The sequence below is a fragment of the Eumetopias jubatus genome, unplaced genomic scaffold (genome assembly GCF_037043125.1).
Source record: "Eumetopias jubatus isolate StellerSeaLion01/CBP00866 unplaced genomic scaffold, mEumJub1_p1.0 scaffold_9, whole genome shotgun sequence".
In the NCBI taxonomy this organism is placed as follows: domain Eukaryota; kingdom Metazoa; phylum Chordata; class Mammalia; order Carnivora; family Otariidae; genus Eumetopias; species Eumetopias jubatus.
Genome location: NW_028274815.1, coordinates 80082622 through 80628449, shown reverse-complemented (window position 1 = coordinate 80628449; position 545828 = coordinate 80082622). Strand labels below are relative to the sequence as shown.

Here is a 545828-nt window from a genome sequence, read left to right as displayed (position 1 = left end):
CTTTTCATGGTCTGTTAGCCATCTGGATGTCTTTTTTTTTTTTTTTAAAGATTTTATGACAGAGAGAGACACAGCGAGAGAGGGAACACAAGCAGGGGGAGTGGGAAAGGGAGAGGCAGGCTTCCCGCCAAGCAGGGAGCCCGATGCGGGGCTCGATCCGAGGATCCTAGGATCATGACCTGAGCCGAAGGCAGACGCTTAACGACTGAGCCACCTAGGCGCCCCTATCTGGATGTCTTCTTTGGAAAAATATCAATTCAAATTCTCTGCCCATTTTATAATTGGATAACTTGGGGTTTTGGGTGGTGCGTTGTAAAAATTCTTGATATATTTTGGATATTAACCTCTTATTGGTTGCTTCATTTACAGATATTTTGTCCCATTCAGTGGGTTGTCTTTTTGTTTTGTCAATAGTTTCCTTTGCTGTGCAAAAACTTTTTATTTTGATGTAGTCCCAGAGTTTATTCTTGCTTTTGTTACCATTGCCTGAAGAAACCTATCCATAAATATGTTGCTATGGTTGATGTCCAAGAGATTACTGCCTATGTTTTGTTTTAGGAGCTTTATGGTTTCAGTCTCATATTTCGGTCTCTCCTTTATTTTCTTATTTAATTTTTATGATCTGGTTCATTTTTTTAATCAGTATCCTTTAAAGCCCACCTATTGTCTACAATAACTAATACGCTTGTTCTACTTTCTACTTTCTTGCTCCCTTCTCCTATATTTTAGTTTCTGTATTTCAATTTTGTCATAATATATAACATCTGTACATTGGTCTTCTACATTTGTCCCCATTTTTGTTTTAATCTTAGAGGTACGTCTGTATACTTCAAAATACTCACCATCGTGTTTTCTGAAGTTTTCCCAGTCGCCATTTGGTTAAATAATACTCATCCTGTAGTAAATCCTCAAGGAGGATTGATGGGTGCAGATTTCCCTATGTTATTATGTCTAAAACTATTTTTCTTTAGCCTTGATATTTGAAGGACAACTTGGTTGGGTATAAAACCCTCGGGTTTTCCTGTTTTGTTTTGTTTTTTGTTTTGTGTTGTTTTGTTTTGTTTAAATGGTGTCCATTGTTGCTTTCTTGGTATATAGACCAAAAAGTTTAATGTCAGACTAATTCTTTTGCTGCCAAACTAATTCTTCTTTCTTTTGTAACTTACTTGATATTTTTCCCTGCAGGCCTTAAAGATTTTATCTTTTTCTTTGAAATCTAATAGTTTTATTAGGCAGTGTCTCAGAATTGATATCTCTGGGGTAATTTCCCCAGTACCAAGTGAGCCCATCCAGTGGATAGGTCTTTTCTCATTTCTTCCTGCCATTCTGGTCAGTCATGAAATCAATACTCAAATCCTACAACTAACTAACTAGTCATGTGCTTGAATCAGAAAAGATCAACACTTTGAATTGAAATATCAATTTGAATGCTAAATGCTAAAACTTATAAGTTCTAAGTAGCAACCTAAATATTGTATGGAGAAGCAGACTGTATAACAAATGTCATAAAAGTGAAAAAAAATTTTATTCACTTTCCAGTATGCTTTGTAAAAGTTATGGAAGACTGGTTTCTTTATGACAACAATCACATTGGAGTTAGTTCAGGTTATCCAGCACTGAGATGTTACTGGATACTATCTTAATGTTTTTTAGTTATCAATTATGAAGTAATACAACACAACACATAAGAGAATATAACAGACATCCATTTATGTAACAGCCACCTAGATTTGCAAGATGTTAACATTTTGCTTCAGATTTCTTAAAGAAATAAAGTGATACCCTTGATCCTTTCCTCTCTCTTTTTTCTTCCTTTCCCCAGGGTCACTGCTATCCAGCAGATGGCAAGTATATCATTTACACAAATCATGTGTTCCCCCTACACAGTATATGGTATTGTTTGATGTGCTTTAAAAAATAATATAATTGGAATCTTGTTGTCAGCATCCTTCTGTAACATTATGTTTTTATGCTTTATTTTATGGCACCTGTGGTAGGCAGACTAATGGCCTGCCATTGGTTTCCACATCTTAATCCCCAGAATCTGTGACTGGGTTGGCAAAAGGGACTTTGTCTTTGTGATTAAGTTAAAGATCTTGAGATGAGGAGATTATTCTGGAATATCTGGATGGGGCTAATGTAATCACAACTCTTTCTTTTTTTCTTTTTTTTTTTTAAGATTTTATTTATTTATTTGACAGAGAGAGACACAGTGGGAGAGGGAACACAAGCAGGGGGAGTGGGCAGGCTTTCCGCAGAGCAGGGAGCCCGATGCGGGGCTTGATCCCAGGACCCTGGGATCATGACCCGAGCCGAAGGCAGACATTTTACAACAGAGCCACCCAGGCACCCCATCACAAGTCTTTCTAAGTGAAAGAGGGAGGCAAGAGAGTCTGAGTCTGAGTGATGTAATGTGAGAAAGACTCAGTCAGCTACTGCTGGCTTTTGAGACTGAAGGGGCTATGAGCCAAGGAATGCAGGCAGCTTCTAGAAGCTGGAAAAGGCAAGGAAAATGGATTCTCCCCTAGAGCCTCCTCAAAGGGATGTAGCCGTGCTGACACCTTGATTTAAGTTCATTGAGAACCATTTTAGACTTCTGACCCCCAAAACTGTAGGACAATAAATTTGTGTTGTTTTAAGCCACTAAGTTTGTGATAATTTGTTACAGCAGCCAGAGGAAACTAATGTAGTACATATTTGTGACAAATTAGCTCCCATGAAAAAGGAGTAAAATGTGAAGGATAAGACCCAGTTAAAAACAAAACTCAAGGGGCGCCTGGGTGGCTCAGTCATTAAGTGTCTGCCTTCAGCTCAGGTCATGATCCCAGGGTCCTGGGATCGAGCCCCACATCGGGCTCCCTGCTCAATGGGAAGCCTGCTTCTCCCTCTCCCACTCCCCCTGCTTGTGTTCCCTCTCTTGCTGTGTCTCTCTCTGTCAAATAAATAAATAAAATCTTTGAAAGAAAAACCAAAACTCAGTTCACATGAATGAATCAGATCTTGCTCTGTTCTGTTAAATTAGGTTAAATTAGTTTTTTCTTTTTAAAAAAAGAATAATGCTAATTGGTTCTCATTCATTATGCCAGAGACTTAAGTCATATAAAAATGGGGAGAAATGAGAAAGTCTGATGTAGCCCCTACATACATACAATAAAAGGTTTTCTTAATATAAATTGGTATAACTATTAAGGAAATATGATTTTTGTAAAAAATGTTAAGTCTGGTAGATTTTGAAATCTGGAATCTGGAATAAAGATAAAATATAATAAACAAAGGATATATCTGCCCACACATGTAAGGTTAAAATTTCTAAACAAATTTTGAATGATGGTCCTCTTAATTTGATATTAGAAAAATCATCAGCATCATATAAAGCAGAGCAATGATAATTCCATTAGCCATGATTTTCCTGAAAAGCCTCTCTATGGCTTTATTTTGGAAAAAGAAACAATCTCCTATGTACAGAGACAGAAACTGTGAAAAATAAAATTAATAAATAGCAAGCTTCAGAACTATTTGCATTCGTGTCATAACATTTCATTATAACCCTCTTAAATTCCCACATTTTACTTTTTTTCCCCAAATTCCTTTTTAATGATTTCCTACAAATTCATACAAATTTAAAATTGGTGATTTTTCTGAGCATGCATAGGGAAGTATCCTGGGATTCCTGTGTATTTTTCACAATTGATTATTTTGAGCCTTTTGAAATAGTTGGGTTAAATAACCAGTGCAACAAGTCCTCCATATCTGTTCCACCTATTAAGTGATCGAAAATCACGAGTTTCACCGAAAACAAAAAGATCCAAGATCTGAGACCTATGAAATGGCTCTACAGCTTAAGGATAAGCTGAAATAGGCAATGAGAAACTTTTTTTTTTTTTTTGCAAAGAGAACCTTTTAAATGTCCTTGAATCTAGGTGAAATTATAGGCAAATAAGTTTTCAATGTGAAAAAGATATGTTAAGAAAAGTTTTTTATTTAAGCAAAATTCACATAACAGAATTAGCCATTTTATTATTTTTTTTAGGGGGTTGTGGCACAAGAGAGAGTGGGAGAGAAAATCTTAAGCAGGCTCCACACCCAGCCCAACATGGGGTGCAATCCCACGACCCTGAGATCATGAGCTGCGCTGAAATCAGGACGCTTAACTGACAGCCACCCAGGACGCTTAACTGCCCTAGAATTAGCCATTTTAAAATGTACAATTCGGTGACACTTAGTACATTCACAATATTGTGCAACCAAAAAATTATTTTTTTATGTATTTGCACAGACCTTTAAGACACAGAATTATTTACAAAGTGTTAATACATGATTTCTACAAAGACTCTAATCATTTCAGCTAAAAGAGGTCAAATATCAAATAGCTATCAAACAGTAACAACTCTGTCCTTTCTGAAGCCAACAAAGATGTCCAAATCCCTTCAGCTTAAAAGTCAACAGAGATCCAAGAGGCCCCTAATGTTACCGCTGAGAAAAAAAAAATGTATGCTGTCTTTACACATTTTAATAAGTCCGTAATGCCCAATGACCAACTGGGTGGATAATGTTTCACAGGCTTTTCAAGAGAGAACAGTCATAATTTCCGGGGTAAATTTGTTAGGTATTCATGACATTAGCGATAATGATTCCATGCTGATGTTTGTAATTTTTAGTGCAATGTAATTTGGTCTTGCACTTTTTCAGTCAATTAGCAATTTCAAATATAAGACCCAAATATTTGGAAAAGCTGACAAAATGGTTTCTTATTCTCCAGTTAATTTGAACATAGACACTCTTGAATACTCACAGGATTTCACCTACTGAAGGAGCAGTTTCTCCCCTTCTCCCACCTTTGGATCTGCCATTGGAGCCTCCTATTGGCAGAAGGTGATAGGAAGTCAGGGGGCAAGACAGCCTGGGACTCTAAGATCCCACACTCCAAGAGAGTTTTCAGACTCCCAGCTTTCACTTTACAGAACCAACTAGAAAAGAGACATGGCAGTTATAAGAGACAATTGGTCAATAGTTGGCACAGTCTACCCCTTTGATTATTGTTTAAATGTCCATTCACCACCACCAAGAAACCTCATGCTTCCACCTTACAAGATGCAAGGACACATTATACAAATAAAGATTATCTCTGTCTCTCCCTGAAAAGAAGAGATTTAAAGGCCCATCGGTCATTGTACCCCACCCTGGGTGATAGTAATTCCTGCCTGGATGTTCTATAATCCAAGAACCAAATTATAAAGTTAATCATCACCATCACCCCTCATATAAAATGATAGAGAAAAGGAGGAGGGAAATTTTTACAGATGAATATAAAAACAACAAATAAGGAAGAAAAGAGAACAACTGCTAAAGTCCTTGTTATATAACTGGTCACAATTCATGGTTGATAAGCCTAACCTCCTTCTTCCACTATCCGTTTCATGTTCCTTTTCATCTCTGGTAGCAGTTCAGGTGAGTTTCTTCACCCAGAGGAGTGACCCCAACTTTCTTTGTTGAAACGACTGGTTCTTTAGCAGTCTTATTTTTATCGGTTGCTGTAGCCTTCCTTTATGTTTTACTAGGAGGTTTTCCCTTTGTGTATCAGGAGCCCTTTCCCCTTGGTAATCAGGATCAGTCACCCAGACAACCTGCCTGTTGGTTCGAGGGCACGAAGAGCCCTCATGGTCAACGACAGTCCCCATAATGAGCCTTCCTGCCCGGTGGATGGCTGATCCCTTTGGGGTTGGTGCCATACTGGGAACCAAGCATCGATATCTGTTGGTGGCAGAACCAGCACGCAGTAGCCACAGTCGTGGGACCACTCTAGTGAAAAGAAGCATAGGCTGTTGAGGCCAAGCATTGCCCATGTCCCCTTTGCCTGCCCTGGGCAAGGGCAGGGGTGACAGGGAAAAGAGACTAAGTGACATCCGCAGAATAGGGCATGTTGTTCTTCTGATTGTTAGGGTCCTCCTCTGCTCTTTGATGCACATTCACAGGGGGTGTTAGATATTTTCCCAACTTTTGCCCATTCCAAGGTGTCGGTGCAAGTTCCCCCTTCTCAGACCTCCTTGTCCCCAGTCTTTTATTTTCCAGGTCCCTGGCTATCTAGCCAAATCATTAACAATACAGACCATCTCTTGGGCTGTCTCCCCATCCAGGCAGTCCTGTCCAGGATTAGTCTTCCGTGTTGTCTTTCAGATGCCCTCCTGGGTGAAGCCACAACATTGCAGCTGTCCACTTCTGGCTGACAGCCGCATATCATAAACTGAGCTTAAGGGGGTGTGGGTGGCTCAGTCACCTAAGCGTCTGACGCTTGATTTTGGCTCAGGTCATGATCTCAGGGTCGTGAATGTTGAGCCCCACATCCAGCTCAATCTGAGTAGGGAATCTGCTTAAGCTTCTCTCTCTCTATCCCTCTGTCCCTCCCCCCATGTCCCCCACCCTGCTCACGAGTGCACATGCTCTCTCTCTTAAAAACAAACAAACAAACAAACAACTAAGCTTAAGTTTTTTCTCAGTGATCTGGTCATAGAAAACTCCCCTTTGGAACTAGGTTATGTGGGCTGTCACTTGCCATCTCAGGAACTTATCTTATCTCTAGATAAGAAAGGCTTATCTAGATCCTGGTAAAATAAATGATACCCATTCTTCAGCTAAGTACTTGCACCATTGGGCTCAGTTATTGGTTCTACTTGAAAGAAGAAAAAGAGAAATGAAACAGATGCAGAAATCGTATCTTCACAGCAGCTAAAAAAAATAACTATTTCAGGAATTTCTCAAAACACCTCGAGCCTACTGGAGAAATAATGAGAACCCAAACTGAGCTTCAAGAAAGCCAAAAGACCACAGAACTAGATTTGGGGGGAAAAAACTGGTCTCTTTCCCCTTTCTCCTCATTCATCCATTGATTTTTTTCTTATTTTTCAACTTGTTTATTCATCTGCTGTAACATTTATTGATCATCTGTTTTATGCCAAGCACAGAGTGGCTACAACAGTGAACAAAACAAAGCCCATGCCCTCACGGAGCCTCTGTCACAGAGGCAGGCAATGTGACAATTAGGTGAGTTAATACATACAAAGTACATAGAATAGGGCCTGACATATGTTAAGCACAGAGGAAATGTTTTTTCTTACATTCCTTTTTCTACCCATAATGTCACATAGAAAGAGAGAAAATTTGAGAGCGGGGAAGGAGCCTTATGGGGCAGACAATCCAGTCTTCACATTAGAGACACAGAAATGGAGGCCCAGAAGAGGCCCCTCAGGGTAACAATGGTGGGGCCCACATCACAACCTGAGACCAAGGTGGGTACTCCAAAGAGTAGCATCCCAGCGTAGCATCATTGAGTCAGATAACTAAATATATGTGCCAACCCCAGCACTCCATAATTATAGAACTCTGGGCAGGCTCTATTTACCCATGAGGAAAAGGAGGAGGGTCTTGAGAGGTTCCACGGAGACACTGAACATGATGGTGCCTTTAAAGAGAAAGGTGATCCTACTTGTGAGGGGAGAAACTTCAGTGTTTCCTTGCTATTACTTTCTGGTTTTGTCTTGAAAGGACTTTCTTGAAAGATGGAAGACAGTACAACCAGTGAGAACCACCTCTGCCTAATTTAAGCAAAGGAAAGTCTTGGGATGCTTTGGGGATGGCCACAGACTTGAAAGAAAGCCAAAGTTCCTGGCTTCTAGAGGTCTGGTTTAGGAGCCCAGGGAAGGGTCTTCAGAGTCCTGGCCTCTGAAAGAATCTTCTCTACCATCTCCAGTTTTGTGCTGCTCTAATTCAGGTTCTGGGAGAGAGCCCCTCTTTGAGTTACTTGCCAATACTTGAGTGACGGAGGGAAAGCATCTTAAGTGACACTCCTATCAAGACTGTATCCAGTGTAGAAGCCTGTTTCCACAAAACAAAGCAGTGGTGCTCCTAGCAGAAGAACAGGAGACGGGCTCTGGGCAGGCATACCCAACAGATGTCCACTACACTTAGCTCAGTGATTTGGTCACAGAAATATGTTCGCCAATCAAATCTTAATTCACTGGCACTGTCTCTTTGTCTTCTTACCAGTTAAAAGGAGAAGAAGAAACCTGCATGTGATGGCTAATTTCATGTGTTGATTTGACTAGGTTAGGGGATGCCCAGATAGCTACTCACACATCATTTCTGAGTGTGTCCGTGAGAATATTTCCCAAGAGATTAACATTTGAATCACTAGACTGAGTACAGAAGATATTCCTTGCCAATGCGAGTGGGCATCACCACCTCCATTCAGGGTCTGAAAAGAACAAAAGAAGAGGAAGAGTGAATTGTCTCTTTTGCTTGATCTAGGACATCCACCTTCTCCTGTCCTTGAACATTGGTGCACCTGGTTCTCAGGCCTTTGGACTCAGACCAGGACTTAATACTGTCAGCCCCCTAATCCTCAGGCTTTTGAACTCAGATTGGGGCCATCAGTTTCCAAGGACAAAGACCAAAATCCATATTTCTTATAATACCATCAGCCCCTTCAGTGGTTAGAGCAATGCTATGGAAACTCTCACCTGCCATCAGTCCCTCTTGGCCTCTGGATCCTGATGCAAAGTTTCTGCATCAGTCCAGGTCCTCCAAGAAGCCAACCCTGAGATAAAGGGGAGGGAACTGGGAAAGTCTGGAAGGAACATTAATACCTATGCAAATTTGACCCTGAGTGAAGAAGACAGGGAAGAAAGACTGGCTGGAGGTATCCTAGACCTCTGTGTGATGTAAGGAAGGTTCTGCCAAAGGAGAGAGCCTTCCAACCAAAGTTGGCCATCAGAAGAGATCCATGTCTTCCAAGAATGTGGATGCCTCCACCTCCCTGGCTGAAGCACCCAGTCACTGGCCGGGAGCAGTACAGTAGCAGCGGTCAGTTACACCCCTGCCATTTGAGGTCAATGAGGTTCACTATAGGGCCACAGCAGGTTCACGGTCCTCTGTGCCTATGAAATTCTGAGAATCTAGGTCTGTTGAATATCTAGGTCTAAATGATTATTCATTTTTGTCTTATACCTTCCTCGTGAGGTCTCTGATTTTTTTTTTAAGAAAAGTCCGTGTCCTTGGCTAAAATATTAGATACGCCTAATTGAAGAGAGCACTAAATTCTATATTTCTTGACTTCAGTCGTAGAAAATGCAAAAGTATAATTACAGTAAAATTGCCTCTGATCCTGATGCTAATGCCCAGGTTTTGCAACTTTTGAACTTGTTCTATTAATTCACCCATGAATTAATATGCCTCTCATGAAGCAAATTCACACAAGACTGGTTTATAAGCCACCATGCTAATTTATTAATGTTAAAAGAAGATACAATCTTTGTAGTAAGCCACTATGTGGCTTTGATATTAGACCTCGTAGATCTGAGGCAGCAGAATTAGAGATCAAAGCTGCAAGGTAAGCATGGTGACCAAGGAAAGGAGCGGGTGGGGGAGACTTTATGGATCTCTTCTGCACCACTGGTAGGCGTGTTGAGCTTCTGCATGGAAGAGGGATCCAAAGTTCTGGCATCTTCTCTCTGGCATGTGGAGGTGGGCAGCTGCTGATGGGGCACTGACTCAGCCTCAGTAATAACACTGTTTATCACCTCCCATCCTCTCTTTCTGCTCTATGGTAGCCAGTTAATGAGAATTTTAATCTTGCTGCATAGTCGGTTTATGCATTCAGTAAACCCTTATATGAACATGAACAATAAACCCTTATAGTCAATAAACTCTTAAATATGAACATGGTAATGGTACTGGGTATTGGGACTACAGAGCCAAGTAAGGTATGAACCTGCTCTTCACTTGCAGTGATAATGTAAAATATATAGATAATTGACTAGAACATATATCTGGAAGACCCCACTGTTTTCTTCACTTTGCCCTCCATGGATCCCACATGGGTGATCATGCCACCTACTTCTGCTAATTCTTGGATTTAGACTCAGGCTCCCAGTGGTCTTCAGAAATCTAAACATTTATCTGCCACTTTCAGTGTCTCTTCTTCATTCTCTTGCCCTTGCCAACCACCATTCCTTCTTCCCCTAAGGTTCTTGCTTGGCTAAAGGTAGAGAACCTACCCCCAAAGTTTTCTACCTTCTCTCTGTAAGTAGTTTTCTTTGTGAGCATCTCAATCCTCATAGCTCCCTAATCATCTCAGTGCTGTTACCTCTCAAATTAGGATCGCTAGACCTCTCCTTTCTCTCCCCAGTTGCTGACCTACATTGTCCCTGCATATTTCTACCTGGATGGCTTGCCAGGAACCTCAAACTCAATCCAAGCCAATTCATTATCTTCCCACCAAACCAGTTCTACCTGCTGCCTCTCTACCTTGGTTTGGCACCATCATTCTTTCAAGCACCTTTTCTTTCCCATGTTGTTCATATTTGAGCAGTTTTAAGACCTTAAGAGTTTTAAGTAAATGCTGCCTCAATCATAGCCCTGGCACATCCCACTACCACCACCCTGCTTCAGTCCCTCATTATTGGTCTTTTATTATTTAAATAGCATCTTAATTAGTTTCCCTCACTCTAGTCTCACTCTTTAGATGCTTACTCCTCAAAGATATGAGTTTAGTCTTTTTTTTTAAGATTTTATTTATTTATTTGAGAGAGAGAATGAGATAGAGAGAGAGTATGAGAGGGGAGAGGGTCAGAGGGAGAAGCAGACTCCCTGCTGAGCAGGGAGCCCGAGGTGGGACTCGATCCCGGAACTCCAGGATCATGACCTGAGCCGAAGGCAGTCGCTTAACCAACTGAGCCACCCAGGCGCCCCATGAGTTTAGTCTTTTAAATCAAAGTGGAACCCTGTCATTTCCTGGTTCACAAAATGTCAGTGGGTCCCTATTGTCCACCAAGAGGACAAACCCCATGGTGTGGAATCCAAGTCCTTTCTAATGTGGCCTCAAATAATACTTTCTGACCTTACCTCACTCTAACTTCTATACCTTATTTTCCATTCAAAATTCACTACTTACTAGTCTCCAAACACAACCCTCATTTTTCGCATTTCCAAACTTTTACTGTGTCCTACCTCAAATGCCTTATCTTCTCACCCTACCCACCCCATTCATAACCATCATTCATAACCCAATAAAGCAATGGGCAGAGGACCTTGATAGACATTTTCTCAGGAAGACATATAAATGGCCAAAGGGCACTTGAAAAGATGCTCGGTATTGCTAATTATCAGGGAAACGCAAATCAAAACCACAATGAGATATCACCTCACACCTGTTAGAATAGCTAATACCCCAAAGACAAGAGATAACAAGTGTTGGTGGGGATGTGGAGAAAAGGGAACCCTGTTGGTGGGAGTATAAACTAGCCGCTATGGGAAATGGTGTGCAGGTTTCTCAAAAATTAAAACTAGAACTACCACATCACCCAGCAATCCCATTGCTAGTTATATATGGAAATATAGGATATGGAAACAACCTAAGTGTCAATGAATGAATGGATAAAGAAAATATTACACACATTATGTATAAATATCATATATCATACATATCAATCATATATGTGAATTATATATATGGAGAGAGAGAGAGATAAAATTCAGCCATTTAGAAAAAAGGAAAGCCTGCCATTTGTGACAACATGGCATTATGCTAAGTGAAATAAGCCAGACACCAAAAGATAAATACTGTAGGGCGCCTGGGTGGCTCAGTCGTTGAGCGTCTGCCTTCGGCTCGGGTCATGATCCCGGGGTCCTGGGATCGAGTCCCACATCGGGCTCGAAGCCTGCTTCTCCCTCTCCCACTCCCCCTGCTTGTGTTCCTGCTCTCGCTGTCTCTCTCTCTGTCAAATAAATAAATAAAATCTTTAAAAAAAAAAAAGGACTGTACAAAAGATAAATACTGTAGGGTATCACTTACATGTGAAATCTAAAACAGTTGAACTCATGCAAGCAGAGTGGAGTGATAGTTGCTAGGGGCTGGGGGGAATGAGGATATGTTAGTCAAAGAGCAAAAACTTTCAGTTATAAGAGGAACAAGTTCTGGGGAGCTAATGTACAGTGATACTGTATGGTATACTTGAAACTTGCTAAGAGCGTAAATCTTTTTATTTATTTATTTATTTTATTATTATGTTATGTTAATCACCATACATTACATCATTAGTTTTTGATGTAGTGTTCCATGATTCATTGTTTGCCTATAACACCCAGTGCTCCACGCAGAACGTGCCCTCCTTAATACCCATCACCAGGCTAACCCATCCCCCCACCCCCTCCCCTCTAGAACCCTCAGTTTGTTTCTCAGAGTCCATCGTCTCTCATGGTGCTAAGAGCGTAAATCTTAGAGGAATTCTCACTGCACACACACAAGATTACTTGAGGTGATTGGTGTGTTAACTTGATTGTGTAATCACTTCACAATCTATAAGTAAATCGAATTGTCACATCGTATACCTTAAACATATGCAATTTTTGTCAGTTATACCTCAATAAAACTGGAAAAAATTACTTTTATTCCTAAGAAAATCTTAACCATCATTTAAAGTTTAGTGCAAATTCCCTGCTTCAGTAAATCATTGCCAGATTTTTCTCCTTGGAAGCTCTCTCACTATTGATTGCTACGTCTTATGGCACCTACTACAATTTACCTAGTAACAACGCATAGAAATAGGAACATCTTATCTCCACTACTCAGTCATAAGGAAGCTTATCTTTCTTTTTGCATTGCCTCATCCAGTGCCCCACGGTGTCAAAGTATGGTCCACATCGTTAAGCATGTTGCCCGGTTCAGCTGAAATTTTTTCTTTTTGTATCAAGACTTTTACTATAAAGGAAACAGTACATTGATTTACATACACTCTGGTACAAGCTCTTTATCTCATGTTGGACCATTAACAAACAATTCACTGACCAGCACCAGACACAGTCCACACTTCGAGTAGTATGGCCCTAGGACACAGTATCTTCCAATACGTATTTTAAGTGAATAAGTTAAAAATATTGGCTGCTGGGCAGTCTTACCCTCCTCTATTAAAAGTCATTACCTTATTCAGAGCTTGTTCAGTGAGAACAGCCTTTTCCCAGGGCCTTTATTAAAAATTAGCAGCAATGTCCACAATAGGCAAACTGTGGAAAGAGCTGAGATGCCCTTCAACAGATGAATGGATAAAGAAGATGTGGTCCATATATACAATGGAATATTACTCAGCCATCAGAAAGGATGAATACCCAACTTTTACATCAACATGCATGGGACTGGAGGAGATTATGCTAAGTGAAAAAAGTAAAGCAGAGAAAGTCAATTATCATATGGTTTTACTTATTTGTGTAACATAAGGAATAGCATGGAGGACATTAGGAGAAGGAAGGGAAAAATGAGGGGGGAGGAAATCGGAGGGAGAGATGAACCATGAGAGACAATGGACTCCGAGAAACAAACTGAGGGTTCTAGAGGGGAGGGGGGCGGGGGGATGGGTTAGCCCGGTGATGGGTATTAAGGAGGGCACGTACTGCATGGAGCACTGGGTGTTATACAAAAACAATGAATCGTGGATCTCTACATCAAAAACTAACGATGTACTGTGTGGTGACTAACATAACATAGTAAAATAAAATTAAAAAAAAAAAGGTGGAAAAAATAATCAGCTATTTTTTTAACTTCTCAGTTACCTGAGATGGTATTAACAGTTGGGGCAAATGAGAAAACCCTTGAAAAGCTGGAGAATAAAATGTCCATAGGGACTCTGAAAACCTCCAGCATATTCTTGGGAATCTAAAAGGCCACATGCCTGTGCAGAATTGTGTGCATGCTCTGGAAAGACTGAGAAGGCCCTGGTCTCTCACTTCCAGATGACGTTGATGCTCTGCACAATCCAGAATTGTAAACTGCCTTCTAAAACACTGAAAACATGCCCCCACATAAACACAGAGCCCTTTAGCAAAAGCTCAGAGACTTGCTAGTTCAAGGCATTTAAGAAAATCTCAGACCAGTCATGAACAGACCATGAAGCTAACTGAACAGAGTATTCAGTGGCCACAGATGGCAAAGAATACACACTTTATAGAATCCGTTCAGGAAAGTCGCTAAACAAACAGAAATGACAAAAAATGCTGAGCAGGGGAGAATCTAATTTAAGTCCAGTTTCAACCAAAAATATATGAGATGCACTACTTGGTACTTATCCAAAGGATACAAACATAGTGATCTGAAAGGGCACATGCACCCCAATGTTTATAGCAGCAATGTCCACAATAACCAAACTGTGGAACGAGTCAAGATGTCCATCGACAGACGAATGGATAAAGAAGATGTGGTGTATGTACACACACACACACACACACACACACACACACACACACACACACCGGAATATTACTTGGCCATCAAAAAGAATGAAATCTTGGGGCACCTGGATGGCTCAGTCAGTTAAGCATCTGCTTTCAGCTCAGGTCATAGTCTCAGGGTCCTGGGATCAAACCCCATGTTGGGCTCCCTGCTCCCTCTTCCTCTCCTTCTGCCCCTCCCCACCGCTCATGCTCTCTCTCAAATACATAAATAAAATCTTTAAAAAAAAAAATGAAATCTTGCCATTTGCAATGGTGTGGATGGAACTAGAGGGTAGTATGCTAAATGAAATAAGTCAGTCAGAGAAAGACAAATACCATATGATTTCACTCATGTGGAATTTAAGAAACAAAACAAATGAACAGAGGGGAAGGGAAGGAAAAATAAAATAAGATGAAAATTGAGAAGGAGGCAAACCATAAGGCAGACTAAACTCTAGGAAACAAACCGACGGTTGCTGGAAGGGAGGTGGGTGGAGGATGGCATAACGGGGTGATGGGCATTAAGGAGGGCACTTGATGTAATGAACACTGGATGTTATATGCAACTGATGAATCCCTAAATTCTACCTTGGAAACTAATAAAAAACAAAAAAACAAAACAACTGCAACACCACCAGCATTCCAATGTACACATAATGGGAGTCCCAGAGAAGATGAGAAAGAAGAAAGAATACTTGAAAAAATTTTATTTTTTTAAAGATTTTATTTATTTATTTGACAAAGAGAGACACAGCGAGAGAGGGAACACAAGCAGGGGGAGTGGGAGAGGGAGAAGCAGGCTTCCTGCTGATCAGGGAGCCCGATGTAGGGCTCTATCCCAGGACCCTGGGATCATGACCTGAGCCTTAGGCAGACCCTTAATGAATGTGCCACTCAAGTGCCCCGCTTGAAAATATTTTAAAAAATAATAATGGCTGGGGGAGCCCGGATGCCTCAGTCGTTAATGCTTCTCCCTCTCCAGCTCCCCCTGCTTGTGTTCTCTCTCTCACTGTCTCTCTGTCAAACAAATAAATAAAATCTTAAAATAATAATAATAATAATGGCTGAAAACTACCCACATTTGGTGGAAAACATTTTTCTACATGTCCAAGAAGCTCAACAAATTCCAAGTAAGACTAACTCAAAGAGATTTACATTTAGACATTTCATAATCAAACTGTCAAAAGACAGAGTGAATCTTAAAAGCAGCAAGAGAGAAGTGACTCATTATATCAAAGGGATCCTCAAGAAGATTAACAGCTTATTTCTAATCAGAAACCATGAAGGCCTGAAGACAGTGTAATGACATATTTAAAATGCTGATATTAGGGGCACCTAGGTGGCTCAGTCGTAAAGCATCTGCCTTTGGCTCAGATCATGATCCCAGGGTCCTGGGATGGAGCCCTGCATCAGCCCCGCATCAGCCCCACATCGGACTCCCTGCTCTGCGGGAAGCCTGCTTCTTCCTCTCCCACTCCCCCAGCTTGTGTTCCTTCTCTCGCTCTGTCTCTCTCTGTCAGATAAATCAAATCTTAAAAAATAGAATAAAATAAAATGCTGAAATTAAAATATTGTCAATCATGGATTCTATGCCCACAAAAACTATACTTCCAAAAATGTAGAAGAAATCAAGACATTCCCAGATAAACAAACAAAAAATTATGGTAACACACTGCTAGCAAACCTGCCCTACAAGAAATATTAAAGGAGGTTCTTCAGATTGAAATGAAAGAGCACTAGACAGTAACTTGAATCTACACAGAGAAATAAAAAACCCTGGTAAAGGTAACTACAGAGATAAATATAAAAAGACAGTTTAATTGTGCTCTTTGTTTATAACTCTTTTCTTCTTCATGATTCAAAGCACAAGTGCATAAAGCAATAATTATAAAACTCCATTGATGGCTTATAATTATAAAGATATAATTTGTATGAGAATAACTGCAGAAAGGAGGGAAGAGAGAACAAAGCTATATTGGAGCAAAGTTTTTATATTCTTTTAAAATTTAGTTGGTATTAATCACAATTAGATTGTTATGTTAATTGTTATCCCTAGGGCAGCCAGTAAGAAAATAACTTGTAAAATGTTCTAAGATAAATGACAAGTGAATTAAAATGGTAATCTAGAAAAATGTCTATTTAACACAAAAGCTGGAAATGAAAAAGAGAAAAGACATAAGATATATAGAAAACAAATCGTAAATTAGCAGATGTAAATCCTACTTCATTACTTAAAGTAATGTTATTAGTTTATCAATAATTACATTAAATATAAATAACATTAGCACTCCATTAAGAAGGCAGAGAATGGCAGAAGGCATTTCTTAAACAAACAATCATGATCTAACTATGTACTACAAGAGACATACTTTTGAGCCAAAGACACAAATAACTTGGAATTAAAAGAATGGAAGAACATATGCCATGCAAACAGTAATCAAAGAAAGCTGGAGTGGCTATGGTATTATCAGACATAATAGACTTTAAGGCAAAAATTGTTACAAGAAACAAAGGACTTTTTTTTTAAGATTCCACCCATTTATTTGACAGAGAGAGACAGCGAGAGCAGGAACACAAGCAGGGGGAGTGGGAGAGGGAGAAGCAGGCTTCCCGCTGAGCAGGGAGCCCGACGCAGGACTTGGTCCCGGGACCCTGGGATCATGACCCGAACCGAAGGCAGACGCTTAATGACTGAGCCACCCAGGCGCCCAAAACAAAGGACATTTTATAATGACAAAAAGATCAATCCATCAAGAAGGCATAACAATTATAAACATACATGCACCTCACAATAGAGCCCTAAAATACACTTAGCAAAATCTGACAGAGCTAATGGGAGAAACAAACAGTTCAACCATAATAATTATAGGCTTCATTACTCTACTTCAAATAATGAATGGAAAAACTAGACAAAAGATTAACAAGGAAATGAAGATTTGAATAACACTGTAAGTCAACTAAGAGACATCTATAGAAGACTACACTCAACAACAGCAGAATATATATTCCTGTCAAGTGCACATGTAACATTCCCCAAAACAGACCATATCTTGGCCCACAAAACAATTCCCAGGAAATGTAAAATAATTAAAATAGTATAAAGTATGTTCTCCAGGCACAATGGAATTAAATTTAAAAATGCAACAGAAATGTGGGAAATACACAAATATGTAGAAATTAGACAACTCACTCATAAATAACCTCTGAGTCAAAGAATAAAAAACAGGGAAAAATTCAAAAATATTTTGAGATGAATGAAAATGAAAAACAAAATACCACAATTTATGGGATGGAGCTAAAGCAGTGCTTAAAGAGAAATGTATAGTATAAATGCTTTTAGTGAAGAAAGGTCTTAAATCAATAACCTAAACTTTCACCTTAAGAAACTAGAAAAAGACAAGCAAATGTCACCTATTTATTTTTTTAAAGATTTTATTTATTTATTTGACACACAGAGAGAGATAGCGAGAGAGAGAGAGAGAGAGAGAGAGCACAAGCAGGGGGAGCGGCAGGCAGAGGGGAGAAGCAGGCTTCCTGGTGAGCAGGGAGCCCGATGTGGGGCTCGATCCCAGGACTCTGGAATCATGACCTGAGCTGAAGGCAGCCGTTTAACCAACTGAGCCACCCAGGCACCCCAAGCAAATGTCACCTAAAGCAAGCAGAAGAAAAAATTTCATAAAGCTTATGGCAGAAATAAATAAAATAGAGAACACGAAAAGAAATAGAGAAAATCAATGCAACCAAAAGCTGGCTCCTTGAAAATACAAACAAAATATAAAATTGATAGACCTTTAGTTAGACTGACAAAGAAAAAACAGCTCAAATTACTAAGTCAGGAATGAAAGCTGGGATATTACTACTAACTTACAGCAATAAAAAGGACCTAGATGAAACAGAAAAATCCCCTAAAGAAATATATGTTATCTACAAAATGGAGTTCTATATATTTGCCTTACTATAAACAGATATTTCCAAAGACTAACCAAAAATTCAGGAAGGAGAGAGCACATTTTGCCTATTGGCAGATGAGAGTGTCACATGCCTTCTTTTATTTATTTTGTTGTTAGATTCCTCTCTGATTATCTAAATAGGATTAATGAAGAACCTTGCCTTTTCTCATAGATGTACTCAGAAGAGTAGTTCATTTTATGAGTATAAATGAATAAAGGTATCACTTGTTTCCAAAAGAACAGTGAAATCCACAAACGGGGAAATGGAAGACTTCCTTGCCATGGTGAACGATAGCGTTGTCTAACAGGCTCTGCTAACACAAACTATAATCACTGGGGTGACCCAGTCCCAGGGATGCACTTAAGAACTTACAAATCACAGCCAGCACCTTGCAGCTTTACCCACCCCTTGTTTACAGGCTTTTAGCAACCATTTACAAATCTATGTATTAATAGAGTTTGTAGGAAGTCATAGCCTGCTTATTTCACAAGGATAAAGAAAGGTTTTATTCAAGTGTTTTGGTAAATATCCAACCTCATAATTTTCATCATCTGGTGAATTAGTTATTTCATATACTGGAGTTAAATTTGCAAATGGCAGTAAGACAAAGTTTCCCTTGATCTATTTAGGAAAATTTGTTAGAGAATAATATTTTTGAAAACAGGAGATACTAGGCACATAAAAATCCTGGAAACTAAGATCTTTGGTACTTGAGAAAGAAGCTTGATTGAGTAAATTGTTTGAAAGATATTTTAAGACCCTGTATGTGACATCAAGACACAGTTGTATTTTGAGTCCATTAACAAGTAATCTGTTCTTGCTAGATACACAGCAATGTCTCAGGGAATCTACCTGTATTCACCTGGTCCTGCACTGTCCAATAAAATAGTGTTAGCCACATTTGGCTATTGAGCACTTGAAACGTGGCTAGTCCTAATTAAGATGTATTGGAAGTGTAAAACACACTGTATTCCAAAGACTTAGTACAAAAAAATAAACAATCTCAATTATTTTTTTAAAAGATTTATTTATTTGACAGAGAGAGAGACACAGCGAGAGAGGGAACACAAGCAGGGGGAGTGGGAGAGGGAGAAGTAGGCTTCCCGCTGAGCAGGGAGCCCAATGCGGGGCTCCCTCCCAGGACCCTGGGATCATGACCTGAGCCAAAGGCAGACGCTTAACGACTGAGCCACCCAGGCACCCCTAATCTCAATTATTTTTATACAGAGTATATATTGAAATATTTTGAGTATATTCAACTGAGTCAAACATTATTAAAATTAATTTCACCTGTTTCTTTTTACCTTTTTAATGTGGCTATAATTTAAGTTTACATATATGTAGCTCATATTGTACTTCTCTCAGATAGTGATGATCTGGTGAATTACAGATAACTTGACCTGTCCAGAGGGAGGATGCTGGAATTAGCATCACAAATAAGCAGGAACCCCGGGAAGGCCTGCAGAAATTTTCTTTCTGAAAACTCATTATAGAGAACTTTGGGAGAATGGAGTCGGGTTTTTCCATCATTTCTTAATGCTGGCAATGTTCAAAAGACCAAAGAGGGAGCTAATAGGTTAAAAAACAAAAACCAAACAAAGAAATAGGCTATTGTATAAAGGAGTGCCCAGGCCTGGGTCTAATTATAGTCTGATTCAACTCCTGGAAAGGAAGTTTGATAATGTTCCAGTTTACAGCCTAATGACCAACATTACTAAATTACCCCCTTCTGTGTTTTGGTGCTATATTTATGTGTTCTCTTAGTGACTGAAAAGTTAAGAGAGGCCTCTAGCACCCCTGACCCATATTAGACCCATATTCTGGAGCCACCATGGCCTAGATTTGGACTAAGATGAGCCTAGGGAGATTTCTTCTTAGTAGCTACCCTGGGTTTTCTGGTTTGAGTGGAGCGCAGTAGAAGTTCACCCTGGGGCAGGTACTTCCGGGGACTCTGTGATCCATCTGGGAGGTCAAATGAACAGTACCTGTGACACACTCACCAGGGAAACTAGCAAAGGTCTGTTCTTTGTACTTCCAGGTGCCCTCTGCCCTTTACTCATCCAACATGCACTTACACACCCCAAGCAGAATTAGGAAGATTGTGTAGACCTAGCAACCCTGATTTTATTTAAGCTTATAATATTAATTTTATTATAAATAAAATCATTAAAGTGCATTAAAGAAACTGTCTAAAATAGAGAAAAGAGGAGCACCTGGGTGGCTCAGTTGGTTAAGTGCCCAACTCTTGGTTTTGGCTCAGGTCATGATCTCAGGGTTGTGAGACTGAGCCCAAATCTGTGCTCTGTGCTGGGCGTGGAGCCTGCTTTCCCTCTCCCTCTGCCCCTCCCCCTACCTCTCACATGCACTCTCTCTCGCTCTCTAAAAAAAAAAAAACAAATAATAAAAAATAAAATAGAGAAAAGATTTCTTTTTAATCCAAAGAGAAATAAAACTAAATTCAGAACATACTTACTCACCCAGAGTAATACCAACACCAAAAACAACCCTATTAGCAATTACATGATATCCATTCTGGTCCTTCTTTAGATAAACTTGCGTTGCGTAAAGGTGAATATGTGTGTTATTTATTTTTACCAAGTTATAATTCTCTTTCTTTCTTTCTTTCTTTCTTTCTTTCTTTCTTTCTTTCTTTCTTTCATTCATTCATTCATCACTGTGCTTATCTGGATATACACAGCCACAGTCCCTGCCATCATCAAGGTCCTTTTTCTAGGAAAAAGGATTTTAAGCTTCTTTTGAAACTTTTTCTTTTCAGTCTCAACAGAATCTCAGTATGCATGTAGTCACATATAAATCAGAGAAGTGATGTTTTAGTAGCAGACCCTAATTTCATGATTTCTAGTTGGTAATATTTATTTTGAAATACTAATTCGTTTATTCTCCTCTCTATGCCCACATCACCCCCACACCCCTCCCCAATTCAAGCAGGTGCAGAGCTTGATGTTTCTTTGCCTCTGGAGGTTTTGCCTAGCGGACAAGAGAAGCTGTTCTCAGGTGCTTCCACCATTTGAAGGCATCCTAGCCAGTGTTACAGAAAGGGTAATCCTCTGAGGAGCCTGTGAGGTAGTTAGAAATAGTAATTCATGGGCCCCACCCCGTCTCTGGAATCAGAATCTCTGTGGGTAAGGCCCAGGACACTCTTTCAACAAGTTCTTTAGGCAATGAGTATACACATTAACTGAGAGGAGCTGGGTTAGGGATTAGGGGAAGGATTCCAGAGACAGAGGAGTGAGTCACACACCTTTGAGAGTAAGGAGGAAGACAGGGAGCCAGTCCCCGGGAACATGCAAGCCTCCAAGGCTGTACCAAGAAGGTGCTGAGCTCTCAGGTGAGGAGACACTGGGGGTCCCAGCCCTGCCAAACCTTCTCCTGCCCCCATAATAGGCAGGGAAAGAGTATGTAAACAGAATTCATGGCACCACCAAAGACCTTGACAGTGAGCGGTTCATGTGTCCACAATGGGTGGGACCCCATGGGAGCCTACTGCACTTTGAAGGGCCCTATGCTGACTGAGACAGTCATCATGGTACAGAGCTGAAGTCTCATTTTATTTATTTATTTAATTTTATTTTTATCTTTATTTTTTTAAGGTCAGGCCCTGCTATGACTCACTTTGGAAAACCGGACTTGGACTCCTGTAGCCATTACATCTGCCTAGAATCCAACACAGAGAAGCAGAATTGGAGTTTGGAGTGAGTGTGGCTACAATGAAGAGGAAGGAGGTAGGAGTCCACCTGTGGGATCTTGCTCAAAATTTCCCTCGCCCACATGCTCCTCCCACAGACCTGGCACAGGGCTTCCCATAAGCAAGGCAGAATGCCGAGAAAGGGGGCCACAGACCTAGATACTTTCAGTGTCAGCCAAGAAACAGATGTGGTAAGGTTGAAAGTGTTAAGTCGTATCATAACTTGGGGGGTGCAGAGAAAATGTATGCCTTAGGTTGCTTACCCGGAAGCAAACCTTGAGGTGTGTTTTTTGTTTCTAGGGGTTTGTTTTGTTTTGTTTTGTTTTTTTGCCACTTCACCCATATGGAAGTTTATCTGCAGGATAACTACCTAGAAGTAGAAATGCTGAGTAGGTAAATTTGTATATTTTCTTAATTTTTAAATTTTTTAGATCTTTTGATCCCCTTCACCCCTTTCTCCCACCACCTAACCCCCACATTTGGCAACCACCATCTGTGAGCTTGGTTGTGGGTTTTTTTATTTTTTAGATTCTGCATGTATGAGAGAGCATATAGTATGCCTTTCTCTGTCGAAGTTCACTGAGCGTAATGGCTTTGAGGTCCATCCACGTTGTCATGAATGACAAAATTTCATTTTTTATGGCTGAATAATATTCCTCTGTGTGTGTGTGTGTGTGTGTGTGTGTGTGTGTGTGTGTGTGTGTACACACCACAATTTCTTTATCCATTCATCCGTTGATGGACACTTAGGTTGTTTCCATATCCTGTCTATTGTAAATAATGCTACAATGAACATGGGGTTGCATGTATCTTTTCAAATTAGTGTTTTGTTTTCTTCACATAAGTACCCAGAAATGGAATTGCTGGATCACATGGTAGTTCTATTTTTAATTTTTTGAGGAACCTCCATACTGTTTTCCACAGTAGCTGCAACAGTTTGCATTCTCACCAACAGTGCATGGGGGCTCCCTTTTCTCTACATCCTCACCAATACTTGTTATTTCTTGCTTTTTTGATAATAGCCAATCTAACCGGGGTGAGCTGATATCTCACTGTGGCTTGATTAACATTTTCCTGATCACTAGTGAGGTTGAGCGTCTTTTTATGTACCTATTGGCCATCTATCTTCTTTTGAAAAATGACTATTCAGATCTGCCCATTTTTAAATCAGATTTTTTTTTTTTTTTGCTGTTGAGTTGTATAATTATATATTTTGGACATTAACCCTTTATCAGATACATGATTTGCAAATATTTTCTCCCATTCAGTAGGTTTCTTTTTTACTTTGTTGATGATTTCCCTTGCTGTGCAGGAGCTTTTTAGTTTGATGTAGTCTCACTTGTTTATTTTTGCTTATGTTGCTTTTACTTCTGATCTCAGATTAAAAAAATCATCACCAAGACCTATGTCAAGGAGCTTATAAGTTTTATGGTTTCAGGTCTTACACTCATGTTTTTAATACATTTTGAGTTAATTTTTGTGTATGGTATAAGATTGTGGTCTAGTTTCATTTTTTTGCCTGTGGCTGTCCAGTTTTACCAGCACCATTTACTGAAGAGACTACCCCTTTCCCATTGTATATTCTTGGCTTCTTTATCATAAATTAATTGGTCATACATGGATGGGTTTATTTCTAGACTATCTATTCCGATCATTGACCCCTGTGTCTGTTTTTATGCTGATACCATACTGTTTTAGTAAGCATAGTTTTGTAATACGGTTTGAAGTCAGGGAATGTGAGGCATCCAGCTTTTTTGTTCCTTCTCAAGATTGTTTCGGCTATTCAGGGTCTTCTGTGGCTCCACACAAACTTTAGGATTGTTTGTTCTATTTCTGTGAAAAATGTCATTAGAATTTTGATGGGGATGTCACCAAATCTGTAGATTGCTTTGGGTAGTAAATTCTTCCAATCCATGAGCCCGGAGTATCTTTCCATTAATTTTTTGTCATCTTCAGTTTCTTTCCTTAATGTCTTGTAGTTTTCAGTATGCGGGTTTTTTACTTCCCTGGTTATATTTATTCCTAGGTCTTTTATTCTTTTTTGTTGCAGTTGTAAATAGGGTTGTTTTCTTAACTTCTCTTTCTGATGGTTCACTATTAGTGCATAAAAATGCAACAGATTTTTGTGTATTGATTTTGTATCCTGCAACGTTACCAAATGTATTAGTTCAAACAGTTTTTTGATGGAGTCTTTAGGGTTTTCTATGAAAGAAGAGCTATTACAACTGATATCACAGAAATACAAAGGGTCATAAGCAATAACTGAACAATTACACTCCAACAATTGGACAACCTAGAAGAAATGGGTAAACGCCTAGAAACATAACAGCCTACCTAGACTGAATCATGAATAAATGGAAAATCTGAATACTAGTAAGGAAATTGAATCAGTAATCCAAAACCTCCCCCAAACAAAAGCCCCAGACCAGATGGCTCCATTGGTGAATTCTACCAAACATTCAAAGAAGAATGAATACCAATCCTTCTCAAACTCTTCCAAAAAATAGAACAGGAGGGAACTCTTCCAAACTCATTTTATGAAGTCTGCATTACCAAAACCAGACAAAGATGCCACAGGAAAAGAAAATTACAAGCCAATATCCCTGATGAACATAGATTTAAAAATCCTCAACAAAATATTAACAAACTGAATTCAGCAATACATTAAAAGGATCATACGCTGAGTGCCTCGGTTGAGCATCTGGCTCTTGGTTTTGGGTTAGGTTGTGATTTCACGGGTCATGGGATCAGCCCCGCATTGGGCTCTGCACTCAGCAGGAGTCTGAAGATTCTCTCCCTCTGCTCCTCCCTCCTCAAATAAATAAATAAATAAATAAATCTTTTAAAAAATCATACACCGTGATTGAGTGGGATGTATTCCAGGGATGTCAGGCTGGCTCCACATCTGCAAGTTAGTCAGTATGATACACCACATTAACAAAATGAGGTATTAAAAATCATATGATCCTCTTAATGGATATAGAAAAAGCATTTGATAAAATTCAACATCCATTTATGATAAAAACTCTCAACAAAGTGGGTATAGAGGGAACATTCTTCAACATATTAAAGTCATACATGACAACCCACAGCTAACATCATACTTGAAAAACTGAAAGCTTTTCCTCAAGACAAGATGCCCACTATTGCCACTTTTATTCAACATAGTATTGGAAGTCCCAGCCAGAGCAATTAGGTAAGAGAAGAAATAAAAGGCATCCAAATTGGAAAGGAAGAAATAAAACTGTCACCATTTGCAGATGACATGATTTATTTAAAAAAAAAAAAAAGCCACTATCCAAAAGAACAAAGAACTGGAGAATTCTCATATACCTAAGGTTGTAACGTTGTAAATGAGATTCTTTGCCAATGCATGTATTATAAAGTCTATAAGTGAGGCAAAGAACCACTCAAAATTCTTGCACTGGGGATTATGAATGACCCTGTCAGTCTTACATCAGCCTCACCCTCTAAGCTATTTCTTTATTAGGGATTCTTTTGCACACTGAAGATCTCCAGTCACACAAATAACAGTGTCATTTGAGTAGGCCTAGGTAGAATTACAACTTTCTTAATAAATAGCATTTTAGAAAAATATCTATAGAGGTGGAAAAAAACTTTATCCAGTCACAGGCAAAAGAGAAAGGAAGGAAGGAAGGGAGGGAGGGAGGGAGGAAAGAACAAAAGAAAAAAGTCTATCTTGGTAGCATAATTGATCTCTGGTGTGAATAAAATAAAATTTGATCTATTACACATTTAAATAACTTTTTAATTATTTAAAATTAATCTGAGAGTACTCTCAGATACTGCGGGTGGAATGAAATTTGGTAAAACCTGTGTGGGGGAGCATTATGGGAATATCTACCCAAATTACAAATGCACTCACCTTTGCACCCACCAATTCTACCTCTAGAAAAGTTTTTAATTACAACTTTGAACTCCATTAGAAATAATAATATATTACAGCTAATATGGGGGCTGTAATATGGGGGCTCTGGCAAAATAAGTCATCTATAAGCATAATGCTACAGTTTATCCTTTCTAAGCGGCAAGGCCCAAATCCAGGTACTCAAGGTCAAAATCCAGGTACCAGGAAGAGTAGTGGTTCTCAAATGTGGGTGTGCATCAAAATCACCCGGAGGGCTTGTCAAAACAGGAACAGCTGGGGGGCGCCTGGGTGACTCAGTCAGTTAAGCGTCTGCCCTCCGCTCAGTCATGATCCCAGGGTCCTGGGATCAAGCCCCGCATCCGGCTCCCTGCTCCGCGGGCAACCTGCTTCTCCCTCTCCCACTCCCCCTGCTTGTGTTCCCTCTCTTCGCCGTCTCTGTCAAATAAATAAATAAAATCTTTAAGAAAAAAAAAGAATTTGCATTTCTAACAAATTCCCAGGTAATACCAATAATGCTGGTTCAAGGACCACCCTTTGAGAACTACCAGAACCAGTTGTGGTTACCTTCCATTGCTTGCCTTGACCAGATGTATTTGCAAAGAGGAAATTCCTGGGTGCCTCGCGCAAAGGTCTTCTGGGTTCGGACCAGAGTTGAACTCATTATCCATCTGCTTTTAAACTAGGACTGGCTGTGCATTACAATCATCTAGGGAATTTTTTTTGTAAATTGAGGAGTCCCCAGTCCCACCTTCAGAAAATCTGAATTAATTGATCTGGGTGATTTAACTGGTCTGGGTAAAGCTTACTGGGGCTTCGGTTACCATTTAAGGTAGTGGCTCAACCATGGGTATACAGTTGCAACACCTAAAATCCTTTTAAAGAACATCTAAGCTTGGCTCCATTCCAAACCCATTACCAGAATCTCCAAGGGCAGTAGGCCTTGGGGTTGTTTTGTTGTTCTGTTTGTTTTTAATTAATAGACTTTATATTTTTTAGAGCAGTTTTGTGTTTACAGAAAAATTGAGCAGAAAGTACAAAGAGCTCCCATGTACTCCCTCCCCTGTCCCCATGGTTCCGATACCATTCATCTTGCATTGGTATGGTGTATCAATTACGATTGATGAACATTGATGAATTGATGAATATTGGGACGTTATTAGTAACTAAAGTCCACAGTTTACATCAGGGTTCACTCTTTATGTTGTACAGTTCTAGGGTTTTACCAAATGCATAATTGTCAGGTATCCACCACTGGGGTATCTCACACAAGAGTTTCAACCCTGGCATTTTTAAAAGATACCCCAGGAGATTCATCGGTACTGCCAAGCTGAGAACCACTGGTTTAACAATTATCAAGGACAAGGAACAAAATAACTGGGTACTTTCTTATGTTTATTTTTAAAAATTCCTCATTTGGTTCCAAGTAACGATCAATAGCAAAATAAGAAGGGACCAGGGGGTCAATTTGAAGTAAAAAGCAGCAAAAAGATACATCCCCAAATAAAACCATTCTCATATTATTTACCAGTCAGATTGGCAAAGGTCAACAAGTTTGACACACATTACTTTGGAGAGTACTCTCAGATACTGCGGGTGGAATGAAATTTGATAAAACCTCTGTGGGGGAGCATTATGGGAATATCTACCCAAATTACAAATGCACTCACCTTTGCACCCACCAATTCTACCTCTAGAAATCTATCCTATAGATAATGTGTAAAGGGACATATGCACAAGGTTCTTTTTTTTTTAATGTTTTATTTATTTATTCATGAGAGTCAGAGAAAGAGAGAGAGAGAGGCAGAGAGAGAAGCAGGTTCCCCGCCTAGCAGGGAGCCCGATGTGGGACTCGATCCAGGACCCTGGGATCATGACCTGAGCCGAAGGCAGACGCTTAACTATCTGAGCCACCCAGGCGCCCGCACAAGGTTCTTTATGACAAAATTATTTGTAATGGCATAAGATTGATAATAACCTGAACGTCTGTTAGTTAGGGGCTGGTTAAATAGATGATGGAAAAACTTGAACATACAATGAGATCCCATATAGCCTAAGAAAGGACAAAGATGCTCTTTTATGAATTATTATGCAAAGAGCTTCAACAACAAGTGAAAAATGCAACATGCAAAACAGTGTATAATATTTCACCATTTGTGGAAAAAAGGAGGGATAGAAGGTAAATATATAAATTAATTTGTTGTATAAGTATGGAATTATATTGGAACAATCTACAAGAAACTAGTAATACTAGTTGCCTTGGTTTGGGGTAGCTGGGTCAAGCGTTGCAATGAGCATATTCTTGTATGTTTTGAATTTTGGATCATGAGAATATATTACATTAAAAAAAATTTTTTTAACATACCTACCCCTAGGTCCAGCAATTTCACTTTTAGGAACTGATCCTATGGGGGAAAGCATTAAATGACGGGGTAAATTTTCATTGATAAATATTATATATTTTAAATATTGTAATATTATTTGTAACATCAATAAGGAAAAATTTGTAAGATTTTTTTTATATTATGTTTTCATTTATAATATGGAAAAATAGAAAAGAACTTATATGTTCCAAAACAGGATTGATTATAAAAACAGTGCTGCTTTCACAAAATAAGTCAATCAGAGAAGGACAATTATCATATGATCTCACTGATATGAGGAATTTGGGAAACAAGACAGAGGATCATAGGGGAAGGGAGGGAAAAATGAAACAAGACAAAACCAGAGAGGGAGACAAACCATAAGAGACTCTTAATCTTAGGAAACAAACTGAGGGTTGCTGGAGTTGAGGGGGGTGGGAGGGATGGGGTAGCTGGGTGATGGACATTGGGGAGGGTATGTGCTATGGGGTGAGCGCTGTGAATTGTGTAAGACTGATGAATCACAGGGTGCCTGGGCGGCTCAGTCATTAAGCGTCTGCCTTCGGCTCAGGTCATGATCCCAGGGTCCTGGCATCGAGCCCCACATCGGGCTTCCTGCTCTGCGGGAAGTCTGCTTCTCACTCTCCCACTCCCCCTGCTTGTGTTCCTGCTCTCGCTATGTCTTTCTCTGTCAAATAAATAAATAAAATCTTTAAAAAAAAAAAAAAACTGATGAATCACAGACCTGTACCCCTGAAACAAATAATACATTATATGTTCAAAACAAAACAAAACAAAACAGTGCTGCTTTCAAATGATGAAATACCATGTAGTCATTTAAATGATCTTGGAGAGAGGCGTCTGGGTGGCTCAGTGGGCTAAGCGTCTGCCTTTGGTTCAGGTCATGACCTGGGGGTCCTGGGATTGAGCCCTGCGATGAGCCCCGAGACAAACCCCGAGACAAACCCTGAGACAGGCTCCCTGCTCTGCAGGGAGTCTGCTCCTTCTTTTCCCTCTCCTTCTGCCTCTGCCTCTCCCCCTGCTCCTATGCTCTCTCTCCCTCTCTCTCTCTCTTTCTCTCAAATAAAAAAATAAAATCTTTAAAAAAAATGATCTTGGAGAAATGTATTCATGATGTAGCAAAATGTTCATGAGACTTTGCTGAGTTTTAAAAAGGCGAATAATAAGCACTGTATTTTGTCATTTTAAGAAAATTTATAGGAAAAAATTATAGGGACAAAGAAAAAAGTCTGGAATGTAACCACATTTGACAGTATTTCTCTGGTATCATTATGGTATTTCTAATCTCTTTCAATTTATCTGTATCTTCTGATTTTTTAAAACAATGAACATGTATTATTATGATTAATGAAAGAAAAAAAAAAAGCCGGGGCACAGATTGTGGTCTCTAAAGAGCACTTCCTACTAAAGGGAAACAAGTGTCCTTAGAGAAATGGCTGATGCTCTGCTGACTACGGAGAGCAGGATAGCTATCAAAGGAGTCAAATGGATTTAGGAGCCAATCTAAAGAGGTTCCCAAGGACTAGCGATGAGGGAATGAATATGGGCTTCAATAAGAATAATAACACCAAGGATTAAAACTCATCAAGTATGCATTAATGACAATTTAAAAAGAATTCTCTTGCCTGGATCTATAAAGCAATGGATAGCACATTGGACTTCTAAAAAGAATTCTCTTTGAGGGGGAGTTACGGATTCATTATTCTGAAAACCGATAAATAAAAGAAATATTTCATCTGGCTCTTCTATGTAAATTGTACCTCAGGATAACCCTTATTTGGTGAGGGGAGGTGTCTCTTTGTAGAAGTGTTCCAGTTAATAAAATGAAGCGGGAATGGGGCACCTTCGTGGCTCAGTCGGTTGAGTGACCGCCTCTTGGTTTTGGCTCAAGGTCATGATCTCAGGGTCCTGGCACCTGGAGCTCAGAGTCAGGCTTCGGGCTCAGCAGGTAGTTTGCTTCTCTCCTCCTCCTACCTGTCCCTCTCTCTGTGCCCCCCCTCGATCCCCCCCTTACCCCTCCGCCCCCGCTCCTGCCCACGCTCACTCATGCTCTCCCTCTCAAACAAATAAATAAAATCTTTTTTAAAAAGGATTTTATTTATTTATTTTATTTGAGTCAGAGAGAGACTAAGAGAGAGAGAGGTGGGGAGGGGCAGGGGGAGAAGCAGACTTCCCGCAGAGCAGGGAGCCCCATGCGGGGCTCGATCCCAGGACCCCCAGATCATGACCTGAGCCGAAGGCAGACGCTTAACCGCCTGAGCCACCCAGGCGCCCCCAAGTAAATAAATTATTTTTTAAAACTTATCAAATAAATGACAGAATATCACCATTTTGCAAACAATGAAACAGTAGATTTAGGTAATGATAGCATTAACGGCAACCAACATTGCAATAAAAGAAAAATCAAATCATCCAATTCTTTAAAAAGAAAAAAGGAAACAAGAGACATTTCCACCAAATGCAATGTGTGAACATGTGAACCTTGATCCAAACAAACTGAATGTAAGATACCATTCAGGAGATAATCAGGAAATTTATGCACTGACTGGATATTTGACGCTAAAAACCTAGATTACTGGGGCTCCTGGGTGGCTCAGTCGGTTAAGCATCTGCCTTCGGCTCAGGTCATGATCTGGGGGTCCTGGGATCGAGCCCCACATGGGGCTCCCTGCTCTGCGGGAAGCCTGCTTCTCCCTCTCCCACTCCCCCTGCTTGTGTTCCCTCTCTCGCTGTGTCTCTGTCAAATAAATAAATAAAATCTTTTAAAAAATTCTTAAAACAACAACAAAAAACTGTAGACTACTTAAATATCATAATAATACTGTGATTATGTTTTTACTTCTAAAGGTGCATATGACAATGTTTACAAATAAAATATGCCCAGGATTTCCTTTACAATAGTCCAATAGGGGCCATTGGAAGTGGCTTAAGGGTATACTTGAAATTAGCCATGACTTGATCATTGTTGAATTGAAGTTGTAAGTGCATAGAGCTTCATTATACTAGTCCCTCTACTTTTGGAAACATTTGAAATTTTCTGTAATAAAACAAAAGAAAAAATAATGAAAGCTGCACTTCCCTTCCCCGTAAAAAGTATGGTGGGGGTGAGGCTTGTCAGCTTTTCTTCTTGGGACAGTAGAAAAGGGGAATTGAAGACGCTGAGTAGCACTTGGCAGCTAGTGTAGGGGAAAAAGGCCCAAGGGTTTGAGCCAGTGGCTGCTGCCTCGGAACCAGCTGCAGCCTGAAGCCGGTGATGAAGAAAGGAAAACCAAGAAGCTGGGGTGAGCCTTAGGGCTTAAGAGCTGCAAGGTCTTAACCTGTTGAACTTTTTTGAGCAACAAGCCTGTAAACAATCTTGAGTCCTTAATTCTGAAACAGAAAAAAAAAAGCTATTTTGCTCATTTAATAAACATGGGTTACACACATGACGCTGTGCTCGCTGAGGTAGGTTCATAAAAACAGCAGACACAATCCTTGCCATCATGAAACTCCCAGTGTTGTAAGAAGGCTAAAACACCTCGATTTGGAAAGCAGTATTGCTGGTGTAACATTAATGTGTAAGCATAACATTCACAAGCAACAGGGAAAATAGGAGGAGCATCCAAGTCTTTCTTTAGGAACCAGAGGTTTCACAGAAGAAATAGCTTTTGAGATAAAATTTGAAGACTAAGTTGGTGTTTGCCAGGACCAACAGCCAGAAGCAAGAGGATTTCAGAAAGAAGGAAATGAATTTGCAAGACATAACACGAAACTACAAAGGCATATTCTGGGAACTACAAGTACTTGTTTTGCTAGAGCCTAATGTAGGGGTCTTAGGACCTATTCTCCAGCCTGCCATGAAGATAACTTATTTCCCTTATTCTAGACCTGGGACAAGGGGAAGGCCTTAAGCTTTCGTTTAAGTGTTTAAAACTGTTTTCCTGTTGGGAAAGGGGCTGGAGATCCCACTTCGAGGGGAGGTACGGATTGTGGGCCAGACTGCATTTTAGAACAATTTTAAGATGCAGTCCAAGAGAGGCTGATAACAAAAGGGAAAAGTGAGAAGTGTTTTGTTTTGTTTTTTTTAAGGATTTTATTTGAGAAAGAGAACAAACGGTGGGGAGGGGCAGAGGGAGAGGGAAAACCAGACTCCCCGTTGAGTGGGGAGCTCTATGCCCAGCTGGATCCCAGGACCCTGAGCCTGGACTCATGATCTGAGCCGAAGGCAGACCCTCAACTGACTGAGCCACCCAGGCGCCCGAAAATTGAGAAGGTTTAAGGCCCAACAGAAACCTTTGCTGAGTGGCAACATTCTACTTCCCTCCCAGAAGGAGGAAGATGAGTCAGTCAGAAATGAAAGGTCTAAACTTTTCCTGCAGCAGCAAGGTTTTGTATCCACGGCAGTTTTAAATGGACTACCTCCCAGCATTTATTTTCAAACAAATCCTTTTCTTTTTTATTTATTGTTGTACAATGTAAGCGCTCATCTAAAGAGGCAGTTTGATGCACTTATTTCAAAACTACTGATTATACCTAAAATACCGTAATAGAAAACGTTGCTGTGAGTGCAGTGCTGGAAAGAAGCGACAAGAAATCAGGTAGCATTACAAAATCGGTCCCAAAAAGTGGATGGAAAACACGAGTAGATTGGTTCTAGACAAGCAAGGCCTCTGCCAAGAGCCTTGCACTGCACTGTAAATTCTTCATAAACATCCGCTGGGCGACTTTACATAACAGCGCTCCCACGCCTCTCGACTCGCTCCCGACGGTCGTTTCCCCCGGCTTCGGGGTGCCCTCGAGGTCCGGTTACACAAGATCGGGCCCTGGCCACCGCACCGTGCGTGAAGCAAGACGTCGCGTGAGCTGCTCGTACCGGTCCCTGCATCCACGGGATCCTTGGGGTCGCGGACCTCCTGGCTGTGAGCGATCGGTCACGTTCAGGGACCAGGCGGAGGGGGCAGCCTCTAGCCCGCGCACGTAGCGCCGGGGTCCGGGCGGGTAAGGGCCAGGGAAGGCCCCGCCCCAGTCTCCGCCCCCTCCCCCACTCCTCCAGGTGCGCGTGCGCCGCGGCCCCGCCCGCCACCCGGCCTGGCTCTCCGCCCGCTGGGCGGCAAGCCCCAGCTTTTTTACGCTTTTCAGCGGCCTCCCACGCGCGCAGCTGCAGCCGCGGACTCCTCCTTGTCAGCCCGGCGGTGGGGTCATGGCGTGGCGGCGGCGGCCCGAGGCCGGCGTCGGGGCCCGCGGCGCGCTGGTGCTGCTGGCGCTGGCCCTGTACGCGCCCGGGGCCAGGGGCCGGGCGCTCGAGTGGTACTCGGCCGTGGTGAGCACCGAGTACGTGGACCCGCACACGAACCGCACCGTGTGGAGCGTCTCGGAGAGCGCCCGCTTCGGCGACAGTTCGCCCAAGGAGGGCGCGCAGGGCCTGGTGGGCGTCCCGCGCGCGGCGGACCGCGACCCCGAGGGCTGCGCGCCCGACACTCGCTTTCTCGTGCCAGCGCCCGGCGGCCGGGGGGACGCGCCCTGGGTCGCCCTGGTGGCGCGCGGGGGCTGCACCTTCAAGGACAAGGTGCTGGTGGCGGCGCGGAGGAACGCCTCGGCCGTGGTCCTCTACAACGAGGAGGGCCACGGGAACCTCACCACGCCCATGTCCCACGCGGGTGAGCCGAGGCTGGGGGCTGTGGGGAGGCGGCGGGAGGAACTCTGCAGCTTAGTCATGGCCGACGGCCCTCTCGTCCTCGGCCTTGATCCCCAGGGGCAAGCCGCGAAGGGGTTTGGGGGCGCGACTCTGATGGCTTCTGGCGGTCAGGAACTGGGAGGGAAGCTCTGGATGTGCGCGCCGTGACCCCCCGGGGCTCTGTGGGCAGGTAGGAAGGCCTCCAGACAAGATTAGATCTTCGCTTTGGGCCCTTCAGGTGTAGGGAGGCGCCCTCTGAAGGAGGGCAGTGGGGAGAACGAAAGAAATTAAAAGCCACCCAAAGAGGGTTGTGGTGGAAAGTCTCATGATTGCTAATCATGGGTCCCTTTCCATTCATCGTTTTTACAGTCAGGTGAGGTAGGAATCCAAGGTCTGGCAGTCCCTTCACCAGTGTCAAGTGGTGGCTTGGTCGAACTCTGGTTTCTCCACTTTCATAGAACGTGTCTGAGTATTCTGAACTTTTGAGTCAGAAAATCTGGACTTAACTGAGTCAGAAAACCTGGATTTAAGTGCGGATATGTTTTCTCACTTCCTACATGTAAGGCTATAATACTGGCTCTACTGCCAGTCAGCTTCCTGGAGTCTAGAGTTTAGATGAAATTTTTCAGGTTGTATTCATTCAGGAAAAGGTCTTGCTCTTTGCCAGGGGACACTTCCCATACCTATTCCCCAGGGCAACAGGTTGCATCTTCAAGCACTGATGACAGTTTGAGAGTCTTATTTTGCAAGACGTCCTCCTCAGAACTGAAATATGAATGTTATAGGACCTGTACCCAGCAGAGTGAACATATTTCTGTTATGATTTCTAAGAGCATGACTCATTCTGCATTTATTGTGATTAAAGTCTTTTTTTAAAGTTTCTGCTGCTGCAAGTCAGACATCCTTTTTCCTATACTTTTGTTTTTCATTCTGCTTTGATTTCTTAAAGGCAAGTTCAAACTTAACACAATGAGGACGGAAAGGGACTTTGGATTTGGCCTATTTTAGCTGTGATGGGAATAGAAATCAGTTGAGAGGTGAGAAAATGGAGACTGTTAGAACAACTCTTTTAAGAAGGTTGACTCTGGAGCGCCTGGGTGGCTCAGTTGGTTAAGCGATTGCCTTTGGCTCAGGTCATTATCCTGGAGTCCCGGGATCGAGTCCCACATCGGGCTCCCCGCTCAGTGGGGAGTCTGCCTCTCCATCTGACCCTCTTCCCTCTCGCACTATCTCTCATTTTCTCTCTCTCTCTCAAATAAATAAATAAAATCTTTAAAAAAAAAAAAGGGTTGACTCTGAGGGCTCAAGGTGTGCTGAGAAGTGTGCAGAAACTATAGGGCAAGGGAGGGTTAGGGTGGACGATGGTAGGGCATATTGAAATTGGTTGGGAGTGATGTGGTAGAGATCCAGGATAGAGAAGAGGTAACTGCAAGAGTCAGGTCTTGAAGAAGGCCATGTCTAGGATATTTTGGAGGGGTGACCTCAGACAGTAGAAGGGAAGTTCTCAGTTGCAACAGAGGGAAGTGGTTTTGGAAGAGGAAATGGTAGCAGATGCTTATGTGGTGGCATTGGGTGAGGCACCACCTGCGGTGCCGCTATTCCAGTGACTGTAAGTCTACCAAGTTGTCATTGTACCCAAGCCATGTTTCCATGAAACTACCATGAAAAGCCCTGTCAGATTTCAGAGACCATTCCTGATACATCCTATCAATGGTGTTTTCCCAATTTTAGTAGATCTGTCTAGGAAAAGAGGTTAATGTGTCAGGATTCTCTGATTCTGGGTCCTTGCAGTCTCTTCTGAGCGTATAACATCTTCATTTGGACCTTTTCTTTTCAATGGCTGGCGTGTCGGCTACAATTTTCTAAATCTGCTTACTGCATTTTTTGATAATGATGTTACATTTTTCCAGGCTAATAGCACTTGCTCTAACCATGGATCGGCCACCTTGCTTGCTTATATTATTTGACATAATTTAGCCAAGCCCCGAAAAACACCTCATTGATGTTTATTTTAAATCCTCATGAGTTTCTCTTCTATTATCAATGCCCATTCGAGTCTTTTTACTGTGAGAATCATTCTTTTTGAGAAAAAAGACAAAAGTAACAGCTTTAGCAATTTTTTTTTTTTAAATGTGTGAAAGTACCCAGTGTGTAGGCACTGTGCTCAGTGCTCTCCATACAGCGGTTTACTTAACCCTCCGGACAACCTTTTCATGTAGGTACTTTAACTCCATTTTATGGATGAGGAAACTGGTCCATGGTAACAGGAGGGTCTGTACGTAGCCAGATCATTCTTTGTTGTGGGAGGGGCTGTCCTGTGCATTATAGGATGTTTAGCATCCCTGGCCTCTACCTACCAGATTTCAACAGTACTCCTCCAGTTGTGACTACCAGAAATGTCACCAGGTAATACCAAATGTCTGGGGGGGGCGGGGGAGGGAAGTGATGACAGAATCATCCAATATTTTGAACCACTGACTTAAAGGGAGATTAATTTGGTAGCATTGTGACCAGTGGATTAAACAGAGGAAAGCCTACAGAGACTCTAGTCTGTTGGGCTGATCCAAATAGAAATAAAGTTGACCCTTGAACAGCACAAGGCTTAGAGGCACCAACCCCCCATGCAGTGGAAAATCTGTGTATAACTTTTGACTCCCCCAAAACTTAACCACTAATAGCCTCCTGTTGACTGGGCATTTTACCAATAACATAAACAGTCAATTAAACTCATGTTTTGTATGTTATTTGTCTTGCATACTGGATTCTTACAATAAGCTAGAGGGAAGAAAATGTTATATTAAAACCATAAGAGAAAATACATTGACTATACTATACTGGAAAAAAAAATTCTTGCATAAGTTAACCCAGACGTTTCAAACCCGTGTTGTTCAAGGGTCAACTGTATAAGGGCCAATACTGTAGTGGTGACTATAGGAATGGAAAGGAATGACCTTCACAGAACTTGGCCCAACTGGGAACAAGGGTACAAATGTATCATGACTTTTTGAGAATGGAATAGCATTAAGAATGGAATGAATGGAATTAAGTCAGAAGACAAACTGGCTTTGACATATTTGAATTTGAAATGTTATACAGAACCTTGAATGTAGCTCAAGTTAGGTTTCTTGGATTTTGTCAGAATGTGCTGGAGGCAGTAAAAACCGCAGATACCAGTGGTTTCAATGTTCCCGTGTAGCACTGGGGTTCTGCAAAATAGGTAGAGGTGGCTCCTTGTAAAACTGAATCGTGATAGTCTTTTCCCAAATCTCAGGGAGAATTTCTCCAGTTTTTCTTAAGCCTATTGCTTGACTCTCCTAAATCCAGTACAGGATACTTTGGGTATAAATCAGTGTTTTATCATGGTTCTAAAAATAAAATCATGACTTTAAGATAATCTATCAGAACAACTGTAAGGACTGTTAAGCTAATTAATTCCCTGTAAATTAATCTTAGTTAATTCTCTTTACTTTAGCAGACAGAATAATGAGTAGCCACTTTGGGCTAAGTATTGTGCTTGCTAAGGCATAGAAATGCCTAAGACACATGCCTGCCTTTGAGGAGTTTGTGACCTGATGGGAGCGATAAACAACTTTCCAGACAATATGGTTTGGACCTTGATGGAATTACATGCACGGATGCTTAGGAAGCATAAAGGAAGGACATCTAAAGCAGATACTGCAAGGGTGACTAGTAGTTAGTTTGACCAAGATGAGTAAAAATTGATACAAGTCAAATCATTAAAAGTTTTTATAGATTATTGACTTTAGTGTAATTATTGTTGGTTAATAAATAGGATGATCCTTTAGCTGAAATCTTGGCATGGCCTTTTAAGGATAGATTCATTCATTCACTCTATACAGTTAATTTTATTCATTCTGTTAACAGCTGTTTACTGAGTGCCAAGTACTGGCAAGGCTTAGAGCTATGTTTGAAGAAGGGGCCAGAGTTGGGGTGGAGGGAGATGACAAAAATGTAAAAGTCCCTAGTGTTATAGAAGATGTGCATTTTGCATTTGCAGAGCATGGTAAATAGTTTTTTATGAATAACAAATTTTTGATGATGTTTAATGCTGTACTCAAATGATCCAAAAATGTGGATTTGAATTAATGTATTGTGGTGCTGTAGGAAGTCAGAAATGGCACTCACAGGCACACTTAGAAGGTGGGATTAACTAAGATGGTTCCCAGAAAGATTGAGTTTTGAAAGACAGGTTGATGGAGAAGCTGTCTCTGTGTGTGTATGGTGTGTGCAAGGGGGGTTGGGCTATAGGACATTTCTTGGTGGTGGGAACAACATTGCAAAAGGCTGAATCCCTGAAATAAAGTAATGCCTTTAGGAACCCTGCAAAGAGCTGTATATGCAACAAATACAAAATATTTTTGAGCAAGTCAGATTATCCAAAACATAATTTAAATTTCCAAGAAAAGAATTACATTTGTTTTTGTGTCCTCCTGACACTCCGTAGCCAACCATAAAAACATTTCTGTTTTGCATAATAGCTTTAAATTTGGGGGACATTTGCATTCATATCGGGTGTACTATTTCTATTAATATTCTCCTTATTGGGGCATTTCAGCTATACTACTTGAAGATAAGCCCATTTTTTCAGATAGATTCATGCATACAGAAACTCTTCTATGGGTCACCACTGCATACTTGGCTACAAAAACTAATAAATAAGAACAGGTAGTACTCGTCTAGTGAGGGAGAGAGACCTATAAAGAAGTTCTAGTTGGTGTTTTATACACCTGCTAGAGCTGTATCTAAGAGGAACTGGTGCATTGCAGGCCTAAAGGGGTGGGTGGTGCCAAGAAGCCTTGAGTTGAGCTTGTGTTGAATTTTGAAGATTTGACCAAGAATTTTCCAGGTTAGGGGGCAGAAGGTGGAGAGGGTATGGAAGTGATGAGAAAGAAAGAAAACCTGAAATTTAATGGTACTCTTTTGCTGGGACTCTAAAATGTATTTCTTCCTGCCTGAATTAGTTTTCTAGAGCAGAAATCTAATCTTCCACTTTAAATTTAATTTCAGTAGTTCCCACCCCCTTCAAAAGAATGCTGAAATCTATATAATTTCCTTTGGGAGGAGAGAAATGGTACACTAGACTCACAGGTAACCTCAAGAATTTTGAACCTGTTGACCAAGACAGGATTTCTTAACTTTTTTGTGTTTGATCAAGTGGTAAGCGGAACACAGGCATTTGAACGGAAACAAATATATGCAATTTTATTTCTGGCACAGTAGAGTTTTATATTTATGGACAGTTTGGCTTGCTAAAGAGTACTATATTTGGTATTTATTATTTGAAAAGTAGGTTTATGATCGTGTACTCTGTACACAGACATTGTGCTAAGTAAGACAAAAATAAACTGCCTTCGAGTTTTCCTGTGTAATGGTGAGAGGTATAGATTCTTTGGGGGAGGGAGAGGGATTGCACAAGATGACTGTTTTTTACACAAGCATGACTGGTAGCAGTGTTAAAGGCCTGGGGAAGAAAAATCCTAAGAACTTTCTCTCCTCTCCCAAGTCTTTGCGTGTCATTGCATCCTATGAAGAGACTCAGCTGTTTAGTTGGGAAATAAGCTGTGATTTGCTCTCATGTGTCCCTAAGGCTCTCTAGTATTGTCCTGGAGAGGTGGCAGTGCATGAGGAGGGCAGGGCAGGGCCAAATGAGGTGCCTGTGCCTGGTATCCCTTCCGGTCACGCACGCAGTGACCCCAAGCTAGTGCCATTTTTACTCAGCCGCCCTACCTCCAGTTCATCCCAAAAAATGTTCCAGAAAAACAAATCATGGAATAGAATGAGTCTTCAATCTGAGTTTTATTAATTTAAAGTAGTTCCCAGAAGCAGTCTTGCTGCTATAATTAGTATAGCAAATGGTTTAGCTGTCATCCTAAACAAAGTATTTTTTTTTCATGATTTCTTTTAAATCAGTGAACTGTTCTAGTTTCCTAGGTGAAAAATTTCAAATTGATATTACAAGTGTTTTCAGTTCAGCGTGTCCCTTTGATAATCACTGTGTGTCAGTAGCCCCTTCCTTTGAAAATTTAGTGTTCAAGAACCAACCAGTTGAGATTAGAATCTCAATTCATCTTCCACCTCTCATTTATTCATTCATTTATTCAACAGATATTTATGAAACACTTTCTGTGTGCCAGGTTCTCTGTGAGGCACTGGGGATAAGGAGATAAACGAGATACCTTTACATATACAGTGGTCACCCCCCTTATCCATGGTTTCAGTTACCCATGGTCAACCTCGGTCTGGAAGTAGATGATCTTCCTTCCGACCTATGGTCAGAAGGTTTGTAGTAGCCTAACGTTAGGTCATAATGTCTACGTCATTCCCCTCACTTCATCTCCTCACGTGGGCATTTTATCATCTCACCATCATCACAAGAAGGGTAAATACAGTACAAAATATTTTAAGAAAGACCACATTCATATGACTTTTTTTTTGCGGTATGTTGTTATAATTGTCCTACTTCATTATTAATTGTTAATCTCTTACTGTGCCTAATTTATAAATTAAACGTTATCATAGGTATGTATAGGAAAAAAACTTAGTATATATAGCATTTGTTGCTCTCTGCAGTTTCAGGCATCCACTGGAGGTCTTGGGATGTATCCCTTGTGGTAAGGGGGACAACTGTATTTTATTCACTAATCATATTGGACCAGTCACCATCCCAAATATGTTTTTATGATGAGTTCACAGCCTAGAAAGCCTCCCTTTGTTTGCTTGATAAACTTTTCCTGTCCTTCAAGATGTAGCTCAAGTGTACTTCCAAGGGAAAGAGTTCTCTCCCCACCTCAGACAAAATTATCACTTCATTTCTGCAGCTCTTTGTATTCCACTTTCTTAGTAAATAAGCAGTCGTCCAAAATAGAAAAATTCTCATTCTCATTTTATAGCTGAAGAAATATTCTCAGAGAAGGTAGTTTCTCCAGACCCAGACAGTGGATAACAGATTTGAACCCAGTCTACGTGATTCTGAAGCCTAGGTCCCCCACGAGGAGGAGGCAGGGCAGAGATACTGTGTGGGACCTGGGTCTTCAGGCCCTAGAACTGGCTTTTCCAGGTGGTATATGACGTTCAGCAGCTCTTTTCAGATTTCTGAGCCCTCATCTGTAAAATGGTAATTTGGCTTCTCTGCTTCAAGGGAGACGTAAATGTGAAAGTGCTCCAAAGTTGGTTTTCCCCAATTAACACAAATTTCATTATGTCAGTACCGGAAGTTTTATGTAGCTGTGACCGTGGCATGGAAACAGATTTATTTTCTATATAAAACTTCTTAACTGAGACAGGCACATGGGGTTCTTTAAACTGTTCTTCCTACTTTAGTGTGTGCTTGAAGTTTTCCTTAAAAGGAGGTTTATGAGAAAAGGCTTTCAGCTTATAAAGTGCCATGTAATTATAAGTGGTATAACTATCATAATAATTGTTTCTGTGCTTGTGTTTCTCAGCTTCTAGATGTTTGTTTTCCTGAAGGCAGGAAATGCCTTCCTCCTTGTAGTGTCTCCCCAGCGATGACATGGCAGACCGTGTGAGTGGGGAGACACGTACATGTATGTTCGTACTAAGTGACACTTTTGGCCCGGGTCGAAGGATCGGCCTCCAGGCCGGAGCCACCTTAGAAGGGTGCCCTTCTGGTGTTTCAGTAACTAAATCCTGATGGCAGGGGGCCACAGTGGATTTGCTACAGATTAAGTTTCTCTCTGCAATAACATTGTTACAATGCACAGTTTCAAAGTAATGCCAGAGAACACTCTTTATGTGTATTTTTATGTCTATTTCTATTTTTTTTTTTTAAAGATTTTATTTATTTATTTGACAGAGACACAGTGAGAGAGGGAACACAAGCAGGGGGAGTGGGAGAGGGAGAAGCAGGCTTCCCACGGAGCAGGAAGCCCGATGCGGGGCCCGATCCCAGGACGCTGGGATCATGACCTGAGCCGAAGGCAGACGCCTAACGACTGAGCCACCCAGGCGCCTTTTTTTAAAGATGTTACTTATTTATTTGAGAGAGCACAGCATGGGGAGCAGCAGGCAGAGGGAGAGGGAGCCTGACCTGGGGCTCAATTCCAGGACCCTGGATCATGACCTGAGTGGAAGGCAGACGCTTAATCTTGACTGAGCCACCCAGGCATCCCTTTGTATGTATTTTTAAAATTAGTTTTCGGGCACCTGGGTGGCTCAGTTGGTTAAATGACTGCCTTCGGCTCAGGTCATGATCCCGGAGTCCTGGGATCGAATCCCACATCGGGCTCCCGGCTCAGCGGGGAGCCTGCTTCTCCCTCTGACCCTGTCCCTTCTCATGCTGTTTCTCTCTCTCTTTCTCTCAAATAAATAAATAAATAAAATCTTAAAAAATAAAATTAGTTTTCAAATAGGTAATATGTGCATGTTTTACAGAATTTTTATTGTGTCCAGCTCCTCTTCCCAGACACAGTCAGGGTCCCTACTCTCTGGGTCTCCTTCCAGAGGCAGTCCAAATTAATGTGACCTACAGATCTTGCATCCACATAGTTTGACATGTTGCTTTTTTCCCCTCCTGTCATCTTGAGTACTATTCATACAAATGGAGTCGCCACCTCATTCTGTGTACATGTACTGTAGTCCTATTGATGGACGTTTAGATCGTGATAGCAACAATTTAAAGATTTTATTTATTTGAGAGAGAGCATGAGAGGGGGGAGGGTCAGAGGGAGAAGCAGACTCCCCGCTGAGCAGGGAGCCCGATGTGGGACTCCATCCCAGGACTCCAGGGTCATGACCTGAGCGGAAGGCAGTCGCCCAACCAACCGAGCCACCCAGGCGCCCTGTGATAGCAACAATTTAGAGAAAATTTGACAAATATCTTTACAGATAGCTCCTTTATACGTATGCAAGTGTATCTGTAATTCTTGGACATGGAATTGCTGGATCAAAGAGCTGTGCATTAAAGTCTTGGGAAAATAAATAAATGAGATTTTTTTTGATAGCCATTGCCCTCCACACAAGATTGTAATAATAAACTCCCCCTGCAGATTTGTGCTGACTCTTGCCATTATGGAGGATCAAAACTATTTGATCTTTGCCAGTCATATAGGTATAGATGATCCCCAACTTACTCTGGTTTGACTTGCAATTTTTTGACTTTATGATGGCACAAAAGCAGTACGCATTCAGTGGAAGCCATACTTCAAATTTTGAATTTGGATCTTTTCCAGGGCTAGCGGTAATGCCCTACAATATTCTCTCATGATGCTGCAGCCCCAGCTCCCAATCCGCCACATGATCCTGAAGGTCAACAACCATTCTGTACCCAGACCACCATTTCATTTTTTACTTTCAGTACTGTGTTCAGCAAATTACATGAGATGGTCAGCACTTCCTATAGGCACAGTGTTAGAGGATTTTGCCCAACTGTAGGCTATTATAATTGTTCAGAGCACATTTAAGGTAGGCTAGGTTAAGCTGTGATGATGTTCAGTTTAAATGCATTTTCTACTCAGGATATTTTCAACCTAGGATAGGTTTTCAGGATGCAGTGCATCCTAGGTCGAAGATCTTTTTAATGTTTTCATTTGTACCGTGACTTTTCATATGTTTAAAATCTATTTGTTGGGGAGTGACCACAGAGGCATACAGGTTTTCTTTTTGGGGCGATGAAAATGTTAATTGAATTAGATTGTGATGATGGTCGCACAGCCTTTGTGAATATACTAAAAACCAGTGAATTCTATACTTTAAAAGGGTGAATTTTACGGCATGTGAATTCTTATCTCACTAAAACTTGATAGGTAAAAAAATTTTTTGTCTTTTCTGCAAACTGACTTCATTTCCTTTGTTTTTCTCTTGCTCTTTCTCTTACAGGAAATTGTTTTCTGTCTTTGTCATGTTACATGTATTTTCCCCCATTGCCTGTTTGCTCTTTTGATCTTGATTCCTTGATTTTGCTCTTTTTTAGCTCTCTGGAAAATTTTCATTTTTATATTTCCTCTCTTTTATATATTTAAATCTTTGATTTACTTGGAACTTATTTTTTTAATTTAATTTTATAATGTTATGTTAGTCATCATACATTACATCATTAGTTTTTGATGTGGTGATCCACGATCCATTGTTTGCGTATAACACCCAGTGCTCCACGCAGTACGTGCCCTCCTTAATACCCATCACCAGGCTAACCCATCCCCCCACCCCCTCCCCTCTAGAACCCTCAGTTTGTTTCTCAGAGTCCACAGTCTCTCATGGTTCATTTCCCCCTCCGATTCCCCCCCTTCATTTTTCCCTTCCTTCTCCTAATGTCCTCCATGCTGTTCCTTATGTTCCACAAATAAGTGAGACCATATGATAATTGACTTTCTCTACTTGACTTATTTCACTTAGCATCATCTCCTCCAGTCCCATCCATGTTGATGTAAAAGTTGGGTATTCATTACTTGGAACTTATTTTGCCATAAATTGTGAGAAAGGGATACAGCTTTTTTATTTTCCCTCAGGTAATACCCATTTATTCCCATACTATTTTTTAAAAATTATCTTACCCCAGTGATTTAAGATTACAGTTTTATCATATACTAAGTTCTGTTTTGTATTTGGGTCTAATTTCTGGCCTTTTGATTCTACCCCTTTATTCTGGTTGTCTTCATTTGCTACTACCACACTGTTGTAATGACTGTACTTATAAGGGTTCAGGTTTTACTTTTAAAAAGTTTTCCTGATCATTCGTGATTATTTTTCCCCTAATGAACTTCAGAAACAGCATTTTTAAGGTTTTAAGAATCCTATTGATATTTTATTGTTATTACATTAATTTATGGATAGATTTATATAAACTGATTATTTTACCCCTTCTCTTTTTTTTTTTTTTTTTGTATTATGTCTGTTCGTGCCTTTGGACCCATGTTAAATAATAGTGATCATAGTAGAAATTCTCAGATTGCCTCCCTATGATTAATAGGCATGCTTTAGGCATTATGTATTTTTTTTTAAGATTTTATTTATTTGAGAGAGAGAGAGCACGGGAGGGAGGAGGGCCAGAGGGAGAAGCAGGCTTCCCGCTGAGCAGGGAGCCCAATGCAGGGCTCGATCCGGGGACCCAAGGATCATGACCTGAGCTGAAGGCAGATGCTTAACCAACTGAGGCACCCAGGCGCCACTAGGCATTATGTATTAATATTCATAAGTGAAATTTGTCTGTATGGTTCTTTTGGTTTATTCCCATGTTTGGCTTTATTATCTAGAAATGATTTTTTAAACTTCTTTTTTAACTTTTTAAATCTGCTGTGGAACAATTTCAATACCATCAGTGTTATTTCAAGCTTTGGTGGTAGAATTCACCCGTGGAATTGAATGGGGCTCTAACCTTTGAGGGGGGTAGTTATTAGAGACTTGTTCTACTTCTGATATAGTCAGTCTTTTTTCTCTTTTGGGACTAATTTTGGTAACTTAAGTTTTCCTTGAAAATTAAACATTTTTTGGAAAGTTTTTGGATGTTACATATGGACAAGCTGTAGTACTCTTATATTTTTCTCTTATCTTTCTCTGTATCTCATTTTGTGTTCTTCATATTGACTTTTTTTGTTCTTCCCTACAGGAACAGGAAATATAGTGGTCATTATGGTTAGCTACCCAAAAGGAAGAGAAATTTTGGATCTGGTGCAGAAAGGCATTGCAGTCAAAATGACCATAGGGGTTGGCACCCGCCATGTACAGGAGTTTATCAGTGGTCAATCTGTGGTATTTGTGGCCATCGCCTTCATCACCATGATGATTATCTCATTAGCCTGGCTGATATTTTACTATATACAGCGTTTCCTATATACTGGCTCACAGTTTGGAAGTCAGGTAATTATGGGTAATTCTTTTTAACTTTGCTTTTTAAAAGGTAGTTCATAAATATTTCTCATATATATTCCCTGAAGTTGTATTAGAGTTTTGTGGGGGTTTTTTGGACCATATTCTTAATTTCATTTTCATTCATACTATTTAATTAATATAACTTTTTTTAAAATAATTTTTTAATTAGAATATATTAAATTTTCTGTTCTGTGGGAAATTAAATACCTTTAAATGATGTCACTTTTTGCATGTTTTGCTCCTGTGAATACCCTCTTTCCCTTTTTCAGACATAAAGGAATGATAAATAGGCCTGAGGTAGAGTGGACCTGGTTCTGTGTTTAAAACAAGGAGAAGAGAACCCTGGGCCTAAAGGCTAGGAGCAGAGTGGGAGGGGCTTCCTGGCTTCCCCTGTGGGGCAACTTTCAAAGCCATTTATCTGCAGAGAGGTAGTGTCTCTGTCACAGCAAAGAGGAGGGCACTCAGAGCCCCAGACTTCCACAGACAGGACTTTGAATTTCACTTACCTGTTGTCTTGAAAAGCCGCTCTTTCTGGCTTTGTAGGTGGTAGTCATTTCTGGTCATCCTGCACCTGCTGACTAGACGAAAACCTCTTTCATTTTAGAGACGGGCATTAGTACATGAATCAGTGGGACCCCCTCCTCCCCCATTCTCAGCTTCCTGCTCTCTTGCCAATATTTAAACATAAGAATTGGTTTCTTCTTCAGGCATGAAATTGAAAATATTCTTGATCAAACAGCTCTTAAGTTATATGTGGCTATTTTGTACATTAAGATGTAAATGGTAATTTTTGTTATTTTCATTGTAGTCATTGAACTTTGTTTTTTAAATGAAGTTTTTTTCTGTAAGCTTATGTGAATTTTTTAAAATAGTGACTTAAAATTTTTGGTGATAATATTTTTCCTACCTAAGAGCCATAGGAAAGAAGCTAAGAAAATCATTGGCCAGCTTCCACTTCATACTGTAAAGCATGGAGAAAAGGTAACATTTTCATGGGTTTTTGTTTCTTTTAGACTAAAGTACGTATCTGTTTATATGTCTAACTAAAACTTTCCGGTCTCTTAAACTCACATTGAACATGTGGAGTTTTGACTAGTTTGAGTCAGTACTAACTTGTATACGTGTGTTCATTTTAGAGAAGGGTTGGCAGAAATATTCAGTTGTACATGTGAAGAGCCTCTAAAATCTGTGCCACCAGACAAGGTAGCCATTGGTCGTGTATAGTTATTTTACTTTATTTTTTTTTAAGATTTTATTTATTTATTTGACAGAGAGAGATAGCGAGAGAAGGAACACAAGCAAGGGGAGAGGGAGAGGGAGAAGCAGGCTTCCTGCCAAGCAGGGAGCCCGATGCGGAGCTCGATCCCAGGACCCCAGGATCATGACCTGAGCTGAAGGCAGACGCTTAACAACTGAGCCACCCAGGCACCCCTAGTTATTTTACTTTAAATGGATGAAATTGAACTTAAAATTTCAGTTCCTGAGTCACACTAGCTACATTCCAAATACTCAAATGGCCTGGTTGCTACTATACTGGACGGGACTGACATGTCTATCACGTAAGAAAGTTCTACCTGTTGGTCAGACCCAGATGACTCTAAGGAAGGTAAAGAACTTCCAAGTTCCCTTAGACTATAGACCTTTGATACTTTAAACTCATTTCTGTTAAATCTGAGTCTATAGGCTATGTGTTCATTCACTCTGATTCCCTTAAATACAGGGAGGAAAAAACTGGGATTTGTGGAGAAAGGAAGAAAAGATGTACTTAAACTACTTTTTTAAAAAAAGAAACATTTTGAGATGGCCAACCTGGGACATAAAAGGTCAAAATCATACCAGAGTTTTAAAGCATTTTGGGAATGGGACAGATCCTAAATCCAGGACCTCATATTCTTGGAAGATCGATTCTTTAAGAGGAAAACAGTTGCCAATGCAGTAGTAGTACTTTTTTTTAATGGTCTTCTGTGTCTTTGGATGCTGATAAGTGTGTTGACTTGTAGGTATAGGTTGGTTCTGTTGTTTTGATTTTCATTTCATCTCACCAAATTGTTGAGACTTCATCTATTCTACCCTCCACTCCTCCTTTAAAAAAGAGAAAGAATAACTGCACTTATTTTATGTATCCCTTCTTTTGACCAACTTTAAAGCAGAAATAATACTCATTAAATTATAGACCTTTGAGTTTTTTTTAAACTTTGGATTCTGATATTAATGGTTTATTTTAGTATATTTAATATGAAGATACTCTTGGAATTATATTGCTGGCTTCCATTCTTTCCCTAATGCCTTATACAGAAGTAACAGCTGAATTTTAATAGTTTGTGCAGGGTACTGGTTTCTTTCCATGCAAATGTACTGAACAGAAAAAGTAAAAGAAAACAAGCAAACAAAAAAAAGTTTCTCATGTCCTGGCTTGAGATTAGCACTTGATGTACAGATCACGGAGGGTCCTTGGGGAAAGTCTCTAGTGAATGCCTGTGATAAACTCTACATGCATTGCTCATGGCCAGTCACTTGATAAGCATGTAGTTTTATGTTCCCCTTAGAATATGTCTTCTCCATAGCAGGAAATCTCGGTCTATAAATAGGAGCAGAGATTTATATGTATAATATACTGAATTGAGTCTTTGAGAACATAAGTAAATTGATAGTATCCTCTTCCTATACAGAGCATTTGGGTTTTTGGGATTTTTTAAAAATTTCTTCATTTGAGAGAGAGCAAGAGCATAAGCGGAGAGGGAGAGGGTTAGAGGGAGAGGGAGAAGCAGACTCCTCGCTGAGCAAGGAGCCTGACATGGGGCTTGATCCCAGGACCCAGGGCTCGAGCCCAGGACCCCAGGATCATGACCTGAGCTGAAAGCAGACGCTTAACCAACTGATCCACCCAGGTGCCTCCAGAGCATTTCTTTATACAGAATATTTTTGAAAATGTGATCCTACTGTTTTTGAAAGTTGTCAAAATAATTGTTTAAAAAAATCCCTAAATGGTCAGTGAGGTACATACATGGATTTTTCTTTTCTTTTTTTAATAAGTATCCTCTACACCCCATATGGGGCTTGAACTTATAACCCTGAGACCAAACGTCACATGCTCCTTTGACCAAACCAGCCAGGTGCCACACACATGGATTTTCTGATGATTTTGATTAAATTTGTACAGAAAAATTGTTGTGTTTTCTTAAATCTACATCTTGTCCAGTTCTAGAGACAGGTGTTTGGTTTCTAGTTTTTCTTTTCTTATGGACTCATTCACAGTAATGTATAAGCTTACAGACCATTAGAGACTTTAAAAATTGTTTCATCAGTTTTGTATGGCATACGATAGATAATATTTACTTTAGCAACATACAATTTTCAGTGTTATAGAATTTTAATAGTCTTTGATAATAATAATAATCAGTTTTTACTGCTTGCTTGCTAACAAGTGATATACATGGCTCAGTGTATTTTTAAAATAATTACATAAGGACAGGGTCGCTGTGTTCCTATAAAATACACTTGCTAATGTTGGAGCTGCATGCAGACACTGACTGGTAGTTCTTGAATCCATCCCAGAATCAAAGAGAGTCTCACTGACCTGTCTTGGGTCAGATGACCACTCTGGCTGTGCCTGCTTTGATGGGGTGAGGCCAGGTGATTTGATGGGGGTACCCAGGGGAATGGGGGAAAGGCTGACACCACCAAAAAGGTTGATGACCCATAGATTCTTAGCAGCCGTGGAAATTTTGTCACAAATTTTGCCAGGGACTGCTTCCTCCCTGGCAAGTTTTATTTCTTTTTACCTTTGTTAATTTGATAGATCAAAAATGGTAATTTATTTTAATCCGTAATTCTTTTATCACTAGTGAGGGGAATATTTTCAGATATTTAGCCATTTGTGTTTTCTCATTTGCAAGTTGTAACTATGTTCTTTATCAAATTCTAGTGAAAGTGCTCTTGTTTTTGTTTTTAATGATTCTAGAAACAAGTAGTTTATTGGATATTCTCTTTACAATTTTATATTTGAAAAATAATTTTTATTATAGTAAAATAGACCTTTGCATTTCTACAACCCTTAAAACATGAACACTACCTTAGTATCAAAACTGTTCGTGCCTGAATAGGTAACAATGACATTTTTTCCTTTTTGGCCAGATTCTTTAAATATAATCTCTGGACAGTGGTAAGAAGTAAATACTGGTAGAGATTGTGTTTAGCTTCTGGTTGTACCCTGGTAGTACAAAATTTGTCATTGTTTTACCCAGGACGTTGTGAGTTTTATCAAGATAGACCACGTAGCAAAGGATATAGTGAATTCTTTTCTTTCCTTTTTACAGGGAATTGATGTTGATGCTGAAAACTGTGCTGTGTGTATTGAAAATTTTAAAGTAAAGGACATTATCAGAATTCTGCCATGCAAGTATGTTTTTTTTCCTTCCTAAGATGCTACAAATTACTGGATAAGTTTCAGGTTTCTGACAAGAGTGTTAATGTGTCTTTTATGATGTGAGAATCTTGCTATCATGTGATGATGTTGTCATCATCTCATCCTTTAGGAAGGAAGCTTCAAGCCTTCTATGCTCCAGGATTATATTACTTTAAAATTGCTTAGGAGACTTCAGGCCCTAAGACAGACCCATTATAAATCTTTGCCATGGATTGGTGTTTAGTCTTAAGCAAGGCTTTATTAGAATCCTGAGAATTCCATCATACATTTAGCCATTCAAAACGTACATTGTGTGGGAGCAAGGAAACTGAAGCATGACCGGTGAAGGTCCCCAGGGGGAGGGCCAGAAATGGCTAGCAGAAAGTCAAGAAGGGTAGTGGTTTGCTATTATTTGTACCCTGGATTTTAGTTCTTTTGGGGGTTCTGAAAAAAAATATTTTTCCTTTAGGTACACTAGGGGCTTTGCTTTAGCAATGGGAAGTTGTGATTTCCTTTTTTTTTTTAATAATGGGATACTTTAATTAACTGATAACTGTTTAGAAGAATGGCTGTTATCAAAAGGGTGTAAAAAATTATACTGTGCTTTCAGTCTGATCAATTTTAATTATGCTTCCCACCTTTTAGAAGCAGGTCAGAAATTAATGTGTAATTACGGTTTGCTTTATGTTTACAAAGTAGTATATATATAAGTCCTCTATAGTAGGTTAAGTTCTCAGTAATTCTATAGAGAAAACAAATGAATGTCAGAATAACAAAAGTGTCCAGAGTAAAGATAGCTAACTTCGGTCTACAGGCTTTTATTTGAGGTTGGTGGGTGGGTACTTAATGAATTGGAGTCAGTATGTCCTGTGGAAAATTATTAAAATAGAAAAGAATTTTTATCTAGGATGGTTTAGGGCAAGTCTTTGTGAGTAAAAATGATGCTTGGGATGCAGCACAGATGAACGGCCTGAGGCTCACTTCCTTTGTAACACCAGATCTGTCCTGATGGCTGAGCTGGGTTTGGTGCCTGACCCTCACAAGCAGACATGTTGATTGTGCACATTTCCTGGTCTCCTGATCTGGGATTTTTACTTAATTTCCCCTCATTTTCTCCCATGCTTTATTTGACAGATTTCCCAATAAAGCCAACATGTTTCCTTTGTGTTTTTGTAAAAATTATTTCTTTGGGTCAGTCAGTTTCAGTTTCAGTTTGAGGATGGAAAGGTCAGAAGACTAACTAGGCTAGACTATGTTACGAAATTAAGTATGTTATTTTTAACTGCACTAGCAGACTTCAGTATGAAGAAGAGGCCTTCACACAACAGCATGAATAATGAACAGTTACTTGGTATTTACTGTGCCCAGCACTGCTGTGAGCACGTTACATATTTGCTGCTGAGAACAGCCTGCAATGGAGGTGCAGAGGTTAAGCAACTAGATCAGAGTCCCAGCATCGCATCACACAGCTGGTATGGGAGCCATGGGTCCTGTACCCCCTCTGCCTGACTCCTCATCTCTATCCTGTGTGGAAAACAGATTCACCACATAAGAGGCAAAGCTAGTCGACTAAGACAAGTCAGTAAAAAGAAAATACATAGGCAATTTTTATTTCTTCTTTCTTCGATTCTGAAAGTTATTATTATAGAAGAATGTAGAATATACAAAAATATGTTAAGACAGAAAATAAGTGTTTTTTTAAGCCTAAAACCCAGAGATGATCTGTTTATATTTTGTTGTATTCCCATTTGATTCGTTTCCTGAACTTATGTAAGATACTTTCAGCTTATTATTATTAGTTGACTGTTGATTTACTTATGCCATATTTATTCCCAAACGGCTTTAAAGTAAGTTACAAAGGCACAGAAAAATACAACCTAGCATGAAGCGAAAATAAACCATGCTATTTTTGTGGAGTGAAGGGAAAATTTCCCTGTAAGTTCCAGATTCTGTTTAATGTGGAAAGTAGAATAGATAATTACATAGAGTAAGTGAATAGACTAGAATGTTGAAGTTGTTCAACTTGTACTGAGGAGATGAGTTAGTAGAATGTGTTGTTTCCTTTATAAGATATAAACATTTATTTTAAAAAATTAACACATACTTAATTTTTTTAGGCATATTTTTCATAGAATATGCATTGACCCATGGCTTTTGGATCACCGCACGTGTCCAATGTGTAAACTTGATGTCATCAAAGCCCTGGGATATTGGGTTTGTTACATTTTTGTTTATATTCAATCTCTGCCCCAGTTCTTCCTGAGTGATTCAATTTCATTACTGACCAGAGCCAAGAGGAATGGACTAAGTGCTCCTTCTAACATCTTTGTGGTTCCCTGAAGAAACTTTCCTCTTGATTAAAAATGAATGTTTTAAGACATTCCATAAAGTTAACAAGCTACTGCCTTTGTGATTATATACTGATATGCTATATGTTTCCCCCAGAGAGTTTGTAATTGCTTAGAGCGATATATTGGTATGCTGCCCTGTAGAATGTATACATACTCGTCAGTTTCGTATGAACAAGAATTATCAAATCTTTGAAATGTAAGGAGCCTCATACATTTTCTGATTCAAGATGCATATTTTACATATGAGGAAACTGAAGCCAACCCTTCTTGACACCAGGTCTCAGATTTCTGGGTTTGGAAATCAAATCCTGCTAGGGAAATTGGTTCTGTGTGGTATTTGCTCCATCAGTTTGTGGTACTTAGGTGGTTGTAAGACCTTCCTCCAAAAACAAAGACATGAGGGCAGAGTGAAAGAGGGTGCTTCATAGTAGCCAGCCAGGTGCTGAGGGCCTTAAGTACATTATTACGTCATATCCTCATAGCCACTCTGGGAGGTAAGTACTGTTTCTCTCCCTATTTTACTAATGAGGAACTTGAACTTAGAAAAGCCGAGGAACTCACCAAAGATCACACAGCTAGTTATTTGGGAATCTGCTTTCAGATACAGGTTTGCTTAATTCCCGGATACAAGCTTTTAACCAGTAGTCCCACCCAAAAGGGGAAGACAGAAGAAAAAAACAGATTTTTCTAGATCATTATCTTTTTTATTGTTTTTAGAGTTTTCATATAATCTATTAATGTCTCAAAATATTCTTGATTAAATAGCAAATAGTTTTGAAATAATGATCTTATTACTTTAGAAGAAGTAATTTAAATATCACATACTTCTCTTATTGCTAAATGTAATTTTTTAGGGTTTTTTTTATAGTGTTTATGGTAGAGTTAGAAACTACGAGGAGTTTTTTCTGTGATAAGCATTTCATGCACCTTACAGCCCCAATAGCCCTCAAAGAGTCCTCTCATCTTCTAGCTTGGTGGGTCTTGGAAAGATAGTTGAGATTGCTGCCTTGATTACCATGGTAATTATCTATGAATTGGATTTTTCTATTTTTTTTAAGATTTATTTATTTATTTTAGAGAGTGTGCGCATGCATGCACGAGTTGGGGGTAGGGACAGAAGGAGAGAACCTTCAAGTAGACTCCCCACTGAGCACAGAGCCCGAGGCTCCATCTCACAACCCATGAGACATGACCTGAGCCGAAATCCAAGAGTCTAAAGGATGCTCAGCTGACTGAGCCACCCAGGCACGCCTAAGAATTATATTTTTCAAGTGTGAGTTTCAGAATGCCCCCATCACAGGTACAGGAAAGGAGAAAGGTCAGCATTCAAGATCTCTTTTTTATTTTAATTTTTTTATTGTTATGTTAATCACCATATATTACATAATTTGTTTTGGTGTACTGTTCCATGATTCATTGTTTGTTCATAACACCCAGTGCTCCATGCAGAATGTGCCCTCCTCAGTACCCATCACCAGGCTAACCCATCCCCCCACCCTCCTCCCCTCCAGAAACCTCAGTTTGTTTTTCAGAGTCCATCATCTCTCCTGGTTCGTCTCCCCCTCTGACTTACTCCCCTTCAGAATGTGCCCTCTTTAATACCCATCACCAGGCTAACCCATCCCCCTACCCTCCTCCCCTCTAGAAACCTCAGTTTGTTTTTCAGAGTCCATCATCTCTCCTGGTTCGTCTCCCCCTCTGACTTACGCCCCTTCATAGCATTCAAGACCTTTTACTGAAAGAAAACTTACCTGCTCTGATGTCTAGAAAATTTGTCTTTCCTCTACAATTTCTAACATTTATTTATAGTTTTTAATAATGATGGCTCTGTTTAGCAGGGCATAACAGTGAATTTGAGACTTAGTGAACTGAGCCTGTGTTGTAGACACCCTTCCTGGGATTTTAAGCATTTTAAACAGTACAATACAGGGAGCTCAACAGATGTTTTTCTTGGCAAAGTTTTCCTTTTTCCTCTTCTCCTTCCTCTTTTCCTTTATTAGGTGCACAATGAAGCTCATTTTAAGTAATTTTCTTCATAGTCAGTTTTAAACCTGCTTTTCATTTCTAGAAATTTTTGAAAGGGTATTTCACTAACATTAGCACTGAGATTAATCCTCATGAGTTTTGTTTTTGGAACTACATCTACATATATATATTTCATACATTAAAAATGAAGATTATTCTTTTTGCATCAGGTTGGATTACTTTGTTAGAATGTTAATTTCAGAAAGCTTGGCTATGACCCCAGGAAGTGTGGTTTCTTTTTTATTTATTTAGTTTTAAAGATTTTATTTATTTATTTGAGAGTGAGAATGAGAGAGAGAGAGCATGGGGGGGAGGGTCAGAGGGAGAGGCAGACCCCCCGCTGAGCAGGGAGCCCGATGCGGGACTCGATCCCGGGACTCCAGGATCATGACCTGAGCCGAACGCTGTCGCTTAACCAACTGAGCACCCAGGCGCCCCGTGATTTCTTTTTTGAAGAACAGAAACCTGTAGTAACTTTAAATCAAACTCTAAGAAATTAACTTGTCTTGCCCTTAGTTGTTTTACAATTTTTGACGAGTGTGCCATTTTCTTTAGTCCCTTTGTCCCTCCTGCATTGGGTTTTGTAGACAGTGATGATACACTGTCGTGTGGCAGCTAGTTCTCGCTCCCAAGGAAACAGCTGTGGTCAGAGGGCTGCCATCAGTCCTTCATGTGGACTTGAGAGGTGGTCCTTGCGTTGGCAGCTACAACCTTCTCGATGTGCCATTTGTCACTGTTGTTTTCATTCATTCAGCAAGCATGTATCAAAGGAGTGCTCTCTCAGGTGCTAGACTGGACCTTGACTTGGGGAGACAAAGATGAGTAAGATGCAGCCCTTCTGGTTGTGGACTTTAACTTTCTGGACTGTGGGGGCCAGGGCATACACCCACACACAACGCTGCAAAGGAGGTATGTTTGAAGTGCCGAGGAGCACAGAGAAAAGGAGGAATTTACTCCGCCAGGTGGAGTGGGAAGATAAGAGGGTGGTTTTTTAAGAGCGGAGTCTGAGCTGGGTGTTAAAGGATTTGCCTAACAGATCAGTATATTGCAGATGAGGGTGTGACCATGGGGGCTTTGAGACTGGCAGGTAGTTAAGTTTGGTGGGTATTTTGGTAACTATCTGGGAAAACAGATGAGGGTGGACTGGGTGGGAGTTTGGACAGTATGGCAACTCCATAGGATTTGTGGTTTGGTGTGTCCAGGGTCTGTTCTGAGGGTGTTCAGTTACTTAGCAGTGAGAAGGAAGCAGTGTAGCATGTGGTTCAGGAAGAGGGCGGTTCTAGAACTGGGTGGAGTGGCAGTGGGAGGAGCAGGCCCGCTGTGCCCTTGCCCCGAGAGCCCGGGGAGGGAGGTGGAGCCAGCACCGTGTTCTCGTGTGAAGCTCAGGCTCACTGTAAACCCACAACCCCCCTCCTTTACTAGGTGACCTCACCAGTGCTTTCCTCTCTCACAGCATGGCTCTGACTCTGGCATTAATCAGAAAGGTATCTGGATAAATCTCTGTTTGAGACTGGGCTGTCACTTTTCTTATCCTGTTTTTTTCTTTAATGCAGCAAATGGAGCTGGAGGTACACTGACAGCCGACAGACTGTCTTTAGGGAGCCACAACTGATTCTAAGTGAATCAAATGCAATCTGAAGCCCTCTGTTGTCACACACTGTGTTCTTCCAAAACCCTGGTACCCACAGTAAGACAGTAGGGCAGTTATAGGCATTAATTCAAGCTCATGGCCACAGCCAGGCTGATTCACACCCTCTGTCCAGGAAGCAAGGAAAGTGTGTCTCGGACAAAACTTCACTTACTGTCAGTAAGAACTTAAAAGGTGGCATTGCTTACATCAAGGGGAAAAGTGGTTTTTCAAATGCACAGTGTTTAGCTCTTGGAAAGCAGCTTACTGAGAAGTAATTCATTTTCTGATGTTGCTAAATAAAGACATTAGTGTTCTTGCCATATTCTGTGTATAAAAGTAAATACTTTGTAGGAATTGTGAGTAATGATCATGAAATGATAGATAAGCTTTGATTGTGTTACTCAGACAAGGTATTTTCTTTTATTCTCTCAAGGGAGAACTTGAGGATGTGCAGGAGATGCCTGCTCCAGAACCTCCCCTTGGGAGTGTTTTGGCTGCAAATTTGAGTATTACTTTACAAGATGACAGAAGTGAGGGGAGCAATTTGCCATCGGCTTCCACTGGTGATTCTGCACCACAGTGTGATGCCAGTTTCAAAGAAGATGCAGGTGAAAACACAGCCTTACTAGGTAAGTGCCTTGCAAGTCACAAAATGATGTTAGCAGTTGGGGAAAAAAATGCAGAAAAGCATAAAGAAAAATGAAAACCATAATCCCACACCTGCAAATACCATTTTCAACATTTTGATAAATCCCTTTTCAGGTGTTTTTCAGTGTTTAAGGATGGGGAGAATATCATTTATGTGCTGTTAGGTAACCTGTTTTTTCTCTTAATGTATGAAGCTCTCTCTGTGTGGTGTGTGATTCTGTGTGGTACGTAGTGTTACAACTCCAGTTTACTGGAATTTTTTTAAACTGCACCCTTTTGGTGGACTTTAACACTTTGAAATCATTATGTGTATACCTTCACCACTTGTCTGATTGCTTCTTGTCATTCGGAGGGATGAAATAGAGTGAATTGCATTTTTTTTTATTACCGATGAGATTACCTTTTCATATTTGTGGTCGTTTTTATTCTCTTACAAGTTGCCCGTTTCGTGCGTACCTTGTTTTGCTTCGGAGAAACTAATTTTTTCATGTTGCTTCTAAGAGCTCTTTGGTATTTGTATTTGTCATCTGTATTGTATACTTCTCCCCCAATTTCGGTATCATTTGGTTGATGTATTTTGTTTTTGTTTTTTAAATTTTTTTTGATGTAGTGTTCCATGGTTCATTGTTTGCGTATAACACCCAGTGCTCCATGCAGAACGTGCCCTCCTTAATACCCATCACCAGGCTAACCCATCCCCCCACCCCCTCCCCTCTAGAACCCCCAGTTTGTTTCTCAGAGTCCATAGTCTCTCATGGTTCATCTCCCCCTCAGATTTCCCCCCCTTCATTTTTCTCTTCCTACTATATTCTTTTCTTTTTTTTTTTAACATATAATGTATTATTTGTTTCAGAGGTACAGATCCGTGATTCATCAGTCCTACACAATTCACAGTGCTCACCACAGCACACACCCTCCCCAATGTCCATCACCTAGCCAACCCATCCCTCCCACCCCCCACCACTCCAGCAACCCTCAGCTTGTTTCCTGAGATTAAGAATTCCTCATATTGGGACGCCTGGGTGGCTGCCTTCGGCCTAGGTCATGATCCCGGGGTCCTGGGATCGAGTCCCGCATCGGGCTCCTTGCTCAGCAGGGAGCCTGCTTCTCCCTCTCTCTCCCTCTGCTTGTGCTCTCTCTGTCAAATAAATAAAATCTTTAAAAAAAAAAGAAAGAATTACTCGTATCAGTGATATCATATGATACATGTCTTTCTCTGATTGACTTATTTCGCTTAGCATAATACCCTCTAGTTCCATCCACATCATTGCAAATGGCAAGATTCCCTTTTTGGTGGCTGCATAATATTCCACTGTGTGTGTGTGTGTGTGTGTGTGTGTGTGTGTGTGTGTGTGTGTGTGTGTGTGTGTGTGTGTGTGTGTGTATACACACCACATCTTCTTTATCCATTCATCTGTTGATGGACATCTCGGCTCTTTCCAGTAGTGCAATTGCTGGGTCGTGCAGTAGCTCTATCTTTTTGAGGAACCTCCATACTGTTTTCCAGAGTGGCTGCACCGGCGTGCATTCCCACCAACAGTGTAGGAGGGTTCGCCTTTCTCCACATCCCCGCCATCATCTGTCATTTCCTGATTTGTTAATTTTAGCCATTCTGACTGGTGTGAGGTGGTATCTCATTGAGGTTTTGATTTGGATTTCCCTGATGCCGAGCGATGTTGAGCACTTTTTCATGTGTCTGTTGGCCATTTGGATGTCTTCTTTGGAAAAATGTCTGTTCATGTCTTCTGCCCATTTCTTGATTGGATCATTTGTTCTTTGGGTGTTGAGTTTGAGAAGTTCTTTATAGATTTTGGATACTAGCCCTTTATCTGATATGTCATTTGCAAATATCTTCTCCCATTCTGTTGGTTGTCTTTTGGTTTTGTTGACTGTTTCCTTTGCTTGCAAAAGCTTTTTATCTTGATGAAGTCCCAATAGTTCATTTTTGCCCTTGCTTCCCTTACCTTTGGCGATGTTTCTAAGAAGAAGTTGCTGCGGCTGAGGTCAAAGAGGTTGCTGCCTGTGTTCTCAGAATTTTGATGGACTTCTGTCTCACGTTTAGGTCTTTCATCCATTTTGAGTCTATTTTTGTGTGTGGTATAAGAAAATGGTCCAGATTCATTCTTCTGCATGTGGCTGTCCAATTTTCCCAACACCATTTGTTGAAGAGACTGTCTTTTTTCCATTGGACATTCATTCCTACTTTGTCGAAGATTAGTTGACGATAGAGTTGAGGGTCCATTTCTGGGCTCTCTCTTCTGTTCCATTGATCTGTGTGTCTGTTTTTGTGCCAGTACCATACTGTCTTGATGATGACAGCTTTGTAACAGAGCTTGAAGTCCGGAATTGTGATGCCACCAGCTTTGCTTTTCTTTTTCAACATTCCTCTAGCTATTCGGGGTCTTTTCTGGTTCCATACAAATTTTAGGATGATTTGTTCCATTTCTTTGAAAAAATTTGATGGTATTTTGATAGGGATTGCATTAAATGTGTAGATTGCTCTAGATAGCATTGACATCTTCACAATATTTGTTCTTCCAGTCCGTGAGCATGGAACGTTTTTCCATTTCTTTGTGTGTGTCTTCCTCCATTTCTTTCCTGAGTATTTTATAGTTTTCTGAGTGCAGATTCTTTGCCTCTTTGGTTAGATTTATTCCTAGGTACCTTATGGTTTGGGTGCAGTTGTAAATGGGATCGACTCCTTAATTTCTCTTTCTTCTGTCTTGTTGTTGGTGTATAGGAATGCCACTGATTTCTGTGCATTGATTTTATATCCTGCCACTTGACTGAATTCCTGTATGAGTTCTAGCAGTTTTGGGGTGGAGTCTTTTGGGTTTTCCACATACAGTATCATATCATCTGCAAAGAGTGAGAGTTTGACTTCCTCTTGGCCGATTTGGATGCCTTTGATTTCTTTTTGTTGTCTGATTGCTGTGGCTAGGACTTCTAATACTATGTTGAATAGCAGTGGTGATAGTGGACATCCCTGCCATGTTCCTGACCTTAGGGGGAAGCTCTCAGTTTTTCCCCATTGAGAATGATATTCACTGTGGGTTTTTCATAGATGGCTTTTATGATATTGAGGTATGTACACCCTATCCTTACACTCTGAAAAAAGTTAATCAAGAAAGGATGCTGTACTTTGTCAAATGCTTTTTCTGCATCTATTGAGAGGATCGTATGGTTCTTGTTCTTTCTTTTATTAATGTATTGTTTCCCATTGATTGATTTGTGGATGTTGAACCAGCCTTGCAGCCCAGGAATAAATCCTGCTTGGTCGTGGTGAATAATCCTTTTTATGTACTATTGTATCCTATTGGCTAGTATTTTGGTGAGAATTTTTGCATCCATGTTCATCAGGGATATTGGTCTGTAATTCTCCTTTTTGATGGGATCTTTGTCTGATTTTGGGATCAAGGTAATGCTGGCCTCATAAAATGAGTTCGGAAGTTTTCCTTCCATTTCTATTTTTTGGAACAGTTTCAGAAGAATAGGTATTAATTCTTCTTTAAATGTTTGATAGAATTCCCCTGGGAAGCCATCTGGCCCTGGGTTCTTGTTTGTTGGGAGATTTTTGATGACTGCTTCAATTTCCTTTGTAGTTACAGGTCTGTTCAGGTTTTCTATTTCTTCCTGGTTCAGTTTTGGTAGTTGATACATCTCTAGGAATGCATCCATTTCTTCCAGATTATCTAATTTGCTGGCATATAGTTGCTCATAATATGTTCTTATAATTGTTTGTATTTCTCTGGTGTTGGTTGTGATCTCTCCTCTTTCATTCATGGTTTTATTTATTTGGGTCCTTTCTCTCTTTTTTTTTTTTTTTTTTTGATAAGTCTGGCCAGGGGTTTATCAATCTTGTTAATTCTTTCAAAGAACCAGCTCCTAGTTTCGTTGATCTGTTCTACTGTTCTTTTGGTTTCTATTTCATTGATTTCTGCTCTGATCTTTATTATTTCTCTTCTCCTGCTGGGTTAGGCTTTGTTTGCTGTTATTTCTCCAGGTCCTTTAGGTGTAGGGTTAGGTTGTGTATTTGAGACCTTTCTTGTTTCTTGAGAAAGGCTTGTATTGCTATATACTTTCCTCTTAGGAGCACCTTTGCTGCATCCCAGAGATTTTGAACAGTTGTGTTTTCATTTTCATTTGTTTCCATGAATTTTTTTAATTCTTTAATTTCCTGGTTGACCCATTCATTCTTTACTAGGATGCTCTTTAGCCTCCATGTATTTGAGTTCTTTCCAACTTTCCTCTTGTGATTGAGTTCTAGTTTCAAAGCATTGTGGTCCGAAAATATGCAGGGAATGGTACCAGTTGAGACCTGATTTGTGACCTAGGATGTGATCTATTCTGGAGAATGTTCCATGGGCACTAGAGAAGAATGTGTATTCTGTTGCTTTGGGATGGAATGTTCTGAATATATCTGTGAAGTCCATTTGGTCTAGTGTGTCATTTAAAGTCTTTATTTCCTTGTTGATCTTTTGCTTAGACGATCTGTCCATTTCAGGTGTTAAAGTCCCCTACTATTATTATATTGTTGTCGATATGTTTCTTTGATTTTGTTATTAATTGGTTTATATAATTGGCTGCTCCCATGTTAGGGGCATAGATATTTACAATTGTTAGATCTTCTTATTGGATAGACCCTTTAAGTAGGATATAGTGTTCTTCCTCATCTCTTATTACAGTCTTTGGTTTAAAATCTAATTTGTCTGATACAAAGATTGCCACCCCAGCTTTCTTTTGATGTCCATTAGCATGGTAAATGGTTTTCCACCCCCTCACTTTCAATCTGGAGGTGTCTTTCGGTCTAAAATGAGTCTCTTGCAGACAGCATACCGATGTGTCTTGTTTTTTTATCCAATCTGATAGGCTGTGTCTTTGGATTGGGGCATTTAGCCTCTTTACATTCAGGGTAACTATTGCCATTGTATTGCCTGTAAGGTGACTGTTACTGTATATTGTCTGTGTTCCTTTCTGGTCTATGTTGCTTTTAGCCTCTCTCTTTGCTTAGAGGACCCCTTTCAGTATTTCTTGTAGGGCTGGTTTCGTGTTTGCAAATTCTTTTATTTTTTGTTTGTCCTGGAAGCTTTTTATCTCTCCTTCTGTTTTCAATGACAGCCTAGCTAGATATAATATTCTTGGCTACATGTTTTTCTCGTTTAGTGCTCGGAAGATACCATGCCAGTCCTTTCTGGCCTGCCAGGTCTCTGTGGATAGGTCTGTTGCCAATCTAATGTTTCTACCATTGTAGGTTACAGACCTCTTCTCCCAGGCTGCTTTCAGGATTTTCTCTTTGTCTCTGAGACTTGTAAGTTTTACTATTAGATGTCGGGGTGTTGACCTATTTTTATTGATTTTGAGAGGGGTTCTCTGTGCCTCCTGGATTTTGATGCCTGTTTCCTTCCCCAAATTAAGGATGTTCTCTGCTATAATTTGCTCCAGTATACCTTCTGCCCCTTTCTCTCTTTCTTCTTCTTCTGGGATCCCAATTATTCTAATATTGTTTCATCTTATCGTATCACTTATCTCTCAAATTCTGCCCTCGTGATCCAGTAGTTTATCTCTTTTTCTCAGCTTCTTTATTCTCCATCATTTGGTCTTCTATATCACTAATTCTCTCTTCTGCCTCATTTATCCTAGCAGTTAGAGCCTCCATTTTTTATTGCACCTCAATTAATAGCCTGTTTGATTTCGACTTGGTTAGATTTTAGTTCTTTTATTTCTCCAGAAGGGGTTTCTCTAGTATCTTCCATGCTTTTCTCAAGCCCAGCTAGTATCTTTAAAATCGTCAGTCTGAACTCTAGTTCCAACATCTTACTAATGTCCATATTGAGTAGGTCCCTGGCAGTCGGTACTGCCTCTTGTTCTTTGTTTTGAGGTGAGTTTTTCCATCTTGTCATTTTGTCCAGAGGAGAATAGATGAATGAAAGAACAGAATGCTAACAGGGTAACAACAATCCCAGAAAAATATACACCAAACAAATCAGAAGAGACCCAAAACCGGGGGAAAAGAAAGTGAAAAAAAAGAAAAAAAGGATATGATCAGATATGAGCAGGCTGGTGCATAGATCAGTGCCACACACTAGATTTTGGGTGTATTTTGGTCCATTAGAAGAAACTGCCTCCCAAAATTTTAAAGAAAGAAAACTTATATGTGTACAAAAATAAGGGTAAATACGATGAAGGGATGGAATATGACTGCAAAGATGAAAATTATAAAAGGTTTTATAAAAGGAATTGATAAGTTGGTTGAAAAAAGAAGAGAAATTTAAAAAAAGAGAATGTGATCAGGCAGGAGACTAGAACAAAGCCATACACTAGAGATTTAGGGTGTATTTTGGTCTGTTAGAAGAAACTGTATCCCAAAATTTTAAAGAGAGAACAACTTATATATATATATATATATATATATACCAAAAATAAGGTTAACTATGGGATAGAATATGACTCTAAAAATGAAAAATAAAGATTTTTAAAAAAGAGATTGATAAGATGTTGGTTGAAAAAGGGAAAAAGAAAAATGCAAAAAACAATAGAAAAAGAAAATTAAAAAGATTAACTTTGAAAGACTAAAGAATCATGGTAAAAAAAACATGGATTCTATGTGCAGTATTCCCCCAGCGCTGGAGTTCTGCTGTTCTCATTGATCAGTAAACTTGGTCTTGGCTGGCTGTTCGTGCTGATCTTCTGGGGGAGGGGCCTGTTGCCGTGGTTCCCAAATGTCTTTGCCAGAGGCAGAATTGCCCCGCCCTTGCCAGTCTGGGCTGAGTAATCTGCTCGGGTTTGTTCTCGGGAGCTTTTGTTCCCTGTAAGCTCTCAGTACAGTTTTGGAGGAGAAGAGTGAAAATGGCGGCCTCCCAATCTCCACCCAGAGGAGCGGAGAACTTGGGGCCCTGCTCCTCAGTGCGCCCCCAGAGAAAAGCAGTCAATCACTCCCATGTCCCCGGTCTCAGCCTGTGACCGAGTGTTTCTGTCTCTGGCACATGACCCCGTGGAGTCTCCAAACCCAGCACATCCCTGCAGTGTGCTCCTCCTGGAGGAGGAAGGGGAGTCTCTCCAGATCTGCTGCTTGTTGGGTCCCTGCTGGAGGAGCAGTGGCCCGACTGGGCCGGGGATCACGGTTTATGGCAACCCCGAGCTGAGAGCCTGCGCCTCATCTCCGTCTCTGCAGCCGGCTTCCCCGCTCTGATATCTGGGAGCTCTGCAGCACTCAGGCACCCCCGGTCTTTCTGTGACCCCGAGGGTTCCACCCCCTGCTTAGCCACTGGAGCAACGTCCCTCAGCGGAGACGACTTCTAAAAGTTCCGATTTTGTGCTCCGCAGCTCTATCACTTGCCAGTAGCGGCTGATGGAGGCCCCCTCCCCCGCCGTCTGTCCTCCCAAATATCGCCTCGGATCTGCACGTCCTACCTTCCAGAAAGTGGTCGCTTTTCTGTTCAGAGTTGCTGCTATTCTTTTCTTCGATCTCCTGTTGAGTTCGTAGATGTTCAGAATGGTTTGATCCCTATCCAGCTGAATTCCTGGGACCAGACGAAATTTAGGTCTCCTACTCCTCCGCCATCTTGCTTCTCTTGGTTGATGTATTTTGTAAGCAGAAATGTTTCATTTTTCTCTAGTCCAACATATTCTTTCATGATTCTGCCTTTGATAGCATGCTAACTTTGGAAGATCTTCCTTATCTCAGAATCCAAGTATATTAACCCAAATCTTGCTAATATTTGTGGTTTTGTATTTCATTACCTTTAAATCTTTAATCCACATGGTTTAAGAGAAGATTTAACCTATTTTCCCCCAAAGTTTAACCAGTTGTCCCAATATTCAGTGAATTATAATTATTTTAGTGACTAATAATTATTTAGTGAATAATAATTATGAATACGTTTTGATATTGGCAAGGCAAATCCCTTCATCTTGAATTTTAAAAAATCTGACTATTCTGCATTTTCTAAAAAAAATAACATTTGCCAAGTGAAAGAAAATCCCATTAGAATTTTTATTATAATCAAATAAGTTTACATATTATTTTAACTGGGAAGAATTGATGCTTCTAGGGTGCCTGGGTGGCTCAGTTGGTTGAGCGACTGCCTTCAGCTCAGGTCATGATCCTGGAGTCCTGGGATCGAGTCCCACATCAGGCTCCCTGCTCAGCAGGGAGTCTGCTTCTCCCTCTGACCCTCCCCCTCCTCACGTGCTCTCTCTCTCATTCTCTGTCTCTCAAATAAATAAATAAGATCTTTAAAAAAAAAGAATTGATGTCTCTAATTTTGAATTTTGCCATAAGGGAAGAGGACACATATTTTCCAAATTAGTGATATTCAAACTGAACTAGTTTTGTGTTTGACATGTTTAAGATCTGTGAGGCAAAGATAGCTAGAAGTATTAGAACTTAGGTTTTAAACTGGTATCAGAGGGAAAAGACCACATTGTGGAAGAGAAGGGGAACATCCATTTCAGAGCATTAGAAGGTGGAAAGGGCATTCTCCTAACTAGCTCCCTGGCCTCCTGCTGGGATTGAACCACCTCAGGGATTCCATCAAATTGAGCCCAAGTGCATGCCAGTGTAATTTTGCCATTGCCTTCAGTCTCCAGAAAAGAAACTAAATTTCCTTTCTGTAGTGCTTGACTACCCTTGAGATAATGAAAAACTGGTAAGGACTCTTATCCTGACTAAATGTCCTTCAAAAGCAGTCCCCCATGTTTTCCTGCATTCTTGTTACCTGTAGTGCATTAGTTGATCAGCAAGATCTCTCTCAGAACTAAGATGATATCATGTGAAATAGTGCATAGAAATAAAGGTGGAAAAAGAAGCTAGATTATAAAACAACAGAATGTTAGATGCCTTCTGAAGAAGTTGGGCCCTATCCCCATACCTCCGTGTGTGTGTGTGTGTGTGTGTGTGTGTGTGTGTGTGTGCGCGCGCGCACGTGTGCACACTTGGTTTCTATTTTCTTTTTTGTCTTTTTTTTTTTCCCCTTAAATTTCAAAGTATTTTTTCACCAGTAAGTTGACAGGTAATTTAAATGATAATGTTCTTTCTACTTTATCACTGTACCAATGTAATTTGAGAAACATTAAATTAGAGAAATCAGTTTTTTAAGCAGACATTAGTACTTCCAGAATAAAATGTGGCTTCACTTAAAGTTGAGATAACATTTACTGGGCTCTTAGGAGCAACTAGAAATAAAACTTGGAAATTATTAGTGGTAGACTACTCACCAGAGAGTGTTTCCCTGGTGAGTGCTCCTGCTCTTGTCCAGTTGACCTTGGCTCTGAGTGTAGGTGAGTTCAAATATTCAGTTCTGTATTTAAGGAGGTATTCAATTACTGTAAGAAACCTTTGTGCTGAAATTATTTTGTGCTACTCTTCCTAGTAATACCAGTGTGTCTGGAGTTGAATCCCTATTGCTCTTCCAAGGTAGTTTAACCTCTCTGTGCCTGTTCTTAATCATCTGTAAAATGAGCATAATAACATTGGGTCACATACATAATCCAGTAAATGTTCGCTGTTTTCATGGGCAGTGACACTGACCGCATCATCATGGTTGTTGTCACAGCTCTCTGGTTTACTTTTAAAAACATACACTAATACCACCAGCTAAGACTGCATTTTCTTTATAGTCCCATGTTAATCAGAGTAATGTTGGTTAGGCTAATACTAGAAAACCTCTCATACCGTATATGTGAGGAAGATGTTTGTATATTTTTCATGACTTAATGGAATGGGTTTCCATTTTTACATGTAAGTTTTATTTAAATTTTTCTGTTATTTGTTTCTTGAATTATAGCCTCTAAGTGGTCACAGTGTTTATGTAATTAAAGTTTAGAGTATGCTACGTGACTAACATTGGTTTTGTTACTTCGTCGTAGAAACGGGCAGGAGTGACCTTCAATGTGGAGGACCCATCTCCTAGCGCACATCCTGATGACCACATCATGGACAGAACTTTGGCTTGAATTAAAGGACTTTTTTTTTTTTTTAACTTCAGCACATAGTTTGTATATTTGAAAATAATGTACATTCTTTTACCTTTCAGGTTCTGATTTGATATACAAAGGGCTAAGATATTTTATTCTTAAAGAGACATTTTGAATTGTCTTAATATATTTATCTACTAAAATACATCATTTATGATAAACAGTATGTTGTTTTGGACTATTACAGAGACCACTAGGAAGGCACTCTAAAGGGGACAGGTGGGGGGTGTTTCTGAATAGTAGACTAGCTGCTACGGTACTGTGAAAACAGGATTAATTTTGTTTCTCAAGGATGATTTTAGACTGAGCAACTGAATTTAGACTAGTAGAAATGGAATTGTATAATTCAGTGATTGATCCCAAGTTTTCCCTGGAGGAAAGACTTTTCTAGAACATTAAACCTATGAATGAGATGAGAGAACTCTATAGCTTTCTTGAACCTCCATGTCATCATCTAGAGACTTTGAAACCTAAGAAGACTTTTTCATTGTTTTCTCTTTGGAATTATAGGAAAAGCACTAGATGACTTTAGGATTTGCGTTTTTCCTTTTTAATTCCTAATTACATATGACACCTTAAAGGAGAGGGAAATTTATCCATTTTTTTCTACAAATAAAAGAAGCTAAGATTCTGCATCACACATGAGGAATAAATTTTTCATTGCCTTAAGGAAATGGAGTAGGCAGACTTTTTTTTGGTAAATGATGAATGTGTTGGTTCCAACTACAATTTAGTCTTTACAATTAAAAAGATGATAGATGGAGAATTTTGATTGTCGTTGTTACAAAATAAGCAACCAGTTTTCTTGATTGATTTAAAGCAGATTTAATGATCATGACCTTGTGTCATCATCTATCCTTTTTAAAATCTTGGCTGTTCTTATAGGTGAAAGGATCAGGTTAATGTAAAGCTTTTGGAGACTGTGCTCTTAAGTTTTCTAAAGTGATTAAGCATCCACGTACTCTTCTCTCCCTTCTTGTAGGTGGAAGTTGAGGAGGGTGAGGGAAAGTTATTTCTTAACTTGAAACTGTTGTCCTTTGTTGCTTCTAAGCTAGTTGCTGTGTATATCTTTATTTTGTGAGTAAAAATAAATATCTATTGAGAAAAATAGAATTTTAAAGAATTTATTCTTACAGCTGTATCTAAGTTGTGTATAGCTTATTTTTTTCAAACTATTTATTGCACCTGGATTCTAGCCACTCGTAGTGAAACACTTGGTGAGTTTTACTTTACCTTTTTTTTTTTTTTCCACTTTACTGAAGTAAACTCTGGCCAGATTCAATATGAGGAGCTACTGAAACAGAAACTTTGTTTTACTTTGAGCTCTCATGTTAACAGCTTCAAAGTAGGTTTCCCTAATAGCCATTATCTTTGAAATCTGCCTTCTGTGGTTCTTTGAGAATAGGAAAGTATGTCCTTGATTCTGTACCAAGTAGATTTTTGTGCTCTTTGTATTTTAAGATACATACTTGGGAGAAATACTTTAATTAATAATTCTTTACAGTAGCCAATGAAGCAGACTTTTAAAAAGAATACTGTGACAGATCAAGGTAAATTGTTTTTGATAATTACAGAAGTGTGATTTCTTAATTAGCAGCTATCATATTAATTAAAAAGTTTGAACACTAAACTGTAAATAGAAGAGATTGGAAGAATTGTAGTGGTCTGGTCTCATCTCAAGAAACATGTCTTCCATAGCAGAGAAAGGCATTATCAAGAGAAAACAGAAAACTGCAACACTTCGAAAGTTTCCTTTGCCTTTTTTTTTTAGATAGAAATAAATATGATAGAGAAGGGTCAAATGTTAGCAGAATTTTTGCTGAGACATAAAATTGATGAAATGCTACTGAGAATAATGGGGAATGTAAGAAGGAAGAGTAAACCAGAGAGGTTTGGTTAAGGTTAATCATACTACTTATGGCAGTTGTCATTTTCCTTCTAACAATTGTCATAAGAGCCATTTGTTTACAAATAGTGTAGAAACAATATATTTTTAACTCTCAGAGTCACAGGTGGTGTGTGAAGGAAGCAATTTGGCCCTGAACTTCACTGAAGCACTGTCATCTGCTGCCTGCTGGCGCTGTTTCTGGGTCTCCCACCAGAAAACCACAAAGGCCAGGAGAGACGCAAAAACACAGCCCCTTCGGCAGGTAAACCCTGCTTGCTGACTTTTTGGGGATCTTCAGTATATAAAACCTTTCCTGAGAGATTGTTCCCTGCAGTCACTGAGGAGTGATGACAATAAAAGGCCGAATTGCAGTGTGCCCATCAGCAGTTTGCTCTCTGTGGGGTGCACAATGACAAAATCTCCGGAAGCGAACCACTGGTCTGACCTCAGTAACATCAGGATTGAAGCTTTGCACTTGGGCCGGCTTTCCAAGAGGGGTTTTCCCAAAAAGAGCTCAGATCTTTTTAAGAAAAAATACTCAGTGAATCTGAGACATCGGGCCTTAAATGAGTAGTAAATACGTTTCTAGATACTTTACAGTATACTTGCTGAATCAAGGACTGCTAGAACCATAAAACAATAACAGACTTTCAAGAACAGGTGTGTTCCCACTTGTTCACCAAATTCCCCAAGAGGATAGCTTAATTGGCAAGTCTCTCCTTTTGAGAACATTAAAGTTTATTTGCTCAGTGAAAGCTGAGATTAAGTCAGTATATGTATGTTACCAAGTAGAACTTGAGGTAATTACATGTTTGGTCAAAAGCAGTTGCTTTGAGCTCAGCGCAAACCCTGTTTTGTGATTTAGAAAGCACAGGGTGCCGGCCTGAACCAGAGTGAGTCTTGTGTATAACATACGCTGTGCTTCTGTGATGCAACAACCAATTAGAAAAGCCACCTACGCCTTTCCCAGTTAATTCTGGTTTTTGAAGTTTTAAAAAGACAAGCATTTCACTTTAAAAATGCTAACGTGTAATTCTAGTTATTAAAGTGAAATTTCTATAATGTCCTTATCAGCCATGCAGGTAGAGATTTGCCCTTATCCTAAGAGCAAAGTATAAAATAAGTTATAAATTGAAAAATGTATGTGCATCACATTAATTTAGGAATAAAAGTCAGTGCCTTCTTTTTGTTGAGGCATAAGCTTGTATATTATGGGCTAATGAGAAACCTGGGAATCCCAGTACTTTCTGTGGGCTTGAACTACATGGGTTTTGGATCCCAGGATTGTGCTTTTGGAAGCATCTTAGGGATTTCCTGATTAGAACAGTAGTGATTGCATAAAAAGAACAGATTAAAGTGAAACCAGCCAAATGTCTTAGTAGGTAGAGGGTGCAAGAATATTAAAGAATATATAAAAAGTTCTTCCCATGCATTAATTTTCCAGATATCCTTAAAATGTTCTCTTAAAGTGCTATTACTCAAAGTATTTAAAATAGGTACATGAGGAACGCCTGGGTGGCTCGGTTGGTTAAGCGTCCGATTCTTGATCTCAGCTCAGGTCTCAATCTCACAGTTTTAAGTTCAAGCCCTACGTTGGGCTCCACACCAGATGTGGAGCCTACTTTAAAAAAAAAAATTTTTTTTTAAATAGGTACGGGATCCATTGTTCTTCCTGGGAATGTGAATCATTACAGAATGTATTAAGTAGTGGTACGTGCTGCTTCAAAAGCTTGTGGAAATGGGGGTGCCTGTGTGGCTCAGTCGGTTGAGTGTCTCTTGATTTCAGCTCAGGTCATGATCTCAGGGTGTGAAATCTAGCCCCATGTTGGGCTCCCTGTTCAGCAGGGAGTGTGCGTAAGACTTTCTGTCCCTCCCCTGCTCTCTCTCTCAAAATCTTCAAAGAAAAAAAAAAGTTTGTGAAAATGGCGTACTCTGTAAGGTAAGTGATAACCATTTCTTTAAAGTTGTTTAAATGTGTAAACACTGTTAAAGAGAATTATTTGAAATAGTTATTGCTTAGGATCCCAATTATTTTTTTTGAAGTATCTTTTTTTCCTACTCTAAGATGTAACTTAGTGCTGTCTTCTTAACAGATGATTTGAAGATTTTACAGCTAGAAACTGGAACTAGAAAATCCAGAGAATTCAAGATGGGTCATGGCAGTATATTGAGCTACACTTAAAAGTTGATTAGCTACCGAATCCCAGGATTATAACTTATTTCAGGTAAACTTTCTTCTACTTTTAAACATGTTTAATGAAGAACCTTTTGCTGGTGTTGTAAATGTAAATTCTTTTTTATAAAATGTTCCCTAAATATTACTACTATTCTTTGTAAGTTACTCAGATTTAAAAATCTTCCCTCTTTCAAGTAAACACCAATAGTGTGATCATGAAATGATTAGCAGTAGTCAGTCTCTTTATTTGCAGAGTCTATGTTTGTAAATTTATCTGTAACATCCAAAATCAGGATGTGTGGTACTTTTGCAGTTGTGGTGGACACGTACCCATACAATGTGTTGAAAATTTTGAGGCACCAGACACACTTTTCCAGTTGAGGTTGAACAAGAGGACGCTTTGCCTTCTTATTTCAGCTCAAACTGTCAACACTGTGTTCTTTTCCACAGTCTATTTAGTACCATGTTTTCCAAAATTTTGTATCTTGGTGATATCACAGTTTAAAATGGCCCCCAGGCATAGTGTTGTCTACTGTTCTCAGCACATGAAGGCTGTGAAGGGCCTTATAGAGAAAATACATGTTAGATAAGCTTTGTTCAGGCATGAGTTACAGTGCTGTTGGCCATGCGTTCCATGTTATCAGAGAATCAGTAGGTTCTGGAGCCTGAGTATTTTCATAAAAATAGCTAAGATATAAAATTTCTTATAAATCTAGTGGGAGTATTGCTCTTTTGCCAATACTACATGGTTGGAACTTATTTGTACTCATTTTAAAGGACACCAAGCCTAGTGGTTTTAACTTTTGCTGAGGGTTAAACTGGAAGATAATTCTCGTTGAATAGATGATTTCCCTATAAAGAATATGCTTTGGAAGTACCTCAATAAATGAGGAATTTTTCATGGTTTCTTCGAGTAAAAAAACACATCAGATAATGCAGTTCGTAAAAAACTTTAATGTAAGGCACTGTTGTCCAAAGTTAAGTGAGGGGTAACAGCCCACATGATGCCACCTTGTTGTCCTATGTCGCAAACAGGCCATGTGCCCCACCACAGGCAGCAGGTACAGTTCCCACTCAGGAAGAGGTTTTACATGACAGTCCTCAGTGGTGATGTTATCTCCCAAAGCATGGACTAATACTTTTCCTTAAAACAAAAAAATATCTTAGACTAATAACTGAAGAACTAACAAACATCTCAAGAGGAAAAAAAACAAAACGATACCAGCTATTGTAGTCTCAAAAAAAGGTTCCTAAGAGTTCCCATGTTTATAAGAGGTCCAAGAAATGCATGTATTTTGTTGTCTAATACAAGTCCCCATGACAAGAAAGGATCAGGTTAGAAGCATGTCCTTGGTTCAGACTGTGCTTAATGTAGGGGCTACATGCACAAATGGGTTCAAGGACCAAACTTCTGTTTGCCACTTGATTCAAAAACATTCAGCGGATTTCATCTCAAGGGCAGTATGGCAAATTCTTAAGAATGTCTTCATATACTGTCATTAAATACTTTTAATATTAGAACCTTAAGAAAACTGGATTCTTGATTTATCAGTAGCCTGTAACTTGTGTTTTAAACAAAAACAGGCACTCTGCTCTACAGTGCTAAAGACCTCATCTACTTGTTTGCAATAACTTTTTGTGGATAACCGTTACTCCTAATCATCTGCAAGACACACATTTTTCCAAGTTCTTACCAAAAATCCATCTCAAGGAAAAAAATCCTCCAGGAAAGGAAAAATTTTGCTTTAAGTAGATAAAGTGGTGTTTATATGCATTAGGCCAAGCAATCCACTGAAGGTTCTAACAGTTTTAAAAATTAAGTCACAGTACAGCTGAACAATTAATGTGGTGGTTCTGACAAGGTGTATTATTTTGACATTTTGGTCTCAGAAGGTGTTTCTCCAGTATCCAATGTCTTCAACAACCGGAAAAGGCCAGCAGCTTCTCGTATCCTACTGAATTCAATACAGAATGCCTGCACTTCTATAAACAAGTCCTGCACATTAATAATTTTGTTACGGATCAAGGACTGGAGAAAGACACACACAAGACGCACCAAACGATTCTGGAAAAAAACAAAACAAAAAAAAACAAATTTATTGTACCCGTTTTCTTGGCAGGTATTTATAAAATTTACAAAACTTTCTGTTACTTACCTGCATATATTTATCCTTAATTTGTTCACAAGTAGAGATGCAATTTGATATATAAAGGTGAATAAATTCAGGAGGTAGATCAACAGCTGTAGTTAGTCTGTTTCATAAAGTTAAAATGTTAGGGCTGTTAAACACTGTTAACCAAAGAGAAATTTTATATTTTATGGTTATTTAGTAAAAGTTTCTGACTTATGATCAGTTACCTAGTTTTAAACATATTTATGCAAATAAGCCTGAGTCACCCTGCTTGTTAATAAAGGACACTTCCATTTAAATCCATACTTAGCATTACACATGGTAATTATTCTTTTTGAACACATTTCTGTGTGTTTTTGGTTGCATCAGAGTTTGTATAGTTAATGGTTTTCACGCTCTAATAAGTAACATTTACTAAACCCCAATTATACCTAAGTGCTATGGAAGGTGGTATATCCGAGAAGGTATAGTTTAGTAAGTAAATAGTATATACTGTATAACTAAATGCTAAAAAATGGGTTTGTGAGCAGCAGTGTAAATGGAAAGATGGGAAAGGCCTTGAAAGGTCAAATGGCTTACTGAAACCTAGAAGTGTTCCCAATAATGTAGTGAATGATCAGAGGAAAAGCTTGGAATCTGGGATTAATTAGGAACACGGTGATAGAGACCTGGATGGAATGTGAGAGAAGGCATGAAAAGGAAAGCTGGTATTTTCCAAAGGATTCTGTGGAATGTTTAAGGAAAACAAAAAGATGGGATAGGAATTCCATGTTCATATAAAGGGGTGCTATGCTAACTATACACTATGAATTTCCAAAAGAAATTCTAAACTTATTTGCCTGTAGAACCTTTTTCCATAAGGCACTGAGGAACTACTGCTCCGAGGAATAGTGCTATGGTCACTTGAGATAGGGACGGGTTGGGGTGGGGGGCACAAGGAACAGACCTTGCCCTTGAAATTATTCTCTAGAAAGAATAATACTGACAAAAAGATGTGGTTATTCTTGGACTAAATACCAAATATCTGGTGAAGACAGTGCTATAAGAATGTAGTGAAAGGGAAGCAGTAAGCCCTCAGAGGCAGGTCAATCCAAGGACTGGAGCAGAGGGAAGCCCCTGAAGGAAGTGTGAGTCTACAAAGGGGAAAGACTTGCGCAGGAGAATGCAGAAATGAAGTAGTGTATTTTCAACAAGCAGTTAACCAGTTCTGCCACTGACAGAAAATAAAGTTGAAAACCTCATGCTTCCTCCCTCCCCCACCCCAAAAAGAGCACTCTCCTATACACGTACTTGTGATCACCTGGCTTCCGGCCAGGCTTTTTCTGACCGGCTGATTAGCTTAAAAGGATATAGTCTTAAGTACAATTTCAAGAAGGTTAAAAAAAAAAAAAAATTTTTGTTGCAAGTTTTTAATCAGGATCTATAGTCTCCCGCGCCCTCCCTCCCATCTGATTGAGTATAAAAACTTACCGATTTACAACTTCCATTGAATGCAAAGACATGTCCATGTTGACCAGGACCGAAAAATACTCTGTGATCTGGCTGGACTGCATTAACTTCAGCAGCATTTCTATAGCAACTAGAGGGTTGTTTTCCACCAGGTCAGGAAGTTTGGCTGGAGTGAGGCCAATATGATAAACGAGTTTGGGGTCTTTTTCCAACTCACCCAAGAGCTAAATAGAACCAAATTTTTAAGAAGAGAGAGGTTCTTGAGTCAAATATTCTCTGTCCTGCCTGTAAAAACAAGCTATAACATCGTCTGCATTGAACCAACTTCATAAATTTCTTCCCTCAAACCATTAAAATCATGTCTTGATTTTTTAGTTTACAAATGAACTGTAAAGACGGCTTATAAACATGCTAGTGATCCCTCCTGGGCGTTAAACCAGACTCAGTACTGCCTGGTTGGATAGAATACTGTCTGGATTGTAACAATATCATCCTTAACTCCTTTGTAGACTTTTTCTGTCATCCGTTAGGACCTAAAATAATTTAGTTGCCAACCAGCTCCCCAGAAAAGAGCTGAGGAACACGCCAGGTGGAGGACAAATACTCGAGGAGAGCAGCAGGCCGGGCAGAGGGAGAGCTGCTCTCCGCACAGTTACAGCGCCTCATGTGACAGTTCAGGTCCGGCTCACACTGTGCAATTCAAATAGGTATCTGCAAAAACATTTCTGCCAAATAAGTCCTTTTTCTTAAAAATTATCTATGCTCTTTCCCCTACCTACCTGCCAGTACCACAGTGGACTATGTTTCAGGATGGCCTAGCAAACAAAGTAAACTATAAACACAGCTATTTGACTTTGAGAAATAACATTTTGGTGGTAGACTGGATTCGAAGTGTCAATATGTCCTCACAAGTTCTAATGTGAAAATATGCAAGCTGGATAAAATTCAAACAGAAAGAACCCACCAGGCGTCCTTGCCTTTCCCCCAGAGGAGTCTACGCTTGGGCAGCAGGGGCTACTGTCAATCTCAAATTGACCACTAACCAGCTGTGTGACAGAGGCTTGTTTACCTTCCCTGGGTCTCATTTTCCTCCTTTATAAGATGTCAGTAATCTCTCTTAGCCTCAGTAGAGTTACTGTCCGGCTTAAATGTAACAATGTATGCAATGTGCCAAAAATGTGAGATCTATCTTTCCCCACCACAGTAAAATGACCAAGGCCGGAGAAGCAGAACAAAGATCCAGAGATCCAAGACTCCTTGGATCCGAAACATTTCCTACTGCTGGCTCCTGCTGATAGGATCATTTATTGTTCATTTATCATGTGGAGGACTAAGGACAAAATGCTTACAATAAATATATACCTGTGTTTGTTGAGGAGAAGATAAGGGGCTTTTGAAGGCTTTGGCCATTATTCGCTTGATCTCCACACCAGTGCTGTTCTTGACACACATTGATTTGTCCCATTGAATCGCATGGTCAGGCTCTGTTGGATTCAGCCAAGCCAGCTCATCTTCACAAATATGGAGTGGAGGTGGTGGACGAATAAACTCTGGGCGGAAATGGCCTGTAAGGAGAACAGGAATGTTTGCTTCTATCAGTAAGCTAACATCTGTACACATCTACATAAAACTTTCAGACTTCAAAATCCAAAGCAGAGATGACATAAGAAAGTCAGGGTTTTATTCAGAATACCAACAAAATGAAACACTGATCTAATAACGTTAGTATTATGCTAGAGACCAAATCTATTCTTCAAGAGAGAAAGGCACTACACCACGATCTGACAATTTTTAATTCAAGCATGATCACCACTCAGAAGCAAAGGGTACGACTTCACATACTGGTAAAAGTTCTGATGGGAAAAATGAAACACTATTTGATCTCATCCTACTCTTAGTTACCACTGTTTTACTCAGAGACCACTATTATTTGCACTGGTTTTTTTCTTTGCATCTTATAACCGTGAGGTAGCAAACTGGAGATGCAATGGCAGGAAAACATAAAAGTATAGCTGCCTTTTAATGTTTTCAAGTGAATCCGGGGATCATAAATCCCTAAATCCACAAATCCCATATTCATTCTCATAAAACAGTAAAAGTACAATGGGGAATTGCAATGACTCAACTTTTGTGAAACAAGATTATCTCTAAGTTATAAACCCACTAAAATAAATGCTGGCTGGGATTTTTGCTGAACGAATTTCAGGCCTCACTCTGGTTTCCACACAGGGCCTAAGATAGCCTATCCCAATCATGGATCCTAGAGCCCCTGCCAAATTTGAGATTCGTTTATTGATAAGGTTTTCTGGCTAAGAATCATCAGTCTATCTTAAACTATACTCATTCCTCACTTACATCACCAGGACTAGTATCTCATCTTTTCAGACCATTTATAGGAAAAAACAAAATTTTTAACACTTCCTGAGAAGTGCTACTTATGTGATAAGTAAAATATTCCTGCAAGGTACAGATGCCTGATGTTTAGCTAGACTCAGTATCTAACTGATTTGCTTTTCACATACCTTTCTGGTGGCTCATGCAACACAAAGTTGTGCCTAAGCAAGTATTAAATAAAAATCAGTATGTGCCATGGACCTCAGGCACACTTGTGACTGGCTGAGACTTCAGATATTAAACCCATCTATGCTGAAGATGATAATGACATTAAAGTCATGTAAATTTTAAACTCGTTGTAACACTGTAATTTGGAGAACATTTTCTTATTCCTACGTATAAAGCATGCCTTCATCATTAAAACCACATAAAAGCCCGTGAAACCAAAAAATGCAGGTGTATTATTTCAAGTTCAGTAGGTATTTTCTTTGAATTAAAGTAAAACAAGAACTATAAGATCGGTAAAACTTTATAAGGGAGAAGGTAATGAGTGATAAGATTAATATAGCACTATAAAAGAAAAAATACATTACAAAAGACTCATTTTAGTAAAACAAATTTATATCTTCAGGAATGCTGATAATAAAAAACTTGGTATATACTTTTATTAAAGAAGAAACTAACTTAACTAACCATCTCTCCTATGTTCTACTAGACCCTAGATTTCTCACTGAATTCAAGTTTAAGGAGTAACAAAAGGGGCGCCTGGGTGGCTCAGTCATTAAGCATCTGCCTTCAGCTCAGGTCATAATCCAGGCCCTGGGATCGAGCCCCGCATCGGGCTCCCTGCTTGGGGGGAAGCCTGCTTCTCCCTCTCCCACTCCCCCTGCTTATGTTCCTTCTCTCGTGGTCTCTCTCAGAAAATAAACCTTTAAAAAAAGGGGGGAGCAACAAAAAATAACATGTTTTAAAAAACCAAAAGTCTCAGGATGCTGGTAAAATAAAACCCAAGTATATAAAATTATATATACCTACTTTCAATAGGTGGCTTTGGTCCACTGACTAAAGCTTCTGTGATTTGAGAGGCAACCGAGCTGTCAAATCCAGAATTAGAAGAGTCTGGGTCTGGGTCACTGAGAATACTAGGGAAGCTAGCCTTACTTTGGGTTGGCAATTCAGACTGGCGTTCTGAAAAAGGATAAAATAAGAGAGATTTTTAAATTGAGGGTATCACAAGGAGAAAGAAAAGACAAGCTGCTAATTGGGAAAAGCTGTCTGCAACACATATAAACAAAGGGCAAGATTCAATATAAATATATATATATATATTTTTTTTTTTTTTTTTCAAAAACTACAAATCCACCAAAAGCTAACAACACCCACCAACAAGTCAGCAGCAGCTACAGTCAGGCCTCTCAGCCAGTTGTGCTGGGGGTCAGTCCCACCCATCAGAGCACCCCTAGCTGTTGCAGACCAGTCACAACAGGAAGGTACATACAGCCCACACAGGGGATACCCCTACAGTGCCTGGTACTGGTGACCAGGGAGGATTGAGGTACCGGGGTCCTCAGGGCATTTTCTACATAAGGCAACTGCTTTCAAGTCCAGGAGATGTAAGTGACATACCTAATATATAGAAACAAACAGAGAGACAAAATGAGACAGGAATAAGTTCTGAAAAAAACAACACAAAACCTCAGAAAAAGAACTAAAGGGAAAAAAGAGGTAAGCAATCTACCCGATGAAGAGTTTGGGTAATGGTTATAAAAATCCTCACTAGTTTTGAGAGAAGTGAATGAACTCAGAACAAAGTTGAAGAATATAATAACTTAAAGGAAAACTACACTAGAGAATCAATAGCAGATTAGCAGATGAAGAAAGGATCATCTTCATCTGCTAGACAGGGTAATGGAAAGCACCCAAGCTGAACAGCAAAAAGGTTAAAAAAAATTTTTAATGGGGACAGGTTAAAGAATTTCTGTGACAACATCAAGCATAATGTTTGCATTATAGGGAGTCCCAAAAGAAGAAAGGGGCAGAAAACTTATTTGAAGAAATAATCACTAAAAACTTCCCTAACCAAGGGAAGGAAACAGCCAGGTCCAGGAAGCAGAGAGCCCTAAACAAGATGAACCCAAGAAGCTCCACACCAAGACACATAACTAAAATGTCAAAAATTAAAAAGAGAATCTTAAAAGCAGCAAGAGAAAAGCACATAATTACACGGGAAACCCCGTAAGGCTATCAGATGTTTTTTCAGCAGAAACTGCAGGCCAGAAGGGAGTGGCATGATATATTCAAAGTACTGGGAAAAAACACAACCAAGAGTACTTGCCCCAGCAAGGTTATCACTCAGAATTGAAGGACAGATAGAATTTACCAAACAAAAGTTAAAGGAGTTTGCCACCACTAAACTAGCTTTACAAGAAATGTTAAAGGGACTTCTTTCTGTAAGCAGAAAAGAAAAAGCCATAATTAGAAGAAAATTATGAAAAAAAAATTTCACCAGTAAAAGCAAACACATACTAAAGGTACTGGATCAATCACTTATAAAGCTAGTATAAAGGTTGGGGCACCTGGATGGCTCAGTCATTAAGCGTCTGCCTTCGGCTCAGGTCATGATCCCGGGGTCCTGGGATCGAGCCCCGCATCGGGCTCCCTGCTCGGCGGGGAGCCTGCTTCTCCCTCTCCCACTCCCCCTGCTTGTGTTCCCTCTCTCGCTGTGTCTCTGTCAAATAAATAAATAAAATCTTTTAAAAAAAAACTGCATCCTCCATAAATAACCTCTGGTCCATGGATCCTACTACAAGACATGAATTGCAGGCCTCTGCAAAGGTGATCTGTGGTAGCCAGCTCCAGAAAAGATAGGTGTATCACTTTTCTCCCCTGGTACTTATAAAAATGAATGGATTGGGACATCTTCAATCTGGGTAGGGGACAGCAAGCAGCAAGCTTAGCCACTATGCCAAGCTCTCTCAAGACTAACTCTAGCACATATTCTTTTCTGGGCTTGATATACTTTAAAACTTTCCAACAGACTAACTCAAGTCATTGTAAGGGAGGTCAGATCTGATTCTCACTTTATTGAATACAAAGAACCCTCAGAATATATATCCCCTCTGAAGATAAGGTGACTGAAACTGCTTGTCACCTCTGTACCCAGCTTTCATACAATCTTTAAAGAAATAATCATTATTTTGGGGCACCTGGGTGGCTGAGTCAGTTAAGTGTCTGCCTTCGGCTCAGGTCATGATCCCAGGGTCCTGGGATTGAGCCCCGCATTGGGCTCCCTGCTCAGCAGGAAGCCTGCTTCTCCCTCTCCCACTCCCCCTGCTTGTGCTCTCTCTGAAATAAAAATCTTAAAAAAAATAATCATTGTTTTATTTCTGTGAATAGATTGTATCTAACACTAGTGACTAATGAGTATTTCTGTGTACCTTCAATCTTAAAAGTGTTAAAAAGATTTCTCTTGGGACGCCTGAGTGGCTCAGTTGGTTAAGCGTCTGTGTTTGGCTCGGGTCATGATCCCAGGGTGCTGGGATCGAGGCCCACATCGGGCTCCCTGCTCAGCCGGGAGCTTGCTTCTCCCTCTGCCTGCTGCTCTCTCTCTTTCTTCCCGACAATTAATAAATAAAGTCTTTAAAATAAAAAAAAAGATTTCTCTTGGTTTCAGAAAATAATCATTGTTATACTGTTGATACCCAGGAGTTAAAAAGTGAGGTTCAGAGGTTCAGAATGCTCCAAGGAAAAAGAAGTTTATTGAACAGTGTCACCTTATATAAGAAACCAAATGTCACAGATGCATTAAGTCTAAGAAGGATGCGGAACTGTCGAAATTAATACTGCAGCTCGGGACGCCTGGGTGGCTCAGTCGGTTAAGCGGCTGCCTTCGGCCCAGGTCATGATCCCAGGGTCCTGGGATCGAGTCCCACATCAGGCTCCTTGCCCAGCAGGAAACCTGCTTCTCCCTCTTTCTCCCTCTGCTTAAATAAATCTTTATAAAAATAAATAAAATCTTTAAAAAAAAAAAAATACTGCAGCTCAATCACAAGGTCAAGGGTTCACAATTTTGCCTATATATTAGAATTTCCCTAATGAATCACTCTCAAGTGGTAAGACCCATTTCATCCATATTTTTGCTCAGAGCAGTCAAGTGAAAGGTGCCTCTTTACCTTTCCTTCTCAGAGAGGCTCTGTCTGACCATCCAGGTCAAGAAAGTTCCTCTATTTTCTATCACAACATGCTTTTGCTTCAAGAGAACCCACTCATTCATTTATACGTGTAACACAGAAGGTGCCAAAGCAATCTTGAAATGTAGGACACGGGAGGTTTAACACATCCTGACTTCAAAACTTACTACAAAGGTACTGTAATCAAACGTGAGGAAGTAGAATATAGACAAAGCAATGATCATAGAATAGAAAGCCCCAAAATAAACCTTTCCATTTAAGGTCAAATAATTTTCAACAAGGGTGCCAAGAGAAATCATTTTGACTATTCAGGGTTCCTTGAGATTCTGTATGAATTTTATGATGGGTTTTTCTGTGTCTGCAAAACACGTTGGGATTTTAACAGAAATGGCATTCAATCTGTAGAGCACTTTGACATCAGGAAAACTTTTAAACCTACTAAATTTTATCCAGCATTCTTCTTAAATTGGAAAGCAGTCAATTCAAGTGAAAACTCAGAATGAATTTATATGCCATATCAGCAAGGATCCAGTACTGAAGCTATGTTTTTCATGGAAGTTACTAAGCTTTTAGTAGCTTAGCTTAAAAAGCCCTTCATTTTAACTGGAGAACCTCAAAAAGAAAAAAAAAACAAAAACAAAAACTTAATGCTACCACACAAGAATACCCAAACCACCAATTCCTTACCAGCCAAGGCTAGCTGAAGCCCACTAATGTCCACAGATTGGCCCATGTTTCCAACGTCCATCAATGCAATCTGTCGGGGTGTCTTTTTGAAGAGTTCTCTTGGGGGTGCCAGCATCAGCTGGGAAAGAAAAAACTTTTCTGGTGGAGTTATAGGAGGCAAAAATCCTGTAAACAAAAACGTATAACAATTTCTCCAATGGTTATTTTTGAAAATTAACTCGACTCTCGTAAAACTGGCATTTGCGACTTGCCGTCTCCACTCACATAAAGACAAAATTATAATTTTCAGTTAACCAAATATATACATTTATGAAAATGTAATTAAATATACCATTTGAGGGCGCCTGGGTGGCTCAGTTGGTTAAGCGACTGCCTTCGGCTCAGGTCATGATCCTGGAGTCCCGGGATCAAGTCCCGCATCGGGCTCCCTGCTCGGCAGGGAGTCTGCTTCTCCCTCTGACCCTCCCCCCTCTCATGTGCTCTCTATCTCTCATTCTCTCTCTCAAATAAATATATAAAATCTTTAAAAAAAATATATATACCATTTGAAATTCTCGGATTTGTGGCAATATCAATGGAACTTAAGTTTTTTTTTTTTTAACTATTAAAAACTTCGTTTCCAACATGGAAAGGCTAAAGCTTGCACATGCAAGCAAAAACAAAAAAGCCAGTGCCCAGAAACGCTTCTCTTTCTCCTCTGCTGCTGTGAGCAACTATACCAGGTGAAGAGACGAGGAAGCATCTGCAGCGCAAACACATCTCATACCTGCTTCAGTACACAGTGCAGCCACAAAATTCCCACAGTGCTGAATGCTGTTCCCTTCCGTCCCACATTCAGTTGCTCACCAAGCCTCATCCGTCCCACAGCAGCATCGTGGCTGGGTTCTGTTCCCTCATCTCCATTCCCTCCCCGGCCCTCCCCTCTCGCCAGGACTCCAGGCCAGCCTTCCTCATTTCCCCAGCTCCCAGTTTTGACTCCTGCCCACCAACCCATCACCCACAGTCCACACTCGCACTTACCACTTAGTTATATTTCTAGGTACAAATCTGCACACCATACTTAACCTGTTTACACAGAATTAAACCCAAAATTCTGCACCATTATAAGACCCTTCATCATCTAGTCCTGACCCACTTTCCTAATCTCATCTCTTGAATTCCCCTCTAACCCACATAACCTACACTCCAGTTGCACAAAATCTCCCAGGTTCTCGAATTCCTGATTTCAAAACATCCAATATACCCAGTTCTTTAAGAATACCTGACAGGGCCACACACTTCCCTCACACACCCCCTACCCCATCTCTAATCAATAGCAAAAACATTACTCCCTCTGAGAATGTCTCCAGCCACCAAGCATTTCATATGTGACATCTAGTACAACACTTACTACATTGGCTTATGACTACATTTATGTCTCCCCAACCAGAATGCAAGCTTCTTGAGTGCCAGGAAGCCGTCTTATTTACAGAATCTAGATACATCCTCAATCCTAGCTCTGAATCAGAATCACCTGAAAAACTTTAAAAATGTATCCATTAGATGTTCACTCTAGACATACAATACAAGCCTTTGGTTTTGATAGTCTCTGTTTTCTATTTAATGAAAGTAAGGATAATTATGGTTAAGAATTATTATAAATACTTTTATTCCTCATAATAACCCTATCAGCTTGGAATTATTATTATCTGCATTTTATAAACAAAGAAACGGAGGCACAGAGAGGTAAAATAACTATCCATGGAGTCCTTCCTTGGCAAATTTGTGTTTACAATGCAGTCGATGGTCTGAATCTAGGTTTAGACTCCCGGCATTTAAGAATGACCATAAGTCATCCTCCTTTTGCTTAACCTGGCCTTCAGAATTCAAACAGTTCTCTGAGCAAATCCCACACTGTCCCCATTCTCTGCTAATGGCCCCCTAGGATGGTGGGTTTTGACCTCCCATGATATGTTCTATTACTTTCTGGGCATTCTCAAACTCCCTGAAAGCCTAGTTCAGTACTAGTACCATAAGCATCTTATCCAACACGAGGTGTGCCCCTCTTACATAAGAGCAGTGCAGGAAACCAACCAGAAGATGCTTTAGATCAAAGGGGGTGCCAAGCATGAATACCAACTAGCTTACAAGGTAGAAGTCCTCCTGTGCTATGAAAAACTTCTTGGTATTATCTCAAAATCCACTGCTTCCACCTTTTATCTCTCTGTATAGTGGCCCGTGTCTATACAGTGCTCTTTTCCCCACTGATTTAGTACTGTGAGATCAAACTGCTCCCCACTTCCACCTACTTCCCCCAGTACACTGGTCTTTGTCTTAGTTTTCCAGGTACCCCTATCACTAATCACCATCCCTCTGTGCCTTTCTCCTTTCCTGGCTCAGAGTCTTCTCCCAAAGTGAAGTCTCATGAAGAATCTGAGTTATTTAAAAAAAAAAAAAAAAAAAAAACCAGCCTCGAATGAAACCCACTGATCTGATCTCACCAATACTGCACAAATACACATTTTACATAACGTCCAGTAGTCATGCGTTTTCTAACTTAGGCCGTGAACTTGAGACTACCTTCTATCCTCTCCCCCATCACATCATCCAGGGACACGCATCAGACCAACGAAGGTGGCCGCAAAGTCCTTAAATACCGTTTCATATGTATTTCCGCCCAACAACTTCTTCGGGTTCTGAACAACTTCCAGTTACTCGACTGAGACTTAAAACCGGGAGCAGAGTGTCATTAGTTAAACCGTCACACACCTCAGACGTGCTCTACAGTAACGAAGTGTGAATGAGTTGCTGAAACTGTCAAGCACCACTCAGCTGCGTGATTTGACGGCCCATACAGTGGAGAGGAATAATTTGCGGTGCCCCGAATCTGTAATTAAGCTACCGCTTCTCCATACTTTGCGGGGGGAGGGGAATTAGATAATTTCAAAAGGAGACCATTTCACTTGCGGATGAACTCTCGCACAAGCGCAGGCGGAAAGTGCCCCATCTATCCACAGCGCACACCTGGCTTCGGGAGGGAGGGGCCGCCCGGGCGAGGGGCGGCACGCCTCGGGCGTACCTGAGAGCGGCGGCCTGTCGGGCTCCTGGCCGCCGCGGGCGGGCGGCGCGGGGTTGAGCAGGTGCGCGAAGCTGGCGGCAAAGGGGTTGGCGGCGAGCGGCTCCGTGCGGTACATCTCCCAGAGCAGGTAGAGCGCGGTGAGGCGTTGCGCCGCGCTGGGCAGCAGGTCCGGCTGCTGCAGCAGCATGACGAGCACCGAGCCCAGGCGGAAGTGGTCGGCCTTGCTGAAGTAGTGGTGGAAGGCGGTGGACAGGCCCTCGAAGGTGCTGCCGCCACCCGCCTCCTCCGAGATGATGCTCAGCAGGCTCGAGAGCTCCTTCGGGGTCAGGCTCATCCTGCCCGCGGGGCCCCCCGGGCCTCCACTGCCCGGCCCGGGGCCGCCTGCTCCGCCTCTGCCGCCGCCGCCGGGGCCGGAACCTCCCGGGCCGCTCCTGGACGCCGACCCCGCCGCTTCCCGGGCACCCCTTTGCTCCGCGGCGGTGAGTAGCCGGCCAGACGCCGCGCTCACCCCGCCACCGGGCATCAACCTCGTCCGCCTGCCCTGCTTCCCGGCCGGAGTGGCCCCGGCGCCGGCTCGTCCCGTCCCCACGGCCGTAAAGCGCGCTGCTACACGACAGCGTCGCAAACAAAACACGTCGGGGAAGCCAGACCGCCGCAGAGCAGAGGGGCAGCCGGGAGCGAACGCGAGGCAGGTGGAGCGAGGCCAGGGAGAGGATCCGGAGTCGCTGGGTGGGCGGGGTGAAGCGGCCGGAAGTGCGATGGGGGCCTGCGAGGTTCTGGCCTAGTGCTGCGGAGGTCCGGCGGCGAGACCGCCGGGCGCTGGGGGCGGGGTCTGCTCCTCGGCGACCGCAAGCGGACCTCCTAGGAGTCCCCGAGGCAGAGCCTGGCACCGGACGGTCCCGGTCAATGTGCGCCACGTTATCGTCTGGAAGAATGCCTCTTAGATTCTAAATAGTTTTCTCAATATACCATACGTGACTGTTCTTGAGTTTAAACTGTGTAAATGCGAGGCACCGAAAGAGGACATTTCTCATAACCGAAGTTAATTTCCAGTCTTACAGTCCTTTTTGCACTTGAGGTTTTGTACATGGTTATTTTAACAGGATTTTGAGAAAATGTTTCCAATAAATACTCATTTACAAAACTGTTGTGCAACTTTTTACTTTCTCTGCCCTAAGGCGCTGATTCTGGGCCTTGACTGTGGTTGGAAGCCCCGGGGAACCTTTAGGAATGGTAACCCCAGCCGCGAAAGACGATGGCTCGGATATTAAAAAAATAAAAACACCTCCCCAGGTGACTCTAATGTGAACTCTGGGCTGAGTCCTGAGTGGCGTTCCCCAGACCTGTCCAGTTCTTCCCTAGACCTAAAGGAACCTAGAGGATTTCCCCCGCGATTTCCACCAGACAGGTTTGGGAAATCCGGTCTGCGCTGAACAATGCTAGCGGCTCAAGAATCAGTTAAGCGCCACCTTCATCTAAAGTAAAACTGAAGGGAGAGAACTGGCTGGATCACCAGTATGCAAATTACGAAGTTTTCTTCAATTTCCTGCCAGATTACCCATTAGAAAGGTCTTGCCAAGACGGCATTTTTTTTTTAAGTGGAGCCCAACAGGAACTTAGGTTCCTGAGTTTTAAGACTTGAGCTGACATCAAGAGTTGGATGCCCAACTGACAGCCACTCACGCGGCCCCCAAACAGCCTTTCTAACAGCAGCAGATACAGTTTGCTTATGCCGGGACTGTTGGGAAACTAGTTCCAATTAGCTTGAAAATATTCTCATTTTATTTTTTTACTATGGTAAATAAACATTATTGTGTTTGAGCCATTTTACATTGTGGGGTCTATTTGTAATAGCAATTAGCATATATATATGATGTGTGTGTGTGTGTGTGTGTTACTGTTTTTTAAAGATGTTTCAAAACATTTGAACATAATTACCCGCCACCACCAAAAGAACTAAATACTTTTCTTTCTGTAGGACCATTTTCAAAATTGAGGTGATCTCCCTGAAAACAATTCTCATGTCCTGCATTTGTTTCCTGGTAACAACCACGAACTGGGTGGTTTAACACAACAAAAATTCGTTTTCTCACAGTCCTGGAGGCTAAAAGTCCAAAATGAAGGTGTTGGTGGGCAGGGCTGTGCTCCCTCTAAAGGCTCGAGGGAAGAATTCTCCCTTGTCCCTTAGGTTCTGGTGGTTGCCAACAGTCTCTGGCGTCCCCTGGCTTTCAACTGCACCATTTCCATCTCTGCCTCTGCAGTCACACGGCCTTCTCATGCGGACATCAGTACGAAAGGGACAGGCGGGGCTAGATAGGGAGGGAGAGGTAAGGGGGCTACTGGATCAGGCTCACAGAAATCCCAACAATGTGGAAGTGTAAGGAAATCAGAGATAAGGGAAAACTCCAGACCACCCTGCCCTAGGTGTCCAAGGTGGGGGGAGTCTTATTTATGACAATCTCCTGTGGTCAACAGAAAATAACCAGACCCTAAAAAGAAGTAAGCCATTAAAGACGTTATCACTAGTCCTTAGTCCATGGTGCTGCCAGTAGCGAAGTCAAAAAGATGTAAGTTCCCTGGTTAACCTTCAATAAAAGAACAACCCTAAAAGCCCTCAGTGGCACCCCCGTTGGGACCCCTCTCACTCCTGACAGCTTTTTTTTCTGTGCTCTTGCGTAATAAAAACTTACCACTTTACTCACTCTCCTTTGTCCTTGAGATTCATTCTTGGACTCGGGGAGACAAGAACCTAGCTCTCCCACCTCACCAGTCATTGGATTGAGGGTCCACCCTAATCCGGTATATGACCTCATCTTCACTGATTGTGTTGTCAAAAACCGACCTGTGTGCTTCGGGGCCAACATACACCTGGCAGGCAGAGTCTGGGCTAAAGAGGACCAATAGCTTTACTGCTTTTGCAGGGCAAGGAGGCTGCCTCAGGCTAGGGCCTTCTCAAAACTGTGAGCCCCTTCCCGCCAAGGAAGGGGCGGGGGAGGGGAGTTATTGGGAAATACAGGAACCAGAGAGTTTCAAATGGAATTGTGTCTGTGCCGCCCACCTCCTCAGTGTTGGTAGTTTTCAGGGTGCTACCAGGTTCCTGAAACAAAAGGCTAAGAAGGGAGGTTTGCGGAAGAGATGCAAAAGGTTACTTTAAATTGAGCTTCGCTGAAGAAACATTAGTGCAGCCATTTTTTTGGGGGCAACTTGATGCTTTTAAGTGGTTTCAGTGACACCTACAAAGACTCCATTTCCAAATAAGGTCACAATCTGAGGTTCCAGGTGGACATGAATTTTGGGGAGACACTGGTCAACCCAGTAGAGGCTGAGGGGAGGAAAACATTTTCCTCGGCGCAAGGTTCTTCCAAGTAGATTAATAATTAAATTTACATGAGACAGATTAGCAGGAGAAAAAAACCGAAATTTTTATTACGTGGGCACAGAGGTCCAATAATGAAATTGAAACCTCAAGAAATGACCAAGGCAGGCAGTTTTCATACTTTTTAGACAGAGACAATAAATCTGTGAGGAACTGACAGGACAAAGGAAACAACTTTGGTAGCCTCCAGGAGTAAGGAATTCTACGCAGAATTCGGCCTGGGGTAGTAAATTAGTAAGAAGGAACAAGAGGTGTTTGTACAGACTTCTCTGCTCTAAATTTCCCATCTCTCTTTACCTCCTAGTACAAGGAGGGTACTGCTCACAAGGAAGATTTCAGGGGGGCAGAAGAGGGTCTGAGTGTCCTTCTTATGCAGGCTGCCTCTTAAGTTTTATTTTATGGGGCACCTGGGTGGCTCAGTCGGTTAAGCATCTGCCTTCGGCTCAAGCATGATCTGAGTCCGGGGATCGAGTCCCACATTGGGCTCCCTGCTCAGCTGGGAGCCTGTTTCTCCCTCTGCCTGCCGCTCTCTCTCTCTCAAATAAATAAAATCTTAAAAAAAATTTTTCTTTTTTTTTAAGATTTTATTTATTTTTTGACCGAGAGAGACACAGCGAGAGAAGGAACACAAGCAGGGGGAGTGGGAGAGGGAGAAGCAGGCTTCCCGCTGAGCGGGGAGCCCGATGTGGGACTCGATCCCAGGACCCTGGGACCATGACCTGAGCCGAAGGCAGACGCTTAACGACTGAGCCACCCAGGCGCCCTTAAAAAAAGAAATTTTATTTTAAATAATCAATATGCCAAAGTGGCACATTTTGAGTGGCCTACCCTCGGCCTCCCAAAGGCCCTAAGCTCTCCTGAGCTTATGTCTTCGTACTTGTCCTTCACACCCACCTCATCTCAGTCCTGAGACTCGACACCGGCACTTGGGGATTTAACAAATACTGTTCCGAGCTCCCAATATGCGCCAGTGTTGTAGGCGCTGTTGAAAGGCAGTGAACAAGAGATCAAGCCCTGCTCTCATAATGCTCAGGGGAGCTTGGTGACCTCTTGGTCAGCCCCACAGTAACTATCTGTGCAGTCTAGAACCCCACCCCCCGCCCGGAGAATCACTTTATCCTTTACGATAACCGACTTTACCACAGAGTCAAAACATCCCACCGAAACGGATTTAAATTCTTTCTAGATCACGTTTCCCTCTCTTCTTTTCGGATGGAGCATACAGACAGTGTAACGCTGCTCTGATGATATTCTGAGACCAGTAATGACAAGGGCCGATTAGGCAAAAAGAACTATTTGTGCTATACAAAGTGTCCTGCAGTTGCTACACCTTTTTGAATTCTTGGGTCTGTCTTTTTAGTTTTTCTACTTCTTTCATCCCTGTTGGGTTGTTGTTACTCTCCCACACGAGTGAGCCCTGCAGCTGGGACTCCAACGAGTGGTGCACTGAGAGGGGGTGTGGCTGCTGGAAATTGGATTCTGTGATGCTGGTTTAGAAACTTCTCGGAACACTTGCTGCTTCCTTGCTGAGCTTCAGGTAGCTGAGGTCGAGGGACATTGGCTTTCTGAGCTAAACTCTTGCCGGATGTTTGCTTCTGTTTTCATCCTTTTGTAGAATTTCTCATGCTTTTGTGGTGCCTGAGTGGTTCAGTTGGTTAAGCATCTGCCTTTGGCTCAGGTCATGATCCCAGGGTCCTGGGATGGAGCCCCGCATCGGGCTCCCTGCTCCGCGGGGAGTCTGCTTCTCCCTCTCCCTCTGCCCCTGCCTCTGCTCTCTTTGTCTCTCTCTCTCTCTCAAATAAAATCTTTTAAAAAAAATTTTTTTAAGACATTCTCATGCTTTTTTCCCACTGTTCTCTTTTCTGGGCATTATAGCAAGGGATTTCCCTTTCAAAGGTAGCTGGAAATATATATGAGTTTGCTCAGGCTGCTGTTAACAAAGTACCACAGACAAGGCTTAAACAACAGAAATTTGAACAGAAATTTATTTCTCGCATTTCAGGCTAGAAGTCTGAGATCAAGGTAGTCAGTAGGGTCGATTTCTTCTCAGACCTCTCTCCTTGGCTTGTAGATGGTCATCTCTCTGTATCTTCCTATGCATTTCTGTCTATCTGTCCTAATTTCCTCTTCTTATAAGGACACAATTCATAGTGGATTAGTAGATCATTCATTTGAACTCAATTATTTCTTTAAAGACCCTCTACAAATACAGTCACATTCTAATTGGGGGTTAGAACTCGACGCATGAATTTAGGAGAGGTGGGCCCCAACTCAACCCATAACAGAGCGTGAACTTAACTTTGGTAGGAGGCAAGGAAATGTTTTCTTGTCTCTCAAGTGGCGGCAAGAATCCCAGGAGACTCAAAACAAAAGGGAGACAACCGAATAGCTCAGAGCACAGTTACACACCAGAAGACTATGCATTTGGAGTGTAGAAACTTTCAGTGAGTAGGTGAGTGAAGGAAGGAGTTTTCCCTCACATCAAACAATCAATGCCTCCGGGGCGCCTGGGTGGCTCAGTTGGTTAAGCGACTGCCTTTGGCTCAGGTCATGATCCTGGAGTCCCGGGATCGAGTCCCGCATTGGGCTCCCTGCTCAGCAGGGAGTCTGCTTCTCCCTCTGCCCCTCCCCCCTCTCATGCTCTCTCTCTCTCTCATTCTCTCTCTCAAATAAATAAATAAAATCTTAAAAAAAAACCCAACAATCAATGCCTCCTTGTCTCTTCTTAGCCATTCCACTGGGTGTCTAGTGGTATTGCATTGTGCTCTTAATTTTCACTTCCCTGATGGCCAAAGGAAGCTCAGTACTTTCTCATATGCTATTGGATATGTGGTATTCTCTTTTGCAGGGTTCCTATTGAGTCTTTTGCCCATTTTTGTATTCAGCTGTTTGATTTTTTTTCTTTTTTTAAAAAGATTTTATTTATTTATTTGAGAGAGAGAGAGAGAGAGAGAGCACGAACAGGGGGGAGGGGCAGAGGGAGAAGCAGACTCCCTACCAAGCAGGGAGCCCAACATGGGGCTCCAACGCAGGACCCCATGATCACGACCTGAGCCAAAGGCAGATGCTTAGCCGACTGAGCCACCCAGGCTTCCCTTGTTTGACTTTTTCATATTGATATGTAGGAGTTCTTTATGTATTCTGTATATGAGTACTCTGTCAGATGTATGTACTGTGTCTGTATTCTCCCACACTGTGATTACTTTATATTCTATTAATGTGACTGTGACTAAGTTCCTTATTTCTTGCTGTCACTTTTGTTGTACCAACACCTACAGGACTTTATAAGATGTTTGTAACAGGGTTAAAACCCAGCCACTTCAGAGGGACTGGGACCACCTAAGTCCTGAGTGTGGGTCCAAGCAATACTGATCGTGTATATAGTTGCTGCCTTCTGCAGCTACATACCTTAACATCAGGGGATATGAGGTCAAAGGGTCTGCATACGTTAGTGGACTCATCCTTCCTGGCTTGTAACCTTTGCTCACTGCATGGTGCAGTAGCCTCTGTGAGCTGGACCACAAACCCTAATTCCTCAGTTCCAATTTCCCCTTTCGAGATCCAACTGGATCTCTTAGGCTTCTAAGGAAGATGCCCAACTCTGGTGAGAACCGCTGCCTTCTTCAAGCAGAGATGATATGCTGGGTCCTGGTCCTGTCTACTTGCCCGCTGGGGACCAGCACTTGAGCTCGCCAGGCTCTCTCAGGTTTGGCTCTAGATTATAGTTGCCTGTAGAGTTGGTCACTTTCCCCCAGCTGGCTCCAGGTACTGGCGGGTGAGAGTCTATTGCATTTCCCTGGACTAGAGCCATCAATATGTCCTATGTTGAGGCTGGGACTGCTTGCGACACTGAACACATGATGGTAGGACAGTAGCATCTTTGGCCAAAATTTTTGAATTGTTAATCCTAGAAGGAACGTCAGTGTTTCAGAGATCTTTGCATGATGTGGATGAAGCACCTTTAGGATTTGATTCTTACTCATAGGTTAGCTGATTAATATCACTAATGATACAAGGGTCCCCAGTCAGTTGATTTCATTGAAGCTGCCGGTCAATTGTGAATTCAGAGCTCCCAGCTGGTCGCTGGCCATTGGTGGGCTCAACATGTCAGTGGAGTGCGCATCCCTGTCAGTCACCTGTCCTCTCAGATCTGAGCTTTTGTGATTTTTCTCACTCTTCCTTCTTTTCTTCCAGGGATCAGCCTATTTGAGGTATCCTGCTTAATCCAGAGAAGGCTCAGTTCAAAGCATGAACAGGCCTCCTAGCCACTGCCATACCAGTCATGTCGTCCGCAGTAGGCAGCAAGCACAGGGCCGAGATAACTCTAGATCATGGATGCCAAATCAAGTACATCTTGGACATAGCAGGCCGATTAGCTTCTCCTATGAATATGGAGTTGGCTTTTACAGAAAGCAAGTTACACCTTTATTATTCAGCTTGTAACTTGGGGAATCTCTCTCTCTCTCTCTCTCTTTTAAAGATTTTATTCATTTATTTGAGAGAGAGAAAGCACGAGAGGGGGGAGGGTCAGAAGGAGAAGCAGATTCCCCACTGAGTGGGGAGGCTGATGCGGGACTCGATCCCGGGACTCCGGGATCATGACCTGAGCTGAAGGCAGATGCCCAACTGACTGAGCCACCCAGGCGCCCTTGAGGAAACCCCTTATCTTTGTCTCTAAATGACCGGTGGGGTTATAAACCTAAGTGCACCTTTTGGAAAAGTGATTTGGTAATATGCAGTAAGAGTCTGAAAAACATTAATAGCCTATGTAAATAACTCCACCTCTGAAAGTCCATCTTAAAGAAATCAGAATCAGGAGACCCTTTTTGGACAAGATACCCAGTAGCATTTATTTTCATCACTAACCCCTAAATGTCTAACGATAAGGGAATAGCTAGGAAATCTAGAGCATCTCTACCAGCCGGAATCCTATGTGGTCGTTACAAATGTTGTTTATCAACCAGTTAAAATTGTATGGTAAATCTATACAGCAATTAAAAACGAATGCATCTATTGATATTGTGACAACTAGGATGGATCTCAGGGGAATCACACTAGGTGGGAAAAAACCAGACTCAAAAGGTCACATGCTTATGATTCCATTTATATAACTTTCTTAAAATAATAACATTCCAGAGCCAAAAGACAGATGAATGGTTTCCAGAGACTGGGGGTGGTGGTAGGGGCGGAGGGGCAGAGCTTTGGATGTGACTCTAACGGAACAGCTCTGTATGATTGTGAATTGTGAAGGTAGCTACACGGGTGTACATGTGTCGTAAAACTGCCTAGAACCATACACGTGTGTTGCAGCTGCTTGTTCCCTAACAGTGATTGTATTTTCTCATCATGCGAGATGTTACCGCTAAAGGAAACTGGGTGAAGAGTACATGGGAACTCTCCCTATGTGGGTTTTTTTTTTTCTATTTCCTGTGAATCAGCAATTATTTCCTTTTTTTTTTTAAAGGAGGCTCCACGCCCAATATGGGGCTTGAACTCATGACCCTGAGATCAAGAGTCACATGCTCTACCGCCTGAGCCAGCCGGGGGCCCCTTTTTTATTTTTCTTCTTTTTTTTAAGTAGGCTTGCAATGATTTCAAAATAAAGTTAAAAAATATATAGCAACATTCCTGTGGTGTAATGCTAAATGCCAAAAGCAAACAAAGGTGATATAAATGTACACACACACACACACACACACACGTACATACATACATATTTATGTATTTAAATATTTAAATATTTAAAGTTGTGAACAGTGGTTGTCTTTAGATGGATACCTGTTTTTTTTTTACATTCATTGACTTCCAAATCAACATGCATTATTTTTGATGGAAGAAATCTTACTGAAAGACAGAAAACATCACTTGTAAGTGTATGATTGGGATTTGTTCTTTTTCACTCAAACACCTGCCTATGTATTCTTCCTGGAGTCTCTCCCATTTCCCAAACTGAAAGGAATGCCAGATGTCCCCTCCTCCTTTGTTCAGCTTCCTGAGACCCCGGCAGCTCCATTCCAGGTGGTTGGCAGCAGCTTCAATCCACTTGCCATGTGGAACACCATGAAACACAAGGCAAAACAGTCTAAGTCTCCCCGTGGTGAGGTCTAATTGCTCTTGCAGTTAGTTTTTCTTATCCCTTCCCGGTGGTTCTTTCAGAAAAACGGAGAGAGGCAGAAAAGAAAGAGGCAGCGTCAGTGGGAACATTTGGTTTTCTGCCCATGGGCTGAATAATCACCTCCTGTGAATACATTAGCATCAGAAATCTCTTTCCATTTTTTTGATTCTCCCTCAAAGCCCTCCCATATTCTGCCGGTGGTCCTAAATCGTTTGGGGTTCCTTCTCAATTCAGGGCACTCAAACCACTTGACCAACAATGTCAGAATAGTAGGAAGCCAGGTAGGTAGCCTTGAGCTTGAGTCAAGTTCACAGGGCTTGCTGCTGGGGAGCAGCTCAGCAGACACCTGCCAAGCCCATTCGCCAGCCCCCTTGCCCTGGCTGGGGCTACAATGTGAGTGAGACCGGGTCCCTGCCGCTGAGAAGCCTTTAGGCTAGGTGAGGAGAAGCTTAGTCTTTCCTTTGCTTTGTATCTTTGGGCAGGTTGTTGACCCCTCTGAACAAAGAAAATCCACAGGGAAGGAAGCTGTTGTCTGGGGCTCCCCCTGGGTCCTCTTACCTATCTTGAGAAAGAAGGGGGGGAAATTCAATTTATTTATTTATTTATTTAAATATTTTATTTATTTATTTATTTATTTATTTATTTATTTATTTATTTATTTATTTAGAGAGCGCGAGCCCGCGCAAGCAGGAGGAGGGGCAGAGGGAGAGGGAGAGAGAGAATCTCAAGCAGACTCCACGCCGAGCACGGAGCTCAATGTGGGGCTCAGTCTCACCACCCTGAGACCCTCATGACCCCAGCCGAAATCAGGAGTCGGACACTTAACCGACTAAGCCACCCAGGCACCCCAAGTTGGGTTTTTTTTTTTTTAAGATTTTATTTATTTATTCATGAAAGACAGAGAAAGAGAGAGAGAGAGGCAGAGGGAGAAGCAGGCTCCCAAGGAGCAGGGAGCCCGATGCGGGACTCGATCCCAGGACTCTGGGATCATGACCTGAGCTGAAGGCAGATGCCCAATGACTGAGCCAACCAGGCGCCCTTCCTTCGTGGATTTTTAAGCATGAAACTGGCTTCACGGTTCACCTTCTCCAGTAAAACTTTCATTTTAGCCTTTCGATGACCTCAACACAACCCATCTGACATGAAATTGATTTCTAAAGCATTTCTAAATCCTTCCAGGGAAAAAGACCAAGCCTATGAACACCTCTTTTGTTTCTTCAGTAATAAATGATCCTGCTAAAGAGAATTGGCAGTGCCATTCATTCATGGCAATAACAGAATTGAAAACAGCTACACATTGTAAACTGTGAGTTAAGAACTCAGAAGGGGAAACGAATGAAAACTAAGTGGTTATTGCTCTCATTTCCCTGTTGCAGGCTTTGCCTTTGTTTGCATATAATTGTACAGGAGCTCATTATGCATGCCCCAAGGTAATTTAGTACGAGCTACAGGGCGGCTCCTTTGGCAATTGGAAGGTGATAGTGAGACAGAATTTTCATGAACTATCTCAGTCTATTGGGAAAGGATCATAAAGAAAACAGCCTTGTGTCCAGGGTAGCATGGAGTCACAGTTTCGAACACGGGACCTGGAGTCAGCTGGCTGGTCTTGAGTCCCTACCTGTCACCAGCCTCGTGAAGTGAGATCTGAGTCTCTTTCCTCATTTGTAAGTGACAGGTCTAATAGTACCAACTTTCAGAGGATTCTTGCAAATAAGATAATGATCATAGCGGCTTGGCACAGGCCTAACACACAAAAACCTGACTCCCTTGGTATTCAAAATCATGCCCATCCAGAGGCAAACCATAAAAGACTCAACTATAGGGAACAAACTGAGGGTTGCGGGAGGGGAGGTGGGGGGATGGGGTAATTGGGTGCCATTAAGGAGGACCCGTGATGGAATGAGCACTGGATGTTACATGCAACTGATGAATCACTAAATTCTACCCCCGAAATGAAAAACACACTGTATGTTAACTAAATTGAATTTATTTATTACTTAAAAAAAAATTTTTTTTTAAAGATTTTATTTACTTGACAGAGAGAGAGACAGTGAGAGCAGGAACACAAGCAGGGGGAGTGGGAGAGGGAGAAGCAGGCTCCCCGCAGAGCAGGGAGCCTGATGCGGGGCTCGATCCCAGGACCCTGGGATCATGACCTGAGCTGAAGGCAGATGCTTAACGACTGAGCCACCCAGGTGCCCCATTAAATTGAATTTATATAAAATTTTTTTAAAAAGTTATGCCCATACTTGGGGTCTTGGGGTTCATGGACTGCCCAGTGTCTCCATCTCCCGAATGCTCCCTCACTGTCCAAGGACGTCTAGATCTCCCTCTCACAGAGGAGCAGTTCTCAGATTTACCAGACTCAGAAATCCTTTATTCTCTTAAAAATGATCCAGTACCCCAAAAAGCTTTTGTTTAAATGGGTTATATCTCTCAAAAGTTACCATATTAAAAATTAAGACTGATAAAATGTTAAAGTATTTATTCACTTAAAAATAAGAATGAAAATAACAAAACACATGTCGTGAGAAGAGAGGATAGCATTATGTATCTTGAATGTCTAGCTCAACGAAAGGGAACTCAATTTTCATATCTACTTCTATATCAAATCTGTTGGGATATGTGTTGGTTGATGTATGTATATGAAGACAATCCAGCCTCAGATACTTAGTTGAAAATCCTTTTTACATAATTCTGGCTATTCTTCAATACAACACCCAAACTCAACAAGTTATAGTTTCTTAAAGGCTCTTTATAAAACAGATCAATATCTGAAACCATATCAGTGAATTTTCATCGTCATTTACATTAAAATCTATCAGTCCAGCTTGCACACTGTGGACACCTTTTACCGTGGATAATTTTTGGATGATTATACATTAGTCATTTGGAAAATACTGTTCACTGTGATATGCAGATCTTCCAAATGTTGAGACATTTCATTGCACAATATTAAAAAAAAAATCACATTAATACCGGCACTGATCTCATCAGAAAAGTATTTTAAGTACCGGGAAGCTATGAAGCTCACAGTGGCAGATACAAGTTTTCCAAAATTCTCATTTTCATACGAATGCTCAAATTTTACCATTGGCAACAACTACTACCAGTAGTTTTCCCTGATGTGACAGATTCGCTTCATTCATTTTCAGGAAAACATTTGCCAAGTGCCTGACTTGGAATAGCCATCCTTTGTCTGCTAATCATGCTTGCAGTAAAAATGGTGTTCCATGAAAAAAAAAATGGTTAATTCAGTTCATAATTCAAGCAAAGTGCCGAAGTGTTTTTCTTTGAAACGACTATGTATGTGGCAGGGTACCTTCTGTGTACCTCCTATTTTGTCAGAATATTAAAAAGGAATGTGCTTAAGGGATGAGATTTAATACAATTACTAATATTTACTGTCTCATCAAGGCCATTCTTTTTAATTCTTATTTATTTTTAAGATTTTACTTATTTATTTGAGAGAGAGAGAAAGAAACAGCATGAGAGGGGAGAGGGTCAGAGGGAGAAGCAGGCTCCCCGCTGAGCCGGGAGCCTGATGTGGGACTCGATCCCAGGAGTTCGGGATCATGACCCGAGCGGAAGGCAGTCGCTCAACCAACTGAGCCACCCAGGCGCCCCATTCTTTTTTTTTTTTAATTTATTTGTGAGAGAGAGCACAAGCACGGTGAGGGGCAGAGGGAGAAGCAGACTCCCCGCTGAGCGGGGAGCCTGATGCGGGGCTCGATTCCAGAACCCTGGGATCATGACCTGAGCCGAAGCCTGATGCTTAACGACTGAGCCACCCAGGCGCCCCATCAAGGCCATTCTTAAGTGAAACTGGCTTTTATTCATTCCTTTGTTCGCTGTGAGTACGGACTCCAGTTGCTAGAAAAACTTAGTGCCACAGACTTCATTGGTGGGAAAGGACCAGTGATTTTACCCAGTGTTGCTACTGCACTGACAGTGCAAATGTCAATGCGGTAAAAAAAGGCAAATAATGTCTTGCTTTCACTGTGAAAATAACTGTGACCTCCCTTACCTCCTGAAAAGCTCTCAGGTACTCCCCAAGCTTCCACGGACCACACTTGGGAAACTGCCTTAGACCAGGGATCAGCAACCTTCTGTAAAGAGCCAGATAGTAAATGTTTGGGGCTCTGTGAGTGGTATAATCCCTGTCACAACTACTCAACTCCACTGTTAAAGTGCAGAAGCAGCCATGGATAGTATGTAAATAAAGGACTGTGGCCGTGTCCCAATAAAACTTTATTTATAAAGACAGGCAGATTTGCCCCAGGTGGTAATTTACTGACCCCTGCTTTAGACAATCCAAACTGTTGATAGGTTGTTATTATTATTATTATTTAAAGATTTTATTTATTTAGTTTGACAGAGAGAGACACAGTGGAGAGAGGGAACACAAGCAGGGGGAGTGGGAGAGGGAGAAGCAGACTCCCCACAGAGCAGGGAGCCTGATGTGGGGCTCGACCCCAGGACCCTGGGACCATGACCTGAGCCGAAGGCAGACGCTTAACCAACTGAGCCATGCAGGCGCCCCTGTTGATGGGCTTTTGAACAACAAGATAACTGCCTATTAATGTCACATCAGCCAATCAAGTCAGAACCCAACAAAGTTGACCCCACCATTCCTGTCTCACACCTGCTCTTCCCCACACCCTCATAACAAGATATACTCTAGGCTCTGTGCCTGTCCTAACGTTGCGTTCGTCAGAGTTGCTTCGGTCAAAGTCCCAATAGGAAACAGGTGTCATGTTCAAATTACATAACTTTAGGGGAGTTTGGGTGGGGTGTGGGGGCTCACAAGCGATAGTGTAATCAGTCAGGGCTGCTGCCAGTGGGGTAGTTACCATCTCCAGGCCCAAAGAAACTAATGGAAGGAAGGACTGTCAGTAGCCAGAAGGAAAGAGTCATATAGGATTGTTGCCCTTCATATGGGCTAGGGAAAGAAATGCCCTCAATACCCTACTCTTCTGCCCACTCAGCTCTCCTGCTGGAGCAAACCCAACTGGCAGCTAGAGGCTTAGGGAAGCTGTTGATGTGGCCCACAGGATAGTGGGCCTCCTGCAGTAGAGGGCAGGGCATAGAAATGTGGACAGTGGCTGCAGGGGAGGCAGATGAGACAGGTGGTATAACCATGTCCTATAATTACCCTGTTGCATCACATCGCCTGCCCACTGTGAAGTCAGGTGCACGCCCTTCTTCACCGCTGGAAACACAGTTCTCAGCCGGTGCCTGGCCCCCTGTAGCGTTCAATAAGTTCAATAAAGGTTTGCTGACAAAGAATGGCTGAGAGTCCGGTGTTGTGACCAGGAGGCCCTATAGAGTCATAACCCCTCGCTCCCTCACTCACCTACAATTTGACCCTTTGAACCTGCCAACCCAGGAGACCACCAGCCCCCCAAACGTTCAACACCTGACCTGCTGCTGCTGCTGAGCTGGTGCTTAAGTGGCCCAGATCCCCATCCCCAAATCTAGCACAAGCTGTCCAGATAAAGAGCTCAGTGCCTAGACATGCGGTGATCTGAGCTATTTCTGAATGTAAGTACAGAATCCTTCCTCAAGCACAGGATCACGGCCGGACTAAAGACTCTGGCGGTGCTTTCAGATTTGTACCAGCAGAGGGCGCCCCTCCCACAAGAAATCCCATCGAGGACACCACTATGTAAATCAGACTAAAAGAGAGCCATGCCCATTGACGTGGGGGCTCCTAGAGCCCCACTCACTTTGCCTCCGCTGGACTAACCCTCTAGGTGGCCTGGACATGCCTCCGTCATCCCACAGGCTCTAGGAAAACAACTTGGAACCCACTGCCTTTTGCAAAAAACGAAGGGCCTGGGGCACCTGGGTGGCTCAGTCGTTAAGCATCTGCTTTCAGCTTGGGTTATGGTCCCAGGGTCCTGGAATCGAGACCCGCATCGGGCTCTCTGTTCTGCAGGAAGCCTGCTTCTCCCTCTCCCACTCCCCCTGCTTGTGTTCCCTCTCTCGCTGTGTCTCTCTCTGTCAAATAAAACAAACAAACAAACAAACAAACAAAAACCGAAGGGCCTGATGTTGCAAAGGAACCTAGGAAAGCCCTCACACATTTTTTCAAGTCCATAAACATAACATTTAAAAATAGCACTCAAAACGATGCCAGAACTTTTCTGTCACCTAGATACTACTTGTTTCCATTTGTCACTGTTTCCTTCCTAGAACATTTTCTGGATATCTTATATCTTCCAACATTCCTTACATTTTCTAAAACATTAAACATGGTTTATTTTTACCATCATTTTAGGGTTTTTAAAAGACATTACTGAGTTTTCACCACCTTTTTAACTTGTTAAAACATTAGTTAATTTTTATTTTACCAAATCAAGAGTTGCGAGATGGAATAGTTCTAGCAGGCTCATGGTGGAGAAACAGTGGTCTCCTGGCTTGCTCCTTCCCAGATGTTCTTCTTCAAGGAGACAACCACTTTTGACACTTTTCCCGGCTTCCTCTGGTCTTTAGTAACCGTGTGTCTTACTTAGATAACACATCAATACTGCCCTTTTTTCATTCATTACTTTTGGTAATAAGAGGCGCCTGGTTGGCAATACAGCGTGCCCCGTCACACGTTGTTCCTGGGAGGAGCAGGTGGTCCGCACACGTGTGATGGGAGAGAAACGCAGAACCTTGAACCTGCCGTCCTCTCATTCACTTTAGGATGGTGGTTCTCAATCCTAGTTTTGCATTTAGAATCACCCGAGTAGCTTTTTTAAAAAGGCTGCGCCCAAGACCAATTAAGTCAGAATCTCTGGGTGTTGGGGCCGAGGTATCATATCAGTATTTTCTTTTTAAAGCTCCTGAGTGTTTCCAAGACTGAGTCCGAAGGCTGGTTTCAAAGATTGTGTATGTCATTACCACTAGATGGCATTAGAAACTGGTCAGATGTCACCAACCAAAGCCTTCAAGCCCACGCCCTTAGCTAACCATGAAACCAATATTTCACTACCTTTTATTTTTTCCAGAGGCAATTCTTTTTTTTTAAATTTATTTATTTGAGAAAGTGAGAGCATGAGTGGAGGGGCAGAAGGAGAGGGAGAAGCAGACTCCCTGCTGAGCAGGGAGCCCGATGCCGGGCTGGATTCCAGTACCCGGGGATCATGATCTGAGCCAAAAGCAGCCACTTAACCAACTGAGCCATCCAAGCACCCCGCAATTCTTTCTTAAATTACCCCTTTTTTAGAGAGGGAGAAAGGAGGGAGGGGCAGAGGGAGAGGGAAAGAGGCTCTTTCTTTAAATTTAAAAATTTTTTTAAAGATTTTATTTATTTATTTGAGAGAGAATGAGATAGAGAGAGAGCATGAAAGGGGGGAGGTTCAGGGGGAGAAGCAGACCCCCCGCTGAGCGGGGATCCCGATGTGGGACTCCATCCCGGGACTCCAGGATCATGACCTGAGCCGAAGGCAGTCACTCAACCAACTGAGCCACCCAGGCGCCCTAAATTTAAATTTAATTAACATATAATGTATTATTAGTTTCAGAGGTAGAGGTCAGTGATTCTTCAGTCTTACATAACACCCAGTGCTCATTACACCACGTGCCCTCCTTAATGTCCATCACCCAGTTACCCCCCCTCCCTCCACCCCCTCCCCTCCAACAACCCTCAGTTTGTTTCCTATGATAGAGTCTCTTATGGTTTGTCTCCCTGATTTCATCTTGTTTTACTTTTTCCTTTCTTCCCCTATGATCCTGTTTTGTTTCTTAAATTCCATATATCATTGAGATTATATAATTGTCTTTCTCTGATTCACTTATTTCGCTTAGCATAACACCCTCTAGTTCTGCCCATATTGTTGCAAATGGCAAGGTTTCCTTTTTTGATGGCTGATTAGTATTCCATTGTGTGTGTGTGTGTGTGTGTGTGTGTGTATACACACACACACATATATATACACACATATATGTGTATGTTCTCTGACCCCCTCTTAACTGGTCATGTGTGAGGCTCCCACCTGCTTCTCTGGCTTTCCTTTGGAGCCCCCAGTCTCCTCTCTCATATACACATTTTCCCCATCCCCAGATGGGCAAAGAAAAAAGCCTCATAGGACACCCACCAGACTGAGGGGTGCTGGGGAGAACTTAGCAGGTGCATCGACGAGCTTCTGTATTGTTGGAAAGTTTCACAGGGGGCATGCCTTCTCCAGGCTGAGAACGTATGAGTGAGAAGTGGCCAGTAAATTACATTTCCCTAACCAGACAGGAGATTTTCATTTCTTGCTACTTTGCTACCAGAACGGAGAAAAATAAATCCTAGGAACTGTGCATAATATAAAAACTATAAAGATGAATTTATATTTTACCTTGTGACTAGGAAAATATTACCTCTTCATTAGTTCCTCCTTTTCTGACTTCCTAGAGGTGTAGCCTGAGGTGGAAGTTTTGTTTTTCAGAATGGGGCTGTGGATGGGGATGCAAAGGAGAAGTATAGAGAGGGGAGGTGGGGGTAGGGGGTGTATGTGCAAAGAGTATGCCAGAGGGGAGAGGGAGGCTGAAGAGAAGGGTGGGAGAGGAACCAGAGGCAGGGCTGGTCAAGAAGAGATATGTGAGCATCTTAGGAAGGCAGGCAAGAGAGGCTATGGCAGAATTTTAAGTATGTTTTCTGGTGTGAGGTTAGCGGAACCTTTCCTTCTCTCCACAGTCACCTTTTCAGGTGGGCCCTACGCTAGTTTTGGCAGTAGCTCAGGGCACCGGGCAGGCTGACCCACCTCGGACGGGGTGTGCCAGGCCTGCTCTCCAGCGGGGAGACCCTCCCAAGAACCTCACAACCCAGGCCCACACAGCACCTTTTCTAACCCTTCTTATTAATCTATTCTTTGCGGGAGCCTGGGTGGCTCAGTTGGTTAAGCGACTGCCTTCGGCTCAGGTCATGATCCTGGAGTCCCGGGATCGAGTCCCAGGTCGGGCTCCCCGCTCAGCGGGGAGTCTGCTTCTCCCTCTGACCCTCCCCCCTCTCATGTGCTCTCTCTCTCATTCTTGCTCTCTCAAATAAATAAATAAAAAATTTAAAAAAATGTATTCTTTGCTTTCTTTCTCACTGCCACATGCTCGGTAGCTCTTATTCTCTTCCGCAACACCACTTGATGTTGAGAAGGCTTTAAATACACTTTAATGAAGCATAATAACATCATATGCGCTCAGTGAGGAGTTATTGATTTTTGTGTGTAAAATATTAACGCGTCTTTCAGGCTATTTATGTCCTTAGATTACAGAGCTCACAATGTCTCCTGATGCACTGACCACGCTAAGACCTAGTTTTATTTCTGGGAAAACATCAAGTATTTACCACTAGCATTACGTTTTTTTTCCTCTCCTCTATTTTTGTTATATGACCAGACACTAAATAATAATGGCTATGGGTTGACCGTGTTAATGCATTGGCTGTTTTTTTTTTTTTTTTCCAGGATTCTGCCTGGTCTGTTCATATACAGAGCCATTTTCTCCCAGTAGTATCCCACTGACCTGACTTTCAGTTGAGCAATTTAAATTTATTGACTCAATTGTTTCTGTCAAATTTTGTCTCTGATGAAATAAAAATGTAAAAAGTTTTTGGCATGTGATCTTCCAAATGTTCCCCTGTTTTTGTTTTTTTGTTTTGTTTTGTTTTGTTTTGTTTTTGTAGAAATACACATGATTGACGGCGATATAAGTGCAGGGTCAGAATACCTGCTCTGGTTCCACACTGTGGGCTGGGTTCTGAAGCAAGATGGGGCCTCACCCTCGGGAGGTGGTCCAGGAGCAGGGACCACAGTACTTGCTCTCAGAGGTTTCTTCATATGCTGTCAATCAGTCAATCAACATGGATGCCTATTCTGAAGCCATATATGCTAGGTGAGCAGTGTTTCCCAAAGTGTGTGGTACATATAGTAGGTCATCAAACCTTTTCCTCCTAAGCATATAGAGAGATCACACTGTATCTTGAGAGCTGAGACTACCATGGCCAAGGCAGTGTGGGGAACATCTAGATCCAGCCCATAGAAAACTACCAACCAGGCTCCTCCATTCTCTCCCTTCCCTGGCTATTTTGGAGGCCATGTGTTCCAGATAGTGTGGCTATTGGAGGGAGGAGGGCCCTGGGGCTCACACTGCACCCTGACATGAATGTTAACACCTTTCATTGCATTAGGATCCTATTTCCCTGAGAAAGCCAATCCTTTCCTGACTGTCCAAATGTGTGTTAGTTCAAAAACTTATTAAGTTCCTTGTTTGTAATCATTTCTTGCTCAAATAATTTGAAAAACTTTGGTTTAGACTTGTTTATTGCAGAACTTCTCAGTGACTTTATTATTCTAACATGGCCTGCTGTTGTGACTCTTCTACAGAGCTTTGACACACCCTCATTTGACCATGGGGTCTTTTTTCTCCAGGTGTCTCATGGGAAGAACATTCTAAAATTTCCACTTGGGGGAGGGGCCTGTGGGTGGTGCAGTCAATCGAGTGTCTGGCTCTGGGTTTCAGCTCAGGTCATGATCTCAGGGTCTTAAGATGGAGCCCTGTGTCAGGCTCGGTGCTCAGTGCAGAGCCTGTTGAAGTTTCTCTCTCCCTCTCCCTTTTCCCCTTCTTGTACTCTCTCTTTCTCTCTCCCTCTCTCTCTGTAAAATAAGTAAATAAATCTTTTTTAAAAAATCCACTTGGGGGAAATACTGCATTACAGGATTGAAAATGGTAATAGTCTTCTCTTTTTTAAAACTTCAAACAGGAAGAAGTGGCACCACTTTGCCCCATGATGTCTCTTTGGAGGTTTCTGAGACAGTGCTCAGGGGTTTGGACACTGCCATTATTACCGTCTTTGAGGAGAAAGACAAAGACTGTAATTACAGCAATACACATTTCATAAAGTATTTTCCAAAGTTTTCAAGGCCCTAGCCTGGAGCAGATCAAGAGAATGCCAAGCAGCTGGTTGCCTGGGGTAGGAATGTCTATGTGGCACTAAATCATCATTAGAAACACAAACAATGAAAGAAAAAATAGACAAATGAACTTCATCAAAATTAAAAACTTTCATGCTTCAAAGAATACTATTAAGAAAGTGAAAAGAGATCGTATTTGCAAATTATATATGTTAAGGGACTAGTATCCAGTATACATAAAGAACAGTTACAGCTCTGCAATAAAAAGACAAATGACCTAATTAAGAAATGAGAACTGTCTTTCTACAAAGAAGATACACAAAGGTCAACAAGCACAGGAAAAGATGTTCCCATCTTTAGTCATTAGGGAGATTGAAACCAGAATGAGATTCCACTTCACACCCACTAGGATGGCTATACTAAAAAAGATGAACAATAAGAAGTGTCAGCAAGGATGTGGAGAAATTAGAGCCCTCCAACAGTACTACTGGGAATATAAAACAGTGGTGCAGCTCCTTTGGAAAACAGTTTGGCAGTTACTCAAAAAGCTAAACAGAATTACCATATGAGTCAGCAATTCTACTCCTAGGTACATACCCCAGAGAAATGAAAACATGTCTATGCAAAAACTTGTATGGAAATGTTCATAAGAGTATTATTCATAATATTTAAAAGTGGAAATAACCCAAATGTCCTTCAACTAATGAATGGATAAAGAAAATATGGTACATTCATACAATTCAACAATGGAATATTCTTTGGCAAGAAAAAAAAATGAAGTACTGATACATGTTACAACAGGGATGAAACTTGAAACATTATGCTAAGCAAAAGGAGCCAAATACACACAAAAAGAAGCCATATACTATATGATTCCATTTTAATGAAATGTCCAGAAAAGGCAAATCTATAGAGACAGAAAATAGGTTAATGCTAGGAGCCAGGGAGAGAGGGGAGTGGGGTGCTAAAAAGAAGTCCACAATTGAGTCATTTGCCCCCAATCACAGAACACCAAGATTTTTTAATTACAGTTTCAACCTACCCCATAAATGTAGTCTTAACCAGTCAGTCAGGCATTTTCTGGTCAGTACCAATGAGGTAATCTGTCACGTGGGCCCTCTCCATTCCCCCCACCAAGGAAGATGAGGTAATCTGCATGATAAGACCCCATGTTCTTCCCCCTAGGGAAAGTGACCTCACCTGAAATAATCTTTTTTTTTTTTTTTTGCTAATAACTTCTTGCCCCCACCCTCCTTCCTATAAAAACAGTCCATTTTGTGCCACTCCTCAGAGCTCCTTTCTATTTGCTAGATGGGATACCTCCCAATTCCTGAGTCATTTAATAAAGCCAATTGGATCCTCAGATTTACTCAGTCCAATATTTGTTCTTTAACAGGAGAATGGAGAATGGCTGCTAATGGGTGCAGGTGTCTTTTTAAAAGCGGTAAGAATTATGGAATTAGATGGTAGTGGTGGTGTATAACTTTGTGAATATACTAAAAACCACTGAATGATACACTTTAAAAGGGTGAATTTTATGGTTCATTAATTATAGCTCAATAATAATTTTTATTTTTTTTAATTTTTTTTAAAGATTTTATTTATTTATTTGAGAGAGAGAATGAGAGATAGAGAGCATGAGAGGGAAGAGGGTCAGAGGGAGAAGCAGACTCCCCGCTGAGCAGGGAGCCCGATGCGGGACTCGATCCCGGGACTCCGGGATCATGACCTGAGCCGAAGGCAGTTGCTTAACCAACTGAGCCACCCAGGCATCCCTCAATAATAATTTTTAAAATCATTAGAATAAGTGGGAAGTAGGGTGCCCATTAACTCCACCTGGGACTCTTCACATAACTAGCAAAATGTAAAATGCCCTGAAGAGGGGGGAAAAGAACCCAAAATCAATCAGCGCACTATTCCTCAGTAGTGCCAACATATCACTATGGAGCGCTTCTGCACTGTGCATCTGGATAACTGTCCTGTGCAGAGGAGACCCAGCCGTGAAATTGGGACTAACCATCTGACAAGATAATGCCAGACAAAATAATGCATGGATTAGTGCTGATAACTGGAGATGAGTGATTTATTTTATTATCTAAATTATAAACTCTTTAATATTTTTGCCATGAAGTTGCCAGATTCAGAAAATATAACAACAACAAAAACAACTGGAGAACAAGAACTATGGAAAAGTAGGGAAGTGTTTGCCACACACAAGCCAGAAGACAGAGCACGTAAACATAATCGGAGCAGAACTGTGTTGAGTGTGAATGATTTACACTCTGCTGTAATGAATAACAGAAAAATGGTGACATGAAAGACAATTCTTTAAAAATTCCAATGCTGCTGGTGCAGAACTTGACCTGACCCTCTCCTCCTGGAAAACAGCTCTGGCTAAGACAGTCCCCCACCCTTCTGTGTTCCGGGAAACAGCTAACCTTTGCTGGGGAACAAGAATTCCTGGCTCCTTCAAGGTCCTTTTAGCAGGACTAAGAATCAAATTGACATGAGACAGATAAACAGAAGATTTAATTCAATTTCGTGTGTACGGGAAATCCACACAGACATGGGAATTCCAAAGACAGTTAGGCAAAATGAGGTCTAGATGTCATCCTGAACTAAAAAGAAGGGGGTAGGGGTCTGGGACTTCAAAGGGAAGGAGTATAATTCACGGTAAGATGAAACAGTAAATGTTTGGTAAACACATGTCTGTTGGGCCACTCAGAAAAGATAGGATACAGAGGACTTTTTTTTTTTTAAGTAGCCTCTACACTCAGTGTGGAGCCCGGTGTGGAGCCCGGTGTGGAGCCCAGTGTGGGATTTGAACTCATGACCCTGAGATCAAGGGTCAGACACTTAACCAACCAAGCCACCCAGGCACCCCCAGAAGATTCTGATCAAAGTGGCCTTGCTAGGTTCCTCCTGAACCTCTCTGTCTACCACACCTAGTTCATAGTATGATGGGGTTATCTATGGTGATAGCGCCCTTCCTGGAGCAGATCCTCTATCTCAATTCTCTTTAGGCAATTAAGGGAGAGGTAAAGAACTTTTCCTGAATTTGCTGCCTTTAGATCATTTTTTAACTCAAAAGAGTTTTCATGCCAAAGTGGCCCATTTTGGGGGGCCTGCCCTTGGCTCCTACACCATTATCACAAAGAACTACCTTTCTATATTTGACTTAGATAAGACCTGCTGTCCACTCTCTCTCTTGATGCATAGGCCTGGTGGGTGATGACCTGGTCTCCCTGCCTCCATAAAACCAGGCCTCTTTCTTATACATGGAGGCATTCCTCACCAACAAGTGTTCTTCCTCTTGCTATAGCCTAAATAAAATCATCTCCTTAGTGTTCTGGTGCATTTTTGTCTTTTACAGGCACATAATAAATCCTTTATGATGAAGATAAAGAAAGAGGTATACAGTTTTTGTTAGTAGACAATCTGTTCTTTCTGCCCCCACGAAGAAAATGTTGAAAAAATATTTAAAGAATGTCAGTCTGAAGGGATGCCAAATTATTCACCAGCCAGGGGTACCCACAGCTAGAGTTTGTTTTGACCAGCCAGCTCAGATAACAAACACTGTGGAGCAGACTTCTTTGGGGGGGGAAAAGAAATTCACCCCATTGTGGTGACAAATCAAGGGAGTTTTTGTTTTTTTAAAGCCATTTTTACATTTCTAGAGTAACCATCTACATTCTAGGGCCTAGGGCTAGTTTTTCTCTAATCCCAGACCTCTCCAAATGCCAAGGATCTAGATTTTCCCAGTATTTATTTTTGGATAATAAGGGGAAAAGATGTATGTGTAGAATGAATTTTATGCCAGATTACCAGAGTTTTCATCTTACTGCTACATCTCATATCTAACTTCTTTCCATTCCTTGACCACCATAAGTATGTTACTCTTCTTAGAGCCATTCTAAATTATGGATGACAAATAGAACAGAAATACTCTGAGATAATCACAATTCAGCAGCACCTGGTACTTTCTCACAGGGGCGTTGGGGAATAGGTTCACTCTGGTCTGTTAGTGAGACACATCGCTAAATTGTCCCGACCATTTTCACCAAGCTCCTCCATTCCTGATTCCTCCCAAGGATCTGGGGGGCAGCCTCAGAGCTGGACACACACCACCAGCTTGTCCTGGATTTGTCTTGATTTTTCCCCATGCTAAACCACAGGGGTTTCAGGTAACAAAAATGCCGCACCATTGAATATACATGATAATTTCTTCTGTTACCTGTCAAAAGGGGATCCGATTTTGTCCAGTGCAAGATCTTGCTAACCCGGGGCAAAACATTTTTGGAGGTTGATTAATCAAAGAAGCTGTTCAATCCGGAAAATCAGGGCTCAGAAAAAAAGTGTGATGCATCTTGGAAACTGCCTGGGGTACCCCCTCTTCTTGAGTACAGGATACAACTTCAGGCTAGTTCAGTAACACCTGTTCTAATGACAGTGTGGAAAGAAAACTGATTGCCATGGTCCTCGGGTCTTTGGCTTCTGTGTTGCTGGTGCGTGGGGACAGGAAAGCCAAATCCCCTATCGTCTAGTTTCTGTGTGCCTGCTGTGGCGTGTTTATGCTGTCAGGCAGCATAGGGAAAAGCAGTCCTGGCCCAGTACCTCATCCACAGGTACTAAGAACAAGAGTTTGTGTGCCGTAGCAGAACGATACTGAGCTGGGAGGACCCAAGCTCTGGTCCTGCGCTGTCACTTTTGGGCCGTGAGACTTTGGGCAAGTCATTTCTGTTCTTTGGGCCTGTTTCCCTTCATCTCTAAAATTAAGGGACCCGATCCAAATGATCAAATGGTCCTCTTCTAAGTCTAGCTTTTGCTCATCAATTACTTTGGAAGTAATGTAAAAAGTTTGACTTGAGAGGGTTCTTTCTCTTTTTTAAGAATTTTTTTAAAAGTAATCTCTACATGCAACATGGAGGCTCAAACTCACCACCCCAAGATCAAGAGCCTCTGCTCCACCGACTGAGCCAGCTCGGCGCCCCAGTGGAGGTATTTCTAATAATAGGAGTACTATTAGGCCTGGGTATTTCTAGCAGGACTGTGCTTATCATTCTTCTTCTTTTTTTAAAAGATTTTATTGATTTATTTGACAGGGAGAGACACAGCAAGAGAGGGAACATAAGCAGGGGGAGTGGGAGAGGGAGAAGCAGGCTCCCCACTGAGCAGGGAGCCTGACGTGGGGCTCGATCCCTGGACCCTGGGATCATGACCTGAGCCGAAGGCAGACCCTTAATGACTAAGCCACCCAGGTGCCCTGCTTATCATTCTTCTAAGACATATTTATGGAGCACTCACTGGGTGCTTGATAAAACAATGATGAAAACAAAGATGCCCATCTCGCATGAAACTTACATCCTAGCAGAAAAAGACAGACCCTAAACAGCAAACATAATAAATACAATGTTATTATTGTACAACAACAAGAGATTACTTATGTGGATAATTCCAGCAAAAGCACTATTTAGCTAGATATCCCAAACCAGCCTGCTCTGGAGGCTGGTTTGAAAGCTTTAATATTTATTGCTTTCTTTAATCAACTAATTATAGATGGTCCTTAACTTATGATGGTTCAGTTTAGGATTATTTTTGCTTTATGATGGTATGAAAAAAGATAGGCATTCAGTAGAAACCTTCAAATTTGTAATTTTGATCTTTTCCAGACTAGCCTTGTGCAGGACGATATTCTGATGATGCTGGGCAGCGACAGCCAGTAACAGCTCTCAGGCGGCTGCACGATCACGATGGTGAACTGCCAATACCCTGTGATGTTCAGTAGGTCAGGAGCATTAAATACATTTTCTTTTTTTTTTTTTTAAGATTTTTATTTATTTATTTGAGAGAGAGAGAATGAGAGAGAGAGAGAGTACCTGAGAGGGGGGAGGGTCAGAGGGAGAAGCAGACGCCCTGCCGAGCAGGGACCCGATGCGGAACTCGATTCCGGGACTCCAGGATCATGACCTGAGCTGAAGGCAGTGGCTTAACCAACTGAGCCACCCAGGCGCCCTTAAATACATTTTCAACGTAGTATGTTTTCAACTTAGGATAGGCTTTTCTGGATGTAACCCCATTGCAAGTTGAGGAAGATCTGTAGATTGGCCTGTTGTAGAAAGGGGGAGGGGGTGGCCAAGGGGTCCCAGGTTCTTGCCCTAAGAGTTTTATTTACAAGTAAAAAGACCAATTCAAGCTAGATGAAGCAAAAAGGGAGAAATTATGCTAAGGATCCAGGGGTGTGTCATAGAACCCAAAGCTGGACCCAGGACAGAGACCAGGGGTGCCTGTGGTGCACGCTTGCAGGAGGGACTCAAGATTCGTGCAAGGGCAGGGTCACACCGCAGAGAAGGACCTCAGTCAAGTGTGTGCAACCTGGGTTCTTTGCCTGCAAGCAGCCCTGGTCACCTCCTGTGGCCTGGGTGTCCTACCACTGCCCAGGCCCGGGCTCCTCCGGCCACACCACATCAGACACATTCAGGGAGATTATATTCCATAATAAATGCACATTGTTATAAAAAATGTTAAAGATTTTACAATTCCATGTTAGAAATAAATATTAATTTGCTTGTGCTCTTTTCTCTTCGTATTTTGGAGCCCATAACATTTCTTTCCAGGACTGAAACATTTTGGAGGGGCCTTGAAACCAGCGCAGCCCCTGGGTCCAGCGCGGTTGCCCCTCTCAGCTCACCTTAAACCCTCAGCCAACCCGTTTTGATTGCTTCCCCCGCCTAAGGGCCCCAAGTGAAATCAATCTGATGGTATCTGATGGCCAGATTTGATAAAGGGGCCAGGTAAGAACCGGAGCCGCCCTGGGGATGGTCAGGAATCTCAAAGCAGACACACATTCTCCATTAGCTGCATCCGAGGAGACCAATTTCAGCAGAATCATTAAATGTTGATGATTCTGCAAATGTCTTTTTGTCTGTGTGTTGTGTGCGGTGGGGGAAATAGGAAAGGATAGTTTTCCTCCGAAACAGAATTAAGCACCAGCCAAAGGAAGGCAGGAAGATAATCCTGCATATAACCTTAGAATGACCATGAAACTCAACATTTAAGACTTTTAAGAGAGAGTCAGGAGGAAAGGAGAGCTCAGGAAACCACTGAAATACGTGAAGGTCAGGAGGCAGAGAAAGGAGGTCAAGGAATGCTTTCACAATAAATCAGAGAGAGTGCAAAGGCTAAGGCTTAGCATTATTCCCCCCCCCCCCGCCCAAAGACTTTTGTGGAATAGGTAGTCCCTCATCTCTTTGTGTGGGCTTTTCCAGTTACGTTAAGACATTGGACAATGTCACTGTCAGTCAGGTAGCATCTTGCTGTATGTAGTCCCCAACCAGACCGAGTCCTGCCTCTCTTTAAGGGTAGAACACAGCCTGAAGAACTCAGAGTCCTGGATAAACAGAGGAGCAAACGACCTGACAGAGAGGCTATAAACGAGTGGCAGAGCTGAGCTGAGCTGGAGCCCGTGTTTCCTGATTCCCATCCCTGAGCTTTGCCCTTACCACCCACTACGCACTCATAAGTTGGCTCATTTGGGGAAAGCTACAGGTGATTTCTACATCTTTTTTTTTTTAAGATTTTATTTATTTATTTGAGACAGAGATAGTGAGAGAGAGCACAAGCAGGTGGGAGGGGCAGAGGGAGAAGCAGACTCCCCGCTGAGCAGGGAGCCCTACGAGGGGCTCGATCCTGGGACCCTGGGATCATGACCCGAGCTGAAGGCAGACGAACAACCACTGAGCCACCCAGGTGCCCCTGATTTCTACATTCTGAATAATACTTGGAAATGATCTGCTAACACTAATGCTTTAGAAAGCGAGTACTTTCATTTTGTGGTATTTCTTTTCTATAAATGTAGAGCTTATGTTCAGTGAGTTTTGTTTGTTGAACTACTTCTTTCTGGTTATTTGTCACAGACCGCAAGTGATCGACATAACTCCGGATCCGGGGAAAATGAATTATGGGCAGTTTTGTATCATAACAACTTCTTGCTATTACTGAATAGAAAAAAAATGGCCATGAGCTCAAAGGAGGGGCCTCTTGATGAATCGGAGGGGGCGTGTTCTCAGGTGTAAGTCAGTCATAGGGAATGTTCGCTCTCTTGGTTCTCTTTATTGCTTTCCTGAGCAGTTCAGACCACAGGCACCTCTTCTTTCAGAAGAGGCATCGCTAATCATCCTTCCCTGAGAGGAGAGCCTCCAGGGGTCAGGAGTTTCCCAGCTCAACATGGCGGCCGGTATCAGAATAAGGTCGTTCCTGTCCTTCCTCAAGCCCAGAGTAGCCTGTCATCATGGCCTTCTCCCTCGCCGAGTGAAAGCACTGTGGTGCCATGGCGAGGACTCTGCAGGGGACAGGAGGCTCCAGTTCCACTGTGCCCCCCCGCAGACCTGCCCCTTAACTACTTTCTGAAGGAGCTGCAGGCAGAGATGAGGGACTACCTATTCCACAAGCCCCTGGCCCGCTGGCTGCTCAGCAGAGGGCTAGGGCGTGGGGAGGGAATCCGGAAGGTTGACAGCTTCCTGCAAGGGGAGAAACCACGCCTGACAGGAAACCATCCCTGATTGGAAAACCCCATGGTTCAGACCTTCCGTGAAGTCAGAGTGCCTTTTATTCCAATCCTATTTCTCTGAGTGAATTCGGAGCCAAGGAACTGGGACCGGAGTGGGGAGTGAGGATGACCCTGAATGGGGGAATGTCAACAGCTTAACAGCTGTGCACGGGAAGCTCTCCAAATCTGTTTATTGCTTGTGTCTTGAATGTTTGTACCACTTGAAGTGGCCGAAGAAACTTATGGCATTAGAGCAAAAGCCAGAACAGGGGCCAAAGCCCGAAGGACGGCCTTTGACGAGACTGCCCTGACTTTTCAGATGGTGGCATTAAATGGGGGAGAGAGGGATGCCAGGGTACCCTGGAACTGTCACTCACCCACTGATTCATTTATTAAACATCTGCAGTGGGTAGCCACCAGGCGAGGTGCTGGGGAGAGAAGTGACGAGAACCCAGACCTGCCTCTGGGAGCTGACAGAACAGCAACAGCCACATGACAGAGGCACAGGCTAACAGGGAAGCCATCCCGTGAAGCTGGGGGTGAGGACGAGTTTGCTAGATACAGAGGAGTGGAAGGGATGGGGAGAGGGTGGGCATTTCTGGTTGAAGGAACAGCAGTGTGAAGGTGATGAGCTGGGGGCGGGGGGCCTGTGTACAGGGCTCTGCATTCAGTGTGGCCTGCACATAGCGCTCGTCTTCCAGTTAGGGTCTGTTGCGATCGTCCAGATAAGAGGTAACAAGGGCCTCAAATCAGAGTGACAATGGAGGTAGAGAGGGGAGGAAGTTAAGAGATACTAAGGAGGGTAAGCAACAAAAATTAATCATGAGTAGGGATACCTGGGTGGCTCAGTCGGTTAAATGTCTGCCTTCGGCTCAGGTCATGATCTCAGGGTCCTGGGATGGAGTCCCGCACTGGGCTCCCTGCTCAGCGGGGAGCCTGCTTCTCCCTCTGCCTGCCGCTCCCCCTGCTTGTGCTCTCTCTCCTCTCTCTCTCTCTCAATCGCTCTCTGACAAATAAATAAATAAAATCTTAAAAAAAAAGTCATGTGTAGCATGTTGCTGACTTGATTAAAAGTCCAAACAGCTGTGACCAAGAGGCCCTAACTTGCAATGGCTCAAAGCAGAAACATCTTTCTTTCTCACTCAGGCCACACAGGGATCAGCAGGAGGTCTGCTCCACGCAGTCACTCAGGGCTGATGGTCACCTTGCCATTTCCCACACCCGGCTTCCCAAGAGGCCCTGGCCAGTACCATTTGGCTAGAAGGAAGGGGGCAAAGGGAATGGCTTTACAGACCAGTTCCGGAATTGGCCTCCATGACTTCTGCTTACTTCCCCAGGGGGCACTTGGTCTCATAGCCACTCCAGGCTGCAAGGGAGTCTGAGGAATGTGCTCAGCCTTGAGTCCAGGGAGAAGGGAGGACTGGGCTTTGGTGGACAGCCAGCAGTCTCTCCCCTGGTAGGTAATGATGGCTTTAATCAGAATGGGGACATCTCAAAAGAAAACTAGGTCATTGAAAGTTCAGCTCACCTCTTGCATGTCAGGACCCTTCGGAATTCCCCAAGCCTCCCTAGAGAGCAGGCTTTTCACTCTGCAGACTGCCTCCTCCTCATCTCCCAGGGATGAGAGAGCAGTGAATCAGAAGTCCTGGGGCCAAGTTTGAAGTTCCTTTCTTTGGATCAAGTGTGAACTTCTCGTGGCTCTGTTTTTAAAGTCACGCTCTTCTTCTGTGAGGGTATAGGGATCGATTGAGCTAGGTGTCCAGTTAAAGAAAGTATACTCAAGAAATACCTTGCCCATTGGCAATATGAAAATGTTATGTTTATGATTTTCAAAGAAGATAAAGCCTAGCCTTCCAGTAATAAAAACTACAAATATGCCTACTAAAAGAGAGTTCTCAGGAACATCCTGGACAGGACATTGCCTTAGGCAACCCTGGTGGACAAAACCCCACATATAGCTCCTCTGGCGTAACACCGGGGAAAAAAATCTTGACAATTTGAGCCTACAGGATTTTTTTAAAGGGGGGTTCTGTTTTTCCCTTACCTATAAGCTTGCCTGGCCTTTTCCTGAAGTTGTATTAGTGGTTAGAGATAAATTCTGAGTGTTGGAATTTTTGTGAACATAGAAGAATGACACCTTGGACTATTCATGGTTAGATACGTCCTGCCCTTTTCTCTTCAGATAATGCTCTAGAGACCTGATCTGAGAGGTAAATACACCCAGCCATAAAACACTTCTAAAGGTTTACTAAATAACCCAGCCCAGAGAGAACGGATTTTTAGCCTTAATGTCTCAAGCCAAAGGAATCAACCTCTAATTCCAGAAGTTGGGGTCTGTACATAGCAAGCTTTATCAGAGAAAGTGTATAAATTGCAGAACAGGGAGTTCCATACGTCCCTGAAAACGGGCTCCATGGACGGCAGCCACGTCTCCTATGCCTGAAGTTAGCCTCGGCCATAATTAATAGTCACCAGGACAATCCAGCATTAGGGCAAATCCCAGAGGATCCTTGGCTTCTGTAGGCATGTTTCTCCATGTAGGCAATTTTGTCCCACAATTTTTTTTTTCAAGGAAGAGCTTGGGATATAACGTCATAGATAGTGCAGTTTGTGTGCACAATGCTAGGGGGAAAAAAGCCTCGCTTGGCAGCTGTTGAGCAAACAGAAACAGTTGGTCTCCTTGCTTCTTTATTCCATTTCCCTTTTCTTTTGTTCACCGTAGGGAGGCTGGTTAGAGCTTGTTCACACATGTCTTAAGTGAGTGCATTCAGGCAAAGGAGTGGGCAGAAAGGAAAGGAAGATGAGAGCAAGGTGACGAAGAGCTAATGGGGAGACTTTGTAGGGATGTTTTAAAGATTTCTGCTTTAAGGAAACCATTTTTTCCCCATTCAACAGTCAGCAATATAACTCCATTTCAAAACAGTCATGCAAATTCCATTTAGAATGGCATCTAAAGCAATAAAATACTTAGGAATAAGTTTAACAAAAGCAGTGCGTGATTTGTTTAATGAAAACTACAAATATTGTTGAAAGAAATTAAAGAGGACTGAAGTAAGTGGAAAGACATCTCATGTTCATGCACTGGAAGATTTAATACTGTTAAGATGGCAATAGTACTCAAAGTGATCTATTGATTCAATGCAATTCCTATCAGAAGCCCAGATGGCTTTTTTGCAGAGATTGACAAGCTGATCTCAAATTCCTATGGAAATACAAGAGACTTAAAGTAGCAAAAACAATCTTGAAGAAGAGAAGAGCAAAATTGGAGAACTCACACTTTATGATTTCAAGACTTACTACAAAGCTACAAAAATCAGGACTGTGTAATGCTAGTATGGGCATAAACACATAAATCAGTGAAATAGAATTGAAAGTCCAGAAATAAACTCCGTACCCTTATGGTCAATTGATTTTCAACTAGTGTGCCAAGACAGATTAATGGGGAGAGAATAGTCCTATCAACCAATGGTTCCGGGACAACTGGATGCTTAACATGCGAAAAAATGAAGCTGGACCCTTACCTCACGCCAAAAATGAACTCAAGGGGCGCCTGCGTGGCTCAGTCATTGGCGTCTGTCTTCAGCTCTGGTCATGGTCCCAGGGTCCTGGGATCGAGCCCCGCATCGGGCTCCCTGCTCCGCGGGAAGCCTGCTTCTCCCTCTCCCACTCCCCCTGCTTGTGTTCCTTCTCTCGCTTTGTCTCTCTCTGTCAAATAAATAAATAAAATCTTAAAAAAAATGAACTCAAAATGGATCAAAAACATAAACTTAAAAGTTAAAACTATAAAGCTCTTAGAAGTGCAGATAGTTAAAATCTTTGTGACCTTCAATTAGGCAATGGTTTCTCATATATGACACCAACAGTATAAGCAACAAAAAAGAAAAAAATAGCAGATAAACTGGACATCACAAAAGTGAAAAACCTTTGTGTTTCAAAAGATATCATCAAAAAAGTGAAAAGACACTCACAATGGGAGACAACTTTTACAAATCATACATCAGAGAAAGGACTTTATTGTGGACTGAACTGTATTCTCTCCATATTCAAGTTTGAAGCCCTAACCCCCATGTGTCTGTAAGTGAAAAGGGGCCTTTAAAGAGGTCATTAAGGTTAAATGAGATCATAAGTGTGGACCCTAACCCAATATGATTGATGTCCTTATAAGAAGAGGAAGAGACACCAGGGATGTGGGCACACGGAGGAAAACGTCCACGTAAGGACACTGTCTGCAAGGCAAGGAGAAAGGTCCCACCAGAAACCAACCCCAATGGCACCTTGATCTTGGACTTCCAGCCTCCAGAACCATGAGAAAATACATTTCTATTGTTTAAGCCCCCCATTCTGTGGTATTTTCTTTTGACAGCCCAAGCAGACCATTACGGACTTTTAGCTTTAATATACAAGTCAAAAATATGAAGACAGCCCAATTTAAAAATGGGCAGTGGATCTGTCTAGTTTTCTAAAAAATTATATATATACAAATGACCAATAAGCACCTGAAAAAATGCTCAGCATCCTAAGCCATTAGGAAAATGTAAATCAAAACCGTAATGAGAGGCCACTTCACAATGACTATCCCACTGTGATATCACTACCACATCCACATCGGCTATAATCAGAAAGACAGAGACAAGGATTAGTAAGGTGTGGAGAAGTTGGAACCTCATGCATCGCTTGAAGAGCTATAAAGCAATGCAGCTGCTGTGGAGGACAGATTGGCAGTTCCTCAAAAAGGTCAACAGAGTTGCCATATGACGCAGCAATTGTACTCCTAGGTACGTATCCAAGAGGACTAAAAACCTGTACCCACGAGAAAACTTGTGTGTATGAATGTCCACAGCAGCATTATCTATAAGGGCTAAAAGATGAAAACAACCCAAATGTCCATCAACTGCTGAACAGATGAACAAACTGTGGTACGCACACATAATGGAATAACATTCATCATAAAAATGAAGCACTGAATGCTGTAATGTGGATGAGTCTTGAAAACACTATGCTAATTGAAAGAAGCCAGTCACAAAAGTCATCATATTGTTTCATTCCATGTATATAAAATACCCAGAATAGGCAACTCTATAGAAGATTGGTGTGGCGCACCTGGGTGGCTCAGTCGGTTAAGCATCCCACTCTTGAGTTCGGCTCAGGTCATGATCTCAGGGTCGTGAGATTGAGCCCCATGTTGGGCTCTGCACTGGGCATGGAACCTGCTTAAGATTCTTTCTCTCCCTCTCCCTCTGCCCCTCCCCGCACCCCCCAAACTGGTGTTTGCCAGGGGCTGGGAGAAGTGGGGAATGGGAATGACTCTAATGGGTACAGGGTTTCTTTTAGAATATTCGATGAAGGGGCGCCTGGGTGGCTCAGTCGTTAAGCGTCTGCCTTCGGCTCAGGTCATGATCCCAGGGTCCTGGGATCGAGCCCCGCATCGGGCTCCCTGCTCAGCGGGAAGACTGCTTCTCCCTCTCCCACTCCCCCTGCTTGTGTTCCCTTTCTCGCTGTCTCTCTCTCTGTCAAATAAATAAAAATTTAAAAAAAAAAAGAATATTCGATGAAAATGTTCTGCCATTAGATGGTAAGGGTGGTTGTACAACCTTGTGAATATACTCAAAACCATTGGATTTTCTCCTTTAAACAGGTAAATTTTATGATGTGTGAATTATATCTTATAAGGTTGTTATTTAAAAAAGTAAAAAAAGTGTATGCATCTATACAAATTAAAGGGATTTTCAAAATGTAAATATAGTAGCCATCATAGTATTTGGTCCACTATGTTAAAATACTTCGGGAAATCTCCAGGCCACAGAATTTAATTTTTCTTTGTCTTTTTGCTTCTCTGGCCTTTCTCTCCCTTCCCTGTAAGATAAACTCGATCTGATAATGGTTTTTTCCCATTTTACTTCTCTGTCTAGAGCCACACCCAGAAGGTGTGTTCTCAGCAAACAGCAGGTGCTCCTCTTTCCCGCCCCCATGCATTCTGAGGAGGGCAGAGGTCAGGGCTGTGCTGGCCTGTAAGGTCTGGTGCTCACCCCCCTCTGCAGGTCTGAGCAAGTGGCCCACCCCTCCTTTTTCTAAAGATTACACCACATGGTCTTGACATTCAAACAACTTGCATCAGAGCATATAAAATATGGATAACATGTGTTTGAGGACATGGGACTGAAGGCGGGTGGATGGGAGATGGTTTTCAATGTGTATCATTTTGCAGTGTTAGAGTTTTTACCATGTGTTAGGGATAGAATTGTATCCCCCACCCCAAATTCATATGTTGAAGTCGTAACTTCCAATACACCCCCAGAATGTGATTGTATTTGGAGACAGAACCTTTAAAGAGGGAATTAAGGATAAATGATGTCATATGGCGGGGCCCAAACCAAATATGATTGGCATCCTTATCAGTAGAGGAAGAGACACCAGGGATGTGGGTGCACAGAGGAAAGGCCATGTGAGGACACAGTGGGAAGTTGGCCATCTGCAAATCAAAGAGAGAAACCTTATCAGAAACCAACCCTTCCAGCACCTTGATCTTGGACTTCTAGCCTCCTGAATTGTGAGGGAAAAAAACGTTTGCTGTTTAAGCTCCTGGTCTGTGGTATCTTGTTTTGGCAGCCCTAGCAAAGTATCAACATTTTGGAATACGTTTTTTTGTTTTTGTTTTTCCCATAAGTATAATTATGGCAATACAAAAGACCTTATAATCTAATTTAAAAACACACTGGGGCGCCTGGGTGGCTCAGTCGGTTGAGCGTCTCCCTTCGGCTCAGGTCATGATCCCAACGGCCTGGGATCGAGCCCCGCATCGGGCTCCCTGCTCAGCAGAGAGCCTGCTTCTCCCTCTCCCTCTGCTGCTCCCTCTGCCTACTTGTCCTCTCTATCTCTCTGTCAAATAAATAAATAAAATCTTTAAAAAAAAATAAAAACACAATACTGTAGACTGAATGTTTTTTGTCTACCCTTCCCCCAAATTCATATGTTAAAACCAAATCCCCAGCGTGATGTATCAGGTGGTAGGTCCTTTGGGAGGTGATTAGGTCATGAGCTTCATGAATAGGATTAGTGCTGGTATAAATGAGACCCCAGAAGACTCCCTCGCCCCATCTGCCATGGGATGACCCAGTGAAAGATTGCTGTCTGTCCAGCACCTTAATCATGGACTTCCCAGCCTTCAGGACTATGGGAAAGAATTTCTGTTGTATAGAAGCCACCCGCCCTATGGTATTTTTGTGATAGCAGCCTGAATCGACTAAGATACATGAAGAGATAATGAATAAATGCAGTGAGGTAATACACTGTTAATTGTCAAATGAATGGGATGGAGAGAGAGTAGTCTCCTTATTCCTACTCTCAAGCTTTCCAGCTTTCCGCAGGCCTTCCCCCGGCAGGCCTCCTTGTCTGTGCTCACTGTGTGTCCTTTTTCCGTTGTCCTACCTCTGAAGTCCTGGCTCCAGCTGACACCTGCTTAGGAAGGAAGGCTTTCCCGTTAACCCAGAGCGTGATCTTGTCTTCCTCTAGACTCTAAGGGAAATCACTGCCTCTAAGGATTTGGGCTTATTCCCACTTATTTTGTAATGTCTGTGAAGACTGGGCCCATCCTATGAGACTGGAAATCTCTCCCTGAAAGCATTTTGCTTGGTTGACTGAGTCTAACAGGCACCTCCAACCAGAACAGGAAAGGATAAAACCCAATCAATTTCTTCTACTTGGTTGCTTTGGTTAAAAAGAGATGTCTTAATTTCTGTTAAGTATGTGTTTAAAAGGCTAGATCTAAGAATAGGAGTTTTTAAATGCTTATATAGAATTCTTCTTCGTCTTTGCTAAAATATAATGTTCCCAAAGGTAACATCATACTTTCATGCAAATATAAAATGAAAATGTCAAAGATTTATTCAACTCACTAATTAATGAGGGAACAATTAAGATGTTGTGGCTCATAAAATACTACAAGCATTTGCAAAACTTCATTATACATCAGCAATTTAAAACATTGCTGGTTTATATACAGAACTGGATAATGTCCAACATGGACATAAGCTGTAACCTTTGGGGTTATCTGTTCCATGGGACAGAAATTCATTTGCATTACATGAGACAAAAATCTACAAGTTAATCTTTGTCCCTCTGGACTTGTAAAGCAGCCCTGACAACAAAATGCCAAGCCTCATATGCTGAAGCAAAGGAACACCTGGTAATTTATTTTGCTCATTTCCAAGCATCTAAAACAATACCCAGTCTCTTAGGATGGGGGTTGGTGGAGGTACCAAACTGAGAAATGGGAGTTAGTGCTACCAGAGGCCCAAATCTTCCTTGTAGGTATTAGGTGATGGGGAAGAATCTGTGAATTTTGGTTACTTATCTTTCCACATCCCCAGCAACCAAAATAGATAATTTAAGGTTGCCTATTTGTTTTCTTATGGGTAAAGTGAGGAAACTACAGGCCTTAATCATTTCCATCTTTACATGTGATTTTTCTTTAAATTTTTTATTGTTATGTTAATCACCATACATTACATCATTAGTTTTTGATGTAGCATTCCATGATTCATTGTTTGCGTATAACACCCAGTGCTCCACGCAGAACGTGCCCTCTTTAATACCCATCACCAGGCTAACCCATCCCCTCACCCCCCTCCCCTCTAGAACCCTCAGTTTGTTTTTCAGAGTCCATCGTCTCCCATGGTTTGTCTCCCCCTCTGATTTACTCTCCTTCATTCTTCCCCTCCTGCTGTCTTCTTCTTCTTCCTTTTTTTTTTCTTAACATATATTGCATTATTTGTTCCAGAGGTACAGATCTGTGATTCAACAGTCTTGCACAATTCACAGCGCTCACCATAGCACATACCCTCCCCAATGTCTATCACCCAGCCACCCCATCCCTCCCACCCCCCACCACTCCAGCAACCCTCAGTTTGTTTCCTGAGATTAAGAATTCCTCATATCAGTGAGGTCATATGATACATGTCTTTCTCTGAGTGACTTTAAATGTGATTTTTCTTATATTTATTTATTTGTTTGTTTTATTTGAGAGAGAGAGAGAGAGAGAGAGCATGTAAGTATGGGGAGGGGCAGAGGGAGAGGGAGAGGAGAAAGTTTTAAGCAGACTGTGCTGAGCATGGAGCCCAATGCAGGGCTCAATCTCACAACCCTGAGATCATGATGTGAGCCGAAACCAAGAGTCAGATGCTTAACTGACTGCACCACCCAGGTATCCCTAAATGTGATCTTTCTAGGGGTGCCTGGGTGGCTTAGTTAGTTGAGCATCCAACTCTTGGTTTTGGCCCAGGTCATGATCTCAGGGTCCTGAGATGAAGCCCTGCATTGGGCTCTGTGCTTGATGTGGAGTCGCTTGGGATTCTCTCTCTCTCCCCCTCCTTTTGCCCCTTCCTTCTACTCATGCTCTCTCTCTAAAAGTAAATAAATAAATCTTTAAGAAAATAAGTGTGATTGTTCTAAACTCTTCTACTCACTTCTCTAATTCCTGCTCACTCTTTAAAATGAAAAACAAAAGTTTGCTTATCAGAGTACATACTTTTATAAGACATATCTTTCTTAGACCTAAATATGAGACCCAAAACCATAAAAATCCTAGAAGAGAGCACAAGCAGTTATTTCTCTGACATTGGCCCTAGCAACCTTTTTCTAGATCTGCCTCCTAGGGCAAAGGAAATAAAAGCAAAAATAAACTATGGGGACTACATCAAAACAAAAAGCTTCTGCACAATGAAGAAAATGATCAGCAGAACTAAAAGACAACCTACCGAATGGGAGAAGATATTTGCAAATGACATATCCAATAAAGGGTTAGTATCTAAAATATATAAAGAATTTATACAACTCAACACCCAAAACCACAAATAATCCGGTTAAAAAATGGGCAGAAGACATGAACAGACATTTCTCCAAAGAAGACATTCAGATGGCGAACAGACACATGAAAAGATGCTGAACATCACTCATCATCAGGGAAATGCAAATTAAAACTACAATGAAATGTCACTTCTTACCTGTCAGAATGGCTAAAATCAACAAGACAAGAAACAACAGGTGTTGGCCAGGATGTTGGAAAAAAAGGAACCCTCATGCACTGTTGGTGGGAATGCAAACTGTTGCAGCAGCTGTGGAAAAAGTATGGAGGTTCCACAAAAAATTAAAAATAGAACTACTGTATGATCCAGTAATCACATTACTAGGTATTTACCCAAAGAATACAAAAACACTAATTCAAAAGGATACATGCATCACTATGTTTATCACAGCATTATTTACAATATCAAAATTATGGAAAAAGCCCAAGTATCCATCGATAGATGAATGAATAAAGAAGATGGTGATACACACACACACACACACACTGAAATATTACTCAGCCATAAAAAAGAATGAGATCTTGCCATTTGCAACAACATGGATGGAGCTAGAGAGTATAATGCTAAAGGAAAATAAGTCAGTCAGAGAAAGACAAATACCATATGATTTTACTCATAATTGGAATTTAAGAAACAAAACAAATGAAGAAAGAAAAAAAGAAACAAACCAAGAAATGGACCCTTAACTACAGAGAACAAACTGATGGTTGCCAGAGAGGAGGTGGGTGGGGGGATGGGTGAAATAGGTGATGGGGATTAAAGAGTACACTTACTGGAGCATCTGGATGGCTCAGTCAGTTAAGCGTCTGCCTTTGGCACAGGTCATGATCCCAGGGTCCTGGGATCGAGCCCTCCATCGGGCTCCCTGCTCAGGGCGGAGACTGCTTCTCCTTCTGCCCCTCCCCCAACCTGTGCTCGTGCTCTCTCAAATAAATAAATAAATAAATAAAATCTTAAAGAAAAAGAGTACACTTATCACAATGAGCCCTGAGTAATGTGTAGAATAGTTGAATCACTATATTGTACACCTGAAACTAATATAACACTGTGTGTTAACTATACTGAATTAAGATAAAAAACTTAATAAAATTTTAAAAAGACATACCTTTCTTTTTTTTAATTTTTTTATAGTTATGTTAATCACCATACATTACATCATGAGTTCTTGATGTAGTGTTCCATGATTCATTGTTGGTGCATAACACCCAGTGCCCCATGCAGAACGTGCCCTCTTTAATACCCATCACCAGGCTAACCCATCCCCCCACCCCCCTCCCCTCTAGAACCCTCAGTTTGTTTTTCAGAGTCCATCGTCTCTCATGGTTCGTCTCCCCCTCCGACTTACTCCCCTTCATTCTTCCCCTCCTGCTGTCTTCTTCTTTTTCTTTTTTCTTAACATATGTTGCATTATTTGTTTCAGAGGTACAGATCTGTGATTCAACAGTCTTGCACAATTCACAGCACTCACCATAGCACATACCCTCCCCAATGTCTATCACCCAGCCACCCCATCCCTCCCACCCCCCACCACTCCAGCAACACTCAGTTTGTTTCCTGAGATTAAGAATTCCTCATATCAGTGAGGTCACATGATTCATGTCTTTCTCTGATTGACTTATTTCACTCAGCATAATACCCTCCAGTTCCATCCACGTCGTTGCAAATGGCAAGATCTCATTCCTTTTGATGGCTGCATAATATTCCATTGTGTATATATACCACATCTTCTTTATCCATTCATCTGTCGATGGACATCTTGGCTCTTTCCACAGTTTGGCTATTGTGGACATTGCTGCTGTAAACATTGGGGTGCACGTACCCCTTCGGATCCCTACATTTGTATCTTTGTGGTAAATACCCAGTAGTGCAATTGCTGGATCGGATGGTAGCTCTATTTTCAACTGTTTGAGGAACCTCCATACTGTTTTCCAGAGTGGTTGCACCAGCTTGCATTCCCACCATCAGTGTAGGAGGGTTCCCCTTTCTCCGCATCCCCGCCAACATCTGTCGTTTCCTGACTTGTTAATTTTAGCCATTCTGACTGGTGTGAGGTGGTATCTCATTGAGGTTTTGATTTGGATTTCCCTGATGCCGAGTGATGTTGAGCACTTTTTCATGTGTCTGTTGGCCATTTGGAAAAAAGACATACCTTTCTTTAAAATTATAATAACAGATTCCTGCTCATACCCCTCCTCACTTCTCATGCCCACTCCCTACAATGTCTTTCAACTCTTTTTGCTCTGTCTTCTGCTATTTGCTTTCCTATTCCTAAACCAGATGCTTATACTAATTCTTGATTTTCAACATAGGATGTTATCAGTGAACTTCCAATTATGAACGATGGGAGTTTAGTTTTCCTACCCTTCCCTTTCCCCCGGTACACTGCCCATTCTCCCACCATAATTAAAACCAACATTCACTGGCTATGTTATTTTTTTTTATTTTTTTATTTTTTAAAGATTTTATTTATTTATTTGACAGAGGCACAGCGAGAGAGGGAACACAAGCAGGGGGAGTGGGAGAGGGAGAAGCAGGCTCCCCGCTGAGCAGGGAGCCCGATGCCGGGCTCGATCCCAGGACCCTGGGATCATGACCTGAGCCGAAGGCAGACGCTTAACGACTGAGCCACCCAGGCGCCCCTGGCTATGTTATTTTTGATTAAATTGATATTGTTCACAGCCAAGTCCTCTTTATATATGATTACATTTCTCACCTGGTAAATCTTCATCTCCCTTGCATTAAACATTTCCTCATTTGAAAATTTTGCTTATTTTTCTGTGTATTCAACACAGATTCATTCTCAAACCCTCTGCCAGAGCTCTCAAACTCCTTGCAACCTAGCTGTTCTCAAGCAGATGATCCCTCAGGCACCGAACTCTCCTGCTGCCTGCACTATATAGGATTGTTGTGCTGGGACTCACCTTGACCCTTGTTTGGTGAGCTCCCTTTGACTCTCTTGTGCTGAGCCTTGTGCTTCCTGGTTCCCATTTCTTCCCCTGTTCCTTGATTTCCTCCCTCTTCTCACATTCTTCAGTATTTCCTGAGAAAGTATATTTGGCAAGTAAAGTTTTTGAAGTATCTGGAAATGTCTTCATTTGATGAACAAATTGTACTTGATTATGTTTGGCTGGGTATGGAATTCCTAGTTTAAAACCATTCCCCCTTAGATTTTTGAAGGTTTTATTCCACTGTCTTCTAATTTCCAGTGTTATTGTGGGTTAGTGTGAGATTGCTCTGATTCCAAATCTTTTGTTTGTGATCTGTTTCTTTTCTTCTCTTTGGAAGGTTTTAGGATCCTCTTTCCTGGGTGCTCTGAAATAGCATGATGTGCTTTGGTAGAGGCCCTTTTTTTGGGGGCTGTCTCCTTTGAACTGGGTCCTTAAATTTTATCTTTCATTGAAAGTGAGCCCTTGCTAACATCAATAGATGTGCAGAAGTGAAAAAGGGAGGTTTACAATATATTCTCCTGAGTGACCATCAGAAATCACTCTTATTGGTGGTGGCTGAATATGCCAACAATAACAACAACAACAAACCATTTTTAGGTTAGATCCTGGCTCTTCAGAAAGAATAGTGTAACTTCTACCTTGGGAATATTCTAATTTACAAAGATCCTTTTAATTTATCAAAATCTTCTTTCTACTTACAAAGCTTATTATTGAAATAGAATTCGCATTCTATATCAACTATAGATCAGCAATCTTTCAGTACTAGAGTGTTTTCAAAGTTTTGTCCTTTGATTTAATATTGTCATGATGTAAAATAAAGGACCATCTATTTTGTGGGTTATTAACATAGGTTCTCTATCTTATAAAGAAATTAAACAAACTGGTTGTAAAGTAGGGAAATAATTTGGAACAGGACATGGCTCATTTGTATATTTCCCAATTGTGTAATTTTCCTTGGGACATGTACAGACTCATAAGCATTGCTATTTGATATGATTTCTCAAATTATAACTTTTTTTGAAATGTTAAAAGAACTAAGATAAGAAAAGAAAACCATAAGATTTACTTTTCCTCCCCAGTTCTCCTGTCTCTTTTGGCCTCATTCTTTGCCATTGTTTCTCCAGGGAGAAGCGCCTGTTCTGTCTGAGCCTGCACAGTCCCTGGGAAGGGGATTTCTAAAGAGCTGAACACTAACTGTATTTTGTTGGACTCTTTCCAAACATGTTAATGTTCTTTATATAAGTACCGACATGGGAAAAAAATGCAAGCAGAGGTTAGATGAGCTGCCGTAGACTACAGAAGGATCTGTGTACCGTCCTTACAAAAGGGAAGACCACAGACCCTCCTGCTGTACAAATCCCTGAAGAGGGTGCTTATATTGACTATATTCTAACTCAGCCACAGAGCCGTAGATTCCCATGACTCCTGGCAGTTGTGGTACTGGCAGGAATCTAATTTAAGATACTTTAGCATGAGTTATAGAGTGACATATATGTGTGTACTAGTTGGTTTTAATCCACACTTTGGAGATAGCATAAGACACTCTAATTCTAAATGTGAATACATACTCTAGGGGTAGTTAGGGAGCATATAATCAAATGCCCACACTCCAGTTGTCTTTCTCTCCAATCAGCAAACAGAAAACTTGTTCATCAGCCCACTGGTTGTTATTGGTGAACTTTGTTTTGTTTGAGAAGATGAGTTGGCTAAAATGTAGTGACCCCTTCACCTCTCACCCCCTAGAATGGTATGTGAGGGTTGAATTAAACATTCCTATGTCCAATTTCTGACTCAGAGGATTCTGGTTGCCTGATATCAACCAGGAAGTTACTTCTGGGATATGACTGTGATTTTGTCTTGAGTTAACATTTAATGCTAGGTGTGGTTAGAGATCTGCGACTTTAGGAGCTTATAGAACAGGGTATAGGACTATATTGAGCTCTCTCTCTTTTATTTTTAGAGAGAGAGAGCACATGAGTGGGGTCTCAGAGGGAGAGGGAGAGAGAGAATCTGAAGCAGGTTCCACGCCCAGTGTGGAACCTGATGTGGGGCTCTATCTCACAACCCTGAGATCATGACCTGAGCTGAAATCAAGAGTTGGATGCTTAACTGATGGAACCAACTAGGAGCCATTGGGCTCTCTTTCTAATAAATGTTTATTTTTAAAAAGATTTTATTTATTTATTTGTCAGAGAGAGAGAGAGAGAGAGAGAGAGTGCACAAGCAGGGGAGGGGCAGGCAGAGGGAGAAGTGGACTCCCCGCTGAGCAGAGAGCCCAATGCAGGACTCAATCCTAGGACCCTGGGATCATGACCTGAGCCAAAGGCACTTACCCGACTGAGCCACCCAGGCGTCCTTAATAAATGTTTTTTTTCCCCTAATAAATGTTTAAAACATGTTTGAATGTGCCCCCAAATTTGGTGACTTGCTTCCATTTTAACAAATTACCTTTTTTAAGATGGGGGTGGGGGGAGACCTAACATTCTCCCTTATCTCAAACCAGTGACATTTACCAAAAAGAACCTAGGGGCGCCTGGGTGGCTAAGTCATTAAGTGTTGGCCTTCGGCTCAGGTCATGATCCCAGGGTCCTGGGATCGAGCCCCACGTCGGGCTCCCTGCTCAGCAGGAGCCTGCTTCTCCCTCTCCTCCCAGCTTGTGCTCTTTCTTGCTCTGTCACTATCTGTCTCTCTCAAATAAATAAAATCTTTAAAAAAAAACACAAAAAACAAAACAAAACAAGAAAACAAAAAGAACCTACTAGTTATGTATAACCACATTGACTAAGGTCTGTTTTCAGTAGTGGTTCAATATGGATAAGTCATCATTTGTGACTTACTATCCCCCTTTCCTGGGTTCAGAAGTGAATATTTGTTCAGTGGCCTCTGCTCTTATATGAACACCTGTGCTTAAGAGAATGTTGGGGCAGGTCCTTCAGTCTTCATGACCTGAAAGCAACTTTGGAACTGCAGGCAGAGAAAAGAGATATTACAGGTAGGCCCAGGGACAGGGTTGGGGGTGATATAACAGTTGCCATTTGGAAGACATATGTGGGGAAAATCCTGTACTAGGTGTGTGGCCTAGCCTACCTCATTCAAACCTTATAACATCTCAGTGAGATACACATATCCTGATGGAGAAACTGAAACTCTAAGAGGTTAGGACATGTGCCCGTGGCCGCATGATGGGAAGGAGGGAAAGCAGAATTTTAAATCCAGGTCTGCCTCCTTGAAGCCCATGTAATTTGGGTGATGGCTCTAATCTTCACTGAAAGTAATGTTAAGGAAAAAAGGTGATGTCACTCTGCTTCTGTGAACAACACTGATCAAATCAGGTGCGCATTAATGGAAAAAGTGTTGGTTTGGGATTCAGAAAAGCGTAGCAACAAATCCTCATTCTGCCACCTATCAGATATGTGGATATTGGCAAGTTACAAAACATTTTTTGTGGGCCTGAATTTTCTCATCTGTAAAATGGGACTAATTTTACTTTCCTTTTAAAGTTTATTGGGAGAAATAAGTGAGATATCTTTTGGAAATACAGCAAGCACACTGCTTAGAGCATAAGAATCCTTTTGCAGTGTTCCTCCTCCTTTGGGGGAATGTCCCCTTGGTAAGATCTGAAGTCAGATCCAGGATTTATTGCTCTTTGCATCCCAGGAATTTCACATAGCGCTAGCCAGTTGAACTGACTCCATGGATGTTTTTTGACTTAACAAATCTCTTACGACTTGTTCTTAGACTGGTTTTGAGCCAGCTTTTGAGCCCATTGGAATTAGGGCACTGTGAAAGGGATGTGTGAATATAAAGAGGAAACTTCCCTGCACATTACATTAAAATGGACTGTCATTAATAGACCAAGAATCTATGCCCTCGGTCACAGGTTTGCCCTCACAGTGGTCATGTTATTAAGGAAACACAAAGGCATGACTAGAAGTTACAAAGCTGGAAATGTGAGCAAAAAGTCAAGCCAACTAGCAGACCTTGTAAGTAGGGCTAAAAAGGAAATCAATAATTTCAAAAACACATATTGCTTCAGGATAAAAGAAATTAAGTCAATGCAAAATTGAAAATTATCACATTTAGAAACTAACTGGCACTAATGGACACTTACAGAAAAAACATGTGACAATTCTCTTAGGAATTAAAGAGCATTAATTGTGAACAGAAACCAAATGGGTTCTGTGGGGATTTCTTTCGGGTTTCAGATATAAGTCTGAGAATATTTAGTTTTTCTTTCCCATTTTCCTCTCCTTTTCATTATTCCTTCACTGTATGTGTGGAAAAAAAAGCTCAAGAGGCAAGATATAATGTCAGGAAGAGACTGATACAGACAAGCTGCGCTGGTGTGGAGAGACATAAAGACAGGCCTGCAGTACAGACCCAGGCATGGATCACTACCACTAAAAGGCGGAGCATTGCTGACAAGGACAGACTGAGACTGATATGATCAGTTTCCCACTTTTCCTAAAGAAAAGACTTTTAGTGTTTCTTTTTAAACCCATGACCACATTGGCCAATCACCTGAGAGCTAAGTCCCTAACCCTAACCATAAACCTAACCCACACCCTAACCTAACCCTAACCCACACCCTAACCTAACCCTAACCCTCACCCTAACCTAACCCTTACCTAACCATGACCCTAACCCTAACCTAACCTGAACTCTAACCCTAACCCTCATTTTAACCTAACCCCAACCCACAGGCAAATAGTGTCACTTAAGTTTTGAGTAGGTAAATGAAGGTGTACTTTCATCTCTGAATGGTTACCATCCCAAGGCAGGGCACGCATCTGTGCCTCTGTCTCTATGCTCTTTCTCAACTGCCCGTCAGAGTGAGGAGAAGGTGGCCACTGAGATTTGGGTGCTCTCAAAAGAGAGACATGTCCTGCAGACCAGGCCTATTTCTTCAGACATGTTTTGCCAAGGGTTTTGGACAAGTAGCATCTTTTATTGGGGGGGGTGGCAAGGGGTATATTTAGTGAGGGTATTTGTATTCTCTGTAGGGGAGCAAAAGTATCTTTGAAGGTTAACTTCTCTTTGCATTCCCCATCTTTCTACTACAACGAAGTAATTGCAGCATCCTGCCAGTCACATTTCCCTTCTCCTTACTGCTGAAGTATAATTTTCAAAACGCTAAAAGCATGACTCTCATTGTAGACATAAAATGAATATGGACTAACAATTTTATTCAACTCTGTAATTAATGAGGGAAATAGTTAAGATGTTAAGACTAGCTCAAAGGAGAATGTGAAGAACAAATAAGAACAGATATAGATACTAGTCAGGAATGTTGAAGTGAATTTGCTAATAGATACAAAATGGATTAATATCCGATGGGGGGCCATCACTATGGACCAAAGTTTACTTGCATTGCTTTGGACAAGAATCATTTCCATTACTATCCATTTTCTACAAGTTTCCTTTCAAAGGGTATAATTCTGTGGTTTTCAGTGTACTTTTCATGTTGTGCAAGCATCACTGTATTTTCCAAAACATTTTTAACACTCCAAAGGAAACCCCGTATCCATTAAGCAGTTACTCTTCATTTCTCCCACTCCCCCCAGCCCGTGACAACCACTAGCTTATTTTCCATCTCTGTGGATTTGCTTATTCTGGACATTTCATATTTAATGGAATCACAGAATATATGGCTCTTTGTGTCTAGCTTCTTTCATTTCAACCGTGCTGTACTGTAGCTTGCACCAGTACTTCATTCCTTTTTATGGCTGAGTTAATATTCCATTGTATGGTTATAACACATTTTGTTTACCCATTCATCAGATGATGGACATTTGGGTTGTTTCCATTTTTTAACTATTATGAATAATGCTGCTCTGAGCATTCATGTCAAGTTTTTTGTGTGAATGTGGGTTTTCAGTTCTCTTGGGTGCATACCTAGGAACAGAATTGCTGGGTCATATAGAAACTTTAACTCTTTGAGAACTGTTTTCCAAAGCAACTACACCATTTAAATTCTCACCAGCAATGTCTGACAGTTCTGATTTCACCAACACTTGTTATTGTCTGTTGTCTTTTAATTGCAGCCATTCTTGTGAGTGCAATGTGGTATCTCATTATAGTTTTTTTTTTAAAGATTTTATCTCTTTATCTTGAGAGAGAGAGAGAGTGAGAGCGAGCATGAGCGGGGGAGGGAGAGGGAGAAGCAGGCTTTCCAGGCAGGGAGCTCGATGGTGGGCTTGATCCCAGGACCCTGGGACCAAGACTTGAGTCGAAGGCAGACGCTCAACAGACTGAGCTACCTAGGTGCCCCTCATTATAGTTTTGATGTGCATTTCCCTGATGGCTAAGGAATGTTGAGTATTTTTTCATGTGCTTATTGGCCATTTGCATATCTTCTTGGGAGAAATATCTGGCTATTTTCTTTTGATTAATCCTCCAGCTCACTAATGTTCTAACTTTGTGTAGTCTAGTTTTATACCCATCTATGGAAGCCTTAATTTCAAGTATTGTGTTTTTTCAATTCTAAGATTTCCATTTGATCTTTTAAAAAATATATATTTTTTCTAGTTCTTTGCTGAAATTTTCTCTTTATCTCAATTCTTTTTTTTGAAAATTTTTTTAAAGATTTATTTATTTATTTGAAAAGAGAGAGAGAGAGAGAGTGTGTGCATAAGCAGGGGGAGTGGCAGGCAGAGGGAGAGGGAGAAGCAGGCTCCCTGCTGAGCAGAAAGCCTGATGTGGGGCTCAATCCCAGGACCCTGGGATCATGACCTGAGCCGAAGGCAGATGCTAACTGACTGAGCCACCCAGGTGGTTTATTTCAATTCTTTATTTTTTTAAATATATAATCCTACTCTGCATCTGGCAGCTCCAATATCTGGCTATTTTGTGAATTTGTTACTAATAGATTTTATTCTTTTTTCTCTTGATTTTTAGTCATTGTGGTCTTGTTTCCTATTATGCCTGGGAATGTATTGATGCTGAATATGGTGTACGAAAGATCATAGAAAAAAAATTGAGGCTCTGGATGGTGTTATCATCTACTGGGAGTATATACTTTGCTACTATTGGGAGTATATACTTTTGCTTACTTATACTTTATGGTTGGGGGAGATCTTATTTTAATTAGGCATTGAGAAGCTTGTGGACTGGGCAGGTCTAGTCTTTGTGAAGTTGTCTTCTCCTGGGTCTTCTCTACTCTGGGGATCTAACACTTTGGGGATCCTAATTCCAATTTTTGTCTCTTTGGGCCTGTAGACTTCCAGAAGATGTGCTTGGCTTCTTAGTCTCCTAGCTGCAACTTGGGAATCAGCATGTACTTTGAAGGGAAGAACCTGATTATATGTCAGTTTCACCTCCCCCAAATACATGTCTGTGCTCCCACAGTAGTTCTTTTATGACTTGAAACAGATTTGTTTTTATACTTTGTCCAGCTTCTGTGATTGTTTTCAGTAGAAGGGTGGTCTTTAACTGCCATTACTAGAAGAAGAAATTCCCTACATCTGTTAATGTCTTGATGAAGATGCATGGTGTGGTCGGGAGGTGGTGGCTGAGTAGGTTGCATATAATATACCCACTCAAACATTCCTATCTCCTGAATCTTCAGACTCTTTTCTTAGTCTATAATATACCAGGGAAATTTTGGCATCTCAACATCATTGACTATAGGCCATTGTTAAATCCAGGCTTTAATAAACGAAGGAATCAAACCTTAGAGCCACCCACAGGTGCTGAATATAACACATTACATCAGGGGTCCTGAGTGAGTGCATATTTATTCATAAATTTGGCTGAGTCCAACCTTATATTTCATCCTCCTTGGTTTAACACTTTAGATTCTGTGCCCATATATGACTGTCAGCTTTCTCTCAATACACATTGGTAGGATATTCTAACTCCCTTGCTGTATAAATCTATTTCCACCCCCGCCCCTGCAGACCCCAGATCATCTTTCTGGGCTATGCTGGGAGTTCACTCTTGTTATGGGCCTGGAGCCAGCGAGGTGTCATGTGGGCAGGTTTTGAGGAGAATAGGCATTTACATGGGAGGCAAACGCCTCAGGTAAAGTCTTGAAAGCTCTTCATGTTAGTGAATGCTAATTTTCTCATACAGGGAAATGCTGCTTCTGTTGGCAAGGGAGGTTTGGGATTTGGGAACTCAGCTTTTTAAATTATTATTAATAATATATTAGTATTGTTTGTTCAGTAACTCTAGAATCTGCAATGATGTCTATTTCTTTGCATTTATGAAGCTCTATTTTGAATCTTCCCTCTCTTTCTATTGATCAATTTTTGTAAAGACTATTAATTTTTCAATATCTTTTAGATACATCTGCTTTCTCTGTTACACATTTGTCTTAATAACGTTTGATAATTTGGGGGGATAATTTTATCAATTTCTATTCTAATTCTGTTATTCTCTGTCTATTTTTTTCAAGTTTCTGCATCCAACTTTCTTTTTTAAAAACTGAGATATAGTTGACATATACCATTGCGTAAATTGAAGGGTTAAAACATATGGTAGTCCCCCTTTATCTGCAGGGGCTACGTTCCAAGTCCCCCAGTGGGTGCCTGAAACCAGGGACAGTTCTGAATCCTACATACAGAATGGTTTTTCCTATACATGTAGGTACCTATTATAAAGTTTAATTTATAGATTAGGCACAGTAAGAGATTAACTACAATAATAATGAAATAGAACAATTACAACAATATACTGCAATGAAAGTTATGTAAATAATGCGGTCTCTCTCAAAATATCTTTTTGTACCATACTCACCCTTCTTCGTCTTGTGATGACGTGAAATGATAAAATGCCCATGTGATGAGGGGCACCTGGGGGGCTCAGTCAGTTAAGCAGCCGACTTCAGCTCGGGTCATGGTCTCAGGGTCCTGGGAACAAGCGTCGGGCTGCTTGCTTCTCCGTCTCCCTCTGCTCCTCCTCCCGCTCATGCTCTCTCTCACTCTCCCAAATAAATAAAATCTTTAAAAAAATGCTCATGTGATGAGACGAAGTGAAGTGAATGACACTGGCATTGTGTATAACGTCAGGTTACCGTTGACCTTCTGTCGATAGATCAGAGGAAGATCATCTGTTTCCAGACAGCGGTTGACAGCAGGTAACTGAAACCGAGGGTAAGGGAGGACTACTGTATTGATCTGATACATTTATATTGCAATATGATTGCCATTGTAGCATTAGCTAACACCTCCATTGCGCCACATAATTACCACTTGGTCTGCATCCACCCAAATATTCCCATCACAAGTCTAGGGTCCTACTTCCCTATCGGTGTCCTAATTGTAGCAAGAGAACTTGCTGAGGTGGAGCATTTATCCTTTCCAATAATTCTGTAACCTGAACTACAGTATTTGAGATCTGCAGATGACCCCTGTCTGTCCTACGGCTATACCGGATAAAGGATTCTTTTGCTTTCACCATATCTATACCTTGAGATGGGGATGTGATACTTCATGCTTATCTTTAAACAAATAAGCAAACAAATAAACTCTCTAGGGCATTTAGAAACAGCCACCTCACTCTCCAATCTTTGTAGTTATCACTGTTGCTATAGCCATCAAGTTCAACAGCAGCAAGAACCCCCAAAGCCTTGTCCCCCGTCTGTCCCTCATACTACCCGCAGTGCTGATTTGAGTACCTTGCTGCCTCTGCGTGTCACAGATCACTACATCCCTTTTGCTCCCTGTGCATGCACAAATAGGTGAGTAACCCAGCCAGAATTCCATATTGAGGAACTTTTCCTGGGGCTGCTCCAGGGTCAGGGTCTTGGCAGGAAACAGAATCCAACTCAGAATGGTTCGAGAGACTTGCTACTGAACAGGTGTAGACAGGCTTAGGGAGCCAGCTGTATTTGTTTGCTGGAATTGCCATAACAAAGGACCACAAACCATGTGGTTTCAAACAACAGAAATTGTCTCACAGTTCTAGAGGCTAGAAGCCTGAGATCCAGGTGTTGGTAGGGTTGGTTCCTTCTGAGGGCATTAGGGAAGGATCTGTTCCAGGCCTTTCTCCTAGCTTCTGGTAGTACTTTGGCTTGTGGCAGCAGAACTCCCAAATTCACAAGGTGTTCTGTGTGCATGTCTGTGTCCAGATTTCCCTTTTACAAGGACACTAGTCATATTGCATTGGGGCCCACCCTAATGACCTTACTGTAACTTAACAAATTACATCTGTGATGACTATTTCCAAATAAAGTCACATTCTGAGGTACTGGGAATTAGGACTTCAACCAAAGAATTTTGAGGGACACAATTCAAACCATAATACCCAAAAGAGGTGATGAACACCCAGAGATGAGCAAGAGTAGGGTGTTGTGACCGCCATGCAAGATATTCTCCACTGGCCCCTTTCCAGCCTTCTTCACCTTGCTCTGTGCCCAGGAGGCTGAATTCTGTAGGCTGCATTCCCTGTGCCCTAAACCACAATGTCATATATACTGATCCATTTACCAGACATGTCCTCTCTACTTGATCTGGTGGCAAGTGCTCGCTTCAGCAGCACATATACTAAAATTGGAACGATCTGGTGGCAAAAACATATTCATTTCCCAAGCCCCAGTCAGACAACGGCTGTTCTGGGGGGGGTTCTCAATCCCCTCACTGAAGAACTGACCCTTCATTCTCTGCATCCGTATTGTCCCCAGCATGACTCCCACTATACTTTGTGCCTATTTGCCTACCTGTGTGTCCATCAGGGCAGGGGCCATTTCCCCTTCTCTGCAATTCCAGGGCCTGGCAGTATGTCTGAGAGGGGAAGGTTCCAGTGAATGTTTCTGGAAGGAATATTTTCTTGCCATCCCTGGCGGCTCTGTATGCTCCAGGGTATCCAAATCCCCCTGATTAGAGCTGACTTCCTTCCTCAGTTTTGCTCAGGGGATATTTGTAAGTGGTCTTCCAGTGCTTGACCACAGATGCCCCTGCCCTCTGGGTGGGCATTTCTGTTCGCCCCTGGCACAGGGTTCTTCACGTGGCTTCTAGCCCACCTGGTCAGGTCCAGGCTCTGAGCTGACCCCTTCTGATCCTCTGCAAACGCATTCCCCGGCTTCCAGTGAGAAGCATCACTCAGTTACCACATGTTGGGTGGGGGATTTACTTCTACTTTTCAGTTCTGTCCTAATTAAGTCACATTTTGTTAGGGACCCCTTGTCAAAACCTAAGGGCCATTTTGATGGGAGTTTTTCTTTACTTCTCTTTTGCTAGGGGTGTTGGGATTAACTGCCTCTCCCAGGACACAGCTAGGAGGACCACCAGCTTGTTTGAGGTCAGCTACCATGTGTCTATTTCTACAACAGCTTTGAGGAAATACTCATTTTTAAAATCCTACCTCCACACTCCCTATAGCTTTTCTTTAGTATCACCAACTCCGTATTTCCCAGCCTTTCAATTCTCTTAGAACAAATGCGAACAAATTCATTGCGGTGTAGGGGACTCGCAGGGGAGCCCTAATACACCCACGAGGGCGTCCAGTTCGAGTTTGGTCTGATGCCTTGCTTCAGGGTCCTACAATATCGCTACCTCCAGCAGCGCTGTCGGATCCCCCGTGAGAGCATGGAAAGCGTGCGCCAAGCATTTTTAAAAAATTGGAAAATAACTGCTTTTAATTTTTAATGCTATTTTTTGGTTATCTGTAAAAATGTTCCTTGTTGTGTTAAATGCTACGTTATTCCAAACACACCTGGGTTTTCCGTCGTGCATTCTGTTGCCCCAAAAGACAAACAAATGCCCTCGGTTGGGCAACCTGCAGCTGTGAGAACAAGATGTCCTTTTCCCTCGCTCCTCCTCCTCTCAGAGTGAGGGGCGGGGAGACAAGTCCTGCGGTCTCGAGCTGCCTCCCAGGACCAGCGGAGGAAAGCGAAGAGTCGAGGCGCTCCCCGCAAGCGCAGCGGAGAGAGGAGGGGGGAACCTAGCAGCAGGGATGGGACTTCCTCCCTCCACTCCGGAACTGTGCGCTGGAGCAGCTGGGACTCGGAAACCCAGGCGGCGCCGCGGGAGCTGGAGGATTGGGGGTGGCCGGTGGGCGGAGCCGGGGCGGGCCGGTGGGCGGAGCCGGGGCGGGGGCGGGGCCTGCGCGGCTGCGCGGGCTGCGAGCGGCTTGCTGCGCCGGCCGCGCTCCCGGGACTCTCGGAGCGCAGGACGCCGGCCGGCTGCGGTCCCCGCCGCAGCCGCTTCCTCCCCAGCGGGCTCGGCCCGGCGCGGCAGGCGGCCGGGGCGATGTGAGCCGGGGCCCGCGGGCGCGGTCGGACCGCTGCAATGTGGCTCAAGCCCGAGGAGGTGCTGCTGAAGAACGCCCTGAAGCTCTGGGTGACTCAGAAGAGCAGCTGCTACTTCATCCTGCAGCGGCGCCGCGGGCACGGCGAGGGGGGCGGCCGCCTCACGGGTAAGGGGCGCGCCGGGGCGGGCGGGCGCAGCGGGCCGGGCCCCGGACCTCGCTCCCCGCCGGGCCCGCGGCCCCCAGCCCGGGGTGCATCGCAGGTGGCGATTTCGTGGGAGACGCCGGGCCGGGACGGCCCTGCCTCGGGCTTGTTTTCCTTTCTTCTGCATTTCTCTTGCAAGCCCCCGTCGAGGTTGTGGCAAAAGGGACTTGCAGGCTCGTGCGTTTTTGCGGGCGAGGCAGGTGCCTTCGCTGCCTGGCCCAGTGACCGCATGGAGGCCAGACTTGGCTCAGGAATCGAAGGAGAAACGCCGACTGGAGCGCGAGCCGAGGGGGCAAGGGCCGCCCCGGCAGGAGCGCAGGCCGCGGTGCGGGGCCAGGTGATAGTGGGGTGCGCCCCGGCCGGCCCTGACTCGGCCATTTGGAAGCGCCCGAGGCTCCAGGTGGTGTCTCGGCTGGGGACACACGGCCGGCCCACGGCCCGGCGCTGCTCGGGAGACCCTGGCAAGCCGGGACTGTCGGGTCTGTGGGCACGGCGGGCCGGGGACCATCTGCGCACCCGGAGGAGAAACTGAGGCAGTGCGAATCCCAAGCTTATGATCGTAGTAGCAAAACTGAGCAGGTCAGTTACCCCTTCCCCCACTTGTTTCTTCCAAGCAATGATAGGAGGAAAAAACTCAGGCTTGTAAAATTTGTGAAAAACAGCATTTTTTCTAAAAGTTATTCTCCAGAGCTCTGTGAACATCAAGCATTTGGAAAAATTGAGGCCAGCTGGCATAGCTGGGCCACCTGTTTAAGTGGGTCAATGGAAGAACAGTTTATTAGCCTTTTTCATTTGTGTCTAGGGAATCTATATGAAATTTCTAAATTTTGGAATCTGAAATAAAAGAGACCTTAGACCTTTTTCCCCAATTACATCCCTCCTTATGCTGGGAATGAGTATGAGACCACGGCTGGAGAGAGAGGTCAAGAGACTGAGCTTGGGTCCCTAGGCTTACTGTTGGTGACTCCACTGTTTGCTTATTCTGGGGGAAGGTCCTCCTGGAGTAAAGTCTAATGGGGAGATGTGATCAATAGACCCCGAAACAGCAGAACTAACTGCAAGGGGAATTACCTTCCTGTACTTGAGACTCTGAAGGTGAGAAAGCTGGCAGTTGGATGCCCTAAGAGGGTGGGCTTCGCTGCGTCTCAAGGAGTGGGTATGACTTGGTGGCATTCTGGGTGGAAGGGTGGTAGGGTGGTTGAGGAATCTGGATGAAAGGGGGGTAGTGGGGTGACTTATGATGGTGAGTAGTGGGAACAGCTTGGGCAGCAGGTGGGCCTGCTCTGGGAGAGCTGCTTTAAGCTCTGAGGGAGGAGGGAGTTAGTGTAGGAGGCAGGAGGCCATAGAGGCCTTGGTAGGTCCCTTCATGCCAGAGCTCTTGGGAAATCGAGGTTGGTGGTGCCCTGTGAGGCCCACCAAAGGCGAAGAGGCCGGAGGAGCGGTTTGTCCCCCCAGTCCTTTAAGGGCAGTGTATTTTAATTTTTGGTATGTTAAGCATAGTACCTGGCCTGTAAATGGTCTCCTTTAGTAGAGGGTGAGGACAGGGTCTGAACATATGGAACATCTGCCCCGCAAGTGTTTTTATCACTTAATTCACTGCTCGCTGACACTGTGGGGTGTTCTTGTGGCTGCCTTGGGAAAGACTTCAGGGTATTCGACTTCTAGCAAGGGAGACAGGTCCAGACAAGCCAGGCAAAGCCTCAGATAGGATGCCTGATAGAGAATGAGGTCAACCTCCCTTCCGGAGAGCCTGGCTTTACTGTCCAGAGTCTATCTGCGATAAACTCAAAACGATGCAGCCCCCCCTCCTTGTTGCATTCCAAAATCAAGGAGGTCACATGTCATCCCACCTGTGACATTGGCCTTTCTTGGTGTATACTTTGGTTTGGGCTTATAGTGAGTTTGCACAGTTTTCTTGTTAAAGGCAATATGATCGACCAAAAAAAAAATACCCCACAAAAAGATGACACTTTGCTTTATTTCTTGGGGACTCAGAACCTCCTGTTGATTGTGAAAGTGTGACATCTCCTTGGCTGCTGGATTCTTTACCTTCAGGTTTTTAGCTGGGAAGCAACTAACCAGAGCCATGCTGATTGAGCAATCCAGAGTTACCACATCCACCAATGGGCTGGTCTGAACCCAAACATGAATGTTGTAAAGTCGAGACTGTATGACACAGAGGGCAGCTTCATGTTGGTGGTGGTTTTCAGAATACATAGAATTCTAAGTTAGCAATTTATTTTAAAGGTTTAAAACTTAAGACTGAGTTTATGAAAATAATGAAGGCTAACATGCATATTCTGACTGGTTCTAGGCATTTCTTTGGAGAGAAGCAAGTAGAAATGGTTAAGAGGGGTTGGAAATAAAATGTAAGGGAGTGGTAATGAAGGGTCTTTTTATTGTGTTGCTGAATTTGTTATTTGTAGGAGCTTAAACATATGAGATCTCTATTGGCGTTTAATCTGACATGTTTAAAAATTGCCCACCTTCAGAAATAAAAGGTTTTCTTTTTTTTTTTTTAAAGACTTTTATTTATTTGACAGAGACACAGCGAGAGAGGGAACACAAGCAGGGGGAGTGGGAGAGGGAGAAGCAGGCTTCCCGCTGAGCAGGGAGCCCGATGTGGGGCTCAATCCCAGGACCCTGGGATCATGACCTGAGCCGAAGGCGGACACTTAATGACTGAGCCACCCAGGCGCCCCTAAAAGGATTTGTTTCTTTGAGGATTATAATTAATCTTCCTGTTAATACACACACCCCTATATACATTCCCTATATCCATCTCCAGTTTTATTTTCTCCATAGCTCTTTCTCACTTTTTTTTTTAAAGATTTTATTTATTTATTTGAGAGAGAGCGAATGAGAGAGAGCATGAGAGGGAAGAGGGTCAGAGGGAGAAGCAGGGAGAAGCTCCCTGCTGAGCAGGAAGCCCGATGCGGGACTCGATCCCGGGACTCCAGGATCATGACCTGAGCTGAAGGCAGTCGCTTAACCAACTGAGCCACCCAGGCGCCCTCTCACTTTCTAATATACAATATACTTACTCATTTTGTTGGTTGTTTCCCCATGCTAAATTGTCTGTTCTGAGGGTGGGCATTTTACCTATGATGGTGCCTAGCACAGAGTATATGCTCATTAAACGTTTGTAGGATGAATATGTGGATGAATATATGCATGAATGATGGATTCTACTTTTCACTTAAAAGCTGGGTGGGAGTGGAGGTCCAGCTTTTCTGACAGAGGCTGAGCTGATCACATGGGACAGGAACATCCCCTCTCTCTCCTGGGCTTCCTGTTTACCTGGCAGTCTGATCACTGTGGAAAGCTGGAGGGAGTGGGTGGGAAACAAAGCCCTCTTCTTTTTTTTGTAGCACCCTTCTTTCCCAGGGAAGGATCATGGCCTCAGCTTTTCATGTGGCCTGTTACCACCCCCTAGGACCTGTCTGGGGAAGGAAATCCTGGGCTTGGGGACGGTAGTAGGAGACAGAGACCTTTTCCTCCAGTTAGAACATGGTGTGGCTGAATGTAGCATCATAAAATGTTTCCAAAGCTCCTGGGACAGAAGTGATTTTGCTGCTCTGGAAGGGAGGAAGTCAAGGTATACAGGTATTCACTTGGATACAGTCTCCAGCCCTTGGGAGTATTTATTATTGTTGTTATTATTATTTTAAAGATTTTTATTTATTGAGAGAGAGAGAATGGTAGAGAGCATGAGAGGGAGGAAGGTCAGAGGGAGAAGCAGACTCCCCGCCGAGCAGGGAGCCCGATGTGGGACTCCATCCTGGGACTCCAGGATCATGATCCGAGCCGAAGGCAGTCGCCCAACCAACTGAGCCACCCAGGCACCCGATTTTTTATTATTATTAACTTTTTTATTTAAATGTAGTTGACACACAATGTTACATTAGTTTCAGTGTATAGGAATATTTCTTAAAAAGCAGGGAGTGTGCTTCTCCCTCTGACCCTTCCCCCTCTTATGCTCTCATTCTTTCTCTCAAATAAATAAATTCTTAAAAAAAAAAAGTTCATTGAGCTCTGGGAGAACTGAGTGGGAGAAGTTAGCATTTGGGAGGTGCAGACAGAACACACCATTGCTGTCCTCTCCCCCAGTGTTCCCTGAAGCACTTAAAATGAGCAGCACAAGTGTAACTTTAAAGACCGAATGTCACCACCCAGATGGCCCCTCTGAAGGATTTTCTTTTTCAGTGTTGTGTGTTCCTGTATAATCTTGAATTTCTTTTCCCAAAGAAGCTGGCAGTTAAAAAATTGTAATTTGAAGAAAATCTTGATGTTTTCTGCTTTTCAGAATGTTTACCTTCAGCCCCTGTTCCTGTCATTGCATTGTAATAGGGGCTAACAGTTTCCCCAATAGCTAGGGTCATGGGGAGGAAGCAGGGTGTATGGAAAATAGGGGCTTTGAGGCAAGATAAGTCTGTTGCTTACAAATCAGGGCAGAGAGACCTTGAGCTAGTTTATTTCGTTTCGTTGAACCTTAGTTGTAACAGCTTCAAGACAGGGACAATAATGAAGTTTACTTTAGAGGGTTACAAACTATTTTCCACTGTGGCTGTACCGTTTTACATTTCCACCAGCAATGCATGAGAGTTCCAATTCAAACAAGGCTTAAAGTTAAAACTATATGAGGGGCTTAGCTGCATTTGCCACCCCTGAGATTTGGGAAAAAAAAAGGGGGGGGAAGTAACACTTAAAGAATTGACTAACGAAAGGCTTCTTAGAATAAACGTGTTGTAAAGAAAGAGGTTTGCATTGTAGTGAAGGATATAGAAAATACTTATCTATTACCTCAGTATGTATGTATGTATTAAAGATTTTATTTGAGAGAGAGCATGCGAGAGCGAGTGAGTGGGAGGAGGCACAGAGGGAGAGGGAGAAGCAAACTCCCTGCAAAGCAGGGACTCAGTCCCAGGACCCTGGGATCGTGACTTAACTGACTGAGCCACTCAGGCACCCCTATTACTGCAGTATTTAATAAGTGTAATTGGAAAGTTAAATATTTAAATAGCAGTTTGTGCTAGCAGGATTTCCTTACAGAGCTTCTTTGAAACCCTTTGTTAAATCCTAGTAAATAAAGGGAACTTCACCTTGGTGTTCTAGGCATTGAGTGAGTGACCGTGCCCAGAGTGAATTGCCTGCTGTCTTTGGAACAGTGTTCTGAACAAAGTCTGGGGGATTTGAAACTAACACCAGGGATTCATGTGGGGTCACTAGCCTTGCTCAGAATGACTCTGTTGAAAGGTTGGAAACTGGTGAAACCCAGACGTTGCCTTTCTTGGCTAGACCATTCCTATTGGTTGTAGTCTTGCTCAGGTAGCTGAATTTGTTGGTGGTTTTTTTGCCTGCATGCATGCATTTATTTCTTTATTTATTTAAATTAGGCTCCACACCCAATGTGGGGCTTGAACTCACGACCCTGAGAGGAAGAGTCACATGTTCTACCAACTGAGACAGCCAGGTGCCCCTGAATTTGTTGGTGGATTTAATTTTCACCACCAACAAAACTCTTCGGTTTAACCAGGCAGTCTTTGCATTGTGTAGATCTCCCAGATATTGGCTAAAGAGTCTTACATGCCTTGGTCTTGTTTTCCAGAAGCGTAATAAGGAAGAAACACAAATAAAGGAAGTACTTTGATTTTTAGGAGCATAAATTGGAAGATATCTTCCAATACAGATATGCAGGTAAAATAACTGATAACGTTTTTAAGGGCTGATAAGCCATTAATAAAAGCTTTGGGGTTTCGAACAGTTGCATTTAATGAAAGCATAATAAGGGCACTGTAATTAGGTAATCAAACAAGGCAGGGACTGTGTCCCTCGGGGAATAAACTAAAAATTCAATAAACTAGCTCAAGGCCTCTCTGCCCTGAGGTACAAATGTGTGGGTGGTGCACTAGCAGGGGCCAGCCATTTCAGCCTAATTGGAACCCTTTAGGAAGAGCTGAAAATGATTGAGAGGCTTGTAGCTTTTAAAGAATTCATTTATTAGCTGTGAAGGGATAGAATTTTATGATCTTGACTCTGTATTCTGGCGGCACTGGTTAGAGGAGGAATTTATTTTAAATGAAAGTAGTAAATCTGATCATATTTTCAGGACAGATTTTCCCCCTAATTTTAAGAACTTTAATCATTTGTATTGAAATCAGCCCCGAGCAAATTTTAACAGCTGCTTGGGTGTATCATGAGCTATCCTGTACCACCTCTCAGGCTCTTTCTCCTTCGCTTTCTCCTTGTAAGCACAGACCCTCCAGCTTGTCAGGTACTTCCCAAGACCTCACCTTGCTGTCCCTTCGGCCTAGGGGTGCCCTCACCTCCCCCTCTGCCTGGCTAATTCTTTTCTCCCCCTCCCACCCTTCAGATCTCAGCCTGAGTCCACTGCCTGGGGATGGTGCCCTGGACCCCTCCCTCCTCTGATCCAATCTTCTACCCCCCTCTGCTTTTCCTTTATAGCACTCACACTGTGCCATGATGTGGCGCTTTGTGGCTTTATCACTTTCTAGGGAGCCAGACCATGAGCTTCAGGACGGAGTGGTGAGGTGGTCCCTCACCACTATGCCTCCAGCACTGGAACGGTTTCTGTTGCTAGAGCACTCAATAAAAACTTAGTGAATACATGGATGTCCAAGTAGAATTGATAGGTGTGAGCCTTTGAGGCTGAGAAATGTTTTGTGTCATCCTGGAAATGGGAATTATGCAAAAAAACTGGAATAAATAATATAGAGTGTTGTCATTGCTTTTTCTCACGCCTGCGCTGCGTGCCTGTAAGGACTAGCCGTAGTTTGTCAGCTGCACCAGCCCAGCTGTTAGAACTGCCCCTTGGTAACCTTTATGTAAATGATCCTATACGGACCCAGAATGATTTCCCTAGTACATCACCTGCCAACTGACACAGCTCTACGAAGTTGAGTCATTAATATTCTTGAACATTTGGTGGGTCTGTTGTTACCACCAGATTTTATTTTTCTGCTTCCTGCTTTTCACTTTTAAAAAAGGAAGGAAAAATCAACAGCCAAATCAACAGCCCCAAAGAAACTTTCCTTAGGAAAGGATACTGTATTCTGTGGTTGGTTTTATTCTGAACAAGTAGTTACTGATAGAGAAGGGAAATTAAAAAATAGTAAATAGGATTGCAGTTTGCCTGAAGCTTTAAAATAGGAAATCTTCTGGGTGGCTCAGTTGTTAAGTGTCTGCCTTCGGCTCAGGTCATGATCCCAGGGTCCTGGGATCGAGCCCCGCATCGGGCTCCCTGCTCGGCAGGAAGCCTGCTTCTCCCTCTCCCACTCGCCCTGCTTGTGTTCCCTCTCACTGTCAGATACATAAATAAAATCTTTTTTTTAATTTTTTTTTAAGATTTTGTTTATTTGTGTGAGAGAGAATGAGAGAGAGCATGAGAGGGAGGAGGGTCAGAGGGAGAAGCAGACTCCCTGCCGAGCAGGGAGCCCGATGCGGGACTCGATCCCGGGACTCCAGGATCATAACCTGAGCCGAAGGCAGTCATCCAACCAACTGAGCCACCCAGGCGCCCTAAATAAATAAAATCTTAAAAAAAAAATAAAATAAAAAATATAAAATAGGAAATCTATGTGCATAGGAGGATGTAATGTAAATATAAAGTATAAGTAATACAATACCTATCACCTGTTACTAAGAAATAGAATATTTACAGAGTTTAAGAGATCTCTTGTGTGTTTTTCTGATTACATTCCCCTCCCTAATCAATACATTGAGTTTTGTGTGCTTTTATAACTTTATACAAAAGGAATAATACCGTTTTTTGAAGCTTGTTTTTCCATATCCCAGTTATATTTATAGATTTACATATACATATATATTTATGTTTCTCTAACATTGAACCATGGTGATGTGTGTGGCCACGTTCATTCATTTTTTGCTCATGAGTAGTAATCCATTATTCATTCCCTTGTAAGTTGATATTTGGGTTTCTAGTTCTTTTTTTTTTAATTACAAATAATGCTGCTATGAACATTCTTGTATAATGTTCATATGTGTGAAAGTTTCTCCAGAGGATATACCTGTAAGTGAACTTGTTGGGTATGTCAGCCAAAATGGGCTAGGTTATGCTGTGGTAACAAACACCCCAAACATCTCTGTGGACCCACATTAGTTTATTTCTCCCCCATGGTATATATCCAGTGTGGGCCCCCAGGGTTCTCTTGTGTAGGCACTCAAATACGGGCTAATGGAGGCTCCATTCCTAATGTTTCCCTGGGTACGTGGTAGCGGGGGAAGCAGTTTGGTGAATCTCATGCTGGTTTTTAGAGCTTGCACCTGGAAGTGACACCTATCCCTTCTATTAACTTTATTTACTCACCACCCTGAGCTCAAGAGTCACATGCTCTACCGACTGAGCCAGCCAGGTGCCCCTATCACTCTGTATTGGCTGAAGCAAGTCACATGGCTCTGTACCCTCAGGCGTGGGGAAGTGTCTTTTTTTTTTTAATTTTCTTTATTCATAAGAGACAGAGAGGGAGAAGCAGGCTCCCCACGGAACAGGGAGCCTGATGCGGGGCTTGATCCCAGGACCCTGGGATCACGACCTGAGCCGAAGGCAGACGCTCAACTGATTGAGCCACCCATGCGCCCCGGCAAGTGTCTCTTTCTTAATTTAGGAGCTGTGTGTGTGTGTGTTTGTTTGTATACATGCACATGTGTCTATGTGTTCTGTATTTTCGAAGTATTAAAAAGTTTCTCTGTGACTGGACTTTTCATTTTCATTTTTATTATCTTCTTGAAGAACCAACATTCTTAATTTTCATGCAGTCAAGTGTACAATCTTTTCCCGCAAGAGTTTAGACTTTCTGTTGTTTAAAAAGAAGTCCTTAAAAGCGAAACTCTAGGGTGATGATGAAGGGGAATCCTGAGGTAACAGCTGAGAGACTTCTCGGTCCAGACTGGCGTGGGGCGGAAGGCTGCAGGAAGGCTCGGAGGAGAAGAGAAATGGGTAGAGCACCTAACTTTCTTGCACATGCTGAAGGGAGGTCTGCATACTAGAGAGGAATCGTGAGTAAGTTGTTACTTTTATTTATTTCTCTTAGTGTTTGCATGAGGTGGGGGGAGGGGCAGAGGGAGAGGTTAAGCAGGTTCCATGCTCAGTGTGGAGCGGGACTCCGGGCTCAGCTCAGTCTCACAGCTCTGAGACCATGACCTTAGCCGAAATCAAGAGTGGGATGCTTAACTGACTGAGCCACCAGGCATCCCTTGGGTAAATTATTGATATGTAAAAAGCTAAATCAGTCAAGAATTCTGGGGCAATTATGAACTCCAGGGAAAATCAAAAGTTGTACAGGTTAGGACAGGTTTCACAGTTTTACTGCAAAGCTCAGCTCTCAATAATGTTCACATAGTTATAATAATGTAAATATTGTCTAGTGATCCAACCAAGCCTAAGTGAGGTGTGAGTGCTAGGTGGTGGTGGTCAATGAAAAGGAACTAAACCCTCTACTTCTGAAAGCTGTCGGTGAGTGATTCAACTAAAAATTCAAGAGATAGTAATACAAACATATTCTTCAGAGATGCAAAGGTAAAGGCAAAAAGAATCAGTTAAGAATTGGAGGTGGTTGCTTGCGGGGAGGTGGGAAGTGAGAGTAGGGAGGGGTGGGGGGCTGTTGTGTTTCTCACCGAACCTTGTAGAATTATATGTTTCTTTACATGCACATGTAAATTGGATAAAATGTAAACTGAATCTAAAATTTGGGAGAGCTTGGCATTTTTTCTGGTTACCAGCTCTGTATGAGTAATGGGGATAAGGAGAGAGAGGCATTGAAGCATTGTTGCATTCTTACCTCATGGACCATGATTACTCTTGGATTGCCCATGCCTCAGATATCTGTCCTCTCAGTAAACTATATTTAGCTTTCAAAATGTCTAGCATGTGTGGGGTGTGTCAATTTCACAGAGACTTAGGAACTATTTTCAGAAATGCATCTAATCTAGTCAGGTACTTTCATTTGAAATTAAAAGATAGCTATTCTGGATTTTTTTTCCTCTAGAGAGGAAATCAGTTTTGAGTTATAAGTTTTTATCTCTGACCTAGCCTCAGAGATGTGGTTCTATGACTAACCCATTCCTTTCTGGGTCTCAGTTTCTTCACCTGCAAAACAATTACTAGTATCATTATGATTATTATAAGAGTTTTATAATAACAGTGGAAGATTTCATACTTCAAACTGTTGTATTTTCTAGATATGTTTGCAAAATCCATTTAATTATATGTATTTAGAGAAGAAGAAAAAACCGAAAGGACATTTCATTCAACAATGCCAGGCCCTGTATTCTCATGAAGCTTATCACCTAGAGAAATGGGGAAAGCTAGTGGTGGTGGTAGGGTGATAATTAAACCACGAAATACAGAATTATAAATGGTGGTAAGTGCAGGGGAGGTGGGGGCAATGAGAGGGAATAACAGGAGAGCTAGTTTAGGGTGGAGTGTCAGGATGCATTTCTCAGGACCTGTGATCTCAACTAAGACCCACAGGGTATGTAGGATGGTGTTAGGTGGGTAAAACATGGAGGAAAGAGCTGAGCAGAGGAAACAGCCTGTGTAAGAGCTCTGTGGCCTCTGAGAAGCTGTCTGGGCAAGTTCAGTTTGATGTGCTTATGAGCTGTCTAGAAAGGCTTGTAGGGGGAGGAAAACACAGGGGGGGCTGGGGAGTGGTCAGGAGAATGGGAGGAAATGAGCAGAGTGTATTTCCCAGAGGTCAAGAGAAAAGTGTATTCAAGAAGGAGGGAGGGAAGCAGGATGGACTCTGCAGTATGGTATGGAAAGGCTTGTGGGACCTTGACACCCTCAGTGGGAGCAGTTTGGGTGCAGGTAGGCGGGATGTAGGAGTGGAAGGCTGGGGAGGAAATAAGCATGCATGTGGAGGCAGCTTTATCAAGGTGGGATTTGGTGGGGTTTTGGTTGTTATTACAAACTTATTATTTGTCAGCAAATGGTAGAGGGTCTGTTGAAAGCTGCATCTGTAGGTGTGAACTTGGGGAGGGGCTGCTGGGCCTCGAAGTGGGCAATGGCTAGGATTCGAATAGATCAGCAAAGTAGATAAGGTAGCTAGGTGAGCAGGACCTCAAGAGACAATTCTCCAGGAAGTTTGGTTTGGAAATAAGGTTAAGTACTCAGTACTGCGGGGGAAAAAACTACCTCAAAGAATCTGTAACTGACTACCAAAAAGATGAACTAACTTAAATGGATCCCAGGCATGTTGGCTTAGCACTGGATAGTGGTTGTGTCACCAGCCGAAAGAAATTCTCTGAGGAAACCATGGCAACTTAAAACTTGATTGTTACTTGCTTGGCATTTGGTGCCATGTTGAGGTGCCTGTGTGTGGGATGTCCCTTGAACCATCGTGTTTGGGGTTTTCACTATGTAAATAGTCTTTTGTTTTCAATAATGATATCAGGATTCAAACAATAGAATTTATTTCTAGAAGGAAAATACAGATTAAATATTGTTTCAGTAAATTACAAAGATTGACCAGGAAGTTTGATATCCTGAATAATTGAGTCCATTCAACAGAGTTTTAAATAAGTTCGTGGCCCAATGTTTGGGATATAGGGATGTTTTAATAAGGAAATGTGTTAGCATTCTTAAAATAGGATTGTCCTAGGGGCACCTGGGTGGCTCAGTGGTTAAGCGTCTGCCTGTTAGCTCAGGTCATGGTCTCAGAGTCTTGTGATAGAGACCTGGGTCAGGCTCTGAGTCTGCTGCTTCCTCTCTGGGCCCTCAACACCCGCCCTGTGCTTGTGCTCTCTCTCAAATAAATAAATAAATAAAATCTTTAGAAAGTGGTACTGGCCTAGTGATGAAAGTTTGGAAGGAACCTCTGCATTTTTTCACTTGTGAAGCAGTATTTGCATGACAAACACAATTTTAAAAGGAAGAAACAGCATAGTTCAACCTCAGGTAGAGATTAGGATATTACACCTACCCTGGGCGCATAGTGAGCTAAAGTTGGATTTTGAGTTTCTGTTATATTGCTATTATAATGAAAAATAAATGTAAAATGTAAGCAAGGCATTAAGATTCCTTTAGGAATGTATAGCTCACAATGTTCCATCTATCAAGGATTCAGTCACAGCAAGGAGCCCAAATGTGTGTGTGTGTGTGTGTGTGTGTATACACGCATGCACATTCATGTGTGTTTTTGTTTTAACCTTTAGCTTCCTTACGTTTTTGAGATAAAGGAGAATTTGGACACTCATTCAGATTTCAAAGTGGACACTGTTTAATCTCAGTATAAAGGAGCTGTCTCATAATGTGGGTATTAGTTTCCAAAATCACATTGAAGAACAAAAATTGCTTGAAAAATAACCCTTAAAATCATCAGGGCCCCCTTCTTGGTAATCTGTGCATGTTACTAGAGTTCCTGGGAAGTGGGGGCCTCTGTGGAGCCTCCAGCCCCCTAGGGAGCTCACACCAGGGCCCATTCTTCTCGATTGAGGGGCGGTCTACATGAGTAGTTGTCTTGCTTCTGGCCAGTGCATATTGTTGACTTTGATGAGTTGAACATGAGATGTGTGTTTATTTGTACTGCCGCTTGCTGGTTTGAGGTAAAAGACCTGAGCCAGCTTTGCAGCCAGGTGAAGCTAAGAGTGATCACACTACCCTTGGGCATAGTAATTTGGGAATTGCTATTAGGTGAGGTGGATGGTAGCATTTACTGGAGCTACAGTTCTGACGTCTACTGTTAGATGCTTGCAGTGAAAAAAGGTCTGCACTAAGTGGATGTTGTTTTGTCTTGCAGTCTTTTGCTTGTCCTCATTTATCCAAATAAAACGTTCGGGTTTGAGGAAAAGGGGTTGGAGAGCCTCTTGAGGAATGGGAAAGTTCTCTTCACTAGGATGTGTATCCCACTGTAAAAGCTGCTTTTCTTGTGTGATTTTTAACTTCCTATATGACCTGGAAAGCCAGATTTGAGTATTCTCTATTTCATAGCCAAAAGTTAAGTTAGAACCATATGTTAGTACATTATTTACTTTCTTTGAATTAAAATTTGCAGACACCCTAACTGTAGGCAAAGCCAGAAATGTGTTGGTGGTGCCTGAAATCTTGGTAAGGTTCAAGACCAGAGTTTCCATAGGTGAGCATCCATTTATACCAGGTGTGTGTGTGGGAGGGAGGGAATGGGGGGGAAAGGAGGGAAGAAGAGAGAGGAGGGATAAGAGGGAGGGAGGGAGAATCTAAGAGAGAGATACAGCAAAAGAGATCATAATTGCAGCTTTGGAAACACAATCTCTAATATGCTGTGTGTATAGTATTGCCGTATACATTCCCGAAAAGTTGTATTTAGAATCAGAATAGTATAAATCAGATAATTTTCCCATCACATCTTCAGAAAGATGTACATTTTAAGTACAGAGCACATGATTAAAACATATGGACAAATCTATAAATTTAAAAATCTACAAATATAAATATTTCAGAGGTAAGCATGTTTTTTTATTACAAACTAAGAATAACTTGATTGATCAAAACTGTCAAAAGCCAAAAAAGGGGGATGGGGACCTTTGTCTTCACAATGTCTGTGGTAAAAGACAAAAGAGGCTGAGGATTAAAGGAAGCTAGAGACATGGCTGAGTGTAATGCCCAACCCTAGAATGGGTCCTGACCTGGAAGGGGAAACATGCTACCAACATGCTGTCGGGTCAGCGACGACACTGGGATACACATGGTGTGTGTTACACTTAGTGAAGTTGATAAGGACGCTATTGTTTTGTAACAGGATACCCCTCCCTATTCATGGGACTAGGTCTCCCTTCAAATGATTCAGAAAAAAAAGTGGGTGTGATTATATTGTATATTATATCCTATCATATCAAGAGAAAGAGAGCAAATAATACAGCAAATGGGGTACGCTGTTAACAGTAGGCAAATCTGTTTCAAAGCAAAAGGTATATGAGTGTTCTTTGTCCTGTTTTAATTCCTGAAGCTATTCTTTTTTTTTTTTAAGATTTTATTTATTTGAGAGAGAGAGAATGAGAGATAGAGAGCACAAGAGGGAAGAGGGTCAGAGGGAGAAGCAGACTCCCCGCTGAGGCAGGGAGCCCGACGTGGGACTCGATCCCGGGACTCCAGGACCATGACCCGAGCCGAAGGCAGTCACCCAACCGACTGAGCCACCCAGGTGCCCCTGAAGCTATTCTATGAGCTTGAAGTTATTTCCAAATAAAAAGATAAATAACTTTTTAAATGTGGAGCATTTGTCCACTTTGATAGAGATATTTTTAGACTATAATAACAAAATATAAAATATACCTATAACTTTAAAAAAAACCCTTTGGGAAATTTCTGCAGGAAAAAATAACTTTATTGTAAGTCTGAACTAAGCATCCTCTGCTTTTCTCATTGAAACAACCATTTTGTAACCTACTTTTTTTTAGAGAGAGCATGAGCCGGGGTGGGGAGGGATAGAAAGGAGGGAGAGAACCTCACGCAGGCCCCACGCTCAGTGCAGAGCCCGAGGTAGGGTTTGATCCCACGCACACGAGATCATGACCTGAGCCAAAATCAAGAGTCAAGACGCCTAACCGACTGGGAGCTACCCAGGTTCCCCATGTAACCTGCTTTTTAAAGAGTTGAGGTTTCTTGTGGTCCTAGGTGCCATGTGCAGCAGGGCAGGTGGTGTGTATAGATATTCCCCACCTGCCCCAAATCGTAAGTGACTTTGATATATCATATGTATATGTTGCAGTGTTAGGTTAGGCCTTCACTGTGGTCAATAAACAGTTGAATTTCAAAGAATGAAAAGCTAGGAAAACAGACTGATGCAGCAAGTATTTACTGTGTGCCTCCGTGTGCCTAGCTCTTTTCCAGGCAGTGAACAAAACAAAAGTCTGGCCCTCAGGGAACCTACTCTACTACAGTAATTAATCTAGAGTGACTCTATTCTAGTAATTGCTTCTCTAGTAGTTAACCTAGGACTAGAATTCTCAAGTGTGCACTGCAGGTCCCCTGAAAAATGTCAGCCTCATTTTAAACTTCCTTCATTAAAACATTTTGTGTTGTCTTTACCACACTATAAAAGGTTGGTTTTTGTAGTCCTTGCTCTTAAAAACTGAACTATTTAGTCAACTAAGTTAGGGCCCTTGAGCCCTAGATTTTCGGTTCTTGCCAGTCTTAGAGACACTGTCTATGAGCCCTGTGGCAGGACCAGAAGAACTGAAGTAGCTTCTGGCCCCTTGAAGTCTTTCTGACGCCTTTTCGTCCTCAGGGACGGAGGCAGCGCAGCTTGGCTCGGGGCCCTTCTGGGCTCTGCCTTGGGGTACGGACGCTGGCCACAGCCTCAGCCTTCCTGTGCTCTGGAAGTGTTGGCACGGTTGGCTTCTGAGGTGCTTCTGGGTGCCCCTGCTCCCTTTCCCTTTCTGTGAAGCCACTCAGCAGCCGTCTGTAGGTGACTGGAATGAAGTGGACTCATTTTCCTATTTAAAAATAACCTCAGCAGCTGTGGGTTCAAGTCTCCCAGTCACGAGGATGACCTCCACGCCACCGCTGGGACTCCCAGTTGTCATGCCTCTGAGGGTGACAGCAGGGTGAATGTTGGAGCTGGGGTTTTGGAGGCCACCAGCCATATTCCTTCTTTCACAGGTGGGGAGCCTGACTGATCAGAGGCAGTGATGCTCTTGCTCTGTTTTCACTTAAGATTGAGTTTAGCCCTTTTCAGAAAGGTGAAGGGACTCCTGAAACAGGAGTTCCCATGGCTTCATCCCCCAGCCCAGCTTAGCTCCTCCAGACCTGCTCCCCCTCATCTTGTGCTGGGCTGGTGTCTGTTGAGACCCTGTTTTATTTTGTTTTTAAAAGGCGTTAAGTAACAAATTTTTAAAAATATAGAACAGAAAACTTACTATCTTAACCATTCTTTTAAAAAGATTTACCTATTTATTTTTTAAGAGAGGGTGCATGCACGCACACGCACACATGTGGGGGGAGTGGGAGGGGGCAGAGGGAGAGGGAGAGAGTGAATCTCAAGTAGACTCCCTGCTGAGGGCAGAGGCTAACACTGGGTTTGATCTCACGACCCCAGCGAAATTAGGAGTTGGAAGCCCAACCAACTGAGTGACCCAGATGCACCCCATTTTAACCATTTTTAAAAAAAGATTTTATTCATTTATTTATTTGAGAGAGAGCATGCGAGCGTATGCATGTGAGTGCAGGGGGAGGGGCAGAGGAAGAGGGACAAGCAGACACTCTGCTGAGTGCGGGGTCCAATGCAGGGCTCCATCTTAGGACCCTGAAGTCATGGCCTGAGCTGAAGGAAATCAAGAGTTGGATGCTTAACTCTTGATGACTCAGCCACCCAGGTGCTCCCATTTTAACCATTTTAAGTGTATAGTTAAGTGGCTAAGTACATTCACATTATTATATAACCATCACCACCATCCATCTCCAGAACTTTTTCATCTTCCCACACTGGAACTCTGTCTCACAACCTCCCCATTCTCCCCTCCTCCCAGCCCCTGGCCACCCCCATTCTACTTTCTGTCTCTATGAGTTTGACTACTCTAGGTCCCTCATATAAGTGGAATCAAAAGACAGTATTTGTCTTTTTGTGACTGGCTTATCTCAGCAGAATGTCTTTGGGGTTCATCCATGTTGTAGCCTATGTCAGAACTTCCTTCTTTTTTAAGGCTGAATAAAATTCCATTGCATGTATATACCATATTTTGCTTGACCTGTCGTCTATTGATAGACATTGAATTGCTTCTACCTTTTGGCTATTGTGAATGATGCGGCTATGAACATAGGTGTGCAAGTATCCAAGTCTCTGCCTTCAGTTCTCTTGGATATTTACCTAGAAGTGGGATTGTGGGATTGTACAGGAATTCTATATTTAATTTTTGAGGAGACTCCTGATTTTTGCATTTGATTCTCAGGTTCTTCTGGCCTCTGTGGGCTTGACTGAATGGCTAGGACTGTCTTGCTGGGCCCGTGGCTCTGGTCCTAGGTCTCCAGCTTCTTGAATACTCTCAGCCTAGCTCTTGAGATGTTTTTCCTCTTCCTATTAGAGTTGAGTAGAGAATTGAAGAGAAGAACTGAAGCTTGTTTAGAGGTGCATTGCAATTCATTAAAAAAAAAACACAACACAAAACGAATTAGAATTTGAGTTGGGCATTTTCAGGTTTACTCTTGTTTGTTTTGGATTTCATATGTTTGTTTTTCAGAGTTAAGATACGGAGTGGAGTGCTTAAGGTGAATTTAGTTTTGGTGGATTTTTCTACCATGTTATCAATTACACCTTTATCTAGTTTTCTTTAAGTGTTGTTGGGGAAAAGGATAGGACTATCAGGAGTTAGAAAAGGAGGGAGATCTTGTTCTTCTGACTTGTATGACCTTGGGCCTTAGTTTCCTCTTCAGTAAAATGGAGCTAATACTACTAATACAGATTTTGTAATTATGATAGTAATTAGCAAAAAAAATGGATCTGAAGTACTGGGATGGTGCTTGATAGCTGCAGTGCTTAGTTAATATTAGTCTATCCTCCCCCTTGTTACCTGGAATAATTGGAAGTTGTAGGTGAGGGTATGTGGTGGTCTTCACTTTTGAAGGGTGAGACAGAATCAGTGGGAAGAGCCTGGGATAGGACTCAGGAGCTGGGCTTCAGTCTCACATATGCAGTAAATTCCTGGTGCTGTGTGATCCCTGAGACATCTGCCCAACCTTCTTGAGGCTCAGATTCCTCACCTGTCAAATAAGCAGGCTGGTCCCTCTCATCTCTGTAGTTCCCTGTGGCTCTAAAAGGTCAGCGATTTCAAAGCATTCTCTTTGTGTCTAGTTGTTGTCATCTTTTTTAAATTGAGATAGAATTGACATATAACATGATATTAGTTTTAGGTATACAGCCTAATGGCTTGATATATGTATATATCATGAAATGATCACCACAATAAGTCTAGTTAACATCCGTCACTGTACATAGTTACAAGTTTATTTTTCTTGTGACAGAACTTTTAAGATTTACTTTTTTCAACTTTCAAATATACAATACATTATTATTATTATTATTATTATTAGAGAGAGAGTATGAGCAGGGAAGGGCAGAGGGAGAGAGAGAATCTTAAGCAGGCTCCACCCTCAGTGCGGATCCTGACACAGGACTTGATCTCATGATCCTGAGATCATGACCTGAGCTGAAATCAAGAGTCGGATGCTTAACCGACTAAGCCACCCAGGTGCCCCTACGATATAGTCTTATTAACTATAAGCACCAGGCTGTGCATTATATCCCTAGGACTTATTTATTTTATAACTGGAAGTTTGTACACTTTGGCCCCCTTCACCCGTTTGCCATCCCCACTCCCGACCTCCTGCTGAGTCTTCTTCTGATTGCAGAGCTCGCTCTTTTCTACATAGTCAAGCCTACTGTCCATAGCTGGTGGACATATCCCTTCTGTGGTAGGTGAAGTGAGCTGAGTATTTCTAGCATTTCAAGATCTGTTTCTTTAGGGGCAGGTTGGGTCTAAGACTTACTATTCATAGCTTGGGTGTCAGGTCTCTGGCTCTTGCCCAGAATTCCAAATAACCTCTGAGGAATAAACCCTCCAGTTCCTGTGTCTCTGGGGCTAGTCACATCTAGCAAGTGACTAGGGAGAGTCCTTCTAATCTTAGAGAGGAGAGGAAGCAAAGGGAAGGAGGAGAAAGTAGAAGGGGCTGTGGATATAATTTTCACTTGCTCAGAAATAGTGAAGCTGTCTCCAGAGAATTAGATAAGAAAGCTCTCTTGCTCTGCCCACCTCAAGACTTGGTCACTGTCTAAAATTGACCTTGTCTGTCTTTATTACTTACAGTTGTCAGTCTTCGTTTTCTCCAAGAAAGAACAGCCAAGTTGTAATGCCTTTTTCTTCCAAACTTCCTATTTTTTTAAAAAAATTATTGCTTACTACTCTGCAATAATCAGCATTTTTGCATATTGTATTTTACTTTTCATAGTGTTTTCATCTATTTTATCTCATTTAATCTGTGCATGAAGACTTGTCTACGCCACTTGGTGTCCTCATTTTGCAAACTGAGACTGGTATAGCCATCTGAATTGTCAAACTATTGTTAGCAGAGCCCTGGCACTTTTTCTTGCTATAAAGCTGATCAGTCAGCAACCCTCAACAAGTATTTATGGAAAGTCCATATGTGCGCAGTAGAGATGCTTGTCGTAGACAGTTCTTACCTTCAAGACATTATAACCTAATAGAATCTAAAGGGGAAGAAGAGGGAGTTCAAATTTGTTACCTGTAATTAATTAACTACTGTAATTAATTAATGCCAGCAATTAAAATGTCGGATGGATGAAGAAAGAGTTGCAAACTCAAATGAAGTTTTGGGATATCTCTGAATTTAACCTATGCATTTTGGTTACTCTGCCTGACTTTGGTATTAGGGAAAGGTGACGGTTTTTTTTTTTTATTAAAAGAAAAATTTTTTTAAAGATTTTATGTATTTATTTGACAGAGAGAGAGAGAGAAACCAAGCAGGGGAGTGGCAGGGAGAGGGAGAAGCAGACTCCCTGCTGAGCAGGGAGCCTGATGTGGGGCTCCATCCCAGGACCCTGGGATCATGACCTGAGCCGAAGGCAGATGCTGGACCGACTGAGCCACCCAGGTGCCCCAAGAAAAAATTTTTTTAGGTGACAGTTTTTATACAATACCTTTAGATATCTGTAAACCTCTGGGCGCCATATCATGGTGCTACACCATAAAAGAGGCTCTACCTCATATCTGCAAGCTAGTTCACACTACTCTTAGGTGTAAAAAGACAGGAAACATTGCCTGACATGATTTATTTCTGATCTTGAGGGCTTGTGGTTTTGGTTGCTTTTTTCAGAGGATTACTGGAAGTAAAGGCAGGACTTTTTTGAAACAGAAATAAGGATTTTTAAAATAAATGAAATTCTTTTTTAAGATTTTATTTATTTATTTATTTGACAGAGCAAGCACAAGCAGGGGGAGCAGCAGAGGGAGGGAGAAGCAGGCTCCCCGCTGAGCAGAGAGCTCGACTTGGGGCTCAATACCAGGATCCTGGGATCATGACCTGAGGCAAAGGTGGACGCTTAACCGACTGAGCCACCCAGGTGCCCCAAAATAAATAAAATTCTAACAGATTAAATCTGCCTTGCTTTGTCAAAATACAACTTCTGCAAGGAAGCTTTTTTTTTTTAAATCTATTTTCTCAAGTTTCTGTCTTTGCAGGAGTTTCATAAATCTGTAAAAATACTGTTATTCTGGTCTGGGTACCTAAGACATGGAAAATGGGATATTTCCTACAATTTTTTTTAACTGCTCATTTTGTCTACTCTTGAGAGGGAGTGGCTGTGAATAGCAGGTTCAGGAATGTGGGAGTCTGTTTTCAGAATCTGAACCCTGGCCCCGGGCGCCCCGTGGGCTCCAGAGGTGCCGTGTTGCCGACTGTGCTTGTTGGCTGTTGGACAGAGGAGTGGCCGGAAGCCTGCTCGATTGTTTGGATGATGAATGCATCTGTCATGGGAGACCACTTGTTTTTTAAACAGGCATAAAAATATCAGTTGCTCAGAGGAAATTAATTCACACACAAATGTCATGAATGTATTCCTTGGTGATCTGTATTGTTTATCTGTGAGATAGTTTGTGTATTAAAGAGCTTGGCTCAGTTGACAAGGTGTGGGCTCTGAATCTCTGCTCACAAGCCCATTTAGGGGAGTACTTGTCCTGTCCTGCTGTGGGGGCTAAGTCCTGCCATGTCTCCAAATGCTTTGAAGAAGAATTTTGCCTGCTTGGCCTTTCGTGACTCTCTGATTGTAGGATTTTTTTTTTTTTCCAGCTTCCTAAGTAATAATCTGCAAGTACCACTGGCAGCCGGTAGACCTGGGCTGGGCACCAAAAAAAAAAGACCACATCCTCAAATTCAGTCTTGCTTTTAGTGAATTCTCTTGGGGAATAACCCTTGCTCACCTTCTGTCAGCTGAGAGTTTACTTAAAGCCCTTGCCAAATCTATTCTCTCCCCTTCAGCCAACTGAATATATATATTGAATTATCATGAAGTTTTCCTTAAATTTGAAGAGTTGTGTTTTAGTGTGAGTCTTCTGGATTTGGGGAATAGAAATCTGGTAGTTTTTAAATCTTGGTTAGCCTGCAAACAACCCTTTTGGGACTCTATAGCAATTATTTTTAGGGAATTTGAAAGCATTTCTCATAGAGCCTTGGAATATCAAATGAACTTTTCTTGGACCCAACAGCACTTTATATGCTGCATTTACGTAATGACGGAAGTACTTTCTTAAATGTATGTAAAGGAAAAAAGGTTTGAGTTATTCTTCTATTGCTGGAGATTACTTTATAGTGAATCCTCTGCCTCCTCTCTTGCTGTTTCTGGCAGCCTCTGACCATGTATTTGTAAGGTGCTGTGTGGAGATGTGGCCAGTGGCCGTGGGAGAAATGTATTCTCTGGCCTGTGGAGAATTCCATGAGCACTTCGCTGAATCTAAACAACTAGTTGTCTATTAAAGTAACGAATCCTCCTCTCATTTATAAGGTAGACTTGTAGCAATGACACTGTAACACCAGACAGGAAGGTTAAAATGGTCTCTCTTAGGAGAAGTGGTTAGAATGACAGCATGAAAAAAAAAAAAGCTCAAAAAACACAAAGCTTTCACAGCTTGGGAAGGGACAAGTTTGAGAATGAGGTGTATACCTTCCCCCCCGGCCTTGCGCATTGGTTTTGGAGCATGCTTGAGATGCTTCCTACGTCTAGAGCAGTGGATCCCAGTGTGGTTCAGAATCATGCCTACTTTGCATCCTGCCGGATTGTAGCTTAGCTCCTTAGCAACAGTTGCAGCCGATCAGGGCTATGGTGTCACACCATCTCTTGGCTCTCACACCTTTGGCTGGTGTGCCCTTTGCACTTCTGTCAATCTCTGACTTTCCTGCTCCGTTTCGTGTGTTTGCAAGGCCTTGACCTTCTGTGTACTGGTGAACATAGGTGCTGCTTGACATTTTGCTGTGCCTCGCACCTTTCATTTGCTACAGCTCACATACCCACATTATACTTCTGCTGGGTCTGATGTTTTGTCCGACACAAACCATGGTGCAAGTCTATATTCCCGGCTGTGGAAAAAAAAACCTCACATTTTACACTCCGACCAACACTTGGCAACACTGTGAAGGGCTTGCAGCATGCTGATGTGAGGTGTGCACTGGTGAGAACACCGGTGGACCGAGCTTCCAAATTTGGGGGTAATGTTTTAAAAAGTTATTTTAATTTAAATTTATTTTATTTTAAAGATTTATTTATTTATTAGAGAGCACACAGAGGGAGAGGGAGAAGCAGACTCCCTGCTGAGAGGGGAGCACTATGCGGGACTTGATCCCAGGACCTGGGATCATGACCTGAACTGAAGGCAGACGCTTGACTGACTGAGCCACCCAGGCACCCCTAAAAAAGTTACTTTAAAGCCTTTAAAGATTATTTCTGGTCATAATTTCATTCTTTAAATTAGAAAAGAAAACATTAAAAACATTTTGTAGTGATGCTTTCTCCCACTACCTTATAAATAAATCCTAATTGTAGAAAATTGGAAAAAAAATGGAAAAAAGAGAAAACCAAAAATTCCACAGTTAACTTTTTTGAATTGATTTTCTACCTTTATCCATGAATTTTGTTTATATAATTGCGCTCATAGGGATATGCAGTTTCGTATCTTGTTTTTTACTTCACAGAATAATAGCACTAGAAAATGTGTCACAACATATTTTGTGTGTTTGTGTGATTTACTCAGCCTCTCTCCAGACACCTACTTCCTGCCCCTGCCATGTCACCCCACTCCACCCAGGCTGCCTGAGGGATGTCAGCACAGTGGGCTCGCTCAGGCCCATCTGTGAACGGGACCCTTGTGTTTTGGATGAGGAACTTAAGACTGGAGAGGTGGCCTGTGTCACTCCCAGCATCTTAACTTTTGTTGACACTTACTACTACACTGTGCCAAGCTGTTAAAACAATGACTTGCTCACGGTCACCTGCTTAGTTCTTCCACATCATGGCCCTCTTGCAAGGGATGGTTCAGAGGCCTGTGTGCATTCTTCCCAAGGGCGAGTGCTTAAAAAATATGTAGGTATTGTTGAATTGGGCCCCTGTTCTAGTTGGATGGTCCTCAGCACACATACTACCTGTCGCTAGGATTGTTTTCCCCATCTTTTAGGATGTGGGTGATGATTGTAGCTCGTAATCATTCCCTCTAATCATCTCCTTGGTGGTGATGGTCCTGGATGCTGTCGAGAGCTCACATTGCTACCAGCGACTGGATTTCGTGAGTAGTCCTGCAGGAGACATTATGCCATGCCAGGACAGTAGTCATACTTACTTACCCCGTATTTTCTCCCTAGCTTTTCTTGTGGGATGTGGAATTCACACCTGAACAGACAGCCTGCATTTTGCTTGGTTGAATGAAAGAGTCAAGTAATTGCAGAAATTCAGCCTGGCTCCTGCTGGCCCAAGTGGTGTGGTGGACATGTTGGTGGTAGGTGCCAGGTATGGACTCCTTTCAGACCCTTTTCTTCCTAAGGACCTGGGAGTGTAGGTGTTGGCTCCCTAGGGGCTCTTGCTGGGTTCAGGAATCTCGGTGATGGCATGGGGTGTGTGTGTGTGTGGATGTTTCCTGAGGAAACCTTTCCCCTTCGGTGAACTGACTGCCCAGGGCTATGCCTGCCTGACTTTCAAGGATTCCTCATTTAGCAGGTAGCCTGCTAGTGCCAGGTGCCCATGTTGCCCTTCTGTTCTCCTTGCTGGGAACATGAGTTGGTCTGCTCAGAAGCACAGGCTGTTAAGGGCGCCTGGGTGGCTCAGTCGGTTAATCGTCTGACTTCGGCTCAGGTTGTAATCTTGGGGTCCTGGGATTGAGCCCTGCATTGGGCTCACCACTCAGCGGGGAGTCTGCTTCTTCTGCCCCTCCCCACACTCATACACATGCACGTTCTCTGTCTCTCAAATGGATAAATAAAATCTTAAAAAAAAGTGTAGGCTGTTAGTCTAAGCATAGGAGGTAAAAGATGCTAGTTTGGGGACATCGTCCCTGTATATGAATCCTGACTCCTCCCCCACTCATTTGCTGTGTGACCTTGTACCAGCTACATAATCTTTCTGAGCCTTAGGGGTAAAACCATGCTCACCTTTAGCATAAGGAGTCGTTTTTTCTTATTTAATGTTTTCTTAATATTTTTAGAGAGAGAGTGTGTATTGGTGGGGGGGGGGGCAGAGAGAGAGGGAGAACCTGAAGCTGGCTTCACGCTCAGTGTGGAGCCTGTTGCAGGGCTCCATGTGGGGCTTGATCTCATGACCCTGAGATCATGACCTGAGCCGAAATCAAGAGTCCATGCTTAACTGAGCCACCCAGGCGCCCTAGCATAGAGAGTCTTAAACAGAGGTAATGAGTGGGAAGAGCTTGTTGCAGCCCCTGGCACATGCTGTATGTGTGATAGGTGTCAGCTGATGACAGTAGTAATCATATCCACAGCGTGGGGGTGGGGCTGAGGGTCGGGGGACTGAAATGGCTTGTATTACATAGGCACAGCCGATAACAATGTTATAAAGGCTAGACTGTGGTATTTGTATTTTTTCAGTAACGCTCTTTGGAATTGTTTTTCTCTGACTTTATTTTTCTTTCCTCTCAAAAGAGCTCCTTGGGGATTTGAGATGCTTTACTGTATTCCGTCAGGGGAGATGGAGGTTTGCTCTGTCATAGACTCTCTTAGGTGAGGCTGGTCAGTATTGTCATTGACTTCTAAGTTCAATATTTCTGGGCTGCTGAATTTCAGAAAGGCTAAGAAGTTAAAACAAAATTAAAAACCCTTCAGTGGATTGCTAGCATTTCACCATAATAATAGGGATCAGTGGGGCGCTTGGGTGGCAAAGTCAGCTGAGCATCTGACTCATGATTTCAGCTCAGGTCATGAGCTCAGGGTCGTGAAGATTGAGCCCCATGTGGGGCTCCACATCCCTTGAAGAGTCTGCTTGAGATTCTCCCTCTCCCTCTGCCCCTCCCCCCTGCTCACGGACACACTCTCTTTCTCTCTAAAATAAATAAATAAAATCTTTAAAAAAATAATAGGTATCAGTTTCTGAGTTGTAAGGCATAGCTGCCTCACTCAGAAGTTCTTCCATGTATACAAGTGTGTGTGTGTGCACATGCCCTCTGAATGCCTTCTTTCCAAAGACCATATGCCCTTAGCCCATGTCCTGGTAGAGGGTCACACATGCATCAGCTGTCCACTGTGTCCCTGGGTCTGTCCAGGGGTTTCCTGGCACTTTGTTTCTTGTCCAGTGTTTCTGCTGAGGTTGGGATTTCTTGCATGGGCCTTCTGTGCTTTTGCATTTAGTTATTTTACTAAGGAGACTGACCGGTGGCTTTCCCCTACAAGTGGATTGGTTTTTTATTTTTTTTTAAATTGAGATATAATTGATATGTAACACCGTAGAAGGTGTACAGTGTGCTGATTTAATACGTTTGTAAATTGCAATATGATTACCATTGTAGTGTTAGCTAACTCTTCTATCCTGTCACATAATTATTATTTCTTTTTTGTGGTGGGAACTATTAGGATCTAGTCTCTTAGCAACTTTGAAGTTTATAATACAGTATTGTTGACTATAATCACTATGCTGTGCATTAGCTCTCCAGAAATTGTTAGTTGCACGTAAACAGCTCATTTCCCCACCCTCCAGCCTGTGGTAACCACCAATTTACTCTGTTTTTATGGGTTCAGCTTCTTTTAGATTCTATATGTAAGTGATATCATACAGTGTTTGTCTTTCTCTTCCTTCTCTCTGTTAGCATAATGCCCTCAAGGTCCATCCATTTGCAAATGGTAGGATTTCCTTCTTTCTCTTGGCTGAATAATATTCCATTGGGGGTGTGTGTGTGTGTGTGTGTGTGTGCGCGCGCGCGCGCGTGTGCGCGCGTGTGCATTATTCCGTGTTTTTTATCCATTCTGTTGATGGACACTTAGTTTTTTTCCATGTCTTGGCTATTGTAGATTGGTTTATTCTTACCTTCACTTTCTGTTCTCTTTAGCAGCTTCATCAGATAATGAAGGCCCCTGCTTATTGTGCAAATAATAGGCCTGAACCAGTGATTCAGGAACCTGGAGAGTTCTCAGTAGCCCCCACCCCAGGCCACACCACACACCTCTTGCATCCCTGGATTAGGATTTGAAATCTCTCCAGGTGATTCCAGTGCTCAGGCAGGGTTGAGAGCCCGTGGAGTCACCCACGGCTAATCCTGAGATGTACGGGACAGGTGGACAGATGCAGATCAGAGCCTAGGAAGGCCTGTCCCTGAGGGTGTGTGAGAGAGGATTTGCACTGGGAGCAATGGCTGAGAAGGGTCAGGGTGGCCCTCAGCATGTGTGGGTTTTCCTGTCAGCCCTGTTTGGTCTGAGGGGCTGTCTTTCCGATGATAGAGCGTCCCTGTTGCTGGTCTCTTGCCCCTCCCTCGCCTTGGTGCTGCCTATGGCAGAAGTCAGGAACCCTCCCTGAACCATGGGGACAAGCCCCTGAACAAAGGCACAAGGGAGGCCAGGAGCAGCCAGGAGGACAGGAGACCAGGATTCCACACCAGTCCTTTGCTTACTTGGGTTTTATGGAGAGAGACATCTTTGTATACATCATCTTGTTTTATCTGGTCCTTACCATGACCAGCGAGGGGGATTATTATCCTCATTTTACAATAAGAAAATTGAGGCTTGAATGGAATGAGTGGTGTGTCAAAACATGGTCGTTGTCCTTTCAGGGACCCCCGCAGAAGAATTGGATGGAGGCCAGATGGAATGGGTAAGGAAGAAAGGGGGTGGTAAATGTGTTTCACTTTTCTGCAACTTTCAAGGTGAAAGTAGCAAACGGAATCACCAGCTCAAGGGCAAAATAGCAGGGTCAAGAGCCTTAAGGAATCTGGAAAAAGATCCTGGTATCGTGGTTCTAAGTCAGCCTGTGCAGCTGAATCACAGGGGAGCCCAGGCAGCACCCCAGACCAATTACACCAGACTCGGGCCCGGCCCAGGCATGGGTATTTTGGAAGCTCCCTGGGCAACTCTGCATTGAAGCCAAAGATTGGAGGGAACCGGTAATTGATTGATTGATTGGTTGATTGACTGGAGAGAGCGAGTGGGGGGTGAGGGAGAGGGGGAGAGAGAGAATCTCAAGCCGACTCCACTCTGAGTGCGGAGCCTCACACAGGGCTTCATCTCACGACCCTGAGATCATGAACTGAGTCGAAACCGAGAGTCGGATGCTCAACTAACTGAGAACACCTGTTTTGGATTCAAAGGGGTCATTAATGCAACCGGGTCCAGGAGGGAAGGAGAGTCAGGAATATGAATGGAGGGGCTTGTGTCTCTTCTGAAGCCAGCTGGAAGGGAGCAACATGGCAGATGGAGACGGGACACGTGGGTGGAGGGGACATGTGGGCTCCTCAGTCTGCTGAGACGCAGGGACCAGGGACTGTTGTGAAGGAATCTGTGAGTAGAGTAGTTTGTACACACCTTCCATGCTTCCCCATCCCTTCAGGCCCATTGGCTGGAGGGGTCTTCATGTGAAGGGGGGTACTGCAGGTTTCTGTGAAGTAGAAAAGATTTGGACCGGGGGCTGGAAGATGCATGGCCAGCAGCCCTCCACCCCTCTGCACATGAGACCCCCGGAGGGCACTTAGAAATGGCAAGGCCCTAACCAGGTCCATAGGACTGGAGTCTCTGGGCGGGGCCTGGCCATGTGCCAGGAGCAGTGAGAGCCCCCTGCCCCCCACATTGAAGTGGGCCCAGTCCTCACCTAAGCATGACTCTGTGACCAATGGGAACCACAATAACTGATTTTCGCTATTTCAGGAACTTCTTCAAATAAGTATCGTGTTTATGTTGATCACGAGGAAGTTATCAGGAGCAGGCTCTCCAGCTTCCATGCAGGGAGCTCTCTCCCTCACCTCCCCATACAGGCAAATTCCAAGGTGTTCACTCTTCTAAAGGCTTAAAAAATGTTTTTCCCTCTAAGCAACTGCTGTAGACTTTGAATGAATGGGTGCCTCTTCCCTGAATTTGTCTTTTCCTGTGCTTAGATTATTGACAAGCCAGGGCAATAGAAAAAATAAATAACGTTAACAATTAGTAAATAGAACTTGGTTATGCAATCCACTTTGGGTCCAGAAAGATGGTCGTACATTGTACGTTGGAAGCTCTCTTCCTCTTTGCATGCGTGCACACGGGCCAGTAGGAAGTCTTCCTGAGTGGGGCAGTGCATTAGTTGCCTAGGGCTGTCGTAATAAAGAACCACAAACTGAGCTGTTTAAAACAACAGAACAATGGTTCTGGGGTCTAGAAGCTCCAAATCAGGAAGTTAGCGGGCCATGCTCCCTGATGCCCATAGGAGAATCCTTTCTTGTCTCTTCCTTGCTTCTGGGGATGGCTAAAAGTCTTTGAGATTCCTTGCAGTGGGACAGCTCTAATCTCTGCCTTCACTGTCACATGGAATTATCCCTGAGTGTCTGTCTTCTCATGTGGAGACTAGTCATATTAGATTAGCCCAGTATGACCTCATTTTAACTAATGACATCTGCAAAGACCCAATTTCCCTATGTCAGGTCACATCGTGAGGACCTGGGGGTGGTTAGGATTTCAGCATCTTTTGTTGGAGAACACAACTCAGTCTGTAACAGGTACTCTGCATGTGTTTCAAGAACCATGCACACCTCACTGGACATAGGAGGAAACAGAGTGACAGAGGTGAGGACGCTTATCTAAGCCACAGAGCTAATAAGGGACAGAGTCGGGATTTGAACCCAGGACTTTGTGACTCCTGAATATATGGCTTCTCTAGTTTAGATCAACTGAGGGTTCTTTGGGGCTTCCTGTGGAATGGAGTCCATGAGTCTTCTGGGTCTTCTCAGGACGTTGGGGATATTACTCAGCTCTCCGAGACCGGTTGAGTACTAACATATTACTTTGCGACCCACTTCACCTTTCTCAATGAAATAAATATCACCCATTTGCCAGGAGGAAGCACAGAAACATGAATGTTGTTTGATTTGTTGATCCGGTGTGATTGAATGGCAACTTTTCTTGTATTTATTTTTACGTCCACTCTTACTGCTCTAACACTTAAAATCCTCTTAAATGATATAAAGAGAAGCCTTTTAGGTCTTGGCTAACCAACACCCTGCTGAAAGTTGCTTGTCTCTTGGGATCCTCCTATGTCCTCAGCCTTATGCGATAAGGACTTAACCTGGTTTCTCCTGGTGGCCAGCTTCTCCAACACAAAAGTGCTCTGAATGAAAGAGCCAGGTCATGCGATGTCCCGGTTCCGTCATTACCACGGGTGGATGTCTGCAGAATAAATGTCAGAGCGTTTGGCCAACAAGCGCTCTGCACTGGCTTGTTGCAGGGATCCAGAGTCTGAAGGCTGCAGCAGCTCTTCCTAAGTGAGGAAGGCTTTTGAACAGTCAGATTTCAAGATCAGAATTCCCAGTAGAAAATTCCTATAATAAAGAGCCGTCCATGAGTCTGAGAAAGTAAATTACAGCTGCTAAGGTGTCTCCATTCGATCTGATTAAATTTTAATTTTATTTGATTTTTCCCCCCTAATTACTGGCTCCATGTTTGCTTTTCCCCACTGGCTCTCAGCCCATGGACATTGGTAGATGGGCATCTTGGGTTCAGAAAGAAACGTTTCTAAAGGGCTAGGTGACCACTGTTCCATGATGTGTGATGGCTGTATAGACAGGGGTAAGCTGTCATTTTTATCCTCTGTCCCTTTCTTCCCCAATTCTGCCTTGGACCCTGTCATGACCCGCACATGCCTAAGCCCTGTACCAAGGCTTTCTTAGGACCTGAAGATGGCAACAGGTTCTGTGACATGTACGGACTGGTGGCTTGTTACAGACCGCGTCTATAGGAGTGTCACCTGATGGGGAAGGCAGACCATGGGCCATAGGAGTAAATCTACTTCCTTATTTCCATGGGCTGGAATACCTGTTCTTGGGGAGATCGGATGTTCTCCTTTCTCTCTAGCTTGCCCTGTTGTCCTTTTTCTGCCTTTCCTGCATTAATGGTTAAATTACCATCTGTCTGATCTTCTAGAAGGGAGGGCTCAGCATTTCAGAGTATGTATTTTAGTACAGGCTGGGGCTTCCAGGCTGTGTGCTTTCTGCTAACAGCAAAACAAAACAAAAAATAAGAAAACCTACTTAATCCCTGAGATAAATTTAGTTACTGAAACCCTTACCTCCTGCCTGGTCTAAGATAAGATTAGTGGAGTTCTGCAAACAGAACCGTGCAATTGTTGGTCTATTGTAAGTCTCGGAAAGACTGACAGTTGGCAGACTCTGAGTAATCGGATTTCAAGCTCAGAATCCACAGTGAACAAAACTCCAGCTACATGTAGCGTATGAAAAAATAATTTCTTTCAGGTGAACTTAAAGACCTGTGTTCTTTGATTTTATTTTACTCAGAGGATTTATTAAGCAAATATTTATTAAAAGCACACCAGGAGCCAGGTATGCCAGGTGTTGGGAACTGATAAAGAGTCCCTTGCCTTTCCCCCGGTCCGTGCATTTAAAGTAAGAAACTTGTATAGGTTATAAACATCTAACATTTAGTAATAGCAAATTAGGGGTAATTTGATGTCTAAAAAGACTTGTTATCAGGGACAGAAATGTTGAAACCAAAGTCAGAAGTATGGGCTTTATTGCAGGGTAGTAAAGGGTATTGTAAATAATTGTGTCAAACAGTGGTGTGCTAAGCTTGACCTCTTTTGGTATACCTGCATACTCTCCAGATGAATGGAACCCACTGTGGCCTCACTGGCTGCAGTTTAGCAATGATGACAAGACTTTACTTCTGGGGAAAGGTTAATCAAACTACAGTGTGCCTGGCACATAGTAGGTGGTCACCAAACATGTCTTAAAAATTGCACAAGTTGCTGTATTGAAATGCATGTAGTTTGGTAAGCCTGATGAAACAGGCAGACTCATCCCTTTTAAGCCCTGTTTGCAGTTTTATAGCCTCCCAGGGGGCTCTTTCCAGGCGAGGAGTTGGAATCCAGCAAAGTGCTGTCTTTCATTTTGAACTTGAGTCTATGGAAATGTCTTGCTTCACTGACCCTTTTGACTCTCCTATTGATTTCTATTTTGCAAAGGAGGTACTATTGCCTTACCTTATTTATTTATTTTTCTGCAATCCTTGAATGCCTCTAAGCTCCATTTCCTGCCTTTAAGTATGTACAGGGCCATTAAACACCGGTGCGGTTGGCGAGTCGGAGGCAGAATTGTGACTCTAAGGGCGTACGGTGCTATCAGGCAGCAGGCTGCATTTAATGAAATTTGGCTGGTTAGCTTGTTTGTGCACCACATATGAGTCTTGTTGAACAAGTTTAGCAACCTTTCTGTAACTGTTTCTGAGCACGAAGGGACAATTCTTTGGACTTCATGCTCAGCCTTGTTTTTCACTTCCAATCTTCAATATCCTCGATGTAGGAACGGAGAAGTCTTTATCTCTGACTAGTTAGGAAGGAGGCCAAAAGGGCATATACCAAGGGTTATTGTCAGGTGGCAAGATGTGAGACAAATGTTCTTCTTTGTGGTTTTCTATAGTTTGAAACGTGTATTTATTTTGTAATCAAGAAAAAAAGATTGCTTTAGAAGGGCAAACTGAGACTAAACTTTATTATTTTAGGGAAGATTTTTGGAAAAGATATATTTTTTAAAGATTTTATTTATTTATTAGAGAGAGAGGGAGAGAGAGAATGAGCAGGGGGAGGGGCAGAGGGAGAGGGAGAAGCAGACTCCCCACTGAGCAGGGAGCCCCACAACGGGGCTTGATCCCAGGACTCTGGGATCATGACCTGAGCCAAAGGCAGAGACTTAACTGATTGAGCCACCTAGGCGCCCCTGGAAAAGATTCTTTTTATAACTGGTTCTCTTAAGGTGATTTTGGGAGTATAGGTAATAATGCCTGCTGGGCTTATTAAACACAGGATGTCAAAGGTGATAAATTATTACTTCTCAAACAGGAAGTCTACTGTGAAAGTCCACAGGTACCAGAGTACACCAGGCTGTTTTAAAGACTTGACCCAAGCAGATAGTTTCTTAACAAAATGGAGAGTTCAGAGATGTTTTGCAGAAGGATTTTGATTCTTTTGAAGCAGCAGAAACTGGCAAGGGAGTGTAGCTGATGCTGTTACATTTGATTGGACCAGGGTCAGTAGAACATGACTTTTTGACTTGTTTTTCTAGGCTTTGTGGATTAGGGGATAGTTCTAGTCTTCATTGGTTAGGGGTTACTGGAATCTAAGTGAGGAAGGTTTGGGATTAAAATGAGTGGCAGTACCTTAAAAGAGAAGGAAATCCTGCCATTTTCAACAATGTGCATAAACCTCAAGGACATTATGCTAAGCGAAATAAGCCAGTCACAGAAGGACAAATGCTACATAATACCACTTATATGACATGATGAATCTAAAATAGTGAGACCCATGGAAGCAGAGAATGGAATGGTGGTTGCCAGGGGCTAGGGGGAGCAGAGAATGGAGAGGAATTAGAGGGTACCAAGTTTCAGTTATACAAGATGAGCATGTCCTAGAGATCCACTGTACAGCATAATGCCTATGGTTAACAATCTTGTACACTTAAATGTTTGCTAAGAGGGTAGATCTTATGTTAGATGTTCTTATTACAATGTTACATATTAATAAGAGGGTGGGAGGAAACTTTTGGAGGTGATGGGCATGTTTATGGTGTAGATTGTGGTGATGGTTTCATGGGTATATACTCATCTTCAAACTCATATATTATGTATACCTTTTTGTATGTTAAAAAAAAAAGGTGAACAGATATCTGAAAAGAGCTGACAGAATGGGAAGAGCAGGTTAGCATGGGGCTAGAACCAACAGGATGATTCCATAGCCCCTGGGAGGGACCAAAAATGATATTTCAGTGTCCAGGGAAGAGCTTTGGGCAACCCTGGATTGTGGTGGGCTTGGGAATATAGAGGTGGAGCAGGTATCCATTCTTCACAGATGCCCCTGGCAGCCAGCATTTCATTTGGAGATGGTATCGGGTCTTAAAGTCAACTTCTTTGTTGATTCTTGGTTTTTTGCCCCTTACCTTTCGTTTTATAGCCTTGAATCATTCCTGCACTGTAAGAATTTAATCCTAATTGCCTTACATAACCCATCATGCCAGAAGACCAGATAAATGGCAGGTCAAGTGGATGGAAATGCTGGGGAATTTTCAAGATAGTGTTTTAAATCCATAGCAACATGTGTCTGTTAAGGCAGGGCAGTCACTGTGTTTGGAACTGGCTGTCATGATGGTGTTTTGTGCAGGATTCTTGTTGTCATGCACTTTGAACATTACGTCACCCCTCCTGGAGGTTCACTATGACAGGATCCTTATGTTCGGTCTGAGCCAAAGCAGGCGGCTTGGTCCCCATCCAAGGATTATTTATGGAGCCACTAGAAGAACGTGTCAGGGTTCAGCAGTGTGGACCCAGAGCACGTTTATGTTCACATGCATTAATGATTCATCACTTGGGGAATAGAGTTAGGAAAAGTTGTTTTTGTATTTACTTTAGGAGCCCAACTGTGGACATTTGACCATTAGAATTGTCATGCTTTTTTAAAGAATTGTGGTAAAATACACATAACATTAGCCATCTCAACTGTTTTTTTTTTTTTAAAGATTTTATTTATTTATTAGAGAGAGAAATAGAACAGGGGGAGGCGTAGAGGGAAAGAGAATCTTAAGCGGACTCGTGCAGAGCTCCATCTCACGACCCTGAGATCATGACCTGAGCTGAAATCAGGAGTCAGACACCTAACTGACTGAGCCTCCCAGGCGCCCCTCAACTGTTTTTAAGCATATAGTTCATATTGTTTTGCAGCCATGGCCACTGTCTGTCTCCGGAGCTCTTTTCATCTTGAAAAACTGAAACTCTGTTCCCAGTGAAGAAGTTTCACGGCCCTTGAGTGAAGGCAAAAAGAATTCTCTCTCTCTTGAGTCCAGTGTGAACAGGACAGTCTGCATTGTAACTCCTCCTGGCTGATTAGAGGTAGCCGCCGTACCGGCCATCCTGTCTTGGTTTCCTGAGAAGGTAAAGGGTCATTATGTGGCTGTCCTTGTTCCCGTGTATCTGGGATGCAACGTGTAGGTGGGGGCTTGGTGCCTGCCTGTCCTGTTCTCGAGAGCCAGGGCCAGAATCCCTCCCTTGTGGTGCCCTTGAAGCTGTCCTCTCCGGACCTTCACTTGCTCAGACTCATGTTGTAGATTTGGCAGGCTCATCCTGTCACTGTGATGGGCACATGGCTGCTGGGTTATCCACTTAGTTATAAAGCCGAGCTCCTCCGGGGTCCAGTGCTAGAGCTTCCTGCATGATCCAGTTACCTTGTGGCTTTGCCCACCAATCGACTGTACTCTGAAAATAGCGGGAATCATACGGAACACACACTAAGAGGTATATTGAATTATATAAAATGCTTTGTAAAAAAAAAAACCACTCGGAGTGTAGTAATTTGGATTATGAATTTTACTTAGAATAGGTAGAGCTCTCGTGTTGAGAATGTAAATATCCCCAACATTTATCTTATTTTTTCGAAGATAGTAGGGAGGACTTCGTGTGATCTTTTAGGTTATTTATTACTTTTCACAAATAAGTTTTTTCCCTTTATCCTGGTTCTTTATTTGCTTTTCCCCCTAAGTCTCCAGTACAGCGCTAGCAGCCAAACCAAACAGCCCTAACATGAAGCCAGAACTCTAGACCAACTTAACGTCCCACCTGGACTATGGTGCTGAACTACGGGGCTGTGGATGTACGTCACGTTGATGGCTTGTGGGTGATGATGAGAAGCTCTTTCTTGGAGTAAAAGAATTTTTTTTGTCCTGGGGCTGCTGAGGTCTATTCTAGCCCAACACCATTAGGAAGACCTCCTTTCTTCAGTGCAGGGGGATAAATAGGCTGCTCTCTGTTTTTTGACTTTCCTTAAAATGCTTTCCACGGGGGCTGGGTGTTGCTGTGTTTCAAATGAGTTTTACTACGCTAGGGTGCTCTTGCTGGTAAGAGCAGAGCACTTTGTCCCTGCTGCCTGTGGTTAAGGCCCAGGCCCAACACAGAGGTTATGCAAACCAGCAGGCAGTGGGCAGGCTTCTCCAAGTGTCCCTGTCTGTCCCATGTCAGTAGCGGCCCTTTCATCTTAAACTTGGTACCACCCATGTGCATGAAACGCAGCCAGAATGAAAGAACTGCAGCATTATCACTTAGAAGCAAATTATTCATAGGCCCCTTTTGGGCCCTAATTATAAAACTTGTCACTCGACATCTATCTCAGCCAGAGTTGTTATTCTAATAGCCTAAAAATAGGAGAGTTGCACTCCCTGAGCCGCCAAGAAGGTTTTCCTGTAGAGCCAGACAAGCCATATGGAGCTGCCGCAGAAGGCAGACCGGAATGCTCCATCGGGGCTGCCCTGCATCTGGGGGGATTCGATCGTGGAGACAGAGCAAAGACTTCGCCAGTCGGGGCTTGAGAGAGCCAAGTCAGTCTGAATGGAGTTAGAAGTGTGGGTTTGTGGGTGATGGAGCATTTCTGAAAATCACTGTTGCCCTGTCTTAGATAGCCCTAGAGCAGGGGGAAAGGAGGCCTGCTCTGGAGCTGGAACTGGCGAGGGCCAGTGGTCCCTACAGCTCAGAGCCTTAGCGGCTCCATCCCTCCCTCCAGAGGTGGCTAAAGGATTAATGAGAAAACGGACACCATATGTACAACTTCAGTATTTTTTCTTTTTGATGAGCCTGAGCCTGACAAATAAATATTGCCTCAAAGACATCCGTGTGAGTTATCTTCAGCTTCCTTATAAAAAGACAGTAAGTAGGGCTGTGTACCCTGTTGTTAGCAGCTATGTGTAAACATTTTGCCATATATTTGCTTTATTGATATGTATGTAAATATATTTTTCTCTTTGACCCATTTGAAATTTGTGGACATCATACCCTATTTTCTCATGACTTTGATTTCTTTGCCACACTAACCTTTTTCCTTCACTATTCAGCAGAAATTTAAGGTTATATTTTTCTTCCTGATGTTTCATTTCTCGTTTTGGTTTTCCTGCTGAGAACTCTTACTGACCTACCTCCCACTTGTGCATCTTCTCTGCCATCTTGGCCCCTTGTCTGCTGTTTCTCTTGTGTTTGTGCTCTGGTTTACCCCGGATTCAGAGCCTGTCTGTTCCTGGGGCTCCTGAAGGCACAGTCTGCATTTGCGCAGATGTGGGGGGCCCTTGTCTGCAGGTGGACGCTGACTGGCCTGACTCCCCTTGTCACTTTTTAAAAAACTAAATTGTATTTTTTTTTAAAGATTTAGTTATTAATTTGAGAGAGAGAGAGAGAGAGAGAGAAGCAGATTCCCTATTGAGCAGGGAGCCCATGTGGGACTTGATCCTAGGACCCTGGGATCGTGACCTGACCTGAAGGCAGACGCTTAACCGACTGAGCCACCCAGGCACCCCACTAAATTCTATTTTTAACAACAGTTTTAGATTGACAGAAACATTGTGAAGGTAGTATAGAGAGTTCTCTTATACCCCACACCCAGTGTCTCCTATTATTGACGTTTTAGTGTGGCGTATTTGTTACAGTGAACGAGCTGATATCGATGGATTATGGTGGTGGGCAGAACAGACTCAAGCCTGTGAATATGTTAGGTTCTGTGGCAAAGGGGAATGAAGGGTGCAGGTGGAGTTAGTTGGGTTGCTGATCAGCGGACCTTAATATAGGAAGATGAGCTTGAATTATCCAGCGGGGCTCAATGTGATCACAGGGGTCTTTAAAACTGGAAGAACAACTCATCATGGTAGTGTTGGCTTTGAAGATGGAGGAAGGGGCTGGGACCCACATAAAGGGAGCTGGGAGAGAGAAGCAAAGGGATGCTCACCCGGAGCCTCCAGAACGGGACGTACCTGTTGACACCATGATTTTAGCTCAGTGAGATCTGTATCAGGCCTCCAACCTACAGGACTGTGAGATAACAAATTTGTTTTGTTTCAGGCCCTTGTGTTGCTGGTTACTTGTCAGAGCAGCAGTAGAAAACGAGCGCGGTGGTGGTTCACCGAAGTCCGTGTTTTATTCAGATTTCGCCGGCCTTTTTCTGCTCCAGGGTCCCCCTCAGGTTACCACTTCACCTGCAGTTGTCATCTTGGCTGTGACCGTTTCTCAGACTTGTTTTTAATGACTTTGATGGTTCTGAGAGTACTGGCCAGGCATCTCGTCTGTCTCATGCATGAGGCTCGTTCGCTCATGTTTGCTTTCTCTTCAGACTGTGTTTTCTGGCCTTCCGGCATGCTTTGTAATTGTTTCTAAAAGCCAGGCAGGATGTGTGGAGTACTAAGAACTGAAGAAATAGTTCTTTAGTGTGAGTTTTATGGGCTTCTGACCAGGACTTGGGCTGTGTGTTGTAGTGACAGGTGCCTGAGGTTCTCAGATTCCTCAGGTGTCCTTGCTTTGGTCTCTGTCTTTGGGCTTCCTTAAGAATGAACTCCAGGGCGCCTGGCTAGCTCAATAGGTAGAGCATGTGACTTTTTTTTTTTTTTAAGATTTAATTTATTTGGTGGGGGGCAGGAGAGAGCACACGTGTGTGTGCCAGGTGGGAGGGGGAGAGGGAGAGAATCTTTAGCGGACTCCATGCCGACCATGGACCTTGAGGGGGCGCTCCATCTCATGACCCCGAGGTCATGACCTGAGCTGAAACTGGGAGTCTGCACTTCACTGACTGAGCCACCCAGGCGCCCCAGAGCGTAGGACTCTTGATCTCAGAGTCATGAGTTTAATCCCCACGTTGGGCATAGAGTTCACTTAAACCCAAAAAACCCGAACTCCTCACGTGGACTCTGAGTCTTTCAGCTCTTCCAGCTGTCATGCCAGAGTCTGTTGATATGGTGGTAAAGTATGGGGAGAAGAAGCTCCCTGTAAATCTTATCAGAGAGTCTCGGTCTTTCAGTGGGTCTCTGTCCCTGGAGCGTGTCCTTGACAATGTTTCTTGGACGCTTCTCTCCCCCGCCCCCCACTTAGGTGAGACTGGAAGACTGGAGCAGGTTGGAGTCAGAGAAGCGCCCTTCGCCCAGCTGGGGTAAGGTTCTGGAAAAGTCTTTCCCCCGGAGAGCAGGCCTGTGTTATGGAGAATGCTCTGAGGACACCACACTGTGAGGACTCTTCCCTTCTCCCTGGGCAAGCATGCGGGGGGGGGGGGGGGGGGAGGTGGGGGGCGTTTCCTGGCTCTTCATAATGAGAACCTGGTGGTAAAAACTGTACAGGTTTGGGGCCCCCTAAGACTGTGGCCATCAGGAGTTTCTGACTCTCTGGCTAGGCCACACTCAGCCCCCAGCAATTTGTCAAAACCACTGCTGAAGTATTCCTACCAGTTTATGGCCCCAGCAGCTTCTGCTTCAGGTGAGCAGATCTTGGCTGACTTTGGATTGTCCCTTCTCTCCAGATTTCTAGGTTATGATTTTGACCTGTGACCTTAGTTCTCTCTCTGATGGGTCCCAGAAAACTACTGATTGTGAGTTTGCTCAGCTTCTCGTTGTTAGGATGGACGTGAGGACTTCAAATTCTTTACAGGGTGGAGCTGAAGCTAGAAGTCCCTTTTTCGCTTCGCTGCTGCCCTCCCCACCTTCCCGCCCCTGAAGTTTGGTACCAGGTTGGTTGTGTTGATATAAAACATCTTGACCATTGCAAAAGCTCCTGGGTCTTGAAGAGAAAAAAGTCATTCTTTCTGATCAAAAAGACTGCTTCTGTGTTGTGTTGATGCTAAGTTATTTCCCACCCTTCTCACTGCCGCCTTTTGTTGCCCAGGTTTGTCTTATTAGCAAACTAGATGTGGATTCTACAACTGATCTCTAAAATTGGGAAGTGCTAAGTCTGCTTGTGGGATGGGTGGGGTTTTTAGCACCTTTCTGGTGCCCACCCTCTTCCCTGTCATTCACCCCCCCTCCAGGCTTTGACAGACAAACATGTTTTATCAATCTTTTACAAATGCATCTTTTAACTTTACCCTGCCCCCTCCTCCCCTGCCTGTGCTTTTAACCAGAGCCCCACTAAGCCCCTGTGCTTGTTCTGCGTTAAAGTAGCAGTCCCTTAATCCACCTGACAGCTTTCAGCCCTGCTCAATTATCTGTAAGTCGAGAGCAAGGCAGTAAGGGGGCAAAAATTCTGAGCAGCTTAAGGAACAATTGCTATAAAAACTCACGTACCCTTCTTTCTTCCCCTCAAGCCATTAAGTGGGACAGATCAAGGTGATTGTACGGGTGGGGTGGATGGGCATTTGGAGCCTGAAGAGGGTGAAGAGGGCATCTGTCAGAAAGGGGGACGTTGGTAGCAACAGGAGGATTGATCAGATAAGTAAATACATTAGGAATATGGAAGCTTAGGTTCCTTGGTGTTGGAGAAGAGAGTTGCAAATGTGGAAAGAAACTGGAATGAACAATATGGTATGGGATCGCCACTGGAGGTACTGGTGTGAACTCAGTTTTTATGTATAAAATCAGTGTAAAAATAAAAATGTTAATGTGTACTTGCGTATACATATGTAAACACATATCTACCCATGCATATGTGCATATACGTACATATCTGTCCACCGAAAGGCTCTGGGAGCAAGCACCCACCAGGGCAGTAAGTGTACCTGGCTCCCAGATCTTGGCTTTTAGATACCGTTCTTCGCTAAGTGAACCAGGGCTTCTTGGAGAAATGGCTGATTCCAGGGCTAGAGCAGGAAAAATGCAGGATGAACTGGGATTATTAGATCATGCCAGAAAGTAGAAGGAATAATGGGGACCTGTCCAAAGGACACAGAAGCCAGCTTGAAGGGGCTCCCACTGGCCAAGTCAGAGACCATGCGAACATCAAAATAATCGTAATACTAGATTGGATAAACGTGGGAAAACACGAAACCATACTGATAGCAGTAAAGGAGTTGGAGATTTAATGAGGAACGTAGTTTCAAAGTACTTCATGGAAAGCTTGTTAATTACAAAGGGAAAAAGGAGTAACTTGACAGTGCAGAAGCTTGGCACTCTTACCGGTAATGGGACAGTATGAAATCGTCTGCCACCTGGCGTGTGGGGTCGTGTGTTTCTGTGGATTCATGATGATATTCATTACAGCAGAATGATAAACCTTTACTTTGTATGCTTTATGGTCTGTGAAGGACTTCCGTTTATTATTTGCTTCTCAAAGTCCCCTTCTGGAGTAGGCAGGGATTATTCATCTACCTTTGAGATGATGATATTATAATAACAGTACTTCTTACACCCAGGCAATAAATAGTCTAAGACCTTTTGAATGTTGCGTGCGTTAATTCTCACAATTACCGTGTGAGGTAGGTATACTGTGATTATTGCATTTTACAAATGAGACCAAGGCACGGAGAGGTTAAGTAACTTGCCCATTGTTACACAGCTTGAAAACTGGGGAGCTGGGACTTGAGTCAGAATGACTACAGATCCCCAGCTCTTATGTATGGAGTCATGTTGCCTCTGTAATGGAGACACCGAGGAAAGCAAACAGGTTAGGTGACTTGTGTCCAGGGCCCCTCGTTCCCTCGGTCATTGGATTCTGCAAATCTGTACTTAAGTGCCTGTTAATGTGAGGCCCTGTTCCAGGTGTTGGGTGACTGGTACTAGGCAGCCAGAGCCCTGGGGCTCACGGAGCTCAGGCTCTTGAGAGGTGAGTTGAAGACCTGGACCCAAGCCTGCTGCCTTCTGGTGTCGAGTTTAGACACCAACTGAACTGTGTTCAGGGAGTGGGCAGCTGGTCAGTCCCCGTGCTCAGAGGTACGCTTTCTTTTTTCTTTTGAAGGTCGCCTGGTAGGTGCTCTGGATGCAGTGCTGGATTCCAATGCACGGGTCGCTCCATTTCGAATTCTGCTTCAAGTGCCTGGGTCCCAGGTTTATTCTCCCATAGCATGTGGTGAGTTACTGAGTGGATCAGACGTTTACTGGGCCATAGCCACTGGTGAGTTTTGTTCCGGTTGGAATATTCCAAACCTTAAGGTCTAAGCATGCTGAGTATCTGCATGTTGGTGAAGCTTGAAGGTAACTCCTTTTAGAAACTCATCTGCTTTTATGAGCTCTTTGTTTTGTTTTGTTTTGTTTTTTTTGTTTGTTTTTCAGCCATCAAAAGCACATAAAAGCTACAAGCTTGGGCACCTTAGCTTGGGCATGCCAGGCTTTCGTGTGGTGTGTTATTCAGGGTGCTCTATCTCATTGAGTATGAATGGAGCCCTTTTCTCCTTAATTTTGTTTCTGACCTAACAAATGTCTTCTGGGTTTGTGCCCCTATGGTAATGGTACAGGGGAAGCGTTTGAGGGTTCTGTGTGACTCAGGGCAGTCTTCAGCCCCCTGTCCCACATTTATGCTGCATCACTGGACTGCTGTGCCCCACGGGAATTTTGAAATCCCCTCATCCTCTTCATCTGGGGTTTCAGCCCTCCTACAGTGATGCTCTCCCTGCCCTGCCAGCATCGCGGGGGCTAGGGATCGTCACATCTGAGGAGCCCCTTCTATTCAAAAACAAGAGCAAGATGTGTCTTTTTAACTACACAAGTCAGAAATATTCACCTTCCAGAAGTTAGGTTGGTAAGTGAGAAGGACAAGGAGATCTTCCATAACCCCCTTCTCAGTGTTCATCACTCTTTTGTGTACATGTGCTAATACACGTAGAGGCTTCTAGCTTTGTTTTTTCTCTGAACACTTTACTCGCTACCATAAATCTCCAACATCACTGCACATTCTTTAATATTGGATTTTTTTTTTCCTGGAAAAATATAGAAAAGTACAGAGGAGAAAATTTTTACCACATCCACCATCCAATTCTAAGCATTGCTAACATCTTGATATGTTTTTGTTCCCCCAGTCTGTTGTGTTTTGTACTAGTTAAGACAAATCCTTCTGTATTTGTATAAAATCATAAAAACGATGCACATTTAATCTAATCCTTCAACGCTGGACAAGTACGAAGAAGAAAATGTCTCTCACCCCACATCCTAGCCACCCAAAGTAACGTCCGGTCACCCTGGCTTCACCTCATCAAGACCACTTTATACTGCACTTAGGGCAGGGACAATGTAGACAGACAAGAAGTACCTTTGTGAAAATGCAGCCCTGCTATTTTGTAATAAAACAGTTACAATGCTAATAGTGGACAATGCTATTTTGTAACAAAAGTGTTAAGTTTTACTTGATCTCAGTAAATGAGAAGCTGAAGTAAAACCAGAGTTCAAAAATAAATGTTTCCTTAACACGAGAGCTTATTTTCTAAAAGGTTCATCAAAGGTTAAGGGAAGAGATTTGTGAAAGCATCACAGGGTTAGGATTGCAGCTTTTTAAAGCAGTGTTGCAATTTTGACCCGTGTGTGTTCAATCCCCAGCCTAGAGGACAGGGATGCCGGCATTCTCATTCTTACCCCCTTCCTCTCCAGTTCCTCATTTAAAAATGTGTTGTTACTAACTTCGTGTTGTACTTTTCATTCTGTCCGTCACGATGCTGTCCGTCATTCTTTGGTTCTGTCCTCTATTTAAATTGACCTAATGCTTTTTCTCAGGTATGGCTTTCCTAATACAGAATCTTTAATTTTGGCTTCTCTCTCTCTCTCTCTCTCTCTCTCTCTTTTTTTTAAGTAGACTCCATGCCCAGCATGGAGCCCAACGTGGGGCTTGAACTCATGATCCTGAGATCAGAACCTGAGCTGAGATCAAGAGTCAGACACCCAACCGACTGAGCCACCCAGGCGCCCCAATTTTGGCTCATCTCTTAATTGCCTAGATTCCTGTTTTCTTCTCCCAGTAATGTCTCACATTCACAGGTGTCTGTCCCTTGCTTTTGGACTTGAGTGACATCTTGGCTGGGTATGATAGTCTCTGGAGCCATCCAGAGCATACTGGCCATTGCTCCAGGGTCTTCCTGTATTTAACGAGGCAGTGGGAGAAATCTCAGGGTGGCCTTTTTTTCCCCCCTCCCTTTTACCCCCTGGTGGGTGATGTGCTCTTTGTGCCCATAACTGTCTGTATCTTTGAGGTTAAGTAGTTTAGTAACTTGGTTGTGATCTGTTACTGCCTTGAGCACATTGTGTTAAATTTTTCTGGAATTCAATGTGTTCTTTCAGTATGCAGATTAATTCCTTTAACCACTTCAGGACATTTTCTTGTTCTGTGTGTGTATTTTTAAAAATGCGTCTGGTGTTCCATTTGTCAGAATCCCCGCCTCAGAGACTTTCTGTTGGATAACTGTTGTCTGCTTTTCATTCTTGATTTTACCCATCTCTTCAGCTAGCATCCTGTATGCTGTTCATAATCCTTTGAGTGAGTAATTCCGTTTTCAGCTGTGTATCCCACACTTTGTTGCTTTAACTTACTCATTTGACTGTGTTTTTATTTTATTTAATTAATTTAGAGAGGGAGAGACACATGAGCCGGGGTGGGGGCAGAAGGAGAGAGAGAATCTCAAGCAGACTCCATGCTGAGCATGGAGCCCGATGTGGGGCTTGATCCCACAACCCTGAAATCAAGAAATCGGAGGCTCAACCGACTGAGCCACCCAGGCGCCTCTCCTTTGGCTGTGTTTTGATCATTTTCTTGGGCGTCTCCTCTCCCTTACCTCTGTTGTTTCATCTTCTCATCTTTGCACTCTTGTTCCTGAGTTCATGTTCTTGCTGTCTTGGAGCATGAGGCGTTTGTGAGAATTTCCCTTTCCTCCTTGAGGCTTCCATTTTTCTTCTGGGACACAGTCCCTGTCTTTTGAACACCTTGGGCTCCTCTGTTCATCCTCTTTTGCTGCCAGGTGTTGGCTTGGTTGCTCTGCTGCTCCTCTGCACCCCACTCATGCTTGGACGTGGGCCTCTAAGACTGGCCCTATGGCATTTGCATAGGAGGACTTTCAGACTCGTATTTCAGGGTCAGAGTGGAGAGGACAGGTGTGCTGCTGGGTGGATGTGGGGGGTGTGAGGCAGCAAGACCCTGTTCCTTTCTCCGGTTTCTCTCTGGTTTCTCTCCTGTCACTCTGCCCCAGGCCAAACAGTGGGTCTTACTCTGGCTTTGGGGCTTTTGATGGGAACATCTGGAGTTTTGTCTCCTCACTAGATTAGTTTCTGGGGAGTCTGCAGAGCGGGGACCCTGCTCAGTTCCTGAATCTGTGTGGCTGGGGAGGTCTACAGTATCCGCTCGGGGCTCCTGGAGCACTTTCAGACCACAGCGAGTTTATGGCCGCACAGCACTCAACTTTATGGCCGTAGCCTAATTTACTCATCCAGTCCTTTATTAGATACTTAATTGGTTCTGACTTTTCAGTATTTTAAAAACCTAAATGAACATCCATACGCTTAAATATTTCAGGATTCTTCTCGACCCAAAGTCCATTCATGTGAAATGTTGGGTGCCTGCCATGTACCAGACACGTGCTTGGTGTTGAGGGTTCCTGGGTGAGTGTGTGAGGGGTAGTCTCCCTCCACCGGGCTTCACAGGGCCCCGGGGAATCCAGAGAGCAACCCAGAAGTAGCAGGTAGAGCTGGAACGACGATTAGGAAAGTAAAAGGTGGCAAGACCCTTGACCAGCACATAGTAAGGAAGTTCTGCATCAGGGGGATATACTTTCTAAGGCCATCTGTCCATATATTGCCAAACTGCATGCCATAAAGGTTGCAGCAGCTTACATTTGCTTCTCCCTGTCCCCGACACCCCCGCCCTGGCAGTGTAGTCCTGAGCAGGTTGAATTCCTAGAATATTCTCTCTCTTGAGCCAGGATCTGCTTCCTTAATTTCCACTTGGCTGAGTATTTGCCTTGGACCTGACCCATGGCAGGTTTACAGATGCTTCACGTTCTTCTGCTGTATTGCCCACAGAAGGTCCCCTGTGGAAGCAGTGGTTCTTTCCAGCGCTGCTTTTCTTGGGTTAGGGAAGAGAGAACAGGGAGGGTATTTGTGCCTTGGGCTTGTGGTATTGATTGAGATACTTAGGCCTCTCCTGGGAGTTACTTGGGCATCCTGCACTGTGATATTGACTCACCATATTTAATATTTTATTGTGCCTTGAGCATTGAGAAAGGATCCCTGCCCAGGGTTTTAAGTCTCAGATAAAGCACAAACAAGAACTGTAGGAAGGGCCTGGGCGGCACCAGGACGTGGGCAGGAACAGGAAGAGTGGCCCTGCAAGAACGATTTATATCTGCATTTGATTTTGGCTGTTTGCACGGCGGTGCAGGGAGACTGTAGGAGAGCTTTTGGGAAGAATTTTCTTTTTTTTTTTTTCCTGTTGGTTTTTAAGCAGAGGTGTAAGAGCTAGGTAGATAATCACCTGGGTGAACAATATTATTTGGCAGCGGATCTGTGGATGATTGCAGTTAGAAGGGGATAAGTGATAAGTTGCTATTATTTTTTGACGTACGTGGACCAGGGAATCTGAAAGCTTTATAAACCTCACTGGCCTCAGTGGTTAAAAGACGCACGGTGAGAAAGCGGTGAGGACTTGTGTAGGAGAGGGCTGTGGAGGACTGTGCCCTGCCTTTCAGCTTGGTGCTCAGATGCCCCCTCTGAGAGATCCCACCCCTGCCCACACCCCCCTCCGACTGCTTCCCCCACTCTGCTGGTGGAGTCCCTGCAGCACTTACCACTGCTGTCACTTTTTCTTTTTGTTTGTTTGCCCACCCTCTAATGAAGATAAAAATTTTCTCAGGGTCCTGCTCACCGCTAACCCTCCAGCATCCAGGACAGGGCCTGGTGTTTAGCAAATAGGAGGTGTGCAAATAAACCAAAGTGGTCAAGTATGGACTCTTGCTTTAGGTATGAGTAAGTAGTCTGTTGGTCAAAGAAGGTGATGGGCTCAGCACTTAAGTCTCCTGTCCGTAAGGAGTGGGAAGTGGGTCATGCAATCGCAAATAAGACCTCTTGGCCCTTTCTGAGAAGCCAGGGAAGGGATATTCCATGGCTGGGTGAGGCCCTGCATCAGGAGCTCTGTAAGGAGCGACCGGGACCATTGAGCAGTAGAAAAACTTGCAAAATGGGGATCTTGCTTTCTTTAACCACCCCCCAAACCATTTTTTATTGTGGTAAAATATATATAACATAAAATTCACCATCTTCACCAATTTTAAGTGTGTAGTTGAGTGGCATTAAGTACAGTCACTCTGCTGTGCAACCATCACCACATCCAGCTCCAGAGATTTTTCACTTGCACAAATTGGAAATCCTGTGCCCACTCTGCACTAAGTCCCTGTTCCTCCCTCCCCAGCCCCTGGCAGCCACCATTCTGCTTCCTGTCTCTATGGGTTTGACTTTAGGAATGTCACTGAAGTGGAATTGTACGGTATTTGTCCTTTTGTGGCCGGCGTACTGTCCTCAGGGTTTGTCTGTGTTGTAACAGGTGTCAGAATTCATTCTTTTTAAGGCTGAGTAACCTATTGCACATCTACTTTCCCTCTGAAACCAGTTATAATGATCAGCACATGAGGAGAAACCAAGGACATGGTATCACATGGAGAGTCACATCCCAGGAGCCAATCCTTGGTCTGGGCTGGGAAAGGAGGGAAGAGAGGAGTCGTCCAGGGCTCCAGCCCAGGGGCGGGGGGGGGGGGGGTCGTGCTTCTGACTGCACTGACACCTAACGTGAAGGGCTCTTGGGGGCCCTGGAGGGGCAAGGAGACTTTGTTGGGGTTTCTCTTCTGATGTCTCAGCCTGTGCTTTGTTCCACAGTTGAAAAGCCCAGCCTGTGAGTTATTGATCTGTCGTTTCAAGTTCCTGTTGGTAGGTGACTGTCTGTACAGTTGCTGTGTTATTGACACATACGTTATTCTTTACTGCGACGCTGAACACTGAGTTAGTTGTTGTCTCTGCCTTGTTTTTGTGAAGTAGAAGCCCAGGTGAGACTCTGGATCATCTGCGTCAGTCGTTCCAGGAGTTAAACTGATTATGTAAGAATTGGACTCCTTTTGACATTGATTAATTGAGCTATGGGGTGGATTGTCTTTTCTGGTTACTGAAAGACGACTTGATTGCCTTGCTTAGAGACAGCCGGGGTGGAACATGGCCAAGATAGCAGGAACTTTCCGAGGAACTTGTCAAACCTCTGTACAGACCATCTTTTAATAATGCTCATGTCTTCACAGGTCTGAATTTGGACTCCAAAGTGCCCAAGTACTTTTGTGACTGTGACAAGATAAGTGCAAAGTTTTAACCTTCTTAGCAAGGTCTCATCCCATGGTCTTGAGTGAAATGAGGGAGAGCAGAAAAATGGTGAGCATGATGATGCCATGATACCACTTTATACCCGTAGAGTGCAGAGAATTTCAAGCAGATCTGAGGGAGATACCCACCTGGATGGGCAGAGGCATACCTGTATCTCGGGAGGCGGTAAATGTGTAGTTTGAATAAAAAGCTTAGTTAATGTTTTCAATTTGGAAAATGAAAAAAATACACGGCTTTGAAATTTCCAAGGTCATTAAAGGAAGCTGTAGTAACGAAAATGTGTGGCATAGGTTTTTTAAAAAATTGAGAATCGTAGGAGTTAGGCTTTCCAGCTTAAAAAATACTTTTGCACAGACTTTCCTCATTTGTTCCCCTCAACAACATATAGGTAAGCACGATTACTGATTTTGGAGAGGGAGGAAGCAAGGCATAAGTTGCTTTGTAACTTGCCAGGGCCACATCTTGCGTCAGGAGTGCCTCACGGGTGGCTCAGGCACAGGTCCTTCTAGAACATTCTCAGTGTTCTTTCTGATTTCTTTCTTATCTCTGCCCTTGACCACGGCTGGCATTTTAGTTTCTCGTATTCTACACCACTGTTTGCTTTGTCTTTGGAGAGAGAATTTTATTATGGGAGGAAATGTTCCAGGGTGGATCAGATTAGTGTCTTGGTGAACTTTGTGCCAGGGCAGCAAAGGAAGTGCCAGCCAGATCTTTTTTCCAGAGCAGAACTCACTGTGCACTTCAAGGAAAATCTAGGAGGCAGCCCTGCAGGAGGAAAGTTAGAACTTGTTTCTGGGTGCACACTCTGAGGCCACTCAACGTGAGCTGGCACATTTGCCTTTGGTTGCTTGGGATTTCCTTGAACAACACTAGGTGGCATTTTCCATGTGGGATTTACACTTGGAAATGGCTGAGCCGTGCCATGGTTAATGCTTCTTTTCAGTTGGGGATTGTGTCACCAGGCTCCTACTGTTTTAAACAATTTTGCTTATGCTCAAGTAACTAAACTCCCCGAAGATGTTCGTCTATTAGGGATGTTGCTTATAATTATTTTAAAAAGCAGGCAACGCCTGAGTGTAACTTTTAGACATAGTAAATTTGAAGGTCAAAAGTGCTATTTAAAAAACGCTTTTTAGGGGCGCCTGGGTGGCTCGGTCGTTAAGTGTCTGCCTTCGGCTCAGGTCATGAACCCAGGTCCTGGGATCGAGCCCCACGCGGGCTCCCTGCTCAGCAGAGAACCTGCTTCCCCCTCTCCTTCCCTCTGCCATAGGGAAACCTCTCTTTTTCTAGCTTAGCTTTCTACTGTTTTGTTTTACAAATATACTCTACATTCTTGCACCCTCCTTTTACAAAGGTCACATTTATTCTGTTCTATGCCTTGCCTTTGTTCACTTAGGGACATATCCTGGAAATCATTCCATATCAGAGAGTTGATATTATCTTTGTTTTGTTTTGTCTTTCATTATGTAGAAGTACCATAGTTGATTCAGCCTGTTCTCTACTGATGGACATTTGGTTTTTGTTTTTGTTTTTTTTAAAGATTTTTTTTATTTATTTGGTAAGAGAGCACAGGTAGGCAGAGCGGCAGGCAGGGGGAGAGGGAGAAGCAGGCTCCCCGCTGAGCAGAGAGCCCGACGTGGGGCTCGATCCCAGGACCCTGGGATCAAGACCTGAGCCAAAGGCAGACGCTTAACCGACTGAGCCACCCAGGCGCCCCTACTGGTGGACTTTTGTGGTGTTTTCATCCCTGGCCATGCCTCAGTGAATAACCTGGTGAATAAATCATTTTGTGCCTATACTGCTGAATCATTGGGATAGATTATCCTTTCAATCCTGAAATCCCAACTCTAGTAAATGAATATGAAGCTTTGTTAGATATTACTAAATGTCCGTTCCTCCATTGGGTTTGTACCACTGGAAAAAATTGCCATCAGCAATGGATGAAAGTACCGGTTTTCCCAGATTCGTCATCATCGGATCTGTTGTCAAACTTGTGGATTTCTGCCAACCTTAGAGGTGTTTCTGTAATGGTTCTCGTTTGCGGGCCTTGTGTTATGAGGAAGTCGAGTGTCTTTCGTGTTTAAGGGCTGTTTTCAGAAACTCCTTGTTCTTAACCCTTTGCTTCGTTTTTTGTTGGGTGGTTCTTTTCTTCCCCTCAATTTTTAGACATTGTCTAAATACTAGGAATATTAGTCCTTTGAGCAATGAAATTAAAAAAATCTTTTTCCTGCTTGTCATGTCCTTTGGTGGCTTTGCTTTTGGTGTGTTTTACCTTACAAAGGCTTTTTAATGTAGTAGGATTTAGAATGTCTTTCTTTTATACTTTTATGATTTTGAGGCATGCTTAGGAAGGTTTTATTATTCCCAAGTTTTACAGGAATTTACTCCTTTTCTTCAACTACCTGTAGATTAGCTTTTTTCTTTTAATACCTTTAAAGCTGTTCTTCTGTGTCTTCTGGCTGGCATTGTTTCTGACAAATCTATCATTCTGTGTTGCTCTATAATTATTGTCTTTTTTCTTCATCACCGGCTTTCAACAGTTTGATTAGATGTGCATTTATGTGATTTTCTTGATGCTTTTTCTGCTTGGAGTTTGTTGAGATTCTTGGATCGGTGTGTTTATAGTGTTCATCAAACCTGAAAAAAATTAGCCATTTCTTCAAATATATACATATTTTTTCTGTTCTCTGTTTCTTGCCCCACCCCTCCCCTTTCCCCCCGGGACTCCACTTAGTAGGCTGCTTGCTGCTCTTCCATAGCTCACTGATGTTCTGTTATTTTTCTTGTTGTTAATGCTTTTTCTTCTTTTCTTTTTTTTTTTTTTTAAAGATTTTATTTATTTGAGAGAGAGAATGAAAGAGCACAAGAGGGGGGAGGGTCCGAGGGAGAAGCAGGCTCCCCGCTGAGCAGGGAGCCCGATGCGGGACTCGATCCCGGGACTCCTGGATCATGACCTGAGCCGAAGGCAGTCGCTTAACCAACTGAGCCACCCAGGCGCCCCTTTTCTGCTTTTCATTTTAGTTTTTAATCACTGTGTCCAAGTTCCCTACTTTTTTTTTTTCCTGCAATATGTAAATTACTTTTAATCCCATCCAGTGTATTTCTGAGTTCAGACACTGTTTCTCCATCGCTCAAAGTTTGGTTTGGATCTTTCTCTGTATCTTTAATTTGGTCTCTCACCATCCTCATGCTTTACTCTTTGAACTTGGAGTATATTTATAATACCTGTTTTATGTCCTTGTCTGCTGATTATTTTATCTGTCCTTTCTGGTTCTTTTTCTATCGATTTTTTTTTTTCCTTTTGGTTAACGGTCAGATTTTCCTACACCTTTGTTTCTAATTCTGAGCAGTGTTTCTAATGGCACTAATACAAGGACATTTTAATGACTTTTAAATATAAATTGAAAATCTATTTTACTTTCAGTGTCAGGAAGGTTGAATTTTTCATTTATTGCAAATACTTTTAGGGACTCAGTATTTTAATTTGAAGGCAGAAAAGGTCAAGGAAATTATGGGAAAATGTTTAAAACTTCATTTCTTAAACAATATAGTGAGAGGTCCATGGGTAAAAATATGGTCAGTCGTGCTGATGGGATACTGATATTGAGCTTTCACGGGTCCCCGTGGAGATACTGCTTTAGGCACGGATCAGATGTTAAGAGTGTCCACGGGAAGAGCATGTGGTTTCTGAAAACGAAAAGCTTTGGTTCAACCCTCTTCCCTGCTCATTTGTGATTTTTACTCTGATTCTTTGTTTCTGAGTTACTCTGTCTAGGATGAGTGTTGTGTGAAATTTAGAAATGACACTGCCTTGGCAGTGTTGCTTTTAATTAGCCCCTGTGTGGTCTGTATGGCTTTCAGTCCAGGCATTTGATGGTAGCTATGGAGTGTTTGCATGGAGGAGAAATGTACTGTTTCAAGGAAACAGATCCAAACTACACACACGGAATGTCCATTCACTGTAAATTAGGATTTAGGTAGCTGGGGAAGGCCCTTAATTCAGTTGGATAGTTATTAAGCAGAGAGAAACCGTTGCTTTTGAAAACTGAAGCTTGGATCAAGTTATTTATGGCTGTGTTCATGCAGAAGCTGTAGGTATAGACAATGAGATGCTTGTTCCATTTCCTGAAAATACCTCTGGGGGAAACCTTGGCGAATAAATACTGTGTGTGAGCTTGAAAGTGACTCAGCTCTTGGGAGCTGCCTGCCCAGCTCCCCAGGCTCCTATCTCCCCCATGTGTTAGGATAGAGCGAGGCCTGTAGTAGCCGGGAGATCGGCCCTTGAGCTTGGCTTTTCTCTGCCCTTTTTCTTACCCAGAAAATAATACCATCTACCTTGTGCTATTTTTATTAAGATAGACAATATCAAGTGTATGGCATATCTAACAAAATGCCAGGGAACATGCTAAGAATTCGGAAAACGGCCTGAAGCCACCTCTGCCTGTTCTGCCTTAGAGTTGGTAATTTAGAAATCATCACTCTTGGTGGTTCTGTGGTTAATTGGGGTTTCTAGGACTGTATTTTAGTTTTGCATAGGTATTTATAAATCTGATTTGACTTCTTGTGTGGGTAATGTTTAAGATCCTCTGAACTTTGATTTTCTTAGGAAATAGAAGTCTTATTCTGCAACAGTAGAAATCTTATTTTGCCTCAATAAAACAAGGTATAATTTTGCCAATTGGATTTCTGTTAAAATCCACAGTGTTCCTATAAATTTTGGTTTTAAACAGCTCTGTTGGCCTTCTAGAGCTGCCATAACAAAATACCACAGACTGGGTGGCTTAAACCAACATTTATTTGCTCCCTGTTCTGGAGGCTGGAAGTACACAGTCCAGGTGCTGCTGGCAAGGTTGGTTGCTCCTGAGGCCCTTCTCCTTGTCTTGCAGACGGCCTGCTTCTCCCTGTGTCCTCACATGGAGCATTCCTGGGGTCTCTTCCTCCTCCTCCTCTTCTTCTTCAGTTTATTTATTTTTTAGAGAGTGCGTCAGGGGTAGGGGCAGAGGGCGAGGGAGAGAGAAAATCTAAGCAGACTCCACGCTGAGCACAGACCCCAACTCGGGACTCTATCTCACCACCGGGAGACCATGACCTGAGCTGCAACCAAGGAAACCAAGAGTCAGACGCTAACCAACTGCGCCATCCAGGCGCCCATTTCCTCTTCTTAAAAGGGCACTAAGTCCTCTCAGATCCGGGCGCCACCTTATGACCTCATTTAACCTTAATTACTCCTTCAAGGCCCTGTCTCCAAATATGGTCATATTGGGGGTTAGAGCTTCAGCAGATGGGTTTTTGGGGAGGACACACTTCAGTCCATGACAGTAGCTCTCCTCTGTCTTGGTTTTGAAAGGCCCACAGCAGAAACAGTGAGAATAGTGCTATGCTGGGAATCTGTAGCCTTTTTATCATTCCATTCCACCCCTTCAATGGGCGACATGTTTTCCTGTTCTTATTTTCTCTTTATGTTTCTCACCACTTGTATGTCCGTAATATGGTGGCTTTCCAACGTTTTTTGAGCATGACCCACAAAAAATATTTGTGTGTGCTTACCTCTAACAAATATTGTACAAGTCAGTGGTTGGCCTTACAAAGTGCTATTTTTATTAAAAATAAATGTGTCTTCTCTTTTTCATTTTTTAAAAAGCTGTCTTCTGATGGGCTACTTCATGTAATTTGGGAAACCTGGTTACAGCTTAGGTGTGTGAGATCTGTTGAGTGACTCTCCTTTTTGTCCTTTGGGGCTGAGGACATGCAGTTGGTTTGCACGGATTTACGGTATTTTGGAAGCCTATCATAAGACTTCCCTGCAGAGGAAATTATAGTTTGGAAAATTTCCCTGCCATTTGGCAACTTTTGTAGGAAATGGAAGATGGTAGGGTGGAAAAGTTTCATCATATTGATTGTCTTGGCTGGGAGAGACGTAACAGCTATGTCTTATATTCAGGAATGGGGCAGATTGTAATGAAATCTAACTGTGGCTCAGTGACAGATTTTTATATGTGTGCCTATTTTCTCTCTCAAGGTGTAGGCTTGGTTTTGTTTTAGAATTACCTTTCCCTGACCTAAGGTCCTCCCCATAAGTAGAAGAATCTTTTAAAGAATAAAAGCCTTAATTTTTGATGGCTTTGTTTCAAGCCTTCATTCCATGTGATAGACTGTGTTGGGGCTTGTTTATAGTTTTATTCGTGGTATCTGTGGTTATCAGATGAAGATGACCTACATGTTTAGCTGTTAACAATGAACTGTGCTGGCCCTGTGAACTTTTAATAGGATAGATGAAAACCTGTTTCATGTCATCCAGAAAGATGCACTCAGGAAATTGGAATTGCTCTAAGTACAAACACAGAAGGACTTTTTTTTTTTAGCGTCAAGTCATAGAAAGTAACGGACCTAAGGATTATGTAAATGTTACTTTGAAACTGAAATGCAGCCTATTACGGGAGGACCCCAGGGTACTTCAAGGTTGTAGAGAATGAGTTCATACCCTGCTTTTGCCTTTCCTTCAATACATATGACCTTGGAGAAGTGTTTGAGCCTCCGTTTCCTCATTCAGAAGTCTTCATTACACAGCAGTGAGTTAGTCCCTGGAATAGAAAGTTTACAAAGGTGAGTCTTCTCCCTTCTCTTGTTCTTCCTCATTCGGCCAAGTTTTTTTCTTTTTTCTTTTTTTTTAAATAAATTAGGAAGTCATGAAAACCTACTCAAGGGGCGCTTGGGTGACTCAGTCAGTTGAACGTCCGACTCTTGATTTTGGCTCAGGTCATGGTCTCGGTCGTGGGGTTGTGGGATTGAGCCCTGTGGAGGCTCCACGCTCAGCGGGGAGTTTGCTTCAGGTTCTCCCTCTCCCCCCCCCCCCTGCTTTCTGTCTCTCAAATAAATAAATAAATCTTTAAAAAAAATACTCAAAAAGATGGATGACCAGTGAGGATAATTTTTCCCATTTATTCTTTGCCTTAAATAATCTGAGCAGTTGGTTTTATTGTGATAAACAATAAAATACAAAGATCTAGAAAGAGTAAACCTTAAAGAGAAGGGCAGAGGTCCAGGCATCCCTAAGGCTCCTGCACAAGTTTATTGGCTTTAGTGAAGACCCAAGGACTCTCTTGAGAGAGTGTGATGTGCTGTCCGCCCACTAGGAAGACCCTATTGCTGACCCCCTCAGGTATAGAAGGTGTTTTCGTGACTGACACCTACACGGTTGCCGCTGGAAGACACTGAACGGCAGAGATTTAGCCAGAGGCCGGGCAAACCTGACGTCTGCCTAAGGCTCCTCAGCACGGAGTGTGGGGAACCAAGCAGACGGTGAGTGCCCGGGGTTCAGGTAGATGACACTTAGAAGCTTCACGAGAGTCCTGCTGTGGAGCCTGGAATAACTTGGTTTGCTTTTGCTTTAAAAGGATCTTTCCCCCGTGTGAGAGGAATGGGGAGCCTTAAGGGCCAGGGGTTTCCTGTAACCACTCGGGCCTCCTGGGTGGGAGGGGGACGGACAGTGAGAGGATCCTGACCATGCCCCCCCCCCCCCCCCCCCCCGAGCGGGCTCTCCTAAACCGCGTGTGGCTGTATCTCCAGTCTGTTGATCCTTAAGGAGCAAGAGCGTGGGGAGGGGGCACTGCTGGACAGCTGGGCAGGTGGCGGATTGGTGTGGACTGAAGGGTGTCTTCCTCCCCCATATTCATATATCGAAGCCTTAACCCCCAATGTGGTCGTATTTAGAGGTGGGACCTGGGGAGGTAATTAGGTTTACAGAAAGTCATGAGGGTGGGGCCCCCATGACGGGATTCCTTATAAGAAGAGGAAGAGAGACCAGATCTCTCTCTCTCTCTCTCACTTTTCTTTATGAAGAATTCTCTTGGATTGCTCTGATGACTCCTTCCTCACCTGTCCATTCAGAATAGTCCTAACACAGATGTTCTTTATTCTCACTGACCCTGAATGTACGAGTCAAGGAGTGAGTTCTCTGGCATTTCATAAGATCCCTCCATGCATCTATACTCTGCAGGGAGGAAAGCTACAAATAGCATACAGAAAGTTTGGTGTTAACAAAATGCATATCTGGCTTTTGTGTATGTGGTTCTCTTGACCATTATTCCTCTCACAGTCGCGAGCTTACTCTGGACTGTTGTTCGGTAGCCCTTGACCTCTTGAGGTTAGAATATCTCCTTCCCATTTTGGAAATCTGGTTCTCCTAGCTGGGCATTTATCTGTTCCTGTACTACACACACCTGATGCACACATCCCTTTTCTTGTCCAGGACCCTGCTTGCTTCAAGGCAGGGGACTTTATTGAGCACCTGCTGTATGCTGGGTCCTTCGCTAGGATCTGGCACCGTCCTTGTGACAAGGTGCCCGTTGTCTAATGGAGCGTACTAGGAGACTCCTCGAGGGGAAATACTAAAATAACTAAGCTTTTTGGTAACAGTGTTGCTTAATGCTTCATTAATGGGGCGATTTCTTTATAATTGCGTTGGAAAGAAATTAACTTACTAGACGTGATTTAATGTACGTTTTTAACATTTAGTATACAGCCTCTTTTTATGTATGCTCTAAAGGGGTATTGTTGTAAATTATACGAAGTACAGCTTGGTAAACCTGAAAATTCCCTAGGTTGTTGCTGTTGTATTTAATGATGCTTGTTGTGATCGGCAACAGCCTTGGGCAATCAGCAGAGCTTTCTCAGGACGCTCTTTCCTCTGTGACCCTGGGCTGAGGTCCCTCTTGAGGGATCCCTGTTCTCACAGGGTAAACTATGTGAGACTGTTCAGAATTGGTCTGCTTTGGGGGGCTTGTTTCCCCTGGAATGGTTGCATAACTACAAATGTTCCCGTCACTTGAGTGGATGTGGTAGGAAGTCCAGGCATCAGCAAGACTGATCGGATGTCCACATGCAGTCCCGGGAGTAAACTGATGGGTCCCCTGGCCCATCCATGTGGCAGTGGACAGGTGTTTGCTGTGGTGAGGGACACCATGGCTTCAAAAGAGGGTGCCTTCATTGTCCGCCGTGGCCCAGGATGTGAGAGACCAGGATGTTTTAATCACAAACACGGGTTTCATAATAGCTGGAAAATGAGTTCATGTTCTAGGAGTTACTTTTAATTTCGGTATCTTTTTCTGTTCTAACCCAGGTGCGACATTAGAGGAAATAAACCAGCATTGGGACTGGCTGGAACAAAACCTCCTACATACTTTGTCCGTCTTTGATAATAAAGATGACATTGCCAGCTTTGTCAAAGGGAAGGTAAAGGTAGGTCCTTTGATTGAAATGCTTTTCCCCATTTCCCCATCTTTCTCATTACCTCCATGTGACATTTTGAGCACGGTAGCATTTTTGACCAGATTTGAACAATTTTCTCCACCATAACTGAACGACTTGGCTTAATACACAAAGGAGCTGGACTTGTCACTTGTCAAACTTCACAGTCAGTCTGGCAAAATATACCTGAAATTGGAAAATCCACATTCTCAGGCCTCAGTTTTTGTTCTCCTTTACAGAAGTGAAGGTCCTCTCTTGTCTCGGGGGGGAAAATGTTAACATTTATATTTTTGCAGAGCAGAAATGGTCTTTGACTCCTTAAACTCGTTATTCCCACCTTTTTGCAGTTGTGACATCTTGTCACTCTATTTTGTTGGGCCTGGCACTTTCCTCTTCCTAAAGAGGCTGTTTATTCTTCAAATATGTTAATTAAATGGAATTAAGACCATTTACGTTTTGAGAAGGCACGACAGGAATGTTTTGGAGGGTACCTGTTAATATCTCTGTGAGTTTCATCTTCTCTGTCATTGCAACAACATGATTGGTACCCAGTGCTTTCAAAGCCCCATCAGGCAGGGAGAGACTGTTTCTCATTCTGATTTTAACCCTTATTAAACACTTTAACGCATTAGCCTCTAATACCGTTTTCCTCCCTGCAGGTAAAATCCCCCAGACCATTGATTTTGTTTATTTTTTTCTTCAAAAGTTTGCCTCAAAAATGCTTCAGCTTTTAGTAAAGGGTGTCAAAGTGAATTCTCGGTTTTAAAGGGACAAAAGAGAAGTATTCTTTTTCTTCCTCTTATGTCACCAGGTAGGAACCAAAGGTCTCCTGAGTCAGGCAGTGTTGGCTGGTGGCCTCTTGGAGTCACCTCTGGGCTATGGGGCTGGCAGGTGGACCCAGGCTGTGGTGGGGACTCATCCAGCCTGTGGGTTACCATCTCTGCCTGATCTGACTGACTAGCTTGGTTCCCTGGGTCAGATCGCACTGGGGCTTAGCTACAGAAATGCCTATTTCGTGGTTATTTTTCACACTTACCTCCTTTCTCCTTATGTTATGGTGGTTTTTTTTTTTTTTTAAAGATTTATTTATTTATTTATTTGAGAGAGAGAATGAGAGCATGAGAGGGAAGAGGGTCAGAGGGAGAAGCAGACTCCCTGCCAAGCAGGGAGCCCGATGGTGGGACTTGATCCCGGGACTCCAGGATCATGACCTGAGCCGAAGGTGCTTAACCAACTGGGCCACCCAGGTGGTTCTTTGATTTAGGGTTTCTCCTTTTAATATGGAGGAAGGAAATTCATTTCTGCTGCAGTAGCTTTAGGAAAGCTTCTGCAGAGGAGGAAGCAGCTTTTCCTCTACCCTCCTAGGTTCTCCTCCTAGGCCTGGAGATTAAACTGACAAACGTTGAATTGATAAAAAAAAACAGTTGATCAGCGCATGCAGTGTGCATACACATGAGGGAAACGCAGTGATGAGTAACTCAGAGGGATGGTTAGAATGTGGGGCTTATACAGCATCTCAACAAAGAACAATACGTTTGTAGAGAAGGAACGAGACAAAGAGAAAACCGTTCAGGCTTTCAGGGGTGGCCAGCTGTGGGAAAGTAAATGTAGGGAGAAATGAAGGGAAGAGAAGAAGGGTTGTTTTTGTGAGGTTTGTTATGCGCATTCCTCTCGGTGCTGGTCAGAATCTTACCCTCTTCCTGGCACAGAGAAGGGAGGCACCTTCACAAAGGGGTGTTTGGTGTCCTTGTTTTAGGCAAGTAGTGGGGGAGGGCGGAGAGCTTTTTTGGTGTCTACTGTTTCTCAGTTGTCTTCAGCTCAGAATAATCCTTATGCCGAAGTGGCGTAGTTTGGAATGGCATATTCTGATCCCCTGCACATCAAAACTCAAATGACTTTAAAAAAAAACACACACAAAAAACAACAACAACAGCAGTTGCAGGGAGACTGCTGGCCTGGAGCAGGAGTGGGGATGGAGGGGTTCTTGTGGTCTGAGATGGGGTTATATCTTTGGGCCCACTATGTGGTGTAGGTTCTTCCTTTCCTCTGGGAAGATCCAAAGGAATTAGGAATTGGGGCTTTCCTAGTCATATCCTGAGCAGTTGGCCACTCTGTAAAGCTTTAAAGAAATCCCTGTACTTAGAGTTGTGCTCATCACCAGACCCTGCAGTCCACAGAAGTCAGGAGTCTGTGTGGCCACCATCATCGTGGGGCATCCGGAGCCAGTGCATGCTGTTCTGCTTCTGTGACTCTTTGCTATAGAGCCTTCCTAAAATCCCCTTCACGCCTCACGGTCCAGAGCTTTATATATTAGATAAGCTTTTAAAATTATTCGTCTTTCTTATAACTTTTCCATTTTATAATGTCTGGTTAAATAAAATTTGGAAAAGAAGAGAAACATAATGAAGTAAATGAAAAGCACTTGAAATTTTACCAGACTTCAGATTCATTTAATAATTCTTATTTTAATAGTAACTCCCAGGTAATTTTCTAAAAAAGTTTATACAGGTCAGGCTTTGGTAGTTGTGCCCCCAAAATGGCCTTGTCTTTTTTTTTTTTTTTTTGAAATATTTTATTTTTTAAGCAATCTCTACACCCAACTTGGGGCTCGAATTTACAACCCTGAGATCAAGTGTCACATGCTCTACTGACTGAGCCACCCAGGCATCCCCAAAATGGGCTCATCTTACATTTTTTGGGGAGATTTTATTTATTAGCAGGAGGGAGGGGCAGAGGGAGAGGGAGAAGCAGACTCCCTGCTGAGCAGGGAGCCCAGCATGGGACTCGATCCCAGGACCCTGAGATCATGACCTGAGCCGAAGGCAGATGCTTAACCGACTGAGCCACCCAGGTGCCCCAAAAGTGGCCTTGTCTTAAGGGACCTAGCCTTTCATGAAGCACAGGAATGTGGGGAATCAGAATTCTGACCTTGTCAATGAGTTGTCACCCCTTAGGAAGAAGCCACAGGCTTATGTTCTAGGCACTTTTACAGCCTTACCCTGGATTTAGAAAGGATCGTTACTGTTAACTTGTTGGCAAAGCCGTTGTACGTTGAGACGCTTTCTTTTCTGTCTTGTCTCCCTGTGCACCTGAGTGCTTTGGACGTATTTATGACCTCGGCCAACAAACTTCTTTTCTACCTTAGAAGACTGTAGAGTATTTAGTGGTAGTGAAAGATGTCAATTGTCAGGCACCTGTTGGCTTTGTATTAAAAGTTTTGAAGGAAATGAAGACATTCCTTAGCTTTTTAAAAAGGGGGGCACCTGGGTGGCCCAGTCAACTAAGCGTCTACTTTCAGCTTCGGTCATGATCTCGGGGTCCTGGGGTCAAGCCCTATGTCAGGCTCCCTGCTCAGTGGGGAGCCTACTTCTCCCTCTCCCTCTGCTGCTCCCTCTGCTTGTGCTCTCTCGTGCTTTCTCTCTCTCTCTCTCTCAAATAAATAAATAGGATCTTTAAAAAAAAAAATACACTAACTTGTAACTCAAACTTGGATAGTTCTTCAAGGTCGATACATCAGATTCACGCTTGAGGCGGTAACTTGATCATCTGTTCCTGTAGGGAGAGCTAGGAGGTATTGTACAATAGTAATTTGTTAGAAAACTCAGGCTTAGAAGTCAGTGATTTGCCCAAAGCCTCAAGGCTGGTTAGTGGCCAGGTGAGAGACTTGTTCTTCGGTTTTCCACCTTCCACCCCCCAGCTCATCTTTCCCCCGACCATGGCGGTGCTTCTGGGTGGTAGACAGATGGAGTAGCGAGCCACTCTCCTCCACTCCTGGTGTGTGTCGGTGGGCAGTGTAGACGCCTCAGGTGCCTGTGCTGGGCAGTCCCTTCCCACCTCTGCCTGCCCCTCCCCTAGTCCCTCTCACCGACAAGGGGACCCTTATCTTTTTGTGTCAGGCTCTGATTGCGGAGGAGACAAGCAGCAGGCTTGCCGAGCAGGAAGAAGAGCCTGAGAAGTTCCGAGAGGCCTTGGTGAAGTTCGAGGCCAGGTTCAACTTCCCGGAGGCAGAGAAGCTGGTCACCTATTACTCCTGCTGCTGCTGGAAGGGCAGGGTTCCCCGCCAAGGCTGGCTGTACCTCAGCATTAACCACCTCTGCTTCTACTCCTTCTTCCTGGGCAAAGAACGTAAGTGAGGCTCGGGCTGGCATTCGCAGATGAAGCTGACCCTCGGGATGCTCAGTGCTGTCCTGAGACACGAGGAAGAGCTAGAGAACAAAGGGTTTTTAAATGAGTGGTTGAGATGGTAATGAGTGATTCTTGATTAACTTCAAATGACATGTGCAGACAATTATATTTCTTTATGCTAGCACCACTAAGGGGCTTTGATTTGGTGAGAATTCATTTTTTCCATTGCCTTAAACATTTCTGTGTAACTCGCTTCATAGAGCTACGGGAGGTTTTTTACTTTATGTTGCTCTGAAAACACGTTGTCAAAACTGACGCTCCTTAAGATGGGTGGGGGGCCTTTGAAAAGTTGCCAGCCCTGAAGATCATGACTGCTCCTGGAAGAGGAGCAAGATGTACAGTTGTTCCTTGGTATGGGAGGGTCCACTTGAGATTCAGGCGGTGATTAACTTTGCACACATTTATCCACTGACCATCGCCATGCGAGGTGATGGAATTCCAGGATAAGAAAGAAAAGCCATAAGTGTTGGTTGTATATTGAATTTTGAAAAAATCATTCCCACTGAAACTTCTTTTGGAACCAAATATTGTTGCAAGCACCCATGCAGGATGGCAGCTGTGTGTGTGTATATAAAACAAGTAAATGCATATGTATGTGTTTATATACCTAATTTTTTTTTCCTTCCTGCATTTAAGTTTATGTTTCAAGTTGAACCAGTGGGAGGGGCTTCTCTGAAATTGTGCTGACACCGCTTCCTTCCAGGGCCACTGCTTCTCTTTCTCACGCTGCCAGCTTCAGGTCTGATGCTCCGGTACATACACCCTGTGTGCACAGCCTTTCCCCACCCCTGGACTGTGCCCTGACCTAATCTTGACTATCCTATCCTTATTCTTGGACTTTCTGTGGTGCTTCTCAAAATTCATGCAGGTCTTTCCTCCCCTTCCCCATTCTTGTGCCTCTTTGGAAACTCTGGTTCACCCTTCAAAATCAGTTCAGATTTTTATCACCTCCAGGGACTTTCCTTGGTTCCCTTAAAATTTGCACCATGTTTGTGTTTCTGTTTTAGATTTTGCCAAGTTAGTGGTTGCTTATTTTACATGTCTGTTTTCCCTATTTGAATGAGCTCCTTAAGTGCAGGGCTTTTCACAAAGTAGACGCTTGATGAAATGAAAGTTGATGTTATAGGTTGCATATGTGTTTGTATGAACAACTTACATGAAAGCAACTAGAAGTAGCTGAAGAAGCTTCTTCTCAAGCCTGATGTAGATGTGTGGTCTTTTAAGTTACTGAAGCCCTGAAAACATTATTACAACAAGTGGAAAGAAATGGTAGAAAAAGAAACACTTCAAGATCCTTTCCTTTATTTGAAAAAGAAAATGAGTTACTTTCTGACACCGTTCATTCATGGTGACGAAGCCAAATTTTGTTAGGATGCTGAGTTTTGAAAAGAAATGATTTCTAATATTTGATAACATTTATCACTTTAAGTTGTCATAGTGTCTCTTCCCCATTTGCATTAGCAAGCGCTAGCTAGCCTCACTACCACTGTATTGGAAACATTTCCCAGAATAGAACACTGGTTTATAAAATGTACTGTTTGTACTGTATTGCTTTAAAAAGAATTCCATAGAAATTGTACTGTGTCTTCTAAGACTGTCATTTGACACAGTCTAAATGTTAAGCCTGTTTCTCTAAACGAGATCATGAATAATCCTCTTTTGCACTTTTTTTTCATAGCTTACACCATGAATGCTGCTTTTGAAACCAGAAATTAGGTAGATTGAGGAAGTTTTGCATATTTTGCAAGTATTTAAGTTTAAATATTTTTGAAGAAGTTTTCCTGTTGTTAACTTGATATTTCAGAATGCTGTCCCCTGTACGTGTGCAGTGGCCAGCAAATTGGAAGATTTTATTTAAATCTTTTAAGAAAATCATGAAACATGAGTTGGGTTCTAACATGCAGCTGTCAGGCAGCTTTGTGCTTCCCCTTTCCTGCTCTGGTTTTGCATTTCAGCTTAAGGAAATCCTTGGACTCTTGTTTGCTGATACACTCAAGTTTGGCTCACATGTTAGGGTAACCTATGTATTTGCCTTTTTTTTTTTTTTTTCCTCTTCCAGTTAAACTTGTAGTCCCTTGGGTCGATATCCAGAAGTTGGAAAGAACGTCCAACGTCTTCCTGACGGATACCATCCGTATCACCACGCAGAATAAGGAGCGCGACTTCTCCATGTTCCTGAACCTCGATGAGGTGTTCAAGATCATGGAGCAGTTGGCAGACGTGACACTCCGGAGGCTCCTGGATAATGAGGTCTTTGACCTGGACCCAGACCTGCAGGAGCCGAGCCAGATCACCAAGCGGTAAGAGCTTCCGTTTTCAGTTCCTCACCCACGGGACTGATGTGCCACCACCTTCATTTACATGTGCTTTGTTAGTCTCAGTTGTACTAGGTTTAAATTTCCCTTGTGGCATGGTGCACATTTTCCTGTGGCGTTAATCATGATTGTGACAATAATTGGCAGCGACTTTTTTTTTTAATAGTGAAGATTTTTTTTTTTTTTTAAAGATTTCATCTATTTGTTTTAGAGCAAGTGAGCTGGGGGAGGGGTGGGGGAGGCGGAGAGGGAGAGAATCTCTAGCAGACTCTGCACTGAGTGTGGAGCCCAGCGCGGGGCTTGATCCCATGACCCTGACATGACCTGAGGCGAAACCAAGAGTCAGATGCTCAACCTAACTGAGCCATCCAGGTGCCCCGATTGTTGATTTTTTTTTAATGCAGTTGACTTTGATTTCTGGATTCAATTCTTTTTTTTCCAGATATTTGGAAACTGATTTTTATAAAAAATACTTCTAAGGAAGTGTAATATGGATAGCTTCATGATAGAATTCCATTCAGTACTGTGTTTTATCAGTGAACATTAAGAAATTTATATTTCCTTTTGAAAGTGCTTTGTAGAAAAAGTTTTCGGGACAGTGGATTTATTTTTGGTACCAGTTTGTCGTTAGAAATGTGCCTTAGTAATGCTCTAAGTTAACATTCTTTGTTATTGGTTTGCCCCCAGCTGGTGCTAGGTGTGGAGATGTCTGGGGCAATTGCTTGAATTATTAGTCACTTTAAAGAAGTTCAGCTTTATTATCTAAAATTTAAACGGTGGTGTTTGTCCGAGCTTGACTGTGATTCCTGACTTGGTGGTTTAGACCAGGTAACTGTAGAGTTGATACAAAGATATCCTTAGAGAAACAAGTCATCTGTCAAGTGCTGTCTGGCTGGTTAGATTTGATATCGTTACAGAATCACCGCTACTATTTAGTACAACTAAAAATTTTTTTATTCTGGTAAAATACACATAACATAAAATTTGCTGCCTTAATACCACTGAACCATACAGTTAAAAATGGATAAGTACATTCACATTGTTGTGCAACCATCCCCTCCATCCAGCCCTGGGACACTTCATCTTGCAAAACTGAAACTCTGTCCCCATTAAGCAAAAACTCCATTCCCTCCTCCCCCAGCCCCTGGCAACCGCCACCCTACTTTCTGTCTCTGAGTTTGACTACTCGAGGTCCCTCATGTAAGGGGACTCATACAGTATCTTTTTGTGACTCGCTTATTTCACTTAGTGTCATGTCCTTAAGGTTCATCCATGTTGTAGCAAGTGCCAGAATTTCCTTCCTCTTTAAGGCTAGGTAATAAAATAGTCCATTGCATGTATATACCACATTTTCTTTATCCGTTCATGCATCTATGGACACAAAGCTGTTTCTACCTTTTGGCATTTGTATCTGATGTTGCTATGAGCATGTGTGTGCAAATATCTTTTCGAGTCCCTGCTTTCACATCTTTTGGGCATATACCCAGAAGTGGAATTGCGAGATCGTGTGGTAGTTCTGTGTCGTTCTATGTCCAGTCATTAAAAACATTTTTTAAATCTATTCTAACATTCCTGTTACTCCTTACACACGTTCGCTATTTCTCGGAACATCTGGGAGAACATGTGTCTAATTAGTGGTCTCTAAATGGCAGCGTGTTTGTAGTTGGCATGTGTTCAGCAAGAATTTAGAGCCCCTGCTGTGTGCATGCGTTGGAAATTTGATCGTGTATCATCCCAAGTAAGGCAGGAATCAAAAAGTGAACTTCTTTGGTGAAACTCCAGTGAATTTCACTTGGTTTTGTGTCCTCATCATCGGACCGTCCCTTTGTGAGAGGGGATTGTGCTGCTTGTCACTCCCTTACGAAAGGCGAGCCTTGGGGGTGCTGCCCTTGGGTCTTCTCACTCCCCACCCTGAGCTCCTCCCTGTGCCTCCTGACTCCGGGTTTCCAGTTAGCATCTCTGGCGCTGTCGTAGGTCCAGAGAAGACAACCCAGCACAACGGCAGCCCCACTCTCCCATATATCTTCAGATAACTCTGTGGTGGTTCGGTGTCTGAGTCCCTTTAGTCCAGCTTACAAAGATTGGTTAAAAATGAAGGTACGAGTCTCGGTTGCAGGAGTTGTTCAAGGGCTCCTATAAATCACCCTCCCTCTCTTCTGCAGGTTTTGCATCGATGTGTGTGAATTGCAGCCAGGGTCTTAGAACTAGGAGGCCGGCTGGTAGCCTGCATGCTCCAGTCAGCTCCATGGGCATTGGGATTTCAGGTGATTTCTCATGGATCTCCTGATGTTCCTTCATGGCTCCATTTCTAGATGAAGCATTGTGGTTTGGGGTAGAAACTGGGAAAGAAGAGGCTGATGGCAGGTTTGTCGCACTTAAGACCCTTTGGTAAAATCATTCATTTTGGAAGAAAATTCATCAGCACAGGCAGTCTTCATGCACATTCCAGAATTCAGGTGAATTACACGAGGCTCCCCGTCTTCCCCTTTCTATCCTGGAAACCATTAGGAAGAAGGGAGAGAAAAGGACAAAACGGGGCCCCAGCGGTGGCCGGGGTGGCGCTGCTGGGACGCCACAGGTGCCTTGGGCTGGCCCTGAGATGGACGGCAGGATTCTGGTCCGTGGTGTGTTTTGCTGGTCTCTGCACTTCGAGTGACTTCTTCCAAAAGTGAAAGGCACGTCCTTGCCTACCAGGTCCTCGCTGGGTCTCCTGTGTAGCTTTCTGTCATGGGGACATAGGCCTGTGGACATAAACAGGTAATGACTCAGTCAACTTGACATCCTGCCAAGAGAGCCCAGGTTTTCAAGTTGAGGAAAACAGTCTCTTGATGCAAAGGGCACAATCAGAAGTGCTGGAATGCTCCTCAGGCTCCCTTTTGTTGGTGTATTTTCACTTCCCTTCCCAGATAACAGCTTTAGAAAGGTGCCCTTGGGGTCACTAGTGTGGTGAGCCATCTGATTATGAATTAGTCATGATTGCTGCTCACGCTCACTCCCATGGGACTTCGGGACAGGGCCCAGCGAGGCTGGGACTCCAGCGGGAGCCGGGAGGACCCAGTCAGACAAGGTAGAGCTGGCCGGCCCCGGGGAGTCCTCTGGCCCAGCCCTCACACTTCACAGGGCAGGGCCTGGACCAGGGATTCTGGGGTATGGTAACAGAATCCAGGAGGGTGGGCAAACGGAGACTGAGGAAGGGACTTCTGGGGGCTGGGGAGCCAATACATGGATTGGTCCTGAAACTTACAAACAAAATAACACTTGTAAAGTGAGTGGTAGGTTGAGAACTGTGTAGCCAGCTATTTGGCGAGGGGGCGGTGGGAGATTGGGGAGGTGATGGGTTTCACTAAATCAAAATTAATATCTTCATTAAAATCTGTATTGACTGATCGCAAAGTGCTGGAGGAAAACTCAGTTAATGCAGTATAGTGAATGGAGGCTCTTTCCCCTGGTGGGAGGTTTTCTGTGGTATCCAAAGGTAGGCAGTGGCTGCCAGGGTGGGGGTGGGGGGCTGATGTCTTCAGAATAAGCCCTCATCCCCTGTTGCCTGGCTGATTCTTAGCTCCCAGGTCTGACTTTTCAGACCTTCTTTGGCCTTTTCTGCCCGGATTCACTCCCTTTCCTGCTGTTCTCCTTGTGCCCCTACTAAGAATGCCCAGCCTAGCTCTGTAATTTATTCGACTTTCTGTCCTTGTGATTCTGGTTCAGAGTCACCATCTCTTAGGGGCTCCTCGTGCAGCCCCAGACAGTTCCTGCCTCACCTGGGAAGGCCTGCGGCTCCCCACCCTGCAGAGCCCTAGCTACTCTGTACTTCTCCAGGCTGTTCTGGAGCAGGATGGAGGGCAGAGGGTGAAGGCAGGAGCCTTGAGTGTGAAAAAGCCTTCTAGATGCCAGTGTTATTGAGGTCTTGGTCTGCTGGAGCTCCGAGGATGGATTTTCAAAGAAATGGGGCCACTGCGGGCCCCAGCTGAGTCCATCTGCAGCCTGTTGTCTGCTGTCTGAGGGCTGGGTTTCCCTCATGCCCCCATTGTGTGCAGGGGACCCAGGCTGCTGTGTGCTCTGTGTAAGATGCTTCATAACAAGGTTGTCCTTCTGTTTCCTTAGTGCTCTTGGGGGAAGGTAGAGGAAAGGTGTTTCTCGTAAACACACATTTGAGGGATGCCATGTTGTATGTGCACACTTTTGGGCTTTGAGGAAAAGTATGTGTATCTGGTCTTTCTGCCTTGTTTCTTTTTTTTTTTTTTTAAGATTTTATTTATTTGGCGAGAGAGGGAACACAGGCAGGGGGAGTAGGAGAGGGAGAAGCAGGCTTCCCACAGAGCAGGGAGCCCTATGTGGGACTCCATCCCAGGACCCTGGGATCATGACCTGAGCTGAAGGCAGACGCTTAACGACAGAGCCACTCAGGCGCCCCTTTCTGCCTAGTTTCTGCATTGCTGTTTCAAATGAGTTGGGCGTGGGTCTGTGGGTGGGTGTGTAACTAAGTCTTTAGAAATCTTTATACGTATCTTTATGGGGCAAACTGCCTGCAGAGGACCAAGTTATTCCAGAAGGGCAGGGATGGTACTTGAAGCCTCCTGTCTAGGGCACAGGGGTGACTTCCTCATACCCGGCGCTAATGCGGGAGCCCACCTGCCCCAGTCTGCCACATGGCCTGAGTTTAGGGAAATACTTGGCCTTGAGCAGCTTTGAGCTGCTGACACACAGGTTTGTGTATGTGGGATGAGTGACACGAAGGAGGGAGAGTTACCATGGCACGTAAGGCCTGACACGGGTCTTTTCAAAAGCATTCTAACGGGTTGATGGGGAAAAGAGAGAGGGAAACCTGTTCTTGATACGTTTGTACCAAAACTAGGAGGAGAAAATAGAATTCTAGGTTTGCAGAGAAACAAAAGAACAACTCACCCTTTCATTTCTTGGGTCTAAGGTCTAAGGAATGAAGTGTGGGATTTTAAATGTGGGCATGTAGTTTAGAATTTCCACATTGTTGTCATGCAGGATTGCATGTGTTAATTGCAGCTCTGCGAACAGACTTGGTGTTCTTGCTCCGTATTCTGATGAACCCATGTTTATATCCTATGTGGCTACAGGCTCATACAATGGCACATGTTAAGACAGGAGGGTTTGGGGCACCGTCCCTTCTATTCTCAGCTGTCGCTTTCTCTTGGAGCAATTGCTTTGGCCAGTGCATACCAGCAAGGTGGACAATGGGTGGTAAATATTGTGGGGGCTGCCGGGCTAGTTTTCATCTTTATAGGGGCGCTTCTGCCCTGGCTTACAGGCCTGTGCTCGGCTACTGCTTTCTGAATGGTCGGTTGTGGCTCATGTCTGTTGGGCATCTCTATGGAGGAAGAGGGGGAGCATTTAGTAAGTACTGGAAGGTTTGAAAGGCAAATTGTGACCAGTGGGCTTTGTTTCTTGTGCTCTTTGGAAAGAGGAGCTGGTATTTTTAGCATCAAAACTACCACCTGCTTCGAAACAGACCTAAAGGATGAAGTGGTCTTATTCTGAGCTTCATAAAGGGCTTGAGCTACTCCTCTCTCAAGCTACTACTGGATCTTCATCTCCATCTCTTAGGAGGTTAAATGCCACATATATAGGTATAATGCAGATTTAGAGGCAGAATTGGAAGAGGACTTTCTAAGGAAGGAAGATGATTTAGGAAAGTCTTTCCTGCTGCCTTTTTTTTTTTTTTTTTTAGATTTATTTATTTCAGAGAGAGTGTGTGCAAGCATGTGGGGGGAGGGGCAGAGGGAGGAGAGAATCCTGAAGCAGACTCCTTGCTGAGTGTGGAGCCTGACAAGGAGCTCGATCCCAGGACCTGAGCCGAAACCAAGAGTCAGCAGTTTAACCAACTGAGCCACCCAGGTGCCCCCCTCCTTTCTGTCTTTGTCTTATAACACGAGGTCACTGGTCTGTGACTATTGAATGTGTGAGAGGTACACCCCGACAGTGACAGAGAACAGCCCAGAAAGGAGAGTGGAGATGTTGTGCTCAGAAGCCATGGAGAATGGGGTTGAACTGAGTGGTTGGCTCGTATAGCAGGAGCACCGAACAGAAAAATCATATAACTGAGGGCCTTATTCTTAAATTGAAGAGCTGGCTGCAAAAATACCAAAAGTCCTTCCACCCCCCCTCCCCCCACCCCCGTGCTTCTAGGAAGGACCGGACAACAGTTGAATTCAGTGGCGGCTGGACCCACATCTGTGAGATATGTACTGGTAGGCTGTGTTGGCTTTCACCAAAGCCAGCATGGCCAGCCTACTTTCAGGACAAGGATATAAATCCTCCAACGTAAATAATGCTGAAAATAGGTCTGCTTTCAGGGAAGTGGGGTGATCTCGAGGGGCCTTGCCTTCCATCCTGTAGTACATGAATTTCTAGAGCATTCACGGTGCTTTCCCACGTTCTCCCAGCTCCTCTGGGGAGGAAGCGCAGGCTCCTTTGGAAATAGCCATCCATGGAATATCAGGTGCTGCAGCTTTGGCCTGCAGTAACCGGACCCATCTTGATCTATAGAATTTGTCTTATTTCTTGCTGTGCCCGGAGGACTTTCTGAACATGCATGTATCTATCTTTGTGAGGGTTTGATAGTAAATTCCAAGCACTCCCCCATCTCCGTGTGGGGTCTCCTGGGAAGACAGTTGTGTGATGGTGTGAAAACGAGGACTGGGTTGGAAACAAGAAGCAGGGCAGGAGGGGCCTCTATGTGCGAGCCTCCCCCTCGTGCGAGGGGAGGATGTGTCTGAAAGATCACTCAGACTGGGGCGTTTAAAATTGATGCAACATTTTAAAAGTTACTCTTTTCCTAAAAGAAAATAGCCTCATTTTTAAAAAAGCTAACAATACGTGGTTAGGCAGAAAATTTAAGCAGAATAAAAATGAAAAGTGGAAATCCTGCTACACAGAGTCAACTACTATTAACATTTTATGCAAAATCTTTTTACATATCATTTTCTGCAAATTTTATAAAATTTATATAAATGGGATCTTACTATACATGCTATTTCTAACCTGCTTTTTCAATATTGTGGACATCATATGTTTTCAGGGATCCCTTGAAGCAGAAAGGTTAGGTACTGTTTCCATTTTACAGATGTCAAGATGTGATATGGACAAGTGTTATCTAAGGTCCCCCAGCTAACAAGAAAGCTAAGAGTTCATATTCCTTACTTTGAGCTCAGTTCTAATTATCTCAGATAAATTTAAAGAGCTCTTATTTGGTGTGGCAAAGAAAAATTTTTATCTCTGTACGGTGGAATTTCCCCTCTACTAGAATTTTGGCATATGACATAAATTCATCAGTATTTGCAAACATTGTGATTTGGCTGCCTTCTTGCTTTACTGGATGTTAGAGCCAAGACCCAGGGTATGGGGGGGGGGTCCCCTAGGGTACGATTTCTCCCCCATTCTCCACTGTCCATGCTGATGTGACACTGATGGGCTTCTCTCCAGTGATACTTTTACTTGGATTTTTTTTTATTTTTTGAGAGAGCGAGCGAGCTGGGGGAGGGGCAGAGGGAGAAGGAGAGAAAGAATCTTAAGCAGGCTCCACGCCCAGGGCAGAGCCTGACGTGGGGCTTGCTCTCATGACCCTGAGATCGTGACCTGAGCTGAAATCAAGAGTCAGATGCTTAACCGACTGAGCCAGCCAGATCCCGCTTGGATTTGTTTTTTAAAGGTAATAATAGCTAATGTTTATTCAGCACTTAACTGTACGCCCAGCACAGATCTCACTTTAACTGCTTTTTTGAGCTGTCATTCATATACCATACAATTCACCCTGTTAAAGCATCCCAATCAGTGGTTTTTCAATCCAGAGAGTTGTGCAACCATCATCACACTCGGTTTAGAACATTTTCTTCACCCCAAGAAGGAACCCCAGACTCATGAGCAGTCACTCCCCACTTCTCCCTTATCCCCTGCTCTACGTAATCACTAAGCTATTTTGTCTTTATGAGTTTTGCCTAGTCTGGAAATTTCATATAAAGGGAATCAGGTGGTATGCAGTCTTATATCTGTAACGCTTTCGAGGTCCGCCCATGATGTAGCCTGTGTCAGTGTTTTGTGTGGCTGGGTGATCTTCTGTTGTGCGGCTCTGTCCCATTTTGTTGATCCGTTGATCAGCGGATGGACGTTTGGGTTGTTGCCAGCTCTACTGCTCTGAACAGGTGTGTCCAGGTTTTTGAGCAGATGTTCATTTTCGGTTCTCTGGGGTCTACGCCTAGGAAGGGAATTGCAGGGTCGTATGGTAAGTCCACGTTGAACCTTTTGAGAAACAGCCAGACTGTTTTCCAGACCGGCCGCACCATTTTACATTTCCACCCGCGGTGTATGAGGGTTTCCGTTTCTCCACGTCCTCGCCTGCACTTGGTGTTACGGACTTTTTGATCCTGGATCCTTAAACCATTGTTTGATGGTGATTCACAGTGTTGCTCAAACCAGGAAGGAGTATCTGTTTTGGTCTGTGAGTTTGTTGTGTTACTTTTGTGCAGAGGCGACCCCTTCTGCCTTGAGTACCCGTTCCCTCCAAGGTTGGCTGTGAAGTGGGCTGCGTGCTTGGGACCCACGGCCGGAGGGGCTCATCCATTTTCACATCCGGCTTCACAGGGTTTTCTTTGTATACCCCTGTGTTCGTTCACCGTTCCTGCCTCTTTGTCTTCTCTCGCCCCGCTCCGCCAGGGACCTGGAAGCCAGAGCACAGAACGAGTTCTTCCGGGCGTTCTTCAGGCTGCCGAGGCGCGAGAGGCTGCACGCCGTGGTGGGCTGCTCCCTGTGGACGCCGTTCAGCCGCTGTCACACCGTGGGGCGGATGTTCGCCTCCGACCGCTACGTCTGCTTCGCCAGCAAGGAGGACGGCTGCTGCAATGTCATCCTCCCACTCAGAGAGGTAGGCGTAGCCCCGAGCCCGCCTTTTGTCCTTGAGCCCGTGGTGGCCGGGTCACCGGCTGGGGCAGGGCTGCTCACCGAGCGGGGCTTTGCCGGCTGCGGATGGGTCTCTGGGGAGAAGCGCGGCCTGTGTTTGACCAGTCCCCATGTGCTTGTTGCTTTTTCTGTCGTTGCTCCAACAGCCTGAAATGTGCCTGGAAGTGATTGGTGAGAAGCAAGCACTCTCACCTCCCTGCCTAGCAGTTAAAGCTTTTCCAACAGCTCCTAGGAAGGATTCTACCCCTTGCACTCAAAAAGGGGAAAGAGAAAAGGCAACTGACAAAAAGCATCACCTTTGCCAATGTCAGATTGCTTGGCTTTTGTACCCTCCTGGGACTTGAGTGAAACATTTAAAAAATGTTTCCTTTAATATGGATCAGGTCCCTTCCCTTCCTGCTGTAAAATTCTGCAGTCTGTCCCTGGAAACGCAGGGCAACCTGAGGCTACTTCCAGATCTGCCATCCTCAGTCCTTTGCTTTCAGGGCATGTCCGTGGTGACCATACCCACCCCTCTGTTTCCCATCAGGACCTCCAAATTCTGAGCGCTGTTCTTTGGGAAAACTCAGAATTTTTCATCTATGTGATCTCCCTCCATGTCATTTTCTAGATGTTTTCATTTTGCAAATATTCTTACTTAGGAGTGGAGCAAGGAATCCAAGGAATCCACTTCTCTTATTGTTGTAACATATATGTAACATCACATTTCCCACTTCACCCACTTTTAAGTGTTACAGTTCAGTAGTGTTAAGTACATTCACAATATCATCCTACCATCACCAGAACTTCCTCATCTTCCCCGACTGAAACTCTGTTCCCATTAAGCACTCACTCCGCATCCTCCCTCTCCCTCTCCAGCCCCGGGCAACCACCACTCTACCTTCTGTCTCCGAATCGCACTACTTGAGGTCCCTCATCTAAGTGGGATCATAGAGTATTTGCCCATCTGTGGCTGGCTGGCTTCACCGAGCATGATGTCCTCCAGGTTCATCCATGTTGTAGCACGTGTCAGAATTTCTCTCCTTTTCAAGGCTGAGTCATGTTCGGTTGTGTGGATAGATCACATTTTGTCCCTCCACTCCCCTGTCGATGGGTACCAGAGTTACTTTCACCTTTCAGCTATCGTGAATAGGCTGCCTTAGGTAATTTTTAACTTCTGTATCCATTCCTTAGGGCAGTTGTTTGGTTTTGCCTTCTTTCTGGTGGTATTTTCCTAAATAGGTAATTGAAATGCCTGCCCTCTGTTGTCTGTTGCTGGATCTTTTGTGTGTAACTTTTTGCAATAGGTGGTGAGCATTGAGAAGATGGAGGACACAAGTCTGCTCCCTAATCCCATCATCATCAGCATCAGGAGCAAGATGGCCTTCCAGTTCATTGAGCTAAAGGACAGAGATAACTTGGTGGAGAGCCTGCTCATGAGGCTGAAGCAGGTGCACGCCAACCACCCCGTGCATTATGACACCTCACGAGATGAGGACATGGTATGATGCTTGGAAACAGCGGGATCCTATAAAGTGAAGATCTCTTTTCTCACCCCTTCTAGGGCGGTGGTCTCTAAAGGGAGTGCACATAACCACAGTCCACTTGGAAATGAGAGTACTGTGTTAGAGATGATGGGGCCTGTGTATGAGACAGTGTATCAGTTCTGATACTCGGGGGGTCCTGAGTGGGTGCTACACAGGTTAGAGGGTGGCCCACGCAGTGAGTGGTTTGAGGGGCTAACAGGGTACCCTGCTCACAGGTTAGAGGGGTTCCTGGGGCACCCCACACCAGAGGTTAGGGGAACTGATGGGCACCCTTCCATATGTTAGGTTGCTGGGGTACCCACACACATCAGAGGGATTGACAGGGCACCCCTCCCAGGCTGGAGGGCTTGATGGGTATCGACCTGCAGGTTAGCGGACACCTTCCTCATAGGTTGGAGGGGTCAGTGCCCCCCCTCAACCCCTGAGGTTGAGGGGATGTTATTTGGGGGCAGATGGAACTTGTTAAAAGAGAAGTTACATTGTCTTACATTGGACAGCTGGAAAACAGACCCGAATCCGCTGGGGCCTCCTCTCCTGCTGGTTTCACACCTGTCCCTCTCTTTCATCATCTCTCTTTTGTTTTTTTTTTTTTTAAAGACTTTATTTATTTATTTGACAGAGACGCAGCGAGAGAGGGAACACAAGCAGGGGGAGTGGGAGAGGGAGAAGCAGGCTCTTTGCTGAGCAGGGAACCCGATGCGGGGCTCGATCCCAGGACCCTGGGATCATGACCTGAGCCGAAGGCAGTCGCTTAACAACTGAGCCACCCAGGCACCCTTCTTCACCTCTTTTTACCAGTGCGGTGACAGGGAGGAAAGGACATAGTTTCTTAGTACCCGAGAACTGTTTTCTGAAGATGGTCATCTTCAGTTCTGGAAGCATACAAGAAATGGTTCTTGTCTGCCCCCGTCTTGGCCCCATACCCTGTATGCTGTGAGCAGCCTTTCCAGGAAAGCACAGTGTGGACCATATTCTTTCCTGAGGATCACATCTGTTGGGGCTAATGTTAGTCTGTTTCCCTTGAGTCCTACACAGGCATGTTTAAGTATGTTACCTTCGTGGCGCCTGGGTGGCTCAGTTGGTTAAGCACTGGACTCTTGATCTCAGCTCAGGTCACAATCTCAGGGTCCTGGAATTGAGCCCCTGGTCGGACTCCACGCTCACTGGGGAGTCTGCTTGAGGATTCTCTCTCTCCCTCTCCCCCTGCTCCCTCATGCTCACACACACTCTCAAATAAATCAATAAATTAAAAAAATACATTACCTTCATGCCTCCAAAGGCAAAACAAAGACTCTTCCATAAGTAATGACTTTCTTCTAGCTACCTCCTTTTTTTTTTTTTTTTTGTCTTTCCAGCAGACTTCACCTGTGTTTCATTCAACAAGCATGTGCAGTGACCACAAGTTTGGGGATCTTGAAATGGTGTCCTCTCAAAATAGTGAGGAAAGTGAAAAAGAGAAGAGCCCGCGGCTCCACCCTGAGGCCCTGATCTCTGTGTTCCAGCAGGCGGGCAGTCAGAGCCCCGACTCACGAATGGTGGGTGGCCTGGCTCTGCCTTTGCTGGACCCTGGCAGAGCCGGCACGGGTGGGGGTTCCCAGCTGTCGGGCCTGCTGCGGGTCGTGCACCTGCTGGCGCCGGCCTCACGGGCCTCAGGAGAGCAGGTGTGGTGCAGGTTGCTGGCCGCCCCGGCAGCTAGTGCCCCTCCCTCTCCCTCCTGGGCAGTAGTGGAAGGGCCCAGCCGATGCCAGCTGCCTGGGCACGTCCGGGTGCATGGAGGATGTGATTAGATGACCGAGGCCAACGGCTTTCCCTACCTGCCCCTTAAGTGGCTCTTGGACACAGCTCTTGGCCATGTGACCTGGAGAGCATCAGTGCTGTCCTTTGTGGGTTCTTGCAGGTGCAGAACAAGTGTTTCCCTTCTTACCCAGGGGTGTCTGTATGGGCTCCTTTTACAGTATTGCTTGGTTCTGTCCTGGAACAAAAGGTCTCCTGTGCTGTAGTTTTACTGGACAAAAGATATTTCTGTTACATCTACTTAGCCTTGTCCTCTTTATAGGGAGAATCCGAGGGAAATGTCATGCACAGTGGGGTAAAGAGGCTAGAAATTGTACTCTGGAAAGACACCGCGGCTGGAGGGAGGCTGTGTTGGGACCACGTGTGCCAGGGGTGGCTATGGACGTTACTACCCCAAGCTGTGCCTTGTCACCTAGTTGGCTACTGTATAATTGTTAGCTTTATTCATTCAAAACGGAACCTTCTGATAATGCTTTACACAGAGCAGCTCAGTGAACTCCTGACTAAACCTGTAAGAATATTGAGTATATATGGAAGTTTCTCCCCTTATTGGAGAATGCAGATAATGAAAAGCATATTAAACATGTTGCTTAATGGGGCGCCTGGGTGGCTCAGTCGGTTAAGCGTCTGCCTTCGGCTCAGGTCATGATCCCGGGGTCCTGGGATTAAGTCCTGTATCGGGCTCCCTGCTGAGAGGGGAGCCTTCTTCTCCCTCTGCCTGCCGTTCTCCCTGCTTGTGCATGCACTCTCTCTCTGATAAGTAAATAAAATCTTTAAAAAAACCCCAAAAAACATGTTGCTTAAAAGGTACTAACAACTATCATCTAGGGATAATTTTAAAGAATTTTTAGTTGCCTAGAGAAATGGTATCTATCTTGTGTCTGATAATGAGAACGGTGTGATTTTTTTCAGGCTCCAGTTTTTCCTCTGGCTGTCCTGGAGCTTAGGGCAAATTATGATCCCCCCCCCCGCCGCCTTTGCCCTTGTCCGCCCTCTGAGCTGACCCGTGTTTCAACAGCTGGCTTGGTGTCAACATCCTGAGCCGCTTCCCCACTCCCACCCCACCCTCCCAGCTCTTTGGACTTGAGTATTTGGACAAACCTACTTTTACTATCAACTTTGCCAAGGAAATGGCATTTTATTTGTGTAAACTCTCCTGGGCTCTGAACTCCAGAAGGGCTGGTACTTGGTGTTGTTACTCATCTTTACATCCTCTGTGCCTTGAGTGTTTCAAAAATATTTGCTGAACCAGTTGCCCCTCACTGTTGGTCCCTCTGTTAACAGAGGCAGCCTCCCTCTGCGGTGGGTCGCGGATGGGCTGTGGTGGAAGGCATGGAAGGGCTTCTTTGTACATTAACAGCATTTCCATCTCCAGTCCAGGGAACAGATAAAAATAAGCCTGTGGAATGACCACTTTGTGGAATATGGCAGAACCGTGTGTATGTTCCGCACAGAGAAGATCCGGAAGCTTGTAGCCATGGGGATCCCCGAATCTTTACGTGGCAGACTCTGGCTGCTTTTCTCAGGTAGGTGTTTCTGGTATTTTTAGGCCAACTGTTATTTCTGGAGCAGACACAGGAACAGAGGCCCAGATCTGAACAGCACGTATGTGCAGACAGGTCCTCTGTCTCTGGATTCTTCCTGCATCGTTGCCAGCCAAGAACTTCGGCACCCTTACTGTGTTAGCTGTGGGACCTTGGTCCAGTTGCCTGAGACCTCTGCGCTGCAGTGTCCTCCTTGGCCAGTGTGAGGCCTGGCTGAAGGCATCTCCTCTCCTTTAAAAATAACTTGGAGTGCGTATGTAGTCTTGAGAACTCTGTTGAAGAACGTCCTAGAAGTGAAGTGTCTTTCTAGGACATACATTTGAACTAGACTAAACAAACAAACCCTCTGTACGTTGTTCACTTGCAGTGGCGTTGAAATCAGTCCCCCAGCATACTTTCCGTTGGTCCCTCCTCTGTGGAAGACGCACTGCATCCCCGGGAGGCACCACTGCAGAGATTTCTGCCCCACTTCCTCCTCCTACACCACTTGAGCCAGCCAGCGATGACCTTGTCTGGCCTCAGGCCCTAGGACTCTCCCTCTGCTGCTGTTTGGTGATGTCTGGGAATCCCTCATCAGGATGCTCTCCAGTGGGTGGGCAGAGATGAGGACTGACTTCTCTAGAGACGTGTTGAGCAATGTCTCTGCATTGAGGGTGGCCGTTTTGTCTGGCTCAGTAGGAGAGGGGAAGCCTTGCGAGCAGGAAGGGAAGGCCCATGTCGTCCAGTGGGGTGGCTTTGCTACTCTGGTCAGGGTGCAGCTGGAGGGCCCGGGAGGGGGTCCACTCTTTCTTGGTGGCCCCGTGGGCTCAGGTCAGCACGAGCCTCCTGGAGGCCAGGCCTGGGTACCTGTCTTCTCCCTGCACCCTTTTTTTTTTTTTTTTTTTAAAGATTTTATTTATTTATTTGACACAGAGAGACAGCGGGCGAGAGAGAGCACAAGCAGGGGGGAGTGGGGGAGGGAGAAGCAGGCTTCCCGCCGAGCAGGGAGCCGGATGTGGGGCTCGATCCCAGGACCCTGGGATCATGACCTGAGCCAAAGGCAGACACTCAACTGACTGAGCCACCCAGGCGCCCCTCCCTGCACCCTTCTTATGTTCCTCCCTCATGTGGCTTCATGCCAGACCTTCACCCCAGTCATCCCTCTTCCCTCTTCTCAGTCCCTCCCCCGAATAGCCAAGCCCATCCCCTCTCTGGCCCAGGGTGCCCAGGTGCATGTTTCCTGCTTTCCGACATACGTGCTGGCCTCTGCTTAGTTGGGATTCATTGATGGGTTTATCACTGCTCACCTTGTTTCACATGCGGAGTCCCTTTTGGCTGGTTTCTTCAGCAAGACAGGCCTTTTTGAAATCAAAAATGTCTTCTGTATTTTTGTATTTAATGGAAACAATGTCTACTCAGAGTTGAAAGGAAAATAGGGAGGAACGAGCAAAGAAAGTCACATGAGTCACCTTAACCATCTAACAGGTGACACCTGTTAATGCCACTGGGTGTATAGTCTGCCTCTTTAATGAACATACACAGACATTGTATTAAAAAAAAAAAAAAAAGCTCCTAAAGGGCTGTCTTTCCTTTCAAGTGATAGTGCTGACAGAAAGGTTGCTGTGGGATTTAGGCTGTCGCGTGTTGAGGGGCAGCTGTTAGTATTAAAGCCTTGAGGACAAGGGAATGTCCTAGTGATTGTTTATGGGATAGGATGGGGAATCACAGCAGAAGACTGAGTTGAGGAGGGCAGTCTACTAAACCCAATCAGAATTTAAAGACCTAGGCTGGCGATTAAAGGTGGAACTGGGCCCTTTCTGCTTGCCCTGCTCTCCTGGGACCTCCGTACGTGGGGCTGGCCTCCGTCCTGGAGCCCCGCCTACTACCAGTGCCCCTGCGGGATCACTGGCTGGAACCACAGGTGCCCTGGTGCTGGCTGACGAGGGCATGGGATCCTCATGCGCTATCAACACCTCACCCCTGATGTCCCTTGCTTGTCAGAGGCCTGGGGGGCAGCTCGGGGGTGGGTGGACTGTGCTTGGCCGCCCTGCCTATCATGATCCCAGCCTCAGAGTTTCTTGTTGGCAGCTTGTTGGCTCCTTGATAATCATTTGATTACGAAACATAAGTGCACCTTCTTGTGTGTTTCCCACATACATGCTTAGTAATTTTGTGTTAATATATGAAAATTGCGTGTACGTCTGTATGTATAGATACACACATATATCCACTCTATTACTGGAGAATACAGCTTACAAAAAGCATATTAATACAACTGTTTCTAGTATGAGCTGTTTCCTTTCTCTCTCTAAGGTTATTCTTAGAAAAGCCATGTTGTTTCATTTTTTTCTTTTTTGTTTTTGGCAGAAATGAAGTCCTTTCGGTCTGTGTGTGGTCTCAAAATATTTTCTGTCCCTCCAGTAACGAGACCGCACTGAGGTCTTCCGGCAGGACAAGCCCCCTCCCCATATTGACTCTGTCCCGGTGATCCGCCCCCTTGAAAAATTACTTTTAAATCGTCAGATGCTGTAACCGATCTCGCCTCACATCCGGGTTACTATGGTAATCTGGTGGAGGAGTCCATGGGAAAATGTTGCCTGGTGACCGAAGAGATAGAACGGGACCTGCACCGTTCCTTACCGGAGCATCCTGCCTTCCAGAATGAAACAGGAATTGCTGCTTTGAGGAGAGTCCTGACGGCCTATGCCCACCGGAACCCCAAAATTGGGTACTGCCAGGTGAGGTGTGCAGTGGAGGAGCAGAAATCTTTGAGTCTGTGTCTTGTGTTGGTCACCCAGTCTTCGGGTTCTGTTGTTCTCTACTGTCAGGAAGCGAAGACTGTCCTGTGAAGGCTCTGTGCTTTGTCTCTTCCCTTAAGGAATGTATCGAATAAGGCCAAAGGAATCATCTTTGTATAGTCAAACAGGCTGAGTCCTTGAGATTAGAAACTGTGGTGCCCGAAAAGAGCAGTGCACATGATGAGTCACTGTCCATGGCAGGACAGATTGTCTTTACCGCCCCCCCAGGCCTCCGCTGTGGGATGGCACTGATAACGCTTCTGGGGAGCTTTATCTTTCTAGATCTCTACAGAAGTTACAGGGATTATTTTTAAAATATCAGTGCTATTTGGGGAGGAAAAAAATGTTTGGGGCCAATCCTTTTCCTTCAGGAAGCACAAGTGGAGGTAAGACGCCCTCTGAACAGTTTATTCAGGGATATGGTAAACAAGCACAGATAGAACCCAGTAAAATAAAACAGCACTGCCCCCACCCCTCCACCAGACGGGAACTAGAAGTTTCTGATACCTGAAAATAGAAGAGTTTAAACTTTGTTTTCCTGTAAAAAGCAAAATCAACGCGTGAATGTTGTGTGTGTGTGTGTGTGTGTTAGAACATACACACAGAACAGCTGGATTTGACCTGAGCCTAAGGCGTGCACCACAGCTGACCCCAGCATTCCTAGATGGGGACAGTGACGGAATGGTGGCTGGTGGCTCAGCCTGGGGTGTCTTGTGGGGACCATGTTGATAAACATGGTCATTCCACTTGACAAGTGTCAGTGTGGTTGGGCTAGACTGGGCCTCTCATTGACAGTCTTGACTTCTGTGGACCCTTTGGGCTTGTGTGATTTTTTTTTTTTTTTTAAACATCACAAATATGATTTTTTTATTTGTCACCATTAAATGTCTGGCTTTTAAATTCTTGGACTGGTGGCTCATATCCATCAGCTCGTTCAACTTTAGCACCGGTCTCATCCCCAGTAGCTTTTCCAGAACTACCTTCACCATAAAGTTCCATGAGCTTTCCCAATTCAAACTTGGGCTTCTTTAGCATTTTTACTTTTCTAAGGAAGACATCATGAAGTGGATAAATAGACTGACAAGCCTTTTCTATATCTTTTCCGATGCTGTCTGGAATCAATTTATTGACCACTTCTTTCAAGTCATTTGTTTGCACCTCTCGGGTCATGATTTCCATCATCTTTTTCCAAATTTGACGGACCTATTGGTGCTGAGCATAAGAGGTCTTCCGAATTTGATTATTGCGTTTTTTAGCAAAACCAACATAAAATAGATGAAGCAAATAACCATCGGTAGTCTTGACATCAACATGAGCTTCGATCATGGTCTGCCATTTTTTGACCATGGAGCCCATTTTGTCACGGGTAAGATCCATGCCATGGAAATTAGGCAGTTTTTGCCCTGAACATCCTCAGTAATTAGCTTGAATTTTCTAAATGCAACTTCATCATTCTGCAAATCAGCAAGGCTCACTTAAAAAACCCGACCCTTGAGGCCATCAGATGAGATTTTGGTTCCTTGAGTTCTTGTGACTAATGTTTTTCCAATATTTCTTATATTGAACATAGCTGGTGCTTTCACATCATACCAATCTTTCTTAGAAAATGGATCAAGCACTTTCTTCTTGGCTCCCTTTTTGCCGCCTTTCGTAAGGCGCTTGTTCTTGCCAACCGCCATGGCGCTGCTCAGCCAAAAGGGCTGGGCTTGTGTGATTTTTAATGTCTGTGTGGCACGACGTGGTCTGACATTAACCATCCCCTCCTCTGTGAACCCTGAGCAGTCCATGAACATCCTGACCTCCGTTTTGCTGCTGTACGCCAAGGAGGAGGAGGCCTTCTGGTTGCTCGTTGCCGTGTGTGAGCGGATGCTGCCCGACTACTTCAACCACCGAGTCATTGGTAACCTGCCTCCTTCCTCCTCCTCTTCCTCTTCTGTGCTTGGGGAGCAGGGACAGAGCCTGGGCAAAGACATTTGTCATCAGTCCTTGTTCAGAAATCCCCTGTGCCGCTCAGCTGGTCTCTGAACAAACACTGGTTGGCTCTTGAATGTGCAGAACCAACTGGCGTAATCTCTGCACTGTTCTGGCAAAAGGGTGGACTGAGGTTACCTGAAAAGAAAGATGTTTAGGTTCGAGAAACAAGTTGAACAGCGAAAACCAGAGAGGTTTTTTGCTGATACTGTGGCCTGGAAAGGGAGGGTGGTGTTGCCTTCCGTACCCAAGGAGCTCAGGCAGACAGATGTCCCCTTTCCCTTGTGGAGACTCTTGAGGCTGCACCTGGAGGGCAGATTTGGGACATCCCCCCCTCCCTGCCCTGGTCTTGGATACGCTGATAAGTGACAAGGCCCGTTGTTGCTGGCCCCTGCTCTGGGCAGACCTGTGACCCCACAGCATTCAGGCACCCACCTGGTACCTTCCTTTTCTGTGGCGGATTGGCATTTGCATTATCCCTGTGGTCCAGCCCCTCCTAGTGGACAAAATGACAGAAACATTGCTTTGGCTTGCTGATACTCTCAGACACTTTTTCTGGAGATGGCCTAAAATTTGGGCGGCAGCGGTGGGAACAGAAACAAAAGAACCAATCTGAGACAGAATTTGGCAAAAGACTGGAGGTAGGGGCAGGGCAGGAAGAAGACGCTCCTGAAGAAGATGGTGTCAAGAACTGAGGGAATGTGAGGAGCCCTGGGAGTGGGGAGGGGGGTGGCTGGGAAGGATGTGGCGGTATGTTCTAGACTGTCTTCCCTGGCTCCCTCCAGGTGCCTGAGTGACGGGCTTCCTTCCCTTTCCACTTTATGCTGTGGGAGGCAGTTTAAGCTTGCACACAGTAGCACGGAATCATCAGAGTGTCAGGGTCACCGGGAGGCAAGCTGCCAAAGCCGCCATCGGTTGATGGTGCTCCTGCGGGACAGTGTCTACTCCTCAGTGAGCAGCAGAGCCCCCTAGGTAATGTGTACACCTGTGTGAGCACTGCCCCAATACAGGCTGGAGCATTTCCATAACCCCCCAGTTCCCTTCTGCCCCTTCCCTGCCACAAGCAACACTCGGTCCTGGGGTCTGTCACCACAGGTTAGTTGGGCCCAAGTTCTTGAATGTGATCTCAGTGTAACCACGGAGAACACACTCTTCTGTGTCTGTTTTCCTGCGCCTGACACGAGGTTGCCGAGGCATTATTAGTACTCTGCTCCTTCTGGCTGAGTCACACCGTACACTCAGACCATGATTTGTTTAGAGGTCTGCGTGGTTTCCAATCTTTTATTGTTAGTGAAGTTGAGATACACATTCATGTGTAAGTAAGTCTCTCTGTGACTCAAGATTGTCCGTGTTTTCTTGAGTACTTACCTAGGAGTAGAATTGCCAGGTCATAGGTTAGATGGATTTTTAACTTTCTAAGAAACTGTTGGTTTTTCAAAGCGGATTCACTGTGGTCACAGATCTCCTACCAGTAATGTGTGAGTTCTGGTTGCTCCACATCCCTGTTAGCCTTCAGAATTGTCTTTTTAAGTTTTGCCATTCTAGCGGGGAAGAAGGGATCTATCATGGAGGTTTTACTTTGCATTTCTTTGATGAATGATGTTGAACGTATTTTTCTGTGCTTCCTGGCCATTTGTTTATTGTCTCTTTTGAAGTGTCTGCTCACATCTTTTGCCTACTTAAAGAAAAAATGGGTTATTGACCATTAAGTTGCAAGAGTTTTATTTTGAATACAAGACCCTTGTCAGGTATATGTATTATAAATATTTTCTTAGTGTGAAGTTTGCATTCCTATTTTTATTAATGTTTTTTGAGGAATACCAGTCTTTTATTTTCATGAAGTCCAATTTATAATTTTTTTCTGTGGCTAGTGCTTTTTGTGTCCTAAGAAATGTTGCCTTTTTCCTGTATTTTTCTTTAGAAGCTTTATAGTATTAGCTTTTATATTGAGGTCTATGACCCACTACAAATGTATTTTTTTGTATGATGTGAAGTAGGACTTGAGGTCCCCCCTGCTCCCACACAGGTGTGCACTTGATTGAGCATTATTTTTTGAAAAGACTATCCTTTCCCCACTGAATTACTCTAGTCAGTGTCAAAGATCCGTTAAGTACGAGTCCCTTTTCGGGACTCAAATTCTGTTTCATTGTTCTGCTCATCTCAGAGTAGTTTCAATTTCAGGCTAACTTTAGAAAGTGTGACTCCTTCCCCAACCAAGTCTCCGTGGCCTGCCTTTTCCAGGGGCCCAGGTGGACCAGTCGGTCTTTGAGGAGCTCATCAAGGAGCACCTCCCCGAGCTGGCGGAGCACATGAACGACCTCTCAGCCCTAGCGTCCATCTCTCTCTCCTGGTTCCTGACTTTGTTCCTCAGCATTATGCCTCTGGAGAGTGCGGTGAGCGTCGTGGATTGCTTCTTCTTCGATGGGATCAAAGCCATTTTCCAGCTGGGGCTGGCCGTGCTGGAAGCCAACGCCCAGGGCCTGTGCAGCAGCAAGGACGATGGCCAGGCCCTCATGGTCCTCAGCAGGTGGGTTCATGGGGGGTGGGGTGGAGGGTTGAGGAGGGCTATCACAGGCTCTGCAAAATAGACCAGGTGGAGGCAGCAGCGGGTGCCCAGTAGGGCTGTCACTGTGGAATTTTTCCTTCCACTCTGCCACTTGTCACGCCGTGGTCCCCCCCCAGAGCCAGCCAGTCAGGTGGCACTGTTGCCTGCATGTGGTGAAGAGCGCCATCTTCCCAGCTCCTCTCCAGCAAGTGAGAGCGTACAGGAGGAGAGGGGGCCATCTGCGCTTGTCTCTGGGGAGATACACACTCATAGTGGCCTGGAATGGGGCAGGCAGGCACTGGGAAATGGTGGTCTCAGGCAGCCAGCGGGAGGTTTCGGACGTTTGATGTGTAGGGGCTTGGTGTGTTGCAGTGCCAGAAAAGTGCCACGAGGCCGAGGACTGGAACCTGGGTCTCTTGTAGCTGAGGGCAAGTTGAAAGACAGATGAAAGTTTCCCTTTCAGAATACTGTGGAAGCTTACAATGGCACATGTATGCACAGAACTGTGTATTGACTTCACCAGAGTCCCAGGTCCCTGGAAACCTACCCAGGGGGCCCAGATTAACATGTCTGGCTTTAGGCATGTGTCCTTTCCTCTAAAGGAGCACAGTAGTTGCTATCTTGCCCTCCTCCCAGTGTTTGGAGACGAATGAGCTGTGTCTGAAAGTGCTCTGACGTGTCCCCCGGCCCCTGGGAAGCTAGCGGGTGTGGTGCGGTGCATAGGCGAGGGGAAACCAGTGCTTCAGCGGTGGGTTGTGTGCTCAGGTTTCTAGATCACATTAAGAATGAGGACAGCCCTGGACCCCCCGTTGGCAGCCACCATGCCTTTTTCTCCGATGACCAGGAGCCCTACCCTGGGACTGACATTGCCGACCTGATCCGGGACTCCTATGAGGTAGCTGGGCCTGGCCCTATCCCCCCCCTCATCCTCTGGGAAACCTGGTCAGAGATGGATGTTGAGGGACGTTCATTTCTCTGCAGAAATTTGGAGACCAGTCTGTGGAGCAGATCGAGCACCTGCGCTGTAAGCACAGGATCAGGGTTCTCCAGGGCCATGAAGATACCACAAAGCAGAACGTAGTGAGTCATGGGTTGTCAGAATGGCAGTCGGGCGCTAACCCGGGCTCTGTTCCCGTGGGTCTCGTTAAGAATGCCAGCTTTTGGGGCACCTGGCTGGCATGTGACTCTTGAACCTTGGGGTCCCAAGTTTGAGCCCCACGTTGGGTGTAAAGATTACTAAAAATAAACTAAATAAACTTAAAAAAAAAAAAAAGAATGCCACCCCACCCCCCTGCATTGAATTAGGGTGACCTGGTGTAGAGACAGGGGTTTGAGAGTCAGACAGATTGTGAGCAAGTTAAGCCCCGTGAGCCTCAGTTTCCCCAGTTGTAAATGAGGATACTAATACCCAGCATCTGGGATTAAATGAGGTACAATATAGAAAATGCCTGGCACAGAAGGCTTGCAGTGTTAGTTGTTCAGGAGGAACTTCCTGCCCCAGCCTCGTCTTTGCTAGAGTTTGACTTCCATTAGAACTCACGCATTTGTCCTGAGGCACTGATGTGTGAATTGGCAAGGCTGAGGGTAAACACCTTGAGAAAATTACCATAACGTGATCCTGGCGTCAGAAAGGAACAGACTGCTCTGGTAGACAGGACCTGCGCCTGGCATCCCCCATGAGCAAGAAGAGCCCCCCTGTTCCCTCTGATCCTCCCAGGTGCAGGCAGAGAATTCACTCCACTGCTGTTGGTTCTTTCCTCAAGCTCCGCGTTGTTATCCCGGAAGTCTCCATTCCTCCTGAAGACCTGGAAGAACTCTATGACTTATTCAAGGTAGGAAACTCTGGGAAGATGAGGGAGTGACAGGCCCAAGCCCACGTCAGCTGCCCCACCTGCCAGCTCCGTCTTCGTCTCGCTTGCCTACGGCTCACACGAGCACTGTGCTCTGCAGAGGGCCTTCCTTCCGTGCTGGTAGCCCGTTCCACACTGTTCTACACGGAGTTCCCAGGCCTTGGTGGATGGAACAGTGACCATTACTGACATTCCCACCTCCTATGCTTTGTGAGGACTCTTAACCCCCATCATACATGTAGCATATTTTTATATTTGGCTGGTACATGTGCTACTTTATCTTCTATTTTCCCTCCATACTGTTATTAACACTTTTCCATGTCGCCACATAGTCTTACTTATTTTAAAATAGCCTTATAATCTATCAGATTGGTAATAGTAAATAAACCATATTTCTAACATTTGGCTATTTAGGTGGATTCTCAGGTCTTGCTACTTAAATCACCCAGCAAAGAAAATTTTCAGGTGCCCTGCTGGAAGCATCCTTGCTTGAGAGTGGATAGAAGTGGGGCAGGGAGGCAGGCACAGTGATCCGCTCCTGATAGCCTGGCAGTGAGTCCCCCAGCCCTACGTGCAACTCATCAGTGGTGCAGTTTCTGTGGGGTGGGGCCCCTTAGAGATGCACAAACCAAACTGTAGCCTGTATTACTAAAATGTATTTGATTTTTCAAATTTCAGTTCTACTGATGATGCCTGAGAGTGCTCATTTCCTACACTCCACACCCACCCAGCTTTTATTATAGATCTTTTGCAGTTTTGCTAGTCTTGTAGAAAATTGCATTTTATTTTAATTTAAATTTGTTTATCCATTAGCAAGGTTGAGTACCGTACAGATAATTGTGTACTTCTTTGTATCACCTGCTTATATCCATGGTCTTTTTTTTTTTTTTTTTTATCGGTTTGTTTTTCTGTAGGATTCTGTGTAAACTGATTGCATCAGTCCTTGGCTTGCTTACTTATAACTTTTCTTGGCAGGATTCTGTGGGTCTTAAGCATCACAGGATGCACAGATACACAATGGACTTTAGTAGTGTGTCTTGGGTTTTTAGGAATGGAAATTCATTAGACTGTTGTTTCACACTGAAAAGTTCTTGTGGTATTTTTCACAATTCTGCAAAGGCTATTCGAAGAACTTGGCTGCCAACAAATATGACAGTAAAATTATAAATGGCATTTTGGTTTTCATCCAAGGATCTGTGCTTACATATTACAGCCTCCATATTCATTTCCACGCCACCGTGATGGGGGGAGGACACTGAAATTGTGCAGAAGCCCGCAGTCATTGGGAATTACTTCAGTGAGCCGAGATGTCCCAAGAGGTGACTTAGCGTGGGTGTAAGAGATGCGTTCTAAAGAGGCAAACCTCAGGGACAGGGCCAGTTTTGATTGCTCTAGTTGTCAGTGTATTCCCAAGACTTTGAATCACTTTTTTTTTTTTTTTTACTTCCAGTTTTTTGAATTGTTAATATATTAATCTGGTTCAAAATTCAAAATTTATAAGAAAGTATGCAGTAAAAAGACTTGGTTCTGGGGCGCCTGGGTGGCTCAGTTGGTTAATCATCTGCCTTCAGCCCAGATCATGATCCCAGGGTCCTGGGATCGAGTCCCACATTGGGGACTGCGGGGAGTCTGCTTCTCCCTCTCCCTCTGCCTCTCCCCCTGCTTGTGCGCTTGCTCTCTCTTTCATGCTCTCTCCAATAATAAAATCTTAAAAAAAAAAAAAAAAAAAAAGACTTGGTTCTACATGTGAGTCCCCACCTCTACGTTCCCTCCCCACAGGCAACCAGGGCAACTGGTTTCTTCTGTATTGTGTAGATCTGTCTAGCACTTTTTTGTTTTCAGATGTGATTTGATGAGAAAATAGCAGAATAAAAATTAGGTCTCCTAGAATTAAAACTATGGCAGCTGAACTGCACATTGAAAAATGGTTAAAATGGTAAGTTTTGTTAGGTATTGTGTGCTGCAATAAAAAAAAAAGATTCTAGAGAAAGAGGTCAAAATTACATATTCTTGTGGGCAACAAGTGTAAGATAACAAGGGAGATCTTTTGATCTAATGAGATTGTAAATACTTTAATTTTTTTCATTTGTTCGTGTTATAATGTTCTTATTCAATACATAATTTACGAGGCCAAGTGAGTCCTGAGAGAAGGCCAAGTTAACCTTGGCTTTTAAACGTGCAGCCCCCCACAGGTGCCCCCATCTCTCACAGATCCCTCTCTCCCTCTTGTTTGAAGAGAGAGCACATGATGAGCTGTTACTGGGAGCAGCCCCGGCCCATGGCCCCGCGCCACGACCCCAGCAGGCCTTATGCAGAACAGTACCGCATAGATGCCCGGCAGTTTGCGCACTTGTTTCAGCTTGTCTCGCCATGGACCTGTGGGGCCCACACGGAGATCCTCGCTGAGAGGACTTTCAGGCTCCTGGATGACAACATGGACCACCTGATCGAATTCAAGGCATTTGTGAGCTGTCTCGGTAGGACCCTGTGGGTCTTCATTGTGTAGTGAGTTAATTTGGGACAGGAGTCTGTGAACACAAGACAGGGTGGACCATGGAGCAAGCAGATCCACACAATGAAATGTATTAGGGACTGGCCTGAAATTAAAATCTTTCAGAAGGTATGAGGCCAGACAAAATTCACGAGGTTATCTTGCAGCTCAAGAGTGACCTTGTATGTTTTCATTTCAAACACTGTGTGTCTGGGGGAGGGGCAGGGAAGTATTGGGTGAACAGGTACAGACCGCACTGAGTTCCCTCCTCCCAGTGAGTTTGTGTCACAACAAATATACTTTAACCATTTGCATCTACTCATTCTCTCTCTCTTTTTTTTTTTTTTTGGCAGATGTTATGTATAATGGAGAAATGAATGAGAAAATCAAACTGTTATATAGACTTCACATTCCTCCAGGTAAGAAATTCTACCGGGAAAACGTAGGTTCTGTTCTGCTTTGACACAAGTTAAACTTTGTGCGTGACTCTGAAGTTGTTCTCTTTTCAAATTTCATTTAGACTTGAGTCAACAGATGTTTCCAATCTGGGGTTGCTGATAACAAATTTTCAGTACTGGACTGTATAGCCTGTGACAGCGGTTGCCAAACTTGAGGGTGCATCGGAATCATCTGGAGGGCTTGTTAAAACCCAGGTTCCTGGGCACCGCTCCAGAGTTTCCGGCTCCCTGGTTCTGAGGACCACGCTTTGAGAACCACTGGCCTCTGGAATGTGTGGGGAAGCAGACCCTGGTTGCCTTAATAGGTGGTTATTTAAGCCTCCTCTTTTGAAGGACGATTCCATTCGTCCAGCATGTTAAGACCATGCTTCCCTCAAGTTTAAGCAGGTAACCGGGAACAAAGAAATCAGTTTTGAAACCTATGAGGTTATACTTGGCCATAACCTTAAGGTATTCCTTGGATCTTTGAAAGTCGCAGAGGTGGCTTAGTAATGCCAACATGGTCTCTGGACCCCAGTGCCGTGGTTCTGGTGTTGGATGGGGCTCCTGACAGAACTTCCCAATGAGAGAGACTAGGAAGGAAGTTTTTGGGGCCACGAGATCCTGGTGGCGTTTAACCAACACCTCTAGAAAAGTTGGAAATGTACATGGACATCATCTGTGGCTTTCTTGGTCCGCTTCCTGAATTGAGCCATTACTGAACTGGCATATGGTCTGCAAGTTTCCCCGGGGAGCTTTCTGTAGCAGCCACCTTCCTCCACCTTCCCACGGACTCATTATTGACTGCAAATGGCTTAGCATCCATGAAGTTCTTTGCCTTTTATGCCAATATAAGTTAGTGAGTTTTTCCTTTAATTTGCCTTTATTTTTCACAAATGTCTTCCTACTAACATAGAAGACATGCATAATTATTCCTCTACTAATATTGTTGTCACTCTTCACAATCATCATCTGTGTCTGGTATTGCTAAATAGGACATGACTGATTTTATTTCATTCAATTATTCTCGATTTTTAAATAAGCATTTTATTTGGGGATAATTTTAGATTTGTAGAAAAATTGCAAAGATAGTAAAGATGGAGTTCTCATTTTTTATATATCTTCATTCAGTGTTATATTAGTTTCCGGTGTACAACAGAGTGATTCAACAATTCTGTACATTACTCAGTGCTCTTAATCCCCATCACCTAGTTCACCCACCCCGCCACCTTCCCTCTGGTAACCACCAGTTTGTTTTCTGTAGTTAACAGTCTGTTTCTTGGTTTGTCTCTTTTTCCTTTGCTTGTTTGTTTCTTAAATTTCACTTACGAGTGAAATCACATGGTATTTGTCTTTTTCTGACTTATTTTGCTTAGCATTATACTCTCTAGCTCCATCCATGTTGTTGCAAATGGCAAGATCTCATTCTTAGGGCTGAATAATATTCCACTGTATTATATATGCACCACATCTTCTTTATCCATTCATCAGTCGATGGACACTTGGGCTGCTTCCATAGTTGGGTTGTTGTAAATAATGCTGCAATAAACATAGGGGTGCATATATACCCTTTGAATTAGTGTTTTTGTATTTCTGGGGTAAATGCCCAGTAGTGCAATTACTGGATCATAGGGTAGATCTATTTTTAATTTTTTGAGGAAACGCCATACTGTTTTCCACAGTGGCTGCACCAGTGTGCATTCCCACCAGCAGTGAACAAGGGTTCCTTTTTCTCCACATCCTCGCCAACACTTGTTTCTTGTGTTCTTGATTTCAGCCATTCTGACAGGTGTGAGGTGATAACTCACTGGAGTTTTGATTTGCATTTCCCTGATGATGAGTGATATTGAGCATCTTTTCATGTGTCTGTTGGCCATCTGGGTATCTTTGGAGAAATGTGTATTCGTGTCTTTTGCCCATTTTTTAATTGGATTATTTGTTTTTTGGGTATTGAGTTGTGTAAGTCCTTTATATATTTTGGATATTAACACTTTTTCAGATATGTCATTTGCAAATAACCTTCTTCCCATTCCATTGATTGCCTTTTGTTTTGCTGATTGTTTCCTTTGATGTGCAGAAGCTTTTTATTTTGATGTAGTCCCAACAGTTTATTTCTGCTTTTGTTTCCGTTGCCTGAGGAGACCCATCTAGAAAAATGTTGCTACAGTTGATGTCAGAGAAATTATTGCCTGTGCTCTCTTCAAGGATTTTTATCGTTTCAGGTCTCACATTTAGGTCCTTAATCCATTTTGAGAGGTTTTTTTTGGTGTATGGTGAAAGGAAGTGGTCCAGGAGACTTTTTCCCATTGGATATGCTTTCCTCCTTTGTTGAGATTAATTGATCATATATTTGTGGGTTTATTTTTGGGTTTTCTATTCTGTTCCATTGATCTATGTGTCTGTTTTTTTTGCCAGTACCATACTGTTTTGAATTACTACAGTTTTGCAGTATAAGTTGAAATCTGGAATTGTGATACCTCCAGTTTTGTTTTTCGAGATTGCTTTGGCTATTCAGCGTCTTTTGTGGTTCCATACAAATTTTAGGATTGTTTGTTCCAGTTCTGTGAAAAATGCTGCTGGTATTTTGATAGGGATTGCATTAAATCTGTGGATTGCTTTGGGTAGTATGGACATTTTAACAATATTTGTTCTTCCAACCATGAGCATGAAATGTCTTTTCATTTCTTTGTGTTGTCTTGAATTTCTTTCATCAATGTTTTATGGTTTTCAGAGTACAGGTCTTTTACCTCCTTGGTTAAGTTTATTCCCAGGTATCTTATTTTTGGTCAGTTGTAAATGGGATCGTTTTCTTAATTTCACTTTCCGCTGCTTCATTATTAGTGTATACGAATGTGGTAGATTTCTGTACACTGATTTTTATATCCTGTGACTGGACTGAATTCATTTATTAGTTCTAGTAGTCTAGTAGCTTTTTGGCAGAGTCTCTAGGGTTTTCACTATATAGTATCATGTCACCTGCAAATAGTGAAAGTTTTAATTCTTCCTTACGGATTTGCATGACTTTTCTTTTTGTTTTCCGATTACCGTGGCTAGGACTACCAGTAGGATGTTGAATAAAAGTGGTGAGGGAGGACATCCTTGTTCTTGACCTCAGGGAAAAAGTTCTTTTTCCCCATTGGGTATGATGTTAGCTGTGGGTTTTTCATATAAGGCCTTTATTACATTGAACTATGTTCCCTCTAGACCTACTTTGTTGAGAGTTTTTATTGTGAATGACGATGCAGGGCTTGATCCCAGGACCCCGGGATCATGACCTGAGCTGAAGGCAGATGCTTAACCGACTGAGCCACCCAGGCGCCCCTAACATTTGAATTTTTGATGCAGTTAAAGAAAAGTCTTAATAATGCAGACAACCTAAAACCTCTATTTAGACATCAGTTCGCTTAAGGCCATGAAAATCCACAATACATTTGGCTCGTTTTAATTTAAATTAAATATTTACTTTCCATCATAACTTTTTGAGTAAAGGCGGGACAAACACATTAGTGGGGGAAAAAATCTAACTCACTAATTAGGAAGTATACTGAGGATTACAAGTTTGAATTTGTATGTGCAGAAAGTCATGTCTCATTTGCCAGATGAGGGAGACATGGTACAAAACAAAGCCTCAAACATCCACCTTGTGCGGAGCTCTTGGAACTCTGCAAGGGTATTATGGAGGGAAAAGGCTTTTGTGAGCTTGCTTTTACAAAGGTATCTGATGCAACTCAGGAAGCAAGGAAGTGCTAAGCCCAGGCCCTCACAGTTCCGGAAGAGATCTCTTTATTGGCTCCATAATGATTGCAACAGTATGTGTTTAGCAGAGGAAATAGAAAAGAAATAGTCCAGATGATGTGATGCTATATCAGGTGAAGTCGGGCTCAACAGTATTCCAGAAGATTATTAAATCAGGGATTTTCACTGCAGATTGATAAATCTACAGATATTGGTCATTTTGCTTAGTTAATTATACTAATTGGACGTCCAGAAGACCATTTCCTGGAAGAACATTAGATTCCTTAGAAAGAAGCATCAGAGCAAGCTACCGAGAATGCTATATTGGAAATGGTAAATGAGCACAAAGTAGACGCAGGAGGCTCTCTGTAAGAGCATACCGAGCCTGGAGCTGATGTCACCAGCTCCTCCCGGAAATGCTGAGATTTAGGGAATATGTTGTTATGTTTGCACAGCAGTTTCTCCACAGGGGTCCTGCTGGTCTGGACCTATCTTCAAGTGTTCAATCTAAATCAATTTGGGCTGCTCCAGTCTTGTGTTCTTTATGTGAAGAAATAGGTTTCTTTTTGAGGCCTTACAGACACCAAAGTGCATTGCTGTTTAAAGGAAGGGTTTTGTCAAGAAGTGGGGTAAAAGGAAAAATCTTACAGATAATTCCAATTTGCCATTTGATTAAAGATAGTTTTTTTTAAAGATTTTATTTATTTATTTGACAGAGAGAGACACAGCGAGAGAGGGAACACAAGCAGGGGGGAGTGGGAGAGGGAGCAGCAGACTCCCCGCGGAGCAGGGAGCCTGATACGGGGCTCAATCCCAGGACCCTGGGACCATGACCCGGACCAAAGGCAGATGCTTAACTGAGCCACCCAGGCGCCCCAAGATAGTTATTTATTTTTTTTTTAAGATTTTATTTATTTGACAGAGACACAGCGAGAGAGGGAACACAAGCAGGGGGAGTGGGAGAGGGAGAAGCAGGCTTCCCACGGAGCAGGAAGCCTGATGCGGGGCTCGATCCCAGGACCCTGGGATCATGACCTGAGCCGAAGGCAGACGCTTAACGACTGAGCCACCCAGGTGCCCCCCAAGATAGTTATTTTAAAAAGGATTTCATGTTGAAAACCTGAATGGACTTAACTGAAAACTGAAAGCACACATGAAAATATATTAACATGTGCTAACAAAGTTTGGATTCTAAGCAAAAATTCAACCAAGAATGAGGTTTTAAATACTTAATCAGTGATGTTTAGCCAGTGTTAGAATTTGAATCCTTGAAATGTAACTATAGACAAATATAGCAGTATCTGTGTACGAAAGAGGAAAAGCTTTATTTTGAAATACTCAATATAAAAATATTAGTGGGCGCCTGGGTGGCTCAGTTAAGTGTCTGCCTTTGCTGAGGTCACGATCCCAGGGTCCTGGGATGGAGCCCGCATCAGGCTTCCTGTTCAGTAGGGAGTCTGCTTCTCTTTCTCTCCCTCTGCCCCTCCCCACTGCTCATTCTCTCTCAAATAAATAAAATCTTTAAAAAACATATTAGATTCAATCCAGTCACAGTAGCCAAAAAAAATTCAACATTACATTTGTCACTAAGGGAGAAGCTGTTTTGATTACACACTTTAAGTAAAACACATATGAGCCATTCAAATTCTTGGTAATGACACTTGCTTCCACCTCTTGTCCGAACAGTTCTCACTAATGGTGACAGCTTGTCTTGAAGAGGTCATTATTTAGAAGTCCTAATAATGGATCCAGCCAAGATCAAGAACTTCTCTCAGAGAATGGATAAGTCAGTTGGAGGAAATAATGATTCTGATAATGCATGACATGCCAAGGAAACTTACAAAGGTCAACTTTTCACAGGACACAGGAAAATGATAAGACTGCATTCTTGTTTAACAATTTAAGACTGATACCAACTACATCAGAAATGACACCAGGCACATTCACTTTGGTGATGGACCACTTAAGCTACACAAAAGATCTGTCCTTTAGATTGGAGCTGAAAATGCAAAAGAGGATTTTGAAAAATATGAAAGGTGTAGAATACAAACCTCCTAAAAACTTTTGTGATATTGTAATATTGCACTGAACATTTTAGAAGAGCTAGGTGCTGAAAATCCCCGGTATTACCTAAATTGTTAAGCCACTAAAATGGATTTGATCCCAGCATCCAGTACTTGTTACATCTCAAGTGATTTTTTTTAAGATTTATTTATTTGACACAGAGATCAGAGTGGCAGGCAGAGGGAAGAGGGAGAAGCAGACTCCCCGCTGAGCAGGGAGCCCGATGTGGGGGCTCAATCCCAGGACCCCTGGATCATGACCTGGGCCGGAGGCAGCCACCCAACCAGCTGAGCCATCCAGCACCCTCAAGTGGTTTTCTGAGACCCAAGTTGGATACTTTAGTTGGTTTTCCTATGAAAAACTTGGGTATATTGGAATTCCTAATTAATCCAAATGCAAGTCCTGGCTGCTATAATTTGATTTCTGTTTTCAACCACTGTGGGAGGGTAGGAAGGCACTATTCTGCTTTTGCAAGAAAAAACATGGTGAATGGTATTATTTTAATCACTGTAGTGTCTCACCTGCATCTGAAGGCCAAATTGTGTTGAAAGCAGTGTACGTACTCTTCTACCAGAGATTAAAACACAGTAGAACTGGCTTTTCCCCTCCATGAGAATCCCATTTAGAAAGTGATGAAGATGGTGGTGGTGGTGACAGTGATAGAGAATGAAAACTATGCACCCCAACTAATCCAATTCCCTGCTGGCATTTATTGAAGCCATGAAATTATCTACCACGTTAAAACAAGTTTGAGCTAGCAAATGTAAATCCTTCAAGAGATGTTCACTTGTGCAGTATTTGAAGTGAGACACCAAAAACTTTAATAGAAATGTCTCGTAATTCATTTATAGTCTTGAATTACAAGACTATATTACTTGTATCATAAAAATGTTATGAAAGTTCAGATACCTCATGTAGAAAGGTCAAAAGGACATTTAAAGATTGTATATAAATAACCTTTACTACTTTCCCTTAATGCAATTTATCTATATTTCTGGCCATCAATAACTGATAACGGAGTTTTTTCAGTGAGCTCCAAGCCTCTTCCAGTGTCCCCTAGTGTACAGTCTGGGCAGTGATGGTTTCCATGTTACAGACTGCAAAGATGGTTGGCTGGCCTTTCTGGCTCCTTGCAACTATTGAATCTTTACCTGTCTCCTTTCTGGACACTTGCTCTCCACTTGAATTAACCATTCCTCTCTCTGTTCCCATGACATTTGGTTGTATTGGTCTTCTGTTAGAGCATTTTGTTAGTGACTTGTACAGTTCACCTTTGAGGCATAGGGACCCAGTATCCTCTTGACATCTAGCAACTGTTACCTAAAAAATCTGTTACTATCATGACTGCCCCAAGGACCATCCAGGCCTTAATAATTTTCCTCCTATTCAATATGAGTGGATGCTCACATGTGCCACTGTGTAGAATTTTTGTACAAGGTTGGAAAAATGACTTTATATGTTACAGAAAAACCCCCAAACCCAAAACTCCAAACTCATCCCACCCCTCAAATGCAGGAAACTCATCTAACTAGGAAGGAGAGTAGCTTATCAAGGCTTTGGTGCCACCTTGGGGATATTTGTTGGATTACCAACTGATTTTTGCCTTTTATTTATTCTGAGTGACTTTACTAGTAAATATGAGGATCCTGTGTCCATAATACTTTGTAATTATTTGTAAGAGCTTTTTGATCTATAATTCACATATACAGTGCATTCTTTTAAAATATACACAATCCAGTGATTTTTAGTATCTTTAGTTATACAACCATCATCGCAATTTTAGACATTTTCATCACCCTAGAAAGGCCCATACCCTTTGGCTCTTGCTCCCAGTCCATCCGTTTTGCCCTGCTGTCTTTAGAGAATTGCCTATTTTGGGATATTTCTTATATATGGAATAATGCAGTGTGCCATTTTGTGTCTTGCTGCTCTGTTTTCAAGGGTCATCCGTGTTGTAGCATGTCTCAGTACTTATTCCTTTTATAAATGAATTTGATAGTCCCTTTGATAGGTATGCCCTAATCCATTCATCAGTCGGACACGGGTTTGTTGCCACTTGGCTCTTGTGAACAATGCTCCTATAAATGTGTTCAAGATAAATGTTTGTGTACAAGTTTCTGAGTGGGTATGTTTTCATTTCCCTTTGGTATATACATAAGAGTGGAATTTCTGGTTCAAATGGTAACCCTATGCTGAACTTTTCAACAAACTGCCAGACTGTTTTTCAAAATGGCTCTGCCATTTTCTATTACCAGCAATACAATGTTCTGACTGTATTTTTGTATATTTCAAGAAAACTTGTAATTTTAGATAAAATGCTTTGGATTCAGTAATGTTTTCAATTGGTAAAAATTTAGCAAGTATAGCAGTATGTGCTCACTATAGAAAAAATGCTATGAAATTGAAAATTACTCCACCATCCAGAAATCTAATTGTACATTTATTTCTAGAATTTATATGTATATGTATACATATATTTGAAGTTTTAGGAAAAGGATTTTATTACATTTTCCCAGGTCAGTATTGGCAATGTCCTGTGAGTTTGTATTTCATTAATTAAAACAGTATCTGAATAAAAAAAAAAGGCATTACCTGGTCTGTAAGATGTTTTCTTTACTCTGTATCCAGATGGTGCTTGGCGTACACCTGGGTTCCCGGTCCCTGCAGACTCTGCAGCCTGTAGGCTGCTGGCTTAGCCTTTACTTCTTTCTTACATAAAAAGCTAAATTACAGTTTGGGGTAAGATGGAATGATTTGTTCAATGTAACTTTTTTTTAAAGCACTCACTGAAAATGATCGAGACAGCCAGTCACCATTAAAGAATCCTCTATTGTCGACGTCAAGACCCCTGGTTTTTGGGAAGTCAAATGGTATGTACCTCTCTTCGTTATCTTCCAGCAGGCACACGCTGCAACCGTTAGCAATTTCACAGCTTAGAAGAGGACTTACCTAGTTCCCTCCCTCCTGTGAATCAACAGCCCACTGCTTTCAGAGGCCAGAAACCTTTTTAAGTTGCAGTGTCCTGGGTGATGCCCCGGCCCCCCACATCTATTCCTCTAGCCTAAGGTTTCAGGGATTCTCTTGTAGCAAGAAGTCACCCAGCCACCACACTCCATTCACGGTCCGTTGTAGATCAAACTCTCTCCAATATATAATCTCTATTTTCAGTTTGTGTATGCAATTTGCTTGGTGGAATTGCTCCCTCACCACCTGGTTCTACCGATGTTCCTTTTTGCTTTCACTGAATTTTAGCTTAAAGTTTATATTGTGTTTCCTGTGTCTTCAGGTGATGCAGCTGATTATCAGAAACAGCTGAAGCAAATGATTAAGGATTTAGCCAAGGAAAAAGATCAAACAGATAAAGAGTTGCCCAAAATGAGCCAGGTATGGACTAAGTGCAGAGTTAAAGGTTTTGCCAAATGATCTGTTCAGAGGTAAGCTTGATAGTTAAGCTGGGGCCCCTCAACGTCCAAAGCCATAATCAAAGGATCGTCTAACTTCCAGGAGCTGAATGTTGTGGTGATTAAAAGGGAACTATTTAAATTGTGATCCAGATACACTAGATATTCGAAACTTGTTATTAACAGGAGGCTGTGCCACATCCTATCTTTCAGGTTTTTATATCCTACTCCTCCTATATTCACTTAGGTTGCAATGATTTATTGCCTAGAATTGATAGCATTTGGGGGTGGGGGGCACTGTGGACACAGCATTCTTCCCTTAGAAGGGATTACTGTTCTCTCCAGTTTCTCAAAAATCATTAGCTATGTAATACACATTACTGATAAGGCTCTTCAAAACCTTTGAGCAGTATCTAGACTACATTGAAATGCCATGATGGGGCTAGGTTTTTATTTGAAAAAGATTCCTCCCAAAGTTTGTAAAATGTAGGCTTCAAGTTGGAAATGTTCCTTTTATTAAAGGATTTCATTCTTTTTGGTGGTAATGTGTACTGTGAACCTTCACGAGTGGAATTTAGCACACAGTGTTTCTTGGTCTTTTTTGACTACAGAATATGTGGCATTAACACTTCCTGGAATATTTCAGAAGTGTTGGGGAGTTTCATGTTTTCATTCTACCTCTTGGATATAGTCACACTGCAATTCTGTTGATCAGTTACACCTCAATTAAAAAAAGTCAAATCTCATCCCCCAGCGCCACCAGTACTAACATTCTGATATACGTCACGTCAGTTTTTGCTATGAACAAAAATAGGCTGTCCTAACACCTTGCTTTCATTTACTTCAAAATCGTGGAGATCTCTCCTAAATTAGTTCTCAACCATGTCCCTATTCCCAGAGTAAATATATAGCTAAGTGCCACTGGAACTTTCATCACATTACATTCATATTCTCCCAACTGAGCAGCAGTGTGGCTGTAACTTGAAAAAGCATCAGGCATCACTGTTTTATTTCATTTTACAGCTTTTAGTTACCCCATCGTATTCCTATCAGATGAACAAGCTATAATTTTATTTAGTCCTAGTATTTAAGCTGTTTCTAACTTTGTTCCTATTGTAAATCCTAGATTAAACATCATTATAAACAAGTCTCTCTAGCTTTTGGATCCATTGCTACAGATTGATTTGCTGGATTAAAGGGTACACACCTTTGAGTAGTCGCTGTCTAGACAAATAGCACACTTTGAAGTGTGTGGTGAAAGTCCCTGGGGTCACTGTTAGTAGTATGTTCTCAGAGTAGAAGGGCCAACTGCCTTTTCTTGTAACCTGCTTCTAAGAGTATGATGTCGTTTTCTCTAAGAACTTAGTATGAAGTTTAAAAAAATGCATTATACTTCCATCCTGGTTATGCTGCTCTATGTACTTTTAATTCCAGAGAGAATTTATCCAGTTCTGTAAAACTCTGTACAGTATGTTCCATGAAGATCCAGAAGAAAACGATTTGTATCAAGCCATCGCCACGGTAACCACCCTGCTGCTGCAGATCGGGGAAGTGGGGCAGCGAGGCAGCAGCTCTGGAAGCTGCTCCCAGGAAGGCGGGGAGGAGCTGCGGGCTCCAGCTCTTTCTCCCGAGCAGGACTCGGTTTTTGCAGACACCAGCCCTGGCAAGATTGTCCAGGACTCCCAGACATTTCCTGAAGAGGCAGAAGGGGACTGGACTGTGTCCCTTGAGCATATTTTAGCTTCACTTCTGACTGAACAGTCATTAGTCAACTTTTTTGAAAAGCCGCTGGACATTAAATCCAAACTTGAAAATGCCAAGATCAATCAGTACAGTCTCAAAACTCTGGAAATGAGCCGCCAATCACAGCCTGAACTCAAGCTGAGTAGCCTGTAGCAAGAGAGCGGGTTGCAGAGACGAGTCTGCCATACCAAAGCACGGAGCAGTTTTGTGGGTTGTCAGCCCTAAAATTCAGATTTTAGTTGAATTCATTCTGAGTGTATCTTACAAGCTGGGTATCTGGATAAGCAACCTGACAGCCACAGCTGTGGCCAGGGGAATTGATGCAACCCTCAAGCATTTCTATTTATTACGAGAATTATTAGTTGGTTATTACAGTGCTATAGGGTATCCATACATTAGTTCCCTTGATGCTGTGACTTGCAATTTCACTTTTATCAGATTTGCTGAAATTTCAGGGCACTTCTGCTGTGATGCTAGTATGACTTCGTTCTCAGATGGAACAGAAGAGTCAAATGTATCATACTAATAAACCACAGACAAAAGCCCAAGCTCTCATTTTTCACTTGGATAATGGGAGAGAGGTCACAAATCAAGTTCACTTTCAAGATCCAAGAGCCACTATCTGTGCAATTGTATTTGGCTTTTTTTGCACTAATTTTGTTTCAATGCTGGTAATTGAAACCATTTTAATATATTTGGTTGTATTCACTTTGTCCTTCCAAAAATGTGTACAAACCATGCTTTCAACGTTGGCCTCCAAGTTTTTTAATAAATAAATTTTTGTATTGACTTGGTTCTTATAATTTATACTCGTGTCTTGCCACTCCTCCATGAATTGTGCAATACACAATTGTGCAATACACGGTAGGTGGTCCTTAACTCCCACTGCCTGTGTACTACCGTCACCCTTGGGGCTTCAAGAGGGACCTCTTCAGAGCAGCACTCAGTATGTCAGGGGTGTTAAGAATCCTTACTACACTGCTTTCAGACTGAACTCAGCTGATTTTTAACCCTCCTCTGAGCTTCAGGTCCATGTAAACTGGGATTAAAAACACTTCAGGGGGCTGTTACAAAAAGGTAAGCTGAACATATGAATTGTGCACCGAAGCCATATATCTGATTACCCATCAAAAATCAGACTGTTCTATACCTTTTGACAAGCATACTCAACAGATATAAACAGCTTAGGGACATACTATCAAATACAGTTCATTAAATCTATCAGTTACATCATTTAAATTTGTTCAAATGTGAAAAGTGGCCAAAGGTAATTGAGTTCTACATGCCAGTCTCCAGAAAATGTTCCTTAGAATTAACAGTATACCTCCAATGTCCCAGATACCTAAAAGGTTTTCCCAGGCCAGCACATCACCTTTAAAAACATGCTTAGGCTCTACCCAAATACTCAGAAATCCCAGGGGCTAGGGGAAGGGGCACAGGCATGCCATTTAGGAAAAGCTCTCCAAATGATCCTATGTAACTGGAACTGCACAGAGATACTACAGCTGACTATTGTACTACATGGGTCCACTTATATGTGGATTTTTCTTTTTGATAGAGTACCGTAAATATATTTTCTCGTGATTTAATGTTTTCTCTAGCTTACTTTATTGGTAAATTTTGGGTAGTTGACTATAATCTGTGACTCTAACCTCCATGTTCTTCAAGAGTCAACTGTATACTGCAACTAAAAAAGGAAAACCAAAACATGAAGCAGTTTTATACCTTTATTTGACAATCAGCGATTAGTTCTCATCCACATTAACTGTCTGTAGATCTGCAAAAGAGACAGCCAGTCAACTTCCATACCCACACCTCACACTTCTAACATTCCAAAAACCTTGTCTTGAAGTGTTTAGGCTAGTATTCTACCTTTTTACAACCCAGATATGGACCTGTTTTGTATCTTCATCCGTTGCCCCACAGCCTAACATGAAGGTTTACTGATTATGCCTGTTACGCATTTCCCTATTAGAAGGATGCTGGGTATATAGACGCACAATTAAGTATTTGTTGAGACAGATGAATCTGGGTTCTAAAGGGTAAGGATGCGTTTCTAACCCAAACAGCTTTGTAGGATGGAGTAAAACTTACTTTTGAAAGTGGTGACAGGTACATAGGTAACCAGTGTGTAGAGCTTGTTTGGTGAATCTTCATCCTCGTTACGTTTTCTGGACAACCGCACGCGGATACGGTATGGAACATTCCTAATAAAAATATGAACGTGCTGCTTGAGTCAATGCTTCCTATAAGAAAATAGCTGCCAACGGTATTGACGCCTATCCCCACATCTGTAACATGCTTCTAATGCTCTGTCCTTTATGTGAATCTGCTCAGGTGCTGCAGGCCCAGTTCCCTGGAAAATATACGTCCCCACAGGTGGACGTTAAATGCTACCATCTCAGGATATATACGGGTCTTAGCGGGCAGCAACCACTGATACTCAATCTACGCAGAAACACAGGCTCAAACCTGCTAGGTCTTTCCCCTCTTATCACCAATACCCACATCTTGGTCACAGGATTTGTCTATATTCAATGTAAATTTGCAAAACACCACTCTGCACACTACATTCAACAGAGAAGACTAAAGACTGTTCCGTTCCCCTCTCTCACACACAAGCCTCTCCTCTCACCAACCACAGCGGCATTACGGTGGCCTATCTCCTTTAATTGGTCTGAGGACACAAAGTGTTCCAAAACTCAGGACTCCTCTCGGCTTTTGTGACACCAGTCCCCACCTCCCCCATCATCTTAAGGGACCTCTTTGGCCACTCCTTTATCAGACACATCTCCTCTATAAAAATGCTCACTGCTAGCACGGCAGGGCTGAATCTCAGGTCTCTCATTCCAGTGGTGAAATACCACACAGATGCAGACAGTTGTGTGCCCCCCCGCCCCGGCCTCCTAGTCACCTAGGTCTACTCCAGCACCTTACATCACCCTCCACAGCAAAAAGCACACCCTTTGGCACTACTGACAACTGGGTCGGGGGTGTTGTGGGGGTGCTGCCTTGTGCACTGTGGAATGTAGAACAGAGCCCTTGACCTGTGGAAATCCCCAGGAATGACATCAAAGATGCCCAGCCCCCCCACCAGGGAGGGTGGGCAAAACTGCCCACTCTTAAAAAAACCACTGTGTCAATTATTTCCCATTATGTCTAGATGCCACATGGTCTATCCCCTTCCTAACTCTCCATCCTCATTCACTGTTCAAGTCACTTATTCTAGTCCACCTTCACCACCTGTTCCCAGCTCGCACCAAATTTGTTCTTCATGTAATGCTCTTACTCAGCCCTCACACTGCTGGCTCCTTCATCACCTGGGTTTCCGTTCAAATGCCACGTCAAAGGGCTTCCCTGCAGATGCTACCCCACCCTTTGAGCCATCATCATTTTAAGGAAATACTTCCATATGCATTAGCTAATTATTGAACTTACAGAAACTGTGCAGAGTTGATTTAAAGCTAGTGTAATTATAAAAGTTTTCTAAAAAAAAAAAATTTTAATAATTTTAGCACCTTATTCCTTTGGCCCAGACAGCTTTGTTGAGCCTGGTGTCAATGCGCACATCTGGAGTTCCCATCTCCTTCATGGCAAATTTCCGGATCTCTTTGAGTGCCCGAGGGGCACGCTTCTTAAAACCCCTGAGATTCAAAGTCAGTAAATGAATTAAATAAGCACAAAATTAAACGAAATATGTAACGCGCTGTCCAATTTTCATAAAACAAAATCTAAACCAAACCTTAAGGTAGGAATAATCCCCTTTTCCACTACTGTATAACGCCCAGCAGGTGATATTAATACTGGGGACACAGAAAACGCACAATCCACTTTCAGTGATGTGGGATAGGAGCTCTGCAGATGATCCTGAGAGATGCTGACAGGATATGCTTGAACATAAAATACACATACTATAAAAGTGTCTTCAGATCAAAATATAGATTGTTATATCTTAAGACATGGCATGTTTTTGAAGATCATTCAATACTAATTCAAAGGTTCATTATTAACTTGGTCTTGGCTAAAACTGTACATATTTCCTCTTGACAACAGTTAATTCTATGAAGCTGTCGGCATGTGTTAGGCACTGTCATTAACTCACGTCTTATTCCAACTCTTAAGTACTATTAACTTGTTGTTTAAATGAGGGTACATAAATTTATTTGAATTTCATATTTTTTAAACAATGTGAAAAAGCCAAAACTTTGCTACAGGCTGAAATGGTCAAGCATTTGGACAAGTGAAGGCCATTTCCGGGGGTGGGGGAAAGACCCAAGTCTAAAAAGGTGTCCCCACCACCCAGGACTGTGAAGGTCAGAGAAGGGGCCAGGTCAACCATTCACCTCTGTAACCCAATGCAGGGCCCGGCACATACTAGGTGTTCCACTTTTGTTAGATGGGAGTGAATTTTATGAAATCCAATAAAAGTAACACAGAGCATGCTACAGTGACTTAACTCTGCTCTGAAATCTGCAGTGACCTTACATGCCTACGAAAGATGACTGCCTTCCCACCCCACTCTGCCTCTTCTCTCACCGTCTCCCCTTCTGCCCTTTGCTCTACCCTCATCAGCCTCCTTGCTATTTTTAGAACCTATCAAGCAAGCTCAGTTCATTCACTTAAACACTTGACCATCTAGAAATGCCTGAAATAACAGCAGTAGGTCCAACAGACAAAATCCAGTTATTCAGGTAGCTTATGCAGGTGATACATGGAGTCCATGAGATAGTATCAAGTACTATAGAGAAAAATAAACCAGGGAAGAGAAAGAGGGAACATGAGGGAAAGCGAATTCAGGTTTAAATAAGATGGCTAAGATGATCCTGGAGTTAAGATCTGCAGATCATGAGGGCAGCCATTTAGACATCTGTGAGAAAAGCATTCAGGCAGAAGGAAAAAGTAAAAAATAAAACCAGCTACCCTGAATCAGGTACGTACCTGGTATGATTAAGAAAGTAAGCAGCCAGCTCATGTGGAATCAGAGCAAGAAGTTGGGCTTTTAGAATAAGATGAGAAGCCAGGAGGGTTTCAGAATGGACCGGGTGCTTGGGGGTGAAGGAGGGAAAACCAGGAGCAGGGAGGTGCTAACTGTAACCATTCAAGTGAGAGAGAACAGTGGTGGGACCAGTGCAATTGATAAAACTGTGGAAGGCAGAGCCAAAAGGACATGCTCACTTGACAATGACTAACACAGGGCAAGCCACAAGAGAAATGGGGAAGTCAGGAGAAAAGATGAACACTAGAGTTTGGTTTGCGATGCCTAAATACCCAAATGAACAGTAGATTTATGTTTGAGGCCCTAAGACCAGTTGCTATTACCAAGCATGGATGGAAAACAGAGAGTCCTGGGGCTCTTCAACATTAGGAGAATGATGGAAAGAGGATGTAAGGAGGAGGGGTGCCTGGGTGGCACAGTCGGTTAAGCATCTGATTCTTGATTTTGGATCAGGTCCTGAGATTGAGTCCTGCGTTGGGCTCCATGCTCAGCATGGAGTCTACTTAAGATTCTCTCTCCCTCTGCACCCGCCATGGCGCTCTCTCTCTCTCTCTCAAGTAAATAAATCTTTAATTTAAAAAGAGGATGTGAGGAGGAACCACAAAGTTAGCAGCTACAGGAGCAATAAGAAAAGCTCAGGACTGGAATCTTAAGTAAAACGAATAAGCATTTCCACAGAAAAATGAAAAATAAACAATCGCTACCCAACAAAGAAGGGCTGAGAAATGGCCAAAGGATTCAGGTCTTCACTTGGGAGTTTTATAACAAAGCACAAAGTGCCTGAAAAACTTGTTTCACACCTATAATTTTCACAAGTCCCATCATCTGTGTGGCCTTTAAAACTGCACCCTTTACCCCACTGACTTTCCACCTGGCACTTTTTGCCTTTTTGTATCTAAATTTCTTACTAAGTAAACTAAAAAGATAGGGTCTTTGATTTCCTGATCTGCACAGCCCAGGACTGTGCCTAATACTCAGTTAAGTGCTTGATATGCTCCCAAAACGAGGGAAGGAAACGTGGTTACTCCCAAGCAGGATTAATGCACAAAGGCACTGGATTTTTGACCCAGAAGCTATCTCAGAGACCCCAGGTGAGACACTGCACACGACGGTTCCTTGGCTCACACACGGGTATTCAGTGAAGTACCAAGCCCAATGTGGCTACTACTGCACATTTAAATCCCTCATAAAAATAGTTTTCCTTAGAAATGCCCAGTGCAAGAAATTTTGTTCCACACTTCAGTGCCTGAATGGACTGTTTTGCTGTGTATCATGTGCTATCAAAAATACCCCCAAATAACCACATCAAAACAGTGCCTTCCACAAGACTCAAGAGGTTGCTGCAAATGGCACTGTGGATCACACGAGAAATCCAGGTGTGGCAATAACCCCACTTATGCACAATCTGTCTGCAGTGGCTCCCGCTATGAATTCTGGAACAGTAACTATCCCAGGAGTTCAGAGTTAGTACTGTAGTCCATTTGTTAAATCAAATAAACATTCTCCCTCAGGCATTCAAAATATTAATGTGAGTCACCCCATCAATCACTAATGAAGAGAGCCCACTTTAGGAAAATAATAAAGGAAAACTCAAAGACAGATACCAGTTTGCCTCGACTAAAACTATAATCATTTTCCTTAACTAAGAACCTTGGAAGGCATGGCTTGGAATTCTAGGCTAATAAGGAGAGAACAAAAATCTCTCAGACTCTTCAAATTCCTTCCTGGGGCTACTGACTTGCATACCCCCAGGAATTGCATTATATCAGGTATCAGGATCTCCCAGTCAGAGGATTCAGAGGCTGACTGGCCTCGAATGGAACGCCAGCAAGGGAAGTCACTTTGGTTCTTGAACTGGATGCTTGAACAGCATCCAGTTCAAGAACTTTCAACAAGAGTGCTGGTATCCTACAAGGAGAGATTCATGGTTTTGGCCATTTACTTCTGAACTGCCTGCATTTTCTGAGAAGACCGCGCAAAAGAAAACAAGACAGACTTCCAAGTGTTTCAAATGAAGACTGAACAAGTGCTCCTCCCCAACCGTCACCTCATCATCTTTCAAGTCCACTGCTATTTCAAGATCTATCCAATGAAAGAACAGCGATATGGTATCCCTTATCTGAATATGTACTTACTATTACATTGTGCATTTAATGTTACCCAAGATTAAAGTTAAGAAAGGGAGAGAAACATGAACTTTGATGTTTGCTCACTGTATTAGGGCAATCTGGCCTCTCTGCTGATCTTCTAAAAACCGTACTAAGACAATTTCTCAAAGAAACTTATTTCTAATGACTTAGTATGACTCTGGCTAGTCCTCTGTATTGTTATGATTCTGGGGCTAATGTTCCTGTGTGCAGGAACGTGACTGGAAGAGGAATGGCAAAGGAGAATTCTGTAGTATGCCCTGGAGTACTGCACTTCTCATTGAATAGAGGTATATACATACAAAATTAGGAGATGGGAAGCAGGGTTACCAGCTGACCAGGTCTCATTATTTTTCTCTGGGCCAATTACTACTGAAATCTCCAGCTGAAGGTTTTGGGGACAGAACGTCCACTGTTAGGGACTTCACTTCTATCCACTGACAGTTTGAAGGCAGTATCAGCCAGAACCCAGAGATGTTCCTTTCCTGTTTCTGCACACGTAGGCCTTCCCCAAAGCTCTTCAACAACATGCAAACCTACTTACAGCCACCCCTCAGCCCTGGCCCATGACTTCCAGGGGACAAAGTTAAACCAATCTCGCTCCATGTTTCTGGTTGCCAGTCATACTCTGCCATTTTAGAGAATGTCTGTTAAGGGGACAAGAATTTGTGTGGGTCTTTACCTTAACTAGTTAACAAGGTGGTGTTTTTTTCCCCGAAAGGCAGGGACTGTAAGTTAGCCCAGGAATTTTGCTACCACTTTCCTCTATTACTCTGAGGAGCTTAATATCGAAATTCTGACCTTAGACACTTGGTCCTCAAGAGCAGAACATTCAGGAGACAAAAATAAAGGGCTCCAATATAAAAATCTATAGGCGGTTAATTAAAATTTGGTCTTGATTTTAAAGTTGTATTTTTAACCTGACCAGCTGTGTGGCTAGACTGCTGCAGCTAATATGCCAAACAAAATTAAGTGTTTAGGCACTAATAGGCTCCACATTAGAATGTTATTTTTGAGAAATTTTGCCAACAGACTCTACAGCATGGAAAGCACCCAAGACTTAAAAGCCAAACACCTTTCCAGCTTATTTCAACGTTGTTTCTATGTAAAGATCAGTGTGCAAATATCACCTCAATGCCTGAGAATCTAGAATCAGTCACCACCTCATTTCAATTCTGTATTTGCTTTTGGTGTCTTTTACCTATTGAAACATTTTGTGAACTTTTAATTAAGGAAAAATTATCTAAGTCCAAGTCAGTGAGACTTGAGAATCATATGAGCCAAAATAATTCTTTCTTTAGCTTAAGGTTACTTTGTCTCTCTTTACAAGCTGTGATGAAGCCAAACAGGAAATATACATACGTACTAGTGGGGAGAAATGGGCTTGCTTGTGGATGTAGGTTTTAAAATGAAATTCTATCTTTAAAAAAAATATTCTAAGTGACAGTATTCAAGAAAGATTTGGTCCCATTCGCAGCAGTAAACACATATGCAGAAGGGGGGAAAACTCACTAAGCCTAAGGACTAAAAACCAAACCCTAGACAAAAAAAACCACGAACTACAACATTCAAAATCATTCGCAATATTCTCGTACATCACAAATCCCCAACACCCACGTATCCTTTGCACAAATACTGCCCCCTAACTCCACTGATACGTTCTTTTTGTCTAATAGTCTCCTGGTATTATCACTCAACCAGTATTAGTACATATTTGTGTGGGTCAGGAACTAAAGTATAATCTTTATGTGTTCACATCCTGGGCTGGACACAGTTTTAGTTAATTGGTCAGCTTTAGACATTTTTTTAAAAGCTTGCCTTCCTTCCTATACACATCTTTTACCCTTTAGCTTGCCCAGGTTTACCCAATTTACAAAGCGCCGAGTGAAATGATTTTACCACCACCAAGTTCCCCTCAACTGGCTCTCCCAGAAACTATTACTCAATCTTTTGTGTCCAGTCATTAACCTCTGAGGATTACACTTTAAACCCTTTAAACTTTTAATGGGGGCCATGGAATACAGATTTGGGCTTCCGAAGAAGGCCCAATTTCCAGACCACCTAGCTTTTCAACAACTAGACAGACCTCCGAGTGACAACTAAAAGCGTGAGTTCGGGAGCCCCCAACCAGCAAGGCACCCGGCCGACTGCAGGGATACTCACACTCCATGGATGCGCTTGTGAATGTTGATGGTGTATTCTCTGGTCACTACTTCGTTGATGGCAGAACGGCCCTTCTTCTTCTCGCCACCCTTCTTCGCGGGAGCCATCTAAACCCAGGGACAAGGAAGTTCAGAGCAGAGTGGGAACCAGCACAAGCCAACTCCTCCCTCCCGAGCCCGGCCTCACGCTGTCACCCTCGGGGCGCGTCCAGGTACAGAGGGCTCGGCCAGGCACCTGAAGCCCCAGGTATCGGCAAAGCCAAGCCGGTCACCCAGCGGCGAAAGCATCCGCGCCCCTCAGATGCTCCCGCCCCGGAAACCCCTGCAGGCTTGTCTCCCTAAGCCTGGCCAGTCTCCCCTCCAGGCTACGGGAGCCCCTAAACAGCACGGATTCCCGTCTCCTCAGAACGCGGAGTCCCGGGCCGGCCTAAGAGAAATCTCGCAGTGCGGGTCAGCACAATCCCGAGAGAGGATTGAACCAGATTCCTGAAGCCGGGTCCCCGCGCCCATACTCACTCTGCCGGGCCCTGGTTGGAAAGGAAGAGCGCGCGGTATTGTGGGAGAGGGAAAGCAGCGTCACAAGTACAACTTCCGGGTCGCGTGGAGGCGCTTGGAAGGGGAGAGGCGAGGCTACGACGTAAGCGGCGCGCGCCGGGGGAAAAGCGAGCGCACTTCGGGGGCGGGGCTCCTGGGGCGGGCCGCGGCTGCGCACTCCGGCCGCGCTCTCAGCACCCGGTTGCTAGCCGCTTAGTTCCCTCCTCCGCTTTCCGAAGGCGCGGTATTATCTCTCGCCTCTTGTCCTAAGCCTTCAGAGGAAATTAGAGCCAGGCCCACAGCTGCATGGGAACAGGACCAGGAAAAGAAGACGCTCGTTTGTTTTTCCTATTCTCTCATTGATTTGGCCACCGTTTGCTGAACCTGAGTGCGGTGCGGTGCGGGGCTGGCTGCACCGAGGGAAGTCGGAGACAGCTGCCGCCTTGGCAGTGCTCACGTTGAGGAGGGACACTCCTGAACGCGAGTGCTTACTGTCCTGGACCGTGGAGCTACCCGAGGGTCTTGTCTGGCCCGATGCATGGGTGGGTCGGGGTGCAGAAAGCAGGGTTTGTGCTGCGCTGGAAGGATGGGCAGGAGGTAGCCAAGCAGAGAAGTGGTGGAGCGAGGCAGGTGACGGGTTTGAAGCAGTACGGCTTTCTAGACTCTAGGCCGGGAGGTGAGATAGTGTGAGTTTGAGTATTACAGGTAATGAATTGTCAGGAGGGCACTGCCATGATCAGATTTGTTTTAGAATTAATTCAGCTACACTGAAGAACAAATTAGGAGCAGGGGGGGAAGATAGTAGGAAGGAAACGAGTAGAAAGAAACTACATAATAGAGACAAGGAGGATCTGAATTAAGGCAGTTGCAGTGGGATTAGAAAGAAGCAGACTGATTTTATAGTTAAACAAGGAGGTAAAATCAAGAGGATTTGGAGAGAGAAGACCAGTGTAGACTCTACATTTAAGAGGTGTGGGAGCGGAGGCTGAAGAAATCAGTAACCTGTCATTAGAGCAATAGGAAAAGACTTACTTGGAAATATTCTAAGTCAGAAGGAAGCCAGAGTGGTCAACAGGTTCTACATGCTACAGAGTTCAAGTAAGGCAAATATTGAGATGGACCCACAAGTTTCTCCAAACAGGAGAGTATCAGTGATATTAGCAAGTTTCACTACTGGAAAGTAGTCGGAAGTGGGAGTGGGAAGGAGCCAGATGAGGACAGAGTAAGGAGTGAGTATGGGGGTAAGCTGCTTTCCACCTCTGCTGTCTCTTGGGGCATAAAGCCTGGGAGAAGACATACTGAGGGAGGGGAGCAAAAGGCAGGGGACCTGGGGAAGCATTAGGCAGTCGGGTTGGACAAGTAGCTTAGATATATGAGAGACGACAAGGAGATCTGAGGAGGTGCCCAGAGGGATCATTCTGGAGCTTCTGAGAGACTAATAACTGGCTGTCTCCAATCCAGGGATTCTAAAACAGTCACTTCGACCCATGGACCTATGCCTTCTTTATTCTTGATGAACTCCCTGACTTCACAGAAGCACACCATTCAGTGGCTTAAGACAGGGAGGATGAGAGCTAAAGTTTTTGAGCCCTCACATATCTGAAGGTTTTTATTCAACCCTCAAATTCATTAATACTTTCACTTGTATGGAATTTCAGGTTGAAAATAATTTCTCCCCAGCGTTTTGAAGGCATTCTCCATTGTCTTCTTTCAGTGTGGTTGTTGAGATGTCATGTGTCACCCTTTGTGATGTTTTATTTTCTCAGAAACATTTCAGGATCTTGTATCTTGAAAGTTGTGAAATTTCAAGCAAATAGACCCCCCCACCCCCAGTGGAAATCGACAAAACATCCCTTTCAGCTCTCAACTGTGCTGCTTTAAGTAAAGGTCAGACAATAAAAAACCATTTGGTTTGAAGGGGGCTGATAATCATGAGCCTGGCTGGGGCTCTCATGTTTCAGTCTAGCCCTGTGGGCTCTTCCAGCTTCTTCCCAGCCAAGCCTCAGGGGTCAGGCCAGTCTACTGCTGGCCTCCCACAGACCAAAACCTTTAAGATGAACTTTGTGTCCTTTGTAAGTGTCCAGTATTTGTTGGCTGGGCTTCTCTCCCATGTCTTTTTACTTTTAGTGATTACCAGGGAATCCTTAAAAATGAGACAGGATCTGAATGCTTCCCTGTGGGGGCAGCAAGGAAGAAGACTCCGGTCTCAAGGGAGCAACAAACCCTAAGTGCTGGAGGGTCTTCTGGGGCAGATTTGTGCTGGGCTCAGCTGGAGGGTCCAATGGGACTTCCTAAGAAAAGCCACTGGAAGATTTTTGAGATGAAAGGGGTGTGGTGGTGCAAAAGGAAGGCGCTAAAGGAAGATGTGTTCAGTAGCAGCATTCCAAAACTTGTGTATTCCAGAGTTCACATTTCAGCCCCTTCTCATGAGCCAAGACTTTACAGTTTTCCAAAGACAAAGGTCATGGTTTTTCTGGAAACAAGACAGGGTTGCAAAACAACTTTTTAATGAGCAAAATTAAATGAATCAAAAGCTTGGGGATTAAACTTCCCCTGATGTTATGTGGGTTTAAAGAAATGTGGCACAATAAAGAGTTTTCTGCGTTTATCCAGATTCTCAACATGTATAAGATTTAAGCAATGCTAAATTAAATTAGTAGCATGCTATACTCCACCCTCTTTCAATGGCTTCCAGCTAGAAACTCCTAGGACAATAAATATGCTGTTTCCATTAAAAAAAATCTTGTTTTACTTAGAAGGATTCTGACAGCCAACTAAAATTCAAATACAGAAAGATCAGATTTATAAACCTTTGAATTTACAAGACAGTTCAATTACAAAATGGTTCTAGTTTCACACAGACTTTTTTGTGGTGGCTAAATATGGTGAATCTCCTGATCAGATGGGGGGCCCCCAAATGTGTGGCGATGATCTTGTGGAAGCCCGTGGCGTGGGCCGTGAAAGGCTTCACCCAAGACAAAATAAAGGATATGTTTATTGAATACACGGCAAGGGAGCAGTGAGCAGGATGGCAAAGGAGAGGGTGTCTGCAATGAGGTAGTGGGTGGGGGCTGTTTTCTAAAGAGGGAAGGTGAGGAGGTATGGTGATGTATGGAATTTTCCCTTTTTTGGTAAGTAGCCCATTGGTTAGTTAGGGCCTTTGGATATTTTGAGGTGGGTCACCTGCTAGGCCTGTCTGTATTCAGCCAGGGGGTCGCTGTGGGCCCTTTCTACTTTACATTGCTCAAGCCTGTTTGCCTACAAGCAGCTTCTACATTTTTGTTTTATTTATTTTTAATTTCATTTTAAGTAGGTTCCACACCCAATGTGGGGCGTGAAATCATGACCCAAAGATCAAGAGTCACATGCTCCATTGACGGAGCCAGCCAGGCATTCCCAGACTTTTTGTTTTAAAAAGAGGGTTCATGGGGTGCCTGGGTGGCTCAGTCGGTTAGAGCATCCCAACTCTTGATTTCGGCTCAGGTCATGATCTCAGGGTTGTGGGATCAAGTCCCGTGTCAAGCCTGCTTGGGATTCTCTTTCTCCCTTTCCCGCTGCACCCCTCCCTCTCTCTGTTAAATAAATAAATAAATAATAAATAAAGTGTTCATTTCTGGTCCTTTAAAGGATAAATGATCCTAATGCATGCAAAGCATTTAGACTTACCTTTTTTAAGGAATACAATTGTGTGAACAGAACTCCTTTTTTGTCGTCTGTATAGCCTCTCGTGCCGTCCCAAACTGCTCCTTGTCATAGGACAGAGGCACTGCTCCTATTTCACAGGAAGCAGGTGAAACACAGAGCTGTAGCGACGGAGCAAGGGAAGGAACTTCGTTCTCTTGGACCAACATTTGTGGTAAGGGCTGTGCTGAGCATCACCATCTCAGTGATTCTCCATCCTCATGTCATGGTGACAAAGCCTCGTGGGGAAGACGGGATGTCTGTAGTTGGCAGAAGCCTCCTAGATGCTGCTGTTCTATCTCCCCCCCCATCAACACGATGTGTGTACACACCTCTCACACACAGACACATGAGCCCCACGAGCATCCCGCATAATCTTAAGTGCTGGCAGGGGGAGCCCATGAACTCCAGCCCAGATGAGGTTAATGATGGGCTGGGACTGCCTTGATGTAGAATGTCTCTGTCATCTCCACCGGAACCTAACGGGTTGGTGCCCATGCTGCAGCTTAAAAAAACCTAATGCCATTACCTGTTCATTGATTGCTTGCGATTACCCTTAGGAACATCTTGAAATTAAAAAAAAAATTTAAACAATGAAGAAAAGATGTATGCATGCATAGATAACAAGGGACAGAAACTGCCTCCAGAGGAAATTGTACAAATTTGTTAATTTATTACAAAATGGCCACTCACAGAAAAACACAGGAAAACTTTTATGCTTTTATATCTGGGAAAGGAACTGGTGTCTCAGATACAAAATAATTTACACATAATCCATACAATTTTATTTTATATAGAAATAGGTCATTATTACAACAGCTGTACAATTCACTACACTTCGTCTTTTAATTACATAAAATCTTCTCTTTAGAAACATCTCAACATAACAAAACATACAAAAAAGCAAAGTGCATTTTGAAAAGGAGAATCCAATCCTCGGTCTTCTCACGAAAGATCTGTAGAAAGATGCAGCATTCTGACTCAAGGGGCCGGCGTGTCCTGGGGTTTCCTCGGGGACCTGGAGCTCCATGGGCCTGCCTGGCTTGGGAAACCTCTTCCTCCCGTTCCGTCTCGGAGTTCCCGACAGAATTCCGGAATATCAGCTGCATGATTGTGCTTTGCTTTGAGTCTGCCTTTGTAGTTGCAATCAAGGAAGTAAACAGGAATAGTCCAGTGTTTTATTTAGGGGAAACAATAACCACCAGAAAGAGCCTCCTTCCATTAGGTTTCAGGCCAGAGGGTGTGGGTCTGCGGCCTGGTTAACAACGACCATCTGATTGGTGGGCTATTTTTGTTCCTGGGTCTCCAAGTGAAGTCACAAGACCTCCTTATTTTTAAAAACTGAAGGTGCCTAAGTTATCTCCTCTGTGCAGCTGTGCAAATTAAAACAAAAACCACCATTTAAAAATAATGAAAAATAATCTCTTTATTCTCTCTCTTCAACAGATCTCTGACCCAGTGTTTCTCGAATGCAAAGGAAAGAGGATCAGGAGAGTGAAGGCCAGCTAGCAAGTGTGGATGGACCGCAGCCGGCTAGAGGGACCAGTGCGCTCTCGGGGAGGACATGGCGAGACGTGCCATCTGCTAAGCGAACTGAGTAATGACGCTTTCGTGGGGCACTCGGTTCCCATCCGAGTATGGCTGTAGAGTGTGCCCGAGAAACACAGAGGCTAGGGAAACACGGCCAGTATTCTGATCATTTTCCACGGCCAGCCACTGCGTTCTGGAGATGGTTACCATCCAGGAGTTCTGAAATGTATGCAGTGTGCACAAAAGCCAAGGGTTTAAACTCCTCTCTCCAGTTCCTGTGGCCACCCCCATGGTCTGTCCATTGGTTAAAGCTGATTGTGACCCGACGGAGGTGCCAGGGCTCTACCGGGGTGGCTGCTGGAGGCCCGAGGACTCAGAGAGGCTGCTGACCCTTCGGGGAGGGCGTGAGGCCTGGGGCGGCGGGGGGTAGCCCAGGGTCCCTGGCTGTTGCGAGTAGGTGGAGAGAAGTAGCGAGTCCTGCTCACTGTGCAGAGAGGTTGGTGCCTGCACCTGGAAAGTAAGGACAAAGGGCTAGAGGACTCACCTCCATGGCTGGTGGGGCAGAGGGGGGGTGTCTTGTGGTGGCGGGACCTTGCAGGGGAGGGTGGGTGGGGAAGAAAGGAGCCTGAGGCTCTGCCAGGTGGTTGGGAATTCAGAAGCCAAGCTCTCTGCCAGCAATAGGGGTTCCCTTGGGCCAGTGGGCCAGGGACCAGGCTTTGGGGGGGGGCGTGGTTTTCTGAACAGGTGCACATGATCTACATGTGGCCTGTATATTTTGGGATGTTGGGACCTGAGACTACAAGCAGATCATTGACAGGGCAGAAACCAAACACACATGCAGTCTGCATACTTTTCACCATGGTCCCTGATTCTGTAACCACTCCCAAATACTGCTGTTTGTCAGACTCCTAATTTGAAGCTCAGAAATTTCAGCTGGTCAAACCCTAACTTTGGCACCTTCAGTCCCTCGCCTCACTATTCCCATCCATGAAATCTCCCCTGTCCAAACCACCCAGAGCACCCCAGGCACACCTGCCCCTCCACTTTAGCTCAGTCTGTCTCTCTCTTGTTGGAACACTGTCCCTTCCTCTCCATTCACTTTGCCCGCACTTTGGCTCTGCAGCAGGTGCCCCTGGGGCCTTCTTCCATGAAGGCCTCCAGTCACAGTGCTCTTACTGGCACAAACCCAGAGCCTGGCTGCTCTGTGAGGCCTCCCCTCTCCCCACACCGCACCGTGAGGGCCCGGAGGCCAGCAAGAAGGCCCAAATGCTCTGTGTCTTCTTAGCCCCATGTCTTGGAGGAACAGGTCCCCGTCAACATGTTTGCTGCCAGGGCTGAAGAAAGACGTGGAGGCCTCTAACTCTGCCCAGACCATCCCTGCCTTCTCCCTTCACCTGCACCCATCTGAAATCACTTGTGTCCTGCAAAATGACAAGATATGCAAAGCTGAAGTCTTGACTTGACTGTCCCTATGCTTGAGGCCAGGGAACTTTGAAAAGTACATCACAGATGGGTTAGCATCTTTGGAATTAAATTGCATTCAAGACCTTCAAGGAGGACTCTTTTCATCTTTATAACACTGTCCTTAAAATATCTTAGTCACAACACTCTCCTGTGGCTCTGAAGGTGCCCAAGCAGGGAGGTAGAGCGAAGGGAAAGCCATGGCCTGCCCTGTGGTGGGGGCTCGAGGCCAGGGAGGATGTGCAAAGGACAGGGGCAGGGCTGGGGCAGGAAGGGGTGCTCCGGGCATATGTCAGAGCCTGAGCAGACACTTCTGGTCCCATCTGAATGTCAACCACTCTCTCTTACCCTCCCTCCTTCCAGTGTGTTTGGCACTTGCTTAAGGTAAGCAGTGACCACAGGTAAAAGTGCCCCACATTTTCCTAGAAAGCCCCAACTTCAGGCCACATTATTGTATTTATCAAACAATTTCGATGAATCTTTAACTAAACATGTAATTTGTATTTGTATAAGACTTTGTGTATAAACACACTAACAAGTCTGACAAACACAGTAATAAGTGTCTGATTTTTGCTCTCAAAAATATGGATACCATATAACATTTACTTCTTAAAGATGGATCTATTTTTTTTTCCTCAGGCATTAGTCATCTTACTGATTCAAATTTGCCCCATACTCTCTCATATTCCAAACTACACACAAAGCATACTAGATACAAATTTTGTAAATAGTATTTGTCAGATGGAATAGTATTAAAGATGGATCTTTTAAGCACATACCAAATGAGGCATAAAAGCTGAGTCTAAATTTCTCCTACTAAATATACAAAGACTTTATAAACTTTAAGTATTATAAACTTCATAAACTATAAAGCCTCAAACGCAAATCTGTCTGGGGTTTGTTTCGGAACTGAGGACTAGAGCCACCCTGAAAGCCAGGGAGGAAAGGCCTGTCAGCCCAGGGCTGCGGAGCTCTGCCCTGTGCCCGGGCGCATGTGTGTGGCAGTGCCCACCTGCAGGAAGTGCTGTGGCTGCTGCTGGGCCTGTGCGGGCTGCAGGGGTGACTGCCGGGAGGCAGGGAAGCTGGGCTGGGGCACCGCCTGTCCCATCAGCAGAACGGGGGGCGAGGCGCTGCTGCTGGTGGTGTGCATGTCTGCATTTGGAAACACGGCCTGGCTCTGTGGATACCTGTTTGGTCACGTGTGGGAAGGAGAAAACAGACTTTTAAGAAAGAGGTGTTGATGTGATACTGGCAGCACAGGCAACGAAAGGACACACAGATAGACTGGACTTTGTCAAAATCAAAAACTTTGGTGCATCAAAGGACACTATCCATGGATTGAGAAGGCCACCTATGAAAAAATATTTGTGAATCATATATCTAACAAGGGATTGCAACTCAACAACAACAATACAGCCCGACTACAAAAATGGGCAAAGGGTTTGAACAGACATTTCTCTCAAAAAAAGATACAAATGGCCAATGAGCACAAAAAAGGATGCTTAACATCCTTAGACAATAGGGAAACACAAATCAAAATCAAAATGAGATACCACTTCATAGTCATGACAATGGCTATTATAAAAAAAATAATAAGTGTTGATGAGGATGCAGAAAAATTGGAAACTTTGTGCACTAATAGAAATGTAAAATGGGGGGGGGGACACCTGGGTGGCTCAGTTGGTTAAGCATCTGACTGTTGATTTTGGTTCAGGTCATGATCTCAGGGTTGTGAGGTTGAGCCCCGAGTCAGGCTCCATGCTGAGTGTGGAGCCTGCTTAAGATTCTCTCTCTTCCTCTCTCGTGGCCCCTTACCCCTCATGTTCTCTCTCTAAAAAATAAAATATAAAATAAAATAAAATAAATAAAATAAATAAATAAATAAATAAATAAATAAATAAATAAAATAAAATAAAATAAATAAAATAATAAAATAAAATAAAATAAAATAGAAATGTAAAATGGTACAGCCACTATGGAAAACAGAATGGCAGTTCCTCAAAAAATTAAGCAAAGAATTACCATATGACCTGGCAATTCCACTTCTGGGTATATACCCCAGAGAAGATGAAAGAAGGGACTCAAGCAGATATTTGTACACCCGTGTTCATAGCAACATGATTCATAATAGCCAAAAAGTAGAAGCAACCCAAGTATCCCCATCAATGGGTGAACAGATAAGCAAAATACAGTATATACCCATAATGGAATATTATTCAGTCTTAGAAAGGAAGTAAATTCTGACACGTGCTAGAGCATGGATGAAACTTGAGGACATTATACTGAGTGAAGTAAGCCAGTCACAAAAGGACAAATACTGTGTGACTCCCCTTAGATTAAGATTCCTAGAGGAGTCAGATTCATAAGAGAAAGCAGACTGTGGGGCTGGAGGGTAGAGGGAACGGGGAGTTGGTGTGTAATGTGGGTCAGAATTTCAGTTTGGGAAGACAAACTTCTGGAGACGGACGGTGGTGATGGTGAATGCCCCTGAACAGACACTTAAAGAGAGCTAAAATGGTAACATTTATGTTACATATATATTCTACCACAATTTAAAAAAATTAAAAAAGAAAAAAGGTGTTGATGATCATGGACCATGAACAAGAGGCAGAGGAAGGCCATTTAGGAAAGCTCCAGAGGAGCACAGAATAGGAACAGGTGTTTAAAGACACTATAGAGAAGTCCATTTTGCATTATATTTTTGGAAATGTTATTTCTCTCTGTCATTTGTAACAGGATGGGGCATTAGGTCATATCTGGAAGAGACGGTAGAGGAGACGGGGAAGGTAGAAATTATTGCGTTGACCAAAAATGGCAGTTAGAGTTCCAGAGGAAGGAATTCCCACTTTTGCCTAGTTCACTGCATTTTAAGCATCTCTGGAAAGCGATGTAACAAGAGTCTTTGTTTTGTCTAATTGAGAGCACCATCAGGGAATTTAAAGGCAGCTTCCCGAAGTGTGCATTCCCCATCTCGCCCCCACAGGGTTTTTACTGGGATAAAATGAAATGCTGTAGGTACAGGCCCCTGTCCCTCAGAAATGTTCAGTGACCATCCCCGGCTACTACTATTTCTGGCTGAGGGAGGACACAGGAGGAAGGGCTTCTAGGGGCCGGTCCCAGGGGATGGCATGGGGGATTTAGCTAGCACCATCTCAGTGAACTGCTGACACACACTCAACCAGTGTTTAGACAAGAAAGATGTCTGTGAGATAGTTCTACTTCTGCCTCATGTCAAAGAGCTAGGAACTATTTCCCAGTAGCTTTTCAAGTATTCACTCCTCTATCTCCCGTATCCTTTGTCCCAAGTAATTAAAGCAACAGTGGAGGAAAGCTGCTTCTGGACATCAGGGCTGCCGGTGGCAAGGAGTCTGGGGAAAGGAGAAGGTTGCGTGTCTGGGAGGAAAGGAGAACCCACATCTGCAGGGTTTCACGGCCCGTGGCTCGGCGCCAGAACGCCAGAGCAGAGGAGCTTCAAGTGTGCCTGTGGAACTTGCCAGCATCTGCCAGTCAGACAGAGCCATGGGAAGTCCTGGGGAGGGGGCTCAGGCTACATTTACCTGGGTTATTACCAAGGGTGAAGGACCCGCAAAGATGCTTGAAGATGATGACAGATAATTGTTTCCTTCGGGTCCTGTTCTAAGCATGGGATGCTGACCCACAGTTTTATCTTCTTCAATGGGAAATGGAAGAAAAGCTAAGGGGGTGTGCCTGTAAAGGGTGTGGATGGACACACTTTGATCTTGCCTTTGGTGCAGCTCACACGAGGAGCGCTGCTGGTCCAGGCCAATGAGAACCCTGCCAGCCCGAGAGCACTCAGTGCGGCTCTCTGCCTCCTCCCTCCACCCGGGGCCACCTACTTGACTTGCCGTCCAGTCCTGCTGACCTCTGAGGGCTGCCTCGCGTCACAGGACCCAGGCATCATGGGCTGGATGGGCTGGCTCAGCAGTAGCCTTGGAGCAGAGGAGGAGATAAACGGGAAACTTGAACCAGCACCCAAACTGTAGACCCGCGGGCCGACGGCAGCGCCTGCCCAGCCCGGCTGGGCCCTTTCTGGCTGCCCCCGATCCCCACGGCACCTGCTCTGCTCTCGGAGGATGAGGAGTGCAGCCACCCGAGCCCCCGGCCCTTTCTTGCCACTCTGTTGGCTGGGATCACCTGAACTCTGCCTCCATCTACAGCAGCAGGAAGGCTGGAATGGTCCCTGGAAAGCTGCACCTCAGCTGTCTTTCAAACAAGCGCAGTCTCTGTACCTGAGCTGCCGATCATGGCTGAAGGCTGGGCTGGGCCGGCACTGGCTGCCATCCTGGGAGGCAGAAGTGAGCGTGGTCAGGCTCAGAGCTGGTGGGAGCACTGCCGCGGCACTGCTGAACTGGGGCGTCAAGCTGCTCACCGAGGGGCTGCTTCCTGGCATCAGCTGTGAGCTTCGCATTGGCCTTGGACCCTGGAGCAGTCATGGTAATAAGAAAGGTAAAACTCAGACTCATCTCTGGAGTCATCTCTCCAGGAACCCTCCTTCCCAGAACCCCAGCCCACCTTGGCCCTTCCTCTAACTTAGGACCCACGAGTTTTTTGAACTATTTTGATCTTGTGACTCTTCCCCGTTGGATCATAAGCACCTCAAGGATTCTTTGAATCCTTTGGGCCTAGAACAGTGTCAGGCTCTCAGCAGGCAAGGAAAATGTGCATGAACTGAACTACCTTCTGCTTTACCGATTCTACTCCAGACACCTGGACCTCCTTGCTCTTTCTCTCCAACTCACTAGGACTACACTTGCCTCGGGGCCTTTGCACTGGCTGACCCCTCCCTGTGGAATACTCTTCCCCCTAATACCAGTATGGTTCATTCTCTCATCCCCTCAGGTTTTGGCTCAAATATGATCTTCTCTAAGAGAAGGCCACCTATTTAAAACTCCAGCCCACCCCCCACCTTCACCAGTGGTCCTGCATCACCACCTGACAGGTTGTGATCTTTGCTTGTTTGCCTCTCTCTCCTGAGTTGGATCAGAGATGCATTTTTTCCTTTTCTCTTTTGTTCACTGCTGTCCCTCAGTGCTTAGAACTTAGTGCCCAGCATGCGGTGAGCACCTGACAAATACTTGTTGAGTGAAATTATAACTAAATGAGGCAATGGGCTTGGATTTGCTTTTGCTTTTCGGGTTTTGCACTGTTTCGCCGACTGTCCATCCATATGATGGCACCACAGTGTTTTAACTGTCCGAGCATCCATGAAATCTTTCAGTGTTAGTGTAGGTTCTTCCTCAGTGTTTTCTTTTCTAGATTCTTCTTGACTATTCTCATTAATTTTTCTCTTGACCTTTAGAATCAAAAGGCTGCATTTTAAAGGAAAACCCTTAAGTCTGGGTGAAGATGGGCCAAACTCTTAAATGTGTACTTTCTACCTTTTATTGTACATTATCTGTTTACATTCCCAGAGGCCCCATGAGACTCCAAGCTCCAGTCTTATTCACATCTTTCCCCCTGGGGGATGGTGAATGAGAGGGGCTCAGCAGATGTTTACTGGACCCATGATGACGTATGCCAATATGAGGCCTGAGGAAAGGCTGTATCTTGCCTTCCAATCCTTGGTCTTCCAGAAGCAGGGGCTCAGGACTTCTTAGCTGCATTCAATTCAAGTGCCATTGATTGATGAAGACTGTCAGATTGCAAGGTCACTGGTGGCTTGTAGTAGGCAGTAATGGCTGTGAGGGAAGGGCTTGGTGGGGACTGGAAGGGGCATGCTGGCCCCAGGGAAAGGGAAGATGAATGAAAGTGGATATAACCTGTGTTCTCACACTGAAAATGGCTAAAACCAAGAGCAGGTGATGAGGACGGAGCATACACAGTGGGGACATATGGCTGTCGGTGTAAGTGGTCTGGGTGTTCATATCTCCTTCCCACCCCAGTCAGGATCAAAGCTGAAAGTTTCAGCTGCAGGATACCATTGAGGTATTTTAATATATTAATAAAACACAGGAGGAAACTAGTACAACTTGGGGCTTCAAAGAGTCTTAGAATAAGGAAAGGAAAACCCCACACCACCATAATCTAGCCCCAGTCACAGAAGAGGAATGGCTCAATAGGTTTCCAGGTCAGGGGGACTGTGGGACTCAAGCATGCCCTGGTCTGCTTCAGTGGCAAGGACTAAGTGTGAAGACGAGCACGCTTACCTGGGTTGATATCACACTGGATTCTCTGAGCAGGTGCTGGTTCGCCACCTGGGCAGAGGCAATCTGCCCTGGAAGTTGAGGGCTGGCCACGAGCTGGGGCTGGGAGCCTGGGGTCGACCTCTGCTGGAGTTGCTGCTGAGCCTCAGGCCGCGGGGCGCTGCTGAAGCTCAGGGATACAGCCGGCTGCTGCAGAAACATCTGGAAGCAGAACAAGAGGGCCTTTAAGGTTGGGATCACAGGTGCCTTCACTTTCAAGTGTTCACCTTCTCACAGCAAGGTGTCTGCACCTTCTTTGTATTCCCTAGCCAGGGTAAGAGGTCAGCTTTCTTGCTCTCTCTGACCTGCCTGGGAAGAATTAATTCACTCAACGTGGGGGCGTTGGAGGCTATCATGCCATGAGCACGGTGCGAGGGCCCTGGAGATGGAACAGTGAGTTGGAGGGACACTGACCATGGCTTCGAGAAGCTATGGTCTAGCGATGGAGGTCTAACAGGATGAAAGATGCTTAGACCTGGATGGCCTATAAATAAGTTGACGTACTTATATAGAGTCTGGGCTGGCTTATCGGCTCCTCATGAGGGGAGAGAAATATCTTGTGAATGGAATGAATGGTGGCCGAGGGTGGGCCAACCTGTGCCACAGTCTGCACCATCCTGGCAGCAGGACCAGGCCACTGACCGGGGCATGTACCTGCACTGTGGTTGGCATCTTCAGCCCAGTGCTCCCAGCCGGGATGGCAAATCTGCCCCCATTAAGGAGGTGACTCTGCATTCCCAGGAAGGCACATGTGATATGTTGGCTTGGCAATCTTAATTTGAGAGGTTTAAGGGAATTTGATCAAGTTTGTAGAATGTTTGAGAGTTTGTGAGAACCTCGGCCTACCTCATTTGTAAGTCTGGTGTATTTGATTTAAAAGAATTGATTAAGTGCTTAGAAAGATTTCACTTCTTAAGTTTATATGCCTGCCTTGTTAGGCACCCGAAATGTTTGAAGGATTTATATATATTGAACTTGTGGATTAATGGCTTTTGTAGATACGGTTGATTATTTACAATTTGTTAAATCTATAAACTAACTGAACATAAATAAAAACAAGTAAAAGCACTGCTATTTTCAGACCAAATTAGATTTGTAAATAAAATGTAATCTGTAAATTGACTCTAAAGGCCTAAGAAGAACAACTTTAATACTTTCAATCATAATTTAAACCTAAGACCTGTAACTAGCTCTTTCAACCAAAGGTCCTCGTGGGCATTGAAAACTGCCATTATCTAATATGTCGGATTCTTGACAAGCAGTACTCTCCTCCCTTGTAGACCTGGGGCTTCGACTTCTTCAGGAGGGAGGCCCTCTTCCTTCCAGCATCTGGGGTTTTAACCCCACTTCCTGTACTCAGCTCAATACAACCTCCAAGCCAGTAGAGAACCGACATGCTGACCATCGGCTGAGTGACCGAGGGATTATGGAAAGGCAGAGGCAGAACCACACCAAGCAGACACTTGCAGGAGTACTTAGGGATCATTAGTTCAAGCATGTGCCTCGTGGGTGAGTTCGAGCTGCCTCCCTGAGGCCCGAGGTGGATGGGTGGCTGAACTGGACCAGGTCCCCATCTGGTGCCCTTTCCACCACCCCACCTGATCTCCCCACTGTCCAGTCACACCCCTCACCCCCACCAGAGAGGTTTTGAATAATGAGAGCTCTTTGTCACCTTAGAAGTTAAGAATTTTCTGGGTATCCATCATCTCAGATTCCATTTGGGGATTAATACTTTACTTGTTCCCAGCTACCTATTATAATATGGCATGACCTACACTTCACCACTTCAGCAAAAACCCAATACACACACTATATAACATACATTTTTTTGGTAGGGTACAATTTACCTTCTGATTAGATTTCAAGTCCATGCAACCTTTATTTATAACAGGCGGTATAATGTAGCTTCAATTACATACCTTAGTTCAGATTCCAACCCCACCTTGTGCTACTGGTATGACCTTGGGCAATTTTCCTGACTTTTCCAAGCTTTAGTTTCCTCATTAATAAAACAGTGACATCAAGAGTACATAGCGTGTAAAGGATTAAATGAGATTTATGCTGAGACATAGTCAGGGCTCAATCAATGGTAGATAGTAACAATAATATTTAAAATAAAAAAAGGAGCTCTTTGTTCCCTAGCCCCTTTGGGCATGCAAAAACTATCTAAGAAATGAATGAATGGAATACATAAACGAATGAATAAACAAATAAATGAGGCTTTTGCTCAGAGAAGGGCAAACTGTTTCTGCTTGTGTCATGTCAGAGACTGCTGGGTCTGCTGCTCTGTCTCATTGATGTGTGCCTTCTGAGGGTAAGAGGCACCCTCTACCTGTCCCTGTGTATCTCTGTATTCCCACAGTGCCTAGCCAAATGCTAGATACATAATGGGTGTCTCCCGGATAGAGAGGGGTGGATGGAAGGAAGGATAGGTGGATGGAAGTATGGATGGAAGGATGAATGGATGGGTGCATAGGTGGATAGCTGGAAGGAAGGAATGATGGGTGAATAGATGGATGGATGGGTGTATGGAAGAAAAAAAGGAAAGATGGATGATTGAAAGAACTGATCAAGGAACACATTTGCCATTGCTACAGGTGCCCTTCCAGGCATTTCTTTGAGTAGCCAGCAGAGGGCGCGCATACTCTCAAAAAGAGAGCAAGAGGCATCCTCTGGACGGCAGGGAATGACACAGCCTTTCACCAGAACAGCTCTCCCCAGGTAGCGCCCTTCGTGACTCCATCTAGGTGCAAACACCAACACCTTAGAGGACCTTTCCCTCATAACCCAATCTTTTTTTTTTTTTTTTTTTTAAATCGTACTCAGCAAGCATCACACACTCACATAGGCTCAATGAAAGCTCCAGGGCACTAAAGTCAAGTGGCAAAGTCCACTGACATTTGAGTAAAGGATTTTGTAGGGGACAATCCTGTTTGCTGCTGTGCACATCCATGCCTCTGTTTTATCCACAATAAAGAAGAATTTTATGGCTTAGGAAGATGATGTCTTAAACAGCACCGGGTCAACTTTATAGAAAGTATGAGAAAAATAGCTCCCTAATTCAAGTAGAAAAAGTTATCAGAGAAAAAAAAAGCTTCTAATTTTTAAGAATAAACCAATCATATGCTCACCTGTGGTTTTTCATTATTCTAATCTGCTTACTTTTACCAATACTTATTATTATCACAGAACATCTTAGAAATACACAAAATAGAGGTATAAGGAAACCCCGAGTATCATCATTAGGCTTCAACAATGATCAACATTTTGCCATTCTTTAATCTCTCCTCCCACCTCCTACCTTTTTGGGGAAGGGGTGAAGTAATTTTTACTTGCTTATTCTTTATGCTTGAACCATGCAGTTTTTTTTTTTTTTTTTTTTTTTTAAAACGAGTATCACATTTTGGTTAAACATTTTGGAATGTTTTTCTTTAAGTCTGTAAACCTGTAGAATTACAAGAAGGCAGACTGTTTGAGGAAAAGTTCTTTGGTTGGACTATCTGTGGATTTCCATGTTCTTTGGAAAATTCCACTCCAAAGATAAGGTCACAAGAATGAAACCAGGGAAGGGACACACTGGAGGTCTTGATTTCCACATCAACTCTTACAAAACTCAGGTGCTCTGTGGGCATATATACTTTGGGGGGTAACAAAATGCATTGGTCAGGAGAAAAAAAATAAAAATTCTTTATAACAAGGAGTGAAAGAGATAACCTTGTGTCGCCTGTTATTTTAGAATTCAGCTTGAATGTGGAAAAGGCAGGAAATAGAAAAGCCCGGGCTCTGAGGAGGATGTTCATACGCCTACCTTGCTTTTAGCAGTTTCTGGCTCAATTTTCCCCTTCCTGTTAGTGTAAAAATTCCATTCAAGTAATTGGAGTCAGGCAAGTTCTGCCAATCAGGCCCTGGATCAGTGAGGAAACATCACAGCTGGGAAGGAATAAGTAAAAAGGGACTTTGACACCTTGATGACTCCATTTCTTTCCCTGTAAACAGTGGTCCTCTCCTTGGTCCATTTCGGTGCGGCTGAGGAGGCGGGGCAGCTGCAGGGCTGTGGGCGTGGCCGGACGCTCCGCCCCTGACCCCGTAGGCGGGGCTGTGAGTGCGGTGCCCGGCTCGGTCCTCCCACTGCAGAGCCAGCCCTGGGCCAAGGGTCTGTGCAGGGGCACGGGGTGTCCGGAAAGCCGGCCAGCAGCGCCTCTGAGGGGCCCCCGGGAGGCATGATGGCAGGCAGCAGGTGTCTCCTGCTGCCCAGCAACGCCGCCCCATCACGCGTTGCGTTATCTCCGCACGCACCAGCTGGGCGCTGCGCCCTGCACGGAGCCTGCCGGTCGACCCCGGGAGGGTCTGTGTGGACCGTGCTGGGAAGCAACAGGTCCCGGGCTCCAGCCATTTTCTCCGAGGTACTCTTCTGCTTCCTTCTGCCTCTCCTAAGAGGGGGTGCAAATGCTTAGAGCTCTCAAGGCAGACTCCCAAGGTGAGCTAGAATTACATTCACAATTAGAGCCTGGGTCAAAAGAATGCACTTGGGAAGAAAAATCGTCTTGGACTGATCCAAGTGAAACTTGGTAAAAATCATTTATCCTTGAAAGAGATCTAGTATACACAGCTTTCCTTCCAAACACAATCTCTCAAAAGGATTCAAAGAAGCGACCTCCAGGGCACAGTGTCACAGTTAAAAGGATTCAAAGAAGCGACCTCCAGGGCACAGTGTCACAGTTAAAAGCTGCTGTTGTCAGAACATGCAGAGTGCCACCATGGGCATGCCACAAATGGGGTGGCCTGGAGATGCTAGGGTGCTGACCTTCAGTCCCTGCTCTCTCTGCTGTCCCCCTCGGTGCAGGGTGCAGATCCTCATCATTTCCCACATGTCTCTCCATTAACGCTTTGATGAGAGGCAACAGCACGATCATGCCCATGCCCCCCACCAGCAACCCGGGCAGTTACACAGGTGCTGGAAGTTTATAACCCCATGGGAGGGAGGCCAGCATCAGTGCAGGGCGATCAACCGCCACTCATGAATGAAAATGCAGGTGATATACAGACGTTATGTGCCCAACAGAGCAAGGGGTAAATGGGGAGGGTGTCATGGGAAATTCACATTTGTCCTGGAGTTGGGGATGGAGGAGGTGGGATTCATTCCCTGTGCTTGGTGTTGGAGGTTTCAATATGCTTAGTGAGCAGGACTCAATCAGGGCAGTACAGAGGGACTTTGGCAGGAGTCCTAAAAGGATGGGTAAATACATCACAGGGCGGCAGGGAGGACAGAGGCCATGGCAGACACTGGCCCGGGAAGGGGCATCACCTGGATGTTGGAGTCCTGGACCAGGCAGAGCTGCTCCTGGATCTTGTGGAGCTCTTCCTGCTGCCACCGGATGTTGGCTTGCAGGATCCGTGTCCGCTGCTCTAGCTGGTCTTTGATGGTCTGGAACATGCTGAACTGTGCTGAGAACTTGAAGGTGGAGTCAAAACAGACAACCAGATGAAAGAGCCATTTCAGCCTTGCAGACCGATGTTGCTGCTGTCCTGAGTGGCCCTGCCCACTTTCATTTCTGGTCCCTTATCCGCCCGTTCTGGTATCCCTACTGAGTGACTCACTGCTGGGGAGCTCAGCAGCGCACAGGGGCTTTGGATGAGGGCTGGGCGTTCCAGGGGTCCCCGTGTGGGCTATTCCGAGGCCCACTGGAATCTGCAGGTCTAATGTATTGCGTGGCAGTCCGGGAGGGTCACAGAATCCGGACGTGATTTTGTAAGCAGTGCTCACAAACTGATATTCCAAATTTGGTTAGACAAATGGTTTTGGAAATGAACATCAAAAGCAGTGCATCCGAGAGCAGGTGACAGTTCGCAGGCAATTTGGGGTCCTATCATTATCCTAAATCTGATCCTGGAAAGCAGGGCTCTTCTGTAACAATTCACAAATGAACTTGTTATTTCCGGGGGGTGGAGGGGGGTGGCTGCCCTCCTAACAGGCGTGGGCCATGGAGGCCTTATCACCCTCCCTCCCTTCCCCGGGCTCATTTGCTGCTATGAACTTCTTAGAAATCTGTGCACAGAAGAACTAAGGAAAAGAGTCGTACAATCACCTGGCATTTGTCCTTAGGGTAACACTGGCAGAGGGCGACCTTATAGGAGGGACACTGGTAAGTGCTTTGCACAAGGGCACCAAGTTTCACCTTCTTTTACCTCTTACCCCTTTCCTGGGACGGAGGTTGGCTATGGGAAGATTCTACAGGCGATCTCTGCCCCATGTTCCCTGTCCACCTTGACATACGGCGTTTCCTTACAGGAAACATGAGGAAAGTGGGGGATCATGGCAGGTGAGGTCGGTACTCCTGCTCTGGGCTCTTTGGGGCACTCAATAATTCCTGTTTCTTGTGTTTGCTGGCCTGGGGCTTTCTGCTCATCCCTCCCTCCCTCCTCCCTTCCTTTCCTCCCTCCCTCTCTCTCTCCCTATCTTCTTCTCTTCTCCCTTTTTTTTAAACCTCTATTTCCGCGCGATCTCTATCCCAACAATCTCCCTAATCCATTTCCTGCCCGTTGTCTTTTGCAGACACCTGCAGAGACTCTTCCTCTGCCCGTTGACCTCCCATACATGGAAAAGCAAGGAGGCTGGGAGAGTTTTGGATACAGCTGGGGTACAGTGAAGGATGGAATCACTGACCACAATTTTGGGAGTGGCAAAATAATAATAAAAAGAACCAGTACAAATAATAAAGGCGGGTGCTGCCATTTGGGGAGACCCACACTTTCAAGTCATTGCCCCAGGCCAGCAGAGGCGGGACACCAATCCTTCACATCATACCCCCACGTCACGCATGTGACTTGCTTGGGATGGCACAGCCAGAAGGTGGTAGGGGACAAAATGTGAATCCGGAGTCTCAGGAGCTGGGTGAGGCCAAGAGGTTTTGCTAGCAACACCCCCCCCACCCCCCCGCCTCCCAATTCCACCTCAATCAGAGCATCTTTGGCTTCAGACTTCATTTGAAGGAAAAAGTTCTGCTGCTCAACATGAGTTTAAAAATACCTGTGCTATGCCAGACGGTATCAGCAAACACCTCAGCAGAAAGTAAATGATCAAAAAACTGAGCTGGGATTTTGAAAGAGAATTCGACTGAGAAAGAAAAGGAGTTCTACCAGGTATGAAATCAAAAACAACACAACACAAAAGCTTCCGTGGTGGGTTCTACAAAGTCAGGAAACACTCCGGGGCTATGCCTTGCATGTCTAGTAGAGAGGACACTCTGGGTTGCCCAGCTAGTTCCAAAGGGAAACAGGAGGGGGCTGGGTAGTCAGGGAGGGGCCGGCACTGTGTTTCCTAAGTGTTAGGTAACTTCTAGTATTATTCTGATTTTCTCAAGGCATTCCAGGACACCCAAGCATTAGTCTCTTGCTCTATTCCTGATCATGGCCTTTTTGATAAAGACCTTTATGCTAACTTACAGACATTTTAGAAACACAGTATGAAGCAAAACCACCAGCTACCCAGATCATCATTTCTCAGATTTTGGATTTTATTTCTTCCCCCTTTCTGTGATAGGGTGCAAGAATGATAACATTGGTGAATGGGAAGAGAGAAAATGGTAGAATCCATTGTTTTACATGGAGCAGGTATGAAAAGAACCATCTGACTTGAAAGGTCAGCAGTATGCAAGAATGTCTTAAAGAATGTGGTTATTATTAAGTATAATATGCCTAACAGACTAAGAACTGTTATTGTTAATTAAAATGATGTTCCATACATGAAAAATTAGAATTTGAAGAAGACTTTAATCACATCATTATGCATTATAAAACAAAGAAATTCCTTTACTTATGCAAGACCCAGAAGTTAGAGGGACTCTCATTTTAGGTGCCTTTGGATTGAAAAAGTTACTAATTTCATACCAAATGTGCCTTGGAAATTTGAAGAGAATTTTTTTTTCCTAATGAGGACAAATATAGATGATTTTAATTAGTTGACTCTAGATGAGTCGTTTTTACATCCTCCCAGCCTAACTCTAGCGAGGAGCACGTACTAGCAGGTGTCTTTCTTATTCCAGGAAAGCATTAGAGACCGCTGTTAATGGGACATATGTTATAGACAGGTTTGCACTGACACAGAACTCCACACTTTGGCAAGAGTGCGGCCAGTTGGTGAGCTGCTGTGACCTAGGACCCCTTGTGCCCAGGGAGTGGGACCAAGCTAAATACTCCCGTAAAGGAATGGAAATCGGAGGCTGGCCTCAGCGGAATGTAAACCAATCAGCTCCACCGCCCTCCTGGGCCGCAGAATGAAGGACTGCTGCTTCATTCAGCTGCCTGCCTGGCCTCAAGCAGGGTGCATATTGTCAAAACTCCCTGCGAGGGGCGCCTGGGTGGCTCAGTCATTAAGCGTCTGCCTTCGGCTCCGGTCATGGTCCTGGGGTCCTGGGATTGAGCCCTGCATCGGGCTCCCTGCTGAGCAGGGAAGCCTGCTTCTCCCTCTCGCTTTCCCTCTCCCCCGGCTTGTCTTCCCTCTCTCCCTGTGTCTCTCGGTCAAATGAATAAATAAAATCTTAAAAAAAAAAATACTAAAACTCCCTGTGAAGCACAGACCCACGTCCCTTTTCCCTGTGGGCCCTCCGCCTGGCAATCTCCTACCCATTCTTCCAGACCCAGCTCAGGCATCACCTCCTGGGTGTGTGGGGGAGTGCTATTTTCTTATTGGTTCTGTAAACACACGCACCCTGCGGTGGAGGTTGGTCTGTTTATATGCCCGGCCCTCCCTTGAACCTTGACTACTAACAGCAAGGGCTGACAGTGCCCCTCAAGCTCGCTCACTGCCCGACCCAAATAGTAACTCACTGACTGTTGCTGAAACAAAGAAGGAATTACTCAGCAAAGCCATGATCCTTAAAAAAAAAACAAAAAAACAAAAAAACCCACCTCAATATGATATTAATAGTACCGGACTCACAGCTCTTATAATTTTGCAGTCTCCCTATGACATTTGGCCTAATTTAAGCTTTTCCTAAAATAACATAATCAATTTGGAGTCATAAAAAGTAAGAGTAACAGAGAAAAGTGGCAGAAAGATGAACGAAGATTAAGGAAAGGATCATGGCCGAAGGGGACAGGTATAGGACAGAGTTCATAGCTCAGCATGTCCCACGGGCACATGGGGAGAAACATTCCCCATTTCAGGATCTTGGTTTGGTACATATACTTGGGCAACAGTGCATCCCCCCACTCAAGGGGATACCGCCTGTTATGTCTTGGGGGAAGAGTGACCACCAGGTTTCCCTTTTCCTGAGCCCCAGACTCACCTGTGTCATGGGGGCAGGGGGGCTCTGCAGGATGGTCTGCGGCAGGAGCTGCTGCGTGAGGTCACAGGACGACGGGGCCGGCAGGGGAGCCTGGGGAAGAGAGGGGGGCTTTGTTAACAAACACCACTTCTGGGCCATTCCTGAGGTCCTCGGGCGCTCTCAATCAGCTGGGTTCTCTGGCTTAAAGGAGGCCCTCTGCGTTAGCGTGAAGAGCTCACTTCTAGAAGGTAGGCTATGCTGTTGCCCTTGCAGGACATGGAGTCACAGCCGACACATGGCTGGTGAAGGGTACAGCGTGATCTTGAGCAAGGTCCTGGAGTCCCTCGGGATGGGGAGGCCACGGTGTGCCCTGCGAAGCCACTGCGATGTACCAGAGCTTGGCAGCTCTGCTCCACCCGCCTCCCTTGCCTTCTATTCTAGGCTCCATTCTTGGTGGATTGGCTTGCTCTTTTCCCAAACAGATAAATTCTTAGTGTCATGGAGCCATATGAATGGGGTTGGGCTAATAACCAGTGTTGGCTTTGCGTGTGGTCCTTATGCTTTCTGTTCAGCACTCAGACAGACAGATGCACATGAGTGCCCTGCATTTCTATATCCATTCATTCCTCCAGGCAGTGAATACTGGTGCAATTTCACCAGAATCTGCCTGGGATCCGCTCGAGAGACTCCTGGGAAGTCATAGACTTTGTCTCCTGATCACTCAGGACAGGGCAGGGGGACAGTGGCAAGACAATGTGTAGAAACAAGAAATGAAACACTTCACCTTCATGGGTTCATGAGAGTTTTAAAAGGAAAAGTCCAAGGATTCTTCTGAAGTTATTCCCAAACTGTCCTCAGGCACTAGGGACCATAGAAGGCAGCCCAAATGGGAAGTGTCACCCAGGACAACATTGGGAGGAAGTGACAACAGGAGGCCTGGTTTTGAGTGAGAAATCCCAGGCACAGGGCCACCCAGAGCCTGGGGTGGAGTCTCCCGATTGCGTCTCCAGCACTACAGGGAGGGACCAGGACTGTGCCTCCATCAATGGCAGAAAATTGTTTTACTGGACAGCCAAGTGCTAGAAGAATGGCATTCATGGTCTTTGTCATGTTTGATTTGAAAATAAAACTCCTCACCCAAGATTCAAGTAGGGCGTGTATAACTTTCATGGAGACGGCAAGCAGGAAGGTGGCATGTTCACTCCCATTCCCAAAATGTCAGTGACGGATGGGTATGAGGTAGTTGGCAATGACCCGGATGTGGCCCCTGAAGTTCTTGGACACTTCTCCCATCCTGAGGTGAAGGTCTATGTTCATCTCTGTGGGTGAGCTGCGACTGCTCAGACCAAGAGGAATGGCAGAGGCGGCACGGTGGGACTCCCAGGGCTAGGTCATAGGAAGCCATGCAGCTTCTGCCCGGCTCTCACGGAAAGCCCCCTCTCCAGACATCTTTTCTTGGAACCCAGTTGCCGTGCTGGGAGCAGCTCTGCTCTAAGGCAGGGAGAGGCCTGTGTAAGTCCAGGGTGGATGGTGTCGGGTGGGTCCAGCTGTCAGTCAGCCCAGCCCAGCCCGGGGTGTGGGGGCGGGGGGCAGAAGTGAGTGCACATACACCTGGGATGTGAATTCCCCATTCCCCTGGTGAGGCCTCCAACACCAGACAGCAAAGAGGAGTCAGCCCCACTGTGCTCATTTTGAATCCCGTGAATGTGAAAAAGGACTCTTGCTTTACACCCCTCAGTTTGAGGTGATCCCTTATGAGGCAACTGATAACCAGAGAATTGAACATCAGTGATTTTGCATATAGCCAGCATGCTTTCTAAAAGGCCACTCATTCCCTGACCTTCTGGAGAGGTCTGGTATAGAGCACGGACACAGCCTGATATATGCAGAGGTACATTTTTGTTGACACAGACTTCTCAAACATTTCCACTGGGGTGAAACAGTACCCACAATGGAAGGGTCCTGTGTACCCTCAGAGACTCTGGGGGTGTGACCCCTGGTTTGAGGTTTCCAGCTTAATCTTTAAATCTCATTTGGATTTTGCATTCTTTGACTATACATCCCTGTTGATTTTGGAGGAAAAACATTTCAAATTAGTTGCTAATTAAATGACCTGGCTTCCGACCCCTGCCTACCACCCCACACTCTCAGTGTTCAGGTACAGTTGGTTCTCTGGGAAGATGCAGCATGCTGTCCTGGGGTCTAGCTAGCCCCACCACACTGGGGCACCCCTGGCTGAGAAGTTTCAAGTCACACACATACCGGCATGGAGGCTGCCTGGCTGAGCCCTGGCACAGGGAGCTCTTGGGGCAGGGTGGCCGATCTGGGTAAAGCCGTGGTGCTGGCCTCTGCCATCAGCTTGCTCGGAGTGGCTGTAAGAAAGCACCCAGTCACCTTCCCGACCCACACAGACTTAACAGTTTTCTTATCAAAACAGGGGAATAATGACTACGGTGTACGTTAGACAAGCGCCTGGTTGGGATCACTGACAAAAGAAAAGTCCAGCAAGTTCTGTCAGCTTCTAACCTCAGGAGTAGGCAGATGACAGCAAACCATGCCCACGCTTCATGTCCACCACCTGGTTCAGCCACCTGCCTGATCTCACACCTCACCAGAGTCACTAAAGCCCAGCCAGGCTACAGGGTCTGTGTGTCACCTGCTTTATGTCTGTTTGGGAGTGGGGAGACGGGGAGGGCAGGAAGCCCACGGGAAAGGGAGCAAGAATGAGTGTGAACAGGAAGGCAGCTCTCACTCCGTAGCCATGGGCTGCCCTGATTCTGCTCAGGCCTGGGATGCTTCACAGGGCTCCGTGCCCCCACCACCCTGGACCCACATGGGGCGCCCACCCCCTCGCCATCTGTGGCAGCTCACTCACAGGCGGGTTCTGACATAGCCGTGTGCGAGGATTTGTGGGAGCTTCTGGAGGACGCTGATGGTGAGTGACTGGTGTTAAGGCCCAAGGTGCCCGCGTCAAGTGCGTTAAAGTGCTGCTGAGGGTCCAGGCTGGAGCCCTTGTCCTGAAACACACACACACACACACACACACACACACACACACACATCCACACAATTTCAGCATCAAGATGGTGGGAATGAATGACATGACTTTAGCTCTCCTCTAACTATACGGAAAAATTGGGGGGGTATAGGGAGAAAGATGGGAACTGTTTGGAAATAAGTCCTGACATATTTTGGTGGAATATTTGTACATATATATAATCTAGGCGTCATTGAGAGGCTTGTGGCCTTATATAAGCAGGATCTGTTATGCTTTCTCACCTTGGACTTTGATTTTTTAGATTTTCATAACTGATGCTGCATTTTATTTTTTCCTTAAAACTGTCACCTCACTGCCCAGAATCTTGGCTTTCCCAGAAGGGGAGAAGAGGCAAGTTCTAGAAATGAGGTTGCTGGTGTACCGAACTGTTAATACTCTGATGAAACCAATGCCTTTGGACCCTTCGGAGCACCTCCCACACAGTCTCCCCACTGCTTCTCCTCTGCAGCCTCAGGGCCCCGGAGTGGAGAAGAGGCAAAGGGCCAATGATCTTCCATCCGCTGATTCTTGGATCCTAACTGATCCTGGATCCCAGAATGCCCCCACTTCAAGTATTGTGTGATGAGAAAGCAACTGTGCCCTTCCAACCCTGAGAAGCCATCTTTCCATCCTGCACGGCTTAGAGTCCTAAGTGTAAGACAACAGGCTAAGTTAGGATAATTTTTAAGCTAAAGAAGCATAATGCCTGTTCTCCTGAGCCATGCTCCTATCCAGTCATAGGAGGATGGTGACATTACTAGGCTGTTTGGATAGGCTCTTCTATGTCCCACAGTCTCAGGTCTTAAATCTCTGGGTGTGAGTCTATGTGGCTATTCTGTCTTTTCAGTCATGGCTCCAGAGAGGGTGGATACTGTGTGTGTGCCGGAGTTGGGGGCTGAGATGACTGACATGTGACCTACAGTCCGTTGTGCAAAACAGAATCACAGGATGTGCCTGGATTTGCTGTGCTAAATGTCAACTCAGAGACTCCGCTGCTTAGTCACAGAGTCTCCCCTAGATACACCCCTCGGAGTGGGGGCCCTGGCCCACAGCTAATTGTGTGCTCCTAGTCAGCAGAGAAGTATGGACAGACAGTGAGAGTGAGCACTGAGAGACTTTTCTAGCCATCTGACAGAGCTGCACGTCACACCCAAGCATGGGAATTTGCATTTTACAAAAGCATTGGTCGGTGACAGATTTGAAGTTAAACAGAGTCCATTACCACTGATAGTTTGAAAAGCACTGTCCCAGAGCTTTTCCTTTAAAAGGGGCAGCCCGAGATTGTGTTCATGTGTTTATACATATGTGCATGTTTATGAGAAGTTCCACTGGGTTCTAGGATGCCCAAAGGGTCAGAAACCTCGAGAACGAATTTCCGACTGGATGATGCACAACATCATGCACATGTTCATGAGCCATGATGTATGGGGTGTCTAACACCTGTCTATGAACAGCTTAATTCTGTTCTCGGACATGATACATGATGCATTATATGACAGAGCTGGGTAATAAACACGTCCATAAACAAGGACAGGTGTGTCGTATCAGTGCGCTGGTGATGGATCACCCCACGACACATTGCCGTTTGGCATGACAGCAGGGGAGGCTCGCCCAGGACACTGATGGCTCTCTCTGGGCTTTACAGGTGATTCCTCCTTCCCTCTAACTCAACTCTCATGGACCAGAGATACTTTCATTGTACCATTGCTGCTGCGCAGCTTCTGGCCAATCTCTGGATTCTAGGTCACTGGGCAGCCTGGAACTTGAACCACGTGTCACCAATGATAAGAGACACTTTCTCCCCTACATTCTGACATATCTGAAATTGGGACGTGTCTTCTGACTGATGAAAAGAACTCCTTATTTCACAGATGGACTGGCGACAACATTTTCTCTTTCTTATTGAGAGATATATAAGGGTGGATCTTATAACGGATGGCTTCTTGGCTTTGATAAAATGCAATGCTCCCTCCCTCCCTTCCTTTCTCTCCTTTTCTCGCAACATGAGTGTCTGCTTGAAGAATGACCTTTGAGGAACAGGGCTCTGGTCTGCTTGCACGTTTCCCTCCAGCTGTCCAGGAGCAGAGATAGGGGAAGCCTGGCTAGAGGGGACTTGAGAACCGTGTGCGGAGGAAGGATGGAGGTAAGCCTTTGTGAAGGGGAACACCTCCTTGAGCAGAGCTCCCTGACGTGAAGCTGGCCCCAACATGGCTGTTACCTAAGACCTGCAGACCCAGAAGTAGGAAGTGCACATTGCTATTGACAACATGGAGGCTGTGTGAGGGGCAATCTCCTCGTGGGAGGCCTGGGTCCCGGAGGCAGGGCATCAGCACTTAGGCTAAGGGAAGGACAAGGGCACCCAAATTATTCCACACCTCAATGGGACGACGGAATAAGCCCCTAGCTTTTTATCTGTGGGAGGAGATACAAAGTGGATTTATTATCGCTGCTCTCGTAAGGATGGAAAGTTGCCAGATGGTGCTTTGAGTCCAGAGGCTGTTTCTTACACAGCTCTGTGAGTTCTCACCCTCAGCGCCCTCGGGTATGTGAGCTAAAGCCTGTGTGTGCTTCTGTACCTCGCTGAAGGATGAAGATAGTAACAGCGCCTGCCTCGCAGGAATATCATGATGGCAAACAAGTGAACACTCAAGGAACGCATTGAATAGTACTGGGAACATAGCAAATAAAAATAGTACTACTTTTATTATAACAACTCATGGAAGAACTTACTTAGGCAAACTTGGCCTTTAGCCATCTGGTGGGGATCAGCGTACCTTTAGCGCTGAAGGGTGGACGGCCTCGGGTGGTGGGTCTTCCAAAGCCAGTTCCTGCCTCCTTTCTACCCGGACGTCCGCATAACTGATCAGGAAATCAAGAGACCACAGCAGGAGGTGGGATGTTCCAGATGGCAGCAGCAAAGAGCACGTGTGTGGTACATCGAGGTACCCCCGTGATACCCACCCCAGAATCGTCACCATGAAGGAGGCTAGTCTTGTCACTTGTTTGAGGAAGGAGCTTCATTCTGTGCCTAACTGCTGCTGGGGTGACTTCTAATGGGACATCCCAAATATTTTCCTTTCCAGGGTGTTTTTATGCCCTTCTCCCTTACTTATCTTCTCCCCATGCCCTGAAACTTCCAAGCATAATTGTCTTTAGAAACGTATTTTCATCTACAGGATAAGCCTCGGCCTTTGAATAATCAGAAGCCATTCTTAAAACCTACCTAGTCTGGACTATGTGTACGGAGAAGTGACAAATGACTTTTTTTTTTTTTTTTTTTTTTTTTTTTTTAGTAATTGCAACCTTTGGAAATTTTCTCTCAAACAAATCTAGATCTAGACCCAGAGCACTGATTTGTCTGTGGGCCCACTTTTAAAATAGCGTGGGGAAATGCATCCAATGTGGAGATGGTCAAAGGGCCCCCAGCTCTGGCCTCTGCCTCATGTGTGGAGGAACAAGATGGGCGAGGGACCCTGGGAAGTGACAGTGGCTCTGGGGCCTCTGGAATGCTTGTTACCTTATTTACTAACTAGTTCACTCCCTACTTTCTCTGAGAGTTGCTTTCCAAGATTTGGGAGGTAGAGGATGGAGAGGAAGGGCGGGGTCAAGGGCGGAGTCTGAAGACCAAGATGTTGATGATGTCCAGACTTCCCTGGGGCCAAAAGACCCTGTGGCAAAGGCCCAGGCTGGGTGGTGGTAGGTGGGACTGGCCTGTCTTCAGAAACCATTGGCTGCTGAAGTGCCCGAGGGTGGGCCGAGAAGCTAAGATCATGTCCCTAAGAGTGGCATGCAGTGTGACGGTCAGGGTCACTGGCAAGAAAGACCAGCATTTCTCCCCACTTATTAAAAGAAGAGAGATTTACTTGTTGACTGTATATATGCATGTGTGTGTGCATGTATGTATGCATGATATCTACCCATTTGTCGGTCTACCCACCTGACTACATGTTACCTATCAATCATCCATCTCTTATGTATATATATATAAAATGCGGTATGTATGTGTAGTATCCATATGTACGTATATCTACCTATCATCCATCTACCTATCATGTATATATACATATATACCTCAATATATATATATATGTATGACCTTTCTTTCTTTGTTGTGCTCAAATGCTCTTCTCTAGACCAGTTTAAAACTGATTGATGTCCTTAAAATTTTTGCAGTCAGGGGGAAAAAAATCCCACGAATGACATTTCTCCTCTACCTTTGGGAATCGTGGCCTTACAGAGCCTGTGTCTAGGAAAGGCTGGATTCGCGGCCTCCCTCGGAAGCTCTGCCCACCCACCCTGGGCTGGGGGCTCCCCGAGGCCACCAGGAACCACCAGGAAGCCTCACCCCGGGCAGTCAGGTTCTATTCCCAACGCTGTCTCAGTTGCTAGCAGGGGCTTCTAATGCATTAAAAATAGAGGGGACTAGGTCTATGAGCGATTTAGAGGCAAAATTTTAATTTTCTTCTCCAAACAGTGACAAGGGAAGGTGGGGGGGTGAATGGAGATGAAGGGAAAATGTGGAAGAAGGTCAATGAAGCAATAACTCACGAAGTCACATCCTGGCGGCCTATAGAGGGGCTGAACCGAATCCTCAGTCCAGCGGGGGTGGGGAGTGCGGGGAACAGAGTTGCGTGTGTCCCTGGAAAGAAGCTGAGCTCTGGAGACTACTCTGTGAACCACAGAGGATAGCTCGGGCCCCGTGGAGGAATTCAAGCCCAGGGCTCGCTGGCTCTTGGGAACCTGGGACTACTCGCCCGCCCTCCCAGCCCCAGCCCTTACCTGACGACTGAGTGTGTGCACACGATGAACTCGGGCTTGGAGTTCCACTGGTGGTACGTGATGTAGTAGTGCGTCTGCAGCCAAATCCACTGCTGGCCTTTGGTCAGAAACCGGTAGCAACAGGACTTCCCTTTACCAAACTGCATCACTGTAGGCAGAAAACAGAGGCTGCATGTAGTGAACGTTGATATGAAAACAATCTCTCCCCCAGAAGGTACTGTTGAAAATAGAAGCTTTCAGATACACCGTGCCAGACAATGTGCACTTCTCCAGGTGTGCTGTATTTTAAGTGATTATCAAGATCCCACTAAATGATACTGAATTCTTAAATAAGGGAAGAACAATCTGCATGCTTCCCAAAATGCTCAAAGGCTTAAGAGCCTCAGATAAGGGCAGATTTCCCCAACTACCAAGAGGCCCGGGTTTGCCTGCTTCAGGAGGAGCTGTCTTTGGGGCTGTGGGAGCCGAGCACAGGAGAGACGATCCAGACGCTGGGAGAGCCGGGCCCCAAGTAGATCTGACAGCCCGCAACCTCGGCGTGGGATTCGGGGACTGTCAGTCAGCAGTTCATGCTTCGTCTACGCGGTCCTAAATGAGAGAGTCGCCTACGGATGCCTTCCAGCTCAGGCCCCACCGCCACAGGGCTGCGTGGAGCCCCCTAGGGTTAAGTCTGTTGGTGGGCTTCTGGCGGGGGGCGGGGGGGGGGTGTGTGTCCAGAACAGAATGCGTGCATGCGTGCTGTTGTATTAGCCTGCGCAGGGCAGAAGGTTGGGACTGTGGGTCTAGGGAAGAAGAACAGTTTGCGTCACTGCCTCAGTGCCTGGGATTTAGCACCTCATTCTGCAAACAGGTAACAGATAACAGGTATTGAGCCTGGGAAACCAAAGCGACAACGGGAGCCACTGCCTTGGAGAATGTGATCTCTGAAGAGGCAGGAAGCCCAGCTGAGCAACGGCATGGGCTCCACAGACGGAGAACGTCTTGCCTGAGCCCTGGGCCAAATCCTGCAGATCATGAAGGTAATTCTACCCCCAGGGTTGCCTTGCTCCGTTAGAAGGGTCAGAAGCAGCCAAGGCTCGAGGTAACCCTGCTTCTCAAACCTTCATGGGCCCACGAATCACTCGTGGGGAGGGGGTGGTCTTGTTAAAATGGACGTTCTGATTCCACAGGCCCGGTGGGAAAGCCCGAGAATCTGCAAGGCTAGCTGACTCGGTGTGATGCCCTTGCCGCTGCTCGAGGAGCACACTTTGAGGAGCAAGGGGTTCACGTTGTAAAGATTAGCCTCAGATTCTAACGGAGGATCCCGATGGACTTGAGCCTATTCTTCCTTTGACTAGAAGAGCGGAGAAGAGACAGTTACAATGGGCGCTACAGACAGCACGTCTATCAAAACACAGTGTTGGTGGTCAATTCTCATGTCAGGATCCAGAAGTCAAGATGACGAAAAATGTTCCTGTTTAAAGCTAAAACTTGGCACGGAAAATATGGCTTTCCAAGGTTAATTCTTGATGACTCTTGCTAAATGAGAATCCAGATATGCTGGTCATTCTCCCTCACGCCCCCCACATCATGAGTCCTACTTCCCCTACCTCTGCCCCCCTGTTGTCCTCTTCTGTGGCACAGAGCCTTCCTTGATCCCCTCCCCCAGCTGGGTGAGCCCACCAGTATCCTGAGCACATCCCCTCCAGTGCAGTGACAGCATCCTATAATGTCACCTATTTCTGCTTTTCCATTAGACCTTGCTCCTACAGAACAGCAAGGAGATTCTGATCATCTTTATGTCCTGGGCCTAGCTCAGTACCTGGCCCATAGCTTGTGACCAATATATGTCTGTTGGCAAAAAGCAGTGATGTTGAATTCAGTATTTTGTCTTCGAAATGTATTGCGTAACTTAGAAAAAATGACCATCATTGTCTTATTTTCTTAAGTCAGATGAAAATAGCTTGTATATCTGAAGGGTACGGGAAGGTGCTGGGAGGGGGGTGGAGAATGGACGGGAGGTGGGAGGAGATGGAGAAAGTCAATTCCAGCTGGAAACACAACCCAGGGGCAAACCACAGAAGGACCTCCACCCCACTCCTACATCATTTCCGAGAAAATAAAGGCTTCCTCCTCAGAAAGAAACCAAGCAATAAACAGACTTCCAGGGCCAAAGAGTCATGCCGTCTGGGCTCCGTGGAGGGTGCTGGAGGCCTTCTGGCTGGCTGTGCGGTACTCACAGTGCTGGTGGCACCTGGCCAGGAGCTCCAGATCATCAATGTGGTAGTAGTCATAGCCCGACGTCCCCAAAACTTCAAAAGGCAGGTATCCTATGATCGGAGGGGCTCTGCCAAGCAATAGGAACAGTTTGTCACAGAGCAAGTACCCCGCCCCACTCACAATGGCAGTACCTCCATCCAGAGGGGGGACAGTTTGCACATTTAACGATCAACACAGAGCCTCATTTCTCAAGAACCAGGACAGGAAAATAATTTTGCAATCGTTCAAACCAGAGAGGCTGCGTTTTCCAAAGCGCTCAAACTTTCTGGCATTTAGATACTCGGTTACGTTGGCATAACCTGGGTTAAATAATAATAAACTTTATCATTACCGAATAATTAAAAATAGCTATAGATTGGGTCAGTCCAATCCCAAAGCATAATAAAAAGTTAAAGGGTGGGGAGGGGAGATTTCTCATCCTTAAACTGTGAAAAATGTTATAGAAGAAAGAAGATTGAATTAAAGGGACAAAAAGTGTTGAGTGAAATAAGACGAAGAGTTTCTGCTCTTCTCCCATCTGCTCCTGCCTTCCTGGGAGCTGGAGAGGGTCCCGAGGGGTGGGTGTGGGGGTGAGCGTATCCCAGGAGCGTATCCTGGGCTGTGGCACCTGGCTCTCCCGAGATGCTCTGACCCAAACACAGAACATATCCACAGACAACTTGCAGTGGAAGGGAAGCCGCCTCACTCTTGGCTGGGAATGATTTTTCCTGCTGCCAGAAAGCCCTTCTCCCTGAAGGGACCAGGCCCGACTTTTCTCTCCCAAGGAGAGCCTGGCTCATGCAAACAAACACTTGAAAAGGACCCAACCCAAATATGTTTTTCTTTTCACAAACCTGTGATCCAGAAATAAAAATTTCCATTCCAAGCTATGCCTTGAAGTGAATTCCTCTAAGGGTTCGTCAACTATGCACATTTCCTGTATTAGAAGGGGAAAAAAAAATGTTGCTCAGGGTGCCAGATGCTCACCCTAGGTTTGTTCAAGAACGCATGGTAGAAGGATAACAGAAGTTAAAATCATTGAGAGCAAGTCTCCAAGTTGGGTTGGACTGAAACTCATCATCTGTAGCTAATTTCAGTATTAGCTGATACTAAATTTATTTCACAAGCTGGGGAAAAATACCTAAGAGCCAAAATGTCACACCACTCCCTTCCCATTATCTAGAAGTGTGGTAAACATGTGGAAAATGGCTTTTCATCTGAATTTGAATGACTAATTTAACTCAACATTCATGCCATGGATGTTAAAGCAATCACAGATGACAGAATACAGACAAACCCTTAGTTTTGACACTGGGTCCTCACCTCGGCCTGCCCTGAGTGGTATTAACATCCGTAGTGAAAGGTAGGAGGGTCGACAGAGTTGCAAATGAGCCTCTCTGCAGGCTGAGCAGCAGCTGAGGCTGCCTTCCAGCCAAAACCCTCGCAGGAAACCAGAGTTAAGGCAAGGGGCAGGTGGGGCTGTCACAGGTATAGAAGCCAGACATTTCAACTTTTCGAAGTCAGTGACAGCGTCATTGCAATCCTATTCTTTCCCATAAAGACGGCTAATTAACTATAACCAAACGTGACTCAGTTGTACTAGTTCTACATGATAAATTCTCTCCCGGGTACTTGCCTTTAAGAATTGGGGTGTTGCCAGGCGAACGGTGGCGATGAAGCAGACCTCCTTCCCGAGCGGCACCCGGCAGGGCCTTGAAAGGGTGCTGTCGAAGCCGTTACAAGAGGGGCTAGGCACTGGGGCGGGAGGGGACAGACAGACAGGTTAGGCCTGTGTGGCACAGCGGCAGACCCCTACCTGGCCTCACTGTCAGCCAGCACCAGCGCTCAGGGCTTCGAGAACATACAGTCACTTCCTTCGTGCTCCGGGACACCTTGCTCAGGTAGGTGCTATGACCCTCCCTGTGCAGGAAGTGGGAGGCAGGGGCTGCTGAAGTTACTTGCACCCAGCAGAAGGGAGCTAGAATCCGAGGAGCCGGCAGACTCCCCCGCCTCTCATCTCCAGGAGTCCTCCGGCCACTTAGACTGTTGTACTGGGAAAAATGTTCTACAAAAGGAGAGACAGCCTCACTCCGCAGTAAGGGCCTGCATTCTCACTTCAGGGCGGGTTCCACAGTCAGACGTGGTTTCTGATCTGATGGGTCCCCTGGCATTCGCTGACAACCCCCCCTTCCCACCCCTGGTATTCGAGGGTTTCCCCCCTGAAAGCCCATGTCGGGAGCCAGGCTGATGCTGGGCTTGGCCGGTGCGACTGAGGACGTGGCCTCAGGCTCCAGGGGGATCCCCAGAGGCACACGGTGTCCACCACAAACTTGCTAGTTCTGTAGCTCTGCACAGGGGACACACCTGTTCACAAGTGCCTTCCTCTTCTCACTGGGAAGGCATGACTTTCCTTAGTCTACGCATGAGGCCGTGGAGGCCCAGAAAGCTCACATGTATTAACCGAGGTCGCTCAGGGTAGTAATAATGGAGCAAGGACTTGAGCCAGGTCTTCCGACTCTGAGCCTGGAGTTCTCCCAGGGCAGAGAGGGGATTGTTCAAGGCTTGTGCCCACCACGGGGGCCCTGAGAACAGGCCCCCACATGCCCTCTGGGGAGGTGCCAGCTGGTACCAGCCACCATCTTCCCTGGGAGCTACAGACCTGGCTTCAAGGTGATTGTGGTGAACTGCTTTACTTTTTGGGCCAGAGAACAATTCTGCTATTTTAGGTGGATTATGCTGGCTGGGAAAAAGAACCCGTTAAATAGGAGAAAAGTCGGTGGACCATGTATATGGGATTCTCGAACCTGGCTACACACCAGATTCCCTGGGACCTTCTCCGTGGCCTCCCAGCTGTCCAGACCCCATTCCCAGCTCTGCTAATTCAGGAACTCTGGGTGGGAAGCCCAGGCACTGGCACTTTTAAAAGCCCCCCTCCCCCCACTCCCCCCTGCCCTGCAACATTTAGTACCATGCAGCCAGGATTGAGGATCATTACGCTAGATAATCTATCCTACCTCTTTCTTTTTCAAATGTAGTTGATTATATCCTGAACCAGATCCTGAATTCTAAGTACATTTCTGAACTGGTAGATTTAAACATAGTTGTGTTTTCCAATTTGAGAACATATAAAGCAACAGAAAATGAAATGCATTCTAAAATGAATCTGCAAGACTTTCTTTGGATTTTAGCTTTCCAATAATTTTTGTTTTATATGTTCGTAGGTTTCTAAGTGATTCTATAATGTGGTCTTCTAGCCACTAACATGAATAAATTCATTTTACCAAACATATTCTCTGAATGCATTCACATACATATTAATATGAATGTTTCCAAACATGAATATAAAGGGGGCAAAGTAGGAAATGGTGGTCCCTAGAGAGTTTACATTTGTCATTAGTTGGCTTAGACCACTGCAGATTAATGTGTAGGGTGAGCCAAGGCATTCACGCAGGGAAGAGAAAGCAATCTCACAGGGGAAGGGTCTGCAGATGTGAACATCTGCATAATAAAAAAAAGACATTAACACATTTCCCAGATGTGAAGTATCCTCTGCTTGAAGCTAAGAGACATCACCTGCCAGATAAAGACCTAATAAAATTCTCCCTACCCTTTCAGAAAATCTAGGCTTTCTAAGCAAATTTCCATGGACTTCCAGGGAATTTTAAGAGACGGTCTCTCTCATTTGTCTCTAAACCATGTGCCTTGCTGGAATGATCCATGGGCTCTGTCAGTAAGTGCCTTCATCAGTGATTTACGATGAGGAAGGCAGGGGAATGGAAAGAGCGTGGGGTAGGGAAACCCCAGCCCCTAACAATTTCTTCAAGGGGCAGAGACCATGGAAATTAAGTGAATGTTCTGCAGCTTACTGCTGGCCTGGCTGCCTCTTAGTGCAATTTTATCAGTCCTTTTAGAACTGCTAAGGTTTTAAAGATGAAAATGCTCCCCGCAGGGGAAATTTCATTATTGCTTACAGCCTGCGCTAGAGAAGCTAGATACTTTACAGAGGGCTCCAGAACCAAGGAAACTCCTCTTCTAAATGAGCTTTCTCCCCCAAAACCTGAAGCAGCTGAGGGCTTGATCAAAGGTGACGGTAAATCAAGGGTGAAAGTTTTAACAGAGGCCAAGGGGAAAACCTTGGGGGGAAGTCAAGGGGAAGAAGATACTTGAAACATTTTGCCAGTTGCGTTTCAAATGACTTTTATTCACAGCAGGAGCCTCCTAGCAGATTCCAGAGTCAACACAGGAGCAAACTGCCCCCTGGGACTTCATGGTAATACTTAGCACTTAGAATAACTTCTCTGGCACTTCGTATCCCAAAGTAGTTAAAAAACGTTAATTAAGGATTTAATTAGTTGTTTCAGTTTAAGTAATAGAAAAAACATATCTAATTACAGCAGGCTTCCCGAGCCTCTTGGAAGAATTACCCCGGTCGATGCCGGCGCAGCCCTATTCATCAGCCTTCTCCTTGCTACCGCCACTCCAAGACACACACACACACACACACACACACACACACACACACACACAGCACTCACACCACAGATAAAAGCAGTGATTACTTGCTACATTTTTTGCTCCGAGGGTCATCTTACTTGAAATTGATCTTCTCTTGCTCAGAGCTAAAGAGATAGGTTTCCCCTATGGGAGGAACAGGGTCTAGTTCTCTGTCTCCTGCCCTGAGCAGGCGTCTTGCTCACAGCAGGTGCTCCACATGTGTTTGTTGAATGTGCCTCCGATGAGATGACCTTCCATAGCACTTCCAGACCACAGCTTAAGACCCGGCTAGGAGAAGGCACCTTCTGATCCCAGCCAGCAACTGACGCACAGGCCTTGAGACCCCATGGTGGATCCCCCTTGTGTGGCCCAGCCTGGTGCTGCTGGAGGCTGGCTCACTCTGGGAGGGTGCCGTGGAGCACGGTCCTGGGTCCCACTGGCCCTCGGGCTAGCTCACCCCCTACTAGTGCTTTTACACTGGTCAGAAGGTCCCGGGAAAGGTCTGCTGCAAATCAGCAACAGCAGTCCCCGCTCTGAGGGGGCCTCACGCTTGGAAAGATGCAAAAGGGTGTTCGGCTTTTGGTCTTCCTACTACTAAACGGGTCCATGCGGGGATCAAGCCCCTCTTTGCTCCTGAACTTTCATCACAGCCTCTAATTTTAGAGACCCTGGAAGAATTTTGTCCTGGGCGGGCATGCTAGGGATTCTGAACACAAGAGAGCCCCGAGGTTCTCGAGAGAATAGGAGTGATTAAAGTCCTTCTCGTTTGGCACCTGGGGTTGGCTTCCAAATCTGTCTGATGACAAAGGTGACCTCCCAAGTCAGTCATAAGAACGTGAGGATGACCGAGCAGGCAGGGAGGTCTCGGGTGGCATGAAACGTGTGTGTAAAGGGGTAGAAAAGAACGGGGAAGAAGTGGGGTGGGGATAGTGAACATAGTTCACAGCAAAGGAGCAGAAACAAATGGAAAAAGGGGTACCGACTATTCCTCAGGACTGGTCCAGTCATCAGGCCTAAACTATTAAGTATTCTGATCAGAGATGGCCTGCTCATGATAAATTAGTTGCAACAGCTGTAGGAAAACACACTAATCGTCCACACGGAGAGTGACAAATCGCTTTCTCAGCACTTCTCGGAACCAACGAAAATTCAAAGCCGAAAGGTGTCCAGGAAGACGTGAAACAATCGGGAGGCTCACTAAAGGAAGAAAAAAGTTCTTAAATCTCATTTATGATAAATGTCCAAAACGTCTGGGCTAGAGTGTTGGACTGTTAAGGAAAAAATAATTTCCTGCACATCCATGAGAAATCCTCTGCCGCTCATTAAGCACTATTTTCGGGCTCTTCTCTCTTCTCTGCACAGAATGGCATGTTTCACCTGATGGGTTCTCGGGACAGCCGCAGCAAAATAATGCTGCCTGGTTTTTGGCCCCGGGGGCCACTGCCTAACTTGCTGGGGCAATCAGTGTGGTTTGTGCTTTCTTTCAGCCAGTGCTGTTTGGGATCAGAAAGAAAGAACGAGCTTGGAGAGAAGCTGAGAGCCACACAAGAGAGCTAGGGGTTTGCAATTTGCTGGATTGAAAAAATGACTCCGATGGGAACATGTATGTCTCACTTAAATATTTCTCCTTTCCCTTGGCGTTCGTTAATTAAAATGAGTATTTTTCGGGGCCAGGAGGTTGTCACTGCATTGACAAGATATCCACCAGATGGTTGGTGTGGACGTAGGCTCAGGGAAGTGAACTTCCCACAAGCTGTCGCCCCCTGTCCTCCAAGTGGACGCCTTGTGCACATTTTTATCACAATGACTTCACACGTCTATAGAAGTGCCCCTGCTCTCAGGCTGAAGCAAGCAGGAGGACGTGTCTGATAAATGTCTGACCATTCCTCACTGCTCCATTTCAATATGGGCTCTAGATGCTCACGTGGGACGATGCCCTTGGGTAACAATTTGTTCTTTATCGCGACCTTAATTCCTCTGCGACCTAATCTGGCAGCAATGCCCACTGCCAGAGAAGGATGTGGCACTTCCTTGCTGGGGTGGAGGGGACACTCTGCTTCTTGCCTCTTGGGGGCCTGTGCCAGATGGAAGAGACATTCCTTCCTGTGCTCAGCTCACGTCTCCATTCTCAGTGAGGTCTGGTGGGTGTGGCTTTGTTCCCCTAACTGAGAAATCTCAATTCAGCTCAGGGAAACAAAAAACAAAACCCCCAAAGCCCTAAAATGAGGCAACCTACAGAAATCCCACGGAACATACGGAATCGAGTGTTGTAAGCTAAAAAGCCTCCCTTTCTGCCAGTATTTCAAATCTCGTTGTGTGGTTAAGAGGCGAATAGGTAAAATAAGGGCAAGGAAACTTTTATACTCTGGTGTGTGGTTTCTGGAAAGCCCAGAGTGGAATGTTTGCTGAGGGTGACCTATTTGGAACCACACCAGCAACTTTTGAAATACTGCTTTCTGGATTTCAGTCAGATGCACATTTAAATCCAAGTCTGGGGGAGGAGCAAGGGCTTAAATAGAGGATTGCCTTCTTCCTGGCACGAACTTATCTTTCAGGAACTGGAACCTGTTTATTAGGACCCCTTAAAGCAAAGACTGTTCATTATGCCTTCGAAAATCATCTGGCCAGTTCCTCTCCCATAAAAGTGGGGGGTGGGACCGTGGGCCTTGGGTGGGGGTTGGGAGAGGACCCAGGGGCTCCTCTATATGACTAGAGAAGGAAAAAGACTGAACGGTGTATTTGTTCGTGGTATTTTAAAAAAATGAAAAAAGTAATTTCACTTCAGCCCCATTCTGGAAACGATGCGAAGAGCAGAGGTAGACCAGGGGCTGCTCGCACCAGTGGTCCTCCCTGAATCTCCAGGCCACATGGCTGAGATCACACAGTAGGCTTTTTTAGGGGAAGAGGAGGAGACATGTGCTTCTGTATTTCAGCTCGGATCCCTTCAAGATGTTTTTCACAGACTTGGTTAGAAACTGTCCTAAAGTGAAACAGTTCTAGGAAAGCTGTTTTCTTGTCTCATTTCCCGACACGTACTTCTTCATGTTTATTAAAGAATCTAGGTTAAAGATGTGCAATCCTGTCTTCCATCCCCTCCCCTGCCTTGAACATCTGAAGCAAATGATGAAGTCCTAAGGAGTGACCAAGAGGTGCAAAGAGTGAAGCAGGGGAAAATTCCATTTTGTTGACGCATTTGGGCAACGGTGGCTCTGTCTACGCAGCCCTGGTGAACGGAGAGGGTCAGAGGGACGGGGGCAAGGTGGTGAATCTAGAAATGTCCAACCAGAGAGTTTAATCACCTTAACAAGGGCAAAGGTGACTTTATGCCTCTCCATACCCCAAATTCCTAACCCCGCCTACTCCTACCCGTGACAGGGCAGACGAATGCTGAGCGGTTATGTGGGTTAGCAGGCAAGCAGATGGTGTCTTCATCTACGTGACTTAAGGGTCACCAAAAGCTCCCTCTGGATCCGTATCCCGTCTTCCCTGCCCTACAGCCAACACGTTTCCCTTTCTGCCCTTTGGTTAACGGCCCAAGGGTTGCTAAAGACATGGTTTTCGAGTTGCAGCCCATGCCTCCATCAGCCTTAAGGCAAACTGGGTGATCAAGTGAACAAGAGGCAGGGAAGAGAGTGGGGCAGGAACAGTCCTGGCGGTGATGCCTGAGTCAGGGGTCCGGTTAAGGACCTCGGGGAACACCCAGGGAGCCCAGGTGGCTAAGGAACTTGGTGGCGGGGGACACAGACTAGGGAGCAAATGGAGGCCAAGGATGACCACACACTGACCACGCACGGTTGCCTAGGCCTTCCAGTGCAGACAATTCACAAATCACTGGAAGTTACACACGGGCCAGTTTATCCAGCACGTACTTAAGTGAATTTAATCTTCACGTTGGATTCAAGGTCAAAGGTGTATTGGGGGCTCTATCTCTGGGTGGGCTCTGGGGTCTGTCAAGGAGAGCTGTATTATCAGTTCTCAAGGAAAAGCCCGATTTCCCTATGAGTCAGAAGTCGGGTCTGGATCCTGCTGCTGTCCCCGACCACCTGTATGTGTGGGGCCAAGATCACCGAGCCTCAGTCTAGGCCAATGTACTTGTGTTGAGCCTTATTTATGTACCAGGCGTGGACTGCGTAGGCTCACAGATGAGTAAAGGTCACCGTCCTTTCCACTCCATTATTTATAAAAATGAGAGCCTTGCATCTTTCTGACAGGCATCAAAGAAGAATGGACCAGGCCATGCCCCATAAACTAAACAGCCCTACAGAAATGAGAGGACTTTTCCCAATAATGGGCCAGAGTAAGGTTTCCTATGAAGTCCTCTGAAGTGTGAGCAGGGATTCTATTAAAATAAAACCAGTTTTCATTGTCCGTTTTCTTCTATACTTTACACATTGTTTTTAAGTGTTTGCCATGCCTGGGAACTCAGGGAAGTGGCAGGGGGTGGCTTGTGTACAAACCACATTTTCTAGTATCTGTATTTGATACTTTGACATTTGGGGCCTTGCCGACCCTGAAGGAATTGCTCCTTTTTGGGTTGGCCAATTCCTAGAAATAGTGAATGACTCACCTTCCCGTGCACCTTTCATAGGCAAACCAACCCATCTAGAGCCCACACCCCAACCCAGGCATCTGACAACTAGAGACAGCCCCTCTACCCAAGAGCCCACTGAAATGATTCCAACTAGCCAAACTGAAACCTGTTTACACTTCTTTGCTCCTTCTTTTCCACAGAAGACACGAGTGGCTCTTGCCCACATTTTCTCTGTTCGCCCTGCCCCCTGACCTCCCTTGGTGCTTCGCCATGTGGCCTCTGTGGTGTGCTGGGCCTGTTTGGAGGGATCTGTGAGTATAAACCTCTTCTTTCCTGACAGTCATTTCCATGTCTGTGTGTCTCACCATATTTGATTTAAAACAAATCTTGCATACCATGAAAGCAGCTTGGTACATGGGTGCAGGACATCTGGTGTGCAAGGTATAGACATGACATCCTATACCAAGGGCATGCCAGGTGGCAGGGACATGCCTGTGTGCTGCAGCTACAAAACAAGATTAATTTCAACATAGATTTGTGGGAGGCAGCAAAGCAATGGGGTAAAGGGTAGGACTTCAGGGTTAGAATGGGTACGATTGTAGGTCCGCCAATTTCCATGTGTGTGCCTCAGATTCTTATATGCATCACTTTCCTCCTGTTTAGATGGGACGATGCCAACCAGACCACTTAAAAGGTTGGTGGGAGGATTCGATGAGATTATCAATGCAAAGACTGAGCCCAGGACCTGGGATTTGGGAAACACTCCTAAGTGAGTTATTTTTATTAACCCATTGTTCAAGACTTACTGAGAAGTAAACCTACAAAATCAAATTTGAAGTATTCCTTAGAGTATGTTAAACCGTATTTTCTAGGTCAAAAATGACTGAATGCTGGTGATTTTATAGGGTTCCATCTTAGAAATTCATTTGTCTCTGACATTTGTTGCTGTTTATTTTCATCCAAGTGAGAATTATATTTCAGTTTTTCCACAATTACGTTTGGGGACTCTTGTCTCAAGAAAGCCCCCTAACTTTGATTTCTTCAACAGGCTCTGGAAAGACACTCTGGCACTCTTGGTTTTAAATATTCCACTTTCTGTGCTGTGTTTATAGCAGTAACAGTTTCCAAAAAAAAAAAAAAAAGAAAGAAAGAAAGAAAGAAAAAAAAATCACACATAATTTCCACACATTCTTTCAGGCAAACAAACACTGTCTCAACTTGAAGTGAAAATAAAGCTTTGCTAGCTTAAAACAAACAAACAAACAAAAAAACAACCCAGGTATTCACAACGAAGCCTGCCTCTTTCCCGGAAACCCTCTAAACTGTGATAAGTGAGAGGAAGCTTCAAAGTGATATTCAGCAGCAGCTTAAGGGAGAGTTGTGGAAATGGAAATTAAAAAGGATGCAACTGCGGCTCACCGGCCAATCACCTGTTGGTTCCTTAATTAAGCGGTGCACTGTTGTCATGGGGACACGTGGGCGCAGCGTCCCATAATTCCCACAGTCTTGGCACTCCCGGTGGCCAGGATGCCTTTCCCTTCCTCGCTCGCTGCCACATGGGATACTCTGCTATTCTGGCATCTGGCATGATGGCCACAGTACACATTTTAAGCGAATTCCAAACCCCTGCTTATATTAATTCAAGGATAAAGCTGTCTGGAAGGAGCACCATCAGCGTGAGGAGTACCCTTAAAATTCCTACGGAATGGCATTCAGTATTACGATAGGGCGGTGTCTCTCTAAGTCCATGACCCCTTCCATCAGAACTCCAAGGTTCTTTTCCAATTGCACAATCCCAGCCCCACCTTCAGATCTCCTGCCCTAGAATCTGCATTTTATTTTTTTTTAAAGATTTTATTTATTTATTTGAGAGAGAGAGAATGAGAGATAGAGAGCACGAGAGGGAAGAGGGTCAGAGGGAGAAGCAGACTCCCCGCCGAGCAGGGAGCCCAATGCAGGACTTGATCCTGGGACTCCAGGACCATGACCTGAGCCTAAGGCAGTCGCTTAACCAACTGAGCCACCCAGGCGCCCTAGAATTTGCATTTTAACAAGCTGCCTCACCCAGTGAACCCTACACCAGAACTGGCATCACGCTGGGTACTCGGCGAGGCACCTCTTAGGTCAGTTTCTTTAACTCTCGGTAGCCCGATCAGCTACCATTTACTTGTGTGTGTGGTTCATTAAACATTCATCTCATGAGCTTTAGGAACGCCTTTCAGATGAGTCAGGTTAGGAACGGTCAGGCTTTGGCTCTACCCTGTGTAGCCCAGATCTAGGGCCCCACTTGTGAAAGCTGACCTCCCTTCACTTCCAACCACTCAGGAACACTGAGCCCTGTTTGGGTAGGTTCCCAGAGGGCCCCCAGTTGGCCCCGGAGCCCATTATCCAGGCATAAACCCTGAACACATTGGCAAGACCAACATGCTTAGCAGCATCTAGTTGGAGCCTTTGAGACAAAGCATGTATATTTATGCAAGCAACATATAGCAGAGGATCGTCTAAGGGTGAAGGGAAGATCCCGGGTAGAGCCTCAGCATTAGGACTTGGGGCCATTTATGTTGGTCGGTTCTAATGGAAACTCTGGGACTAATTAGGCGGGGTAATGGACCTCACCGTGGGTCTGGAGTTAAGTATCAGTGACAGAGCCTGCCCCAGTCCGAGCTGCCATCAACTCCCTATTGCCTCATCTTTCCTTTTTTTCCCATCTTTGCGGTCTTATGAAATGTTAGATCATTCAAAACGATTTGTTTTGTGTTGAGGTTTGAGGCCTGGAGCAAACCAAACGCAAACCTTCCTGTGCTAGGCTTGACTGTGGAGCGGGGGTGGGGGGGGAGGGGTGGGGCTTGCACTGCTGAATTTCTGGCAAGGGGCCTGCATTCCCATTTTCCTCAGGTCAAAATTGAAGCTGAGGGTGTAATTCGAGTTCAGAGGTGCAGCCAGAGTTCGGATCATTAGTTATCTGGGTAATTTCAGAGAGTAAGATTTTACTGCTTTGCTAATCGGCTTGATAATTCACCCAGTGTGGATTGCTGGCTCATCATAAAGTGGCCACTTCCTGTGCCTTAGGGTCAGAGGGAGCAGAAGACCTATGTACCAGACCCATGAAAACATGCTCACGGCAGTAGTGTAAAAAGGACAATAAAGACGCAGAAATCAAGGTTATGGATCTTTATGTCACAATGCAGCCCTATTGGGCTGTGTGTAGGCTGAGCCTGTTCTTTATTAACTGTAAGTTTTTTCTCACAGCACAGAACTCTTCCATCAGCCTGAAACTAAGTAAATGGATAAAGTGCATTTCCGTGGGACTTCCTGCCCCGGCATAAACAAGTGTGGGAGTGCGTTCTTCTCGAATGGGAGATAACATTTACGAGCACAAAATGCATCTTGGGAACATGAAAATCCAAATGCAAATATGAAAAGCACATGTTCTCACTCCTCCTCCCTCAGTGAGTCTTATGCCCCCGTGTGCACGTCTGCATGACAAAAGACACTGTCACAATTATATGACAATTGAAGCTTACCATTGTTGTAAGAGCGAAAATTTCCTACAAATTTTATGTATTCATACGTTGGAAATTCCTTTGGGTTCCAGCTGCCTCTGAGGAGATGGCAATAAAACTCTAAATCGCTGTCAGCTGGGCGGTCAAAGGAAGAAGAGAAAACGAACGTGAATATGACATAGATTCTAGACCAAACAAGTTGTGTCTTTGCGTAACTCTCAGGCTTCAGTCTACACACGGCCAGGACGTTTCTCTCATTACGACTGACTCTTGGACATGGTTTTATAACCTTTGCAGAACCGGGGGTTCCCCTCATAGCTTATATAGATGTTTTGCATCCCATACTTGGGCCCAATTAGTCTTAATTTGCTCACAGATGTCTGTGGTTGGTTATGTCGGCATTGATTAGTTCCGGCTGTTTTCATATGGTGTATTAAAACAAAGCTGCTCACATAGAGCTGCTCTCTTTAATCTAATCTTTTCACGTTGCTTTGAAGTAAAATCAGATGTACAACAGGACACATTATTCATGGAAAATGAACTAAGGCCTGAACAAGTAAGTACGAGGCACTTGCATGATCTCCCTCAATGTCTGTGCTTCGTTAACAGACACACGGTTCAGGAGGCACTGAGGCTGGCCTTCCATCCAGGTTGCCAATTTTGAGAAAAACTTTAAAATTCCATAAAAACTGCAAATGTATATAATAAATAACCAGATGACAGCCTCAGGAGAAGAGAATTTGGAGTTTTGACCTAATTATTCATTTTGCAGTTGGTGACTTGGTTATCATACGAATCTAGCATTACGGTGTCCTCTAAAATAAGCAGATTGTGCGCTGATTTTTGCATTGTTTGGTACCAAAAGACTCTTCGTGTTAAAAAAAAAAAAAGAACTTCTTGTATTACATGCAAAACAAATTCCTATTTGTAAGCGCCATGCTTTCAAATTTTCCACAGAGAAGTTAAATGTCATACATATTCCAAACTCCAGTTTTAGCTTTAAATTTAAAATATACCTCTAAGGATCTTGGAAATATTCTGAGTCACAAGGAAAATTGTTCTTAAAATTAGTCCTCCCTTCTTAATTCATTCTAACCTCCTTTCAAAAGTAAAATTCTTATCTTTATATCTTGTAAAACCAGTAAAGTTAAACTTACATTTTAAGTATTCTGGGGAGGGGGAATCTGTCACAAGCATATGGGAAGAAAGCATTTTATACACTTCTGAATGTTCTTGTTCTGGAAGGAAATTTAACAAATTCTGATCCATGACATCTGACTGAAAAAGAAAATAAAGAACAAAGGTACACACTCAACGAAGATGAAAAACAAAAGCAAACGCCAAAACTGAACATTGAAGACAATTCAGAACTGGTTTCTGAAATGAAAAGTTCAAGATCCGATTTTCTGTGAAAACGCTCGAATCTATCACTCCGTCATCCTGAATTATAATCTAGAAGGGTTTACTTGCTCCAATGCAAAAGGATTGTCCATGGGCCTAAAAAAGAAGTAAGAGTTAAGTCGGACAAGCATGCAGAGAGCCCTACTCTTCCTGGAGGACTCCACCTGCCGACACTCCTGTGTTCTGGTCAGGGCGGCAGGGGCATCGAGGGACCCCCGGGCAGGCCCACTCACTCAGGGGAAGGGCCCGGAAGAATGCATAGGGTTCCTTTTCTTTCTTTTTTTTTTTTAAAGATTTTATTTATTTATTTGAGAGAGAGAATGAGAGAGAGAGAGAGAGAGAGCATGAGAGGGGGGAGGGTCAGAGGGAGAAGCAGACTCCCCGCTGAGCAGGGAGCCCGATGTGGGACTCGATTCCAGGACTCCAGGATCATGACCTGAGCTGAAGGCAGTCGCTTAACCAACTGAGCCACCCAGGCGCCCCATAGGGTTCCTTTTCTGACCATTAGGCCCACAAAAGAACACCTGTTTACTTCTTAAAAGTCTCCTCAATCAAAGGAACTGTGCTTTTATTCTGAGTGATTGGGCACTGCGATACAAACACACAACATAGAATCTAGATATAGCACTGTCCAATAGAATCGTCTAAGGTGATGGAAACGGTCTATCATGTGTGCTGTCCCTTATGAAAGCAATCAGCCACGTGGCTATGAGAATTGAAACGTGGCTGGTATGACTGAAGACTGTTTTAAATTCCATTTATTTTTAATTTTTAATTTTTTAGAGAGTGTGTGCACATGTGCAGTGGGGGGGAGGGGCAGAGGGAGAGAGAGAATCCCAAGCAGGCTCCACATCTAGCGTGGGGCCCGATGCTGGACTCAGTCTCACAACCCTGAGATCATGACCTGGGCCGAAACCAAGAGTTGGACACTCCACCCACTGAGCCACCCAGTGCCCCTGAAGACTGAATTTTTAATTGTATTTAATTTTAATTATCTGAATTGGTATTTAAAAAGCCACATGTGGCTAGTGGCTCCCATATTCGCTAGTGCAGGTGGAAGCTGACAGAGGAGAGAGAGAAGATAGGCATGTCTCTTGCTGCCTCAGTCTCCCTTGATAAACTCATCCTTTCCTATATTTTTAAACACGATCTTATACACTCTTAAATTTGTATGTCTAGGTAACTCTCTGTTGTGTGTCCCCGGGGACCAGAGGTTGACATGCATCCCCAATGGCATTCTTTTGCACCCATACCTCCTCCTCCTCTGTGCTCGATGTCCCCATGGTATTGCCAACTGGTCACTTGCCCATACCAGACACCCCGGTGGCATCCTCAGCTCCTCCCCCATCCCGCCCTCGTCTTCACATCCAAACAACGTCCAAATGCTGTGACACACTCCTCCCTCAAATTCTCTCAGATCTTCTCACCTCCCTTTATTCCCATGGCTTTGACCCCCAGTCTAGAACACCATCCTTTCTTATCTGGGGAATGAACTGACCAAACTGGTCTTCCCACATCGACTTTTGTCCCTGTCCCCACGTATTCTCCAGCAGCAGCCAGAAGGAGGCCTATATCAGATCAGGTCACCACCTTGCTTAAAATGGTCTATTGCCAGGGGCGCCTGGCTGGCTCGGTCCATAGTGCTTGTGACTCCTGGTCTCAGTGTCGCGAGTTCGAGCCCCATGTTGGGTATAGCCCTGACTTCAGAACAACACAAAACAAAAACTCTCTGTTGGCTGCCAAATGCTCCCAGAATGAAACCTGAAGCTCCCACTTCACTTCTGAGGCTCGTACTCCCCACCCTCCAAATTTCCTTTTCTCCAGTTGGCCAGCTTGCTCTTCCTTCTGGGCCTTCCCCAGGTTGCACCCTGAGGCGAGGACATCGTGCACCTCTCCTTGTGTTCGGCTAACTCCTGTACCTCCTTCAGGTCCCTGCTTTGAAGGCACTGGCCCTGAGGAAGCACCCATGGATGTCACCCTCACTGTTGGGGCTCTGGCCTCTGAAGCCCCCTGCTCTACTTGTTCTGCGGTCCTGTAAGTGCTGGGGAGGGGCCGGTCCCCCAGACGGGAAGGTGGAGAGAGGCCCAGAGGTCGGGACTGAAAGCTGGCTCTGCACCCCCATCAACCAAAAGATAAGGAAGCTGTGAGGGTGGCATGAGCTGCTGGTCAGTCACTCAATGAATGCTCAGTGTGATCAGGTATTTCATAACTGTTCAGGAAAGTTCTCAAAGTTCTCTTGTTCGTTCATGTGCTGATGTGTGTCCTCTGCCTGCCTCATCCAATGGGAGCCCCAGGAGAGCAGGGACCCTGTCTGCCTTCTTCACCCCTGGGTGCCTGACATTGAATGGTGCTTGGCCTCCGAGAAAAATGCATTGACTAGCTGGAAGACGTCTCGGGGTGGGGGGTGCACAAGCAAGACAACAGGACTCAAAACAAGGCAGCCCGAGAACACTGAGCCTGGTGTACAGAGTCCAGTCATATGGACAGAGAGGTTCCCAGGGAATGATTCCCACAGGGAGGAATCCCTGAGCAGGAGCTGAAGGACAAGATGGTGTCTACCGGGCAGCCAGGGTGCTCCACGCAGGAGGCAAGGTGTGCACAAAAGCATCACAGGAGGGAAAAGAGCAGTGGAGGCAGGTGTTGCAAAGGTAAGTGAGGCCAGAGCTGCGAGGGCCCCAGAGGAGTGAGTGCCTTGTCCTGTGCGCCTGGGGTGGGGGGGCCGGGACCCGCTGAGGGGCCGAGAGGAAGGGACGGCCAGACTGTACTTGGGCTTTCTGGCCTGAAGAGGGAGGAACACAGGACACCACCAGGCTAGAGAAGGTCAGTCTGAACAGGCTCAGGGAAAGGGAGACGTGATGTGCAGGACGGAGAGTCCAAACAGGTCAATCAACAACAGAATCCACCCAACGCTGACTGAGGGCCACCGTGTGCCAGCCACTGCCTTTGGCACTGGGAAGAAACCCAAGGAAGCAGGCGAGGCCCTCCCCTCTTGCAGCCAGCAGTCCGGGGGCTGTGAGGACGGGGGACACCACCTCGTGGCCGTTGAAGGACAGGAGGAGGGGAAGGAGGGACTCCCAGCTCGATGGCGTCTGGGCTTGATCTCTGTGGGCAGACTCTGCGAACCCCTGACTAGCCTGTGCTATCATTTTCTCCCTCGGGCTCTCTCCAAGTTCCTTCTGATGTTCTTGATTTTATTTTAAGCTCATTCCCTTTAGTTTTTTAGATGATGACTAATGCTCACAGATGACAGTAGTCTTTCTTCTTGAAGACACTGCAGATACAAGAAAATGATGACTAAGTCACTCCATGGCCTTTTCTTGGAGAGCCCATTGGAAGACCCCTTCCTGTGATGTGAGTATGACAGAGAGCAGAGTTCTGGGGCTGCCTGACTTAGCTGCTTCTGTGGAACACAGCTGGCAGGTCACAGGGCTGTGGGGGCACCTTGGGCTACAGGTTCCTCACAGAATAAAGATGAACCCCGGATGGAGGTTGGTGGGGGGGGTGGTGGTGGTGAGGATTGAGTTGACACCCACAAAGGGCTCAGAGCCATCTCTTGCTATGTACTATTATATTACTATTATGCCATTTCCACATGCCGACAGGCAACACAAACAATGATGGTTTGAAAATTGAAACTCTAGCGCTTACAGGAGAATAAATTCTGTCTGCACTTGAACTATCCCTTGAATGAGCTGAGCTCTGTTTATTAAAATGACAGCAATTACAGAGACAAGGGAGGGCACGTGCCATCCACATCCATCTTCCCAGCTGAATCACAGTGTTGGGAACATCATTTACCTGTTGGAGACCGAAGGTTCTCTACCCCAACTTACTGATAGGTCCTTGGCTGCTTCCTCAAGAACCTTTACCAAAACCACTTTCACTACGAACGCCTGTCCTAATTCCAAATAGCACATCTCCCGTGTTTCTTCTTGTGCCCCTCGGGAGCCTGGGGATGATCAGGAAGTGCTTCGGGACACAGCAAGGCACTGTCCTCTCTCCCTAGGAACCAGCAGCACCAGTTCGGTGGCACCCAGCCAAGTTAAGGGAGCCCACCCACGGAGTGCACAGAAGCCGGCCGGCTGAGTCAGAAGGGAGCTGGGTGGACACTCTGTCCTGCAAGGTCCCAAACAAGCCCTGGCAGTTCTTGCTGGAGATGTGTTGGCCACGGTGAGAAGTCTTGGAGAAGGGGCAATCGTGAGATGTCGTGGAGGAGCCTCATGGTGAGAAGAGGCAGGAATGGGCTCCCCGAAGCAGTCAGGGCCTCAGTCTCCCTAAAGGGCCAGGGGGTTGGAGGCACATCCGATAGGCTCTGATGCAGTTTAGACCCAGAATCAAATTGACGGCCCAACGGTAATGCTTTCAGAAGCCAGTACAGGGAGTGGCTTTGACCTTAGAGTCGTGAAGAATTAATTAGAATATAAAAGGTACGAACTATAAAGAATCTCTGTTCATGAAAAGAACCTAGAGAGGGAGAGATGAGCCACATGATGAGAGAATAGATTTGTAACACATAAGCCATGGTGTAAGTCCTAAAATTAAGGTTCAGTGTTAAATGCTGCCTTGTCACCTAGCAAAACTGGGAGGCCCTCGACGGGCCCAACTGAAAGTTCTCCTTCACACTCTGCCCCCGTGGAAAGGTCCCCTAGCTAAACAATGTTCCTTAACGAGGGGGACGGACACAGTTCCTGCTCATCGCTGGGTAGTGGGTTTAACTCCCTGCCAGGCTGCGGAATTATTTTAATAAACCAGTCTCACCCCTATGGGGACCGGGGGGTGCCCCACCCTCCTGTTACTATGAAGCCTGCTTCTCACAGCCCCTGCTGGTATGGTCCGGTGTGGCCCCGTGTCCTCATCTGCCAGGCTGTGAACACATGAGACCGATAAACTGCTGTCAAGCTCATCTGTCCAGTGTTGGGTGTTGGGCCTTCAGCCGGACCTGTATCCCTAAGGCAGAGTGAGCAGGAGGCGATTCAAACAGTACCTGACAGAGGACTAGTGTTGAGAACCATGGAAAGAATGCCTCCAAATTACAAGAAACAAACCAGACAGTCCAGTAGGAGAATGGCAAAATACCCAAACAAGCACTGTGTTCACAAAAGAGGAAATACAAATGGCTAACACGCATATGCAAAGACGCTCAATCTCATTAGTAATCGGGAGAAAGGCAAGTTAAAACTCCACGAGATATGTTCACGTGTGAGACTGACAAATGCTAAGAAGCCTGACAATCCACGTTCTGTGACATGGGGCGCCTAGAACTCTCGACTCTGCTGGTGGAGGGCAGACTGGTGCAACCATTGTTAACCACCTGGTGTCATCTGGTACCCGTGAAGGTGCACCTACTCTCCAATCCGGCCATGCTACACCTAAGTTCTCTACGGCATGCTTGCCAATGTTCATCAGGAAACATATGCAGCATGTTCACCAAAGCACCTTCCAAGGGTTCCAACCAGGAACGGATGCAGAAATGTTAGCACATTCCTCCAATGGAATACTAGGCAGCAACGACCTAAACCCGTGACTGCCACTACTAACGGTGTGAGATGGATGGATCTCACAAACAACGTTGAGCAAGAGGAGTCCATTTCCCATTTTCCTAAAGTTAACCAGAAGGGAATACTAAATCATATTGTTGAGTGACAAATCAAAAGTTGGTAGAAGTACAAAGAAAACCAAGGAAGCAACGATCTTAAAAGCCAGGAAAATGGTCATCTCTGGTTGGGAGGTGGGGGTGTGTGATGGGAAAAAAATACACGGGAGCTTCTATGGTTCCCAGACATATTCTGTTTCTTCACCTCAGTGACAGCTACCTGTATGTTTGTGCTCATTTTATCATGAATTTAAACATCGAATGTATGTTTTATATATACTTCTGTATGCATGCTTTATAAAAATCAAAAGGCACATTAAAGTAGAAAAAAATCGGGACACTTGGGTGGCTCAGTCAGTTAAGCAGCTGCCTTCAGCTCAGGTCATGATCTCAGGGTCCTGGGATTGAGCCCCGCATCAGGCTCCCTGCTTAGCAGGGAGTCTGCTCCTCTCTCTGCCTGCCGATCCCCCTGCTTGTGCTCTGTCTCTCTCTCAAATAAATAAATAAAATCTTTAAAATAAAATAAATAAACCAAACCTAACTGGTGACCTGGACTCTTTTAACCTGTGACCAGCTCTGAGCTGCATGCAGCCACACCTGCCACAGCCCTCCTAGACACAGCGACCCCCAGCTCGGCCCCCACCCAGAGCCATCTCTGATCAGATGCCCGGGATCAGGCGGGTTCTTCCAGCAGGTGAGGGGCAGGCCAGGGAAGGAAGGGCAGAGCGATGTCTCCTGGGAGGTGTTTCATGGACTTGCTGCTGTGTTGTGTGGTAATGTAAGCCAGGGGCTCTGTCTTTCCTTTTCTGCAACCTCCTCTCCCTGCTGTGACCCTTGCCATGGGAACTTGGCCCTTTATTCTACTTTCATCTTGCACTGCTTTCTGGAGCTTTCACTGGGAGAACCAGCATTCCATGGAAGTAGTTTTTGGCCTGTAGATTTCTCCACATTTATAAGCACTTGTGCCTTAGATGATTTTCCTTTGGGGAGGTGGTACTGTCCGTGCCCATATTTCTCCCTTTGAAGGCACCTCCCACTCCTGCCGAGCTGTTTGCATTGCTCTCGAGGTTAGCAGCCCCGTTTCTGAACTCAGCCCCTCACTCAATGAACACTTAGGCACGTCGGGTCTGTGCTCAGGCCTGAAGACAGGACCTCTGCCATATGGATGGGTAGCATGGTCCAGCCCATTAAGCAAACACTGCAATCATTAACAAATCAAAACAGCAATCTGGGGGCGCCTGGGTGGCTCAGTCGGTTAAGCGTCTGCCTTCGGCTCAGGTCATGATCCCAGGGTCCTGGGATCGAGCCCCACATCGGGCTCCCTGCTCAGCGGAGAGCCTGCTTCTCCCTCTCCCTCTGCCTGCCTCTCTGCCTACCTGTACTCTATCTCTCTGTCAAATAAATAAATAAAATCTTTAAAAAAAAAAAACAAAAAAACCCAGCAATCTGGGAAGTTAGATTCTTTAGAAACTCAAACAAAAGTCCAAAAAGGAAATACAGTTTATGCCTACTTTGGGTCTCTCATTTGGTTCTGCCTCAGCCATATTCTTTCCCAATTCCGTCGGAGGCATGTGACTTAGTCCCTTAGATCTTTCCTGGAAGGTTTTCATCCCAGAATCTCCCTTTAGCCCTTGGTCCTCCATCAGCATGCTCATCCGTCATGCCCACATTGCTTCTTTGACTGCCTGTGTTAATTCTAGACACCAAAATGTGCTGGTGTCACCACCACAGGAAAGCTTTGACTTTGTCTTAAAACCATTTCCTGCTTTGAGCTGTTTTCTTTTTTCTATCAAATTGGGAAAGAAAGCTCTAGAATATTGCATCAGAATATTGCTGTACAAAAATCTATCATGTGAGCTTCTGCCATGTCTGAGTTTCTAGTAGTAGGAAGGAAACAGAGAGACAAGTAAGCCTGACAGTCTCAAAAGAAGAAAGGAATTCTTGCTGCTTATCCCCCAACCTTCCCAATCACCAATGGGCTTCCAATCCCAGGCCCCACAAGGGGCAGTGGGACCCAACCCCTGGTATGCCAGCCTCTGATACAAACAGGGGGCACGGCTGCTGGGGCCCATGGGCCCTGCCCCTGCCCACACTGCATCTCTGTTGGACGTGCCTTGCTTCAATGGCCACCTGTCCCAAGAAGACTGACCACCGCCCTTCAGTTCCCCATCCTCTCTTCCTAAGAATTGTAATTCTCCATTGTAAGGACAGCAAATGTGATTTAGCTCTAGTTCTGTGCTAGCTACTATTCTAAGTGCTTTACATCCATGAACTCACGTAAGGGACTCTTAATGGCGCTTGGTACATTGTGAGTGCTCAATAAATGTTAAGCTGCTTCTCTATTAGTCTCTAACGGTTTAACAGGTGAAATCTCTGAACAAAACAGCAAACCTTTAAGGAAAAATAATCTCACATGGGACTTTTCAATGGTTGCATCATCCATGGACAAGTCCTGGGCTCATGCTTAGTAAGAGGGAAGTCCAAACTGAAGTGCATTAAAACAAAAGCAGAATTCCTGGATAGCAACCCAAATCCTTGGCATCAGGAAGATACCAGAGCAGAGTGGTAAGGAGCTTGGGCTCTGCGGGCAGTTGCACCTGGTTTAAGCCCGGCTCTGCCCTCACTGGCTGGGCCACCTTGGGTCTCCTCCTTTGTAAAGTAGAGGTGATAGAGGTATTACTCCTGGATGGGCTCCTCTGCTCAACCAGCTGGCTACTGATTGGCACCAGGGAAGCTCCTGTCCTTGCAAGAGAACAAAGATGAAAGTGAATGCTAAGCAAAAAAGGAAAAGCAGGCAGTGCTCTTGGTAAAAACCAGATAATACGAGTTAGAAGTAAATGGAAGTTAAATTTGGGGATTGTCCATCCTGGGCTCACCTCCACTGGAGAGCTTAAGGGTTGACTCTATGTGTTTCTGGGTGTGGGTCTATATACAGACACTCATGATTCATACGGATCTAGCACTGATAAGTAGAGATGGGATTGTTTCTGCTCCTTCCAGAGTTAGAAAATAATTCACAAAGGTGGTCCTAAATTGCTCTGTAATTTCAAAGCAGAATTCCAGACTCACTTTCCAAGTCCCTTCTGCCATGTATAGCAACTGGGTCATCAGATAATTACAAGAGCATAAAGCACAACAGTGCAAATCCTGTTTGCTCAAACAGCTCTGGGCTCTTGAATCTCATTCCTGGGTCATTAAGGAGGCTCCGTGTTATTGCTTTCAATCAGCGCCTGTCATGGTTCAATCCTGTCCATTCAAGACAAAACACAAACCCCTCCAACGAAGCACCCCATTGCTTCTTCTTTCCTCAGCCCCCTCAGGTCAGCCCGAAGAAGCCAGGCTGATTTGATGGGGTCACTTCTGTGTTACCTGTATCAGCCTCATCACTATTCTGGCCTCAGATAAAACCAAGGTGAAACTGCACTCTTGCCTCCTCGGGGCTGAGAACCAGCCTCTCTGACAGCAGTCAAGAGGAGAGAGAATGCCCCAAACCTAATGCACCTTGGAGACGGTGCAGGGGGTGGACCGAAACACAAAGGTTAGACAAACAATGGGGTAATGCAAAGGCATCTGCCTAGCAGGGTAAAAACTGCTTTTTTGGGCTATACCGCACAGTGACCAGCAAAGGAAGAATGTGGACGGTGACTCTGAGCTGCATCGTTTGCAGAAACGATGTGATGGGGAGTAGCTTCTGAGGAAAAGGGTAACCCAGGAAAATATGGAACCTTGGGCCAGTAGCAAAGCTGGGCTCATCACCCCAAGGAAGGCGAGCTGCTCACGAAACAAGGCTGCACTCTCCCCCGGCAGGTGCAGCTAAGGAGAGGGGGCCATGGTCCTCCGGTGTCTTCCTGGCCCAGGATTTCCTTTGTACAGGAACCAAGGGAAGTTGTTCTGGGAGTGGGGAGTGGTGGGGTTAGGTGGTTTGACAGAGCTTGTGGGGAGGAGGGAGAAGACAGGAGGCTTTATCCCCATCAGGATGCCGCTGGTAGAACTGTCATTCAAAGTCACAGTCTGTAGGAATAAATAAGGTGTGGCAGGAAATGGAAGGCTGGCCAAATGCCTTTGAGGGATCCCCAGAGGTGGACTGTCTACCAGCCAGGTGCTGCTTGGTGAGCCGGGTCCTTCTGACTGAGGGTTACCAGGGCACCAGGCAGGCTTAGGCAGAGAGGAGGAGAAGGAGGGAGGAGAGGCAGAGAGGGGAGAAGGGAGGGAAGGAGGGAGGAAGAAGGGGAGGGAGGAGCATCTAGGAGGGCCTTTGTCAAGCAGCACCCAGCCCGCCTCTGAGCCTCCATCTGGAGTCCCTGGGACAGCAGAGCTTGTCATCCTGCCTACACCCTCCCCATTCCCCAAGGCCTCCCTGGTCCAAACAAACACATCTTCCCAGAATATTTCAACTCTCCCCCCACCACCACCCCCATCACCCCTGTCACAGATCCTTTATTACCATTAAGTGTCACCACCTACTTGCAATCTCAGACATGTCCCCAAACCACGTCCCATCTCAAGCCATCTGCCGCGCGTTCCTCCACCAGCTCTCAGTTGACCTGGGAGGTCGGCTTTTCCCTTTGTAGGATATACATAAGCCTCTGTTCAGGCTCTAAGATCTGCTAACTGTGCTAGGATTCTGTCGTCAGCTCAGCTCCTGTGTGGTTTCTGGGGCACAGAAGGGTAAGGACCTGCACCCACATCCCCCCTGCCAGGTTTTGCCATGTCGAGATCTGGGTGCCTTGTTTGTTCTAGAACAGCATCTTCCTGCACCTGCCCTTCCTCTAGAAGCCCCGCCCCCACCAGGACTCTGGCCTCAGCCTTGTTGAGGACACTCCTTAACCCTCCTTACACCCAGACCCCCCTCAGACCTACATCACCCCCAATGTGAGATCTGAATGGTTCTCAAGGGAAGACGATAATGTGGACTGGCAAAGGCCAGCAGAGCAGAAACTTACTGGTAAGTGCCCAAGGAGAGGTGTGATACTGTCAGAAACATACAGGATGCTGCCGTCCGTTGTCACTGCAATAATGAAGCCGTCCAGTGCCTGCAGAGAACCCAACAGCGGAAGGCTCCTTAGTGGCGCTTTTATGGAGGAGGATGTCACTGAAGCAAAGGATCCCCTATTATGACACTGAATTTATTTTGTAATTCTTAGAATATGTCCACAAATAACCTCACTGCACTTTTCAGCCTAGCACACAGGATGGTTTCATATGCAGACTTCGTCTAGCCCAGGCAAAGGGCTTGCTAAAGCACTAAAGGGCCCCCTGGAAAATCTGACCTCTTGGTATCCTAAAATTCAATTTAGCCATGGGAATTACCTAAGTAGTTTTTTAATGGTAAGCATCCCATTGGGCTGGACCAGAAACATCACAGTTACCATTAAAAAGATGATATTTTATGGTTCCCATCCCCTGATCCCCAATATCGCTTTGAGTTCAGCGGTAAACATGGACCGGAAGGTATCGGACCTAACAGGTGCATTAACAACTGTCGGTCAGGGTCGACCTCTGCCTACATTCATTGCCACAGGAGGAATGCTTCCCGAAGGAACTGTTTGTCAAGAACCTTCGCATTACTTGCTAAGTGTCTACTGTATGTGAGGCACGCTACTCTAGGTGCTTCTGATAGAAAAGAAAGGATGCAGGCTGTTAATGTTTTCTCACACTTCTGCTGTTTTGTTTTTAGATTCCTTATTGGATGCTCACAATGCTTTCATAAGACACAACTGAAAGTTGATTTCTAAAATTCAGACTGTGAAATTCAGCACTGAATGGGGTCATCCTGGCAACGGGATATACGGGTGCCCCAAATAGAAGGAAAAGACTAAGACAAGCCCATCTCATTGGAAAATGAGTCTCTGAGGGAGTAATATGCTCAGGTGGACTGTTACTGTAAACCTATCACTTTGTACTGACTGCATCTTTGAAATAGCATCTTCCTCGAATGTGAAAATGTTTCCTCTTTAAAGGAAAAAAAAAAAAGCCACACTGAAATATGTGCTTAGAAAGTTCTGGAAACATTTTGTATGCACTCGGCTAGTTCCTCTCAGGGTGTTACTAGAAGTCTGCACGGTCATAGGGGCATTAATTCGTTCAGTTAGGAGGGTGCAGCTAGGTGCACTGCAACAGGAACTGGAAACGGTCCACTAACTGGGCATGGAGGGTACCGTGCCAGGATGGGAGAGAGCTCTCTTCACCAGGAAAATGAACACTAGGGTCATTTATTATTTTATACTCACATATTGCAGGATTCAAGACTGAAAAATAGATTAAAGCATGTTTCTTAAGAGGACCTCATCCTTTTGGGTTACATCAGTGGTTTTCAACTGGGGGCAGCTTTGCCCCCTCTCCCCTCACACCTGTTGGGAGACATCTAAGCAATGGCAGCAGACATTTTTGGTGGTCACTACTGGGGTGGGTGCTGTTGGCATCTAGTGGGTAGAGGCCAAAGATGCTTTGAAACATCCTACAATGCACAGGACACCCCCATAACAACGAAGGTGTCAATAGGGCCGAGGCTGAGAAATCCCAAATAAGATTTATGGGCCATGGTGAACCCAGAGGTACATCCTGGTACCTTTTGCTTCTTTTCCTAATGTTTTTTTTTTCAGTTCTATTTGTGGCACTCCTAGAGGTGAGCTTTAAGAGGTGGGGGCACTGTTGAAGAGGGCAGTGGGACCTTTTGGAAAAAGCAGGGCAGCATACTGGGAAAAGAGAAGAAGTCCAAACGATCTTCTTGCGCTGTGAGCCCAAGCCCCTCTTGGATTTCTAAAGCATGTGGGTGTTAAAAAGCTGAAGGTATTTACAGATGGGAGATAACTTTCATCAGCTTATTGGCGTCTTCCATTAAATGCACAAGAGGTGTGCTGAGTCACTGCTTGGAGCACACTTGCCGGGTTTTAGTGGGTCCCATCAGCCCGATCTGAGGGACTCAGCAGACTGACTGCAAAGTCGCAAAGTAAAGGTGACTGTGACGGCAGCTCCAGGGACGCCAAAATGCCCCAACGGCCCCAATTTTATACCTGCCACACACCAGAAGGGAATGAAAACACCCCTTTCTGCCAACTCCTGATTCTGATGCTTCCTGTGTTCCCGGGGACAACCTCTGGGCTAAGAGAAAAGATTGCTGAATACAATTCAGAAGAAATGTTACAAACTCCCTAGGGACCAGTCGGCAAGAGCTGCTGCCCCTTCGTCCGAGTCGATGTGCTCACGGGCTCGTAGCCAGCATCTACGTCGGCTTACACGGTACCTGCCTGGGGGTTCTGCAACCAAGGCACTTTTGTTCTTTCAAACCCCACGACTGTGTGCACTGGGCTGGGGCCTTTCTGAGAGGAGAGGGGAGGAGTTGGGACTCACATCAAGAGGGCACCAGTGGTGCAGCACCCTGGGGCCTGATGGGTTCTGTCCCGATTTAAAACGGAACTTCACGGTTACCAAGACATGGCATCTGAATTCCTCACAGTCCCTGAAACGGCTCTGGAAAAGGAGAGGCTGTGTGGCTGGAAAGGGACACGCACGAGCAAGAAGAAGACTAGTGGCAAATGGTGACAACCTCATCCTCTGGGGGCCCTGTGGCGGCCAGGCCATCCGGGAGAAGATACCGGAGGTGCGGTTAACTCATGGCCAGGTCTGTGTCTCCTGAAGGGCAACAGGTTGGAACAGAAGCTTAGAACAGTCAGAGATAAATCAGAAGCACTAGTGGGTGGGTTTCCCAGGCTCCTCAAAGCTGCAATTTGCCCAGAAGGCCTGCTTGTTGCACAGGATTAACTTCAGGCTTAATTCACTCATCAGGCACAATTCCTTCAGATTTGCTTCAAGGAGTCTATACTGGGAGCCGGGGAACGTGCAGAAAGAATATACATACAAATCTAAAATCTTCTTTTTCTAGAAATTCCAGTCTCCCGAATCTCAGTCCTGCCTTTCAGCCCAAATATGTATCCATTTTTAACTTTCTAAAAGTCTTGTTTCCTCAGACACTTTTGATATCTTGAAACTCAGTGGGGGAGGGGAGGGAAGAAAGATGTGCTACAGGCTCTTAAAAAGAGGCTGGGTGCTGTAGGGTTATGCGTTTTAACTACTGTCCCTAAGAATTAAAAGATAAAACGGTTTATGTAAAGTAGCATAATGATGCATTAATTCAACATTATATTTCACAAGCTGGTCTAAATTTAACATACTTAAAATGCATTGCTTCTGGAGAAAGTTCTGTATTTTCTTTAAATATAGTTCACATGTAGATTTAAGTATCTTTCATTTTATGCAAATGTTCATTAATGCGCTTATATTTCATAATATTTGGACATCTTCATTCTGGCATTTTCTTACTCCAGTACTTTCTGTTTTCTGCATAGTTAATCTATGTAAATTAAAGTTTACATCAGTCTTATACACGCACCTAAGATGAGATATAGAAAGAAGCCACTCTCCAAAAACCCTGCCAGGAACCACTGACATGTAGCCAGCGTCTAACTTCCTTTCGCTGAACTCATTTGTCTTGGTTTCCTCTTCTAAGTCAAGGGCCCAGACATGCCACGTCTGGAGCCTTCTCTCCCTCCACTGTCATGTCCATACACTCCCAGCCTAATCCCCAGTTGAGACGTCAGAGCACCCTGCCACATGTTTTTGTAGAGACCCATCCTCATCTGTACAGATGAGTTTCACCCAAATGTAAACACAGGACACTGAAGAAGGCCACTGGCCAGATTTCCACAAATTTAGCCCTGAAGATGGGTGTGGGCACCTAACTTTCTAGAGGAAGAAATGTGAGCATCTTTCTCAGCCCAGAAAGGGCGTGTGCTGGGTGGGGAGGCACAGGGTCACTTACGGGAGACACCCACGTGCTATGTTGATGTAATATGAGCTCAAGTTAAAAGCCTAACTTTAAAAGACTTTTGTTTTCAAAATGTGTTCTACTAAGGGAAACACATAATCATATAATCACCGCCTTCTAAAGAGGAGACTCTGATTTCCTCCCTCCTTCCCCTCCTTCTACCTACCTGCACCCTTGTCCCTCCCCAGATCCCCCACTGGGTGTCCTCTAGTTGGGAGACCATGAGCGGGCTTGCCCTGCACACACTCACATCCAGTTTCGGGATTCTTGCTTATACTGCCAAACTCTAGCCAAAAAATAAGCAATAGCACGCAGGGCTTCAAGGGGTGTCTGTTTCAAGACCTCTTTCCAGGGTCAAGGGCAGTTGTTTACTTTGGGCACTAGGTCTTATCTAGAACAAGCAGCTACATTTTGATTTGCAACGAATTAAGCTAATTTGAAAGTGCATTTCACCTCCAACATCAGCTGGGTGAATTCTTCATTACTGAGGAATGAAGGCTTCCAGTCCTGCTGAATATCACAGATTTCCGTTTGCGCTGAGACTTCTAAAAAAAAAAAAAAACCATAAATAAACGGTTATAGTCAAAGGCACCTTGGAATTAGAATTAACAAATGAAGCACATTTATTTCTATGTAATTTTGTGTAAACTTCTGTGTTGTTGAAATTAAAAGAAGCCCGGATAAGGAAATAGGTTACCCTGAGCTTTGGATGTAATGGGCTTAAAGGCGGCTCTGGATGTTTTCACACCCTTTTAATGAGGCTTCCGGAGAAGAGTCCTCCGCTCTCTGTGTGGCCATAGTGCTTGCCAGTAGCAGGAGCACAATGCCCTTGAATTTCCCCATGACAAAGCAGTTGGGAGTTAGGCAGTCGCCACCTATCAAGGCAATGGGAACAAAGACAGGGGCGGTGGGACACAGCCCTAAGCTGCCTCTTCAGGGTCAAGGCAAAGCAGAACACTTTAGAAATCTGGGATTTTCAAAAATTCCAGACACACCTTAGGCTTGTAGTAAATAACCTCCTGTGTCTAGGCAGAATGTCATGTATTTTTCAGCAGTTCCAGATACTGAAGTACAATGTGTCAGACAAATACATGTTTATTTAGTTGCTTTTAAAGCCAGAATCTCAAACCTTTTCTGGATTGATCTATAGTTTGCTTGTTTCTGTTCTACCTTGTACTGAAGATGTTATTCATGTTTGTAAATTCAATAGTCATTGGAACACACAGGACTCCTTAAATACTCGAGTTCTTTTGCATTTTTGAAAGTGTATTTTGTTTTAATTACTAAAATGTCTCTGATAAGATTATTAGAGATAGCTCAAATGCTGTATCAGATATATTTGTTTTTCCTTCAGTTGATCCTCCATCTTTTTTTTTTTTTAAGATTTTATTTATTTATTTGATACAAAGAGAGAGAGTACAAGCAGGCTGAGCAGCAGACAGAGGGAGAGGCAGAGGGAGAAGCAGGCTCTCCCCTGAGGAGGGAGCCTGATGCGGGGCTCGATCATGACCTGAGCCGAAGGCAGACCCTTAACCGACTGAGCCACCCAGGCGCCCTTGATCCTTCATCTTAACCAACATTTTGCCCCACTTTATCTAGTAAGAGGTTTCTTTAGGGATTATTTTTGTGATGCTACTGGGATGGTTTCTTCCTCCAAGATTTTGGAAAGAACAAGCTGTTGCCACCACGGTGGCCAGAGGCTGCACAACGTGAAATGCATCCTGGGAAGCAGAGGTAGTTCTGGGCCAGTGTTCATTCTGGGGTGCCAGCCGAGGCAAGGAAGAGAGGGTGAAACTCTCATCCACTGGCATTTGATGTGACCAATATCATAAGCTACAAGTGACAGGGCAGGGTCAGCAAAGAGATGTGGTGATGGCAGTTTCTAAATAGCAAGGGAAGCAAAACCACCTGGAATCATTTCTTTTTTGAAGAAAAACATTACAATTAACAGCTGAACCCCAAAATTCTACTGTAGTGTAAATTGCAGTTGTGCCCTAGAGTGCTCACCTCCCAATTGTTCCTGGTAGGTGTGAACAAGGAGCAGTATGTCTCTGGGTTATGTGTGGTCAAAGAAAAGTCTGGGAAATGGGGCAGAAAGTCTCTACTAAGCTGGGTTAATATTATCCTGTCCACCAGACACATTTCTCTTCGTGTTCAGCTTCTCCGCAAGCCCCTAGTCCCTATCCACTAAGGCAGACAAAATGAAGGGGCATGAAAGAGGAATATGATTTGATGTTGGAAGAAAATCACATGAAATCAGCTTGAGATTCACATAAGAAGAGGAAAGCATTGCAGGTCAGCCTGGTCCTGTAGAAGTAACATTTAGATGGATGTGGATAAAGACGTGCAATACACTTTGTTATTTACATAATTCAGGGATTTATCTCTTAGACACTGATGACATAAAATTTACCTACGAAGAAACATGGTCAGGTTCTCATTTTGATTTGGATTCCTTCAAAAAGAATATGTATCCATTCCAGGATCAAGATTTGCCTTCCAAGCTGAGAAAAAGGGGATGCTTGAACAATTATTGAGGAAAAAGTCATCATAAAGAATTATAATGACTACCTAGACTTAATCATCTTTTCTTGCTTATCATGTGGTCTTCCTGTTTCATGAAGGCAGAAAGCATGTCTAAATCCACAGTGCTTTACCCTGGCTGCACATTGGAATCACCCCGGAAATTCTAAAAATACAGATGCTTGTGCCTCACCCAGTGGTGTGCTGGTAAAAGGCTTTCCCTCCCTAAAGGAAAAAAAAAAAAAAAAAAAAAGAAAGAAAGAATAAAAAAGAAAAAGAAAAAGAAAAAAAAAGGCCCTGATTTATAGTGCTTTCCCATTTCTGTGGTGTAAATACTCACACAGTGGCTAATTTTAAGCTGTCAACTGGCTTGCAAAACTCCTGAAAATTTAACAATCATCTTTTGCAAGTCAGGATGAGCCAGCTCCAGCTCACCACTGGGGTTCCACCCCTAGATATTCTGATTTATTGATCTCTGAGGTGTGACCCAGTTATATGTATTTTTAAAACTCTCCAGGTGATTCTAATGGGTGGCCAAGGTTGAGAACCAGTAGGCTAAATGGCTACACTAATGGGCAGCTACAGAACAGTAATACAAATATCCCCAAGAGCTCCATGAATTATGCCTTGTGGAAAAACAGCATGGTGTAGTATTAAAAACCTGGGATCTGGAAGCAGACTGCCCTGTATAGATTCTCCCTGGCTGTCTGACTTGGGTGAGTGGCCTAACATCTCTGTGCCTTGGTTGTTTCATCTGTGAAATAATATTAACTCAGGGGAGCTGCTGTGAAGTTCACATGTGTTCCTATACAAGAGTCCTTAGAACAATGCCTGTCTGACTCATGGGGAGCCCTGAATAAATGCTGACCATGTTGTTCTCTGCCCTACTGCGGATGCTTGTGGAGTTCATGTCCATTTGGATTATAACGGAAGTTATTGTTTGTTTTTATTTTTTTGATTTAATCCAAATTTTGGCCCACTGCGGTATTTCTCCATAAAATCTACCATGAATTTTCTGCTTTCTTTGGAATATAAAATCACAGAGGATGAGTGAGATCTGCAGGTGATCAGGGAGGGTTGCATTTAAGGGGGCTGTGCAAAGTAGGCCTTAGTCTTATAAAAAAGGTGAGCTGGAGATGGGCACTCCTGGTGTTAGGAGGCTGCATTTCTGCTAACTGATTCTTTCCAGGTCCCAATTTGACAATTCTGTAATTCTGCAGCGGACAGAGCCCAGCATAAATGTCACACTGATGAACTTGATCCCAGCTGTCCTATTTAACAGCTGTCCTGCTTCTCAGTGGCACTGACCTAGTTTGAGTAATTTGTGCAAAATATCTTGGTAATCGCACCAACCTGCTATTTCACTTAGCCAAATCATTATTTAGGAAACATAACCGTTCTGATTAAATTATTGGGGCAATTGAATACTGCGGCAACACTTTATTCCAATCCTGCTTGATTGTTCTTCCCTGACTTTTAACAAAAGCAATTAACATATTCTCTACACTCCCCTGGGCAGCTTTGGAAGAAAAAGAAGGAGGATATATCATTACTGTCATCTTTTTAATAGGTATATACAATTATTAAAGAAATAATAAAAGAATAGCAAGTATAACGAAACTTTCTAATGTCCTAGCTGTGCCCTCTTCCATGAAATCATCTTGTCTAGGAAAACATTCAGTGAAAGAGAAGTATCACTGTGAGCACAGAATAATCGTAATTATCTCCTCAGTAACCTGACATTTCTGACTTTATTATGTTTGGTGTCATGGTGAGGAAAAAAAAAAAAGAATTCTGCTCTTCTTGCTTGTTAACATCTACTGAACCCTCTTAATTCTTCTCCAATTTTTTTTGTACCACCCATAGGTGAGCAGTGGGGCAGGGTGGTCAGTGCTAAGAGGTAAAAGGGTTTAAAGGAAAAAAGTAAAAGAGAAAGACATAAGTCTTTCTTATATTTCTTAAGTTTGAGAAAGACATAAGTTCAAGGATAGATTCAAGTGGTAACTTCATATAATGGAATACTATATACCAATGAAAATGAACAAGCCAGAACACTGGAAAAACACAGATTAACCTCATAAACATCATGTTTATGATCTATGATTCCATCTGAATAAGTCCCAATAGCCAAACTCTAGTATTAGAAGTCAAAAGAGAGATTACTTCTGGGGAAAGCAGAGGTAATAGGAAGGAAGGGGCATCTATTGGGGAAGCTTGTATTTATTGACCTGTGTGTTGGTTTCCTAGCTGTGTTTACTAATATACAGTGTGATAAGAAACTCAATTGTACAGTTATTATTTGTGTATTTTCTGTAAGTATTAAAACGTTTTTAAAAAAGAAAGGAATGTTGGGATAACTGGATATACACATGCAAAAGGATGAATTTCAACTCCCTATCTTACTCCATATACAAAAAATAACTCAAAATGGATCATATGCCTAAATGCTAACCCTGTAGCTTATATGCATGATGCTTAATCTATGGCTTAAAACTATAAAACTCTTAGAAGAAAACATAGGTGATGTAAATGTTCATATCCTTAGATTAGACCATAGTTTCTTAGATAAGATACCTAAGACACACACAACCAACGACAACAAAAAAAGATAATTGGACTTCAAACTTGGAAACTTTTGTGTGTCAAAAGACATCAGTAAAAAAGTGAAAGGCAACCCACAGAACGGGGGGAAATATTTGCAAATTATATATCTGATGAGGGTCTAGTATCCAGAATATATGAAGAACTCTTACAACTCGACAACAAAAAGATAGATAATCCAATTAAACAATGGACAAAGGATTTGAATAGACATTTCTCTAAAGAAGATATACAAATGGCCAATAAGTTCATGAAAAGCTGAACACTATTAATCTTTAGGGAAATGCAAATCAAAACCATAATGAGATAATTGCTTCATACTCCCTAGGAAGGCTATAATAAACACCACACACACACACACACACACACACACACACACACACACACAACCAGATGTGGGGATGTGGAGAAATTGAAACCCTCATACACTGTTGCTGGGAGAATAAAATTGTGGCTGGGTGGCTCAGTTGGTTAAGTGTCTGCCTTTGGCTCAGGTCATGATCCCAGGGGTCCTGGGATCGAGCCCCGCATCCGGCTCCCTGCTCAGCGGGGAGCCTGCTTCTCCCTCTGCCTCTGCCTCTCCCCTTGTTTGTGCTCTCCTTCTCAGATAAATAAAATCTTAAAAAAAATTAAAATTGTCCAGCTGCTGCAGAAACCGGTTTGGCAGTTCCTCAAAAAGTTGAACTTGAATTACCACTGGACCCAGCAATTCTAATCCTAGATATATATCCAAGAGAACTGAAAGTATATAAACCCTGCAAAGGACTGTACATGAAGCATTATTCATAATGGCTGAAGAGTGGAAACAATGCAAAAGACCCATCAACCGATATATGGTTAAGCAAAATGTGGTATATCCATACCATAGATATTATTGGCCATAACGTGGAGTGAAACACAAGTACTTGTTAAAATATGGATGCTAAATGAAAGAAGCCAGAAACCAAAGACCACATATTGGATGGTTCCAGTTGTATGAAATGCCTAGAACAGGCAAATCTAGAGGGACAGAAAATAGTTGAGGGGTTGTCAGGATTTGGAGGGAGGGGAAATAGGGAGTGACTGCTTTATGAGATGATAAAATTAGTGTTAACGGTGGCACAGCCTTTTGGATATACTAAAACCGCTGTATTAAAAACTTCAGAATGGTGAATTTTATGGCACTTGAATTATATTTCAATAAAAAAATGGATTTGACAGTAAGTAAGTTACTGATTTTCAATTTATTTTTTCCATGGTGTAGCTCAGAAAGCTAAAGAGTTCAGGGGCCATGGCAGAGGTGGTTGGAGAAACCAGTCCACTTTGCTCCAGTAGAAAATGAATTCTTGGGCATTGCATCTCTTCAGAGCTGAATGAAAAATGCTTGCTGCAGACATTTTTAATCAAGACACTCCCACTGTTAATGCCACTCCACTTAGGCTGGGTGCTACCTGTGAGGCTGCTCTGGATTCTCTCCTCTGGCTAATAAAGCAATTTGGGAGGTGAGTGTCCTTTCCCAAAACCTGCTGGAGGTGGGATATTAAAGAGGGTGGCGTGCCTTTGCAAGAGGAAGCCTGTGACTGATGAGATCGGGCTTTGCTGGAAAGAGAGAACCAAGCAGAAGACCAGCTTGATGAAGTCATCACCAAATGAGAGGACAGGAATGGAATAAAAATGGGGAGAAACGTAACCTTTACCATTGTGTTTCTGCAAAAATCCAATGACCTTTTCCAGCACGGTTGTTTTGTCCATTTTCCGCGTGTTGCCAGGGAGCATGGAGCTAAGCTCTTTGATGAGAACATTGAACTGGTCCCGACGCTTCTTCTCAGACTTGTTTCGAGAAGCTCTGTAAACACAGAACACACCAGTTACTAGAACATTCCACTGCATAAAGGCTTTATTATGAAATGGAAGTATTTTCTATCAGAGTGCGCTCTGTTGTGATCATCTTATCAGAACTCTTTCAGGGAAAGTAACATTCGCCACATTTCAGAGTTGGATAATGGGGACAAAAATGTTTTGCCAGACTTCTGGCCACAAAGACAGACAGTGTTAATAAGTAAGTTCTGACTCAGATGCAAAATCTTACACAGATTAGCTCCGTTGCCGGATGCTGTTCAGTCTGACTTCATGGAGCTTTAAACTTCAGAGAGCAAATGACATGCTGTGTACATGGCGGCAGCCCACAGGGTTCTGCTCTGATAGCCCTTCCTTAGGTTCTAACCATTTCCCCTCCACCCCAGAGCACCCAGTCCTAGGCATCAAGTTACTAGGGGAAACCAGGTACCCTGAGAGTCTGGCAGAGAGCCAGGCCACACGGGGCGTATGTCCTGGCCCCTGCCCCAGAGCTCATCATCCTGTGCGGAGACGAGGCACACCCCACACAAAAACGTCTGCAAGCTGTGCTTGACCTGGGGCCAACGTACGACAGAGAACACGGATGGCTGTCAAGCTGCTAAGAGCGGATGAACCCTTTTAGAGATGACTTAGAGGAGCTTAAATGCATAATACTAAGCGGAAGAAGCCAATCGAAAAGGCTACCTGCTGCATGATTCCAACTATATGACATTCTGGAAAAGACAAAACTATGGAGACAGTGAAAAGATCATGGCTGCCAGGGACTGAGGTGGGGGCGGATGAATAGATTTTTAGGGCAGTGAAACTCCTCTGTATGATATTATAATGGTGGATCCACATTATGTGCTAATGTAAACTATGGACTCTGGGGGATAACGATGTGTCAATGTAGGTTCATCCATTGTATCCACTGGGGGATGTTGATAACAGGGAGGCTGTCCATACATAGGGGCAGGGGATGTATGGGAACTCTCTGTACCTTCTGCTCTGTTTTTCTATGAACCTACAACTACCAAAAAAATTAAAAAAGTCTATTTTAAAAATGATACACTACACAGCGCATCTACACAGAGATCAAAGTAGAGCTGCTTGGCTTGAGGGGAGGGGACCTCTGAGGAAGCCTGGGAGCCTCAGGAACCAGAACAGGAAAGCACGGCTATGGTGGCTGTTCTAGAGATAGCCAAACAAGGAGCATGTGTCACAGTTAGCCTGCCCTCACCGGGGGAGGTTTGGGAAGCAGCACCACTCTAGAGGTCTTGACCTTTAATGACACACCACAGACCCAGGGACTGGCTCTCCGCCCCATGGGACCAGCCCCTCATCAATAGTCACCTTAGCCAAAGGTGATCGAGAGCTGACCCACCTTCCTCATTTCACCCAGGATGGACTTGTTCCACAGTCAGCTCACTGAGAGAACAGGAGCGACAGCTGCGGGGCCCATCAAACATGGTCTACCTGCTGCTCTAGGTACCCTGGGGCCCCGGCATCAAGGTGCCCAGGGCAGCCGATCACTTACCAGGAGGCTATTGGCCAACGTGCAGTCAGGACAGGGTGCTGGTGGCTTGCGACAACGCAGCAAATTCCCATCAGAGGGCTTCACCTCCCTTGGGGTAGGTATCCATATCTACAGGTATCAGCGTCAATAAAGATTCTGCTTCCCCAAACAGCCCCGGCAAACACGGGGACACAATGCAAATACCCTCTTCTTAGATGTCACAGTGGCCATAACCACTCTGCTTGCCTCTGCTAAGGACACACGACCTGTCTTTTTTTCAACACACCTGTTGACAAGCCATCCTTTGCTGATTATATCTCGGTTTGGGTTCCTTCCTGATGACACCTGAGGCAATTCTTACCTCAAAGCTTACCTCGAGCGTGTGATCACTACCCATACATAAGGATCTCCGTTTCCTGACTTTTCCTTCATTCCTAACCTTTTTGGATTTGGGGACCACCTGACACCCTTAAGGGGTTTCTACAAAGGCCTCATTCCCAGCCAAGTAACCACCCTCATGCATGTGTTCCCAGACTTATAGACTGAAGGCAGGTGTCCAAGGAAGAAGCTAAGGTGTCTTTTGAGAGTCTCGGGTAAAAAGCATAATGTTCAAACTCACAGGAGAGAAGAAAGGAACCTTTTAACTTTCTGAGTGACTGTCTATGCATTATAAATAATTTTTTGGCCTAGATTTTAAAGAGTGGCATGCAGCCTCCTTAGCCAAAAAAAGCTCTGCCTCTGTCCTACTTTGCCCATTATAAGTTATTTGTGAGCCGATAACACCCAGCTCATTATTACTCTGTTCTCTTCTTCAATGGGTGTAATGACAACCAACATGGCCTGGCAGAGAATACGATGAAGGCTTATATCATTAGTGACAGAAACACAAACTTGTTTCCGTCAGCCTCCGCCTGGGACACACTATGGTGCCCACTGGAAATCGGTCAATGTCAGCTGGATCTGCAGCTCTGAGGCAAGAGAAAGAAAATGAGCCTCGAATGACCTTATTTCCAACAAGAAGGTCATCTTGGCAGGCCCTGAGACACCACACTCAAGGCACCGGGACAACCCGCTGAAAGGCACTTCATCAGCCTCTGGGTTTGATTTTTCTTTTACGTCATTATTTACATTCAGTAAAATTCATCCATTTTAAGTGTACAGTTTGATGGATTTTGGTAATTGTGTAACCACCACCCAAACCCAGAGTCGAAATAGTTCCCTCGTCCTGAAAGGTATTCTCCTGCGTCTTGGTGGTGGAGCTCCCCTCAATGACAGTCACAGGAAACCACTGATTTGCTGTCACTTCAGTTTTGCCATTTTTAGAATTTCATGTAAACAGAATCAGACAGCGTATAGACTTGAACATACAATTAGCATTAAGTTTTTGAGATTCATCCATGTGGTTGTATACATTAATATTCCTTTTGACAGCTGACTAGTATTCCATTGGGGTGTGTCCAGTTCAGGGGGATTGAGAAAAATGCTGCTCTGAGTATTCACATCCATGTCTCTGTGTAGACACAGACACACCTTTCTCCTGGGTAAATACATAGGTGTGAAATTGCTGATTCATAGTCCAAGTGTATGTTCACCGTGATTAGGTATCGCCATGCTGTTATGTATGCCAAGTGGCTGGACCGAGTCTGCATGTCCACCAGCAGTCTATGAGGGTGTGTGTTCCTCCACATGCTTGTCAACACGTGGTATTGTCAGTCTCTTCCCACTGTAGGCATTGTGATGTTTCCTCATTGTGGTTTTAATTTGCATGTTTCTGATGACTAATGACGTTGGACACCCCTTCACATGCTTAATGTTGTTTCATATATTTTCTTTTGTAAAATGTCTGCTCAAATCTTCTGCCCATTTTTCAGTCGGGTTGTTCGTCTTCTTATTGAATTGAACAGAGGGGGAGGAGAGAGAGAAAGAGAGGAGGGCTGGAAGGGAAGTTTGTGTGTGTGTGTGTGTGTGTGTGTGTGTGTGTGTGTGTGTGTGTGTGTGTGTGTTAAATATACACTGATACAAGCCTGAACCTTTGGTTTTGAATGCAGGGCTCAAAAAGCCCGAGGTGATCTTTTCTGGTGTCCCTCAAGGGACAATGTTTCCATAGATAACATTCGTTGGGCGCTTACTATGTAACAGGCACTATTTTAAATACTTTACATATATTAATTACTTTAATCCTCACAATGACACTTTAAGATAGATACTATAATTCCCAGTTCACAGACGAAGCAGCTGAGGCACGGAGACGTGACGTGACTCACTGAAGTCACATGACTGGGAAATGGGGGAGCTGGCTGGCTTGGGTGCCTGTGCTGTGAATCAGTGCACTCTCTCTTGCCTCCTACAGCTCCCTCCAGAACCATCGTGAAGGTATCTGTTACGGAGCCATGCACCAGTGCTCTGGGAGCACGGGACTAAGAGTGACAAATTCTGGCTGCTTGAGGTTATAGTGCAGAACCAAAACATATTCTGCAGAAAAATGGCATTGCATGCTAATAGGATGATGGTATTTGTGTTCAGGGAAGAATACCGCAGAAAATCAACTAAAAACAGCCAACTGAAAGAAGCTCAGAGTCTAGAGGAAGAGATGCAATTCACACATCAGGTGCAATGTGATATGGGTTAGGAGACAAGTTTAGACAAACTGCCAAAGGATTTCAAAAGGGAAGGAGATCAGCCATGTGAGGTGGTCAGGGAAGCCCTCAGGGGAGGGGCTGGTGCGAGGTGGCCTCGAGGGGTGAGTGGGCAGGTGGTGGGGAGACAACCAAGGAAGAGCCGAGTGCTCAGCTTTGACAGGACAGTTGGTGACATGTGGGAAAGTAAAGTGAGAGAGAGAGGACAAGAAGAGTGAGGCCAACCAGAGTCTCAAATGCCAGTACAGGCGATTTGGTCTCAGCTTTTGATGAGTCCGGGACAGGGTACTGACGGGCAGTCTGGGGAAGGGAAAAGGTTAGGACATCAGGAGAAAGGGGAGAGGGACCCAACTCAGGGGGAAGTGAGCAGAGACTGGAAGAAGAGGTGAGGGTGGTCGGGCACAGTACCACAGTGCCCTGCATGGCTACGGGCTGTGCACCCCAGCTCAGTACTAACCAAACCCCTTGTTGAGGAGATAGGGGAGAAAGTGGGGTGCCTCACCTGAATTTCATTTGTCTAAGAAAAAGTAATGCTGATGATATGTACCTTTAAATTTTTTACTCTCGAAATGACCATATAGTAAACTTGACTTTTTCTTTTGGGCAGAGTTCTATAAATTTTCGCATGTGTATAAATTCATGTAACCATGATCACAACCAAGAGACAGAAGAGTTCCCTCCAAAGCTCCTTCATTCTCTGCACACCTGTAACCCCAGGCAACCCCTGTCCTGTTCTCCATCACCATGCTCTCTTTTGGAGAATGTCACAGAAATACAACCATACAGCACATAACCCCTGAGCCTGGCTTCTTCTACCCACAGAATGCCTTTGAGATTCATTCAGGTTGCTGAGCCTACCGTACCTTGCCCCTTCTTAATGCTGAGAACTGGTTTTCTATTGTATGGCTGTCCCACAGCTGGTTTATCCATTCATCTGCAAAGGAAATTTGGGTTGGTTCCCCCCCTTTTTTTTGGTGGTTATGAATAGAGCTGCTGTAAACATTTGTGTACAGGTATTTTGTGTGTGAACACAAGTTTTCAGCTCTCTGAAATGAGTAACCTGGGTCCTATGGAAAATGTACATTTAACTTCATAAACTGCCAAACTGTTTCCCAGAGTGGCTTTACCATCCTACCTCCTCACTAGTCATGTAGGAGTGATCCAGATGTTCTACATCCTCAAGGGGAGTTAGTATCATCAGTACTTGTAATTTTAGCTAATCTAAGAGATAGGCAGTATTATCTCATGGGGCTTAAATTTGCATTTATCTAACGGCTAATGATGTTCTTTTTTTTTTTTTGCCATCTGTATATCTTCTTTGGTGAAGCATCTGTTCGTGTCTTTTGCCCATTTTTAAATGGGGCTTTTTGTTTCCTTACTGTTGAGTGTTAAGTGTCCTTTATATATTCCGACACAAGGCCTTTGTCCGACGTATGATTTGTCAATATTTTCTCACAGCTCATCTTTTTATTCTCTTACTAGTGTCTTTCACAGAGTCAAAGTTTCTCTTTGTGATGAAGTCCAAGTTAGCAATTTTTTTCTTTTGTGGATTGTGCTTTTGGTGTCAGGTCTGGACATCATCTGCCCAGCCACAGGCCACAGAGATTTTTCTCCTGTGTTTTCTTCCGGGAGTTCTACACATTTTACATTTCATGATCCACTTTGAGCTAGTTATTTTTATAATATGTAAGGTTTTGGTTGAAGTTTATTTGTTTGTATGTGGTTGTCCAATTGTTCCAACTCCATTAAGGAAAAGATATTTCTACATTTGATTACCTTTGTAAAAAATCAGTTGGTCATATTTATGTGGGTCAATTTCTGAGTTCTCGATTCTCTATTTTGTCTCGTTGACCTATGTATGGATCTATTCCTCCACAAATACCATGCTGTCTTGATTACTGCAGCTTTATAAGAAGTCTTAAAATTGGATAATGTGATTCCTCCAACTTTATTCCTCCTTTTCAAAATTATTTGGACTATTCTAGTTTCTCTGCCTTTCCATTACATTTTACAATCAACTTGTGTATATCTACAAAGAGTTCTGCTGGGATTTTGATTGGATTTGCTTTAAATCTATGGACCAATTTGGGAAAATTTGGTATCTTTATTCTGTTGAGTCTTCCAATAATAAACACAATATATCTTTCCATTTATTTAGGTCTTCACTGATTTCTACTATGAGCATTTTGCACTTTTCACATAGGTATCTCACATACGTTTTATTCGATTTATACTTAAGTATTTCATTATTTTGGATTGGTTAAAAGTGGCACTGTGTTTTTAATATCAGTTTCTAATAGTTCACTGTTGGCCTACAGAAAGATGATTGATTTGTGTGTTGACCTTGTATCCTGTGACCTTGCTAAATTCACTTATTAGTTATAGGAGTTTTTTATTTGTTTGTTTCGCTAAGTCTCTTGGGATGTTCTATATATACAAACATGTCCTCTGTCAATAAGGGAAGCATTATTTCCTTTTTTCCAATCAATATGCCTTTGATTTCTTTTATGGTCTTATTGGAGTGATGATAGCAGATACCTTTGTCTTATTCCCCATCTTAGGGGGAAAACATTTAATCTTTTGCCAGTAAGTATATCAGCTGTAGGTTTTATGTAAATTCCCTTTATCAAGTTAAGGAGATTCTCTCCTTTTCCTAGTTTGCTGAGAGTTTATAACAAAAATACAAGTTGAATTCTGTAAAACCCCTTTTCTGCTTCACTGAATATGATCATGTGGGTTTTGGTTTTTCTTCTTTATCCTCCTAACTTGATGGAGGACAATGATTGGTTTTTGAATACTGAACATCCTGGCAATCTCTGGATAAAACTCCACTTGGTCATGATGTATTTTACATATATGTATATATGATGTATGTATATATCACACACATATATACTTGCTAATGTTTTGTTGAGGATTTTTACATTTGTGTTCATGAAGGATATTTGTCTGTAGTTTTCTTTTCTTACACTGTTCCCCCCGCCTCCCCTTGGGTAATAATGGTCTCAGAAAATAAGTTGGGAAGTAGTTCCTCCTCTTAATTTTCTGGAAAGGACTGCGTCGAGTTGGTGATTTTTTTTTTCCTTTTAATGTTTGGCAGAATTCTTCAGTGGAACCATCTGGGTCTGAGATTTCTTTTTCAGAAGATTTTTAACTACAAATTCAATTCCGTTATTTGGGACACTTTAGGCTTTCTATTTCATCTTGTAGGAGTTTTGGTAGCTTATGGTTTTTGAGTAATGGGTACCTCTCATCTAAGTTGTCAAATTTATGTGGATAGAGTTGTTTATAGTATTCCTTCATGGCCCCTTTGATGTCTGAAGAGTGTGTAATAATATCTCCTTTTTTATTCCTGCTATTGGTAATTTGTGACTTCTTTTTGGTCATTCGTGCAAAAGGCTTACCATTTTTATTGATTTTTTAAAAATCACCTTTTGACTTTTCTCTATTATTTTTCTGTTTTCAGTTTTATTGATTTTTGCTCTTTATTATAATTTTCATTCTTCTTTTTGCTTTGAATTTATTTTGCTCTGCTGTTATAGTTTCTTAAGGTGGAAGCTTCGTTGTTGATTTGAGACCTTTACTCTTTTCCACTATGACCATTTAATGCTATAGATTTTCCTCTAAGCACTGCTTTAGCTGCAACCCACAAATTTTGATATATTGTATTTTTATATTTGTTCAGGTCAAAATATTTTCTAAAATTCCTTGACACTTCCTCTTTAACCTTTGAATTACTTAGTAGCCATACTGTTAATTTCCAAGTTTTAGAGCTATTGTTCTCACCATCTTTCTGTTTGTAATTTAATTTTGTTCATTTAGACTTCTTTACATTTATTTTATGAAGCAGGATTTGGTGAGTGAATGTTCAATGGGTACTTGAAAACAGTGTGTATTCTGCTATTGTCGGGTGGAGTGTTCTAAAAATGTCAGGCAGATCCTCTCGGTTGATGGTGCTTTTCAGTTCTTGTAAACTCTTGCTGAATTTCTCTCTACTAGTTCTATTACTGAGATGAGCATATTAAAGACTCATTGCAGTTTGAAGCTCTGTTGTTAGGTGTATACACATTTAGAATTGTTATGTGTTCTTGGTAAATCGACTATCATTATGTAATGCCATTCTTTATTCCTGGTAATTTTCTTTGCTCTGAAATCTACTTTATTTTATATTAATATAATCACTCTGGCCTTCTTTTAAGTAATGTTTGTGTGGTATATCATTTTCCACAGTTTTCCTTTGAGCCTACTTATATCATCATATTTTGAATGAATACTTTGTGAACAGCAGATAGTGAAGTCATTAAAAAAATTCATTCTGACAATCTCTTTTAGTTGGCATGTTTAGACCACTTACATTTAATGTAATTATATGTTTGGATTTAGGTGTACCATTTTACCATCCGTTTTCTGTTTTATTTTTTTCATTCTTTGTCTTTTGTTGTTGTTCCTATTTCTTTTATCCTGCCTTCTTTTGGGTTGTTTATTTCATTTTCATTTATTTAATTTATAAAGTATTTCATTTTAATTTATCTATTGTGTTTTTATTTAATATAGTTCCTTGTGTAGTGCTTAGTAAGCACTCTATGGGTTATAATATAAAAAACTATCATTGCAGGGCCTACTTAGAATATTTTACCATTTCAAGTGGAATGGAGAAACTTTATTCCATTTAGTTCCCTATATCCTCCCTCCCTTTATGTTGTAGTTATCTTAGGTACTACATCTACATACACTGAATCATATCAGATTATGTTATTTTTCCCAAATGTCAGACTATCTATTCTATGTAGCCAGATATTTACCATTTCTGTTACTCTTCCTTTATATCTCTTATCCCAAGTGTCCATCTGGTATCATTTCCTTTCTGTTAGAAAAACTTCCTTTAGCAATTCTTTTAGAGCAGGTCTACTGATAAAAAAACTTTTAGTTTTTAGTTTTTAGGTTTTTTGTTTTTTGGTTTTTTTTTTTTTCATTTGAGAATGTCTTCACTTACCTTCATTTCTGATGGATATTTTCACTGGATCTAGAATCCTGGGCTAATGGTTCCTCTCTTTCAACTTAAAAAAAAATTCTGTGTCACTACCAGATGGCTTCCATGGTTTCTGATAAGAAATCCATGGTGCTATTTAGATTTGTCCCATGTAGCTGGTCTTGGACCTTGGGTGGTGGTCTATCCTACATTTCAGATTTGAAAGGCTATGGTACACTATTTAAGGTCAGACCCACACATATTCAGTTTGGTGGTGAGCTCAGGATCTCATAACCTTCTTTATATGGTCACTTTCCTGAGCTCCTTCTTTTCAGATCTCTGCCTTGTACTTTCTGGTTCCCATGGCTCCCTTTTTGTTCCTCTGGCTAGAAAGCTGGTTCTTTGCTTTATTCTGCTTTGCCTCACACTTTTTACATCTGCACCTTCATTGGGGGTCATGCAGTAGAAAGATAGAGAGGAAGAAAGAAGAGTTTCATCCCACCCTCTTAGAATGATAGTTCCTCCCCTCAGAGAGAGAGATTCCTTTCCCTCAACATTTCAGGTTTCCTATGGATCCCTGTTGTCGCTGTTGTTCCTCCCGCTGCTGCTATCCCAGGATTGCTTACAGGGCACAAAGGCATGGAGAAAATAACAAAAGAGGGCAGATTTCCCCTTGATCAATCTGAGCCTTCGAGACCCTGATCCTGCTCCCCAGGCAGTCCTAGAGGGTTTCTCTGGGTCCTCTCTCTGCCAGCACTTCTGGGTTTTGGCTGCATTGAGTCTAGGTTAGGCGGTACTGGGGGGGAGAAAATACCAGGTCAGTGGTACTCCAAATTCTGATACTTTTCTAGTTTGCCTCCTATTTTCATTTCTCCAATAAGTGGAATCTTGAAGGCCCTTCTGTTGGGGGATTTCATGAGGCATATTATATAAAACATGCTCAATGCTTCTCTCCTCTCCTTCTTGGTGAGATGATTACAGGTGTGGATACTTAGTGTGCAAGACTGGGCTTTACATGCAACCACTCAAGAAGGATAGCTGTAGCTGGGATGGGGAGCAGGTCCTTCTGAGAAGCTTATGGCACAGGCCAGGAAGGAAGATGCTCATGTCCTATCCTCCTAGGAGAGGCCCCATGGCAGGAATGGGGAGTTTGAGCAGGCAGGTGAATGTAAACATGCTCCTGTAGGTTTGTGTCCTCGGCCCTCTCTAAATTCACAAGGGCACATGACAGTGGTGCAGGTGCATTTTACATGTCACCCCAAATCCTGGGTTTTCCTAAGGGGAAGAAATGAAAAATCATTGTATCAGAACTCCTGATCTGTGAACTAGATCAGGAATCAAGATAAAGTCAGTGAAAACAGGAAAAAATTACTATCATCATGGGCGGACTCTTCCTTTTAATCTACTTCATGTGCAGATAGGTTGCCATCTTTTAAATTGACCCCAACAAATCTAGTTCTGTTAACTGAGTAGATAGGACATGCTGATGAGGGAAAATAGAAGATGGCCTCTGAATCACATGTAGTTGGCCAAATGGAGTAAAAGCTGAAAAAATCAAATGCTACCCAATGAAGTTGGAAGACAGTGGCCGAAACCAGTGATAGAAGCACCGGTGGGCTGCCCTTGCTGCTAAGGGCAGCTGGGTTTTTGAGTAAAAGGTATAACAATAGGTCTGTAAGTATGCAGTTCCAGGCAGAGTAACTTTTTCCTACAAAGAGTCTCCATGGGGAGGGGCGAAAGGCATTTTATGAGGCACATTACTTTCACACTTACAGGCACCACTGGAAGTTAAAGAGTGGTTGGGGTAGCAGAGAATCAGGATGGTACAGCTTAGCTGAAGGATCATTAAGCAGATTTCCTGAAGATGTGAGTTCTCATCCTGGTTCTGCCACCTATGCCAGGAAAGAGTGGGCAAGGCACTCCCACCTCCATGGGCCTCAGTTTCCTCTTACAAAATAGTGAGGACATTGGTATGGTGATATCAAACCAGAGAATTAAAAATTTTCTGAAACTCCCCCTGCCCCATCAAAAGATGAGTTCTAATCCCCCTCCCTCCTTGAGTACGGGCTGGCTGACCTCAGTGACTTGCATCTAGGGAATAGAATGCAGCACAAGGGAACTGCCTGACTTCCAAGGCTAGGTAGTAACAGACAAACAGCTTCCCTCTGGCTCTCTTGCCCATGAATGCTTGCCCTGGAACCCAGTCACGTGTAGTGAGGAAGCCACCACTCCTCCACGTAGAAAGCCACAGTCCCAGTTGACAGCTTATATCAACCACTAGCCACGGGAATAAACATGTCTTCAGGTGGTTCCAGCCCACAATCTTTTTTTTTTTTTTTAAGATTTATTTATTTATCTTAGAGAGAAAGAGAGAGAGAGGCAAGCTCGATCCCATGACCCATGAGATCACAACCCCAGCAGAAACCAAGAATGGATGCTCAACCGACCGAGTCACCAGGTGCCCCTCCAGCCCACCATCTTTGAGCTGCTCTAGCCAAGACCACAGGGAACAGGGACAAACATTCCCTGCCAGGCCCTACCCGAGCTGAAGATCCATGGGCAAATGAATGCCATGGTTGAATCCTGTACATTTGGAGAGGTTTGTTATCCAGACGTAGGAGAGCTAATGCCTAAGGCAAAGGCTCAGTGATGCCCAAGATTCCTTCTAGACCAGGAATTCTGACATATCGAAACTGGGCTAACTAGTTCCACATTATAGGATGAGACAGAAACCGATCAGCATGCAGACTTGTCCTCTCAAACCTGAGAATTATAAATGGAGCAAAATGAACCTGTCTGAGAAGGCTTATCAGGATTGGGTCTTAGGCTTCTTTTGAAGTCTCCACAAAAGGCTCTGGGGAACCTGAAACAGAGGGAGTGGTTGAAGAAGGAACTCACAGTTTCTTGTAGAATTGAAATCTATCAAGTAGGTGCTCACTGTCAACATCCAGGGAGGCAACTGTGACAAAGGCAATCCTCGGAGGCATGACATAAATTTTAAATATCCTCCACAGTAAGACAGTCCTATCCATGAAAGGTTAACTTCCACGAAGAATCAATTAGAGTCTGATCAGCCACATGAACAAAGACCTTATAAGAGGATTCCTCTTAAAACTTGATGGGCATTGTAGAAAAACGAGATGGGAAATATGTCTAAATAATAACAGTGGCTCTCTATAGGTAGTGATGGTTATAAATGAGTTTGTTGACTGCTTTAAACATTTCAGTATTTTTCAAGTGTTTTGGTGTTTTTTCATATGTAAGAAAATGTACAAAAATGGTGGGAATAAAGTTGATATAAGACAGTGTTGGGCAAAGGGTCTTCCATGGAAAATCATGAAGAATTATTTAGAGAAAAAAGAAGAACTATGGCCAGGGAAGGTTATTTTGTTGTTACTAATTTTGGGGTTTTTTTCCCAGGTAATTTTTTAAATTCACAGTTACATAAAATGGAACAGATTTTGGGTTATTTGTTAATTGCTGTCTTAGCACTTTTAATGTGCTAAGGAGCTGAAACTCTCCAAAAGGGAGGAAAAAGTAAACAGCATGGCCCAAACTTGTTTTCAGGGGCATTTCCTCAGATTAGTGTTTCCCATTCTGGGAAATTCTGGCATAAAGCAAGGTCCATTTCAGGTCAGAGCAGTCCCCTCCTGTACCCAGGCCTGGGTCCTCGGGACAGGTGCACACCTCCTCATGTCCATAAGCCAGGCAGCCTCCTGCACCCCCAGGGGGTGGGGGATGAAGACTCCACTGAGCTCAGGAGCTCAGTTCAAGGAGAGAATGTCACTTGGGTGTGTGGAGAGAGAAGTCACCCCATGTGGCGCTAGATGGGTCAGGCTGGTGCTGCCCTCATCTCATGGAGAATTCTAGAGTATGTTTTCTACTGCAGAGACTTGGCGAAGGGATTGTGGGATCCCTGAGCTCAGCCGGTGCTATTCTTTTCTCCTGAGATGTAACTGGGACATTTTTACTCTTAACTGGAGTTATCAGAAAATGTTGAGGCCCAAATGGGAAGTTGGCTTAATTTTCCAGTGATTCTTACTTAACAGTCACACAGGGAGAATTTCATGGGAGCACAAGCCTCAGCAATTTGTCCCTGAAATTCTCAAACGAATATTTAGCTTTTCCTGCAGAAAAGAAACATTTTCAAAATGGTGGACTTCGGACCATCCTTTTTCAACTTAAAATTTATTGAAATCATTGAAAGGGCCTTTAATGAATTCCTCTTTGCCACAGATGCTCCCAGAGAGGTTCTGGGTGTCCCTGGCCAAGGACTTTCCCAAGTTTCTAAGCCTACCAGGCACACAGTTCTCCTTCTGACAATTCTTCTTAGCCGACCAAATTACCCCACCAGGGTAGAAGCCAAGAGCCCCGAATAGAGGGAGGCCCCTTTTCCATTCTGCTGTTTACTGGGCCACAGTAAGAATTAGCATTCTGCCTGCGAGTGCGGTTCTACTTTTTCCCTTTGTTTGGAATACAGAATCACTCATCTGGAAATTACAGGGCAATATAAATGAATCGTGTGTCCTGATACCTCTATGTTCTTGCAAAGCCTGCTGCTGCCTTAATCACCAAATAAAACAAACAGAAAGGAAGTCTCAAACATTTTTTACTGCCATCTCCCCCCTGTGTCGGGGCTTACGATGATGTGCATAACTCCCAATCAAGAGCCTATGAAGGAAAATCATAGCAAAATTAGCACTATCGGCTCCAGCTGGAAACATCGACATATCATGAATAGGGCCAGGCTTTTCATTCTGCACCAAGCGTGCACCCAGGGGCACCAGCAAGCGTGCTGTGGAGCTGGAGTCCTGCAAGTGGGCTACGACCTTCATGGATCAGACCAGCTTTTCCTTTCAGACCTACAGAATTTACCTCCAGAGAAATGAAACAATAAAACGAGGTCGGTCTCCTCCTCTTAACCATATTCCTCTCCACGAAAGAGCACTTGGCTGAGAAATAGAGCTTATGAATTCTGATCATTCCCGGCTCTGCTCAACACAGGCCCTGCAGGATATGTTTCCTCCTTTATGCTTGTTTTCCAGAATGCCTCTCTATCTTGCCCAAAGCCCTCTGAAGGCAAGGTAATGCTATGTATCCTCCTTTTTTCTTCCACTTGCTTAGTATATTACTTAGTTAACAAATATTGATGGAAGGGTGACTGAATGCTCTCAGTCATTGGTCCACATTGATAAAGTCTCCCCGGGGGAACCAGGAGAAATGAGCAGCCTCCCAATGGCTAAAGCTTTTCCTTCTGCAACACTCAGCTTCTGCAAAAGTGCATGCATGGGCTTCTTGGTTGTGGTGCTGGATCTCCCTCTTGCCTGACTTTAGCTTGTGTGTGCAAACCAGCATTCACGCTAACGAGAACCCCAAGAATTGGCTCCTTCTGCCTGACACTCCTCATTCTTATTAATAAAAGGCAGCAACCACTCTAATCTTACTACCCATCTTCCCTCCTGCAACAAAAATGCACATGGTTATGGAAACAAAACTTCCCAGCTGGTAGGAGATGATGTCACTTTAATGAATGCTGACGAACTAGTCACTTAATATGGGACAGAAGAAAGAGGCCACCACGAGTGAGCTTCTTCTTAGTGCTCCGTTCTCTCACGAAACGGAATAAGCTGTACTTTACAATACTGCAAAGTTACAGAAACTGGCTTTCTTTGGGAAGTGAGGATTCCTACGGCACTTTCTGCCCCCGACCCCTTGCGCACGTGGTCAGCCAAAAGGCTCCCATTTACTGACTGCCATGAGATGTTGTTAGGAGTCCAGGCTCGGAATATTGTCTGAATTTGAATCCCTGTCTGGCACTGACTGGGACTGTGTGATCCCATGCCTCGGCTTTCTCGGCTGTAAAATGGGGCTAATGATAACCGAGCTTGTGGGGTTGCTGTGAGGATCACAGAGGTCATGCCTGCAAAATGCTGCAAGCCCACAGTGAGGGCTCCGGACACATTAGCGTTCCTTGTTAGCTCCGTGCCCTCCGCAGTGTGTCATGGGCTTACACGCAGCTGCGTTTAATTCTGCCGGAACCCTACCAAGAGGTTACTGCTATCAGCACCCCCATTTTACAGAGGAAGAAACTGCAGCTAAGATAAGTGTAGTAGCTCGTCTGAGGACAGAAAGTAAAAGTGTCAGGAGTCAAAGCAGGCCTGTCTCATTCTAAGCTGTGCACTTCCTGCCCATCACACCGCTTCCTGGATGACCACACGCACACACACACCACAAAACTACATCACACCAGAATTAGAAACGCAGGTGTATGACTGGACCACAAAATGGTCCACTGGGAACCTTGTTATCCAGGGATTCCAAATGTCTCTCCGTCAAACTGTTTCCTTTTTGAGTTCAAGGCCTGTGTTTTTGCATCTTCCCTCAAGAAAATAGCAAACAGCTCTGACACACAATGGGCACTCAATACTCCCCGGATTTGCAGGGGAATTCACAGAAGAAAGTGGAATTTGTCCTGGTTCCGAATACTTGATCAAACAATCCAAACAAACCGGAAATTCCCTAAAGCTTTGGAAACCTTGCCCAACAGAACGCGTGTTTTCTAGAGACAATAAGGGTTTTGAGCTGAAGCTGAGCATTTCTAATCTCATCAAAAAAAAAAAAAGTCATGTTGAGTGCAAACTATTCCTATCAGGCCTCCAGGTGGGATTAGGGGAAGGGCCTCTCATGCTGTTACAAAGCCTGCTAGAATGGGAGGCTTCGAAACGGATATAATCTTAGGATTGTGGTCATTTTTTCCTGGTTTTTCCCACATGTTATGAGGGACACTGCATTATTGCTGGTATTCTGGCAAAAGGATCTGGGTATTACCAAACATTCTAGACCTGTTTCCCTCTCTGAGGTCAAGAGGGGGTGAGGGCCAGCCAGCAGCCTCACTACCCCGTATGTGTGCATGGAGGTTCCCAAACAGGCAGTGTGGGGGTGTGGGTGTCCACGGCTCAAAGCAAACAGGGGTGGGAATGAATGGAAAGAAACTGCATAAGACCTGATTTATTGCTACGAACTTTTAGCTAAGATTTTATTGGACTGTGTCTATCTGGTGACGCCTGAGTATGGAAGAATTTCACCTCTGGATTTCGAGGTAAGCATTGCAGTGGAGGCAGGGCTGGGGCCAGGGGGCCGGGAGGTGACACGAAAATGAGGATGGCAGAAGCAAACTCCCACTGACTTCAGAGTCACGCCGCGACAGAGCTCAGTCTGGGCCTGCCAGAAAGGCTGACAGTCCCTACGTGAAGGGATGTGCTCATGGTCTGGGGAATAAGAACAGAGTCTGAGGTTAGGAAGCCTACAGTTCACTTCCACTTCTGCCACTTGTTCGAGCTTTATGATGTTTGACAAGGTACTGAGCCTTAGTTCCTCATCCACAGAATGGGAATAACAGTGAAATACACCTCAAAGGAATGTTGAGATGATAGGAGAGAATGCATAGAAAAGTACTTAGCATCCAAGGATTAGGGCACCCAGGAAGCACTCTGTGACTGCCGGCCATCACTGCTGACCCTTTCATGATGCTAACAAGAATACCCTGTCAATGTATTAATCACCCTGGAGGAGGGCAGGGCAGAAGTGACTGCCTGGTGTTGCAGGTGAGAAAGTGGTAGCTGAGAGAGGGGAGGGTGTGCTGGAATTCGCGAGCTGGGACAGGGCTGGTGTCCACCTCTGCACCCAATCCACGGCTCCCTGCGAGGAGACCAAGAGCCCAAACACCCAGAGGAAAGAACCAGAAGCCAGCCTGCCCATGAGAGAGGGCAGGAGGATTCCATTCTCGTCTGGTCTGGGTTAGTCTGTTCATCCACTTGTTACTTGAGACCACACGGATTTTGCGACCCTTGGAGGTTGTGGCTTAAGGTCTGAGAAGCAACGCTGTGGGGAGCATGGGGGAGGGCATGTTACTTCAGAATAAACTGGGGTGTTATTTGAATTGTTGTCTATTTAGATTTTTATTAGAGAACGTTTTCTTTTCCTTTTTTTTTAAAAAGAGATTTTATTTATTTTGGAGACAGAGAGCATGAGCGGGAGGGGCAGAGGGAGAGGGAGAGAGAATCTCAAGTAGATTCCACACTGAGCGCAGAGCCCGACATGGGTCTCCATCTCAAGACCCTGAGATCATGACCTGAGCCAAAACCAAGAGTCAGACACCCAACCGACTGCACCACCCAGGTGCCCCGAGAAAATTTTCAAACATGGAAAGGTGGAGATAAGTGTACGATGAACCGCCCCGTTTCAACAATCCTCGCTCTGGGCGCACCATGTTTCATCCATACCTCTGGCCATTTGCCCTGCTCCCTGATTTTTCTCTAAGGAAATAATTGAGAAATTGACAAGCAAGGCAGACTCTCCCTGTGCCCTGCAATTCAGGGCTGGCCGGCCTGGAGTGGCTGAGGACTTGTTCTCATGCCTGTCACCCTTCCTCCTGCCAACAGGAGCCATGGAAGGCAGACACCAAACTGGGGGACCTCTGAGGCTCCACCATTTGCGAGTGGAAGATGCTCTAAGTGACAACCAGGCAGTGGGTTCTGTGAAGGGAAGCAGGCAAACCCTTCAGCTCTGCAGCAGTCTGAGAGCCTGTCACAGAGGCCTGGGGGACCCACCACACACACACACACACACACACACACACACACACACACACACACACACACACACACACACACACACACACACACACAGTGGCAGGAACAGAAAGAGATGAGACCAGAGGAAGAAGGCGCATCCTCAGGCCTGAGTGAAGGCTTTCCCCGGAGAGCACACTCTATTGCCAGGCCTGTCACCAGCAGCCTGATGGTCTGTAGTCACTTACCAACTGCCTCCATTTACCTGTGTCCTCTTCATGTCCCCTTTCTTCCCTGAAGCCTAGCACAGTAACTGCCCCTGGGGGCGAATTGTGTGACGTCGAGAATATTCGAAGGCTCTTTACCTTCAAACTATCAACTCCATGACTCCACACACAGTAGGTATTCAGTAAATGCCCAGTGGAGGAGTAAGCAAGGATAGGGTTATAACAGCTCGGACACACCAGCTACCAAGCTAGTATTTCTGGCCAACTCCACAACCACATAAGGCATGGGATCTCCAAGAACGGATGAAGAAACTGAGGCAGGGTGTATGGAAGTGCTTAGTGCACGGGGATGATTATTACTATGTGCTCCATGTGTGGGAAAGATGATTCTTGTTATTGTCCAAAGCCAGGCAGCTCCCACAGTGGGGCCAGGATTTGAACCCAGGCGTGCCTGGTTCCAGCCAGGCTGCCTTACGAGCAGTGTCTGTGCTGGAAAAGTGGTAACCAGTGGCCCGTGAAAGGAGACCCAGGTCACCAGGGTTAATACACAAACATGTGAAAAATAAAACCACCTGGCAAATCCCAGACGATGAGGAATTTCAGGATAAGGAACAAAATTGAGGGAGCTGGTATACATTTCTTTTTTTAGTAGAGCAACTGCAATATATCAAGAACAGTGGATACCAAGAGCATGTTCCCCGCCCCACCCCCAGCCTGTCTTGCTGGTGCTCTCATCCATGCGGAGCGAGGACAAGCATGCTTGAGTCTGGCAGACCACACGAAACGTGCCGAGGCAGGAAAGCCCTGCCTTCTTACCTCTTTGCCCTGTCTTTCTCATCTTCATCCATTAGATTTTCTACGCAGTTTTTCCTGTAAAAAAGAACAGATGATTATTGTTCTGCTTCTAGACTTTTTTTACAGGTCTGTCTGGGTGTCACCATTTTGTTCTTATCTAACCCACAAGCCTGAGCCCAGAGCTTCTCAAACTTTTGGGTTCCAGCAAAACCCTTTACACTCTCAACAAATTATTGAGGACACTGCAGAGCTCTTGTGTATGCGGGTCCAAACTGAGAAATCTTAAATACGCAAGCACTCATTCCAATAGATGTCAGAGCCGGGCCATCATCAGAAGTCAAAAGAGCTTCTAGACACGTTCACTGTATATTCACCAGAGTAAAAAAAGGCAAATAATGTGTTAATATGAGGAAAGTTGTTTTGACCTCCCAGACCCCCCAGGGGTCCCCAGATCACACTTTGACTATTGTTGTCCAGACCCAGCTCAATGAAGTATCTGTTTATCTCAGACCTTAAACCTGCAAGGTGCCCGTGACATTGTAAAGGACAGACAGCATTTATATATCTGTTCATTCAAACACACAAACCCCTCTTGCATGCAGCCAGGAAAAAACAGGGCCCTAAAGTACTATAATCCACAGTCCTTCCTTTAAGGCATTTACACTTCCCTAGATAGTCAAGGCACACAAATGCGAAAAATTAAGTAACAATCCAGGAATGTTCTTGCAACCCAAAGTCATCAGAGACTACCTCACAGCCCAGAGCCTGCACTCTCCCAGGCAGCTGGCTGGATGTCTTAAGCCTCACAGATCCGGGTTCCTCTGCCATATGCAGGCCTGTGAGTCTTCACGCTTCGGAGCCATGGCTCAGACTCCTTATTTTATTCACACTCATCCCAGAGTCCCGTCTGTCTAGGGTGCGCCCCCTCCCGCCAGCCCTCTGAGCAGGTGTCCATGAGGCCAGAGCCTGCAGGGGGAACTTGAGGTGAAGGCTGTGGTGGCCGAGCGGGCAGAGTGGCCGGGATCAGGGTGGGGACCCCGGGAGAGCTGAGTCACTATTGCCCACACACTTCTGTTCTCAGAGGGTCTGAGGTCAAAACTCCAAACCCGACACTTTGCGAATGCACTAACAGTCTCAAAACTTCAAGTTGTAGATATGTTTTAATGGGGCCAATGAATCTATGTCTAAGATAATCTGGTTGTGTGACTTTGGTCTGATACGTGCACAGGGACGGGTGTGAGCTGGACGCGGAGGGAGAATTTTGCAGCTCCACATGCTTACACTCAGTTTGTCTACACACACACACTCCGTTCAGTCAACGGCAGCCATATTTTAGTGATAGATGTGCGAGACACGCCATTCAGCAGTTGAGGCTTGTATCATAATTAAGATGGGGTTACCACCTCTGTAAACGGGCATGTGCTTCATGTTTTCCAGATGGAGTCTGTTCCAAGTTTTAAGACATGAAAAATGTGGTGTCAAGTTAGTGATGCACTACCCCAGGTCTGTGCTCCCAGGAAAGTGCCGGCTACGCATGTGTCCAGGGCGTGAGCGAGCACCCAGCCAAGCCAAGCCCTTCACCAGGTGCCCCCAGACAGAGCAGCTTCATGGGAGGGATGTGGGCTTCACGCTGCTTCCCTGAGGTTCCGGGATCCTGGGATTACTGGGATTGCTTAGTCATAAATGAAAACTTACAAGTGACTAATAGCTGTTCTTTATCAACCCCATCTTCTCTGTTTTATATTTGTTGGTCCTTAAACATTTCCTGAAACCATGAAGCCTTGATGACTTAAACGTACTCTCTCTTCTTCCTTATCCCTCCTGTTTCCTTGCCTGATTCTTGTTAACTTGACTCCTGTCTATGCTATTTGCTTAACTGCCCCTGTGTGAAGAGACGGCGCCTAAGCCGAGTTCCGCGGGGGCACCTGCCATGGGAGCGCCACACCTACTGAGCCTATAGTCTCCCATGCCCTCCCCATGGTTTTGTTTTTAAGATTTTATTTATTTATTTGAGAGAGAGTGAGCAAGGGTGAGCAGTGGGGGAGGGGCAGAGGGAGAGGAAGAGGCGGACACCTCGCTGAGCACGGAGCCCGATTCCAGAACTCCGAGATCATGACCTGAGCAGAAGGCAAGGCTGACGTTTAACCTACTGAGTCACCCAGGAGCCCCTCCATGGTTTTGTTGTTGTTGTTGTTGTTGTTGTTGTTTTAGTACTAAAAAGACTGTGGTGAAATACACATTACATAAAATGTGTCTCTTCTTTATTTTTTTTAAGATTTTTTCTTTATTTATTTGACACAGAGAGACACAGCGAGAGAGGGAACACAAGCAGGGGGAGTGGGAGAGGGAGAAGCAGGCTTCCCGCCAAGCAGGGAGCCCGATGCGGGGCTCGATCCCAGGACCCTGGGATCATGACCCGAGCCGAAGGCAGACGCTTAAGGACTGAGCCACCCAGGTGCCCCCAAATGTGTCACTCTTAAGTGGATAGTTCAGGGGGTTAAGTGCATTCACACTGTTGTACAACCATCACCACCATCTCCGGAACTCCCTTCATCTTGCAAAACTGCAACTCTGTGTCCATCAATCCCTAACTCCCCATTCCCTCTCCCCCAGACCCTGTAGCCACCACTCTGCTTTCTGTCTCTATGCATCTCTACGTCCCTCATGTAAGTGGAATCATACAGTATTTGTCCTTCTGTGGCAAGCTTATTTCAATCTTAGCATAATGTCCTTAAGGTTTATCATGTCATAGCGTGTATGGGGATTTTCTTCCTTTTTAAGGCTGAATAATATTCCACTGTGTGTTTATACCACCTTTTATTTTCCAGTCATCAATCCACGCACACTGAGTGGCTTCCACCTTTTGATTATCACGAACAGTGCCACTATGAACACGGCTGTACCCCCGACCCTTGTATTTTTGAGCCATCCTTTTATTTCATGATGTGGATGAGCTAGACAGGGCCCAAAGGCATGCAAGCGAGGGGGTCAAAGGGAAGAAAATTTTTTTCTGTGATCTCTCGTTAAAAGAACAGCAGAGAAGTCTAAGGGGGTGGCAACTACTCTTCTCAATTGCATAGTTTGTAATGAGAAGGATTTTGAGCAGCGATTTTTTTTTTTTTTTTTTTTTTTTTAGGATCACACAGAGCCAGGAAAGAGAAAATGGAGCTCAAATGAAAGCAGAGAAGATTCTGTCTGGGGTTAAGAAAATAACTGTTGATGTGATTAACAATGGAGGGAAGCTATAGAATCTTTACTCAGGACAACCACATGTTCTAAGTGCCTTAGACATTTATGAGAGCTATTGGTCAAAATCCCAACAGGAAACGGGACTTCGTGACAAAGCTGTAGGCGGGGCCTAGGGGAACCAAGAGGGATGGTGTGGTTACCTAGGGTTGGTATCAGACAAGCTGTTAACACCTCCGAGGGTGAAGAGACCACAGGGAAACAGTTTCCCAAACCTGGAAGGAGTGTGTCATATAGGGGAGGGGACATTTGGTGGAAGGACGCAGTCAGCCTGAAGAAACCTTTTCATTAAGAGGAGAGTCAAGGGAATAAATACCTCACCTCTCTCTCCACCTGCCCCATTTACCGCGGGTGTCTCCTATTGGCTACACACACCACCCAGCACGCTGAGGCAGGGAGCCCATGATGTCATCAGTGTGGGGGAACCCCAGGTGCAGAAAGAAGGGTGGAGAGGTGTGAAGGGGAACAGGAAGGCTACCCAGCATGCCAGTCATGTTCATTCCTGAGAGGCTCTTCCAGTTCTGGGTTTCTTGGATTTTCTGGAACACAAACTATTTAGAATCTTTTAAAACCTTTTACACTTCCCCCAATTTGAAGGATCGGCATCTGCATCTAGGAACTAAACATTCAAGAAATAATAACACGATAATGATGAGAGACTGAAGAAAGAGAGCCTGGCAGAGAAGATCCTTGGAACTACTTAAGACACAAAATCAGTAATGATAGAGTGTAACCCACAGAAGAAACTATTCATGAGTCCATACTGATACAAATAAAATAATAAATAAAGGGGCAGTTGGTGGGGGAGGCAGATCTCCCTTACACAAGAACTCCAATTCATAAATGTTGAAGGAATGAATATAGGAAACAGAAACTCACCGTCAGTACCCCATAGTAATAATTGTTGCAGGCAAGATCCATTGATGGATGCTGAAATTAATACACAAACGTTTGAGAAGACTCAGGATATCTGCATAGTTTAAACTGTCTCCCACAATATATTTATTAATTACAAGGGAGAATGGTAACTTTACAAGTGGAGAAGGTTGGCAGACACCACCTTCCCTAGGGGTCAAAATTAACATCAGCAGTATAAGTTATACTCAAGTCTTTTGGTGGAAATAAGTGCTCGTTCTCTTGAGTGCTTATGCTTAGGAGTGTAACTGCTGTACCATAGGGTAGCCATACGCTTAGTTTATTAAAAACTACCAACTGTTTTCCAAAGTGACTGTACAATTTTACATTCGCACCAGGAGCATGTGAGAGTTCCAGTGGCTCCTCATTCTTGCCAACACTTGGTATCGGTTTCTTACTTCTAGTCATTCTAGTGGATGTGTTGTGGGATCTCACTGGGATTTGAATTTGCATTTCCCTTCTGACTGATGATGCTGAGTATCTTTTCATGTGCTTATTGACCACTGAGATAGCTTCTTTTGTGAGACGTCTGTTCAAGTTTTTTTTGCCTATTTCTTCTTTCTTCTTAAAACTTGGGCTGTTTGTCTTCCTTGTCCTGATTTGTAGAAGTTTCTCTCTTCTGCATACAGGACTTTGCCAGATCTAGAGATCAATTTGTGAACATTTTCTCCAAGTCTGTGGCTGGCCTTTTCACTTTCATGATGGTGTCTTTTAAATTTGATAAAGTCCAGTTCATAAGTTTTTAATTTCATGGTCAGTGATTTTTGTGTCCTCAGAAATCTTTGCTACTTCAATGTCATGAAGAATTATCCTGTTTTCTTCTAGAAGCTTTATCATTTTAGCTTTTACATTAAGATCTATAGTCCATTGTAAATTAAATTTTTTCCCCTCCAATCTGGACATTCAGGTACTCCAGGATCATTTATTGAAAAGTCCACACTTTTTAAATATTTTCTTAGTTTTTACCTAATGTCCTTTTCCTGTCCCAAGATCTCATCTAGGACACCACATTACACTTAATCATTGTGTCTTCTTAGGCATCCCGTAGACATGATAGTTTCTCACATTCTCCTTCTTTTGGATGACCTTGACAATTCAGGGGAGTATCTGTAGAACGTCCCTCAATTTGGGTTTGTCTGATGTTTTTCTCACAGACTGGGCCTGTGGGTTTTTCGGAAGAAGTCCACAGTGGCCAAGTGCCATTCTTATCACATCATATCAAGGGTATTAACAGCATCTATCACTGTGACATTGGCCTTAACCACCTGGCTGAGGTAGTGCTAAACTTATCTTTAAACTGCACGTTAGTGACATTTATACATAGTATGCGCAATAATTTTCTTCAACTTTCAGATACCCCTTTTCCAGATGAAGAATTGCTAAATTTAAAGTGTAGGTCCAGTTATCAATCTCAAAAAAGTACAATGAATATACTATCTCCTCTGTTTTTAGGTCTTGATACATAATCATTGAACTTTGATCAGATGGACAATTGGGCCCATTGCTTTCAACTTAGAGGCACTTTACCTGGAAACATATAGAGCACATGATTTGAAGACAGCTAACCTGCTGTTTAGGGAAGCTTATTCTGCTTCCCAACTCTGTGGTATCTTGTATTTGTCTATCTTTATGCCAGTTCTACGCGATCTCAACTCCTCTGGCTTTATCGGGATTCTTGGTAGCAATGTAGTGTGAGCTTTCCAATTTTGTGCTTCTTATTTAAGATTCTTGGCTATTCTAGGTCTTTGCATTTCCTTGCAAATTTTTGGAATTTACATTGTCAGTTTCTATAAAAATGCCTGCTGCAACCTTGATTGGGATTGTGTTGAATCTAGATTGTGTAGAATCTAATTTGGGAAAAACTGAAGCTTAAGCATGTTGAGGCCTCTGATCCTTGCATGCGGCTTCTCTCTGTGAAGAGGTAACAGAGCGTATTCAGTGAAGCACTAATGTGATGTTCAGTGATTCAACAGGTTAGTTCCCAAGTGCCAGGCAACCTGCAAAGCCCCTGCTCTCATGGCTCTTAGAGGGTGGGGGGCAGGTAGAGGGGAGTGCGGGAAAGCCACAGGCAAGTACATAAGTAAACACTGTCAACTACTTATAACTTCTGTGGAGAAACATAAAGGAGACTCCCTGGCGGCGGGGGGCGGTGGGGTGGGGCAGGGGTGGGGAGTGCTGTCGTGGGCTGGATCTTGCTCTGGTGTTTTAGGGAGTCATAGAAGGCCCACAAATAAGACCACGTTTGAGCTATGAACTAAGGGAAGTGAGCCATGGGCATACATACCAGGGAGACTGGACAAAGTTTGTCTTTTGCTCTGGGTGAATGGGAAGGCACTTGAGGTTCTGATCAGAGAGGCGAGAAATAGCTCCCTCAGAGGACAGCTGCAATTCTAGAAAGAATTAAGTTTGTACATGTGAAAGTGCCCAGCGCAAGCCTGGCCCACAGCCAATACTCAAAATCAGGTCATCTTCTTTGATGGCAAGGACGAGAGATAACGCATCTTTACACATGCCATGATGTCCAGCTCTGCTCCTTACCCATATTGAGTGCTCAACAAGTATCTGAGGAATGAAGGAGAGAAGGAAGGGAGGGACAGACAGGCAGAGAGCAGGAAAGGAAGGTCAGGGCCAGAGCCAAACCCTATCTGAATTCTGGTGTGATTGACTAACACTGACTCCCACAAATCTCTCAATGACCATGGTTAATCCAGAATGACAGTGCTCACAAAGTACATTTAAAGCTACAACTATGTCCTGATGACTAAAAGTTAAAACAAACACTGCCGTGTGTGCAGGAGCTATTAACTAAAGGTAAAAGCCACTCGGACTCTTCAAAGGGGCCAATGGCTCCCTCATCAACCCTCAGCCAGGACAAAAGTCTGAAAAATCATAATCTCATTTTATCTCCATCCGGTTCTATGGGGAGAATGGGCTGGCTCTGGTTATCTCCCCTTACGAATCAGGAAGCACCACCCAGAAGGGCTGCATGACCTGCGCCTGGACACAGCCTGCGGGCAGAGCCCACCCCGAGCTGTGTCTTCTTGGAGCGGACTCGGGCACTTCACCCACCCGCTGAGCATGTGGGGCTTCTGACTTCAGAGCCAGGCTGATTTAAATTTCAGTTCCAACCCACTTACTCTATGACCTTGAGCAAGTCCCTTAAACTTCCTGAGTTTCTGTTTCCCTCATTCCTAAAGTGAGGCTGACACCCACCAGGCAGAGATGGTGTGAGCCGTCAATGAGAAGTATGTCTGCACGCATGGGTGCAAAAAGGGCCAGCCAGACGCCTGCAACCAGACCTCAAGGTGAGTCCTGTCCATCCCATGCCTGCCTCCCATAACGGTCCTAGCCTGCTAAGGCAGGTGACTCCAGGCTCATTCTTTCTTCTTATCGGCCTTAAATTTCAACGAACATACTCTCTGCACAGCAGGAAGGTCACTGCAGGGTGAATGGAGCTACAGAGACCTAACATTTCCGAGAGGTGCTCCCGACCAGAGAAAGGGAGGACTGTATGGGTGGGAAGATATGTTACCAGCCGAGAGGCACCCACAGATGGGTGCTTCTGCCCCACCTCCAGAGACCACGTGTGGCTGCCAGCAAGCAGGGTGGTTGGAGACCGCCAAGCAGAGTGGGGTGGGTAAAGCACCTTGGGCTAGGCCCAGGAAGCAGCCCAGCTGCAGAACGAAGCCAGCAAGGCCAGTGAGCACGGGCTGGGCTTGGGAAGTCCCCACCTGCTACTAGAGGAGGGCACAGAGCTAGTGGGACACACGGGGTCTCTGAGCTCCTGCGGCTGGCATCCACCTCTGGGAAGAGGAAAAGGCCGTGGTGGCCTGGAGTCGCCGAGCTGAAACCCTGCTTCTGCCCTTCAGCTGCTCTGTGCGACCTTGGGCAAGGAGGTGTGTTGCCAGTCCTCGTGCCTCACCGGTGACAGTAGGGACTTCTTCATTGTGCGGTGACAAGAAGAAAATGAGAGAACTGGTGAGAAACCGCCAGCACAGGCCCTGGGCACATAGAAATCCTCAAAAATTTCTAGCTACTATTGATCACAATATCAGGAATGATAATAAGCTAAATAGTAGGCAGTGGAAACTGGTACTTAAGCCTATAAAATATCTTTGATCAGAGTGGGATTATTGTTCCTGTCTACCAGAGTTGAAAAGTGTGTGTGTGTGTGTGTGTGTGTGTGTGGTGGGGGGCATGGCAGAAAGACAGACAGACATCAGACATGCCCACACACTGCCTGGAGTGGTGGCCCTGCCCGAGGTGTGCGGTGGTAACTCAGCAAAGACCTAGGTTGTTGTCAGGCTGGGAGGGAAGGAAAGAAGGAAATGGGACAAACACAGAATGACTGAGGATGTCCTCAAGAAATGGCTATTGACCTTAACTGAACTGAAGAACAAAAGTGAGGTCTGCAAGTGACATTTTCATTACCTAGGTGAAATTTCTACACTAAGGGTTCTGGAATGTTCTTTATCACAGCCACCTACTGCTATACAACGGATTGAAACTCTGGCCCTTGGCGAACAGTGGCCTGCAAATGGCAGCGTGCTTGTTTTCTCATGGCACATCTGCCCTGGGTCCCACAGTGTGTCAGCAGTGAGATGGGAGGCTGATGAATCATTTAGGCAAAATCAGCTGCAAACAATATGTAAATGAATGGGTATGGTTGTGTTCCAATAAAACTTTATTTACAAAAACAGGCTGGGGGCCAGATAGAATCACTAGAATCACCACTCAGCCTTCCTCTTCAGGGTCTTTTACTTTCTAACTTTTTGTACAGCCAGGATAAGCCAGTGGGTCATTCCATATCATCTTGAATTTTCTTCCAAATGACTATTATAAGCCTGTTGTGTTGCAAGGCCGTTGTTTTTATAAAATGAAATCATGACATTTTCAAATTGGCTGAGAAATGTTTGAATTATAGGACCCAACTTACCCAGAGAATCCTAATATTCCTCCCCACCATACCGACCAAACCTGGTGAATTTATTTCATTAAAAAGAAAAAAAATATTAAAAACAAGAATGTATTGAAATCAAAAGGGTGATACCAAACACACGCATCGCCCCTCCCGTCCACTGGGGTTTATTTACTGTCAACAGTGAGTGTGCCTTCTGTCCTTCCAGTCAGCCCCTGGTGAGGGGACCGCATGTCGTTTCGGATTAACATCTCTATCTTCTATGTGCGAACTTGGTAACAATTTTTCCTCATTATATTTAAGAAATAGAAAGGCTTTGAAAAACAGTCACTGATGAACTGCCATGCTTACTTGTCTCCCTTTGTCCTTTGGGGGAGGCTAGGAAATAACTTCCACATTTTAATTCTTCCTCTCCAGGGAATGTTGTTTTGGTTGCAATGATTCATTTGCTGGGGGAAAAAAAAAGTAGCTTTTCTAAAGGAAACGGGCAGTAAAAATCTGAGCGCCACCCGCTCCTACAGTCCCAATTCCCTCCAACTGAGAAATGCTCGCCACACTCTGGCACATCCAGCAACTTGGAAAATGCACAGTGAACAGGCCCATCCACCGTCCCCCTGGCCACTCCAGCAAGTCCCCCACGCAGCTGTGCCTCCCAAGCCTTGCTGGGGGGCCTCACTGGGCCCGGTTCCCAGATGTCACCGAGATGAGACCCCCCCAACCTCAGCGAGCTTCCACAAACACACGAGAATTATACCACAAGCTTCTCCACGGTCAACACTGCGGCTTTATCTGTCAGTTATGATCATGAGTCCCGCTTCCAAGGGTCTGATGATTCATTATTCAGGGAAAGAGTGACAGAGCAATGAAGGAGGGGATAGAGAAAGTTAGAAACTCCGTTATTAAGTAAATTTACAACGACATCGTTCGGTCAACAAAGAACTTCCAAAATAAAAAGCATCTCGATATCTGGATATTAGGGTCATCCTTGCAGGACCTATTATTCTTGCAACCTTTGGATCTTATGTTCCAATCACTTCAGATTCCTTTCAGAGGGCCCCTTTGTAAAGAGTTTAGCCTCCACAGCGAAAACCTGAGTCAACTAGAGAATCCGATGGGGGACAGTGTGTGGTCAGGGTGTGGACAATAGATGCCTATAAAAATCAGCAAGAGGAGAAGAGGAGATTTATGAGTCATGCTCAGAGCTGAGTCAGTGAAAGCCTTTGTTGGGAACCGCTCGTCAGCTGCCACCGACAAACTGAAATGGATCCATAAAACCCTGCTCCAGCCAACATCTCCCTTCCATGTAACCGTTGGTACTAATGCTCCTTCCGGCCTGGGAACACTCATCCTCATTGTGCTCAAGTTTGCAAGGAGAGCCAAAGGAATAGATGCCGTTGAAATAAGAAGCCAGGCCTGTTTTGGACACCCAGGCTGTGGAATTTGGGATTTCACATCAGAGCTTCAAATAATGTTTAATCAAAATGTGGCATGTTTCACACGAACTGCCAACGGTGGGAGGCAACACAATTAATTTGGGAGCTGACAGGATCTAAGTTTGAATGTCCTTTGCCTTCTTCCCTTCACAGCGTGGTGGCCTAGACAGAGCCTCAAGAAGGACTACCTCACTGCAATTGTGGGATGATGCCCACTTTCCCCCGTCCATGTGAGACCCAGGAGGGCAGCTCACCCCTGCAAAGCACTTAGCAAGGGATGGTGGGCAAGAAAGCTGAATCGCCTCCTTTTTTCACAGCACGGAGGTCAGAAACCTGACTCTGCGGTGAGAGCAGGCCCGGACCTTCAGAGCTGCACACCTAACACCACATACCTCGTTGGTACAAACGGCCTTACCTTGCGTCGTCTTCCCTCTCCTCTCATTGAAAGATTTTTCTTTTCTTTACAGTTTCAACGGGGAATGCAGTCTGCTCTCTGTGAAAAGCCAAGCAGCTCCTGCCAAGCCCGTGGGCTTATAAGAGGCCATGGGAGCACTCTTTGTGCTGCGAGACCCTACGGTGACTTGTTGTATTGACTGTGTTCACTTTTCACAGGTATCCCCGGAGTTAGAGCCCCTGGTGTTCCTGCTGTTGGCTCTCTGTGGTACAATTCAGCTGAGAATAATTCCCCCAGGGGAGGGGCTGCTGGCCTGTGGGGCCTTCCTCTGCGGTGCGGAGTGCTGACAGGTGCATCCAAGCCGCCTGGACAGGCCTCCCCACCCGACACAAGTCTGGTTGTATCTGGTGCCCACGGTCGGGAAATGGGCCTTGACCACTGACACCCAGACATGTTGAAGCAGAGGGTGGCCTCGTGCCTGCTCAAAGTCACCGCTCCTCTCCTGGGTGCCGCGCCCCGCGTGTGCCTCTGTGGGCACGCAGTGCACAGACTGAGCCACAGTCACCAACACCACAAGGGGCCTGGCCAGGGGGCGCCCCGAGGAGAGGTCCAGCCCACTCACGGCAAGCAGCCCCTAACTGGGGGAGGGGCAGAAGGAAAAGGGGTGCCCCTGTCAGTGAACAAGCTGCCTTCATGAGATGTAAAGCAGGAAGGTTCTGTAGAAACAATCCCATTTCTGGATGCCCCACCAGCTTTGGATGGAGGGTGATTTCCAACACAGACTCATGTCCTTCCCTCCCTTGCTGGACACCTGCCTTCCATTTTCCCTTCCAGAAACACACAGCCCCTTGCAGACATGGAGTCTAAGGAAAGGTCTGCTCTACAGACACAAACACAGACCAAGAAGCCCCAGCCCCATGAGAGAAGAGGCTCCAAGCCCTTCCACCAGGAAGACCTCAGCCGACGGTGGGGGAATCACTACCTGAGACAGGCTTGTTCATCAAGTGAGCGGACAGTTGTCAGCAGGTCCAAAAGGGCCCGACTTTCACACCATTTAAAGGCCAATTGGGTTTTGCCCTGGCAGGACTAGAAACCTCCAGTTTCCCCAATTTGTACATTCAGATATTCATGTTGTAAATGAAAGGTATTTTAGAAGATCTCTCTCCTCCCATCTGGCCCAGTAACACTGAAGAAACTGCGAGAGAAAGTAGGAGAAGTCTATTTTTTCTTTTTTGAAACAAAGCCTGCGTTCTCGCCTCTCCTGCATGTCCAGTGAAGTGACCCCAGGAAATGCACCATTAGCTCTCTGGCCTGACCCTCCCGGGGGGGGGGGGGTGGCGGCTTCAGGGTGTCCAGGAGGGTTTCAGACACAAGCCCCATGGTAAGGACGGTTCCGTCAGGGCTTCGCCATCGGAAAGGGCAGGCCCAGGACACCGTTCATAAGGCATTTTGCTATGCACAAATACAGGAGGAGTTAGTGAAAAAGATAAAGCGCTAGCTTCTGGCTTTCTCATATGTCAGCTTATTTAATCATGCCTATCTGATCCCACGAGTTTTTTCCCTGAACAACTCTAACAGACACTATCCTACGCCCACAAGCAGCAACGCAGCAAGATTTCAGCAAAGAATAAAAACAGTAAGTGTGTGTTATGTGTTTGTGGGGGGCTATGCACACCTACTAGTGCACACTCCCCTCGGCTCGGAGGACACGCTCCACGTTCCGGAGCATGGCATCCATGCTCAGCCCTGGATTGACCAGCTGCCACCCCCCTCACACTGTCCCCTCCTCCACCCTCGTCCCCTGACATCTACACCGGCAACACCATCTTCTTCCTCCCCCCAGCCCTGGTCCCATCCAAGGTCAGGGAAGTACCCTACTCCTGCCCCCATGTCTGCCGTCCTTACCTCATTATAACCTCTATTTGTTTCTGCGGGGCCTTGGCCTTGGCCGGTCACCCCTGTGCCCCCTGCCCCCGCCCCCCCACACTAGAAGGTAGCCCCCTCCAGGGAGGGCAAACGCAGTTCCCATCCTCTCTGCGTCTCAGCAAGCAGAGGTTCCTGGGGCTCAGTACAGGACCCCAGTAAGGAGACACGTGGCCAAAGAGCTTCCGTTTAGAAATCTGTTTTTAAAGTTTGGAGAGAAGCCTTGGTTCCCAGCAATCATTCACCACGCCACAGGATCTCCAGGAGACAGGCCGAACTGGGACACAGGATGCCCTGCACTTGGACCTGTCCCTGCGTCACCTTGGGTGCTGGGCCCTAACCCTTTAGACTAATGGAAAACAGGGCAAACAGATTAAACCACGTTCACCCAGAAGACTGCCATCTGTACGACTCGGAAAGCTCCTTGCTCTGCCCAGCCCCTCTGGACAACGCTAAACAGGCTTAGCCTGCTGTGGGCAAACAGCAAAAGTAGGTCAGCTCGGCAGCACGGAGCACCGTTGATGAACTACTGATGTGCGTGCCGGCTCACAGCCCAGGCTGGGTGGCTCGGGCCAGCCTCCAGGGGGCAGCCAGGGACCCAGGTAATGAGGAAAATTCAAAGAAAGCTGGAGAGTTGGTTCTTAAAAAAAAAAAAAAAAAAAAAAAAAAACCTGCACAAAAAGGACAGCATGGACTGACACCCACTGCCATTTTCCTGTCTTCAAAAGACAAATCAATTCGTGTCTTTACTGCAGTGAAAGAAGCTGCTTCACCTGCACAGGTGCACCGCCCTGCCAACTGGCGAGAACACGGTGGCCAACGGTGGCACTGCCGCCCGGCTGGGGGTGGGGGGGCTTCCTCCACCTGCCACCTCTTCCCCCCAACAACACCCCCACAGCTCCCAGTGATCACCAGATGCTCGCTGGGGGCAAGGACAGATTTGGGTGGGCAGCGCCAGGACCAGCGGGCCCAGGAGCCCCTGCTGGAGAGGGGGCACTGTACTGTTGCTATGTTCCCCGTGTTTGGTCCAGCCTGCAGCTGTCCAGACGGAAAGACCACCCCTTCGGGCCTCTTGGGCTCAGAAGCTGGACAAAGCCCTGGACATGATGAGGGAAATCCCCCCAAGGCCCAGGTGGTCTAACCTACTTCCAGGAGCTGATGTCTGAAATCCGGTTTTCTCAGAAGGGCCCAGCACAAAACTGGAGGCTGATGCTGGGGTCCCAGGGGGTCAGGTTCTGCTCCCCAGGACTCCCAGGAGGGACAGGACCCCTAGCTCAACCCTCAAATAGTTTACTGGTGCCCCCAGAGCAGGAACAAACAGAAGTTAGTCCTGGGGGGGGCGGTCCCAGAGAAGTTTCTCCACAGAGTGGTGGCCTTGTGTCCCAGGCCAGGCCTCGGTGACAGAATCTGTAAATGCAGATGTGTATGATTTTTAGAAGGCTTTCTTCTAAAATGCTGGACATTGTTCCCTCTTTATTTCAGTTCTGTGACAAAGGTATCACAAGGTCTTGTCAATAAACCTTTTAGAAACATTCAGCTCTGAAACCCCACGACTTTGAGAATGTTCGCCCACCCTCTTTCAGAAACGATCTGAAAATTTTTCTCTTTAGCATTTTCAAGAACAAAGAGGCAGAAAGGGCATCCCTTGGCCTTTGCAAGTGAGTCCTTCCTTCCTTCTTCCTCCTGGCCCTTGAGCCTTTGTTCACGCATTCACTTAGCACATAGCTGTGCCCTGGATGGATGTGGATGCTCGGGCAAAGAGGCAACGACGCAGCGTTGTTCAAAACGCGGCTCTGACATTTCAGTAGCTGAGTGACCTCAGGCAAGTTACTGCACCTATCTCTGCCTCGGTTTCTCGCCTTCACAGAGCAGCTGAGACTTAAGGACACAATACCTGTAAAGCACCTCAAATGTGAGCTCAATTAATGTTAGCTCAGGCGGTTGTTACAACAGCAATCCTAGGAACCATTCAAAAGGTGGGGCTCCTGGGTGGCTCAGATGGTTAAGTGTCTGCCTTCGGCTCAGGTCATGAGCTCCAGGTCCTGGGATAGAGCCCTGCATCGGGCTCCCTACTCAAAGGGAAGTCTGCCTCTTCCTCTGCCTCTGCCCACTGCTCCTGCTCTCTCTCTCTATCTCTGTCTCGAATAAATAAAAAAAAAATTTTCTTAAAAAAATAAATAAAGGTGCTATTTCACATTTAAATAACAGACACTAATCATGGACATCAATTAGCTTATTTTTAAATTGCAAAGATATTTACCAGCTACCAGAAACCCACAAAACAAGTCCTTTTAAATGTCCCTTGCAATCCAAAAGGTTCCTGTACTAAGGGACTTGAGCTTGCATAAGAGTATTTTCCTGAAGAGCTGGTGATAAACAACATTTCTGTGAACTGAATCATACTTTAAATGTGTGAGTGGCTCAGGGCCCACGCGCTGGAGGAGTGCAGAATCCTACCCTCACTAATGATCCTTCTGCAATGCAAAGCTCATCACCCCCAATTAGTCTGCTTAACAGAGTATCGTACACCTGCTTTCCATTAGGGCCACAACTAACTGCGCTTTTTTTTAAACTTTGTAATTCGGGGTAAAATTGGGGGAAGGTTGGATTCCTTCTATGGTTTTAAATAATTAATTTTACATTTTTAGCCATATTTAACGAAGTTGGAAGTGAAGGGCTGTTCAAATACATTGAGTGCACATTAGTCAAATCTACTCTTCAATGCATTATTATTAATTCAATGCAGCAGCAACATCTCAAAGCATGTCTGCTTTACTTGCTTAGTTAACTAAGTAATTCTGTATATTTAGTGGTGTTACATTCTTATCTTTACCTAAATTAAATCATGCAGTTTTCAATCCCCAGAGTACACTAAATTCTTGAGTCTAAGAAAAAACAATCAGATTCTTTAGAACAAAACTAAACAATCACTCCAAGATCACACTAACATTTTTGGATGTTGTAAATGTAAACACATAAATTTCATTTTTTGCAAACTTGTTTGAAGGAAAAGGAAGCCAACAGCAAATAAATAAAACAAAAGGAGATGTCTGGTTTGAATGAAAACATTTACAGATTTTCTCATTGTTTTCTGACGGAGAAGCAACGCATATTCGTTGCAATTCATTCCTTCTTTCATTAAGAATAAAAAGGTGAAGGATCTTAGACCACTTCTCATTAAGTAAAGTCAAGCTCTCTATTATATGGGTATTACATATGTGTATATACATGAAATTAAATATATATATAATTTAAAAAAATAAAATGGCAATAAGAATTATTAGGTCCTTCCTCTTTCTCCTAGAAATATTTTCTCTCTTCTTTACTGACACTCTCACTCATTTGAGATTTCTTCCTCCTTCATGTGGTTTAAAGTGTTTATTCTGCCTTGCTCCAGAGTAGAAGCCAAGTTCATGACTACGTAAGAACGACACCAGGCCAGCCCCCTCTGGGGAGTGGTCCGTCTCTGGCCCTGCCCTTGCAAACATTTGGAGGTTATAAAAAATTATATTAACAACATCATAGCCCTTCTAAGCCATGATCACAAGTGAGGTTTTAACAATGTATGAGGGTGTGTGTGCGTGCGCGCATGTGCACACGCACATGGCGTTCCCATATGTTGTTGCATGGCAACATGATAAGATGGTAACACAGTAAGATTTACACCACTGTGAGGCCAAGAATCCCAGGGGCAGGAACCCCCACGTCAGAGAGGGGAGTGTGGTGAGTTGTGCAAAGCATATGCTTTCCTCTTTCTGTTGTCTCTTATCTTGGTTTGCTTTCTGATAAGTTCCTAAGTGCCCTTGTATGGCCACGAGGAGAAGACTGAGAGTGTGACTTGGGTTTAGACAAAGAGGAAGGAACTGAATTCAGGAAGAACAGCCTCATAGAAACTTTAAAATGCTGAAAAATCAAGTGGTTTCATGCATGAGCAAGCAGCTTGAACAATGACCCATAGACTGTAGCCACAGATCTGGGTTTGGAAACCAGAATTCAGAACCAGGGTAAAGTTCTCTCAAACACCTTCCCTGCCCTTGGGGGACTTTAAGGGGCAGGATGAGGAGATAGGAGGCCAGAGCTGGGCTCCCCATGCTAGGAGCTGCTCTTCTTTCTGCAAATTCATGAAAGGCCTCAGGGCCGCACACCACCATCCAGGGGGAGAGAGAGAGACAGGAAGACTGCTCTGTGTGATGGAGCCTCATCAGCTGGAAGGTGTAATCCGAAGATGGGGACTGTGGTGTTCTCGCCGTCACTGAGCAGCGGGGTGGCTTTGAGAATCACCTACTGTTTTTGGACTGTGGATTCTTCCTTGGGTTAAAATAAGAAATAACGTTGTCAACTATGGAATGTCATATAAAAATGAGATCTTATAGCTATTTGAATATGGTCATTTAGCCCATGTTCTATTCTAGGTAAGAATTACCTGCACAGGCGTCCGTACAGGTGATAAGGAGGCAGGGTGAGGAAGGATGGTAAGAACCCACTAGAGTAGAAACCCCGGTTACAGCACACCATTGTCCATCCATGACTGTGCCATGGTGACGAATCAGGGCCATGTGTGCTGTCTTAACCCTGGGTACCTAAATCCTTCATACCCTGGAGCATGTTGCTGCCTGAAGTTCAGGTCTGTGCAGCTACTGGGTGTGCCTCTGACACGCCTCTGCACAAATGAGTCAGACCCAGGTCAAGGACACGACTTCCAGTCTTCTGTCAGGTGCTGATGCTCTCAGTCGGGGCTGACTAGAATATGAATCCATTCTGACCCTATGGGACCTTGCTTGCACCACCTGTGACCAAGTTTGCTGATGGCCTGGCATAAACACAGTCACTGATGACAACATCCAGCCCTGGTGGATCCCACAAGTCCTTTGTTTTTTGGACGGGGGTCAGTTAAAAAAAAATTAACCTTCTATCTGAAAGTTGGTAGTAAAGAAGCAAAATGGCAATCCTTGTGGGTTGTCTGTGCTGTGGTGTCTGGGTGCAAATTCTTCCTCTATTTGTTTCTATTCCAGTCCATTGCAGACTCTGGTGTCCTTGTAGGATGATTAGTGATGCCTGCATGTGGAGGGTGCACATGACTCGGAGTGACTTCCCACTGGTTAGGTTGGTTTCCTTTTCTTACAGATAAAAGCAACCTCTACTTCCAAGTCTGTCTGATTTCACGCTGATTCCTTTAAAAAGGAATTCAGATAAACAGAACAGGCTCCTCCCCTTGCCCAGCCAAGGAGCTATCTGCTCCACACTTCGAAGCTTCCAGAGAGAAAGTATGAGAGTGTGCATGTGCGTGTGACTTCATACAGGCGAGACAGAGGGTTGCTGGGTCACACAGCTCTAGAATACAACGTGAACCATGCCTCCCCCATTTTGGGACATATGGTAGCCCCTTCCTGCCCTCAGGAAAGCATCAGGGAATCAGTCCATACAGAGTTTGTGAGGATTCCACAGCTATTTTTAAAAAATTCAAGGGAACAGGTGATGGTGGTCGCAAAAAGCTACGTATGTGGTAACATGACAGCACTAGACAAACACGTTGTACCAGTATCCATTTCCTGGTGCTAAGATGTAGGCACTGGGGGAACCGGGTGATGGGTACATGGCGCACAGACTGCTTTGCAACTTCCTTTGAATCTATAATTACTGCAAAATACAAGTTTTTCAAGAGCAAGGGACCAGCAAATGACAGTAAGAGCGCTGAGCAGTGAGGAACCCTCCAGCATAAAGCCCCACGGCCGGGGATGGGTCCTCCACTCTCTCCAGGCCCATCCTCCAGCAGGTCCATCCAGCCTGGGGAAGTACCCTGCACAAACACCTCCCGGGTGTGGAGAAACGAGACCCCATTCTGTCCCTCTGCTTGTTTCTGCTGGATGCCACCGACGCTGGGATGAGAAAGCCAGAACTCAGACATTTCAGACCCTGCCTGTTTTTTATTGCTTATTCTATTGATTGCTCTTCCAGCTCTCGGTTTTACCAAGCATTGCAACACCCACAGACTGTCGACTTCCAAAGGGTAACTTGGCAAATAAGCCCTGCTGCCAATTCACATGTTTGGGACCAAGCAGTTGAAGTGTCAGGAGTACATTCGAGAAGCATGGTGACCCTCAGTGGCCAGCTTGCCCTTCTCCCAAACCTTCCCTCTACCAGCCATACTTTCCTTTCTCATTACACTGCGGTGTGGCCCTGTAGGGTCACCAAGATTCTTCAGCAGGCTCTTGCAGGAAAGAGACCTGGGGCCCTCGGTTGGCCCATCACCCAGGCCATAGGAGACTTCTTCCCTTCCATCTTGGGCTCCACAGGGCTGCTCCCCTCTTTACTAATGAGGAATCCAGAGCAGAGAGAAGTTAAGAAGGTCACACAGCCTGAAAATATTTCATTGGTGTTGGCTGGTCATGCTAGGAACAATACTTGTCAAACTTAGAAGGGGGCTTGCTACACCTGCCCCTTGGCTCCCCACTCCAGCACAACAGAAACAACGGGCTCCTCCAGCTCCCCCTCCAAGGGCTCCTTCCCTTCGGCATCCCTGCCTAGCATTCACCCTTCCCCACCTTTGCAGGAGCCGCCATGTATCTTCATCCTCGTTCCCACTCTCACCAGTACCGTCTTCAGCGCGGCCCCCCCAACCCCATCACAACATAGAATACGGCACAAAGTCTGAACTGAGATCTGGAAACAGAAACGCGCCCACGGAAGCTCAGGTGCGTTTGGCACCTGAGAGTTTGATACAGCAGAGGGGGCCCTGCATTTCCGCCATCCTTTGTCTCTTCTTCCTCAGCACATCAAAGACTGACTCAGCCTGGGCTGTGGGCAAGGCATCGTGGGCGGCAGGAGGGAGGTGGGGAGGCAGTCCGACATGAAGGGAACAGGCTCTGGAGCCCGGTGGAGGGGGCCCTGGATTAGGCACCGCAAGACTGGCACTGCCATTAGCCCCTGGAGTGAGGGAAGCAAGCCTTCTGGGCCTCAACCTCTTCTTCCAGCAAACAGCGATAAGGTGTCACCTGCTGTAGTGGCTACTCGTGATTGTTCAGGAGATAAGGTGAAAAAAGCAGTTCCAAGTGTTTTGGAAATGAAGGTCTACAGCAGCGTTTGGCATTGTAGAAACGTACGCATCCCCCTGGGATCGGGCTAAAGGGCAGATTCTGATCTGGTGCCATCTGGGGAGGGCTGAGATCCTGCATTGCTCACCAGTGCCCGGGAGCCCTTGGACCTGCAGGTGCACTGCTCACGCTGGGCAGTGAGGCCCGCAGGGTGCGCAAGGCCCCACCATCAGGAAGACAGAAGTGCCTGCTGCGGTGGAGAGGTGGTGGGAGGGATACCAGAGGTCACCTCTTCCACCTAAGACAGAGGGACACCCGGGAGCCTTTTTCCGGATGTGCCCAGGGTGGAGAAGCAGTGCCACAGGCTCGCATGCCATCCACGACACGCCATCGAGTGTGCCCTATGTCTCCTCCATGGAGGGGGGGTGAAGGGACGTGCTACTGTCCCTAGCAGCCTCTTCCACTTCCTGTTAGTTCAACTCATTAAAAAATTCTTCCTACTGAGCCAAAATACCACTGTCCCTCCCTCCCCGTCACGGGGGCTTCTATTCATTTCTCCTTGCTATGTGTCCAGGGGCTATCCAGAATGACAGCACTCAGATTAGATTATTGCTATTTTTAGGGGTACCTGGGTGGCTCAGTCGGTTAAGCATCTGCCTTGGGCTCCGGTCATGATCTCAGGGTCCTGGGATCCAGCCCTGCATCAGGCTCCCAGCTCAGCCGGGAGGCTGCTTCTCCCTCTCCCCCTGCCCCTCCCTCATCTCCGCTTGTGCGCTCTCTCTCAAATAAATAAAATCTTTAAAAAAACTATAAAATTATTGCTATTTTTAAAAACTGAAGTGTAATTCACTTAACATGTAATTAACCATTTTAAAGCGTACACTTCAGTGCTGCTTACTGCATTCACAAGGTGCGCAACCACCACCTGTCTCTAGATTCAAAACTTTGTCATCACCTCAGAGAAACCCCCTGCACCCATTAAGTTACTACTCTCCATTCCCCTTCAAACCCCTTTCCGTCTCGATGGATTTGCCCGTTCTGGACATAGGATATAAAAGGAATCATGCAACACGTGACCTTTTGTCTCGGGCTTCTCCCATAAATGAAATGTTTCCAAGGTCCATTCACGTGGGCGCCTGTTTCAGAATTCCCTTCCCTTTTAATAGTTCATACTATTCCATTTTATGTTTATACCACGTTTTGTTTCTTCATTCATCCATTCATGGACACTTGGGCTGCGTCCACTTTTTGGCTGCTGAGAACAATGCTCTTACGGACGTGGGTGTAAGTTTCCGTGTGGACACATGTTTTCATTTCTCCTGGGTGTATACCCAGGAGCAGAGCTGCTGGGTCATATGCTAACTCCACGTCTAACTGTTTGAGGAACCACCAAACTTTGCCACAGCAGCTGTATCAGTTTACAATAATATACGAGGGTTCCAATCTCTCCACAGCCTTGCTATTTTCCGCTAATATTTTTTTTTTCTTTTTATTAAAGCCATCCTAGGGATGGAATCAGCTCTCAAGAATCAGAGAAAGGTGATCTTGTCCCCCCAGAGACCTGTCTGTTTCAGGCCAAATATTCTCGGGTGCCCCCTCCACTTGATCGTCAAGAAGCCTCCTGAAATGCTGTCCTTGGAAGTAAGAGGGGTGTGCCCTGCTGTGACCGGACTAGAGCTCGTGAGCACAGGTGGCCAGAGGCCCCCCAAAGCTGGCTCACTCAGGCATACAGTCTGTGACCACTCTCCCTAAGCTGCTGTAGCACACGCCTTGCTCCTTGTTTGTGATTATTTTTAACCTAAAAAATGTGAAAGCCTTTTGCAAAGAGTCCAACAGGATATTCTTGTCCTGATTAGCTTGGCTCCCGCATTTCTAGAGAGAGGTGCTCTCGGTGGTCAGACCATACCGAATTTGGGAGTGAGGAGTCAGGGGAAGCTGATTCCAAGGACATAATTACAACCTCGGATTTGAAGTCAAATGCCTCCCAATGGGTCACCTTTAAATCTCAGAGATTGGAAGAAAAGAGAAAAATGTGATCCACCAAATCTTGAATATTTAAATACTATGTGAAGCAAATTATTCATATCTACCAATATGTGCCCCAGTGGTATTTTCTACTGCACTTTCATGAAAAGATTTAGAAGACATTTTGTCCTAAATAATTTACAGATACCTTAAAAAAAAATCAGTGGTAACATTTAAAGCCCAGGTTATATTATTTGAATTTGGATACATTTCAAACAAGTAAACATCACTCCCTTACAGCTGGGTATCAATGAGAATGTACAAAATCAACACCAACAAAATTAGCCAACTTTTCTTGCAAACAAAAGAGGGAAGTGACCTCGATTTGGCTGGCAGATAACCGAGAGTGTATATTCTTATTGAGCCTAATGACCACACAAGGCCATTGCAGATGAGACTAAAGCCATCTTTCGTTTCGAAGAAGCCAAAGTACTCTGTGCCTTTCTTCTTCTTCCTTCAGTTTTACAGGTAGCTATTTTTCTCTAGCTTGTTGCTGTGGAATTTTCTCATGCTTTTAGCCAACACTGGAAAGGTGAGCGGCTGGCTTTCCAGGTTCTCAGAGGTTCTGAAGCATGCCCATTGTGTTGGGGGTGATCCTGTCTCCTCTTGGCCTGTAGCCTTCTTGATTAGACACGGAAATAGGGACCAGACCTCTCTGGTTCTTCTATCAGCTTTCTCTCCCTTGTTTGTCCTCTCTCTGGTCACCAGGGTCACCTGTCTCTTTGTGGCTGCTGCAGTTCCGCTCTTCATAGCCCCTCTCCCCTGAGCACCTGAGAGCAGGGCACCACCTCCACCTGCAGGTCTGGCATAAGAGTCAGGGCAGGCGGAGGGGCCCGCCAGGCTGGCTGCCTTCTTTAGGAGCTCAGCATGCAATGCCCTGTGACCTGTTTTGCTGTGTCTTTCGGGCAGGTGAGATGGCCAAAGCGATGGCTTTTAGCGAGGCGCAGCTTTCCTAAAAGACCAGCATGCACACCATGACTGCTATCTAGGGATAGCAGTCTGGCTTCCAGCTACTTCCCTCTCCACTCACCAGGCACCAAGTTCACATCTGAGCTCTTTTCTCACTACCACTGATGGAAAATAACTGGTTAAGGCCGTGCTTCTCAAGTCTGACTGGGCAGCAGAGTTACTTGGAGAGCCCCTAAAATACAGACAGACCCTTGGGCCCCTCAGAGATTCTGACACCCGGCCTCTTTGGGGAAGGCCAGGTCCGGAAACAAGAGGCTGACACCTAATTTCATGTTCTCTGGGGGTGCCTAGCAGAAGTGAGGGCGGCACCGACACCACGCTGCACCAATCTGGAGAGCAGTGGAAGGTGCCCGTCACCACAGGCCTGGGGGGTAAGCCATGGCTCTGCTGCTCCACGCAATGCATTCTGGCCCTCAACATGGTACTGGCCTGGTGCTTTGGTTCGAAATGTTTGATTGTGCTGTCTCCCCCGGAGAAATGCCGAAAAGTGCATTTGTCACTCCAATGTGTGGCTCCGAATGCCAGGTACGGGGAAGGTAGAACAGAACCGGGGGGGGCCCCCCATGGAACCCCAAAGTGGGGCTCTACACGGATGACCGCCACCTCGAAGGCAGGCCTGCTCTGATTTAATCAGACACAACAATTAGTAGTGGTAAATGTAGAGAAAGGCAAATAATTTGATTCGCCGGAGTGTAATGGAATAACAGGACTCACAGCATTTTTGATACTAAAAATAGCACAAGAGCCCTCACTTCAGAACTCTCTGCGTTTCACATGGTTTTCACCTGACTCCATTTCCCTATGCGCTCACATCACGCGGTTTGAAATTTGCTTTCTGCAGTATCCGATTCCATCGGGGAGCTTTTTCCCATCCATCTTCCTTTTTGTTACTTCAGGGGAGAAACAGCCCTGGGAAAGCTTTCATGCCGTCTGCTATTGTTCTGCATTTAAGTAAAAAAGAACATGCTGCTTAATCTGGGCCTTAAGACCAGCCTGATTGGCAAATTTCATAAGCTTTAAATCTCTGTTAAAAATGCCAAAGTAGGGGGTGCCTGGGTGGCACAGTGGGTTAAGCGGCTGACTCCTGATTTCGGCTCAGGTCAGGATCTCAGGGTCGTGAGATGGAACCCCATGTTGGGCTCCAGGCTCAGTGGGGAGTCAGCTTGAGATTCTCTCTCTCTCTCTCTCTCTCTGCCCTTCCCCCTGCCTGCCACTCACGTGCTCTCTCAAAAAAAAATTAAAAAAAAATTTTAAATGCCAAAGTAAATGACCTCCAGTCTGCAAAACCAAGAGAACACAGCCCTGCCCACTTTAAGTCTCAACCAGCTGTATGCTTCCAGGATCCATCAGGGTCTGAGCCTGTTTGACCTCAGAGAAGGGGTTGTCCGCTTCCCCTGCCCGAGTACCCACGTAATGAGGCTTCACAATCACATCTATATGATCCCCCAGTGTTGTGTGTGTGCTTAAGCTTTTTAAAAATTTATTTATATATATATATTTTAAGATCTTATTTATTTGAGAGAAAGCAAGAGACAGAGCACAAGTGGAGGGGGAGGGGCAAGCGGAGCAGGGAGCCCCATGCAGAGCTCAATCCCAGGACCCTGGGATCATGACCTGAGCTGAAGGCAGATGCTTAACCGACTGAGCCACCCAGGCATCCCACTTAAGCTTTTAAAAAAAAAATTATGGCATAATATACATTACTTCCAAAAAGTTTTACCATCTTAATCCTTTTTAATGGATAGTTCAGTGGCATTAAGAACATATGTAATGTTGTGCAACCATTACTACCATCCATCTCCAGAACTTTTCCATCTTCCCAAACTGAAACTCTATGCCCATTAAATATTAACTCCTCATCCCCCCTCCACCTGGCCCCTGGCAACCACTGTTCTATTTTCTGTTTCTATGAATATGACCACTTTAGGGACCTCGTATTAGTGGCAATCATGCAGTATTTGTCCTTTTGTGTCTGGCTTCCTTTACTTAGCATATGACCTTCAAGTTTCATCCATGTTGTAGCACATGTCAGTAATTCCTTCTTTTTAATGGCTGAGTAATATTCCAGTGTATGTATATAGCACTTGTCCTTAAGCTTTTGATTCTAAAAATGATGAAAAAATTCTCTTCAACCTGCTAAAAGGGACAGGATTCCACACTCATTTTCAAGAAATGCAAATGTGATTGACAAATGATCCTTCGGGAGGTCCACCTTCCCTTCTCCAGGTTCTGGCTTGAAACCTGGCATCACAGCACCCCAACCTGGAGGACTGGAGAAACCCTGTGGTGAAGAGCACCCGAGTGTCCTGCCCTGACCACAGCGCAGAAAACCATGTCTTCCTTCTTATTTTTTTCTTTTAAAATCATAATTACTGTATAAGAATTCCCAGTTTCTCCGCTGAAGCAGAGACCATACCTCTGGCCTGTGCAAGGCAATGTAGGCTGCTCAGCACACGGCGGATTCAAATATAATTGATCTTGGTTAATTCCACTGTGTGGGTCTCATTCCACGACTCGTCTCTACTTGCTTGACAATCGAGATTCGATTATATATTTAAAACTGCCCTCTTGAAAAAAAGTCGCCAGAAGCCCCTTCCATTTTTCAGGTTCATTGAAATGTGAAGCCATTATCTGCCTTTAAGGCCTTCTTAAGTGCTATCATGCTCTAGATAGTTCCAGCAAGGAGTAACAGAGCAGGTACAACATCTAGAAGGGACGGTAGCGGGTCGGGGGTGGTGGTGGTTCTGAGCTCACTTGCAATCCACTGCATAGGTCCAGCAGCCTTGCTTATCGTATAGACCAAATCCACTCATCAAAAAAATCCCCACTGAATTATTACGAAACTAAACATCTTATTATATCATAACTCTAAAATATTTTTAGAGATGGCATTCAAAGGCAAAATGGCATTTGAACCAAATGTAAAGAATAGGAGAAGACAGAGTTCTTAAAGGACAACATAGCTGAGCTGGTATATACTGCAGGTGTTATTTTGTGCATGTGTTTCCATTAACTCTGCAATTTGGAGACATGTTTAAAAAAAGGGGGATATATTTATACAGTACTCTTTGGAGATTTAATATTGTACAGAGAAATTGAACCCATACTGCAAAATTCTTAAGACAGATATCTTCATTGTGTATTCTCAAAGAGGTTTTAATTGGCATCTGTTTATTAATTTTTTATGCACTGAGCCAGTAGGTCTTGGGTACCTAATGGAATACAGTGTGTCAGTTACAATAGATATGCAGATGAATAACTCCTTCCCTGTCTCAGCGGACAGATAGTTATTACAGGAAGCCACAGAACCACCAAGGTGGTGGGGATTAGGGATCAGGGAAGGCTTCCTGGAAGTGGTGGCTGAGTATTGGGGTAAGTAGAGTTGGTAGACAAGAGAATACTCACAAACCTCTCTGGGCTTCTCATCAAGTGTTTAGCAATAGAACAAGCCTAAAGCAGTCATTGAAGGCCCACCATCCTGAGGATGGCCACTAGGTTCTAGATGTTTCCAAAAATGATTTCTTTTAAAAAAGGAATTTATAGAGAGCCCCATCAGGGAAAGGGAAATATGGAACAAATATTAATGAAACCCCAGAAAAAGGCATCTATCTATAATTTATTTAGCTTCTATTGTGTGTCCTGTTTTGGTGCTTTAAATCCATCATGGTCACTCCTCAAACAACATAAAAGTTTGTTATTTTGATTTCCATTTTACAGATGAGGAAACAAGGTCAGAAAGATTAAATAACATGAAGGCTTCTTAGGCTCCAGGCACTGTTCTAGGTACTTTAAAATATTTTATCTCATTGCATCATGTTAGTAACCCAATGGCCCTTTTATCCAGATGGGGAAACTGAGGCACGGAGAAACCAAATGACTCACCCAGGATCACCAGTTAGTTAGTGCCAGAGTAGGGATCACCACCTAAGCAGTCTAGCTCCATAGTCCATGCTCCTCACCACGAGGCCATGCTCTTTCAGGTAGAGAAAGCACATTGATGAGCCTCTTCTGCAAGACAGACATGCTTAGTGGTGACCATTTTTAGTAGAAATTAATTCTTCACTGTTCAAGATATTGCTTTAAAAGGAGAGCTTCTCTGATGCCATTAAGTGCTACTTAACTTTACTAAAATGTTGTTTCACATGTTTGTTGTTTTATTTCCAAGACTATGTCTGCTTCTTGAAATGTGTATTTGCAGTGAACATATAAATGGATGGAGTCAAGGTACCTGTCTTTCCCCAAAGAGTCTGGCATTGATGACCTCCTCCAGGGTAGAGGAAGATCCTAATAGAGGAGAAGACACTGTAAGTGTCTAACTTAATTAAGTAAGGGTTGCCTAGGACAAGTTATTAATTCTCTTTTAACATGCACAAATACATTTCTAGGTTTCAAAGGGCAAATGCTGACCAGGCTGAGGAAAGGAGGGAGCTGTCCGTGGAGCAAGGCCAGACCTGGCAAGGTTATGAGTGTGGGTAATGAGGAGGGAACATGTGGCTACAGGATACTGTAGGGAAGAGCCGAAGGAGGGGTGGGCAGCCTAGTGTGGGGCAGCAGAGCAGAGCTGGAAAACTCTGCAAAGGACAGATAGTAAATATTTTCAGATTTGTGGGTAGGTTATCATGATATGAAAGAAGCCAAAGAAATACAAATGGGCATGGCTGTGTTCCAATAAAACTTTATTTACAAAAACAGGCTATGGGTGAGATGCAACCCACAGACTGCAGTTTGCTGGTCCTTGCCTTTGAGCACGGGGTTGAGAGGAGGCAACAGGATGCCTGGGGCAGTGTGGCAGGACACCCAGACTCACGAGGGAGAAGGCTGCTGGAAGAGCAGTAACAGAAAGGTCAAGAGTCATTGATCTCAAGCCTGAATGATACAGGACTTGACTCTTCCAAAGCCCAAGGTGCCACTAAAGGCCACACAGCTCAATTCAGAGGCAAAAAGGGGAAGGGCCAACTCCTCACAAGAACTGTCACCTGGAGGTGTCTGAAGCATCAGCATTTGCCACAACCATACTTGGTATCTGTGTAACCCCTTGTGCAACAGTGCTAGTTGGTGGATGTTTGCTGAGCACAAAGGATAAGGAAGAAGATGAGGCCTATCCATGCCATCCTTGGTTAAGGGGCTTAACACAGATGGTGGCATCTGCTAGAAACAAAATGGGGTCCCTTGGCTTCAAATGTTCTGGCCTACAGACCATTTATTAACTGCATGTGGTTCTACTTTCAGATACCCTAGACGACCCCCTAATGAAGTCAACTAAAAGTGAAAGATAGAAGAACAGAAAACACTTGAATTGCTCCTGAGCTGGCCAAACACAGAGTGGAAGTAGAGGTCCTCAGAGTAAGCAAACTGAAGCTAGATTTTCCCAGGAGGCGAACCCTGGTAACTATCAACTTTGATAAGATGCTGCGTGGAAAGAAGCAGAAGGAAGAGATAAACCCTGTCCATGGTGAAGAGTCCCATATGAAACCCTTGCATAAAGTTCAGATCTCAAAGGACTACTATGTTCAGTGTACATGGGAGGAAGAAGCAAACCTGCTCACACAGAAGGGACTGGAAGGAATGTGACTTCTTCAGCCCCAAGGAGAAAAACAGTCTCCTCCAAACTGTCAAAATCACAAGATGGTCTTCACACAGGTTTCGGGCCCAAATTCTACCTGTGTGGTTTGAAAATCCATAAGAGAGAATTCAAAATGATTTCAGGTTGAGAATACTCGGGTACACAGCAGAACAAATACCAATCCTCCTCAGAGGAAAGTAACCTTAACCCAGGCTTTAAACATTTTTATGGATCATGTTCCAAGGAATAGAAGCCCAGTCAGAATTCACAAAATGTGCAAAAAGGACACCATGGAAAGATTCTGCAGAAACAATAGAAAGAGAAATCAGATTCACAGTGATTTCAGACATTGGAAAGATCATACATAAACCATAAAATAAGTATGTTTAATATGCTTAAAGATATAAACAGGAGGCTTCAAAATAAAAGAAACAAGGAATTGTTTTTTTTTAAAGACCAAGTAATTTTGAAATTTTGACAAAGGAAAAAATAATTTAATAATTTAAAATTTAAAACTCAATAGACTTGTTAAAATTAAGGTGAGACACAAGTAAAGCAAGACTCAGTAAAGTTTAAGACAGATCTGAAGAAATTACCCAGACTGCAAAATAGAGAGACAAAAAGATGGAAAATATAAGAGGGAGTTTAAGAGACACAGAGGACAGAGTGCAATCTAACAGAGATCTAATACATGCCAAACTGGAGTTCTAGTAAGAGATATTGGAGACAATGGGGAACAGGAAATATTAAAAAGAAAAATTTCCAGAGTTTATGAGAAGCATGAATCTTTAGATTCAGGATGCCCAACAACCCCAAACAGTATAAGTAAAGATGTTTCTACTCCTACAGATAATTGCTATGAAATTGGAGATTACCAAAGAAAAAGAAATCATTTTTTAAAAGTAATCGCTATACCCAAAGTGGGGCTCGAACTCACAACCCTAAGATCAAGAGTCGCATGCTTCACTAACTGAGCCAGCCCGGAACCCTGACAAAGAGATGATATTAAATGCAGCCAGACAGAGAAAATATTGATCACCTAAAAAAGGAACAGCAACTGGATTAGCTCCAGACTTTACAAACATAACAACAGAAGCCAAATGACAGGAAAAGAATAACTTCAATGTCCTGAGGGAACTTAACCATCATCCTAGAACCATATACCCCATAAAAATATCTTTTAAGAATTAAAACAAAATAGAGATGAAGGAAGAAAAGGAGTTTCCATTAGCAAACTCCCACTAAACTAAATTTTAAATGATATCATTCAGACAAAGGGAAATTATTCCAGATGGGAGTTCTGAGAGGCAAGAAGAGATGGTAGAAAAGATATTGCACTTTACAAAATAACAGCAATAATGACTAATTGAGGGTGCAAAAAAGATGGAACTAAAATACTGGTTAACAGTAGCATGTAAGTAATAAATCATTCTAAATTCCCTGTGTTTTGGGAGCAGAAAAATATTATTAATAGGACTCTGTTAAGTATTCATGTTAAAATACTAGGGTAATCAAGAGGCATAATGATTATAAATTCAGGGGTTCCTGGCTGGCTCAGTCTGTGGAGAATGTAACTCTTGATCTTGGGTTGGAGTTCCAGCCCCACGTTGGATGTAGAGAGTACTTAAAAATAAAAATCTTTGGGGAAAAAAAAAAGATTTTAAATTCAGATTGGGGGAAAATATAATAAAGAGAAAAAGAAGAATAAAAAAAGGCAAAAGAAAAAGAAACCAAAAAGTAGGACAAATACCAAGTATAATATAAAATGGTTAAAAATAGAGTATTTCAGTAATCATAATAAATGTATGGACTAATCTCTCCAGTTTCAAAAATGATCAGACACAATTTTTAAAAATCTAGCTAATTATGTTTATAAGAAACATAACAGAAAACTTAAAAGTAAAAGGAGGAAAAACAAATACCAGGTAAATACTAACAAAAGAAATTTGGTGTACCTCTATTAGTATTAGACAGATAGATTTTTAAGGCAATAAACATAACAAGAAATAAGAGAGGGTCACAAAATGTGGATAAAAGTTTCAGTTCACCTGGAAGAGAAAATAACCCTAAACTTATATGCACCTAACAATACAGCCCCAAAATATATAGAGCAAGAAGTACTGAACCATGAGGAGAAACTGACAACTACTCTTTCACAGTAAGAAATTTCTGACAAATCTTATTTCATAAATGAACTACTAGGCAACACAACAATTAGTTATGAAATATTAAATTGAACAGCACAGATATAATGGACATATATGGAATATTGCACCCAATAATTGAAGAATAAATAGTCTTTTCAAGTACACAGCAAACAAATATTTACTATCTAGGAAGTTGCTTTTTTAGATCAGAGTACACAATTTTTCAGTGATCCTAACAAAAGACTGGAACAACCACTTCAAATTCAACTGTTGTTGAGTGACCAATATTACACTGGTTACAAAATAAATTAATCTGTAAATGACTTGCCTTTAGACTGGTGTGCCTTATGTCACCAAAGAGAACAAGCACTGTTTTCCTCATTCACCTCAACTTCCTGGACATCTCCCCAACAGCAAATAAGAAACTACATCAACCAGTATGACCACTGAAAATATAGAGAAAAGATTTATTTCATCCAAAATTTTGGACACATGATTACTGGTTACTGGGAGGACTGTAAGTATAGTGAGAGTAAGAATCTTTAGTTTTGTTTTGTTTACAGATGTATCTATCATTGTCTCCCACATAACAGCTTTCAATAAATACTTATAAATGATTGGATGGATAAATAAACAAAGATGATATACTGCTACAAGATGTTCTCTTGCCTTTATTTGTGGCATTGTTATAATTCTGAATATTTTATAGTGTATATTCTGTTTGGCAGAGTAACCTAATCATCCTGCATTCAGGCTGGGACATGATATTTCAGAAAGAAAGCACACAGCATCTCTGTTAACCTTGACATGCCAGGTTAACTCTATCTGAAACTTCTGACAGAGAGACACCTTGATGGAAATATCTGGGCCTGCTGACAGGGATAAAGCCTGCTGGGAAAAGCAGAAGGGGGCCGGATAAAAGGAAAATTAACTCACTCTACTTCCCTGGTAGTTTTCTTACAGGGAGGGGAATGAAATCCCACAGTAAACAAGTGACTCACGAGTGGCCTACTCTTGACAAACTGTGTCAGGAGTGTCCAAGGAGAAAAACAGGAGATGGTCGGGAATCCTTTGTACTGTTTGACTGTTCTCCTCTCCTCTCTCTGGTCTCAACCCCTTTGTCACACTGCTCACTCCAGTTCCAATGTTTCAGCCCTAACGAATGGCACAGCTAGGTTCCAGGTGAATGTGTGGTTACACAACAGGGATCTAGGCCAGGCAATGAGGAAGGAAACTGTCCATTCATAAGGGGAAGAGCTGAATATGAACACTGATGCAGAGGTGGAGGGCCACCCCGGGGAGTCAGGCTGGGGATTGTGTCACAGGCTGGAGTTAGCCAGTGAAGAGGCAAGAATAGGCAGATATCAGGGTCAGCATCTAGGCAAGCACTTAGGATGTTAGCAGTTTTAATTGGAGACAGCTCAAGGTCTCCCTCTGTAGCACTGCTCCAGGTCTGGTCTTCTAGAACTTACATAGTCTTGGTCTAAGCAGGAGTCTCCTCATCCCCAAAGTTGGCAATTATCCTTTCCAGACTGAACACCTTCAGTTTCTAAGTCTAGTGGGAGCATGACCTCTTGCTTGTGGGTTGAGGATTCAATCAACAGCACAAGGCACTTGGAACTTCCCCTTTTCTAAATTCTTCTCTGACACAGGGTCAGAGAATTGGGTTTTACTAGGGTTCTATTTGTTCAAGAGCTCGCCTTCTTATTTTATTGTCATGGTGGAGATCAGCATGTCAGGTTACTTCAGTTGAGCAAAGGTGTTGTACAAAGCAGAACATGTCAGTAGTCAGTGGTCAGAGAACCAGGTGAATCATGTGAGCTTCCCAAAGCACAGCAATGGAAGGAAAGTATAGAAGAAAGTATGTGAAGAACACAAGAGCAGGTGGGTAGAGCCTTCTTAAGCCACCTTAAGCAAACAGGTGGCCAGGTTTAGTCCCTAACACAGAGGGAAAGTTGAAAGTCTGTCCAAAGGATCCCATCAGCGTGGGCAGGCAGAATGACACACTTCCTCACCAGGGACCGCCAACATCTTGGCACAGAGAATAGATTCTTAGTTGGGTTCAGGGTTCCTATGTCTAAGAATATCCTGATTCAACTAATTACTCTGTATTAGCAGTTTTCAAAATGTGGTCTGATGACCCCTGGGGTGCTCACACCCTTTCAGCGGGTCCACAGAGTCAAAATAATTTTCACAGTAATACTAAGACATGATTTGTCTTTTTTTTTTTTAATCTCATTTTCTCAAGAGTATACAGTGGAGTTTCCTAGGCGATACTAACGTGTTTTATCTGCCTTCTATTCAGCCAGACATTAAAGAGATTTGCAAAAGTTCAAACAATGCCACTCTTCTCACTAAGTTGTATTGTTTGGGGAAACATAGTCACTATTTTTATGGTAAAATGCAATGCATTTATTATTGTCATTTTCAAGTGAACTAATAATTATTTTAAAATTTCCTCAGTTTTAATTTCTACAATGGTACATATCCATAAACACAAGCCATGTCAACAAAAATTCTGCGATTCTCACCGGTTTTTAAAAATGTAAAGGGATCTGGAGATCAATAAGTTTGAAAACTACTGCTCCGTAGTTTTACCATAAATCCTTGGTGACCAGCCCTGAACCACTTAGTGGTCACTTTAAAAAAAATAAGGGAGTGCTAAGGGAGTACTATGCCACAGTTTTTGGCTGAATAGATGTAAAAACCATATAAATGACTTGGCAACCATTTATCAATGTCATTTGCCTTATGCCTCAGAAATGGCTCCATAATTTTAAAGCCAGACACTTCATATGTGTGCTCTAAAGCTGGGTTCTCCTGGAGTTATTTGTTCTACAGTCATTGGCTGATCGGAGGGGAGCTTAACTTCCAACTCATCACCATTATGTGCTATAGAGGCTTCATTTATATCTTCTTAGGAAGCAGAGAATCTTATTATACCACTATGTTTTAGAAAATAGCAAGGAAATTTATAAGCAGTTTAGATATACTCCTAATATTTTACCTCAATGGCCTACTGGGTATAGGGTTTAAGGTAACTTAATAGTTACTGAAACAATAACCACAAAATGTTGAGCTGACATTCGGATGAGCCCTCTGTCCTCTTTTTGATATTTTATTAAGCACAATAACTCCAGAGAAATCAACAAGCCAGAAAAGATAAAAGGTATCTCCTATGTGCTCTGAATTATTCATAACATCCAAAGAAATATAACACTACATCGTAATACTCTAAGTCAACCAAATTCCCACTAAGCATCTAGCTTCTGATATTTCATGTGCAATACACATCCCATTTTGACAACATCCCACCATAGCATTTTCACAACAGACCAGAGTTGATGTAGCAGAAATGTTTTTGTTCATTCATTTCAGGCAATTCTTCAGTGCTGAATTGTGGTCAGCTCAGGATAGGCAGGGTGACAAATTAAGATATGCTTTAGGTCCAAAGCTTGCCTTCAGGGAGGGTATAGTGTATGAGAGAGAAGTATACAGCAATAATCACCCTCCGAAGTGGAATCTAGGGAGCTCTATATGAATTATATACATAATAGGAGCTATTAGAGCTCACAGATGGAAGAGATAAAATAAGAATGGTCAAAATGGCAAAGATATAAAATATTTGCACAAAAAACCCATTCCTTCACCATTGTGCAAAAATAGTCCAGCTGTATTTAAATATGCAACTCTTTGGTGTCCACAATTTCCCATTCCTGTGTTTAGACTAGGAGGAGGAAAGAAAAGCTATTTAAAGTCCTTCACGTGCAATTCTGACCCATCAGATATACTTCCCCTATCCAAGCTAGTGCTGGGCTTCATATCCCTTGAGGATGTTGAAAAAGGCAAATAACCCACTGAGCATGGAGTATGGATGGCTGGGCCCATGGCAGCACAGCATTGGTAAGAGCTTCTGTCTACCTGCCAGAGTCTCTCCCTCTGAGACACAATCAGTAACCCAGGAAGGGGTTGGTGGGTAACCACACGGGGCTCTCATCCAACCAACCACCCAACCAACCAATTGGCCAACCAAATGTGGAAAAGGGAGCATAGTCTGGCAGCTGTGGTCCATCCTGCTTGCATAAAACTCGTGTGACTGACCAGCAAAGTTGCATTACCTAAATGTGGCGCTCAAACGCATGGGATAAACATTCACTGGGGTGAGTGTTTACTGGCTACAAACTAGCCCTTCTGCTCTCGCTCTTGTTTTGGGGGACACTTTTTCAGAGGGATCACAATAACCAGACAGACCACTGGCTACTCTTTTTACATGGCTCTGCATGAGCTACGGTCCCCGATAGAGATGTGAACACACATTCTTCCTTATTGGAGAGGATGCCACCCCAAAACAAGGCTGGGCTTACTCCTTTGTGACCCCACAACACTGCTTTACTAACAACTCCTCAAGCAGGAGTTACTAATGCCGCTGAAAGGTAGTATAAGGAGAAAGTCATGTGAGTCCCAGACAGCTGCCATTTCTAGTATGGAGGACACAAAATGGGTTCTGTGCATGTGTATGCCCAAAAGGGAATATCTCATTAAGAAGAGTATCAAAAAGACAAAAAATAACAACCGTCAACAGGGATGTGGAGAAAAAGGAACCCTCATGTACTGTTGGTGGGAATGTAAATTGGTACAGCCACTGTGGAAAACAGTATGGGGTTTCCTCAAAAAATTAAAAATAGAAATAAAAATAGAAATACTATATGATCCAGTAATTCTACTACTGGGTATTTGCCCAAAGAAAACAAAAATATTAATTCGAAAAGATATATGCACCCCTATGTTTACTGCAGCACTATTTATAATAGCCAAGATATGGAAGCAACCAAGTGTCCATCGACAGATGAATGGATAAAGAAGATGTGGTGTATATATACAATGGAATATTTCTTTGCCATAAAAAGAATGAGATCCGGCCATTTGTGACAATATGGATGGAGATAGAAGGTATTACGCTAAGTAAAATTAAGTCAGACAAAAACGAGTGCCCTATTTCACTTATATGTGGACTCTAAAAAACAAAACAAACAAAAACCAAACAGAATCATAAATACAGAGAACAAACTAGTGGTTGCCAGAGGGGAGGGTAATAGGAGAATGGGCGAAAAAGGTGAAGGGGTTTAAGAGGTACAAACTTCCAGTTCTAAAAAAAATAAGTCACAGAGATGAAAAGTAAGATAGGGAAAATAGTCCATAATATTGTAATATGCTGTATGGTGACAGATGGTAACTACACTTATCCTGGTGAACGCTGAGTAATGCAGAGAATTGTCCAATCACTAAGTTGTACACCCCAAACTAATGTAACATTGTATGTCAACTCCACTTCAATAAAAAAAAAAAAAAAGAGCCGAGCACTGTCTGTACCTTTCTCCATAGATCTTCCAGCCAAACTGACTCTAGAAACCAGACCCTACACACCTTTAAAAAAAAAAAGAGTGGAGGGTATGCTGACCTGATGGAAAAAATATGCCTATGGGAAATGTAAAAAATCAGAGCAAAAGGGGACCTGGAAACCTCCTCTTCTCATTTACCAAGGATCCAAGAAGGTTATAATAAGGGAAGCCTTGGGACAGTAGTTGCTGGGGGGAAATCTACATGACCACAGCCCCTCCACCACCGGTACCCCACACGACCAGCACCGCCTGGCATGGCCCTGGCTTTCCGGCGGGCTTTCCTCAAAGCCAGCTCATGGTTAGTGCCAGTCCCGGATTTAAAATCCAAATTCAAGTAAGAGGCACTGAAAGCTCCCAACTTGGCTTTTCAGACAAAAGCAAAAATTTAAAAGCAGCCCCATTAACAGTAGTAAAACCAGCTGTTTATGATTTAGAGGCAAATATAACTCCAAAAACATTAGCAAAAATGCCAAAACAAACGACATCCATATCTACTAAGATGACTGAACTTAATGCATGAAAGCCAGATCCCTTGTTTATGGTCTGTCTGAGGGTCTTGGGCGACAAAAGCTGGTTTTTGACATGTCCCCATTATTCTTGGGCGACAAAAGCACCGTGTGTTTGTGCACAAGCATGTACTTGGCGGCAGTTCTGACTCTGGCCATCCTTGGTTGGTATGTGTTCTTCTAATCCATTCCTTTTACCCATCTGATGGGCTGTGGCAATGCCAGCATTATGGTCTCCTTATCATGGATTCTTTATCTACATTCTGTTTTCAAAAATCCCTTGTCAATCTTAAAGTTGCAATAATGTATTTTTTGACAGCAAACATTTTAAGTACTATATATATATATCTACATGCACATGTATATGTACGTGTAAAGACACACACGTATTCTTTCTTCTTCTCTTAACATATGTGTCGTGCAGGACAAATCCCTCAACACAAAAAATGTGCGGCAATTACGGTAGACACCTTCCCCAGTCTATTGGGGCTGGGTAGTCATGGGGTACTGCAGAGAGGAAATCTGTTTACATTCCTCCTTCTTGATAATGGATCAAGGGCCAGTTCAGAAAACTTGCCCTGAAGCTTTGAAATATGTGTGAAAATGCCCGGTGCTTGGCAAGAGCTGCAAAATGAAAACAAGGGAGAATGCAAGTAAGCAGGACAAGCTATTCTAGCCAGTAGGGCCTGATTCAAAACCTCTAGAAGAGGCCCTCAAATGTGTGGTGCATCCTCACAGTTCTCAGACATGTATCTCCAGCCGGGCCCGTCTCCTGGGTTCCAGACTCCTGTGTCTACTTGTGCCCTCCACCTCGCTGCTGGGCTGACACGGCACTCCTGAGTTCACAAGTCCAAACTGGAACCTTCGATCTTTCTGCCAAAAGCTGCTCATCCCCTTCCTTGTCTTTCTTATTTCAGGAAAGGACACCTCCATTCTCCCCCTTGTCCCCACTACATCCCACCATTATGCTCTGTCAGTTCTAGCTTCCAAATCTACCTTGAATCCACTCTCACCTCCCATCAGCATGGGATGGGAAGTGGCCTCCCTGATCCCAGTGGCCTCCTTGATTCGGTTCTCACCTCTTCCTTCAGTGTTCTCAAAGGCAGCCACAGTAATATTTTTAAAATGCCAATCAGATCAGGCCACTTGCGAGCTCAGAGCCCTTCCATGTACTGCTCTGATTCCAAGGGTGGAGCCAGAAAAGGATAAGTATAAACCTGGATCATCTTATCGTGCTAGAAGGTAACATGTGCTCAGAGAATGATGGGGACATGTCAAAAACCGGCTCAAAGGGGCTCTTGCTGATCAAGCCTGGGACAGCCTGAGTGCCAAAAATGTAATTATAACCCATGGAATGAATCAGGAATCCATTAACTCAAACCGACAAAGGAATACATGAATGAATGAATGAATGAATGAATGAATGAATGAATGAATGAGGGAGAAGGAAAGCTCCTCCTTCAAGTAGGTTGCCAACTAATACATGTATAAGGGATGAAGGAATTCCAAGCTTGGCATTTGGCTACCACCATAGTAATGACTGTTTCAAGCAAGAAGCATCTAGTGAGTGAGCATCTACTAGTGAGTGAATGCTTGATGAGAAACAATATATCTATCTAGTCTTAAAATATCTTTTAATACTTATTAAGAGGAAAAAATACTCAGTGGAGAAAGCTGGCAACGCTGCCTTCATCAAGTAATCAAAGTTAACATCATTAGTAATGGGACTCGTCAACAGCACGGTCTTGATATGTTACATCACGGTGTGTTCCTGCCAAAACTACACAATCTGAATCTAATCATTAGCACGCATGAGACAAACTCAAACGGAGGGTCATTCTATAAAGCAAAAGGCATGTGATCTTCCACAATGTCTAGGTCCTGAAAAAGGAGTAACTGTCCTGGATGGGAAAGACCACTGGACTCTAGACCCACCAGTGACGTTAGAGGGTCAATCTGCAACAGTTTAATGGGCCCTGAGGATTAGAAGGAAAACCTGCATCAAGGTTAATGGCCTTATTTGATGACTATACTAGGGATATACAGGAAAGTGTCCTTCAGCACACATCAGCAACTTATCTTCAAATGCTTTAGCAAAAAAATAGTAATATGGATATAAATACAGAGTGTGATGAGGCAAGTGTGATAAAATATGAACAGGAAATCTTAGTGAAAGCTGGTTGTGCTGTTCTTGCAACTTTTCTCTAAGTTTGAAATGATTCAGAATAAAAAGGTTAAACAAACACACCGTCGTTGCCTTCCCCTTACACTGAGGACAAACGCGAAAAAAAGCGACATCAGGCCCCTCGTGACCTGGTCCCAGCGTGACTCAATTATTTTACTGCAACATCTTCTTTCCTTGAGCCCTTGATTTTGCCAACCTTATTTCATTTTTCCGAACACGTTACCATGCAGGAAAACTACCCACAGAGGTGAAGGGGTTGCTCTATTCAAATCCACAGGCACAGGACGACGTGAGTGCAGTGACATGGAAAATAATGACCCGTAATGACTTAAAACAAGTGATGTCGGTAATTAGGACAACTTTCATAGTACCAAGAAGGTGATTAAAAAAAAAGTTAAATAAGTACTAATTAATTTCACATAATAGTCACCCTGGGACCTTCCGTGAGATCTGCTGTTAATGATGTCTTTTTCTGTGATTAATTTCTATGCGCAGTCCTGGGGGCTCCCCACCACCTTCTCCTAAACTGCTCCTTGACCAGCACACCTGACTCTTCCAGCCTCCCTCCAGCCTCAGTCCAGCCTTCTCTGTAGAGAAAGGGGAAACGCAGAGAACCGGAAATAGATACCCACACAGCAAAACTTTGGTTTGACAGCGCTTGCATTGCGCAGAGAGGAAATTAAAGGAATTAATACAAGCAAGAGAGCATTTGGGAAGTAGTGTGTTTTTCTCTGCACTTTTTAAAGGTACAAAGCAGAGGACAAAAGGGAGAAAGACCATGTTCAGTAAAGAGAAGATCCAAGTTCAAGTCTAACCACTACTACCACTTAACAGCCTGCCAGAACATGTTCTTTCTCCAGGTCTCACTTTCCCTCAGTCACAGTTTTTAAATGTGGACAGCACCCTGAACTCTGGAAGGCAGAGGCTGAGTCAGAGGACCTGTGGCTTTTATGATGACAAGTACTGTCATTTGTAGCAAAAGCCTCCATAGGAAGCAAGTGGAGGTGACTTAACCCCCCTCTTTTCTAGGCCCATCACGCCAACATACTAGTGAACACTGAACAAGTCCTTAACTTACATGTTAACTTGTTACTTAAGAACAAGTCCTTAACATGTTCTTAACATGGCATCATTTCCTCCTCTGAGGACCAACTTTTTCTTCCAGATTTCTAAAGAATGTTTCAGAACTGGCTTTCCAGCTCCCCTGTGATGGACAACAGCTAAGTACATTGCATGAGGACAGCATGCTTGTGCCGCAGTGCACGGAGGAAGGCAGCTAGAGCTCTCCAAAAAAAAAAAAAGATGTAGAGACCTCAAGAAAAAGATATTATAGATGAGAAAATATGCATGAGTGGTTGTATCAGTGGCACAAAGAATTCTGGAAATATCAAAGGAAAACCAAACGGCAGAGCGAAGTGCGGTGACGTAGCAGACAGCAGGTGGCCTCCCCCCCGGGCACCTAAGGATGCACAGTCACACCTACTTGGCCAGATTCCACTGGGGAGGCAGTGGGCTCTCATTATTAGAACCCTCCCTAACCCGAAAGCCCAGGGACTTGTGCCTGCAGTTTACCAGCTTATCGCCATGGCCTGCTCTGGCCTGTCCCACCTTGACAAGCATGGAGCCAGGCAGGAAGCCCAGCGGCCACATCCAAGGGCCACTGTCACACCGAGTGATGGCCCACAAGCTGCCTCTCCCATTAGCCGGTTCTCCGGTGAGCGGAAGCTCAAGGGGATTTCAGGGAATGACCCCTTCCTTCCTACCCCAGGTCATCCCAATCCCAGCAACAATGCACCCCACCACTCTCCAACACTGGCTCTGTTGAGCCCCTGGGCACCTCCTTACTGCCCACTTTGAAATTTTTATTAATGACTTATAACTAGACCAAAATGGGGAGGGTGCAATCGTCCAACTGCCAGGCAGAAGGTCTCCCTCTCCTATGGCACAGTCCTCCCCTGACCACACGGAGACTTACTTTCGATTCATATTAATTACGATTCTGAACCTCCCTCCCCACGCACATATATACACGTTTTCTCTTTGTAGCTTCTGATTTTCTAGTTGTTGAGCAACCAGGAACCACACAGAGTTGCACTCAGAACACGCTAAGTGGTTTGAATTCTGCTGAACGTGATTATGTTCAATTTTTTCCCCTTAAAAATATGGAATTTTCAAAAGTCAGTTTCAGATGGTCTTGAAGGAGGAGAAAGGGGAAATATTGTCTTTCTCTTTTTCTCTTACAGCTCAAGTTTTCACCAATTTAGTTCCGTTAAGGGCAGACAGCATTGGGAGCTTTTGCTCACGAAAGTGGGCAACAGCTTAATGAAACTGTTCTCATCACCCAACCAAATGAACTAATTTACAGTCTTGCCTGATTTTTACTGGCTATTTACATGTCCCGGGGAGACTTACCTGAAGTCTAATGCCTGTCCTAGAGAGAACATTCCTGAGGAGCCAGACAGGGCCGGATCCATTTTTTTGTTTTCTTTTGGTTTGGTTTTGGATGTATTTCTCTCAATATGTCAATTGCAGGAAAAGCTTCTTAATTTTGCTTGATTAAGTAGGGATCTTAGCTCTAATCCAGCTAACCAAAATGTATTACCGGAAGACATAATAACTAAAACATGTCTGGAGAGAGGAGGGTGATTTAAACAGGGGTTTTCAGAGAAGCCCTTCAAGAGGGGAGCCGCACGGGCCCCTGTCAGCGTCCTCACCTTCCCTATTCTAGCTGAACTATCCTGAGACTCTCTGTACGACGCATTGTGCTCCTCCTGCCAGAGTTTCGGGGAAAAGTGTTTTAGAGCCACTGATGCAGCAGACGTGCAGGCAAGCGGAAGCTGGTGCCAGATCCACTGGTTTGGGGAACGGCCTGGCTGGCTCACTGTTGCATTCCCAGGGCCCAGCCCAGGGCGCAGCACATAGCAGAGGCTGTAACTACCAGTTGAATGAAGGGATGGAAGGACGGATGGATGGAGGGAGGCAAGAGTGACACCTGTACGTGGGCAGAGAGCTCCCATTTTGATTAAGCTCTGAAACGTTTTCTCACATCTGGGTTGCAGACTAAATGCTTGGTGAGTCAACAAGGCGATACAAAAATAATTTGTAAGAGCTAAAACAAAGTAACTCAGAATGCTGGTGGGTTTTGTGTTTTTAAGATTTATTTATTTATTTAAAGGTTTTATTCATTTATTTGAGAGAGAGAGAGAACGGCAGAGATGCCAAGACAGAGCACAAGCTGGGAGGAGAGGGAGAAGCAGGCTTCCTGCTGAGCAGGGAGCCCGACGCGGGGCTCGATCCCAGGACCCTGGGATCATGACCTGAGCCAAAGGCAGACACTTAACTGACTGAACCACCCAGGAACCCCTATTTATTTATTTTGATGGAGAGAGGAGAGAGAGCACGCGTGCACGAGTGGAGGGAGGGGCAGAGGGAGAGCATCTCAAGTAGACTTCCCGTTGAACACGGAACCCCATGGAACCCCAAGCGGGGCTCCATGCAGGGCTCGATCTCCCGACCATTAAGATCATGCCCTGATTCAAAACCAAGAGCTGACGCTTAATGGACTGAGCCATGCTGGTGCCCCGGAATGCTGGTGGTTTTAATGGAGACTTGAAAACCTTCACTGATGGGATCCAAGAACGAGATTCTGTGCATAAACTGTGACATCCGTCAGTCGCTGTTATCCCCCTGAATCTGATGTGGTTCTAGCTTGGTGAGTCTGAGCCACAGTCTAGGTCTTGCTTGGTAAGACAGACTGGGCCCTTCTAGACAGACTAGATTTCTGTCTCAAAATTATGAAGGGCAAATAATGACCTACTCACTGAAGTCCCTCAACATTCAAACAGGGGACACACACTGAAGTTTCAGGAGACTGATTCAAGGAAAATGAAAGTACATGACCCACTGGCGAATAAACTTAAGGATTTATTTTGCTACTTGAACACCTCCAAGATAGAAATATGAACCCAGCCTACAACAGTGCCATCAAGAGAAATAAAATGCAAGCCATATACATAGTTTTAAATGTCTAGAAGCCGCATTAAGAAAAGTAAAATGATAAAGGTAATTTTGACAATATAGGTCATTGAACCTGACATATACAAAATATCATCATTTCAACATGTAATAAATTTTAAAAAGTTATTCATAGGATAATTTACATTCTTTTTTCCCCATTAAGTCTTGAAATCCAGTCACAGCACATGTCAGTTTGGACTCACCCCATTTCAGGTGCTCAATAGCCACAGGCAGTCAAGGGCCATACCCTGTCGGCATGGGTCTGAAAGGACTGACGAGTGCACATCCTCACAATGAGCATCATCATGGAAGCAGCAGGTCTGGAGTGCCCCTCTTTGTGGACTTCAGTTAATCCAGCCGACTCTTACTTCCTTTGGGTTCCTGTCGCATTATTTTAGTAGGGCTGTCTCTCATAGTACCTGTCACCTGACTCCCAGCATGAGCATGTGACCCTGGCCTTCCAAATATAACTTCCACTACTGCAGTAGCCCAAGAGGAGAGCATGTGACTAACCAAGGCCAACCCGAATCCTGTCCAAGGCTTTCTCTTTGCCCTCGGGTACTAGGGTGTGATGTGGGGGCTCTTCCTGTCCCAGGGAGAGCCTATCTCAGGATGGGGCCATGAAGCAGCCAAGGACAACCCTAGTCCCAAGCCCTGAGGCCCCAGTGTGGATCTCTCCTCCGTGGATTCTGCACCTGCTCTCTAGCCTCCCAGCATGTTCTCTCATTTGCTCAGGCTAATTTGAGTTGTGTTTCAGCCACTCCTGTTAGACAGGGTCATGATTTGGGCCGAGCCCCATGCCTGGCCCATTGCCACAATCTCCTACGACATGCCCCTGGGCTGTCTCCAAGATAGCATACCGGGCCACAGAGTGCCCATTGGCCACCCTCAAAAGGCAGGCCTTACAGCTTTTCCAGCTCTTCAGTGCTGGGTTAGCTCCCCTGGTCACCACTTGCCTTTCGGATCTTCACCCCCACACCTCCATCCGGTGGACGGATGCGTGCCAGAAAAGTGAGCTGGTTCCCCTCTGTCCTCCCCACGTGTCTACTGTCTTAGTTCATTTCCCCTTCCACACATCCTGCCTTGACAAGCAGAACGGTACCACAAGTTTGTCTTGGCACTACAGGGTCTCCCTGGCCTCCTTCTGAAATGTATGAAAGACCTATTCGGAAGCACTGACCTTTTAGAAGCAACTGAGCACAAAAGGACACTGTTCTAGGCCTGAGGTTATAAGCACAAAGATGACAATCACGTCCTCTGCATATGCGTGGGATCTGCACGGATATTCCCAGCGCGACAGCACGTGTGTTCACCCGGGGCACACCCACCTAGGACCCTGGTGAGTGACCCTCTGGAGGACTGTGTAAATAAAGCCCAACCCGTCTAGACCCCATCACAGAGGATGACTGACAGAATTCTGATAAATGTCAATTTAAATTTATGTCCTATGCTATTTTTTTAAGAAACAAATCAAAGATTCGTCGTAAGTGAAGTACTTATCAATTCTGCCCCTAGCTTAGGTCTTGGTCTCGCCTCAGCAAGTTCCAGATAGATACGGAGAGCCTTCCCTTCAGGTGACTGTGATCAATATATTCCCACGACAACAGTTTACTCACTATAGTTCTGATGGATAGTCTTATGAAATCTGTAGGAGTCCCCTTGAAAGTCGACAGGGAAGTCGACAGGGCTTCTTTACCTCGAAGGAGTTTACAAGATAGGTAATTAAAATTCACAGCTCAAATTATTCCTGCTCCTCTCAGGAAGTTCAGCACGCTAATTAATGCTTCAGTGTGCTTAATGTTTTAAGCGATAGGGAAAAATAATGAGTGAAATTCATATCGAGACATTAGTGGGTGATTTTTTCTTTTACCCACTGAACGCACTCCCTTGCCAGGGAACTAGTGCGAGCCCACCAGGCCTGACGCTTCTGGAGGGAGCAGGACCACAGAGGTTTGCTCTTCTATTTTGCTCATTATCGTCCTTCAGCTGTGAAGAGTGGGGGGCCGTCAGGCAGGGAGCAGCCCCTCCCGTCTCTCTGCAGCCACACTAGTATGGGTGCCCTCCTCCAACTGTCCCATCACACTGTCCCTTCTTCCCTACTTCAGCAAGAGGACAGGTTTGTGGGTCTGAATGGGCCGCCCCAAGTCACCTGAAATTGCAAACATCTGTCCAATTAGCCCTGCATAAAGACTGGTGGGTAGAGTCCCTTGGTGAAAATTCTTGCCCCAAAATGGCCTAGTAATCATTCCCAGGGTTTCCCAAAACTCTTACTTGTTGAGGAACCTAAGGCAAGTTATCCACCCTGCCCAAGCCTCAGTGCCTTGTCTTCAAAATGGGAGCACAAAGCACAACCGTACCTACCTAGCCAGCACCACCTGAGGTAACATGGGACTCCCTGGGCCTCTTCCCCCAGAGCCTACCTGCAGCAGGACTGAAGACTGAAGACCATTTTTGAGCATGTTCCCACCTTCCCCTATATAAATTAGAATACTTAGTCATTCAAAAACCTAGAGGACCCAGAAAAGTAAAAAAAAAAAAAAAAAAAAACATTTAAATAAAAACCTTTAAAATCTTTCATGGACTCATGACCCAAGGCAACCACCCCTGACATTTTGCGTTTCCTTTCCTAAGTACAGGTGCATTTTATGTAGTTGAGATCATCCTGCAAGATATAACTGTGTATGGTCCTTCTTTCACTGAATGTTCTATGTGTTTTCCAGTGTTACTCTGTAGTCTCCAGAAATAATACTTTTAATAGCTGTAGATTATTCCAACCAGTGGCTGCTCAGGGTTTATTCGACCACACTAAGCTTTTCAGACATTGCTATTTCCAACTTTTTGCTAATATAAACAGCACTGTGGTTAGCAGGTGGGCTTATTCCCTTAGGGGAGGTCCCGGAAGTAGAATTATGGGGCTCTGAGCATGAAGATGTGAAGGGCTCTTGACACGTCCTGCAGATGGCTTTCCTCACACACATCACAAAGCGCGTTTCACATCCCTAGGAGTTACCACTGAAGTTGTTTTTTTTTTTTTTTTGATAACTTGATTAATGAAAAATGATCTCATCATCGTTTCTATTTGCACTTCCTTAACTTCTCAGAAGACCAACCATTTTCCTGTTAACCATATGCCATTCCTCTTCCGTGCCTTCACAGGAAGGAATGCTCTCTGCCAGAGTGGGGCAATGGATCCCAACCTTCAGCGTGCTGAAGAATTGGTGGAAATGTTCAGTGGAGGATGGGGATCTACCTTTTTAACTAATTCTGATGCAAGTGATTCTTGACCAGAATCAGAGACATTCTGGATGAGAGTCTTAGTTATTAAAACCTGTTTCTAGAGTTTTCCTTACATTGAAGATGTCATTCTTTTCAGCAAATATCCTCTCTGGGTGAATAGGCTTTGCATTTTGATTGCCTTTTTATGAAGCACAGAAGTTTAAGTTACATCTGTCAATATTTTCTTTTGCAACTTCTTTTTGTTCTTCTACAGAAAAGTCTTTACTGAAGACTAAAGTTTCACAAATGTTTCTTTTTCTATTTTCTCCTACTTAAAAAAAATTGTTAAATCTATCTGGAATTTAAGTTGGCTATCTATGGTAAAGTGAAGATGTAAAATTTTAAAGATTTTGTTTTTCAAAATGACTAACTACCTTCCCCAACATTACAGTGTCATTTCTCCCTCTGTCACCAACTCTTGGGGCCTCTTGTAGCTTCCATCAAATTCTTACAGACAGCAGGTCCTCTGATGGGGACCCATCTATGCCATATCCCTCTTCTTCCCTCCTACCTCTCTCCAGTTTTTCAAAACCACTTTGTCACAAACTTTAGCCTTGAGAAAACTCCTGGTACCTGAAAACTTTCACAATGTGGCGTTAGAGCAGAGTTAAGAATTCAACAATTTTAGGGGCACCTGGGTGGCTCAGATGGTTGAGCGTCTGCCTTTGGCCCAAGTCATGATCCGGGGGTCCTGGGATTGAGTGTCGGGCTCCCTGCTCCAGGGGGGCGCTGCTTCTCCCTCTGTCTCTGCCCACCTGCTCATGCTCTCTCGCTCTCAAATAAATAAAATCTCTTAAAAAAATTCAACAGTTTTAATTTCTTCCTACTGATGATTAGGAAATGTATTACAGCTTTTTGTAAATATGATAAAGTCACATTTATAGTAACTTTATAATAATGTGATTTGAATATAGTTGAAGCAGAAATTTTAGAGCTGAAGGGACCTCAGGGAACATCTATAGTTCAGTCCCTGTGAGGAAACAAACTGAAACCAAGAGTCATGAAATCAGGTGCCCAAATTCCTGTAGCTCATGGGCAACAGGGCTGGAATACACAGCTGGTCTCTGCTGGCAACCATGCTCCTACCCTTTGACCGGCTGCCACCATCCTCTCCTTTCCAGGATTTATTGGTGGTCATAATTAAGCAGGGAAGTGACAGTTTATTTAAAGACACTATTTAGGGTCTCTTAACTACTCTCATTCCTACACCCAACCACTATCCAAACCAGACAGAGGAGAGCTGACTTTCGGCTGAGGTGCCACATTGGCTGAAATAAATGCTTCTAGAAGAATCTTTGGAAAATGTGCATCTTGCCCATGGAACAGTACTGGGGAAGGAAACTGACTACCTTCCTCTCCCCAGCAAGTCTCTAAACTCAGGTTACACCTAGATTCAAACACAGGGGAATCCCATGCTCCTGAGACTGACGTGCAGACAACGTCATCGGGTGACATGCCACAGTGGGCCTCGTGAACTGATATGTCCCAGCCACACTGGCTGCCCCCCATGGCAGGGGACTGGGGGCTCATGGTGAAGCAGCACAAGGCAGAGAACAGGTGTCAGGGCAATTCGGGACAAACAATAACAACAAGCTTTTCCCTCAAATAGAATTATTTTTACCAGTCTAAAGTTAAATAGAAAGTCTTGTTGGACATATGGGAAAGTTTCTTGACAACGTAAATGTCAAATCTAAAATAATTTCCAGCTCTAGATCTATGTATTCTCTGACTAGAGAGAAATGTCCTCTTAGGTATCTCCAGCTCCGTGTTTTCTGATTATGCAGGTAACCTCTTAAACACCCACACATTTAAACAAAAGATCACTTTTCCACCCATGATGGCATGTGTATATTCCTGTCATTCAATAGGATGCTTCTGAGAAAGAGTGTATGCTCTAGACATAGAGGTGACCATTTCATGGTGGCCTGGCTTAGCTCTATGCCACATTATGTAGGGCATTTGAGGCTCTGCTAATTCTCTCCATCTCTTCCTTCTTTAGATCCTTTGTGAGTTCCCTTGGAGCCCAGAGTGGCAAAAACTCAAGTTCTGATCCAGATCTTGACCTGTCCCTGTTCCTATAAGAACTTTTCAGGGCATTACCCTCCCAAGTATGATGCAGGCATTTCTTCTAGAACATTAGAAGATCCTCAAAATTGCACCCTAAAAAACCAGGGCTTATGAAAAAAAAATAGGCATGGGACAGACCATCAAGAATCCATGGGACTTTGTAATCAGGATTCTCACAAAATCCATAACAATCCTCCTAAAAACATGACCCCGGCTGAGGCTGAATCCTCCTGGGCCTAGTCAAGCATCCCAGCGCTCAGTCCTGTGCAACCTTCTTCCCTGGGCTTGTGCTTCCTCCTTGCCGAGGAAAGTCCTCGAAGACATTCACTTCTAAAAGAGACTAGATCCATCAAACTTAAAAATATGCACCAGGGACCCCCCCTTCTTCATCAATCCTTTGTTTTCTCCTCTCCAGCACAGGAGGGCCTATCTTCACAGCATTTTTATCTGAAGTTGTCACTCCCCAAACACAGCAGGAACCAAACTGGTCCTTGAAGTCACTAAATCAGCCACTTCTTGCACCAAAAGGAGGCACTTCTACACTATTCTTGGCTTCTTACTGAAGGTCTTCCTATCCTGCTGAGGCCTTCTGATTCCTTGTGAGATCAATGCAGAATGTGAACATGTTAGGCGAAGCCTCACTCTGTTCCAGCCAATGCAACCTGCACATCCAGCGTACATCACAACTTGCTGAGAAGTCGCTCATCAGCTCCTTGGATTTTAACATTTTTTTCTTCCTATTGATTGATTGGTAAAACATATACAACATAAACCTGACCACTGTAACCACCTTTCAGTGGACAGTTCAGTGGTGTTAAATATTTTCCTGCAATAAAAAAAATCTGCTAAAACCGATTTAATCAAAAGATCAAAAAAAAAAACAAGATCAGAAGATAATCATAAAATACTTTTACCACCATCCTCCTTGTTTTCTTCTTGTGTTTTCTCGAGTTAGTGCTATGGGTAGCAGATCAGCAGCAGCGGCCATATCTGAAAGAGCTTGGGCCAAGTTCCAGGGAAGAGCCTAATGATCATCATTATGGCTTATACTCCAAAAGCCTGAAGGGTTCTGAGATAAAAACATAATAGTAAATGTTTCTTCTTCTGTCCAAGCTTATGTTTTAGGAGGAAATAAGAGAGAAACTAAATGCCTCAACAGGAAAAAAAAACAGCAAGTGGAACCTTCTAGGGTCAATGCAGGCCCAAGGTGGATATCTGATGGCCCAGGTCCAAATTGTGGCTGTGTGACCTTGAGCAAGGGACTGAACCTTTCTGCGTCTAAGTTTGCAAGCTATAAAGTGAGGATAATGTGAAAAGTAGATGGGTTAATATAGTCACTGCATTTCCAACAGTGTAAGGCACATAAAAGTCCTCACTAAATGTTAGCTATTATTAGTGAAAGGCCAAGACCCACCACCCCAAATATTTCAGGTGGCGGGCCTACAAATAAGGCATTTTTATTTTGTGTGGTTGAACTTCAAAATGACTTATTCTTAGAATTCATAAAAATACCTTAAATAACTTACGGACATGAATAATTGTTCTTTCAGCAATGAAAATAAATATTCTTTTTTAGCTTTAAAAAAAGGCTCATTGTTATTCTTGGTAGTCAATGGCACAAGGGTTGTTATTAGGATGGAAAAAAAAATCTTGACAGCTTTGACTTAACTCCGACACTCAGAGGATGTCATTTAATTTAAAAGTACAAACACACATAAAGGCAAGAGAAGAAATGCCTGTTTAAAACCATCCCCTCTTCAAAACTTGCAGATGTCTTTCAAAAAGCTACATAATATTTTTAGAGTTTATTTATAAACTTAGACACTTTAGACACATTTTGTGTAAAACTTAATGTTTTAAACTCTGAAAACTTTTTTTTGAATTCTCAAAAAGTAAAGGATTCCAGTGTCTCCTTTGACTATCAACGATGCTAAACACACAATAAACACACAAACAATAAACTGGGGGGCAAGGGGGACCCCTTCAGAAGAACCCCCGGGGGCTGCCAGCACCACAACGATGGGCATCACGGCTGGCACAAACACTACCAAACCATTTGGTGGCGGCCTCTGTTGGCCTCAGGCCAGACACAGTCCCAGGGCAGGGAGACCATGACATCAAACTTCCGGCGGGTGTCAAGAAAATGACTGAAGGACATTACCACAGAAATTTCAGAGCAATTGGGAATACTCCATCCCTGGCCAGAAAACCCTCTGCCATGTCAAGGCTGAGAGCAGGGGTGAAATGAGACAGATGAGAATCTTCCACTGGAGGGAGTTCTCAGATGATGAGGACCGTCAGTCGCTACCAAAAATGGGACTAAAAACCAGGATGGGGTTTTCCTGCCCCATAAAATAGTATGCCCCTCAGACCAGTAGTTCACTAACATGAAGTCCAAGTTGAAGGAAAGCAGTCAGGAGCTCTCTGCACGCAAACGCTGCAGTGTCTATGTGCCTCATGACCAAGTGCACGGCTGATAATGGACGGTCATGGGGGGCCCTGCCAGCGACCACCAGACCACTCTCAATGCCCGCTACTTGAGTGGGAGCTACACAGCCTGAGTAGCTCCCAGGCTAACAGGTGCTGGGTCTGTTGTTTATTCTCGGCCAGCGCTATGTTGGTGCTGAGATACTAAGTATGCGAACAAACAATGGCCAGACAAGTATATAGAAACAGAACTCTGACCCACAGCCTGCAGTATCCTGGCCAGGAAACCAAGTGCTATCTACAGTCACCAGCCCAGGAAGCCAGCCTGCTATCTCTACGTCATGCCTGTAGGAAGTCAGGCGACCTCCACTGGCAATAATCCAAAATGCCAACCGATAACCTCTGTAACAATCAGCCCCAAATGGCCAGGACTTGAGTAAAAATGGATAACTTCCCTAATTCCCAACACCCCCCACGGCCAACTAAGGAACTACTAGAAAAAGCCAAACACACACCCTTAACCGATCACAGATGCCCCCTTCTTGAGCCCACCTCCAGCTTCCCCACGCCGACAGCCTCCAATCAGGGCACACCGGGAGCCTTCCCTGCCTCCGCTGGAGAGCTCCCCCCCCCCCGCCTCTGCCTGCCTCTGAGTCTCTGCCAAAATGCAAGAGATGGTGGCCGACACCCCTGTAATAGTCAGCTCTGCATAAATAGCCTTTGCCGGTTCTCATCTGGTTGGCCTTCGTGTATTTCCACCGTCCTGTGTTGCCCGTGCCTTCCTTATCCTTGCCTATCTCCTTCCTGAGCCCGAGCAGCCGGAGGAAAACTAATTTCGATGAAAGGGTCAACCACTGCCCTGGGAAAAGGCAGACCTATGCAAGACCAATATGGACAATTACAAAACATTCTTACTTTTAATTCATATACAGGACTTGCCTGGACAGCCTCAATAATGACTACTCACTGACCTAGAACTGAAACAACCCAAAGTTCCCCTATACTCATCAATCTAACAGCTCAGTGCAAAGGCAATGTATCATGAAGGATTTGTTTCAAAATGCACCCTTGGACCTACACATGTCCGCCTTCTACCCTACATCTTCGACACCTGTAGAGTCATAATCACAGGCTCCTCCACGTTGCTGGGAGAAAAGAAAGGTGCACTTTTCAGTAGACTTTACGTATCCTTATTTCTTCTAATTCTCTGAAAATTGGTGCTCTGAGTATGAAATACAGGGTTAAGGAGAATCATCAAAATCCTGGCCGATCTGAGCCCCCGAGCCTCTAAACATTCTGGGCCAAAGGCCCTGGGGCCCCTCCAAGCATCAGCTCCCATCCCCCTCCTCTGGCATCTGGCCCTCAGCAGCATCCCAGTACACAGCGGGGGCTGGAATTCCTTAGTTCTGGTATGGAATGTCACACAGCATCTTCCTACCTTTGAACCCATCTGCAAGATTCACTGATAGGTAAGGTAAGGAAGTCCTGAGCAGGCTTCCTGATGCGTAAGTCCTCAAGCCTCATCCACTTTCCTCTACAAAGGGATTCTTCAGCCAGCCTCACAAATATCATCTACTTCCTTAAAGGAAATGGAAACTTTTTTTTTAATCACAAAGAAGTGAAAGTTCATACTGGAGTTTGGAAAGCATTTGAATTTAAATTATTTTTCTTCTTTTGCTTGACTGAAGTGTTAAAAAAAATAACAGAAAACACAAGTCGGGGCCATTTCAACAATTCACATATAGCCTTCAGCCCATAGAGAATTCAGCATATAGAATAAAATATTCCCAACATGCTGAAAACATTGTTAACTTTTACCTGAGCTATGGGAGTACCTCCCCATAATGAAGGGACTGATTGCCTATGTATCTAGATGTGTATTCCCTACCCAACCCCCCAGCCCTCAGAACCAAATCACTGTTTGGCTGTAACCCGATTTTAATGTATGTATGTATGTATGTATGTATGTATGTATGTATGTATGTGTGTGTGCGCGCGCGCGCAAAAGCAGGGAGTCTCTACAGCCAATGATTAAAGCTCGAGCAAAACAGAGACTTTGGACTTTGATCAGAAAATGGATTAAATTCCCCGATGAGGCTGATCAGAAGCGGAAACGCCAGGAGACACCAGCATTCTCCACTTCTTTCAGGAATAGCTTGGGACAGAGTCCTTTCATTAGGGCTGTACTCTTTGGTAAAAGAATCCAGCTACAAGTTGTAAAAAAAAAAAAGTCTGTTTATTCATGTACCGGGGGCTGTCTTTGCTAAAAGAAGAGACACTGGGTGAGGCCGCCTGGAGCTTCCTGGTCCTGCTGATGTCCCCTGTGGGCCGTGCTGACCTCGCTCCCTTGTTCCTTAAGCATGTCCCAGAGACAGGATGTGGGTTTCTCTGGGCACAGCGATGTGCCCAGTTATATGGTCTGTTTGTCAAACCATGCAGGGTCTGAGATGCTGCCCGCTCGCACGGGTATGTACTTCATGTATGTGGATGTTGCAGAAGCATGAGGCGGCTCTGTATGGACACTCACGTCCAAACCAACGGCCACCAATGCTGCAGCATCGGCCCCCACACCTAGCCACCAGGCAAGGTGATGAGAGCCTATCGAGATGCTCTACGTGGGTGCTGGTTACACCCCACAGATGAGGGATGGAAAACAAATGATTTTCTCTGCTGTGCACAGGAGAGAAGTAACTGCCTCTCTCCGTGTGTCCAGGAAGGAGGAAGAGATACCTTCGCTCCTTGGAGATGGGATGGAAAGGACCCTGGGTTCCTACCTTGACCTTTTTGAATGTAAAATTGCTTCAGGGGTCAGAGCGTCCCGCGTGTGTGTCTGGGCTTTTATGATGTAGAAAGGTCTCCAAGGTCTGGGCTTTGTCCCTTTGGACGGTAAATACCTAGGGAGATAGCACTCTAGTTTCCCTGGCACCTGGGGCTTCATTATGTGTGTGTGTTTTTGCAGGATTGGTCTGGCTCTGGAATGTTCCAACCCTTAGTCAATGGACAGAGTGGCCAGCCACTGGTCCTGGCCATTCTCCTATACAGCCCTATAGCAAGATCCCAGCCACCCAAGGATATGTTTGCTTCTTTCTCTTTTAACACTTTCTCCACAATTTTCTTAGGTATAATTGGTATGAACATACATGTTCACTGAAGAAAACTTAACAGTGATAACTAATAGGCACTGCTTGCTTACTGAGTATCAGGCACAATCTTAGGGGCTTTGCATAGACTATGTCGGTGAATCCTCAGATCAACAGCATGAAGCAGGCACTACCAGACCCCTAACTGACAGGGGAGGAAGTGGAGATACCAGGTTTCAGCGACTTTCCTGAGCTGCACAGCTGGGAAGGAATACAGCAGGAGCCTAACTCCAAGCCCCTGATTTGTAAGCATTGTGTTCTTATGTTTGACAGACAGATCAGTCCTTTCATTTACCCATTTTTTAATTAAAATGGGATGAGACTGTCATTTTTCACTTGTCCCCTTACACTTCTTAGGCACTAATAATTTTCAGAATATGTTCACCCTCGATTATCTCATTTGATCATCACACAAAGGCCTTTTGGAAGATGGGCCTTGTATTCTTAATTTCTCAGAGGACGCAGAGAAATGAAGTACTTCTCGTGACTAAAAGGGGCTCGACCAGGGGTCTCCTGATCCTGGTGCCACTGGTCTCTCCATCTCAACCCAGTGACTATGCAAATTCATCTTCAAGGGAGAGAAGTGAAATCAGTACATACGATCATGAAAAGCAAAATTTAAATGTTGACTGTTACACCTTATGGGGATCTTAAAAATAAGCTAAGCCAATGGTGGCGATCTGGGGATTTGAAATACGCGGTATTTGTCTTTTAATTCACAACTACAATCCTGCTCCTGTTTGTAAAATGATCAGCACCTACATCAAAAGACAGACAAGGGGAGGCACAGGGAAGGTGCATGATGACCTCGTGCTGGGAGGGAGGCTGGAGTCCTGCTTCCAGGCCCAGCTCTGCCACCACCAAGCCCCAACCTCAGTTTCCTCTTCTGTAAAACGATGGCCCTGGTGGCCTGACCCCTGAGTCTCTCCCAGCTCCATAGCTTCGACTCTCCCCTAGAGGACACAACCTGGGGAGACTCGGCTATAAAAGTCAAAGCCGAGGATAACAGTGTCTGTCTTCAATCAGATTGGAGGTGAACCCCAAATATTTCCCAGGAGTTCCTTGATAGTTAACCAAAAGCAGAAACTGCAAAAGCAAAATGTAAATTGTTTATCTGAAGAATGGCAATCTGTAGTTAGGTATAATAAAGAGAATATAGGACATTGGGGTAAACATGGCATTTTATAGCCTAACTTTTAGACAGAACATGAAATAGGTCTGCTATGGGCCCAAGTTATTGGAATCAATGATCTACTCTGCCTGAATTCAAGTGAATTTAGGTTTCTGCCTTGGTTGGAAAAAAATCTTGGGATATGAGGTTTGCCCTAGAACACTAAGAAGTTCTAGAAGGATGGGGACTGGCTGAATGACGCCAGTGTCTGCGAGCATCATAATTTACTGGAATTAGCAATATAAGTGCTGCCGGTAGTGCTCAAAGGTACTGTTGTTTTTAATTGTGTCCTGAAAAATCTGCCCGAGAACTAAGAGGAACACCACATTTCACAATTTACAGACCTTAGCTCATGTTCTTTCCAAAGTTCTTCCCTATTTCCAACCACACTTTTTCCCATCTGAGAAAGTTGGGGAGCACCAGTCCCCCCAAGCCCTGCATACCTCTTTCCCGGGCATGACTCTTGCAGCCTGGGGACGTGCTTTCATGCTAGGAGCAAAACACAACACCGAAGAACCAGGGAAATGCTGAAACCGAGATGCTAATTCTGCGTGTGTGGAATGGATGAAGAAAGGCATTCACCCGGGCTAGCCTACCTGCGTAATCAGATATCAAGCGGCTCTTGAATCATAGTTAACTCCTGCCCCTATTAATTCACGGTCGGCCATGAAAACAAGTGATTCCCAACCCCACCATCCCCCATCATCATTGCCCAAGGCACAAATGTAAGCCATAGCTGGAAAACCATCCGAAATCAGTTCACTTCCTTTTAGAACTCTGTGAAACAATATACAGTCCAGAATAATTAAGATAGGTGTTATTCAAGGATTCCGGAGGGGGGGGGGAGATTTATTAGGTCAGTGTAACACACTCATTCTGAGAAGGTGCTGGATGGCTAATCCTCCTGCCTCTTTGGTGTGGGTGTGGTACAAACCTGAGCCAAGTGCTAGAACAAATTTGATTTTGTGTGTGTGCGCCTGTGTATGCCAATCACAGGATAGACCAAATTACCTTACTGATGTTCATTTGGGGTTCTGCTTCCGTTTCCATCAGTGGTGGGAGCAGGGAGACAAAGACACGGGTGATCTAACGGCTCCTCAAGGCTTTACCCCCAAGATGAGCCCAGCGCCTTGGTCTGCAGTGGCCCAAAGCTGGTGGGGGAAGGGGGGCCACTTGGCAGATAGCTCCCCAGGAGTCAAACCCCGTTATTCAAAACTCTCCAATACCTTGCCTGCATGTATTTTTCTTAATGGATACTGAGTGCTGAGGTTCACACTTGCGTGTGGAAGGGAAGAAGGTGGGAGAACACACTTCAGGTGAACCCCGACTGACTTCTGAGAGACTTCTCCATAAACCAGTCAGCTGCTGGTTTTCTAGGCCCCGGGGCTGATGACACTCAGGTGAAATGGTGTCTCACAAATGGGATGCTATGGTGGCCCCTACCTTTTCTGTTGCTCTCAGCTGAAGAAAGATATACCTGCCTCCAGAGAAAATGAGGAGAGACGTAAGGAGTGTCCTGATTTAACAGTCCTTGTTACAGCTAAAGAAATAATTTTGAAAAGCGGGTTAGCTACTAAAAGACAGCAAGGAACAGCATAATGATTTTGCCCTAAAAATGATTTTCCTGCCAGTTTTCTTCTCTTACGGACTTTGACACGCAGCCTCCACTTCCCGAAGGCGAGACTGAACACGGACACCAAATCGGGGTGGCTCTCTACCCCAGCACGAAGCCAGCCACCACACAGTAACCTCCTGCTTGAGACAGCAGTGTAAGCTACGGAAGTCATGTTCAAGATGCTCACTTTGTTTTGTACACATCCTATCCTCTTAGAAGTGGCGTTTCAGAAAAAGTAAACAAAAATGGGCTGTTCTATTTTTGGTCCTTCTTTAAAGGGCTGCATTCAAGTTCTTGCTCTGAATGTCCCTGCGCACGTCACTTAACAACTCTGAGCCTTGGTATCTTGTATGTAAAGTGGGAACCGAGTAGTGCTCCCTCCAGAGAGTGCTGACAAATCAAAGGAGCTCACGTGCGTGACCATGGCAGGTGAGCGCAGCCCCTCCTTGACCCCTAGACCTAATGATCTTTCATGCTGCCTAATTTATTAGGGAAAAATGACAATGAGATGCCCCCGGAGTGGCAGTGACAAAGCTAGGGGATAAAGACGTGCAGGGAGAGCGTCCCGCTTGTGGACCCTGCACCCCATGCACCAGAAACACTCTTAGAAGTTGTTCAGATACATGGGGGCATTTCCTTCTGCACCACAGACATGAGGGAGTACTGTGCTTTTATTCTGTTTCTCTGGAAGGAAGTCGGATGTCAGTGCCTACAAGAGTGAGTGGGTTCCAGAAGTGAAAGTGGACAATCTGTGTCCAGCCTTGTGCTTGTTTCTCCCTGTTCCCGGCCGCCCCAGGACGCTGGCTTCCTTATCTTATTCTGCTCATGTCAGAGAGCAGCTGTGCAGCACACGGAGTGAGATAAGACAATGGCGGGGGGGGGGTGCTGGCAGTGTTCCCTCCCAGGATTTCTGGGCACTGAGTGCGCTGGCTGAGGCCAGGGGGAGCCTCATTCTTGCAGCGTGGCTGTATTCCAGCCTCAGAGGCAACATGCTCCGGTCTCAGCAGAGAAAAGGGAAGCCCTGAACCTTCTGGAATGGGTCAGCAGGCCTGCCTGGCTGCAGGAGCTGCGAGTTCTGGGAGCAGGGAAAGGCCCCTTGGCTTTCGGAGCCTCTCATTTTCATCTGGAAAACATGAGCCATGCTGTTCTGGATGATCACTGAGGTCCTGTCTTCATCTGTTCTGGCTACTGTAACAAATTACCATAGACTGAGTAGTTTAAACAACACACATTTATTTCCCACAGTTCTAGAGGCTGGAAGTTGGAGAACAGGGTGCCCGCACAGTCAGTTTTGGTGAGGATCTTCTTCCTGGTTGCAGATGGGGGCCTGCTCTCGTGTCCTCACATAGCAGAGACAGGGTTAGCTAGCTCTCCAGCCTCTTATAAGGACACTACTCCCATCCATGAGGACTCCACCCTCATGACCTAATCACCTCCCAAAGGCTCGACCTCTTAATACCATCACATTGGGATTAGGGTTTCAACATATGAATTTTAGGCAGACACAAACATACTGTCCATTGTAGATCCTTTCCTTCTCAAAAGTGACCTATTAACCAGAATCAGGGTGTGCGTATGTCCAATCCAAAAGTAAACTCCTGTTTCCATTGAAAGTCAGGTGTTTCTTGTTCCTTAGGGGATTGTGACACAGGAGGAAAGTAACAGGATCTTTCCAGTTTGGTCAGAGCTGAGCCCTAATTCTGCAGGCCAACCCTCCTTAGAAAAAACAAGAGGTCATAAGAAATAGCACATGTCACACTTACGGTGGTGAGAAGCCCCATACATCCCATAAAATCTCAGAATCCATGGGAATACACGGTCTATTTGATTTAGATTGAATTTTCAGACACAAAAGGTTATCAGGCTACTTTGTCCTTGTAAATGGCAAAAGCTTTTGAAAGCAAAGTGTGCAACCAACCCCAAGCATCTGCCAAGACATTGTACGTGTTTGGCTTCTATAGTTTGAGTATTTCACTTTTTCCCATGACGTTAGCTTTCAAGAGAACACTGGGATATATTGTGTCTTTAATTGCTAGCGTGTACCTTGTTGGAAAAAAGCAAGCACTTCATTCAAAAAGAAATCACCTTGAGGCTGGCATTTATTGGTGGAAATGGTGGTGTGTGGGGAGTCTGAGGGATGAGCTAGTCTCAGCAGCGAGTGACAAAAATAGCACCACTACTTTTCACTGTAATGGACAGTCTCGCCTCTTGATTTTCATGTTTAGTATTAATATCTCCCTTTTATAGATGAAGGGACTCAGTTTTGGGGTGTCTGTGACTCGCCAAGGTCACTTGGCCATGGCGACCATGTCAGGGTGCCAAGGCTTCCTGCTACAGGCCACAAGCTATCTTCATCAAACCACTTAAGATGCTGCCGGCCCATACGGTGACGGCCACTCACACGCTATGCTTTAAAGTCAGGTCATGGGTCAACGCTGCTGCGCCGGAGGAAAAGGCTGAGTGTTTTTATAGGTAGCTCATATAAACAATACATACAAGAGCTGCCGAATGCAAACTGCTAGAAAACACAAACATAGCCTCAAGTAAGTTCATGCTAATGATACCACCCCCAGTAGCACAAACTGAGAAATGAGACTCCGCCGCTTAATAGAGCTACATACTTGGACACACGGCAAGACAGAAACAGGAGATTCTGTACATATGGGTTAAACGGCTGGCCACACGGAACAGCTAACTCATGCAAACACGGCACACCTTCATAGACACTGGGAACACAAAAGGAACTGTTCTTCTTTCACAGTTTTAAGCATGATCTCAGGGTCCTGGGATGGAGCTCTGCATCCAGCTCCCTGCTCAGCGGGGAGCCTGCTTCTCCATCTCCCTCTGCCGCTCCCCCTGCTTGTGCGCTAGCTCTGTCTCTCTCTCTCTCTCTCTGTCAAATACATAAATGAAATCTTTTAAAAGATTAAAATAAATAAAAATTTAAGCACAATGTCTCCTTCATTAGGCACCACCACTCTCTCCTGGGTCTTTGCCAGTAAGGGGCCAACGCAGGTCTCTGCAGGGGGTTAGCTGCAACAGTCCCGTGTGTGCGGAGAGACTGCCACTGGCCCAGTCACCGGGAGGTGAAAGAGAGAAGAAACCCACCAGACAGTTGGAAGGGTCACAGATTTTCCCGTCGCATCACTCTGCATACCCCAGACAGCCCGAGTCCACATGCGTGCGGCACAAACTGGAGCCAGCCCCCCGGCCGCCCAGCACAGTTGCTTCGGTGGCACACGGGGGAACGAACGGTGCCTCCGGAGCTGTGTGGCCCCGGCAGCAGGCCCTGGCTGAGGAGGAGCAAAGAAGTGCCAGGGCAGGAACAGCCAGGAAACCTCCCAGGCGGGCATCTGGAGGTTTCTAGAGAACTCTGGAGCAGGTTTCTAGAGAACTCAGGGGCCAGGATCACCGAGGAGCTGTCCCCAGGGGAGAGCCAGACTCAAGTTGCTCTGAGGCCCCGTGGAGGGAGCGGGGCACCGTTGTGCTTCCTTAGACACTGTCGAGCGGGTCCCATCTGTCGTGGGGCAGCCTGGAACAGGTACAGGTGTGTACCTGTACATGTACCTAGGCGCCTGCCCCCACAGGAGGTACCAGGGGCACAGCGGGGCTCACAGCCCGCCCGGCCTGAGCCCAGCGTGGCCGTGAGAATGGCACGCACACATATGGACAGGGGCAGTGATTCTGGTGGCTGTGTCCAAGCAAGACCGGACCGACAGAGAGTGGCAGCTGGGGCCGCTGCCAGGCCAGACCCCATGGCTCACTCAAGAGCAGGTGAAGGACGCAGGGCGCCAGGAGCTAAGAGTCGGCTTGCTTGGCGGGGGTGGTGGTGAATGACAGCAAAGAAGGGGGAAGAATGGGATGCATAATGCAGGGGAGGGGGCTGTTTCATCAAGGCCAAGTATAGCTCTAAATCGAGGGGTTCTGTGCTCCCCAGACACAATCTCCAAAAGTGGTGGTTTCTTGATCAGATGAAAGAGAAGAAGAGGGGCGCCTGGGTGGTTCAGTCGTTAAGCGTCTGCCTTCGGCTCAGGTCATGATCCCAGGGTCCTGCCTGGGATCAAGCCCTGCATCGGGCTCCCTGCTCCGTGGGAGGCCTGCTTCTCCCTCTCCCACTCCCCCTGCTTGTGTTCCCTCTCTCGCTGTGTCTCTCTGTCAAATAAATAAATAAAATCTTAAAAAAAAAAAAAGTAAAGAAGAAAGTCCAAGGATAGAGGGTTTTTTATGAGCTATGTACCAACCCCCCCACCCCCCCGGCCATCTGCAAACACCCAGCTCCAGCTCCTTTGGTGGGTAAACCTGGTGGGTGGGAGTGAGCCATCAATTCCAGAAATGCTTCTGCGACGACAAGTGTGACAAGTGCTCCCATGATCCCAGGACCCGGAGGAACGAGGAGGCCACCTGACCATTCAGGATAGAGACAGAGGCCAAGAGCGGAAGTGTTGCGGCAAAGTCCCAGAAGCAGCTCCGAAACAAGCAGCTTTCTTACCTCCAATGAAATCAGTTTGTCCTGAGCCAGAAATCCAAGAGATGCTCATCAGCCAAGGGCTACACATGATTAGAAATAGAAACAAGTTCTCTAACTTGAGAGATCATAAAACCTCTTCAAAACTGCCATGCGAATCTTTTGCGCCTGCATCTCTCTCTCTCACAACCGCTGTGAAGCAAAGGGGAGGAGAAGCAATACAAATAAAATCCCCCTTGACCATGGAAGCCTTGGCAAGCTCAGCAATGACGTCTGTTTTGGGTCTTGAGATGAACTGATAGCCCGGAGCTGCACGGCGATTGTTCTTGGTAACATCCCACATGACAGGCCTGCCCCCACTCCAACCACACACGCACCCCCCAAACCGGGGGTTTTAAAGTTTTCCTCAGTTTCACTGGGTCGTGGTCTTCAGAAGAGCAGGCATCTTATGCAGGGACTGCACTGCAGGCCGTGTCTTTCACAGACGGCCCAGACGAAGGTGTCGATGTGGCAAACAGGCAACCTGGATGGGCTCTTCCCCGTCCCCCAGCCACCTCCTCAGAACCACTTCTCCAGCTCCCCCCGCCCCCACTGTGTCAGTAGGCAGGCTGAGCACAGGCATTGCAATGTTTACACCTGTTGCACGCTGCCTATTTCTAAAGAGGCCTTAGCCTTGCAAAACAGAACGGTGGAAAATCGAAGGTAGTTCTGAAATTGAAAAAACAATACTGGACTTTTCCGAGCACTAACAACAAATCCGAATCTCACTGCAATGGGCTCTTAGTGAAACTAGCCCAAGGGGAATGTAGGCCCACAAAGAGGACCAATGATCAGGCCCCAGACTGGAAATGGAATTATCCCAATACTGGGAACATTAGATTTTCTTCTCTGAATTAAGGAGAAAAAAAATGTGATGAAAATCCTTTATGAGCTCCATCTATCCCATTTGCTTTCCTGTCGTCTTTGGCAGAATTGGAAAATTTCAAAGACTACAACAAACTCACATTTCAGGTACGTGCCAGGCAATGCACAAAGTGTTTTTTAGAGATTTACTTATTTATTAAAATTATTTATTTATTAAATAATTATTTATTAAAAGATTTTATTTATTTGAGAGAGAGAGAGAGATAGCGACAGAGAACATGAGCCGGGAGGAGAGGGAGAAGCAGTCTCCCCGCTGAGCAGGACCCCGGGACCCTGACCTGAGCCAAAGGCAGTCACTTAACTGACTGAGCCACCCAGGTGCCCCTAAAGCCTTATTATTTGAGAGAGAGAGAGAGAGAGCACGAGCAGGAGGGGCAGAAGGAGAGAGACTCTCAAGAAGACTCCGCACTGAGCGCAGAGCCCAACGCAGGCCTCAATCTCATGACCCTGAGATCATGACCTGAGCTCAAACCAAGAGTTGGATGCTTAACCGACTGTGGCACCCAAGCACCCCTCACAAAGTATTTGTTTAAGTGACTTCTGTATATTCAGAGAATGAATATCTGTCAGGGTGTAAACCCTACAGATCCCAGAAAGAGTAAAACTTCTTAGAAACGCTTGGGGCAGCCTGCTGTCTGACTGGATGAGAAGGGTTTAGAAGGCCATGTCCTCAGAGTTTTCTTGGAAAGAGATCATAGAAGGGTATGTCTCCTAATACCATTTTTAGGACTCTTTCCAGATGATTGCAAGGTTGATGATGTCTACTTACTTTTTCAAATATCAAATATTCTCTTGTGTCCTCACAAACCACTAGAACACTCCAAAAATGATCATCATGAACTGTCATGCAGCCATTAAAATTATGTTTACATGGAATGTTTAATGACATGGGGAAATGCCTATGTTCAGATTAAGGAGACCAACCAGAATGGAAAAATATAAATGGTATGATGTGAGGCATGTGAAAATGCATAAAAGAGATTCAAGAGACTGGTAATGGGTGGTGCTGGTTCAGACGTGGGTGGGTGGGTGGGAAGGGCATAGACACAGCGATTGGAGTCATCCATTTGGTAGCATCTATCCATCCAACAGATGTGCCCCTTTACTCAGGAATCCCCTCCCGCCTAGTAATCCCTGAATTAGAAATATCTGGACTGTACTCGAAGACATACAGATAAGGAAGTTAAGACAACATGGCCTATAAGAGCAAGGAAGTGGAAAGAGCACAATAAACGTTTAACAATGGGTTAAATAAATTATACTTCTGAGTATGACTATGTAGACTTTAAAAAGAATGAAGTAGCTATAAGAAATGACCCCCCCAAAAAAGTCACTACGTAAAATGCATGAAATAAGTTCTGTTAGTTTAAAAAGAAAACATACTTAAATGGGTATATATGTAAATGCGCAGGAAAAGAACTACCAGACTACACCCCGATGGTTCATCTCCTGAGAAGCGTGGAGAGCTATGTACGGGGTGTGTTGGTTAGGATGCTTTTGGCTACAGCTAACAAAAACCTAACTTGACCTGCTTTAAGTGTTCAGGGAGGTTTCAGGATCTCCCAAACAGCCCAAAACAGAGACTCTGCTGGCTAATTCAGAAGGTCAAGGGCACTATGGAGGCCAATTCTTCACCTTTGCATTCTTTGGCAGGTCAGCTGGGACCTGGCCTAGCCTGCTCTCGAGGCTGATGGCGGCCCCACTTACAGGCGGCCCCACTTACAAGCATTGCGTGGCCGGAAGAAGAAATGGGTTGCTTCCGCCTCTTGCCTCATTTGAAGGGCCAGGGAGGCTTCCCAGGGACCCACCCTCATGCTTTATTGGCCAGAACGAAGTCCACATGCTCACACTGAGCCAATCACTGGCAAGGACAGCAGGCCCACCCAGGGTAGCTTTGGCCAATCAGGATTTACCCCTGAGACACACGGGAGCGTGGTAGACACTAGAGCAAAACCAGGTTTCTGCCAGGCACAAAAAGAGGAGCAACTCTTGTAGGGCACAGACTGTGAAGGGGAGCTTTTTACTAGAGATGGCCTTATATTATGTGAATTTTTACGAGATTATACACATATTTTTTAAATATTTAATTTATTTATTTGAGAGGGGGAAGGGGGGCAGAGGGAGAGGGAGAAGCAGACTCCCCGCTGAGGAGGGAGCCCAAAGCTGAGCTCGATCCCGGGACCCCGAGATCACGACCTGAGCCAAAGGCAGATACTTAACTGAGCCAGCCAGGAGCCCTGAGATTATATTTTTTGAAAAGTCTAACATTACAAAAACATTCAATGCATAGAGAAAAGCCCTAAAGGAAATACTCCTTGAGATTGCAAGCGATCTTCACGATCTTCGCTTTCTTCTATGTTTTCCGAAAGTTACATATACTTTTATAACTAAAAAATAATAATTTTAAAAATGTTCTCCTGTTCTCCGTAGTTTGACTTTCAAGGGGCCCAGATATCCTTTGTGAAGTTGTGCAGTGCCATTTTTTTGGTTCCGGAGGGGGGAAGAATGAGGCTGCTCAGCTCTATCATTTGCCTTTCTTTAGATGGGCTTGGGTCTACTGGAAGTCTGGATTACTCTCAAAGACCCAGGAACAAAATCCTCCCGGCCTTCTGCAAGGCAGCAGTCCACAAAGGTGGGTCCCTGGCTCCCACCTCCCACCCTCTGGCCCTGCCACTGCCCTGACCTCCATTCTGGGTGCTCTCATGCTTGTTGCCGTCCTTCCTCTCCTTTGTTACCCCTCCACCTCCCAAGGACTGCCTTGGCTCCAATCTTTCCTCTACTTTTCCTTCCCCCACACATCAAATGACCATTGGCGTTCTCTTACAACTTGGTTTGCAAGGTTTATTTTAGGCAGGGAGACATGGAGCGGGAACGGTAGCAGCAAAATCTCCTTTGCAAATAATAAACAGAACTCTAATATGTGTGTGTGTATATATACATATATATAAAATATCTATATCTCTATGTATTTAATATATACAAATCTAATATATATGTATGCATGTATATATGTATTCGTATAAAATAGAGAGCATTGTTGAAGTATTTTGAGGGTCATCCAGATTCCCAGATTACCCCCCTAAGATCACGGTGCTAGAGACCACTGCCTTAGAATATCCATCTTTCCCAGATGTCGAGAGGAAACAATCATCTCAGAGCATAAAGTATAAAACGTCTGCCTGATGAATTCTGACACACCCTGCACTAATTGCTGGTAACTCATCCAAACTGAAAAGGGTTCGCTGATGGCTTAATCCTTCCTTAAAAGTGCCTTACCAGGGAAGGCACCAGTGCCCCTCAAAGAAGAAAGGTACTGGCCCTTCCCTCTGAACCATATTTTGAAGGAGTGACTGACTGCATGAACACCAGTTGGTCTTTTTTTAAAGATTTTATTTATTTATTTGAGATAGAGAGAGAGAGAGAGAGAGGGAGTGAGCACAAGTGGGAGGTGGGGCGGAGGGCAGAGGCAGAGGGAGAACCAGGCCCCCGGCTGAGCAGGGAGCCCAACATGGGGCTCGATCCCAGGACCCTGGGATCGTGACCTGAGCCGAAGACAGACGCCCAAACGACTGAGCCACCCAGGCGCCCCCACCGGTTGTCTTGATCAATGGAACCTACTGACTAAGCACCACAAACAGCCTCAGGTAAATACACCGCTGGAAGGGTATCACCACGGCTGACCAGAAGCCAGGGCCCTGCAGGAGAAGAGTGGAGATGTGCATGCTCCAAAAAATTGTTTTGCATCTGATGAACCTCCACAGCTGCCCACCCTCCAGCCCTCGGCTGGTTCTCTACTGCTCACCTTGGGTTTGTTGGTTAACCAGATCAAATCTCTAATTGGTGAGCTACATGGGAAAATATTTTAGGAACCTCTTCTTCCTCTTGCCTACAGCCCCCTCCTTCCCATCGACAAGAATAAAAACAATCACTTTTGTTATACCTAACACTTGTCCTTTACTGGTAATCCTACCAACTTGACCAGGGAAGCATTATTCCCACTATTTTTCTGACCAGGACACTGAGGCTCAAAGACGTTAAAAAAAGTTGCTCCAAGTCACACAGTATCCAAGCAGAGTACCATTAGCTACCCCAGGTCTGTGTGATTTCAAGACCTGCATTTTATTTTCTGCCAGATCACAAAGCTTTCCATTCAAAGAAGACTTGCTAGAAGTCAAGGTCAGCAATGTGGAAGCCCTACCAGAAAATCTCCTTTCCTGGGCCCTTCTCTGGTCCAGGACCTCATTTTCAGTCTAGAAAGAATCTCTCTTTCTCTTCCTGGTCAGCTCCTTAGGGGCAGAGATGTCCCATATTCTTTATTTTTCTATTACTTGGGCCTACCATGTAGTAGGTGCTCAGTAAATATAGGCTGAATTGAATTAAGTGTATTCCAGAACTTTGCTGGTGTTTCACAGCATCAGGAGGACTTGGCAGCTTGTGAGAAATGCAGAATCTTGGCTCCCAACCCGGATGTGCTGAGTCAGCATGTACATTTAACAAGATCTCCAGGAAATCACATGCACTGTAAAGTTTGAGACATGATGTTTGGCACCTTCCAGCTTGTTTAATACACTGTTTTTCTCACACCAGTGTAGAAGCTAAGCTCTCTCCTTTCTATTCTGCATCATCAGATGGAAACCACACATTGTTTTATGACCCACAGAAGTTCAGGTGATCGTTGAGGGAACTTTACCTCAGAGACAACACTTCGCTTGCAATGCCCACTGGTCCCCAATGTCAAAGAATTCAGTGAGCAACAGTAGTGTCCTAGCTAACGACTTCGTTTAGAAATTCTTTTCAACAAATGTTCACATTTAATAAGTGCTTATTTAGTTCTCTAAGGTACTATTAATCATCATCAGATTTAAACTTGAGTTACGCATAGTTAAGTACTCCATTAGCATTCACAAATTTCTAACCTTTAGATAACTCTCATCAGCAATTCAGCTCATTGCCTACACCTCTTTATTGAGCATCTATTATGAACAAGGCCTCATAGGGATGAGATGCTGTGGGGAATATGAATGTGGCAGGCCCAGACCTCCCATCTTTGCTACAAATAGAATGAAGATCAGGAACATGCTAATTAACATTGTGTAAGCAAATAATGCATCAAGTATCATTTCCACTATTTAAATGTGAAACTCAATTAGATGCTTCTATGATGCAGCCAATTAAACCGCTGGTGTAAAGCAGCCAAGTATACTGAGTCACTGGGCTATTTTCAACACCTTGCAATTTGACCTCTCTTGGGAAAGAGATGTCACCGCTTACATGGGATCAGCATGGGACAATCAGTGTCCTGATCACAATGAAAAAACTGACTTTTTCACGTGAAGAACAAGATACATACTTGTTTGAAAAATTAGGAAAAAGGACTTAGCCCTTTGGGTTCTTAAGGTTCAAAACAGACTTCAAAAAAATTAACAGATACAGATGATCATATAAAAGGTATGTGCATGCAGTATTATTTTAATCTGAACAAATCACTAATTTTGAATTTGTAACCTGAAATCAAGTGGCAGGATGAAGAGCCAGTTATAAAGATTACCAAGAGTTAAGAAAGATGGTTCAAAAAATAAGATTAATTCAACTTAATAATGACAGACATCACATAATGTGGGTCTTTTTTTTTTTTTTACTATTTTCATTATTTTTACCATTTTCATTATTTTTATCATTTTCATTATTAAACAGCCAGAAACAGTAAAAAGGACCCAAACTCTTAAAACAACCAAACATGCTTAAAAACAATCATTATTTTCTACATAAAGATGAATTCTTTAGTCACCATCTGAACACTCTCATCATATCAGGGAATTTTTTTTCATCACACTAATTAGTAAAGCCTCACTTGGTTCTTTTCTTGGCACGTTTAACTCTTTAGGGGGTAACGTTTTATTAATAACATATTTCCTCCAGAATAAGTCCCTTCTCTCATCTCCGCAGGAGTCACTCTGGGGAATAGTAAGAATAAAACCAATTCTATGGTCGCGCACGGCGGGACAGATCAGCAAATAAACAGAGGCATCGATTTCCCAGAGGAAAATGGCTAAAAGCAGCACATTTACAATTCTTTTAAGCCACACTCCCCATCTCTCTGGGAGATGGAAGACAAGTATTGAATGTCTTTATGGTGCACACTTTATTTCTAACTAAACGTTTAAGAAGACTGCTGAGAAATGCCAATACTTCTATGGGTCCTGGTTTAGCTGTGTAATGAAACACAGATTTTAAAATTTTATTATTTTTTTACTTTTGCAAAAATAGTGGCCCTAGTCAGAATAACGCCTTTAAACATTATATTTATTCGGGGGTTATTTTAAAATACATTTTAGGGTTATTTTTTTAAGGTTTTATTTATTTGAGAGAGAGAAAAAGAAAGAGAGAGAGAATGAGCAGGGAGGAGGGAGAGGGAGAAGCAGACTCCCCACTGAGCTGGGAGCGCAAGATTGGGTTCCATCCCAGGACCCAGAGATCATGCCCTGAGCTGCAGGCAGATGCCTAGCGACTGAGCCATCCAGGCACCCCCATTTTGGGGTTATTTTTGCCAAACTTTCCCTTTAAGGAAATCGTTGTGGCAGAAAGACCTAGTACTTGCCCTTGAATTTTGAACTGTCACTTCCCACCCAAGAAGGACAGCTCTGCTTTAATGCAAGCCATAATTAGTTGGTCAATTCACCGGTCAGGTACTAAATTAGTGTTAGATAGAGAGAGGTGTGGACAGAGCTACACCTTGCCAGGAACTGCTTTCGAGCTAATTATCTGCAAAGTCCAAACAGGGAAAACCCTCCTATTAAGGAAACGAAGGTTTGGGTTCCAAATGATCACAAATGACCAGTTCGTCTCTGCTAATTAATAACTACTCAATATTTTACCTGTAAAGAAACAGGCCAACCAATTTAATGAATTTGGGGCACGATAATAAAGCAGCAGGTACTAAAGACAAACAGGTAGGGTTTTCCCCTCTCGGACCCCTTCTGAACACCTGTTGAATCCCGGGGCTTTTAACTTTCTGATCTAAAGCTTCCCGGATACAACCATGGTAGTTTTTAGACTTTCTGGAAGTGCGTATTTTTAAGGTTTCCATCTTGCTTAATCTACAAAACTGGTTACTAATTATTTATGAATCACAGGGCTGAAAACAAACTTTCTTACCTTGAGCAGTTAAGGAGTGGCAGGCAGAGGAGCGGGGTTAGTTTTTAATTTAGCCCCTTGGCACCTGTCCCTACCCGCCCCCCACCCCCCCCCCCGGTTTAACGACCCTGCGCAACTCTATAGAAAGGTCAAAGGTGCGCCTCCCTCCTCCGCCCGGGGAGGGGGCACACCTCCTATCAAAACAACACGCCGGCATCCAACCTGGGAAGCGGTGGCCAGGCGAAGCGAAGAGCCAGGCTCCGCGTTCTCTAAACGTACAGGGGGCAGACTGGGTACCCAGTAAGGCCCGGAAACAAATCCGACCTAAGGGACCCGGAGAGATCGCGGGCCCGGGGCACGCACGCCGCACTCCCCAGGGCTCCCCGGCTCCCCACTCTTCGCGAAGGCGAGAGATGGGGCTCAGAGAGGCTACAGGGCAACCCTCTAGGCTGCTACCTGGGCACGGCCTCTAGCCACCCCGACGGTACCCTCTGAGCTCCCCCAAATCCTGAGGTTGGGGGTGCCTCGTCCCCCGCTTCCTATGGCGAGACGCCCACGAAGCACACCAACCCGGCCGCCGCTGCAGTCCTACAAGACGCGCTGTCCCGGGCGGCGGGACCCGCGGTGGGGGTGGGGCCCCCCACCATCCTGCGCCCCTGACCCCTGCCCCGCGCAGCCCCGTGCCTGAGCGCCCCTTTGGCCCCGGCGTCCACGGCGCCGGCTAGCAGGTGACCGAGTCCCGCGACCCTGCACGCACGGACTCCCACCCCGGGCCCCCCGCATCCCCGGGCGCGGCTCCTTACCTCGGAGCTGGCCGGGGCGACCCCGCGGGGCCGGACGCGGACTGGGCCGGGAAGACGCGCCTCCCGCCGCCGCCGCCGCCGCCGCCGCCGCTGGGAGCCGAGGCGGCGAGCGGGCGCGGCGAGCTCCTCCTGGGCGGCGGCGGGAGGCGCTGCTCTCGCTACTGCCGCCGCCGCCGCCGCCGCCGCCGCCACCGCGGCTGCGGGTCTCTGAGCTACGCGGCCGCTGCTTCCCGGCCGCCGCCGCGCGGGTCCCTCGGCTCCTGCGGGAGGCCGGCTGCTCGCGCGGCAAACTCTTCCGCACGCAGAGCGGGTGGGGACAGCCGCCGCCGCCTCTTCCTCCTCCCTCTCCCTCCTCCCTCCTCCCTCCCTCCTCCCTCCTCCTCCTCCTCCTCCTCCTCCTCCTCTCTCGCCTCCTCCTCCTTCCCTCCGCTCCTGCTGCCGGGTCTCTTCTGGTCGCACGCCGGGCCTTGGCCCCGACCCAGCCTAGGACTCGCATCCTGCGACCCCCCCCACCCCGGACCCCCAGCTCCTCTGGGCGGCGCAGACACCCGCGCGCCCGAGGCCGTCGCCGCCTCTGCTGGGCTGCCAGGGACGCGCGGCGAAGTCCGGCCTGGGGCGCGGGGTCAGGACTGGGCGCGGGGTGGGGGTGGGGGGGGGGTGTGTGCTTAGAGGTGAACTGGCCGAGAGGGCAGGTAGGTGGACGCGGGGCTGCCAGCCGAAGTCCCGTTAAAGTTGTCGCCGGGGGTGGCAGGGAATCTTCCCCCCCTGCCTAGGGCAGACACCCTCGCCGTGCCCGCTGCCACCCCGCTGTCCCGTGCGATGGGGGGAGAGGGGGACGAGTACACGACTGTCGTCCCCTCCACGCCGTCCTAGCGGGGCAGGTCTGCGCGCGGAGACAGAGGCCGGACACAGGGCGCGTCTCTGCGCTCGGACCACTGCGATTTCTCAATGAGCGGTGGAGGCCGGGCGGGGTGGGAGGGGGCAGTTGGGACACTGGGGTTGGGGGAGAAAGCTGGCGAGCGCTGTTCCGCGGAGGACCGCAGCGCCTGCTGGGGAGGAGTAAACGGTGTCGCTTCCAAGGCGAACATAGCCGGTCCGGAAAATGGGTCAAGGAAGGAAAGGAACCGGCTAATTGACCCCCCCGCCCCAGGCAGAGGCACGTGGGGTGGGGGGCTATGGCCCGGAGCGCGCCCTCAGAGCTCCGCTCTGCTTCTCCCTCCCCTCCCCCGCTGCCCTCCACTCCTTTTGCACCAGTGCAGGAAATGTTCCACTGACCTACATATTTTTCCAAACATACGTGACCTTTTTTTTTTTTCCTCTGTGGGAGGAGACAGGCGAGAATCCAAGAAAAGGAGAAGCTGGAGCGGCGCGCGCGCGAGCAAACACGGAGGCTTTCACCAAGGCTCCTGCAGCAAACGCCGAACCGAGACAGATGCACATAAATAGTCCCTGGAGCCAGGAGCGGTGATTTGAGCCCCTACTCTGCGGGGCTCCGAGACAGCGAGGGGTGAAAAGGGGAGATCCTGTGTCCCGCAACAGTGACCAGGTTCCTCTGGGCTCGCAGACTTCCCTCCACCGCGTGGAGGCGCCTGGGGAGAAGCCCAAAGGAGGGGAGAGGTCCCCTACCCCCGGGAGGTCACCTCTTTCCTAACATCACCTAAGTTCAGCGCCTGGCGCAGTGCTGTGCACCCAGCAGCCTTTTTCAGAGGTCCCTTGGTCCCTCGCACATTCCAGCAGGTAGCCCTGGAAGGGAAGGCGCCCCCGCCAGTCTTTTTCTATCATACTTGGTTTTGTGGTCAGACGGAATCTCCTAGGGCACTTCCTCTGAACACCAGTCGGGTCAGTGTGCTGGGGTTCGCTGCCCACTCAGTTCCAGGGCCCTTGCTTTATCCTCTCCCCGCTCGAGTTCAAGATAGGCCCTCTCCCGCGCAGACCCGACCAACAGCGCCTTATTTGGGCATGCAACCCCACACCGTCAATTAGATCAAAACGCTCACACAGAGCTCCTTTCTCCCCCCGTGTAAAGTAGGTCATTCTCTTTATTTCCCACTTGTATTATTTTTGTCTAATTCTCCTCCTGAAAAATAATCAGCTGCAAGGAACTTTGAGCATCCTAAGAGAAGCCTTAGGCTTGCTTCTGACTTGGAGGGCTTTTCAAGGAGAAGGAGGCATTTGGCACATTATGGTTTTGAAGTCCCTCCCTTTCCAAAAGGAAAAAAAAATTTTTTTTTCTTTGTTTTTCTGCAGGCAAGTAGGTTTTGCCCTGCTCTTAAAGCATGGTCCTAATATCTGCTAAAGGATAAAGTTATGTGCTTTTAACCCGATTCAATGCCGACTTGAAAGCCACCTCCCTTCCTTTCTTGCTTTGAAAGAGATTCCAACTCCCTCCTCCTCCCTTTTGGGAACTAGTTGAACAATCCTTAAATGATCTTTTAGGAAACGAATGACCTACAGTAATAATGCATCAAATAATTCTGCAGTGCAACAAATGTTTTTGCTACTGTTTGTACCTGTTGCCCAGTAGGATATCCTACCAAATGTGTGGTTTCTGTCTCTTAAAAATGGAGATGATGTATATGTAGTTGTAGCACTCATTCCAGACTCCATCTCATCTCCTAGTGTTAATCCTACAGGTAGGACATCTGTCTGACCAAAACAGGAAGTGGAGTCTGCAGCACAGAACCCAATCAGGACTAGAGCACAAGCAGGGGCCTCAGAAGAATGTGCCCTTCCCCCACAATGTAGAGAGCCAAAGAGGAAAGTTTACCTTCTGTTCATTCTATCATTTGACAGTTCCATCCCTTTTATTGGCAGCGTCCATGAGTCAGGCTGGGCTTGGCCTGTGAGGGATCAAGGGGAGCTTGACAGCAGTTCTGTACAAGAAGGATTTGCAGGGTAGAGGCAAGGATATAGATGAGGCCAAATACGGCTAGTGGCAGAAACAAAATGCCATGCGGGTTCAAAGGAAGGAATCGGGGTGAGCTTCTTGGAGGAGGTGACATTGATGCTAGGCTTTTTCATCAACTAGAAAACAAAGTCAAAATAGATCATAACCTACACGTTATTCAAAATGGGCAGCATGGAGCAAAAGAACCTTTCAAAACTACATTGCCAATTTGGGGAAATTCTCAAGTCTCATGTAGTTAGTCCTTTAAAAGAACATGGCTTTACCCGTTGAATGCTGCAGTAGAGTATCCAGGAACCTCAGGTATTTTTTCAAAGAATCAAAATTTATGGAGGGGAGGGTCAAATTTTTTAGTTGCAATTATATCAATCTTTGAAGATCAGTGAAACAATTCAGTTTTTGCAATGTAACTGGAAGTTCTTTTCCATTGTAAAAGTTGAATCTGTGGCCTGTCCTAATTTAAAACATTTATCCAATTAAATTCTCAAAATACATACACTATAGGTGTCCATATGTGGTGCTACATACAGGCAAGAATGTGTGGGCTATTCCAATAATTACAGCGCTAGCTCAAGGCTTGGGACCCACGTTAGGTATGTATAGTCAGTAAACGAAACAGAAACTCGAGGATAGACAACAAGCACAGGGTTCTTTGCCAAATGACATCATCACAGTTTTTCTGAATAGTCATAAGATAGAGGGCCTTCTTCCTTTTCTGGACACCTGGAAACCCCTTTATGGATTCTTAACTCTGAGTAGCAGTTTTCACTTTCCAGTGAAAAAGAAAAAGAAAACACAATACCAGGCATCGTCAAGTAGGGTAATATCATGTTAGGGAAGAGAAGTGTTGCAACTGAGACAGAAGGGCAAGTGGGGTCAGTATGAAAATGAAGAAGAGGGCTCAGAGCCCAGTAACCAGAGCCTGAATGACTCAGAGGCCAGGGCTTCTGGACACCTATAGAAGGAAGATTCAAGAATGTCCACCTTGCGATTGAAATCATCAAGGTGAGAATTTGAACACTTCAGTTCTGCTGAAGCTTCGCAGGGTGAAAGTGCAGGGTGGTGATTCGTTCCCTGCAGCAGGCTCTCTTGTGGGCCCTGAGGATGCTACCAGGAGACAATCAAGGCCTTGTGCAGCCCGCCTGGTAGGGTGAAGAGTTGGCACCTGTGCCTATTAGATCATGTGGTTGGCAAACCCGAGAATAAGTAAGATTGCTGTATAAAGCTGGTGTGGAGGACCTGCGGAGGAAATGTGGGCTGGAAGAGTCTGGAGGTGACAAAGCCCCAAAGCCTCAGCCAGTTCCCACCAGTTAACTGCACTGCTTTTGGGGACCACAAGAGGAAATGGTACATGTGTATGTGCATGCATACAAACACACAACACACACACACAACACACACACACACACGAGAAAGATATGGTAAGACTATTGACAGTATGGGCACCTGAGAATAATCTTTCCTTATAGTTAAGCCCCTTGAGGAAGTCCCTTCATGTACATTTTCTCTAATAATAAATTTTGATTTTAGGTCCTATTTATTTCTCTTCTAAAGAGAATCTTTTAAAAAAATAGCCTTAATTTTTTAGAGTAGTTTTAGGTTCACAACAAAATTGGTCAGAAAGTACCAAGTTCGAGTATATTGCCTGACTCCCTCTTCCAGCAGATTGGGACATTTGTTACAATCAGTGAACATACACTGACACATCATTATCACCCAAAGTCCATAGTTTACATCGGGGTTCACTCTTGGAGTTGTACACTCAGTGGGTTTGAACAAATGTATAAGGACCTGCATCTACCATTATGGTCTCATACAGAGGAATATTTTTCACTGCCCTAAAAATCCTCTGTGCTCCACCTATTCATCCTTCTCTCCCCACTAACCCCTGACAGTTAGTGATCTTTTTACTGTCTCCATAGTTTTGCCTTTTCCAGAATGTCATATAATCACATAGTAGGTAGCCTTTCAGATTGGCTTCTTTCACTTAGTAAAAAGCTGTTGAGTTCCCTCCATGTCTTTTTTTTTTTTTAAGATTTTATTTTATTTATTTGACAGAGAGAGAGACAGAGAGAGAGGGAACACAAGCAGGGGCAGTGGGAGAGGGAGAAGCAGGCTTCCCGCTGAGCAGGGAGCCCGATGCGGGGCTCAATCCCAGGACCCTGAGATCATGACCTGAGCTGAAGGCAGATGCTTAACAACTGAGCCACCCAGGCACACCTCCTCCACGTCTTCTCATAGCTCAATAGCTCACATCTTTTTAGCACTGAATAACATTCCATTGTCTGCATAAGAGGGTTTTTAAAAAATATATTTTTTTTAAAATCATGTTTGCAGAACTAGAAGATAACATTTATCTAATACTTACGTGCCAGGTATTTGCATTACCTTATTTCGTCTTCGCAAAGCCCTGTAAAAAAAAATGATTTATGATTTCCAGGTAACAGATAGGGAATCTGACTGAGAGAGGCTCAAGGTGCCCCCAGTCACTTGGCACATATGTGGTAGAGCAGGGTCTGATCCTGGCTCAAAGACTGCCAAGCCCACGCTCCCTCCCGCCCACTCCAGCACTCAGCTATGTGGGATGCAACACAAAGCTTACTGGAGGCATCGTTCACTTTCCGGGAGCTCTTGCTGGATAAGGAAGTGATGCTAAACCACATGTGCTGCTACGTCCTGCATGCCTCTTGTCTCTGTTTTCTCTGGTCCTCTCGGTCCCCTAGTTATTAATACCTTTATTCCATTCTTGAGGCGGGGCTATCTTCCAAGTGCTTGAAATAGCATTCCAGGATGAAGGATCGGAATTGGCAGAAGAGCAACTCCCAGTCCTGACAATTCATAGAAGGAAAGAAAGTCAGTGGGTCAATATGTGTGTTATTGGTATATTGGCACCCCGCCAAGGGCACTGTTTGGACTTTGGTGATAGTGGGATGGGAGTGTCCTTTTGTAAACATGTGTGAGGTTCAAACCAGCTCTAGGTTATGGGTTGGGAAAAGAGCCAGCTTCTGTGGGGAAAAGGAAAGTTTGGGTACTGGTCAAGCCTCCCTCTCTTGGCCCATAAGAGTGGGAGAAGTGAGGGTCCCCCTGCGCCCTCCAAGGGAGGAAGCTCATACCTCTGGTCACCCTTCTTGGTTAATGTAGTGGCTGGGAGTGTTAGCCTTTCTCATTGCAACCAGATTGTTTTCTTGGGGCAGTACTCAGCTCAAATCATGAGGGTTCCCAGGGAGTATTTAAACCACCCCACCTTAAACTAACAGCCATCTTGGGTGAGCCTGTGAAATGTGGAAGAAACACTGGCCTTGAAGCATGGAGAAAATTGGAATGGAAGAGAGAAGTCTTTTGTGTACTAGGTTCTGGGAGCTGGAGGGAGGGGGGGATGGAGAGGAAGGTTCCAGGGATGCAAATGTGCGTGAGCTGTAAATGTGCCAGAAGGATGGGAGGGGCTTTTCAGCTCCTGCAATTAGCAGAGAGGATTTCAAAGCGATCGTAGAGTCAGAGCGAAAGCACATACAGCGTAGAAGAAATCACGTCAGCTCTGTAAGGTGTTTGCTTCTAGCGGCATTCATGAAGGCACGGGCAAGCTGTTGAGACATGCGCTTCTCCAGCAAGTGCGAGGAGCATGCTTTAAGAACAGGGCAGAAAGACAGCTGGGGTGACACACAAGTGGCCATTGTCTTTAGCGGTTCTCAGCTCATGTCCCATGTAACAACTAAGAAGGGGCAGTTTACTGCGTTTACATGTATCTGTTAGTAAGAGCACATAGACCCTAAATGGGCATTTTCAGTTCGTTTTCCAAAGTGGCTTCCAATTCTGTCTTATTTTTTTGAACTCTCTGACTTCTGCTCAAATGCTATTTGAATAGTTGTTTCTATACTAACACATACATAACCTACCACGTACTTTGCCCAGGAAGAACATTTAGTGATATGAAATTCATTACACATAGTTCACTTGAAGTGAAAAGCTAATTATGGAAAACGTTCTCCAAGGAGCTATTTATAGCCCCTCCCAAGAAGGCAGCAGACTACACATTTCCCATATGGGCAAGCGTTATTTTATTAGTGTGCTTTGTTGTGAGGTTTTGGTGATAAAGAAGCTTTTCTCGATGGCTCCAGTTTAACACCTGCATTGCCAGCGAGCAGGACGCTATAATACAGACAACATGACACCTTGGGGGTTTTTTGCGCACGTGTGCGTGCAGCTACATGACACTCGAGATTTCTTCCTTTTGAAGCAAATGAGGGGTTGCCCTTCAAGTGAAAGATGCTTTCATAATGGCGCCTGGGCTTCACTGTGTTCTTACATTCCAGAATTTGTAATTAAAGTCACTTTTCCTTTTGATGGTATTAGTGAGGTTCAAATGGCGTACAGTGTCTGTGTCGGGGACTGACTATCAGGGCCTTTATTTAAAGTCTTTGCACTTGAGAATCTTAGATGCCAATGGGTGGCATTTTGTTTTCTTGACCCTTAAACATTCCGACCAGTGGTTCTCAATGTGTGTTCTTCAGACCCACAGCATTGGCATCACCTGGAAACTTTGGAGAGATGGAAATTCTCAAGGCCTGCCTGGACCTGCTGAATCAGAAACTCTAGAGATGAGTGCCAGCAAATTGTTAACAGGCCTTTCAGGAGATTCTAATATACATACAGTTTGAGAACCACTGATTTAGGCAGCTGGTGATGATACAAGTTGGGGATGCTTCAACTTTCATGCGTTTTGAGCTCATGTTACTTCTTCTCCTGTGCTGGGTCCTAGGCTAAGAGAGGCACACATGAATTTGATTAATCTTTGCAGGTTCCCTCTGAGAGCAGTTTCCTTACTATCCCCTTCAACTGAGAGATGAGAGGATGGGGGCCTAGAGGGGGTTAAGTTACTTGCACAGGTGATGCTGTTAGCGGGGAGTAGAGTCTGTCTTCTGCCCACTCCTGCACTTTGACCACCCGCACTGATGCTGGCTTGTGGGCACACCTCAGCCAAGTGATTGACAAGAACTTTAATAAACTCTCTTCCTCAATTCTTTTCCCCATTGTCCTATCCTTTATTCCTTCTCCTTTTCTCAATGCCTTCTAGTCCTTTTTCCTCTCTCTTGCTCTCCCTCTCTCCCTCCCTCCTTCCCACTTGCCCTGTTCCATGGAAATGAACTGCTGTAAAATATTATCATCCTACCTTTTACCTTGTTCTCATTTAGCTCTTCATCAGCGTTTGGCCAAGGGTAAAACATAGTTTGGCCAAGGGTTCGGCCAAGGGTAAAACATAGCTCTGAACCAAAACCTGGTGACTTCCGCTGTCAAGGTGGGTTTGGTAGGCATTGTTTGGATGCAGGGTAGCTAGTTGTCTAAGGGAAATGACACTGACCTGGGTCAACAGGCCAAGAAGTAGATAGTTTGTACTCTACCATAAAAACAAAAATATTCACTAGTGCAAGGATGGCAAGCATAAAACATTAAGAAAATAGAATTGAGGGCGCCTGGGTGGCTCAGTTGGTTAAGCGGCTGCCTTCAGCTCAGGTCATGATCCTGGAGTCCCGGGATCGAGTCCTGCATTGGGCTCCCTGCTCAGCAGGGAGTCTGCTTCTCCCTCTGACCCTAACCCCTCTCATGTGCTCTCTCTCATTCTCTCTCTCTCAAATAAATAAATAAAATCTTAAAAAAAAAAGGAAATAGAATTGGGAGTTTATAAATAAGCCCTCACATCTATGGGCAATTGATCTTAAGGAGGATGCCAAGACAATTCAACTGGAAAAGAATAGTCTTCTCAGCAGATGGTACTGAGACAATGAGATATCAACACACAAAAGGATGAAGTTGGACTCCTACTTCACACTGTATAAAATATTAACTCAAAATGGATCAAATACATAAAGGTAAAAGTTAAAACTATAAAACTCTTAGAAGAAAACATAGCAGTAAATCTTCATGACCTTGGATTTGGCAAAGGATTCTTACATATGACACCAAAAGTGCAAGCAACCAAAGGGTGAAAATAGACCAATTGAGCTTCATCAAAAGTAAAAACTTGTGATGACACTACCAAGAAAGTGAAAAGACATCCCACAAAATGGGAGAAAATATTTGCAAGTCCTATATCTGGTATGGGACTTGTATCTGGAATATTAAAGAACTCCTAAAACTCAATAATAGAAGACAAGTAACCCAATTTAAAAAATAGGCAAAGGATCTGAATAGATTCTTCTCCAAAGAAGACATATGCATGGCCAATAAGTATACGATAAGATACTCAACATAATTGCAAAGAAAATGCAAATTAAAAAGACACAATGATATACTGCATCACATTCACTAGGTCGGCTAGTATTAAAAAAAAAAACAAAGCAAAACAAAAAAATGAAAATAACAAGTGTTGGTGAGGATGTGGAGAAATTGGAATCCTTTATAACACTGCTGGTGGCTGGGAATGTAAAATGGTGCAGTCACTTTGGAAAACAGACTAACAGTTCCTTAAAAAAGTGAAAAATAGAGTTATCATTTAATCCAGCAATTCCACTGCTAAGTATATGCCCAAGAGAAATGAAAACAAATGTGCACACAAAAACTTGTATGGGAATGTTGGTAAGTGGCATGATTCATAAGAGCCAAAATTGGGAACAACACAAATGTCCATAAACTGATGAATGGACTACAAAAAATGTGGCACATTCACACGATGGAATATTATTTGGCCATAACAAGGAATGAAGTACTGATACATGCTACAACATGGTTGAACTTTGAAGACATTATGCAAATGAAAGAAGGCAGTCAGAAAAGACCAGTAACTGAAGACTTCATTTATATGAAAGCCCAGAAGAGGCAAATCTACAGAAACAGAAAGTAGATTATAGTTGCCTACAACAGGGAGCATGGTGGTTTGGGATGTGATGGATAAAGAGTATAGGGTTTTTTGGAGTCTAAAATTGGTTGTGGTGATGCTTGTATAACTCTGGGAATACACTAGAAACCGTTGAATAGTGTACTGCAGATGGGTTAATTATATGTGAGTTACGTCTGAATAAAATTAACAAAAAAAACAAAAGAAACCCATTAAGGGTATTCTATCCATCCAGTTCTCCTTTTTGGGTGCCTCGGTCATTCATTCAGCATCATACTTCCTTCATGCCAAGGCTCTACCTACCTCCTCACCTCACCATGCCCCTCCGCCTTCCTTCTTCCTTCACTTCTTCCTGCTGCCTCGTAAGTGGGCAGGTTCCCCAAGGTTCTATCTTCAGCCTCTTGCTCAGCTTCTTCTTTCCTGTGCAAATCCAGTCTCTGTGGTTCTCATTCCAATGTCTTTCAAATCTTTCTCTCTGGTTCTGACAGCTTCTCCCACCTCTCTTCCACGTTCCCAACTGCCCGCTGGTTTTTCCATTGGGATGCCTCCAACTTAACTTGTTTAAAAATAATTTGATATCTCCCTTTTCCTTTTCCCCCTACCCCAGCTCATTCTCCCATCTTCCCTAATCCTATTAATGTTGCTTCTTTTATTCCAGTTACCCGAGCCCGAGAGCTGAACTGTGCCTCAAAATGTTCTCTCTCTCCCCCTCGTCTTCCCTTGTCATTCAGTGACCGAATCCTATTGGATCCTTGCTTCCTAATGTTACTTGCACTCATGTCTTCTTTCCCATTCCACGGTCTCCCTCTTCTGCAGTTCAGCCCTAACTAGGGATGGTCACTAGCATTCCCACTGGGCATACCCAACCACAGGGTATATGAATTGTGGAAGCAAAAGAAGGCAGAATTGCAACCTAAGGAAGGCCTTCACAACTCCCTGCTATGAACTTCATTAAGGAGATTTCACAAGACAGTTGAACAAAAGATGAGACCCAAGGGCCTGGGAAGAAAGGCTTCTATTCATTAATGAAACAGGTCATCTTGGGGAAATTGAAACATATGCCCAAGGGGGTGGGTTTAGAGAGCCCACTGACAGGGCCGATATTGACCAGTGTATTGATCTGGTACAGCCAGATCAGTGGTTGACGCTCTAAAAGATTTCTGTGCTGATTGGTAAAAAGCCACTGTGTGGAGCCCTCCCGACTGCCCCTCACCTCCCTACTGCTCCCCCATGACTCCCTGAAAGTGATTAGAGGCCCTGCTGGTAGCTGTGCTATCGAAAGGCTCTGACTCTATATAACCACCCTGGTCTCAGCTTAGGAGCTTTTCCAGGGGCAGCCAAACCAAATCCGCACTGCTTGGCATTCTCAGGATTCATCTTAATCTGACCGTAACCTAGCTTTCTGGTCTGTTTTCCATGACTGCTACGTGCATTCTTTGTATGTGACTTACGCTCTCCCAACATCAAATTTTTGCTTCTGCTTTTCCCTTCCTGCTGTCTGCTGAAATCCTTTGGGTCCCCCAAGGCCTTGCTCATACGCTACCAGTCCCAAGAAGTTGCCCCAGCACCCTTCTGCCAGAGGTGATCTTTCCTTCCTCACTGTTATTTGTTATGCCCATGTCCCTTCGCCTCTCTTTCTCTCTATATACACATATGTATCTGTATCTGAATATGCATATGTATATTTTATGGATATATCATTTTATGCATATAGTTGAATGTATTCTTTCTTCAACGTATATGGCCTGGTACCTTAAAGTTAGTTTCTCAGTTTAAGGTTATTTCGGATATAGGAACAGAAACCAACTCTGCTTGCTCGGCTTGGTCCTCACATCTCCCCTCTGACTACCACACAGCCTCATGGCTCTGAGTCCTGTCCACCCCATCAGCCAACGGCTCCCAGGTGGGTAACTCCAACCTCGTACACCCCATTTGTGCACTTGGCAAAGGGAACTTCCTGAGTCCTAACGTGAGCAGTGGGAGAATGGCATCCAACACATGCAAAATCCCCAGCCTTTTCCTGCTGCACCTTCGACTTAAAGGCCTGGTCTTAAACCTCACATGCTTTGGGTTGTAAGCTATACTGTGTCTCAGAGTGAAACATTTTATTTAACAACTTTCTTTAAAAAAAAAAAAAAAGTATCGACTGTTCTCGCTTTCCCGAGCCAGTTAGCAGAAAGGACATCTCATGCATGAGTCAATGCCCTGTTAGAAGAAGTGGGGAAAAGTCAGTGTTCTCTCAGGGGCTTCTGAGTGGACCAGAGCTGACATTTTATATCCCGGACACTGAGCGGAGGATTCTAGAGTTTGCTCAGTTTAAACACCCTCTTCCAGCACCCTCAGGGGCGGATGTGTCGCGGGCTGACTCCCTCTATAGCGCAGTACTCAGTACACAGCCTTGAGTACTACACACGTGATTATTGGTTGTGTGAAGGAGACCTGGAGCCCATGTTTTAAGAACTATGCTGAGGGAAATAAGTGAATCAGAGAAAGACAATGATCATATGTTTTCACTCATACGTGGAATATAAGAAACAGCGTAGAGGATCATAGGGGAAGGGAGGGGAAAACTGAAGGGCAAGTCACGAGAAAGGGAGACAAACCACGAGAGACTCTTAACTCCGGGAAACAAACTGAGGGTTGCAAGGAGGGGAGGTGGGTAGGGGAACGGGGTAACTGGGTGATGGACATTAAGGAGGGCATGGGATGTGATGAGCCCTGGGTGTTAAACGCAACTGATGAATTGTTGAACACTACATCTGAAACTGATGATGTACTATATGTTGGCTAATTGAATTTAAATAATAAAAAAAGAACTACTGAGTTCTTACTATGTGCCGGGCATTTCATACATTCGCTGAACAACCTCCTGAGGCACATACTGCCCCATTTTGCTGATGAGGCCACTGGCTCAGGGAGGCTAAGTGGTACTCCCAGTGTCATCCCCCACGTCCACAGTAGACCAGGAGGTGTCATGAGATGTACATGGCTTAGTCTCCACCCCTGTCCCCGAGTTCTGGTCCCTGATTCCTTCAGGGACAGCTTCCCCACCCCAGACTGCTCATTCCTGTCTCCTTCTCATGCCCCTGTGGTTGGGGGGTTGAGAGCATCAGCCCACCTTATCCTTCTAGCCCATGAACCTCTGCACAGCATCTCTTCCCTTATTTGTCTCCGGGGAGGTTCGTTTTCCTTTTAAGAGGAGCTGTGGTCCAGCCATGCCCCCTTCATGTCTGGTTCCACAGAGGTCACCACTAGGATCATTTGGCACCACGGAGGCTGTCCAGGTGTGGATGTGCTAATTTTAGGATCTTGGTAGAGGCAGATTGTGAATTTTTGGAAATTGTGTTGAAATCAAACGACTGCACTCAGAAATCCCTGAAGCAGCACTTACATTCTGCTTTTGTTATTGAGCAAAAGAAAAGCAAGCGTGGGTAGGGCAGAGGGGCACAAGAAGATACTTGGGGCATTTCATGTCAAATCTAAGTACAGGCGCAGATGCCCGGGAGCATTCCACTCTCGGCTGGCATGTCAGCATGGACACGCTTGTTTGGGCGTCTCCTCAAACCTTCTTCCTGACCCTTGTCATCCAAGCCTGCCTGTCCTGTGTCTAAGCCATTTAAAGCAGGCCCTGTTTTCTACCAGGGACCGATCTGCAGTAAATGAATATGTTGGTGAACATGCTGGTCAACTATTATATTACCTTTCTTAAGTAACATAAAGTGTTCACAAGGGGTCCGGCATTCAGCTGTGCAGACCGTGCACTGTACAACTTGGGGCCTGTAGTCACAATAGACTACTGATCCAGTAAAAATGCACTTCAACTCAGGAAGCCCTTAGGGAGATGATGCAAATGGCGGGGAGTGGGTACCTTTTGCAGGAAGACTCAGAAGGGGTGATGTATTTTGCAAGAGGGGACAAGTAGAGCTTGTGGCACGATCAAGAGCTTTAGAAGCAGGCCAACCTGGCTTCAGGTCCTATTGTCACCCTGTCACTACTTAGTACCTGGCTCACCTGGGTAGGTGACTTCACTTCTCTGAGTCTGTAAAAGAGAGGGTGGGGAGGTTCTTCCTTTATGCTCTGTGTGGGGGGTGGCCACTTTGGCTGGTTGTCAGGCCTCTGGCTTCCTGCATTCTTCCATTCCTCTTGGTCAGTGACCCAGCTAAAGATTTCTTACCACCCAAATCCAAATGCAAAGGGCGTCAGGCAGTTGCATATATATATTATCATGTAAAATATGCATAACATAAAGCATACCATTTTAACCATTTTTAAGTGAAAAATGGCACCTAGCTGGGTCACTGACCAAGAAGACAGTTGCTAGTTGTGGGGTGGGGGTGGAGAGCAGGGAGTAGGGTTGGACGTTTCTCCCGAGTGAGGTATTAGGAGGTATCTGAGAAGGGAACAGCTTCTGGCTCCTATCCCAGAAGACACTGGTTTCATCGTGGGGATGTGTGTTTAATATCCCCATAACAGCAACAAATGGTTTCAATTTTTTTTTTTTTTTTTTGGACCCGGGCACAATTTTGATCCCCTGCTCCCAAGAACAGGATTACTCTTTCATCCGAAGCAATCATGGAGAATCTAGTTCTAGGCCTTTTCCTTCTCTCCGCTCTCCTTCCTTCCCCTCCCCTCCCCCTTCCTCCTTTTTTTCATAAAATGGATGCTGAATTCTCACCAGAAAGAAATAAAGGGCGAGAGCATCCTGTGTGCAGCTCAGAGAATCCTCGAGCGCTACGCTAAAGGAATCACTGACCTAGAATGCCAGAGGTTTGTGTGGGCTTCAGGGAAGGCAGGGGGTCCCGGCCCTGGGAGGAGGTGTTCTTGGCTGAACTGCGACCCAGGCTTTGTTCTTGGCTCCAAGCACAGCAGTCTCCAGCAGGTACCTGGGGTTGGGACCCTCACTTTTGGGGCAGGACTTTCCCAGCAGCCATCAGTTACCTGCTCTCTCTTCCAAGCCACGAGCTGGAGAGCTTTTCCACTTGGAACCCCACTATGGCCCTCTCCTGTCTCTGTCTTCTGACCGACGGCCCCGTTGGCAATTAGTAAGTGTCACAACTCGACTCTCAATCTTTGATGGTTGAAAAGCTAGATCAAAGTCATCTGCCGTGTGCTGTAGCCATAGAAAGAAGAGAGAAGGCCAATTAAAAAAAAAAAGTTTGCCTTAAATTCTGACACACAGTGTGCCACGGCCTGCACCTCCCACTCCCTCACAGTTGGATCTAGGAGGAGGTTGCTGTAAGTGCTGGAAAATGATAGTTATCCAGACCCTTCGTGTGTGGGGCCTGGGCTACCCACTAGGGCTTCCGGAATAAAAAAGTAATGCTTCCATCTGAGTGCCTGAACCAAAGGAGCGGGCCGCTGTGTGGGTGTGGGAGCCTTGCCTGGGCTCTTGAGCAGAATTTATGTCCTTCATCTGCAATTAGCCCATTGCCACTTCTGAGAACATGAATAGTTCACTCTGCTGTTAATGGGAATGCTGTTCTCACCCCAATGGGAGGAAAAATGCCCAGAAACATGTTGAATGGATTTTTTTTTTTTTTGATGCTTAAAAACATTGCAGTGATTTTCTGCTTCCAAAAAGGACATGTTGATAACTTTTCCATATGGTAATTTTCTGTTATGATTGTTAGTGGCTTGGCAATTTCTAAGACGAAATTCCTAACGGTCAGCAGAATTTCGTCCCGTTTTCAATCCATAAGACCAGTTAAGTTTTCAGGGAGGAAGCCATTATTTCTTCCCTCTTTATTTATACTGAAAAGACATGTCTCTGCGCCCAATCCCATAGTTACTTCATCTTTTCGAATGTGGCTTTAGGTTCGTGAGGAGCCTTGGGCATGGATGCGAAGGCACCCTGATGGGCCTGTCATTCTCATGGTTCGGAGATGCCAGCACTGAGTTTCCCCAAGTTACCTTTTCCAATTCCAATAACATTCTGTGCGTCAGCGTTGCCAGGGTAGATGCGGCCAGGCCCGGGATAGAAACCCTGTTTTCCATGCAGAGATGACTCTCATACAAACAGGCTCTCTTCCCTGCCCGACAACAGGCTGTCTCACACAACTTAAAAATTCAAAATGTCTTTTCCTAAAAATACCAAAGAAGAATCTTACCAAAATTATTTAGTATCACTTGTTTTTTTTTCTCTCCCCCCCACCCCACTGTGGTTGGTATTCACAGAAGAAGTTATATTCATGTACCTAATAATGTAGGTGATCCTAAGAACGGTGTTAGCTCTGGAAACAACCCAAACGCAGATGATGTTTGACACGAGAGACTGAGAGGATTTGCAACCTCCTCCCCATGAGAATTGCAAGTTTTCATTTGTAAAAGGCAGTGAATATACACATGTCGAGCCTGAATGACTACCTAATGTCAAAGGTGAATGGAAACTGGCCTTTTCAGATGCCACTTTTCTGTAACCCTTCCCTTTGGTGGTCTTTTCCCTTCCAACTTGCCTCCGTCAATTAAGTTATGGAGGGATTGAGGGCCGAGGCAAAATGATGCTTTTTTCTTTTTTGTGGAGGCTTGGTTATATTTATTTACATTGGGCACTAGACATGTCAGAATGTATCCACCTGCTGATGCCAGGTTATAAGAAATTCACTTCACAAAAACATTCCTAGGATGGTTCTCTTAGCAACAGATTCCTGGCACACTGAAAGGAGTGTTTTATCTCAGGGAACGGCAAAATGTCATTGGCTGCGTCGGTCCAGGCTCTCAGTTGCAGGTGACAGAATCTACCCCATCTAAGTAGAACGATATTTACATAGGGATAGAGCTTGCCTTCAGAATTTGGGGACAGACGAAGAAAGGCTATACAATAATCTCACAGGAACAATGTCCAAAATCATCCCGTGGAGTCAGGCTGCCGAGGAGGCTGATGCCTTTCTCCTGACCAGGAAGATGCTGCCTCAGCCAGAGCCACGTGCCACCTTTGCCTCGCTTGGTACTTGCAAGAAGGTGTACCTTCTCTCCATGTAACTCCATTCAGAATACGAGTGCCTGCGCCCCCATCTGATGTGTCGGTACCAAGTCTAACCCTGAAGCCTAGCCAAGAAGTGTGGGATACGTAAACTGTAGCTTTCCAGCTCCTTTCCTGCAGGGAACTGCGGGAAGACGCATTAGAATAGGGTAGGAATGGAGGTTGAGGAAGTCAACCCACAGGAGCTCCCACGTGTGAAACAGACCAGAATACAGTGGGGAGGGTGGGTGGGAGCGGGGAGATGAGCCAAATGAAACAACTTTCAGCTCAGTCTGGCAGCACATAGACCCTGGGTTAGAGAGCTCAGTATAAACTGGTTGGTGGAGAAGCCGGGATTGGTCAGTGGTTATGGCATCCTGAAGGAGTGTGTCTAGCCTGGCACCTACCTAGCCACCCGGTGTCCCTCCAGGCCCACCTCACAAGCAGTGCTGTAGGGAGGTCAGAGGACATTCTCAACCATCCAGTCCTCTATCTCGAGAGGGCTTTTCTCTCCCTCCCAGGGGACCTGGAGGCTTCTGGAGTGCCCTTCTCCTCTTCCCTTGTGCCTAAGTCTTCTTCTGGGTGGTCTTGGCTCTGGGGATGTAGCATCTGCTTCTACTCCAAGCTGGAGCCATGTTTGAGCCGTGTCAGGGTCTGAAGTAGAACATACAAGATCGTCTTGTTTATTTCCATGTGGAGCTTGAGAGAGACATCTTGTGATGGTATAGCTATTCCTTTCATGGTTTCTTTACTTACCTCATCTTATTTGGCCTTCATAAAAATCACCAGGTTTTAAGAGAATTATGAATATGTTTGAAAGAGGCAAATGATAGTGGTGATATATTTTTACTATGCTTTTGCATCTGTAATACATGTTTAACCATCCCCTGAGTTAGGTCTAATTACTCTCAACATATAGATGGAAAATCATAGATTTATAGTTGGAATTTATAGGTGGAAACTGAAGTTCAGAGAGGTAAAGTGACTTGTTTAAAGTAACACAACATCTCAGAGCTGGTCTGGCGACTCTTGAGTAGGAGGTTCTGTTCCCACATATGGAATTCTCTCGGCATAAAGATATGAACAAGAGTAGATGGAGGTGGGAGGCTCGATGTTAAGGTGAGGGATGTGTGTGTGTGTATGTGTGTGTGTGTGTGTGTGTGAAGGGATCATGCAGATTTTATGAAATTTTACATAAATATATACGCGTTAATTCAACTATGGTGCACGGCTGGTAGGATGTTGCATTTTTCGATCGAGATCTTACAACTTGACATCCTTATCCCATTGTTCTACCTTAACAAAGCCAGGGTGGCTGAAAGAATCAGGCCAGGATTGCACACATGCTTTTTATTTGCCACATGGGGCCAATTGGCAAGATGCCTGTAGAGAGTTGACGCCCCAGGGAACTAGAAAACACTGACTGGCCCACGACGAGGTCAGAAACTCTGAAGCATCTGTCTGGAAGAATGAATATTCCCTGACATTGCCTGCACCAGCCCTCACGCTGGGCTGGCATTTCTGCCTGTCCCCTCATGGAATGGGCGAATAAAATGAAGAGAAGGACGGTGAGGCTTGCCCAAGGTCCTTGAGTGGGTGGGTGGCCCCTAGTGGACCTACGTCCTGCATTGCTGTCCTCAGAGGGCCGGACTTCAGCCGGGGCAAAGGTTCCTGAGAAAGGCCAGGCCCCGAGGAGAGGGGCCAAGGGTAGAAAGAGAAGATTCAGCTGGTAGGCATGATGAGAGGCTGTGTGATGGGAGTCGGGGAAGTTGATCCTTGAGCGAAATTCACTCATTTGTGCAGCATCCTCTCTCTGTATTGAGTGCCAGGCCCTGCACTGCACCCCGAGCAAACTATTCCTGCTTTTGAGGAGCTTCTACTGATTAACAGATGGATAGCAACACTGAGCAGAAATGACAGCGAACCTGCATATAGCATCCTACACCTACAGAGCATTTTTCACCTGCGGTGTCTGGTTTCGCCCGCACAGATTCTGGAGGCAGAAAGAGCAGGTCGATGATCATTTTCTAGTGAGAATCTCTAAAGCTCAGAGTAGTTAGACTCAAACTCATTCTTTCTGCTCTGCATCCCAGCACTGTATTTCAATAATGATGGTTTCGGGCCAGGAGTAGATTGTATTAATGCGAGGGAGAGAAAAACCGTGAACACAGTGTGAGATGCAGGATTTTCCCCCAACAATTACCGAGAGTTCCCTGTCCCTCAATCATCACCCTGACGTAACACGCAGCACGTCGTCCGGGCCCACTTCACGCAAGGCCTCCTGCCGCTGCTGGGTTGCTTTGCCCAGCAGCAGCCGGCCTCCCTGGGCCACATGCCCCAACCCTTCTGCAAGGATTCTCCCCAGACTTTTCACTCCACCCTGTCCTCTGTCTGTGGACTTGTGAGGAAGCCACAGCATTGTACCACAGGAGGGGGGCACCAGAGGAGCAGGTCATGAGGAAAGCCACCTTGCCGCCCCAGGCCCTCTGCAAAATGCTGCTTCCTGGCCCTGGGGCATGGTCCCCACCCCCTGATGGTGGTCAAGAGGGGATGTATTTTCCCACTGCCAAGAAAAGGTGGCACAAGCTTGGGATCACCATTCTTATCTATGTTTGAGGGACCTAGGGAATGATTCAAGCTGGCAAATCCCTGGTTGTCCAGAATCCCAGGAAAACTTGGATGACTGTCAGGAAAACAGCAGGTCTTGTGCTAAGTCTGGAAAGTCAGGGGTGGTTTGGAGAACTGGGGCAGGGTGTATTGAAGTATCTAGAAACCTTTCATGTTGTATGTTAGGTTAGTTTACTAGTTAATCAACTGACAGTATTAGTTTCCCAGAGCTGTTATAATGACCACCCTCGGGGGTGGCTTAAAACAACAGACATCTATTCTCTCCTGGTTCTGGAGGCCCAAGCTCCACGTTCAAGGTGTCATCAGGGCCATGATCCCTCTGATGCTCTCCCGGAGGATCCTTCCTTGCTTCTTCCAGCTTCTGGTGGCTGCCAGTAATCCTTGGAGCTTTTTTGTTTGTAGAAGCTTCGGTCCAGTCTCTGCCTCTGCTGTCGTCTGGCATTCTTCCCGGTGTCTCTGTGTCCAGATCACTCTCTTCCCTCATAAAGACACCAGTCTCTGGATTAGGCCTATCCTAATCCAGCATGACCTCATTTTAACTTGATTACAACTGCAAAGACCCTCCTTCCAAGTAAGGTCACACTCACAGGTACTGGGAGTTAGGGCTTCAACGTAGCTCTTTAGGAGACACCGTTCGGCCCGTGACAACAGCAGGAGATTTTAGTAGCACTCAAGCACAGTGAAGAGAGCAAAGGGGGCAGTTTCAAATGTTGGAAATCATACTGAAGATTTTGGTGAATAAAAAGATAAAGGTATTAGCCTTAGGCAAGAAAAAGCAAAAAATATGCAGTAGGTTTATTTTAAGTTCAGGGATAGGTGAAGAGAAGATAACTACAAAACTAGTAAATTATCTTTTATGACTTTTCATGGTTCTCTAAAGCATGTCTCATGAATCTTTACATCTACAGCAATATGATTATTGATTCAGGCAGGTAAACATGGGCTCATAAAGAACAATTTGCTAGCAAGACAGTCCTTATCACCTTGACATTGAATGGGGGCAAAGATACAATGGAGGAAAATCTGTCACTCATGATAGTGAATAGAGCATTTAATCTGATTTAAAGTCCTCTGTTTCAAACTGCTTACTTGGCTAAAAAAGCTCTGTAATTCACTAGGTCGTATATGCAGCTTCCTTAAAAGTAAGATAAAGAAACTTTAGAGCATAGCATCCAAATAAATAAGGCACTTTTCGGTTTAAGTGACTTATCTCATGATTTCCCTTTAATTTAAAGTTAATTTCCTTCTTCAGCAGAGACTCATGTTTCTAACTTCAGATTTTCCGCTTTGAAAGGGGGAGCTGAAATTATTTTGTTTGCACATGTGCACAGCATTCCTTTTAAAAGAACAGAATGATCAAAGATTAGGAGGTGTATTCTGAAAACAGGGGCTGGATGCAGCAGGATGTGGTGGCGGACAGGCTGTGAGGGATGGGAGGGGACCAAGTTGGGCCTCTCCCTGGGCTCATAGAATGTGTGTGCCCAGCAGATGTTTGGTGAATGAATGAACAATAGCAGAGACAATGCAGGAAACTTACTAGAAATAAAGATGACAGGAGAGGAGAATGAGTGGGGTGTAAGATGTGAGCTTCTTTTTGGAGATACTGATCTTATGCCTCTAGAAAGATCACTCCAGGAGGCAGAAAAGCAAAACTGGGGCTTAGGAGTGAGGTCAGGGTGGAATGCTGGTTTAGGAGGCATTGACATGGAAATAATAGTTGAAATAATGGGACCTGGTGAAATTTCTGGTGGAAACTCTACACAGAAAAAGAGGTGGGCTCAGAACAGAACAGAACATGGAAACTGTTCACATTTAGGGGATGGTAGAGGAAGGAGGGCTGGAGGAGAAAAACAAGATGGGGCAGTGTGAAGGTTGGTGTTGGTCAGTAATAGGGTAAACCAGCTGAAGTTGACCAAGTCCAGTGAAGGACAGGGCTTGAGGATAGACCCAGCTGCTGAAATGACAGGGAGGACAGGGATGGCAAACCAGAAGATTCCCAGTATCCTGCAGCTGTGTGAGAGTGGAGTTAGAGGAGTGGTTGGTACCCCAGGCATGGCCGCTGCTGGGACGTGTGAATCAGGTGCTTTGGGATGATGGTGGGAGGTGTCCTGCTGGAAACTGGTGAAAGAAAGACACGTTGTCAGTCTTGGAAGACATTTGAGTAGCATAACCTCATGGTTTTAAGAACCTGGGTTCTAGAGTCATATCTATGTTCCAAAACCAGTTCTGTGATGTTTGTGACGTTGGGCAACTTCCTTAGGCAAACCGATATTTCATTTCCTCACCTGCGAAGTGGTCATAAAACATGAACTGGCATTGAACATGACAATGTGTGTAAAAAGCCTAGTCCAATATAAGGGGCATAGCAGGTGCTCAGTGAATGTTAGCTACTAGGAATAGCAGCAGCAATAGCGCTTGCATGGCTAGGAAGGTAAGAACTCAGGTTTGGAGGTTGTATCAGTCAGGCTAGACAATGATATGCTGCAGTAACAAACAACCCTAAACCCCAGTGCCTTATAATAACAAAGGTCTATTTTTCACCCAAGTGGCATGTTCATCATGTGTTGGCAGTGGCTCTACCATGTCATCTTCACTCTGAGACCCAAGCAGAAGAAAAGGAGTGCCTGGCAAAGAGCATGGTGGCTTATACAGCTTCTGCTCCAAAGTAACATATGCCATTTTGATCACATTTCACTGGCCAGGTCACACAGCAGGGCCCGAGTTCAGTCGAGCAGGAAAGTATAATTTCTCAACTAGGGACACCTGATGTTGGTAAACAGTAATTCAGTTGACTGCAGTGGAGCTGGTCAGTGGCATAAGCAGAGTTTGGCCACCTGTGTAACTCAGTAACTCAGTTTCAAAGCCTGGGTCACAGAAGAGGCTAGGAGAGTTGTTCCTGAGCCTGGGATGGGACAAGCAGAGCATGGGACAGGCATGGGGAGTCCTGGGCAATTCTCTTCGGGAAGAAAGAAAACCAAGATGAGGAGATCAATAATACCAAACGGGAAGGGAGAGTTGATAAAAGTTACACAATAACCTGACCTAAGTCATCGCAGGCCCAACAACCCACCTGTGCTCACAGACAGATGAGCACTTGTGTTGTGTGCCCAGGGGGCCAGGTCCCAGGTGGAAGACAACCATGCATAGAAGTGAAGCTCAGGCACCTGCTTCCGTTCTCAGACTCATCCTTGCATCCTCAGGGAAGTTCTGTTCTTCACTGGCCTGTCTCAAGTCAATACCATAGAGCAATGAGTGAAAAAAGTGAGAAATGGAATGAGAGAAACAACACCGTCATTAAACATGTGCACACAAAACACATACAACATGCCTGGCCTCCAGGTGCCCTTGCAAACACATTTAAAAAAAAAAAGATTTTAGTTTTACCTAATCCTACACCCAATGTGGGGCTTGAATTTACAACCCCGAGATCAAGAGTCGCATGCTCCACTGATGGAGCTAGCCAGGCGCCCCAGAGAGTGCCCACATTTTAAATAGAATGGTCATGGAAGGTTAGGAGGGAGCAAAGGACGGCAGTGTGGAAAAGCGATAAAAGACAATTAATAAGATAAACAAGAGTGGCACCTCACCCAGGCCAGTGGTGGCAATGCTCCATGAGCTGAGGAGTATAATTAACTTGACCCTTTGCACCTGAACTCCAAAAATGAATGAATGAATGAATGAGTGGATATCTTTGTCTTCTACTCAGTCTTCCAAAGTATTTTATGTTTCTCATTAGAGCTTCAAAAACTTGTTGAGCTATTTGTTTGCTTTATTTCATGAAGAGGCTATGTATAGCTTTCATCCCACGGTGTGTGCTCAGATGTCCTCAGGTATTCCCCGTGTGGACTGGATGGAGTCTGGAGCAAGGACCCATCTGACAACCACTGGGCTCTCCAGTAAAACTCCCTGTGATGATGGAAATGTTCTCCAATTTGTGCTGTTCAACTCAGGAACTGAATTTTAAATTTTACTTAAATTTAAGTGCAAATAGCCATATGGCTACCATTTGGGGCAGCTGAGGCTAGATTCTAGGTCCCAGAGTGGATGTGCCAGGCAGTACTTACCTTCTGGATGGGACTGCAACCCTCCAGATGGTCTGGCCTGGCTGTTATCTGTCACAGGGGGCACAGCGAGTCCTGGCTCCTTCTTAGAAGTAGAAGATGTTTGATTATGTGGGGTGGGGTCACTGAGGGGAGGAAGCAGAGTCTAGGGCATCCTTTTCAACCAGGTTCTATAAGAGAATTAAGCCCTACAGAGCATAAGGGGAGTGCTTATTTCTTCGGTGTTCTCAAGAGCGGTACCTATCTAGGACCATTCTAGGTACATGGGGGAGAAGGGACTTATTTATGTTCAGGACCTTAGGGCTTGCTTTCCTTCTGGAACTGGGATTTTTAAAAACTGGGCTAAAGAGAGGGCTCTAAAAGTAAAAGTAAGACAGTGGATCTCAACCTTCTCATTCCTTCCAAGGACATTTTTCTTGGACCTACAAAACCACCACAGGTATCAGAATGCAATAGGAGCCTACGATATGTCTAAGGTCTTGCCTGATAATTCTCTGGTACATAAGCAAAAGCATTTCATCATCCAAGGAAGAAGTTCCAACCAACTTCCAAGCCATGACTAACCTTGTTTTCTTCTCCATCATCATCACCATTACTCCGCTCCGTCACTGCCTCCAAAACACTTGATTTCCTGGCCAGTTGTGCAAAGCACCACATATGTGGTTAAGAACAAACACAACCTTTTAAGAGCTTACAAGTACAGACAGATACACAGAATGTAGGTTGTGTTTGGCATGTAAAACTTAGTTATAAATCAACTTGTACCTTTAAGACAAGAAATAGCTTACATTGTTAATAGAATACAGAAAAGTACAAGAGAAAAAGTAAGTGTGTGTATATATATATAGCATATATATTTATACATATATACACATACATATACACACACACACATATCTGTATGTATTCATACACACATGAGATTCAGACAATACAGACATAGTCATTAAAATACAAACAGAAGGTGAAAGTCTCTTTCCTTTCTTTGCATCTCTCTTCAAAAAGGTAACTTTCTCGGGCGCCTGGGTGGCTCAGTTGGTTAAGCCACTGCCTTCGGCTCAGGTCATGATCCTGGAGTCCCAGGATCGAGTCCCGCATCAGGCTCCCTGCTCGGCGGGGAGTCTGCTTCTCCCTCTGACCCTCCCCCCTCTCATGTTCTCTCTCTCTCTCTCATTCTCTCTCTCAAATAAATAAATAAAATCTTTAAAAAAAAAAGGTAACTTTCTCTAGAGGGGAGGAGGGTAGGGGGATGGGTTAACCTGGTGATGGGTATTAAGGGGCACATTCTGCATGGAGCACTGGGTGTTATGCACAAACAATGAATCATGGAACACTACATCAAAAACTAATGATGTAATATATGGTGATTAACATAACAATAAAAAATTTAAAAAAATTAAAAAAAGGTAACTTTCATGAACTTTTCTTGATTCCTTCCATAAATTAAAAAAAAAAAAACACCTCTATGTATAACTGTTCATGTCAATGCACACACACTCACACATGTATAATTCATGGGGGGATCAGAATATACAGACATAAAGACTGGCTTTTTCACATAACATATGTGGAGATTTCTACTCTTGGAACACGCAGGCACACCTCCCTCTTTGTCCTGTCTGCATAGTATTCCACTGTGTGCGCTAATGGGTTGAATTATGTCCCCCCCCCCACACAAAAAAATATGTTGGAGTCCTAACCCTTAGTTCTTCTTCAGAATGTGACCTTATTTGGAGATGGGGTCTTTATAGAGATGATGAAGTGAAAATGAGATCATTAGGTACAAAAATGACCACTGTTCTAGTAAAAGGGAGAAATCTGAACATAGAGACAGGCCTACATAGAGGAAGGTTGTTATGAAGAGGTACAGGGAGAAAACCACCATTTACAAACCAAGAACAGAGGCCTGGGAGTGTTCCTCCCCTCATGACTCTCAGGAAGAAACAACGCTGCCAACACCTTCATCTTGAACTTCCTGCCTCCAGAACTGTGAGACAATAAATTTCTATTATTTAAGAACACCTAGTCTGTGGTATTTTGTTACGGCAGCCCTAGAAACTAACACATATGGTGCATCAACATTTATGTAGCTAGTCCCTTAGATGGACACTTTGTTTCCGGAAGAATGTTTTTAATGCAGTAGGCAAATTGCAATTGAAAGAATCCCTTTGGGGAAGTTGTTTGTTTTTTATAAAACAAACAATTCTTTTGGGGGTATGAATACTTACTAAGTATTCAGACTTGATTACTTGCATTTTAATATATCAAGCTTTTGTAAAGCAAGCCCACCTGTCAACAAGACGCTGATCCCGGCAGACGAAGTGCAGTTACAGAGATTCCATACCTCACAGTGATTGAAAGGGAGTCAGGTGACACTCTTAGGACTCTTTTGGTTGCAAGTGACAGAAGCCCCACTTGTACTAGCCTGAGGGCAAAGGAAATTAAATTTTTTTAAGATTATTTATTTATGTGAGAGAGAGAGAGAGAAATGAGTGGGGGGGGGGAGAGGCAGAGGGGGAGAAGCAGACTCTCCGCTGAGCAGAGAGCCTGACTCAGAGCTTGATCCCAGGACCTGAGATCATGACCTGAGCCGAAGGCAGACGCTTAACCAACTGAGACACCCAGGCGTCCTAGAAATTAATTTTAATGCTATTCTGATGTCTTGCAGGATTTAAGGATAGCTGGGTTTCAGGCAAAACTGAGACCAGGACACCATTAGAACTCTCTCCCTCTGACTTGAGTCCTCCTCCTCTTTACAAATGTGATCAATTCTCCCTGTCTTCTTGAGATGAGCTTCCCTATTTATGTGGCCCACAAGATAGAGAGCCTGGCTTTGAAAGGACTCTGATGGGCTCAGCTTGGGTCACACTGTCATGCCAGGACCTAGCCTTACCCAAGAGCAGAGTCAAGGTGTACTAACCTGACTGCACCTTTGGAAACCATTTGGATGCTGGGAGTGGCCTGGTGGGTGGAGAACTGCTGCTGTTGGAAGGAGGTTTCCAGAAGACAGCTGCCTGGGGTCTCCTAATTGTTTTGATGGAAGCTTCCTGAAAGAGATGTAATTTCATTGATGCCACCATTTGGAGAAAACCTTTGTAACACCCACCCCAAGGGCCCCGGGCCAGCTCTTTGGGCGACAGAGAAGAACCCCCTATCTGAGCAGAGGTACTTTTGACAATTTGGAACCCACCAAGGGCATCCTTCCCCAGACCTCTGCAACTGTGTGCTCCTTCCAAGCAGAAGCAGAAAGCAGCAGAAATGACTGTCAAAACAAGGCCGGGCTCTGCCTGCAGGAAAATCCAGGCTGTGGCGGTGGCTCAGCGCCTGCCAAGCGAAATACCAGTTAGGAGATGTCGCTGGCATGCAATTTAAAGAATAACTTGACTAGCACTTGAGGTTATTTAGAAAAATACCTTTGGTCACGTGCTTTCCAGAATGCTGTGTACTTGAAATGAATCATCTGTACCCAGCCCAGAGCAGATTTAATTACAATCCCCTCCCGTGTTGCTTCTTTTAAAACTTGACCTTCTTTTCTGGTTGCTATTCAAATTCGGCAAAATATCAACTGGATTTTTTTTTTTTTTGAAGCTGAGGAAGAATCTTTCTATAGCTGAACAGTTCCAGACGGGAAGAAGAGACCAAGCTCATAGGCAGGAGCCTTGCAATATAGTGATGACAATGGATTACCTTTCATTACCGGGAATATGTCATTTACCTACGAGGGCCATAAAATAATTTGTCCTAATGACTGTATGCAGCTTGTAAGCAAAAGCAAACATCAAGGGGACACAAACAGAATAGTGTGTGAATAGTTTGACAAGGCTGTGCCAGCCAAGCACACTTGACATCTGTATTTTTAAAGCAGGGGGTGGAGGGTGTCACTATTCATATTCGACGCTGGGGTTTTAGTGGATATGATTAACCCCCAGGTCGTGCCCATGATTTAATAGAGTGGCCTTTATCGGGAGACCAGTAGATGGGCAAGGGCAAGGAAAAAAGGCCCTGGAGAAAGAAGTCAGGCAGGATCATGAACCCCTGGGAGCCTCAGTATCTGCATCTGTAAAGAAGCCTCGATGATACACACATTGCAAGGTTTCGCACAATTTAGAGAAAATGGATATAAAGTGGCCCACGATGGAAGGCTTAGAGCAACACTGGCTTTTATTGTTCTTTTTCAGCCTTCCTTCCCCATGTCTGGTAGTGGAACTGTTTGCACCTCTGGATGTTAAGCAAACATTGCCTGGTTCAATCCAAAGTTGGACCAGGTTCCCTTCTCATTGTCTTTGTGTTTCAAATTAGTCATTAGATCTGCTGAGAGGCTGACCCCAGAGGAGCATACTGATAGGTGTCAGTTGGGGGTTGATCAAAACCTATTGTTCCTGGGGTTGAGTAGCTCGGGGGGGTATGGCTGGCCTGACCTTCACAATGAGGGTACGTGGTCTCATGGCAGTACTCCCACGTGAGAGAGAATGATAGTGAACAGATGTCCTGCTCGGCCAGGAATGATGTCTTCCTAGACAGCCGCCATGGGCTCCTTGTCATCCAGACCCTTTCATCCTTTCCTGGGCCTATGTCCCAGATCCCTTCTCATCAGGATGTCAGCTTCCTGCCCTCTCTAACTCCCTCCTTCCCTCCCTCTAAGAATCAAGCCTATGAGGGTGTACACGCTCACCTGGGGGGACAGTCTTGGCTACAGGACTGAAAGCTATTGATTTAGGAGGTTCAGAGAGGCCATGTGGAGAAGCCAGATCATGAAGTCAGATGAACCAACCATACAGCAGTGTCTGCTGTGTTCTGAGTGATTTTTATCATCACAGGTGAGGCAGGTCAGTGCCCGCATGCCCCACAGCCTCCCAGCCTCCCAGCCGCTCCCTCAGACTCTCAGTTCATGCTTCCTTCCTACCAGCCCACCCTGGAGCAGGTGGGGGGAGGGAGATCCCCATGATGTCTTGGCTGTCCTTGAGCACCCATCCTCAAACTCCTTTAACACCTATAATTTATTTCACACAACTCAGAAAAATAACGAGGTGAGAAAGAGGGGAGGTTGATCAAGGAAGGCCTCTCGGAGGAGGCTATGTCTCTGCAGAGACCGAGCGGTGTGAGGTAAGATGGGAGAGGAGACAGACATGAGATCGGCCTGCCGTGGGAGGAGTGGGTGGGACTGTGCTTGGCTGGCGAGGCAGGCAGGCCACCAATGCAGGCCCTCCGGGCCTTGGTTTTGCTCGTGGACTTTATTTAAATTTTGATGAGAGCCTTTGGAAAGTTTTTTTTTTTATTGTGATAAAACAGACATACCATAAAATGTATCATTTTAGTCAATTTCAAATATACAGTTCAGTGGTATTAAGTGCACTCCTATTGTTATGCAACCATCACCACCATGCATCTCCAGGACACTTCCATCTTGCAAAACTGGAACTGTACCCATTGCACACTCACTCCCTACTCCCTGTCTCCCAGCCCTTGGCAACCACCACCATTCTCCTCTCTGCCGCATACTCCCCAACACTTGTTATTTTCCTTTTGTGTGTGTGTGTGTGTGTGTGTGTGTGTGTGTGTTTAATAGTAGCCACCCTAATGGGTGTGTTTTGGAGGGTTCTGAGCCAGGGGGTGGCATGACCTGGTTTGTTTTTTTAAAGGATCCCTCTGGCTGCTAGGTGGCACATGAAGTGCGTATAAATTACCGGGATAATTTTGAGGAAGAGGCCTCTGTGGGTAAGTGTTCAGGGCCAGTGCACAAAGTAGTGTTGTCCCAGTCAAACTAGACAGGTGTTCGCCTACCTCTGTTTGGGAGGCGAGCGTGAAGCAACTCTGGAGGCCAAGAGTGGGCAGAGGTGAGGGTGCACTCTGTCCACCTGCAACAGAGAGGGGGTGGGTGAGAAGCTGAGGAGGCAAACAGGGTGGGGAGAGGGGGAAGCCACTACCACTCCCGTATGAAGAGCGGAGGAGAGGGTGGTATCACTGAGCCCAGGGCCCCAGCAGGCGCATTCTCAGAGAGCAAGAGCATGGAGGAAAGGGCTACTGCCGCTCACCTCCAACTGTGTCCACTGGCTGAACCCAGGTGGGGGACAGGGCCCGGGAGCCCCCTCAGCAGCCTGCAGGAAGGCCTGGGGGCGCTGAGCACTCACGAGAGGGTAGTCATGGGAGGCGGAGTGGATAGGCCCAAGGCTGGCTGTGGGGTCTGAGGCAGGGAGCAGAATGAAGTAGGAGGGCAGCATTTCTAGAGAGAGTTACCCCCTTCCCAAGGTGGGGAGATGGGAAGGGAGGAGGGGGAGGGCTGGTTCCAGGGGTTCTTCCTCTGTTAATCCATTTAGCTGCACCTTTCTTTTGTGTGGATTTTTGGTGTAACTTTTTTATTTTTTTTTAAGATTTTATTTATTTGTTTCAGAGAGAGAGAGCACAAGCAGGGGGAGGAGCACAGGGAGAGGGAGAAGCAGGCTCCCCGCTGAGTAGGGAGCCTGATGCTGCGAGACTCGATCCCAGGACCCCGGGACGATGAGCTGAGCCAAAGGCAGACCTTTAATCCACTGAGCCATCCAGGCGCCCCTGGTGTAACTTTTATTTAACAATAAAATAGTGTAAGATAAAAAAGGAAGAAATAAAACTCTGGATACTTAGGGAGTCAAACATTACATTTTTCTCTGTGCTCCTTCGTGGATAAGGCAGAAATAAAAACCAGTCCTCTGCAGTTCCCCCTTCCCGGGCAAGGAGGGGTCCTGCAGCTTTGACCATCCTTTGTATGGGAGCTGGAGGGAGGGGAGACAGAAGACAGGACCTTCCCCACCCTGGGCTGTGAGACACACACAAAAGCGCTAAATGAGACGAGAAGCCAGAAGCATTAGATCCAACTAGGTTTGGGGAAGAGGTAAACACGGGAGCCCTGGCCACAGGCTCAGCGAGGTGAGGTGAGCAGGCTGGGTCAGCCAGCGCTGGGGAGGCTGGGGATGGGGGGTGGGCAGACGATCTGCTGGTGGGCAGGGAGCTGGCTGGTCCAGAGGGTCCTCATGTGGGGAAGGTTTGTTTATTTCTTTTAGGAAACAGTTCTCTTGGCTCTATATTTGAAGCAGAACTTATCACTAAGTCCTCACATAAAAGATGTTGAGTCATACACAGAACTGTAGATCTAAATAAAGAGGTAAACTGAGGCAAGGTCAAAACTGTCAAAAAAGATGAGTTTACTTAGAAATAGCAGAGGAATTGCAGTTTGGGACACACACGCTGTAGCAAGCCACAGGGGAGTTGGATGAGGGTTTGGGGCGGGTCGCATTTATGGGCACAAAATGTAACAAGGGGAGAGCTCAGTTAGAATCTGTCAAAATAAAAACCCGGAGATGAGATTTGAAAATTCCCTGAGCAGACAAAACCATTCCAGTCACACAAACAAAGCTCGATGGCTTATTTTGTGAGACCAGCCTGACCTGGGTGCTTCTTGTTCATGCCTCTGGAAACCATAAGTAAATCTTCCCAAGGTTGATATGAGGCAACCCTGGACCAACTCCTTATCATTTAAGACAATTCCAAAATGATCAGGGTTCTGTAAATCAGGCATTTATGGAAGAGTGGTCTCTTAGTCTTTAAGTTTTGTTTTCCTAAGGGCACGTGCATGACCTTCATTTTTAAAAAAAATTATTTGAGAGTGCACACAAGTGGGAGGGAGGTGCAGAAGGAGAGGGAGAAGCGGACTCCCTGCTGAGCGTGGAGCCCTACACATGGGGCTCGATCTCAGGACCCTGAGACCACGACCTGAGCCGAAATCAAGAGTCGGACCCTTAACCGACTGAGCCACCCTGGTGTTCCATGAAGTTCTTCATTTTAAATCCTCCCATTCCATTTTAGATGGAAATTCTTTTACAAGGCAATACCTTCCTCCCTCATCAGTTCTGCAGAACAATTTAAGAATATTTAGTTTTACATGGTTTACTATTGTTTTCTTGTCTCCTCGACTAAAAGTCAATCCGTATTTCTGTAGCAGATACAACCCGGTGCTCCGAAGACTGCTGGCTTGTTGATGGCTTGATTATTCACTTATTTATTTTTACTGAAGTACGGTTGACATACAATGTTATATTCGTTTCAGGTGTACAAAATACACAACATTACACAGTGCTCGCCACAGTAAGTGTCGTCACCATCTGTCCCGATACAACATTATTACATTATTGACTATATTCCTTATGCTCCACTTATCTTTCCTGTGACCTTATTTTGTAACTGAAGTTTGTACCTCTTAATCCCCTTCACCTACTTTGCCCATCCCCCCCCCCAACCTTTTAAAACTTTTTGCTTAGGACAATGACTTAGCACTTGAGAAGACTGACGCTCCCAAGATATGCTTCGTTTGGGGAGCAGGTACTCCCTATGTGGGAAGCTATTTTCTAATCCCCTGAAAGCAATCTATTTATACCCTGAAATCCGAGTTTTTAAGGAAATGTATCATTATTATAGCTTGCATAACTACAGTTATGTCAAAGAACTATTTCTACTGCCCTAGAATCATTGCAGCTGAGCTCTGTGCGAGGTAGTCAGTACACTGTATTCTCTGCTCAGTGCTGTGCACTGACTTCCCTGTAATTGTGAGAGTGACCTCTTTGTTCCAGGGTCATGCAACCCGGTAACAAAGGGAAGTGATTACTGCTTGCTTTACCATTGAAAGACTGGGAATACTGCTTTTCAAGCCTTCAACTCATTTCCTCTCCTGGCTTTAACTGAGGGCAAGACAACTATAACCTGGACAGCATTGGGTGGAGCCAGCAGAGGGGTGTCCAAGGCCGCCCACCTGCTGCGGTCCGCCCTGCCAGGCCTGGGGAGAGCTCCCATTGAGGGCAGTGCAGAGACGGGGCAGTCCCAGCCTCGAGGAGGGGAGGGTTCGAAGCAGGTAGAAATGCAGGGCAAGTTAAATTGGCCCAATGGGAGGAGGAGGGCATCTGCTAGAGGAGGGAGGAAGGAGAGAGAGATTGCTGAGGGCTCAGGCAACGTGGGAAGGAGGGGCGGGTGGGAGGGCCTTGGGGGCAGGGGCAGAGGACAGGGGAGTGGGGAGACAGAAACTGGAAGGTAAAGGTGGGTGTGGGCAGGGTTGTGGAGAGCCCCCTGCAGGGCTGAGTTTGGACTTGGCCCCCAGTTAAGTGGTCACCAGAGACCTCTGGATTTCACAGACCATTTATTTTTCTTAAAGTATGGTTGAGATGGGAAGGAATGAAAGCAGGTTACCAACGCATGCACGTGCACGTACACACACACACACACACACACACACACACACACACACACTATTCCCATCAATTATTCTAGTGCTTTTATAAATGGAAAGATATTGTAACACTCTTCAGAAAACAAAATACAAAGAACAAAACATCAAAATAAAGGACAATACTTTTGAGAAGCAACAACCAATAACCTTATATCACAGGTTTGCCAAAGACTGAGAACGTCACCTTGGGCTGGCAGGTTACACAGGCCCGCTCTGTCACCCCCTCCGTGGAAAGCTGGGATGATTGTCTGGGGAAGGGGGACTCAGCAGGAGGCCTCAGGCAGGCAGGGCCCTGCACTGGGTAAGCACTGGGGATCGGGGAGACAGCTAGCAGGCCATTGTCAGAACCCGTTGTAAAATGTCCCTGGAGCCCATCCTCTGTCCCTGGCTATCAGTCACTCCCTCCCGGCTGCTCTCCCTGCCTCCACCACTTAACTTTCATAATCTATTCTCCATATGGCAGCCAGAATGATCCTTGAAAAAGGCAACTTGATCATGTTTCTCACTTGCTAACGTCGGTCAGTCAATAGCTTGACAGCAGGCCTGGCGTGGAGTCCGGCACTTGGACCCAAGGCGGCCCCCTCGAGCAGTCTCTGTTGGTGGCTCTGATCTCACTGGCCCTCCCGGTGTGCAGGGCTGCCGCCATGGGGGACCCTCTTCAATCCCTCCTCTGTCTGCAACGCTTTCCTCCTGCTCTTTGTCTCCTTACCTCCGTCAGGTCTCTGCTGCAAGAGAACATCCACAGAGGGGGTCTTTCCAGAGCCCCCATGTCACCTGGGCTCCTGCTGTCTCCCATGTCACCTATGTTCTGTCTTCACAGCAGCTATCATAGTTTGTGGGTGGACTGTCCCTGCATTTGGGGATTTGCTAGAAGAACTCGCAGCACCCACCATGTTGTTGTGCCCACGGTGAAGACTTACAGCAGTGACATAGGAAGGATACACACATGGATCGCAAGGGAAAAGACACAAGCGGAATCTGGAGGAAGCTGTGTGTGGGCTTCCTCGTGCTCTCTCCCTCCAATGAGGGTCACAGGGAGCACATTCTCTCCTAGCGGCAAAAACATAGCAATACGTGTGTAATGTTTCTGCCCAGGGAAGCCCATTACAGACTCGGTGCCCAAGATTGTTACTGGGGGCTGATGATATGTGCACCCTCTGCCTAGCACCTATTAAAATTCCAGACTCCCAGGAGGAAAGCAGGTGCACACCCGCATTGTTTGCACAAACAGAGGAGGCTCAGGGAGCCACCCTTAGCAGTTAACTGTTGACTGGGGACACTCCTGGAGCTGAGATCTCAAAGGTCAGCTAAGGCTCAAACCAGCAAGCGGGCTTTCTATGCATCGCAGCCTCAGGCCTGCTTGGTGAACCCCTTTTCCACACAATTTGTAATTAGGACTTTATCTCTGTATCTCTTGCTGTGGGGGCAAGGCCCCGGCTACCATGTCCTTCACTCTACTGAGCACTTAGCATACAGTAAACTCTCGGCTGAGTGTTTAAGAGCACAGGAGTATCTGCTGGGAGTGCTGGTCTACTGCTGCTGAGCTGTGACTTAGACTAGCTCCCTCACCTCTCATGACCTCAGTTTTCTTATCTGTAATAAGGGCGTTCTAATGGTCCTTCCTCACAGCTCTGTTGTTGCAATGGCTGTGGTACTAGTCCATGCTCAATGGATGCAACTTGAGATACAGACCTGGATTCGTGACCCACTGTGGACTCCAGACATACCTATTCAGGAGAATTAAAAAATGAACATGATTAAGCCTTGGAGGCCCAGGAAGAAGGAGAGTTGCCATTGTAGGTCTGAGTGATTGGAGGCAAAGATGTAACAGAATGGAGTTGCTGAGTTTGGGGTAAGGACTGGTGATAGATTCTCCTCACTAGCACTGTTCCTAGCCGTGGGTCATTGGGTCATTAACAGATCATGTAGTTTCTCAGTCTCTGTGTCTTCTCGAGGAGGAACCTGGATCCACTAAGTAGGTCCTGATGAGGAATGCTCCGCCCTTCAGGTGTGTCTAGAGAAGTTGATCTTTGCTTGCCCTGCCCACTCTCTCCTTCCCAGGGTATCCATCCTGCCCTTCTGTGGCTGCCTGCCCCACCGTGGCTGCTTGGGTGGCTATATTTTGCTCCATGGGGCCCCACCTGGGCCTCACGGACTGAACTGGAACATTTGCCATAAGGGCAGATTAGCACTGGCTGACCAGGGGCTTCTGACCTGTGAGCCTGGCTTGAAAGGATGAGATGAGCTGGACCTAGAAGATTCTCTTCATAGGAATTTGGAATTGGGCCCTGAGAGATAGGGCTGGCTAGGAGTGGGGCTCCAGTGGTTCTGGGCCAGGGCAGGCGGGGATGAATCAAAGTGACGAGGGAGCAAAAATGCCAATGTACAGGGTAAGGATGGGACAGAGGTGCAAAGGCCATGAGAGAGACATCCCTTCACACTGCCTCAGGCCTGGGGGGTTTTCTTGTTCCAGTGCACATGCATCTGATAATTTGAGGCAATTTAACCAAAACGTGTAGAGCTTGGGACCTGAATATAGACTCCGCCTCATGCAAGCTGTGTGACCTCAGGCAAGCCCCTTAACCTCTCTAAACTTCAAGATCCCCAGCTGTGTGATAGGGAGAGTAATACTATCAACTTCATAGCATCATTGTGAGGCCTAAATGATGTCATACCGGACTTCGTATGGTTTCTGGCACACTGGTTAAGCACCTAAAAATGTTAGATAGTATTCCGATATTCTCATAGATCCTCTATTTTCTGGGGTCATTCTGATGGCTCTCTGTTTCTGACCATAACAAATAAAAATGTAGTTATAATGGATGATCCTCTCTGGAAGGATTCTTATAGGGAAATCATAGTTCCTAAAACTTCAGCTTCCAGTATCCTGCGACCTCACCTGGAAGGAAAGCATACCGTTATTTAGCCGTATTTTTTTTTTTTTCTTCTGACAGCTGACTGCCTTTTTCGAAGCATTCAGAACTCCATCTCTGTGTTTAACTACAGGTAGAGTGCTTCTGTGAATTCCCACTGGGGCCCTTCAGTGAATTTACAATTTCTCTGGAGGTCCGACTTTCATAAGGGATGATAATGTCTTTTATTTTTTGGCCCCAATGCTATCTTTGTGACCAATGGAAGTTTTTTAATTCTCATAATGCTACTTAATATATGTGACAAGTGTCCATGATCTATTTAGTATGCAGCAAATGCTAAGGAAATGAAGCAGTTCCACCAGAACAACACACACCATAGTTTTCTAGAGCCATCAGGCCTGCAGGAACTCCTACCCACCCCCCCCAATTACAGACGCCAAGCCTCCTTCATCCATTTGAGCATCTCCCTGCCTCTAAGATGAGCCTTTCCATTAAAGCGGTGATGAAAATGACATTTTTTTCCATCACAGAATTTAAACTTCCTTTAGTGATAGAACTTTTAAAAATGTATCCAGTGAAATATGACTCAGGGGATTTGCAGAAGTGCATTTTCTCTCAGCTCGTTATGTTCTTATTACAGCTTCCACTCTGAAATCTTTTTATCAAAAGCATGATGCACTCTTTGGGTAACAGCATTGAACACCACCTTTTGACAGCCAGAACCACAGTCTTTTAGATGATACATGAATGCTTGTATTAAAAGAATGAATTTTTCTCATGCTGCCTGCTTGTTAGGACGGACCAGTCACTTTTTCTCCTCCTGGGCCATTGCGTCTGTCTTCTAGCAAGACTCCCTTATCCCCGACTCTCCACCCCTCCACCCTTCTACTCTGTCAGCTATGCTGAAGCCCAGACGCACTTTCAAAAACCAGATCCCATGCTCTTGTTAAGACCCGTGCTGACTGCTCCAAACCCAGGATGTAACCGAGCCTCCTCAGCATATCTCAGGGGGACTCCAGGGCTCCCTCTCCCTGCTCCTGGCCACACCGCCATCCTTCTTTCCTCTCTCAGACACACTTCACTCCTGGCTCCCTCCTCTGCTCAATATGGCTCCTTTCTTTGCTTGGAATGCCCTCCTGCTGGTCTCCAACCTCAGCTTCTTCCCTTTTCCTCTGGGTGTGTGGCCCCTGGCTCCATGGGATGGGGAGGATGTGATGTAGGTATGCGGACAGCGTTGACAGAATTCCAGGCCAGGCTGGCCCAAAGCAAAATCGTGAAGAAAGCCAAATCTCATCTCTAGCTTCTTACTTTTTCTTCCTTATCACAGAGCCTGCTGGTCTCTCTTTTCCTTCCCTTTTTAGCAGCTTTATTGGAATACAGTTTACATACCATAAATTCACCCATTTAAGGTGAATATAAGTCAATGGATTTTAGTGTAGTCACAAAGCTGTGCAATCATCACCACAATTTAATTTTAGAACAGTTTTTATTATAGCCACACTCCCCTGCCTGACAAAAAAAACTTTGTGCCCCTTAGCAGTCACTCCCCATTCCCCCGTCCCCAGTCCTAGACAGCCACTGATTTGCTTTCTGTCCATATAGGTCTGCTTATTCTAGACATTCGTATGTATGGAATCATTTAATGTGATCTTTTGTGTCTGGTTTCTTTCGTCTAGCATCATGTTTTTAAGGATCATATGTGCTGTAGCATAGATTAGTACTTCATTCTTTTCTGTTGCTGAATCACACTCTATTGTATGGATCTATACATTTTACTTACTCATTTATTAGTTGATGAACATTTGGGTCATTTCCACTTTTTTGGCTACTATAAATAATATAGCTATGAACATTCATATATAATTTTTGTGTGGACATTCCTCTTGGGAATATATGCAGGAGTATGTTGTTTGATTTCCACATTATTTGTGAATTTCCCAAATTTCCTTTTCTTAGTTATTTATAATTTAATTCCATTGCAGTGCATATTAGTCAAGGTTCTCCAGAGGAGGATGTATCTAAATAGATACATAGATATAGATAGATATATAAGAGAAGATTTGTTATGGGAGTTGGTTCATGCAATTATGGAGGCTGAGGTATGCCACGGTTTGGGATCTGTAAGCTGAAGAAGCAGAAAGGCTGGTGTCTGAAAGCCTGAGAACCAAGAGCTCCAATGTCTGTGAGCCAGAGAAGATGGACAAATGAGCTCGAGAAGAGAAAAAGAGAGAATTTGCTCTTCCTCCACATTTTTGTTCTCTTCACATCCTCAATGGATTAGATAACGCCCACCCACATTGATGAGGGTGATCTTCTTTACTTAGTCTGCTGATGCTAATCTCTCCTGGAAACACCTTCACAGACACATTCAGAAATAATGTTTCAGGGGCACCTGGGTGGCTCAGTCGTTGAGCGTCCGCCTTCGGCTCGGGTCATGATCCCAGGGTCCTGAGATGGAGCCCCACATCGGGCTTCCTGCTCAGCGGCAAGCCTGCTTCTCCCTCTCCCACTCCCTCTGCTTGTGTTCCCTCTCTTGCTGTATCTCTCTCTGTCAAATAAATAAATAAAATCTTAAAAAAAAAAAGAAATAATGTTTCACCAGCTATTGGTGGGCATCCTTTAGCCCTATCAAGTTGATGCATAAAATTAACCATCACACGGTGGGAGAACATACTTTGTATGGTTTCAATCTTTATAAGTTCTTGAGGATTGTTTTATGGCCTAGCATATGGTCTATTTTGGAGAATGTTCCATGTATACTTTAAATGTTCTCTATAGATGTCTCTTGGGTCCAGTGGGTTTATTGTGTTCTTCACGTCTTCTATTTCATTGTGTACTTCTGGCTAATTGTTGTATCCATGATTGAAAGTGGAGTCTTTCTCAATTATCATTTGTTGCATTCTCTTCCTTTCTTTCAGTTTTTGCTTCATGTATTTGGGGGCTCTGTTGTTAAGTGCATATATGTTTATAATTACTTATAATCTTCCTGATGAATTGACGCTTTTATCATTTTACAATGTTCCTCTTTGTCTTTAATAACAATTTTTGTCTTAAGATCTATTTTGTCTAGTATTAATGCTGCCACCCCAGCTTTCTCAGATCTCTTTGGTTACTATTTGCATGTTTTCCCTCCTTTTACTTCAATCTAATTGTGTCTTTGAATCTAAAGTGTGTTCTTATAAACAGTGCATAGTCGTACCCTGTTGTTGTATCCATTCTGCTGATCTGCCTTTGTAAAAAGGCATTTAAATTTACTGTAATTACTGATAAGTGGGATTTGAAGCTATCATTTGTTATGTATTTTCTTTATTTCTAACCTCTTGTTTCCTTTATTATTTATTATGGCCTTCTTTTGTGTTAAATAGTTATATATTTTCTAGTGTACCATTTTAGTTCACTTATTGTTTCTCATAATCTTTGTTAGGTTATTTTCTTTATGGTTGCCCAGAGCATTAGAATTAGCATCTTAACTTAAAAAACAATCTAATTCATATTAGTACTAACTTAATTTTAATAGTACCCAGAAGTTTTGCTCTGGTATAGTTCCATTCTACTCCTCCTCTGCTGTGGTACTATTGCCATATATATTACATCTTTATGTATTTTAAGCTCATCAACACAGTTTTGTAATTATTGCTTTATGGAGCTGTTTTTAAAATCAGGTAAGAGGAGAAAAGAGGTACAACATACTTTAATCTTTCTTCTATATTTACCTTGTAGTTACCCTTACCAGTGTTCCTTATTTCTTTGTGTGGATTCAAATAACCAGCTACTATGCTTTATTTCAGCCTGAAGGACTCTCCTTACTATTTCTTATAGGGCAGGTCTGCTAGTGATGAATTTCTCCGTTTTTGTTCATCTTGGAACTTCTTAATTTCTTTTTTATTTTTAAAGGATAGTTTTTCCAGATACAAAATTCTTGACTCACAGTTCTCCTCCTTCCTCCCCAACCCCGGCATTTGGCATATGTCATCTCACTACTGTAGGCTTCCATGGTCTCCAGTGAGAAGTTGGCTATTAATCCTATCAAAGATCTCTTGCCTCATGATTAGTCGTTTCTCTTTTGCTATTTTCAAGATTCTCTCTTGGCCTTTCAGCAGTATGATTAGGATGTGTCTTGGTGTGGATCTTTTTGAGCTTGTTTTATTGGAGTTCATTGAGGTTCTTGGATGAACAGATTCTTGTCTTTCATCATTTTTAGGAAGTTTAAGGCCATTATTTCTTCAAATATTCTACCTGTCTCTTTTTTTCTCTCTCTTCTGGGTCTCTCATACATATGTGAAAATACTTGATGGCATGCCATACATTTTTTAAAATTTTTTTATTGTTATGTTAATCACCATATATTACATCATTAGTTTTTGATGTAGTGTTCCATGATTCATTGTTTGTTCATAACACCCAGTGCTCCACGCAGAATGTGCCCTCGTTAATACCCATCACCAGGCTAACCCATCCCCCTACCCTCCTCCCCTCTAGAACCCTCAGTTTGTTTTTCAGAGTCCATCATCTCTCATGGTTCATCTCCCCCTCTGACTTACTCCCCTTCATTCTTCCCCTCCTGCTATCTTCTTCTTTTTCTTTTTTCTTAAAATATGTTGCGTTATTTGTTTCAGAAGTACAGATCTGTGATTCAACAGTCTTGCACAATTCACAGCACTCACCGTAGCACATACCCTCCCCAATGTCTCTCACCCAGCCACCCCATCCCTCCCACCCCCCAACCACTCCAGCAACACTCAGTTTGTTTCCTGAGATGAAGAATTCCTCATATCAGTGAGGTCATATGATACTTGTCTTTCTCTGATTGACTTATTTCACTCAGCATAACACCCTCCAGTTCCAACCACGTCGTTGCAAATGGCAAGATCTCATTCCTTTTGATGGCTGCATAATATTCCATTGTGTATATATACCACCTCTTCTTTACCCATTCATCTGTCGATGGACATCTTGGCTCTTTCCACAGTTTGGCTATTGTGGACATTGCTGCTATAAACATTGGGGGTGCACGTACCCCTTCGGGTCCCTACATTTGTATTTTTGTGGCAAATACCCAGTAGTGCAATTGCTGGATCGAATGGTAGCTCTAATTTCAACTGTTTGAGGAACCTCCATACTGTTTTCCAGAGTGGTTGCACCACCTTGCATTCCCACCAACAGTGTAGGAGGGTTCCCCTTTCTCCACATCCCCGCCAACATCTGTCGTTCCCTGACTTGTTAATTTTAGCCATTCTCACGGGTGTGAGGTGGTATCTCATTGAGGTTTTGATTTGGATTTCCCTGATGCCGAGCGATGTTGAGCACTTTTTCATGTGTCTGTTGGCCATTTGGATGTCTTCTTTGGAAAAATGTCTGTTCATGTCTTCTGCCCATTTCTTGATTGGATCATTTGTTCTTTGGGTGTTGAGTTGGATAAGTTCTTTATAGATTTTGGATACTAGCCCTTTATCTGATATGTCATTTGCAAATATTTTCTCCCATTCTGTCAGTTGTCTTTTGGTTTTGTGGACTGTTTCTTTTGCTGTGCAAAAGCTTTTTATCTTGATGAAATCCCAATAGTTCATTTTTGCCCTGGCTTCCCTTGCTTTTGGCGATGTTTCTAGGAAGAAGTTGCTGTGGCTGAGGTCGAAGAGGTTGCTGCCTGTGTTCTCCTTTAGGATTTGGATGGACTCCTGTCTCACGTTTAGGTCTTTCAACCATTTGGAGTCTATTTTTGTGTGTGGTGTAAGGAAATGGTCCAGTTTCATTCTTCTGCATGTGGCTGTCCAGTTTTCCCAGCACCATTTGTTGAAGAGACTGTCTTTTTTCCATTGGACATTCTTTCCTGCTTTGTCAAAGATAAGTTGACCATAGAGTTGAGGGTCCATTTCTGGGCTCTCGATTCTGTTCCATTGATCTATGTGTCTGTTTTTGTGCCAGTACCATACTGTCTTGATGATGACAGCTTTGCAGTAGAGCTGGAAGTCCGGAATTGTGATGCCGCCAGCTTTGGTTTTCTTTTTCAATATTCCTCTGGCTATTCGGGGTCTCTTCTGGTTCCATACAAATTCTAGGATTATTTGTTCCATTTCTTTGAAAAAAGTGGATGGTATTTTGATGGGGATTGCATTGAATGTGTAGATTGCTCTCGGTAGCATTGACATCTTCACAATGTTGGTTCTCCCAATCCATGAGCATGGAACGGTTTTCCATTTCTTTGTGTCTTCTTCAATTTCTTTCATGAGTATTTTATAGTTTTCTGAGTACAGATCCTTTGCCTCTTTGGTTAAATTTATTCCTAGGTATCTTATAGTTTTGGGTGCAATTGTAAATGGGATTGACTCCTTGATTTGTCTCTCTTCTGTCTTGTTGTTGGTGTATAGGAATGCCACTGATTTCTGTGCATTGATTTTATAGCCTGCTACTTGACTGAATTCCTGTATGAGTTCTAGCAGTTTTGGGGTGGAGTCTTTTGGGTTTTCCACATACAGTATCATATCATCTGCAAAGAGTGAGAGTTTGACTTCCTCTTTGCCGATTTGGATGCCTTTGATTTCTTTTTGTTGTCTGATTGCTGTGGCTAGGACTTCTAATACTATGTTGAATAGCAATGGTGAGAGTGGACATCCCTGCTGCGTTCCTGACCTTAGGGGAAAAGCTCTCAGCCTTTCCCCATTGAGAATGATATTCGCTGTAGGTTTTTCATAGATGGCTTTTATGATATTGAGGTATGTGCCCTCTATCCCTATACTCTGAAGAGTTTTGATCAAGAAAGGATGCTGTACTTTGCCAAATGCTTTTTCTGCATCTATTGAGAGGATCATATGATTCTTGTTCTTTCTTTTGTTAATGTATTGTATCACGTTGATTGATTTGCGGATGTTGAACCAGCCTTGCAGCCCAGGGATAAATCCCACTTGGTCGTGGTGAATAATCCTTTTAATGTACTGTTGGATCCTATTGGCTAGTATTTTGGTGAGAATTTTTGCATCCATGTTCATCAAGGATATTGGTTTGTAATTCTCCTTTTGGATGGGGTCTTTGTCTGGTTTTGGGATCAAGGTAATGCTGGCCTCATAAAATGAGTTTGGAAGTTTTCCTTCCATTTCTATTTTTTGGAACAGTTTCAGGAGAATAGGTATTAATTCTTCTTGAAATGTCTGATAGAATTCCCCTGGGAAGCCATCTGGCCCTGGGCTTTTGTTTCTTGGGAGATCTTTGATGACTGTTTCAATTTCCTTAGTGGTTATAGGTCTGTTCAGGTTTTCTATTTCTTCCTGGTTCAATTTTGGTAGTTGATACATCTCTAGGAATGCACCCATTTCTTCCAGGTTATCTAATTGCTGGCATATAGCTGCTCATAATATGTTCTTATAATTGTTTGTATTTCTTTGGTGTTGGTTGTGATCTCTCCTCTTTCATTCATGATTTTGTTTGTTTGGGTCATTTCTCTTTTCTTTTTGATAAGTCTGGCCAGGGGTTTATCAATCTTGTTAATTCTTTCAAAGAACCAGCTCCTAGTTTCGTTGATCTGTTCTACTGTTCTTTTGGTTTCTAGTTCATTGATTTCTGCTCTGATCTTTATTATTTCTCTTCTCCTGCTGGGTTTAGGCTTTATTTGCTGTTCTTTCTCCAGCTCCTTTAGGTGTAGGGTTAGGTTGTGTATTTGAGACCTTTCTTGTTTCTTGAGAAAGGCTTGTATTGCTATATACTTTCCTCTCAGGACTGCCTTTGCTCTATCCCAAAGACTTTGAACAGTTGTGTTTTCATTTTCATTGATTTCCATGAATTTTTTTAATTCTTCTTTAATTTCCTGGTTGACCCATTCATTCTTTAGTAGGATGCTCTTTAGCCTCAAAGTATTTGAGTTCTTTCCGACTTTCGTCTTGTGATTGAGTTCTAGTTTCAAAGCATTGTGGTCTGAAAGTATGCAGGGAATGATCCCAATCTTCTGGTACCGGTTGAGACCTGATTTGTGACCTAGGATGTGGTCAATTCTGGAGAATGTTCCATGGGCACTAGAGAAGAATGTGTATTCCGTTGCTTTGGGATGGAATGTTCTGAATATGTCTGTGAAGTCCATTTGGTCCAGTGTGTCATTTAAAGTCTTTATTTCCTTGTTGATCTTTTGCTTAGATGATCTGTCCATTTCAGTCAGGGGGGTGTTAAAGTCCCCCACTATTATTGTATTGTTGTCAATGTGTTTCTTTGCTTTTGTTATTAATTGCCTTATATAATTGGCTGCTCCCATGTTCGGGGCATAGATATTTACAATTGTTAGATCTTCTTGTTGGATAGACCCTTTAAGTAGGATATAGTGTCCTTCCTCATCTCTTATTACAGTCTTTGTTTTAAAATCTAGTTTGTCTGATATAAGGATTGCCACCCCAGCTTTCTTTTGGTGTCCATTAGCATGGTAAATGGTTTTCCACCCCCTCACTTTCAATCTGGGGGTGTCTTTGGGTCTAAAATGAGTCTCTTGCAGACAGCATATGGATGGGTCTTGTTTTTTAATCCAATCTGATAGCCTGTGTCTTTTGATTGGGGCATTTAGCCCATTTACATTCAGGGTAACTATTGAGAGGTATGAATTTAGTGCCATTGTATTGCCTGTAAGGTGACTGTTACTGTATGTTGTCTGTGTTCCTTTCTGATCTTTGCTGCTTTTAGGCTCTCTCTTTGCTTAGAGGACCCCTTTCAATATTTCTTGGAGGGCTAGTTTCGTGTTTGCAAATTCCTTTAGTTTTTGTTTGTTCTGGAAGCTTTTTATCTCTCCTTCTATTTTCAATGACAGCCTAGCTGGATATAGTATTCTTGGCTGCATATTTTTCTCGTTTAGTGCTCTGAAGATATCTTGCCAGTCCTCTCTGGCCTGCCAGGTCTCTGTGGATAGGTCTGTTGCCAATCTAATATTTTTACCATTGTAGGTTACATATCTCTTCTCCCGAGCTGCTTTCAGGATTTTCTCTTTGTCTCTGAGACTCGTAAGTTTTACTATTAGATGTCGGGGTGTTGACCTATTTTTATTGATTTTGAGAGGGGTTCTCTGTGCCTCCTGGATTTTGATGACTGTTTCCTTCCTCACATTAGGGAAGTTCTCTGCTATTATTTGCTCCAATATACCTTCTGCCCCTCTCTCTCTCTCTTCTTCTTCTGGGATCCCAATTATTCTAATGTTGTTTTGTCTTATCATATCACTTATCTCTCGAATTCTGCCCTCGTGATCCTGTAGTTGTTTCTCTCTCTTTTTCTCAGCCTCTTTATTTTCCATCATTTGGTCTTCTATATCACTGATTCTCTCTTCTGCCTCATTTATCCTAGCAGTTAGTGCCCCCATTTTTGATTGCACCTCATCAATAGCCTTTTTGATTTCGACTTGGTTAGATTTTAGTTCTTTTATTTCTCCAGAAAGGGTTTCTCTAATAACTTCCACGCTTTTTTCAAGCCCAGCTAGTATCTTTAAAGTCATGATTCTGAACTCTAGGTCCGACATCGTACTAATGTCCGTATTGAGTAGGTCCCTGGCTGACGGTACTACCTCTTGTTCTTTTTGCTGAGGTGATTTTTTTCGTCTTGTCATTTTGTCCAGAGGCGAATAGATGAATGAGAGAACAAAATGTTAACAGGTTTACCACGTCCCCAGCAAATATACTGTATACAAATCAGAAAAGACCTGGAACCAGGGGAAAAGAAAGGGAAAGAAAGAAAAAAGAAAGAGAAAAAAAAAAGATAAAAAAGATAAAAACAAAAACAGAACAATAGAAAAAAAGCAGAATATGATCAAATATGATCAGGCTAGTGCATAGATCAGTGCCACACACTAGATTTTGGGCGTATTTTGGTCTTTTAGGAAAAGGTGCCTCCTAAAATTTTAAAGGAAGAAAGACATATATGTACAAAATAAGGGTTGATACAATGAAGGGATGGAAGATGACTGTAAAGATGAAAATTATAAAAGATTGTATAAAAGGACTTGATAAGATAAGAAGTTGTTTGAAAAAAGAAAGAAGATTTAAGAAGAAAAAAAAGGAAAAAGGGAGAGAATGTGATCAGGCAGGAGACTAGAACAAAGCCATACACTAGTGATTTAGGGTATATTTTGATCTGTTAGAAGAAACTGTATCTCAAAATTTTAAAGAGAGAACAACTTATATATATATGCCAAAAATAAGGGTAACTACTATGAAGGGATAAAATATGACTCTAAAAATGAAAAATAAAAAATGTTTTTGTTTTAAAAAAGGGATTGATAAGATGTTGGTTGAAAAAGGGAAAAAGAAAAATAAAAAAAAAACAGTTAACAAAAGTTAACTTTGATGAACTAATGAATCATGTTAAAAAAAAAAAGCCATGAATTCTATGTGCAGTGTTCCCCTAGCGCTGGAGTTCTCCCGTTCTCCTTGATCGGTAAACTTGGTCTTGGCTTGCTGGCTGTTCGTGCTGATCTTCTGGGGGAGGGGCCTGTTGCTGTGGTTTCCAAATGTCTTTGCCGGAGGCTGAATTGCCCCACCCTTGTCGGTCTGGGCTAAGGAAGCTGCTCGGGTTTGCTCTCAGGAGCTTTTTTTCCCTGCAAGCTCTCGGTACAGCTTTGGAGGACCAGGGCAAAAATGGTGGCCTCCCAATCTCCACCCGGAGGAGCTGAGAACTCGGGGCCCCGCTCCTCAGTGCACCCCCAGAGGAAAGCAGTCACTCCCGTGTCCCCGGTCTCCGGCCGCACTCCGTGCTCACCCAGCCTGTGACCGAGCGTTGCTATCTCTGGCACCCGACCCCGTGTGGAGTCTCCAAACCCAGCAGATCCCTGCGGTGCGTTCCCACGCCGCTCCTCCCCGGGAAGGAAGGGGAGTCTCCCCAGCTCTGCCGCTTGTTGGGTCCCTGCTGGAGGAGCAGTGGCCCAAGTGGGCCACGGATCACAGTTTATGGCAACCCCAAGCTGAGAGCCCGCGCCTCGGCTCCGTCTCTGCAGCCGGCTTCCCTGCTCTGATACCTGGGAGCTCTGGTGCACTTAGGCACCCTTGGTCTTTCTGTGACCCCAAGGGTCCTGAGACCACACTGTCCCGGGAGGATTCCACCCCCTGCTTAGCCACTGCAGCGACGTCCCTCAGCCGAGCCAACTTCTAAAAGGTCCGATTTTGTGCTCCGCAGCTCTATCACTTGCCAGAAGCGGCCAGTGGAGGCCCCTTCCCCGCCATCTATCTTCCGGAATATCGCCTTGGATTCACTTCTCCGCACGTCCTACCTTCCAGTAAGTGGTCGCTTCTCCGTTCAGAGAGTTGTTGCTACTCTCCTCTTCGATCTCCTGTTGAGTTCGTAGGTGTTCAGAATGGTTTGATCCCTATTCAGCTGAATTCCTGAGACCAGATGAAATCTCGGTCTCCTACTCCTCCACCATCTTGCTCCGCCCCCGGCATGCCATACATTTTTGAGACTCTGCTCATTTTTCTTCATTCTTTTTTCTTTGTGATTGGATAATTTCAGTTGACCTTTATTCAAGTTCACTGATTCTTTCTTCTGTCAATTCGAATATGTTGTTGAGCCCCTCTAGTGAATTTATCATTTCCAGTTATTATACTTTTCAAATCCAGAATTAGGTAGAATAATTTCTATATCTTTATTGATATTCTTTATTTGGTAAAACATAATTGTCTTGCTTTCCTTTAATTCTTTAGACATGGTTTCATTTAGATATTGAACATATTTATAATAACTGGTTTAAAGTCTTTGACTAGTAAATGCAACATCTGGGCCTTCTCAGGGTCCATTTCTTTTTTTTTTTTTTAAGATTTTATTTATTTGTTTGAGAGAGCCAGAAAGAGAGAGAGAGAGAGAGAGCACACACAGTGGGCAGTGACAGAGGGAGAAGCAGACTTTCCATTGAGCAGGGGGCCCGATGCGGGGCTGGATCCCAGGACCCTGAGACTGTGACCTGAGCTGAAGGCAGACGCTTAACTGACTGAGCCACCCAGGTGCCCTCAGGGTCCATTTCTTTGTTTCTTTTAAATTTAAATTCAATTAGCCAACATATAAGTACATCATTAGTTTCAGATGTAGAGTTCAATAATTCATCAGTTGCGTGTAACACCCAGTGCTGATCACATCACGTGCCCTCCTTAATGCCCATCACCCAGTTACTCCATCCCTCTATCCACCTACCCTCCAGTAACCCTCAGTTTGTTTCCTATAGTTAAGAGTTTCTCATGGTTTTTCTCCCTCTCTGATGACTTCCCATTCAGTTTTCCCTCCCTTCCCCTATGATCCTCTGTTCCATTTCTCATATTCCACATGAGTGAAACTATATGATAATTGTCCTTCTTTGATTGACTTATTTCGCTTAGCATAATACCCTTCAGTTCCATCCACATCAATGTAAATGGTAAGTATTCAACCTTTCTGATGGCTGAGTAATATTCCATTGTGTATATATATACTCTATCTTCTTTATTCATTCATTTGTCAAAGGACATCTTGGCTCTTTTCATAGTTTGGCTAATGTGGACACTGCTGCTATAAACATTGGGGTGCAGATGCCCCTTTGGATCAATACATTTGTATCTTTAGGATGAATACCTAGTAATGCAGTTGCTGGGTCACAGGGTAGCTCTATTTTTAACTTCCTAAGGAACCTCCATAGAGCTTTCCAGACTGGCTGCACCAGCTTGCATTCCCGCTGACAGTGTAAGAGGTTTCCACTTTCCCTGCAACCTTGTCAACATTTTATGTTTCCTGTCTTGTTAATTTTAGCCAATCTGACTGGTGTGAGATGGTATCTCATTGAAGTTTTGATTTGTATTTCCCTGATGCCAAGTGATGTGGAGCACTTTTTTATGTCTGTTGGCCATTTGGATGTTTTCTTTGGAGAAATGTCTGTTCATGTCTTCTGCCCATTTCTTGACTGGATTATTTATTTTTTTGGGTGTTGAGTTTAATAAGTTCTTTATAGATCTTGGATTTTAGCCCTTTATCTGTAATGTCATTTGCAAATATCTTCTCCCATTCTGAAGGCTGCCTTTTCATTTTGTTGACTGTTTCTTTTGCTGTGCAGAAGCTTTTTATCTTGATGAAGTCCCAAAAGTTCATTTTTGCTTTTGTTTTCCTTGCCTTTGGAGACATGTCTAGCAAGCAGTTGCTGTGGCCAAGGTTGAAGAGGTTGCTGCCTGTATTCTCTAGGATTTTGATGGATTCCTGTTTCACATTTAGGTCTTTCATCCATTTTGAGTTTATCTTTGTGTATGGGGTAAGAGAATGGCCCAGTTTCATTCTTCTGTATGTGGATGTTCCAATTTTCCCAACACTTTGTTGAAGAGACTGTCCTTTTTCCATTGGATATTCTTTCCTGCTTTGTGTCAAAGATTAGTTGACCATAGCGTTGAGGGTCCATTTCTGGGTTTTCTATTCTGTTCCATTGACCTATGTGTCTGTTTTTGTGCCAGTACCACACTGTCTTAATGATTACACCTTTGTAATAGAGCTTGAAGTCTGGATTGTGATACCACCAGCTTTGGTTTTCTTTTTCAACATTCCTTTGGCTATTCGGGGTCTTTTCTGGTTCCATACAAATTTTAGGATTATTTGTTCCAGCTCTGTGAAAAATCTCAGTGGTATTTTGACAGGGATTACACTGAATGTGTAGATTGCTCTGGGTAGCATAGATATTTTAACAATATTTATTCTTCCAATCCATGAGCATGGACTATTTTTCCATTTCTTTGTGTCTTCCTCAATTTTTTTCATAAGTGTTCTGTAGTTTCTAGAGTACAGATCCTTTATTTCTTTGGTTAGGTTTATTCCTAGGTATCCTATGGTTTTTGGCGCAATTGTAAATGGGATCAATTACTTAATTTCTCTTTCCTCTGTCTCATCGTTAATGTATAGAAATGCAACTGATTTCTGTGTGTTGATTTTATATCCTGCCACTACTGAATTCCTGTATGAGTTCTAGCAGTTTTGGGGTGGAGTCTTTTGAGTTTTCCACATAAAATATCATGTCATCTGGGAAGAGTGAGAGTTTGACTTCTTTGCCAATTTGAAAGCATTTTATTTCTTTTTGTTGTCAGATTGCTGAGGTTAAGACTTCTAGTACTATGTTGAACAACGGTGGTGAGAATGGGCACCCCTCTTGTGTTCTGGACCTTAGGGAAAAAGCTCTTAGTTTTCCCCATTGAGAATGATATTTGCTGTGGGCTTTTCATAGATGGCTTTTTATCCCTGAACTGTGGAGAGTTATAATCAAGAAAGGATGTTGTATTTTGTCAAATGCTTTTTCTGCATCAATTGAAAGGATATATGGTTTTTGTTCTTTCTTTTTTTAATGTGATGTATCACATTGATTGATTTGCAAATGTTGAACCACCCTTGCAGCCCAGGAATAAATCCTACTTGGTCATGGTGAATAGTCCTTTTAATGTACTGTTGGATCCTATTGGCTAGTATTTTGGTGAGAATTTTTGCATCCATGTTCATCGCGGATACTGGTCTGTAATTCTTTTTGATGGGCTCTTTGTCTGGTTTTGGGATCAAGGTAATGCTGGCCTCATAGAATGAGTACGAAATTTTCCTTCCATTTTGATTTTTTTGAAACAGCTTCGGAAGAATAAGTATTAATTCTTCTTTAAATGTTTGGTAGAATTCCCCTGGGAAGCCATCCAGCCCTGGACTCTCGTTTTTGGGGAGATTTTTGATTACTGATTCAATTTCCTTGCTGGTTATGGGTCTGTTTAGATTGTCGATTTCTTCCTGTTTCAGTCTTGGTAGTTTATAAGTTTCCGGGAATGAATCCATTTCTTCCAGATTGTCTAGTTTGCTGGCATATAGTTGCTCATAATATGTTCTTAAAATTGTCTGTATTTCCTTAGGATTGGTTGTGATCTTTCCTCTTTCATTCATGATTTTATTAATTTGTGTCCTTTCTCTTTTCTTTTTGGTAAGTCTGGCTAGGGGCTTATTGATCTTATTAATTCTTTCAAAGAACCAGCTTCTAGTTTCATTGATCTGTTCTACTATTCTTTTCATTTCTATTTCATTGATTTCTGCTCTGATCTTTATTATTTCTCTTCTCCTGCTTGGTTTAGGCTTTACTTGCTGCTCTTTCTCCAGCTCCTGTAGGTGTAAGGTTAGCTTGTGTATTTGAGACTTTTCTAATTTCTTGAGAAAGGCTTGTATTGCTATGTACTTCCCTCTTAGGACCTCCTTTGCTGCATCCCAAAGGTTTTGAACAGTTGTGTTTTCATTTCTATTTGTTTCCATGAATTTTAAAAATTCTTCTTTACTATCCTGGTAGACACATTCATTCTTTAGTGGGATGCTCTTTAGCCTCCAAATATTTTAGTTCCTTCCAAATTTCCTCTTGTGATTGAGTTCAAGTTTCAAAGTATTGTGGTCTAAAAATATGCAGGAAATAATCCCAGTCTTTTGGTACCAGTTGAGACCTGATTTGTGACCCAGTATTGGATCTATTCTGGAGAATGTTCCATGTGCACTCGAGAAGAATGTGTATTCTATTGCTTTAGGATGGAATGCCCTGTGTATATCTGTGAAGTCAATCTGGTCCAGTGTGTCATTCAAAGCCCTTGTTTCCTTATTGATTTGCTTAGATGATCTGTCCATTGCTGTGAGTGGGGTGTTAAAGTCCCCTACTATTACTGTATTTTTATCAATGTGTTTCTTTAATTTTGTTATTAATTGGTTTATATAATTGGCTATTCCCAGGTTAGGAGCATAAATATTTATATTTGTTAGATCTTCTTGTTAGATAGACCCTTTAAGTATGATATAGTGTCCCTCTTCATCCCTTACCACAGTCTTTGGTTTAGAATCTAATTTGTCTGATATAAGGATTGCTACCCCAACTTTCTTTTGATGTCCATTAGCATGATATGTGGTTCTCCACCCTCTCACTTTCCATCTGGAGGTGTCTTTGGGTCTAAAATGAGTCTCTTGTAGAGAGCATTATGGATGGGTCTTGCTTTTTTATCTGATCTGATACCCTATGTCTTTTGATTGGAGCATTTAGCCCATTTACATTCAGAGTAACTACTGAAAGATATGAATTTAGTGCATTGTATTACCTTTAAAGTCCCTGTTTCTGTATATTGTCTCTGTTTTTTTGGTCTGTTACTTTTGGGCTTGATCTTCACTTACAGGATCCCCTTTAATATCTCTTGCAGGACTGGTTTAGTGATCACAAATTTTTTTAGTTTCTGTTTGTCCTGGAAGCTTTTTATCTCTCCTTCCAGTCTGAATGACAGCCTTGTTGGATAAAGTATTCTTGGCTGCATGTTTTTCTCATTTAGTACCCTGAATATATCATGCCAGCCCTTTCTGGCCTGCCAGGTCTTTGTGGATAGGTCTGCTGCCAGTGTAATATTTCCACCCTTGTAGGTTAAGACCTCTTGTCTTGAATTGCTTTCAGGATTTTCTCTTTTTCTCTGAAATTTGCAAGCTTCACTATTATATGTTGGGGTGTTGATCCATTTTTATTGATTTTGAGGGGGGTTCTCTGTGCCTCCTGGACTTGAATGCCTGCTTCCTTCCCCAGATTAGGGAAGTTCTCAACTATGATTTGCTCAAATATACCTTCTGTCCCTCTCTCTTTCTTCTGCCTCTGGGACCCCAATAATTCTAATATTGTTTCACTTTATGGTATTGCTGATTTCTCGAAGCCTCCTGTCATGGTCTCTTAGCTGTCTTTCTCTCTTTTCCTCAGCTTCCTTCCTTTCCATAATTTTGTCTTCTATGTCACTGACTCTCTTCTGTCTCATTTACCCTAGTTGTTAGAGCATCCATTTTATACTGCATCTCAGTTAAAGAATTTTTAACTTTGGCCTAATTAGATTTTATTTCTGCACTAAGAGATTCTCCAGTGTCTTTTGTGTTTTTTCCAAGCCTAGCTAGTAATTTTATAATCGTTATTCTGAATTCTGGTTCTGACATTTTACTTACACCCATATAAATTAGATCCATGGCAGAGAGTGTTACCTCTGCTTCTTTCTTTGGTTGTGAATTTCTCCTTCTAGTCATTTTGTCCAGAGAAGAGTAGATGAACGAGAGGACAAAATCTAAAATATCAACATGACCCAAGCAAAATACAAACTAGACAAATCTGAAGAGGTTAGAAACCAAAAAAGAAAAGAAAAAAAATGAAAAAAGAGAATATAATTTCATAGGTGGACAAAACAGGATGATCCACTTGGTCCTGGGTATATTTGGTCTGTTTGTTAGAAGACGCTAAATCCCAAAATTGTGAAGAAAGCAAAACTTATATATATACAAAAATAAAATTGAATACAGTGAAAGGAAGCCAAAAATGAAGAATATATCTATAAAATGTAAATGTAAAATTGAAAATTAAAAAAAGACTTAAAGTCAAAGAGTTGATAAAATAAGAAACTAGATGAAAAGAAAAAAAAGAAGAAAGAAAAAGAAAATTTTAAACTGAAAGACTAAAGACTCATGAGAAAAAAAACCCTGAATTCTATATACTATTTTCCCCTAGCGCAGGAGTGATCTGTAAACTTGGTATTAGCCTGATGTTGATGGTCTTCTGGGGGAGGGGCCTGTTGCACTGATTCTGAGGTGTCTTTGCCTGGGTGGAGTTGCACCACCCTTTGCCAGGGGGCCGGGCTCAGTCAGTGTGAGCTGCATCAGGTTGCTCTATGTGGCTTTTGTTCCTTGAAGGCTTTTTCCCACTTTAGAGGATGAAAAAAAAAAAAAAGTGAAAATGGCAGGGCCCCCATCTCTAGCCCCAGGGCTGAGTGATCCCTGCCCCCACTCTTCAGTGCACCCTCAGGGAAAAACCGTCGTCCTTTTGTGTGCCCCGAACTCTGCAGACTCCTGCAATGCACACCCTCATCAATCCTCCCAGGGGAGGGAGAGAGGGGGTCCCACCGGCCCTGCCGCTCGCTGGGCCCCTGCTCAGGGAGCGGTTGCCTGATGGAGCACGCACCGACGCTGCTCCTCACTGGGGAAGGAGCAGGGTTTTGCAGCTGTTGTCCCTTGTTGGGCCCCTGCTTGGAGAGTGGTCACCTGATCATGCCGAGGCTCCTGGTTTATGGCAACAGCTAGCTGAGAGGCCCCTCCAGGGCTCACTAATTGTAGCCAACTTCTTCTCCAATGCTTGGGAACTCTGCTGCACTCAAGCCCCCTGGTTCTTTCTGTGACCCTGGGGATCCTGAGACCACACTGTTCCATCCAGGATTCTGCCCCACTTCACCACCTGAGCACCTTTCAGGCAGGGATGCCCCTCACGGGAGCAGACTTCTGAAAGCCCCGATTTTGCACTCTGCTGCTATATCAGTTTCTGGTAGCTGGCTTTCAGAGTCTCCCTCCCCTCCACTTTATCTTCCAATATTTGCCCTCAGATTCACGTCTCCGCACCTCCTACCCTGCAAAAAGTGGTCGCTTTTCTATTTGTAGAATTGCAGCAATTCTTTTCTTAGATCTCAGGTTGAATTCACAGCTGTTCAGAATGATTTGATAGATATCTAGCTGAATTCAAGGGACCAGATGAAACGAGGGTCCCCTACTCTTCCACCATCTTCCCTCCAATCTTTGTATTTATTTCTTGCTTTCACCTGGCTGCCAGCCATTCCCTCAGGGTCCATTTCTATTGATTGTTTCCACCCTCACCCCCCCACCACATGCATGGTCCATACTCTCCTAATTCCTTTTGTATTTTACAATCTTCATTGAAAACTGGACATTTTAGATAATACAATGTGACAACTCTGGAAATCAGATTTCTCCCCTCCCTAGGTTTTATTGTTATTGATATTGGTTGCAGTTATTGTTACTGTTTATATTTGTAATGACTTTCTTGGACTAATTATTTAAAATCTGTATTCCCTCTAGTGTCTGGTCACTGAAGTCTCTGCTTGCTTAGCTTTATGGTCAGCTAATGATTGATGAGAAATTCCCTTAAATGATTTGAACCATTATGTCTTCCACCCTTTATCAAGAGGCTCTGTGTGTGATGGGGCATGCCTTTAATATTCAGATTGTTCAGTACTCTGCTTTACTCTTTACTTTCTGCTGTGTAAGGCCTCTAGGTCATCCAGTGCTGAGAGACTGGGGCCATTGCAGGTCTTTTCTTGTCATGTACACAGACCCAGGTATGCAGGTTTCTAGATCTCCAGGAATAGAATGCTTCATATCCCTCAGAACTTTTCAACCCCCTGTAAGATATCTTGCCCCAGATCTTCCTTTTAAGTTTTTACCCAGGCTCTTGTTTGCTTCAGATGGCTTAGAAAACTCAGGCAGCTGCAATGTTAAACAGTTGCTGCTGATTATTTTCAACAAATGCTTTTACCACAGAACAAAGTGTATGTTAAGTCAGTTAATGAAAAAACACTATAAATGAGGCTCTTCTAAGGAACACTGGAACAGATCAAATGGTGAAAATGCTCTAAGAATGAAACTTTTTGATGTGCTCCAAACATGGTCTGTTCCTACTGGTAGCTACAAGGCTGCTGGTTTTCACAGCCACCGAAGTTGTGAGGCTGCTGTTTCTCAGGGCCATCACAGAGCTGGGGCAGGAGGGATGGGAGCAGGTCAAGGGAAGAATGGGGATAGGTCAACAACACACTGTGGTACTCTTATTGAGGTTCATCAGTTGTTTTTGTTTTTTTTTCTGAATGAATGATTCCCAGATTGTTGTGAGCCTTTGGTTTATGTTCAAAGTTCTAAAATAGTTGATTTTAACCACTTTGAGGAGTGTTCGAGTTGTTCTGATGGACGTGCAGATTTACTGAGTTCCTCAGTTTGCCATTCCAGAAGTCCAGGCTGTCTATTATTTCTTTACATAGCTGTTTCTGTTTCCCTACCAAATGGCAAGGCTTGAAGCCTAGAATAATTTTTAAATCATGATTTTATCTTCTCTATTTGGTCCAGTATGGGCATATAGCAGGTGTTCAATAAGTGCTTGTTAAATTAAGAGTGGAGAAAATTCTTTAAAAGTACAGGCAGTTCCATCCAAAGCCTATATTGAGTTCCCTCACAAAGATCCAGAAGAATGGAGGCAAAAGTGTGAAACAGGCAAAGCTTATCTTTGATGTGGTGATAGCAGAAGGCCCACAAATCTGTTGGAAATTAATTGCAAGAATTATAGAGTGCTATCAAACCTCACTTCAGGGTACTACTCCACCAGCGGTATGCAAACTTCCTTTTTGCCCCTCGTAGAATTTTACATAACTAATGGGACTTTAAAGATAACATTGTGCAACATATCCTCTTTCAAATGAGAACTCAGGGTAACAGGAAATTACCGTACTCAAAGTAACACAGTTAATTTGATGTAGGGCCCAACTGTCATATCCTGTAGTTTAGTGTTCTTCCCCAACTTCCTACTGTTCTTCAAGGTAGAAGGCATGGGAACCCAACATGTGAATCTCCAGTGGGGGTGAAGCACCAAGAATAGATGTGAATAAGCAATGGGCTTGCGTTTGGAAAATGAAAGTTCAGGTCTGATTCTGCCACTGATAATTGTGTGATTTGTTCAAATACCTTCACCTCTTTGAGCCTTGGCTCCTCTAGGGCAAAATGTTGATAACACTTACCCAACTAGGCTATTGAGGGAACTAAATGAAGTAATTTGTGTGAAACTTACACTTATGCTCTTAACAGTCACAAGAGTGGGGGAAAAAAACTTAGAGAAGAAAATGACCCTTCTGGGTTTTTCCTTTTGCTTTTTCTCTTTCTTTCTCTCTCTCGCTTGCTTTCTTCCCTCCCTCCCTCCCTTCCTTCCTTCCTCCCTTCCTTCCTTCCTCTCTTCCTTCCTTCCTCCCCTGCTTTTTGTAAAAACTAACCTCATATAAGAAAATGTCTTTGAATGTACATAGGAGGAGAGTAAAATATTCCCTCAAACTAAAAAAAGAGCTAGTATGTTTTAGTTCACCCTAACTCTGGACAAATAAGTCACTGCTCATCTTCATAGCTGGGGATAAAGTTAGGTGCCAAATTAGAAAACAAATAAATGGAATTTTAACCTCCTTTTAGTCTTTGAAGGCCTGAACAGACTGATAAAGTGTGTCTGGTCTGTGCACTTAACTTCTTTCCCACTCACAGTGCCAAACACTGTGGTGAGATCTTAGTAATAAAGAGTGACTTAAGACACAGTCTCAGCTCTCAGTTTTTCTAGATCTGCAGTTGGCACCACTAAAAAGAAATGTATGCCTCTGTTAAAACAAACTCATAGGTGCAGTAATAGGGTCTAATAGATCCTTGTTGTAGGTAGAATTGTGTCCCCCCCGAGAATTCATATGGTGAGGGTCTAACCCCCAGTATTTTAGAATATGACTATTTGGAGATAGGGTCTTTAAAGAGGTAATTAAGTTAAAATAACATCATGAGGGTGGGCCCTAATCCAACATGACTGTTTGTTTTTTTTTATAAGGAAAGGAGATCAGGATACTGACACATCTAGAAGAAAGACCATGTGAAGATGCAGAGAGAAGACAGCCATCTACAAGCCAAAGAGAGAGGCCTTAGGAGCAACCAAACCTGCTGACACCTTGATCTTGGACTTATAGCCTCCAGAAATGTGAGGAAATAAATTTCTATTGTTTTAAGTCATCCAGTTTGTGGTATTTTGTTATGGCAGTCAGAGATAATCAATATAACCCTCCACTGGGATTGACTCACTTGGGACATTAGTACTATCACAGTTGGTTAAAAACAGAATTAGCATGTATAATTTAACTCATATATTGAGATATTAATAAGTGTATTATGTTGCTGAGAACTCTAAAGATAACATTTTATTAACCAAGTTTTATTATACCTAAGCCTACATGTTTCCCCCTACACACATCTGGAGGATGGAGCTGGGCTGCCTGTTCATGTCTAAAGGAAGGATGAGGTCTTGGTGCAGGAATAGAAAAGACACCACTGAATCCTGAGTTATGAGACAGGATTTGAAGCAGGGTACTAATATGGAAAAGTGCTTATGCTATACGGTTAGAGAAAAAGAGGAAGATGATAAATCTTACATTTAATTTAATTCTTGTGTAAAAATAACAAAAGTTATCAATTCTATGTATGGAAAAAATATTGGCAGGAAATACATCATAGCATTTATGGTAATTGTTTTGGAAGCTGGTACTAAAGTTTATTTTTTTCTTCTTTTCTATTACCTACTTACCTGAGTTTTCCACATTTTCTCTAGTGGGCCTATTTACTGTTCTAAGGAAAATAAAATCCATAAGGTATGTCTTGTAAAAAGATCCCAGATTTGATGCTAATTTCTGGAGTGTATGGCTGTCCCTTCCCTGCTTCTAATTATTTTCTCACATGTAAACCAGGTAAAATAGGGGACCTAAAAACTTTCTATTATTTAGACGCAGATGATTTGAACCTTTTGATAATTGCTCATACTGTTTAGGAAGGGACAGAGTTACTAAAGTAAATTTATACCCAAACCAGTACAATGACTATTTTACTTTAAAAACTCAATTGTTTCTAAATACTTAAAGAAACAACTAAAACTCCAATATAGCAGTGTCATGTCTGCATATATATATATATATATATATATATATATATATATATATTAAAAAAAAGACCTGGGGGCGGAGCAAGATGGCAGAGGAGTAGGAGACCTGGATTTCGTCTGGTCCCAGGAATTCAGCTAGACAGTGATCAAACCATTCTGAACACCTACGAACTTAACAGGAGATCAAAGAAGGGAATAGCAACAACTCTCTGAACAGAAAAGCGACCACTTTCTGGAAGGTAGGATGTGCGGAGAAGTGAATCTGAGGCGATATTCGGGAGGATAGACGGCGGGATAGATATTTGGGATGATAGACGACAGTGATAGAGCCGCGGAGCACAAAATCAGAACTTTTAGAAGTTGGCTCCGCTGAGGGATGTCGCTCCAGTGGCTAAGCGGGGGGTGGAACACTCGCTGGGACAGTGTGGTCTCAGGACCTTCGGGGTCACAGGAAGATGGGGGTGCCTGAGTGTGGCAGAGCTCCCAGGGATCGGAGTGGGGAAGCCGGCTGCAGAGACGGAGTCGAGGCGCGGGCTCTCAGCTCGGGGTTGCCATAAACTGTGATCCGCGGCCCAGTCGGGCCACTGCTCCTCCAGCAGGGACCCAACAAGTGGCAGATCCGGGGAGACTCCCCTTTCTCCCCCGGAAGGAGCGGTGCAGGAGCTCACCGCAGGGATCTGCTGGGTTTGGAGACTCCACACGGGGTCGGGTGCCAGAGATAGAAATGCTTGGTAACAGGCCGGGTGAGCACAGAGTGTGGCCAGAGACCAGGGAGATGGGAGTGATTGACTGCTTTTCTCTGGAGGCGCACTGAGGAGCGGGGCCCCGAGTTCTCAGCTCCTCCGGGCGGAGATTGGGAGGCCGCCATTTTCACTCTCGTCCTCCAACACTGTACAGAAAGCTTGCAGGGAACAAAAGCTCCCAAGAGCAAACCTGAGCAGATTACTTAGCCCGGACCGACAAGGGTGGGGCAATTTAGCCTCCAGCAAAGACATTTGGGAACCACGGCAACAGGCCCCTCCCCCAGAAGATCAGCAGAACAGCCAGCAAGCCAAGACCAAGTTTACCGATCAAGGAGAACGGCAGAACTCCAGCGCTAGGGGAATACTGCACATAGAATTCATGGCTTTTTTAGTCATTCTTTTGTCTTTCAAAGTTAATCTTTTTTTTAACTTTTTTTTTCTTTTTCCCTTTTTCAACCAACATCTTATCAATCCCTTTTTTAAAAAATATTTTTTATTTTTCATTTTTAGAGTCATATTCTATCCCTTCATAGTAGTTACCCTTATTTTTGGTATAGATATATATAGATATATATAAGTTGTTCTCTCTTTAAAATTTTGAGATACAGTTTCTTGTAACAGATCAAAATATACCCTAAATCTCTAGTGTATGGCTTCGTTCTAGTCTCCTGCCTGATCACATTCTTCCCCCACCTTTTTTTGAAATCCTCTTCATTCTTTTTTCAACCAAATTCTTATCGTATCAATTCCTTTTATAAAATCCTTTATAATTTTCATCTTTACAGTCATATTCCATCCCTTCATTGTATTAACCCTTATTTTTGTACATATATGTTTTTCTTTCTTTAAAATTTTGGGAGGCACTTTCTTCTAACAGACCAAAATATGCCCAAAATCTAGTGTGTGGCACCAGCCTGATCATATTGATCATGTTCTGTTTTTTTGTTTGTTTGTTTGTTTTTATCTTTTTCTTATTCTTTTTTCTTTCTTTCCCCCCGGTTTCAGGTCTTTTCTGATTTGTTTAGTGTATTCTTTCTGGGGATGTTATTACCCTCTTAGCATTTTGTTCTCTCATTCATCTATTCGCCTCTGGACAAAATGACAAGATGGAAAAAATCACCTCAACAAAAGGAACAAGAGGCAGTACCGACTGCCAGGAACCTAATCAATACGGACACTAGTAAGATGTCAGAACTAGAGTTCAGAGTGATGATTTTAAAGATACTAGCTGGGCTTGAAAAAACCATGGAAGTTATTAGAGAAACCCTTTCTGGAGAAATAAAAGAACTAAAATCTAACCAAGTTGAAATCAAAAAGGCTATTGATGAGGTGCAATCGAAAATGCGGGCGCTAACTGCTAAGATAAATGAGGCAGAAGAGAGAATTAGTGATATAGAAGACCAAATGGTGGAAAATAAAGAAGCCAAGAAAAAGAGAGAGAAACAACTACTGGATCAGGAGGGCAGAATTCGAGAGATAAACAATGCCATAAGATGAAACAACATTAGAATAATTGGGATCCCAGAAGAAGAAGAAAGAGAGAGAGGGGCAGAAGGTATATTGAAGCAAATTATAGCAGAGAACTTCCCTAATGTGGGGAAGGAAACAGGCATCAAAATCCAGGAGGCACAGAGAACCCCTCTCAAAATCAATAAAATTAGATCAACACCCCAACAATAGTAAAACTTACGAGTCTCAGAGACAAAGAGAAAATCCTGAAAGCAGCTCGGGAGAAGAGATCTGTAACCTACAATGGTAGAAACATTAGACTGGCAACAGACCTATCCACAGAGACCTGGCAGGCCAGAAAGCACTGGCATGATTTATTCAGAGCACTAAATGAGAAAAATATGCAGCCAAGAACACTATATCCAGGTAGGCTGTCATTGAAAATAGAAGGGAAGATAAAAAGCTTCCAGGACAAACAAAAACTAAAGGAATTTGCAAACATGAAACCAGCCCTACAAGAAATACTGAAAGGGGTCCTCTAAGCAAAGAGAGAGTCTAAAAGCAACAGAGACCAGAAAAGAACACAGACAATATACAGTAACAGTCACCTTACGGGCAATACAATGGCACCAAATTCGTATCCTTCAATAGTTACCCTGAATGTAAATGGGCTAAATGCCCCAATCAAAAGACACAGGCTATCAGACTGGATAAAAAAAACAAGACCCATCAGTATGCTGTCTGCAAGAGACAATTTTAGACCCAAAGACACCCCCAGATTGAAAGTGAAGGGGTGGAAAACCATTTACCATGCTAATGGACACCAAAAGAAAGCTGGGGTGGCAATCCTTATATCAGACAAATTAGATTTTAAACCAAAAACTGTAATAAGAGATGAGGAAGGACACTATATCCTACTTAAAGGGTCTATCCACCAAGAAGATCTAACAATTGTAAATATCTATGCCCCTAACATGGGAGCAGCCAGTTATATAAGGCAATTAATAACAAAAGCAAAGAAACACGTTGACAACAATACAATAATAGTGGGGGACTTTAACACCCCCCTGACTGAAATGGACAGATCATCTAAGCAAAAGATCAACAAGGAAATAAAGGCTTTAAATGATACACTGGACCAAATGGACTTCACAGATATATTCAGAACATTCATTCCCAAAGCAACAGAATACACATTCTTCTCTAGTGCCCATGGAACATTCTCTAGAATAGATCACATCCTGGGTCACAAATCAGGTCTCAACCGGTACCAAAAGATTGGGATCATTCCCTGCATATTTTCAGATCACAATGCTTTGAAACTAGAACTCAATCACAAGACGAAAGTCGGAAAGAACTCAAATACATGGAGGCTAAAGAGCATCCTACTAAAGAATGAATGGGTCAACCAGGAAACTAAAGAAGAATTAAAAAAATTCATGGAAATCAATGAAAATGAAGACACAACTGTTCAAAATCTTTGGGATACAGCAAAGGCAGTCCTAAGAGGAAAGTATATAGCAATACAAGCCTTTCTCAAGAAACGAGAAAGGTCTCAAATACACAACCTAACCCTACACCTAAAGGAGCTGGAGAAAGAGCAGCAAGTAAAGCCTAAACCAAGCAGGAGAAGAGAAATAATAAAGATCAGAGCAGAAATCAATGAACTAGAAACCAAAAGAACAGTAGAACAGATCAATGAAACTAGGAGCTGGTTCTTTGAAAGAATTAACAAGATTGATAAACCCCTGGCCAGACTGATCAAAAAGAAAAGAGAAATGACCCAAACAAACAAAATCATGAATGAAAGAGGAGAGATCACAACCAACACCAAAGAAATACAAACAATTATAAGAACATATTATGAACAGCTATATGCCGGCAAATTAGATAATCTGGAAGAAATGGATGCATTCCTAGAGATGTATCAACTACCAAAACGGAGCCAGGAAGAAAAAGAAAACCTGAGCAGACCTATAACCACTAGGGAAATTGAAGCAGTCATCAAAAATCTCCCAAGAAACAAAAGCCCAGGGCCAGATGGCTTCCCAGGAGAATTCTACCAAACATTTCAAGAAGAATTAATACCTATGCTTCTGAAACTGTTCCAAAAAATAGAAATGGAAGGAAAACTTCAAAACTTGTTTTATGAGGCCACCATTACCTTGATCCCCAAACCAGACAAAGACCCCATCAAAAAGGAGAAGTACAGACCAATATCCTTGATGAACATGGATGCAAAAATTCTCACCAAAATACTAGCCAATAGGATCCAACAGTACATTAAAAAGATTATTCACCAGGACCAAGTGGGATTTATCCCTGGGCTGCAAGCTTGGTTCAACATCCGCAAATCAATCAATGTGATACAATACATTAATAAAAGAAAGAACAAGAACCATATGATCCTCTCAATAGATGCAGAAAAAGCATTTGGCAAAGTACAGCATCCTTTCTTGATCAAAACTCTTCAGAGCATAGGGATAGAGGGTACATACCTCAATATCATAAAAGCCATCTATGAAAACCCACAGCGAATATCATTCTCAATGGGGAAAAACTGAGAGATTTCCCCCTAAGGTCAGGAACACATCCAGGGATGTCCACTATCACCACCCCGCTCCTATTCAACATAGTATTAGAAGTCCTAGCCATAGCAATCAGACAACAAAAAGAAATAAAAGCCATCCAAAGCAGCAAAAAAGAAGTCACTGTTTGCAGATGATATGATACTTTATGTGGAAAACCCAAAAGACTCCACCCCAAAACTGCTAGAACTCATACAGGAATTCAGTAAAGTGGCAGGATATAAAATCAATGCACAGAAATCAGTGGCATTCCTATACACCAACCACAAGACAGAAGAAAGAGAAATTAAGGAGTCAATCCCATTTACAATTGCACCCAAAACCATAAGATACCTAGGAATAAATCTAACCAAAGAGGCAAAGGATCTGTACTCAGAAAACTATAAAATACTCATGAAAGAAATTGAGGAAGACACAAAGAAATGGAAAAACACTCCATGCTCATGGATTGGAAGAACAAATATTTTGAAGATGTCAATGCTACCTAGAGCAATCTACACTCAATGCAATTCAATGCAATCCCCATCAAAATACCATCCACTTTTTTCAAAGAAATGGAACAAATAATCCTAGAATTTGTATGGAACCAGAGAAGACTCTGAATAGCCAAAGGAATGTCAAAAAAGAAAAGCAAAGCTGGCAGCATCATAATTCCAGACTTCCAGCTCTATTACAAAGCTGTCATCATCAAGACAGTATGGTACTGGCACAAAAACAGACACATAGATCAATGGAACAGAATAGAGCGCCCAGAAATGGACCCTCATCTCTATGGTCAACTAATCTTCGACAAAGCAGGAAGGAATGTCCAATGGAAAAAGACAGTCTCTTCAACAAATGGTGTTGGGAAAATTGGACAGCCACATGCAGAAGAATGAAACTGGACGATTTCCTTACACCACACACAAAAATAGACTCAAAATGGTTGAAAGACCTCAATGTGAGACAGGAGTCCCTCAAAATCCTAAAGGAGAACACAGGCAGCAACCTCTTTGACCTCAGCCGCAGCAACTTCTTCCTAGAAACATCGCCAAAAGCAAGGGAAGCAAGGGCAAAAATGAACTATTGGGACCTCATCAAGATAAAAAGCTTTTGCACAGCAGAAGAAACAGTCCACAAAACCAAAAGACAACTGACAGAATGGGAGAAGATATTTGCAAATGACATATCAGATAAAGGGCTAGTATCCAAAATCTATAAAGAACTTCTTAAACTCAACACCCAAAGAACAAATGATCCAATCAAGAAATGGGCAGAAGACATGAACAGACATTTTTCCAAAGAAGACATCCAAATGGCCAACAGACACATGAAAAAGTGCTCAACATCGCTCGGCATCAGGGAAATCCAAATCAAAACCTCAATGAGATACCACCTCACACCTGTCAGAATGGCTAAAATTAACAAGTCAGGAAATGACAGATGTTGGCGGGGATGCGGAGAATGGGGAACCCTCCTACACTGTTGGTGGGAATGCAAGCTGGTGCAACCACTCTGGAAAACAGTATGGAGGTTCCTCAAAAAGTTGAAAATAGAGCTACCATATGATCCAGGAACTGTACTACTGGGTATTTACCCCAAAGATAGAAATGTAGGGATCCAAAGGGGTACATGAACCCTGATGTTTATAGCAGCAATGTCCACAATAGCCAAACTGTGGAAAGAGCCAAGATGTCCATCAACAGATGAATGGGTAAAGAAGAGGTGGTATATATATACAATGGAATATTATGCAGCCATCAAAAGGAACGAGATCTTGCCATTTGCAAAGACGTGGATGGAACTGGAGGGTGTTATGCTGAGTGAAATAAGTCAATCAGAGAAAGACATGTATCATATGATCTCACTGATATGAGGAATTCTTAATCTCAGGGAACAAACTGAGGGTTGCTGGGGGCGTGGGAGGGATGGGGTGGCTGGGTGATAGACATTGGGGAGGGTATGTGCTACGGTGAGTGCTGTGAATTGTGCAAGACTGTTGAATCACAGATCTGTACCTCTGAAACAAATAATGCAATATATGTTAAGAAAAAAAAAGAAGATAGCAGGAGGGGAAGAATGAAGAGGATGAAATCGGAGGGGGAGACGAACCATGAGAGACGATGGACTCTGAAAAACAAACTGAGGGTTCTAGATGGGAGGGGGGTGGGTGATGGGCTAGCCTGGTGATGGGCATTAAAGAGGGCACATTCTGCATGGAGCACTGGGTGTTATGCACAAGCAATGAATCATGGAACACTACATCAAAAACTAATGATGTAATGTATGGTGATTAACATAACAATAAAAAATTTAAAGAAAAGAGTCTGCCTTCGGCTCAAGTCATGATCCCGGGGTCCTGGGATCGAGCCCCACGTTGGGCTCCCTGCTCCGTGGGAAGCCTGCTTCTCCCTCTCCCACTCCCCGTTTGTCTTCATTCTCTCACTGTCTCTCTCTGTCAAATAAATAAATAAAATCTTAAAAAAAAAAAAAAGAAGTCCTCACAATAAGCTTAGGAGGGATATGATTACTATCCTAATTTTTCCAAGGAGGAAACTGAATTACAAAGAGGTGAGTAAGTAGTGGAGCTGGGATGTGAACCCTGTCAGCCTAGCTCTGGGGCTCCTGTTCTTAACTACTTTCCTCTGCGGAGGGGACTTGACACAACAGCTTCTAGTCTTATAGAACTATTAACAATGTGGCTTGGCATTGATTTAGCCAGGACCTTACCTGCTCCTTCTTTTCTCCTTGCATGTGACTTAGTGAACTTGACTCTGTCTGCCTGGTGGGGTGCAGTAAGGTGGAATCTGTTTACTGATTGCATTTCCCTGGAAGATGGAAAAAAGTACTCTGTTGGGAGCAGTATCATTTCTTGCTCCATCCCCATGGTTCATTTATTCTTATTTTTAAAATTCTGGTGGACTTTGTTAAAAGTTTCAAACAATTCAAATGAACCCTGGTCACAGAGTATGATCGATCACATGCTTCTCTCTTCTATTCATTTTGTAACAACTTTCTCAAGTTAGAGATGCCCAATTTAACAGAGAATAAATTAGTAGCCATGTAATATATCTTGGGAAAGTGTTGAGAAAATACTCCCTTGCTGCACTTGGCAAATCCAATAAGCAAGCAAGATCATGTTCTTAGAAGAAACTCAATTCTTAGAAACTCTCCCCTATCACACAGCTGTGAGGACAATTGCAGATTAATTAATTTAAGTGAATTGGAAGGGATAGATACAAGAGAACCTTTTCCGAAGATGGCTTTGTCGGTGTTTTAAATTGAAACTCCACAGATGGAAAAACCTATTTAAGTGACCAGTTCATTGAGCAGGCTTCTTATTTGCATGCGTGGAAAATCCAAGAGACCCATCCATGGTGCCGGCCAAGAGGCTGCCCATGGGAGACGTTCATCACTCCTTGCTCTTTCTCTTCTGGCGGAGGCCTGCACCACGAAGACAAGGTTCCTTGTCATTTATCTTTGATGAAGTGGTTTTCCACTTACAGGGAAGTTCCCAGTTTAGTGTGAGGGTCAGTCAATTTTAGCCAAGAAGGATGGCCAGGCAGCCGCCCCTGATGTGTCCAACCTTGGGTGCATGTGGCTGCAGTCAGGTAGGCAGGGTTGCTGGGTCCTCACTGAGCTTTGTGGTGGAGGGTCCTCTGATTGTTCTATGCAGGGAAGTCAGGGGTTTGATTCTGGGACAGTATGTTAAATTGGGGTAAGGTAAAAAGGCCAAAGAATGGACTGCCTTTGGGAAGAGAGGAAATAGGAAGCCAGGAGCAGGGTGTTGGCCTTCTGCCCTGCCTGTGGCTGGTTTACTGGGGGAGCTGCCTGAATTGTCCCTAGCATGTGGCCTGAGGTATGAGCTAAAGGGCCTCCTGCCCATTTCTCTCTGGCCAAGATGTGCTGGGGTGCCTCTTCTGAAGCTCTCTCTCCTAAAGGAGCCCAGTGCTGGAGCTTTGGTTGGCTGCTTAACTGCTCTATTATTTCCTTTCCATTCTTCTCTGCCTTCCAGCATCCACTGACCAGCAACAGAGAATGGGTTTTCTATGGGATCATGAGGTCTCCTTTTGTTTACTCTTTTATGTATTCCTCTCAAACTTTAAAAGTCAAAGAGAAAGTGCTGACTCTAGAGCAATCCGGCAGCAGGTTGGGCCAGAGATGAGGACTGTAGCTCCCTGCTCACTCATAAACTCTGTGGCTCCTTAGAGAATTCAGGTTACAGGGTTTACAGACACAGGGGCAGGGAGTGTAATCATACCCATTTAAACTTCCCAATGGCTAGTTTTGTTAGCTACTTAGTGGAGATGAAAATACATGGTCCACAGATTTATTGAATGGAAGAAAGATATGACATGGGTGCCTGGGTGGCTCAGTTGGTTGAGCGCCCGACTCTTGATTTCAGCTCAGGTCATGATCTCAGGGTCATGAGATGGAGCCCTGCGTTGGGCTCCGGGCTAGGCATGGAGCCTGCTTAAGATTCTTTCTCTCCCTCTCCCCCTGCCCCTCCCCAACCCAGCTTGCATGGTCTCTCTCTCTAAAAAAAAAAAAAAAGATATGACATATTTTACAGTGCTTTGAAACTACAACGATTTTTGACACTTACAACCATTCAAATATAAGCATGAGCTCATTGGAACTAAAGACTGTTGCCACTGTATAACAAATATGATGTAGTCCCTGTGTGTGGAAGTCTGATTATTAAACCCATTTCTTCAATTACCATCATTCTCTGACAAGGCTCAGGGTTTTATCCAGCCTATACTCTACAGACTAAGAAATAATACAGCACATGCCTATCATAGGCACTTAGGAGGTCACCTCCTTCCTTCTGTAACTGATGGGAAGTTGTATCCAGGGAATGTCATTCCTACCTTGACTCATTCCATAATTATCAATCACTTGCTCCGTGGCCCCATACATTTGATTTTACAAAGTGAGCAGGCTCATTGAGGCCTCTATCAGACTTTTAGGAGGAAGGTGTGGGGAAGCTCTGTGGTGTCACTCTTTTGGCATCCCCAGCACCCAGCACGCATGTCTGACAAATAGCAGATGCCTGGGAATCTGAGAGATGAAAGGACAAATCAAACAGCAAGCAACTGTTTCTCTTTGTCTTTGCTAATGCCTACAAGGTCTTCTACATCCCTTTTGCTAAAGAGCCAGCAAGCTTCAAAGAGCTTTGACAGAGGACTCCCAACATTGCCAAGGAGATCCTGGTAGGTTCACTTGGTACATTTGCAGAGTTTAATAGGCCACGCATTTCTATTCCATTCCAATAACTTGAGAAGTAATCAATTAAGAAGGGTATTCTTGGGGGTGGGGGAATTGAAAAAGTGAATTATACAACAAACTTGACTGTGATATTGTTTACATATTAGTCTTTATATTTTTCTTCCATAATATCTAATTCAGTCTTGCAGCTACTTAAGCAGAAGTTAGAAGGTAGTGCTTAAATGTGGACAGAATGACTGATTGTTCTCTAGGTCAGTGGAAAGAACAGTGTCATGTTCATGGGGTTTTGCCTCCTCTATTGTCATGGAGATAGGACACCACATTAAAGTGAGTGTGCCAGTACTATAATTTAGAGCCAGATTTGAAAGGAAAAGGGAACTGAATTCAAGTGTCTTTTTTGTTTTTGCCAATGTCATACTGATTTGTAAATGTAAAACCAGTTCGATGCCCATGATTGCTACCACTGAAACTGAACTTGGGAGCCCTTGATAGCTCCATAGCCCTGATGCCACAAATTGGCTGCAAAGGCTCAGTTTCATCACAGGTAGGTCATAGATGAGGCCATTGACAGGGCAAATGAGTGCAGAAATGGGTTTGGTGAGGAAGATAGTGTGGGACTTGGATTAGAGATGTTAATGGGGATCCCATGGAAGGGTCTAGCAGGCAATTGAAATATGAATCTGGATAGCATGAGTAAAGACCAGTGAGCAAAGTGGATTTGGACATGGTTCAGAGTCTAAAGCACGGGTTGGCAAGGTTTTTCTGTAAAGGGCCAGAGAGCAAATATTTTAGGCTTGTGGACCATAGGGTCACTGTAGCAGCTCTGCCACTGTAATGAACAAGTAGTCTAGACAATAGGTAAATGAGTCAGATGTGGCTATGTTCCAATAAAACTTTATTTAAAAGAAACTAGTGTTGGAATGGTAGTTGAGGGAAATGAAGAGAGGGTGGAATTTGGCCAGAGGGATGCAGTCTCTTGATCTCTGCTCTAGACTCTGGGAATGAATGAAATTGTGAAATGAGTGGGGGGCGGGGCAGTGAACAGTGTCCAGAAGAGAACCTGAGAAGTGCTTATGTCCTAGTCAAAGGCAGATAAGGAGCCAGGGAAGGAAAAAGAAGCATTTCCAGAGGAAGGAGGTAAATCCAGAAAGCCAAGTGCTTCAGAGACAAGGAGCTGGAGTTTGAAGGGGCAGGAGTGTGCAATGATGTTCAAATAACACCTGGAGGTTCAGTCAGAAGAGCACTGTGCGGAGACTATTGGAAATAGTTTGTAGGATACATCTGATTTTTTAGAATGCACTCAAGGGAGGGATGGACACATAAGGCCATTAAGTAATGGTTGTCAAGGTGATGGATGTCTTCTGAGGTAGAAGGGAAGGAAGCTGAGAGAGTCTGTGGCAGAGAGCCTCAATCTTCTCAGGATCAAGGGAATGTTAGGATATTCATTGCCAAGTGGAATACTCACCTGCTGTATGCACCAGCTTCTAAAGTAAAAGACCACCTCTGCCTTCAAGGGGAGTTCAAAGATAGTAGGAGGAATGTGACAGTGACCAATAATTATAACATTATAAAGAGTTCTATAGTAGAGTCTTAAGAATGATGGAACAGCGTTCCATCCCCCAACCCCCACCCTAATTCCCTTTGGAATTATATTGCACCAATAACTGTGACCACAATGCCTGAAGTTAAAATAGACACAATTGTCAGCTGGTTGATTTGGTCAGCACTGACACACAGGCTGGGCTGAAGTCAGGCCCAAATTGCTGAAATTACACCGAGCAACATGTTCACTTTACTTTGTAGGGAGGAGACACCCCTCAGCACAAGTGGTTATTTTAACCTGCAGAAGAAAAGACATGGGTTTTGCAGGGGCTGAGAAGAGGGTAAGAGAGGGGAGGCTGGACAAGGGGGTTGTTAAGTGCCATGTGACCTCTTGAAGGACGAGAGGTTTTTAAAAGCTCGTCTTTCAAAGAAATGGCACTGCGAGTGGCTGACCTCAAAATCTGTCCCAATTCTCTGGGTTATGGCTCTCTAAGTGCTTGTGTTTTACTTAACATTTATATGGGAATGAACTTGTAAGTTTCCTGAGAGGTGAAGAGATTCATCTCTATATGATATCTCATTTAATATATTGTGGTTGATGGCATATGAAATTTGTCCGAGCTCTCAGTTCATTTACTCAGTGGCAGGGGTGGGCGGCTATGTCAACATCTTGCCAAACAAACGACTGTAAGATGAAAACACTGAACCAGTGAGCTGGGTGGTGGTAGTGGTGTTTGTTTATATGCATGGCTGAAATAATAGGCTGCTTTTTGAGTCAATGACTCATTGTTTTGGAGGTGGACACAACCTAGGAAGGCCGGGGAGGGCAGTTGGAGCACAGTTATGCTCTCATTTTTTGGAAGGGAATGATGGCAGTGCAGGGCCAACAAGCTGGGGAGAAAGTGAAGGGATCTGGAGACAGGTGGAAATACTTAATACTCAGAGTAAATGGTGTAGAAAGTTCTTTCTCTCTCTTTCTTTTTTTTTTGTCAAGATAATCATCTTTTACATGAGTAAATTGAATATAATAAAAAAAAGATGCGGAAAGTTCTCTTAATGGTGCTAAAGGGTTTACTTTTTAACAGTGGCTTTCAGTTCCTTTTCCTCCCAAAACCTACAATAAGAAATACATGTTCTATAATAATCCAATTATAACACCCGCACGTAAATGAGGCAAGTTTCATCAAACATTATGGTACTCTAAGCCCCGATGCTTCCATTCTCTTTTCTTCCATTTCACTAAAGGAAAGAATGTGATGACTTACTCATGGGTTGGTACTCAGATTTGAAGACCACAGATTTAAAATCTCAAAGTCGGCGATCTGTGGTACCATAGAGGATTTCAAGGATCATAGAGAAGTCGTGCTTGCACGTTGCTGTTCTCGGGCAGAACCCATGAGACTGAATGAGTGATGCCTTTTCTCCAGGCTTTTATTGGTGTTCATCAGAAGGTGTAAGGGTAGAAATGGTCACCCAGGGACCGCCTCACCTGTGGGGAGAAACAAACAGATATGTTTCTCTGAAGGAAGCCCAGAGGTAGATTTGCAATGCTTGGAATTTAAATACTTCTGAAATAAATTTAAGAAACAAAAAATCCATATACAGCTTAGGTAAAATTCTTCTCTCTGAACCTTTTTAAACATCCTTTCCTTCCTTGCGTATTTCAGGAAAAGTAGCCAAGTGTCAGATGGAGTTCTATGGTAATGCGAACTAGGTTATAGTAATAAAATGCATATGTTATGTCTTTACTTTCTCCGACACAATCAAAGAGAGTTATTTTGCAATGAGTCAAAGGGGTTGCAAAGAACAAGGGCTGCCAAGGCAAAATCTTGAAGTGCTGACTTCTAGCCGATAAAGCTTATTTTATTGATGCCCCACAGGGGACAGCTAAAGAGCATGGAGTTTGACGCCTGCAGACTTGGGTTTGAAGTTTGGGGTTTACATCCTAGCTCTGTAGTTTATGAGCCTTGTCATAGGTTGGTTTCCCTCGAAAGCAGACACCAAGACCAGGGTTTGAGTGTAATACTTTCTGTGACAAGGGAGTGAACTAGGGAAGGCAGCCAATACAAAGTACATTTTCCCTTTTCTTTTATTGTAATAAAATGTACCTAACATGAAATCTACCATTTTAACCCTTTTTGAGTGTACAATTCAGTGGTGCTAAGTGCATTCACATTGTTGTGCAAACATCACTGCTGTTCATTTCCACAACTCGTTCTATGTCCTAACAAGAAGCTCTGTGCCTATTAAACAATAATTACCCCACCCTCCCCATCCCAGGCCCGCTCTTCTGCTCTCTGTCTCTATGGTTTTGATGTCCTAGGTTCCTCATGTAAGTGGAATTATACAGTATCTGTCCCTTTGTGTTTGATTTATTTCACTTAACGTAATATCTGCAGTGTTCAACCAAGTTGTAGCATGCGTCAGAATTTCCTTCCATTTTAAAGAAGAATAATATTCAATTGTATGTATATGCCACATTTTGTTCATCCATTTGTCCGGCACACGACATGTCTTAGCTGGAACAATGCTGCTATGAGTATGGGTGCACTGATATCTTTTTGAGCGTCTGCTTTCACTTCTTTTGGGTACATACCCAGAAGTGGGACTGCTGCATCACACGGTAATTATATGCCTAACTTACTGAGGAGACACCGTACTGCTTTCCACAGTGGCTGCCCCATTTTACATTCCCAACAGCCATGCACAGGCCTTCCAATTTCTCTGTATCCTTGCCAACACTTGCTCTTTTCTTTTTTCTTTTCATTCTTTAAAAATCAATACAGAGTGTTTTGATTAGCAGTGAACAGTGTGGGAACTGGGGTTCAATCTACCAGGGGCCTCTGGGAGGCAGTAGGGAGCACACTTAGGAGTTGCGCCCAGTTGGAAGCTGGAGTATTCACGCAGGACTCCGGTCCTGTTGGCTGAGGGCCACATGGGGTGGCCCTTAGGCAGAGGGCCTGCAGTAGAGAGCCTGGCGGTGCATGGGAGAGCCTGGCTGGGATGATGGGAACGTGAAGGGTACTGACAGTGGCTCCTGAAGCCTCTGTCCAGGTCAATAAGCTTCCTTTGACACTAGGTTTCCTCATCTGTAGCACAGGGGTGAAAACACCACATTCCTATCATAGGATGGCTATGAAAATATTTGTGGGGGCTTTGTAAACACGTGGAAAATAATCTGCTTCTGCGGAGGCCTTCTGTGGGGGTTGATAAATTTCTGAGGCTGCCAGCAACTACAGGAAACTATAGATAGTCCCCCTCGAATCTGAAATGGAAGCAAACTACTGTGGCCCTTCACTGGACCAAGAATTCAGTGCAGTTGTCCTATGCCAGTACTGTGGTCTGGGTGGCTAAAACTAGTTTTCCCATTAAGTCAGCAGGGCAAATACAACATGTTGTTCATTCATTCATTCATTCATTCAGTTCATTCAACATGTTTCTTGTGTACCCAACATGTGCCACACACTGTGCTTACCCCTGGCCCTCATGTGGTTTATCCTCTAGGAGGGAAGAAAGGCATTGTCCTCATAATTATCTGTAATTTAGGGTGGTCATATATCTCCATTTGCTTGGGACACTCCTGGTTTACTGCTGTGGCCTGGCATACAGATATCTTCCTTTCACTCTTGAACAACTAGGTTTGAATAGGAAAGTGTATGGCCCCTCTACCTATATATCATCAGCAAGTCTTCTTATTAACAAACTCTAGAAAGGGTTGCCACATGTCTCCAAACATACCAGTGCTTATATAGCAATTCTTTCATTCATTTATTCAGTATGCATACTGCATGTTTCCAATATGCCAGTTGCTATCGGAGATAGGGGATCTGGGAAGGTCAAAGAGGTGAGAGCTGAGGAAGAGCAATGAGGAAGAGGCAACCATGCCAAGATCTGGGGAAGTACGTTCTGAGTGGGGCAGCAGAGAGTACAAAGGCCCTGAGATGAAAGTGCAGAGAGGTCAGTGTGGCTAGAGCATAGTGACCAAGAGGGAGAGTGGCCAAAAAGGGGTCAAAGAGTGATCAGGGGCCAGATGAACCCTGAAGGTCATCTTAAGTGGTTTTTTTTATGCTTGCAATGGAAAATTATTGGAGGGCTTCATACCGAGCCCTTTCTGACTGCTGACAGAGAATTGACTATAGGGGTGAGGGTGGACACAGAGAGACCTGGTAGGAGCTGATATAGTTGTCCAGGTGACAGATGGCAAATGGACCAGGATAGTAGCAATATTGTTTCATTTAATCTACTGTTCAAACAGTAGATTTTTTTATTAGCCCAAATACTGACTTTTCATCTTCCCAGCCCAATCTCTAATTTGGAGGCCACAAAATTAGTTTTCTGGTGTTAGTCAGAGTCTCTGCTTAGCCAAGAAGTGTCAAGGAGGGTCGGGGAAAATCCAACAGAAGGTTCTTTTTCATAGAATCAAAAGCAGAGTGTCTGAGGCACAAAGAGCAGTGGAATATCATGGGTGACATCAATCTTGGCTTCAGATATCTGACCCTGTTTCCCATGCCTCCTTTTGCAATAAAATGGTAAACTGTAGTCTGAATAACAGTATAGTTAGGTGGATTCATTGTTGCTTGGACCACTCTACTGGAGAGTGTTGATTTATGGCTCTGTGACATCCCAGAGGGGTTTGCTGCAGGTCTGCCCTAGTCAACGCTCTCCTCGGGGACTTGAGAGAAGGTACGAAAGTTTGTTTATTCTTTTTGTAAATGCCATAAGCAATGAAAGATGAGTCATGATTGGAGGACAGAGTTGCTATTCAAAGAGTCCCAGAAATTCATATCCTCCCTTTGTGCCTCCCTGTTCGTGAAATCTCTTAGTAGGTATCCAGGTGCATAAGAATCAACCAGAATGCTATTTTAAATGCTGCTATCTAGATTCCATTCCTAGGACACGGGGTAAGGAAGGAATATGTGCTTTTAACAAGTGCCCATAGGATTCTGAGGTAGGGGGTCTGGAGTCCACACTTTGTGTAACCCTGCTTCATATCACAGCATTGTCATGCTAGGTTTGTAATTACTTGTCCCTGTGTCCAGTTCCCCACGAGGCTGTGATCTCCTTTAGGTATCTGTCTATCCCTAGTGCCTACTACAATACCTATACACAATGGAGAGTTAATCAACGGTTGTTGAAAGATCAGGCTGGAATATTGTACTGAAACCAACAATACTACATTTTATGGAGACAGAAGTAAAGATCATTTAAGATTTTTAAAAAAAGGCTCAGTTGCATAAATACAATATGGGGAATTCTTGGCTTGGAAACCATTCCTGTGGAAAAGAACCAGGGTTTTGGCTCAACACCAAATGCTGTTAAATAATGGGAGGTGTTAGCCTCGGGAGGTTGAGAGTTCTCTATCTCTAAGGATGATCAAGCAGAGAATATGATAAATTCAGGGATCATATGTCATGCAAGAACAACAGGACTTTCAGTTTAAGCAGTTATTATTTCTAGTTATTATTTCTAGTCAGAATGGGGCCATAGTCTTCCAGCTGGCCTTTCGCTTCAGATTCCTCCTTTACGGAACATGTATGAGGCCCTATTTATTGTCTCCCCAACATCCATTCCTCCCTTCTTCCATATTTACAGATTCCTAATTATGTTGGGGATTCACCCTTCCTCATTTCCTAGGGGTATTTAATAATTGGGTAAAGCCAGTCATGGTGGTTCCATTTTCCTTATCAAGAGATATAAGAGAAAGACTTTGGAGAATGGTTCCCTCTTTCCTGAGAGGAATAGCAAGAAGGGATTGTCTCTTCTTCCTCCGGATGTTATTGTATATGATTGTGAACCACAGTAACCCCTTTCTCAAGGGGAGCTACACTGGGTACAGTGTTGATGTCCTGAGAATGGGAGAGCAGCAGGCTGGAAGGCTGCTGAAATAACCAACCCTGGAGCAACCCAACTTTCCAGGCATCTTATAAATGAGACAGCAAATTTCCTTGTTGACAGGCCATATTGAGGTTGGTTTTTCTATTGCTTGCACACCAGGCATCCCAAGAGATACACAAAACATCCTACTATATACACTATTGCCAGATTAGTCTTTATAAAAGGCAATTTTGATCATGCCACACCTGATCAAAAGCCTTCGTTTTTTTTCTCAATTTTATAAATGAAAAATAAACTCTTCAAGATCAAGTCTTGCTTTACAAGGTAATTTGTTTCCTATCCTCCAATCAAATTTAACTTCCTGATATTTTGTCCACATAGCCTGCAGTTTACTGCTCCAGCACAGGGTTCCCATCCTGCAATCCACTTCCCTTCCACCCATCCTTGCTTGTTGAAATGTTATCTCCAAGGCACCTTGCCAAAGCCTAACCTTTTTATGACAACCTTTTATGGTTGACATTTCTTCCTTCCTTCCTTCCTTCTTTTTTTTTTTTTTTTTTTTGGAACACTCCCCTAATGCTTTTGGGTACCTGTCTCTTGGCACTCACTGTCTTCTTTCATGTATACCTTGTATACCTTACTCCTTCCTATTAGGCTGTGCGTCTTGGTAGTGGAGGTGACATCTTATTCATCTTGACAGATCTAGCAGCTCCCAAGGTGGTGGTACACAGGGTGGATGGTCAAAACCATTTGTTCAAACTCTGTAGGTGGGATATGAAAAATCCTTCTCAACTCTAAAGTTCCGTGGGTTTTGCACTGTGAGCTTTCTATTTGTTGAGAACCTAACTTTGTCTTAATTATCAAAAACAGAATCATTGTCACCCCAAAGTTGGAATGTGAAATGATTCCAATTGAGTTTGAATTCATTGGGAGGACAATTCTTGCATGCTGGGTTCATTATACTGTATGTATAGATAATTAGACAAAGAATTTGAAATTCCTAGGCTTCAGTTTCCCATTTCTAAACTGAGGATGATGATAGCTAGCTTATAGGATTGTTGTGGGGGCAAAGTGAAATATGTTGTGTAGCAGTCCTTCCTGATTGTTCCTTCACATCCACTCCTCTTCCTCCTGGTTTAACTGCTAATCTTTTGCCTTTAGGAGGCCAGGACTATCCCCAAGCTAACTGGCTAGTCCCACTCCTATTGCTGCTGGTGGGTGTAGGCTTGGAAGTGAATATAGTGGCTGATGTGATATGAGGGGATATCTGCTTGGGATATTGTTGGAGAGGTTTCCTTGTTCATGGAAGAGTCAATCTCTTCTTCTATTGTCCTCTTGAGAACAAGTTAGTCATGACTAAGTGGCATCTGTTATACACCAGCTCTATGTGAGCCATGTTATGTACTTTATCTAATTTAATCCTCACTATGGCCCCATAAATTGGGGTTATGATCGCAGTATTAGCACAGTTATAATCTCATGTATATCCAACGGTTGGAGGACGGCAAAGAGGGAGGATGGCTTTGATGTCACGGAGTCCCTGAATTGGCCAACTTGGAGTTACCCTACTTTAGGACTTCTATGATTCAAGGTGGTATGCCTTCTTTATTGTTTATGCCACATAGAGTCGAGTTTTCTATTATTGCAGTTGAAAGCAACTTTATTGCTACAGTGCCTAGCACATGGTATGTACTCACAAATGTAAAATTATACTCCATTTAGTTCTTTCTTATAATTCCTAGATGAGAATATCTAAGAAAACTGGAAAGGATGATACTTAACTAAATTAAAATAGACTTGGATAAAACAACTTTCATAAATTGACAATTCTTTTTTTTCTTTTTGCAGAGCTTGCTGACTATGAATTAAAAAGTCCGTCAGAGACGACAGACGAAATAGGTGATAAATACAGCCTGTATGGTGCTGTAAGAGATATTAGGAAAATCAAGAGAAAATACAAAGAACCATGAAGTGTAACTTCACACCAATACTATATACTGAAAACTGATGTCTTGTTAAAACTCCAGCATGTTTTATTTTTATAGGACATAGCAAAAATAGAAAAATCATAAAACCAGAACAAGAAAAATAAATGGAGGCTACTCTTGGAATTGAAGACTGTTGATTACTAAATGTTAACAAACTAGGTTTTATTTTTTATTTGTTTGTTTTGTTTTGTTTTAAAATCAATTGACAACCTTTGAATAAAAAGGTTGCCAAACTATCTCTGGAGAAATCCCGAGGGTCAGTAGAGGAGAACTCTCCTCCTCTTCAGCTTCTTGACAAACAGAAAATAAAAGCCAATATGATAGCATTGCTAAGCAAATCTACTGACATTGGAATCATGCTGCAATAATCATATCCCAAATGTCTGAAAGGCTATCTTTTCATTACGAAGGACCCTGAAAGTTGCTTACAAGGTAGTTCTAAGCAGGTTTTTCCACAACACAAGCTTCCCTCCCCACTTTTGGCCTTAAATGAGTCTTAGAGGCTGCCATCCTTCATCTGTACCATGTAACATGTGGACATTACAATTCACTAATTTATCCTGAGGACCTGAAAATGGAAAGCCATGAGTCCTGTGCCCCTCTCTGGGGGGAAAATGATGCCCATTTCTGATTCTTTAGCTAAACACCAACAGATAATGCCTGAAGGATCCAGGAGGACCAGCAAAGGACCCTCTGTGTTTTTTATAAACCATGATGGAAATTTTATTTTGAGCAGTTCTTGGTTTAAACCTGTGGGCAGAGGTCCAGGGGCAGGTCATTTAACTGATCTTAGGCAAGTTCTCCTTGCCTACAAATGGGGATAACCCTGCCCTGACTGCCTTGGGGCACTAGCAGGCATAATACAGACAAGATGCTCTTTGGTCTTGCTCAGGAGTATGGGCCACTCTCCATATCCTTCCTTCCTCCTAGACACATTTGGCCCTGGGGGAGGAACTGGTATCCCAGGTACCCATCTTTGAAGGGTTGGGAACCTTTGGGAATCCTAAGGAGAAAAGCTTTTCTCTTGTACCAAGGCTATTTGTAGCTGGTTTGAGGGAAGTGTTTTGATCTGAGATTCCCTAAAACACAGGAGAAGAACAATAGACCCAGTCTTAGCTCCTTTGGTACCAGGCCATGTCTCTGTTCTAACATTTACCATGCCATGAGTGTTGAAAAGAGCTTAGGCTTTGGAGGTATGCCAATCTGTGCTTGAATTCTGATACTTACTAACTGGGTAATTTTAGATGACTTGCCTACCCTCTCTCAGCCTTCATTTTCTCAAGTCTAATACTGAGATCATAACCCCAATTTATGGGGCTGTGGTGAGGATTAAATGAGATAAAGTACATAACATGGCTCACATAGAGCTGGTGTATAATAGATGCCAGAGAAATGAATGAATATATTCCTTCCATGTTAACCATATTACCTTTGACTTGGTTGTACACCATCCGCAGAGCCGGATGACAAGGCCTTTAAGAACAGGAGCTATAGCTTACTTATCTTTCTATTCCTTGCATCTACCCTTGTACTTGACTCACAAGTGTTGCGTAAGAAATACTTTTTGAATGAATGAAGGAAAAAGGCTCACAAATCTGAAACTTCCAGTCTCTTCTAAATGCAGACAGTTGCTGGTTTTGTTTTGTTTTTGCTTTTTGTTGCTGTTGTTTTTAGCAGATGTATAGACTCCCTTTCAGTTTTTTCATTCAAGCTACAATTTGAAATGATATGCCATCTTCAAACAATATAATAACCATACAGTGAAGTGAAATGTCTGTACAATAATGGTCTTGGACTACCTATATATTTATTGTTTACTTCTCACTTGTGCTACATGTCCAGCGAAGGTCAGTGGTGGAGGTGTGGATGACATAGACTCCACCAGGGCACACACATGGTGAATGGTGCAGTGCCTCTTAGAGCTTCTTCTTGAAAGGTTCATATCACTTTCTCTCACATTTAAATGGGCAACACAAATTGCATGGCCATGCAATACTTCCTTGAGCCCAGAAGGAAGAAATACAGCAACATTTAGTGAATGGAACTAGTAAGTCCACAGTTCAGGAAAGCAGAAGTCACAGATGCAAAATGAAGAGTTTTAACACAGAATTGGGGCTTTTACAATCACTGGAAGAGCTAGAAGAGCAGACAGACAAGCCACTCTCAAAGGTCCCAGACTGCAGCTCTGTAGCCAGAGCTTCTCAGGAGCTCACCTAAAAGCTGCTAAGTCTCAAGGAACTCCAGAAAGTTCCTTCCAACCTTCTTAGCCTGCAGCATCTTAAGAAGCTGCCACCTACGAGGTCCACTGCCTACACTTTTAGGCATGTGATATTCACCTGGACGCTTCTGTGAATCTCACACCAGCTGGCTGCCTACAACTTCCTCCTGAGAAAAGCTCCTTCACCTCCAGTTCCTCTCATTGGCAAGACTCCACCTGCAGCATACAGGCAGGGCAATCAGCCCTGGAAAATCAGCGTTCCACATCTCCCCTGCAACCTAGAGACTGTACGAGAGGTTGTAGTGACACCATGTCAACATCACACAATGAGGTGCAATTTTAGTGCCTCATCTGGTCAGCTACTTCAATTTGAAGCCTGTCACCTGAGGACTATCACCCTTGAAGTGATCTAAGGGATACAGGGGGAAGAGTTAGGGGCTAAAGGACGGTGTGGATCCAACACAGCAGTATGATACCTCTGAGAAAATTACTGCTAGGCAGGACTACTCCAGGATGATCCCAGGGAGCTACAGCCAGGTCACTTGTGTGTGACATTCCTCTACTTCAATTCCCATGCCCCACCCCTGCCTTATGCCAGGGGAAGTGTGCCTCAAGAATATGACAAGGTGGAGGCACCTGGCTGGCTCAGTCAGTTAAGTGTCGGATTCTTGATTCTGGCTCAGGTCATGATCTCAGGGTCGTGAGATCGAGCCCCAAGTCAGGCTTTGCACTGTGCTTGGAGCCTGCTTAAGATTCTCTCTCTTTATCTCCATCTGCCCCTCCCTGGCTCCTGCTTGTATGTGCGCGCGCGCGCTCTCTCTCTCTCTCTCTCTCTCTCTCTCTCTCTCTCTCTCACAAAAAAAAAAAAAAAAGAACACCGAGAAGTTGGACAGCAAGGTGAACTGAGCAGGGGCTCTGAGCTGGGGTAGGAGAATGGGGGCAATAGAGGCCTAGATCCTAGTCCGTACTCTGCCACCAACTAGCTGTATGTCTCGAAGCAAGTCCCTTCCGTGCTCTCAACTTTGTTTACCCCATGTTGAATTTAAAGTGCCTTTCTTATCAGCTGTATATAGTTGGGTTATGGCTTTTTATCCACTTTGTCAATCTGTCTTGATTGGTGCATTTAGATTATTTACATTTAAACTAATCATTGACAGGTTAGCACTTAAGTCTGCCATTTTATTATTTGTTTTCTATTTTTTTTCCCCTCTGGTTCTTATTCCTCTGTTTTTCCTTTCTTTCTTTCCTGTGATCACTTGAACTTTTTATGGATTCCATGTTTGATCACTTGAACTTTTTACAGATCCATGTTGATTTGGTTTTATTGCATTTTTGAGTGTATCTCTTTGTATTGTTTTCATAGTCGTCACTGTGGTTATTATGATAGACTACTGTACCAACATTTACCCACTTCAAGTGAAGTATGGAAACCTTACTCCCTTTTAGACTCCTTTACCTTTCCAACTTTTAAATATCATTGTCTTGAGCATCAAATATTATTTTTGTTTCAATCATCAAATATGATTTATAACTCATAGGAGGATAGTCTATTGCATATAGCCATATTTCTGTGGTTTCCATTGTTCTTTCCCCCCTCCTGATGCTCCAGGATTCCTTCTTTTATCATTTTGTTTGCAGAACTTCCTTTACTCAATCTTAAAGTGTAGGTGTGCTAGCAACAGATTCTCTTAGTTTTCCTTTGTCTGAGAATGTCTTTATTTCCTCTTTCTTACTAAACTTACTGAAGGATAGTTTTGCCAGAAATGAGATTTATGACTGATAGCCCTTCCCTTTCAGCACTTGGAAAATGTTGTGGCACTCCCTTCTGGCTTCCATGGTTTCTAATGCAAAATTCAAACTGGTGCTCCCCTATTAGTAATGCATCATTTCTCTCTAGCTGCTTTCAAGATTTTTTGATTTGTCTTTACTTTTCAGCAATTAAATTGTGATGTGTCTTGGCATGGATTTCTTTAGATTTATCCTATTTTGAGACGTCTCAGCTTCTTGAATCTGTAGGTTAATGTCTTTCATCAAATTTGGGAAGTTTTCAGCTGTTAATCTTTTGAACATTCTGTCCCCCATTCACTTTCTCTTTTCCTTCTGGGGGGGGTCCAGTGATACAAATGTTGGATATTTTGTTATTGCTCCACATCCCCCTGAGGCTCTTTCATATATTTTTTTCTTCAGTGTTCTGTCTCTGTTGTTCATATTGGATGAATTCTATTGATTTAATTTCATTTAATTAATTCTATTGATTTAAGTTCACTGATTCTATCTGCTGTCCTCTCCACTCTATTCTTTTTTTTTTTTAAAGATTTTATTCACTCATTTGAGAGAGAGAGACAGACAGAGAGACAGAGATAGAGCGAGCACAAGCAGGGGGAGAGGCAGAGTGGGAGGGAGAAGAAGACTCCCTGCTGAGCTGGGAGCCTGACATGGGGCTTGATCCCAGGACCTGGGATCATGACCTGAGCTGAAGGCAGACACTTAACCATCTGAGCCACCCAGGCGCCCCTCCACTCTACTCTTGAGGCCACCCAGCAAGTTTTTCATATCTGTAATTGTATTTTTCTGTAGCATAATTTCCATTGATTATTTTTAATAGCTTCCCCCCCCCGAGACCTTTAAGTTTTTTTCATTTGTTTCCAGAGAATTTGTAATTGGTTGTTGAAGCATTTTTATGAAGACTGCTTTAACTCCAACATCTGAGTCATCTGGAGGTTGGCATCAGTTCATTGTCTTTTCTCTCTCAGGTTGAGATTTTTCTGGTTCTTGATATGATGGGTAATAATTCTACTGTATCCTGGATATTTTTCTATTATGTTAGGTGACTCTGGTTCCTATTTAAAATCTTACATTTTACTAGGCAGTCACCTCTTTGGATTTATCATGGGTACTGGCCTATACTTGTAGAAGGTGTGCTCCCAGTGACAGTTACATTTTCTGAGCATTTGCATACATTTGCATACTTTCTGAGCATACTTTTGTGCTTGGTTTGGCCGGTGCTTCTAGGTCTCCCCCTGGTCCCTGCTGGGACTGTCTGGGGGGAGAAGTGTCTCAGGGTGAATGATGGGAATCCTAGGCCCATGGGGACAACGAGGCTTCCTGGGCCAGGCTGCTTTTGGTGCTCAGGATTGCATAGCTGGTAAGTGGCAGGACCAGGAGGGAGCCCAAGCAGTCTGGCTTTAGGACCTGCGTTCTCAGCCACTCTGCTATCTAGCTCCTCTTCATAGGAATATTTTATTTAACCACCAACCACTATGGATAGTTAGGCTATTTATGTTTCTCATTCAGATTAGCAACACTGTTATTAGCAACCTATGATTAAAACTTGTGTAAATGTTTGTATAAATCTCTGATAATTTCCTTAGCACAAATTCCTAGAAGTGCAACTGTTGAATTGACTATTTTGAAGGGCTTTGTTACTCATGTTCCAAATTGCTCTTCACTTTTAGATATAGGGAGCATGAGAATGCCCTTATCATTCACCCTCTGAGCTGAAAAGGCACAACCTGTCACTTCTATAGTTTCCCTAAATTACCAAGAGAATGCTCTCAATAACTAATTCTAGAAGAAGCCAAACCCTCATCTTTCTAGCACACTTCATTCATTCAATAAACATCTTAGTGCCAGTCACTAGGGATATAAGAACAAATGAATAAAGGCATGTAAACAAATGGAAATACTAGAGTGTTTACATCAGTTATGGGTTTACCTGTGTCATTCTCTATGCAGATATATTGTCTTACCTGTTAGGTAGATATTATTATTCCTGTTTTCCAGATGAGGAAACTGAGGCATGAAGAATCTAATTTGCCCAACTGCCCACTGGAAAGAAGCAATATAGAGAACTCCATGTATCTGACTCCCACACTCTGTGCTCTTAACCACTGCCGCCTAGTGCCTCCCAGGGGCAGTGGACATAGTGATGGAAGCAGAGGCAGACGACACCATTTCACAAATATCTGGAGGCCTTGAATGATCTGGCAGCTCTCGGTCTAAAATGGGGATGTGGAGGGTGGAGTGCCAGTAACACTGAGGGGAACTGGGGGCAGGGGCATGTGGGTCAGGCCACCAGGACATACTGTGTCCTAGACCAGTGGTGGGAAAGGGGTCAGTCTACTGTCATCACTTGGAAGCCTATTTTATCTGAACTACAGCTTACAAAATTGCATTCTATTATTTGTGTGTGAACATAGGTATTGCAGGAGGAAAGCCATGTTTGTGTGAGTTGTATGGTAGGCCAGGTGAGAAGCTGCTTTGAGTTTCCACACTTCTACTTTCCTTCCTTTTCAGGTGATGTTTCATTTTGAAGTAGGGTGACCAATCAGCCTGGTTTGCCTGGTTGTTCTGCTTTTAGGACTAAAAGTCTTGCATCCTGGGAAACCTCTCAGTTCAGGACTATTTGGAGGATGACCATTTTGGGGGTCAGGGAACAGAGCAGCCAGTTTCCAAGGCCTGTGGGTCTGGGTTGTAACCAAGAAAAAAGGGGTAGTTTCAATTGAGTCAAATTTGAATTGAATGAGAGTGGGCGTGGGTAGAGTTTGACTTTGAAATCCCATTATGAAGCTTCCTGAGGGCAGGACTGGGTCTGTCTGTCCCGTGCAGTCTCAGCAGTGCTTGGCATAATGCTTGGCACAGAAGAGCTGCCTAACGAATGCGAGGACGAGAAGAAAAAAGAGATCGTTGCATTCCAGTTGACGCTGATTTTTGACAGCTGCTTGACCATCTGCTTGTTGGGTCTAGTGAGTCCCAGCAAAGGCTTTTCAGTTTTCAGTGGCTGTTGTGGAGCCTCAAGTGATCCCCTCCTTCACCCTGAGTTCTACAAAGGTATAATGTGTCTTGCAGTACCCTAAGGGAGTCAAGTACCAAGTCAAAAGAAAAACACATTTTTGGCCAGGAAACTGAGTCCCAGTCTGGTCCCCTTATGGTAGATGGGAACACACACATTTTGTCCTGAATTAAGCTCTGGGAGAGATTTGCAGCATTTATTAAAAATGTGTGAGGCATGACTGGATCCAGTGTGGTTGCTCACAGGCACCAGGGCTCTCCCAGCTGACAAGCTAAGGAAGGAAGAAGGATCATTTAGCATGATGGCAGTGTTTGTTTCTGGGCCCCCCTCGACCTTCACATCTTGGCTGAGCTGCATTTTTGCTCTCAGGCTAGAGCCACACAGACCTGTGGCACCCCCAAAGCAGCTCTTACCCTTTCTGTGCTCTAAAAACAGAAGAAGAAAGTGTGTGGATGTCTCTGAATGGAACTTGAATAACATTCCAGCCCAGACCAGGCATGTGGTGCTGCTGCTCTAGGATCAAAAGAAAATGGGGAAGACATAAATCTTATTTAACCATTTAAGACACAGAAGTGATTGATATTTACATTATTTTTAAACTTTCATATTGTACTGAAAATAAAACATTAGATTGTTAATTCTTGCTTCTCCATTCACCGGTAACTTTAGGGTTTGTGGATGAATGAGTATTCAGACCCCTATTCCTGGTCATTTATATGCAGAAATACCTGGGGAAAGCCTGACAATGTGCTGCTCCATTACTTGGCCAATGTGAACAGTGAGGAGCTGGGGGAGTGGAAAAGCAGTTAGCTTTTCTTTATTTTGCCACACTTGGATTTCCCAGGAAAGCATGGACTGGTAGAAAAATGTGAATGGGTTTATTTTATGTACCATTTTTATAAGCCTGCTTATGTGGGCTGTTCATAAAAATCCTTCCAACCAAGACATTCTGTGTGGGGTTGAGCTGCCAGTAATCCCTCAGTCTTCCTTTTCTCCCTCTATTTTAGTAGAACCCCTGATTTGTGTCTGGCTATACAGCTGCTCAAAAAAAGAGATTCATTTCCCAGCCTCCTTTGCAGGTGGGGATGGCCATGTGACCAGGTTCTGGCCAATGGGATGTGAGTGGAGATAGTGTGAACATTTTGCAGGGAGTCCCACTGGCTCACCCTCTTTCCAAGGGCTGAATTGGTGGTGAGTCATCATGGACCCTAGCAGTGGGGGCAATGCACTAGGGATGGCAGAACAACAAAGTAGAAGGAGGCTGTGTCCCTGATGCCTTTGCAGAGCAGAACTATCATATCAATTCAGATTTATTTAGGCCACTGGTATTTGGGGTCTCAGTCACATAGTGCTGGAACTTCACCTCAACTAATAGACTGTGTGAAGCCATAGGTTCTAAGTGAAACTTTATGCCCCTCCGTCTCCTCTTTTTGTGTATTTTCTCCCCTTGGTGGTGCTACTTCCCCTTAGATAACCAAGGCTCTCACATTACATCTATCCCCTACTCCTTAAAACCTAGTCTCAGGAAAGAATCTTATAAATGGATTATTATTGACATTTATATAATTTATGACAGTCCAAAGTACTATATAGGTTAGTACCTAGATACAAGTTTTATAGAATGATTGGTTTATGCAAATTAGGCCTAAAAGAAATTGCTCCATTTGGCACAAAATACTTTTTTTGAGATGTAGAAAGGATGTGTTAAAACAGAAAGCCAAGTAGGGATGAGCAAAAGCAGAGCAGCAGCTGCTCCAAGGAGAAGGCCCTTCATGTTCAGTATTGCTCAATCAATCAACAAGTGGTCAACGAAGAGGCATGTGCATTATTTGAGGTTCTGGGATACAGTGGTGAATAGAGCAAATAAAGTGACTTGTCAAACTTCTGTTCAGTTGGTGTGAGGGGTAGACAGACAATAAATAAATAAATACATAAATTAGAAAACATCCTGTAGGGCTATTTTATACATCAAGGAAGCCCTTTCTGAGAAGGTGACATGTAAAGCTGAAGCCTGAATGACAAGGAGGAGCCAGTCATGTGAAGATCTGAGGGAAGAGCATTCCAGGCTATGGGATTCCCAGGGCAAAGGCCCTAAGGTGAGATCCGGTTTGAAGCATTATGCATGAGAAAGAGAATATGTATGCAAGGGAGCCAATGTGGCTGGAGAGGATATTGGAGAAAGGCAGGAAGCTGATCACGTAGAGCTTTGTGTTTCTGGTGAAGGAGGACTGTGCCCTAAGCATAACAGGATGACATTTACAGCAGTAGTTAGATGTCAACCTGTCATAATGTACATCTCTCTCTTCTGCCATCTATTTTTTTCCCTATTGACACACAGTTCAGGTTGTAGAGCACCTTCCAGACTTGAGTGGAAATCTCTGTAATTGCATTTATTTAAAAATGTACGATTCTTAGGTCAAACAGAAAAGGTCTAAAGGTGGAATTAAAGTATCATTCCTGGCTGAGTGATGTCCTTTTAGAAACCCAAAATAACAATGGCTACAGCAATTACAGAAGTTTATTGTCATCCAAGATGAAAAAAGTCTGGACATGGCATGTCCAAGGCTGGCTTGAGAGCTTCACTAAGTCCTCAGAAACCAGACTCCCTCTAGATCAACAGTCTACTATTTCCTAAGTTTGACTTGTATCCTCATGGTCTAGAAAGGCTGCTAAAATTCCAGTGATCACATCTTTATTCCAGGTAACAGCTAGGTAAGAATGAAGAAGGGGATGCCCATTCCTTTTAAAGAGATCTCGAAATTTTTTCTTTATCACTATATTTTGCAAGTTTAATTACAACATGTCTTGGTGTGGGTATGCTTTTGTTGATTTTGTTGGCAGTTCTCTGTGCCTCCTGGATTTAGATATCTGTTTTCTTCCCCAGATTGGGAAGTATTCGGCTATTATTTCTTCAGATACATTTTCTGCTCAAGTGTCCATCAGTTGATGAATGGATAAAGAAGATGTCACACACACACACACACACACACACACACACACACACACAGAATTGAATATTATTCAGACAGAAAAAAGAATGAAATCTTACCATTTACAATGACATGGATGGAGTTAGAGAGTATTATGCTAAATGAAATAAGTCAGTCAGAGAAAGACAAATATATGATTTCACTCATATGTGGAATTTAAGAAACAAAACAGAAAAGCAAAGGGGAAAAATAAGAGAGAGAGACAAACCAAGAAAAAGACTCTTAACTACAGAGAACAAACTGATGGTTACCAGAGGGGAGGTGGGTCACGGTTGGGTGAAATAGGTGATGGGGATTAAGGAGTATACTTGTGATGAGCACAAGGGTGATGGATGGAAGTGCTGAATTAGTATATTGTACACCTGAAACTAATATAACACTGTATGTTAACTAATTGGAATTAAAATTAAAACTTTAAAAAAATAAAATTAACATAAATACGAAAAAATAAAGAGATCTTGAAATTGGCATAAAAATTTTGTTTACATTTCATTTGCCAATATTTAATCACATAGCTACATGTAGCTTCAAGGGAGTCTGGGGAAAAACAGTCTTTCAGATAGGTGGTAATGTCCCCTAGTGAAAATCCAGGTTCCATTACTAAAGAAGGAGAGGAAGATTTTCAGAAAACAGCTAGCTGTTTCTGCTACAGGGTCTTCCTTTGCATCCTTTAAAAATCACTGGAGGGGCGCCCAGGTGGCTCAGTCAGTTGGGTGTCCTACTCTTGGTTTCAGCTCACGTCCTGTTCTCATGGGTCGTGAAATTAAGCCCCGCCTCCGGCTCCATGCTCAGTGAGGAGTCTGCTTGAAGATTCTCTTCCTCTTTCCCTCCCCAACTCAAGTGCTCTCTCTCTCAAATGGATAAATAAATCTTTTTAAAAAAATCACTGCATTATATTTAGTTGTAAGATCACCTTGGGCAGGCCAGGAGACACTGTTGTTCTGAAAGTTACCAACCTTGACTTCCAATGGACTGGAGAAAACTAACACCAGAGATACAGAGACTAATAGCAGTGTGTGTTTATTGAAGGTCCACTATGTGATCAATAAACTGTACTAGGCATATGTCCACTCAACGCAAACCAACCAGCAGACACTCAGAAATGCTGAAATGCATGAAAAAATGGGTGCTAAAAAGGTGATTTGCACTCTCCCTTACAGAGATGAGACTTGACTAGAGTCAGATATACAAACAATAATGACAATCCAATAGTCTGAATGTTAGAACAGAAGTAAGAACAAAGGGGTCTAGGGCAGAGGTCATAGAAGAAGGGATTACCAATCCTGCCTGGGACAACTGGTAAGAACCTTCCTCAATTCCCTAAACCTGAAATGTGAAAAGAAGCTCAGTCCAGCTGTTCTTAATCAGGGCTGGGACTTGTCGAGGGTGATGAGTAGCCCGCCCAGACAGAACTAAACTGGGGAGATGGTTTTCTTAACTTAGTTTAAGCCACTTCTGGCATCACACTTTGATCGCAGTTGTCCATCAAAGTGAACTTGGCACAGAAACATGTCTGTCGACAACTCAGTCAGGGCAGAATGCATCATCTTCAATGGAGAATTTTATGAAGACCACATAATTGCCTGGTTCAGACTGCCTGACCCCACTCAATGGCAGAAGAACTTCATACAGTTTTAATTAACTCCACAAAATTTTATAAAAATTTGTATATTTATTCCACAAATATCTGCTCTGGGCCAGTCACCATGTAAGTCAGCCAAGGAGATCCCTGAACTTAGAGAGCTTATGTTATAGACTGGAAGACCCACAGCTGAACAATCCATGATACAAACATGTGGAAAGTGCTGTGGAAAAGGAAATCCAGTTGCCAGGGTTGCACAGCCAAGGCACACCTACCCAGTCTAGGGTCAGGAGTAGATATAGCTTGGACAAATGGCCCATTTGAAGACCTATTTTTTAAAAAATTGTGGTAAGAACAGTTAGTGTAAGCTCTACCCTCTTAAAAATTTTTTGAGGGTACAATACAGTTTTGTTAAATATAGGAATGATGTTGTACAGCAGACCTCTAGAATTTATTCATCTTGCATAACTGAAACTTTAAACCTGTTGATCATCGACTCCCCATTTCCTTCTCCTACCTAAGCCCCTGGCAACCACCATTTTATTCTCTGCTTCTATGAGCTTGACTACTTTAGATACCTCACATAAGCAGAATCATGCTGTATCTTGTCCTTCTGCGACTAGCTTACTTCACTTAGCACAATATCCTCAAGGTTTATCCATTTTGTATCAGATGATTAGATTTCCTTTTCTTTTCCTTAAAGGTTGAATAACACCCATTGTGCATATATATATATATATATATACATATATATATATATGATATATTTTACTTGTCCATTCATCCATCTGTGCACATTTAAGTTGCTTCTACATCTTGGCTATTGTGAATAAAGCTGCAATGAACACAGAAGTGCCAATATCTCTTCAAGATTCCTGATTTCAATTCTCTTGGATAAACACTCAGATGTGGGACTGCTGGATCATATGGCATTTCTATTTTTAATTTTTTGGGAAACCTTTATACTGTTTTCCATAGTGGCTACACCATCTCACATCCTCACCAAAAGCACACAAGGGTTCCAATTTCTCTACATCCTCCTGAACACTTATTTTCTGTTGTTGTTTTTTATAATAGCCATCCTAAATGGTGTTTAAAGATTAATGGTGTTGAGCATCTTTTCATACACCTGTTGGCCATTTGTAGGTCTTCTTTGGAGAAATGTCTATTTAAATCCTTTGCTCACTTAAAAAACTGGTTTATTTGGTTGTTTTTCTATTAAGATGTAGGGGTTCCTTATTCTGGATATTAACCCTTTATCAGATACATGGTTTGCACATATTTTCTCCCATTCTGTAGGTTGTTTTTTCACTGTTAATTATTCATTTTTCTGTGCAGAAGCTTTTTAGTCTGATGCAGTCCCACTTGTCTATTTTTGCTCTTTTTGCCAGTGCTTTTGGTGTCATAGCCAAGAAATCATTGCCAAGACCAATGTCATGAAGTTTTGCTCCTCTTCTAGGAGTTTTACAGTTTCAGGTCTGATGTATAACTCTTTAACCCATTTCGAATTCTATTTTTTAAAAATAAATTTTATCGAGGAATAATTTATATACAATTAATGTGCCAATTTTAAGTGAACAGCTCAATGAATTCTGACAACTCATTGTAACTACTGTCATACCAAGATGTAGAATATGGCAATCACCCCTAAAAGTCAGTCTTGTGAGCCTTTGCTGTCCTAACTGCACACCCCCAGTTGTAGATAACCACTGATCTCTTTCTATTACCATAAATTAGGTTTATGTTTTCTAGAATTAATATAAATGGAATCATATATAATATATTCTTTTATGTCTAGTCTCTTTCTCCCAGCATGATGTTTTGAGATTCATCAATGTTGTTACATGTATTAGTTCATTCCCCTTTACTGCTGAGTAGTAGTCCATTATATGGATATTCCACATTTTGTTCATTCATCTATGGTTGGGCATTTGTAATGTTTCTAGTTGTGGGCTATTATGTGTAAAGCTGCTATGAGTATTCTGGTACATGCCTTTGTTTTTGGATACATATTTTTATTTTTCATGGGTAAATACCTAGAGTGCAACTGCTAGGTCTTAGGGTAAGTGCAGTGCATATTTATCTGTATAAGAAATTGCCAAACTATTTTACAAGATGGTTATGCCATTTTACACTCCCACCATAAATGTGTCACAGTTCCAATTGTTGCATCTATGAGTTATCTATTGATGCATAAAAAGTTACTACAAATGTAGAGGGTTAAAACAACACATATTTATTATCACACAGTTGATGCCGGTCAGGAATTTTGGCAGCATTTAGCTGGGTCCTTTGTTTCAGGGTCTCTCGTGAGGCTGCAGTCACGGTGTTGCTAGGGCTGTGGTTCATCGGAGGCTCAATTGGGTAAGGATCCATTTCCAAGTTTATGTGGTTGTTGGCAGGATTCATTTCCTTGTGGGCTGTCAGGCTTCGGCAACTGTTGGATGTTGGCCAGTGGCCACACTCAATTCTTTGGCCCATGGGCCTTTTCATGTGACAGCTTCCTTCATCAAATATAGCAAGGGAGATAGCCATTAAAGATGGTCGGCTAACAAGATAGAAGTTATAATCTTACATACTGTAAACACACAAGGGACATCCCATCACTTTTGCCATGTTCTATTGGCTCACCCACATAGGTCTCACCCACATTCAAAGGGAGGTGATTACATTGGGCATGAACATCAGGAAGCAGGGATCATGGGGGGCCATGTTAGAGCCTGTCTGCCACACACCACATCCTTGTAAACATTTGGTATTATCAACCTTTTTTATTTTAGCCTTTCTAGTGGATGTGTACTGCTATATTGTTGTGATATTAATTTACATTTCCCTGATACTGGTATGTTGAACATCTTTTCATAAGCTTACTTGCCATTTGTATATCCTTTATTAAGATTTATTTATTTATTTGAGGGGGGAGGGGCAGAGGGAGAGGGAGAGAGAGTCCTAGGCAGACTCCACACTGAGCACAGAGCCCAATGTGGGGCTCAATCTCACAACCCTGAGATCACAACCTGAGCTAAAACCAAGAGTCATATGCTTAACTGATTGTGCCAACCAGGTACTCCTGTATATCTTTTTTGATAAAATGTATATTCATAATTTTGCTCCCACCCTTTAAAATTGAATTCTTTTTTAAAAATTTTATTTATTTATTTGAGAGAGAGAGCACAAGCAGGGGGAGGACAGAAGAGGGAGAGGGAGAAGCAGGCTCCCCACTGATCAGGAAGCCTGATAGGGGGCTCAATCCCAAGACCCTGGGATCATGACCCGAGCTGAAGGCAGACGTTTAACAAACTGAGCCACCCAGGTGCCCCTAAAATTGAATTCTTTTTATTTTATTTCTGAATGTAGGCGTTTTTATTTATTTTGAATATAAAAGTCCTTTGTCAGATAAAAGGTTCCATTGAGATTTTATCATTATCTATGGCTTGCTTATTTATTTTTTTTTAGTGGTAATTTCTGATGAAAAGTTTTAGATTCTGATTAAGGGTAATGTATATTTTTCCCTTTTATGGTTATTGACTTCTGTGTCCTGTCTATGAAATCACTGTCTTCTCCCTAATGAATAAGATATGCTCCAATATTTTCTTCCAAAAGCTCTGTGGTTTTACTTTTTATATTTCGGTCTGAGATACATCATTATTTTGAGTCTATGTTTATGCTGGGAGGAAGGTAATGAGCTCCCTTTTCACACATACCCCGAATATGAACATCCAGTTGTTCTAATACTATATGTTGGAAAAACTCTTTTTCTTATTAAATTACCCTGGCTCTTTTGTTAAAAATCCATTGATATGTGGGTCTATATCTAATCATTTTTTGGCCCTATTGGCCTATATAGCTATTCTTGCACCAGTACCCAATTGTCTTGATCACTGTAAACTTTATGGTAAGTCTTTAAATTGGGTAATATAAGTACTCTAACTTTGGTATTCTTTTTCAAAATTCTTGGGATAATCTAGATTCTTTGCACTTCCATATACATTTCAGAATTATCTAATTTTTACAAAAGAAATCTGTTGAGAATTTGATTGGGATTGTATTGAATCTATAGATCAATTTGAGAATTGCCATCTTAATATTATTGAGTCTTTTTTCCCATGGATATGATACAACTATCCATTTATTTAGGTGTTCTTTAATTTCTGTCAGCAACATTTTATAGTGTACACTGTATATTTCTTTGACATATTTGGCTTAAATTTATCCCTAACTATGTCTGTTTTCTGGTGATACTCTAAATAATCTTGTTTTAAAATTTCAATTTCCAATTGTTTGTTGCTACTATATGGAAATACAATTCACTTTGTTTATTGACCTGTAAATTTCATCCTGTGCCTTTGCTAAAATCAGTTATTCAGTTCTAATAGCTTTTGTTTTTTTACAGATTCTACTGATTTTCTTTGTATACAAATATATTGTCTCCAAAAAATGAGAGTTATAGTTCTTCCTTTCCAATCTATATACCTTTTGTATCTTTTTTGCTTTGCCTTTTTACATTGACTATGACCTCCTGTACGATGTTGAATAAAAGCAGTGAACAGGGACACATTATCCAATTCCTGAACTTAGGAAGGAAGCATACTCTTTATCCATCAATACTCTCAAGATAGTTGTTTTAAGTTTTTCGTAGATGCATTTTATAAGGTTTAGGAAATTCTCTTCTATTTCTTGTTTGCTGAGAGATTTTTCATAAGTCTGTTTTCAATTTTGTCAAATGATTTTCCTAAATCTATTTGGTCTTTATTAATTTTTAGTTTGTTGATATAGTGAGTTACATTAATGGATTTTCCAATTTTAAATGAAACTTGCATTCCTGGGATAAACCAAATTGGTCATGATGTGTTATTATTTTTACATATTGCTGGAATTGATTTTCTAAGATTCCTTAAGGATTTTTGAATCCATGTTCATGAATGATGTTGGTCTGCAATTTTCTTTTCTGGTAATGCTAAAGTCTTCCATTTTTCTTCCTGTTAATGGGTATTGTCTGGCTTTGGTATCAGGGTAATGCTGGCCCCATGTATAAGTTGGGAAGTGTTTCCTCCTCTAATTTCTGAAAACAACTGGGTAGAATTGGGGCATTTCTTCCTTGTTTCAGAAACTTGCCAGTGAAGTCATCTGTGCCTATAATTTTCTTTGAGCAAACACTGCAATTATGCAATTGCAATTTCTTAAATACATATTCTTTAGTTGTCTGTTTCTTCTGGAGACAGTTCTGATATTTGTATTTTTCAAGAAATTTGTCCATTTTATTTACCTTGTTTGAATTTATTGGCATAAAATTGCTCATATATGCCCTTATCTTTTTTAAAAAGAGGCTTTATTGGGCTATAATTAACATGCAGTAACTGTGCACATTAAAGCGTACAGTTTTTAAAGTTTTGACATATGTATAGCCCTGTGATCTCTGGAGTTCTCTCTTCATACAAGTTTCTCTTCTCTGGCATTCTGTCTTGTAATCTCCAGCTGCTTTCATCTCCCTGGACCATCAGCTCTGTGTCCTCCATTCAGTGAGTCACCAGGCTCCACCTGTGCTCCCCATCCCTGCACCAGGGCCTGTAGATGAGGCAGTTATTGGGTTCACCCCATTTGTTTCCTGTCGGTCAGGGAACCACTGTCCTTTGTTGCCTGCTATCTAATGCCTTGAAGACCACTGTTTCACATATTTTATCCAACTTTTCATGTTGTTTCATGCAGGAAGATATGTCCAGTGTAGTTTTGAATCTCTTACTGAGTACTAACATGTCTAGTATTTTTAAATCTTCTTTAGTATTAAAGGTTTTTAAGTAAAATGAGTCCTTTACCTTTTTGAAATGTTCCCTTTCATCCTTGGTTGTGTGCCTTATTCAGAAGTCTGCTTTGTTTGACATTAATAGAACCACTCCAAATTTCTTATAGTTAGTGTTTGCAGGGTATATCTTTTTCCATCCTTTAACTTCTGACCCTCTCCAACTCCACATATGTGTGCACATGCCTGTGTTTTATTTTGGAAGATAGCTCTTGCTTTTCTATTCAGTTTCATAATTTTGATTTTAATTGGAATATTTAGACTAGTCTTTTCCAATAGACCTTTCTCTAATGATGCAAACATTATAAATTATCTGTTTGATATGCTAGCCACTAATTAGGTGGTTACTGAGCACTTGAAACATTGCTAGTGTGACTGAAGAGCTAAATAGTTTATTTTAGTAAATTTTGAACTAATTTAAAGAGCTCCATGTGGCCAGTGGTTAGTGTATTGGGCAGCAAGGGTTAGGCCACTTAATTTAAGGTAAATGATATATTTGGGTTATCACCTCATTATTTGTTTTCTATATTTTGTATTTTTTCATTTCTCCTTTGTTCCTTTTTTCTTTTCTTCCTTATTTTTTATTGAATATATTTTATTATTCTTTGTTTGTATCTCCACCATTAGCTTATTAGCTATATCTTTTTAGTGTGTAAGTTTGTTCTAACGCTTATCATATTCATCTCTAATGATCAAAACCTACCTTTAGATGATATCATATTTCCTCATACATAAGAAAAATATGGATATACTTCCATTTCTTCCTCCCATTTTTTGTACTACTGTTATGTATTTTACTCCTACTCATATTACGAACTCTGCTATATGTTGTCATTATGTTTGCCTAAAACAGGTAACTATCTTTTAAGGAGTTTGTTTTTTAGAATAAGAAAAAGTATTTTATAGTTTCCGAGATATTTAAAATTTCTGTTGCTTCTCATTTCTTTGTGTAGATCCAAGTTCCCATCTGGGATCATGTTCCTTCACCTTTACTACTTCTCATAGTACAGGTCTGTGAAGAATTACCTTAGCTTTTATTTGTCTGAAAAGTCTTCCATTTTTCTTCCTGTTAATGGGTATATAATTCTAGGATGACCCTTTTTTATTTTATTATGTTAAACATTTTGTTCCATTCTCTTATGTTTTTTATAATTTCTTACTAGAAATCTATAGCCACTCTTTGTTTCTTTGTACTTAAAGCATCTTTTTTGTCTGGCTCTTAAGATGTTCGTTTTATGACTTGGGCTCAGGAATTTATTTTTATAATTTGTCTTTTTTTCTTTAATCACACCTTCATTGCAATCTAATTCACATGCCATAAAATTCACATGCCATAGTTTGTAGTATATCTAGAGTATGCATCAATCACCACTATTGGATTCCAGAACATTTTCCACACCCTGAAAAGAAATCCCATTTCCATTAGCAGTCATTCCCACTAGCAGTCATTCCCATTCCCTCAACCCTCTAGTCCCTGGAAACCACTCATCTACTGTTTGTCTGTACTGATTTGCCTATCTGGATATTGCATGTAAATGGTATCATACAATCTGAACTTTATTCCTTTTTTTGGCCAAATAATATTCCATTGCATAGAAACACCACATGTTGTTTATCCAATCATCAGTTCATGGACGCTTGGGTCGTTTTTACTTTTTGGCTATCGTGAATCATGCTACAGTGAACATCTGTGTATGAATTTTTGTGTGGATCTATATTTTCAAATCTCTTGGGTATGTACTTAGGAATGGAATTCCTGGATCATATGGTAAATCTATTTTATCTTTTTTGAGAAATTTCTAAACTGTTCTCCATAGCAGCCACACCATTTCACATTCCCACTTGCAATGTATGAGGGTTCCAATTTCTCCATATGTTTTTTATCATCCATCTTTTCTATTAGGGCTAGGAATTTAAATATGGTGTGATTTGGTAGTGGTTTACTTTGTGTTTGTCCTTAGGGTTTCTGATCTTCATGGATCTCTGGGTTTATAAAGTCTTTATAGAATTTGGAAAAAATTATTCTTTCATATATTTTCCCCCTCTTCCCTCTCCCCCTTCTCTGGAAGTTCTGATTGCATGTAAGTTGGACTGCCTGATTTGTCCTACAAGTCACTGCTGTCTGGTTTCACTTTTTAAAGTTCTCCCCTCTCTGTTCTACATTTGGGTTGTTTATTTTGATATGCCTTCATCTTCCAGTGCATACATCTTTTCTTCTGCAGTGCCTACTCATGGCTATTCCTATCTGGTGTAGGGGAGAGACTGAGCAAAGGCACAGAGATGTGAGGAAGCCAGGGGGGCTTTGGGAACTGCAGGAGTCCAGTGTGGTCTCGCCATGCTCAGCTTCAGCTCAGCCCATGGAGAAAGGAAGGCCTAGGTTTTGGTCCCCTGCATGGATCCCTTGCAGGAAACTGAGTGAGGATGTCACTATTTCCCAACTGTGAAGTCTCCCCCGGAGGGTCAAATTCTCTTCCCTTTCATAGCGCAAAGGGAGTAGTCATCTTCCCATCTCTCTTGGAGGCAGCCTCCTACTCTTGTCTAATTGGAAATATCTCCAGATCCACACAATGCTGCAGCTGGCAGCCCACCAGTTCCCTCTATGCAGCAGAGCTGCTTAATTTGACTGCTGTGAATGATGAAGAAATCTGAACTGTGTGAGAAGAATATCAGAAATGTCCCTTGCCAAATCTATTGTGCTGGGGTCTTTGGGATTTGAATGAAGTTGACTGAGTTCTGATAATTTCGATCAATGCATTTTAAAGTGATGGCATCCAAGAATGAGGCAAAAGGCAATGTTTTTTATTCAGTGTGCAAATCATCTGACTGTATCTTCAAGATGACTCTGTACCTTTAATTAATCATTTGTAATTTTCCTGTGAGAAAATGTGAAAATGATGGAGCTGATGACCTTCCAGAAAAAGTTTCATGCTGTTACCCTGAGACCTTCCAGTGCCTATACTAAATGAATGCCTATGCACAGGCTTGTGTGGGGAAAGGTGTGACCCCATGAAGGGTGTTGTTAAAGATGCAACAGCACCCAAACCCTCATGATTCCTGAACCTCCTGTGCTCACAGCAAACCATAGGGAAAGAGCAACTCAGCCCAGCCCACGTCCACATTGGCTCTCTAAATTAGAACTTAGAACTAAAGCTAGAAAAGTGTGCTTATTTTATGCAACCAATCTTCTCCAGAAAATGAATTTCAACCTGTTTTTGTAAATAGTATAATTTTTAATTAGGTGCTAGGTGAACAATATATGTTTAATAAACTCATTCAAATTGGGACTATCATGAATGAAGCATTTTAACACAACAGAGAAGGAAAACAAAATGTAAATTTTATGATTAAGCACTTGGAAAGACTAAACCAACCATGCTGACACCTACAGAAATGAAATGGTCAGGTGGCAGGATATTGCCAATGGGAATCTGCCATGTAGGGTAGGAATTGAGAGCACTTTGGAGGAAGGAGACCTGGGCTCCAGACCTGTTAGTTACAGGTTCAGGGATCTTTGCACATCATTCAATATCCTAAATTTGTGGCTTCTCCCTTTGTAATATGGTTATAATATCTGCCTCATTGGGTGCTGAAAATATTAAATGACATAATATATGCAATGGCACTTTATAAATTGTAAAACCCTATGACTACTCATGGGCTAGATTTCAAAAAAAGGGCCACTGTCACCAGAGAAGAGGTTTGGAAGCAGAAAGTCTGAAGGTTGGTCAGACTTAGAGAAGCCATGAAGAGTAGAAGAGCAAGTGTTCCAGGCTAGAGAGATAGCATGACCAATGAACTCCGCACCACTGGGAAGCAGCCTGCTTCTCCTGTGGGAATGTTTCTAGTCCCTTCTCCACCATGGCCATCCTCCTCTAAACTCCAGGGACAGAAGTGGCAAGCTGGATCTACAAAGGCACAGCATCTGGACAATTCCTGCCTGGGAGCAAGAAGTGGTCTGTGATTTGGTTTGAGGATGGAAGCTGGATCTTGAACCAGTGGCTTCGAACACTGAGGGCACATCTAAATCACCATGGAACAAGAATGCCTGGTCTCCATCCCTGAGTTGCACTGGACCAGACTTTCTGGGAATGCAATGGCTTAGGTGGTATTTTTTTTTTTTAATCTGGACATGATTCTGATAAATAAGAGTTCTGAGAACTGCTGTTTAGCTTCTGATCCACGGATAGAGAAATTCTTTCTCAGTAGAAACAACCTGCTGTCCATTCAGTTGGAAAGTCAAGTCTATTCTCCAGTGGCCCCCAAAAGGGGCTAACTGTGCTCCCAAGAGAGGGCCAGAAGTTCTGAAACCTTGTTGGTATACCAGAGACTTCTGCCTCCTGACCTGTAATTGCAGGGCTCTGACAGGTGAAGGCTTCAGCCATTCTCAGCAATGGAGAACACTTCACATAGAGAGCAGGGCACCTGCCATGGCCCATGAAGTTATTCATTGCATGAGCTCTCCTGTGTAAGTCCTTTTACGTCCTCACTGTTCATACGCACCCTGCGCAGCTCTCTGCATAGACACTGCAGAACCGAGGGAGGAAACTGTAGCCAAACATCCTCACATATGTCCAAGCTATTAGTGTTACTAACAATAAGCCAGTTTCCATGTTAATTTCATCAGATCTACTATCATTTAAAAATTTTTGTTTATTGCCTGTCTCCTCCACTTGAAAGTAAGATCCAAGAAAGCAAGGATCTTTTATTGTGTCACTCACTGCTATCTCCCCAGTGCCTAGAGATGTGCCTGGCATATTGTAGGTCCTCAACATGTGGTGTATGAATAATCGAATAGGCCCCCATTTCTGAGAACTTATTATGTGATAGGCCCAGTGCTATAACTTTATGTCTATCATCACAATTCATATAACAACCCCATACGGGAGGTACTATTATTCATTCCCATTTTAGAGCAGAGGAAACTGAAATTCTGAGAAGTTAAGACACCCGCTCAAGGTTACACACATAAATAAGAAGTAGAATTAGGCCTTGAACCCATGACTTTCCCGCTCCGAAGACCAAGCTCTTAAGGATTTTGAACTAATTTCTCTCACTCGAGGTACTACAGGAATATGTCCTCCTCAAGAACTGGTTATAAACCTGGTTTCACTCTGACCCTGAGTAGTAATGTGTTAATGGCACAATCTCCAGGCAGTGGTATTTCCTGGGAAGGGGGGTGGGTATTGAAATCCAAGGGGGAATTTTATCCCTATATCCCCCCTCCCAAATACAGGATTCTTCAAGAAATCTACACAATACCAGATAAGCTCATTATCTTTGGAAGATTTCTTTTTTTAATGATACCCTACCAGCATATCGAAAGGGCCAAGGTGAGATCAAGGTGTGTCTCGGAGGGTAAGACTCTGGATGACTTTTATTTTACCCTTTATATTTTTCTACAGTGAATAATGTGTATTAATTATGGTAAGGATTAAACTGGTCTAACAAAGAGACTGCAAAATGAATTATCCTACATTAGTTCAAAGTTTCTTTTTCTCTTACCTACCAGTCTAGGGCAGAAAGTTGGGCTCCACTCCATGAGATCACCCAGGTTCCCAGCTGGCCCCACATTGGTCTAAGGTGCCTGCTCCAGTTGGCCTCATCTTTGTGGTCGAGAGTAGCTCATCAGCACCACCTCCAGGAGAAGAGGAAGAAGTAAAGGGAGGGCATAAATTGCCTTTTTTTCAAGGAGGTACTCTTATCTCACTTGGCAAAACCCAGTTACAGGGCTACATCTAGCTGCAAGGGAGGCTGGGAAACCAGTCTCTGGGCAGCCATCTGCCCTCCCAACACTCACAAACAGAGAGAAGTCCATTATTAAAAGGAAGAAAGGGAGGATGGATATTAGGGGACAATAATAATTTCTGCCATAATGTGTATTTATTTCTTCTAATTAAAAAAATCTGTCCCCCCAAGAAATATGACTTTTTAAAATTAATATACATCAAAATTGACTTTTTTTTTGTATGGACAGGTCCATGGCTTTAAGCACAGCAACGGAGTAGTGTAACCTCCACCACAATCAAGATACAGAATAGTTCCATTACCCAAAAAGCTCTCTTAGACTGCCTCGCCTCAGTTACACCCTCTTCTCCACTCTTAACCCCTGATGAACACTTATTTGCTCTCTCTCACTATACTTCTTTTTGAGAATTTCAAATCTTGTATAAATGGAATCATATAGTATGTAACCTTTCCAGACTGGCTCCTCTCACTCAGCATAATGCCTTTGAGATTTATCCCCATTGTTCTGTGTATCAATAGTTTCTTGCTTCTTAATGTATAGATGTCCCACTTTGTTTATCCATCTACCCACTGAAGGACATTTAGATTGTTTCCAGTGTTTGGTAATTATTCATAGAATAGCTTTAAACATTTGTGGACAGGGTTCTGAATGAACATAAATTTTCATTTTTCCAGGGCAAATACCTAAAAATGGGATTGCTGGGTGAGATGACACGTGTATATTTATTTTTTATAAGAAACTGCCAAACTGTTCTAGACCGGCTGCACATTTCAACTAGCAATGTACACAGGACTTCTGTACTGCTGAATCTTCACCAGGTCCTGGCACTGTTAGTATTTCTTATTTCAGCCATTGTGATAGGTACATAGTGATATTTCAGTATAGTTTGCATTTACATATCTCTACTGGCTAATGACATTGAACATCTTTCATGTGCTTATTTGCCATCCATATACTCTCTCTGGTGAAGGGTCTGTTTAAGTCTTTTGCCAATTTTTCCACTGGGTTGTTTGTTGAGTAAGACAGTTTTTTAACATATTTTGGATAGAAGCCTTTTGTTAGATACATGATTTGCAAATGTTTCCTCCAAGTTTTTAGCTTGTGTTTTCATTCTTTAACAATCTTTCACAGAACAAAAGCTTTCAGTTTTGATTAAGTCCAAATTATCAATTTTTTTCTTTTATGAATTGGGCTTTTGCTGTCATGTCTAAGAACTCTTTGCCTAACCTCAGGTCACAAAGATATTCTACATTTTCCTCGAAAAGTTTTAGAGTTGTATATTTTCTTTCTTCTTTTCTTTCTTCTTTCTTTCTTTCTTTCTTTCTTTCTTTCTTCTTTCTTTCTTTCTTTCTTTCTTTCTTTCTTTCTTTCTTTCTTTCTTTCTTTCTTCTTTCTTTCTTTCTTTCTTTCTTTCTTTCTTTCTTTCTTTCTTTCTTTTTCTATTAGGATCTATGATCCATTTTGAGTTAATTTTTGTATAACGTGTAAGGTTTAGATTGAAGTTCACTTTTTTGTTTGTATGAATGCCAATACCATTTGTTAAACATACTATCATATCTCCACTGAATTGCATTTGCATTTTGGCAAAAATCAGCCATTCATATTTGTGTCTATGTCTATTGTGTTTGGATCTATGTATCTCTCTCTCTGCCAATACCACACTGTCTTGGTTATGTTGAAGTAAATCTTAAAATTGAATAGCGGGATTCTTCTAAGGCCAATATTCTTTTGACTATGCTAGTTTCTTTGCCTTTCATATTGATTTTGGAATCAGCTTGTCAAATATCTATAAAAATTCTGCTAGAAGTTTGGTTGAATTGCCTCGAATCCATGGGTCAATTTGGGGGAAAACTGACATTTTTCCTATGTTGAATCTTCCAATCCATGAACATGGTATGACTCTACATATATTTAGGTCCTCTTTGATTCATTTCATCAGCATTTCAGAGTTTCAGCACATAGATTCTACGTATATTTTGTTAGAATTAAACCTACATATTTCCTTTTGAGGGGAGTTATTTTACATGGTACCCTTTTTTTTTCAATTATTCACTACTAGTATTTAGAAATATGACAGATTTTTGTGTTTTGACTTTGTATTCTAGAATGTGACTAAATTCAGTGTTATGGACTGAATTCTCTCCCTTCAAAATTCATGTTGAAGCCCTAATCCCCAGTGTGAGTGTACTTGGAGGTAGGGCCTTTTAGGAGGTAATTAAGATTAAATGAGGTCATAAGGGTGGAGCGCTAATGCAGTAAGAATGGTGTCCTTATAAGAAGAGGAAGAGAAATGCACACAGGAACCTGCACACAAAAGAAACGTGAGGACGCAAGGAAAAGGCTGACAGTCTGCAAGCCAGAAATCAACCTTGTCAAAATCTTGATCTTGGACTTCCAGCCTCCAGAACTTTGAGAAAGTAAATTTTGTAGTTTAAACCACCCAGGCTGTGGTATTTTCTTATGGCAGCAGCACTAGTAGACTAATGCACTCACTTATTATTTATAGTTCTTGGTAGATTACTTGGGATTTTCTATGTAGATAATCATGTTATCTGCAAATAGGGCAAGTTTTATGTCTTTCTTTCTATTATATATGCTTTTTATTTTTATTTCTTATCTTATTGCAGAGCCTAGAACTTCCAGTAGCATGTTGAATAAGTGTGGTGAAAGTAGACATCACTGGCTTGACTTGTTCCCAATTTTAGGGGGAAGGCATTCAGTCTTTCCCCACTATGATGTTAGCTGAAGGGTTTTGTTCATGCTCTTTATCAGGTTGAAGTGATTCCTCTTCCTAACCTGCTGAGAGTTTTTATCATGAGTTGGTTTGGGAGTTTGTCAAAAGCTTTTTCTATTTCAATTTAGACGATCATATATTTCTTCTTAGCTTATTGATATAGTAGATAAATTTAAATTATTTGTTTGAATGCTCTTATGCCTAGAATAAATCCCACTTGGTCATAGTGTATGATTCCTTTTATATATTCCTAGATCCAATTTGGTAATATTTTGTTGAGTATTTCTGCATCTAAATTCATGAGAGATGTTCATCTGTAGTTTTAATTTTTGCACACTTTGTCCTGATTTTGATATCAGGGTAAAGCCGACCTCAAAAAACTAGCTGATACATTTTCATTCCTCTACATCCTGGAATGGATTGTGTATGTTTGATTTTATTATATGTTTGGTACAATTTGCCATTGAAACTATCTTGGCCTAGAGATTTCTTTTTTGGAAAGTTTTTAATTATACATTTAACTGGTTTTATAGTTCTAGGACTATTCAGGTTAACTATTTCATCTTGGGTGAGTTTAGATTCTTTGTGGATTTCAAGGAATTGGCCCATTCCAACTAAGTTGTTGAACTTCTGTATGTGGAGTTGTCCATACTTGTTTATTATCCTTTCAATGGCTATGGGGTCTGTGATTGATTCTTTTTTAAACACATTCCAGGGTCGCCTGGGTGGCTCGGTTGTTAAGTGTCTGCCTTTGGCTCGGGTCATGATCTTAGGGTCCTGGGATCGAGCCCCACATCGGGCTCCCTGCTCTGCGGGAGGCCTGCTTCTCCCTCTCCCACTCCCCCTGCTTGCATTCCCTCTCTCACTGTGTCTCTCTCTGTCAAGTAAATAAATAAAATCTTAAAAAAAAAACAAACCACACATTTCACAAGGAAGCATGTTCTATTGATTCTTACGACTTCTCAATTTGCTAATAAAATTCTTTCATGGTCTTTTGATTTTACATGTCTTTAGGGATTATAAAATGGATTTGCAACAGGAATGGCATCTTTAGTCCAGATACAAAATATAAGGTGATGACTGATTTCTCTGGTATGTGGGCTTTTTGAGGCTATTAGGTCTCTATTCCCCAGCCTTCCACCAGCTAGCTCCCAGGAAAAGATTGATACAAGCTCAACCCCAATTTGCAGTTCTCCCTCCACCCTCTGTTTTGAATCTCCCCCTCCTACCACAGGAAAGAGATGAAAACACAATACTTCTTAAAAAATCTTCAACCCTGCCTTAATATTGTTTTCAAGTCCTCATTTAGTAATTTGGAAAGAAGCTTGGAAGAAATTAATAACTTGATTATCTGCTATTATGCCCTCTCTGGAGTTGATTACCAGAATAGTTAAGCCTACTTCCTACAGCGAGGAAGGGCCTCAGGGATTGCCTTCCTGTTACAGATCAAGAAGCTGTGGTCCTTTAAAGTAGGTATCTTTTATAGAAAGTGTACAATATACCTGGCTGCTATAGATATTACCTTTATCAGTAATAATATCAGGGTAGGGTTTATTATTTTCATTTCATAGACAAGAACAATAAAGCTAAGAGATGTGCAGTTCAAGAATGTTTCATGTTTCTGGCTGGCTGTATGACCCTGAGAAAAATAATTAACTAGTACTTAGGCTTCAGTTTGTTTATTTGTAAAATTGGGATACTAATATAACTTAACTCATAGGATTGGTTGAGGATTAAATGTGTCTGGCACATACTAAGCATTGAATCAATTTTGTCATCATTCTTGATGTTATTACTATACCATATACTATTTCTTTGAAATTTTTCTACAAAAAACCACATACTGAATTTGTACTAAATATTCTTTAAAATTTATAATCATTAAATTAAAAAATAAAGTTAAGGAGAGCACATATTACAATGAGCACTGGGTGTTAAATGCAAATAATGAATCATGGAACACTACATCAAAAACGAATGAAGTACTGTATGGTGACTAACATAACATAATAAAAATAAAATTTAAAAAGTTAATTTGTATTCAATTAAGGAAATCTTGACTAACCAGACCACACAAAGTATTCCCTAAGTTAACTGTTTTTTGTTTTTTTGCTGCCTTCAGATCAGGTTCATAAGAAATGAGCAGGGTATATTTAAAATAACAGCCTCAGCATTCTATGAAGAAGCAGCCATCTCTGTGCCTGCTTACATTCTTGGTCCTGGAGAGTCCCTGGCTGGTCAGAGCCATCATCAACCTAGACAGCTTTATACAGGTTCATTAGGTTTACCAAGGCAGGAAAATGGGCTAATGTGTTGTGCAAAATTGGATTTCTATTCCCATTTCTCACCCTCTGACTTCTTTTGCCACATGGCCTTGCACTGCTTCTCAGTAGAGTAGGTGGAATATACATCCACAACCTCCCTGGACTTGGCCACGTGACTTGCTTCAGCCAATAAAATGTGAGCATATGTGATGCTAAGCAGAGGCTTTAAATGCCTGTGTAGTTTGGCTTGGATGCTTTGCTTCTGCCATCTGCTATCTGCAATGAGAGGAATGTGCCTTGGGGAGCTCCTGGTACTGCAATGAGGAGACACGTGGAATAGACGTAAGCTCAAACTGTGGCTTGGGGTCAAGTCCAACTGATTCCTGCAGAGCCACAGAGAGCCTGAAGTCCATGGGCAAAGAAAAGCAGCATTTGTGGTTATAAGCCACTGAGATCTTGAGTTTGTTATGCAGCAAAAACTGATCAGTTACACATGTTTTGGTAAATTTTCAACAATAAGAATTAAAATCTATTGTGTGTGGTGATGATAGGGAGTAGGTATTTCACACACAGCTTGTCAGGAAATCCATTTAATCAAGTGAAGGCTCTAAATTTCCTCCACAGCACTCAGGTGAAAGACACATCAGATTTCCTTACATTTTGTAGATTCACCAACTCTGCTTCAAGCCATCACCTTTAGGGATGGTGGGAAATTCCATCTCAGTTGTATTTTGGAGGTCCTCCCCTCCCCACCCCACTCGGTGGGTTGTTTGGAAACACTGGTGCTTACAGCATCCAGAAAATTGGGGGAAGGCTTATGACTGCTGTCCCTGAAGTATCTTGTCCAAGGCCAGTGGGGAGTGTTCCAGTGTTGCAACCCCACTCTCTTCCTTTGTGCCAAGTTTGTTGGGCATCCCCTCTGAGGCTCCCAAGCAGTAGAACCTAGAGAAGTACTTCTCAAACTCCAATATGCACAGAAATCACTTGACAATCCTGCTAAAATACAACTTTGGATCCAGTGGGTCTGGATTTCTGATGAGCTCCCAGGTGATGCTGACATGGCTGGTCATGAACAACATATTGAGTAACAAGACGCCAGAGTCCAGCCTCCCCTGGCATTCCAAGAAGCCATCCTTCCTCATGAGCACTCTGAATAACTGGAGCTCCAGTCTCCAGCACATGTGGGCCACCTGCCCTCCCCGCTTCCCAATACCCTACCTAATCCCACCCTCTAAGGATGAGCCATTACCTCTGCCCTCTGTCTTTCATTCACTGGAAACATTCCCTTTTCAGATAATGAGCCTCACAGCTCTGAGTTAAATCTAAACTAGGATTTAGAAATTAAAGTCTGGATCCTTCTCTCCTTTGCCAAGGGCATCAGAGACCTCCAGGACTCAAAGGCCTGGCTGTTTTTCCAAATACGGAGTCAAAGGAGAAAATTAACTTGATTGGCACAGTAATAAAACTGAATGACTATCTCAATAAGCCATCCAGTCACATTGGAACAGTCCAATTCCCTGGATTGCCAATGAGAGAATATTGTCCTGGAGACAGGTCTTTGGCTCAACCTGGTAACTACACATGCCTTCTGTCAGCTCAGAATTCTTGGTCATTTCACATTCGGGGCCTCGGAAATGCTGATTTTTAGAACTGGCAGTCAAGATAATTAGCATGTAAATGACACCTAAGGGTTCTAAGCAGAGCTGATAGGAACCCAGCCTTCAGGGCAGCCTTCCCAGTTCTGCAAGTTTATGGCCAAGAATCTGTTCTGATTGGTTGCTTTATTTGCTAAATGTTTTGAATTTAACAGGTTACTTGGGGAATACATGTATTTGCAGTGCCTATTCTTATATACCTCATTTTTTCCCTCACAACAAAAGCATTACAACACTTTTCAAATACTGGTTTAAGCACCCAACTCGTGCATAAGGTAAAATATCCTTCTATCAAGTCAATCTGTGACTGGTGTGCCTGAGAATCCCAAGAAGCCAGCAGCCTTGTTTTACCAAAACACTGGGGAGAATTTATCCTGGTGGGTTGGTGAGGCTGCTGAGTCCTAGGCCCGCGGAGGAGACCCAATGGTGGTCTCTGGAAGAGGGTAGGAGGTATTGTAGAGATGTCAGATACTAACTACATAAGGCTAAAGACCCTCAAGCAGCTAAGGGTGTCTCTGTCTCTTTTCTGGCTCTTTCTTTGTCTTTGTCTCTTCCCTTCTCTTCTTCTCCTCCCCCTCCCTTTCCCCCCCCTCCCCCCCCACTTATCCGCACATCCTCTTCCTCCTCCTCCTTCTTCTCCTTCTGTCTTCTGTTGGGTCCCCTTGAGAGGCAGATTTTCAAAGACCTAGGGCTGCTCACTTGGGCTCCAGATGGGGGCTGGTGAGCTGAGTGCTGCAAATCATCTGAGTATAAGAAGGCTATTCCAGGGGCGCCTGGGTGCCTCAGACGTTAAGCGTCTGCCTTCGGCTCAGGTCATGGTCCCAGGGTCCTGGGATCGAGCCCCGCATCGGGCTCCCTGCTCAGCGGGAAGCCTGCTTCTCCCTCTGCCACTCCCCCTCCCCCTGCTTGTGTTCCCTCTCTCGCTGTGTCTCTCTCTGTCAAATAAATAAATAAAATCTTAAAAAAAAAAAAAAAGAAGGCTATTCCGGCAAGATGGCCTCCTTAGTCTGGGAAGGGGTGGGAGGTGAAGAGTGCAAAGGGGGATTGGAGATTAAAGGCCTCTGGGGGCATTATGGGAACTCCATGGGCTTTGTGTAACCCCCAGTCTCAGTTTGCCTGTGGAGAGCCCCCAAAAAGGTATTCTGGCGCTTGATGGAATGGGTGGCAGAGAAGTGAGGTGTTAGGGAAACTGTCTTTAACATATCCAGTCTGGAGGAGAGGAAAGAAGAAGCTAGAGAGTCCAGGGTGTGGTAGAAAAGCTGAAAGAAGGTATGGAGGCCTGGAACAAGAAAGAGAGGGTCACAGAAAGCTGGCTGGGCCTGACCAAGGTTTCTGGGGCTGAGCAGCAGAAAGGCCAGTGTCCCCAATCCACGGATTCCCAGCCTAGAGTCTACACTCACAAGAAGTTCTCATGGGCAGAAACTCACCCTTCTTGCTAGCTCTCTGCTAACCCACTTGTCTCATGTTAGTTAAGCCAGGACATGAGTCAGTGTGTTTTGGACACATGGGTGTGAGGACTGGAAGCCATTCTTTGGTACACCTTCAGTTGTAAGGGAGGAAACAGAAGCCCACTGGTAATTCTCTTCCTTAGCATTTACTGAGCTCCTACACATTCTAGGTACCAGGGTTTCAGAGGTGAATTAGACATGAACTCGGTCACAGAGTTTTCAGTCTAATGGCCTTGTTCATGTGACTTACTCCAAGTCACCTAATAGTGACAGGGTTAATTCAGAGGGTCTGGCTTCAGTCTCATGACCTTTCCATCCCTTACACTTCCACCTCTAAAGAATATTTGTTCCACCACTCTAAGCATATTCTCTCTGTTTTATCAGGGGAAGAAACCCCATGCTTCGCAAAGCTCAGTGTGCATGTGGATTGCCTAGAAACTTATAAAAATGCAGATTTTGATTTGGTAGCTCTGGAGTGAGGTTGATTGATGTTCTGCCTTGCTAAACAGCTCCAGGGTGATGCCACTGCTGAGGGTCCACAGATCACACTTTGATTATCAATGCCTTAATCAATTGTAATCCATTCGTACAACTCTTGATTGAAAAGGATTCAGAATCAGTCCCTTCTCAGCAGTGATGGGCATAGACGAAAGAGGAGCAAAGGATCTGGGAGGATTAGTCTGCCTTGCAGAAGTATGGGAGGGAGATGCATGGCAGAGTGCCCTGTGTTTGCCATTCCATAATAAGATGATCTCCAAGTTCCCTTCCATGTCAAGGATTATAAGAGTGTATCATTCCAGCCAGACCCTAAGGTGGTATGGTGGGTGAATTATTATGCAAGTCAAGCCTATTAAGTAAACAGCCAAGCTGACAGCCTATGTGGTATGAAATGAGGAGAACCAAGAATGTTTTCCTTTAATTCCTAATTTTAACCTCCTTTAACTCACCCTCTTATGCCCTACTTGGCTAGTGGTTGACAGTTTCCTTTCTCAGTAAAACTTAAGATACTTCAGGATGGCAGGATTAAGCCACTATTAGTCACTAACACGACAGTGTAAATGGATCAGCTCTCACAAGGAGAAATCTTAGTGAACCTAGGAGTGAGGTCATCTGAGTTCTAATCCTGACCCTGCCACCAACCAGTTGTGCAACCTTACATAGTTTGTATAGCTTCCTTGGACCTCAGTTTCCTCTCATGTACAATGAAGGGGGTAGACGAGGTCAGCACTAAGGTCCTCTGGGCTTTACCAGCTCAGTATTTTGTTAGAAACAGCAAAAATGGAACTACCATCAGCCTCTGAGGGAGAGGGAGGTTGGAATCACTAGCTTGTGTGTCACATCTCCAGGCCTGGAGGGTGCAACTCTTAATTCCCAAATGAGATGAGAGGTTTTAAACCCTCAGGTGAGTGTCAGGCAATGGTAAGAGCACAATGACTGTGAGATAGCATCGTCACTTTGTTGGACTGTGTGAGGGTTCAGTGGCCTGTCTGCAGTAGGTCCTCGATGAGGAGGGTGCAGGGACACTGAGTGGGAAGGGCAGTTGCAGACAGGGGCTCTGAGCACGGGGCCTGGGGGAAAGCCATAGAATGACGCCTAAGATCAGATGCCAACTTCTGAGATTGCCCCAGGCCAGCCCTGCTGTCCAGAGTTCCCACTCCAGGTTTTTACTTTTCTCTCTTTTCCAATCAAATTTTACCTCAGGTTAGAACTACTCAAGCAAGTTATTCAGATAATCAAGGCTAAAAATACATGACTTTTACCAGGAATATCCAGCTAATGACGTCTAGTGCCTCTGTGTTGGCCCCAGTTAAGCAGCCATCTTCATGCTGCCCTGATCACCAGAGCTCTGAATGACCCATCTCCAGGTCATTCTTTCTCCTATTCTAGAGACTAGGACCAGAGTTTACTGCTGCTGTGGGTCAGTAGCTCCCCTCCTCCTCTAGCTCTCCTTCCTTCCTCACCTACCCCTCTCTTCTTCTCCCCAGACGTGCTGGCAACAAGTCTCCTCCCAAACCCCTGCCTCCTCTACAGTTCCCCACCCACCTTTGGGTCTTTGCGATGGAAGCCCGTTAGAGAGAACCACTTTCCTATTTTATGCAGCGCTCTAATATTTCCCATGGTTTCAAAGTGCTTGACTTGCCTGTTGGACTTGCCCCAGCTCTTCCATCACATCCTAGGACCATGGCTCACGGGGATCAAGTTGGCTGAGTGCACAACCCTCAGAGTGTATGGGTGCAGATCAATCCAGAACTCTGGTCACTCTAAGGCCCTTTGTGGGTTTCTCTGGGAGGTGGTGTGTGTGCTCACACCTGTTTGCTGGTGGTGCTACCGGGAGGATGGGGTATGTGGCACACACAAGTGGGGTCTGGGGCAAGATGTGCTTCATGGAGTAACACAGCTCTGTCAGCAGAGCCACCTCCTCTCATACCTGTAGCAAGAAGCCAGTTTGCTCAAACACAGTTGGAAAGAATCAGCTTTCTCCCCAGGAGGCCACACCAGCTCTTGACCCTGACTCTGACCAAGGTCAGAAGCAGGAACACTGTGGCTGCACCTCTGTCTTGTTTTCCTCCCATCAAGTCCAGCTCAGCAACAAACCTGTTTGTAAACACAGATCCCCAGCCCCATTTCTGGGTACTTCCCTGCCCAGCTGTGATCATTAATTTTATGTGTCACCTTGGCTAGGCCACGGTATCCAGTTTTTGGACAAACATGAGACTAGATGATGCTGTGAAGGCATTTTTAGATGAGATTAACATTCACATCAGTAGACTCTGAGTAAAGCAGATTACCTTCAATAATGGGTGTGGACCTCATCCAGTCTTGTCCTGGAGGTCCAGGAATTCTGCCAGATGACAGCTTTCAGATTAAACAGCAACACCAGCTCTTCCCTAGGTCTCCAGCCAGCCAGCCAGCCTGCCTGGCAAAATTTGGACTTGCCAGCCCCCACAATCGTGTGAGCCAATATCTGAAATCTCCCTATCTCTCTCCCCTACTACCCATCCATCCATCCATCCATCCATCATCTACAGAGAGATAATAATATATACACACATCCTATTGGTTCTGTTTCTCTTGAGAACCTGACAGATATGCCATCTGTGGTGACCACAGAGTCCTGAGGGATAACCCAGGGGCAGTGCCAATGGCAAACTGATGAGGATTACTCTCTTCATCTGTCTGAGGTGTGACTGGACACTGGCAGTTAAAATTCTGGACAGACAGGCACAGGGTGCATCCCTGTCGTCCTAATAACATTTTGTTGCCTCCAAGGGCTGTTGGGGGTAGAACTGTACTCTCATAAATTCCTAGCTGGGTGTATGTCCTAGGTGTCATTTTGCACATCAAGCTTAAAGACTTAATTTATCTTAAAAGTGGGGTAATTTCTTACTTTACTCTTCCTTCAGAGGAGACCATCAATATCTCTTCCAGGGTTCTGAAGAATCACACCAAATCAACGCAATTTGGGGATGGCTGTTAAATGGCCATTTTCCAGGAGGAGGCCCAAAGAGACAGGATCCAGGTCTCTACTAGGAGGTGTGGGTAAGCATCTGTAAGTCCTTGTTTCTCCATCTGTAAATATGGCTGCCACCACCACCATCATCAACATCATCATCATCACCATCATCATCGCTGCCCACTGGACTACTAGGAAGCCACCTATGGAGAGGGGAATGATCATAGAAGTGTTCTCCTTCCTCCTCATTCTTTATCCTTTCTTGCTCTCTTTTAATTGTTTGCTTCTCAAGGGATGAATAAATCTCCCCCAGGACTAAGCTAGGAGTAAGCAACCAATACAGTACATCAATTCAAGCGAAAGTGTGAGTTTTTTAGGCCAGTAGGTTTTAATATGTTTGTCCCCATTCCCCTCACCTCCAACTTCACCAGTGCCTGAGTAATTCTAGCCTCCTTACAGGGTTTGGAAGGGGCAGAGTGATCTTACTGATACTGCAGAGGAGACCAATTGTGACTGACAGGAAGCTTAGGCACCGCAGCAAGCCCAAGGTGGGGGTGGTTCTAAGGGGAATGGGGGCTCTCTGCACCTCTCAGACCATACCTCATAGATCAAGGGTCAAGAGATTTGAGTACCTATCCCAGCTCTGCAATTAATCTTCTGTGTGAACTTGCACAGGCCACTAAACAGATCTAAGACTCAGAGCCTTAGCTCCCTTTTTGTAAAACAGAGGTGATATTACTGCTCTACATACACATACACACAGTTTTTTGATACCAGCATTAAAAAATCTTTTCCAGTTTTATTGAGAAATAATCGACATATATCACTATATAAACTTAAGGCCTATGGCAGAATGGTTTGATTGACATATATTGTGAAATGATTATCACAATAGGTTTAGCTAACATCTATCTTCTCATATAGATTCAATGAAAAGAAAAGGAAGACGAAAAGAATAAGGGAAAACATTTTTCTGTTGTGATGAGAACTCTGAGGATCTACTCCCTTAACTTTCTTATATATCATACAGCAGTGTTTGCTATAGTCAGCCTGTCACACATTGCATCCCTCGTACTTAGTTATCTCATAACCAGAAGTTTGTACCTTTGACCACCTTCTTGCAATTCTCCCTCCCCCTGGTCCTCACCTCCAGTAACCAAAAGTCTGATCTCTTTTTCTATGTGTTTGATTTTTTTGTGATTTTTTTGTTTTGTTGTTTTTATTTTAAGATTCCACACAAAAGTGAGATCATACAGTATTTGTCTCTCTGTCTGACATATGTCACTTAGCATAATTGCCCTCTAGATCTATCCATGTTGTCAGAAATGGTAGGAGTTCCTTGTTTTTTTATGGCTGAATAATATTCCATTGTACATATATACCACATCTTCTTTACCCATCTATCCATCAATGGACACTCAGGTTGTTTCCATGTTTTAGCTGTTATAAATAGTGCTGCTAGGAACATGGAACACCAACATTTTTCAAAGCAAGGTTGTTAGAATCACCAGCACCAAGTCCCCGGAGGAGCTTGCTAACATGCAGACTCTTGGACCTTATCCTGGGCTTTACTGAATTGGATTTTCTGGGGCCAGGAATCTGCATTTTAACAAGGGTACCAGGTACCATATTTTGTCCCAATTATTCATGTTTATGTTATTCCACTGAGAGACTGGAATTCCATCTAATTCCAGTCTTATTAGAATAGTGAACTATCCACACACAGGCCACCTTTTCTTTTTCTCTTTTAATTTAAAATATACATACCTTTATTATGTCCATGGGGAAAAACATGTTTTGGATAATTGCTCCTTTGAGCAGAAGAATGTTGTGGTAGAGGGGCTAGGAAATGTCTCCATTTTCTCCACTGTTTTCTGTATCCACATCACTTGCAACATGACCTCGCAGTATCTTCCAGCAAAAGGTAGTCTATTTCTTTCCCCCACAAACCTGGGCTGCTCTGTGACTTGCTTCAGACAATCGAGTGCAGGGAAAGTGATGTGTGTTCCTTCCACTGCAGGCTGGAAGAGGTCCCGCCCGCTTCTACTCACCTGGATCCCCACCTCTGCCCTGTGACAAGCCCAGGCCTGCCTGCTGGGGAGTGAGAGATCATAGGAGGGAGAGCCCGGATGCCCAGTCGTGGACATCCCGCAAGTTCATAGTTGTAAAGCAGACAGCCCCCAAACGAGGCAGCACAGTGAAGACCAACAGAGCTGCCTGCTGGACCCATAGGTGACCACAGATGCCCTAAGTCCAGAAGAGCTACCTAGCTGACCTGTAGACTGTAGTTTTAAAATATGGGTTTTATTCACAAACAATGAATCATGGAACACTACGTCAAAAACTAATGATGTAATGTATGGTGATTAACATAACATAATAAAATTAAAAAAAATATGTATGGGTTTTATTATGATTCGGGTATGGTAAGGCCAAGAGATCACCACCTCCTTGCTGCTTGTTCAGAAGTGGTTCATGGGATGGATTTCAACTGAAACCATTGAAAAGATAGTCTGTTATTCTTACAGATCCCAAGGAAAGGGGGCACACCAACCCACCCCACAGAGGGCCTCTTGGGGAAGCACCAGGGTCATCAGGAGACAGGGAGAAGAGAGAAAAGTGACAAGAGCCGTTATCGTGGTTTCCATTTGGCTGACGCAGGTTAAGCAGACATAAAGCAGGGTTGTTTAAAGTGTTGCAATTTTAGCAGGCTCTGAGGCATAAGGACTGTCCCTAGTTGTCTAATCCTGACCCTGGGGTGATTAGGGCTGGTGGAAAGGGGCCCAAGTGTGAAAGCCAGGGACATGAACATTTACTCTCCCTATGAAATAGCTAACCCTAGAAGGAGCAGTCCCTCCAGAGTCAGCAAGGCCCCAAGATGTCCAAGCATCAGAAAAGAAAAGGCATGGTTAGTTCAACTGTGAGTATTACTAAATAGATATTGTTTTAAGCCACTGAGTTTTGATGTAGCTAGTGATGCAGCAACTGCTAATTCCTACAAATGTCAGTGAGGAACACTGACAATGAATAGGTTGCTACTAACATGTTAATATGTGCATAGTGTCCAAAATTGAAACTCAGGCAGCAGGAAGCAGTGGGGCAGGCTGCAGTGGCCACTGGCCATGGGCAACTCACTCCTGTTCTAATACAACTAATTTGCTGATTACTTTCCCAACTTGATCGTTCCAGTCAATTCTGGATGGAGCTGTCATGGCCACTTCCCCATGTGGAGCCCTACTGTCTCCTCACCCTCTTTTCTCCCTGCAGGAAGTAGAGGTAGTGTAGGCTTAAGTGTTTGCAAAACCAATGATAAAAACACTAAGCAGTTTTTTCTTAGGAAGTTATTTCTTAGAATGATGATTGTCTAAAAGGTGGGGTCTACCCACATATGTCACCCCCAATCAGGGACACTTAAGGAGCCACATGTAATACCAAAAAAAAAAAAAAAAAAAAGCGCATATTTAACAATACAGAACCATTTAGCATTATAAAGTGAAAAAAAGCTATTAGTATTTTTTTTTTTTTTTTTGCAGCACAGACTACCCAAAGTAAAGTTCAACGAAATTTTTTGGCCAAAGGAAATATGCAAAAGATACAGTGATTTTCACCTGGGGACCTTTTAGGACTTGAGGGTAAGGTGGAAACGGTGTGAGATTTGTGCATGCACAAGAAGGGGCCTGAGTAAAAAAAGTTTAGTTGCTCTGTCTTAGAGGAGCAAATGGTGCCCTGTATCCCCATCATGGTAAGGCTTGAGTGGTCTTCCAGTGAGGACACTGAGTGGGATCTTAATAATGGAAATTACCACTTCATATGTAGCATGTAGTTTCTGTGAACCACAGCTCTTGCCTTAGTATTATCCCTGAAATGCACTGAAATCCATTAAAAATCCCTTCTGCAAATTCCTAACTAAGAACATTTATTTCAAGGCAGGAGATTTAATGGAATGTAAAGCAAATACCAAACTTGGTCAAAATTAATCAAGTCCTCTGAACATTACCGGCAGATCTCTCTGAAATGAATACATCATGCAAACGACAAATGTGTTTCTAAAGGAAAAACTCAGTTCAGTCTCCTAAGTAGGGAAAAACCCAGTCCTCCACCTCCTTCTGTGTTTCTCTTTCCTGTGTGTCTCCTTTACTACTCACACAGAACACTCACAATACTCCTGACACCAGATGTGTGGGGGAGTTTCCTGCACATCAAGGCAACTCTCTGTGACACCAGTTGGGTATCCTACAATGTGACTGGCACAACTCTGACACCATTTACCTGGAGATAGCATCACATCCCACAGATTAGGAGCTCAGTCCCACAAACCTGCTCCCACCGCACTTCAAATGCCAATTGCAAGTAATATGTCCACAGGTTACCCACAACTTCCATCCTATTTGGTTACAAATTGGGGATTCCCATGGCCCTTCCCCAGGTTTGATTAATTTGCTAGATTAGCTCACAGAGCTCAGGGAAACACTTGTATATTAAAGGATATAATAAAGTACATAGATGTACAGCCAGATGAAGAGATACATGGGGTCAGATCTGGAAGTGTCCCAAGCATAGAAGCTTCTGTCCCCATGGATATGGGTAAGTTATCCTCCTGGTGTGGATGTGTTCATCCACCTGGATGCTCTCCGAAACTCCTACTACTAGGATTTTTAGAGGTTTCCTCATGTAGGCATGATTAATATTAACTTCATTTCCAGCCCCTCTCCCCTCTCTGAAATGTTGGGGGTGGAGCTGAAAAGTCCAAGCTTCTAATCATGGCTTGATATTTCTGGTGACCAGCTCCCATCCAGGAGCCCACCCAGAGTTGACTCAGTAGAACAAAACATGCTCCTAGTGTTCTTATCACTTAGACATTTACAAGGGTTTTGGGAGCTCTGTGCGGGGAACGGAGAGGCAGGACAAGCATATGTTTTCTGTTATCCAATAGTGTCTCACCCAGCTCCCAAATACTACTCCGGGACAAGAGTGAACACTGCTTCTCAAGTTTACTGCGCTGGTGACTGCAGTGGCTCAGGCAGTAAAAAGTTCATCTCTAGTTTTCCGCAACCAGCTGCGAAGCAGCTCCCGGTACCTGCAGAGTTTCACATTATTTACCAAAGATTTCAGTTGAAATCCATCCCATGAACCACTTCTGAACAAGCAGCATGGGGGTGATGAAGATGGTGTCAGGGGAGGGAAAAGTAATTGCTGGAGCACAGAAGGAAAGTGTAAATGAGTCAAACTGTTCTCGAGAGGGTGAGAGCTGGAAAGGCAGCTATCCCGTGCCTATGATTCTTGGCAGGTGTTTCCACGGGCAAAAAGGCCAGATGCCCAAGGATGCAGCTGCTGTGCTGGGTGGGGGAGGGTGTGGGGACAGGGATGGGGCTGCTGAAGGACAGAAGATACACACACATACGGCACTGAGAGTCCCTGCGTCAATCAGATGATCTTAGGGTAGCAAGGTTCTTTGGGGCCTGACTGTGTTGCTATATTCAGGGGAAAAATCCAATTCCATGGCAATGCCTAGGGACAAAGCAGCTATGTTCCATACCAACAGCCCTGGGGCCCCTCCCTTCTCCCTCAGCTCTGTGTGTGCCAGTGCACAACACCTCCCTTTGCTGGGCTCAGTCAATCCAGACCCTACAGTGACATTCAAGTGGTCTCTTTGGAGAAGCAGTGAATGAGCATTTGGTCATAAGAAAGTGAGTGTGTGAAAGTAAAAAAGACATGGTGTGGCCCACTCTCCATATCTTGCCAGAGGTCAGGGGCAGACAATCTCCCCCTGCCGCACTTTCTAGACAGTTTGCCCTCTATGATGAGTCCATTGTAAAAGTGACATCTTCCTAAATCCACATTTTCCGGGCTGTTTCTAGTATCCACCAATGTCCCTTGAGTAAGCTTGATACAGTTGTTTTTCTAGTAGAGGGAAGAATTGGGAGTGTTATCCAGTCCCTCCCATTAGCCCTCCCTTAGGTTATTGATAGCCTTCTGCAGGGTGGCAAAAATGGAGGGAAAAGTGTATGGAAACTATATAGAAAACAATCTGACCTTTCGAGGTCCGCTTTTCAAAGAGTCAATTACAGTTGAAATTAGGAGACGGAAGGAAGTTAAAAGACTAGAAGCAATAGCAAGGCATGAGATTCATCCAGCCTCCAGCTATATATTGAGCACCAACTCGAGCCAAGCACTATTCTAGGTCTTGAGATTACAGAATCTAAATTGGAATTTGAAACTGGATTCAAATGTACATAAAAACAGGCCAACGTAGATAATTGGTGTAGGGACTGAAGATATTTATGCAGACTTTGAAAACCCCACTGGGGGTGGGGGTGGCTGTGGAGGTGGGGGGGCAGTCCTTAATATGGATTTTGCCTTTGTCACTGGGGACACCCCCAGTGCCCTTGTCCTGAAGTGCCCAGAGAAAGACCTGTGCCATCTATTTTCAGAACACGAGGACATTTGGTGGGCTGCTCTGACGAATTTCCTCTGCTGTAGAAGGAGTGGGGCTGTTTATGGATTTCTGGAGGAGGGACTGTTGCCTGATTCTCTTTGCTTGCCCTACTCAGAAAAATGTTCTGATTTCTTTTTAAGGCGATACATGCAGGATCATTCTATTGCAAGCTATGCATATGTATCTGTTTAATTTTAACTCAAGCTCTTTACCAAAAAGCAAGTTCATTTACTCAGAGCCTAGACAGAAGGCTTTCCCAGTCCTGACACCTTGCTTATTTGCTACTTAAAGTCTTTTGGAAGAAAAGAACAGATTTTTGCATTTTGTTCCCTTTCTTACTTCAGAAGAAAAAAAAAACAACAAAAAAAAAACCCCCACACAACTGTCCTAATTGGAAAGGATTCTTGATCTATTTCATTGCAGACTGTTTATTTCTGGTAAGTGTCCAGAACACTTGGCCCCCACCCCTGCCAAGGCTGCTCTCCAACAACATTTCAACTTTGTTCCAGAGCAGTTGGAGTTTCACAGCAGCCCAGAAATCTCTGCAAAGAGCCGCAGGTGACATGTTGGGGGCATAGGTCTCCCCTCCCAGGCCTTATCCCAAAGGGAAGCCTTTAGTCCCACCCAAGTTGCTTAGTCACAATGGTGCTCCGGTCTTCTCCGTTCTGCTCACCTCTCCACCTAGGGCTGCCCCACCCAGCTGCGGCCATACTCTGGGTGCAGGCATGGGAACTGGGGGGTTGTGGGGATCAACGTCTAATTCTGGAATCAACTAGAGTCCCTGGCGTACGGCACAAGCCCAGGACAATTCCAGCCTGCGCAGAGCTGCATTGGGTTAAGGCCGTACATAGTAAGGAGGTACCTGTTAAAGGCAAAGAGATCAGATTGGAACAGGGCCAAAGGTGAGGTTGTAGGATACAGGCAAAAAACAAGGCTTCTCTACAAACACATGTGACACGGATGAAGTCATCATCAGGAACAGCCTTAGGGACTAGTGGAGGGCTGGAAAAGCCACCAAGATAATACGCAATTGTGATAGGGATCCTTACTCTAAGGCACCAGAAAAGGACCCTAGAGCTGATTTAGACTGGAGGTGGTACACCAGGAGCCTGCAGATATGTTCTATTTGGCCCACAAAGTGTGTGTGTACATGTACATTTTGCATGTGTGTGTGTGTGTTTTCCCCTTAGTTGAAGTAGCGTGGTTTTGGTTGACACATGTGCTCTCTACTTTGCTTCACTTATGTCTTTTACCATATTACCTGCTGGAACATTCATGCAGGGACCAGAAAGGGAGATGGAAATTGATGCAGGGAGAATGTACCTCCATCATGCCTCAAACTGCATCCTGCTGAAAGTCTTTCAAAGGAGAGCACAGATGCTTAGTATTAATTCCTCCAAATTATCGGACTTGGAAATGAGCATGGTGGTAGTGTGTCCTTCTCCTCATGGAAATCATAGCTCCAAGGAATTCCATATGCTATAGTCTCCAACACATACATATAGGCTGTCAGGAGGAGAACCCTCACAGGAAGAAGTACAGGTGTGTCTAGGGGCCAGTGGCTGCAGGGCTTAGAAAATGCAAAAAAAAAAAAAAAAATTACACTTCTCGAAGGTGAGCTGCTCACCTGTCCCTTGTTGCACTGGCTGGTGAAGGAACTAGAGGTTCAAGGGCTGGCCACAGAAGCCCTGTGGACCCAGCTTGATTCAGAGAGGCCAAGGAAGCAGAGTTCTATAAAGAATCACACAATATTTTCAGGAAGCAGTCCGTCTCTGTGGAAACAGAGAAAGAGAAAGGTCCTTTGGGATCAAGAATTCTAGAAGGCTGCTCCTGTCCCACTCCTATTTAGAGCCTCCCACAGAAAGCTTTATTCGGGAAAGTCCAACCCATACACTCTATAAGAAAAAGAAAATAGAATAGCTTCCATGCAAGCGTGCTGTAAGATACAAAGAACAGCAAATCCTGTCAACAGAAGAACATGCACCAGAAAAATGTGGCCTGGAAGAGATGAATTATGAACAAACATTCCTCCATGAATTAGAGACAAAGCACAACCAAAAAAACCTTAGCAAAACAATGTGATCTCTAGAGGGAAACTACAAAGCACAAATGTAAGAACTCAAATACAAGAAGACAAGGCAAGGAGAGGTGATGAGATAGGAGCAGAAGAATCAGGAAAGAGAGAAAAAAATAAAGCCATCATCACATGAGTGAAGACAAATTGGATGGGGCTCAAAAGGTGTGAAGTCACTGTAGCAAATGCTGTACAGGAAGCAAAGGGTAGAAGTATGAAATGCAACTACATGAAATAGAGATAGAGTTTCAAACAATTAAAGGGAACATGACCGTGATAGCAGAAAATCAAAAGAAAGCCAACATATGCAAAATTGGGGTCCCTGAAGAAACCAAATGGATTCAAAGTAACAAATATTTTAAAACATAATTCAAAGCATTTCTTCAAATGAAACAAGACTTGAATCTACTTATTGGATGTTCACACAACTTCCCAGGGAAACCCGATCCAGGACAGTCACCGTATGAGACATAGCCTAGTCTAATTATTGACTCAAAGAGAGTATCCTTTGAGCAGTAAAGCATAAAAAAATCAAGTTACTTACAAGAGAAAAAAAAATCAGATTGAACTCAGACTTCACCCAGTAGCATTTAACGTTAGAAGAGAATGGAGAGGGGTGTCTGGCGGGCTCAGCTGGTTAAACATCTGACTCTTGGTTTCAGCTCAGGTCATGATCTCAGAGTCCTGAGATCGAGCCCCACATCAGGCTCTGCACTCAGTGTGAGTCTGCTGGAGATGATCTCCCTCTGCTCCTCCCTTTGCTTGTGTGCTCTCTCTCTCTCTCTCTCTCAAATAAATAAATAAATAAAATCTCTATAAAAAAGAGAGAATGGAGAAACACTTAGAAGATATTTAAGGAAAGTGCAAACCAAGAATTTTCTATCATCCAAGCTGTTTGACAATTATGAAGCCTATTGCAAACCATTTAAATATGCAGGAACTCAGGAAGTATTGTTTCCATGAACCTTTCTTGAGGAAACAACCAGAAAATGAACTTCGTCCAACTGAGACTCAACTGCAGAAACTTTAGCCAAGAGTGTGACTGTAAGCCTTGATTATATTTAGGTTTGGATCTAAAAGGAAATGTGAAGTGGGGATTGGAGTAACAAAATAGAATGTAAGTGTCGTATGCTCTGACAATGTAGAAATAACACAACTGGCAAACACTGGGATGGGAAAGGGTAAAGATGTCAGAAAGCTCAGCGATGGCTTTATCTATAGAATCAGGGACACAGGGAAAAGAATTTAAAGACTCAAATAGTAGAACATACATTTTTAAGAGTCCAAAGTAAAAACTAATCAAGATAATATGATTGACTAAAGTCGGAAGTGGAGGAGAGATAAAAGAAAGGGAAGAAAATACATATGAATTTTATTATTGTTCAAAATAGTTCAAAAAGCAGATGATTGAGTATTTTGTCTGACAATTATAAAGATAATCATTAAAACAATATTACAATTTGTCTTAAGTATCAAAACTTGTTTCTCTTCCCTTCTCTTGAAACCTTTTCTCTTCTCTTCCCCTTCCCTCCCTTCCTCTCTCCTCTATTTCTCACCCTGTGCCCCCTACCCAAGAAAAGGAAACAAACAGACCTTATATTGAAAGATTTAAAACACTGTATTCAGAGAACAAAATACAGACCTTCCAACAAATATTGTTAAAATGTCTATGCTACCCAAAGCAATCGACACATTTAATGCAATCCCTATCAAAATACCAACAGCATTTTTCACAGAGCTAGAACAATCCCAAAATTTGTATGGAACCACAAAAGACCACGAATAGCCAAAGCAATCTTAAAAAAGAAAAACAAAGCTGGAGGCATCACAATTCCAGACTTCAAGTTATATTACAAAGCTGTAGTGATCAAAACAGTACAGTACTGACACAAAATAGACACATAGATTAATGGAACAGAATAGAAAACCCAGAAATGAACACAAAATTATATGGTCAATTAATCTTCAAAAAAGCAGGAAAGAATATCCAGTGGGAAAAAGAATGTCTCTTCAACAAATGGTGTTGGGAAAACTGGACAGCAACATGCAAAAGAATGAAACTGGACCACTTTCTTACACTATACACAAAAATAAAATAAAAATGGATTAAAGATCTAAATGTGAGACCTGAAACCATAAAAATCCTAGAAGAGAACACAAGTAGTAACTTCTTTGACATTGGCAATAGCAACTTCTTTCTTGATATGTCTCCTGAGACAGGGGAAACAAAACCAAAAAAAACCCCTACTAGAACTACATCAAAATAAAAAGCTTCTGCACAGCAAAGGAAGCAATCAACAAAACTAAAAAGCAATATACAGAAGATATTTGCAAATGACATATCTGATACAAGGTTAGTATCCAAAATATATAAAGAACTTATAAAACTCAACACCCCAAAAAAGAATAATCCAATTAAAAATGAGCAAAAGACATGAAAAGGCATTTTTCCAAAGAAGACACGCAGATGGCCAATAGACACATGAAAAGATGTTCAGCATCACTGATTATCAGGGAAATATAAATCAAAATTACAATGAGATATCACCTCACACCTGTCAGAATGGCTAAAATTAATAACAGGTGTTGGCTAGAATGTGGAGAAAGTGGAACCCTCTTGCCACTATTGATGAGAATGCAAACTGGTGCAGCCACTCTGGAAAACAGTATGGAAGTTCCTCAAAAAGTTAAAAATGGAACCACCCTACCATCCAGCAATCACACTACTAGGTATTTACCCCCAAAATACAAAAGCACTGATTCAAAGGGATACATGCACCCTGATGTTTATAGCAGCATTACCTATAATAGCCAAATTATGGAAACAGTCCATATGTCCATTGGCTGATAAACTGATAAAGAAGAGGTGGTGTGTGTGTATATGTACATATATATGTATTTATGTATATATATATGTATGTATATGCATATGGAATATTACTCAGCCATAAAAAGAATGAAATCTTGCCATTTGCAACAACATGGATGGAACTACAGAGTATTATGCTAAGCAAAATAAATCAGTCAGAGAAAGATAAATACCATATGATTTCACTCATATACGGAATTTAAGAAACAAAACAAACAAGCAAAGGGGGAAAAAAGAGAGAGTGAGGCAAACCAAAATACAGACTCTTAACCACAGAGAACAAACAGATGGTTACCAGAAGGGAGGTGGGTGGGGGATGGGTCAAATAGGTGATGGGGATTAAGGAGGGCACTTGTTGTGATGAGCACCCAGTGTTGTATGGAAGTGTTGAATCACTACATTGTGTACCTGAAACTAATATTACACTGTATGTTAACTAATTGAAATTTAAATAAGAACTTGAAAAAAATACAGATCTTCCTCAACTTACTATAGTGCTATATCCCAATAAACCCATCATTAAGTTGAAAGTAATGTAAGTTGAAAATGCATTCAATGCACCTAACCTCCCAAACATCACAGCTTAGCCCAGCTGACCTTAAACATGCTCAGAACAATTCCATTAACCTACAACTGGGCAAAACCATCTTTCACAAAGCCTATTTTATAAGAAAGTGTTGAATATTCATGTGATTGATAGAATACTATACTGAAAGTGAAAAACAGAATGGCTGTATGGGTACAGAGCAGTTGTAAGTGTGTTGGTTGTTGATCCTTGTGATCACGTGGCTGCTGCAGATCTGTGGCTCAGTGCCTCTGCCCAGCATTGAGAGAGGATCGGACCACAAATCGCTAGCCCAGAAAAGAAATCTGAAGTATGATTTCTGCTGAATGTGTATCACTTTTGCAATATCTTAAAGTAAAAAGTAAAAAAATAATTATAATAAGTCAAAGACCATCTGTAATGACAGATCTAAGATCAAACTCATACCAAAAAACATAAATGGGCTAAATTCAATTACTAAAATAAATGATTTTCACATTGTATCATAAAGCACAACTAAATCTTAGGCTGTTTAAAAGCAACATATCTCAAAAAAAAAACTAAAAAAATAAAAGCAACATATCTCAGGCAGTAAATAAATCATAAAGGTTGAAACTGAAAAGGATGGTCAACGTGTACCAAACAAGCACAACCAAATGAAAGCAAGTGCTGTCAATTTACCCTCAAAGAAGAGGAAATTCAGGACAAAAACCATTAAATGAGACAAAGAAGGGGATGTTATAATGCTAGAGAATGCATTGCACAATGAAGACAGAATAGTGAATGAATATCTATGCATAAAACCACATGATAGCAACATTCACAAGGCAGAAATTGCAGAAGATGTAAGGAGAAATAGAAACACACCTGTCATAGGAAACTTTTCAATGCTATTAATTCATGTCAGAATTAATGTCAAATAACAAAAAGAAGTCAAAAGTAAAAAAGTTGATCTGATTAGTATATGTCAAAACTTATATACTGAAAATGGAGACTTTATCTCCTTTTCAAAGGTCAAGAGAACACACATGAAAACTGATCACATGACAGACCATAATGAACATCTCAACAAACTCCCAAAAGGAGAAATGGTACAGGCAAAATCCTCTGCTGATACTATGGTTAACCTAGACACTGAAACTAAATAGAGAAACAGAAGAAGATTCTTCTATCTGAAAATTTAAAAAGGTAAACAAGCCTCTACTAAACATCTCTTAGGTCAAAAGAGAAATGCATACCAAATTGCAGAGATTTTAGGAAATGACAATTGAAAAAATGATACAACATAATCTGTGAGTTATGGCTGAGGCACTGCATATCCCTAAATGCTTGTGTCAATAAAAATAGAATAAAACAAATTATTTAAACATCTAATTCAGTTTTTAAAACCCTCACTCTTTTTAAACCCAATCTTCAACCTTAATGTGTTATGTTAAGGTAGACTTAGAGTGGCATAATTGATATAAAATCAACTGCACACTCATTGAAACTGTGTAATTCGGTGAGTTGTGACATAAATAGCCACCTGTGAAAACATCGCCACAATCAAGATAACGAGCATATCCATCACTCCCCAAATGTCTGATGTACTTTTGTAATTCCCCCCTCTTGCCTCTCCCACACCATCCCCAATCACCGATTTAATTTCTGTCAATATACATTCGTTTGCACTTTCTAGAATTTTTCTAAAAAAAAAATAGAATTATAAAGTATGGTGTAGCTCCTTTCACTCAGCATAATTATTTTTAGATTCACTGAAATATTTCCAGGTAATGATATGATGTATTGGGATATGCCTCAAAACTACCTGGCAGTGGGTAGGGGCAATGGGTAGAGGTGGGATGAACCAAGATCATCTATAAACGGATAATTACTGAAGCTGAATCATGGACACCAGAGAGTTCATTTTACTATTCTGGCTACTTACATAAGTGTTTCAAATTCAAATCTTTAAAAGTTAGTAAAATGAAAATGGCAAAAGGAAACAGACTAAAACAGTGCTCTGACTTCCTCTGGTGTTAGTGAGAATTTGCCTGTTAAGGAGAGCTGGCCGCTCTTCCCCTTATACTGAATGGGCTCTACGTCTGCTCCACTTTCCTGTCTGAGAAAAGCAGACACCACAATTTGCTTATGGTGTTTAATGTGTGTCAGAGTCCGTTATCCCTAAGGGAGTTGCATTTGTGGAATGATTGGTATGGTAGGCTGTCTGTTATATTTGTAGCTTCCAAGGAGCCCTGGCTTTCAATATTGTCACAGTGTCTCCGGGCTTGGCCATACGACGGCTTTGGGCAAACGGTCATTAGCAAGATGGGTGCAAGCAGAGGTTTGATCCATGCTTGTAAAGTGGGGCTTATCCTCGTGGTAGGCTCACGCTTGGAGTCAGCTGCCACGCTGTAAAGAAACTCAAGCTAGCCACGTGGAAAGAGCACGTGGACTGAACGAGAGGGCTCAGCCTTTCAGACAACCCAGCCAGGCACCAGTCATATGAGCAAAGGACCATCTTGGATGTCCAGCCAACCCAATGAATCATGAGAAATAATAAATGGTTATTTTAAGCCAGTAAATCTGAATGGTTTCTAACATAGCACTAGATTACTGAAAGAGTCAGTACATACATGATTGTGTATGTTTCCAGAAAGTTGGTGAAAATTTGCACAAGTGAGCAACAGGTTAGGAGAATTCGTCATGAAGACCAAAATTCTACAACTACTAAGATAATTATTTGCTTTCAGCCCAAAGTGAAATTTAGAAAATCCCTCTCACACATAACTTTCCTGGAATAAATCTACTGGGTGGTGGTAGCTGCCCAAGAGAAAGCATGCCCAGAGATGCCCAGAGAAGGGGATGTTGGAAAGGTCTGTGGATAATGGGCATTAACCCAAGTGAACACGACTGACCACAGCTCCTCGGCATAATAAAACACCATGGTGGAGTCAGCCTTGGCCTGCTCGGCCCATTTCCCAGAGCCACGTGGCACTGTTCAGGGCAGTGCTGTAGAGAAGAAAACCAGGTCCAGATCCAGAAAGGCTTCAGAGGTGTTGGAACCCCCAGCTCTGGAACACACTGGCTTCCAGACACCAGGTTAGGGAATTGAGCCAAGGGTTGATGGGAGTGCTTCACATCAGTAGAGGCCAGAAACCCCTAACCCATGGGCCTGTGCCACTGTATGGGCAACCCTCACAGCAAGGCCCCCATCACAGAAGGAAGAGCCAAAGAGAATGAAATCATTCCGTGAGAGTCTTGCCCCTGCCTGTATTGCGTTCACTTCCCATATATATTCTTTTACGAAGTGAGTGAAATTGTTCTAGCTCACCACAGTGGGTGAAAACAGACTCCGCCCACCATTTCCTGGGTGTGGGTGCTGTGGGCAGATGCCAGGAGGAATTTAAAAGAAGTCATGCTATTTCGGGTGTTATAATTTGCCAGAATGCCAAGGCAGCAATACGTCTCCCCTTGTGAGATTCCCACTCTTTAGACAGGGAGCTTCGTCCCAGCATTCACATCGTTCCAGCATGCTCCTTTGTGAAGTCATTCCGTGGCTTTTTCCCTTACAGTTCCTGGTTCAGCACAGGGGCTTGTGCTCTGACCCTGTGCAGCCTCCTGCCTGGCCCAGCTACTTTCAAACCTCCAAGTGCTTTTACCTAATGGCTCATGTGAGGGGTGGGCAGGACTAGGGTGGTGTCATCACAGTGGCAGGCAAATCGGAAGTTTGCCAAGAAGGTTCCAGATTGATCAGCTCCATCCCCAGTGGTGACTGGATCATGAATCGAAAGAGAAAACCCGAGAAGAGTGGCTGAAGGGGTCAGGCAAGGCCAGCACTACCCTGACCAGCACAAATCAGGAAAAAGAGGTCATTCAGAAAAGAAGGGAAGGCTATTTTGAGGAAATAAAAGGCAAAACGGATGTCACTAGATGACAGGACAGACCTCCAGTGATAGGTGTGTGTATATATATATATATATATATATATTTCATCTTGGAGAATTCTGTGGAGCTCAGAGGCAGAGCCCTATTTTTAGTGTCTATTGTGTGAGGCTTTGGCAGGGATGTGCATAGCTGCAGTTTTCTTCTGACAATGATTACATTTTAAATAGAGAAAGAAGGTAATGAGGGCAAAAATAATAACTATTTTCAGGCCTCAAAATTCAGGGTGTTTGAAACAGGGTTTTCTAAAATGCCTGCCTTGGTAGAAGAACCATTTTTCCTTCTTGCCTTTCATCCAAGGCCTCTTAATAGATGATGCACGGAGGGGAGGCAAGGCGATGTTCTTGTTTTCTTCCCTGTGTCCTGCTCAGGCCCAGTTGTCTGATTTCCACTATGTAACAAGGGAGGAGGAGAGAGGAGGCAGGGACCCACCCACCATGGAGATTCTTCAACTTTGTGCCTCAGAATGCCTGGGGGCTGCTAGAAGTGCAGATTCCTGGCCCCAGCTCCGCCAGGGTCTGATTCCACTGGTCTAGGAGAGGACTAGAAAATGGAATCTGCACCCACCCAGCACCTCCCACCCAACTGAGTGTCTCCAGGGGACTGGGTATGGACAGTCCTGGACCCCATTTTGAGAAACCTCCCCCTTGCAACTAGTGCCCTATAAATTGTACTCATGAGTTCACGAACTTGAAGGAGTCTGAGATGTTCAGAAGAGGGCACTGACTGTAGAATTAGATGAGGTTGAGAGATGGTGTGGGCAAGACCATTGGGATGTTGTGATTTATAATAAGAAATAGATATTTGGTCTTTGTCCCCATTTCTGAATCAAGCTCCTAAGACCCTTGGAATTTCCTAAGTGAGAAGAGCCATCAAGATGTCTTTTGTTATATTAATAAGGTGACTTTTGGGGGCACCTAAGGTTGGGGGCTTGTTGCCAGTGGAACCAAACCTGAGATTAGATGGTTGGAATTTTCAATCCCAGCCCAGGACCTCCCAGGAGGAGAGAGGGGCTGGCAATTGAGTTCAGTCATCATCAATGGCTAATGATTTAACCAATCATGCCTGTGTGATAAAGCCTCTGTAAAAACCCAAAAGGACCGGTTGGGAGAGCTTCCAGATTAGTGAAGTAGAGACTCGGGGAGAGTGGTGCACTCAGAGAGCATGGAAGCTCCATGTTCCTTCCCACATAGCTTGACACACGTTTCTCTTCTATGTGGCTGTTCCTAAATTGTGTCCTTTGTAATAAACTGGTAATCTAGTAAGTAAAATGTTTCTTTTGAGCTTTGTGAGCTGGTCTAGCAAATTAAATCTTGGAACCTCTAATCTATAGCTGGTCTGTCAGAAGCACAGGTAACAACCTTAACTTTCGATTGGCATCTGAAGTGGGGTAATGAGGCAATCTTGAGGGACTGAGCCCTCAACCTGGGGGATCTAATGCTATCTCCAGGTAATGTCGGAATTGAGTCAAACTGTAGACACCTAGCAGGTGTGAGAGAATCCCTTGATGTGTGTGTGTGTGTTGGGGGGGGAACCCACACATTGGAATTGGGTGCAGAGTTATAACCATGGACCCCAGAGTCCAGCTGAGCTTGTTAGAAGCTGGATAGCTGAGGCCACTACTCAGAGCACCCTCTAGTCAGAACAGGCCTGAAAAAAACAGTGCACTTTCCCTTCTTCATCATATACCGAATCACAGCAAAGAAGACTTCCTGTCTTTTTCCTTCAAACATGGAAAGGGTTTTGGCTGAACAAAGATGTCGTTGGAGTGCCCTCTGAAGAAGAGAGGAGGGGTTGGGAAAAGGCCCCACTGGATGGAGAAAGGCAATATCCCCTGGTTCAGTAGGGGTTGGCCAGGCTCTTCCAGGGGCTGAGTGTGGGGGCTCACAAACAAGACCTGTCTGCAGTCCCTGATATTGTGTGGGCTGACCACAGCAGGGGGAGGAAGAAACCACCGTCACACTCAGAGTGAACGTGAACCAAGGGTTGATGGAAATGCTTTTGTTGTATTAAAATGCTATATGAAGATATCGCTGGTTGCATCAAACAGAAGATCATGATTATTACCAAAAGAGCCCAATTCTCACCAAATAAAATAAAGGTGATCTCCGACTGCTTTACAGGACTCTGGGTGACATTCCTCATTCTGATGTCAGCCTGACAGCACCAAGCTTCTTTCTCCTCACCATGACCAAGATGCCCTGGATCTTCCTGGAAGTGCCCAGTTCCTCATTCTTTCTTTACAACGGAAGGATGCCCAGACCCCCTCCAGTTGGACTGACTCAGAATCTCTGGGGATGATGGGATCTAGACTCTGTAGTGTTTTAAAAGCTCCACAGTTGATTTGGGTGCATAACTGGCAACCAGTCGGATGGTGTGCATTTAGTCAGGTTAGTGGCAAGAGACAGAACACCAACTTAAAGTAGCTTATGCCAAAAGGAGGGTCCAGTGGCTGCAATAATTGGAGTGTTTCAATTGGTGGTGCTGGTGACCGGCTTGGCTGGATCCCAGGTTCTAGACAGGCCTTCCAGATTCTCTCCCTCCATCTCTCAGCCCTGATTCCTCCCTACTATCTTTAACCTCAGATCAGCTCTTTTTAGGAAGAGGCAGGGATGACCTCTCAACACCATGCTCTAGAGGATAATTCCAGAGACATAAACATCACTAAATAGGGCTCTCATTGGCCCACCTGACTCACATCTGTGTTACACGGTAAGGAATGGGTTGATTGGCTAAAGTGGTCAGGTGTCAGATCTGGGTGGGTAACAGAGAGTCATTCACTAGAAGGGAAAGATCTGTAAAGGAAAAAAGCAGAGACAAAGAAGTGATAGTATCTCCTGGAGACCAGAAAGATCATGCTAATAGCCAACTTTTTTTTTCTGAGCACTGTGTATGTGTATCAGGCACACTGAGATAAGCACTTTACACACTCTATACTTTAAAATTCTATCACACATCTCACAAGATGCATCCCCTGTACACTTTCATTTCCTAGAGGAGAGGAGAAAGGCCTAGAGAGGTTATGTGCCTACACGCTTGCCAACTAGTTGCTGGCAGAGCTAGAGATTCAGTGCAAGACTGTTTGATGCCAGAATCAAGCAGTAACCAGAATGGCTCTCAGCCTCCAGGACCAGCATGAGCACATGGCTTCCCCTCCTCCCCTGGCTCCCCCATGGGAACGTAGCTGATCATTACTCCTTTCTTATTCTTTTGACTTAAATAATGCCCTCTTCCTCATTTTGAAGCATCCCAAAGGGCAATTATTATGCTACTGACCCCTTCCAGCAGTTTATGAATTTGACAAACCATCTTCAGTTCTGCACGGAAGTGTGTTCTGGCTCCTCTCTAGCAGGCCCTCGTGGTTAGCCAGCTGTGGGCCCAGCACTGGATCTGCTCACAGACTTGAAGGTAGTGGAGGCCTGGAGGAACTACCACGTCCACTCACAGATGAAGGATCTCTGGAAAAATTGTTCTGGGGGCTTAAAACCATTTTTTTCATTATAAACCCTGTTTCACAGAAGAGGAAAGAGCAGCAGTAGGTCAAGTGAGAAATTCAAGGGGACTGCAGATTTAGAGAGAGTTCCTCTCTGCCCCAGTCCTGGCTTTCCTCAGTTCTCCCCTCCCCCACCCTCTGTGAGCCCCAGCATCTTTCTCTTCCCCTCCCCCGGTCCCTCCTTCTTTCCCTCTGCAGCAGCTCTATTATTTCTAAAGTACATTATGTACTTTTATGATTTGGTCTTCCTGCTGTGACAACAAGAACGAACTTTAATAGGAGTATAAACACCATTTGAAAATCCTTTTTGCAGGCTTTCACTTTTTATATTCTACTGTGTGCTTGTCTCTCCATGAATAAACAAATCATGCACCAACAAGTAGGGTGAGAAAATGCATTTCCATTGTTGTTATAGCGGTTCTTGCTGGAGGCACTGTGACTTATAACACAGATATATTTCTACCTTCCTTCCCTCTCTGACATCAACAAGAAAACAAGAGCCAAATCCCAACCATTCCTTTCTCCACAAGGATGCAGAACAGTAATGTCATCCATGCTGAAGGTTCCCCAGACTCTGGTTGTGACTGACACTCTGTCTGCAAACTCCAAATTGAGTAACTGGGTTCTCCTGTGTGCTGCGCATCAACAGTATCAGACAGGGAGAGGCAATGTGCCTGCAGGGTTTAGATGGGCAAGTTGTTGATGACCATGGAAGAAGAGGGTTGCACAACTCAGAGCTGGCATGCAATAGAGGTGAAATGTCCCCGGATCAGTTCCATCAGTTTTATGATTGGGATAATATTTAGTGGTAATATAATATGTAATTACCTAGAGAAAAGAATGGAGCAGTTGTGAAAGCCTTTAGTCGTGGTAAGTTTTTTTTTCCATAAAAGTTGCAGAGAGCATTTTCGTCTCATTTTGGCTGATCTGCCTTGGGGCTCAACTCATCTGAGATTAGGAAGCAGTACTAGTGACACTCTCACTAAATGTAGTGATAGTCCCAAACTGCACACTCATTTTAGAGACAGGAGAGAGGGCATGAGGTTCCTTCTTCTATACCACAATATTTTATTGGAGGGACATATAAAGAAGTTCTATTTCGAACATGTGGAGTTTAAGGTGCCTGAAAGATTCCCAGCCTCCAGAAAGACCTGTCCAGTGGGTAGTTTGAAATCTGCCCTCCAGAGCTCAGCTGCATTTGAGAATAAGATTCTGATTGTACTTCAAGCTGGAAGAGGGAGGACACACTCTCCAGTAGAGATTGTTGAGAAAGGGGATGAGAAGTTATATCTGGAATTGGGGGAGGGTAGCACCATTTGCACACCAGTCAGAGAAAGAGCAAAAAGCAGTGAAAGAAAGAGAACCAGAAGGAGGTGCCCTGGGGGAACGAAGGAGAGCAGGGTTGCCAGGAGTGGTCAGTCAAACGCGGCCAAGGATCTGATTATGGTAAAACCCCTGGAGAGATCCACGGATCCAACGGTTTGGAGCTGGCTGTGATTTTGCTGAGGGTGTGTTGCAGTGGGTGTGTCTAAGGTCAAAATCCAGACTGCACTGATTAAAGATGAGAGACGAAGTGCAGAAAACTCTTACAAGAAATGTATTGGTGAAGAGAAGGATGGCCAATAATCTGTTGGAAAGAAAATACTGACAGGTGATTGCCCCTGATGGGAGTGCCTGGACTATGCATGCAAGAGAGGCAATGTAGCAAGGGGTGGGAAAGTCTGGAGGTACGAGAGGAGGCTGATAACTAAGGGTACAGGGCGTGTGTGAGGTGTGGTGTGTATGCGTATATGCTGGGTGTGTGTGTGTGTGTGTTTGTGTGTGTGTGTGTAAGGCTTAACCATGGGTGAAAGTAAAGTGAGCTGGCTGGAAGTGAAGTGACGAAGGCTCTGTAGGGCTGGCAGCAGCTGTCTTCCTCTTGGACTCTAGTTCCTGTGGGTGTGTTTGCATCTCCTCAGCTGCTTGGGTGAGCCCTGCCAATGCCAAGCCTGCCAGTGCCAAGTCTGCCAGTGCCCCGCATGAGAATGCAGTGCCAGGAATGACAATAATGTCCCCTGATGCTCCCATTGCCTCCTGTTCCTAGGTGCCAGGAGGACCTGGGGTCTCAGCATCAGGGTATAAGGGGGGGGGAGAATGGCCCTCTCTCCAAATGCATACCTCACTTTATCTGCTGGCTTGGACCTCTTTGAAAACAATTCTGATACTTGCTGTGAACAATGCTCACAGAGGAGTCCACATGCATTTCTTCCTCCTGGTAGTAGGAGCCCATCTGTCACATCCAAATTCCTCCCTGAGAAATTGTGGCTTTCAGAGATGCCTGTTGCTGGCCTCTGAGTCTACCTTTAACCTGTTCACCAAGCTTTACTATTTCTGTTCTTCTTGTGAAGGTTTAAATTCTTAGGCCAAAGTTCTAAGGCCGAGTTTAAGCTCAAGGTTTCTGTGCTCCCTCTCCCTGTAGCAGGAACTATGAAAGTGAAGCCCCCGCTCCCACCCCAGTGCCCACCTGGGAACGGAAACCCCCGCAGGAAATGAGCATCAGAGGGTCTATTCTCTTCCACAGCAATGCCTTTCACCTGCTCAGAAGTCTCTGTCACACAAACACAAATGGGTTTCCACTCTCACATATAATGAGACAGCTACACATTTTCTCTGAGTTAAATAGAAAGGGAGGCTATCTACTCGGAGAGAGGGGTGTGTCAAGGGTTGGAGCAGTAGCTGGGAGGAAAGGTAAAGAAAGACAATTCAGGATGGTGTGGGAAGTAATGTAGTGAGAACCTGTTAAGAGAGTTGATAGATGGGAGGTCAAGGGATTGGGGTGTGTGGGACACAGAAGAGTAGATTTTGCTTGATTCCACCCTACAGGTGAGGCCGGCTGTACAGACCAACAGGGCTAAATGGGAAGGCTGGCTAATAAGCGGGATATGGGGATGAAGAGAGCCTGAGGGTGCATGCAAAAACCCCACAGAGCAAAGGAACAAGATCAAGTCTAAAAAAAGAGAAAACCTGTGGTCTTATTCAAGGGTAAGGGGCAACCAAGACTGAGGTCAGGGACCAAGTGGACATCAGAATGAAGTTGTGGATAAGAAGTGATGTCTGGCCAGGAAAGTTGGATGCAGATTTATAAAGTGGACCTTAGCGTCGCAGAGCTCCTTATCCTAAGATGGTTTACTAGTATCTAGGAGGACTAAAGGTGGTGAGATAGACAGGTTCAGTGGGACTGGGAGGAAGAAGGCCAAGAGGCTGTAAGAGAGGAAATGCCAGAAGAGTAGCTCCCAGTGATGAGTCCAGGGTGTGACCATACTTGCAGGAGCTGAAGTCAGGGGAATGAACCTTGAAGGTCTCAAGGCACAATCAGCCTGGATGTTGGCGGGACCAGCAGTGTGGGCATTAATTGTATAAAGAGGAAGCCTTGGAACCAGGGGCCAAAAACCTTAAGGAATATGACATAGTGACAGAGAGATTGTTCAGTGATGAGAATGAAACTGGGAAGGGACTGGATGCCAAAAGTGAGCTAGTTTGAAGAAGAGGTAGTTGAAGAAAAGACAATGGAAGAGAGATTGCCTGAATGGGGTTACAAGGCACCTGGCCATTGTGACCTCATTTTATATTTTAGCATTACCCACATAATCACCTTTACTGGGATTCTTTGTTGTTGTTGTTGTTGTTGTGTGTGTATGTGTGTGTGTGAGAGAGAGAGAGAGAAAGAGAGAAAGAATTTGAATGACCATATGGCATCACTTGCTTTCAGACTGAGGAACTACCTTTAGTATTTCTTGTAGCAGAGATTTGCTAGAAATGAATTTTCTGTTTTTATCTGGGAAATGTCTTAATTTGCCTTCATTTTTGAAAGACAGTTTTGCTGGTTATAAAATTCTTGGTTGACACGTTCTTTTTTCTTTTTGTATACTACCTTCCTGACCTCAATGGTTTCTGTTAAGAAGCCAGATGTTAAGCTTACTGAAGATCCCTTGTATGTGATGAGTCATTTTTCTCTTGCTGTTTTGAATACTCTTTACCTTTGGCTTCCAATATATTGACTATTATGTGTCTGGGTGTGAATTTGTACTTATTCTACTTGGGGTCTGTGGAGATTTGTGCATCTGTAGATTAATAGTCTTAATCAAATTTGAGATGTTTTTACTACCTGTTGTTCACATTGCATAATCTCTATTAGTCTGTTTTGTATTTGTTGATTATTTCTTCTTTCAGCTCAAAATACTACTGAGCTCCTCCTACAGAATTTTTCATGTCAGTTATTGTACTTCTCAACTCCAGAATTTCCATAAAAAATAATTTCCATCTCTTTATGATAATCTTTTTGTTGAGAACATTGTTGTCAAATTCTCCTTTAATATCTTAGACATGATTTCCTTTCTTTCTTAGAACATATTTATGATAGCTCATTTAAAATCTTTGTCTAGGGGTGCCTAGGTGGCTCAGTCAGTTAAGTGTCTGCCTTTGGCTCGGGTCATGATCCCAGGGCCCTGGTATTGAGCCCCGTGTTGGGGGTCCCTGCTCAGCGGGGAGTCTGCTTCTCCCTCTCCCTCTGCCTTACCCCCCTACTCATGCTTGCTCTCTCTCTCAAAAATAAATAAATAAAATGTTTAAAAAAATAAAATCTGTGTCTAGTATGTTCAAACCTGGGTAACCTCAGTTTTACTGACTCATAGCTTTTTTACAAGCCTCATAATTTTTTGTTTAAAACTTGATATTTTAGACAATGTATTGTAGTAACTCTGGATACCAACTCCCTGTTGCCTCCCCCTCCCTGGGGCGGATGTCATTGTTGTTTGCTTGGTCGTTTTTTCATTTGTTTAGGGACTTGGCTGAATTTATTCTGTGACATCTATTTTCTATGCACCGGGCAGCCTCTAATGTCCCTGCTCCAAATTTTTGCCTGTATCTATCTAGGGGTTGCTCTGGGTCATCACAAAACATTTATTCGTTAAGTGTTGTGCTTAGGTTCTCTTTATCTGTTATATTTTTTAATCCTTTACTACGTGTGTGGCTTGGAGACTGCTATCACAGTTCAAGGGGTTCGTGGCTTTGCCCCTTGTTCAGCCAAAGAGTAGCAACTTGGATGGTGCCTTCCTAATCACAGCAGAGAGGGCAGAGCATTGGGCATGCATAAAGTCTTCTGGACTGCCAGGGGTGTATACAGTATTTTTTTATGTCTGGCTTTATAAAAGTTGCCCTGGATCACAGAAGTTTGCTGTTCAGTCAATGTTTAGTCAAAGACTGTGATTATGCTTCTTGTGACAGTTTCTGCACACTGGTTGGTCTCTTGATCACAGCTACCAGGAACAGAGCTATTGCAGCATGGGACTAGAGGAGATGAGAAATGAGAATGACCTGCCCTCTTCCCTGCCCAGGGTGAGACTGCAGCCCCAAGATGGGGATCTGGGGAGAGAAGGAGCCTCCATCTTCTTGGCTGTGCTGGCCTGGGTAGAGCATTTAAGTAACTGGAAAGAGGATGGAGGAAGAGCAGGTCATGTCTCAAATGTCACAGACTCTTCTTGAATGAATATTTTTTTCATTTTCTGTATGTCCTTATGACAGTTTTCAGAGACTTTTAGGTAAGTGTTATTACTGTTTTAAAATCTTCTCCAGTTAAATGATGGTTTTGTTGGGAAGAAGGCCCACGGAGCTCCTCATTCTGTCATTTTGGAAGTTCCCAGCTCATGCCTTTTGCATTATTTTTTTATTCAGACAATTTCCTCCCAGTTGGAACATAACCCTGTTCCCATGTAAAGGGCCCTCCCTAGTGTCAGGGCTGGGATAAATCAAGTAACTCCTCTACAAGGGGCATATTAAGTCACATTCTGGAGCTGGCACATTTACTGTCCTGTCTCCTTACACTTGCTTTGCTAATAAGACAAAAGAAAGGTCTGTGTGGTTCAGATTTTATAGACAGGTTTCTTATTTGTTTTTAAATTCTCAGCACAGTGAGATGGCTAAGAGCAGCTACTCAAGCCAGTTTGACAGGGTCCAACTCTGGCTCTACCACAGGCTCTGTAGGTCTTCATGTCCTTGCTATAAACATGTGAGGAGGACAGAATTTATTCAAAGGCCTCCCCCAAAGAAGGCTATTTCACAACTTCTCTCCATAATTTCCTTTAACGGCTATAGTTCTTTCTTTCTAAGAACCTGGGGGTAATTGTTGGTCAAATAAAACAAATCAAGAGGTTTTTTTGTTTTTTTTTTTAATCAGAAACTATGTTTTTTCCTATGCTTATGTTTTAACTATACTTCCTAACAGCATTTTTCATGATGTAGGGTTTTTAAGAATCAATGGGTTTGGAGGCAGAGTAGTTTTACAAGATTTCCTGGCCTTGGTCCTAAGCAGTTGGATATCTATAAAGGGTCAAATTCTGCTGAAGACCTCCCCTCCCCAACTTAAAATAATGAGCATAGGGTACAAATGAAAGGGACAGCTGGTTGATTTTCATAGGCATGTATAAGCAAAAAGAGATGCTAATAAAATGAATGCTAAGGCTTAAAACAAAGTGCTTGCCAGGTTGGGAAACTGGCTTTTGACAAGACTGAAAGCCTAACAAAGAAAATCCTCATGGGCTGAAACAGGTTACACCCTCCAGCCCTTGGATAATCAGCTCTGATCCTCTAAGCTGAGTTGCTTCCACAGTGGACTCTCTCATGGTAGCACCTATCAGTAAGCAGCCTCCAGCATTCACACTGCCCACACCACTAACCCACCCCCACACCTTTCTTCTGCAAGCACCCTTACCTAGCACTTCCTTAATTATAGAACAGAGAATAAGGGAGCTGGTAATTCATAACTTCATTGCTGACTTACATTTTAGTGAGATAAGGGGAAAAAATAACATAGCTAGAGGAAGTAAAGGTAATTATAGAACTGCATAGTGATTCAGAGATATTAATAACACCTGGGACTCACCAAGGGCTGTTGTCTCAAAATGTTTTCATAAACAAAACAACTTCAGCTTGCCGTGTGCATGGAAAGAGATAGAACAGCATTTGTTAGTTGCCAACCCCCAGTTTACAGAATCTAAGTGGGCTTGGCTCACATTTACGGAGCACGTCTCCATGCCAGACACAATGCTGAGCTCTGAACATTTGATTACTGTATATCCCTCACTAAGGTGAGTGTTTTTATCCTCTTTATATAAATAAGGAAATGAGGAAATAAGGGGACGGATGTGAAGACCCTTAGCTAAGGTCAGTCAGTTTGTACGTAGAAGATCTGATTCCAACTCAGGCCTACAAGACTTAAAGCCTGCCTGGTACACTTAGCCATCCAGCCTCCAAAAGACTGAAGCACTTGTATGGTACATACCAGGCACAATAACAGAAATCTCCCACTGCCTGAACTGCTATGCTCTGATATAAGGTGAAATGTGGTACAGAGAGATTAGAAAATAAAGGTAGAATCGGGGCTCTGGTCAGGATTCTGACACTTGCAGCTTGAGTGACCTTCATTGGGTAAAAACCTATGGAGTTCATAAGTCTCTATGATCCTATCTGTAAAATCAGGACTAGTGGAGGCTTCTAGTTCAGGCCATGATGCAGTACTGGGTATCAGACTTATTTTCTTACCATAAGCCCTGTGAAACCTGAAAAAAAAAAATTGAAACAACTGCTTTCAGTCATTGGAGAACAGAAACTGCAGGGCTGTGGCCCTTGAGAGAAGAACACATGGAATAACTTCCCATTTATGCCAGAGAACACTTTCTAAATCATGGCATGGAAGTGGATCTGAAATAGAGAGTAGTGTTCTCCTTGGATGGAGAAAGAAGATAGGAGTTTGGTGTTGATGAGGCAGATGGAATTTGAGGGGCAGGATACCAAGAAGAGGAAGCTAAGCAGGGGAAAAATCTCAGAAATACACATAATAGACGTCTTGAGTCTGTGGACAAATGCTACATATGCACAGGTCAGACTCCACAAGGTCTGGCAGAGAACAGCTACTGGGAGCTGGGAACTTGGTGGAGATATCAGAGATGGCACAGGGTCGGTAAATGCTGGAACTCCAACTTGCCAGAGGGGAGAAACTGCACTGAATGTTCTAGGCATTCAGTTAAGACCCCAGAAAAAGCCATGCCCTAAATTAAGAGCTACTCTTTCTCATCCTGCTAACTCTTAGTTTCTCATACCAAAGCCTAAAACTAAGCTGTGCTGTCAATAAATTAACTGCCTGTCAAAAAAAAAAATGCAACACTCTTTAAAGAAAGAAAATATAATTTGGGCCTCTAACAACATTGTATACACTTACTGTACAGCATACAATCAAAAATCACTAGACAAATAAAGAGAAAAGAAATATGTCCTAATACTAGGAGAACAGCAGTCATTAGAAGGAAACACAGAGATGATACAGATAATTAGATTGACAGACAAGAAATGTAACTGTTACTGGGGCACCTGGGTGGCTCAGTCGGTTAAGCGTCTGCCTTTGGCTCAGGTCATGATCCCAGGGTCCTGGGATGGAGGTCCCATGTCTGGCTCCCTGCTCAGTGGGGAGACTGCCTCTCCCTGGGCCCCCTGTTCCCCCTGCTTGTGCTCTCTCTCTCTCTCTATGGGGCTTTCAACAGAGAAATGACATACATTTCCAACGTGCATAACTGTGGACTGAGAAGGAGAGGCAAGAGATATTAGAGTCCCCAAAATGGAAAACATAATGTCAGAAAACTTTCCAAATTTGATGAAATATAGTAACCCAATAAGTTCAAATTCAACAAGCTCAACAAATCCTAAATCTTATAAATAAATAGAAGACTACACCTTGATGTAAGTTAGTAAAACTTCCCAACACCAATGACAGAAAATTTTAAAACCAAGCAGATGAAAAATACTCTGATACAGAACAATAAAAATAACTACAAATGGAATGGCATCTTTAAAATGCTGAAGAAAAAAACCACCAAACTAGAATTCTATTTCTAGTAAATATATTCTTTTAAGAAAAGTGAAACTATATCATTTTCAAACTAAACAGAGACTGAAAGAATTCATTAATACAATGCACTACCAGAAATGTTAAATGAAGTTCATCTGACTAAAAGTAAATGAAAGCAGATGGGAATCCAAAATCTATGCAAAAGAATAAAAAGAAAAGAAATGGTAAATGTAACTTTTTGTGTCTTAATTTCTTTGAAGACAATTGACTTTTTAAAACAAAAATACTAAGAATACATTACGGGGCCTATAACATATTTAAAAAATTAAAATGTAGTAAAAATAGCACAAGGACTTAACAGAAATAAGGGAATATTATTGTAGGATTTTTACATTTATAATATATAATAAATGTATTATTATATTAAATATATGATATATATATATAATATTAACAAGATAGACTACGATAAATAAAGAATGCATATTTTAAACTCTGGAGTAACCACCACAAAACCCAAAGCCAATGGAGGAGATATATTGGTATACTAACAATTGTTCAATTAATTCAAAAGGACAGAATAAAGAACAAATGACCAGGGAATGGATGGGACAAACAGACACCAAATAGCAAAGTTGGGTAAACATTTCAGTTAATAAGTACAGCTTGTCAGACTAGATAAAAATACAAGATTCAACTAGACACTATTTAAAAGCTGCACACTTTAAAAAAGAAAAGACACAGAAGTTAAAAGAGAGGGAAAGATATGCAAACACTAACTATAAGAAAGCTTGGGCAGCTATATTAATATGTCAAGGTAGGTTTTAAGGAATATTACCACAGAGAAAGAGGAATATTTTTTAATGATTAAAGGGTCAATTCATCAAGAAAATACAGCAAAATGTGTGCTTTTAATTAAAGAGCTTCAAAATACATCAAAATAGATTCAGAGAAAAAGTGACAGAACTAAAGACAGAAATAGATGAATCCACAATTATAGTTAGATATGTTAATACTCCTCTTGGCATTGACAGAACAATATCAATCAACTTAATTGGCATTTGTAGAACACAATATCCAACTCTAATACACATTCATTTCAGGCACAAATGGAACATTTACCAAGACAGACAATAAAGTACTGAAATCATAAGGAGTATCACCTTTGACCACAATGGAATTAAATTAGAAATTAATACTAATTTTTAGAAATCTCTAAATGCAGCTCTATACTTCTAAATATGCTAGGAGCCAAAGAAGAAATCACAAAAGAAAAGAGAAATATTTGGGGCGCCTGGGTGGCTCAGTTGTTAAGCGTCTGCCTTCGCCTCAGGTCGTGATCCCAGGGTCCTGGGATCGAGCCCC

At 43.8% G+C, this 545828-nt stretch overlaps 5 protein-coding genes, 1 non-coding gene and 1 pseudogene across 16 annotated transcripts; 3 read left to right on the top strand and 4 right to left on the bottom strand.

Annotated features, from left to right (window-relative positions):
- The first annotated feature begins 33229 nt into the window (after positions 1-33229).
- RNF149 (ring finger protein 149) lies at positions 33230-73210 on the top strand. 5 transcript variants are annotated; one of them, XM_028104009.2, is made up of 10 exons: positions 33237-33816; positions 45415-45665; positions 46590-46658; positions 49994-50076; positions 52200-52296; positions 56522-56717; positions 66604-67928; positions 68716-68861; positions 70693-70824; positions 72666-73210. In XM_028104009.2, exons 1-7 carry the CDS (start codon positions 33360-33362, stop codon positions 66645-66647), a joined length of 1197 nt encoding a protein of 398 aa, XP_027959810.1. In that variant the 5' UTR covers positions 33237-33359; the 3' UTR covers positions 66648-67928; positions 68716-68861; positions 70693-70824; positions 72666-73210. The 5 variants fall into 5 exon arrangements, with proteins under 5 accessions (XP_087882694.1, XP_027959810.1, XP_087882692.1 ...); XM_088026566.1 differs by having other exon boundaries at positions 66604-68261; XM_088026567.1 differs by having other exon boundaries at positions 66604-68861; positions 72669-73210.
- Positions 68936-69050, top strand: LOC114209874 (small nucleolar RNA SNORD89). Its single transcript, XR_003609443.1, has one exon. It is a non-coding gene; the product is annotated as a small nucleolar RNA SNORD89 (small nucleolar RNA).
- CNOT11 (CCR4-NOT transcription complex subunit 11) lies at positions 71710-85333 on the bottom strand. 2 transcript variants are annotated; one of them, XM_028104007.2, is made up of 7 exons: positions 84626-85326; positions 81568-81732; positions 77726-77878; positions 75719-75921; positions 74378-74580; positions 72932-73028; positions 71710-72840 (listed from the first exon to the last, which is right to left on the bottom strand). In XM_028104007.2, exons 1-7 carry the CDS (start codon positions 85146-85148, stop codon positions 72643-72645), a joined length of 1542 nt encoding a protein of 513 aa, XP_027959808.1. In that variant the 5' UTR covers positions 85149-85326; the 3' UTR covers positions 71710-72642. The 2 variants fall into 2 exon arrangements, with proteins under 2 accessions (XP_027959808.1, XP_027959809.1); XM_028104008.2 differs by lacking the exon at positions 71710-72840 and having other exon boundaries at positions 72941-73065; positions 84626-85333.
- Positions 85334-138447: 53114 nt separating this feature from the next.
- On the top strand, positions 138448-239313 carry TBC1D8 (TBC1 domain family member 8). 3 transcript variants are annotated; one of them, XM_028103854.2, is made up of 20 exons: positions 138448-138706; positions 179605-179715; positions 195097-195215; positions 199121-199349; positions 201469-201709; positions 210404-210611; positions 211933-212127; positions 213531-213707; positions 215342-215492; positions 218013-218227; positions 220070-220187; positions 222500-222785; positions 223569-223698; positions 223785-223883; positions 224567-224635; positions 226890-227130; positions 227498-227563; positions 236161-236250; positions 236667-236764; positions 238216-239313. In XM_028103854.2, exons 1-20 carry the CDS (start codon positions 138580-138582, stop codon positions 238675-238677), a joined length of 3432 nt encoding a protein of 1143 aa, XP_027959655.1. In that variant the 5' UTR covers positions 138448-138579; the 3' UTR covers positions 238678-239313. The 3 variants fall into 3 exon arrangements, with proteins under 3 accessions (XP_027959655.1, XP_027959654.1, XP_027959656.1); XM_028103853.2 differs by having other exon boundaries at positions 213528-213707; XM_028103855.2 differs by lacking the exon at positions 213531-213707.
- LOC114209732 (small ribosomal subunit protein eS1 pseudogene) lies at positions 219684-219966 on the bottom strand (annotated as a pseudogene).
- Positions 239314-240108: 795 nt separating the features above from the next.
- RPL31 (ribosomal protein L31) lies at positions 240109-248445 on the bottom strand. 2 transcript variants are annotated; one of them, XM_028103851.2, is made up of 5 exons: positions 248346-248445; positions 247831-247937; positions 242043-242168; positions 240619-240731; positions 240109-240301 (listed from the first exon to the last, which is right to left on the bottom strand). In XM_028103851.2, the coding sequence occupies exons 2-5, from the start codon at positions 247935-247937 to the stop codon at positions 240270-240272; spliced, it is 378 nt and encodes a 125-aa protein (XP_027959652.1). In that variant the 5' UTR covers positions 248346-248445; the 3' UTR covers positions 240109-240269. The 2 variants fall into 2 exon arrangements, with proteins under 2 accessions (XP_027959652.1, XP_087882690.1); XM_088026564.1 differs by lacking the exon at positions 248346-248445 and adding an exon at positions 242267-242414 and having other exon boundaries at positions 247831-247918.
- Positions 248446-252733: 4288 nt separating this feature from the next.
- Positions 252734-404316, bottom strand: NPAS2 (neuronal PAS domain protein 2). 3 transcript variants are annotated; one of them, XM_028104080.1, is made up of 21 exons: positions 404250-404316; positions 334578-334631; positions 315705-315853; positions 309358-309449; positions 305024-305113; positions 294244-294364; positions 293108-293221; positions 282195-282313; positions 281413-281495; positions 280540-280646; positions 278321-278468; positions 276316-276400; positions 273380-273521; positions 272767-272876; positions 270526-270615; positions 266544-266690; positions 261203-261400; positions 259286-259476; positions 258893-258985; positions 256048-256222; positions 252734-254084 (listed from the first exon to the last, which is right to left on the bottom strand). In XM_028104080.1, the coding sequence occupies exons 2-21, from the start codon at positions 334607-334609 to the stop codon at positions 253917-253919; spliced, it is 2454 nt and encodes an 817-aa protein (XP_027959881.1). In that variant the 5' UTR covers positions 334610-334631; positions 404250-404316; the 3' UTR covers positions 252734-253916. The 3 variants fall into 3 exon arrangements, with proteins under 3 accessions (XP_027959881.1, XP_027959882.1, XP_027959883.2); XM_028104081.1 differs by lacking the exon at positions 256048-256222; XM_028104082.2 differs by lacking the exons at positions 305024-305113; positions 309358-309449; positions 315705-315853; positions 334578-334631; positions 404250-404316 and adding an exon at positions 304545-304586.
- Between the last annotated feature and the right edge of the window lie 141512 nt (positions 404317-545828).

What these genes read in the sequence shown, in the direction of transcription:
- RNF149 (XM_028104009.2), top strand. Translation starts at nt 33,360, where the DNA reads ATGGCGTGGCGGCGGCGGCCCGAGGCCGGCGTCGGGGCCCGCGGCGCG. An exon ending in ATCAGAATTCTGCCATGCAA is followed by an intron (nt 50,077 to 52,199) that starts GTATGTTTTTTT and finishes TAATTTTTTTAG; the next exon opens with GCATATTTTTCATAGAATAT. An exon ending in TCAAAGCCCTGGGATATTGG is followed by an intron (nt 52,297 to 56,521) that starts GTTTGTTACATT and finishes TATTCTCTCAAG; the next exon opens with GGAGAACTTGAGGATGTGCA.
- RPL31 (XM_088026564.1), bottom strand. An exon ending in GTCTGGGCCAAAGGAATAAG is followed by an intron (nt 240,732 to 242,042) that starts GTGCTAAAATTA and finishes TATTTTTATTAG; the next exon opens with GAATGTTCCATACCGTATCC. An exon ending in ACCTGTCACCACTTTCAAAA is followed by an intron (nt 240,302 to 240,618) that starts GTAAGTTTTACT and finishes TCTCTTTTGCAG; the next exon opens with ATCTACAGACAGTTAATGTG.
- CNOT11 (XM_028104007.2), bottom strand. Translation starts at nt 85,148, where the DNA reads ATGCCCGGTGGCGGGGTGAGCGCGGCGTCTGGCCGGCTACTCACCGCC. An exon ending in CTTCTCCTCAACAAACACAG is followed by an intron (nt 74,581 to 75,718) that starts GTATATATTTAT and finishes GGTTCTATTTAG; the next exon opens with CTCTTGGGTGAGTTGGAAAA. An exon ending in TCAATGGAAGTTGTAAATCG is followed by an intron (nt 73,029 to 74,377) that starts GTAAGTTTTTAT and finishes TTTATGAAACAG; the next exon opens with ACTAACTACAGCTGTTGATC.
- TBC1D8 (XM_028103853.2), top strand. Translation starts at nt 138,580, where the DNA reads ATGTGGCTCAAGCCCGAGGAGGTGCTGCTGAAGAACGCCCTGAAGCTC. An exon ending in CCGAGCCAGATCACCAAGCG is followed by an intron (nt 201,710 to 210,403) that starts GTAAGAGCTTCC and finishes CCGCTCCGCCAG; the next exon opens with GGACCTGGAAGCCAGAGCAC. An exon ending in CTTCAACCACCGAGTCATTG is followed by an intron (nt 220,188 to 222,499) that starts GTAACCTGCCTC and finishes TGCCTTTTCCAG; the next exon opens with GGGCCCAGGTGGACCAGTCG.
- NPAS2 (XM_028104080.1), bottom strand. Translation starts at nt 334,609, where the DNA reads ATGGATGAAGATGAGAAAGACAGGGCAAAGAG. An exon ending in TCCACCCTTCAGCGCTAAAG is followed by an intron (nt 273,522 to 276,315) that starts GTACGCTGATCC and finishes TGTGTGTTTCAG; the next exon opens with GACAAGGGCTCCAGCCTGGA. An exon ending in AGCCATGATCGGCAGCTCAG is followed by an intron (nt 258,986 to 259,285) that starts GTACAGAGACTG and finishes CTCTGCTCCAAG; the next exon opens with GCTACTGCTGAGCCAGCCCA.